We start from the raw sequence: 576,716 nt of genomic DNA, 5'->3' as shown, positions 1-576,716 counted from the left end.
CAATGTTAGAATGCCAGATTGGGGCCCATCTTCAAAAATTCACAGCCTTGGATCAGCAGTCAGTGTAGATGTTCAAGCCCTGGATTCTTGAAGGTTCACTGACTTCAGTTCCCATAACTCTGGGCTCTTATTGCTGTGTAGACACACTCTGTGAGACTTAGAACCTCCCAGAGCACCGGGGTGTGAGATGTTGATGAAACACCTAAGAACCAAAGGGTTTTGTTACGTGTCTGAACTTTGCATTTTGTTGATTTGATTTCAGTGACCGTTGCCCGGGGCAAGCCTGACCTAAGCCACATGAACTAGGACTTTGCATAATGTGGTGTCCATCACCTCTGATAAGCACCTATCACATGAGACATTTCCTCCTTATCCTAATTTGAATATCAATTTTGCAACTCTAAATACGGTGAGATATTTTAATTTAAGGTTAAATCTTAAACCATTCTTTGCAGTCATGAAGGGTCTGTACCAGTAGAAGGGTAGGGAAAGGATTGGGGAATCCCAGCCAGAGCGCTCCCTCTACCCCAGACCTAGTATATCTACAATTAGATCTTGATCCTGCGCCCACTGGTAAAACCCCTGTTGATGTCAGTGGGGTAAGACCATGCACTTTTGCAGGTCCAGCAGTTATTCTCCCGTGTGCAGTAGCAAGGGGGCTATTGCAGTCTTAGGGCTTTGTCTACTCTCTGAGAAGGTGGGTAAGGATTCACCTGGTCTGCAGTGGAACTTTGTGTTGATTCAGAGAGACAGCACCTGAGAAATTCATATGGAAGGAAAACAGAAAGAAAAATACTTTGTTAATATATAGTCTGTTACTTTGCAATTAATGATTGTGTTTAGTACTATTTTATGTGTACAGAAGAAACTTTGCATTCTGTTGTGAATTGAACTATCTATAAAAAGAAAATTGCCTCCAGTCTTTTCATGTTAGACATTTTGGAGCCAAAAAAATTTAAATAATTTGTTAAAGCTAATTTATTCTCATAAATATTTGTAGAGGGAGATGTAATCTCATTACTATCTCATATTGGAGCTGACATAGGAACAAGACATAAGACAAATTTTAGAGCCATGTATTACACTTGTCATGGATTTTGATGTTAAGCAGATTAAAAGTAGGGGTGAGCATTTATGATTTTATGGATTTTACATATTTTCTTCATGGGTTTTTCTTCCATTCCAATTCTACTTATCCATGTCATTTTTGACAAAACTAGAATGTATTATTCAACAGCAGAACTAAGATCTCTAGATTCCCTTTCCTTAATCCTTTATTCAGGGGTGTAGGGACAAGAACAGAGGAAGTGGTTCTTTAAAAATTTTACTAGAAATTAAAAACAAAAATGTGAATGCTTGGAGTAGCATGAAAGGGTGTAAACCAAGATGACACGTGTGAATTTGTCATTTTCAAGGATGTAAATCCAAACGGGGATCAGCTGGACAGAACAGACTTAAAAAGGACCTGATCGTAAGAGATGCTGATGTTCTATTGATTTAACAGAAAAAATATGCTGAAAATACATGAGGGCTAGATCTTCAAAGATGCTCAGAACCTACCACTCCAGTTAAAGGCAATGAGTTCTATAGATGCTCAATGTCTCTGAAAAAAAAAAATCAGGCCTTCATCCTTTTATTTATAACCAGTTTATAAATGAGCGCCTAAAGATAGAAAACAGTTTAAGAGCCTGACTTCAGTAGGAGCTGCTGTGTGCTCAGCACTTCTGAAAATCAGGCCACTTATTTCACTTTTATTGAAAATCAGGCCACTTTATTCACTTAATAAAGATTTCGAATCCTAAATTTGGGCACCCATTTTATAAAATTGTGACTGTAGTTTGAATAACAGATCGCAAATATTCTATCATAAGCCTGATTTAAAATGTTTATATAATGATGTAGGTATAATATTAATAGTATGTTCACTCAAGAAACATCTACAAAATAATCTTACATCAGGCAAGTGCATGAACAACATAGTATCAATGAATGTTATACAAAATACAGAATTATGAGTACAATTCCTACATTTACAATATATGCCACATATTTAAGTTTTATAAAAGGGTATCTGTTTCATAATATTTCAAACCTGTTTCTGACAGCAGACTTTCCCACAATACTGTGGGTTTTGTGTGGGACTTTGCCTGTGATGCCAAGAATATTAAGGAAGTCTGGGATGAAGTGGATATAAGTTCAAGTGAGTGTGTGGGAAGAGGTGGGGTGCTTAATTCAATATCTTCCTCCTAGTCACTTGACTGCTTTGCTTGCATCACTGTTGAATTACCTCCCTTGATTCAAGCCCAGAATGTCATTATTTGGACTGATTACACACCCTTTTTCAGATGCTGTTCTTAATCTATACAAACCCAAAGGGCAGATCCTCAGTGAGTATAACTTGTCATTGACTTCAGTGGTGCTACAATAATTTCCACTATCTGAGGATCTATCCCACCATGACTAAGTGAAATTAGGGTAATTTCCAATAGGGTACAACCAATTATCTAAAGATTGGTGCAACTTAGATTACTTTGGTGTTTATATCTATTTCCTGATTAACTTGACCCCATCATGCAACTCCTATCACCCTTTACGCCAACAATGACTTTAGCCCCATGTTGGGATTATAAACTTTTTTCTCCTTTTACAGAATGTGACACCACTTTCTTTCTGGGATTCTGTACAGTATCCTATCTGGAGGGTTTTCCTCCTGAAATCTGTGTGATTGTTAGACATCCACATATGTCTTCTCCATGGGCTTGAATCCCATGATTTCAATGGACTTCAGATCAAGCCCAGATAGAAAAAAGAGAAGAATCAAGCAGAATGAACAAGTAGAAGCACATTTTTGTCTTGTTCCCTGAAACGACTACCTGAGAACTCTCTCTATATATACCCATATATTTTGAACAAGTAGATATGAAACTCAAAAAACAGAGAAGTTTCATGGCCAGGAAAGCTTTTCAGTCTAAGAAAATTAGACAAAAACTTGGGAAAAAAGGAAAAAAATACATATGGACCAATTTTTATCCCATTGACATCAAAGGGAGTTTAGCCATAAACATGGAAGCAGGATAAGAGCCATAAAAAAATAAAACCTTTAAACTGTTAAGAATTTAAGTGTCATAAACCCCCTCAAGTTTTGCTTTCACCTTAGTGATGAATGTAAACATTAAAAAAAATCTGACCTTCAAGGCAGGCATCTGAAGTATTTCTGCAGTAGAGATAGAAGAACAAAAGAATTATCATTATGTACACATATTTCTCTACTATAGAGATTCAGTATACTTTATTGCACTGCTTTGGACACAGTTCACAATACCATACTAAAAGAGCAGGTTAAAGAGGTTATTAATTTCATTAACATAATGCCTGACATTCAAAACTCTTTTTTAATTAGTTGATAGCTTTAGACTTCTCCACTGTGAGATGGCTTCCTATAAAATTAGGAATTTCAGTTTTCAACTGTTAGCTGAAGTATTATTCAATTAAAACATAATGAAACCAAATTATCAAAATAAATTGAAATATGGCATGCATTTATGTCTGTGTCATGATCACTGGGTTGTCTGTGTAATGTACATGTGTGAGACTTTCAAACTTTCATTTTTTGTAAATCTTGTAATCAAAAATGCAGGGCCAGATTCTGAGCCCCACTACATCAGCACAAAGCAGCTAGAAATCTGGCTTATCTGATCCAGAGCCAGTACAACAGCTCTCTACTAGTTTCTGTCTCAGGTCCAAGCAAAGGGAGCATTCCCAGGGCAAGAGAGTATGAACTGCACTCCTCCTATACATAGCTGTTGTATTAGCCCTTAGTGGCCTTTGTTAACCAGGTGCTAAAATGAACAGTTTGAGGGCTGCTCTGACTTATTCTGGGAACTGGGATAGTTCTTGTCTGGCTTCAAAAATCAACCTTTGCCTGATCCTTCAATGAGCAAAGCTCAGCAGGGCCAGATAATGTCCTTGGTATCTAAATATTTACCAGCATTGACTTCTTGACACTTGTGACGGCAGCGGAGTGTGATATTTTGGGGAAATACGGCTATGGACAACTTAGAGACAAGGTGGGGGAGGTAATATCTTTTATTGTACCAAATTCTGTTTTTAGAAGACACAAGCTTTAGAAGCATTCTCAAAAGAATGACAAAATATCACTCTGGACATTTTCTTATTAGAAATTCAAATCACCTGCCTGCTGTCTAGGATTCTTTTCTGCCATAAATACTATTGTTGGTAATAATTTACATTTTAAATATGGAATACTTAGTGTCCATTTGAAATAAGCAAATAATGGCCAACAGAACAACTTGAATCCCATAGGCACTGATTTCATATGTTTTGTCTCAGAAGGTAGTATGAGGACCACATTTAGCAGATTTAAATAATTTCTTTTTCTGCTTTGTTGCACACAACCTTTTAAGGTACATGGAATACAGATATAGGTTTCTATATGAATTGCAAATGACCTTTAAAGACTTCAAGCTACTATTTATCTGTAGTACACCTACTGCAACTCTTTGCAAGATTGATTACTTTTGAGCCTGTTTCATCAACTTGAGTGGTATATTCTCTTTCAGCTGTTTGCTGTTCCTTTTAAAATAGCAAATCTACCAAACCTGTACATTTTAGAATGTTCAGATTTACTTTCAGAAAAAAAGGCAAGTTCACAAGAAATACCAAGTCTAACCTGTGATATCATTCCATATTTTGAGGTCACTCCGAAGCATCTCATGCAGAAATGAATATCCCTAAAAATATGATCAAAGATGGTGGCACCCTGCATTAAAGAAGGATGCCATATTTTAGTCTTCCCCCCCACCCCAATAATTTCATCACCGGATAGCAGTAGGCCAGAAAATGATATTACAGCAGTGTCAATCAGTGTGCATGTTCTACACTAAACTCATTAATGACTCTACTACTGTCAGAGGTGATATTTTACATCAGAGAATGACCTAAGCAACATGACTTCTGCCTTTAGCATCTATTAGGGAGAGTCTTGAATTGAAGAATATTACATCCCTTCTTCTAGACTCCCTGGAGACAAACAAATCTAAATAACTCTGTGGCAAGTTCAACTGCAAAAATAGTAAACAAATAAAACAAACCAACAAACATTGCTTGTGTAAAGTTAGGGATAAAAATGTATTTCCCCAGTTGCTCTTTGTTCTCACTTCAGTATTATAGTTGAGAATTTAAACACAAAATCCATTTTTTCAAAATTCACCAGCAATGTTTTGGGTATAAAATCTGAGTGTGCACCCAGCTGAACAGAAGCACAGGGGAGAGAGATTCTCCCCCTAGGCCAGAGAGTGTCTATGTCAAGGTTCCTTCCCCACTCTGAACTCTAGGGTACAGATGTGGGGACCTGCATGAAAGACCCCCTAAGCTTATTCTTACCAGCTTAGGTTAAAAACTTCCTCAAGGTACAAACTTTGCCTTGTCCTTGAACCCTATGCTGCCACCACCAAGCATGTTAAACAAAGAACAGGGAAAGAGCCCACTTGGAGACGTCTTCCCCCCAAAATATCCCCCCAAGCCTTACACCCCCTTTCCTGGGGAAGGCTTGATAAAAATCCTCACCAATTTGCATAGGTGAACACAGACCCAAACCCTTGAATCTTAAGAACAATGAAAAAGCAATTAGGATCTTAAAAGAAGAATTTTAATTAAAGAAAAGGTAAAAGAATCACCTCTGTAAAATCAGGATGGTAAATACCTCACAGGGTAATCAGATTCAAAACACAGAGAAGGCAAAACCTTAAGTTACAAAAAGACACAAAAACAGGAATATACATTCCATTCAACACAGCTTATTTGCCAGCCATTAAACAAAAGAAAATCTAACGCATTTCTAGCTAGATTGCTTACTAACTTTTCACAGGAGTTCTGAAGAGTATTCCTGATCTGTTCCCAGCAAAAGCATCAGACAGACAGACAGACCCTTTGTTCCCGCCCCCCTCCAGCTTTGAAAGTATCTTGTCTCCTCATTGGTCATTTTGGTCAGATGCCAGCGAGGTTATCTTAGCTTCTTAACCCTTTATAGGTGAAAGCGTTTTTCCTCTGGCCAGGAGGGATTTTATAGTTCTGTATACAGAAAGGTGGTTACCCTTCCCTTTATATTTATGACAGTCTATAGAACCAATGTGTGTGGGCTTCTTCAGTCAATTGGCTGGCATGGTCTTTAGTGTCCTTTACATGGTCTTGCAAGGAGAAGACCATAGGACCCGTGATAACTGTATTTTCTGGCCGAATCACTTTGCCAAAGAAGCTGGTAATCCTATTCATAGGTTTTGTGGACATACTTTATCTCCAGTTAGCTACTCACATAACTGGAGAGTTTCAGTACCTAACAGTAAATGTGAAAAGAAAAGATAAAAACAGCCATTCCTAGCTCAGGTTCTGGAAATCATTACATTATTACATATAGCAAGAAGCAATCCGGATCTTGGACAGCACTGAGCACAATATGGACTATAATGAGAAACTTTCAGCAGAAAGAGATCCTATGAAATAGGAAGAAGACTGAACTTCAGCATACCTTCAAACATCTAGCACTAACAACTCTTAGTCAAATTAATTTATCTTCCATCTCTCGTTGATAATTGATATGATAGACACATCATAGTTCTTCATTTTAGATCATATGAAATACAGTACATTTGTATCAAGAAGATATAAAAATAAGATGTGTGTGGTATAAAAAAGTACAACAGTTCAATAAATATCTATAATGTTTGCTAAGGATGGAAGGAGAGAAATTGAGTTAAAAATTGTGTGTGTTTGTGGTGCAATCTATGAAGACCTTTCTCCATCAATTATAGACACATCTGGGACAGGGAAAGCTGCCACTCACCCATTGTCCCCTACGAATCATCGAATTCAAGGCAGATCTTATACAATTAAAGCTATGATGAGTAACCACATTATAAAGAGGGATAATGCTTAGGTTTTCAGATCCTTTATACCATCCTACTAGCATACTGTAGTTCAACTGATCACATGAATAATTTGACTATCAAATGGTCCACTAAAACCTGCCCTTTAGTTCAGCCTTTTATGTTCCAAAAGATTAAAATTAGCACCCTTAAATCACTGCTTCCTGTTTAGTTTCTTTAACCATGGGAATGAGGAAATGCTTGTAGTCTATATTCATTATCCATTTTAGTAGGTTGTAGGAAATTACATAATTCTGTTTATAAAGGCTGAAAACCAAACTGTTATTTCTAATGTTCAGGTTCCAAAAATAGCATCTATGTATAAGGCACCATTCACAGACTGTTAATGCTAATGATTTCAGAAAATCTGATCTCCTGATGAAGTTTGAGGTTTTTATCCCCTTTTTCTTCCGATATAGAGTCAAAATCATCATCTGGTTTTCCTAAAACTGCATAGCAAAGTGTATTTAGACAAAATAAAGGAAAGATCATTTTATTACCACCACATTTTGGTTACAATTCAAAAAAGAAGGAATTGCTCATCAGTGGTTTTCTCTTCCGTTGTGGATCTTTATTTCTTTTTCTCCATCCACAGCTTTTTAAAGAAGATTTTTGTGGGGGGAGGGCAGGTGGTGGGGAGTGGCATGTGATATAAATGCTATGATTTCTGTTATAGACTTTACAGGAGGGTTGTTTTCATTTATCTTTATGTGACATTCTCCACTTTCAGCATTTTGCTCTTATCTATATTATTTAAGTCAGAATTATATGTCTGGTTTCTTTTTTGCAAAGACCTTGTTCTATTCATCAATAAAAGTCATATTGGTTTAGTTAATAAAGCCCTAAGTGGATTGTATTATGTTCAGTTTCAACTTCCATGTAAAATATACAGTACCTAACAGTACAGATTTCCATTATTCAAAAAAAAAAAAAGCACAACCCTGAAGGAAGAGCCAAATTGTTTCCTAGATTCATCAAAATTAGAGATGGGAAAGTTTGGCTAGATCATCTGGCCAATTCCTCTTCCACTGCAGGATTGTGCAGTGTATTTTCTCGTGTATTTGCTAGTATCTTGTAGAGTATAGTGCCTTACTGGACAATCCCTCAGACTCCTTACAGGGACACGTTGTGCATCCGAAAGGCTTATAGACCAGGTGGGTGGCACAGCCTCTGAGGCTGAGATTTATGGGGAAGAAAGAAATACCTTGCAGTGTGATAATCTCTCTGCAGTGTTGTCTGTCCCTTCCCTCCATTGCAGTGGTTCCTATGTTTGTGGTTTCCCATGCTACATAATCCCCTTTGTGTGAATAGCCATTCTGATAGGAAGGAAGAATGCCACAGACAATGGCTACTCCTGTTTGTCAACTGTTTAAAATGGGCCATCCTGATTATCACTACAAAAGTTTTTTTTTCTCCCGCTGATAATAGCTCACCTTAATTGATTAGTCTTGTTTCAGTTGGTATGGCAACACCCATTTTTTTCATGTTCTCTGTGTGTATATATCTTCCTACTGTATTTTCCACTGCATGCATCCGATGAAGTGGGTTTTAGCCCACGAAAGCTTATACTCAAATAAATGTGTTAGTCTCTAAGGTGCCACAAGTACTCCTCGGTTTTTTTTGCTGATACAGACTAACATGGTTACCACTCTGAAATCAGGTCCATTTGTATCTCCGCATGCTTCTTCTGGAAAAAAAAACAACTTTCCTTTCCTGCCATGGACGAAAGTGTGCTGTGCAACTGCTATTCCCCACCCCTTTCCATGCTCTATGCCCAGTTTTCACTGAGCTTTTTTCCAATCCCCTTGAATTTCTGGAGGGGAAGTGCATAAACTAGGGTTTGGTTCAATAGATGCTACAAAAGGATTGCAGTTTTTCATGCCATTTTAATATCCAGCAAAACAAGAATTTTTCAAACTATGTAATATAACCCATGTTCAAGTGATAAATTTTGTCTTGCAGGCAGAATTGCATACCGAAAGAATTAACATGAACAAACAACATGAAGTTTGAACTGTTTTAGCATGACTGGAATTGCTTTTGTAATTCATTTATCACCTCACTGGATATCGATAACTCATGGGGGAGCACAGTTGTTGAATTTCTTGAATTTTAACCTTAAAAAAAAATCTAGGGGCTAACGACGCATTGTGCATGTGACCATGACACTGTCCAGGGGCCTGACTGGAAAATACCATATTTCACATCAACCATGACTATCAGGTGTCTAACAAATATGAAGCTTCCACCAATATCCCAAGAATTTCTGGGAGGAAAAAAGAAACAGCCCACTCTCTTTATACCCGTCTCTGCTTCTGGATGATATAAGAAAGGAATTCTCCTCCCCCCGCAACCACCTTCCCATGATTGGAAGAGTCCACCACCCTCTTTCTGACTATTTTCTGGCAGCAGGGAGAGATGGGCTCCACAATTTTTCTTTCTCACCCCCATTAGCCTGATCTTTTTAAAGCCATAAGATAAGGCAGGATCTCAGCCTGAGTGTCATTGACATGTGTCAGGTAGTTGCAATTAACTCTGTCTTTACTATAATGCTAAATTAGAAGGAGGGAGGAATTCTAGCTAAATCTCACCTGGATGAGAAGTGGGTCCTGGTATAGAAAAAAGGATCCTGATTGGGAAAAGATTGAGAAGCACTGAGATAAGGGAAAGAATGAAAGTAATTGCAAAGAAGGAATTATGATACCTTTTAAAGATGTAGTTTAATGTAAGCACTTGAATTCTGTGAAGCTAACAGTGCAGCAGTTATCCTTTATAAGTGGCTAAAGGAAATCATTTAATTCTCTTTATGCTAGCCTGGCTTACCTAAGGAGAGGTTGAATTTATGCAAGACCCTTTATACAGAGTACTTTAAAAGTAAATTTTAATTGAAGTCTGATAACATTACTGATGTGAAAATAAGTCTCACCCATGTGAAATAAATCTCACTGTTTAAAACACATTAAAAACAAATTATGCCCTCAAAATAGGTAATAAGCACTCTTCTGTTTTTGAGGGCATAATTTGTTTTTAATGGTTGTTGCTGGTTTGTAACACAGCCATTTGTTGTTATATTTGTAATAACTTGTAGGCTGAAAGGGTCTCTCCAAAATGGAAAGCAGAGACAAAAAAAGGTCCAGTCTAGCTTTGATTAGAGAAAAATTTCCATTAACACTAATGGGAGTTGTATGAGCACACTGAGGGGGAGATAAGATCCTTGTAATTCCCCCCCCCTCCCCCCATCCCCAAATTAAAGACTTGTGAAGAGTGTATCAGACAGGGATATTTGAAAGGACATGAGAAATCTGTTCAAAAAAAGTTCAAATCCTACAGTGTCCAAATCCTATAAATATGAAGGAACCATATACCTTTCTGTATCTGCTCACCAAAGTAATAAAATGCTTCAATCTCTTATGACACCCTCCATCCAAGAATCTCAAAATGTGTGACAAATGGATTAAGCCTCACAAAACTCCTGTCATATAGGTATTATTGTCCTCATTTTACAGAGGAGAAAATTGCAGCACAGGAAGGTTCAGACCAGCATTTTCCAAAAAATGGCCATTAGTTTGAGGTACCTCAAGCTGGGCACCCAAAAATTGAGGCATTCAAAATTAGAGCCAATTTTGAAAATTTAGCCCTAGGCAACTTGCCCAGGAACACAAAGTAGTTGTGAATAAAGATCCATGGGAGAGCCATGAATAAATATCACTTGTTTCATAGTCTTCTGATATTACCATCCTTCCACTCCACTGAGAGAGGGTATTGATCAGACTGAACTGAACTTTCTTTAGGCACTGTATTCAGGTACCAGTGGATAATCCAGAAATGTATAACAAAATAATTTGTATCTAATATATACACTATCTTCATTTTTAACTACAGTGGATGCTTTGTATATCAGCTATATATATTTATTTTCTTTTTTTCCCCTGAGATAGAAAATTAGAAAACCAGATTACAACTAATACATTTCTAATGGATCCTCTACAATGTAGTTCATGCAGTAATTAGCAGAGTGTACTTTTACCATGGTGTTCTCTAATTTAGCTCCTCTTTAACGTCAACAATCCATATCTTTTCTATCTCTCTTCATAGGAGAATTTTTCCATACACCTAATCATTCTTGTCATCCATACCTGAACCACTTCGAATTCTGCAATATCCTTTTTTGAGTTAGGGTGTGCAGTACTGTACACAGTAGTTCAGGGGAGGGTGAACCCCTGATTGATATAATGGCATAATGGTATTTTCTGTATTATTCTCCAGCCCATTCCATATGCATTTGTTTTCTTTTTTCACTGGTGCTGCACATTGAACAGAGGTTTTCAATGACCTGACCTAACACTGATCCCTGGGTTACCTGACTAGATACCTTCTCCCAAAATCAACATGTTGCAGTTTATGATCACCCTTTGTTGACGTGCCTTCATTCAGTGTTCAGTCTGCATGTCAGTATTCCTCTCTGAGGCAATCTGAATTATTTTTGAGATTAAGATTTTATAAAGTACTTTGCTAAATTCCACTACCACTTTCTATTCTAATTTTGTAATCCTCTTTCAAAAAAAGCAATCAAGCTTGTCTGGCAAGATTTCTCTCTTATGTACCCATGCTGTTTTTGCTCAGAGTTCCACTGTACCCTGGATGTTTAGTGATTGATAGGAAAAGTGCTTTGTCTAGTGTGTTGTACTTGTAAAAGGATGTCAAGTATCAGAGGGGTAGCCGTGTTAGTCTGGATCTGTACAAGCGGCAAAGAGTCCTGTGGCACCTGATAGACTCCAATATGCTCCAATACGTCTGTTAGTCTATAAGGTGCCACAGGACTCTTTGCCGCTTTTGTAAAAGGATGAGTCCCAGAAGTTCCTGTTTCTTTTGTATGTATTTGAATAGGACTGAGATGGATCAGAGGAAAAGACAGGCTGATGCAGTATAAATCTATTCTACACAGGCTAACTTTCAGTGGGATGTAAATTGGTGAGTTCACTGGTCTAGGGTTTTGTTTCTTTTATTTTGTGTACTTCTGAAGACCCTTGGCTCCAATCCGGCAACTGATAGTATCTGGGTGCACCAATCCACCATTCCATGCACCATCAATGTCATAAGCAGAGCTTTAAAAAGAATGTGTTAGTCTCAACCTAGTCCCTGCACAGGAAAAAAATGACAGTCACCAAACCATTGGACATGACTCTCAACTTCATTTTAGCATAGGTACTGGACTACAATGGCATAACTGTTACCAATCAGTGTAGAGCTGGATTGTCCAAGCTGCACAAAGGATCTTGCCTGCATTTTGTTTGCCCATTGCTCAGGGTTAAATTCTGCCCTTGGAAGTCAATGGCAAACCTCCCATTGTCTTCAATAGTGCCAGGAGTTTACACTTAATCTCATTTTATTAAAATTACACTCACTCTAAATTAAAAGAAGAAACTTCTATACAGTGGTGTCTTACTTTAAAAATTCCTACATGCAGACAAAACCCACATTTTGTTCCCTTTGCACTTGTATCCACATCACACTTCTTCTCAGACCCTTCTTGTATCTCTTCCTCATGGCCCTGTGGAGATAATTGAAGATGAAGCAGCCAATCATCAGTTGACTGCAAAATAAATTAACTTAAAGAACAAACCATATCTGAAGCCAGTGAAGCATACTGATGCTTCAGTCTTGCCTCTGCTGTCCCACTGGCAATGCCACAGTAAACACATGCACTGAAATGAAAGACCCAGCATCCTCCTACACACTGAAGAGAGACATGACACCACTACTGCTGTTGCCATCCATAGAACATCCAGTATTATAACTATAAGCTGCCAAAATCACTGAAGGCTTTGGCAACTCAAAGCAACATTTTGCATATTTGCACTATGCACATAGCAGTGACAGCTGCTCAGACAGATTTCTGAGTCTTTTGCACCACCAGTTCCCCACATAGCTCTATCCTTGGCATTCCTTTCAAGGATAGAAAATACCAGCTGTTACTCCTGGCCACCGAGGCAGCAAACAAGATTCTTGCCCAACCCCCTCAAAATAAATAACTAACACAATCAACAAAACCTGGGCTGAGGAATGGCTTCCATTTCCAAATCAAACCAATAAAACGATATTGGCTCATTCTGTCTCTCCAGCAGAAGACTGTGAATCTTCAGTGAAAACAAAAACAAAAATAAAAAGGCTGAAAATGGTGGCATTTGGTTTTCTTGGCTTCTCAAAGTACCATTAAAAGGCAGGCTAAGAGCTTTTTTGCTGTCAGCCTATTTACTCATACAGGTTTATGGCACAATGGTACCCAGTTCCAGCAAAATAGATATAGAATGGGTGAGTCAGTCCAGCTCAGATATGAATCATCTAAAATCTTTACCCCAAATCCCAAACCAAATAGTTTCAGAGATCTGAAAAAGCTCTGTATTCTATCTTCATCTTATTTATAGGTAGAACATGCAGGCAATAGTTCCTCAACACCTTATTTTTATTTTTCATCAACCTCCATACATTCTATCTATATCTGTGCCCATTGACATATCCTTTGTGAACATTCAGTTCATTATAAAACAAACAGATCAGTGAATGTATTAGACCATCATAATAGCCAGCCATTTTGTTCATCAGCAATGATATAGTCAGTTCTATAACAGCATGGGTATATAAAAGAGAAATCTTGCCAAACTCAATTGCCTTTTGTGACAGGAGGCAAAACCTTAGATTCCTAATTCTCATTTAGAGACAGTATATATCTGAGAGAGAGAAGGAAAGGAGAACAAATTAAAATCCACAAAGCCTTTACGTCTCCTGTGATAACTACAGGTCATTGAATGATGGCTAGGGATGTGGTGAACTGTGATTACTTACTGAATAGCTTATTGCACCTATGAATTGTGCACACAGCTAGTCCACGGTAAGTCACCCTATTATTATTATTCCATCCTCTCTCCCACCCCTTCTGCCTGCTTGTTTCACACTGGTTCTGCCTTCTCTTTTCTACTGTGAGGTCTCTGGGGTGGGGCTTGTCATTTACTGCATAATTGCATAGTATCTAGCTCAGTAGGGCCCTGACTTGGCTGAGGCCTCTAGGTGTTACCACAATGTAATAATCATTAATAATCTGAGTGTTCTTTTTCCCCAATGCAATTTAGGCTTTTCTAATGCTGTCGTCTTCCATGTAAGAGTGTGTAGATCACAGTAAGATCTCTAGTGAGCAGTAGAAGAACAAATGAAAGTAACACCATTGGGATTTTATAAGCAGGTTCTGATGGATAATGGAAAGGATGGAATCAGAGAGAGCGGACCAGTTCCAAGCCTGTGGAGTCAGTGGGAATCAGTGAACCAGTCCCAGTATTGACAATTAATAGTAATTTTAAAAAATAGTTGCTGTGGGGCATAAACACCAAGGATTAACTGGTCTCCTACATATGCAACAGCTGGCAATGAGCAGGTCCTCTCTGAAAGAGTCTAAAGGCCAGTTTCTAATCTTAGATGTGCAGACATCCTGTGTCTCCAAAAAAAATCTGTTTATGGACGCAAGAAAAGTAGCAGGTTCTTTAGCTTGCAGTACTTCTGGGATTAGAAACTGGCTCTTAAACAGAGCATGTCAACAGTTTGAGTTTCACTTCAACCACTTCACACATGAATAAACAATTCTTGTCCCCTTCCTTCAGATTTTTTTTCACAGTGCTTTAGAGTTCAAATGTTAAAGCTAGCTCTTCACTCTGGACCCTTTTCAGGTTTCAATTTTAAACCATTTACTGCTCAAAAAGCCAGTGCTTGCTACATCTAAAATGTTATTTGAATTCCATATACTGCCCCATGAACAGTTTTCTTAGCAAAATATCCACCTGCTTTTCTTATGTTATTGGTGATAAAAAGGGTGGAACCCTACAATGAAACAAACACTTCTTTATTCATCAGAGATCAGCATTTATAATATGTTTCTATTCAATTCTGTCTTTTATATAAACATAGTATTGACAAATCTTGCACAATATCTATCACATTACACACTTTGACACTATAATTAAAAAAGACTGCAGAACTAAATAGTTATGGCCCATTGTTGGAGATTAAGAATGGCTTTACATCATTTTCAAGACTGATGCTGAAGGATATCAAACCATGAACTATTTGAGTTCAAGTTAATGCTGAGATAAGATGAAAGGTACTCTCATGGATCACTAACTGGTTAAAAGACAGGACACAAAGGATAGGAGTAAATGGTAACTTTTCAGAATGGAGAGAGGTAAATAGCGGGTTCCCCAATTAATCTGTATTTTGATCATTTATGAATATATTGAAAAGGAGTGATCTGGAAAAAGGAGTAAATGGTGAGGTGGAAAAATTTCTCAAGATAGTTAAGTCCAAAGCAGACCATGAAAAGTTACAAAGGGATCTTACAAAACTCAGTGATTGGACAACAAAACGGCAGATGAAATTCAATGCCGATAAATACAAAGTAATGCATATTGGGAAACGTAAACCCAATTATACACACTAAATGATGGGGTCCAAGTTAGCTATTACCACTCAAGAAAGAGATCTCGAAGCCACTGTGAACAGTCCTCTGAAACCATCTGTTCAATGTGTGACAGCAGTCAAAAAAATGAACAATGTTAGGAACCATTAGGAAAGGGATAGATAATAAGTCAGAAAATATTATAATTCCACTATGTAAATCCATGATATGCCCACACTTTGAATACTGTGTGCAGTTTTAGTCACCCCATCTAAAAAAAGAAGATATGTTAGAGGTGAAAAAAGCACAGAGAAGGACATCAAAAATGATTAAGGGTATGGAATAGCTTCCATATGAGAATAGATTAGAACGAATGGGACTATTCAGCTTGGAAAAGAGATGACCAAAGGACAATATGATAGAGATCTATAAAATCATGAATAGTGTGGATAAAGTGTTATTTAACCCTTCACATAAACACAAGACCCAGGGCTCACCCAATGAAATTAATAGACAGCAGGTTTAAAATTTTTAAAAAAGGAAGTACTTTTCACACAACACAGTCAATCTATGGAACTCATTGTCAGGGGATGTTGTGAAGGTCAAAACTGTAACTGGGTTCAAAAAATAATTTGATAAGTTCATAGGGGATAGGTCCATCAATGACTATTAGCCAAAATGGTCAGGGATGCAACCCCATGTTCTGGGTGACTACTAGATGCTGGGACTGGATGACAAAGGATGGATCATTCAATAATTGGGCTAGATGGACCATTGGTCTGACCAAGTATGGACATTCTTATATTGACCAACAGTGGCTTCAGAATTTCCAAATAAGGAAAGAGTTTTGTGGAGATGTGCGAAGAGCTTGCACCAAACCTCCAGCAACAGAACACTTGATTTAGGGAAGCTATACCTCTTCAGAAGCTGGTTGCTATTGCCCTTTGGATGCTGGAAACACCAGACTACTACAGATACATTGCAAACCTCTTTGGGGTTGGAAAGTCTACCGTTGGGGTCATGGTTGTGCACATTATTGGGGCTATTAACACATGATCTACCCACAGGAGATTCCCATAAGAAGAATTCCAGAAGTAATAACTGAATTTCAGAGGATGTAATTCCTGAACTGTGCAGGGGTCATCAGCAGCCCCATCACAAGAGGCAAGTGAGTATGTGAATCAAAAAGGTTACTATTCCACCATTCTGAAAGGCTTAGTGGACCACAGAGGCGGATTCTGAATACAAACATGGGAAACACTGGAAACATTCAGGATGCCGAGGTGATGAGATCAGGGACATATTTGAAGGGAGAAGAAGGGACTTTACAGAACAATATGTTTTTTTTCTGGGGAATACAGTATCTGTGCCAACTGTTATTTTGGGAGATCCCACATATCCGCATCTAAGTTGCCTCATGAAACTGTAACCTGACATCACTGACCCTGGAAAAAGGAAATTCAATTACAAGTTCAGTAGCTGCAGAATGATTGTGGCGTGCACGTTTGGTAGGCTGAAAGCTGATTAGTACTTTGTATTCACCCATCTAGATGCCAATGTGGCAAATGCCATTCGTATAACCTGCTGCATAGCTCATGTTTGTGAGGGTAAAGGGGAGTGCTTCGTCCTGAGCAGGCTCAAGACAAGTCTGGTTTACAAATTCTGTACATGCAGCCTGATATCATCCAAGTGAATGCTGATCCTGGTTCCCAGCAAGCAAGGAAAATTGGGGATGCCTTATATACAACATCTTGTCATAGCAGGGATCCAAAGGATGACATCTGCCTGTGCCAAGGGACGCATTCCTATCTGGTACAGCTGCTGGAAATGCATGAGGTATCATTGGTACATGCTCGTGGGACCACATAGCTTTGTGAGGGTTTTCTTCCCCTCTAGCCAAAGATCATTGGCTGTTTGCTCATGTGACATCAAAGACACATTAAAGACAATTGTGACATGGCACCTCCACTGCATAATCATCTTAGGGTTGGGTTTGTGCTGTGAAGTGTAGTGGCCAAATCATTATATAGTCATTGTGCAATGTTTTTATCTTCACTATTCACACTTGCTTATGAACCTCTCTAATTGGAGGCACTCAATCTCTCAACAACTGTATGAAGACTTGCTTGAGGGAAGGGCTATTCAGTCATTTGTGGGTTGGGTGTTTTTTTTTGACTGTTGATTGTTAGCTATGCTAACTGCACTTAGCTGCTATTATAAAGCACTAATCCTGTTGGAACTGGTTAAGTTTTCCAGGGGGAAGGAGGGACTGTTTACGTACAGGGTAGTGGCGGATGCTGTCATTGCCTCTATTGTTGTTATAATTGTGTTCGGATTTTTCTGCATGTGAATTAAACCATAAAGATGTTTGTGCTTTACTATAGTTACCCCAGGCAAAGGGGAAGAGATGCAGATTGGGATAAGAACACAGCTCTTCTGACCAATTTGAATGAATTCAAATCAGAGGGCCCAGATGCTATTCACCAGAGGGTACTGAAGGAAGCAGCTGAAGAAATCTCAGAGCCACAAATATTTACAAACACATGTATGACAGGAGAGGTCCCAGCAGACTGGCCAAGAGCTACCATAGTGCCTATCTTTAAAAGGGGGGGGGAAAGGAGGAGCCAGGGAACTATAGACCAGTCAGCCTGACTTCAATACCTGGGAAACTACTTGAGCAATGTATAAAATATTCAATTTGTGAATACGTGGAGGATGAAAGGGTAATCACTAGCAACCAGCTTGGCTATACCAAGAACAAATCGTGTCAAACCTTCAAAAATGCAGATAGATTAAACGCAATAAGATAAACAAGACGCTCTAAATGGGGGGTGGGGGGAAGGAGGAGGAGACATTTATTGCCTCATAAGGATGAAGAGGAAACCTAAGAGGAATAACAAAATGACTTATTCAGAGATATGGCAATGTATATGTAAATTAGCAGCTCTGTCTTACTTACCCAGCATTGTGTTCTATTCTGTGGAAGTGTTTTCACAATTTTTAAATTGCTTAATATTTATGTGACATTACTGGATGCTTTGGTGTTTCGTATGCTGTGCACTCTTGACCTTATTTGTGCAGTTCAGTTTCATTATTTCTCAAATATGAGTATAAGAAAACATTTTAAGACTATAAAAGGCTCAGACTAGTTTCTGAAATCATGTATCTGCTTTACAAGTATGACAACTGCAATTTAAGAGACTTCACAAGAATGCCAAATTTTATTAAATCATAATCTCAATGGATTTTAAAGAAAGGAAAGTATTTCAGTAAAAAAGAATAGCATTTCTAGAAGTTAAACAATTGGAATCTACCTCTAGAATGTTAAATAGAGCATATATTCCACATGTGAAGGACTTTGCATCACTTCTGCTTTCTCTTTGCTAAATTTATCAAACAATTTATTTGTTGTTTTCACTTTGTGTACTTCTCACATTTGGAAAAAAAAGTCATAACTTTGTTTCATCTGTCATCACCACCACTTAGATCACTAAAACACACTTTAGATTCCATGATTAATTTCTTTCAGGATATAGGAAGAAGACAGCTTGATTTTCTAAAGCTGTGGTGTTGAGTAGCAAAACCAGGCTTTGAGTGGCAATCTGAGCAGAGTCAGTACAAATGGAAAAGTCAGACAGGAATGATTTGTACAAACCTCTCTCCACAACAGGAGCCTCTGAGTACCCTTATACTGCCAATTTCTGTGATGTTCATGTCATCACGAAATGAGCAATTATATGGCCTCATTAGTTAGACTGATACGCTTGGCTGTTGCAAAGACAATAATCACCTCAGCTTCAACAAGTTCCTGAAATGTAGACATAAAAGGTTCATGTTCAGAAAGTAGGGTGAATCCAGAAACATAGGAATAGGTAACTAAAAACTGGAGCTTGCCTCAGAAAAGAAAAAAAAACACAGTAATGTTGTTACTTATAATTGTGTTAAATGACCACTGCTAGGTTCTTATGCTAATAGAAGACCAGCACATTGTAATAAACTGGGTTTCTGAGGTGTGATGAAGAATTTAGTAATGACCATCTGGCCACTTATTCATATTTCATAACAGAAAACACGTGGTTCCACATTTCAACTCACAAAACAGGAACCAAAGTCCACTAGTGTAAATGGGAGTCTTTCCATCGACGTCAATGAGTTTTGGATCCAACATTAGATATCATGATCAAAGTGAGTTCAAACTCAATTTGTTTCATGGGACATTAACATTCTGAAGTTTGTTTTCATTCTACTTCACAAATGTTTTCAATGTGAAATGGAAATTCTGAAAATGTTTTAAGTTAAAATGTATTATAGGACATATCATATCGTGGGCTACTACTGACATGAGATAAAAGTAATATTAAAATAAAATATTTCAAAATGAAATGTTCTAAAATTAAAGATTTTCCAGTTCAAAAATTCCCAAACTCCATGCAGAATATTTTATCCAAAAGAAATTTCAATAAAATGTGAGAAATTGCATTTTCATTAGAACAGCATTTTCCAACAGAAAGTTTTTGATGAAAATTTTCCAATGATTCACCTTAGATTAGATAGACAGTAATTTAAAATGCATACAGAAAAGCACCTAGCACTGTTTCTCATGTTTGTTTTTTAGTTTGCTTTAGAGAAACTGACTTCGCTAAGAACAACCAAACTAGAGCTCTGGTGGTTTAAAGAAATCTCACTTCATGAGTAATCATTTCTTTAGAAAGGATAAAAACAGTTTGTCAAATGTGGCTGTCTAGGGAAAGCTTAATTAGTCATCAGTGCATTCTCTATGACGCTCAAAACCAAAAGTAAAAAAGAAAAAACAAAATTGAAAAAATGAAAGTGGTCTTTTAACACTTAATTCAGTATTACACTTTCTTCCCTCTTTCCCCCTCCCCCAACTTTCTCCTGCTTTTTGAGTTAAGCAAGTAGTTAGCAAAGGAATTATCTATGATTTACAAATTTAGATTTCTCCTTCCTACCCCATCACAGGGCACCTCTACTGCTACTTGGAGAAGTGTACTACCTGGCCAGCGAGGCAGTTTCACAGTCACAAACACAGCTGTTTAGCTTTCACCAAGCTGTGTATTTATTTCCCTCCTACATGAAACACCAAGGGCAGACTTCCCGATAGCTCTCACTCACGTCCTAAGCTTTCTGCCAAGCATCATCTGAACCCCTCCTGAACTACCCCTTACTTCCTGTTTCCTACCTTTATGTTCTCCCCCAATTTCTTTGTTAGCCCTGTGATTGTTACTCAGGTGCTCACAATCCCCCAACGAAGTATATAATTACTCTCAGCTAGGCCTACAACTTTCCTCAGGCAACAGCCATATCAGTGATCAGGGTGCTGCCGATAGCATCCTGTCACACCCACTCATAGAGTGGGCATCAGCAGATTGTGAATTCATTTTTGTTTGGTGGAGCAGTTCCACCCAGCAGTAAATCATAGAATCATAGAATATCAGGGTTGGAAGGGACCTCAGGAGGTCATCTAGTCCAACCCCCTGCTCAAAGCAGGACCGATCCCCAATTAAATCATCCCAGCCAGGGCTTTGTCAAGCCTGACCTTAAAAAACTTCTAAGGAAGGAGATTCCACCACCTCCCTAGGTAATGCATTCCAGTGTTTCACCACCCTCCTAGTGAAAAAGTTTTTCCTAATATCCAACCTAAATCTCCCCCACTGCAACTTGAGACCATTACTCCTTGTTCTGTCATCCGCTACCACTGAGAATAGTCTAGATCCATCCTCTTTGGAACCCCCTTTCAGGTAGTTGAAAGCAGCTATCAAATCCCCCCTCATTCTTCTCTTCCACAGACTAAACAATCCCAGTTCCCTCAGCCTCTCCTCATAAGTCATGTGTTCCAGTCCCCTAATCATTTTTGTTGCCCTCCGCTGGACTCTCTCCAATTTTTCCACATCCTTAGAATCATAGAATCATAGAATCATAGAATATCAGGGTTGGAAGGGACCTCAGGAGGTCATCTAGTCCAACCCCCTGCTCAAAGCAGGACCAATCCCCAATTAAATCATCCCAGCCAAGGCTTTGTCAAGCCTGACCTTAAAAACTTCCAATGAAGGAGATTCTACCACCTCCCTAGGTCCCTTCTTGTAGTGTGGGGCCCAAAACTGGACACAGTACTCCAGATGAGGCCTCACCAATGTCGAATAGAGGGGAACGATCACGTCCCTCGATCTGCTGGCAATGCCCCTACTTATACATCCCAAAATGCCATTGGCCTTCTTGGCAACAAGGTCACACTGTTGACTCATATCCAGCTTCTCGTCCACTGTAACCCCTAGGTCCTTTTCTGCAGAACTGCTGCCGAGCCATTCGGTCCCTAGTCTGTAGCGGTGCATGGGATTCTTCCTTCCTAAGTGCAGAATTCTGCACTTGTCCTTGTTGAACCTCATCAGATTTCTTTTGGCCCAATCCTCCAATTTGTCTAGGTCCCTCTGTAACCTATCCCTACCCTCCAGCGTATCTACCACTCCTCCCAGTTTAGTGTCGTCTGCAAACTTGCTGAGGGTGCAATCCACACCATCGTCCAGATCATTTATGAAGATATTGAACAAAACCAGCCCCAGGACCGACCCTTGGGGCACTCCGCTTGATACTGGCTGCCAACTAGACATGGAGCCATTGATCACTACCCGTTGAGCCCGACAATCTAGCCAATTTTCTACCCACCTTATAGTGCATTCATCCAGCCCATACTTCTTTAACTTGCTGACAAGAATACTGTGGGAGACGGTGTCAAAAGCTTTGCTAAAGTCAAGGAACAACACATCCACTGCTTTCCCTTCATCCACAGAACCAGTTATCTCATCATAGAAGGCAATTAGATTAGTCAGGCATGACTTGCCCTTGGTGAATCCATGCTGACTGTTCCTGATCACTTTCCTCTCCTCTAAGTGCTTCAGAATTGATTCCTTGAGGACCTGCTCCATGATTTTTCCAGGGACTGAGGTGAGGCTGACTGGCCTATAGTTCCCAGGATCCTCCTTCTTCTCTTTTTTAAAGATGGGCACTACATTAGCCTTTTTCCAGTCATCCAGCCTCTGGCAGGTATTGCAGCTCCTCAGTACCACTTCCTGCTCCTCCTCTTATTAGGATTATCCAGTTAAACTACAGGTTTTTTCCCCAGGTACAGTGGGCAGAGCTAATCAGTCAGCCACCAGTCTCTGACATCAGTCAAACGGTATCCTTTACCTTCACAGGCCTTATTTCGGTTCCCTGTGTAGGTCAGAGTTCAAGCACATCTAGCAGGAATACTTGTGTGTACTGATTTCAAATTTGGTTTCTGCAAGAAAGAATACACAGGACTTTGAAATATGTTTTGCATGAATATTAGTGCCAGTAAAACCTGATTACTCCAGCCATGCTCACCACTACTTTTGTGCTTGCTTGACACAAACAATTAAACAAATTCATTTAAACATTCAAATGTATATTCCTGAAAATATTTTACATCATTCTTTTATTTCTACATAATGGAACCTTCAAATCCACCCAGGGACTAGATTATTATGAGAAGAAGAGGGAATATTTTTTTACATATTCTTATTTCTAACCATAACTGCACCTAAGTCACAATCACACAATGGACTAATGAAGGATATACACACTAGATTGTAAGTGCTTTGAGACAAGGATCATGTCTTACTAAGTGTTTGTATAGCACCCAATCCTGGCTGGGGACTTCAGGGTAATATAAAGTAAATATAAATGATAAATAATAATAAAAGAGTTCACTATGATTCATGGGGATATATTATTCATTATTTGCACACATTGGCGATCCTCTGGTTATTCAAGAAAACTTTGAAATTGCTGTAAGTTTCACAAAGTTAAGCATGATTGGTTATTCATTCTATTTGCTACTCACTATTCATTATTCTTCTGTTTAAAATATTTCAATCAGTCAATCCTGAAGCAGAAAAAAATACTCTGATTTAAGTGATCAGCTACATGCAACAGAAATAAAGACTAGTCAACTAGTGAATAGCTGAACTGATCACATTACCAACAAGATGTGGTCTGAGAATTATTAGTCCAAACTATTCTGTGAATGCATATCAATAATGAACACCTTTTAGAACATCAGGATCCACTCATGAACAGGTTACTAATTAAAAAGGGGCCACATTCCTAATAAATATTATTTATACCAAGTAGTTCACCTGTCACCAATAAATACCAGCTTTTTCTTTTAGGAGTCAAAGAAACACTACTTTGGTCTGCTGTGTATTCTACTAGACACTTCCATTTTCTGCATTGGAGTTTGAGATCTCCAGACATATGCCTGACAAAATTTATAATTTAAAAATGTCATATTGCTGCTTCAGTTTTGGACAGAAAATATACTTTTTTGGGAGGAGAAAGAAAGAAAGAAAGAAAGAAAGAAAGAAAGAAAGAAAGAAAGAAAGAAAGAAAGGCATTTCTTGCTGAGGCACCTTATAGACTAACAGACGTATTGGAGCATAAGCTTTCGTGGGTGAATACCCACTTCGTCGGATGCAACTAACTTGGTTAGTTATAGATGATCATCTAGTAAGACATTGTCCCCACAAAACTCATGTATCATATTGCACATAATCAGTGGGATTTTCAAAAGCCTTTAGGAATGGCCTATCTGTGCTCTCATTGAAGTCATTTAATAAAACTCACATTAAGCTCAGTGGGAGCAGAGTTAGGCCTATGCTTTATAAAATGCTACCTAAAGTATAGTATAATTGACTACTTACAAAATCCCCACTACTGTGTCCACGTCCTCTGGCTATGTGGACAGCTGATGGCATTACTCATTAATCAGGAATTAGTTACAAAAGAAACCTTCATAACTGTTCCCCTCTATTCCAGCCAGGACTCCAAATGTTGTCCGTAAGATTTCCTGTGTCCTGCTATCTACAGGGAGGAAGGAACAGGAAAGGGAAATGACCCCATACCATACACCTAGTAGATAAAAGCACTGATGAGAAAGTCCAGTATGTTTGTACTCAGCATTTTCTGCAGCAGATCTGCTGACTCCCATGCTTGGGAAATTCCCTGGTGTCTTTGTACCTGACAGGCTCATAACTTACCTCCATTTTTATTGTGAACTTTGATGACAAACTGCACTGTGTTTACAATCAGCAGAAGCTTGTGGGCTTGGAGGTGCTAGTTTAGCAGAGATCAGAGGGCTGGTAAAAACCTTGGTGTAGCTCCAGGGAAAAACAGAAAAGCAAATATCTGTTTGACAATGCAATAATATCAACTAAACTATGAATACCCAGGATAATGAATGATGGTGGTGCTGAAGCTTTAGCTGGAAGTTCAAGATTCTGTTGTGAAGTATACAATTTGTCCTCATAACTTGTTTATATCACCTGAAGTGCTGTCTGGTAAAACAGAATATAATAGTCTTGTACACTCATTGTATTGATATATAGCCCCTGTCTTTAAGTTACTACAGCTCCCTCTCAATGGCTGTCTAAGTTCCTTATCGTAAAGAAATCAAACAAAGTTATTTATTTAAAACAACAACAAATTCTGGTAGGAATACCTTGTGTTATATTATCATATTCTCTAGCACCTGGGGTGAGCATTCTTATTCTAAATGTTTATTCATTGGTCTATTTTAAAAAAAATGTTTTTCTTATTTATACTGTTTTTTACCAAACATAGAAGCTCTCAGAGATTTCTTTCTATTCCTCAAGGTGTCTTCTGTAATAGAAAGTACTGATTCCAACTGTTTGTAACATTTGATTAACTTAACTTTCAGAAAGAGCTTTCTAATTTCTGCAAAGAACCTATGGGGACAAATTGTAAAACCTGTGTTAGATGGAAAAAAACAACAACCCCTAAATTAATAAGTAGAGAAGATTGTAATATTTCGGGCTCATGTTCACATAATTATACAGACTGTCATAATACTTTTCACCAGATAAAAATCTTTAGTCATGACCTTTCTGTCTCACCTTTTTCACAAAGAGATTTTGACAAGCTGCAAGTAACAGCTTATGGCTACAATTTCAAGCCCAGATTCTACAAACACCTGAATACATTTGCACATTTTAGTAGTCCCATTAAATTCATTGGGTGAAATCCTGGCCCCACAGAAGTCATTGGGAATTTTGTGTTTGATTTCAATAGCACAATAGGTGTGAATATGCGTAAAGCTAAGCAGGTGCATAAATGTTTCCAGGATGGAAGCCTTGGTTTGGTCTGAGTTTGAACCAGGTCTTGTTATGCAGATGGGCCCTTACACCTGCACTGAGTCCAAATGAAGCTAAATGGATTCTATTCAGGCATAACAGGATCATTCTTCAGGTCTGGGGGACTATTGCTATAAGCATTGTTGATAAAGTCATACAATATTAATAATAGTAAATTACAAGTCAGCAAATGGTGAAAAAGAAATGGCCTATGCCAGTGGTCCCCAACCTTTCTGTGGCAATAGCATATTCCTATTCCCAGAAGACTGTGGGGGGTGCCAGACACCCCGCCGCCGAAATGCCAGCAAGAAGCAGGCAGCGGAAAGTGGGGCAACACTTCTAGGCAGCATTTCGGCATGTGCTTCTCTGGCGGCCGCTCTCGGCGGCAGCCTTTCGGTGGTGCGGTGTCCTGCGGGCACACACAACTGACCCCGCGTGCACCGCGTTGGGGACCCCTGGCCTATGCGGTTGAAAATTCCTGTGATTTCCATGTCATTTCTGCCTTCAGCTCTCACCTCTGCTTTGGTGACAAATGTTTACCTTTGCTTGCTTGGAAACCGAAGAAGAAAAAGGGACATACTGAATAAACAAAACTGATAATGTTTAAAATAAAATTTAAAACAATCTCCAGTTAGAAAGAGTGAGGGAGGGCAGCATGATGAGTCATCTGATTAGAGTCAGTGTTAAGCTTTTGGCCTTCCTCAGCTTTTGGCCTTCCTCCAACTTCTCAGAGTTGATCAAGAAGTTTGGGAGGAATGAAATGATTAGATATGACTTTATGATGTCAGGAAGGGGAGGTGATTTTCCTTGGTAATCAGGAACAAGGACACTAGTCAGCCCCAAGAGGATGCAAAAAACAGATCACCTGCCTGGAGTTCATACCAGGAACCTTGCAATGTCAGGCTTCTGATGCAGGGATGACAGCAATTGGTATTGCTTAGCTCTCACAGGAGATTTCATTGCATGCAAGGTTAGAGGCAAAAGAGATATTGGGAGAGACATATGCCCAAATATTTGTTTAAAATATAAACAACAGTGACACTGTTCACAAGAAGATTACTTATTTTTCTAGACACGGCGTGGGTGAGATGACATCTTTTATTGAGCCAACTTCTGTTGGTGACAGAGGCAAACTTTTGAGCTCTACAATCCTGAAGGAATTCTCTGTGTAGCTTGAAGGCTTGCCTCTTTCACCAATAAAAGTTATTTCAATAAAAGATATTACTTCATCCACCCTGTCCCCTAATATCTAGGAAACAACATGGCTACAACAATGCTGCCAACAACTTATTTTCTGACAAATTTCTACAGTGGGATTAATCAAGATAGCTTCCTTCTATACTAAAGTTTCAAGGCAAGAACTAAAAAGACTCAAGAAGAATCATCCACACTGACCACATTTTTTATTATTTCATATTGTTTAATTCTATTCCCCCCATCATAAGTTGGAGTGAATTTTAGTGTCCATGAAAGTGAATAGGTCATACAGCTGAATGCAGTTCAGGCAAATGAGAGGCGTGATAAATGATTTATGCCAATGAGAGTGAAACTCAGGTGAGAAAACATGCAATACCCCATCTGTTTCAGTCTGAATCCTTTCCTGAGAAGAAATGACCGGTCCAGCTGTATTGTGCCATATTGTGTTGCAGTTTTATGCGGAGTGTGGTAGACAGGTATTTTATTTAGAAACATTTAAAATTACATATGATAAGACTGTGCTTCAAAATTCTGATGGGGATTCAGATTCCCCATTATCTGGGCTTGTTCAGACCTGGGGTTCTGGTTCAGTGCATTATGGGCTACATTTCCAGAATAGCTCCCATCCAGCAGCACCCATTGTTCTCAGTGGGAAAGGTAGGGTACTGACTGAGCACTTTGGAAAACCTGGCTCTAGAGAGGTAGAGGCTTCTTTAAGTGCAAAGTGGAACAGTGATTAGTCTATATTGCATTGAGCTATGCAATGCCTGTTCACTCCTTACTTTTCGGCTACTGCTAGCCAAAAAGTATGCGTGTCACTCCATTCATTTCATACCCTGAACACGCAGAATGGCTGTATAGCAGCTGTTTTATCAATATATGGTCTTGCCCCCCATCCTCACTGCCATCTAGGAACTGACATCATTCTCACAGGAGGGAGCAGAAAGAACCCAGCTGCTCAGGGTGGCTCTTCTCCCTCCTCTGTTCTCTCCCCTGCTATGTGCTTCCCTCCTTCCCCCAAGAAACAACCAGCCTGGGAAAGGGGAGAGGGGACCCCACTGCAGTCCCATCCCAGCCTGGGAAAGAGGGGTGAAGAACCCTAGAAGCTGCTGGAGGAGCAGAGATGAGGCTGGAAGAAAATAATAGATTTAGTGTCAGAACTAATTAGATGGGGAAATGAGGGAACAGAATTGATTTGGGGGTTGGAGAGGAAAATTAAAGCAGGGCAGGGAGACAGGCTGATGAGTGGGTGATGATAGATCCCCCACTTTTGAGAGAACAGGGATTGCTCTCCTGGACCTAAGCTCCAGGCAGATTGTACTCAGCTAAGTAGAGTAATGGTGCAGAGCTCATTTACACCTGAGCAAAAGAAGAGCACAAGCCAGGCCTAAATTACCATAAGTAATTTGCAGCTGAAACATCATTGTGTTCTCAATACGAGGGTTTGCTCCTCTCAGGTCACTGAAAGATATTGAGAAGTTTTTAATAATAGCATTTGTGGGAAAGGTATCATTTCTAAAGTATACTCACTGCTAATTAATGTTTTTTATCCCTAAGCCAAATACCAAATTAGAATAGGAAAGAAATTCATTCTGAAAACTGTGAAGATAAGTTTAAATTTGCTCCTTTTAAGCACATCAGCACAATTTCTGCTTACATCTCACCTCTCAGGTGCTATATAGGTCTTATTTTATCCTCTGTAAGGTTGATGTAAGAATTGTATATTCAGCCTTAGTTTGTGATTGTCTCCGTTTTTAATATGGGACGGGGGGGTTAGTGATTCATGTCATGGTATGTCTTGTTTTGAATTAAACTTGTTTCGGCAAGAAGTGCTAATGCCATGCGTATGTGTGAGTTATCAACATATATAAACCCTCAGGATGAAACTCTCCGTAGACAGAGGGCTTACCCACTATCTGTGGTGAGACTCATAGGATAATTTAGAGGACAGCCAAGAAGCTACTAATTAAACCAGCTGAAATTTACTAAAATTCTCAATATTCCAGTCTGTATTGCTTGCTGAAAGAACTGTAACTCAATACTGGAGCTGGGTGAAATTTTTCAGACAAATAGTTTATTCATCAGAAAATGAGGTTTCCAGCAATCTGAAACTATTTGCAAATTTGACATAAATTCAGTGAATAGTTCCAGCAAAGAACAATAAGTCCCCCATAATCCTTGGCATTATGTGGGAGGGCAGTGTAAAGCTGGTCATGTCAGCACTCTGCACACTGGGGACTATCCCACTCTGAGACATTTTCCAGCAGGTGAGATAGGGCCAGATTCTGTCCCCTTTGCACTGCTGGGTTTCTATATAAACTAGCTAAGTTTATAATCCATTGGATCCTCAATACCACTCCCAGAGAGTCATCAAAGAAGGACATATTTACATGAAGGCCTGTTACATGGGCATTTTCAGAATTTGCTTATCAAGCTACATATTCATAAATGTGTCCCACATAGTCTGTATTTCCATTTAAGGTAATGATGGGTACAACTGTTCAAGGCATATTGTAATTACAGAGGTAGGGAGCAGAAGTTTCAATGAATACATGGCTGGCCCTTGATTTGTGCATTACTTGTTCCTTTTGTTAACAATAGGCAATTACTAAGTTTCCATCTTACTAATAAAGTGGTCGCTTATAACATTGCCTCCTGTTATTATGAATCCCACCCCCCAAAAAGTAAACATATCCCAAATTACCAGTTCCTTCTGGTGTACATAAATGGAGCAACTATAATGTTATAGTAAATGGACATATAGTAAATGATAGGGAACAATTATTTGGCAGCATAATTTTAACAGACACATCACTTTAAACTAAGACTTCACCATCTGTTCTGTCTTCTAATTACAAAATGCAAAAATAATGTAATTCAGAATTACACCATAAAAATAAAATATAAGAGATTTAAATCCATGTGTGTTGTTTATACAGTACAAGATTCATCTGTTATATTTATTGCTCATGTTTCAAAATCAAGGGAGAGTTGCTTTCCCTTAATATGGTACAATATTTTATGGGTACAAGAATTCACATTAAGAGGGTTCCTTTCCTATTGGATTTGCATACAGCTATGCTGGAAGTAGAAATCTCTATTTAAGTTGCGCGGGGAGGGGTGTTTCTAATGCAAAAAGCCTATCCCAGTCCCTCCAGCCCTTCTTCTTCATAAGAGCTAGAAGATAAGAGTGTGGTGAGAAACAATTTGTTGTAATTGAACATCTTCAGAAGTGTTAAAAGAGAAATGATAAGTGGAAGCTACAGTAAATCCTGACTTTGACAGCCAGAGCTTTGAGTGGGGTAGCCGTAGAGTAATTGTAATCAGAGGCATTCAGCTTGCAGAAGGCAGGGTCAGTAAGAATGCCCCCACAGATATGAAGTCAGTATGGTCAATTGTGGTAACCACCAAGGCTTTAAATAAGGACAGTATTCACTCCCCCTCAGAACCAGCCTATGTTTAATGGTGAATATCCAGGTAATAGAGAGTCCTGACCATAGCTTTACTCCAGCTATTCCCAGCAGTGCAAAAGTTCCTAATGGGTCATTACAAGTTGGTACAACTTAAAACTGTGCTTTAGATAAATTCTGTTCCTAGTGGAAGACTCAATTTGCAGCTGAAACATCATTGTGTTCTCAATACGAGGGTTTGCTCCTCTCAGGTCACTGAAAGATATTGAGAAGTTTTTAATAATAGCATTTGTGGGAAAGGTATCATTTCTAAAGTATACACTTTGGCCATAATTATCACTTAGCAAGCTATAACTTCATCAGCTCTCCTAAGACTTACATATCAGTTTGTATCTGCTGCTATCCTATATCTTTCTGTTTTCTCCTCTATTTTTTTTCTCTCTCCTTTCTACCTAATTCTATTGTTCTTACTTAAACTTCAAAAATCATTTTTAGTAACTCACCAAACATCAGTAATGATCAGAGGGTAGGCATTTCAAAGGCACTAAGCTGGCCTTCAGTGGGACTTGTGTTCGTAAGTGACATGGCTTCTTTTGAAAATCCCACCCAGAGGTAATAATATGGATACATAATCACCTTATATTTTGTGTTAATGTCAGTTATCCTTTGCTTATGTATATGACAGTCTTTATCCTGCTAGTGTGTTAGTTTGTTTGAAATTGACTTTTGTAAGTTCATGGGTACTTGATTTATTAAATTAAAACTTATTTATTTAAAAAAAGCATTACCTGTCAGCTCACATCAATTGCAGAGCTGGCATTTGCTGTATTTGCTGAAAATAAAAGGTGCATGGAACACAGGAAAGATTTGTTCATATATGCTCTTTGCCAAAGTAGCTAGTCATAAGATATATTTGTAGATATTGTGACAGGGTTGGGCCAGATGGCTATAGGAGAGTAATAGTAGGCTAAGTAGGTCCCTTTTCCCGGGTAAGGTAACAGGGAAGGTTGTTTTTTTTTTTTTGAAACAGAAAAGAATTTTATTGTGTAACACTTACAAAGAGTTACCAAAGAAAACAAAACAAACTATGCAACAAAACAACGCAAACAGAAGGTATAACACAGCAGCTTTCAGGAGGGAGAAGTGTTCAGGCTAGCCTGGGCCCAGAGTGGGGGGGCTTCTCGACACTCGTGGTCTTCCACCCTCCTGAGTTACCTGGTGGCCTAGAGCGGGGGGGCTTCCTCGACACTCGTGGTCTTCCACCCCCTCGAGTTACCTAGTGCCGCGCCCAGTGTCACCGATTATCCCTCTCCTGAGAGTGCCCGGCAAGATGGGCACGGCTGTGGGGTGGGCGGTTTGGGGGTGGGAGGGGTAGACACCCATGTATTATAGGACCCCTCCTAGATGACAGTAATGATGGTATCCACAGCGGCAACGGCTGGGGCTGGCGTCTCTCGCTCTTCCCCTCAATCAAAGGGTCAGACGGAGGGAACCGGACGGGGTCACTGAGCAGAGAACCCCGGACAGTGCCCACCGCTCCTCGAAGGCGTCAAGGGAGTCGGTGGACGCCGCCCAGAGGAACTCCGCTCGGATACGTGAATGTAAAGAGGATCGGAAAAAGGCCCTACAATCGCAGGACGCTTCATGGGCCAACCTCCCCTCTCTGGTTTTATAAATGGCTGTTTTAGCCAAGGCTAGGAGGAGGTTAACCAGGAGATCTCGCGATTTTGTGGAGCCACGGATGGGGAGTGTATAGATAAAAAGGTGAGGGGAGAAATGAAGCCAAAAGCGCAATAGAATATTTGTGAGGAGCCGGAAAAGGGGCTGCAATATGGCACACTCTAGATATACGTGCGCCAGGGTTTCCCTCACATTACAAAAAGGGCAAGTACCCGGGATGGGGGTAAACCGTGTCAGAAACATGCCCGTGCTCACAACTCCGTGAAGGAGCCGCCAACTGATGTTCCCGACGGGCCTCGGGACCAAGATGGAATACAGGCTGGCCCACCGAGGTTGCTCACCCTCCAAAGGTGGCAGGAGGTCCCGCCACTTTGTATCGGGGTGGGACACCAGGGTGTGGGCGTGAAGGGTGTGAAGCGTGAGTGTGTATAAATATTTCCGTGGTGCGATTTGAAAACTGACTGGCTGCAGTTCATGCAGCCGGCTTGCAGTGAAAGGGTGAGGGGTTTGTTGGGATCGACCAATGGAAAGGTCCGGTGGGCCTGGGGTAGAGGATGGGCGGGGTGCGCCCTCGCGCAAGGCTCGGTTGACATAAGCCCGAGCAGCGGGGGTCAAGGCGGCCTTCACCTCCTGAAGTACGCGCCGGGGGGTACGAGGGCTGGAGAGCCCCATGCGCCGAGCGAGCGTCAGGGGATCCAGCCAGTCTCTCCGGTCGTAGTCCAGGAGGTCTCCGACCCTCGTGACTTCCTCCAGGACCAACCTCTGGCGCACCGAGCGGGACTCCGCCACCTGCACACGGAGTTGGGGATTGTGTAGCAGGGGCTCCGTGAGGAGTTCTGCTCCCACGGTGGCCGCCACGGACCTGGTCATTAGAAACAGTTTCCAGGTCTGCAGGAGATCCTGATAGAAGACCGGCAGCCCGGAGAGGTCTCACGGAAAACCTCTCGGACAAAGATAAAAGAGCTGCCGGTCGTATCGGAGCCCTTGGAGGCGACCTCAGTAACCCCTAGCACCTCGGGCCGTAGGGTGGGGGAGAACAGGGTCGCCACTCCAGCTTGCCAAGTCGCGAAGTGGCTAAAGTAGACCCCGTCTCCCCACTCCAGCCGCCACCTGTCCTCAAAGGTCGGGTCCGTATGGGTCTCCTGCAGGAAAACTACAGAGTACCCCCCTTCCCGAAGGTAAGAGAGCACCTGGGACCTGCGGAGAGCCATCCTACAGCCCCTGGTGTTCAAGGTTGCAATAATAAGAGGCGTCATGCAGAGGGCCGGGGGAGTGGGGGTTTCTCATTGGCGGGGGTGTTCGTGGCCCCCGGCGGGTTGCGCAGCAACCCGTCACCCATCCCGTAGATGAGTAGATCGTTTCGGAAGCCGCGGGCCCGCTCGTAGGCCACAGCACTGCACCTTCCTTGCCCTCTGCCCTCCTTTATAAGGGCCCTTGTGGCCTGAAAAATTTGATCAAAGTCCCCCCATAGCTGAAGAGCCAGCTGTACCCTATTGTGGGCGCCACGGGTGTGTTCTAAGAACTTCCGTAGTGCATGCCGCAGCTCATGGGGGGGGGGGGGGGTTACGATTTCCGAGGTATTCCCTGGTGGGGCTCTTAATACAGCCTCGTGGTCTGTTAAGGCGGGTAGGCAAGGTGCGGACCACCGACGGGGCGTCTGACAGGCTGGGGTTATTAAATCCATTTCGTGCCTTGGGGTGGAAGGGGATGGCGGGGGAAAAATTGCAACTCCTAATGGGTCGCGACTAGAAAGTGCAAAGACTGCTCCCTGGGGGGAATCTGCAAAAGGCGGAAAAAAAACAACCCCAGGGGTGGCAAGAGCATTGCAGGAGGAGGTAAACTGGGCGGGGACAGGGGTGGGGGCAGGGGTAGAGGTAAGGCTCTGGGGTTCAGGAGGCGAGCAGCTAAAGGAAGGTGCCTCCTGAGCAGAGTCAAGGGTTAAGGGGTAAGTGAGGGAGCTCCCAGTAATGTTAGGCGCTGGCTCCGTGGTGGTCTTGACGGCCATGGCATCAGGTGGTGGACCACCTTCTGCAGGGTGCTCGCCCGGGAAGGCAATTAGGGGGAGGGAGCATGGGGAAAGTGGGGCTGGGGTGAGATTGCCCAGCTCGAGGCCAGCCGGCAGTAAATCATCCTCTCCCTGGGTGACCGGGGTCAAATCTAGGGCCTCAATCTCCGCATACACGGAGGAGAGGCCAACTCCTGCCACCCCGGGGGCTTCTCCTCTAGGACTTGCCTCAACAGTCGCCTCAGGGTTCGCGGGGGGTGCGGGTGGTATCCGGGCAGAAGGGGTGTCCTCAGGGGTCTCGGAGGGGAGGGTCTCCCGTGGAGGGGGGATTCTGCCCTCCAATGCCAGTCTGTCTTCCCCTCCCCACACCAGCGGATGGATCTCACTCGTGGTCATAGGGGAGGGCTCAATGTCGGTGCCTCCCTTCCTGGTCTTCCGGGGGGCTTCCGCGTCAGATGGATGCAGCGGAGCTCAAGCCTTCCGCTTGCCTCGCTTCCCCTGGACTAGGGTCCAGCCCTCCATAGCGTCGTCTGGGGGTTGGTTAGCAGGGGTCGTGTCGGGGGGCGGAGGCAATGGTTCAGGGGTTCGGGGGGGTAGCGGTGAGACAGCATGAGGGGCGGGGGGTTCTCCTTGGGGCGGGCCTTCTCCTGTACCCGGTAATATCTTTGCCACACCCTCCTCCATAGGCTCTGCTGAATTGGTAATAGCAAGGGTGGGACTCCCTTGCTCGCCCGGGCCTTGTAGGGAAGGAGTCTCCTGGGCCCGGACGGGAGCAGCGATGGATTGAGTAGGAGGAGGCTTGGTTTCAGGTGCTGGGCAGCCAGGGGCGTCGGCAACGACGGGGCCGATGTCCTGCCGGGTCTCGGGGGTCTCGGGTGCCCCTCCCCCCCGGGCCAAAGGGCAGTCTCTGCAGACATGCCCCGCTGAGCGGCAGAGGTAGCACCGGGCCTCTCCGGTGGAGTAAAAGACCCGATAGCGGGCTCCCTGGTAGGGGACTAGGAAGGACCCCTCGAGCGCCTCTCCGTCACGCACCCCCGCCGGCGGTAGAAGCTGCACTTGCCGGCGGAATGAAAGGACGTGACAGAGGGTGGGGTCCTTGCAGCCCAACGGGAGAGAGGTAAGTTTCCCCATGGCGGAGAGAGCGGGTAACAGGGCAGCATTGGGTAAAAAGGGAGGAACGGAGGTGAGGACGAGGCAAATGCCCAGGTCTTCTAGCGGCTCTAGGGGGACGAACACCCCCCCCCCCCCCCACCGCCAGGCTCCTCTCCACCGCCTCCTGGGCGGCAGCCTCCATAGCTAAGAAAAAAACGACCTTCCCATACATCTTGGAGGCCACCACAATAGCCGTGGGTCCTACCACCTTCGCCAACGCCTGCACGTATGTCTCCACGTGGGGCGAGGCGGGCACCAGGAGGCAACGGACACCGTGCTTCCTGGTCAAGGTGGGGAAAGGGCCCCGGCTGCTGGTGATGGTAGCGGAGGCAGTGGGTGGGCGAGATGACGAGGCGGCAGGCAGGGGGGAGCCTGCCACCGCCCGGGCATACGTCCTGGGGGCCGGGGGAGGGGCATTCGCAGAGCTGGTGGAGGGAACTGCGGGGAGGGGCGCCGCGGTCGATGACAAGACCACGGCTGTGGGGGCAGCCTCTGCCATGGAGGGCCCAGATGTTTTAGCGGGGCCCTTTCCTTTCTTCCCGCCCTGGCCTTTGAGGCCAGCTGGCGGGGGGTTCCTAGAACCTGGGGGGGCGGTGGGTGCAGCAGCGGCAGTAATCACTCCGGTGCCTCCTGCTGCCGGTGCCCCAGCGGAGGCGGTGGCAAGTATTTTGACAATCGTGGGGGGGGGGAGGTTGGGGGTTGGGCGGGGGGGTGGGGGAGAAACAGCTAATATTGTTAAAGGGGCCTCGCCCCTCTCATTCCCTGCCATTGTGAGCAGGGAGAGACGGGGAGACACCGGAAGGAGGAGGGGGGAGGGGGAAGCAAATTAACCGCTCCTCCCTGCTAGACTGCAGGCGGGGGGAGGGGGGGGAAATGCCAAATGGGTTGGACGGGGGGGGGGGGGAAGGAATCCAATAATAGGGGCAGGCTGTGAAATAAGCAGTCCGGGAGGGGCGGGGTGTAGACCCACGCACGTTTGTCCAAAGAGTCTCGTTTGGTCGGCTGTTATGTCCGGTCCGAAAGGCAAATTTCAAAGCAAACAGCTGGATCCGAAGGCAGATGGCAGGTTGCCAGCAGGGACGAATGGCGGGGGGCCATGACAGTTGTAGTAATGGTGGGGTGGGTGGGGGGGCACCGATGGATCCGTGCCACACCCCCTGTGCCACCACAAACGCAATTAAAACACAGGCAAACTCCCCCCACGAGAGTATAATTCGAAAAATTACTCAGTCTTACGGCCCCCTTCACGATGATTAGTAGCTTTCTTGAATTATTTCTCCTGTCTTCTGAAATCTTCTTCTCCGGCCGTGTTGGCTGTGTTCCAAGGCTTCCGGCATGCTGACAATGTTGTAAAGATAAGAAATAAAGTCCGAGCTGCCAGCAAAACGGCTGGGTCTGGGGGCTTCCACTCCCCCCTCCGGATAGCAAAATCGGCAATCTTCCCCCCCTCCTCCGGGGGTTTCAGCTGAAACAAATAGCTGCGCCCAAAAGCAGGCGAGGGGGGAGCGGGTGCTGGCTGCAACCTGGTAACCGATCAGCACTCAGACAACAGCAAGAAACGGCAGAAAATCGAACCAAAACAAAGAAAAAAAAAACAAAAAAGCATCTGGCCCGTTCGGGGGGGAACTATGCAAGGTCCAAAAGTAAGAAAAATCCAGGCCAGGGGGCTTTAGGAAAGAATAGAAAGCAGATAGCTAAGGAGCAAGCTAGGGACAGTCCCGTCTCCCAACAGGGAAGGTTTTTTTTTTTTTTGAAACAGAAAAAAAAATTTATTGTGCAAATTACAAGAATTACCAAAGAACCAAATCAAAGTATGCAACAAAACAACGCAAACAGAAGGTATAACACAGCAGCTTTCAGGAGGGAGAAGTGTTCAGGCTAGCCTGGGCCCAGAGCGGGGGGGCTTCCTCGACACTCGTGGTCTTCCACCCCCTCGATTTACCCAGTGCCGCGCCCGGTATCACCGATTATCCCCCCCCGAGAGTGCCCGGCAAGATGGGCACGGCTGCGGGGTGGGTGATTTGGGGGTAGGGGGGGACACCCACGTATTATAGGACCCCTCCTAGATGACAGTGACGATGGTGTCCACAGCGGCAATGGCTGGGGCTGGTGTCTCTCGCTCTTCCCCTCCGTCAAAAGGTCAGACGGAGGGAACCGGACGGGGTCACCGAGCAGAGAGCCCCGGACAGCGCCCACCGCTCTTCGAAGGTGTCAAGGGAGTCAGTGGACACCGCCCAGAGAAACTCCGCTCGGATACGTGAATGTACTGAGGATCGGAAAAAGGCCCTACAATCGCAGGACGTTTCATGGGCTAACCTCTTCTCTCTGGTTTTGTAAATGGCTGTTTTAGCCAAGGCTAGGAGGAGGTTAACCAGGAGATCCCACGATTTTGTGGGGCCACGGATGGGGAGTTTATAGATAAAGAGGTGGGGAGAAAAATGAAGCCAGAAGCGCAATAGAAGATTTGTGAGGAGCTGAAAAAGGGGCTGCAATCTGGCACACTCTAAATAGACATGCGCCAGGGTTTCCCTCACATTACAAAAAGGACAAGTATCCGGGATGGAAGTAAACCGTGTCAAAAACACGCCCGTGCTCACAGCTCCGTGAAGGAGCCGCCAACTGATGTCCCCGACGGGCCTCGGGACCAGGGTGGAGTACAGGCTGGCCCACCGAGGTTGCTCACCCTCCAAAGGTAGCAGGAGGTCCCGCCACTTTGTGTCGGGACGGGACACCAGGGTGTGGGCGTGAAGGGTGTGAAGCGTAAGTGTATACAAATATTTCCGTGATGCAAGTTGAAAACTGACCGGCTGCAGTTCATGCAGCCGGCTTGCTGTGAAAGGGTGAGGGGTTTGTCGGGATCGGCAGGGTAGGGGCCCAATGGAAAGGTCCGGTGGGCCCGGGGTAGAGGATGGGCGGGGTGCGCCCTCGCACAAGGCGCGGTTAACATAAGCCCGAGCAGCGGGGGTCAAGGCAGCCCTCACCTCCTGAAGTACGCGCCGAGGAGTACGGGGGCTGGAGAGCCCCATGCGCCGAGCGAGCGTCAGGGGATCCAGCCAGTCTCTCCGGTCGTAGTCCAGGAGGTCTCCGACCCTCGTGACTTCCGCCAGGACCAGCCTCTGGCGCACCGAGCGGGACTCCGCCACCTGCACACAGAGTTGGGGGTTGTGTAGCAGGGGCTCCGTGAGGAGATCTGCTCCCACGGTGGCCGCCACGGACCTGGTCGTGAGAAACAGTTTCCAGGTCCGGAGGAGTTCCTGGTAGAAGACCGGCAGCTCGGAGAGGTCTCGCGGAAAACCTCTCGGACAAAGATAAAAGAGCTGCCGGTTGTATCGGAGCCTGTGGAAGCGGCGCAGGAAGGCGTGCGCCAATATGCTCCACATCGAACTACCTGCACTGTAAAGGAGCCTCTGCAGGGCCTGGAGGCGGAAAACGCGGACCTGAGTGTACAGACATTTCAGGCCCTGCCCTCCTTCCTTCAGGGGTAAATGAAGAACTCCGACAGGGGCCCAGTGCATTCCCGACCAAAAGAACTCTAAAATCAATCTCCGGAGGTGGGACAGGAAACCCGGGGCCGGGGCCAGGGTGTTGAGCCGGTACCAGAGCGTGGACAGGACTAGTTGGTTAAGCACCAGTGCTCTCCCTCGGAGGGAGAGACATCGGAGTAGCCTCGTCCATTTCCGGATCCGCTCTATCACCCCGCCCTCTAAATTTTGCCAGTTCTCCGGCGGGGAAGGGTGCGTGGCGGAAAGGTAAACGCCGAGATAGAGCAGAGGACCCTCGCTCCACCGGATGGTCTGAAGCGCGGGTGGGAGGGAGCTTGCCTGCCGCCAGTCCCCTACCGCCAAGCCAGAGCTCTTGACCCAGTTGACTCGGGCGGAGGAGGCTGCCGAATAGATGGCCTGGCATGCCTCCACTCGCGCCAGGTCGCCCGGGTCCTGGACCACGAGAAGCACGTCATCGGCGTACGCCGACAGGACCAGCCGCAGCTCTGGCTCCCGCAGCACCAACCCCGTCAACCTCCTGCGGAGGAGACAGAGGAAAGGCTCGATCGCAAGAGCGTACAGCTGGCCTGAGAGGGGGCACCCCTGTCGCACTCCTCGCCCGAAGCTGACCGGTTCGGTAAGAGTCCAGTTGAGCCTAACCAAACACTCCGTGGAGGCGTACAGCACCCGGAGAAAACTCACAAACTGAGGTCCGAATCCAAACGCCCGCAGGGTGCTCAGGAGGTACCCATGATCTACTCTATCAAACGCCTTCTCCTGATCAAGAGACAGGAGGGCGAACGACAGACCGTCTCTCCGCCCGAGTTCCAAAAGGTCTCGGACTAGAAAGAGGTTGTCAAAAATGCTGCGACCCGGGACAGTATAGGTCTGGTCTGGGTGGATCACGTCCGCCATCACGGACCCTAGCCTCAGCGAAATTGCTTTCGCTACGATTTTGTAATCCGTGCTAAGGAGTGAGAGGGGACGCCAGTTTCGTAAGTCGCGGAGGTCCCCCTTCTTTGGCAGCAAGGCGAGCACCGCTCGCCTGCACGACAGAGGGAGGACCCCGCCCTGCAAAGACTCAGCCCAGACGGTGACTAGGTCTGGGCCGAGGATGTCCCAGAACGCGCGGTAAAACTCCACGGTCAGCCCGTCCATGCCCGGAGATTTATTGGTGGGCATGCGACGGAGGGCTTCCGAGAACTCGGCCAGGGTGAGAGGCAGCTCCAGCCGGTCTCGGTCGCCTACACTGACCGTGGGGAGTTCCTCCCAGAGCACCTCGCAAGCGTCAGGATCGGTCGGATCCGGGGAGAAAAGGCTTGTGTAGAAGTCGCGGGCCCTCCCACACATCTCCTCCGGATCCGTGAGGGGGGTGCCGTCTTCCGCTAGAAGGCAGGTGACGTGTTTCTTGGCCCCCCTCGTTTTCTCCAGGGCATAGAAGAAGCGGGAGCCGCGGTCCATCTCCCGAAGGAGGCGGATGCGGGACCGGACGAAGGCACCTCAGGCCCGGTAGTCCTCGAGGGCCCGAAGCTCCTCCCGCTTCTCCCGGCACGCTCCGCAGAGGGACGGATCCTTGGGGTCGGCGGCCAGGCGCCTCTCCAGCTCCAAGACCTCCCGTTCCAACTGCTCTATCGCCGCATTTCTCCGCCGGCTGGTGCCCCGAGTGTAGTCGCGGCAGAAGAGCTTGGCGCGTACCTTCCCTAAATCCCACCAGCGCCGCACCGAGGGAAAGGCACGCCACTGCTCTCGCCAGGCCAGCCAAAACTCCCGGAAGGACGTCACAAAGTTCTCGTCCTCCAACAGGCTATTATTAAAGTGCCAATAGGCCGGCCCCGGTCTCTCTGCCCGGAGGGAGACCGTTATAGTAACTAAATGATGGTCGGAAAAAGGGGCCGGCCGAATGGTGGAGGAGTGAGCCTGTGAAAGGTGGAAACGGGATAAATAAATACGGTCCAACCGAGAGTGGTGTGACCGATGGGCCTCCACCCGGACAAAAGTGAACGTGGAGGTGTCATCCGGGTGATGGTCACGCCAGACATCCACTAGGGAGTGATACTCAACTATTCCCCGGAGGATGTTCGCAGCAGTTGGGCTCGGCTCGGCCCCTGAGCGGTCCTGTTCCTCGAGGGTGGTGTTGAAGTCCCCTCCCAGGACCAGGCACTCGTGCGAATCTAGGGTGCCGAGAAAGTCGGACACCCGCTGGTAAAATTGTGGCCGCTTTGGGCTCATTTGCGGGGCATAGATATTAACAAGGTTGACCACGAGCCCCTCCATACGGACTCGAAGATGCAACAGGTGGCCCGGCACGACCTCAGTGACTCCTAGCACCTCGGGCTGTAGGGTGGGGGAGAACAGGGTCGCCACTCCAGCTTGCCAAGTCGCGAAGTGGCTAAAGTAGACCCCGTCCCCCCACTCCAGCCACCACCTGTCCTCAAAGGTCGGGTCAGTATGGGTCTCCTGCAGGAAAACTACAGAGTACCCCCCTTCCCGAAGGTAAGAGAGCACCTGGGACCTGCGGAGAGCCATCCTACAGCCCCTGGTATTCAAGGTTGCAATAATAAAGGGCATCATGCGGAGGGCTGGGGGGGTGGGGGTTTCTCAGTGGCGGGAGTGTTTGTGGCCCTCGGCGGGTTGCGCAGCAACCCGTGACCCATCTCATAGATGAGTAGATCGCTTTGGAAGCTGCGGGCCCGCTCGTAGGCCGTAGCACCGCGCCTGCCGTGCCCTTTGCTCTCCTTTATAAGGGCCCTTGTGGCCTGAAAAACTTGTTCAAAGTCCCCCCAGAGCTGAAGAGCTAGCTGTACTTTATTGCGGGCACCACGGGTGTGTTCTAAGAACTTCCGTAGTGCATGCCGCAGCTCATGGGGGGATGGGGTTACGGTTCCCGGGGTACTCCCCGGTGGGATTCTTAATACAGCCGCGAGGTCCGCTAAGGCGGGTAGGCAAGGTGCGGACCACCGACGGGGCATCTGACAGGCTGGGGTTGTTAAATCCATTTCATGCCTTGGGGTGGAAGGGGATGGCGGGGGAAAAATTGCAGCTCCTAATGGGTAGCAACTAAAAAGTGCAGAAACTGCTCCCTGGGGGGAATCTGCGACCCCAGGGGCGGCAGGAGCATTGCAGGAGGGGGTAAACTGGGTGGGGGCAGGGGAGGGGGCAGGGGCAAAGGTAAGGCTCTGAAATTCAGGAGGCAAGCAGCTAAAGGAAGGTGCCTCCTGAGCAGAAACGAGGGTTAAAGGGTAAGGGAGGGGGCTCCCAGTAATGCTAGGCATTGACTCCGTGGTGGTCTTGGCGGCCGTGGCATCAGGTGGTAGACCACCTTCTGCATGGTGCTCGCCCGGGAAGGCAAGCAGGGGGAGGGAGCCTGGGGAAAAAGGGGCTGGGGTGAAATTGCCCATCCCGAGGCCAGCTGGGAGTAGATCATCCTCTCCCTGGGTGACCGGGGTCAAATCTAGGGCCTCAATCTCCGCGTACATGGAGGAGAGGCCAACGCCTGCTACCCCGGGGGCCTCTCCTCTAGGGCCCGCTTCAGCAGTCGCCTCGGGATTCGCGGGGGGTTCGGATGGTATCCGGGCAGAAGGGGCGTCCTCAGGGGCCTCGGAGGGGAGGGTCTCCCGTGGAGGGGGGGTCCTGCCCTCCAAAGCCAGTCTGTCTTCCCCTCCCGACACCAGCGAATGGACCTCACTCGTGGTCGTAGCGGAGGGCTTGATGTCAGTGCCTCCCTTCCTGGTCTTCCGGGGGGCTTCCGCGTCGGATGGATGCAGCGGAGCTCGAGCCTTCCGCTTGCTCCGTTTCCCCTGGACTAGGTTCCAGCCCTCCATAGCGTCGTCTGGGGGCTGGTTAGCAGGGGTCGTGTCGGGGGGCGGAGGCGATGGTTCAGGGGTTCGGGGGGGTAGCGGTGAGGCAGCATGAGGAGGGGGAGGGGGTTCTCCTTGGGGTGGGCCCTCTCCTATGCCCGATAATATCTTTGTCGCACCCTCCTCCATAGGCTCTGCTGAAGTGGTAATAGCAAGGGTGGGACTCCCTTGCTCGCCTGGGCGTAGTAGGGAAGAAGTCTCCTGGGCCCGGGCGGGAGCAGCGATGGATTGAGTAGGAGGAGGGTTGGTTTCAGGTGCTGGGCAGCCAGGGGCGTCGGCAACAACGGGGCCGATATCCTGCCGGGTCTCGGGGGTCTCGGGTGCACCTCCCCTCCGGGCCAAAGGGCAGTCTCTGCGGACATGCCCGGCCGAGCGGCAGAGGTAGCACCGGGCCTCTCCGGTGGAGTAGAAGACCCGATAGCGGGCTCCCTGGTAGGGGACTAGGAAGGACCCTTCGAGAGCCTCCCCGTCACGCACCCCCGCCGGCGGTAGAAGCTGCACTTGCCGGCGGAAAGAAAGGACGTGACGGAGGGTGGGGTCCTTGCAGCCCAACGGAAGAAAGCTGATAACAGAGGTAAGTTTTCCTAGGGCGGAGAGAGCGGGTAACAGGGCAGCATTGGGTAAAAAGGGAGGAACGGAGGTGAGGACGAGGCGAACGCCCAGGTCTTCTAGCGGCTCTAGGGAGACGAACACCCCCCCCACCACCAGGCCCCTCTCCACCGCCTCTTGGGCGGCAGCCTCCGTAGCTAAGAAAAAAACGACCTTCCCATACATCTTGGAGGCCGCCACAATAGCCGTGGGTCCTACCACCTTCGCCAACGCCTGCACGTATGTCTCCACGTGGGGTGAGGTGGGCACCAGGAGGCAACGGACACCGTGCCTCCTGGTCAAGGCGGAAAAAGGGCCCCGGCTGCTGGTGATGGTAGCGGAGGCAGTGGGTGGGCGAGATGACGAGGCGGCAGGCAAGGGGGAACCTGCCACCGCCCGGGCATACGTCCTGGGGCCCGGGGGAGGGGCACTCGCAGAGCTGGTGGAGGGAACCGCCGGGAGGGGCGTCGCGGTCGATGACGAGGCTACGACTGTGGGGGCAGCCCCTGCCATGGAGGGCCCAGATGTTTTAGCGGGGCCCTTTCCTTTCGGCCCGCCCTGGTTTTTGCGGCCAGCTGGCCAGGGGGTGCTTAGAACCTGAGGGGGCAGGGGGCGTAGCAGCAGCAGTAAGCACTCCGGTACTTCCTGCTGCCGGTGCCCCAGCGGGGGCGGTGGCAAGTATTTTGACAATTGTGGGGGGGGGGGGGGAGGTTGGGGGTTGGGCGGGGGGGGGGTGGGGGAGAAACAACTAAATTTGCCAAAGGGGCCTCGCCCCTCCCATTCCCTGCCATCGTGAGCAGGGAGAGACGGGGAGACAACCGGAAGGAGAAGGGGGGGAAAAGGGGGAGGTGATTTAACCACTCCTCCCTACTAGACTACAGGCGAGGGAAAAGGGGAAAAATACCAAATGGGGTGGACAAGGAGGGGGGGGGAATTCAGTAATAGGGACAGGCTATAAAATAAGCAGTCCGGAAGGGGGGGGGGGGTATAAACCCACGCACGTTTGTCCAAAGAGTCTCGTTTGGTCAGCTGTTATGTCCGGTCCGAAAGGCAAAGTCCAAAGCAAACAGCTGGATCCGAAGGCAGATGGCAGATTGCCAGCAGGGACGAAGCAGCAGGGGCCGTGACAGTTGTAGTAGTGGTGGGGGGGGTGAGGGGGCACCGATGGATCAGGGGGCAGCTTGTTGCCACACCCCCTGTGCCACCACAAACGCGATTAAAACACAGTCAAACTCCCCCCCACGAGAGTAGAATTTGAAAAGTTAGTCAGTCGTACGGCCCCCTTCACGGTGATTGATAGCTTCGTAAATTATTTCTCCTGTCTTCTGAAATCCTTCTTCTCCGGCCATGTTGGCTGTGTTCCAAGGCTTCCGGCATGCGAAGAATGTTGTAGAGATAGTCCGAGCTGCCAGCAAAGCGGCTGGGTCTGGGGGCTTCCACTCTCCCCTCCGGATAGCAAAATCAGCAATCTTCCCCCCCTCCTCCGGGGGTCTCAGCTAAAACAAATAGCTGCGCCCGAAAGCAGGCGAGGGGGGCGAGTGGTGCCGGCTGCAAAATGGCAGCCTGTCAGCACTCAAACAAAAGCAAAAAGCGGCAGAAAATCAAACCAAAACAAAAAAAAAAACACAAAAAGCATCCGGCCCGTTCGGGGGTAAACTAAGGTAGGGTCCAAAAGTAAGAAAAATCCAGGCCAGGGGGCTTTAGGAAAGAATAGAAAGCAGATAGCTGAGGAGCGAGCTAGGAAACGGTCCCGTCCTCCAACAGGGAAGGTTCCAGAACAATCAGGAACCTTCTGGACACAATTAAGACAGGCTGATTAGAACACCTGCAGCCAATCAAGAAGCTGCTAGAATCAATTAAGGCAGGCTAATCAGGGCACCTGGGTTTTAAAAAGGAGCTCACTTCAGTTTGTGGTGTGCGTGTGAGAAGCTGGGAGCAAGAGGTACTAGGAGCTGAGAGTGAGATCATGGACTGTTGGAGGACTGAGGAGTACAAGCATTATCAGACACTAGGAGGGAGGTCCTATGATGAGGATAAAGAAGGTGTTGCGAGGAGGCCATGGGGAAGTAGCCCAGGGAGTTGTAGCTGTTGCACAGCTGTTCCAGGAGGCACTCTAGACAGCTGCATTCCACAGGGCCCTGGGCTGGAACCTGGAGTAGAGGGTGGGCCTAGGTTCCTCCCAACTCCTGGTCAGACACAGGAGGAGTTGACCTGGACTGTGGGTTCAGGAAAAAGGCCAAGCTGAGGGCTGCCGTGAAGCTCCAAGGCGAGCAAATCCGCCAATAAGCACAACACCCACCAAGGTAGAGCAGGAACTTTGTCACAATATATATTAAAATGGTTCCATAGTGCACCTTATTTTTTAGTCAGTCATTAGGTCAGGTCAGTTAGAAGTGTTGCCCTATTAAAATTAGATACTTTATGGTCAAACATTTTCAAAGTTGGGTGTCTCTACCTTTAGTCTCTTAAATCCGTATTCAGGTACCTAAATAAAAGTGGTCTGATTTTCAAAAGTGCCTAGCATCTGCGTTTCCCATTGACTTCTTTAAAAGCAAGGGATGCTGAGGCCACTTTTATTTAGATGCCTAAATATCTTTGGGTACTCAGATTTAAAATGTACAGCCTGTGTGTGGGCAGGGTGTTGTGGATTATGCTTTTCCCCCAGAGCACTGTGAATTGACCAGAGACCAGAGACTACCAGACAGTAATTGATCATTGGTATATCTTGGTATGGCAGTTCTTATGTTCCTGTTTTATTAACCTGTTGTACACATCCAGTGCTTAAACTGTGTGTGTTTGTGTTGGGGGAAAGGATTTTCAAGAGGTCACAGATGCAGAAAAAATAAAATAAAAATCAAGCTGGGTGGCTCAGGGATACACCCAAAGCACTGTTTTAGCTCCAAGATTATGACAGAACCCACACACCCACCCCTTTTTTCAGATCATTGTAAACAGTGTACACCTCCTATAGAGATGAAGGCTTCCACTATCTGCTAAAACAGGATTTTTGAAGTGATCATATAATAGAGGATTCATATACTATGTTTTTATTGCAATGTTTCAAACTATTTAGCAAGAATGAACCATTTTTATCTATCTAACCATCCTGATATTAACACCATAGCAACAGGAGACAATAGAGATTATGACTGATGATCGAGTAAGTGACTAAGACGTTGATATAACCAGAATCTCAACATTTAAAAAACAGAAATCATATAAATCAACGTACCTTCATGAGATCCAGATCAAGATTTGGATACAATTATTTCCTTTCCATAAAAATCCATTTTAACTTGAGAAGCAACTTCTGTTAATCTTTCTTGGTTAAACTCCAAGCGCACATTGTCCCTGGAAAGAACAATGGAAATTTGTCCTATGTCTGGAAAATCTATTGATCGATGCCACAAAGTTAAAACAGCAATACTTGATAATAAATGGCAAATCATTATTAGATCCTAGTGTTCATTAGAACAACATTAATCATAATGAATAATGCTTGGAATATTTTGTGCATGGATTATATTGTAGTCAAGGACATTGCTGTGGTAATGTAAGACGCCATTGCTAATACTTCTCTGTGGTAACATCCAAACAGACTATCAGAGATCCCAGTGCCTTGATGATCCCACTTCACTGTTGTCTGAAATGTGCTGTACTAAGATAAAGTAGAATCTTGGTTACCCGGTTCTTCATGGGGAACATGATACTACCTCTTCTCTAGCTGTGGAAGGCCCTCTTGCTATGGAACCAGTGTGTTTGTGCTGCACAAGGGATGGGCCAGGATTTCAGGAGCCACCACCAAGGGTGTGAAGATTCTTGGTCAGATCCTCAGCTGGTGCAAATCAGTTTAGATCCATTGCAGTCACCAGCTGAGGATCTAGCCCTTCATGGGTGAAGGAGACTAGTTATACAGAGGGTCTCTCAACATTGCTACTCAATACTGTATTTGGGACTCTCATTACCAGGATGCAGGTTTTGGCTAATGGCACTAGAGACAGACATGAATGATAAATTCTACACTGATACTGAATATCCTTTGCTATAGTTGCATCAGAAGGGTCTCAGGCTTCTGGAAAGGTCATCTTCAGATCCACCAGGCATTTAGTAATTCCAGAATTTTAGGGGTGAGGATGATTTATCAGAGTACAACTGGTCCCAGAAAAGCAAGAGAATATAGTCACTGTGCAGACACAGGCATACGGCATCATTCTCACAACGGGAGCTTCATATCCTCTGCTACTTCCTTTATTTCTAAAGAAGCACGCTACCTGGACACTTAAACATGGGCTCGTCTAGTCCACAATATGATGGAAAGATGATCAAATTCTCTCCACCTTTCCCAGGAAGAGTACCACCGTATCAAAATAGATGCAGAGGGAATGAGCTAACTGACACTTTGGCTAAGCTTGCCAGTTCAGGCAATGACCTAGATCCTCAAAGGCATTTAGGTGCCTAACTCCCATTGTTGGGAGTTGTTTGTGGTCAACTTTTCTAGGGCTTCCTCTTCTAGGAACTGTTTGCTAAGCTGCTTTGTTTCTGTTTTTTCTTTTTTCTTTTTTTTGTGGGGGGAGGTGTTGCTTTCTTTTCTCTTCTCCTTTCTTATAAAGTTGCAATTTTCTGTCATTTAAAAAGTTCAGCCCTTCACATCCTTAACTCAGATGTCTCATTCATGAGCAAAGAGGCTGAAAGAGGCAATCAGAAATGGGGCAAGGGAGAAGGAGCGTTAAAGAACATAAAGGAACACAGTGGAGATTATGTTGAAATTCAGGAGGAGAACAGAGAGGAGGAGAATGTGAGATAGAGCAGGCCATTGGAGTAAGAAAAAACAGAGAAATGCAAAGAGAAGGAAGAAAGAAAATGCAAGATACTTCCAGAGCTACAAATTATAGTAAAAGACTTGTAAGATTTTGCAGACTTCATACATTGACTGCAAATATGAAAGATGAAATAATGGGTTTCTTATATATATGAGATTTCATTGCATTCAAACATTGCAATAACAAAATTGTTGTAGGTAATAAAAAAAACGCTTCAAAAAAGCAAAAGGAACAAGCTGGGTAGAAACTATTGGTAATCCCTACAGACTTCATCCTACAACTATGTATAGTATAATATGAAAGAGGGATGCTGACATCTCTATTGAGGAGATCAAAAGAGTCATTTTTTCATAAAGGGTAGAGGAAAGATGGAAAATTTACTGCAAGTTTCTCAACTGCTGTAAGCTGATTTCAGTGAAGCTATGCCAGTGTCCACACCTAAAGACCTGAACGACCGTATCAATGGCAGCAGTCGGCACTCACTGTCTCTTAAAATTAGATAATTTATTTATGTGCCTAAATATGGATTTAGGTACCACATTTTAGGCTCCCACTTTTGAATATCTGACCTAAGTGACTTGTCCTAAGGCTACAGAAAGCCCCAGTTCTTTAATGGTCTAAGAACCTAGGTCTTTCAATACACTGACCTATACTTTAGCAACTAGATAAGCTACCTCTGACTATACAGGTTTGGGTAAACATACAGCAGCCTGTAGAGTACAGACTCTGCATTCCCAGCTAGCACATATAAACAGTGCAGAGAGTGAGGCAAAACCTGAACCCCCAAGACACATGCCCTACACAGCTCCCTCTATACACCCACGACAGTGCTCGCACATCTACACATGGCTATTTTTAAGCTAGTGTCCCACTAGTGTAGTGTAGTGTAGTGTAGTGTCCCACTGCCTTCCAGCTGCCGGCACAGACAGCAGGGAAAGTGTGTGGCAGTGGGGAAAAGTTCTGGCAGGTGGGAGGCAGCAGGGAAAGGTTCCAGCAGCTCCCTAGTGCCAGAACCTTTCCATGCTGCTAGAGCGTTTCACTGCCGTGTGTACTGTAGCTACACACCACAGTGACAAGTGTGGATGTAGCCTGGTTTTTCACTATGGCAGGTAGCTACACCTGTACTTTACACATCACAGTAAGTGTAGACACAGTATGAACTACTTTGTATTTATCTGATATAAAAAGAATAAGTACTATATAAGTGGCTTTGTTAATGTACAGGCTGGCATTCGCATAGCAAGATTTTTGATATTATTGAAGAAAGCTGTTTAATTCATTAGTATCCTTTTCTGCTTTGCGCAAAAATATATCTTGCATATTTTCATACTGATAAAAGCAATTTTATGTGATCTATTCTAACCTAAGCATTTTCACTAAAAACATCCTGGATGGAAAAAAAATGACAAGATGCATTTGGGAGTTCAGACTACTGCAGATAACCTTAAATGACACCCCCACCATTTTTGTGTATTTCTTCAGACAATTTACTTGTCAACTCAATGACAACATTAGTTACTATGTCATCCTAAGCAACATAAATGCATATATGCTGTCTTTGAGATAAGGAGCCCATTCTAACAGAAATACACTAATATAAAATTAAATGCATGTTCAGTTTAACTTTGTCTCAAGGGAGAAAATGTCAACAACCCTCTCTCTCCTCCTCTTTCCCTCTCCGCTCTTACCCCCATTTTCCAGTATTCTATTCCATTTAAGAATTTTGTTTGATGTAATAGAAAAGGTTTATTTCCTCTTTTTCTTAAATTGGCCATTCTCCTAAGGAAAAAACATATGGTAAAATGTAAAAGGCAATTTGGAGGAGGAGTGAATGAATGTTGAAAGAGACAGATAAAGTATGCCTGTTTTTTCTATTTCATTACCATTATCTTAGACTACAGTGTTAACACAGGAAAATGTACCTGCTGTTTTTTTTAAATTGATCATCATGACACTATTCTTTGTTCCCCAGACCTGAAGAAGAGGTCTGTGTAGCTCAAAAGCTTGTACCTTCTACCAACAAAAATTGGTCCAATAAAAGATATTACCACCCCTATCCTGTCTCTCTCATGTCTAGGTAGTCACACCTATGACCATGTGACCAGTCTGACTGTGAGTTTGCATCTCCAAATCTAATTTTTATACATGAAACTCAATACATTAGTCTGAGCACCTGCTCATTTGCTGACTCTTTGGGGAGACCTGTATGAAGGAGGACCTCAATGCAATGACAGAAAGAGCCATCGCTTGTACACAGTTCTGGAAAAACATCTAGTTTGTGAATAGGACATGAGAAGAAGTCAGAGGTTTCCAGCAACACAATGATAGGTGACTAAATGAACAGCAGACTCCAAGTAGCACCTCAAGGCATCCATGAATATGGAGATTACAGTACAAGAAGACAATGGAACAACATCACGCTAGGTATATATCCTTCAGAGCGATGAAAGACCAATACCACACAGATGAGTGAGAGGGTGTAAGGAACCCCATTATAATACCTATCAGGTTACCCAGACCTTGGATCCATGTGCATTTGAGGTACTTGCATACTTGGTCCCCAAAGCAGGTAGGTGGGAAGTGGACAGACGCTGGGGTAAATGGCAGAGTAATAGCTTACTTACTTACTGCCTAGAGTAGCTGAGCCAGAACATTGGCCTGGAGATAGGAATTTTCTGTTGTTCTAGGATGTTACATGCAACACTTCAGCTGAAAACTTCCACTTTCCATTGAACTCAAGGATACACCTATAGTCCTGCACCATAAGCCTTCATTTATGGGAAAGATGAAGGAAGAAAGAAAGAAAATTCAGAGTTTAAGGCCTGAAGGGGTCATTAGATCATTTACTTAAACCTGTATATCACAGTCCATAACCTTTCACCCATTCACCTGCATATTAAGCTCTGTAATTTGTCTGACTAAAGCATAATTTGTGTTTGGCTAAAGCATACCTTCCAGGAGGCTTAATGCAGTACATAATAAACCTAATTATTTACCAACAACTTTCCTGTAAGCCTTTTGTGTAGGACAGAATAGATAGTCTATACATAAGTTTCTAAAGAAAAACCATATTTGTATGAATGTGGATTTTCAGATGAGTGAGGTTTATACTCAGGAAACACTGAAAAAAGTGTAAGTTCAACAAACGGTTTGTTGCTATTCAATGTCTTTTTCTTAAGGTTTCTATAGTACAGTGGGATTTCCTAGGATAAACATGCATTGCTATTGAATAAAATAGTAAATAAGCACATAAAAATCTACAGAACCCTGCAGCAAAATAATCATTGCTAATAATAAAGATACCCTACATATCCATCTTGAAATATTCCATGTTCTTCTAATTGAATAGATTAATTTTAAATGTCAAAGCTGGGAACACCTCTCTTTCAGTTACCTCCATTTCCTACTGAACATGTGCAATCTTATTAGTCTGAGAGAAGTTTGCTAAACAGCGGAAGAAGAGGAAAGATGATCTTGTGGGTTAGGTAGTAGACTGGGACTCAGGAGAACTGGATTCAGTTTTTGACTGTGCTACAGACTTCCTCTGTGGACTTGGGCAAGTCACTTAGGGCCAGATTCACAAAGGGACTTAGATGCCTTACTGCAATTTTAGATGACTAAGTCCAGCCATTCGGGACAGACTTTCTGAGTTTCAAGTAACTTTTAAAACCTGAAAGAAAAGGAGTACTTGTGGCACCTTAGAGACTAACCAATTTATTTGAGCATAAGCTTTTATGAGCTACAGTTCACTTCATCGGATGCATACTGTGGAAAATACAGAAGATGTTCTTATACATACAAACCATGAAAAAAATCGGTGTTTACCACTACAAAAGGTTTTCTCTCCACCCAACCCACTCTCCTGCTGATAATAGCTTATCTAAAGTGATCACTCTCCTTACAATGTGTATGATAATCAAGGTGGGCCATTTCCAGCACAAATCCAGGTCCCCCCCCCCCCCCCCCCCGCTTTTTCACACACACAAACCCACTCTCCTGTTGGTAATAGCTTATCTAAAGTGATCACTCTCCTTACAATGTGTATGATAATCAAGGTGGGCCATTTCCAGCACAAATCCAGGGTTTAACAAGAACGTCTGAGGAACGGGGGGGGGGGGGGGGCGGGTAGGAAAAAACAACGGGAAATAGGTTACCTTGCATAATGACTTAGCCACTCCCAGTCTCTATTCAAGCCTAAGTTAATTGTATCCAATTTGCAAATGAATTCCAATTCAACTGTCTCTCGCTGGAGTCTGGTTTTGAAGTTGTTCTGTTGTAATATCGCAACTTTCATGTCTGTAATCGCGTGACCAGAGAGATTGAAGGGTTCTGAACCACTAACCCAGGAACCTATCCTTGCAACAAAGCCCGTTGCCAACTGTGCCCACATATCTATTCAGGGGACACCACCACAGGGCCTAATAACATCAGCCACACTATCAGAGGCTCGTTCACCTGCACATCCACCAATGTGATATATGCCATCATGTGCCAGCAATGCCCCTCTGCCATGTACATTGGTCAGACTGGACAGTCTCTACGTAAAAGAATAAATGGACACAAATCAGATGTCAAAAATTATAACATTCATAAACCAGTCGGAGAACACTTCTATCTCTCTGGTCACGCGATTACAGACATGAAAGTTGCGATATTACAAAGCTCAAATAAATTGGTTAGTCTCTAAGGTGCCACAAGTACTCCTTTTCTTTTTGCGAATATAGACTAACACAGCTGTTACTCTGAAACCTATAGTGACAAGGTGGGTAAGGTAATATATTTTATTGGACCAACTTTTGTTGGTGAAAGAGACAAGCTTTTGAGCTACACAGAGCTCTTCTTCAGGTCCAGTAAAGGTACTCAGGGCTTGTCTACACTTGAAAAGCAACAGTGGCACCACTGTAGAGCTTCAGTATAGATACTGAAAACAACAATGGAAGAACATCTCCCATTGCTGTAGGTAATCCACCTCCCAGGAGGTAGTAGCTAGGTTGATGGAAGAATTCTTCCATCAGCTAGGTTAATGAAAGAACTGTTCCATTAACCAGAGCTGTCTGCACTGGGGGTTAGGTTGGTTTAGCTACGTCGCTCAAGGGTGTGGATATTTCACATCCCTGAACAACACAGCTGGGTTGACCTAACTTTTGAGTGTAGACCAGGCCTTGGAGCGTCACAGCTAAATGCAAGATGGAACAGATTGTTTAGCATAAATAGTTAACACACATTCTAAGAGACCTTTCGAGGTGAAGTGGCACATTAAAACCTCTTCAGTCAGTTAATACTATGCAGTATCTCTGTTCCTCTTTCCAACTTTCTCAATCTACAAGGGGTACCAACTCATTCACTTATACTACAAAGTTAGGTTGACTTAAGGCAGCTTATGTCAACCTAACTAGGTAAGTGTCTACACTACAACGGTGCTCCTGCTGATGTAAGTCACCCACTACGTTGACCTAATAAATCCACTTCCGTGAGAGGTATAGTGCTTAGGTAAATGTTGTTAGGGTGACATAGTGGCCATGTAGACACTGCGTTGGTTACATCACCCATTGGCTGTCAGCTGTGATCCCCACATCCAGCTGACAGCTCAGGCTGTCAGCGCCAAGAGTGGGGAGGCCTCATCTGTGAGCCTCATGCCTGGCTGACAGCTCGGGCTGTCAGCGCCAGGGCATGTGGGGCTCCAGCTGTCAGTGTCCCACAATGCCCCACTTCAGATGATAGAAGCACTCGTATTGAAGACGCACACCACCAACAGAAGGAACGTAGTGTGGATGTGAACTACCGCTTTAATTACTGTGGTGGCTATATGTCCACTTAAGTTGACTTAATTATGTAGTGTTGATAAGCCCCCAGCTAAAATGGTGATCTTATATGCACTACTATAATTGCTGTTGGAATAACTTGTTTCATTTAATTTCTCTTTCCTGTTTGTGACTTGTCTCCCTGTGTATAGTTTTCCTCCAATGTATTAATTGTTACAAAATTCTGCAGATTAATCTGTGTGAATAACTCTGAGCCTATAGATTATTTGCAAATAAAATTTCGTTTAAAAAAATTGGAACTTGAACTGTGTTAGATAGTTCTGATTGGATACATATATCATATGGTATGTTTCTCTTCCATGATTAGAAGACTGGAACTCATGAACTGCTTTCTGGTTCTAATACTTGAATTAACAAATTCCCTTTCTGTGAATTTTCTCCAATATTCATTTTAAAATGTGCTCTTTCAATTGCCATTTCTACCAGTAAACCCATTTGCTAGAAAATTCAGAGACAGCAAACACAAAAGAGGGAGGATCAAATTTGTTTAATAATCTGAGAAAATATTCAAGGATAACTTTGTTCTAGTATTTACCCAGCTGTTGTCACTGATAATGGGGACACCATTATCCACTCTAATTTTAGATGCAATGCTTAACAGTGAAATGAAGCTAAATGCAGTCAATTTAAAGTTGTTGAATCACGTTATCACATTTATCTCCACTTCACATGTTTAACTTTCTTTAATTACAATAAGCAACCCATAAGCATGCTTTAGTCTTTTTATGATTAATGTCTTTATTAAATATGTAAATGAAAATGTAAGTCAGAACCACAGCATATAAATTACTATTTAAAAATCAGACTTCAGAAATCATGACAGATTTCAGAAATCATGTTTTATTTCCATTACCACTGTCAGCCTAGCTGAGAGTCTGAAGAGTGGAGTAGTGTTATGGTTGAGATTTGTGGTTTTCTTCTTGTTAAATGGCTACAGTGGAAAGTTTGAAATAAAAAGGATGCTGATGCTTTAGAGTTTAACTGAGGGAGAAGAAAAATAATTGGGCAAACATTCCTAAAATGGGCAATGAGACAAAGAATAATAATGCATTTCATGCTAATGTGTCACAGTTCATTTCTGTAAGACATCAAAACATTTTGTGGTGCTGCTGGTATAAAATGTATTGTAAAATATCACTTATAAGATGGCTTTTATTTTTAATTGACTATAGAGTACATTTTCAGCATAGCCATTTTTCATTTTAAAGCAACTTGCTTTTAGATGTGTGCTTAGAATGGGGCTGAATACCAATGCAATCTGCCCCTGGCAATTCACACATGTATCCTTTCTGCCAAGAGTGAAAAGCAGTAAAAGGGCCAGGTTACATCTATCTAAAGGTTCCTTTCAAAACCAATGAAAAGTTTGGCTTAACCTGCCATCAGGAACTGTATTCAAACCTTCAGGTACTAGGACCTTAAAACCGAACCCCTGGGATTCTGAATGTGTTGCTTCCCCCATTCAACATGCACACTGGAGTCTTCGGGAAACTGTAAACACATCTATTTCTTTTAGTAGAGAAAATTAAAAACATCCTATTAGATCAGGTGAATTTAAGTTACAAAACCACATGTATTTAAGGGATGACAAACTCCACCGTTTTCTTCTCCCTGTGAGCAGGATGACATTCAGTTCTGCAGGCGTAACCTTGGGTTTCAGCTGTCCAGTGGCAGAAAATCCAGAAGCAATGTTAACCTCTCCTAAGCTGGTGCCTCCACAGGCCCATAAACGGTTCTGTTAGCTGGGGAGGAAAGTGGGCAGGATAGCCAGCAGATGTGTTGATTCAAGACTTCTGAGAAGATTGCCAGTGTAACTTCTCCCATAAACGTGTCTATGCTTTTTCCATGCATGAAGTGCCTTTAGGGTTGCCAGCTTTCTAACTGAACGAAACCAAACATGTTTGCCTCACCCCTGCCCTGTCCCTTCTCTGCCTCCTACCCACTCCATCCCCCTTCCCTCTGTGGTTAGCTCTCCCCCACCCTCATTCCTTTTCACCAGGCTGGGGCAGGGGGCTGGGGTGCAGGAGGGGGTGAGTGCTCTGGCTGGGGGTGTGGGCTCTGATGTGGGGCTGGGCATGATAGGTTTGGGGTACAAGAGGGGGCTCCAAGCTGGGGCTGAGGGGTTCGGACTGTGGGACGGTGCTCAGGGCTGGGGCAGGGGATTGGAGAGCAGGAGTGGGGTGAGGGCTCTGACTGGGCTCTGAGCTCTGGGGTGAGGGCTCTGGCTGGGCTAGGAATGTGGGGTTTGGGCTGCAGGATGGGGCTCCGGCCTGGGGCCAAAGGGTTCACAGTGCAGGAGGGGGCTTAGGGATGGAGCAGGGTGTTGGGGTGTAGGAGGGGATGAGGGGTGCAGGCTCTGGAAGGGAGTTTGGGTGTGGGTTGAGGCTCAGGGCTGGAGCAGGTGGTTGGGGTTCGGGAGAAGGTGTGGGGCGCAGGATCTGGAAGTGGCCGGTAAGTCTATCTCGTAAGCGGAGGGGCCAGGGACTCTGAGCTGCCTATGCCTGCAGGCACTGCCCCTGCAGCTCCCATTGGCTACTGTTCCTGGCTAATGGGAGCTGTGGAGCCAGCACTCAGGGCAGGGGCAGTGCACAGAGCCCCTCGTGGCTGCCCCTGCGCCAAGGGGCTGAACATGCTGGCCGCTTCTGGGAGCCATGTGGAGCCAGAGCAGGCAGGGAGCCTGCCTTAGACCTGCTGCGCTGCCGACTGGACACTGGTGACCAGAGCTGCCAGGGTTCCTTTTTGACCGGGCATACCACATGAGATATAAATATTGCTGGTGGACAGAGCAGAGCATCTACAAGAGTGGATTAAGACGCTGAAATTTTTCAGTCAAATAGTAAATTCACTGCAAAATGCTGTGTTAGAGTGACCGAAGTGTTTAGTATGACCCAAACTATTTTTGTCTTGTTTTTGTTGAGGAAAAACTGGAATAAAATCAATTTCAGTTAGAAACAAAACAGATGTATTTTTTTCATTCAGTTTGGCCACCGAAACCAAAGTTCAAGTATTTGCTCAGCTCTATTCTGAAAGTGTCTTGTTTGAATTCTGCTAATATGCAGTGACCATATCTAGAATCACTGGCAATCTGCTGATATATAACAGCTGAGGATTTCTCCCATGGTTTGCAGTCTTGTGTTCAGATTGGATTCCATTCTTTTCCTGTTGCCAGATAGCTGTGTCATGATCTGACTTTTTTTGGAGGGGGGGCGGGAGTCTCTTCCCCATTTGCGGCGGACCTGTCAGTTGCAACAGTTCTTCTTACCTGTGGTCTCCACTGCAGTGATTCATGCTTTTGTCATTTCAAGGTTAGTTTATTACAAGGCACTCGGACTTGGAGTATAAAACTGTGCTTTAGCATGCTAGGAAAAGCAGCAAAGAGTTCACATGATTTCTTATAAAGAGTGAACCATTATTTAACACGTGATGTTTCAGTAGAGTAAGGATGTCTTTTGTTTACTGATTGGTGTTTTCAAGTCAGCAGAATGACATACCATTTGATTCTCTTCTTACAAATCAGGAGTAACTCATTGAAGTTAGTGAAATTACAGTGATGTAAAAGGGCTTTAAGAGAGCAGCCAGGCCTATAATCTTTATTAACAGGTCATTTAAGCAGACAATTGAAACACGCACAGTACTAATATTTTAATGGTTGCTTAGAGCACTACAGATCATATCTCTCAATGGATGAGGTGACCCATTAACGCTCAGAACATAAGTGTTCTATGCTCTTTGCTGGCTGTATGGTTCAAAGTGCTGGCTACAATCTAAAAAGACCTGAGTGGTGGGATGCAGTTACCTGAGAGACTGCTTCCATTGGATCACTGTTGATGACTCTTCTTGAGATGAAGTTCTCTGAGACTGGCACCAGATATTTCTCATGGAGGCCTCGGGAACCTGCTCCCTTAGGTGATCTGGCAGAACTAGTGCTTAGCAAACTTTAAGGTGCAAAGAAAGACGTATCCACGTAATCTTGGGGTGATTTCTATATCCTCTAATAGCAAGGAGTGATATGTTCTTGAGACTTTTTATTTAGTTAATGTTTTCTCAGTTGCTGTAAGGTGTCTAAGTGTCAAGTGTATAGCTTACTATATACATGCATGCACACACATTTTTGGGCAGTTGACTAATATATACTGGCTAGCATATAAACATATCATATTAATATGTATTATCCACACTACGATAGAGAGATATACAATCTATGCATTAAACACAAATATTGTAACCATGAAACAGTATAGCCTAAACTGGCCTATACCATTATCCTGTTCACTTTATGCTAAGTATTCATAATACCTTGCATTTACTGAAGAAAGCATTTTGCACAAGCAGCTAGAATGAATGTATCTTGATTTTGACAAATGTCCTATGTCTTAGTACAAGCTAGGGAAGTACTTTCACAGACCAGTACCTGGAATGCTAGTATCCAAAAGAAAGATAATAAAGGAACAGAATAAGAAGTTAGAGAACTGAAACAAACTGATGGGTTAGATTTAGTAACGTATAAAAAAAGGTTAAACTTGTAAAATCATGATAATAAATAATATCAGCTGAAATGTGTAACACCCCTTCTGCATTAAATGAATGTGACATGGCTTCACTGGACTGCTTTATAGTATAGAACCTTTTTTCTGTACCATATTATAAACCAGACTGACATTGGTTACTTGGTTTCTTAAGTATATTTCATAATGAACCAAACGATGGTCAAGCAATTGACTCTGCAAATTATCGGTGGGTAAGCAAAGGAAGTTTCAGCAAAAAAAGGTTAAACCACTTCTGAGAATAAGTTAAGGGAGAAATAAGTTGTCTCACCTATGTTAAAAATAATCTTTTTAAGCATTTTATTGAGACATTGTAGCTCCTCCATATTTTGGAGCACGAACTTGAAATTTGGTAGGAAGGGTTACCTTAATGTTGGGACAGCGAAGGCACACTCCTCATGAAAATCCATCCAATAGTTACAGTTTGAAAATACTCATCACAGGCTTGTTTGGCAGGTAAATTCTCTCTCTGTACTGAGCATGCTCCAGCTACTGGCTGAATGGGACTTTTTCTGAAATTGCTCCTCCCACCACCAGGCACAGCAGCTGAGAATAAGGAGACTATCTCTCCTGTGCCGTCAATGCTTACTGCTAGGAGCCAGCAGAGGAAGGAAGCTTTTTGACTGGAATATAGAAAGATAAGGAATAGATAGTGGGCAGAAACGAGATGGGGCAGGGAGCACAAGGGTAGCTGCAAAATGGAAAATGTGGGCTGGGGTGAGACAGTTTATCTTGTGCACTTAACGAGCCTGAGGGCCAGTGGAAAAATAGTATGTTGTCATGTAATTAAAGACTATCCTAATGCATACATGCAAAGGCGCCTCATTAAGGTTACACAGGCAATCTTAATTCTGGGATTGCCTAACTTTTGAGTGATTGACTTTGAAACCATAATCATGTTCTTTTAACATATTTTTTGTGTCGCGGGTCCTGCTCCTTGCCTCCCGGGGGAAGGCCGGTGGGGCCTGCTGGGCAGGGGTGCCCTCCGGTTCCAGCAGCAGGGCCCCTGCTTCTCCACACTGGGCGTGGCACTAGGTAACTCGAGGGGTGGAAGACCATGAGTGTCGAGGAAGCTCCCCCGCTCTGGGCCCAGGCTAACCTGAACACTTCTCCCTCCTGAAGGCTGCTGTGTTATACCTTGTGTTTGCTTTTGTTTTGTTGCATAGTTTTGCTTTATCCTTTTTGGTGATTCTTTGTAAGTGTTACACAAATAAAATTCTTTTCTGCTTCAAAAACAAAACAAAACATATTTTTGTATGTAATTGTTATTTGGATTGCAGAAGCACCCATGTAGGATTCATACAAGGTTCATGCGCTTGGCAACATTCAGGGCACACCCGGAGTGTTGTGCAGGAGCTGCGCGCACACAGCTCCTCTCAAGGGCATGAACCTTGGAATCTCGCCCAGATGACATGAACCGTGGGAAGCCTCCCAGGACTGGGCTCAAGGCCCGAGAGCAAGGAATGCAGTAGATAGAAATTGGTAAATAAGAATGTTAAACAAAGCCAGTGTATTCCTTTTATCTGTTGGAGAATGTAATGCGTGGGGGGAGAGAGAGAATAAAGGGGAAGGTGGAAAGCTGACAGGCAGAAGTCGGTTAGCAGACCAGCCTGTTTGCTTGCTAAAAGCTGTGTTCTGTCTTGTCATTGAACCGCCACACACCTAGAAGCCCTAGCCAGAGATCAGAGCCTATTGTACTAGGCACTGTATACACATAATAAAGATACTCTCTGCACCAAAAAACTTACACTCTAAGAATAAGACAAGAACAAGAGGTAGAAGAGCTAATACATGGAGTGAGGAGAAAGACAAAATGACAGTGAAGTGACTATGCTTAGATGACTATTATTTTCAATTGCTGAAGTTACTGGTCTTTGCTTCATAACATACTTGAAGTGTGTATTTCATTGTAACCACACATGCCATTTTATGCTTACTAGTATTATAGTATCTTTTAGCTGTGCACAGAGAAGACTACATGGGCAAAACATTGTGCAATAATATTCCTAACAGCAGGTAGGAGCCAATTAATTTTATTATATAATAAAAGTTGACCTACTAAATAAAATGTGCGGAATAATAGATGAGCTGGAGTGAAATACAAAGAAATAATTCCATCCACACTTCTGCACTGAAGTGAAATAATTTCATTGCTTCATTATTTCTTCTTTTTATGTTCTATGGGCCGGTGACTGTTTCTTAATGTTGTAAATGAGTTGGTTGCTTCTAAGTCTCTCTCCACATCCTCCAGCTGTCCCCGTGACATAAAAGGAGAAAAAAAAAAAAACTAAAGGTGATCTAAAAGCAGGGGGGAGAATAGCATTCAGGCAGAAACACAACATGAGGTTCTATTCTGAACTCAGACATTGCATCAAAAACCTACTAGAGATAGGTGTTGAATCCAGATTGTATTTAGTTGGAGATGGTCCTGCTTTGAGCAGGGGGTTGGGCTAGATGACCTCCTGAGGTCTCTTCCAACCCTAATCTTCTCTGATTTCAGGTGTGAGATTAAAAGAGGGCTGGAATTGGATTCTGACAGCAATGAGCTCTTTCAAACTCTTCATGAGATTTCATGCACCACATGAGATTGAGAGAATGGGTCCCTTCTGATTTTAAATACAGATTCTAGGTAGAGAGGGATAAATCAGATTTTAAGTTAGTTAGGAACCATTTCTTTACCAAATATCATGTGTGATTTTGGTTGGTGAGATGGGATGTACCAATCCCACAGTGAGCCTGAAGTGTTTAATGAGAGCCTGTAGCAGGCCAAGGCTGATTGCACCCACACCTGCAGCGGGTGTCAAGCCTGGAGGGTGCACCTAAAATGGCTGAATCTGGATCAGCTAGGGCCTGATCAAAAAGGAGAGTAGATGTTGGTTCTCACTCAATAACAGACACCTCATTGGCATCAGGGAACTGAGCTACATTGCTGGCAAACTGAACCTGCCTAAAGGAAGGTACATCTGCAACTGGGAGCTGAACACAGTGTCAGGAAGTGTCTGCCCAGGACTTTTCACACTGCTGGAGGGCCTGTAGAGAGCAGAAAGATTTCTTCTGGGTTCGTAACTGTCCTGTGAGGACAATGGCAAAAACTTCCCTCCAGCAGAACCGACTGCCTAGCCGAAAGTACAAAAAGCTCTGCAGTGAGCCAGTGGAAGAGGCTTTGATAGAGAGCAGAACTGATTGCTAGGAGTATGCGAAGACGCTGAGGCAAAAACACAAGACAGGTTGAGGTAGGAAGTAGTCTAGGAAATCAGCCAGGTGATTGTGTAGTCAGGCCTTGACTGCCTAATTCAGGGGTCCCTGAACCAGGACCCAGTGGAAAGGGAGAGTTTGAGTTTACCTACCAGCCCACAGAAGAAGATGGAGCAGGTTCCCACCCCATTCCCCCCAAAAGGGGTAAGGACTACTGAAACTTCACCTTGATTCAGGGGTAAGGACTAGTGAGTGTGAACTCAGACCAAAGGTCCGGTGTGAAGTTGACAAACTATTATTAGCTGGGCTTTTGGTATCCCAGAAGAGATGAGACTTTGTGATCTGGCCTGAAGGCTGAGTTGCAAGAAGCAGCAGACCACAGCAGTGCTGGAATGCCTGTCAGTAAGGAGTGCTGAAGGAGGAGAACCTGCCATGTGCTGGCTGGTGAGTTGCATGCTTACAGTTAGCACCCCCTATTAAAAACTATTGCTTCACTGTAGTACTCTTGTCTTTCAAAAGGTGCATGAAGAGGGGTTAGGACACACACGATCGCTACATGACACAAGTGTTCATTTTCATAAAGTAGTGTTTGCTTTAGCCACACACGTCAGACCAGCTCACAAGAGCTGGTCTTCTTAGCTGGAAACAAAAAAACTTAAAAAAAAAAAAGTCTCTAGTGCTTATGGTTGCAAAGAGACCTTTATAATTGTTAACCAAGTGTAGGCTGGAACAGTTATGTCTGCCTGAGATTATAGATATCTCAGAGCTATTGTTTCGGGCTGTGTGAACTGCCCCTGCTCTTTTCACTGTGGTGTTGACTCCAAAGCCTCATTGTGATGATTAAAATGTCAGTGATAACCATTTCTCTGCAAATTAAAGCACACGGGAAGGCAGAGGGAATGTAGTTAGGAGAGATTAATGAGCAGTTTGAATAGTATCCTATTTGATTGTCTTGTGGGGTCTCAGATGCAAAGAGATGGGTTGTTAGGCAGACTTTGGGAAAGTGACATTGCTTCTTTCCCCTGTTCCCTAGGCTAGTATTTTACTGTTGTAACCATCATGACTAAGTTCTGGGATATATCAGATTTTACATTGTATAGTATTTAAAATTTGGTCACAAAGGAATGTTGTGGTTAAACTTAAAATGAGTTTGGAATTTGAAGCTAGGAGGCTAAATTATATGGAAGAAATTTTATAAATTGCCATTTTAGGAGGACAGGATATATGGTGCACTTGGAGCCCTATGTTCAAACCCTGATTTGGACAGATAAATCTGTTCTCCTCCAGACATTTTTCTACATCAAAAAAACATCATACAATTTGACACAACAGTCAGTTTCTGCTCAAGAGAAACTCAGGATTAACAGACTGTTGCAGTTCAGGATTAAAGTTCATTGGCTGAGCTGTATGGGGAAACTTTCACAGAGTTTCACTACAGCAGGTCTGACTCAAGGATTTAATAGCATTGGCTTGACTTTCTCAAAGGAAAAAGTCATTTTATTTTCAAGCTTTTAAGGAGGATTGCTAACAATGGAAATGTTTAAAAACAAAAAATCCCAATACTATAAAAGCAATGCACAGTGTTTTGAACAATTAAATACACAGCATGAGGAGTCAGTTTACGTTTGCAGAGTGATGAAGTTGAATTCCAAGCATTTGTAAATAAATGCAGCCTTTTAGAAAAATCTGTGCCAAAAAAACTGGTGATCTTAGTGGTGTTACACTTCCATATGCACTAATGACTTGTCTACACTTAAAATGCTATGTGGCATAGCTGCACCACTGTAGCACTTCAGTGAAGACACTACCTATGCTGCTGGGAGGCATTATCCCGTCAACATGGGTAATACACCTCCCTGAGTGAAGAATAATTCCATCAGCTTAGCTACCGCCAATCAACCTAGCGCTGTCTACACGGGGACTTGGACCAACTTAGCAATGTTGTTCTGGAGTGTGGATTTTTCACATCCCTGAGCAATGTAGTTAAATCAACCTAATTTTCTAGTGTAGACCAGGCTTAAGGCTCAGATCCTCAAAGGCATTTAGGTGAGTAACTCCTATTGACTTCAATGGGAGTTAGACCTAGATCCTCAAAATGGTATTTAGGCAACTAAGGGCTGTAATCTCACTACTTCTTGTGAGCCATAAATTCCCAATGGCAGTGGCTTTGAGACTGTGTAGTGGCACACACTGGAAGTTAATTGGGTGGATCTGGTTCTGCTGAAGATGGAGGGTAGCCTCTCAGAGATTAATATTAGATATTTATGTTTGACCCTCTTGGGTGATGTCTCTGCATTAGATTTCAGAGTAGCAGCCATGTTAGTCTGTATTCGCAAAAAGAAAAGAAGTACTTGTGGCACCTTAGAGACTAACAAATTTATTTGAGCATAAGCTTTCGTGAGCTACAGCTCACTTCATCGGATGCATTCAGTGGAAAATACAGTGGGGAGATTTATATACACAGAGAACATGAAACAATGGGTGTTACCACACACACTGTAACGAGAGTGATCAATTAAGGTGAGCTATTACCAGCAGGAGAGCCAGGGGGAGACAGGCCAGTCCTTGCATACAGGCAGCCCCCCAACCTGAAGCACATACTCACCAGCAACCACACACCACACAACAAAAACACTAACCCAGGCACCTATCCTTGCAACAAAGCCCGTTGCCAACTGTGTCCACATATCTATTCAGGGGACACCATCATAGGGCCTAATCACATCAGCCATACTATCAGAGTCTCATTCACCTGCACATCCACCAATGTGATATATGCCATCATGTGCCAGCAATGCCCCTCTGCCATGTACATTGATCAAACTGGACAGTCTCTATGTAAAAGAATAAATGGACACAAAGCAGATGTCAAGAATTATAACATTCAAAAACCAATCCGAGAACACTTCAATCTCTCTGGTCACTCGATTACAGACCTAAAAGTGGCAATATTACAACAAAAAAAGGTCAAAAGCAGACGCCAACGAGAGACTGCTGAATTGGAATTAATTTGCAAACTGAACACCATTAACTTAGGCTTGAATAAAGACTGGGAGTGGATGGGTCATTACACAAAGTAAAACTATTTCCCCATGTTTATTTCCCCCACCCCCCACTGTTCCTCAGATGTTCTTGTCAACTGCTGGAAATGGCCCACCTTGATAATCACTACAAAAGGTTTTCTTCCCCCCTCTCCCACTCCCCCCCCCCCCCCCGGCTCTCCTGCTGGTAATAGCTCACCTTAATTGATCACTCTCGTTACAGTGTGTATGGTAACACCCATTGTTTCATGTTCTCTGTGTATATAAATCTCCCCGCTGTATTTTCTACTGAATGCATCCGATGAAGTGAGCTGTAGCTCATGAAAGCTTATGCTCAAATAAATTTGTTAGTCTCTAAGGTGCCACAAGTACTCCGTCTCTGTGTTAGTTTCTTCCGTATCTGATAACAAATTAGAGACACTACACTGACTCAAATGAGCCACTGCAATTGCACTTTGGCTAAGGATGCAAACTTTTGGTACCCCCCCAGTGGAGGTCCATGGTCTCTGTATACCATGGAGTTCTCATCTGCATGGTCTCCATGCACCCTAATGTAGAGGAAATATTGTGTGAAGGGCCCAGAGTGAGTGAGGTTGTTGGATATGTAAATACACAGACCCACTGGCTAGTCTCTATTGCAGACAGGGAGCATACCAGTGTGTAAGGGCTGTTGAAATCCAGACTCTGTGTAGTTGCCACAAAGTGGTTTGCTGCTGCACCACAGTCCAAGGAGATGAGCTGATTCCTGATTCCCAGAGAGATTTATAGTGAACAGTTACTCTGTCTGCATGTTGGGGGTAAGGATTTGAACTCTTTCCCTAATTTCCTACATGCCAGAATTTTCCATTTTAGGAGAGGAAGGGGCTTGAAAGCTGGTAAGGAAAATCTCCCTTTACAGGGATTCTTAAGTTTCTGTTGGAAGTTTTGATGAAGGACATTTTGAGCACTAATGGACAAATTTCAACTGGCCTATGATGTGTCCCCCCCCCTCAAGTTTATGTGTGAATGTATGCTCCAAAACCCTGCAGGTGCTCACCAGAATAGGAACTGCATACATAATTGCCAGCATAAATTGCCTTTTCTCTGTGTAACTACTTGAGGCTTTGAGTAAGGAGCTGCCCCAGGAACAAGTCTGGAAAGGAATTATGTTTCAGTGAGACCCCATTTGAAGCACATTTCCTAGATTCCAGGGTCAGAAGGGACAACTGTGGTCATCAAGTCTGAGCTCCTGTATAAACCTAGAACTTATACAAAATAATTCCTAAAGCATAATTTTTTAAAAAAAACTTATCATTGGTGGAGAATCCACCACAGCCATTGGTAAATTGTTCCAATGGTTAATTACTCTCACCATTAAAAATTTAGGCCTTATTTACAGTCTGCATTGATTTACCTTCATCTTACAGCCATTGGCTCATGTTACACCTTTCTCTGCTGGATTGAAGTGTTCATTATTAAATATTTGTTCCCTAGGTAGATACTTATTGACTATACTCAAGTCCATTCTTTTAACTTTTTCTCTTTGTTAGTATCAATAGACTGAGCAGTTTGAGTTCATTATTATACAGAGAGGTGTGTGTGTTTTTTTTTTTTTTCTGCATGGGTCAGTAAGCTGCATCAATCCATGGCCAGATCAAGTATACTCCCCTGCTCTACTGCTGAGTCCATAGCAGGAAAGACTCCTAGCTCTATTTATTCCCTGGCTTCTCTGGGTGGGAGTATTGCACATACTGTTCTTGCTGTCTCCCTCCTGATGCTCAACCCAAGATCTGGGTAGGTCCTCTTTCACCATGCAGAGGGATTGGGTTGGGGGCCCCTTACGTGTCCTCATCTGAGACATAATCTCGACCATTTTATATGCAAAAAAATTGGCTCTTATGCTCAAATTTTGCAGGGATCTGTATGACAGCAGCAGATGAACCTCCTGAGTTGTGGCCAGTTCAGTTCTGGTAAGTATCCAAATCTGTACATATGTATGCAAACCACTGTTTTAAAAAAATACTCTTGAAATGTTTTGAGAACAGACTTTCTCATGAGATTTCGAAGGCTTCCTAGTTGTTGATGAGTCAGAAATACTACACAAATAGAATAGCTTTATTCTTAGAAGTTGTATTTCTGGCCTCATCTAAAAGTAGGCATGCTGAAGAATGAGGACTATTGCAAAAAGTTAACTGATGTCTTGTTGTTGTTTTTAAACCTCAGACCATCACTGGTTTTTGCTTACCTCCTTTATAAAGTGCTTTGCAATCTACTGATGAAAAGTACTACGTAAGAGCTAAGTTTCATTGTTTGTGCTTCAAGCAAAGGTCTGAGGAGATTCTTACTTACTTTAATTTGTTTGTCCGTCCCTCATATTAACACCTGACTGAAAAATGGTTACAGTTACAAAACTGACCTCCTAACTTTGCACCCACATTCACCTGCACTAAAAAAACTCATAGGCTTTTAGATATCTAACTGCAGATTTGCAGGTGTGGTTAGATAGCTAAAGGTCTAAACAATATCCCAACAACTTGATTTACAATGGATTGTGGGAGTAAAATTAGAGGCTAGTTGTAAAATAATTGGTAGAATTTGATCTTTTAGGGTGCAGAATTCCACCATTGTTTAAGGCCCCAATCCAACAAAGCACTTCAAGCATGTGAATGGTCCCATTGAAGCAAATGGGACTACTTATGTGCTTAAACATGTAACCCTTCTGTCCATCAGAGTTGGCAGCAACAAGGGCCAGGTTCAGTATCTAGGGGTTCCGTTCCAATAACACAATGCAAAACCGGCTCAAACCCCCACCCAGTAACCTGGGACAAATGTATACCACCCGCCCTGGGCAACTCTAAGAGTCAATGCTTCCCCTCTCGTAAGCACAGAGTCTGAGTGTAGCAAAAGCCTTTTAATAACAGAGAGAAACAATGTGGCATTATGTTGGGGAAATACCACCAACAGGATTCATAACACAAACCATGAGCAAAAAAACCCACCCAAAGCAAATTGGGCCATGTCCTTTCCCTTTGGTTCTTGAGTCCAGCAACCCAAAAGTCGTCCAAAGTCCCAAAAGTCCAACAACCCCAAAGTGCAGCAACACAAAAGTCTCTGTCTCTGGTGAGTCCAGAGTTCAAAAGTTTATCTGCAGAGTCTTACCTCCCAGCCTGGGTGAAAATGGGGGTGTTAAGGGGCCGAATGCTGACTGCCCCACCTCTCTGTGGAGTTCTGCTGCAGACTTCACCACAAGCCGCTCCGCTCCACCAGCCTTCCCATGAGCCGCTCCAGCTGTCCCGCAAACTGCTCCACTCTGCTCTGCCAGCCGTCCCACAGGCTGCTGTGCTCCGCCAGCCACTCAGCAATATATCTTCCGCGCCCCCCCACTTAACACAATACTCAGTGATTTTAGCTCTTTAGTGATTTCAACTTGTAGTGGGGGAGCCTCAATACTGGTGCACCGTGGGCCCAAAATGAATTCAGCTCTGTAATCTGTAACCAGACTCCTAATGAAATTAAAACTAGCTCTGCTATTACACCGGGGATGGGGGGGAGAGGTGCAGTTAGCACTTGGGGCCCATACCACAAGGTACAAATGCCTGTCCCCAGCCTCTCTCAATTCACTGGGTTTTGGAACCCATGTCCGTTGTCTGGTGAGTGCTACTTAATTGATGGTGAGTCCTTCTGCCATAAAACAGTTCCACTGTCCTTGATTCACATAATCAGTGTAATAACACTTTATTCTTCCTGCTCCAATAACAGAGAAACTGGGGATCCCACAGCAGCTGAAGTGACCATTTAGGCTGCTGTGGGCTCATGCTAGGCGGGGTGGGTGTGCCTATGCAAACAAGATCAGCCCCTGAAGTTCTTTTCCACAATTTGCCACAATTTACCACCAGATGTCAGGGTAGAGCTCATCCTGACTCTGCTTACAAACATAAGGAAGTGCATTCGTGCTTTGATGGATTGGGGCTAAGTGAAAGTGCAATGAAAAGTCCCAGGGCACAGAGCCACAAAGGGATTTAGGTGTTTAAATCTCAGAGTTAGGCACCTAAATCCAAAATCTAGGTACTACTGTGATCCACAGAACCCCTGATCAGCTTCTACCCAACCCTGTAGATGCCTAAACTTGCTTGGCACCTAAATTTTAGTTGTAAGAGTCCCTAGGTGCCTAAATTTCTGCCTCTGAGCATTATCACTGATGCTTGAGGCACATGAGCACCTGTCTATCTCCTGCCTAAGCCTTAGCAGGAGCCTCACCCAAGTGGAGGAATGCCTATTTCATCTATGGGGCCTAATCTGGTAACGTGCGTTGTGCTTGTCTAACTCCATGGGACATGGCAATAAGGAGGACTCTCTTTATAATCTTTAGTCTGGTTAATAGGGCACTCACCCAGGATGGGAGGGAGTATGTGCAAATCCTGCCTCTCCTTGATAAGAAGACGGGATTTGAATAGGCCGCCCCCCCCTCAGAAGAGTGATTTTGCCATCGAGCTATGGGATATTCTGATGTAGGGAGCCTGTCTCAGTTTCTCTTGTGGAAGCTGTTCCACTTTGTATTAAATATTACTTGGACCAGAGATATGACTCTCTAGTCCAGTGGTGAGGGCACGTATCTGAGAGATGGAAGATTCCTATTCAAACCTCTTCTTATTGGGGGGAGGAAGGGAGAGTTAACTGGTGTCTCCCACATCCCTAACCACTGGGCCAAAGGTTATAGGGGAGGCCTCTCTGACTGAAGAACCTCTTGATGCCAACTGGCAGAGAGCATGGGAGTGCATAAGAGTTACAGGGATCCCATGGCTCTGATATTTACATTCTAGTTCTCCAAAAAATATCATGTAAGGTTTTTACTGAAAACCTGTGTCATGCTGATCATCATAATCTTTGTCAAATATGAGTGCCACTAATATGTAAAAAGATATGAATATGTTGGAAACTAGCTTGAACAACATTTTACAATAAAGGCAGATCACCCAGAGGTGACTATCTCAGGACAGGTTCCACGCACCAGGCAGGAGACGCTAGCTAACCACTGTGTATTCTGTGCCTTACAAAGAAAGAGTATTTGCATACTGAGTCAAATGCTAATGGGATTGTGGGGACTTCAGAGGAAGAGATAAACAGAGGAGGGTGGCAGCAGGGAGGAGAAGGAAAGTGGATTGGGATCTTCTGATTATAGGTGATGAAGAGAGGATTGGCCTAATGTATAGGGCCCTACCAAATTCACAGTCATGAAAAATCATTCCAGACTATGACATCAGGCCTTCCCTGTGAAATCTACGGGGGAGGGGCAGGGCTGGGGTGCCCCAGCCAGAGTCTTCTACCATGAACTGGGCTCCAGATGCTAGTCCCAGAAGAGCTGGGGCGGGATGAGACTTTCTCTTCCCCTGCATGACTGCTCTCGGTGGTCGTGGGGGGAGATCAAACCTACCTCCAACTACCTTCAGAGCTGGGGTCTGAAAGCAGCAGCCATGGAGCTTCCTGCAGCTCGTGGACATGAGTCTGATCTCCCCCATACTCCTGGGAGCACCCCGCCTGGGTATTCCTAGTTGCTAGTCCTGGCCAGGCTGAGGCAGGACAGGACTTCCTCTTCCCCTGAATAGCTGCTCTTGAGGGAGATCAGACCCATTTCCGGGTACCTCCCCATGCGTCATAGCTGCTTCCTCCCTGGTTGATTTGTGTGGAGTTGGCCAGAGAGAGGCACCTCATAGTAGCCTAGACTCAGGTGCCTAACTCCCGGAGAGAGGTGGGATTTAAGACACATCCTTTTTGTAAGCAACTTCCATTGACTTACTTAGGTGACTCCACACCTTGGGTGCTGACTTTTACGGATCCATTCTTAGGTGCCTATCTCTCACCATTCATTGTTTAGGGAAACTAGGCACCTAATTCAGGCTTTCTAGAGTCCAGTAACTTTTCTAGGTGCTTAAAAGGTATGTGTTGTGACGCTGAGCCTTGCAATACCTAAGTCTCTTTGTGGATCCGGACCCAGTCTACATAATGCTATTTCATAAAACAATAACATTTTCTATATGTCTGAGCTTCAGTGCAGAAAGCCGAAAGATCTGTACAGAGTAGCAGGTCAGATAAATTAATTTCCCAACAGCAAACTTCTCCCTCAGTCCAGGCCTCTTCAGCCTCATGACATTGATTTTTGTGGGTTGAAGGAGAAACAAGTTATAATGCATTCATGCTGTAAGCACAAAGCTCTGAGAAGGTGGCTGGTTGAATAAGTGTGTGATTTTGTTTTTCTCAGTCTGTGTTAATAATAGTGAAAGAAATCAAATATCCCAGTTTATGTCTTATTTACAAAAGCCAGTTCCAATCATTATTACTATGTCTATAGCAGGAATCACACCACTGTGAGGTGCTGCTCCTTCTGTTTAGTCAAGCATGGTTCAAAGAAACATCAATCCCATATGCAATCAAGACTTCCCAGGGATGAAATCTGCCTAGCAAATTAAATGATTGATAGCTCAAAGAACCTAGCAATGTTTCCACATGTTGCCAGACAGCTTCATCCAGTGGGAAAATAAATAAATAAACCTTCTTGCCTGGGTCATTAATTATATTAAATTCCCAATGCTTGTGACTGAAAAATGAATGTGATCTGAACAATCCGTTCCCAGTTCCATGTATATTAAATAAGAGAAAGAGAAAGCAATTAATATTGCTCAGTTGCAAAAATGCAAAATATGCCAGTCAATAATGATTGATCAATTTGCATAGGTACAAAATCTCCATTTACTACCTGGCCTCTAGCTTGAGAACTTCTTTCTGTTTTCCCTAAACTGGAAAGTTTCAGCAGTCAAATAGCATAAACACAACACCTGGAACTGGACAGATATTTAATCCCCACATCTCTTTAGTGGTAGTAGTATTGGCCAAATATACCATCTCCCTATAGCGCTGCTTGCAAACCAAGCTCACTCGACAAATAATGTGTCACTCAACTTGAGGACAAAATGACACAGTTCTAATACAATTAATTGTGCAAATCTTCATAATATGTTATCCTTCTCCTGTGTTGTCTGCATGCCATGATATCAGCTATGGCTGTCTCTCTCTTTTGCATGTTTAGTTAGAAATGAAATATTTAAAGTTAACAGCTATATTTAAATTGACATAATTAGCATTCAGAGTTAATACTCTATTGAGATAAATGGGGCAGTTAACATCTCTATTATTATTTCAGGCTCTCCACATAGTCAGACAGATATGAATTAATCTGTTTCTTCTTAATTCGTAATGTGAAGGTTATCTTCACAAACATGAAGGATAGAGGTATAGGTGCAAACATTGTTCCCCTTTTTAAAGATAGGTACTAAGAAAATGTAGGGAATTACAGACCAGTCAGCCTAACTTCAATACCTGGAAAGATACTGGAACAGATTATTAAACAATCTGTAATCACCTAGAAGATAATAAAGTTAAGGATTAGCCAGCATGGTTTTATCAAGAACAAAACATGCCAAACCAACCTAATTAATGTCTTTGATAGGGTTATTGGCCTAGTGGATGGGGTAAAGTAGTAGACTTGCTATATCTTGATTTTTAGTAAGGCTTTTGGTATAGTTCGCCATTTTTCTCTCATAAGCAAACTAAGGAAATGTGGTTTACATGAAATTACTGACAGGAGGGTGCACAACAGATTGAAAGATTGTACTCAAAGTGTATTTATTAATGGTTCACTGGGATGATGTAGTTAGTGGAGTCTTGTAAGGGTCAGGCCTGGGTCTGGTACTAGTCAAAATTTTCATTAATAACTTTGATAATGGAGTGGAGAGTGTGCTTATAAAATTTGCAGATAACACCAAGCTGGGAGGTGTTGCAAACACTGTAGAGGGCAGGATAAGAATTCAAAATGACTGTGACAAATTGGAGATTTGATCTGAAATCAACAAAATGAAATTCAATAAAGACAAGTGCAAAGTATGACACTTAGCAAGGAAAAAAATCAAATGCCCAACTACAAAATTGGAAATAACCGGCTAGATTCTAGTACTGAAAAGGCTCTGAGGGTTATAGTGGATCACAAATTGAATATGGGTCAACAATGTGGTGTAGTTGCAAAAAAGCCTAATATTATGGGATGTATTATCAGGAATGTCATGTATAAAACGTGGGAGATGATAATCCTGCCTTGGCACTGGTGAGCCCTCATCTATAGTACTGTGTCCAGTTCTGGGCACCACACTTTAGGAAAGGTGTGGACAAATTGGAGAAAGTCTAAAGGAGAGCAACAAAAATTATCAAAAAGGTTTAGAAAATCTGACCTATGATGTCGTCTCCCACCCCCACCCCCAGCTTTTTTTTTTTTAAGCCTTACATGTTTAATCTTGAGAAAAGAAGATTGAGGTGGGGGACCAGATACATTTTAAGGGCTATTATGAAGAGGACAATGATCAGTTGTTCTCCATATCCAGTGAAGGTACCTCAAGAAATAGCGGGCTTAATCTGCAGCAAGGTTGATTTAGGTTAGATATGAGGAAAAACTATAAGGATAATTAAGTTCTGGAATAGGCTTTTAAGGGAGGTTATGAAGTTGCCATCATTGCAGACTAGACAAATACCTGCCAGGGATGCTCTAGGTTCACTTAGTCCTACCTAAACACAGGGGGCTGGACTTGATGACTTCTTAAGATCCCTTCTACACCTACATTTCTATTATTCATCTAGTGTAAATTGGGATAGCTACAATGAGGTCAATGGCGCTATGTTGATTTGCAACAGTTTAAGAGCCAGATCATCATAGTTGTATATGGAAGCTTAGATTCTGGAGCAGCCTCCAAAAAGGGTACTGAGGCACAAGATGGCCCAATGGAACCTGGAGCTACTATTCCCCAAATATCCATTGATGTTATTTTGTCAATCCCTAGAATGACTGTCTTGTATCAGATGACTAAATAATCCTCCTAGCTTCATCTTTTGCTAGCACATAACTGACACTTTACAGATTATATCACAATAGCTGGAAGAATCATGCCACACTATGTGGAGACCAGTAAAACTGGATGAAAGTAGAGATTAATTCCCAGCTGTCCCCAGGATGAAATGTCTTGCCCCTAATTATTAAACCAGATCTTCAACTAGTGCAAATTGGTGTCGCTTTACTGAATCCGATGAAGATCTATCCCTCTTTACTGTGATACAGCTAATTTGTCTCCTTATTGGACCAAAGTGTCCTTAAAGCCAGTGTAGTCTGCTAATGGAGAGGGACGCTCAGTGGAGAGGGACATTCTGTCATAGAGCCGATATAGTCACTCATACTTCATCTCCCTCTCTGCAGTACAGGATTTGGGCCGTGACTCCAAAAAGGAGGATTGTCTGCTACTTCCCTACACCCTAAATCTTTTTCATGACTTGTGTTTCTGCTATCTCTCCCTGCATCAGCTTGAAATTTGCGAGCCCAAAATATGCCCCAAACACCCATGAGAATGGTACACTATCTACCGAGTCCTTGTATTGACTAACTACCAACATATTAGTGGTGATTTTCATCTCACATTAGCAAAAATTACATTTGCTGCTAAGAAAATCTACCTCATAACTTTCAGCAAGTAGCAACTTCCTGTCATATACAATTAGTGACTTTCTATGGCATATTAACAACTTTCTCATTCTGTGAAAATTTCATGTCACCTACTAGTTTATCAGCAAATATTGTTTCTAGGAACTTAATATTTTAGAGAGTTGTTAATAAGATGAACCTTTATGTGGTAGTGAGAATGAAATATTCTAACATTATGTACAGTCACAAATAGAAAATGAAAATCAGAGTATTAATAACCTTCAAATCATATTAGTGTTTCCAAGCTAACAGATAGGATGATAATGTGTGTGCAATAGCAAAACACTGCTGAGGAAAACTCTCATCTTTTTAGGTTATTTCTGCTTTCAATGCTGCATAAAAAGGATCCACAATTGTATTAGTGATATCTGGATTAAAGCAACATCATCTATCAATGTGCATATGTGGATACTTCCTAATATGAGATGCATAGGCTCAGATCCTCAAAGGTATTTAGGCATCTCACTCCCTATAAAATCAATGGGACTTAAGTGCCTAAATACCTTTTGGATCTTCTGGGCCATTGTCCTTTGCTTTTCTTGTGGATATATGGGAAGGACACAAATAGCGTCCTCCCCCTACTTGCACACATTATGCAAAGGCCAAAGACAAAACCAAGGGGTGCTAACTCAATCCATCAAGGGATACATCATGTCCAAAGGGGTAAGGAACATATGGGGCTATATCATGGCACAACCTCTGCACTAACTCACAGTGCAGGTCAGTCATATTTGGACCCATTCACCCACACTGTGGCCCAGTGAAGATAACGGGGCCCTATGCAGGTGTCATTGCAGGACAGACCCCTTGAGAAGTAGGCAGCGCCACCTTAAAAGATTCCCCCACCTAGAACAGTTATGTGGAGTCTCACCAACGCAGGTACCGCTAAATGGTACAGTTTAGCTCTGTGTGTGCTTCCCAAACTGCAATGCTCCAACATCATTCACAGAAGATCTAGTCCTGCAACAATATACATATTCCACACGCTGTATGGAATATGGGAGAGAATTTATGATATTGTTGATACCACTATTGAAATTGAAAGGAATCCAACCAGCTATGCCATGTAAGGTATCTGTGAAAATGTTGTTATTTGCCAATTATGATTATCTTGTTTATATGTTTGTATCACCTTTGTATTGTGAGTTATAGGTGTGTATAGCTGTATTTCCAAATTTGTGCTGTGTTTCTGGGTGACACCCCCAGACAGATTGGCATCAGCGCTGAGCCCAGGTGGTCATCATCTGTACATTGAAATGAGACTGGGCTACACTGTCTGAATCAGCAGGACTTGTAGGGGCATGCTTATGGACAGGGGACTCCAAGTTTTTTTCCATGCCTTGTAGCTTGTGTTTGGGGAAACAAGAAGTACAAACCACATGGCAAAAGGAATATAGGCAGCTGCATCATCTCCATTTGATCTTCATTCCTGCTGCCTACCTCTGGAATAACTTCTACAAACGAAGCTCTGAACAAAGGACAGAATGACCCATCCAAGCTTTGGATGTGTTCCAGAGGGACTTTCAAGCCAGAAAACTCACCAATACTGTTAAGACCCTGCTATATGGACTTAGAAATTCCTGTATGTATCTATCTGATTGCTTTACCATTTAACAACTCTCTTCTTGTTCTTTCCTTTTTGTTTATAATAAGCCTTTAGTTTTAGACACTAAAGGATTGGCTGGCAGCATGGTATTTTGAGTAAGATCCAAACTAATATTGACCTGGTAATGCGGCTGGCCCTTTTGGGTCAGAAGAACATTTTGTATAGTGAGCAGAATTTTGAAAATAACCTCTCGCTCTACTGGACCTATGTGCTGATTGGGAGCCAGAGAGCTGGAATTCAATAAAGCGGGGCAGGTGTTCTTTTTTCAGCTTCTTGATAACCAGTGTGGGGGATCAGAAGCACAGTTTGTGCCTGGTTGGTAAGTTTAACTTCAGTGTTAACCACCAGTTCTGGGAGTATCTGCTCTACTTTTTGCAGCCTGCCCTAACCTTGACGTTTTCAGTGGGGGCTGCCCCAGGCACCCTGGGTCACACATAGACTAATGGACTTTACAGCAATGACAGAGCTGGATGAATAGCTTAAAAATTATTTCATTAATATTTCTGTGAATAAAATGTGTCAAGTTTGATTCACTTTGTCATTATTTGTTTACAAATATTCCTATTGTTCGAGGGCATTCATTAAAATGTTCAAATCCTGCAAGCTTTATGAATGATAGCACAAACTATTCATCTAAAAATTTACACCAGAAGTGCAATATTTATTATTTACCATTTGTTCTTCTGTTTAAAAAGTTTCAGTCATCCCCTCCCAGAAGAGAAACAATATGTTGACTGATGTAGCTAATCACACTCTAAATGGCAAACTGCAAATTGTTGAAACATTCAATTCAAGAACCCCCCCGTAAGCTGAAAATTACTTGTTCAAGTTTGTGATGGGTTCCCCCTGGGGTACCATCTGGAACTGGGGTACCACTGAGCCCCCTGACCCACCAGCCTGGGCTCCCTTTCACACTATACTGCTGTGATGAGAGCTGCAAAGCCCTCCAGCCTGCACTTTCACCAGCAATCATACAGGTAGGGACAAACCCAGCTGCAGTTACATGCAGGCTCTCTGTCCAACCCCTGCAGAGGAAGGCTACAGCTAAGGCAACTCTCAGCTCCCCAGGCACACACCCCCTCTGGAGTATAAACCCAAAATTATACCGTCTCGTGCTGCACAGGGAATTGTACAGCATAAGCTCATAAAGTTTGCCCCCTCTTTGGAAGGAGACCAAAGCCCTGAGGTAAGTGGGGAAGTGGGATACCAGGAGGAAGCACGAGCAGGAGCGCATGAGAGGGGAGGGCTCCTGCCTCATACTGAGAAAGAGGGGCGATCAGCGAGTTATCTCAAGTGCCTACACACAAATGCACGAAGCCTGGGAAACAAGCAGGGAGAACTGGAAGTCCTGGCACAGTCAAGGAATTTTGATGTGATTGGAATAACAGAGACTTGGTGGGATAACTCACATGACTGGAGTACTGTCATGGATGGATATAAGCTGTTCCGGAAGGACAGGCAGGGCAGAAAAGGTGTGTGGGGGTGCACTGTATGTAAGAGAGCAGTATGACTGCTCAGAGCTCAAGTATGAAACTGCAGAAAAACCTAAGAGTCTCTGGATTAAGTTTAGAAGTGTGAGCAAAAAGGGTGATGTCGTGGTGGGAATCTACTATAGACCACCGGACCAGGGGGTTGAGGTGGACGAGGCTTTCTTCCAGCAACTAGCAGAAGTTACTAGATCGCACGCCCTGGTTCTCATGGAAGACTTCAAACACCCTGATATCTGCTGGGAGAGCAATACAGCAGTGCACAGACAATCCAGGAAGTTTTTGGAAAATGTAGGGGACAATTTCCTGGTGCAAGTGCTGGAGGAACTAACTAGGGGCAGAGCTCTTCTTGACCGGCTACTCACAAACAGGGAAGAATTAGTAGGGGAAGATAAAGTGGATGGGAACCTGGGAGGCAGTGACCATGAGATGGTCGAGTTCAGGATCCTGACACAAGGAAGAAAGGAAAGCAGCAGAATACAGACCCTGGACTTCAGAAAAGCAGACTTTGACTCCCTCAGGGAACTGATGGGCAGGATTCCCTGGGAGAATAACATGAGGAAGAAAGGAGTCCAGGAGAGCTGGCTGTATTTTAAAGAATCCTTATTGAGGTTACAGGGACAAACCATCCCGATGTATAGAATAAAGAATAGTAAATATGGCAGGCAACCAGCTTGGCTTAACAGTGAAATCCTTGCTGCTCTTAAATACAAAAAAGAAGCTTACAAGAAGTGGAAGATTGGACAAATGACCAGGGAGGAGTATAAAAATATTGCTCATGCATGCAGGAGTGAAATCAGGAAGGCCAAATCACACCTGGAGTTGCAGCTAGCAAGAGATGTTAAGAGTAACAAGAAGGGTTTCTTCAGGTATGTTAGCAAAAAGAAGAAAGTCAAGGAAAGTGTGGGCCCCTTACTGAATGAGGGAGGCAACCTAGTGACAGAGGATGTGGAAAAAGCTAATGTACTCAATGCCAGAATTCACTACTATCATAGATGACATCTGTCAAGGTTCCTTCCCCACTCTGAACTCTAGGGTACAGATGTGGGGACCTGCATGAAAACCTCCTAAGCTTACTTTCACCAGCTTAGGTTAAAACTTCCCCAAGGTACAAATTAATTTTATCCTTTGCCCCTGGATTTCCACTGCCACCACCAAACTTTAACTGGGTTTACTGGGAAACGTAGTTTGGACACATCTTTCCCCCAAAAATCCTCCCAACCCTTGCACCCCACTTCCTGGGGAAGGTTTGGTAAAAATCCTCACCAATTTGCATAGGTGACCACAGACCCAAACCCTTGGATCTTAGAACAATGAAAAAGCATTCAGTTTTATTACAAGAAGTCTTTTAATAGAAGTAAAGGAATCACCTCTGTAAAATCAGGATGGTAGATACCTGACAGGGTAATTAGATTCAAAACATAGAGAATCCCTCTAGGCAAAACCTTAGGTTACAAAAAAGACACACAGACAAGAATAGTCATTCTATTCAGCACAACTCTTCTCAGCCATTTAAAGAAATCATAATCTAACACATACCTAGCTAGATTACTTACTAAAAGTTCTAAGACTCCATTCCTGTTCTATCCCCGGCAAAAGCAGCATACAGACAGACACAGACCCTTTGTTTCTCTCCCTCCTCCCAGCTTTTGAAAGTATCTTGTCTCCTCATTGGTCATTTTGGTCAGGTGCCAGCGAGGTTACCTTTAGCTTCTTAACCCTTTACAGGTGAGAGGAGCTTTCCCCTGGCCAGGAGGGATTTAAAAGGGGTTTACCCTTCCCTTAATATTTATGACACACATCCTTGGTAATGCTCCATAGCCCCAAAGGCATGTTGTCCATCAGAATGATGGCATGGGTGGGCTCCAAGAGCCCAGTGCTTATTCGAGTTGTTGCCAGGAGTGTTCACTGCTATTTTTTCAGTCAGTAGTAAGACATCCCTCCTGAACCTCTTCCTATCACTCACCTCAGACCTCAATGAGCTAGGATGTCCTTTGCCACCACTCTGCTGGGAGAACAATACAGCAATGCACAGACAATCCAGGAAGTTTTTGGAGAGTGTTGGGGACAACTTCCTGGTACAAGTGCTGGAGGAACCAACTAGGAGCAGTGCTCCTCTTGACCTGCTGCTTACAAACAGGGAAGAATTGGTAGGGGAAGTAGAAGTGAGTGGCAACCTGGGCAGCAGTGACCATGAGATGGTTGAGTTCAGGATCCTGACAAAAGGAAGAAAGGAGAGTAGCAAAATACGGACCCTGGACTTCAGAAAAGCAGATTTAGACTCTCTTAGGGAACTGATGGGCAGGATTCCCTGGGAGGCTAATATGAGGGGGAAAGGAGTCCAGGAGCTGGCTGTATTTTAAAGAAACCTTATTGAGAGTGCAGGAACAAACTATTCCGATGTGCAGAAAGAATAGCAAATATGGCAGGTGACCAGCTTGGCTTAACAGTGAAATCTTCAGTGAGCTTAAACTCAAAAAGGAAGCATACAAGAAGTGGAAATTTGGACTAATGACTAGGGAGGAGTATAAAAATATTGCTAGAACATGCAGGGGTGTAATCAGGAAGGCCAAGGCACTATTGGAGTTGCAGCGAGCAAGGGATGTGAAGGGTAACAAGAAAGTTTTCTACAGGTATGTTATCAACAAGAAGAAGGTCAGGAAAAGTGTGGGATCCTTACTGAATGGGGGAGGCAACATAGTGACAGATGATATGGAAAAAACTGAAGTACTCAATGCTTTTTTTGCATCCATCTTCACAGACCAAGTCAGCTCCCAGACTGCTGCACTGGGCAACACAGCATGGGGAGGAGATGAGCAGCCCTCAGTGGTGAAAAAACAGGTTAAGGACTATTTAGAAAAGCTGGACATGCACAAGTCCATGGGTCTAGATCTAATGCATCCAAGGGTGCTGAGGGAGTTGGCTGATGTGATTACAGAGCCATTGGCCATTATCTTTGAAAATTCATGACTGTCGGGGGAGGTCCTGGACAATTGGAAAAAGGCAAATATAGTGCCCATATTTTGAAAAGGGAAGAAAGAGAACCCAGGGAACTACAGATGGGTCAGCCTCACTTCAGTCCCCAGCAAAATCATGGAGCAGGTCCTCAAGAAATCCATTTTGAAGCACTTGGAGGAAAGGAAGGTGATCAGGAACAGTCAATATGGATTCACCAAGGGTAAGTCATGCCTGACCAACCTGATTGCCTTATATGATGAGATAACTGGCTCTCTGGATATGGGAAAGCAGTGGGTTTGTTATTCCTTGACTTTAGCAAAGCTTTTGATATGGTCTCCCATATCAACTTGTCAGCAAGTTAAAGAAGTACGGATTGGATGAATGGACTATAAGGTGGACAGAAAGCTGGCTAGATTGTCAGGCTCAATGGGTAGTGATCAACAGCTTGATGTCTAGTTGGCAGCCGGTATCAAGCGGAGTGCTCCAGGGGGGCTCGTTTTGTTTAACCTCTTTATTAATGATCTGGATGGTGGGATGAATTGCACCCTCAGCAAGTTCACAGATGACACTGGGGGGAGAGGTAGACATGCTGGAGGGTAGGGATAGGGTAGGTCACCAGAGTGACCTAGACAAATTGGAGGATTGGGCTGAAAGAAATCTGGTGAGGTTCAACAAGGACAAGTGCAGAGTCTTGCACTTAGGAAGGAAGAATCCGTTGCACCGCTACACGCTGGGGACTGACTGGATAAGCAGCAGTTCTGCAGAAAAGGATTTGGGGATTACAGTGGATGAGAAGCTAGATATGAGTCAACAGTGTGCCCTTGTTGTCAACCAGGCCAATGGCATATTGGGCTGTATTAGTAGGAGCATTGCCAGCAGATCGAGGGAAGTGATTATGCCCCTCTATTTGGCACTGGTGAGGCCACATCTGGGGTATTGTGTCCAGTTTTGTTCCCCCCCCCCACTACAGAAGGGATGTGGACAAATTGGAGAGAGTCCAGCGGAGGGCAACAAAAATGATGAAGGAGTTGGGGCACATGACTTACAAGGAGACGCTGAGGGAACTGAGGTTATTTAGTCTGCAGAAGAGAAGAGTGAGGGGGGATTTGATAGCAGCCTTCAACTACCTGAAAGGGGGTTCCAGAGAGGATGGAACAAGGCTGTTCTGAGTGGTGGCAGATGCCAGAACAAGGAGCAATGGTCTCAAGTTGCAGTGGGGGAGGTCTATGTTGGATATTAGGAAACACTATTTCACTAGGAGGGTGGTGAAGCACTGGAATGGGTTACCTAGGGTTACCTGATTTCCATCCTTAGAGGTTTTACGGCCCAGCTTGACAAAGCCCTGGCTGGGATGATTTAGTTGGTGTTGGTCCTGCTTTGCGCAGGGGACTGGACTAGATGACCTCTTGAGGTCTCTTCCAACCCTAATATTCTATGATTCTACAGGTCTGTAAGTCTGGCACCTATGCTCCCCTCAGTCATTTAAACAGCTTAGGAAAGTAAGGGCATGATTTTGCCCATAGTATTTAAAAGATAACTTGACATAATTAAGAGTAAAGCTTTATTTATAGTGCAGTCCATTATGATCCATTATACTCAGCCACATACAGCAAGGAGGAATGTGATAGGATTTGCAGACTGCAATCAGCAGCCCAGCAATTTGTAATGTAGGTTCTTTGTATTGACTAATTCACAATAGCCCATTGTATTTTAACTAGTACAGTTAGTGACTCATGTTTTTAAAGGGGGCCTTGCACAGAGGGACAGTGATGGAAAAAGAGAAGATCTATAGAAAAAGTGATTTTCGTTAATTGGCTGGTAATTTTTGAGTATCCTTTGCTGTTATACCTAATTGAAAATCTTTTTGTTTGAGTAAAAGCTTTCTCCATCACAAGGATTTTTGTTTTTCTACTTTATCTTCCAGTGAAGTCACAATCAGGTATTCATGACATTGCAGTATGTTACCATGGAAATAATGTGGTACAAAGACATCATTTTGGATTTCTATAGAAGCTTTAAAAAGATAGAGAACGTTACTTTTAAACATAAGCTTGTCAGAGACTGCAGCTCTTGGACCTTGGTGCACAGGGCTCTTAGGAGTTCCAACCTGTCACCCACTCACAGTTGCCAGAGTAGAAGCTGAATGGCAAAAGAGGACGCCACTCCTGGAATCTGATTGGCAGAACTCTGGGGGTCATGATTGGTTCATAGTGTCTATATAAAGCTAGGTTTCAGAGTAGCAGCCGTGTTAGTCTGTATCCGCAAAAAGAACAGGAGTACTTGTGGCAGCTTAGAGACGAACAAATTTATTAGAGCATAAGCTTTCGTGGGCTACAGCCCACTTCATCAGATGCATAGAATGGAACATATAGTAAGAAGATATATATGCCCACGAAAGCTTGTGCTCTAATAAATTTGTTAGTCTCTAAGGTGCCACAAGTACTCCTGTTCTTTTTATATAAAGCTTGCACGGGAACAGAAAGTTGTCCATGTAACTGGGATCTCCATGCTTAGGACTGCTACTGCTATTTGCTACTGATCTCCTGAGAACTTGACCCTGACTCTCGGTTTTGCTCTCTGGCTTGCCTTGGACTCTGACCTCCTGGTATTTGACCTGGCCGGGCACCTGTTCTGACCATTAGGTCAGGCTACCCAGGCTCCAGTCATGACAAAGTTTCAATATGAATTAAGAGAAGTGAAGGACAATAATGATGAAAGCTTAAGAAAGATACATGTTTTCAGGCTACATAATATTTCATATAATATTTTGTCAAGTGTTAAAGCCCTTTGAAATCTTGCTGTTCAGGAGGTTGAGCAGCTCTGTAACTGTCACTGTTTTTTCTGGAATAATACAGTTGTAACCATGGCATATCAGATCTATCATGAGTTCCCACAGCGGAGAGAGTATTGTCTGATGCTTAAAATAATGGGGGTTGGATGTGAGGCGTTCAGGACCTAGCTCTGCTGCTTACCTGCTGTCTGACTCTTCGTTAAGTCATTTAAGAACAAATTTTCAAAAGGGGCCTCTAATTCTGGGCAAAATGGGAGTTGAATTCTTAAGTAAACTTGAGGATCTGGGGCCATGAGCCTAAAACACTCATGCATTGAACAGAATAGTGCCTGTGGAGCAACAGATTGTGACAACAAAAAGAGAAAAGTATGTGGATTAAATTGTTTTAAATTAATCACCTACCTATGTCATGTTTCTCATGATTCTCTTTATCTTTGTTCCTTAGCTAAAGTACAGACCTGAGTATAATGTTTTTGTTTTATTAACAAAAATAGAATCTACAGGCCAATAAATTGTTTTGTTTTCCATAAAGTTGGTTATAGGACAGTATAAGTTGCAAAGGTAAAAAATGAGAATTTAACGTGGAATGTTAAATCCTATCTGGTGTGTTCTATCCAAATATATCTCTGCGTAGTTCACAGATGCAATGGGTTTTGCTGCAGATTCACTAACAGCCCTAGCATTGATGCTAGTTTGTTCACAGGATATGTCTGACTGACCACGCACAAACCACAAAGCATCTGAATCATTTGGAACGATTGCACAAGAGTATGGGGAAACTTTGAGAGTTTCTTCCTTTTGCTATTTATACCAAAGAAATTTTGTGAATAAATCTCAGGAGTCAGCATGAATGTGAGGTTATTTACTTGATCTTCAAATATACACTATTTGGCAACTATTTCTTTGATTCAGAATCTCTAATAAGCATTTAATATGGAAATAATTTAAGGTAAAGTAGATATCTGTTGATTACTAACAAGATTATTAAAGATTAACTGCTGTACAAGGGAGAGATTGGGTTTAGCTTTGTAAAGTAGACTTACAAAATTGTTAATTCTCAAGAAATATGTCTTCAATAAGCAATTGGTTTTTAATTAATATACAATAATTATCTTATTGAATCTGCACTAATTGTATACTAGAGAGAGAGCATCTTTAGTTGTTACCAAAAATAATTGTTCTTTTCACAAACCTCTGATATTTTGCATTTATAAAGACATCAGGACACTCATACTAATGGATTATTTAAAACATATATAAAAATTAAACTGCAAAGCAAAACCAAAAACCTTGGTACTCTTCACTGCTTCTTTGTAATACATGAAGAATAGGTCAAAGTTGACTTTCATCCATCTACCCTCCCCACACACATTCCTTTTTGTTGCTGCAGCTGAATGAATAGGGGGATACAAAATTCTAGATTGCTTAACTCTTTAGATGGCATCCTGCCCCCTCTTTCATTTGGGGATCGTGTGAGCTCTTGTGACATCATATCTCAGGTTCACTATTAGTTTTTTGTTGTAGGTATCAGAAAGCTAAGTAGAAGAATTGAGTCTTACATTTTGCTCTGAAAGAAATGAGATCTCTGGATATTCTGCCTCTGTTGGAAGAGGCATTCCATAGTGTTGGCCTAACTGCTGACAAAGTTCTTTCTGCTTTTGCACGAGCTTCACCCTTGAGGTTGACAGTTGCATAGCTCCTGAGGAATGTAGCTGTCTATGGAGATTATCTTTGTGAAGAGAGATGCTTTCTTTTAGGTACCTTGGGCCAATTTATTAGCATGCCACTTTTAATTACAGCTCAGTGCTGAGGACTACACCTCTCTTTTAACCATACTTTTGCCCAGGTTTAGCCTCTTCTTGCACTTTTTCTGGTGCATAGTTTAAAGAGATTTTATGACTCAAGGCAACATATTTTTAAAATAACCCATGAAGATTTTCTAAGCAATCCCACCCTACCACAGCAGTACTGTAAGGTATGACCTGGCTAGTATTTATGTGCATCACAGCCCCTTTACTGGACAAAGAAAGAATCATTCAGGAGCAGGCAAGGTCCTGAACTAATGGAGATTCTCCTCTCATTCAAATGTCCAAGCAGTAGGTGTGACGAAGTGGGACTGTTCTTAATGTTTCCTCTGAATATTGTGGGGGTGCCTCAGTTTCCCCTATGCAGTTCTTTACTACCGAGGTGGTGGGATAAGGGTGTATGATCATTGCAGAGCCCTAGAGGCAGGTGTGTTCAGGGGTCTGGACACAGAGAATGGCCAACACCCTGTTTCCTGGCAACTGATGGCCTGGCCCTTCCCCCCTGCAAGGTGAGAGCTAAAGGATTGAAGACAAAGAGATCAGGTGACCTCCTGGCCTGGGAAAGGGACAAAGAGGAGGAGGGGCTGGAGAGAGTTTCAGTTTGGGTAGGCTGGGGACATGGAGTGAAGTGCAGACGTGGTTGTCTGGCTCACTGGCCCCCAAAATGGACCCGGCTGAGGGGTCCTGTTCTCTGTACCTACAAGCTCTGTTTTAGACCAGGTTCCTGTCATCTAATAAACCTCTGTTTTACTGGTTGGCTGAGAGTCATGTCTGACTGTGAAGTTGGGGTGCAGGACCCTCTGGCTTCCCCAGGATCCCGCCTGGGCGGACTCACTGTGGGAAGCACACGGAGGGGCAGAGGATGCTGAATGCTCCAAGGTCAGACCCAGCAAGGCGAAAGCTGTGTGAGCTTGCAGACAGGCTGCTCACAGAGAGGAGACTTCACCCGAGTCCTGACTTGCTTTGTAGGGAGCAGTTCCAGAGCATCACCCCGGGACTCTGTGACAGTAGGATATGATCTTTTGGAGCGGAAGGACCTGAATTTTATTCCCTTGATTACAGTGAAAAATCTATGAAACAAATCAGCAACTGTGAAGGCTTGTGTGAACACTGATTTGTTAGAATATGTATGACGCAATGGAAAATATTTCCAGGACAGTAATAGTGAGCTGGAGTTAATTCAGCATCATTGTCCTAGCAGTGTGTGTGGTGGGAGGTGGGGACAGAAGAGAGTGGTATAGGTGCATGCACATGCAGTAAATGTCTGTTGTACAACTTGTATATTTTTGCCTCAAGTCTGCAAGGCTATATACTAGAACTGTGTAGTGGGTGACTGGAGTCATTTGTACAGCTAAGTGTGCAGCAAAGAAGATTCTATTATTTAAGTGCCTAGTCAGTTTGACATGGACTACATTCAATTTAGAAAAAAATATCAAAATGTAAAGGAAGCAATATAGTAATTAAGGGAATACTGCAAATCCTGCTCCTGGCATACTAACATTTTTGGAAAAATTTAAAAGGCCTCTCCTGGCAGGTAGGGAAAACAGATTTTCAAAGGTCATTAGTAGCCTTTGATCAGCTAACAGTTTTTTCACTTTGCTCTACACAATTATATAGGTAGTATACAAGCTCTCTGAGAAGAACAGGAAAAAGGTTAAAATATTCTGCGCCCCTCTCTGGGGTTGTTGAGGTATTAAATTAAGTTTACGTGTTCACTATGAAAAATAAGATATTGTGCATAAGCACAAAGGTACATGTAAAGTGTTAACTCTACCCAGAATATCACAAAGGGATTGATCGAAAGCCTATTCAAGTCAATTGGTTACTTCCGCCACTTGTTTAGTCTGCATTAGCAAATAGGACACCAGACCTTCCCTCAGGAATATAAGGACAGAGAGGTTCTATGACAATGAATGCTTAAAATACAATAGGAAAACCTCAACGCACACTGAATGCGAAAGCAGCTATCAGTGTATTACGCAGAACATCTATATTGTCGACAAGAGCGCTTCAGCAGTCATTCTGCTCTCTCTTTTCAAAGTAGGCTACAGTAGGCATGTGGGATTTTGGCTAACTCTATGAAATTAAATAGACATTATAGATAGTGGTGCATGTTCTTAGAGCTTGCATGCATTCACCACAATTTTCCATTGACAGCAATTACAGTGAGCAGAAGGGTGCCAGTAGTCAACAGAATTTCTTTTCTTAAGTCTGCTAAGTAGGTATAAAAACTGGAATTCTTTCGTAGCTCCGATTGAATAATTTACATGACTTTCATTATTATTTGTGTTGTGGTCACTCCCTTTGTCAGGATCAGGGCCTCGTTGCACCAGGCATTGTACACACATATAACCAAAAGATGGCCTCTGCCCAGGACAGCTTAAGTTACATGATTTGTGTCAAAAAATATATGAAATTGGCTTGTTATAGCTAAAATGTCTTAGAATTTAGTATTAAAATAATCCCCTTATTTAATTAGCTTCATGTTCCATATTCATTCCTAGCAGAACTCGATTGACTTTGTTGCAAGGATGAAATTGGTCCATTAAAAGAGCAAGTCTGAGGAACTCTTAGATAAGGTCATGCAGCATTTTGTCTATACAAACAACAATTCCAAAAAGTGTGTGCTCCCCACCCCTCCCCTTTAAAGTGAATTTGGTGATCTTTATAGTTCCTGGATTCACAGTCCTGGAGTTTGAAATCCTCTCTTTATCCCCAGACAAGGTTATAGCATGGACATCAGAACCTTACTTTCTAATTGGAGAAGCATGGAGGGATTTAGGTTTCAACAGCCATTCAGTCCTTCATCTTCCTGCTGAGATTGCCATCTGACAGTTCCTTAGTGGCTTACATGGAATGAGTTGTTGGTCTCAGTTGAGATCCTAGGGTTAAACCACCAGCACAACTGACACCTTTGCTGGCAATCACTTTCTTTCTCTTCTAAACTGGGCACATTCATGTATGTGACCTAGAAGTGAAAGACAGATTCTGATTGTCTATCCCAGTCCTCTGAGCCAGCTCAAAAAAATCTGTCCAGCTATAAGAATCAGTGTGTGTGCCTCAAAAATGTACAGAAACTTCTCAAATGGAAGTGCTAAGGATGCAGATAGCAAGCTAAATTCTTATTCAAATGTATAAGAATTTGCTACAGTAAATGTTCATAATGGAAGTTGTGCACATACATTTTCACACATTTAGATGAGTGTGTCCCAATATTTGCAATTTTCACATAGGCTTTTATAGGTAAAAATAAAAGATATTACCTAGACATTTATCTATACCCTCTCAGTTCCACCTGTTACTTTCCTTATTGTGTAATATAATTCTTGGAAGTACTGCATATTGGATTTCAGGAACTGACATTACAGTGCTAATAAATTAAAATTTCTATGAAAGGAAATGCAATTGCCTATATCCTGTGGGCACTATTCCTGGAACTGAAGCTGGGTGGGAGGGGCAGAGGAGTCATCATCACTGTGGGTAAGTAGTAAGGCAAGAAAAACAATACTCACTTTATCCCTATGAATTAGCACGTACAATATCTTTTCTGTAGTATCTGCCACATCTTTGTTCTCTCTGTGCCACATTTATCAGAAAATGCACTTTTCATTCTATTCATACTAACAGAATGCTGTTTGCATTGCTATCAGGAATTCAGGCCACATAGAATTAGTCTAGCATGGGAAAGTCTGTCTGATAGAGAATTTTTCGTGGTCAATATAAGGTGTGTTATAAATTAATTTACAGTCATGTCAGGTTACAGAGGAAAAAGCAGAAAGGAATATTTCAAGCATCTTATTCTACTGGAAATCTCAGTGATTAGTAGTTGCAACAATATGTTACATTTTATTCTATTTTGGCAGTTTGAAAGAACTTCCTTACAAAATGCTTAAATGTTCTAATTACTTGCACTTATTGCCAGATTTGGATACTCTTGTTCACACTGAACAGTACATTCTCACTCCATTAGTCATCCCATTGATGGCAATGGATCCACTTGTGGGGAAAGGTCCAATTCCATGTGGGGAAGGGTATCAGAATCTAGCACAGAAAGTGCAAACCTCAAAAGCATACAGGAGCATACTCAGTGAAATCAAACAACACTATTGTAATGAGAGGTAAAGACTGTTTTTCTATCAGGATTAGGAGCTTATTATTTTGTTCTCCTCTTTTAAATGCCCGTGGACAGCAGCTTAAATTTATATATATATATTCACCAGTACTATTCCTGCATTAACATGGATACCAGCAAGCTTTCACGTGTGATCAGCAGAAGATCCTTTCAACCCCCTTATTCCTTCATCCTGATATGTGAAAGTGCCTGTCTCATGAGTCACTCACGCCTTTTGCTACATTAAAGAAAATGCTAACTGCGTGTACTCACAGGGACTAAAATTGGAGAATGCTTATGAAAATAATACACACAAAGGTATTTTTCAATGCTGCCTAGAGGGTTTGGATGCCCAGAATCCTTTAGATAGTTGTGGAAAATCCCACCTTTGGCACTTATATAGATAGCTTTTTTAAAAACTAAAATCTGAAAGTGCTACAAAAGAGGGTAAATACCCCATTTTACAGCTGGGAAAACTAGAGGCATAGCGGTTAAACTGTTATCAGAGGTTCCCACTACTACTAGGGTGTCTAGCTTAACCTGGGCACCTGAAAATCAAGGCACCCAAAATTAATGCTTATGAAAATATAGGCAAAAGCATGTTGCCTGAGGTCAGTGGCAGAGGCTAAAATAAAACCCAGGTCTCTTGATTCCCAGTCCTGTGCTCTGACCACACTGGTCAGATTTTAAAGTGGGCTCACCACTGAAACCTTCCAACTGCAGATTTTACTAAATGAAGCAGCACCAGCAGCAAAATAGCAATATTTTGCCTTCTCCATTTTGCCTTCTCCATACAGATGCCTGGTACTGAACAGAGAGACCTCCTTAAAGACAGAAGGCATCCCTACCAGCCTGAGACGTCAAACCTACAGATGAAAACGAGAAAAGGAAAAATTTACTTTTCAAGAAAAAAGTGGGGGTGCTGTCTTTATGGAGACCTGGGAGATAAATAATACAAAGGTGTGTGATGGGAAGATCCAGCTAAATGGTTCCCCACAGTCGCTACATGGCATTATGTAGCACATTAGATGGCAACTGGAAATGGAAGTATTCTCATAGGCTGCCAAGTAGCACTGAAAAGGAAAGAGTCCTTAAAAGAAGGTTCTTGCAAGTGGATCTGTGAACACAAAAATAGAAGTCCTGAATGATATGATGAGTGTGGAGTAGCGGGTGGTAGAAGCTGCCCACTTCGTACATTTAGACTGGCAAGGAATTCATACATCCATTTGATCTCTAAGAATGTCACAGTTAGAACTGGCTGAAAACTGCTGCTTATTTTTCTGTGGGAATTTTTGAAGATTTTGTATTATTTTTTCTAAATTTCCTGCAAATATTTTTAGTTTCTCGGTTTTGATTGAGGAAAAAAAAAGGGGGGGGGGAGAGAATAAAATGAAAATTTTCCACAATTTTTTCATTGTGCTTGAAAAGCCAGTTTTTGTCAAAGGCATTGATAAATTTTGATCAGTTCTAGTCACAATTTAGAAATAAGAAATGAACCTGGGGAATACAAAAAAAAAGAGCATGCTTAGAGCACAAAATAGTATGTAGCATACTTAGAGGAATCCGTGTTCTATCCAGTGACACTTCTAGTGCCATCAATAGCTGAATTATTGCTACCACCAGTTACCCATTTGTTACTCCTGATGGCATCCCCACTTGGACTAGTGTTGTATCTGCTGCAAAAGAAACAATATTTTTGTGTCACTATTTAGCAGTTAAAAATAAAATCTGAAATGTTCATAAAAATTAGACTGTGTAAGAAAATGTACCAAGAAAAGCTAATGGACAATTCTTAGATATAAATCACTAAGTAATTGTCTTAAAACTTCATAATGTCTGCCTATGCTGTCATGCTGCTCAGGCTAGTCACCAGCTGTAACCTAGGGAGTCAGGTGAGCTTGGACTTGAGAAGCTAGCCTGTGCCACTAGCTATGCAACAATATCCCACACTGCTATTTTTAGTAACTAGCTCAAGTGGAGCTAGTGAGGGTCTACGTACTGGGCTGGGAGGTGTGCTCCTAGCTGTGGTGCAGACATATAGAAAGGTGTGGAACCCTGGAGAGTTTATCTTCTCGTTTAAGAACAGGCAACAAGTGGGTGTAACAAAGGGCATTCCTGAAATCTGATCCACAAGTATGCATCCTTATGCCTACATGCAATCTCATCCAAGTCAGTGGATCCATCTGTAGGGATCTCTGGATCCAAGACTGGGGTAAAAGGAGGGAATGGAGAAGGAAAAACATAGTGATAAGGTATATCTTGATTCTGAGGAATTTCAAGGCTTATATATGAAATAAATATCAGTAATCCTCAATGACCAAATAACCCATTCCTTTGCTGCATCTGAATGAAGGCTAAGGATCCAGTCATGCATTTGGGCCAGACTGCATAGATCTCTTATCAGCATTCAGGTCCAGCTTGTCTTTAAAACCTCAGTTCTGCAAACAAAATTGCATTAGTAGACCCCTGCAACCATGCAGAGCCCCATCAACTTAGATGGTTTGCTGTGGTTTCTTTTGTGGGACTGGGGCCTAAGGAATTTAAACCAACATAGTTAACTCAAAATGCATCTATTTTTCATGTCTGTATACATTTCAGCTTTGTTTTTCCCCACAGGGCAATGTATATGTAAATTTATAGTTATGACAGTTATTTAGAACCCTGAGATTAATTTTAATGTTGCATTTTAAATAGAGATTTTGTATGTTTTAATCCCTGTTTTATAGCATTATAATTTATGATAATGGTAGAAAGAAACAGTATGTACGATAAAAGTACCAGGAATATTTTAATTACATGTCAGAAATGTACCATTCACTTTTAATCATTCAGCAATGTAAATGTTACTGAAAAATGCTTTCCACGGTAAGAAATTCCGTCAAAGAAAATCTTTTAATACAATCCTGAAAGACTGAAGGTCATTGACTGAGCAACTTTCTGAAAACACAGCGTAAGACCCTGTTTGAATTTCAGCATGTGGGTTAACTGTTTGATGCAAGGAAAATTTCAAATGAGTGCTTATCAGGAGAGGTTTACATCTGTATAAAAATTCTGAATTGGTATGAGAACTAGTCTGTTTCTTAACTCAAAGAACCTAATGGATCCTCCTGATTTTTGCAGTTTCCTGGGTCACAACAGACTTCCTATTTCAGTCATCTGAAGAATTAGTTCATCTCAAAAATGGGAGAGGCTCTTGGAGCTTGTTTTTTCTCTGTGGCTGAAAGGTAAATTATAGGAGGTGAACCAGTTGGGCACAAATTAGAGAAGTAGCTGGGATGTCTCCAGGGTTTGTTTCCCCTCTGAAGAAAGATTTCATTCATATATACTTAAAAAAAGGTTATGATGACTATGGCCAAGAGAGTTCACTTGACCTCTGCCATACACACCACGTAGTCAATCTTGAACTGTTTCAAGCTGTGCAAAAATCTGTCATCTCAGACCTGTTGGCCTCATTAGTAGTTCCTTCAAATTACATTCACTGTATGTGAACTAGATTGACTCTTGTAACAGAGTGGCCTGCCCCTTTTAGGGTGAGAGTTCTGAGGCCAGCCAGACCTGATCAATTATCAGACCCAGCTGGAAAGGGAGCAAAGAATTATAAAAGACAGCAAGTCTGTCCTGTAAGAGGAATTATAGGGGGCTGGGCTCCTGTAGTAGGAGGATTGAAAGGTCTGTCATGTCAGTACTGGGGAAAAATTTCAGAGCTGTAGTCCATGGTGAGCAGAGAAACTACTATTTGTTAGGTCTTAGCTCCTAAGCTAAGAATAAAACTGTGCTGTAAAGAATGGCAGAGAGTCCTTTCTGGGTTGTGAAAATAGGCCAGTAGGTCACATGTGATGGAGAATGCAGATAGGCAATCCTCTCTTGTACTGAGGCAGAGGCTAGCCTGAAGCCAAACCAGGTAGGTGGTGATGTTACAGTTCCATGCTAGTGCTCAGGCCTTTTGACTGCAAGGATCAGAGACTTGTGGTAGCCTGCTCTTAGATGGGCTTCATTAGACTTCCAAAGAGGCCAGCTTTGGGTTTCTGAAAGTGAAGCCAAGATCTTCCTTTTTTTTTTTTTTTTTTTTTTTTTTTGGTGCATTATCCTATGGCAAGGTTCAACTACTCTTACAACCAGAAAACTAACTTTGTAACTGGATTATCTTTACTATAATTTTGGCTACATTGCATTTTCAGATGCATGTATCTGTCCCAAAAGATAATCAAAGTATAACTTCAGAATAATTATGTACATACAATGTAATTCATGACCTGGATTCTTAAAATGACTGTATTAAACTAACAGGAATAAAGTCATGCAGCTCATCTTGAGTTATATAAAGTAGTGACAATTACAAGTATTAAAGCATAACCAAAATTTAATTGCACATTCCTCTGTATGTCAGATTTTCCTCTATTTAGCTACTGTCAACTTTCTTCTTCTTCCTCAATCAGCTGTTTGTTCCAGGTGCTTGTTGTGTATGGGGAGATTTTGGCAAACCAGTAAAGTGCCTGAAACCACTATTGCTTATTGCTAAAAGCAGCCAAATCAGCAGGCTGTAAAAGGGCCATGCAGCAGGCTTAGCTTAACCAAGGCAGGAGGAGAGGGGATTTTGGGTGCCACAGAAAGGGCAGCTTGACCCCATGTCCTTCCTGATAAGAATTGTGTTGAAGTAGCTGATACATGCATTTTAGGGGCCTCAAGGCTGCAAACTCTAGAGCGGGGGGGGGGGGGGGGGGGGGGGGGAACCACACCTGGTTAATCAATAATCAGAAGGAAATCTCTTGCTTGACCATTGAAACTGCTTGCTTAACAAGTTTTCTTTAAGAAACAGTTTCAACGGTCAAGCAAGAGGTTTTCTTCTGAAGTGACATGTCATTGTATTACTAATGTACAAATAAGGAGGAAGTTTGAGGTAGCTGGACTCTTTCTCTCCCTCTGGATTCATTTTGTGTTCCCCATGGGCTGCTGCTGGGCCACTTGAGAGCCACACTCAGCTTTGATAATTATCGAGGGTTGGGGGTGTTTTACAAACCTGTTGTGGACATGTGTAAGTGCTTGAGTCTAAGTGAAGTTTAGGTCTAAGTGAAAGCACTCTTGTGTTGTCCAGTTTGTGCCAGCTATTTATTGGTCGGACTGCTGCGTCTCCCCTGATTTATTTCCTGACACCACCTCGCGCAGAGTAAAAGTTACCCAGGGTTCTTTCAACCCAAAGCTCTTGGTAACCGTTGTAATACCTTCAGTTTGACTGTAAGTCTTTTGACCAGACACTGTCTCTGTATATGTATTTTTATATTGCCCAGCACAAAGGGGATGAAATTCTTAGTTGGGCGTTACCTTAATTATAATAAGGGAGGAAAATCAAAACTCAATTTTCATGAGCATTTCCACAAAACCGTGAAGTTCATATAGCTCTACTAAATGGAAAACACCTGACCCAGCCACCAGTGTTTAGATGTAGCAAGCATGCTATGCCAGTTACTATAACATTACATGATCTCCTTTTTTTAAAGTTGTTCTAAGATATTACCTTCCGGACATTCCCTTTCTCACATTCTGGGACAAACAGTGCAACGCCACCACTTTTTTTTTTTTTTAAGTCGGGGGAGGAGGCAGAATAGAGAAGGCACTGGACTGATACCAGGAGCCCTGGGTTCTGTTATTGCCTCTGGCCACTGACCTCCAAAAAGACCTTGGACAATCATTTCACCTCTTAATGCCTGTTTCCCCCATCTGTAAATTGGATATAATAGTACTTGCTTCCCTTGTAAAGCCCATGGAGAAAAGTATAATAAAAAATTATGATTAAAAGACTATTTTTCAGAGGCTCTCTATTAATAGAGTTGAGCACCTGTGCATATTTAACACAAATTGAATAGTTAGAGGGGTGATGACCTGAGTTTTGTGTGTAAATGCAGGGGATTGTATATGAGCCCACACACTTTAATGGAAGTTGTTTGGAATCAGAACTGCATACTTATGTAGCCACAAAACAGGCCAAATTCAGGCAGCCACTACAATATGACAAAACTATTGGTTAAGTAGATATTAGAAATTTGAGTTAAAAGTCAAAAAGACAAGTGTTTTGTCAGGACAAGCAAACAGCACTTTTATAGCAGGCCTAAATTCCCAAGTCCGATGTTAATGTTTTTCATCCCACCAAGTGGCTACGTTGTTTGGAAAGATTTCAGAGTAGCAGCCCTGTTAGTCTGTATTCACAAAAAGAAAAGGAGTACTAGTGGCACCTTAGAGACTAACCAGTTTATTTAAGCATAAGCTTTTGTGAGCTACAGCTCACCTCATCAATGAAGTGAGCTGTAGCTCACGAAAGCTTTTTTCATGTTTTGTGTGTATATAATAAGATCTTCTACACTTTCCACAGTATGCGTCCGATGAAGTGAGCTGTAGCTCACGAAAGCTTATGCTCAAATAAACTGGTTAGTCTCTAAGGTGCCACAAGTACTCCTTTTCTTTTTGCGAATACAGACTAACACGGCTGTTACTCTAAAACATGTTAAGATGCCACTAGTACTCCTATTATTTGGAAAGAAACTTTAGTAACCTACAGAATAGAATTGGTAACACTCAGGGTCATGCTAACCAAACTGTGGAGAGGGAGGGGTGGTTAAAACAGCCAAGGCAAGTTAGAATTTTGTGATATACAAACTGACCCTGAAAATAGTGAAAGAAGGGGGGGTGGGGGAAATCACTTATTTTCAGCGTGGAACTCTGCAGAATAAGAGTGGATGTGAAGGGAAAATAAAATCTAACCTTTGGGTGGACTAGAGTTCATGCCCTTGCCCTTCTCCAGGGCCTAAAAATACCCGAACTCCCATAGAAACACAGCTGGAGACTTAGAGTTCAGTCTCTAAGGATTTTCAGCAAGGATGGCACAGGATCAACTTTCCCACATTCAAGTCTCAAAAAGAATGAACTTAATTACCAACTTCATAAATCTTATAAAGCAACGATGTATTTAGAACATAACATGGTTATTTTATAATCCCCATAGATTACCTTCTGTTATATATAAATATCTAAACAGGTCAGTCCTCGCAGAAACACAGTGAGAAGGAACTCAGAGTTCCCAAAAGCTTAGATTGAGGTTGCCTGAGTCTCTGTGAGAGTCTTCAGTTGCCAAATCTATACAGTCTCCTGAGTCAAAAGCAACAGCGTCCCTCCACTTGCTTGTAGGAATCCTCGAGTGGAATCCATGCAGACTCTTCCTCTGCTGAAATCACACTGTTAGCCAGGTATCTAACTCATTAACCAACCGTTCAGTTAAGTGTATAGATTTTTTTAAAAAAATGGTTACAAGAAAAATACAAAACTGAGAATAGCAAAAGAAAAGGAGTACTTGTGGCACCTTAGAGACTAACCAATTTATTTGAGCATAAGCTTTCGTGAGCTACAGCTCACTTCATCGGTGTCCATTTTTTCATGTTCTGTGTGTATATAAATCTCCTCACTGTATTTTCCACTGAATGCATCCGATGAAGTAAACTGTAGCTCACAAAATCTTATGCTCAGATAAATTGGTTAGTCTCTAAGGTGCCACAAGTACTCCTTTTCTTTTTGCGAATACAGACTAACACGGCTGCTACTCTGAAACCAGCAAAATAAATGACACTATCACATTTAAAGAAAAGTTGGTGAATCATACTAGTTAAATTGAACTAAAACAGTTTGGGTAAAATCAAACATTCAAAGTATACAATTAAAATAAAATCTTTTCCCTCCCAGTTTTCCCTTTCTATAACTAATACTGCCAAGGCTTCCCTGTTGAAGGGTTAACAATATCCCTGTTCTGCTGTAAAATGCTTCAGAGTTAAGGAAAACAGCCTGCTTTCTGCATGCTCCTGGGCTCAACTTCTCCCAGCCCGCACAGGGCCCTTTAAAAGAAGCTTCTCTGACGGCTTGTCCACATGGAGTCTGAGTCCAGCTACAGGAAACCTACTGCACATACCCAAGATTACCACACCCAATTTCAGAAATTTCTGGATGTGCAGTGCTAATTGTGCATCTGCCTAGCAACAATGACCCAGACACAGCTTCCTCCTATCCATGGCCCTAATAGATCTCTTAAAGAGAGATCTTCCAATTAGGCACATGGATTACAAAATCATTTCTGTTCTGACTTTAAGAAAGGAACTTTATATGTGGTTAACATTTGCTAGCATACTGCTCTATCCTGCTAGATGCTGAGCACTCTGCCCTCATTCAGCAAGCTACTGAATCACCTGCTTAACTTTAAGCATGCACAAGAGCATCTAATTTAAGGTAGTGATGCCCATGAGACTATTAAGCACCTGCCTGACTCTAAGTATGTTAAGTATCTTGTTGGATTGAGGCTGCAGGGTGGAGCCCTTATGGTGCAATTGTCTGGAGTGTAGGGTTTTTTTATCTCAAGCAATAAACCAAAACAAGCTAAACAAAACCTAGCCTTAATTTTGTTGTGGTGGGGAGGTCCTACCAGTTCTACACTCTGTTCTTATGTATACATTCTCTAGAATGTAAAAGTGATGTATGTGAGTTCTATAGAATTATAATAATTATTTAAATTAGGAGACATCATTCTATTGAGTGGTTCCAGAATGTATAGAAAATTGTACTTCTGTTTTTTGCTAAATTCCATGACTCCTCCAAAAGGATATTAAGAGCTAAAATGAAACCCCAGCCTTTTCCTGTACTCTATTTTAATATGCAGAGAGACCTCAGTTTGTGGTTCAGTGGTCAAAAGGAAATATTACATAATGGAAATCAAAGCTACATAAACTACTTCTTTTAGAGGCTTTAACAACACCCCTGACATGCAAGCAACAGAAGCCAGTTGCCTGAAACTTTCCCACTATCGTTGAAACTTCATGTCGGCAGACTGCAAAGTTACATCCAGCTTCTCGTCCACTGTAACCCCTAAGTCCTTTTCTGAAGAACTGCTGCCCAGCCATTCAGTCCTGAGTCTGTAGCAGTGCATGGGATTCTTCTGTCCTAAGTGCAGGACTCTGCACTTGTCCTTGTTGAACCTCATCAGATTTCTTTTGGCCTAATCCTCTAATTTGTCTAGGGCCCTCTACCCTCCAGCATATGTACCACTCCTCCCAGTTTAGTGTCATCTGCAAACTTGCTGAGGGTGCAATCCACACCATCCTCCAGATCATTAATGAAGATATTGAACAAAACAGGCTCCAGGACCAACCCTTGGGGCACTCCGCTTGATACTGGATGCCAACTAGACATGGAGCCATTGATCACTACCTGTTGACCCCGATGATCTAGCTAGCTTTCTATCCACCGTATAGTCCATTCATCCCACCCATAATTCTTTAACTTGCTGGAAAGAATACTGTGGAAGACCGAGTCAAAAGCTTTGCTAAAGTCAAGGAATAACATGTCCACTGCTTTCCCCTCATCCACAGAACCAGTTATCTCATCATAGAAGGCAAATAGTCAGGCATAACTTGCCCTTGGTGAATCCATGCTGACTGTTCCTAATCACCTTCCTCTCCTCCAAGTGCTTCAGAATTGATTCCTTGAGGACCTGATGTGATTTTTCCAGGGACTGAGGTGAGGCCGACTGGCCTGTAGTTCCCCGGATCCTCATCCTTCCCTTTTTTAAAGATGGGCACTACATTGGCCTTTTTCCAGTTGTTCGGGACCTCCGCAATCACCATGAGTTTTCAAAGATAATGGCCAATGGCTCTGCAATCACATCCGCCAACTCCTTTAGCACTCTCGGATGCAGCGCATCCGGCCCCATGGACTAGTGCTCGTCCAGCTTTTCTAAATAGTCCCGAACCACTTCTTTCTCCACAGAGGGCTGGTCGCCTCCTCCTCATGCTGTGCTGCCCAGTGCAGTAGTCCGGGAGCTGATCTTGTTTGTGAAGACAGAGGCAAAAAAAGCATTGAGTACATTAGCTTTTTCCACATCCTCTATCACTAGGTTGCCTCCCTCATTGAGTAAGAGGCCCACGCTTTCCTTGACTTTCTTCTTGTTGCTAACATACCTGAAGAAACCCTTCTTGTTACTCTTAACATCTCTTGTTAGCTGCAACCCCAAATGTGATTTGGCCTTCCTGATTTCACTCCTGCATGCCCGAGCAATATTTTTATACTCCTCCCTGGTCATTTGTCCAATCTTCCACTTCTTGTAAGCTTCTTTTTTGTGTTTAAGACCAGCAAGGATTTCACTGTTAAGCCAAGCTGGTCACCTGCCATATTTACTATTCTTTCTACACATCAGGATAGTTTGTTCCTGCAACCTCAATAAGGATTCTTTAAAATACAGCCAGCTCTCCTGGACTCCTTTCTCCCTCATGTTATTCTCCCAGGGAATCCTGCCCATCAGTTCCCTGAGGGAGTCAAAGTCTGCCTTTCTGAAGTCCAGGGTCCGTATTCTGCTGCTCTCCTTTCTTCCTCGTGTCAGGATCCTGAACTCGACCATCTCATGGTCACTGCCTCCCAGGTTCCCATCCACTTTTGCTTCCCCTACTAATTCTTCCCTGTTTGTGAGCAGCAGGTCAAAAAGAGCTCTTCCCCTAGTTGGTTCCTCCAGCACTTGCACCAGGAAATTGTCCCCTACACTTTCCAAAAACTTCCTGGATTGTCTGTGCACCGCTGTATTGCTCTCCCAGCAGATATCAGGGTGTTTGAAGTCTTCCATGAGAACCAGGGCTTGCGATCTAGTAACTTCTGCTAGTTGCCGGAAGAAAGCCTCGTCCACCTCATCCCCCTGATCCGGTGGTCTATAGCAGACTTCCACCACGACATCACCCTTGTTGCTCACACTTCTAAACTTAATCCAGTGACTCTCAGGTTTTTCTGTGGTTTCATACCGGAGTTCTGAACAGTCATACTGCTCTCTTACATACAATGCAACTCCCCCACCTTTTCTGCCCTGCCTGTCCTTCCTGAACAGTTTATATCCATCCATGACAGTACTCCAGTCATGTGAGTTATCCCACCAAGTCTCTATTATTCCAATCACATCATAATTCCTTGACTGTGCCAGGACTTCCAGTTCTCCCTGCTTGTTTCCTAGGCTTCTTGCATTTGTGTATAGACACTTGAGATAACTCGCTGATCGTCCCTCTTTCTCAGTGTGAGGCAGGAGCCCTCCCCTCTCACACTCTCCTGCTCATGCTTCCTCCCAGTATCCCATGTCCCCACTTATCTCAGGGCTTTGGTCTCCTTCCCCTGATGAACCTAGTTTAAAGCCCTCCTCACTAGGTTAGCCAGCCTGCTTGCGAAGATGCTCTTCCCTTTCTTCGTTAGGTGGAGCCCATCTGTGCCTAGCACTCCTCCTTCTTGGAACACCATCCCATGGTCAAAGAATCAAAAACCTTCTCTCCGACACCACCTGCATAGCCATTTGTTGACTTCCATGATTCGACGGTCTCTACCCAGGCCTTTTCCTTCCACGGGGAGGATGGATGAGAACACCACTTGTGCCTCAAACTCCTTTATCCTTTTTTCCAGAGCCATGTAGTCTGCAGTGATCCACTCAAGGTCATTCTTGGCATTATCATTGGTGCCCACGTGGAGAAGCAGGAAGGGGTAGCGATCCAAGGGCTTGATGAGTCTTGGCAGTCTGTCCGTCACATCATGAATTCTAGCTCCTGGCAAGCAGCAGACTTCTTGGTTTTCCCGGTCGGGGCGGCAGATAGATGACTCACTCCCCCTGAGAAGAGAGTCCCCAACCACCACCACCCACCTCCCCCTCTTCGGAGCGGTGGTCGTGGAACCCCCATCCCTAGGACAGTGCATCTCATGCCTTCCAATCGGTGGAGTCTCCTTCTGTTCCCTTCCCTCAGATGTGTCATCTAGTCCACTCTCCGCATTACTACCTGTGGAGAGAACATGAAAATGGTTGCTTACCTGTATCTGCATTGCTGGTACATGGACTGTCCTTTTTCTGCTTCTGGAGGTCACATGCTGCCAAATTTCTTCACTGTCCTTCTGTCCTGCTGTGCAGCCTGCTCTGAATCTTCAGAATGTTGCGTCCATAGAAGCATATCCTGACGTCTGTCCAGGAAATCTTCAGTTTCTCTTATGCAACGCAGGGTCGATACTTGTTCCTCCAGACCTTGAACCTTCTCTTCCAATATGGAGACCAGCTTGCACTTTGTACAGACAAAGTCGCTTCTGGCCTGTGGAAGAAAGACCAACATGGCACATCCTGTGCAGATAACAACAGCTGAATGCTCACCATCCATCTGTTCAGCTGCAATAGTGGGCAAATAACGAAACAGGAATGCTACAATGTAAAGAAAATGCAATAGAAAATAACAAATTATGTCATCATATGCATTAATAGTGCATCTTTCTCATCTTGAATACTGGGCACTTCATCTAAGAAAAAATAGCAGAAAGAGAAGGGGTCCAAAGATGTAAAGTGGAAATCATTAGAGGCATGGTGAGTCTAAGATATGAGAGAGAGAGAATGAAAAGACATGAACTTATTTCATCTCCTCTCAGGCCAAACAAAAGGAAATGTGATAGTCATATAAAAGAATGCAGGATATGGCCATCAGTTGGGTACCCATTCTCAAAATAGAAAAACAAGCAGACATGCAATGAAATTGAAAGGTAAAACTTTTTTTTAATAGATGCGGTCTAACTAACCTGTACAACTCACTGCTGAAAAACATAACTGGAAACAAGAAGATCATAGGATTATATATCACGTGGATAATATCCACAGCTAAGATGATAAACCATCATGTAGTAATAGAACTTCTCTTAGTGCTTGCACTATGTGTGAGCCCTTAACACTGTTTGATCTCTTTATCTCAAATAATGCACCAAGATTCTGCCACACTTACTCAAGTTGAGCAGAACCTTGCTATGAGTAATCCCATTAAATTCAGTGGGACTACTCAGCGTGTAAAGGTAGTACTCAACACTAATTTGGCTCCATATTGTAATTTTTGACTATTTTTCATGTAATTATGAATAAATGTTCATTATTTCATTTCACCAACTTTATAAATGACTGAATAATATTCATGATATAAATTCCACTGTTTCTCTTGCTGCCAACTTGTCACTAATTTTTCCACTGTTTGACCAGGGGGTGTGTGTGTGTAAAAAACTGATTTTAATCTTGACATTATTAATAGCTCTGTCTGCTTTCTTCTTCTAGCTTTTAACCAAGACTTCACAAACACCAGTATGGAAGATTAAAATTAATACAAAAAAAGTCCAAATAAGTGTGAATCCTCACTGTTTACTTAAGATTTTTGCTTAAAATGACCAAGACGTTTTTCAGTGCAAAATGTTTAATTCATATGACTAATGTTGGCCAAGATTGTCTCTTGTCCTTTGTGCGCCGAATAAGGTCTTAAAAGGCACCCCTTTACTTCTGTGTGTGCAACTCACATCACCCACACTGTGAATGGTAGAGAAAGCAGATGAATGGGCAGGGAGTGACCTTGGCTCTGCTCCTACTCCCCATGCACTGTAGCTGCTCTGATGCGGAGGGGGAAGTAAGCCTCTTTCTGCCTGGAATAAGACAGTGGGGATGGGGGGGGAAACAGGATGGGAGCTGTGATTTAGTCCAGGGAAGGAATTTTGACTGCTTTTGGGCAGCAAAGTCCCGTTCCTTGCCTAAAGTTTGTGGTAAAATTGTAATCTGGTCCATAATAACTGAGTGAAACTCTTTTTTAAAAAATAAATAAATAAAATAACCATGTCTGTTAATGATAAGCCAGCTGCAATGGAACAAGGAGCCCAAGATTCCAATGTTTGTTTGAACCTCCTTAATCTGCAGGTTTGGGCTGATAGTCTCATTAGTAAAGTGGTGTAGGTGGTATTTCCTGCTTCCATTTGGGCCAAAAATGCCATAAGGACAGACTATCTTGCAGTAAGTACTTGGGCATTTTAATTGTTCCACTCTCAAACAGAGGCCAGAGAAGGGCAACAATGAAATGTACCCAAAACAGATTCATTTGAGATTTAAACTTTAGGGCAGTGGTTATTCTTTAAACACATATTTTCAATATTAAAAGATATTGCATTAAGGTGGTGATAAATCTTCAATTAAAAAAAGAGGCAAAACAGCAGAGTTCACTGTAGCAGTACAGTTTCATGTTTCCAACAGAAACTTCACAACAACTTATTCAAAAAGCCATCAGAACACAACCTGTGGGTGTCACAGCCACAGGAAAAGCCCCAAACTATTTACATAAGGACAGTCAACATCATTTGTTGGAAGGTAGTCTGAGAAGCTCCCCTGTGCTTTTTTCAGAGTAGCAGCCGTGTTAGTCTATTTTCTCAAAAAGAAAAGGAGTACTAGTGGCATCTTAGAGACTGTGATAGTGTGGCTGATGTGATTAGGCCCTATGATGGTGTCCCCTGAATAGATATGTGGACACAGTTGGCAACAGGTTTTGTTGCAAGGATAGGTTGCTGGGTTAGTGGTTCTGTTGTGTGGTGTGTGGTTGCTGGTGAGTATTAGCTTCAGGTTGGGGGGCTGTCTGTAGGCAAGGACTGGCCTGTCTCCCAAGATTTGTGAGAGTGATGGGTCATCCTTCAGGATAAGTTGTAGATCCTTGATGATGCGTTGGAGAGGTTTTAGTTGGGGGCTGAAGGTGACGGCTAGTGGCGTTCTGTTATTATCTTTGTTGGGACTGTCCTGTAGTAGGTGACTTTTGGGTACCCTTCTGGCTCTGTCAATTTGTTTCTTCACTTCAGCAGGTGGGTATTGTAGTTGTAAGAATGCTTGATAGAGATCTTGTAGGTGTTTGTCTCTGTCTGAGGGGTTGGAGCAAATGTGGTTGTACCATAGAGCTTGGCTGTAAACGATGGATCGTGTGGTGTGGTCTGGGTGAAAGCTGGAGGCATGTAGGTAGGAATAGCGGTCAGTAGGTTTATGGCATAGGGTGGTGTTTATGTGACCATCGCTTATTAGCACTGTAGTGTCCAGAAAGTGGATCTCTTGTGTGAACTGGTCAAGGCTGAGGTTGATGTTGGGATGGAAATTATTGAAATCATGGTGGAATTCCTCAAGGGCTTCTTTTCCATGGGTCCAGATGATGGTCCAATACTACAAAAAGAAGGATTCTAGGTGGACTCCTCCTGAAGGTCGAAACAACAGACTGGACTTCTACATAGAGTGCTTCTGCCGACGTGCACGGGCTGAAATTGTGGAAAAGCAGCATCACTTGCCCCATAACCTCAGCCGTGCAGAACACAATGCCATCCACAGCCTCAGAAACAACTCTGACATCATAATCAAAAAGGCTTACAAAGAAGGTGCTATTGTCATCATGAATAGGTCGGAATATGAACAAGAGGCTGCTCGGCAGCTCTCCAACACCACTTTCAACAAGCCATTATCCTCTGATCCCACTGAGGGTTACCAAAAGAAACTACAGCATTTGCTCAAGAAACTCCCTGAAAAAGCACAAGAACAAACCCGCACAGACACTCCCCTGGAACCCCAACCTGGGGCATTCTATCTGCTACCCAAGATCCATAAACCTGGAAGTCCTGGACGCCCCATCATCTCAGGCATTGGCACCCTGACAGCAGGATTGTCTGACTATGTAGACTCCCTCCTCAGGCCTTATGCTACCAGCACTCCCAGCTATCTTCGAGACACCACTGACTTCCTGAGGAAACTACAATCCATAGGTGATCTTCCTGAAAACACCATCCTGGCCACTGGAGCCCTCTACACCAACATTCCACACAAAGATGGACTACAAGCCATCAGGAACACTATCCCCGATAATGTCACGGCAAACATACAATCCATTGTCTACAGCCAAGCTCTACGATACAACCGCATTTGCTCCAATCCCTCAGACAAACACCTACAAGATCTCTATCAAGCGTTCTTACAACTATAATACCCACCTGCTGAAGTGAAGAAACAGATTGACAGAGCCAGAAGAGTACCCAGAAGTCACCTACTACAGGACAGTCCCAACAAAGATAATAAAAGAACGCCACTAGCCATCACCTTCAGCCCCCAACTAAAACCTCTCCAACGCATCATCAAGGATCTACAACCTATCCTGAAGGATGACCCATCACTCTCACAAATCTTGGGAGCCAGGCCAGTCCTTGCCTACAGACAGCCCCCCAACCTGAAGCAAATACTCACCAGCAACCACGCAACAGAACCACTAACCCAGGAACCTATCCTTGCAACAAAGCCCGTTGCCAGCTGTGCCCACATATTTATTCAGGGGACACCATCATAGGGCCTAATCATATCAGCCACACTATCAGAGGCTCATTCACCTGCACATCTACCAATGTGATATATGCCATCATGTGCCAGCAATGCCCTTCTGCCATGTACATTGGCCAAACTGGACAGTCTCTATGTAAAAAGAATAAATGGACACAAATCAGATGTCAAGAATTATAACATTCATAAACCAGTCGGAGAACACTTCAATCTCTCTGGTCAGTCGATTTCAGACCTAAAGGTCGCAATTTACAACAAAAAGACTTCAAAAACAGACTCCAACGAGAGACTGCTGAATTGGAATTAATTTGCAAACTGGATACAATTAACTTAGGCTTGAATAGAGACTGGAAGTGGATGTGTCATTACACAAAGTAAAACTATTTCCCCATGTTTATTTCCCCCACCCCCCACTGCTCCTCGGACGTTCCTGTTAACTGCTAGAAATGGCCCACCTTGATTATCACTACAAAAGGTCCCGTCCCCCCCCCGCTCTGCTGCTGGTAATAGCTAATTTTAAGTGATCACTCTCCTTACAGTGTGTATGATAACACCCATTTTTTCATGTTCTGTGTGTATATAAATCTCCTCACTGTATTTTCCACTGAATGCATCCGATGAAGTGAGCTGTAGCTCACGAAAGCTTATGCTCAAATAAATTGGTTAGTCTCTAAGGTGCCACTAATACTCCTTTTCTGTGCTTTTTGTAACCCAGGCTGCTCTGCTCAAATTTCAGAGTTCCAAAACCGAGCTCAGTGTTGTCTTTAGCAGGCTGAAAATGCAAGCTTTGCTCCATGGATCATGACATGTTTAACCTCCTGACAGGATGAAGCACTGTAAGAGGGAGCATCTTCAACAACAGGAGTTTTTAGGATTACTATTCTGAAAAGTTTGTAGATTCTGGCAAAGTTCAGCCTTATTCTTCAGTGTGGATAGAATGAATCTTAACATGCAGTGAAATGAGAGACAGAGTTTTGCAAATCAGGATCAATCGGAGCGAGCATCAGTTTACAGGCCACTCTCAGCTTGTCCCTTAAGATTTTGTCCGTGGCCATTTTCTTTGCAGTTTTCCATTGTTTATTACTTAATGGATTTTTCTCAATCTCTCTGTATATGCAGTAAAGACAGGTTGTTCCACACTTGGATTTCAGGTGCATCATTTTAAGAAGCTTTATGACTGAGCTACTAATGCAGCAAAGTACTTAAGCATGTGAGAATACCCACTGACTTCAGTGGGACTACTCAAAGCTGGGAATGTCCACAGATCTGCTCCAAGGCCCATTGAAGTATCTAGAAATAATCCCATTGACTTGAACTAGCATTGTATTTGGCCCTATATACTTGTCACATTCACATAAGATCTAGAAAAGACTAAAATAATGAGCATATAGTAGAAGTAGTATAAATCTAAACAATATTTGGACTGGTATGTTTTATAGTGTAGACAATATAACATCTATAATTACTGCAAGCATCTACTAGAGGTGTGTGAAATACCCATCACAAAATGCAAAACTAATTACTGAAGTCACAACTTTCACATTTTGTTACAAACTTTAAAACAAACAGATTCTTAAAGTGGGTTTCATTTAGGTACATTATTTTTTATCAAACAAATCTAGGCTTACTGCCAGGTAAAACTGCACCTGTTTTTGGTGAAGTCATCTTTATTCAATACCATGGAAATCTGAACTCTTCCGCCTTTCATGGTGGGGCTATTTAAATATTCTTACATGCTATAATAATCATGAAAAGTAGTAATAAAAATCTTATATTGCCCTTATTTCACAATCATTAAATAAGCTTTGTTTGCTTTTCTCTTATCGAGACTAGCAAGAGGTGAGACGATAAATGATATTTACCTTCTTTGCTTATGTCCTATCAGGGTCTTTAGTTGAGAGTTAATGGAGATCTACAGCCCCTGTGTAATTGTTCACCTTAAGCAGCCAAGAGAATTTTCATTTCCCTGAAGAAGTTCCTAAATTACATGAAAAGATTGCATATTCTTCCAATGGATTTCAAATACTAGGAATTATCTAGTTGGGATAGTACTTTTTCAGAAATTTTAAGCCTTATTAATATGTTTTTTGTAAATTATTGCCTCATTTTAGTTGTGGATTTGGCTGAGTTGAGAACTATTAGCCAATCTGTTTTACACTTTTATTTATTTCTTCTCACCTCCCCCCCGCCATCTCCCAAACAGGTGAAATTCTAAAGAAAAACAGTTTGGGGAGAAGCTGCCAAGGGTTCACAAGACTTTCCACGGTGTATCATAAGATGATAGAATTTCTCCCACTGTTTCATATGTTAGGTACCTGTAGAGGGGTGGTCACCCTGCGGGGGGTTAAAAGCAGCCCTGGAGAAGGCTACAGCAGGGAAAGGGATTAAGAACAGCTGGGGGAAGCTGAGTGAGTAGCTGACCACAGCTGTGGCCAGCTCCATCAGGGCTCAGCTGGCCCTTATAAGAGGGCTGTGGACCAGAAGCAGAGGAGTCTCACTCTAGCTCTGAAGTGGGAAGGGCTAGCTGCCTGGGGGCAAAGTATCTAGAGCAGAGAAGTGCTGGGGAAGGGCAAAGGGAGCTCCAGCCTGGTAAACCCCTAGGCTGCAGGCCTTGGTAAAGGCCCAGAAAGCTACTGGGGCAGCCTGGGAATAGCCAGAGGCAGCTGGTCCTAACCCCTTGCCAGTGATGATTGGCTATTACACTGCAGTCTGCCCCAGTAAGAGGGGTTTAGATGATGACTGGCAGAAGCCACTGAGGCAAGGTGGGTTTAGAGGTTTTAGATCACAAAATTCTGTTAGTGTACCTCTGGGTCAGGTGCATAGCTGACTGATGTCACTGGAGCTGTCCTGAATTACCCCATCTGAGAATGAGGTCATCTGTCTTTAAAAAGATTGTCTCAGCTTATGCATTCTATCTCAAATGCATACCACAGAAATTGAGACAGGGTGTTTGCAATTCACATTAATTATAGTGGGGAAGATTCCACCCCTCTCCTCCAAGCACTTGTATTAATTTCAGTGAAATAAGTGGGCCAAACATGACCCTGTCATTGTACAACACTAAACAGTCAAACATGGTTTGGAGTTTTGATTAGAAGCCTCAGCCTGTTTAAAAACATAACGGTGACTAAACTTTTTATTAAAGAAAAAAGAAACTCAGATTGTTGACGTGGGGTAGAGCTGCTACTATTAAAGTCCAATCCCATTGTCTAGTGTTTTGATCCCCCCCATCCTTCAAAGTCTCTTTAAGTACCCCCAACGCAGTTGTGTCACCCTGATTTTAAGTACAAGTCCCACACTAGTGTGACCCTGCCTGTACAGTGCGTGCTGTGCAGAGGATGCCATTTTGATCTACAAAAGTGGAGAGTGAATGAAAGCTAACTACTTGAGACTGAAGGTGCTGGTATCTGTGGTTTGGGAGAAGCAATCAGAAGAATAGCTGAGTACATCATCCCCGTTGATCGATATAGAAGGTGCCTATTATTTGTTTCTCATATTTGTAAGCAGAGGTAGCCAGAAAGTGGAAATTCCTTCCAGCAAAAACTTCTGCAGTTTTTAAAACTGTGAAATTTATTTACAAGAAGGGATTTCAAGAAAAGTTTCACTAAGAGAACTTGAAAGGGGATTTTTCAGTTTACCAGCTGCCCATCTAGAAGGTTTTGTTTCTGCCCCAAAGTGAAAATGACAAAAGTTTTTCAGGAAGGGAGCCATCACTTTCATTTTTTCTGACAAAAGCACTTTTTTTTTTTGGAGCAAAATTGATATTTTTCCAGGAAATTTCAACTTTGTTCAAAGGGCATTTTCTGATGGACAATTCACAACCCTCTCTCTTAATAACTAGATGATTCACACCTGCTCTTAGTTTTTCATTCAGCAGATGCTGAGACAGCATTACTAAGAGACCTGGCCAGAAGTTTGCTGGTGTTTGAGATGCAAACTATTATCTGAGTCTGGATTGATTAATAAGTAGATTCCATTCAACAAAATGCATTTTTAATACAGCCAAATTAGAGCTGATATTGAAGAACAAGGAATGCTGGCCTGTGTGGATCAGATACACAGCTGATTGAAGTCACGAAGGCTTTGAGGGAACTGCATTCTGGAAAGCAGTGATTTCTGAAAAGGATCATCAAGGATGGAATGGAACATGAACTCCTAATTCAATGCTGTGGCAAAAGGGGCTAATGTGATTCAGGGATATGTAAACAGAGGAATAAGTAAGAATTAGGAGGTGTTTTTATCCTTGTGTATGGCATTGGTGAGAGCAGTACCAGAATACTGCACACGGTTCTGTTGTCTACATTTTTAAAGGGTATTGAAAAAATTGAGTGTGCAGTAGAGTAACAAATGATTCAAGGTTGTTGAAAATGCCTTATGCTGAGACAAAGAGCTAAAGAGCTTAATTTGTTTAGTTTATCGTACAGCAAATTGAGAGGACTTGGTAAGTGTCTAGTGTCTAAGTATTTTCATGGGGAGAAAGTACACCAAGTACAAAAGTGGTCTCTAATCTACCAGCAAAGGCGTAACAAGAACCAGTGCCTGGAAGCTGAGGCCAAACAAATTCAAATTAGAAATTAAGTGCATTTTGAATAGTGATGGTGATCAACCATTACAACAAACTACCAAAGAAAGTTGTGGATTTTCAATCTCTTTCAAGGATGTGATAATAAAGTCAAACAAGTTTCTGGGCTCATTATAAGGGTAACTGGATCAAATGTATTGGCCTATGAAATACAGGAGGTCAGACTAGGTGATCTAATAGTCCCTTCTACCCTTAAACTGTATGAATCTATGCCTTTTAATGTGTAGATTATTGCAGTGTATGATACATAGTACTACACTCACTGTCCCATGATGCAGTTTTCTCCATCCAATCATTCTATGAGCTTCCAGTCACATTTTGTGCCACTTTTCAACAGCCCTTGTAAAATGTGTGCCTGGCATCTCTATCTGAAAGCATGGATCCTGCTCTCAAGTCTTGTGATAAATGTTATGCACACAATGCAGCTGATGCTACAGTAGTTCCTGAGCTGCGAATCTGATAATGACACTGTAGTGTCTGCCTGCTGTATGCTATGGAAAGAAACAATTCAAGATTGCTTTTGGCATTCATGGAACAGCTGCACATGGTGGACTGACAGTACTGGCCTCGGGGAAGCAAGCATTGAGTGATGGGATCACATTGTGCTGCAGGTATGGGATGACAAGCAGTGGCCTCAAAACTTTGGATGCACAAAGCCACCTTCCTTGAACTGTGTGTGGAGCTCACCCCTGCCATTCAGCACAGGGATATCAAACTGAGATCTGCCCTCACTGTGGAGAAGTGAGCGGCAATCACTGTGTGGAAGCTGGCAACTCCAGACTACTACCGATCAGTTGGAAATCAGTTTGGAGTTGGAAGTTCACCATGGAGTTTGCAGTCATGCAAGTGTGCAGGACCATTAATCACCTCCTGCTACAAAGGACTGTGACTCTGGGAAATATGTGGGAAATAATGGATGGCTTTGCAGCAATGGGATTCCCTGACTGCAGCCAGGAGATAGATGGCACACATATCCCAATTTTTGCCCCCAGACCACCTTGTGACAGCGTATGTCAACAGAAAGGGCTACTTTTCTATGGTATCACAAGCCTTGGAGGATCACTGGAGTCATTTCACTGATATTAACATGGGGTGGTCAGGGATGGTGCATGACACACACATCTTCAAGAACACTGGCCTGTATATAAAACTGCATGCAGGGACTTTCATTCCAGATCAGAAGATTCCAATGGGGAATGTGCAAATGCCCATAGTTGTTCTGGGAGACCCAACCTACCCCTTGTTCCTGTGGCTCGTGAAGCCTTACACTGGAAACCGTAACAGCAGCAGGCTCAGCAGGTGCAGAATGATGCTTCAATGTGCCTTTGGCAGATTAGAGTCACTGGAGCTGCATTTTTGGCAGGTTCGACTTCAATGAGGAAAATATTCCCATGGTCATCACAGCCTGTTCTGCTTTGCATAACATTTGTGAAACTAAGGGGGGAAAGTTTCCCTAGGGGTGGTTGGCTGGTGACTGCTTTTGACCGGTAAGGTACCAGGGCTGATAGAAGGGCTCAGCAGGGGGGCTATTTGAATCAGGGAGGCTTTTGAAGGAGCATTTTGACAAAAGACACATTACTGGGGCTCATTCTGTCGTGTTCTGAGCCAGGCATTGTTTTCTTGCACCACAGTATGACTGTTGTGATGATTGCTGTGTGTGCACGTTCACTGTATTCTGCTAATGCACTGATTGCTCCTGTGTATGAATTTCAGCAGCAACCACTGTGATTTGTAGACAAAGATTCATTTTTTTTTCTGTAAGTACATTTTCATTCATCAGCAATACAAACATTTTTATTTTCTAAAATGGACATGACAGCCAAGCACTTCTTGAAATGAGGCTCTCTCGGCTGGGTGGATGTCCAGCTGTCATTCTGAAGCATGTCCCTAAGGGTGGAGTACTGGGATGGCCTGGGAACATGTGAGGAAGGGGGTGGGGGAGTTTGGGGAGGGCATGGAAGGCAGTTCTGTAGAGGCTGCAGGGGGAGGTGAGTACGCATATGTTCTACCTGCAGCACAATCAGGGACCTCCTCGTGTCTTAGTTCCTCCCCCTGTATCATCTGCTCCTGCCCCTGTTTCCTTGCCTGGCTATTCGTTCTCAGTCTTTCTTTTATAGTCTCTCTCCATGCTCTCTGCTCACTATCGGCTGCATCAGAGGAATGCAACACCTCCCTGAATATGTCTTCCTTACTCCTCCTGCTTTGTCTCTTTATCACTCAGAGCAGCTCAGGCAGCGTGGAGGAGGAAACCCCCCAGGGCACATCTGCAGAAGCTAAAGAAACAATAAACAGAAGCACTACAGTGAGTGCACTCACAGTCTTGATTCGTACAAATTAGATGCATCACTGTCTCACTTTCCCTTGGCAGGCACACAGTGTAGGAAGAGCCCGAACCAGGGTGCGTTGGGCCTGGGGAGGAGAAGGGGGTAAGTTGGGACGAAGAGTGAGGGAGTTCACAGGGGTATCAATACAAGTGCCATGGGCCACTATTGTGAATATTGGCACCGTTTTCCACAGGTAGGGGGTGATGGAAGCTGATATCTCGCTCCTGAGGGTAACTGAGGATGCAAGGGTGCAGCTCCTGCATGTATATGGCTACAGAGTGGGTCCATATTCTGCTTATGTGTGTGCTGCTTTGGTGCCTGCAGAGGTAATTGCCGATTGGCATGGCAAAGTTTCCTACCCAGGGGAAGAAACAAGGCTGCCCTCCCAAGGAACCTTGGACAGAGGATTGCAGAGTACCTCTAGCTCCAGGAAAGTTTCCTAGAGATCTCTGTGGAGGATTCCTGGGCCATCCCTGTGTGCAGCAACAAGCTTTTCTGCAGTGCCCCCCTTAGCCTAGCTTGCATAGGGGAATGAGATACACATGCAAACAGTGCTAGTGTTCATTGTTTCTCTCTCTCTCTCTCTCCACTCCTGGGACAAAAAAAAGAGGAGAGCTCTACCTCCTGTCTCCCTGTAGTATCAAAGCACAATGAATACTTACTGGACCTCCCCTCTCCTGCATCGGGTGTGGCAGAGCTGGAGGGCTGGGACTGACCAGACTCCTCCGGAGTTAAAAAGAGGTCCTGACTCACCGTGCCTATGGATGTCCCTGTCACCTGTCCCCCATCCTTCAACTCTACTTCCTCATGCACCACTTTGTCCTTGAGGTTCACTGTGCCGGCTGCTGCCTCCACCCCCCGAAGTAGCCATGGGGGTCTTGGCAGTGGAGGTGGGGTAGCCATCGAAGAGGGCATGCAGATCCTTGTAGAAGCAGCATGACTTTGGTGATGCACCAGACCAACGATTGGCTTCCCTTACCTTCTGGTATACCTGCCTCAGCTCCTTGATCTTAGCAGAGCCCTGCTGTATGTCTCTTTTGTGCCCCTTCTCCTTCGTGCCACAAGCAATCTGCCCATAAGTATCATAGTTCCTACAGCTGGAGCAGAGTCGTGACTGTACCGCCTCCTCTTCCCACAACTCTGGTGTGCTCCAGGTGGGAGCACGTTTGCTTTGGGGAACCAGCATGGTCAGCTGGGAAGATGTGATGTGACCTCTCCAGGCCGAGCAAACAGGAAATACATTTTCAAAACATTTTTGGGCCTTTCAAGGGAGTGGGGGCACATGCCTGTGTACCTTGCTGCAGAGCAGTGGAGTTCAAACTAGTGACCAGAGTAGTCAAGATGGACATTGTGGGACCTCTCCTAGATGCATCTTAGAATGACATAAGCAATGCAGTGTGTACACTGTGTCGCTCTAACCACATTGCAAAAAGCTCTATGCCTCTCCTCCAGATGGTTTTATTATATTGGCACAGCAGGAGAGTTAAATCGGTGGGAGGAGTATTGCAGTGTGTGCATCTCTACTTTTTTGTCAATGAAGGCTGACTTTTGTTGACAAAACTGTGTAGTGTAGACATTGCCTCTGTCGTTGTTCTGTCTCAGTTTTTTTTACAGCCACACACCTGGTCACGATACCCAATAGAAACCTACATTTTAATGGTACTAGTTTCCAGGCAGACTCTAAGAGGTATTGTTTTTGATGTGGCCTCTTAGTTGTAAAACAATTGTCTTAAGTAAAGGGTTCATTGATACATCAGTTTTAATTCAGCTCATAATAAGACGTCACATAGCACAAAATTATATCAAGAGAGGGTGCTGTTACCAATGCTCTCTGAGGGGGTCCTTCACGCTTGAATTGATCTCCTTTCTTGGCCCAGTGATCTTACACTTTATAGGTTTGGTAGGACTCTTGGTTATGAAGGAAAGAAAGAGTTTCTGCAAATACCAGCTTCTATTTTTCGTGAAGGTTCTTTAAAATTCTTGGGCATCTCCCATTTTCAGTGGCATAAAGCTCTTATTTCAGCCTGACATTTGCCCAAGGTCAGTTTATCAGCAATCTCCATTGGCTCTCTATCTAGCCTTTATCATTTCTTGTAGGCATTACAGTAGAAGTGGATCTCAAGCAAGGATTTAAAAGAACACATGGTGGTGGTGGTGGTCTTTCAGAGCGGTGCAGACAGGATGTTTCATAAGATAGCATGAAGGTGCTTGTGCTTGAAGTAGAGACAAATAGGTATTTAAGGCTGGCACCTTCTGCAGCACAGTCAGTTGAATAAGTTACAAAAGCAGCTAATAGGAAAGAGTATTAGAGGTCCTTAAAGGACAGACTAAAAGCTTATATTACTCCTGCGGGAATTCTGAGCGAAAAAAAATTAAAATTCTGTTTTTTTTTTCAATATAACACAATATAATCACACCAGTTTCAATTATTTTGATTGTTTATTTCAAAATATCTGTCCGCAACTATGTCTGTAACAACAAAAAAGAGTCAGTGTTTTGTTTTGTTTTTTTGACAAATAGATCCATTATTAAGCATATTAATACAGAATGTTGAGTAATAATCCATTTAAACTCCAATACAGACCCATATTTCCTGCATCCCTTAGAAGCAGTGCAAAGGCTTGGGGAAGTCAGGGATAATAGAAGAGCTGAGGGAGAGGGAACTAATTGCTGGGAAGGAGTCCAGGAGTGAAACTGGAGAGTTGTCGATTGTGGAATAAGTATGGAACCATTGCTTTTGGGGGGCAGGAGGAATTGTTAGTGAGTAGGGGAGCCTCCCCCCGTGGAGACCCTTGCTGACCTCTAGCCTCTCCCAATCTGTCAGGCACATCTGCCTCTGTCCCCATGTGTCCCTGCCTCCCATCCCCATGTGGCTCTGTGCCGCCACTCATTCACCTCTCCTCTCCCATCCCCGGTGTCCCTGCACCCTCATCCCCTGCACCCCCTCCTCCAGTCCCTATGGGTCCCTGCACCCCCACTCAGCCACCCCCATCCCCATGTGGCTCTGCACCCCTCTGGTGTCCCTGAACCCACACTCAACCACACCTGATGTAGGAGAGGGAGCTCCAGTAAGTATTCATTGTGCTTTGATACGGAAGGGAGACATGAGGTAGAGGTCTCCTCTTTTTTTTTTTTCTTCCAGGAGTAGAGAGAGATAGAAATAACACACACTAGCACCATTTGCATGTGCTTCCCATTCCCCATATGTCCCTTCTCACCCCATGTGTTCTTGCACCTCCACTCAGCCTGATCACCACCCCATCCATCCCAGTACCCCCTCCCCATCCATCCCTGCATCCTTATTCCCCTGTCCCCATGTTCCCTGCACTCCCTAGCCTTCCATCCCCATGTGTCCCCATGCCACCCTGCTCCAGTCTACCCCCTACATTAGCCCTTCTGACCCTCCCCAGCAGCCTCATGTGCCACATTCTCTGTCCCCCGTCACATATCTGTGCCTCCTCACCTGGCCCTGCAGGCAGGGTGCTGTGAGGAATGCAGCCTCTGCAACCTCCTTATCAGATGCTGACAGCTATGGCTGGTGAATGGTGAGCTGGCTGCCTCTGTTCTGGCACCACAGAAGACCCTGGTGGGCAAAAGGCATAACTTCAAAACCTCTCTGGCAGACTGTATTTTCTGCTGACAAAAAAAATATATGTGGGACACATGAATTCTGCGAGTGCGCAGTGGTACAAGAATTCCCCCAGGAGTTGTACATGGGGGATCCAATGGAGTGATGGGGTTGGGGAAGGGCATTATGTGTTGAGAACAATGGACAAAGAAGCTGATTTTAGTAGCTATATTTTGAAAGGGCTTGAAGAACGCAATATAGATGTTAATGAGGCCATGAGCTTATAAAATTTGCAGATGACACCAAGCTGGGAGGTGTTGCAAGCAGTTTGTAGGAAAGGATTAGAATTTAAAATGACCTTGACACACTGGAGAATTTGACTGAAATCAAGCAGATGAAACTCAATAAAGACATGCAAAGCACTGCACTTAGGAAGGAAAAATCAAATGTGTAACTGCAAAATGGGGAATACTGGCCGGGTTGGGTAGTACTGCTGAAAAGGATCTTGGGGTTTATTATAGTTGATCACAAATTGAATATGAGTCAATAATGGGAAGCAGTTGCAAAAAACGTTATTATTATTATTATGGGTGTATTAATGGGAGTGTCTTATGTAAGACCGAAGGTAATTGTCCCTCTTTACTGGGCACTGGTAAGGCCTCAGCTGGAGTATTGTGCTCAGTTTTGGGCATAGCAGTATAGTTTGTCCAGTGGACAAACTGGAGCGAGTCCAGAGGAGAGCTACAAAATGATAAAAGGATTAGAAAACCTAACCTATGAGGAAAGGTTAAAAAACTGGGCATGTTTAAAAGAAACCTGATTGAGAAGAAAAGACAATTGAGATGGGGAACCTAATAACATTCTTCAAATATGTTAAGGGCTGTGGTAAAGAAAACTGTGATCAATTGTTCTCCATGCCCACTGAAGGTAGGGCAAGAAGTAATGGGCTTAATCTGCAGCAAGAGAGATTTAAGTTTGATATTAGGAAAAACTTTCGAACTATAGGAATAATTAAGTACTAGAATGAGCTTCCAAGTGAGGTTGTGGAAACCCTGTCTTTGGTGGTTTTTAAGAACAGATTAGACAAACACCTATCAGGGATACCTCCCTTGGTATCCTACTGTTAATTGAATTGTCTCTTTAGACTGACCTCCCACTTGGTAAGGCAACTCCCATCTTTTTACGTGCTGTGTATTTATACCTGCTACTGTATTTTCCACTCCATGCATCTGATGAAGTGGGTTCTAGCCCACGAAAGCTTATACCCAAATACATTTGTTAGTCTCTAAGATGCCACAAGGACTCCTCATTGTTTTTATTGATACAGACTAACACGGCTACCACTCTGAAACCTATTGGGGTGGTTTAGGTTTAGTTGGTCCTGCCTTAGTGCAGGGACTGGACTAGATGACTGCGTGAGGTCTATTCTAGCCCTACATTTCTATGATTCTGTGTCTATACCATTACCTGTGATTTATGGATCCATAATACCAAATTCACGGTGTTTTTTTTTACTACTCTCTATCTTTTTTTTTTAAATGACAGAAGTGATTAGTCCACATCACTGGCTAAGTGTTAACATTAATTTTTAAAGAGAACAATTTGGTTTTAACTAAAGAAATTTAAAAACATATTAACTCAATAAACTTTGTCTGTGGCCCTGCAAATTGAAAACTGCTTTCTAAATTTGTTTAAAATCCAGAAACCAAGCAGATCTTGCATGGGATGTGAAAATCTGTTTCTAGTAGAAATGCTGACAGACTATTAACTGTAGTGAGTCTAGTAGGCGTTGCTCTTACATAACTGATGTATAAACGCTGACTTTTCTAATGTTATCAAATTTGTTGCATTTCACATTTGCTGACATTTAAAGTATGTACATCCAACAATTGATTTCTTTTGGACTTCTTTACAATTTTAAATAAGATGAATGTAAATTGATTTTTCCTTGCTTTCCTGCAATATCAATTTATATTCAATTTATTGTGCTGAATTCTCTGAGAACAGCTACTTCATATTTACCTGTTAGAAGTATTAAAATAACAGTATATGATATTCTTAAATATATATATTTATTTTTAGAACTTCTTCTACTGTTTTCATATATGTATATGGCCAATTTTATTTTTTATTCTTTACTCTACATATGTGCTTGGTTTACAATGAAAATGCATGATGTAGGAGGAAAAAAAAACTTCACACAATGTTTGCTTGAGTGTTGACTTTTTTTCTTTTCATTTTCCTACATTAGTGTAAATATTCAAATTGTGGCATGTTGTATCTAAAATATGATCTCAATGCTCTGTGTAGTAGGAAAAATAGCAAGACAGCCATTCATTACTTGAGAGAAGTAAGGATTGTACATATGATGATTAGTTGTCTTCGTGATATTACTGAAAACAATTGGTTTTGATCTATTTTTATTACAGTCTGACCTACTAGAACAACATTAAGTGATTTTTAAAGGCCTGCACTGAGCACTTCAGAAAAACCTTACTTTTCCATGGTGATACTATAACAGAGGCCAGAGTCTATTACTGTTGCCAGCCTGTTGGCAGATGCTGGAATCCAGCAGAAGTTTCCAGTTAATTAGGGCTTGATCCTGACTTGATCCAAGTCAATGGAAAATGTCTATTGATTTTAATGGAGCAGGGTCAATCCATTACTGCTGATTCACTGGTGTAATCAAAGCTCAGCAGGGCAGGGACCATCTGGCACAATGGGGACCCCAGGCACGGCTGCAGTACAAATAGTAAGTGATGATAACATTAACAGACTCTACCTTGATTATAAAGAAGGCGGAAGTACCCTCTAGACAATAAATAAAAACATATATTTAAACTTGCTTCAGCTGCATCTATCAAAACTCTAGACACATTCCAAGCGTGTAAAGTTTTTGTTTGCCAGAATATAATTACACACATTTAAAAGTAGAGCTGAGTGGAGAACAGTAATTCAGTTTCATGCAGTGTTTCAAAATTAGATTTCATTCTGATTCAGAACAAAACCTCAGAATTCTCTACAAAATAGCTGCCTTGACAGACTGTCACATGGTGTATCCTAGCCCCATGACAGTCTGCATTGTGATTGCTGGCAGTCAGGGAGCCCAGGCTGCACTAGAGCTACAAGCATAGGCAGTGCAGAGCCAGGGCTTCCACTCTGCCTGTTCCCCAGCAACTCACCAGGCAAGCTGCCAAAGACAGGTAACCTGGGAGGAAACAAAGCAGGTTTCTGATAGAATCCTGCCTAGTTTCTAGTGAAATGTTGTCAAAAATTGACATGATCGTGGAGAACATTTCAATTTTGATGAACTGGCAAATTTGGACAAATGTTTTGTCACAATTTTTCTGATCCATTCTACTTAAGAGACATCTTAAATAATTGTGTCAGGTGAATGGAGCTGTACCATGAAAAAGGGAAATATAGTGTGCTAACAGCAGTTACATTAGAAAAAAGATAATGTTTAGATAGTAATGAAAGTCAAATGGGAAACAAATATTACTAGTAAGTGTTTTTGGTCTAATTTACTGTTTGACTATTTTATTAAATTAATTTTCACACATTCTAAAGCCAGAAGGCACCATTATGATCATCTAGTCTGATATCCTGCAAAACACGGGCCAAAAATCCTCACCAAGTAATCTCTGCATCAAGCCTATTATTTTGGTTGAGCTATAGAATACCTATATAGAAGGCCGTCAGTTCTTAATTTAAAGTGATGGAGACTCCATTCCATCCCTGGAGGAGTTGTTCTAAAGGTTAATTATCCACACTTAAAAATTTGCACTCTATTTCCCATCTGAACATGTCTAGTGACAGCTTCCAACTGTTGGTGTTATGCCTTCTCCTGCTAGACTAAAGAACCGCATTCTATCAGGTATTTTACCATTGACCTCAAGATTTCACTCTTGTGGTATATTACATAGCAGTAAACTTTTACAGGCTGAGGACCGACTGGCTAAGTAGCAGTTCTGCAGAAAAGGACCTGGGGATTACAGTGGACAAGAAGCTGGATATAAGTCAGCAGTGTGCCCTTGTTGCCAAGAAGGCTAACAACATATTGGGCTGTATTAGTAGGACCACTGTCAGCAGATCGAGGGAAGTGATTATTCCCCTCTGTTCGGCACTGGTGAGGCCACAACTGGAGTATTGTGTCCAGTTTTGGTCCCCCCACTGCAGAAAGGACGTGAACAAATTGGAGAGAGTCCAACAGAGGGCAACAAAAATGATTAGGGGTCTGGGGCACATGACTTACAAGGAGAGGCTGAGGGAACTGGGGTTATTTAGTCTGGAGAAGAGAAAAGTGAGGGGGGATTTGATAGCAGCCTTCAACTACCTGAAGCGGGGTTCCAAAGAGGATGGAACAAGGCTGTTCGCAGTGGTACCAGATGAGAGAACAAGAAGCAATGGTCTCGAGTTGTAGTAGGGGAGGTCTAGGTTGGATATTAGAAAACACTATTTCACTAGGAGGGTGGGGAAGCACTGAATGGGTTACCTAGGGAGGTGGTGGAATCTCCATCCTTGGAGGTCTTTAAGGCCCAGCTTGACAAAGCCCTGGCTGGAATGATTTAGTTGGTGTTGGTCCTGCTTTGAGCAGGGGATTGGATTAGGTGACCTTCTGAGGTCTCTTCCAACCCTAATATTCTATGATTCTAAGTCTGAGCCCTGATCCTACAACAAGTTCTAGAAGTATGTTTGTTTAACCTAAAACTTATTTATTTATTTCACTGGGAAAACTGAAACAGTTTCATTACCGGTTGATCTGAATTTATTTATTTATTTAATAATTTTATCAGTTTGGTCAGTGAATGAAAAATGTATTGTTTGAACAACTCTAATTCAGTATCTGACATGCCATGTCATGTGTACACTGCAGCTAGGAGTGAGCCTCCTGCCCCACATAGGCAGACTCCAAGTACTGTGCTTAAAAATAGTGGTGTGGGTGTTGCAACCAGGTTGGAGCTCAAACTCTGAAGCTCATCTGACTTGAGAGCCCAAGCTCCAGTCTGAGTTGCAACATCCATGTTGCTATTTTAAGATTGTCTACCTGGACTGGGAGGCTCACTCCCAGCTGCAGTGTAGACATACTCCCAGTGTCAGTCTCAGCAAAGAGATCAAACATATCAGTTATTTATGGTAGTTCTGTGATGGAGACTCCTGGATAGTTGGACAGTGATTCACTCACTTCATATACTATAAACTATTAAAGGCCAGCTATTTAGAAATAAAGTACTTTGCATCCTATTACCACTCCCCTGAGACATTCACTTCCTGAAAATATTATAACTTTTACAGCTGTAGGGAAATAACCCAAGGTCACTAAGGCAATAGGATAATCTGCCAACAGAGGTCATGGATTATGCATATATAAGGTATTACTACTGTTTTGCTTAGAAGAAATAATGAAGATTGTGTGCACATCTCTGTATTTTATTTTGGGCTGCAGTAGACAGAGGGACTAAATAAACCTAAACGGGCTTTCCAAATCCGCTATGTACTAATTTATAAAGTTATTTTTTTCACACAAACATTGCAATAGCTTTAAAAGTTCTAACTCATTTTTCAATTTGATTTTTTTAGAGTATTATGACTTCAGAAATATCATTATCCAGCCCCTCTTACGCTTTACAAATATCACCCAAAAGGAAAGCTTTTTGTTGTTGATCAGTATTTAGTTTTAACACATTGGGGAAAAGATCATTCCTAATAATGATACTTTGCATTTACATAGTGTTTTACATCTTCAAATCACTGTACAGATATTAATGAATGGGGAAACATGTTAGAAAGCATCTGATGGTGGTTATATGTATTTATTTTAAAGACAAATGCACAAACTCGATAGAGAATTTTTCAGACTGTACCGAAATAAAGTTTTTGTTATAGCATGAAAAACCATATCTACAAAGCCATCTCTTCTAATGTAAATTTATATGGCGACATTGACTTCAAAAGACTCATATATGATTTTGATCATGACAGAGAGAGTATACTTATAACATTTATGGATGATACCAATCTGGGAGGGGTTGGTAGCATTTTGGGGGACAGGATTAGAATTTAAAATGAGCTTGATAAACTGGAGAAATGGTCTGAATTCAATAAGGACAAATGTAAAGTACTACACTTAGGAAGGAATAATCAATTGCACGAATACAAAATGGAAAAGGACTTCCTAGGAAGGATTACTGCAGAAAAGGAGCTGGAGGCTATAGAGTATCACAAACTAAATATGAGTCAACAATGTAATACTGTTGCAAAAAAAGTAAACATCATTCTGGGATGTATTAGCAGGAGTGTTGTAAGCAACACATGAGAAGTAATTATTCCACTCTACTCAGCACTAATAAGGCCTCTAATGGAGTACTGTGTCCAATTCTGGGCACTACACTCGGAGAAAGATGTGGACAAATTAATGAAAGTCCAGAGGACAGCAACAAGAATGATTAATGGTCTAGAAAACATGATCTACTGGAATGACTGAAAAGAACTAGTTTATTTAATCTGGAAAAGAGAAGACTGAGGGGGGACATGACAGTCTTCCAGAACATAAAAGGTTGTTATAAAAAGGAGGGAGTTCTCTTTAAACACTGAGGATGGAACAAAGAAGTAAAGGGCTTAAATTGATTCCAGGGATATTTAGGTTAGACATTAGTAAGTTTTTCCTAATCATAAGTCCTTACAATTCAGTGGCCTCCAATAGGCTGTTCTATCTGCCAGAGATCCTCCCACAAAGACATTCCTTATGCTGACAGCTCTAATTAATGTGGATATTCCCCTACCTAGGGATTAAGCTGATTTTTTGTCCCTTTGTGCATCTCCAGCAGCAAAGAGCAGGGGCTGCTGAGGCCTAGAATCTGGACGTCCAGCCATGTCCTCAGCCTGGCATTGTTTCAGCTTATTTTAGTTCCCAGTTCAGCAGGGCACTTAAGCATGTGAGTTGTCCCATTTAAGTAAAAAAAAAATTAAACAAAAATTCTTCTTAGGAGAATTTGTGTGAATAGCTATTTGAGCTATCAAGTGCTCTGTGCTTTTTTATTATTATTTAAGGAAACCATAGCACAATATTTAAAACTATATTCAGACTTAGCCTACGTTTTAGGTCAAGTTGCTTTACCAGTTAATACATTTATTTAAAACCAAACACTTGTACAAGCTTTTCATATATCCTCTGCTGAACACACTGAGGCTTGATCCCTTTAGTGAAACTGGCAGTTCAAAGGTACACGTACCAGAAGAAAATATAAATGTGATAGTGACAGCTGTAAAAATGACTGGGTTCCTATGTTTTCTAGGAAGAAAGAGCACCAGAGAATTGACATTTGAATTTAACTTCTGTTGCTGCTAGAGGAAAATGAGTAGGTAAATACTGGGTTTGTGACAAAGGCATAAAATATGTTCTATCAATTAATACAACTACTGTATCTGGAAAGACCTTCCATTCAGGTTGTAAGTGATGGCATTAAAAGCTGACATTCATTTTTACAACCCAGTTGTTTATCAATGTGCTACAGTTTCAAAGGGTAATAAAATTATTGATTTAATTCACTAGAGTCATTTTGAAAGGAAACCTGTGATGGGGCTGATGTGAATAATAAGTCATCAACACTAAGTGCAACCAGAACCTGACTCTGAGGCAGAAACTCAAATGTGGCAGGTCCACCGTTAATGGAGAAAGAGCTCTAAAATGGGCTCAAAGTGATAGATCTCTTCCATAAACCTAATATGTAGAGATGGAAGAAAAAATGGACATTTTCACATAAGTGAGTTTTGCCACTGGCCCCTCTCATTCACAGAAACAAACATATTGAGGAAGGTTTCCCAACCACACTCTGGTAACACACAACTGAACTTTATTTCCAAGCTGGAAGGTGGTGGCGGCTGGTGCCCAAAACAAGTAGTGGGGCTGCATGGACACTGTGGCTGGAGTATCGGGAAGAGTTCTGGTGGGGGATAAAAGAAATTGGGTGGGGCACAGGAAAGGGACATTCTCTTCCCGCATCTCTTCTCTCTTTCTGAATGAATTACAGGATATTTAAAGTAAAGGGCAGGATAGGGTGATCAGATGTCCCGATTTTATAGGGACAGTCCCGATTTTGGGGGCTTTTTCTTCTATAGGTGCCTATTACCTCCCACCTTCATCACAATTTTTCACACTTGCTATCTGGTCAGCCTAGGGCAGGATGGGAGGAAACAGTAGTTATCAGGCTGTCATCCCTTCGCTGTTCTTTCTTAGTCCCAAACTTCCCCCTTCAATTCATGCGTTGACTACATGTGCCTTATACTCAAGCTTGTTGACACAGCATGTCCCCCTTCTGGCTCAGAACTAGGGCTCAAGTCAGGATGGAACACTCTAGGAGACATCATGTTGTTTTAGCACTTCTCGAAGGGCAATCTGGCACTGCTCAGGCCCTCCCCAAGGCCTCTCAGCTCCCATCAACCCAACCTACACCAGTTCAAGTTACCTCCTCCATAATATTGTTCCCCCCTGTGATGGATTAGACTAGGTCCAGAGACCTCCCGTGCTGGAGGCTTAACAACCCTGCCTCACCCCGTGCCAGAGAAGAGCAGAGAAAAAGTCCTCCAGGTGGCTTAGAGTAGTTGCAGGTGAAGCAGCCAATCAGAGGGGCTGTTGGACCAACCAATCAGGGGCAGAAGGACCATATAAAAGAAAGCAGCAGCAGCAGATCACTCAGTTGCTGTCTGGACCTGGAAGAGGGAAACCTGGGTACCTGGCTAGAAGAGCAGTAGGACCATAGACACCTCTGTGCAGGCAGGACTGAGTCCAGGGAAGTGAAAAAGGAGCTCCTGGCTGGCTGAAGGGCTGAGCAAGGACTGACCCCAGAGCCTAGCCAGACCAAGTGAGGGTACTGTGATGGGCCATGTTGGTATGCTTAGAGTTTGAGCCCAGGGAGGGTTGCCAAAAAGGATATACAAGCTGAGAGTACCATGATGGACCCCTGTTGGACTGCTACCAGAGGGCAGTGTCTCCAGGAAGGAAGCTTTGATGGAAGGTAAAGACAGTATGCCACTGGTGGACAACTTGTGGCCCATCAGGGTAATCTGCTGGTGGGCCCCCAGACAGTTTGTTTACATTTGCACGGCCGCCCATAGCTCCCAGTGGCTGCAGTTCGCCATTCCTGGCCGATGGGAGCTGCAGGAAGCGGTGGCCAGCATACAGGCCACAGGGACATGCTGGCCACCACTTCCCGCAGCTCCCATTGGCTGGGAACGGCAAACAGCAGCCGCTGGGAGCTGTGGGCGGCCGTGCAAATGTAAACAAACTGTCTGGGGGCCCACCAGCAGATTACCCTGATGGGCCGCGTGCAGCCCGCAGGTTGCCCATCACTTCTGTATACCCTGGAACAGGTTCGGTTTTCTTTGTTCTACCTGCAGATAGTGTGTGTGTCTCAGCTGGAGATCTGAGTCACTGAAGACCTGCTGAAGACACACCTGATCAGAAGGGGATGCTTTCAAGAGGTGGGTGCTGACCTATCACACCCCACAAAGAGCCTCTCTTCTACCAACAGCTCAGAACCACCCCCTCAGCTTTCAATTCATATTTGCCAGGCTCAGAATACACTCCCCTATGTGACTGTGTGTGCACACACCCCTTCCTGCCAGGTTTGGAAAACCTGAGCCCAGGCAAAGAACTCTTCCTCATGCCTGACACTGAACTTTACCAGGGTCAGAAGTGTTGCTGCCATCCATCCACCTCAGAAATCTCCTTTTCCTTGGCTCCATTTGTTACTGGACCTGAAGAAGCATTTCCTGCTTTCTCTGCGACCTGTAGCTATGTGCTTCAGTATATAGCCTTATTAATTTGATTGGTTTTATTAGGTAACAGTGACCTGGGTTAAGACTTTGGCCTCCTAAACCACTACAGCATCACAATTAGCAGCATGAGAATCACCATTAGGAATGTTTTTTGGTTTGGAGATTTTAGTAGCACATGAGGAACAATGACCACAACATACTGATGTACTTACACGTTTTCAAAGGTCCTTTTATTAACACATTCAACTAAGCAATGAAACAATCTCACAAACACTGAATAGAGATATATAGAGGGCAAAGTGTTGATTCCTGTGACTAGCATCTCTCACATCTCCTTCTAGGGGACATTAGAGTGTCAGTCATTATCTTTATCATCACCAGTGGTTGTCATCCTACTGTCTCCTGTGCATTCCCCACCAGCACACAAGTGAGGCAACACTTTTATCCTGTGTTATGGTACATATAAGGGTCATATACATGTATAAGGATTCCAGACCCTTTTTCCTTATCTATGTCAATGAGTTACCACAGCAAGCTGGTTATTACAGAATCCCCTGAAATGTTACCATCAGGCCTCTTGCAGTATTAACTGGGACATTGTTGCATATTTTCTAGTCTATTGATGCACAGTTTCCAGAACATCTGCACTTAATAATCTTACACTTTACTGGTACAGGGTTATCTTTCAGTCAACTAGTCATGCCATCCTGTTTCTGGCCTAAGGTCTTGTGTGGCTAAGCTGAATATCTCAAAGGCCTGAAGCCTGTAGGCCCTGTGTTACAACATTAATTAATACTTATATTTTACCTCTATCCTAAAGGTACTTAATGTGTGTTATTCTTAGCTACAAGGGCCAGGAGTTCCCTGAGGTAAATTTAATTATCCTTCTGCCTTTCTGCTCCTCTATTCCTGCCACACATGCAGGAATGGAGTAACTGGAAATCAGGCCCAGTGCCTACAGTGTGGCTGATAGCTATAGTATTCTTTGGTGGCAGATGGGGATAGCTTCATTAACTCCTACTGACCAGCTGCTTCTGGACAGTTGTGTACAGATGTGAACAAAATTGTTGTGAAAAGCACACACTTCTGGAACTGAAAGATGCTGTCTTCTGTTCTGCTATGATACTCTGTATAGTGCTGGGCAAAATTTTTCCTCAGAAATTTTTTTCTGCAAGAAGTGCAGATTCAGTGACCTCAAAATATTCTGTGAATTTCTGTTGAATTCACCAATTTTTTCAGTTAAAAAAAAGTCCGAATACTCTTTTGATATTTTAGAAATAAAACACCACTTTTTTCAATGTGAAATTACTTTTTGTTTCAAAATTTCATCTGTGTGTGTGGGTGTGGGTGTGTATTTCTTTCTTGGGTTTTTCAAGATTATAATCACAATCTAAATGAGATGTTTTGGAGTGGGTTGAACAAAATATTTAATTGCCAGAAAACCAGAAAAAATCCCCTATTGACCCAGCTCTAACTGTAACACTTTGCAGTCACAGAATTGAAGCGCTGCAATTTTGGAGAGTGTTTCTACAAATCTACGGGTCTGCTTGTTTCACAGATGCAGTGTATTAATGAAAGCTGTTTTGTTCCTATTTCATATAAGGAATTTCTTTACTTTCTTCAAAAAAAAGTGACAACCACAAAATGTTTGGCTTCTTTTGCAAAACATTATTGATTTGCACGCTGCAATGGGAAAAAAATTAAGCTCCTTCTGAGAGAATAATCTCCTTTGATATGTCAAACTGTTTTGACAGTAGATTGGATGGCAACCTCACTCCACTCTAACAATTAAATTTTATAAAGACTCAGTGATTAAACCTGATTCCTCATAATTTTGGTTTTACCAGACATCTCTTATTCATCCTTGGCAATGGAGCCATTGAAAGCCTACATGAATATACTTGTAAGTGTAAGAAGAACATGCTTGTAAATTTCCTTTGGGTCAAAAAGATTAATTTGTTCTATTAATTAGCATTCAGGCCACTGAGATTTAAATATAGCTTGTAGAATGCTAAGCAAAATAGGCTACTAGGATCTAATATCTACTTTGTTCTACTTGATTAAACACGAGTACCACTAGACCTTTTTGAACTATATAATATACTTTAATACACAAGTCCCAGTTTCTCCATCTTTTGCATTTACTCAGACTTTTAAACTATAGCACTTGCTAGAAAGTCTCCCATGCAGAGAGAAAGCCTGATAGAAATTATCACTGGCTTTGCTATGACGTCCAAGTTTTTACTTCATGGCTCCAATCACACATTAACTTCAGGGAGAACAGGACTCAGTCCATAATGTTATGATGTTAGCTGAAAGTAGATCGAACATATTCCACACACAAGAATTTTCTTAAAATGCAGTGAAGTTTAATATGTATCAAGAACTAAGTACAGTTCAACTCTGAAACAGGATGGCAGGTATATAAAGAGATCCTTCTTATTCAGTAAGCATGCTATTTTTAGAATCATTCTTTGCAGAGTAGAACTGTAATTTAAGGGGGCAAACCTTAAAGTTGAAAAAGAAAATAAACCTCAAACATTTGAAATCAAAGGCAAGTATAGCACAAGTCAAGTTCTAAGGAAAAAGAAACACGAACGCTAGAAGGGTTTGAAATCCCCAATTATGGGCAACTGGGTAATTAATTTGGCCAACATCACGTTTCCCCAAGAACAGCTGCAGATGCAGAGATAAACATGCTCACAGCGAACACGGAAGTTCATATAATCAGTGGCCCAGACATGAAATTTAATTGTATATGCCCGGATTTGCCAAAGAAAGTGACTACTATCATCCTCTCTTTATGGATGGAGAAATTGAGGCACAGAGAGATTAAACTTAGTAGCCCAAAGTTATACCAATGGTCATAGGCAGATCTAGTAATACCCACGTCTCCTGATGACCAATCCACTAGACCATGTTTCCCTATAAAATGCAGTTCCAATTCAGATTCCTGCCTTTCTTTTCTGTGCACGACATAATCAGCCCTCACAGAGGAAAAAATGGGGTCACAAACCACCAATTTATTCATATCCATTTAAAAGCAACTTGGAAGTCATTAAAGGCAAAATAATATTTAGCCAGGTTTATTTGTTTCATTGTTTAGAATGATAAAATACAGAAAGCAAGACCTTCCATTCATGCACAATTAAAGACACGTGAAAATTAATTGCTGCATATGCAGCCTATGGAAGGGAGAGACGGGGAGACTCACTAGGAGAGCAGGAAACCTGGGCAGCATTGTTCTTTAAATTGTCATGGTATCTCCTGGAGTCCAAAGGGGATCATGGCTGTTGCACCACCATTGGGTTAGGTCAAGTACCTACTTCTTCCAGTTCCACAGCACCAGCTATGCTGGGCAGCCTGGAGGGGGAGAAGAGAAAAAAACCTCCATTTACCTCTAGGTTTTAGCTTGGAGCTCTCCTTGTGCGCAACTGAAGTGACAGCAAGTACTGTTATTATGGCCAGCCCTTAAGTGTATGTGTGCATGTAGGTATGAGGTGCAGCAGCAAGGAGGGAGGGTATTAGAGAGATCCTCATGTAGTTATATTCTGCCCATATTCTTCCTCTCTCTCTCTCTCTCTCTCTCTCTCTCTCTCTCTCTCTCTATATATATATATACACATATATAAAGCCTTTCCCTCTATTCCTTAGCTTAGCTTCTGAAACAACAGCTAACTTTTCACCTTCAGATTCCTCATTGTCTCATTAACACATAATATATTCAATCACAGGCATTCTTTTCCTAGATATTTTTTTAAGTTGCTTGCAGCTTCTGTTTGTAAACTCAGGTAAAGCCTTTTTGTGTTAAGGTTTCCAGCTGTTCTACTGACATAGGCAAAGATTTCTGCTTACTTTTATTCACCGTACTAAATCCAACATAATCCCTTAAAGGCTCGTGAATGGATTTGTTGGGACATATGAAATATGACAGTGATGCTGCATGAGTCTCCTGGGTGATGGTCGAGTTCAGGATCCTGACGCAGGGAAGAAAGGAGAGCAACAGAATATGGACCCTGGACTTCAGAAAAGCAGATTTTGACTCCCTCAGGGAACTAATGGGCAGGGTCCCCTGGGAGAATAACATGAGGGGAAAAGGAGTCCAGGAGAGCTGGCTGTATTTTAAAGAATCCTTATTGAGGTTACAGGGACAAACCATCCCAATGTGTAGAAAGAATAGTAAATATGGCAGGCGACCAGCTTGGCTTAACAGTGAAATCCTTGCTGATCTTAAACACAAAAAGGAAGCTTACAAGAAGTGGAAGATTGGACAAATGACCAGGGAGGAGTATAAAAATATTGCTCAGGCATGCAGGAGTGAAATCAGGAAGGCCATATCACACCTGGAGTTGCAGCTAGCAAGAGATGTTACGAGTAACAAGAAGGGTTTCTGCAGGTATGTTAGCAACAAGAAGAAAGTCAAGGAAAGTGTGGGCCCCTTACTGAATGAGGAAGGCAACCTAGTGATAGAGGATGTGGAAAAAGCTAATGTACTCAATGCTTTTTTTGCCTCTGTCTTCACAAACAAGATCAGCTCCCGGACTACTGCACTGGGCAGCACAGCATGAGGAGGAGGCGACCAGCCCTCTGTGGAGAAAGAAGTGGTTCGGGACTATTTAGAAAAGCTAGACGAGCACAAGTCCATGGGGCCGGATGCGCTGCATCCAAGAGTGCTAAAGGAGTTGGCGGATGTGATTGCAGAGCCATTGGCCATTATCTTTGAAAACTCATGGCGATTGGGGAAGGTCCCGGACGACTGGAAAAAGGCTAATGTAGTGCCCATCTTTAAAAAAGGGAAGGAGGAGGATCCTGGGAACTACAGGCCAGTCAGCCTCACCTCAGTCCCTGGAAAAATCATGGAGCAGGTCCTCAAGGAATCAATTCTGAAGCACTTAGAGGAGAGGAAGGTGATCAGCAACAGTCAGCATGGATTCACCAAGGGCAAGTCATGCCTGACTAATCTAATTGCCTTCTATGACGAGATAACTGGCTCTGTGGATGAGGGGAAAGTGGTGGACGTGTTGTTCCTTGACTTTAGCAAAGCTTTTGACACTGTCTCCCACAGTATTCTTGTCTGCAAGTTAAAGAAGTATGGGCTGGATGAATGGACTATAAGGTGGATAGAAAGTTGGCTAGATTGTCGGGCTCAGGGGGTAGTGATCAATGGCTCCATGTCTAATTGGCAGCCGGTATCAAGTGGATTGCCCCAAGGGTCGGTCCTGGGGCTGGTTTTGTTCAATATCTTCCTAAATGATCTGGAGGATGGTGTGGATTGCACCCTCAGCAAGTTTGAAGATGACACTAAACTGGGAGGAGAGGTAGATATGCTGGAGGGTAGGGATAGGATACAGAGGGCCCTAGACAAATTAGAGGATTGGGCCAAAAGAAATCTGATGAGGTTCAACAAGGACAAGTGTAGAGTCCTGCACTTAGGACAGAAGAATCCCATGCACTGCTACAGACTAGGGACCGAATGGCTCAGCAGCAGTTCTGCAGAAAAGGACCTAGGGATTACAGTGGACGAGAAGCTGGATATGAGTCAGTGTGCCCTTCTTGCCAAGAAGGCCAATGGCATTTTGGGATGTATAAGTAAGGGCATTGCCAGCAGATCGAGGGATGTGATCATTCCCCTCTATTCAACATTGGTGAGGCCTCATCTGGAGTACTGTGTCCAATTTTTGGGCCCCACACTACAAGAAGGATGTGGAAAAATTGGAAAACGTCCAGCAGAGGGCAACAAAAATGATTAGGGGACTGGAACACATGACTTATGAGGAGAGGCTGAGGGAACTGGGATTGTTTAGTCTGCGGAAGAGAAGAATGAGGGGGGATTTGATAGCTGCTTTCAACTACCTGAAAGGGGGTTCCAAAGAGGTTGGATCTAGGCTGTTCTTAGTGGTAGCAGATGACAGAAAAAGAGTAATGGTCTCAAGTTGCAGTGGGGGAGGTTTAGATTGGGTATTAGGAAAAACTTTTTCACTAGGAGGGTGGTGAAACACTGGAATGCGTTACCTAGGGAGGTGGTGGAATCTCCTTCCTTAGAGGTTTTTAAGGTCAGGCTTGACAAAGCCCTGGCTGGGATGATTTAGTTGGGGATTGGTCCGGCTTTGAGCAGGGGGTTGGAACTAGATGACCTCCTGAGGTCCCTTCCAGCCCTGATATTCTATGATTCTATGACTGGAAGGACCAATCTTTATGAAGAATTGAGCTGCTGAGAATATCCTTATATGGATATGATGCCACAGAACATGTTTGTATGTATATTTAGGAGTGCTTTTGTAGTTATAAAGGTATTTCTGATATTTGTAGAGGGGAAAACTGTGTAGTCCTAGAATTTTCAGGATATGTGAGATAGTAATATTAAGGCTACAGTGGCATATATGTCGAGTGGTGTGTAAGTGGATGGGTATATGTGATATAGGAAGAAACTTACTTCATTAATCATTGTAATTTGTAAAAAAAAATCTTACATTTTTGGTTTGCTATTAATAAGGATAAGATTTGTCACTAACTTTAGTATTAGAAAATGTAGAACTCACAATGGCTAATACCTTGTCTTCCAGAAATTAAGAATAACATTTGAATGATGGCTGTGATCACTAGTAAATAATCTAGGTCTTCCATGTATTAGATCATCCCACAATTTTTTTTTAAGAAAGAAGGTATTTTGTGTTCTACAATGAGTATGAAAAAATGTATAGAAAACCATGTTGACCATATTGCTCACTTGGATTTTGAAACCTAAGAAATAAAAATGTGATGCTACATGTCATTGGAGTTAAATGTAAAACATCTTTTTGTTCTGTGTTTGTACAGCACCTAACACAATTAGGTCATGGTCCATAACTGGGGCTCTGTAGCATGGTGACTTGGCCTTTGGGATGGAGAGCCTGGGGCTAAGCCAACCTGATTACAGAATGAGCCCCACCTGAGGGGATCAGACACATTCCCCGTGAAGTGCAGAGGTGGCTGAAGAGCTAGGCTTAAGTAGCCATAAATCCCACTGGGAAAAGGGCTGGAGAGAGAGCCAGGCAGAAATGTCACAGTGGAGAAAAGCTCCAGGCAGGGAGGTCTGGGGGAGACCCTGATTAAGTAGGGAAGAGACAGATAGATGAATTTAAGGTACGATGTGGCCCAGGGAAAACTGCAGAACAGGAAAAGGATCAGTCCTAGCTATTTGGAACCCCAGAGCAGAGGGTGGGATGGGGTTCCCCTACTGGCCCCAAGGAAGAGAATGCACAAGCCCACCATAAGAGTTATCAGGGGGCTACAAGCTGAGAGGAAGACAAGCTAAGGGAGAGCCCTGGAAAGACGGGCAGGACTTTTATTTGTGTTCATAACATTTTGGGGATTTTCAGTCTAGACAATTGTGACCCCAGAAGAGGTGGATTTAAGATAACAACTCAGCTGTAGGGCTGAGTTACTGGAAGAGATACTTCCATAGGGCTAGAGCGACCATTGACAGGGAGCTCGAGAGAAGCATTTAGAGGCTCCTGGGCACTACTGTAATACAAATTAGAGTGAAAAAAGAAACCCTTAATATAGTCCTAGTTCCTTCCATTGAAAGACATGTTGGGCCAAAGCCTCGGCTGGTTCAAATAGATGTAGCTCCATTGTTGTTAATGAAACTAGTCCAAGTCACACCAGCTGAGGATCTGGCTGAATATCTCCCAGTTTTTCAAATTTCTTCTTCCCTTTACCAGTTAAAAGGTGGTTTTTATAATCAGGTGTAAAACTCACTGGTTCACATAAATCAGATAGCAATTTTGGTCTGCAGCTGACACAAGGCTTGTACTGTTTACATAGTTTACCTTAGTCATGTGTAAACAACAAAGTAACATATTTTCATCTTATAGAAGTCTTGTGAATTTTCATTACACCTATATCAGTTGTGTAGTCCACTGATCTTGTCATTGCTCAGAGGTAAAGCTAGCAGCAAACTAGAGAGAAAATTGTTTATTGATGTATTACTACAGTTGTTGCAGTGACAGCTTTAGTCATACACTTTGCTGAAAGAGTCATTAGCCAAATGGAAACTTGGGGCCAGGTAACATTTCTGATGCTCAATGAGACAGTTGAGTTATTTGAAAAACAGTACATATTTCATCACAGAAGTGTCAAAAATTTCCCAAGTTCATTTATTTTCAGTTGTGTCTTTAGAGATAGCTGCAGATGCAGCAAATAAAGAATAGTCTTTGGATTAAAATAGTACTGCCCAAGCCTTCTAGCCAGTTTACTTGGAACAATCTAGAAAGTCTGCTTTTCAATACTGAAATGGATTTTGAAACTCCATTCTTTTCTTTCACTCTTACAATACACTTACAGGCACAGTAGGAGTCAAATCCAATTCCTTGGACACCTAAATCATCCTTTCAACCTGATTATGTACACCATTACATTGATTTTACACCAGTGTAACAGAGTGGAGAATCAGACTCATCAGCTTTAAAGCTCTGGAGCCTGATCCAATTGAAGTTAATGGAAAGACTTCCATTGATTTCAGTGGGTTTTGGGTTGGGCACCTGCTGCCCAAGACACTTTAGACTGGGACCTATATTAGCAAATAATATTACCTCAGCAAAATGTTGGAGTAATATTATTGATAATTTGCTACAGATTCTAGGTTCAGCCAAACATCTTCTAAAAGTAAAATCAACAAGAAAAATAAATGGGCATTTCAACAATTTCCAAAAGACTCTCCACAATGTGTGTATCTTTTTCTTTGAAAGAGAAAAAACCTTCCCCTCTCCCTCAAAAAAGATAATTTAGGCTGCTCAAGAGTTCTTCTTATTGTTTAAATATCACTTTCTATGCCAAACCTCTCTTAACACAACCTCCTGTTTCTTGAGAAAACTCCACAGCTAACCATCACTGTTACTTATTTTAAAATGTATTTAAACTTTAAGAGTAACAGGAATCTTTATCAAAACCAATAATAAAGTAGGTGTGGCTTACAGAGACTCAGCAGAGACAGGATGACACAGCAAAAATACCACAAGCTAATTCTGTTAAAGAGATCATTAAAATAAGAATGCGGGAGGGGGGGAAGAGAGAAAACAAAGAGAAAGATAGTGATATGAAGGAAATCGAAAAGGAGAGGACGGATAAATGTTCTTTGTTATATTTGGCTTAAATATTTCATGTAGGATTCCCATTTATTGTGTCAAAAATTGTCTAGGATTCTAAAAAATCGGTGCCTAAAATTTGCTCCCTTCATCTATATTTGAGTAATTTAAAAAGTGACATGATGAAAACCATGTTGTATCTCTGTCTGAAATTAATAGGCAGTACTGTGTGCCTAGTACTACTGAAAATAAGGCCACTATTTAAGGGCCTAATTTTAGGAACTGCTTGGGATTTTTTGTTTTGTTTTTAGTCTTAAAATCAATATGGCTATTTACTACTCCAAAGATATGTCTCTTGTGGGAAGTCGTCTCTTAGAAAGCTAGTATCCTGTTAGATAGTGAAGATGATGAAATCTTTCCATTATTCATCAATACAGCCTTAGGAATCAAACTTAATTAAATTTATGATAATGAATCACTTCATACTTGTAAACACTAAATATGAGCTATTATGATCTTGAGTCATTCCAGATCCTTTGTGATGCCAAAACACAGATTAGCATAATATATTTTTAATGTTACTTTATTTATAAGGGGACTCTGCAGTGGTAGATTGACTAACCTTTTTGAGAGCCCTGTATCTGTTGGACGAAGTCAATTCTGATCTAAAACAGTGCACCTCCCATTGAACATAGTGCTATGGCTTGTTATGAACTGCGGTGTTATGACAGTGAGAGAGGGACAGCAATGGTTGGCTACGTTCCAGACCTACTGGTCAAATATTCAAATGTTCTACAAGTAGTGTGCATGGACAGAAACACACTGTACAGGCAAACTGGTGTCCATGCAAACCGGTGGGCGCAATCTAAGGGCCCAGATGAAAATTTTCCCCAATATAAGCAGGAATGTTGCAAGCTTCTCTCTCATGATAGTATACAATATTCTACTAGCATACTATATTCCTAAATTCCTCTGGGTTTCTTCTGAGTAAAGGATTCCAATTACAAAGAATTTTGAAGGATCAACGTAGTAGTTATGAATTGTTCACAACTGTACACTGGGGCTACCTTAAGACTGCCAACTTCATTTCAGTGGTGCATTAAGATAGATTTTAAAATATCAAGATTCCAGAAGTAAAAGCCAAGTGTGCTAATCCATGGTATCACATACTCTATTAATCTTCCATATTGGTGAGCTTTTTCATGCCAAAATAGTTTATTGTCCTGTTTAGAAAATTTCAGTTGCTTTAAGTCAGGCATATTTCCACAGGCTTTTCATATATTTTTCAACGAGCATCAGAATGTGATCTGTACAAAATAATATTTAATGTTTATATTAGCCCTTCTTTACCAAAATGGATTACAAAATTGAAACATCAACCGTACTATGAAGCTTAGGGTCTTATCCAGTATAAAGCAGCTGCTGATCTACAAAGGCTCATGGTCTCATGCTCACACAGGCAGCTGTCAGTTCAGGTAGCGGAATTACCACTCTGACATTGAACATATATTACTGATGATGACAACGGAATACTCAAATAGACACTACTCTTTTTTTAAAGAGTCTTCAAAGTTTCAAATACAGCTGATTATCAACTAATTTTTGTCTGAAAAATCAGGTAAATGCATGCCTTAATCCTTTGAGTTGCAGTTATAGGACTGATGCAAATACAGGTTTTGTATATGCAAATGTTGTCTGCATAATTTTACCTGCCCCTTTGAAAATATGGCTTGAAAATTATGTTCAACATTTTAGACTTGGATCCATCAACCTGGGGAAAAATATGATGATCCTCCATCAAACTGAAAAAAAAATATGATAACTGGCAGAGGGGAAAGAGGAAGAGTGGAAGACAGCATGTCACAAATACTGCTGGTTGGAATTTTTTTGACAATTTTCATAGGAAAATTGGTCAAAATTATTTGTGGGAAAAGGGTCACTTTCCATGAATCTACCAACTCACAAGTTGTTGAAAAAGTTTTGAAACTTCCAAAAAAACAAACTTTAGGCATTTTCAAAATGAAAAATTCCATCTTTCCCCTTAGAAACACCAATTTTTGTTTTTAAATTTAATCTAATTAAATGGAGGCGTGGAATAGTTTAAAAAACAGGTCAAAATCCAAGCAAAAAGTTTTGAAATTGTTGAAACAAAATATTTTGACTCAATTTTTTTGGTTTTTTTGGTTAATGAAAATTTTTGATATTTTGACTTTTCAGGACAAGAAAAAAAGTTTGAACTCCCCAAAATATTCACAGGACAGGAAAAATATTTACCTCCCAGCTCTACTCACAAACCCAACTTCCATAAGGTAACAGACTGGGATCCCAAGCCAGACCCCAATCTTTGATTCAAAAAGGCTGAATAAGGTGTAACTACTGCAGTCCAGTAGGAGAACAATAGGAAAGCACCTTATTGGGCTGCTTGAATGGTGGGCAATTCCATTGCATGACATCCTTACCATTAAGTAGCTCCATGGATCCTACCTACGCAGCAGATCCCAATCCCATCCTTTCTCACTTTTGCACCATTCACAGCAATCCTCCAGATGTTTTGATTAAGCATATAGCCACTTATACTGGTTCAAGGGTTTTATAAGAACATAAAAACGGCCATACCGGGTCAGACCAATAGTCCATCTAGCCAGTGCCCTGTCTTCCGACAGTGGCCAATGCCAGCTGCTTCAGAGGGAATGAACAGAACCAGTAATCATCAAGTGATCCATCCCCTATCGCCCATTCCCAGCTTCTCACAAACAGAGGCTAAGGACACCATCCCTGCCCATCCTGGTTAATAGTCATGGAGCTATCCTCCATGAATTTATCTAATTCTTTTTTGAACCCTGTTTTAGTCTTGGCCTTCACAACATCCTCTGGCAAAGAGTTCCACAGGTTGACTATGTGTTGTATGAAGAACTACTTCCATTTGATTGTTGTAAACCTGCTGCCTGTTAATTTCATTGAGTGACACCTAATTCTTGTGTTATGAGAAGGAGTAAATAACACTTCCTTATTTACTTTCTCCATACCAGTCATGATTTTATAGACTTCTATTGCATACCCCTTTAGTTGCTTCTTTTGTAAGCTGAAAAGTTCTAGTTTTATTAATCTCTCCTCATAGGGAATAATTTTTCTTGCCCTTTTCCAATTTCAATATATATATATATTTTAAGATGGGATGACCACATGTGCATGTAGTATTCATGATGTGGGAGTACCATGGATTTATATATAGGCAATATAATATTTTCTGTCTTATTAGTTATCCCTTTCCTAATGATTCCCAACATTCTATGAGCTTTTTTCACTGCAGCTGCACATTAAGTGGATGTTTTCAGAGAACTATCCACAGTGACTCCAAGATCTCTTTCTTGAGTGGTAACAGCTAACTTAGACCCCATCACTTTATATGAATAGTTGGGATTATGTTTCCCAATGTGCATTACTTTGCATTTATCATCACTGAATTTCATCTGCCATTTTGTTGACCAGTCACCCAGTATTGTGAGATCCCTTTGTGACTCTTCACAGTCTGCTTTGGACTTAACTATCTTAAGTAGTTTTGTATCATCTGCAAGTTTTCTACCTCACTGTTTACCCCTTTTTCCAGATAATTTATGAATATGCTGTATAGTACTGGTCCCAGGCCTATACTCTAAGAATTTAGGTGTATTCTTATTACTTAGCTAATTATAGCGGTATAAAAGAAAGAATCAAAATCACTGTCTGCTGGTGTAAGGGCCTTCTCTTACTGTGACAGTCTAAGGCCCTGTTCTTAACCTAAGGCCTTTGGCTAAGCAGCAGAAGCAGCCATAAGCTGGGAGGCGAACGGTCACATCCTCACATTCCAAACTAGTCACACTGAAAGAAGGTGCTATTGGGCTGTTAGGAATACAATCCTGTCCTGATAATGCCAATCACCTCCAGAGGAAGGGAAGAGCCTAGAAGATGTAAAAGGAAACTTAGTTTGATAGCATCCTGTCTGGCAAGAACTCACCTATCAATAGTTGGGATGTGAAATCCTCATTTCATTGTTGTTCTATCACTGTAGTCCCCATTTCCCTATTGTTTGTCTGTATAATCTCTTGTCTGGTTCTGTGATTGTCCCTGTCTGCTGTATAATTAATTTTGCTGGGTGTAAGCTAATTAAGGTGGTGGGATATAATTGGTTAAATAATCATGTTACAATATGTTAGGATTGGTTAGTTAAATTTCAGTAAAATGATTGGTTAAGGTAATAGATAAGCAAAATTCAAGTTTTACTATATAGTCTGCAGTCAATCGGGGGGGATGGGGAAATCGGAATCATGTTTTGCTAAGCGGGGAAATGGGAACACGGACACAGGTAAGGCTCTGTCGTGTCAGAGCTGGGAAGGGGGATACTAAGGAAGGAAACTGGAATCATGCTTGCTGGAAGTTCACCCCAATAAACATTGAATTGTTCGCACCTTTGGACTTTGGGTATTGTTGCTCTCTGTTCATGCAAGAAGGACCAAGGAAGTAAGCGGGTGAAGCTGGCTGGCTTCACAAGAACCAGGATCCAAACTTTTATTAAAACACCTCCACTCCACAAGCTATTCCCTCAGTAAATGGATACTGAGTTCCTCTCCCGACCCTGTTATATTGAAACAGTCTTTTATCCTTATTCATAACAGGGGGATCCCCTGTCTGTTGTAAAGTTCTTTTTTAATTCTCAGTGATTATGATTATTTGCAGTTGTCTTTGATGATTTTCAATGAGTAGTCTTGGGATGGAGAAAGGCTACGCAATTGAGCTGGCATTATATCACAGGCTAATCAGAGAGGGGCATAACTTGATGGGCCATCACTGGGACATATTATCCCCTGGAAACTAACTTTTACTCCAAGTCCGTATATATATATTTCCATTGTTCCTTAAATGTTACCTGTACATACATCTTGCAGTGACTGAGCATTGATAAGTAACACGATTTCTGTAGATACCTTATATGTTACCCCTTGTGAGGAAGCAGAGAAACTTCCAAGCAGCACAGCAGAGGTTAAACAAAACCTTTGAGTTCAGCTAGTCCCGCCCTGCTATACCTGTGGCCAGTGCCAGGCCTGGAGAGGGGCGAAAAGAAGGAAGCCTGGTTCAGTTCAGTTCTGACTGGCAAAGAGGCAGGACCTTTCTGTTTCCCTGCATGAAAGGATGGCCCAGCAGCCTGCCAGCCAGGGCAGCCACTGGGAAGCAAGGACTGGCTCCCCAGCCAGGGACAGACTGCAAACAAACACCCAGCACCATAGGTAATGGCCTGAATGAATCCCAGACACATTGTGCGGCTTGCCCTCACCAGCTTGTGGTTGCCCCATGTGAAAGGGCCTGGGACCGCAGCAAGGCACTGTCCCAGACCCAAGAGGAAACTCTAGAGGCAGAAAGCCATGAGTCAGATTGGACTGGAGGGGCCATGCCCCAAACTGAACAGACTGCTGGCAGGGACACCAATTACCCTGTTCAGGGGTTGATATACACAGGGCCCTGTACTGGTACTGGGACCTGATGGAAAGGGTGGCCCCAGGTCCCCTTACCATGCCCCTGGCATTAAAGACTGACTACTCAGCCCGAGCAGGAGACTGAGAGCCTGGTGAGCTAACCACTAGGCTGCCTGGCCACCCAAGCCCTGTCACACCCCCTTATGGATAAATACCTGGCAAGAAATGTGTTTGGTGTAGTGATTTTTTTCAGGCCTGAGATGAGAGTTGTTTGCAAAAAACAGAGTACTCTTTGCAAAGGGTCCTCTGTGTGCTACATGCATCTTATTCTGACTGCAGATGGGAGGGCATACAGGAGAGACTGTAGTAGCCCTGCACCACACAAAGATCTGCCTATCTAGGGAATACCCTCCTCTAGCTGGCTATTCTAGCCCCATGCAGGGGAAGAATATGGTCCAATATTTACAACCTTCTTTGCAATGTCAAGATTTGTTAAATTGTAAGCTCTTGGGGGCAAGGGCCATCTCTGTGTTCACACTGTGCCTAGTCTACTGCGGCCCTGCTCTATGACTACTACCAAGAATTCTTTTAACATTCCATAAAACTTTTCACTAAAATCATTTAGACTCTTAAGATGGTAATAAACTTAAATTGTCATCTGTGGAAGAATGTCCTGCTCTTTAAACACTATTTCCCTGATAAACAACAACATCATCTAGTATTGCCATTTTATCTGTAGAGTTCAAAGTGCTTTACAAGAAAGGCTATAATTATGTGAGTTCTGAATTCTAATTTTATATCTAACCAGTAAGCCATACTGTCTCCCTATGACCTAATTAATATTGGTGTTTTTCCAGAATTACAACTAATTTTTAAATAATACAAGAGGAAAATAGGTAAATTTCAGAAATATTTACTTTCTAAATTCCAGTGGAAGCTTATTTTACTTGCAAAATATGCCACCAGGTTCTGTCAAAGTATGTCCTTCCTGCTTTCAAGCAATTAAGCAGACACATCCATATGTGTTTTGTTATGCTGAAGCTAACACTAGATGAAAGCAAGTTACAATCAAATAACTTTAAATCCATTTTTTCTTTACAATTCAGAAGCTTTTAAGGATATTGATTAAGACCCCAATTATTTGGATAACATCTGAAAACTGACACAAAGTTGTGACTGAAATATAGTAAATTATTCATGGTTGAAAGCGCCGAACATTTATAAAAAAATAGTACCCTTGATACCAGTCACTCTCTCACTTAGCACAGTACCCAGGATTTGAATGCCCTTGTTAAACACTTTGACTGATTTAAAACTTGCAGGCTTGAATACTGAAAAATATCAGAATAATGGAAGTTCCCATGGCCTCAAAATCAGTGGAATAGTAAGAGTTCACAAATTCAGACAGAATATGCTTTCCTCAACAAGATGAGGAGACAAGTATATGATGGAGAAAAAAATACCTTATTACAGAAGATTCCACTTATTAGGAACTGCTCAGTCACCAGCAAAAAGTTGCTATTCTTTCTCCAGCAGTTGCTAATAAGAGGAAGGCAAGCTTGTGAGGAAGCAGCCAGGGAAGAAAGAGTTGGGTGTGACAGAATGTCCCCCTGTGTCTATACCCTACACACTATTGTAATAATCTTTGTACAAAGTATGCTTTCTGAGGTATCATTTGAAACTCCTATTTTGCTGGTCATTATTGACCTAGTAAAATATGTGTGTCAAGGTTCCTCCCCCACTCTGAACTCTCGGGTACAGATGTGGGGACCTGCATGAAAACCTCCTAAGCTTACTTTTTACCAGCTTAGGTTAAAACTTCCCCAAGGTACAAATTAATTTTATCCTTTGTCCTTGGACTATCCACTGCCACCACCAAACTCTAACTGGGTTTACTGGGAAACGTAGTTTGGACACGTTTTTCCCCCCAAAATCCTCCCAACCCTTGCACCCCACTTCCTGGGAAAGGTTTGGTAAAAATCCTCACCAATTTGCATAGGTGACCACAGACCCGAACCTTGGATCTGAGCACAATGAAAAAGCATTCAGTTTTCTTACAAGAAGACTTTTAATAGAAATAGAAGTAAGTAGAAGTAAAGGAATCACCCCTGTAAAATCAGGATGGTAGATACCTTACAGGGTAATTAGATTCAAAACATAGAGAATCCCTCTAGGCAAAAACCTTAAGTTACAAAAAAGACACAGACAAGAATGGTCATTCTATTCAGCACAATTCTTTTCTCAGACATTTAAAGAAATCATAATCTAACACATACCTAGCTAGATTACTTACTAAAAGTTCTAAGACTCCATTCCTGTTCTATCCCCGGCAAAAGCAGCATACCGACAGACACAGACCCTTTGTTTCTCTCCCTCCTCCCAGCTTTTGAAAGTATCTTGTCTCCTCATTGGTCATTTTGGTCAGGTACCAGCGAGGTTACCTTTAGCTTCTTAACCCTTTACAGGTGAGAGGATTTTTCCTCTGGCCAGGAGGGATTTTAAAGGGGTTTACCCTTCCCTTTATATTTATGAGAATGTGTGACAACATTGTATGTGACATTATACCCTGTATTATTTTATTAACACGTTTTAAACTACAGCCCTACCCAACCAGATGTTGACAAACAGGTCTGTCCTAAACAAAAGAATGTGTTTTCTTCTTAATTTGCATTTAAGCAGTAAACAGTCCTCAAGCAGAAAGAGGAAACAAAGGAAGCTCAAACTGCTGAGGAAAAAAAGTAGCAGGGAACATCCTTGCACACAGACTTTTTGTCTCCTGGTACCCAACTGGAAATGCTTTTTCAAAAAAAGGGGGACAGAAACTATATAAAAGAGGGGCAAACAACCGAGCACACACACATATGTATCCCCTGATGTCATTCTCTACACCTGAAGTAACAAAGAAAGCCTTCATAGGATTTTTGGGGAAGAGATCCTGAGCTAGAGGGGTTGGTCAGTAAGACTGCTGAAAGCATACGGTGAGACATTTTGCTTGAATCTGATTGATACGTTAGGCACCAGTAGCATTTTAACTTTGTTTTCTTGTAAAAATTTCTGACTTTTATGACTCATTACTTTTCCTCAAAATCTATCTCTTTGTAGTTAATAAACTTGTTTTATCTAATCCAGTCTGTTTAAACTGAAGTGTCTCTGAAACTCCATTTGAGGTGATAAGTTATGTGCATATTATTTCTATTAAAGGAAATAACAGACTTTTATATAAAACTTGCATTGTCAAGGAGAGGGCTGGGCAGTACAGAACATATATTTCTGGGGGGAAATCTAAGACTGGAAGTTTGTTGGAATCACTCTGCAAGTAAAAGACAAGGTGAGGCTGGCTGGCTGCAGCACACATATAGATATAGCTGGAAGTAACTTCCATGCTGGAGGCTATTTGTGAGCACTGCAGACTGGAGGCTACAGCAGCAAAGTATTGTAAAAGGCATCCCAGGTTAGAGGGCATGGGTGACACAGCTATTCATTAGTCTGGATTGTACCCTTTCCTGACATGCCTTTCCTGCCTCCAGCCTGCAAAGCTACTTATGGGGGCCGGGACTGCAGCCCAGATGCTGAGCCCCATTCCTCAGAGACTTTTAGAGTTTGGCAGCTAAATTTGCTGAGCATTCCACCTGCACTGAGCATGCTCCAGCCCAGGGATGCAGAGGCTGAGCAGGACTTTCCCTGCCATACTGCCCCTGGCTTCTGTGGTGCCAAGCACCAGAACTGAGAGCAGGGAGAATCTCTCTCCTGTGCTTTCAGTGCTCCCTGATGGAGTCCAGACAGTGTGAAGGCTGACGAATGCTGAGGGAATAAGAGCACAGCCTTGATGGGGGGAGGATTACAACAGAAGAAGTAGATTGAGCTAAAGACCCTGAAGTGGGAAGGAGACTGGGACTGGTGGTTGGCTAGTGGGGAGGACTGAGACTGGGACTGTAAGGGAGACTAGGAATAGAGGAGGGGGGAAAGCAGGCAAAGGAGGATGCAGGGGTGGCAGTGGAAAGGCTGAGATAGGCTGGGCAAAGAGACTTCTGTGGGACTCAACATGGATATAGGAGTCTGCACCAACACTTATTTTTGTAGAATTGAGGCCTTAACAAGGTGTGACCTATTTATGGAATCTGCTGCTAGGTATACAGTTATCTTGTATGATGGATGCAGAAATATTTTCTGCTTTCCTTTGCAATTACTGTAAAAGAAAGTTATTATGATGTCTATGTATATTAGTTGAGAATAGAAATAGAATTTTGAAGGGTACAATGATCATGCCTAAAGCACATCTATTAGGAACTTAATTCTTAATTTACAGGCAGCTCTCCATTAACTTAAAAGAAGTTATGTGTCATATAGTTATGTCTTGGAGGAAAAAAAGTCAGCAGAAATCCTAAAGGCAAATGATTCTGACTCAGCAAAAAAAAAAATCAACAAAAAGCAAAATTTATAGAAGTACTTTAAAGTGAATGTGATAGTTGGTAAGTGTATCAAAGAAACTGTATTTGTTAATAAGTAAAATCACTATGAATACAAAGTTCAGGTCTGATGTTCTAAACCAGATAATTAAGGTCATTCATAAGAAATGTTCGGAGTCATTCATTCCACCCAGGAATCAAAAAAGAAGAACCATCTCAGATCTGGAGGATGAGCCCAGAAAAGGGAATCATGAGATTTTTTGTCTTCAATACCTTTGATTATTTAATTAGAAAAGCCACAGAATTTCAATAATCATATACTGGCTTGTAAAAAAGTCTTTCAGTATTTGTTACTTTCCCATTCTTAGAGGGTATTTTTAAATATTGGATGCGCCTCTCACCCATCTCCCATTATGAAATTTGGCACATTTAGGCAATGCTAAACTGGAGAGTTTTTAGAGTCCTATCCAAAAATTTCAGTGAGATTGGAATGAGATTTAGTGAGGCCTGTAACAGAGTGGCTTGCCCCTCAAGGACTGGAGGCCTGGGGCCAGCTAAGCCTGATTATTGAGACACCTGGGAGAGATCAAGTAATTTCCCTCTAATGAGCTGCAGGAAGAAGAGGAAGCTCAGGAAAGTGCAGGGAGTGAGAGGCTGAGGGGAAAACACTGATACCAGAGAAAAAGGAGTACTTGTGGCACCTTAGAGACTAACCAATTTATTTGAGCATAAGCTTTCGTGAGCTACAGTCACTTCATCGGATGCATACTGTGGAAAGTACAGAAGATCTTTTTATACACACAAACCATGAAAAAATGGGTGTTTACCACTACAAAAGGTTTTCTCTCCCCCCACCCCACTCTCCTGCTGATAATAGCTTATCTGAGGTGATCACTCTCCTTTCAATGTGTATGATAATCAAGGTGGGCCATTTCCAGCACAAATCCAGGGTTTAACAAGAACATCTGGGGGTGGGGGGGTAGGAAAAAAATAAGGGGAAATAGGTTACCTTACATAATGACTGGGAGTGGCTAAGTCATTATGCAAGGTAACCTATTTCCCCTCGTTTTTTCCTACCCCCCCACCCCCCAGACGTTCTTGTTAAACCCTGGATTTGTGCTGGAAATGGCCCACCTTGATTATCATACACATTGTAAGGAGAGTGATCACTTCAGATAAGCTATTACCAGCAGAAGAGTGGGGTAGGGGAAGAGAAAACCTTTTGTAGCGGTAAAGACCCATTTTTTCATGGTTTTTGTGTATAAAAAGATCTTCTGTACTTTCTACAGTATGCATCCGATGAAGTGACTGTAGCTCACGAAAGCTTATGCTCAAATAAATTGGTTAGTCTCTAAGGTGCCACAAGTACTCCTTTTCTTTTTGCGAATACAGACTAACACGGCTGTTAGTCTGAAACCTGATACCAGAGAGCAGAAGGTTTAGAACAAATTGATAAATTAAATAGTAATATGTCACCAGGATAAAATGGCATTCACCCAAGAGTTGGAGGAACTGAGCTATGAAATTGCAGAACTACTAACTGTGGTATGTAACCTATCATTTAAATCAGCCTCCGTATCAGATGACCAGAGGGTAGCTAATGTAACACCATTTTTTTTTAAATAGCTCCAGGGGTGATCCTGGCAATTACATGCTAGTAAGCCTAACTTCAGTACCAGTCAAATTGATTGAAACTCTAGTAAATAACAGAATTATCAGAAACACAATAAGTTGGAAGAATCAGTATGGCTTTTTTAAAGGGAAATCATGCCTCAGCAATCTATTAGAATTCTTTGAGAGTGTCAACAAGCATCTGGACAAGGGTGATCCAGTAGAAATAGTGTAGTTGGAGTTTCAGAAAGCCTTTGACAAGATCCCTCACCAAAGTCTCTTATCCCATGACTGCCTAGTTTGCTTAAGAGGGAAGATCCTTTCATGGATCAGGAACTGATTAAAAGATAGGAATGGTGGGAATAAATAGTCAGTTTTCACAATGGAGAGATGTAAATTGTAGGATATCCAAAGTAACTATACTGGGACTAATACAGTTAAACATATTAATAAATGGTCTGGAAAAAGCAGTAAACCGTGAGGTGGCAAAATTTGAAAAGGATGCAAAATTACTCAAGTTAACTCCAAAGCTGACTGTGAAAAGTTATAAAGGGATCTCACAAGACTGGGTGTCATTATGGCAGATAAAATTCAATAATAAATGATAATGATAAATACATTCAGTGATAAATGCAAAGTAATGCATATTGAAGAAAACAATCCCAACTACAAAATGATAAGGTCTAAATTAGCTGTTACCACTCAAGAATGAAATGGTGGAATCATTGTGGATAGTTCTCTGAAAACATCTGTGCAGTGTGAGCAGCAGTCAAAAAAGCGAACTGAATGTTAGGAACCATTAGGAGAGCAGTAGATAATAAGACAGAAATTATCATAATGCCACTATATAAATCCATGGTTCGGTCATACCTTGAATATTGAATGCAGTTCTGGTCACCCCATCTCAAATATATATATATTAGAATTGGAAAAACTACAGAGAAGGGCAACAAATATGATTGAGGTATAGAACAGCTTACAATAGAGGAGAAACTAAAGACTGTGACTGATCAGCTTGGAAAAGAGATGACTAAGGGTGGGGTGGGGGAAATATGACAGAGTTCTATGAAATCATGAATGGTGAGGAGAAAGTGAACAGGGAAGTGTTATTTACCCCTTCATATAATAAAAGAAGCAGGGGTTACCCAATGAAATTATTAGCAGGTTTAAAACAAACATAAGGAAGTACTACTTTACACAACACACAGTCAACCTGTAGAACTGATTGGCAGGGGATGTTGTGAAGACCAAAAGTATAAGTGGGTTAAAAAAAGAACTAGCTAAGTTCATGGAAGATAGGTACGTCAATAGCTATTAGCCAAGATGGTCAGGGATGCAACTCCATGATCTGGGTGTCTCTAAACCCCTCAGTGCCAAAAGCTGGAACTGGATGACAGGGGATAAGTCATTGAATAGCCCTGTTCTGTTGATTCCCTCCAAAGCATTGGCACCAGTCACTGACAGAAGACAACATAGATGAGCCATTGATCTGACCCAGTATGACCATTTTTGTATTCTTATGGAACCTGGATAGGTTTTGGGCGTAGAAGTTTGGTGGCCTAGAAGCCAGAGCAAGAAGGCTGAACTTTAGCTTAGAAGATCTGGGAGGATGGGCTGTGAGAACAGAGCTCTGGCTATGAGAGAAAACACCAGAGCTTAGTATGGACTTCTGCATGGCAATAGACTTTATTTTGGCATCCTGAGGACTGTTAAAAACAATTTCTGTTGTTAAACTGGCTCTAGCCAGGGGTGGTGGCAACCTGGAAAAGATCCTGAAAGCTCTCGGCAGGGGTCCTAAAGAGGTTAAAAACAGAAGCAGGGTGCTGCAGAGTAACGTCTAGCCAGGAAGGAGGTGCTCAGGAGGTGGCCAACCCCATTACAAGCTCCATCAGTGTCCTTGATGCCTTGCATTTACTGGGGAATATATTCCAAAGTCACAACCAGGGAGAACATTGTGTCCATTCCTGTGAGGTACCGAGTACCTTTCGGGAGCTGCTGAGCATCCTCAATTCCCCCTGACTGTAGTATCGGACCCTTAATTTATTTTGTTTGTTTCTTATACAGGGCCTGATCCAGAGCCCATTGAGGTGAAGAGAAAGAATCACATTGACTTGACTGGGCTTTGAATCGGGACTTTCAGCCCTTTGGCTTAAGGGACTGTGATAAATGAAGGGAGGAAGGGAGGGAAGCTCCCTTTGATGGACACCCAGCCAGTCAGTTAGTTGTAAAATAATTCTTGGTCTGTTCTCTGCTTGCTTTACCTGTAAAGGATTAACAAGCCCACAGGTAAAAGAAAAGGAGTGGGCACCTGACCAAAAGAGCCAATGGGAAGGCTAGAACTTTTAAAAATGGGAAAGAAACTTTCCCTTTGTCTGTTGTCCTCTGGGCTGCAGGGACATGGAGTAGCAATGCTATAAGCAGAGATGCTGTGTAAGTTTTGAACCAGATATGAAAAATCAAGCACTAAAGAATCAGGGAATTCCAAACTTTCTGAAGTGTTTCTAGCACAAAACTAAATGGACAAGTTTCAGAGAAATTGTATTTTCTAATTCTGCTTTGGATGAAGAGTATAAATTTTCATATGTTATCACTATTAAGCTATAAAATATGGATACACCGTGTGCTGATAACGCTGTCTATTATGCTGACGTGTAAGCTTTTTATTTATTGTAAGCTTTTAGGGGAGGAGTCTTTTTTTTCCCCGTACCTATACCAAAGAGATACTGATCCATGATTAGGGCTAAAAGGTGCTATGGTAATACAGTAATAGTTAACATCACAGTATTGGAAACTGTAACTCTTGAATGATAAATGTCTCACCCTTAAATTGAACAAAATTGGATTAATATAAATTTGATCCCTGGTCCTGGTCCTGCAACAGATAGCATGTGGATAGACTGCTGCACTCAGAGGGAGCTGTATTGACTTTAGTGAGAATCAACGTGGGTAGAGCAGTACGCTCATGTGTTAAGAATTGCAGGACTGAGACTTTAATTTGTCTTAACACACGTTCATAATATCAACATGAGAATATATAAAATATGTTTCTGGGAAATTATTACACTCAGCTTTATCCCTCCTGATTAGGTTGTTTGTCTCAATTATGATTTTGGTGACAAAACAGTGATTTTAAGGGGGTTTGGGGGGGGGGGTTCCCCCATAAAAAGTTATGGGCTTTGTAATACCAAGCAGCTCACCAAAGATCAAGATGCCTCCAGGAATTTTCACAAATGTGGCTTGCTACAGAGCCAATGTAATCTGCACTTAAATCAATGAACAGGTGTAAGACATAAATGGGAGTTGGGCCAAACCCTATATGCCTAAGTGCAATGTAGTCTGGGAGAGTAGGTGAGGTGGTGGTGGGTTTTGTGTGTGTGTTTTGGTTTTTTTTTTTAAATAAAATGTTATTACAAACTTGTTGATACATTATTCTTGAAATATTGTAACCCCATAACTGATTTGCAATTTTTTTCTGTAAATGACTCTTGTGTTTGCCAGGACAAAGCTATGTCTTTCCACATTTCTGGTTTTGATCAAAAAAATAAAAAACAGCCTAACTCATAGAAAAATCGGGGCAACCATGAACATCAGTCTCCTTGCCCTATTTTCACAAATAAAATATTCTGAGGTTCAAGGGATAAAGAAAAATATTGCCTCTGGGAGAGAGAAATCCTTTGTTTCACAATTTTCAAAGTAGTATATTGATCATTATTTGTATTGTTCCTAGTGCATGAAGAGGCCAGTAGATTTGCCTAGTATTATTTTAGATTGATTCCATTCGCTTCAGAGATTTCTTAAGTAGCACAAATGCCTAGAGGACAGTAATCTCCTAAATATTAATTAGTAAATAATTTAAACTAGCTTTATTCTGGTATGTTTAGAGTACTAAAAGATTAGACTCAAGAATATCTACAGTCATGCAAAAGTTAGGATAATATTACAAGAGCTTTAAATCTTCATAGATCAGGTCATAAATGGATTTCTAGCTAGGATCAGGAAGGAATTTTCTCTTATAGTAATGGTGTTCCATTTCAGTCTGTTATCGGTGGTTTTATGAAGCCTCCTCTATTAAAGCAAAATACCACACTGAAGCGCTGATCCTGCGGTGGTCACAACTTGCTTACTTGGATGTCACTGCAAGATGTTGTCTTTCAATCCTCCATACATCAAGCACCAGGCAGACAACTGGCAGGGTTCTATTATAATTCCTATATTCTGATACAGTCAAGATTGGAAGATTCAATGTACTTGTTTTGTTTGTAAAGTATGTGTATTTTCTAACAATATTCATGAACTACCCTAAAATTTACAAGACAAACAATTTGTACAGAAAATCTGATACAAAGCCTACTGAAGTAAATGGGAAATTTTTCCATTGACTTCAATGGATGTTGGATCAAACACAATATTAAGGAAACAGCCAAGTAACCAAAAAGTTATAAATACCAGTGAAGACAAAGTGTTAAAAATTGTTTTAAATAATGTTAGTCATTATAAGAATGTAATTTAAATAAGTACGGTTGATTTAATGAAGAACATATTTGATCTTGTTGACGGGCTATTTAATGTCAGAAAATGTACAGTACAGACTATTCCTGATTATTACGTTAAATGACATGAGGCAAAATGCAGCTTTTCTGTTATTAAGCAAAGACTTTGTGAATAAAGAAATGAGAATAACAACAAGTTTTTAGTCAAAATAATAAAAGTGTCCCTTCCCCTAATTCTACATGTTTATATTAGTTGTTTGGCTTTAATTTTCTTAATGACATCAGTTCTTTTCTAGCATGAGCCTACACAGTTTTTTTTGTTTGATTGTTTTGTTTTGTTTTTTTATTACTTATATTGGAATCTTTATGTTTTTTACATAAGGTCTGATCCTATTCCTGAACAGCAAAACTTGCTTAGCTCGAATGGGAGCATAGATTGCAGTTTCCAGAATGTGCTCTAGAGACCCAATCCTAGGGCAATATATTTCTGATTAAAGATAAAGGCTTGTGTCTGGGATTTGAAAAGCCATTTAAGATCACACTGAATTATTTTTTTCCTTATATATCAGTACTTTTCTGAGAGATTTGTCTCCATTCTAGTGTTCCTCCATTAAAAATAAGAAGGATGAAACTAAATACTATTTCTTCCTTTGTCCCACAAATAGTTTACAGAACTTGTTTACAATCTGCACTAGTGTGATGCGGGAAGAATTTTTCTCAGAAATATCTGCGTTTTCAAACATTATAGCCAAAGAGGGTTAGCTAGCTCAAGGAGCGCTAATACATTTCAGAACCTCTCTCCTCAGTTATTGGTTCAAATCTGAGCCAGGGCAATACTGGCTGAAGGCCTTTATAAATGAGCTGATCTCACTTCAGTTTCTTATGGACAATTGTCCATATCCATGAAATCAATATCACAAATTGGCACCCTCTGAAATCTCTACCGAAAGTCCAAGTACAGTATTAGATATCCATGGCACCTGAACTCACTCATTAAAGTGGTCCTTCCTAAACAGGGTGGGTACTAGGGTGGTGGGATGAAGCTTGCACTGATACTGCTTTTATTGTTGCTGTCCTGTGCTTCAAAGGGCTTCAATCTCCGGTGCTATCAATTTGAACTCTAATTTATAGCACACCTATTCCTTTTGTATCAGAATGCTTCTTTGGGGATTAAATAATAAATGCTGTCATTCTTCTAACTGTGAAATAAGAAATGAAAACAATCAAAATGTAGACTACAGTGAAACTGAATAAATATATTTTATGTGCTCTGGAGTTGAATACATTGTTGAAAGGCAAAAAGTATGAATTATAACCTGAGGAACTGTACCACTGTACCGCTGCAGCTGCACTGCTGCAAGGTCTCCTGTGTAGCGGCTCTATGCTGAGGGGCGAGAGCTCTCCAACCAGCATAATTAAACCACCCCCAACGAGAGGCAGTAGCTGTCTGTGGGAGAGCGTCTCCTGCTGGTGTAGCGCTGTCCACACAGGTGCTTTGGTTGGTGAAACTTATGTTGGTCAAGGGTGTGTTTTCACACCCCTGACCGACAAAAGTTTTACCAACAAAAGTGCTAGTGTAGACGTATCCTTAATTGTCACATCAGAATGTTAAGTCTCAGATAACTGAGACCGAAGCTATGCAGTACTTTAAACATAATCACCAGCACTCTGAACTGCACATTTACTGAGAGTTCTGGAGTTCTATGTTCATAGCAGCTCAACTTTCTTACAACCTCCCTACTGATTTTTCTTCATTTGCATTGAACAGGATATGAAGTTCTAGGAGACCCCCACATGAGAATGCTCAGGGGAGGACAAGCAGCTGGATAGTGGTTCCTTCTGGACCTCGCTGAGAGGAAGCAGTGAACCCATTCAATATCTATGCTAGATCCTGTGGGCAAGTCAATATCTCAGTGGTATCAAAAGATCCAATAAAAATCAACACAGCCACTTCATCTCTGATCATCACTGGAAGGAGGTTATCACCCATAAATATCCAGGCAGTCTCTCTCCCATAGCCAGGAGTGAAACTAGACTAATAGCAATCAAGGAAATATTTGAATTCCAAGTGTAGATGGAGCAATGACAAAACCCGTCTCTAAATAACTTTCTTCAGAAAGGGAGGTTTGAGACAAAGCAATAATTGAGGTTGTTAATGTCCAAAGAGTGTTGCTGGAGCAAAGGTCTAGTCACTGCTTGCTTAAGTGACTTGCAGCTTGCCCTCTGCAAGGTTAACTCCTCATTAGTAATAAGGCCATAGTATCTCCACTGCCCTTAACCAGCTATGAATGACATGTATATATCTGACATGTGGTTGGTCATAATTTCCTAGAAAGTGTAAAACCTTATCAAGTGAAGCTGGGTGACTTTGTTCTATTTATATATGTGCACAAAAATTTCAGTGGGTGGAAAGAAAATAATATTCAGCTATAATGAAGAAAATTAGTGGCCAGTTTATTCTCTCAACTCTACAAGTACAATTCATTTTGATTTGAAGGGAGGTGCACATGCCCAGCCAGGGATGGTATTTGGCCCAAACATGGGCATTTTGTTCCAAATATAGTGTACAAAATGGTTAGTTAATTAAGTGTCATTATAATGACCTGAAGTTCAAAGACAAATTTTAAAAAAAATAATTTCTGCTAATATCGATAGAGGACCCAAAGCTCATGTGGAAAGCTGGAGCATTTTCCTCAGTTTGAAGCTTTAAGGTGGAAATTTTGAAAGCCACAAATGACTGTTTGGTGCCTAACTCCTATTAACTTTCACTTTAGATATTTATATGACGCCAGTTACCATAATATCCGAGTGCCTCATGATTTTTAATGTATTTATCCTCCCAATGCTCCTGTGAAGTAGGAAAGTACTACTATCTCCATTTTATAGATGAGGAATTGAGGCACAAAGAGGCTAATGATGGGATCCATAAGGTACTTAGATGCCTAAGCCTCAGAATAGGCACTTAAATGCTGACTTTGGTTCCACCACAATCCACATAGCTCCTGCCAAACCCTGTCTGTGCCTATGTTCCTGCATGTGGGCATGTGCACTGCTACCTCACTCTAGGCTTCCTGGCATCTGTCTCATGCCTACGCCCCAGAGCAATTTATGAACTAGAGGAAGACAGGCTTTTAGCTGCCTAAGTTGCATGCAGGCCCTGATCGGTTAGGTGTGCTCAGCAGCCACCTATGGGATTGGGTCCCATTCAAAAGTTATCTGCATGTGTGTGTATATATATACATATAGTAAGAAGATTATATCTATCTTCTATAATCTTCTTCCTATATGTTCCATTCTATGCATCCGATGAAGTGGGCTGTAGCCCACGAAAGCTTATGCTCTAATAAACTTGTTAGTCTCTAAGGAGCCACAAGTACTCCTGTTCTTTTATCCAGAGGAAGAGGTGCTCTCCTTGTGACTTCCAGTCTAGGGATTCCCTTCTCTGTCAGAGGGGGAGGAAAAGGAGTCTCCTACCTATTTTCTCCCCCTCTGCCACGGATCCAAGTTCAATTCCCTTTCTCTCCCTCCTCCCCAGCAAGTGCTATAACCACTACATTAAAGGTGGACTCCTCCTTCATCCATTGGGCATGGAGTGAGGCAAGAGCCTAACTCATTTCCCTCCAAAAGTGATTTATGCACCTAAGCTGCCTTCTGCACACAGTGGGTTCCTGTTAGTGGATTGCTTAACTGCCATACATACCTCCCTGCAGCCTGAAAGTAAGTGCCTATCTCTTAGCATGCTCCTCTCTGGTTAGTGTCTCCCATTAGTTAGCTTACATGCCTCACCTAGTGTGATGGCTTTTGTGGATCACATTCTTAGGCACCTATCTTTCCCCATTCATTGGAGAGGGAGTCAAAGTGTTTAACTTTGCTTTGTGGATCACAGTGTGTTCCTGTGTTTTTTTTTCTAGGTGCCTAAAAGTTAAATGCCATAGTGCTCTGCATTGCAACACCTAAGTCCCTTCATGGATCCCATCCTAAGGCACTTGTCTGACATCATACAGGAAGTTTGTAGCTGGAGGTCCTGGCTAATGTTCCTAACCAAAAGACCATTCTTCCTCCCTAGCAGGCATTTAACTGCCATTAATGCCTTTAAAAATCTCTTCCCTAATGCTCAATTCCAAAATCTTGCTCTATGGAAGGAGCTGTTTATAACCAAAATATAAGAAAATCCTTCCTTCCTTACTTTTTTGGTTGAAGAAGCAAAGTGCAATATATGTTAAACAATTATCACAATACTTTGCATGATTACAAATTTTCATATGAACGAGAGGCTGTGCCTTGTTTGAATGTTGTAGTCCTTATACTTTTGGGGTTTTTTTTCTTTGCAGATAGAGGTGATTGGGAGCCACTGTCACTGTGCTTTAAAGCATAGATCTGGGATTTTGGTATGGATACTTCTTTTATTGCAATTGTCTATATTTCCAATGCATTCATAAAAAAAAAATAAATGAGCTAATTCAAGTGGCTAATTTAACACCTGTAAATTCCCATGGAAGTTAATGAAGGCTCCTATGGTTCCCCTAACTTCTGAACGCATAAAGAAAATGGGGGGTGCAAGTGGGGGAAGGAAGTGAATCTGTTTCACTGGCACTATTGCAGGATTCTATTTCTGTGCACAAGGTAATGGTGGGAAGCATATCTGGCCGCCATCAATTTCTCGTCCCCCTCCCCCCACCCCAAAGTCACAAAACTAAGCAGTGCAATGCAACATAAATTACACTGTAAAGCTACACTAAGCCATGTAAAATACTCTGCTTCTCCACCACAAAATAGAAACACCCATCCCCCCATGTAGAAGCCAAGGTACACGTGTTTGAAGAGGAAAGCCACTAGCATCAGCTCTTCTATAGGAGCTGATGCATCAAGATGCTTAGAAAGCATCAATAATAAAAATTCCAGATTCCGCTACACCAACATTCCACACAAAAATGGACTACAAGCCGTCAGGAACAGTATCCCCGATAACATCATGGCAAACCTGGTGGCTGAACTTTGTGACTTTGTCCTCACCCATAACTATTTCACATTTGGGGACAATGTACACCTTCAAATCAGCGGCACTGCTATGGGTACCCGCATGGCCCCACAGTATGCCAACATTTTTATGGCTGACTTAGAACAACGCTTACTCAGCTCTCGTCCCCTAATGCCCCTACTCTACTTGCGCTACATTGATGACATCTTCATTATCTGGACCCAAGGAAAAGAAGCCCTTGAGGAATTCCACCATGATTTCAACAATTTCCATCCCAACATCAACCTCAGCCTGGACCAGTCCACACAAGAGATCCACTTCCTGGACACTACAGTGCTAATAAGCGATGATCACATAAACACCACCCTATACCGGAAACCTACTGACCGCTATTCCTACCTACATGCCTCCAGCTTTCACCCAGACCACACCACACGATCCATCGTCTACAGCCAAGCTCTACGATACAACCGCATTTGCTCCAACCCCTAAGACAGAGACAAACACCTACAAGATCTCTATCAAGCATTCTTACAACTACAATACCCACCTGCTGAAGTGAAGAAACAAATTGACAGAGCCAGAAGGGTACCCAAAAGTCACCTACTACAGGACAGTCCCAACAAAGATAATAACAGAACGCCACTAGCCGTCACCTTCAGCCCCCAACTAAAACCTCTCCAACGCATCATCAAGGATCTACAACCTATCCTGAAGGATGACCCATCACTCTCACAAATCTTGGGAGACAGGCCAGTCCTTGCCTACAGACAGCCCCCCAACCTGAAGCAAATACTAACCAGCAACCACACACCACACAACAGAACCACTAACCCAGGAACCTATCCTTGCAACAAAGCCCGTTGCCAACTGCGTCCACATATCTATTCAGGGGACACCATCATAGGGCCTAATCACATCAGCCACACTATCAGAGGCTCGTTCACCTGCACATCTACCAATGTGATATATGCCATCATGTGCCAGCAATGTCCCTCTGCCATGTACATTGGTCAAACTGGACAGTCTCTACGTAAAAGAATAAATGGACACAAATCAGATGTCAAGAATTATAACATTCATAAACCAGTCGGAGAACACTTCAATCTCTCTGGTCACTCGATTTCAGACCTAAAGGTCACAATATTAGAACAAAAAGACTTCAAAAACAGACTCCAACGAGAGACTGCTGAATTGGAATTAATTTGCAAACTGGATACAATTAACTTAGGCTTGAATAGAGACTGGGAGTGGATGTGTCATTACACAAACTAAAATTATTTCCCCATGCTTATTCCCCCCCTATCCCCCACTGCTCCTTGGACGTTCCTGTTAACTGCTGGAAATGGCCCACCTTGATTATCACTACAAAAGGTTTTCTCCCCGCCCCCCGCTCTCCTGCTGGTAATAGCTCACCTTAAGTGATCACTCTCCTTACAGTGTGTATGGTAGCACCCATTGTTTCATGTTCTCAATGTATATAAATCTCCCCACTGTATTTCCCACTGAATGCATCCGATGAAGTGAGCTGTAGCTCACTAAAGCTTATGCTCAAATAAATTGGTTAGTCTCTAAGGTGCCACTAGTACTCCTTTTCTTTTTGTGAATACAGACTAACACGGCTGCTACTCTGAAACTAGTGTACAACAGGCTTAAAAGGGCCTATGGTTTCCAGGAACATTACTTACGTAATCTCTATAGAGCTTTTTTTTTTTTTTTTTAAGAAAAAAGGAGGGGTAAAAATGCCTTTTAATGGTCTACACTGAAACAAATATATTTTAAAATCTCAAAATTTCTTGATGAAAAATGTGAATAAACATTTAATTAGGACTGGAGTAGAGTGACATTTCTACCCTTTGGTTTAAACCACAAGTGTATAGTGAACATGCAGTGCTTTATCTATTATGTACAATTATCAAAACATTCTTATCAACGTAATAGATATTTTTTACTAACTAGCTGTTTCAAGAAATCATCAACTTTATTAGGCAATGATTCAGCAAGGTACATAAGCAAGTGACTAACTTTATGCATGCAATGAATGTCCCATTGACTTTGAAGGGACAGCTCAAATGTTTGCTGAATTGGAGCTGTCATGGTTCAGGGAAACTGCACCTCTATTCCTCCTCTTTGGTCCCGCAACTGCACCCACTCTGGTTTATCATCCATCACCTCTCATCACCAAACCCTGCTGACTGTATTTTTTCCCCAGGTTGCAAAGTTCCCTGCCTACACCTAGAGTTCCTCAGCAAGCCAGACTGCCTACTCAGCCAGCGGCTTCACATTGCTTTCTCTCCAGAGGTTATGAACAGTGTATCTCTCCACAGTTATAATGCACCACACATCTAAGCAAGCACATTTATTCTTAAGGTGAAAGCATTATAGAGAAAACATAATAAAAGTACTTAAACTCATGATAATAAGATTACTAGAGATCACCCCACCTGCAGCAAGGGCTCTGCTAGGATTCAGTCCCGTCAAACCCCACCAATGGGTTTTTCTGTGGTCTTAAGATCATAATGTTTTTTGGTCAGAAGAAGCCCACCCATGAATTTGACAGGCCCTCCTTTATACAGTTTGGGCCTTTGATCTTTGGACCTGGGAACAGGTAATCAGCAGACAAAGGTCCTGTCCTCAGGTCAAAGCTTCAAAAGGCTAAGTTCTCTTATAACTGAGGGGGTACATTTGCATATACTGCCTCCTACAGATTTCCTGAGAAACCCACTTAATTTTGTTTGTCCCATAAGTTCATTCTTGTCTGGCACATCGTTTCAAATAGCTCTTTGAAGCTCATAACACTTCCCATGGTTTACGTTGGTCACATCTTCCCCTTACAAAAGTTACATAAAATTCCACAATAATACATAAACTTTTCATTTTTACTACAATGGAGACCTACTTAAAACAATAATTTTTGAAGGATATTGCAGGAAGTTGTCACATTTGTCACAGGGACAATAGTGTCCAACATGACTGATCATATAGAAATATATCTTCTCATGTGCCCAAATAACAGAGCTGACAGCTAGTTTTCTCGGAGAAGAATTCCTGCTCAAACTGTAGAATGGGTGTAAACTTCCTCCATATTGATTACTCCAGTCTAGAAGCAGAAGTGGCATCTGTTGTCCTAATACCCCTCTCTACTGGATGGAGGAAGAGAAGAGAATCTGTGTTCCAGCTGATTCTCCAGCAAATCTCTGTTTTGCCTCCAACCAGTTCTGTACTCAACCATGCAGGAAGTACTCAAAATCCTGCCTTCATTTATACATTGGAATACCACTACTAGAGGGCTCTCTTCACAAAAGGAAGAGAGAACAGGATTTGTGTCTTATTTTCTTTTGGTAAAATATAATTCCCTGACCCTGGATCATAAAAGTCAGTTGGAGATATGTCATCTTACTTTGATGGCAACAGAATCTTGAACTTAGCTGGCATTTGGCTGCACAGCACAGTTACATATTTGGCATATCCCTTCTGTTTTAGTTAACCTAGAGTCAAATGAACTAGTATTAAATGACCTTTTTGATGTACAGCATGCATCCTTTGGGTTTCGTCCTGAAACCTTTAATCATGTGAGTAGTTCTGTTGACTTAATGGGGATGCACTATTCAAAGATTACATGTTGGAGGAGCAAGCCCTTTGTCTGAACCAGTCAAAAAGGCCTCCTTACAAATAATGCCACATTAGATTTTGATGTGAATGAGCACATGACACTTCCTTATCTGAGGGCACTGAGAGTTTAAAAGACCAGCAAATTCTAGCCTGACCTGAGTGGAAGCACTGCAGGTGTTTGGAAATGTGTGTGATTCAAAATGAATTATTCAAAGTCAATAGCAAAGATAAGTTTTTCTGCAGATAAGAAAAAAATGAGAACATCTCAAACTTATCAATGGGCTCCAGGCTGCATTAATTAATTACTATTAAATGCATCCATAATCTTTTTGAGTCTTCCGCAGAGTTAACATTACCCCTTTGGTCAAAAGGATTTAGACTCCTGACTTCATTAAATTGTGTTGTTGTTTGGGCTTAATCCATCATATTAAGTGAGCAGTCTCCTTTGGATGGCTTACCTTTTGCAGATAGCCACCTTTTGACTAAATAAATGTTCTCATAAAAATGGCCCATTTTTCTGTTTGCTTATATGGCAGACATAAACCCAGCCAAGGAAAAAAAAAAACTAGAAAGTTTAACTTTCATTCAGAACAATCCAGAGGAAGCCTATGGGAAGTATATGTATGGCATGATGAAGCTAATGAAACTAAATGGTGTGAAACATATTTCTGTACTACAGATCCACAAGCAACATGTGTTTCAGTGGTTTATATAGTCCACAAGAGCATTTGAAGCTACAAGATCCAACTGAATTAAAAACAACAACAAAAGCTATTAACTAATGGACTATTAACTTACAAAAGTTTTGTGAACTATCACTGTGCCCCATCCTGTTATTTAGAGTGTGTTCTGGAAGAGCAGAGATCAGCTGAGTGGCACTGGGACTCAAAGGAGAAGAAGGGGAAAGGAAATAGCCAAATCAGAAAACAGTCAAATGGCCGTGGCTGATTTTGGGGCTGCTGGGACCAGTATAGAGGGATCAGGGTGCTTCTCTGAGGGTTTTTTCAGCATCCCTGCCTGCTTATATACCCAAGCTCCGTGCATATATACTATACATACTTTGGGTGTCCTTGTCAAGCCTAATTTTCAACCTGTCAACATAGTTTTTGAAAACAGACATCATTTTGAAGATGAAGAAATTGGTCTGCCTATGGCACAACGTGCTATTCCTTTGAACATTTCACCATGGAGAAAGGAAGTTAGCCCTTATCACTCAGTTTACCTCAACAGAGGGAAAGCAGGAGGCTGGACCAAAAGAAAGATATAAAGCCTAAAGTTTGGCTCAAACAAAAGGCTATCAGGAAATAACTATCATAGGTCTGAAAGATGATTCACAGTCAGTAACAGGACTCATCTACACTAATAAGGTGCGTGCAAAACAATAAACCTTATGTCTTTGGTGCTTTGATTGCATAACAGCAGTCAAAGTTTAACACTGTGCTCACATCTGTGATACTTCATTGCTCCTCAGCTGGAAAAATGGGTATGGTTTTACTTTTTACTTGTCTACTGTTCTCCACTTTCCCCCGAGGTAATAAGAACTGTCCAGAACTAGCCAAATTATCCACCAGAATCCATTCTGAATATTATCATGATTAATGCCTTAGAAGAACCCTACAATAGTTAACAAAAGCCTCCCTTCCCTTCCTCTTTGTAATAACAGTCAATAACTATGGACAAGTCCCAGCAACTCTTTCTCATATATAATTTCCATGATCAACACTGAAATGGTTTTAGTGCCAGCACCACTATCTATGCCAGAGCTCAGTGCAAGTATATTATTCATTCATCTTGGAAAAGGACCATAAAAATGGTAGATTAAAGAAACTCATACCCTAAGCCATTTTTCTATATAGACAATTTTTGATATAAGATATAAGAAATCTCCTTTTTAAAAAACAATGGTTTAAAGAAAAAAATGTGAAGGTTTCATACATTGCTACATAATATCTGATAATAGTTGTAACCTTGTCAGTCTAGACTTTTTGGACAATCTTTGTTCTCATATAATCAGCAGCCCTCGATGCATGAAGTGCATATTTCTTTTTTCATACATTTCTGAATTGTTGGGGGCCAAGTTCCCTACTATCTAACCATAAATACTGGAGAACCTTGGAATTCATTAACCTGGAATCTGTTAATTATATGCATATGATTCTAAATGCAAGGACCTGTCAGAGGCTTCCTCTACAAAACTGTATGACGTCTCAGATAGAACAACAGATCATGTAACTATCAGCTTCATTCATATTTCAACATGACTTTTGTGGCTTCTTGCAACATTGTATATGTAATAGCTTACAATTGATGAGTTTTCAACCTACATTCAAAAGGATGTTAAGAACATTTTGAATAACCCAGTATCCAATGATCTGAAGCTATTTCATGTCTTATTAAAGGTAGGTGGGTTTTTTGTGTGTGTGTGTGTGTGTGTGTGTGCATATATATATATATATATTCCTTTTAATTTATTAATATGCTTTGTTAGATATTTGACCTTCTTTGCACTGTGTTTGCAAATAATGTTTACCCTCCAAATACCTCCCTTATTAATTATCTATCTAAGGTACTTTTGTGGCCCCTTTTGCTGTGATTGCTGAGATCCGCACAATCTTTAATGTATTTATTCTCACAATACTCCTGTGAGGCAGAGAAGTGTTATTATTCATTACTGTTTGGGAACTGAGGCACGAGATAGTCTTAGGCTACTCTATGGGCTTCCCAGCTTGCAAAGACCTACTCATGCTAGCTCTTTTCTGAGTTAGTGTGCTAAAAATAGTAGCATGGGCAGCAGCAGTGTGGTTTAGCCACCCCCAGTACAAACCTGCCTGACCCTTGTGGGTACGTACTTGGGCTGCTCACAGATGCCAATGCTGCTTGCCTGGCTTACTGTGACTACACTATTATTTCTAGCATTCTAGCTCAGATAAGAACTAGCACAAGTATGTCTATGCAGCTGGGAATCACACATCTAGCTCATAGTATAGACATAGCTTTAGGATGAAACCCTACCCTTTTGAAGTCAATGGCAAAACTCCTATTAACTTCACTGGATTTCAGCCTATTAAATTGCCACAGATCACACAGGAAGTTTGTGATAGAGCAGGGTGTCACATCCAGGTTGTGGGCAGTCAGACCTAGTCGTCAGAGCCAGAGTCCACAGTCACAAGACAGGAGTCAGGATATCGGGAGATCAGAAGCAGGAGACAATCTGGAGATCAGAAGCTCTAGTCGGTAACCAGAGTCAGGCCAGATCAGGATAGTGGGCATCAAAGGCAGATAACAAACTGGGGTGTCATAGGCAGCTGGATTCCAGTTGTTTAGACAGCTTCCTGTTCCTTCTGCTGACTTAAGTAGGGCCAGCAGGCCAATTGGCTGCTCTGGGACTCCACCAATAGGACCTCAGGGGTGGAGCCTCAGATTGGGGCTGGGCTTCATCAGTCTTGGGTAAGCAATTGCCAGCAGACTGCCAAGTGGAGGGGTCAAAGGTTGCTCCTGTGAACCTGGGTTCAAGGCCTGTGCTCATGACGCAGGGAAATGAACCCTGATCACCCAAGTCCCAAGCTAGCAGCCTATCCACTGAACTATCCTTCCTCTGAGAATTTACAATTCTTTTCTTATGGGACACCCCCATCAGTCTATTATCCCACCACATAAATGCACTCATATTACCCTGCACCAGCCATTGTACCTTCTTGAGGCAAGACCATTTCCAGTGCTCCCCAGGGAGCAGGGGAAAGACATCTATTGCTTTGCACGTAAGGATGATACAGCATACCTACATGTGTGTGTCCAGCCGAGTTAGTTCATACTTCAGAGGATGTAAGAAGTGAGCAGTCCCTGAATCCAGGAGAGCACAAGGAGTGTGAGCATACTTTGCAGGGAGTAGAAAAGGGTAGGTGTATGTACACGTAAGGCTATTTCAGTCTATACCTGTCCCCTTCTGTGTGTGACCCTACAGGGCCAGGCACTATCCTGCTCCAGGAAGCTGTCCCAGTAAGAGAAAACTCCCACTTAAAAAGAAAATTCTTAAAATGTTTAAGAAGCAATATTTCATCAACTAAACAATTAGTTATTTATTTAAATTATTACATACATTTAGAGAGAGCCTATTCTGCTGCTGCCTGGGCATACTTTATGTGCTTATAGTCTACTCATATTGCTCAATAGAGGAGCAAATGAACCTTGCTTTTCCACGGACAGAACAGAGGAAGACTTGGCCAGGAAGCTAAGTACCCACGACTTTTCATTCTGTGGAAAGTCTGTGTGAAGAGATGCAACTTGCCTCCCTCTAAAAGCAGACAGGGTGGCAAGCTGGTTAAATACTTTAACTAACTGGCAACACCTGAATGCTTTCTGATTCAGAAACATTTTTGCTAACACATATTCCTATTGTGGTGTGGAAGTAGATAAAGGGAATTTGGATGCAGGCCTCTGAAATGAGCAGGGGTCAGGCTAACTCTAGCTTTAATAACACGAGATTTGTAGAAGTAGGGATACTGCGAAGCGAGTAGGAAAAGAACTGTGAAAGAGGCTGTTGTGACCTTGTATTAGATAAGAATAGAGTGTAGACTATAAGAGAAACTGGTGAGAAAAAATAAGATATCATGAAGAAATATGTATAAACAATATGCAGCTGTTGGTTATTATTATCTGTAATAAAGGTATAAATGCTTGCACTAATTGTTTATCTTTTGAGAGACCTGACTAGGTGGGGGAAACCCCGTGTCCTAGTGCACTCTCTCCCTCTGTGCAATTGCTTGAGATAATAAAGTGTATCTGACTTGCTGCACCCAACCTGAGAGTGAGAACTGTGTTTTTCTCTGACAATTTGGGGGCTCCCCTGGGATGGCAATGCCTGCGGAGACAAAGGCAGCTGCTGTGGACCGTTCCCCTCCGAACCCAATGGTGCCACAATAAAGGTAAGAGACCTTTTGAAATCTCTATTGGGGTATCGGAGGAAGACTGCCCATGAGGCTGTCTGTCGCTTTTGGGCTTATGCCATCCAAACTTACTGATTGTGCAGCAAGATCAGATGCAGAGCAGTACTAGGGATTTGTTTGCTGCCCCCAACAAGGTTAGTTTGAAGTGGTACTGGGGATTTAGTTTTACCACCCCAATAAGATTAATGCATAAGGCTAATGCATTAGGTTATTGCACCGGTGCTGAGGGGTTGTTACCATCTCAAAGGTTGTATTAAGTCCAGACATAAAGCATTAAGGTTATTGTACAGGAGATGCATCGTGGTGTGAAGATACAGAGGCCTTGGGGGGTGTGTGTGAGAGAGAGAGAGAGAATGAGGGCCACGAAAAGACTCCCAGAGCTCCCTACGAAGCTCATGACCGGGGATATCTCTAATGCAAGCTTGGTGGCTGCATCTTAGTGGATTGGTAAAAGATCCGACCCAAGGCGGCTGTCTCTGCATGGCATGACCGGCGAGGGGTCTGCCTCGGTCTATGGTTGTGTGATCCCATTTCTCCTCCCCATCTGAACCACTGACTAGTCTAATCACCTCACCGGAGGCAGTTAGAGTATGCAGCATCGTTTCTCTGAGACTGGCTGATGATCTTTTCTGAAGGGGTTGTAGGAAGTTTGTGGACATCCTCGATAAATATTTCCTGTGTGAGTGCCCGAGGAGTGGTATGGTAATTTTAGTTTATAGAATCATAGAATATCAGGGTTGGCAGGGACCTCAGGAGGTCATCTAGTCCAACCCCCTGCTCAAAGCAGGATGATCCCAATTAAATCATCCCAGCCAGGGCTTTGTCAAGCCTGACCTTAAAAACTTCTAAGGAAGGAGATTCCACCACCTCCCTAGGTAACGCATTCCTAATGAAAAAGTTTTTCCTAATATCCAACCTAAATCTCCCCCACTGCAACTTGAGACCATTACTCCTTGTTCTGTCATCTGCTACCACTGAGAACAGTCTAGAGCCATCCTCTTTGGAACCCCCTTTCAGGTAGTTGAAAGCAGCTATCAAATCCCCCCTCATTCTTCTCTTCCGTAGACTAAACATCCCCAGTTCCCTCAGCCTCTCTTCATAAGTCATGTGTTCCAGTCCCTAATCATTTTTGTTCCCCTCCGCTGGACTCTTTCCAATTTTTCCACATCCTTCTTGTAGTGTGGCGCCCCAAACTGGACACAGTACTCCAGATGATGCCTCACCAGTGTCGAATAGAGGGGAACGATCAGGTCCCTCGATCTGCTGGCAATGCCCCTACTTATACATCCCAAAATGCCACTGGCCTTCTTGGCAACAAGGGCACACTGTTGACTCATATCCAGCTTCTCGTCCACTGTAACCCCTAGGTCCTTTTCTGCAGAACTGCTGCCGAGCCATTCGGTCCCTAGTCTGTAGCGGTGCATTGGATTCTTCCGTCCTAAGTGCAGGACTCTACACTTGTCCTTGTTGAACTCATCAGATTTCTTTTGGCCCAATCCTCCAATTTGTCTAGGTCCCTCTGTATCCTATCCCTACCCTCCAGTGTATCTACCACTCCTCCCAGTTTAGTGTCATCTGCAAACTTGCTGAGGATGCAATCCACACCATCTTCCAGATCATTTATGAAGATATTGAACAAAACCGGCCCGAGGACCAACCCTTGCGGCACTCCACTTGATACGGGATGCCAACTAGACATGGAGCCGTTGATCACTACCCATTGAGCCCGACAATCTAGCCAATTTTCTATCCACCTTATAGTCCATTCATCCAGCCCATACTTCTTTAACTTGCTGGAAAGAATACTGTGGGAGACCGTGTCAAAAGCTTTGTTAAAGTCAAGGAACAACACGTCCACTGCTTTTCCTTCATCCACAGAACCAGTTATCTCATCATAGAAGGCAATTAGATTAGTCAGGCATGACTTGCCCTTGGTGAATCCATGCTGACTGTTCCTGATCACTTTCCTCTCCTCTAAGTGCTTCAGAACTGATTCCTTGAGGACCTGCTCCATTATTTTTCAGGGACTGAGGTGAGCCGTTGCAGCGGACAGGGCATGCCCACATGCTTAGAGAACAGTCTAAGACTGTTCCCGCACCACCAAAGGGCATACCTGCTTATTATACGTATGTGCATTATAGTTCTAGGATTTGTAAGTACTTAAAGAATTGGAATTTTTATATGCGTGATGATTTATCTAAACAATTCCCACTAGAAGGTACCTTCGATTTAAATAAAATCATACACCTCAGAGGAAGCCACAAAGAGATTCCATGAGTCTCGAGTGCAGAGTCTGAAGGATTCTCAGGCAAAATTCAAATTCAAATGCAGGATTTAAAATGAAATGTAAAGCATCCGGATGCCTCCCTACCCAAATTATTTTTTGTTAACCCCTCGGCTTCTTTATATTCCCAATTAGTTAAGGCTGAAGTCAAGGAGGGAAAGAAACAGGTTAATTTGAAAAGGCAGCTTGGGCTAGAGATAAGGAGAAAGCTGCTTTGCGTCCAAGGGCATGCCAAGCGCAAAAACCCTGCTTTCAGCCCAGCTGGCTGTGAAGAAAATATAGATAAAGGTAAAACAAAGACAAATAAGTTGCAGGACTGAGATTACATTTGTGAAGCTTGGCCACCCAGTGAGATCCAACAGTCTGCCTTTGCAACCCTGGAGCCGGTGTGGTTTGGGGACACTAAAGAGGCCACAGGCAGCCGGCCTGGACTGGAATACCTCCCAAGAGCGGAAGCAAGTTGGAAATTTTTGCAGCATATCTCTGGACAATCTATGCACAGGATAACCTCCCATCCATCTCTCTCTCTGTCTCTCCTACCCCCGAGCCTGGCCAGCCCGGGAAGCTTGTTTGTGAGTATAAAAGGGGGTCAGGGTTTGGGCATTAACGCTTTTTCTTCCTTTGAGTGATGTGGGAACATTCTCAACGCTCTCTGTTGTTGTTTATTATTTATTAATGAAGTTTAAAATTCAGTCACATGGTGTGTTCTCTTCATCTCTGCCCTAAGATCCTGTGGTCTTAGCCTGATCAACTAAGGCACAGGCAAATTGGTAATGAAAATCTGTCACAGTTTTAATGGAAAATTGAGGAGGGGGAGAACCCTGCAGAGTGCACACCATCTATCTGTTTTGCCCTTGATATTTCATGTTTGCTTTGTTTGGCACAGTTGGTATTACATGTTAAGAACTGCATGATTAAAGGTGAGCTCCACTCTCAGCCGCAGTAGGTGTGAGAACCGGAGAGGGGTTTAACATTCCTCTCTCCACCCCGGTCGGTGGTGATAGAGTGCAAGTGGGTGTAATCCTGGTTGTAGAAGTCCAGGTTGGTGGAGGGGAGGACTTGGGAAGTCTCGCTCCATGCATATAATCCTTGGTGCACATGATCTTGGCCAAATCATGCCTGGGGTACAAAGAGGAGTTGGGGAAAAAGGGAAACGGGGAGGAAAACTCCACAAGAATCCCCTCCAACAAGCCCTTCTTCAGGGCCACATTACAGCCCGTTTGTGCCTCTTGAAGAACTTAAGTGGGTTGCCCAGCCAGGAATTTCTATATTACTATTCCCACAGGCAGTATCCAGCATAGGTGCATGCCTGTGACAAGATGGGGTGTAGATGGAGCGTTCTGGACCTCAGAGCAGCCAGAAGGCAGCTGAGCGTATTTACCATTCTCAGTTGAACTACTCACCATGCAGATTATTAAACACCTACCTAAATGTTTGAAGGATTAGGGCCTTAGATAATTTTCAGATGCTTTGGAAGTTTTCATCCTTTGCACAGACTTTTGATTAAACTAAAGAACCCAGCATCTCTGGCTTTACAGGTTAAGAGCTAAAAGATAGCAGCAATAAGCTTTTTAAAACCTTTAAAGACTCTGAAATAGCTTTTTCTGGTATACACAAAAAAACAGGGTGTGTGATAGTTTATTGGCTCTTTGTTGTGATGATCTGCATTACACTCTCATGTTTTCACTCAAGAGTAAAGTAGCCATAGCAAACAAAGGCCAATTAAATCTTTATATTGTGTCACCACATACCATTATGAATTCTCCTTCCATAAACAAGAAACCTAAAGTATACATGGACCCACGCTCCAATCCACTTAAATATAAATTAAAAAAATAGAAAAAGCTGTATAACAAAATGCAATTAAAAGTAAGCCATTTTAAATAAATGCTAGGAAGATAGTTATATGCAAGCTGCTGCACTTGTAGGAGAGCAGGAAATCTCCCTGTGACTGAACAGCTGTGTGATAGCTGCTTCCCAGCTGCAGTGTTTATTTATTGTTAGTAACATCTACCCCTCCCCTAATTACTCCAAAGGTATCATTAATGTGAACAGAATCATGTCTGGAGGAGAAGAGGTACTACTAAGGGGAGCAAACAGTGGGAATCATAAAATTGTAAGTATTTTAACTGGCAATGAGGATATTTTAAGACGCCTCTACACAGCTCTAGGCAGCACTCTATGGCTTTGTGGTGGAGTTCAGAATCTGAAATTCTTACTGAGCTCAATTGGAGTGCCAGCTACTTGGGATCAGGCCACCAAATGCTGCTGCCTTAATGCTTAGCCGTAACGTTAGTCCTGATGCTCCTTATGAATGCACAACTTTCATGGCTGTGCCTCTCTGTGTGTAAACATTTTATTTACTTTTTTTATTAAAAGGTAAAAAGTAATTGAAAGTACAAGTTACTTAAGTGTTGAGAAATGGCAGAAGATACAGGAATGAAGTATACTTGATAGTAGAAGTTATGTTAACTTTTTATATATAAAATATACCTTTTACATTATCTTTGTCATTACATTTTTCCTTAAATAGTTTGGTTATTAATTGAACACAGTCATTAGATCACTTTATTTGTCTTTTAATTCTGTTGTTTTGGACAAATACATTTCTGAGATGACAGATTCATGGGGGAGGGGAAGATGGTGAGTTCCCAAAATGATGGGCAAGCGAGATAATCTTATCAGCAACAGATGCCAAATAATTTAGCATGGGGCGCCTGGAACAAAGGATGTTTAATATTCATAAGGTTATACTGTTTGGATGTCAGATTCTGAAATATGACTCCCTGTATTACTGACAGCTACTTATTGCATGTGCAAACTGGGATTTGCCATTAGAAAATACTCAGAAAATTCAGGCAACAAATAAGAATTTTGCTCTTCAGGAGGACAGATTTTTTTCACTGTTTGCATCTTGTGAAGACATTTAAACCTATGCAATCCAAAAACAGTGTGAACATAAAATATCACAAGATCAGCGAGGAAGCATTTTACATTGACTCCCTATTATCACTGCCAGCAGCTCTATCCTTTAGGGCAGAGGGACAATGGCCTGTGCTCAAATCATGAGAGAGGACTTTTACCTTTTGTTCCTTAACTACCAATCCCTGTGTGTGTTTGTTTGTTTTTCCTTCTTCATCTCATATCTGTTTCTGGCAATCACCAGTGAATGTATGTTTAAAGATTCCATTTCTGAGTAGAAAGGCAACAGACACTGAAGTGCACTCGCCGTAAACAAACAGGAAATTAAAAAAAAAATCAATATAGTCTGAAAAAACTGTGAAAATGAATTGCAAAGGGGAGGAAAAATTGCTTTGTCAGACAGCAAAAAAGAAAATGTTAGCTACCTGATAAGATAATGTATGTGTATGAAAAAGATTTCTTCAAAATATTAGTCATGGATGTCCCTGTGAAGTAATATTACTAACTGAAGTCTTTCCCCTATTTCATTTATTTAGAATGAGTTGGAGAAATGGTGCTAATTAATTATTTTCATCATAAAAATTACAGAAAAGACACACACAATAAATTACACCAAAAATGCCAGCACAAAATTCAGTGTGTCAGTGATCAATTGAAAACAATACCCAAGAGATAAATGTTCTAATCTGTGAAATTTCAGATATTGGGAATTGATGTGATTAGTGCTCTTACAATAAATGATGGGAATTGCTCTTGGGTTCCTAATACAACCATTCATGTTAAATTTGCCATAGTGGCTTATGACCCATATTTTAAAACAGCATTTTTAGAAAAGCAACCTTGAAACAAAAATATATGGAGGAGAGAGATCATTTTAAAATAATTAGCTCAACGCACAATGTTTTAAAATACATTTTCCACTGAATGCATCCGATGAAGTGAGCTATAGCTCACAAAAGCTTATGCTCAAATAAATTTGTTAGTCTCTAAGATGCCACAAGTACTCCTTTTATCTTTGTGAATACAGACTAACACGGCTGCTACTCTGAAACTTAAAATACAGGGAAATGGTGATGTCAAAAACAAACTGCCATTTGAGTAGAAACATACCTAGAGTTCAGCCAGAGTACTAACTACTTACTGTTGATTCTGATAAGCACTGAATATCTGCATTAAAGTACAATACAATTTACTGTCAGTTTATTAAAGTTGATATTGCTGGTTAGACGCATTGTTCATTTGTTTATTTTAATCTTTAAAAACACTAGCTAAATGTATACTTCTAACAAGTGATCAAAGCATTCACGTTTCAGGTTTGTAATGGATAGCTCCCCCTATCCTTTTGTTATTGTGCATCATGGCATGGCAGAATGAAATGTTTATTTTCATTTTACAACCTATACGTTCAGGATGGTTTTACAATTAGTATGATTCCTCCCACCCCTATTATGTCATGCAGTAAGATAAAAGAAAGCATAAGTCAAATGCCATATTTTCAAGTCACTTTAAAAAAGATTAGAAAATCTGGAAAGCAAGCTACATAGCTTTGTTCCAAATGAAGAGAAATAAGCAAATCAGAAGGAGACACCTAGAGCAAAAAAAGTGGGGGGGGGGGGAAGGGGTGGGCAGTCTGATGGAGATGGATTTGAGAATATTACTCCAGGCCATTAGACACTAGTTTTGCCAAAACATTGCCTCTTTACCACAGAAAGTATACCATGTTTGCATATGCAGCCCATGCTTCCTACTACAAGAACCACTATTTCACTGCAGTGGGAGAATTCTTTCATCAGAAACTCAAAAGCATTTCCCTTCCCTTACACCAGAAATCCCCATCCATGGAAGTCATGCTTCTAGGCAACATGGATTGCACGACCAGCTCAAGGCTAGCAATTATAACTGTAAAAATGCACATGCAGGTTGAATGAGCAGAGTCCAGCCATAGAGAATTGAGCAGCATCATGTACAGGACTTATAGTGCATCTCCTGATGGTTATTTGATTAATGATATTGAGGTATACAGTATTTATTACTGTGCCTCTCATAGAAAAGAATAGAAGCAGATGGTAAACCAAACCAAAATCAGAGAAACTCTAAATGAAGACTTGTAGGTTGAGGGAGTCCTCTAGTTGCCAGAAGATGGAAAGAAAGGTTCTTTTTTTAAGCCTTGGGCTGTCAAACTCCCTAGTCTGTCTAGTAGAACATGACTTTCCACAGGACTCAAAGCAGTCACTTGTCAAAGATGTGCAAGTAATTTCAGATACAAATATTTTGAAGCTGAGCTGTGGTGACTTAAGAAGAAAATTGGCTTGATTAAAAATTTCAAATGTGAATATGACAGATATGAAAATTTCTTGTAATACCTTTGGGAGCACCTACTGTAATAAGTCTGTGTATCATTGTGGGCCAGGTACTGGATGTAATTCCACAGGGAGGTGGCCACAGCTCCTCCAGGAATTAAGAACTGTGGGGGTTGATTAGGCAAATTCTCTCAGGTTGTAACAGTTCCAGAGCGAGGCTCACCTGTATTGGTTCATACTGGACTCTTCAGAGACAGACAAAGAAAGGACTTTTGGATTAATAATCTGAGTTTAAATGGACTGCTTTTTGATCCACTAAATGGACAGGACTATGCATCCAAAAGGGGTTCCAATCCTTTCTGGGAAGGATTGGAAGGACTTTGGCCTCCTGAGCCCTCACAAGATTGATGGTAAGATATCTGATAAGCTTTTAGCATGTGTACAAGACCTTTTATTGTTTTAGTGTTTTCTCTGTAATACTTGCACTTTAAGCTTAAAACGAGCTGTGTGGTAGTTATCATACTGTTCATAAACCTTTTGAGAGAAAGCAAAGCAAGGATGCTGGTCTGCTTGGCCAGTCTGATTTGCTTGGGATATCACAGTGTAGGCAGGTAACCATGCAGCCTGGAAAAGCTCCTGGTCAGGAGTGAAAGAAGTGATGGCTGAGGAGCCAGGAGCCTAGAGTAGGTGCCCTCAAGGAACCAAGGAGGGGGAATACAGGTGGTGTTGCTCTGAATTGTGGCAGTGCACACTGGATATTTTTTTAAGCTACAAAAATGGATGGTCTAAAAAACTCAGTGCTCAACGGATTAAATTTTCAAAGATTAGCACCCAACATACAGAGAAGCTGGAGTCCTGCCCCTGTTCTCCAACACTCCCGGTGTGGCCATGCCATCTTGGAGCTCTTCCTGCTACAGCGCGCCAGGCAGGAGCTCCCATTTCACAGGGCCTTTGGCTGCTTTGTTCCTCCCAGGGCTGGGGATAAAGGCGAGTGTGTTTGGGTGGGGGAGGGACATGGCCCAGATGATTGTCATGTGCCTTTGGGTTCTGCCAGAGGAACTGAAATATTATCCAATGGCTGATTGCTCCTGCAGTTTCCAGATCCCCGTGGTGTCCACCTCCTCCTCCTTCCCGACAGCCCTCTCTGGGCATGTGGGGGCTTGCAGGCTCCAGGCAGCCATGGTGCATTGCAGGACCATCAGCCTGGCTCAGGCACTGCTCCATGACTCATTTTCTCCCCTAACATGGGGCAATGCTCCATCCATTAGGGGTTTGTGAAGTGCTTCGAGATCCCCTGGCAGGAGGTACCAGAGAGGGCAGCGAGTTACTGACAGCCCGTGGCAGTACAGAGCTGCGCGAGCTCACACAAGCCCCGTTAGTTTCAGCAGCGTGGATTTCCCCTGGCCGTCACCAGGCCCGGCCATGCCCTTTCCAAGGGCAGCTCTCATGCTGTTGGCCCAGCTGCCAGGCTTCTCTTTGGTAGCTGCCATGTGCCTGGAGCATCTGAGGGTGTCTTTGGAACAAGATGGCTGCATGAGCCTCCATGGGCAAGGCAGGTTGGAGAGCCAGAGCTTGCACTGTCCCTGCCGGGGTGGGGGTATAGGATGAAGTAGAAGTAGTATGCTTCTTATAAGCATAACGGGTCAAAGGAAGAGCCACCCAAAGCACTGTGAGGTGCCACCTACCAGCAGCACCTTGTCCAAAGCATTTTCACCCCAAGCTGCACCCGGTGGCCACTGGCCAACCCAACAAGCCCGTCAAGGGGAGAGCGGCTCCCACAACAGCTCCACTGGGGGACGGGCTGCCTAGAGAAGAGCCACTGTCCCCATCAGCCAGCTGGGGCCATGGTAACACAGGAAGAGCTGAAGAGAGGAGGGACAGACGGGATACACTCTGGGGGCCCACACCCTGAGTCAGGGCTGGTTTGGGCTTCCCATGAATGATGGGATTAATTATCTGCATGATGGGATTAATTGCACCCTCAGCAAGTTCGCAGATGACACTAAACTGGTGGGAGAGGTAGATAAGCTGGAGAGTAGGGATAGGGTCAAGAGTGACCTAGACAAATTGGAGGATTGGGACAAAAGAAATCTGATGAGGTTCAACAAGGACAAGTGCAGAGTCCTGCACTTAGGAAGGAAGAATCCCATTCACTGCTACAGGCTGGGGACCGACTGGCTAAGCTGCAGTTCTGCAGAAAAGGAACCTGGGGATTACAGTGGACAAGAAGCTGGATATGAGTCAGCAGCGTGCCCTCGTTGCCAAGAAGGCCAACAGCATATTGGGCTGTATTAGTAGGAGCATTGCCAGCAGATCAAGGGAAGTGATTATTCCCCTCTAGTTGGCACTGGTGAGGCCACGACTGGAGTACTGTGTCAAGTTTTGGTCCCCCCACTATAGAAGGGATGTGGCCAAATTGGAGAGAGTCCAGCGGAAGGCAAAGAAAATGATTAGGGGGCTGGGGTGCATGACTTATGAGGAGAGGCTGAGGGAACTGGGGTTATTTAGTCTGCAGAAGAGAAGAGTGAAGGGGGATTTAATAGCAGCCTTCAATTACCTGAAGGGGGTTCCCAAGATGATGGAGCTCAGCTGTTCTCAGTGATACCAGATGACAAACAAGGAGCAATGGTCTCAAGTTGCAGTGCGGGAGGTCTAGGTTGGATATTTGGAAACACTATTTCACTAGGAGGGTGGTGAAGCACTGGAATGGGTTACCTAGGGAGGTGGTGGAATCTCCATCCTTAGAGGTCTTTAAGGCCCAGCTTGACAAAGCCCTGGCTGGGATGATTTAGTTGGTGTTGGTTCTGCTTTGAGCAGGGGGTTGAACTAGATGTCCAACTAGATGTCCTGAGGTCCCTTCCAACCCTGATATTCTATGATATGATCTTCCCAGAAGCAAAACTCACTTGGGATGGGGGAGTGGAGAGCATAGAAAGATATAGTTAGGTGCCCAGTTACTCCATATCCTATGCTTACACAAATGCAAAATCTGCCTAACTGCACCCCATATTTGCAAGAGTTTAGTCAGCTTAGAAAATCTAAAGTGAGTATAAAACAAAGATACCATGACAAAATACAGCACTTACACAGGGACACTCCTAGATATGGCCCCAACTCTACACCCACTCCTTTTGGATCAGACCCTATGACAGTAACTATTCTCCAGCACATATGTCCAAACTGAAGAAAATGCTACCCTCTTACAAGGAAGCTGCCTCCTAATACTGACAGTACTAGTGCCTGTTTCCCATGTGTAGTTTTTTAACATAGCGCTACGTTTTCTAGGATGACCTTTGTTTGACTCTCTCCTATTCAGGTTCAAGATAGTTTCTTAAATGAAGCCCTCTGGACTGGTACATTTCTTGGAGAGGAGAAAATCTGTCATTGAAGGAGTTTCACACACAGTCAAACCTCCCAAATGTGGACACAAATTTCTATGTAACGCACACACCCCCATCCCCGCCCCATTCAAATAGCATGTAAATATATACAAAGGGCAGGGAGGAAGGGTTATATGTTCTTTCTGTCGTGCTATAGAAGATACTTTAGTTACCTGGTACATAAGTAAATTGTCCACCTTGTGAATATTATTAGTTTGGGATGTGTCTGCACTTAACTACCTTTTATTCTGTGATTATTTTTTTTCCCAAAGGTATTCAAAATGGTTGTACAGACTGTTAGTCGGATAAAGTCAAGAGAGGTAGGCAAGAGAAAAGTGTTGGCTGAAACACTGGGTCAAAACCTGCAGGCCTCCTTCACGCAGGATGCTGACTGTCGTCAGGGTGAGCACTGAGGGAGTTAAATCTTCTGTGCTTGTACAGCACCTAGCACAATGGGGTCCTGGTCCATGACTGGGGCTTCTAGGAACCACAGTAATAAAAATAATAATTTGTGGTTAGTACTGCTAATAGATGCATGTGCAATTCTTAGGCAATGTTGTGCATTTTTTGTTGCTGCCGCCTCCTCCTCCCTCCCCCTTTGTTTGTCTCCTCTATTGTTTGTCTTATCTTCTAGACTGTAAATTCTTCAGGGTTGAGATTATTGTTACTTTATATCTGTACAGACTTTAGCACAGTTGGGCCTCAACCTTCTTGAGGCTTCCAGGCACAATTGTGTAAAAAATAATTCAACTTGATGCAAGCCAAAAGAAGAATCAGTGCAAACTCAGATGAGATAGCTCTCTCAGGGCACTGAGATGCTGTGCTCCTACACCCTTTGCATTGCTATTTCAACCTACCAGGGTCTATTTCACCACATGGAATGACAGGTTGCCAATTCATCAGAAGGTACAAAGGCAATACTTATGATTAGTTATGTTATCTCTTTTTCCTTTGTGAAGCAATGTTTTTAACTATCTAGAAACCTGGATGGCTTTTGCCTGCATGATCCAGGCATTACCCTTCAATAAAACTTACCAACTATTCATCTGAAATCTTGTTATGAAATATATTTCAAAATGAGTGATGTGGGGTTGAAAGTCCTCTGATTCTCGTAATATTCCCCTTATTCTGAAATCACAAAGCTAAATCTCAGTTTGCAGTTAAGTCTCTGAAACACAGATGGCAGAGCTCTATTAAATACTCTGTTGTAATTTCGTGGTTCCTCCCTTGGGTTCTGGAGTATAGCGTGAATGAGCTGTTAAAGCTAACAGTGCAATATAAGTGCAGAAAATAAGACATAAGATTTTTTAAATCATATTCTGAGTTTTCTCCCTTAGAATAAAATGTTGTACAAGACTCTTCTTACTGTTTGTTACACAGCCCCTCACAGAACATTTAGCTAAAAACGTGGAAGCTTTTTCTTATCTAGAGAATTGAAGGTTCACAGTTCAAGTGGTTAAAATATATGTACTGGTAAGATGAAAACAGCTTTAGGAGTTTTTGAAATGATAAACTCACTCAATAAGTTCACCAGCTACTTTGTGTAAGAACTTGTGTTCAGGACTTATTTTGTAGGTTTATAGTTGAATAATATTTAATAAAGGCATCACCCTAATACTGTACCCTTAAACATACAAGGTGCAGATTTCACAGATTCCAGTGGTGTTACACCAGAGATAAGCTTGGTTGCTGAGCTTTTAAGATATGGATTTTAAACTTGCCTCTCAAAAGTGGACTTTCGAAACCAATTCCTTTGCTTGGCGGGTTCACCTCCTATAGCAATTTGTATCTGTGCCAAGTCCTTTATATTTTAGACCAATGGGTTTCAAACTGTGGTCCTTGAAGTGGTTGTAGGCTTTCTGCTTTCATCTCATGGTGTTGAATGTGAAATTTTAAAAAGAGGCAGACCTGGCATCCTAGAAACTTTCAGCTGTTACATATTTTAGTATTCAAGCAGAGCCCTCTTATATTCTTCTGCCCCTTTGTGTTGCCAAGCAGGAATTGAAATGTGTTAACTAGGCTTTCTTTCTCAAGTGTTTCTTAGAGGTAAATGCAACTCTGATCAAATTTGCTGTTGCCTCCAGAATTGGAGGCCAAGAAGACTTGAATAAAAAGTAATCTAGAGAGGTTGAGTCTGCAGGCAAGGAGACAAACTTGGTAGAAATCTCTGTAAGGTCCTACATCCAGGGAGAGGAATCAAGCAAAGGTAGAAGTATAGGAGAATGTAACACATCAGCCAAACCTATGCTTTATATGGGGACAGATACAGGAGGATTTAGAATCTGGGAGCAATCTGGTTGAGGATGCACGACACAATGTAGGGGAAATTTAACAGATGACACGGGGGTTGGGACACTTGTCACTTTGTAGAGTGCAGAAGGATTTTATGATCCGATTAGGGAGTCAGGTTGTGGGGTTGGAGCTTGTAGTAGGGTTGAATACCTATTCCCTCTGTCAATAATGTGAATTTTTTTCCAGCATGTAATATTGCATACTGATTGAATCCCACTCTCACAATTCTGTAGTCAATAGACTTCCATTCAACTGAAAACAGCGTGGTCACAAACAACACTAACTGCTTTCAGCTTTGTAGGCTGCACAGAATCTGTATACAAGATGCCAGTTTGCTATCAGTGATGCAGAAATATGAGAAGGAAAAAACAAAATACTCTGTCTAATGGATCCCAATAAGTCTGAATAAATGATTGAGTATGTGCTCTACACGTGAAGCAGAAGTGGCATGTTAATGTTTAATTTAGTGTTTGCTGCATCGACAGAAGCAGAGTTCTTTAGGAGGAATCATCCACAGGTGTTGCACGTATACTAGACATACATATTTGTCCATTAGTACTTGTCCTCATAATTGATTTAGTCCTTGTGCCAGAGCCACTGTTATACTTTTCCCATAAATCTGAATTGCCTTCCCACTTACAGACACAACTAGACAGGGAATTATTTCATCTGGAATTAGACAGTTACTGCCACACTTGGGCCTGCATAGCTTTCTTCTTCTTTATGGCCTCTTATGTTCTTTCCTTTAGAGATGGAAAGACCTATTTTGTTTAATTTTAAACCCACTCAAATGTTTAGCCATAGAATGGACTTTGCAGTGTATCTGTTCCATTTAGACAGCGAAAGTTGGTTTTGGAGGAAAAAGGAAATGTGATCATAATGATATTGATAATGTCACATAAAGACCCTCCCACCTCTTCCTTGTACATTGTCAGAAAGGGGGATTCCAAATTGGGAGTGGGAGAGAAGGAGAAGCTCTATGTTTTGGCATCAACTTGCTGTGCCCCGCCCCGGCATTTATCTACCTGTCTTCTGATTGACTTGGCATTACAGGGCATTTGTTTTGAACCATAAATGTTTGGGGATGGAAAGATCTTCCATGCCTTGTGCATCCAAAACTCATGTTGATTTAACTGGAAATATTGCATGTGCAAGGAAGGTAGGACTAGGTCCTATATGGGCAGTGACAAAAGGATGATCCCCACCCCCTGAGGCAGTGTTCCAGAGGTGGAAATAGGCAGACTTTTAAAATTATTATTTATTTTTTCTTTTCTTTGTTCTAAGGCAAATATGTACTGAGTACTTTGTGAAATCAGTGCAGCAAGTTGTGAATGATATATGACATGAAAAATCCTCCAGTGCACAAAGTACATACTTATTAGAAAACATTATGAGGAAAAATTACTACCCAGCTGCAGTAGCTTCTTTTTTATAACCTTAATTATAATTGAGGTTGTAATATAATTAGCAGCTGCACACCTCAGGCTTTGAGCCACTCTGATTTCACAAGCTAAGCAGGCTTAGATCTGGCTAGTACTTGGATGGGAGACTGTGATAAAGCTAATTCCTAAAGTAAAGGAGGTTTCTAAAATAAAGCTGGTATCTGAGATCCTCTAAAGATGTCAGCACGGTGATTCACAGGTTATGTTCTTGCTTATTGAAGGAGCTCTAAAATGTAGAGGTGGGTTAGCTGGTGGTAAGTATAAGCTGTTAGTTGTGTGCTTGTGGGGCTTTCTGTGTGGGTTTTTTTTTAAATATATATATATATATATATATATATTAGTGGCACCTATACCAACATAAATTCTAGTTTAAACAAAGTCTAACTTATGTTACTCACGGATGTGAATAAGCCATCCCTTGAGCAATGTAAGTTACACCAACCTAAGCAGACAGCTCTAAGCCAGTGGGAGAGTTTCTCCTGCCAGCATAGCTACCACCACTCTTTGAGATTCAAGTAAGTAAGTTGATGGGAGTATTCACTCTTGTTAACTTATGTGAAGGTTTCTAACCAGCAGAGGAGTGAAGTTCTGGAACAGCCTTCCAAGGGGAGTAGAGGAAGCAAAAAACCTAACTTGTTTTAAAACTGAGCTTGATAAGTTTATGAAGGGGATGGTTAGATGAGGTAGCCCACTATGGCAGGAGGCCCATCCATGACTGCTAGTATCAAATATCTCCAAAGGCTGGGGATGGGATACTAGAGGGGGAGGACTCTGAGATACTACAGAGAATTCTCCCCCAGGTGGTGGGTGGGTCTTGTCCAGAGGCTCAGGATCTAACTAATCACCATATTTGGGGTCAGGAAGGAATTTCCCCCCAGGTCAGATTGATAGAGACCCTGGTTGGGGGTTGCCACACTTCAGCAGCGTGGGGCACTGGTTACTTGCTGATTTGAACTAAAGTACATGATGGATTCTCTGTAACCTGAAGTCTTTAAATCAAGATTTGAGGACTACAGTAACTCAGCCAGAGGTTACGGGTTATTACAGGAATGGGTGGGTGAGGTTTGGTGGCCGGTGATGTGCAGGAGGTCGGACTAGATGGGCATGATGATCCCATCTAACCTTAAAGTCGCTGAGTCTATGACTTGTCCAAGGTCGCACAAGTTAGTGGTAGAGCCCAGGAACAGAACCCACTATTTCCTGCCTCCCATTCCAATGCCTTCTCCATGGGACCACTCTGCTTCCTAAATTGGTTATGGTAAGAGAAAGTTGGATTTTGCTTTTAAATTAATGAGTGAGCTCTAAAGAAAGGAACTTATATCCTGCAGAACACTCTGGAGGAGAAAACACTTTGGAGAACATCTGTGTTTAAGGTAATACAGATTTACTCAAAGTCCTTTGAAGTCAAGGAAAGGCTCAAAATCCTGAGTGATTCTTAGAGTGTTCAGGTTACTGAAGACGCATTTATGTGTACTTGTTAGACTATCCAACAGAGTGACTCCTTGTAAGAAAGTTTACAAAATCCAGTATTGTTCTTTGTTTCTTAGGATCCTTTGTGGTATGTAAATATAGCTTTATTTTGCTTTATGTTTACATTGTTCTTGTTTTAGTTTGAATTGTTACTTGTAAAATAAGAGATAAGAAGCCAAGCCAGCATCAGTCCTGGGAGACACTACATTAAAAACAGAGACATGCGGAAGGCTATCAGAAAACTAAACTTTTCCCTGAAATGCTATAACAAAACTGAGAAGAGGTAGCAGCACTAATGTTAAAGGAACTCCAAAATGCACTTGTTACAGATAGAGCTAGTTCTTGCAGGACATATCTGTGAAGAGGATTGCCAAAGGAATTCCAAGTTGCTGTAGAAGTGATGTTTTGTAATTCAGGATTTTATTGTGCCCCAATGCACCCATTAACTTTAATGATGCAGAATCAGGGCCTAGTGTGTGGGTTTTGTTCCTCCGATATGGCAGTGGGAGAGAGGTCACTATGCTGCTTCCTTACCTGGGACCAAGGAACTTATCGTGGATGACCCTACCTTTCAGCAGGTCCTGAGGGCAGACTTGTGGTCTGTTCCCTAGGGGCACAAACCTTGCTTTCTGAAGTAGGGGAAACACCACCACACAAGGGTTTCTTTATCCTTAAGCCCCTCTTGTGGAAGACCCAAACTAGTCCTCGGGTAACAGTCATCCCTGTGTCATTAGTGATCCAGTACTGAATCATGAAGGCCATGAGAGAGACAACTGTTATCCTCTGTATCTTGGCCAAACTCCAGTTTGGATAACTCTGTTCCTCTTACCTCGGTTCTCCCTGCATTTTGCAAATTGATACAATATTCTATGCTGAACACAGTTCTGGAAGGTGCTGAGATGCTATGGTGGTGAGGGCACTCTAAGTACATCATTACAATAGAAGAGAATATTTTTCTTCATTTCTTGTCCTAAACTGCTGTGTAGTTTTGCTGTGCATTGCTAACCAGTTGCTGCATCCCACCAGAGAGGTGCTTGTATTTTAGTGATGGATGAAGTGATTGTTCTCTGTGTGTGTGTGTACACATATATAACGTGTTTGAAGTACTTTGGGATTCTGGGGATGAAATGCACTATCTAAATGTATGTTATTACTCTGGTGGCTTCATATTTTTTAACAAAAGAACAGGGCCTGGTCCACTTATTAATTCTCTTCTTTGACAATTTAATGGGATGAAATTATTTTTTTTTAAATCAGAAAAAAGTGTTCTGATATGGATCTCTAAGAAATGGGAAATAGTTTCTAAGGGACGCAGTTGTAAGCCCCACTGCTTACAGGCATTTAAAATTAGACAAAACACTAGAAAATAAAAGGATGGAGACTATCACGAACTGGCAGCTGATGGACTACATGACTGAAGTGGTCTTTTCCATCTCTAATTTTATGATTGTTGTCAAGCAACCCATTTTGTCATGGATTCAGACTTACATATGTATTCTTAAAATATCTTGGCATTTTTCCAAATCCAATGGTCTTCAATAATCAGTAAATAAAAATAGAATATTAATACTCAAACTAGTATTACATGAAGATACTTGTGTGGACTATAAAATTAATTGTAGGTATATAAAATCAACAGTTGTTTTAAAACATCTAAAGATCTTTCCAACCTCCCACAGAATTAATTAAATTGTGTTTATTCCACAATATGTTGATAACTAGAGAAGGAGGATGGTTCCGAAAATGGGAAAAGAGGAAGGATGGTTCAGATGATAGGGCATTTACCTAGGATTTTGGAGATCTAGCAGCTTCTGTTTCCTGGTCTGCCACAAACTTCCCCTGGGCTCTGACTTAGTCTCTCCGTGCCTCCATTCTCTATCTGTTAAAATAGGGATATACTCCCCACTATCTCACAGGGATGCTGTGAGGGTAAATGTACTAAAAATGGTGAAGCACTCAGATATCATAGTAATGGGGCCATGTAAGTAGATATTTTAAAAAAACAGACACATAGAATGTTCAGCTATTCAAGTAGTGCACATTTAAAGTGTTTTGTAAAGTGGTCTGTCCTTTGACCTCAATCAAAATCCAACACAAGTTAGTAGTTACCAAAACCAAAGTTATCTGGTAGCCTGTGTGAAATTCCCTGGCAGAAGAGGACTCTGGAGTACGCACAGTTAGTCTTCAAGCTCCCAAATACTGCTTTGGCATGGACACTGAACTTTAATAGTGCTGGATCAAATCCCCTTCTGGTTCAGATGGTCTGCCAAAGTGCGGGTGGAAACCGGTAGCCATCAGGATTGCGGTTGGCAGGGGCAGACTGGCACTGTCCATGCTGTTCTGTTGATGAACGTCATCCATTGTGAGCTCTAAATTGCCAGGAGGGCACTTCCTCTCGTTTGGCCATTGTCTCATGGACCTCGGCCACCATCACCCAATTTTATTGCAATGAAGCCTGCATTGCCACTGACTGTGACTCCTGGGGGCAGAGCCTTTCAGCCTCTGGGACCATTTCATGTGCCCTTAACTCACCTAGAGAGGAACAGAAGGAAATCAGCAAATGTGTGTTTCTCTTTGCACTTGCACAATGTGAGAGTGACCCATTAAGGGGGCGAGGGGAACAGTTCCCCCAGCACAAGGAGACAGTGGCAAGATTTTACATGGGTGAGGATTTTCATTGCAAAGTTACCAAACACCAGCTGGGGGAGGGACACCCAGGCCAGCTACAAGAAACCACCACCTCCCTCCCGTTCCATAGCGCCGTCCTCCTTCCACCGAGTCCTCCAGCCCCTGGGGCTGCGGGGCTCTTAGTGGAGGGAGGAGCAGGTGCAAGGGGTGTGTGTGTGTGTGTGTGTGTGTGTGTGTGGTCTTCTCGCTCGCTTCCAGCAGAAGGAGCCACTCCAGTGAAGGGACTAGGGGGAGGGGAGTGCTGGGGGGAGGGAGTTTAGGTGGCTCTCCGCTCCGAGGCACGCCGCCTCTGTTTGTATACAGTGCGCTCTCCAGTCGGCAGGGCTCTGCCCTGTCTCCCTTCATTGTTCCCTTCCCGGCAGAAGCCCCCGCCGCAGCAGGCGCCGGAGGAGGCGGCTGCCACCAGCCCACTGGTAGACAGGGGGGAGCGCCACACGCCCAGCCAGCTCCCGAGCGCATCGCCGGACCAGCCCCTGCTCCGCAAGCCGTGATGGACTTGCAGCGCTCAGACTGTGAGCTGCTCTGCCTTATTCCGGGATCTTATCAGTAGGGGAAGAGGCAGAACTCAGCCACCCGCCAAGAGAATTAGCCTTATTCCAAGGAACCTCCGGGAAGAGGACATCTTCTTCCTGAGTCGCCTGGTGGAAGGATCCACCCCCCTTCCTTCTTTCCAAACGAACCCCCAGTGCCTGGGCTCGTCCCTTGGGGGAGGAAAAAGGAGCACGATGAGCCGCTTGCTGGTCGCCTGGCTTTTGCTCTGTTTGAGCCCCGGGGAGCCGCAAATCACCCAAGGTGAGGAGGGGCGTGAGGGGATCTGGCCGCAGGGTCCGCCAGGGCAGTGGGCAGGGTTGGGGTGTCCGTGGGGCCGCGGGGAAGCCAAGGGATCCCAAAGTCAGAAGCGAAGTGCGCTGTGTGGAGCGAGAATTGGCGCAGGCGATCTTGGGCGGAGGGGACGTGAACTATTGGAAGCTGTGAATAATACAAAGCTGACAACGTGGATGTTTTTTAATGTGTGTCTGTGAATGTGTGTCGGATTAAGTGCCCTGGCCTCAGCATACACGTTCTGTTTAGTAACTGTGCTTAATTAGTGGGAAGGATACGGTGAGAGTTTAAATGTAATCCAGATGAGAGGTTGGGAAGACTTAATATCCAGAGAGCTGTCCACATCTTCCCCTTCTTTTTTTTTAAGGGTGTTAATTCAGTGCTGAAGATCCAGCAAAACGCTGAACAGTTTGCAAACACATTCATGGGCTTTAATACCGCTGTACTAATGAACGCCTGTGTCAGTCTCCTTTTTGGCTGGCTCTCTAACTAGGACATTCTCCATCTGAAATGTGGGAATAAAACACTCCTTAATCCGATGGGTTTTTAATTGATCCCCAGCCCTCCCGTTGTAAAAGTTGCAGGAGCTCATCTTAATGACCTAAGAATGGGAGAGGGGGATAATAAAGTAACGAGTTTTTTTAAAAAATAAAATAAAATTAAAATAAAAATGCAAAGCCTGTGAAGGCTTGGTCTGATCTTCATGGGAACGCTTCGGAGAGGAGGGATCCTGGGAAATACGAAGCGCTGCTGGTCGGTGTATTCAAGTTAGTAGCGACAGAGGAGGTTTGCTCCAGAATTTCAGGCTCTCTCTCTGGCAGATTAAAGCATCCTTTCGGTGCAGGTTTCAAACGAGAGTGTGTTTGGGGTGGGGGGGCGGTAAAAGGTGTGGAAAAAGCCTCCCACTGTGCTGGCTTTCAGATTGAAATATGCCCTATCTGGCTGCAGCCCCAAGGGAAAGTTCCCTCCGATCCGAAAAGGTGTCTGCCCCTGTACGGAGCTGGAGGGATTCGCTCAAAGCAGCTCTGTGCATGCTGAGCGGGGGCTGAGATCTGAAACTCCTAGTCACCCTCACAGCTAGGCTAGCCCACAGGATCGGGGGGGGGGGGGGGTCAGGCAATGTGCATGTGGGACTCTCAAGTGCCTTTCCCGGTATAATGTTCGCAATCGGCAGTCTCCTCTAAGGTGACGAAGGAAGCCCGCTGTATAGTTAGCTTCCCAGATGCAGAGAGGGGTTTTCCTCCTAGCGGTGATCTCCCACCCACCCCCAGTGCTGTTTTCTGCACTGATTGTCTCTGCACTTTGATTCTAAAGCAGCGAGAGAAGGAGCGAGTGGATGGCTGCGCGAACCACACGCCTGCCTGTCCCATAGGAGATGGGCAGCCCCCGTTTGGGTGGAGGCAGGAAGGGTTGGATGCAGCAACTGCAGCTGCCACCCAGCCCAGTCCCGTTGTTGGGAGCTCTGTGCTGCGGTCATTCACTCTCACTCACCTCCCCTGCCCGTGCTGCTGCGTGAATCAGAGCCTCGGCCCAGTTACACACACACGGCACCAAACTCAGCGACTGCTAGGGCTAAGGCTAGCCCAACAAAGGACAGCTGGTGATCGGGGCTGATTCTAGAATTGCTTTATAAGTCCCCACACAAACAATGATCTGGCCGCTGCCCGCTCCATAGCATCTAGCACTGTCTGTTTTTTAAGTGGAGAAACCGACAATGAAATGGTACTCCCCCGCACCTTCTTACTGTAATTTAAAGCATTCTGCGGGGGGGGTCATCATTGCAAATCGCTACCTGTGCAAGATGAGTTTCTCCTCAGATAGTCCCCAGCCTATAAACGCAAGCGCGAACTTGCTACCAGTGTCCTTGTAGCCAACCGATTTTTCTTTTCATGGGGTAAATGGCCATGTGGGAAGGGTGGATGCACTAAAAAAAGAAATGCGATTTTGTCAGACTTGTGCAGAGCAAGTATTAGCTGAGCATGTATCTTGCTAATATCTTTAACATTTAGACTTGGCCCCTGTCATTAATCATTTTTATTTTAAAATTAAACCAATATATCAGTCAAATTGAATATTTTATTAGCTCTTAAATTATTCATCGCTATGGGTTGCTCTCAAAATCCAGTAACGTTCATACAGTTGCAGCAAGCATGTGATAGCTTATGCAATCTGTCCTTGTACCTGCAATTTCTGCCTAAAGTCTTTTAAGCAAAAGGTATTATATCTGACAAAGTCTAGACATGTCTTAAATACTCTGCATTGGAATTGTACATGACTGCCTGGTACACATCTAAGCCTTTTTCTTCTAGTTACAGCAGGAGAATCTTTTTTTAAATAACTGGAGGACGAAATGAATATCATTATTTTTCTATAGAGCAACATACCTTGTAGAGATAGTTTGCCCGTTTTTACATAATTAGTTGAATTGCAATTGTTAAAGTAAAATGTTTTCCAATTATTTTAAAATGCAGTGATAAGAGCAAATTGTATTGCGTCTTCATAACATGGTAAAAGTAAATAAAATTGTTCTTAAACAGATCTACTACACGAAGTTCATTATGCTCTCTGGCATAACACTGTAATAGGCACTCTCAAAATTAAGAGGGTTGTAATAGTTACAATTACTTACAGTGCTTCTAAAAAGTTTTCAAGCAGTCCCAAACTTTTTCTATGCTTTATTAAACTTTATCTCTCTCAATAAACGTCAACTTTCATAATAAAAACTATGCAGTGGTTCCATCGCTGCAGTGGTCAGCTCTGTGTCTTTGGGTCAATACCAGTTACAGGTGGAAATTAAGTAATATGGTTAGTTAATTAGTTGTGTTGCTGGTCTACCATTACATTCTTATAGTGTGTGCATGTTAATATGCAGTTAGATTTCCTTGGAAATCATTGGTATACAAAAGCAACTTATAGTTTTTATATATGAGTGCTGAAAACTAAAGAGAGATATCAAATTGTGATTCCTTTTTGCTATTAACTCATATTGTCTTTAAAAAATGTGTGTTTATGGTAAGTTTTATATGCAGCAGGTGTATACTTAACTAGCACAGTTTAGTAAATCATTAAGATGTCCTTTATAAAGCACGATAACAATGATGGAATAGTCTGGTCATTTCAATAAAAAAACCTGATTTGTTTCCTTCCATTTTATTTTGTCCAGTCTGGCTAATTTTTTAATCTCATACATACATTGGCACAGCAATTTGATCTTCGGATACATGTTATATGCAAATATATGTAGAAACTAGGCTATAGGAGAGGAGTTGCTTCTTGTAGCATTTAGCTTTCAAGAAGATGTGGATGAATGGTTTGAAAGGGAGTTACTGGGTCTTTTGATATTTGTTTCTAAACCGCAATAAAGGGTTTACCTTTCTTGTTGTTGCTGTTCTTTGGTGAAACTTGAACACAAGAAATCTGATGTTGTGTCATTTATTGAACAGACAGCAGCTACAGTGAAGAAACGGATGATTTATGATGGAGTAAAAACATTGTCTCTTGTCCGTAGATGCAATACAGAGATATCAGTTTGGTTTGTACCATTTTTAGAAACTAATCAGAGTGAAGAGTAGTTTTATGAAATCTTGTAAGCAAACTATTTGCTATAATGGTGACTTAAATTCTGTGTCTATATTTTGAATGTCAAAGACCACAAATGAATGTAAACGATGTGAACACTTGAAATGCTCTGTTTAAGCTTACTTTTTAAATAACTTTAGAAACAGGTTGTAAGCTTTGTCATAATGATCTTTTTGTAATGATTTTGTGTCCTTTTGTGAATTGCAGTAATCTGTTGAAGAGATACATTCTAGGGAAAACAATCTTCATATGTGATGTTTTCAATGTTTCATTGTCTCTCATTGTGGTTAAACCAAGATCTATTAAAAAAATTAATACATATTTAAGCAGAATGTTGATGAATGTCAGAAGAAAACTATGAAGATTTTGTGGTACTGATCTGTGTTGAGAATGGGCTGTTAATCAGATGCACCCACACCAGTAGGTGTTAGAAGTGTCAGTGGAGAATATTTAGGCAGACAGACATAAATCACTACCCAGAAATAAATCATGTGGTCAAACAGGTAATTAGCTATCAGGACTACCTCATGGAAAGGGGTTGATTAGACACGTCTTAACTTTACACTAATATTTAACAATTACTGTAATTATGTGTTTTTTAAATCACATTTTCAAAAGGAACTTGCTCAGTAAATTCAACTCATGTGGTAGACCTTTTGTGGGGAATAGACACCGATCTGTACAATGCCCTTGCATTGAAACAGTTTCTGTTCAGAGATTATGGGAAGCCTTTACACAGAAGGCTTAGCAAACAGATGACATTGGCATTGCCAAAAAAGTCTGCAAGCTTTTTTGTCTGTCTGGGGAGCCTGAGAAGATATTTTTAAATCTCCAAGTTTCAGAGTAACAGCCGTGTTAGTCTGTATTCGCAAAAAGAAAAGGAGTACTTGTGGCACCTTACTCCTTTTCTTTTTTTAAATCTCCAAGAAACTTTTTCAAAAGATGTTGCTTTTTCTCCATTACAATGCAAAAACATAATTTACTCCAGTGCTTGGAAGCTTCTGTAAAGCCTGCTGCTACAGCTGGAATGAGCACCATGGTGCAGCAGTGCTGAGAAACATCAGAGATAAAGAGCAGAACATGATTGTTCAAATCTAACAACACTGGAAGACTGAAAACATCACAGAGACTTCTTAAGATTTTCCTGTCTTATGTCTCAGTGAACCTTTTGCATCTGTGGACAACATCATTTTCTCTACAAACAGCTGACAGTGTGACCTGGCATAGTGGTTTCTCACTGTTCTTTAACAGATTACCTTTGTATTCAAATTTGTTTCCAGTGCCTCCTGGTGTAGCCCTTAGCATATAACAGATGCAGCAGGGTGCAATAATGTAAAACTTGTCAGTTTTGGACAGTAACAAATGTCAAGCCATGCATTGTTCCAATGGGGACTACTTTTTTTTAAGAGTCCTTTTAAATAAAAATGGAATGATGTTTTATGTGAGACTGTGTAACAAAGACAATGTTTGCAGAAATGATTACTGAAGTGCCCCTTTCTGCTAGTCTTGTAGCAACTAGCACAGTTATCAGCTAGTTAAAATACATGAGAGTTTAGCGCACTCTGAAAGTTCCTTCAAAAGTAAATCTCTTGCCATTAGGGGCCAGATTCTGATAGCTCCTTATTCCAAGGTAAGGAAGGGTTACTCCACAAATGGTCTTACTGACTTCATGGGAGCACTCAGAGAATAAGGCACTAAAGCATCAGAATCTGTTCCTGAGGAATTTGTATTGAAATGATTACAATGGTGTGGAATAATTCCCTTTATAAAGATGCATGAGCTCTCTCTTACAAATTCATCGCCCAGACATTGGGTTGCTTTCTTTACCACTTCTAATTTACTTACTGTTCATGCCTCTTTGAGAACAGCAAAGTCAAACTTTTACAAGCTCAAGAGCCAAGAGTGGTGCTGAAATCTTAGAAGATAATCATAGGGCTTGATGGTGTACTGAGAGTCAGTTTTGGCGTATTTGAGGTTTGCTTGAGGCTTGGCTAGTTACAGTGTCAGACTGCACATGGAGGTTTGGGAGCATGGGATAAACATCCAAACAGTACTAATTTCTTTCAGTTTTAAAACCCCATCCAAGAACTGGGAAGAGCAGAATGTGAAGTACGAGGCTAAATTCTTTCTGTCCAAAATCATCTGAGATAATAGAGAAGACTTGAACCAGAACAGATATTAAAGAGGCTGATCCTATCATTCCTAAAGAGGCAAAGACAACGTTAAAAGCAACTGAAGTCCTTATCCCAAACTATGGGTCTTCAGTGTGTCTCTCACTCTCTCTTCCAATGAAATTTATGACGAGAAGAAGTGGAGGGAAAGGAAACATGAACTGAACTTTAAAGTGCTTTATTTCAGCCTGGGAGAGTGAAAGATGATGGGGCCGCAAACCGTTGAGTTATTATACTCTGTTATTACGTTGGTCGAGATCTTACCCTACATTAGGGATCCTTCATGCTGCTCCAGTGCTGCATAGAAGCCCTAAAGCTGGTTTGGCTAGCTGCTTGGAGTGGGAGCCTGCGTAGGGGAATCTTCAGGTGGTATACAACTGTCATAGCAGTTTCTATACCACCACTAGCATAGGGAAGTGGCCAGGAAAAGAAGTCACAGAGTCCCAATGATACCCTGATGGTAGCATGGTTCTTCAGTACTGGTAAAGCAGCAACAGAACTGGCAGTTGCAAGGCTGAGGAAATTTGAAATCCTGGCTCTTTGGGGCAGGAAATTATGTATTTGGATGCATTTGTGCTGTGCATAATCTGTGTTCTGATCAGAGGTCTGACTGGGACCTCTGAATGCTACGGTAGTATAAATAGTTAATAATCATAGTTTATATATTATTCCTTGCCTATAAAATAGTTCAGATTTAAAAAGCTGAAAAATCAGACTGACCTTCGGTGGCTATAAGCAAATTATTAGGCACAATTAGAATATGTAATTACCTCAAAGCTGATTATTATAGAATCTATTCTGAGTGGAATACCTTATCATACAAAATCCTTATGAAAATGTATTAAAGCAGCTATAACCCATATACAATGTCTGTAGGTCAGATCCTCAGTTGGTGTAATAGCAAATGGTTTTAGATCATAGGGTGCTAAACTTCATATTTCAAAACAATCCGTTATAGGAGCCAAAAACGGCATCAGAAACAACAAAACTTCAAGGCTTCTTAGGTTTTCTTGAAACTCAAAAGCTAATGAACAGTGTCCCCTTGCCCCCCCCCCCCCACTCCAAACTGCTTATTAAAATGTTTCTTCCAGGCTACGGCTTGTATGCCAAGAAACATTTAGAAGCACTTTTTTTCACACATAGGTAAAGAGTACCTCAGAATATGTGATTTTAATGGAGATGCTTGCACAGTCTTCACTATAGCATTGCTGTAATGCAGAAAGTAGGTCACAAAGTAGCTTTTAAAACTTTAAAAGCTTTCTTGCAACTTTGGCAGTACCATTTTCCTGCTTTGAATGTAGTGCTTGGCTAGCGTCAGAGACTGGCATCCGATGGAAGGTAAGAAGTAGGCATACTAAGAGTTGCCTCTCTATGTAGGACTCAGTTGTGAGTAGAACTGGTTCAGAATTTTTCAATGAAAGCTTTATTTTATTTTAAGTTGAAACAGAAACTTTCTGCAGCAAGGTTTTGGATACGAGAGTGAGGGACACTGTTGCAAACCCATCCCAGAGCAGCTGATAGCCCAGGAGTTAGGGCACTCATCTGCGATGCGGGAGTCCCATGTGGCTGCTCTGTCTGATCTGAAGCAGAGAACCCGTGTCTTGCACATCCCAGGGGAGTGCCCTAACCACCAACCTATGAAGTCAGTATTTATCTCAGTCATGCCTGTTCCACTTTGTATAAATAATTAAATATTAATTGGTCCAGAGAGAATGCAGTGGTCAGGGTACACAACTGGGATGTATGTGGCCCAGGTTCAAGTCCCTGCTCCGAATCAGGTAGAGCCTTGGTCTTCCACAACCCAGGTGAATGACCCCACCATTGGGCTATTAGCTACGTTGGGGTGGGTGTATTTCTCTATTTGTGAAAAATTCCAATAGGCCTGTGTTTTGTACTGGCACAGAACAAAAACAAATTCCAAACCCTTGAAATTTTTCACTAAAAATAATTCTTATTTTCTGAACTGTTGTAAGGCCTGATGCATGGCCATGCCAGAGAGTAAGGGTGTGGTGAGGAGCCTGCACCACTGGTATCTTTGCACTGGCTACTTGCATTGTTGGAGTCTGCAAGGGGAGGACATCCATTACCTCACTGGGCTGCCACTCCCCTTCCTGGAAAAGTGGGCTGGGCATGGATGGAATTTTGGCTCTGCCCATCCACCCCACCCCTGCAAGTGCTGGCATCAAAGCTGACACAAAGAGGGAAGAAATCTGCCATAGCTGGTGCAGAATTATTTCTGCAACAAAGCAAGGGCAAAGCAGAGACCAGATTGTGGCTTTGTTTTCTCCCCTCCTCTGTGGGTACCACATCTACAAACTGCCCGTTGGTCAGGCTGGGTTGTAAGGCTACAAAGCAGCCTCTAGTGCCCAAGTTTAAAAAAGTGATTCCCCAACTATTGCTTGTTTTGACAGAGAGCAAAATGTTCTGAAACCGCTCATCACCTTAATCTCTTGCCAGTTTCCAGCAGCAGTAAATATATTTGCCATGTTTTTGTGCCAGGAGACTGACAGAAATTGCTACAAAACTACTTTTTCTGTTGTCAAAAAGCTGCTTCAGCCCTGTATAATTAGGGAGAATTACTGTGGCAATGGGAAAATAAGTGATTTCTGCCCAGTGATTACCTCAGTCCTTACACTTCCTCCTTGGTGCAGCCACGATGGACAATATATCGGGATGACTTTGGAATATAGTTTTATAAACCAATTTTACATGTGAAAATTGAAAGTAAAAGGTGTCTTAAAACAGTTGTATTTTTCTGTCTAGCTGCTTATCATCTTTGACAGCCTCTGTCACAGTTGGATGTCATTACACACCTCCAGTCTCTTTAATTCAGGCTTTGGTTATTCTGTTATAGTTCCACAACTTGCATTACTTTATCTCTCTACTGTGTATTTTGTCTAGACCAGTGGTTCCCAAACTTGTTCCGCCGCTTGTGCATGGAAAGCCCCTGGCGGGCCAGGCCGGTTTGTTTACCTGCCGCGTCCGCAGATTCAGCCGATTGTGGCTCCCACTGGCCGCGGTTCGCTGCTCCAGGCCAATGGGAGCTGCTGGAGGCAGCGGCCAGTACGTCCCTCAGCCGGCGCCGCTTCAAGCAGCTCCCATTGGCCTGGAGCAGCGAACCGCGGCCAGTGGGAGCCGCGATTGGCCGAACCTGTGGAGGCGGCAGGTAAACAAACCGGCCTAGCCCGCCAGGGGCTTTTCCTGCACAAGCAGCGGAACAAGTTTGGGAACCACTGGTCTAGAGATATTACACTTTCCAGATATTGCCATGTGTTCTGAGGTTCTCCTCTCTTACCTTTTGCTGCTTGTTCACTTTAAGTGCTTTCTCAGCAAGGTATTATTTATGTATTAATTATTTTCACAGCAGTCATTGCTGAAATTCATTCTTTATGAAATTTACAAAATTCCTTATCTGAGGAATTGCTCAAGCGGGAATTTTCTTGGTGTAGTGAGAAGATACAGAACAAAGGGAACAATCCAATGAAGGCTGGGTTTTTTTTTTGTTTTGTTTTGTTTTTTTAGGAAAATTATGGAATAATATCCCAAAGGTGATGGAGGCCCATCATTTAGGTTATTTAAAATAAGACTGGACAAAGTACTAAAGAATATACCATAAGTAATAATCCTCCTATGGCAAGGGGAATAAGGTAGATGACCTAACTGTCCTTTTCCAACTTCACTTTCTATGATTCTTTGTAGGAGACACATTTTAGCAGTTATTCCTTTGGCTGTCTCTTTTATAGATCATGTTCTGACCCAAAAGTCATCATACAAAATGATGTACTGATTATAAGTGTTCCTTCAGGCTAAATGGGTACTCCTTTTTGGAATGCATGGAACTCATCCGATGAAGTGAACTGTAGCTCACGAAAGCCTATGCTCAAATAAATGTTAGTCTCTAAGGTGCCACAAGTACTCCTTTTCTTTTTGCGGATACAGACTAACACAGTTGCTATTCTGAAACCTGTCCTTTTTCATAATGGCTTTTCTTTTACTAGGTGTATTCTGCCCCAGCCTGTTTTAATCTCTTGACTTTCTCCATCAAGTATCTGCAACCTGAGTGTTTGCTTTAGGTGCATATATTCTTTTAAATGTTCTGTGTTCTCATTTTATTAATTTGACCCAACCCACCCCCATTCTGCTACACCTGTAAAACAAGATTTTTATTTTACTTAAATTAAATTCCATCCCAGCCTCTGGCTTTCAAGGTTCAACCTATCACAAAATCTGAGAGGAGTGTCAAAGACCAATGGAAAGGCACTGGAGGCAAAGTCCACACACTTAGGGAACTCACTGGAGGCCTGTTGTGGGATAAATCTGTTCTGTGGTAGAAGTCTGTTGGTGAGGAGCAACCTAAAGCAACCTGCTGGATAAGAAGCAGAGGTGAGAGTAAACACTGAATAAAGTGAATTCTTACACCAGCAACCAGTATCTAGTAAGAAGAATGGTGTCTAGGAAATGACCTCTTCCTTGTGAGGAGTTTGGTAGCCTCTACCAATGGAGGCAGAGATTTCAAACTCTAAAATAAAAATGCTAGTTCTCCCCTATCTTGCACTGCTGTAGTCACTTACACCTGTGTAGTGTGACTATAAAATCTGTGGCTCTGATTTGGTAGCATTTAAACCTGCTTTTGTGCACTTTCTTTGCATATGTGTAAGTGACTATGCAAGAAGAAAGGATCAGGTCCTTAGAACATTGTGTCTGTAGTTACCTAATCCCCAGTGGCTGTGCTACATTGGCCCTCCAGCCTAGCCAAGCGCTGACTGATTTTAAAGCCTGTCCAGATAGGTCACTTCAGCTCTGGACCAGATTAAGACACTTTCTCCTAATTTCTCTGAATGATTGAAATAGCTCTTGCCACACCAACCAATGAGGAACTGGAGCTCTCCTTCCAAAATCCCCTCATGTATTAACTTCAGGTTTAGCTAATTCCTAGTCAGGCATACTGATTGAAGACAACTGTTGGGTAGGCTTGATTCTAGCCGCAGTCCTGGCCTGGCTGTGGCAAAGTACCCAGGCTGTTCCCTGGTCTCTCTCGCAGCCCTCTTCTTAGGCCATGTTTGGATCTGCAGTTTCTGAAGCTCATCCACTCATACAATGCAGTCTTCTTGCAGCCCAACCCTGCAGGGTTTGTAGAATGTTTGCTAGGTCTGATGTCAACCAACTAGCTGCCTGCTTGAAAAATGAAAACAAAAATGTTTTTGGTAAGACATTTAAGAAAACTTCTACATTTCTGAGGGACATTAGAGGGGAACCCCTGCCTCTCTTCCTCCCCACCCCCATTTTTCCTCCTCCCCTTTTTCAGTTCCAAAAAAATTGTGCTTTTGGTTTTCCAACAGATAACAGTGGGGAGAGGAGATTAAAAAGTTCCTATGGAAAACTTTCTTTTGGAAAAAGTCATTTTATGTTCTTCTCCCCCCAAAACAAACACACAAAAATCCAATGGAACACTTCCAACCAGATCTGCCTGTAGCCAATTACCTGTCTCTGCTTGGGCAGGGCTGAGCTCCTGTGCTGGAGTGGCATCCCATCCTCCACTGTGAGAAGGCTAGTACCAGGAAGCTTTGGAGATGAGATTTCCTGCCACCTGTCTAATCAACTAGGGCTCTGGAGGTTGTAGAGGGTAGCTCCTCCCCTCTGCCTGCTTGGATTCAAGTGCTAGGGCTGGCCGTTCAACGCACTGCTGTGGCACATGGGGCGAGGGTTTCAGCTGCATGCTGAGGTCTATCAGTATTTTGTTATTTAAGTGGGTACACCTTCCAAAGAGAATATGTAGTTTCTCTGAAAATCTAGAAAAAATGATATATGAAGACCAAGAGATTAGTTCAATAGATATATGCCTGATGTTAAACGAACTGCTAAGGAAAATTAGATGGCTATATCTGTTATGTTAGGAATTATGATGACAGACCTCATTGTTAGTATCACAGTTACTACTGTGGAAGGGTCAACAGCTGCTCCCTGTTAGTATGAGGCATCTCCTCAAACAGCATGAAAACTCTGATAATCGTGATCTCATAATTACACTTAATCCCAAACTTAATCCATTCCAGACATCTTAGAAACAGATGATCTATTGTGAAATTTCTAGATCAGCATTTTGGAATCACTATTTCAGGTAAAATGTTGGCTAATTTAATATAATGGTCTCATCTTATGACTGTGTTCCAAACTGATGAGCTATAAATTTCTTTAAAATGCATATTGCAAATGGTCACAATGTGTTTACGGCAAAGCATATGTGTTTATCACACTTGGAATAATTTTAAAAAGCCTTGGGTGTAGAGAGACAGCACAACTTTTCTGTAAAAAAAAATTGTATTCAGAAGCAATATAATTTTGTTCTCCATTTTGCTGTTAAGAATATAGTACAGAAATTGCTGGAGGATTAGACTTATTACACCTGTTCTTTGAGGAAGAAAGAACAGACTTGCTAAAGGATTTTAAGAAACATACTGCACCAAGTTGTAATCTATTCTGTAACTGACTTTATGAAAGGTATTTTAGGTGGATTTAATGAAATACTTATGTTGGGCCCTGGTCACCCGTGATTGAATAGGGGAGTAATTGCACCTTTTACTCCCTAGTGTGGCCATGTAGGATCTAGCCAGATCTTAGTTTTGGGTGTGAGGAGGGTATTCTGCTTCCATAAACAAATGTTTAGAGGAGGAGGTAGGGAGTAAGGGAAGCCATGTCTCTACTTCTCCTGCGTGCGGTGGAGCTGGCTGAATGCATAGGGCAGAGTGGAGATCACACTGCATCTTATAAAGGGCTGACATAGGATGCATCCACTCCACCCTATACAAATGAGGTCAGGAGGAATTGCATCTTGAAGGTTGTCATAAATATAAAAGGAAGGGTAAACACCTTTAACATCCCTCCTGGCCAGAGGAAAAACCCTTTCACTTGTAAAGGGTTAAGAAGCTAGGATGACCTCACTGGCACCTGACCAAAATGACCAATGGGGAGACAAGATACTTTCAAAAGCTGGAGGGAGGGAGAAACAAAGGGTCTGTCTGTGTGATGCTTTTGCCGGGGACAGAACAGTAATGGAGTCTTAAAATTTAGTAAGTAATCTAGCTAGATATGCATTAGATTATGATTTCTTTAAATGGCTGAGAAAATAAGCTGTGCTGAATAGAATGGATATTCCTGTCTTTGTGGCTTTTTGTAACTTAAGGTTTTGCCTAGAGGGATTCTCTATGTTTTGAATCTAATTACCCTGTAAGGTATTTACCATTCCGATTTTACAGAGGTGATTCTTTTTACTGTTTCTTCTATTAAAATTATTCTTGTAAGAAACTGAATGCTTTTTTCATTGTTCTTAAGATCCAAGGGTTTGGGTCTGTGGTCACCTATGCAAATTGGTGAGGATTTTTATCAAACCTTCCCCAGGAAAGGGGGTGCAAGGTTTTGGTGAGGATTTGGGGGGTAAAGACATTTCCAAACAACACTTTCTCAAAAATAAACTGTTTGGTGGTGGCAGTGGAAGTCCAAGAGCAAAAGGTAAAATAGTTTGTACCGTGGGGAAGTTTTAACCTAAGCTGGTAAAAGTAAGCTTAGGAGGTTTTCATGCAGGTCCCCATATCTGTACCCTAGAGTTCAGAGTGGGGAAGGAACCTTGACAAAGGTGTATGTCTGGAGCATATTCCCAGTGCTGTTCTTGGGGTGATGCCCCTATGTGGTGTTCCATGCTCCTGGTAGAGCTTAAAGGCTCAATCTAGTCCTTTTATGAATAGCAGTAGAAATACAATTCTGTCTGGGGAAAAACTAAATAAATGAGCCTTTTTTCTATCCAGTATTTCACATGGATTTTGGGGTGACTATTTAATTCCCAGGGAAACTTGAAAGTACAGTGCAAGAGAGGAGATTCAGAATACAAGGATTCCATGTGACATATTAACAAAATAAATCAAGGTGACTGACATAACCAAGGACGGTTATGGAGGAAACAGCACTACTTATTTCATAATTCAGAGACCAAAAAAGCCTACACCAGCATTGCCTGAGTGGGAGGTGACTGTATTTATCATAGATATCCCTGAAATACCTGTGTGAAAATGGGGACTTCTCATTGGCCACTTAGCATTTGTAGCCCAAAGTTGCCATAGTTTCAAAGTTATAACAGGGATTTGGGAAAACATGGGGATCTTCTCATTCTTTGTTTTTCACCTTTTGTCGTTTCAGATCTATGTTGCTGCTGAGGTCCTATTTTCATTTGTTTTGTTTTCTTAGGAACTCTTTTTTCCTTGCCTTTGAAGTGCTCTCTGTACAATCCTCTATTTCAATGAATTGAAAGCTTTCAAATAGTCTTGAAAATTATTGGCATTGTATAGCCTAATGGACAAGTACTAAGATCAAAGGCAATTATAGTACAATTAGACCAGGAACTATATGTGAAACACCCTACTGTGTCAAACTTGGTGTGTAGTTTGAAGGTCTTTCACAGAGACAGTTTATAATGTATGGTAAGCCAGTGCTTATTTTTCTGTGGACCATTATTTTATCCACCTTTAATGGTTCGCTAGCTCTCGTTTGGCCCCCGTAATTTCAAGACTTCAATTCATGGAATAAAAAACACAAAATCCTAGAGTATTTTGATCAAAAGGATGGCTTGATGTCGAATGTAGGCTATTTTAAAAGTAACTCTTTTAAGTGCAATGGCTTTGTTTTATTTGTCCTGGTTTTAATAAACAAAGAGGCATTACTTTGCAAACACTGCAGAAATTATAAAAACAAAACAAAATAGAACTGTCTACAATATTGCAAAAGCAATCATTTGATGAACAAAATCATGCCTGAGCATTGCAAACTGCAACTTGTGCAAATTAGGAATGTGCAATTGCTCTTTATTCATATAATTTAGGATTTTAAGGTTGCATAGAATCATGGATTCTGGGGCACAAATGTAGGGACTGGGATAAGATGGTTCTGAAAATTTGGTTCTGAGGTTAACTTTTCAGATTTGGTCTGGGCTTTTGTCTCACAAGCCAAAACCTGGATGTATAAGATTAGGTGCCTTAGCCCTAAACCACAACAAACCATGGGGTACAAGATGGGGAGCCCTAATATATATTTGCTAAGTAAGAGACCTGGGTTTTGGAGCTGAGGGTAATCAGCTCCTGAGAAAATAAGGTAATTTTTATTTAGATGTGTACATATGGATTATAGAAAATCTTGGTTGTGATCCCCAAAAAGGCAATGGGAGCTCTGGACAATATGGCCTCTTTGGAAAATAAACAAAAAATGTGGCAAAACTATGAACTTTGCCAAAGGAAGACATTGAGAGTAAAGAGAGGATTTTTTCCCTCCTAAGTAAAACAATGCAGTAACTAACAAATGTTTTGCTATCCACCTCTCTTTTAAAGAAGAAAAAGACCCATTACAAATGTGAGAGATTAAATATTACCTGTTCCGAGCCACCATGTTGCTCTGATTAACTTTTTCATTTTGTGCATACCTTTGTTCAGATTTCACTTTGGATCATAATTAGAGCCAGATGAATACTGCAAAACTTTTGCAAGTGTATTATTTCACATTTTATAATAAATGTGAATAAACTTGATCTGGTAGCCTTTATGCTCCCCCCGCCCCTCCTTTCGAGGGTAAATTGACCCCATATGGAAGGTCAGCCCAAAGGTTCACATCCTATGTAAGCCCTGCCGTGACTACTTAAAATTGGATATATATGGCTTTGTACTGTTAGCCATCTCTGCATAAGGCTGAATTTCATTCTTTGTGAATGTTAAAGTGATGAAGCTTCACTTGCGCAAATGCTAGCAGAATGCAAATCTACAACTGCAGCCACATATCAAAAAACATTTAAGTGTTTAAGATCAGCTGCAGAGTAAATCTGCTGTTTTCCTTAGTTTCCATGTTTGCTGATTTACCTTTAATTGGTGCTTATTATGAACTGAATGGATTAAGCAGTGTAAAATAAATATGCTGAAATGTCCAGGAATTAATTGTCAGGTTTGTTTATGCAGGGTTTATTGGGCTATATAAGCTGACAGTGGCAACCCAAGAAAAAAAGATTTACTTAGTAATTAACTTCTACAGTTCTATATTTTTATATTAAATCTAGAATGAGATATTTGATGACTGTACAGCTTTCACTTTTCTGTATATTTCACTTCAGAATTTTAATAGTAGAAAACGATTTGGATTTTAATGTTCAAGACTGCTACAGAAAACTACAGTTCTTAACTATACGGGGTTAAGTCCTAAGTACTCAAGCTAGGGGTTAAAAACTAGCTGGTTTGGCACAAGAAATCTCAGATGGAAGTCTTTTGCTGAGAAGCCCCAGATCTGGGATTCAGTGATCAAGTAAAGAGTTTAATAGCTCTCCCGGTAGGAGTGTTAAGAGAGGAAATTAAAGTAAAATGAATTGATGAATCATTTGGTTGCACTCTGGGGAAAGGCCAGACATTTCCCAATAATTAATTACCTAATTTAAAACCTACCCCTTTTTTTTTTTTAAAGTAATAACTTGGATACTTCTACTGTAAAGCAACAGATCTTAAACTAATGTGAAGAGCTGTTATACTTTTCAGTAAAGGTATAGCTGGTGTAATATAATAGATGCCACCTAAAAAAATTAGTATCAAACAAATGAGCCCATAAAAATCAATGTGTACTGCATTGCTTATTAATCAATGTGTAAATAGAACTAATATGAGTATATAACATCAGGATAAAAACAATAGTAATCAAATCTATGTATCAGTTATTAAAATAAATGTGCTTGATTACTGACAACTAATCATGAGCTGTGAATCCATTTATTTCAGATGTAGTATCTTTAACTTTAAAATGAATAAATCCACACTGTATGTGCCAACCTTGCCATCTTGTTTCTGCAAGGTGCTGAACACATCTATGGCGCTGAGCACAGCTGTGCACAGCTGGGTGAAATTTTTCAGCTGAAACTTTTTTCTGTGAAAAATGCAGATTCAGTGACACCGAAACACCTAATCTGTTTTTGTTTTGAAATGTCCTTAATTTTGTTTAAAACAATTTTATTTAAAACGTTAAATGCTTAAAATCCAAACAATGTTTTATTCTGGGTCAACCAAAATGTTTTGCTTGACCCAGAATGGTTTGACTTCTTCAGAATTGTCAGCACACACACAAATCTGTTAGCCCAACTACACTACTGAGTGCCCTCACTTCCCACTTCCTTCACTGGGTATAGTTGTTCAGCAGGCTGCAGGACTGAGTCATCTTATCCTACACTACACTGGAATTTACAAATAGTGGCTCTACAGTTTCTAACTGTCCCAGTAAAACATTATCAAGATATTTAATTTTAAACTATGCTAGATATTTGTGTTTCGATTATTGCATTCTTTAATGTTGCACAGATATTCTCTTCGATTAGTTCACCTCCGAGTGAAAGCCTGCGATTAAGGATATACTTTCAGTTGCCACTTTTTAATGTCTTCATGACTAGTCCTATGAAGCAGTTTCTGTGCTGCTGATGCTTCACTGATTCTGAAATGGAAATCGTTGGAATATTGTGTACAGCATGCATACTATGTCTGGCAAAACAGCAGCTTACTTTTGGCACTCATTGATGTTATATTTGACAGCAGTAATGAAGTTATATTGTGTCTTTTTGGAGCAGCTGGTTTGATTTTCATATGAACAACTTAACTGTTAGAACTAAGCTCTCCTACAGCAGCTTTAATCCAGAGTGAAATTGTTTTGTAAATATGAAGCCTCACAAAATTTGAGATAAGCAAATAGTATTCTACTATTTTGTAGATAGGGAAACTGAGGCACCAAACAATCTGCCCCTTGCACAACGTCACACAGCAAGTCCCTGAAAGAGTTGGAGAATAGCATCTATGGGGTAATATTCCTTGTCTTCTATTCTGACAAGTATAAATACTCTTCTTAGTAGTTAGGGCCCAGAGCAGCTCCTTAACCCATTGCAGTGTGGGTTTTTTCCACCCTATCATACAGCACCAATACAAATAAAATCTAAGCAGTGGAGTACAGTTGATAATGAAATAAGGGTTAGTGCCTTATTTAAAGGGAACCATAAAACTCTTGGAGTCAAACTGTTAATGTTTCAGGGCCACAAGTAAGCAGTACTGGAATGAGGTTCTCGGGGTATCCTTTAGCAAACCCAGCAGAATGCTCACTTAACTCCTTCTGCCAAAAATGTTCTGGCAAATAGCAGACAATTTAAATTATGCTTTGATAAGAAAATTCCCATTAAATTGTTTAAAAACCTTCTTTAGCTAATGCTTCTTTTACTGACCTTAAGTGAAAAACACTTTTCCTTTCTCCCTGGGAGAGACACTTAGTAAATGATCAGTGCTGAAGATTTTGTCTAAGCTAGGTTGAGATCTGTCCATTAGAGATCAGACAAGATTTCTTGATGCAGGTGATCCAAGAACCTCTTAATGGCAACTGGCAAGGAGGTTACAGAAATATCCTGATTCTGGTATGCACATTCTGGTTCGCCACTGAATGTCATGTGAAGTCTTAAGTGAAAGCCACTGTTGTACCAGTTATTCATATCAGTGTGGTGAAATGTGTGTACAAATATTATTTAAGGAGTTATGTGTATATATATATTCTGAAATATATTCTTAAAATATGTAGGTACTGGTCACCAGCAAAGGTGAAAAACAGGGTTTCCGTCAGACAAGGATGTTTGTTCATCTGTCACGTGTAAATCAAGTTCTGCTGTGTTTACAAAGGGCTTCCTCTGAACAGTCTGATTTGAATGGAAATGAAGGATTGTGGGGACCAAAAAAAAATCTAACAGGAAGGGAAGAAAAGTAGGGGGTAGGGAACCTTATCTGGTGGGTGCACTTCAAAGGTTTTCTGGACTATATCTGGGGAACAGAGAAGTGCCATCCTGCACCTAGGAAGTAATTGGACAGCTGTGGATCTGTCCCTTGATTTACGCTAGATTGTGGAGTCTGGGTGTAAGGATAAAACAGTGCGAAGGTTCAGATTTAGATTCAATTGTGCCAGGTTCTTGTGAGCTTTCTCATGAGACTTCCACCATTTTGAACTACGTCCCAAATAGATCCTGAAAACAGACCTCTTCCAGTTTTGTAGCCAAAGTAGAACCAAGGAAGTAAGGATAGGTTTGGCGACAAGAGGATTGAATCCAAGTTTCCGTTACATTCAGGAGGTATAAATTTGAGGTTCCAGTTCATGCCTTTCTCTTAAAAGAAGGTGTAGTCAGAAAACCTTAGTTGCTCAGAAGATCAGACTGGAAACTAAACATAAGAAACAGGACAGAGGGGAAATCAACTTTTGAATACTTATCAATGGAAACAAAATGATAAGCAAAACAGAATAGCTGGAAAATCACTGCATACAGATCACATCAGTATCGTTGGCCTTCAGAAAGAAGAGCAGTGGATTACTTAATTGAACGGACTTTTGAGAAAACTGTCTACCTAAAGCAATATATCTGAATGTTTTTGATGACCTTAATATATATTGAAAGGGCATACTGAGTACCAAACTATTCCGAGTGGGGGAGGGGATCAGACTATAAATCAGGCAACAGTATTACTTGGAGACTGTCCTTCAGATTAAAAAGAGGACCTCTAAGGCAAGATGTGATGGGGCAGCAAATCTTGATCCTGCCAGACAGCAGTGTGCTAACTCAGGCCAGGTGGATATTGCACGTCTCTATCAAGAAAACTCTTCTGTTTAAAAATATGTAAATAAAACGTTGAGACATTTTGTTATTATACTTGGCAAAATTACTTATTAACATGTAAAGAAGCAGCATGTCTTCTGGGACTTTGAAGAAGTCAAGAATTCATGAACTGGGACCAAAAAAGCCCCCAAAATGGTGAGATGGAGGAGAATTTAAAATGGATTCTACCAATTTTCAGACTAAATAAAAACTCCACGTCTGCCCTTTATGGGAAGATTTTCACAACCAGGCACTAAACTTTCCAATGAGTGTTTTTAGTTTGGGGACTTATCTCCCATTTGTGCCTTTGAAAATGGTCTTTCTTTCACAGAATCATGTGATAAGGGAAGGAATAAGCAGCCACATATTTTTCTCCACTGGCCACTTTTTGTGATGTTTTATTGAAGTGTTTTATGACTGAACGGTGAGTATATTAAGGAAATGTGTTCAAATTTTTCAGACTGATTTTCAATCAAAACTATACTCGATTCTTTTATTTTAAAATAATATTAATATATACAGAAGGGTTAAGTGAGAGAGCCCTACAATCATATATACCCTTTGGCCACAAATGGAGGATGGAGTTGAGCATTTAACAGAATATATATCCAACTGTTCGCTTCTTGAAGGTTGTTGTTCGACTGCTAAATAATGTCTCTTAAGAAACTTCCACCTCTTGGTCCTATTATCATTAAAGGCAAACAATATTAAGAGAGATAAATAAATGAAATTAATAATAAAGCTTCAATATAAACTGCCATTACCAAAAAAAAAACAACCCCCCCCCCCCCGTTCTCTTCATATTGTTCTGGAAGAAAATCAATTGAAATAGTAATGAATGGTCTAGAACCGTGCAAAGACCTTGTAAGATGGACCATATGTGTTGAGTAAGAATACTCTGAGGATAGATCATTTTCAAGACGCATGAGTGCTACTTTGTACAGCAGAGCTCTCTTCCTAACTATCCAGTCCATTAAAGACAATGGGAGTCTTTCCATTCACTTTAATAGGATGTGGACTAAACTATATATCAAGTTAGAGTTAGCAGAGCTGCAACAGCTATAAGGCATTCTACAATACTTGCTAGGAACTCCCATGGACCTAGATTGCCTTCCTTTTTTGTGGGTTGCAGCTTACGATCATTCATGTGACAGCTGGTGGGAGGGACCGAGCTAATGTCTCCACTCCTCACTGTCCGCACAAGGATGCGAGGCTTAATAAACCTCCTTACTCACCACTACACATGCGCATAAGGTCAATGCATAACCTGGGCCTTAGTTACTGGCATCCATTTGATACTGGCCATTGTGCAGGGTGAACCTTGGCATAACAGATCCAGAAGGTTCTTAAGTAATGTTCCAACAGCATTAAGGGAATCTTTTCAGCAATATAAATCCATACAAAGCAGAGTCATCTGGAAGAGATCTTACATAGGCTTGAATGAAATTACTAGCCTACAGAAGAACTGGAACATTCCATCTCTTTGTAGGAGTGATGTCTGAGAATCAGAAGGAGCAGATCAAAAAGGTGGAAAAAAACTTCAGAAAGTCTTTAGCTTTAAGCTGTTTGATGTCTTTATCGTCCTGTTCTTCTGCCAGCAGCTGGTACTTTTGGATCAGCCACTTTTCTCTTTGGTTAGATGCCAAGGGCTATATTCTCAGCTGGTGTAAACAGGCTTATTGGATCTGCAATGATATAGACTAGCTGAAATTCTGGTGTTCGGACTCTTATGATAATCTAAATCCTGAACTTAAGCTTTATTGCAAAATTGTTGCTAACAAAATAATTGTGTGGGGCTTCCCTTCTTTCCTTTTGTCAGTGAGGCATATGGATTATAATGGATCACAGACCAACACCTTACTCAATTTATTATAAAATTAGTGCTGTTGACATGATTGTGTTTCACACTTCCAATATCTATTTATAGTGTATATATCTCCTTGGTTACTGAAAATCACAATCCAAGGTAGTGATGTACCACATCACAACTTGCAATCTTGAGAAAAGAAAGAGGAGATATGTTGAATAGCTATTAAAATATCAAGCAATTTTCTAATCACACTCCAGAGTGCCTTGGTGTTATGAGGTTTTGAAATCTTATTGCACCTATGCTATTTGAAATATTGAGATGTGAAGATGTTTTGCAGTATCAGTGCACCTTGGAGTGTCTCCTGGCTTGAGCAATGAAGCCTGTATTCTTTAATGCCACCTTACACATTCACTTTTTTCCATAAGTAAGTTGCACTGACATTTGCTGTAAATCAGGTCCTAGGATATACATTTATATGCCATTTTCAAAAAGATACATATTCAAGTAGCCATAAGAGGATAGTTGATTAACAATGGACATGAGCAAAATTGCAGCTTATCAGCTTTCCTAATACGTTCTTGTCTTGGAAAAACTGTTTGATGGCAAGACCCTTTTCTTGAGCTAGAACATTGTTTTTTGTTTTTCGTTTCAGATTAATTAGAAGCCTGGTTTATGTTGTCATGGAAAAACGGCATTCCTGGGTCAACATCTGAACTCATTTGTGTATGTGAGCTGACTGTAATGTAGTAAATTACTACATGATGCACCACAATAAATGGGTCGCTGCCAAAAAGAATGTAACCTGATTTGGGGCCCAATCCAGACCTTGGCATAAACCTCAGCAGACCATGTAAATTAGGATGGCCTACTATGATAGAGAGCCCAGTGTTTGAGTGGCGGGAAGGCCTTTATCACTGTAACACAGGAGTACATGGAATGTGTGCAACTCATGCAAGTGAGCTCCCTAGCACTCCCCTCGAGCAGACCTAAAAGTATCCCCTACTCTCTGATTTTTAGACTTCAATAGTTTTGAAGTTAAGAAACTAAATCAAACTGATTACAGGCTTCTATTCTACAAAAAATGTAATTTTCTGCATCCATTTTTCATTTTAAAATTAAGGTGTATATGGTGAATAAGCTTAAAAATTGCAATTAATACCATTGAATGATATAATAGTACAGCTGTTAAATGCAAATCTAACTTGACACTCTCAAATAACTGTGCACAAACAAAAATTAATATTTCTTCATAAATAGCCAAAGCTATTGCCTCTATTCCATGATATCAGATGTGTAACTTGAGTGGTTTAGTATCCCAAGCTTTATTGTACTTCAAGTAATAAAGTATTGGATTGTGATTGGTGATTTTGAACTAGTAGTATTGACCACTTGCCAAAAATACCCAAAGCTTTTATCCAGTAAGGGGGAGAAAAGTCTTCTTCCAAGATTTTGTATTAAGTTTTTAACAATAATATTCATAGATACTATTTGCAGTATTCCCCTGGCTCTGTTGTTTAGATGGGAACTAGATTTTTGGCTGTTCTTCAGAAAGGTCTTTTTCTGCCTGAGAATCTGTTTTGTTTTTTGTGTTTTTTTTTTCCCCCCTCCCCACCCCATACTTGGTAGTGATGTGGTCTTTTTAAAATGGAATGATGATGGTATGATTTTTTTCTCCAGTGAAACCACAAGAAGATTTTAAGTGCTCTGGCACTATTTCAGCTGGAGACAATTACAACCCAAAAATCTTAGGACAGCAGAATTACTGGAGTGACAGATTAGGAAGCCTGAGTCAATAGGAAAAGATAAGCTAACAAAATAGATGCTCTTTTTAAAAAAGAAAAAAAAAGTCTAATTCAGTTCAGATGCAGCTGTAATTAGTTGTTCGAAGATCCAAACTCAGTTTTTGTCTTTATTCAGAAATAGATTAGCTGTTGGTTGTATGAGCTGTTAAATTGGCAGTAAAATTAAAAGTTGATATCAAAAGCAAAAGAATTAAGCACATCTAAATGTGTATGTGAAGGATTGACCTTGATCCAACGCCTTTGTGTTACAGGGGTGCTGTATAAAAGAGAAATGTCTGCATATATGTAAATAGTTGACTAACCAGATAAAGTGCAAGAAGAGGGTGGTCAAGAATATGCAGTGTTGCTCCTGGCTTTTGTAAGAGCAATAAAACCTTTGTTGTTCATTGCAAATTGCGTCCCTTTATGCAGCTCTTCACATGAACTTTTAGCAATGGGCTCTCTCTGGTTCGGGCCCTAAATGCATAACACTCAACTGTAAGGTTAATTAAGGCTGAAATGTTTCAAATTTTAGATGGTGGCATAATCAGTGAAAATGAGTTGATTTATCTGTTCCACCTGCTATTCTTACCACCTCTACTTTCCCCATGTAGGCACCATGGTGCTACTGCAGTGAAAAGCCAAAGTTACCACAGTGTGGTGTATTGAGGACTGTGTTGGAATTGGAAGCCATCTCTTTAAGAGGGAGGGTGTTTCCTGGTCCTGTTTGTGAGCAAAGGGGCTGTGTAGCAAAACATCTGGGAGTGGAGTCATTCTGGAAAGAGCCCGCTTAAAGTAAGGTGGGGTGGGATGAATTGTGCTTCCTTGCATTAGGGAGCTGCCTGTTTTCTCTGTGTATTTTTGGTTCTTCTGTATTATCCTGATGAATTTTAAGAAATAAAGTAGTGTTACATTGTAACCTTCCAGCAAGAACATTTTTTTAAATCTAATTTCTCTGTTTATGCTGTGAATGAAACACCCAGCTGAGTGACTTTCTTGGGAAAGCAGAGGGGCCTGACAATGCAGAACCATTGACAAAGTCACCAAATGTTACTTGGTTGCTTATGTGGAGCACCTGTGCAAGGTCCTTCATACCACTTGGGCTACATGGAGTAGGTTCCGCCACATCTTTCCATGCAGCAGAGGTGTCTCCGCTTTCTCCAGAATGGAGGATGGAGTCAAATGAGGGAAAGGGCCATAAGGCCCCACAATTACATATCCATTCTCTTTCTATAAGACCCTCACAAACAGTCTTCATTAAAGGACTATGATTCCAATTCCTGTGCCCTGACCTTCATGGCCAAAGGGGGACTGCCCTGTTTTTGTTTTTATTTTTTTGTTACAGGTAAGGTAAATTTGATCCATAGTTTAATATGTAGCCTTTCACCTTTGGAAACTGGGTTCAATTTCTGATTTAGAGTAGTGTAAATGTCTTTGGTGATTTCATTCTAGATCATCTGATCTTAAAACTATCACTCAGCTTGACATGCTTAGTACCATCTGTTCAAAAGAGAGCAGTTATAGAATAGCAGATACATTGCAGGTCAAGTCTGACATATCTGGCAAAGTTCTCCATGGAAACTTGCATGTTTGCCCTGACTATACTTGACTTACACTAGTCTCAGTATTAGTCCTTCGCTTTCATGATCTCTAAAATTCACATCCCTCCCACAAATAATTATACAGTCCGAATACGATGAAAAGACAAGAGAAAAATCAGTGTTGCCAAATGGGGAAGAACAAGATTACAAAGGAAAAGTGCTATTTTCAAGCTTCAGAGTGGAATTCACAATCAAAAGATAAAACTTTTTTTGAATATATAAAAATTTACCTGATGTAAGCAAAGAAAATAGACTATACAAGTGCAAGTGACATTTTCTGCCTCTCCACTATTGGCTTGGCTTTATAATAATTATAATGGCTTTATAATAATTGTCAGAAAAATATTTGGATACTCCTATTTAGCATTCTCTGACAATTCTGCTTTGTTTGTCCGTTAACTGATCAGATGGTAAGGTGGCAGTATTGTTATGGAATCAGTCAGACCTGTAAAGATTCTGTGCTGCATAATTAGTCATTCAGAACAAGGAGAGAGAGGTACTGTTGTGGCACTGATAAAGGGAAGCAGTGAAAATAGACATGTAAGTCTTTTCTGCTGCCTTTCAGAGTGTGATAATCATTGTCAAAGGTGGCTTAAATGCTCAAGTACCCACACACAAAAAATTACAGTGGGTTAGACTGAAACTTGAACCAGCACTGGGGAGTACAAAATCCCCTCGTACCCCAGCACAGACAACTGTGCTATTCCAGAGCAGATGGTCTGCTGGGGGTGGAACTTTGCTTTTGCCCCTCCCTCCCAACTCTCCAGCCAGTGTAGCACAGACAGATGGAACAGGGTGGTGGTGTAACTCACTGCTAGTATGTGCCAGCAGTGAATTACTATCCTACGGAGCAGTGGGGAAGCAGGGTGTAAATTGTGCCTCCCAGAGCTAATCCCAGGGCTGTGCCTAAAGGCACAATCTAGCTCTGTAACTTCAGATGCTGTGCTTGCTAATTTTTGTCACTGTTCCTAATTTTTATTGTGTTCCTGTTCCCTCATCCCCTTAGTTTAAGAATGAAATGAGAAGGGTGTAACTGGAACGGAAGAAACTAGAATAGAATCCTGGATTAAAATTTTAAAGCTGTCCTTCACCAAGTGCTTAGCCATAGTGAATCAGCAGAAGGGAGGGACTGTCATAAAGAGATCACCAGGCTGTTTCAGCTGCGTAAAATCAGAGAAGCTTATCGTGTTGTTGGACAGCAAAGCAGTTTTCAGAACTCCCCATCCCATCTTGCTAGGCATTCTACACTCTATAAACTCAATCAGTGTGTAAAATATCTAAGGTAAACTGACAGTCTCATTTGATGTGAAATCATCTATTTATTTACTGCTTTGCTGTCATTGTAAAACTGGCGATTAGTCATCATTGATCCTGTTTACAGAAATCTTCACACTTAGGTAATGTTAAATCTTAATTGTGTGTACCATTTTGAATGCATGTCCATTTTTACACTGCTAGCTCCTTCCTGAAAATAAACTGACTAATAGCTGTGCTTAAATTATATATCTTTTTCTAGTGGAGAAAAGAGTTATCTCTTAGTAATTATATGACTCAGCAGTTGTTGCCCTTTCTAGTAAACTGACAGTCTTGGTCACTTAAGGGGTGAGATTCAAAGAATGAGAAGACTTCAACAGACAGTGTTTCTTATGCGGTACTCTGGTCACTCATGGGAATCTGTGAAATGAATAAAATAAACACTCTATAATTTTCAGTATATGAGCATTTGGGATTTCCATTTTATTTATTTTGTGACAGATCAGTGGATGGGTTTTAGAAGCTGAGCTGATTAGTCATGTTTGAAGTGTAAACATTATTTTGGAAAATACTAATTATTAGTATATACTTTACATAAGAATTTCATTTTTGGATAGGAAATGCATCTAATACACTAAATGCTGCCTTCGTGAGCCTCTCCGCCTGCCACTTTGCCTGCCTGTCTTCTTCCTTCCCATCTCTTTGTTCTGTGCTTTCCTCTCAAGGGCACAACTCAATGGTATCTTGTTCCTTTTGAAAGGAGAGAAAAGAAGCAGTGAGGGGATGATCCTTCCAGACTGAGGGCAGCAATGAAGTGAAGAATGAATATCATCCCACCTGGACCTTCTCTTTGAGTGTCAGTCTCCAGGTCAAGATCACAGCTTTCAGGATATATGTAGCTCCTTATATGATCCTGATCCAAAGCCTATTTAAGTCAATGAAAGATTCCTATTGACTTAAGTGGATTTTGGATCTAGCCCTACATGAGCAAGTGAAACAATCAGGCATTTCTGATTCAGCCTGATTCAGGTGTGTTCCCTTCATTTAATACTACTGGCATTAATTATGTGGCACTGCTATCTGAAGAACTTGTGGTGTTTCCTTGTTAGCAAAGTATGCAAAGTATTATTATTATTATTTATTATTTATTATAGAAGAGGGGAAACAGATACAGAGGGAGGAAGTGACTTTTCAAGGCCAAGTAGTAGATCAGTGGTACAGTCAAAAGTAGTAGAATGTAGATCTCTGATGGCCAATTCCATCCATTACCACAAGCCTACCTTTCCTTAACCTTCACCATTTCCCCTCATTCTCAATCCCAATCTCTTTCATCCTTTATCCTCTAGCATTGTCTCTCTCTATTCATCACATGGGTGTTTCTTCTCCCACTTCAGTCCCTGATTCTCTTCCATGCCAACCACTCCATTTCTTCCTTTCCCGACTATCCCCCCCCCCTCCACCCTCTATAATTGGTGCTACTGTGGATCCTGATTTTCTACCCTTAATTTGGGTAGCTCTTGGGTGTTCTTTCTCCTGTAGATGTTTGGGCTTGGGCTGGAGCCTGAACTCTGGAATCCCATGACGGGGGATGGTCCTAGAGCCTGAGCTCCAGTCTGAGCCAGAATATCTACGCTGTAGTTTTATAGCCTTGCAGCCCGAGCCCTGCAAGCCCGAGTCAGCTCAAATGGGTCTGCTGCAGGTGTGTTATCACAGCATAGACATACCCACTGTAGGTGCATGGTTGCTATCACTAAACATGGAATGCATATGTAGCCTCCTACAACTATGAACATACACTAATCTTTTCATGATTCAGGCTGTGTGTGTGTGTGTCGGGGAGTGTGTGCATGCATTCTTGACCTGAATCGGCTGGCACATAGGTCAGGTTTGGACCTGCCATTGTGTGGGGCCAGAGTATTCATGATCAGGTGCCATAAAGCTTGCATCCGGGTGCAGATTGGGTGCAGTGCTGTATTGTAACCACATGGTGTAGACTGGCAAAGGGTTGGGGTATGAATTACATTCCTCCCGTAACCCAATTGAGATCTCCTATGTTCCCCCACAATATACTGATTATTCTGGCTTTTTACAGAGAGAGTGAACTTCAGCAATGGGGAAGAAAAACTTTATGTAAAGTACTAGGAATGTATGTGACAGTTATGGATAAAAATAACAGCTTTATGGACACAAAAATTGCAGGCACTTAGTCCTTTGAATATTTATTTATTAGGGTAAATAACCAATATATTTAGCTGAATAAGTCACTGCTTTTCATGCTGCTTTACAACACTGTGAATGACATCATTAATTATTTTGCTGACAGGGTATCACAATTTATCATTCCACAAGGACCTTCAAATCTAATACAAAGTCTGTGAAAGTGACTTCTACAGCATGATTGCAATTTCTGCCGTTTATGCAATGAAGTCATACTGGAATGGATAAATGTGCTTAACTGATATGATAATGAAAGATAGCGGGGGAGGAGAGTTATGGAGAATATTCTGTCACTTGCATTAGTCATTACAGTTTCACTGCATACCTCTCAAGTCCAAAAAATGACATTTTGTAATTAAGCTAGAAGACATGGACAAGCTGTCTGTTGTCATGGATATCGGCACACCTCTGGTATATGGGGAGTACAAGGCAAAACGAAGCATCTCTGATCAGTTGAAAAAGAGCCAACATCTATAACATATGTCCATGGGAGCCCTGTGCAATTATGGCATACATCTTGAGATTTAGACAGAACATTTTAAAAAATATATATTGCCTTCCCTGTTTCAGAAAAGTTCAGTGAGGATCAAATATTTTTAATTTCACAAAAGCAAATGGTTTAAAGCAAACTCTAAAATATTCAGATTCAAAAGAGTTTTTACAATAGCATTTCTTTCTAATTTTAGGCTTCCCTTTATGTTTTACTGGAACTGTTTCTTTGCTACTGGAAGGGTGAGGACATGGGGGTGGGGAGGAGGAGGGAAAAGAGAGAGAGAGAAAAATGACATTCTTCTCCCAACTGAAAGAATGAAGAAAGAGAAGTGGAAGAAGGCAGCAGACACAACAAAAGAAATGACAATTGTTTGAAAAGACTTTAAAATTTTTTTTTTTAAAAAAAGAGGGAGCGAAAGCAGCTGTCTAATGCCCACCAACCCCTCCTCAGAGAGCCTTCATCCTCAGATGACTGCTCGGGCATTAGTAGAACTTTTGGGCTAGGTAGCATTTCATCAATAACTCTGCTGTTTCTAAATGAAAGGCTCTGCATGTTGTCTACAGCATAGCTCTCATCTCCTACTATGTCCCCTGTGTGTGCTATGTACTTATAACTTTGCCCCACTCCGTAATGTGCACCTCCTTCTCCCACTCACCTTTTCTTCTCTGTGCTGTTCCATATGCCTGGAACTGTCTCCACCAGGCAGGCTTGTGTGCCCGATCAAATGCCCCATAAAAATTCACTTTCTTTATATCATTCCACAGATCTCTTTCCATTGTGACTCTCTCTCTTTCCTCTCCTTGTAACCCTTTAATTCAGATCAGATTAAAATTTAAATTGGGGTGAGAAGCATGTATGCCAAACATAATTGTTCAGTCCTTTTGCTTGTATGTTGCATCTTTTTGTTTGTTTGTTTGTTTTTAGGCCCAATCCTGAAAATGCTTAATCATGTATCTGAAACCTTACTAATGCAAGTACTCTCATTGAAGTCAATGGGCCAACATGAATAAGAGCTTGACATGAAAAAGCATTTGTTGTATCAGGTGCTTGGATTATAAAACCTTTGGGGAATGATCCTCTTATGTGTCTAAAGTGTCATTTGCAGTGTCATTTAAATAATATCTGAATCAGGAGATGTTTTAGATTTATTTTTGTAAATTGGGAATTAAAAGCAAAAGGTGAAGTGCTACAAAAGCGACAGCTGTATCAGTTTCACGTTCCAACTCTGAAAAGTGTATATTTCTATCCATATCCGTATGACATTTCGCTATACTTCACCACTCACCATGTTGCTTTTGACGTTTTGAAAACACTTCTCTTCCCAGATCAAGAGAATTAAATGTCCCCTTTCTTATTCAGTTGTTTTAATTAAAAAGCACAATTTTAAAACTGGCACAGTTATGAGAGGCAAAGCGTTGTCAAAAGCCAGTTCTGTCTCTCTGCTGGGGAGGAGCCCTAAACTGGGAGGGTGAAGGGCCAGTCCAAGGCTACAGAACAAACTCTCACAGGAACTAACAAGCATAACAATTACCACCTTCTTCCATCCATTCAAGTGCAAGGTGCACTTCTTCAAACTGTCTTCTCTTATATAAACATATGTACATTTAAAAACAACCCCAGAATTATTTTTGAATGTTTTTCTTCATCAAAGCTGACACTTTAAACAGGATCATGCTAGTTTCAGAGAGAGAGGTTACTTAGGTTTAGGATATAATTTCTGGTGGTGGGTGGGTTGTAGGGGAGAGAGACCCAGCCTAGAATAGCCAGTTGTCTGCAGATCAGGGTACATACTTGGGATACGGGAGATCCAGTTTCATATCCTGTTCCTCCTCATTCAGACCATGGACTTTAACTTCAGTCTCGCACATCCCAGGTGAATGCCTTAACCAGGGATTTCCTTACACACAAACCCAAATTTCCCCAATCCCCTCCCCCCGCAGTGTTTCCAGTTAATTGTTGGTTGGAAATTTGAATTGAAATTGAAACATTAATACACACTTTAAAAGCATATACAGTGTATGAGAAAATACTTTGAGAAAATATAATGGGTTTGAAAAGTCTGAACGAAGACTAGCTTCCTCATACAGCTGTTGTTTATGACAATGTTGGCACATTTGTTTTGGCTATATTGGCTTACCTAATAATTTCAAATTATGATTTGTAAGCAAGGTTTGAATAAGCTCTCCCCTACAGCTAGTGATGAGCCAGGGGTGGATGGAAAGGATTCAGGACCAGACTGTGTTTACAAGAACACACCTATTCTGTCTAGGTATTCAGCAGACAGAGCTGTGCTGCCCAAGTGATCAATTTTGGCTGGTGTTGGGTTACAAATCACATTGGTATTAAATGTGGGGGTCACAAAATGTTGTTATCCTTATTGTATGAGTAAAGGGCAGCAGAACTGTACTTAGCCTGCCTGAATGAGAGGGGATCTCCTTCAGTGCGTAATTTGTGATAGGGCTTGCCAGGGCTGAGCCCTGGCACCTCTAGGCTTGGAAGTTCATAGCCCTGGCACCTCTGGGCTTGCCACATCAGTTACTTTAATAACAAACTTGCTTGATCCCCGGCACCTCTTTCATTACAAATTAAGCACTGGTCACCCTCAACTGAACTGCACTCCCTAAGCAGATTTGGATGCCATATCCTAGTGAAGAGGGAGAGAGAGAGGGTGGGGCCACAGGTGTTTTGCTTGGTGGTGTGGGCTTTAAGATTCACAAGCACTATTTTACCTGCCTCTCTCTCCTGTTTAGAGAGAGAGCTGATTAGGCTCCATAGAGAGTCTCTTGGTTTGTTAAGTGACCACTAGAGCTGAAATCACTGATAATCAGGTTTAAGTGCTTAGACCTGTGGTGGGACAGTGTTTCTGTGGAAGAGACCTCCCAGCCTGCACTAGCAGTGAGGTTCCTCCACTGAGAGCTGGAATCACTGAGAGCTGGATGGAACCTCTAGAGACTGACTTGCAGAGGTCACAGTAGCAGGTGGCAGCAAAAGGTCATGTCACAAGGCCATTGGGGATGGAGTGGTGGAGTGAACGGTGGCACGATGAACAGCAGCAGCCAGAGCATTTGTTTGTTGGACTTAGTGACTTCACTCCAGAATGCTAGATTTGTGACTGGGAGACTTTTGTATAAATATACGTTTCCTAGTAGACCAAGATTTTAAAAATGCGTTAGTTGCCAAGTTGGTTATCTAACATCATTGCTATCTCGAGAGGTCATTATCTTGCGGAGTTTCTGTACTAAACTTTTTTTATTATTATTATAATTAATTTTTATGTAAGAACATCCATATTGGATCAGACCAATGGTCCATCTAGCCAGTGTCCCGTCTTCCAACGGTGGCCAATACCAGGTGCTTCAGAGGTAATGAATAGAACAGGGAATCATTGAGTGATCCATTCCATCGTCCACTCCCAGCTTCTGGCAAATAGAGGCTAGGGACATTCAGAGCATGGTGTTGCATCCCTGCCCATCCTGGCTAATTGCCTGCATGAACTTATCTAGTTCTTTTTTTGAACCCTGTTATAATTTTGGCCTTCACAACATCCCTGGCAAAGACTGTGTGTTGTGTGAACAAATACTTCCTTTTGTTTGTTTTAAACTTGCTGCCTATTAATTTCATTGGATGACCCCTGGTTCTTGTGTTAAGTGAAGGGGTAAATAACACTTCCTTATTCATTTTCTCCACACCAGTCAAGTTTTTATAGGCCTCTATCATATCCCCTCTTAGTTGCATATGTTATCTTGATGTCTGTGGTAGGCTAATAGATGCATTCTAGAAGCTCAGGTTATAGAGGACACATCAGTTGCATCTGTGACACCTTAGAAGAGTTAAATGCTTGTAAATTGAACCCCAAACAGATGGCTCCTTGTGCATTTGATGGAGCTACAAACTTCTCTGGAATACATAGTGGAATATAAGCTTTTCTCAGAGAAAAGTGCAATCCTAATTTCTCCTGTGCACACTGCAGAGGCCATCTACTCCAGCTACCGCTAGTACGAGCTGAAGAAACTTCAAAAGACATTTAAAAGCCATCAATTGAATGGCTTCGTTATACTCTTGCTGGGGGGCAGGGGGAGGGGGAAAAAGAGTCCAAAAGCACTGAATGTCTTGGAAACAAATAGAAGATACACTGGGACTAAAGTTCAAATTAGTCCAACTTCAAAATACCTGCTGGCTTTGTCATGAGTGTTTCTTGGTTGTTGTCTTATAGTTACTGCAACTGTTATTACTGGTTTTGGAAAGTATCTACCAAGATAGGACGGGTCTAAGTAGTGAAGCTAGTGGGCTACTTTTGCTACTAAGTTCAGGGAAGACTATTGCCATTTTCTCTCTTCTAAATCTACTGTTAAAACCACTTGGGTCATTTAACAATGCTATCCAGGCATCTGCTACAACTGTAGTAGATCTTTGTCCAGCAATAGAAGCTACCCTTGGATCAATCCAGGAGATATCCATTGAAAATGTACTGGAAGAAGTGAAGACTTCAGTCCAGAAGTTGACTAATGAAGGCACTTGTATTGACTCCTTAAGTGAAGAGGTCAAGAAGTGTTTGTTAAGCCATCTGAAAAAGTACATAGACTTGATTCTTACAAATCTACAATAGTGATTTCTGGATTCTACTCAACCTGTACGTAGCTTTTATAGATGCCTGTCTTATAAAACACCTACAGTTGAGTGGAATGAGGTGCTACCAACCTATGGGTCTACTATGTGATCAGGATAGAATAGAGAATTTTGAACACCGAGTGGAATGCATATGATGAACGAATGAAGATTTAACTTCAACAATTTCTTCTTTATCATCACTAATGGTTCAACCCAATTTTTTTGCTATGTTTCCTGTGATGAAAGAAGTAGGAATTCATCTCTTGCTACTCCCAGTCACAACAGCTACAGCTGAGCATTCTTTTTCCTTATTAAATAGAATTTTGTGTTCTGAAAGAAGTCACCTTCTGGCTGATCATGAGCATATCATGAAAGACTGGAAGTAACAGACATACAAGAAGACACCAAAGAGTTGTGCAAAATTACAACATGAAACCAAGAAGGATGTAGATGTAATGCTTCATAGTAGGCTTGAGTAGCCAACTTTAATTTCTGTGAGGATTTTAAAACATGAGTTAAATCTAATGATTGTGAAAGATTTTTCAGTTTTTACTATGGTGCCATACAGCCCACCTTCTCCCTCACTGTCTCAACCTTCGTTGGCCTTTCCCCCCCATATATTTGAACCCTCCTCCCCCTCCTAATTTCAATTCCTGGGGAAAACACTGGCCTTAACCACCAAGCTATTGGCTGTTCTGGGGGTAGGGACAAAGGGTTCTTTTTATTTATTTATTTAGGCAACCCCCCACCCATAACTTTGAAAGGTCTCTGTTTCATCTCATTGTGGAATAGGATAATTTTTGAAATGTCAGAGTTTCACAGAATGTGCCAAATTCATAGTGAAGAGGCTTCAAAGCATCAATGCGACTCTCCCATCTTGTCTAAGTGGTTTCACAGTTAAAGAATTCACATGGCGAGTTAGTGTGACAGACTGGATCACAGAATTCCCCTTGGGGCTGCCAACTGATGCGCCACTATTTCTGCACCTGATTTCCCTGCCAGCTTGGGACTCCAGAATCCTGCCTGGTTGTGCCAGACATGCTTGCTGGTCACACACACATGTCCTCTGAGACCCCAAGCCTTCATTCCTCCCAGCCTGACTCACAGGAAGGCCTGCCTGCAAACAGAGCCATCCACAGTCAATTGTCCTGGTTGATGGGAGCCATCAAGATTCCAAACCACCATTAATGGCCCACACTTCGCATAATTACAATAGGCCCTCAGAGTTATATTTCATATTTCTAAAAAGAAAAAGAGTACTTGTGGCACCTTAGAGACTAACCAATTTATTTGAGCATGAGCTTTCGTGAGCTACAGCTCACTTGCATCCGATGAAGTGAGCTGTAGCTCATGAAAGCTCATGCTCAAATAAATTGGTTAGTCTCTAAGGTGCCACAAGTACTCCTTTTCTTTTTGTGAATACAGACTAACACGGCTGTTACTCTGAAACCTGTTCATATTTCTAGTTTCAGATACATGAGTGATACATTTATACAAATAGGATGACCACGCTCAATAGATTATAAGCTTTGTAATGATTCCTTACAAGAGATCTTTTGCATGAAGCATATTTTAGTTACATTATATTCATGCTCATCAGCATATTTTCATAAAATCATATAGAGTGCAACGTCACAGTCAGAATCTCCCAACGGCGTATTGAGCCTGAGAAAAACACACAAACACGTTGCATCAGGTCAAAGAAACTGCTTGCCTCCAAACAGCATCTAGCAGCATCATTGACAACCAAATTCAGAGAATGCACACTGCAAGGAACAAAAAAGGCCCTAGGATTGATTTCCATCATTCTCCTTTGCACATGGTTGTCTATACCCTTCATATTACTCCCATTATCCTAGCCTTCGCCATGTAAGTTTTCAACAAATAATGACATTGTTTCAAGCTCTTGTAGAATAGTTTGTCAAAAATGCTCCAGTCGTTTTCTTCAGTGGTACAAAATCCCCAAAATGTTCCTTTATGAGCACTTCAACATTATCTTCATCTGCAGACTTTTCCATATCCACAAAATGAATGATCATCGTCATTTGTTCAACATGACTCACATCTGGTGTACAGTCCAGTATTATTGAAAAGTATTTTGCAGAATGGGCAGCTTCTACAATTTTCTTTTTAATGGCATTTGCTAGGATTTGAAACCGTTTATTCTGCATATTTTTTCCTAAGTAATGAACCTGTGTTTCACGATCAGTTATTTTAGGTAGATGCTTCTTCATGACTGAATCAAACAAAGCTAGGTATTCAACATTTTAAAAAAAGTTTCCATTACCTGGACTGTATAATTTTTCATTTGTACCGCAGCCGCGGAATGCTAAAGTTTGCCCACCGAGAACTCTCACTAAAACAATCGCTGTAATATTTGTTGCCAATATCATTCTTTTTCCTTGATCGCACATAAATTTTCTTCATTGATAGTTTTTCCTTTTTTCAATCGTAATTCAAGTTTTCCAATTTTGAAAACATTCTAAATGTTCTGTACTACTTTCATGTGAAGAGAGAATTGAAGATATCTTTTTCCAGTCCTTCAAACTATTTTCAGTAAGTGATGTACCCAATTGCTTGATTTCTAAACAACTTGCAGCAAAAGGAAAACACAGTCCTTCGACACTGAATATTGTAACCAGTTTCGATGCATTTCTTCCCCATTAATGAGTTTCCTCTGGTAATGCTGAGCAGAGAATTTTCTTTTATTTCAATCCTTAGGGAAGGGAAATTCAAGAACTTGTTTGGGTCCATGTTCCACGAGAATTTGCCACACACTGTTATCATATTTGGGCCATGAAGCCATACTGTAACTTGTTTGTAACTGCCTCATCCTTTCTTCATTTACTTCAATTTCTGCGTGGGTCTCTAAAGATGAATAAATTTTCTCCACTTCCGTATCAGTCTGATGCTGTGAGCTGCCTTCATCTAGAAGTAAGTTTCCATCATCTTGAGTTTCCAAACTGCTTTTTTTGTGGATGTGAGCTACCCTCATCTCAAAGTAATATGCCTTCATCTTTGATATTCCAAACTGCTTCCATGCAGATGTGAGCTAACCTCCTCTCCAAGTAAAATTCCTTCATCTGGATGTTGTGAACTGCTTCCATCTTTATTTGGATTAAAGAGAAAATATTTCAGGAAGGATCCCTGCTGTTTTTCTTGGTTCTTTTCCTTCTCAGCCTCTCATTTACGATACTCAGCTCCTGAGGGTTTTCTTTTTCCTCTTTCTGCCATGGGGCATTTGAATATTGTTATGTACTGTGCTCCCGACTGCAAGCATTATAGCATTAAGGATGGCTGACCCACCACAAGGTTGGTGATTTAAACAACATTGCAGCCATCCCAACACATCTTTTCACTGCTTAAAGGTTCAATGATTAGTAACATACACTCACTTACCTATTAAAACAGTTGGTTACAGCATTTACATGGAAATAAAATGACCTTTTTCGACATTATAACCCGACACCGGTTGTTTGGAAAGTAATCCCCTTCCTCATGTTTACCTACTTGTAGTGTGACATCACTTTCGTAGTCTATTAAGCATTAACACTGCTATTTTTCTTTTATGGACCTTATTTATTACATGTGAACCAGTTATAACAAAGAAAAGTTCATAATTATACAGCCCGATAATAACGCTAAGGTTTAATAACGCTTAAAGAGACTCACATTTTGGATTTATAATGCTGAAAGACGTTATTCTTTGGCACCAAGAAACAATTTTCCACAGTATTTGCTCGATTCTTAACCATCTACCTGCGACATGTGTTAAAATGACCATTTAACATGTATCAACTTGTGATATCTCTGCTCTACTTGAATTTCCAGCTATGCGACCTTGATGTATATTCAAGTTAGGTGTCACTAGCATTGCAGCTCTTGCTGCTGGTGGCTGTGTTTCATTATGGCTGAGTTATTGCTTAGCAAAATTGCGGAGTTGGTCATCTTGACCCTACGTTGCAAATTGAAATTTTTTTGCTAAAATATTTATTTTTGCAGTAAATAAAAGATTTGACATATTAATAAATTCTCAGAAATGTAGAGAAATAAATTATAATTAATATTCCCTCCGTACGCGCACAGGAATTGAAATAATGACATCTTCATTATTTTATTTGTATTTTTTTCATTTTTCATTTTTTTTGAGTTTTTTTTATTTGATTTTTTTCCTTTAATTTGGCGCCTCATTTAACTTGGCACCCTAGGCGACTGCCTAGTTTGCCTATATGGATGGGCCGCCCCGGCTCTACAGGACTGGGATCTAAGTGAGGATGGGGTGCAGGTGGGATATGGGCATAAATGTTAGCGCCACAGAGCTTACCTGAAAAAGTTAATGTAGCCTGATGCTGTATTATATTTTTCTGTAACAAAATTGGTCAGGTGTCCCCTTCTACCCACCCACTAGATTGCTGTGAAGGGAATCCAAGCCTCTGGATGCCTGGTGGTTTGTCTCCAGAGTCTGGATGGAGTCCAGCCACTGCCCTAATCTTGGGGTCCCTAGGCACAATTTCAGTGTGCAGACCTTTGTCTACCACCCCATCCTCAGAGCAGGAACCTTCTGTCACTTAATTACACCCTTCCCCAGAATTCCACCCCAGGATGTGGCATCTGGTTTACACCTTAACTTTCTCAGGAGACACATAGTAACTGAAGCATATGATGCAGAAGCGCTTTGCATAGAACTCTTAACACATTATTGCTCCTTTACTTAATCATATAAAACATAAGATCATACAGATCATGAGAAAACAATCAACATCCTAAACACACTGCCTGTCAGTAGCTCATGCTTTCCTTGGGAGTCTCTGGGGACCATCAGGGTTCAGGAAGGCAAGCAGGCAGGGTTTCCCCGCCTCACAAGACTGCATCAGTTCCCATCAGATTGATCAGCTAAGAATGGCCAACCTCCCTCTCAAAGTAGATCAGATCCTCCCTTTTTTAACCACCTATTCTTCTGTGTCAGGTGATTCCCTTGCCAGCTTCACCAGGTGACTTTCTTGCCAAGGTGACCTGTTCCGTGACAAACCAGTTCTTCCGGCTAGGAGTTATCTTACTGTCTAGAGCAATTCTATTTCAGTTGCTAAGCATTTTAATTCAGTGATGCTCTTTTGTTATTTTTTTGCCACCAGCCTTTGGAATTTCAGCCCAACGTGGAGGTAGATGGACAGTAGAGAAGGCAAAAGGCTGGGTATTTAAAATGGAGTTTGCAGATTGGTAAAGATACATATATAGAGCCTCCAATATCAAACAGAATTAATAAGTTCCACATACAGATTCCCGCACTTGCCAGAGCTCTCCTTCTACATGAATGATATCTCTTTAAGGGAGAGTCCCTGGAGGCAACCACAGCTAAAGAAGTTGTTGGTAATATGGCATCATTGGAGCTCCACTGCCAGGGGAGTATGTTGAAAAAGGGCCAGAGTTGCAGTAGAGGCACAAACCCTGTGTCCAGCAAATTCTAATCTCCTGTAGATCCCCTGAGAACTGCAAGGGTTTTTAGAAGTCCCTGTGGTCCGTCCTATGTGGTAGTGGGAAGGATGGGGGGCAGGGGGATGTGTGGAGAAAGCAAACTTTATCCTTCCTCCTGCTTGAATGACGCAGGTGAGTGGATCCTTATGAAAATGTCCTGCCCTGCTAGTGGATGGCTCAAGGTGACTTATGTCCCTTGAAGTTGAGCTATTGTGATTTCAAGCCCTATCCTTGCCGACTTTCAGAATGTGTTGAAAGGAAAGATGTTCAGTGGTTAAGGCACTATAGCCTAAGACTTGGGAGATCCAGGTTCAGCTCCCTGTTCTGCTACATGCTTCCCGTGTGACCTTGGGCCCCTCTCTATGCTTCAGTTCCCCTCTGCAATATGGAGATCATAGTACTTTGTAGCTCCCAGGAGGTATAAATATGTTAGATTGTGAGGAGCTCAGATACTATGGTAATGGGCATCGTATAAATATGTTAGACTAAGCCTTCCCACAAGCCCCAAGTTTCTAATAATAGGTAAAGCTCCTGTAGGAATAGGAAGGAAGAATACCTGTAACAGCCAGGAGTATGAGCTTGTGCTTAACTGTTTCATTGTAAGGGTGTCCTTTCTATGTAGGATGCAGGTAGCTTTCTGCCTTTGGTTATAACTGGAATCAGATTTCAGAAATTCATGCTATAATTGAAAATTGCTTTGACTGACAGTTTTTTATGTTTTTCTTTTCTTTTTCTAAACCACTAAAGGTGATAGCAAATATGTTCATCCAATTAGCAGGATAATATTCAAGGAGTTTTTAAAACTACTTGAGATTAGGAACTTATCTTCAGGCCTTTGGAATTCACAAGTGTAATCAGTTTAATTAGTTAGATGATGCCACTTTGAAGAACTTTTGAATTCTCTAAGCATTGGGCACTTCTTGCTGCGCTATCTGCCTTAATATTCTTTCCTCGGTAAGTGTGTTCCTCTCTGAGTGCTTCACATTTTCAGTGAGCCACATAACAATCATGGTTTTATTGATTATTTTAATGATTTTTAAATAATATTTGTCTAATTCTTACTGAAAAGAGATTGGGAAATGATCAACTTTTCATTTGTTCTGTCCATGCCAGAAGGCTTTGTGTTCTTTTCTTTTCACTTTACTGTACATGCATTTTCAATTTTTATAGCCAAGCAGTGTGTTCTATAATGTCTGTGCCAATATTTCTAGCTCTCTTCCCATTCATCCACACTAACATTGTTTTTAGATATTACGTACACAAACTAGAATAAAAGAACCTTGTTAAGGTTGCAAAGTCAAGCGCTCAGTCATTAGGAAATGCCAGAATCAAAGCTGCCCATGCGACCTTAACTTGGCCCTCTTGTGTGTACGCATTATGATGGTCTTTAATTACATGATCACATTTTTCCACAGAACCCCTGCCTCCATCAGTTCTCAGGATAGATGGTGCTCACTGAATGAGCAGCTGTTCAGTATTTTGTTTTCTCCTTGATATGTAATAATTGTATGAATATTCTATGTGACAAGCCATCTTGATTATCACTACAAAAGTTTTTTTCTCCTGCTGATAATAGCTCATTTAACTAATTAGCCTCTCGCAATTTGTATGGTAACTTCCAACTTATCTGTATGTGTGTGTGTGTGTGTATATATATATATGTGTGTGTATATATATATGTATATATAATCTTACTATATGTTCCATTCTATGCATCCGATGAAGTGGGCTGTAGCCCACGAAAGCTTATGCTCTAATAAATTTGTTAGTCTCTAAGATGCCACAAGTACTCTTGTTCTTTTTGCGGATACAGACTAACACATCTGCTACTCTGAAACCAGTGAAGTGATGTGACTGTAAACTCTGGTGTTAGACTTTCCTGTATGAATTTATTGATCTAGCTCACTATGGGGCTCTTATAAAAACAAGCAGGAAGGCAACACTACGTCTTTCAGAAAAGAACATCCTGGCACATATCTGAAAGGCAATAGTTATTAGCTTTGAGAATCCTATATACCATCTCCAAGGAAGTTGCAAGTCTTGTTTTGCCAATGTGGGGAGTTAACAAATCAAAGGGCTATAGACAGTTAAAATGTGACTTGTTCTCTGAGAAAAAGTGAGGTGATCAAAAGACTATGCATGTTTTAAAAACTTGCTCCCCCAAAGCAGAGGAGGGAGAAATGTTTGGGAGTTAAGGGAAGAGATTATGCCACATGGATCTTAAAGGTCTTGGGGAGTAAGCAGGGGTCTACAGGAAGCTTAGATTTACCAGGATCTCCATGTAAAAAACGAATAGATGCCTGGTAAGCAAGACATGTTATATAATCTCTTTATTATTTTAAGACCTGTTTTCACTTAAATGCTTTGTCTAAATAAGTATTACTTTGCTTTAAGAAGGATGTTTGGTTACTGGTAACGTTGTCTTACCTCCTGGAGGGAACCAAACTGAAGGTACTGAACCTAGGTTAGGCCTGCTGAGGTAATCGTGGTTAGAACCTGGGGCTTGCATCCAAAGGCCTTGCCTGAGAGTGGGAAAATCATGTGACTCCACCCCAAGACAGGTGATGGTTCAAAGCCTGTGACCTGAGAGGGGCATGCACTGCAAGAGACTAGGAAGGATTAGAGGTGCAATTAGCCTGGTAACTAATAACAGCCCCATGCTTCATTTATTGCATACTGTTCAAACCCTGCATTGAAGGCACAACTATTAATTTCCTCATGGGGTTTCAATTGTCTTCATCACTGTAGTATCTGAGTGCTACATCAATATTAATGAATTTATTTTTGCTACAGCTCTGTGAAGTGAGAGGGTGAAATTATCCCCATTTTTACAGATGGGGAACTGAAACACCAATAAAGATCAAAAGTATCCACTGATTTTGGGTGCCCTATTTGAGTTGCGTGGGCCCTGATTTTTCAGAGTACTGAGCATTATGTAGCACTTCATACATTCAAAACACAGCTCCCATTGACATCAACTGCAGCTCTGAGTGCTCAGCACTTCTGCAAATCAGACCTCAACATCTCAAGTGGACACCCAGAAAATGAGGAACATACCATTAGTGTGTGTATCTCTCTATCTCTAACTAAAATATATAACATCTCCTTGAAAATATTATTAACAATGGAGACATAGAAAAAACGAATTTTCTATATGCAACTTGTCTTTAAAAAAATAGTTTTAATTCTTAGTATAACTGACTGACTTACCTTTATGTAATTCAAAAACTGTTTCTTTTTGCTTTTGTTTGAGGGTTTTTTTTTGAGGGGGGTTGCATTTCAAAATTCATAAACAACAATTCTCTAGTGTTACTGATATTACATTAAAACCCAAAGGCTATTAAACAAGGGTGTCCCATTTCTGTTTTATCACCATATTAATGACTTTTGTAGTCATGCATAGTTGCAAACCGTCCTACTTAAAATCTGGACATACTATTTGAGCAGTGTTCAAAGTATACATAGAATACTCTGGTAATTCTCCCTTTTCTAATTTATTCTAATGGTTTAAGTGATGTCAGTAAGCAAATGTATAGCATTTCACTGCTTTTGAATCAAGTGTTTTTGATGTGACAGTGTTGCTGCTCATCCTTCACTTTCTGTTAAGTTGTCCTGTGTCCCCATGATGCTGCTTTGTCAAGAATCCCCAATTCTGTGTAACACTTGATTGTCTGTCTGAACAATTAAGACTGTTTTATGTAGTGTCTACGAAGCTGAGACGTTGTTCTTCACTAGCATCAGGGATGATGTCGAGGTACTTCTGAGAACAGTGTTTAAATGCTGGAGCAAAGCTGTCAGAGGATCATAAATACTTTATTTTTGTGAGTCCCTTGAAGAGAGTGGCTGTTGTTGTTGTTGTTGTTGTTTTTAATGATGGAATCTAAATATCAGCGGTCAGTCTCTGACATTTTCAAGGGGAAAAAATAGAGAATATGTTGACATCTCTTTAAATACAAACAGGATAGAGAAGGGGTTTCTTAAGCTGATTCATAATGTGGAACATATATTAATAACTTGTGTTGTGGAAACCTCCCTGACCACTGGTGATTGAATAACATCTTGGAGTAACTACATCAATTGCCTACATGGAAAAATAATGTTGTCCTTTTTGGTCCAAGCAGTCAGCCAATTTTTGGGACCTCTTGTAGGTTGTTTCTATTAGGAGGAGAAATGTATGATAGTCACACATTTCTCTGGTGCAATCCTGTTTATTCACAAAGAACACACACAAAGTCCTGTTTCCACAAACAGCAGGAGGCAGTGTCCCTGATCACAATGCCAAGCCTGCTTTTACACAGAGGACTCTATCCAAAAGATGTGCTCTCTCTTGGCTTCACTACCAGTGCTTCTCTGGCTTTCTCACTGCTTTCGGCTTCTGACACACAGGCACTCCAACCAATGAATGCCCCAGCCTCTTCATTTGCAGTCAGTCACCAAGGAAACTCTTCAGCCCACATGCCTCAGCCACTGTCCATTCCTTGCATATGGCCAATGCTTTGGGTGGTGGCTTCTGTTGTTTCAGTTATCTTGCTCCACAATGTAGCTTAATTTCATCTTCCATTTAGCCAGAATGTAGTGTGACTAGACTGCCCATCTGCTTAAACGAGGCTTGTGATTGCCTGTAAATCAAGACATGCTTGCTTTTAGCTACCAACACCATCCAGCATAACAATAATATTAGGAAAGTGTGTGGATTACTTTTAGGTGAGTTAACAGCTGGAAAAAAGGAGAGCCCCTGGGGTGGAGAAGCTTATATAAAATTCTACCCTTTGAAGAAGTCTGATTTCTTATGCAGATCTGACTGTCTTGGGGCTTTAGAGGAGGATTTTAGAAATCCACATGTCTGATGAAAATGGTTCAGCTAATAATCATCTTCATTTGTACATTAGGAACTGAGCACTTATTTCTCACAACATGCTTCCATCTATCTTCCGTAAGCTATATATTCTTCCCTTCTGTTCAAAACACCGGGGGGGGGGGGGGGGACTGTGGTTTAGATTGCGGAAAATGAGCCACATTCTCCGAGTGGCTGGGAAGAATGGAAGGAGCAGGAGGTTGACCAAATGGATAGCGGGTGGGAACTTCCAACACCAAATCTGTAGGTTTCAGATTCTCTACAGAGGGGGCTTGTCTTCACTGGTTCTTGGCTTAAATTAATGGATTTAAGCCTTGATTTAAAAAAAAAAAAGTGGAGAGTGTCCACGCTAGCCTTTACAAGCATGTTAAGTGCCTGAGTTAATCGGCAAGCCATTAACTTGAAGGATGTGGTTTTTTTAAGTCCATGAAAAGGCGTCCATAGTGGCTGGTGCTTTGATAGCCTTCCAAATTTCCTCCATCATTAAAGCTGGCAGCCCAGCTCAAGTGCCATCTGCATTTGGTTGTGTGCATTAATTCACTCTTTGAAGAGGGTAAGCTGCCTAGCAGGAGTTAAAGCTGCAACATGCTTCATTAACATATGCAGCAATTACCTGCATAAATTAAAGGCAAGTTGCCAGTGTAGTGTGCTGCAGAGAACAGCTGCTCTCTAGACCCACCCTCTTCTGGGCAGCCTCATTGTACATCATCTGTATTTTAAAATGCACATTGTCATCTCTGTCTTGGTGCAAGATTACAGACCAGAAACAGTAGGTAAAATACTTTCTCTGCATTGTATGCAAGAGTCCCTCTCACCACTTCTTCCATAGGAAGAAGAGAGGGCTCTGTTTTTAGAGGCTGAATATGGATAAAGATTCCATTTATACTGAGATAGCTGCATCTTCCGATTCTAATTTCTCCCATTCAAGCAATTAGAAACTCTGAGTGCCTGAGCACAGAGAGGAGGCTAAGTGTCCCATCATTCTGAGTCACCAGCAGGTAAGTACAAGCTTACGATTTTACTCCAAAGGTGACCACAGTAAAAATGTCAAGGGGATTCGTCCAGGATGTATAGAGGGCTGGGCCCAGGAAGCTAGCACTTAGCCAAGGCAGTCACAGGGCTATAGGGGTATTCCTGGTACTTCCTGGGTAAGCAACAGCAGCCAGGATCTGATTTTATTTCCTGGTGTTTTGAGCCTTGATGACATTCAGACGGTTGGCATAGCAATTAGGCTTTCAAATATAGGGAGGAAACTGCACAGAAAAATCAGAGAGACATATCACTCCTGTATCTTTATCTATCTCATTCCTGCCAGGAGCAACAGCTTCAAAAATAAAAGGAGATGTAAAACTCCAAGCCGGTCATCCATTGAGGAGGGAACACTATCAGAATCAGAACTACAAGGAGTCTATAGATGGTGCTAAGGGTGGGTTCCTCCTCCCAGACTACTCCAAAACCATGATTGAAAGGGTTTCTGACATATTTGAGCTCCAGAAGGAACAGAAGAAGCAAAAGACTTAAAGAAATACTTCAAGAAAGAGCTGGGTAAAGATATAACTGGTGGGGGTGAGGGGGGCAGGAGGAGGAAGACTGGGAGCAGTCTGCTTAAAGGCAGGTGCCCTTTGTCAATAAAGAAGTTAATCCGATAGAAGTTGTATGAACTTCAGAAGAAGGTTGATTTTTCCATTCAGATTCCTAAGGTGGATATTGGTGTAGCCTTTCTGGCACAGGAAACAAATGTTCTTTCACAAAGGTACTTTTTTCTGAAAGATCCAATGGACAAGGGGATAGCAGGTAGTCTGGGGAGAATACTAGGAAGTTTCTCTCAGGGTTTCACAAGTGACTGGTCTCTCTTTCTACAGACTAGCTGATTTTTAAAGGTTCACTCAGGGAAGTGAAGAAAACCTACTCTGTAGTGGATCCCCTTTTCAACTTCCTTTGTTTGAGATTGCTGAGATTTTCTTTCAGGGCTCTCGATTGGCACCTGCTAGGACCAAAGCCTCATGGGTAATATGACTGTGACAGCACAAGTTTTGTTGAGTTGCCACATAAATCCCTGTTTGTCCTGCAGAAACCCACAATATGATCTTTTTGCCCCCTTTTTGTGCTCTCTGCACATGAGCATGTTAACAGATCTGTCTTTTCAAGGCTAGTCATGCAGGAGCAGGCACAGAAGAACAGGTGGCAGCAAGAGCGTGATCCTTCCAGATTGAGGACAGCGGCAAAAACACATGTGACAATTAGCCCACTCAGACATTCTCCCTGAGGTGGGGGTTTCCGTTCTCTGTCTGGACTAAAGTGAGGGGAGCTACACAGAAGTAGGAGTGTGGCCTACTGGAGGAATAAGGGACAAGGGAACCCAATATTAAAAGGGGCTACAATATTTATAGTGGCATCCTTCGATTTCACTTACTGAGCACTAGATGACAGTTCCAGTGCTCAGACATGGATCTGATAAATTGCTAGAGAAGCTGCTGCTCAGGAGAGTCGGATCAACCACTAAGGATTAGAGGTAATGGTATCCTGCACAAACTGACCACAAAGGCCCAAGCAGTTCATGAGTTCCTTGCAGAGATAAGTTCTATCAAAGTGATACCCACCCCTACAAAGATAGATCAGGATCCCAGTTAACTTCATTCATGACGAGCAAAGAAAACAAAGGTCTGGGTGTCCATGCAGGATCCTCTCTGGGACAGTTCTTGTGACAAACAGGATTCTCTACAGATAGAGAGCCCATAAAGACAATTCTTAGAATCATAGAATTGGAAGGGACCTCGCGAGGTCATCTAGTCCAGTTGCCTACACTCATGGCAGGACTAAGTATTATCATTTCTGACCGGTGTTTGTCTAACCTGCTCTTAAAAATCTCCAATGATGGAGATTCCACAATCTTCCTAGGCAATTTATTCCAGTGCTTAACCATCCTGACAGTTAAGAAGTTTTTCCTAATATCCAGCCTAAACCACCCGTGTTGCAATTTAAGCCCATTGCTTCTTGTTCTATCCTCAGAGGTTAAGAAAAACATTTTTTTCCTCCTCCTTGAAACAACCTTTTACATACTTGAAAACTGTTATCATGTCCCCTCTCAGTCTTCTCTTCTCCAGACTAAACAAACCCAGTTTTTTCAATCTTCCCTCAGAGGTCATGTTTTCTAGACCTTTAATAATTTTTGTTGCTCTTCTCTGGACTCTCTCCAATTTGTCTACATTTTTCCTGAAATGTAGCACCCAGAACTGGACACAATGCTCCAGTTGAGGCCTAATCAGCATGGAGTAGAGCCAAAGAATTACTACTTGTGTCTTAGCTCACAGTTCTGATGGCCACGAGAGAGAAATCGGACTAACAACTTTCTGGAAATGAACAGGTAATCACAACACATGGACCCTCCGCTTAACCACATGATTGCTGTAAGATGGGCTAAAATGTCACAGGATATTCAGTTAGGATCATAGGCATTTTATATGTCAGAAGATAATCTGTCAGAATACATACTAGAATTCCAAAGATTTAAAGATCCCTTAAAGAGAACAGGTAACCAACTCAAGAGTCCTCTGAGCCATAATTGGTTACCTCTCTACTTCCAATCTCTACACTGGGAATAGGAGCTTCAAAAGTGCATAGCATTGGTCTCACTCTGCTCAAAGGATGACTCCCATTCACTTTGATATGAACTGATGTAGACTAATGGAAAATCCCACCCTAAGCTTTTCTTGTTAAATGGCAATTATAGCTGCAGAGACAGGATCACTAGCTGTAACAGAACAACACTGTATCTGTCAAAGTGACAAAGTGGTACTGAGATTATCATCAGATTTTTAGTCTAAAGTGCATTCCAGTTTCTTTAGAGATCAGAAGTAAATATTGCCATCTCTTTGTCCAGGGCACTGTGAAAGGGAATTAATCCATAACACTCTGTCTGCATAAATTCTCAGAATGCCACGTAGGAGCCATGGACACCAAAAGGCATTTAAATCATCCACTGCTGGATGGATTTGCACCTAAGTACTATGGGATTAAGCTAGATAATGTTGCTGTAAAGGAAAACCAGACAAAAAGGGGTGTGTGGAGTACAACAACTAGGTAGCATCCTTTTAAATCATTTGCGAGCCCCCTAGTGGCCCTCAATATGTTCTAAATTAAGCAGTTATAAAGAGAATATCAAATTCTCCATGGACTCTGTCATGGTTCTCTGGGCACCCAGGACTGAGAGTCACCTTGTTTCCAGGAAGGGGAAATCTTTCTTGTGGTAGCTGGGTGTCAGCTCTCCGACATCACTGGCCCTTCAGCCACTCAAGTACTCTCTTCTGGGCTATGCATGTTAACAGTGGGTGCATCCCAATCCCTGAGTCCCTTTTGACTTGTTCTCTTGTAATATTGATTTCCCCCCCACCCCCGCACTGTCTGCTAACAGAAATTCCCAATCCTCTGCCCCAAAGGTGCAGTTTACCCCAGTTTTACCTTAAGCCACTGTTCCTGTAAACCACACAGCACTTGTAATAAATCAAAAAGTGGGCTTATTTAAGAAAGGAATAAAGACTTATCTAGAAGTGAGAGAAAGTGAAGGAAACAAGTGGTTACAACACAAAACAAAATGATAAAATGTCAACCTAGGTCTACACTTATCAATAGTTACCTTTCCTATATAATAAAGTAGATTTCAACACTCTCCTCCCCTCAAAGTTCAATCCATTGCAGAGCTGGCTGTTTTTACAAGAACCAGGATCCAAGTGTTCCTGAAATTCCCCCGCTCCTTAAGGGGTTCACTCAGGGCATGTTTACGCTTAGTCTGGCAGTGGCGCAGCTGCACCCGTACAGCTGCAGCGCGTGTGGTGAAGACGCTCTATGCCGACCACCCCCGCAAGCAGCAGAAACTGCGTTGGCAGGGGAAGCTCACCCTCTGACCTAGCACTGTGCGCACTAGAGCTTATGCCGACGTAACTTATGTCGTTTGGGGCAGGGGTATTCACACTCTTGAGCAACATAAGTTTTGCCAACATAAGTGGTAGTGTAGATATGGTTGCCGTGAGTGGATGCAGAGTGCCTTTCCCAACTCTGTCTTTATTCATAGCCAGGGTGGTCTCCTGCCTGATATAATGTTCCTTTTCACCTTCAAGTGGTTCTGATTAGTTGCAGTTGTCTTGATGGTTTTCCATTGACTGTTGTGCGACATGACAAGGATAGACAATAGAACCCTGCATTACCTCACTGGCTGACTAGGGAGGGCTGACAGCTCCCTCTTGCTTCAATGGGTCATTACCAAGATATATTGCCCCGGTGACTAATTTCTATTCTAATTCCATAAAGCATACTTGCAATATAATGTTATTCCTTAAATATTATACATACACCTCACAAATATTATGCATCCTAACAAGTTAAGAGCTTTCTGTAAAGATCTTACATCTTAATCTTTACCTGTAAGACATGTTTGGTGTAGTGAGTTTGCCAGACCTGAGATGAGAGTCATATACAAAGAACAGGGGACCCTTTGCCAAAGGGTCTCTGTCGCAGACTCCACGTTGTCACCTGGAAACTGATCAGTCTGAACTAGTCTGGCATTGCTCATGTGAGGTGATTGATTGTGTTTTTTGCACTTACTTTTACATTTCCTAGGGGTGTGATGAAGTGGGAATCTTCATAATGTTTTCTCTGAATACTGTGTGGGTGCCTCAGTTTCATCTATGCAGTTCTTAAGGATCTAGGTGGTGGGATAAGGGTGTGTGATTGTTGCAGAGCCCTAGAGGGCCAGTGTGGTGATGTCTACACAGAGAATAGCCAACACCCTGTCTCCTGGCAACTGATGGCCTGGGCCCCTCCCCTTCAAGGAGCCAACTGAAGGTGTTGGAGACAAAGAGATCAGGTGGCCTCCTGGCCCAGGAAAGAGACAAAGGTGAGAGGAGGGGCGGGAGAGTTTCAGTTTGGAGCTGGCTGGGGAAATGGTGGGAGGCCCAGATAGGGCTCTGGCCTCCCTGCCCCCCAGGATGGATCAGACTGAGGGGTCCTGTTCTCTGTACCTACAAGGTCTGTTTTACACCATGTTCCTGTCGTCTAATAAACCTTCTGTTTTACTGTCTGGCTGAGAGTCGCGTCTGACTGCGGAATTAGGGTACAGGACCCACTGGCTTTCCCAGGAGCCCCGCCTGTGTGGACTCGCTGTGGGAAGTGCACAGTGTAAGGAGGGGATGCTGAATGCTTTGAGGTCAGACTCAGGAAGGTCAAAGCTACGTAAGCTTCTTGCCCTGGAGACAGTCTGCTCTCAGAGAGGAGGCTCCCTCAGAGTCCTGACTGGCTTCGTATGGAGTAGTTCCAGAGAATTGCCTGGTGACTCCGTGACAGGGGGTGCCCCGGTTTATTGCCATTTCTGTGTGGTTTGTCCTAGAACTAACAATCCTTTGTGTTGTGAGATTGTCTGATTTCATTGTGGGAAACAGTCTTCAAATGTTGTCCATATTGTACTTTTTGCTTGACGCCTAGTTTATTTGTTGTACACATTACACAATGTGGTTCCAGTTCCCTGGCATCTTGGGTAGCTGTTTTCATTGCTACAGCAATTTCTAGTGCATATTTTAGGGTCAAATAAAACTCACTCAACTACAGTTTTTGGATTGCTTCATTTTGCATACCACACACTAACTGTTCCTTTTAATGCATCTCTTCAACTCTCTCCAGACTGGCAATGCTCTGTTAGTTTCCTTAATTCAGCTTTGTAGTCAGAAACTGTTTAATTTGCTTTTTGACTGTTTATAAAAGCGGAAAGGCTCTCCAGTCACCAAAGGCTGTAGGGATAGGTAGTTTTGCAGAATTTCCTCAATCTTAGTAAATGTTTTGCCTGCTGGTTTAATAGGTACTGTCGGGCATGTACAAGGGGGGGAAGCAGGCGTATGGCCCCCTCCCCAATAATCAGGGGGGCACAGAACTCTGCCAGCCCCAGGGCTGTGGTGGGGGGGAGTTGACAGCTCCTCTGGCCCCTCCAAAAGTGATCAAATTTTTATTCCTGTGCACACCTCAGGTGCTGTTAAATTACACAGGTTAAAGTTCAGTATGCCAAACCTGATCCCCAAAGTTTAAAAAGCAGGAGTCCAAAATCATTAAATCAGCCCTCAAATCATGAGACTTGTAATAGGGATTATATTGTGGTTTTTGATCTGTCTTATTTTTGAATGCCTCCTTGTGCACACCGTGTCTGGTGTGGCGGAGGGAGGGGGCGGGGAGAGGGAGAGAGTTGCTAACTATCCCAAATTTATTGAATAAATGATTTTATCGCTCAGTGGCTGCCTGATGGCGTGAGGCTTCCAGCCATTCCTCAAACCCCTAAAGTCTACTTAATTCTTTGTCTGCCCAGCCCCAATGTCAGTCTCCTCCCCCCAGCCTCACCGACTTAATTCCTATACACTACTGGGTTTCTCCCCAAAACATTGTTCAAGTTCATTCTAGTAGGCCCATACCTTCATTCATAAAAAACAGTCACAGCAAAAGATATGTGCAGCCGCAACATCTAGTGTATTTTTACCAAGTACTGTAAAACTGGATTGCTCTCATCCTAAGAAACAATTTTTGGAACATGTGTGTTCAAGATTGTGGGAGAAAGCCGAAAAGAAAAGTCAGTGAGGAGAGGGTAGTTCTGATGTCGGTGTAAATCCAGAGAAACTCCACTGCCTGCACCAAAGGAGCGGGGATTAGAATGTGGCTCAGAGTGTAGAAATTAATCCTATTTCCCTGCAAATAGATTTGGCTTTATAATTTTTTTCATCTGTTTTTACACTCTGATGACAGTTTCCCCCCTTGTATATATTGCAAGATTATCTTTCAGTGTCAAATCTACATTGTACTGAGGGAATATGGAAGCTTGAATTGATGATTTTCTTAATGCTTTAATAGCGATACTTATTAATATGCATTGTTTTGGATTAATTTGTTCTTGGGTATTCCTCTTCCTAGTGACATAATGATTGAGAGCCATGTAACTTGCCTCTGGTACTACATGAGTATTGTGAGGCTGGTGGATCATATTTTGGCAAGAAAGCAAATTAATAATTAGACATATTTCCTTTTTTACTGTGTGTCTCACAATGTTGTGCTGAAAGAGCAAAGAATAATAGCATTATTTCAAGTTTCTGGTAACTGATCAAAATATATTTTAATATAAATCATTATACGAAGAATATTCTGTATTGATGTCACTCATCCATATTGATACGCTCATCCATATTTGCAGTTATTTGTAAATCATTTATTGGTTTTATAGGTTCATAATTCTTCCAGCAAGTATTGCAAATCTCCATGCTCTGTCTGAATGCATGATTTGGGATTTGGATCTCATCCATGCTCCCTTGAATTCAGCAGTTATTACTGCAAGGCTGGAATAATTTATACTTGCATAGTAATCCAAAAAGGGATGCATTTTGTTGTGTTTTTTAGATGGTAGCTCCTGTAGATCTGTTACTAGCATACTGTGAGTCAAACCACTTCCCCTTTTAGGGGGTCTGCTGTTGAAAGGATAGAGTGATGCAGCTCTGACATTATGCAGTTTTGGGCAAGCAGCAGATGTCAAAATTTCATTAGATTTAAACTCTAAAGCGTAGAGTTCTACTTCTCCTTCTCCAAGGTACATGTGAATCTAGAGGCAGGACTGAGAATCACCTTGTCATTGCCTGCCTCCAGCATAAGGGGGTCTTGCCTGGGCTGGTTGGCTGGGTGTTAGCTCCCTGAGACAGCCAGCCTGTCAGCCACTCAACTAATCTCCTCTGGACTACACCAGCCCAGTCTTTTGCCTTGCAGGTTGACAATAGATGCTCCTGAGACCTGAGTCCCTTCAAAATGTCCCCCTGATTGCTGGATAGCCACAGAAATCCCAGATACTCTGTTCCCAAAGAAACAATGTGTCCTAGTTTACCTCTTTTACCTTAGACCCCACCTTCTGTATTATGCACAGCACTTGAGTTCAGTTATAAAACAAACAAAATATTTGAGAAAGAATACAGATTCAAATAAAAATCAGTGAGAGATGGGAACCAATGGTTACACACAAAACAAAATCACAGTATGCTTTTGAGAGACTAAACTTACACTAATAACTTCTCCTCCTGTCTAAAGAAGCTTATCTCACCCAAAGTTCTTTCCAGCATTTTCACCCAAGACTGGTTGAGATCTCTTTTTCATGAAAACAACAAGGAGTCCGGTGGCACCTTAAAGACTAACAGATTTATTTGGGCATAAGCTTTCATGGGTAAAAAAAACACTTCTTCAGAGGCATGTGCATGGCATGGACTCCTTCTTGTTTTTGTGGATACAGACTAACATGACTACCCCCTGATACTTTTTCATGAAACAAACTCACCATCCATTTACATCCTAGGTGAAGGATGTGAGGGTGTTGTTTTTGTCCCTAAAATATACCAGAACATATTTTTGATGTTCACCTCAAGATAGGGTCTCTCCTCCATCCCTGCTGTTTACCTTTTTCTGTTAGTTTCCTTCTAAAGTCCCCACCAACTCTTCATTAGCATTAGACTTAGAATGCTAATGGTGCCCATGAGAGAGAGAGAGAGAGAGAGATCAGTGACGTAATATCTTTCATTGGACCAACTTTTGTAATGATGCTCATGGTGGAGTAGACAATATTCACTTTACGTATAACCAGATAAATGCATTGACATCTCTTGCCTGGGGGAAAAAAACAACCTGATTTTCACCTTTCCCGGTGACCAATCCACAAGTTGCATATCTCCACCAGACCTGAAGAAGAGGTCTGTGCATACTGAAAACTTACCTCTTCCACCAACAGAAGTTGGACCAATGAAAAATATTACTTCACCCACTTTGTCTAGTTTAAGAATATAATTTTCGCTATATACACATAACTCCTTAAATAGTATCTGTACATACATTTCACAATTATGATGATGACCAGCGTGACACAGGCTTTCAGTAGACATGCTTCAGTGAATTATTCTGTATACATCAGACCCAGCATCCCCTGTGTCCTTTGCCAGTTGGCATTGCGGTGCTTGCATTAGAGTCACATTTTGAGACTAGTATCCCTGGCAGCATTGTTTTCATTAATTATGAGTTCAGTTTTTAAAATATAAATAAAAATTTGTTACATAGAACATACAAATAAAAATAGATTCAAGCAAAAATGATCAATATAATGAATACAGGAGGTTATCAGTTATTATTTAGTAAAGACACATAATATAAAAGAGTGGGATTATTCAGTCTAATTTTAGGATCACTTGTTTCGTGCACACAAACACAAACATTACTGTTTAGTGACTGTTCTATTTAATGATTTGTTAGCTTGAGGCTTTATTTTAAATACCCATTGAGTTAATTAGGTACTTATGTCAAGTGAAAAAGGATGAGAAAAACCTGGATCCCATTGTGCTTAAAATTTATAAAAAAGCAAAAAATCTCAACATAGACAAACCAACATGAGAGACTTGAAAGGGATGTAACCTATCCTAAAAGTATTTCAGGAGGAAAGACTGACATTAGCTAAAAAGGTACATTTCCTCAATAATTGTACATCAGCTAGCACGAGATTGTGAAACCATGTCTTAGGTAGCTGGCCAAGTGGCCGTTGGAGAGGAAAGCCTTTCCAACGGCCACTTGGTCAGCTACCTAAGACATGGTTTCACAATCTCGCAAGTAGCCTTGCTTGGCCTACTCAGGTCTGGGTTGCTAGTGGAGTGCAACCCTTACTCTCCACATATTCATTGTGCTATATAATAAATGCTCAAGGAAGTAGAGCTGCCACACTGCCTGTACATTCAAGATACAGTCTTTAGTTTCTGGTCACACGCTTCCTGCTGGGGACAAACAAAGAAGCCTGAAACAGGCAGTCACAGGCTGCAGCTACAAGGAGTAGTAGAAAGTTTTGTTACCTCATTTTAGTACATAGTTCTGTTCATAATTGTAACCCTTCTGCCAGTCAGAGTTGGCAGCAACAAGGGCCGGGTTCAGTATGTAGGGGTTCCATTCCAATAACACAATGCAAAACCGGCTCGAGCCCCCACCCAGTGACCTGGGACAAATATATACCACCCCTGCTGGGCGCCTCCAAGAGGCAATACTTCCCCTCTCTCAAGCACAGAGTCTGAGTGTAGCAAAAAGCCTTTTAATAACAGAGAGAGAAACAATGTGGCATTAGGTTGGGGAAACACCACCAACAGGATTCATAACACAACCCATGAGCAAAAAACCCACCCCAAGCAAATTGGGGTGTGTCCTCTCCCTTTTGTTCTTGAGTCCAGCAACCCAAAATCACCCAAAGTCCCAAAAGTCCAACAACCCAAAAGTCTCTGTCCCTGGTCAGGGCAGCCCCAGAGTTCAAAAGTTTATCTGCAGAGTTTTACCTCCCAACCTGGGTGGAGATGGGGCAGGGGGGGTAAGGGGCACCTCACTTGGTCCAAAGCTGATTACCCCACCTCTCCATGGGGCGCTGCTCTGCCAGTCGCCTCCATGAACTACTCCAGCCGTCCCACAAACTGCTCTGCTCCACCAGCTGCTCTGCCCTGCCAGCCGCCCCACAAACTGCTCCGCAATATATCTTCAGGCTCCCCAACTACTTAACACAACACTCAGTAATTTCAGCTCTTAGTAAGTTTAGCTCTTTTGTGATTTCAGCTTGTAGTAGGGGAGCCTCAGTGCTGGTGCACCATTAGCCCAAAGTGAATTCAGCTCAGCAGCCTGTAACTAGACTCCTAATGGAATCAAAATTAGCTCTGATATTCCACAGTGCAGAAAGGAGGAAGTGCAATTAGCATGTAAGGCCCTCACCAGGGGGCCCATACCACCAAGTATTAATACCTGTCCCTAGCCTCTCTCCATTCACTGAGTTTTGGAACCCATGACCCTTGACTAGCGAGTGCTGCTTAGTTGATGGTGAGTCCCTCCATCATAACAAAAGGCCAAGTACAGTTCCACTGTCCTTGATTCACATAATCAGGATAATAACAGTTTATTCCTGCCCCAATAACAGAGAAACTGGGGTTCCTACAGCAGCCAAAGTGACCATCTAGGCAGGGTGGGTGTGCCTATGCAAATGAGATCAGCCCCTAAAGTTCTTTTGCACAACACACTATGACTCACCACCAGATGTCAGGGTAGAGCTCATCCTGACTCTGCTTACATAATAAAGGATTTATCTTGCCAGTGATCTGCTTGCCAGTAATGATGCATGGTACCAGGAGTGGAAGGCACAGCACGCTGGAAGACCCAGTGAGAGTGGTAACACTGAAATGGCTGCAACAGAGCCTGTACTATTGCACATAACTCCCCCATCAGCCCTGACAAACAAGAAATGCTAAATGTGCCTGGAAATGGTTCAAACAGCAAGTTGAACTATGTATGAAAGCCATATGCACAAATAAACTGGAGGAGGCAAAAAAAATTGCTCTGCTCTTAACAGTAACAGAGAAAGAAGGCTTGGATGTTTACAATGCATTCTATACAGATAGTGGTGGGAAAGAGAAGGAAACTTTGCAGAAATGAAAATGTTTGAGGATCATTATGTCCTGAGGGAAAAAAAATGTTACTTATGAGAGAGATGTTCAGGATGAGAACACAAAATGAAGGTGAAATTATAGAGGAGTTTGTCAGAGACTTAAAACTAAAAAAATATTCCTGTGAATATGGAATACCAAGACTTTCTCATTAAAGACCAGATCATCCTGAGGTGTAACAATAAGAATCCATGAACTGTTACTAAGGATGATGGATCTGATATTGGAAAGAGCAATGTTTATATGCCAAGCCACAGAACAAACAGAAATGCATATAAAAAGCTTAGAGAAAGGCACAGAGCTCATGACTTTGGGTATCATAGCTAAATCTGCGTGGGAAAAGTTCACAGGAATTAAATTGGCCAGTGACAGAAACATGGAAAGCAGGGAACAATGCCAGCAATATGGTAACCAGCATGAGTATAGGCAATGCCCAACATCCATACAAATATGTAGAAACTATAATAAACCCAATCATTATGCTAAAATGTGCAGAGACAGCAGAAAAGAACATGTGTTAAGACCAGAGAGGGATTCCTTAAGTGAAGAGGAAGAGCTGTTCTTAAGCACAATAATGGAGGACGCTGAAAATTCAAAAGATTGGCTAATTAAAATGTTCTCAAATGGCACTTATATGACATTCAAGGTAGACACTGGGGCACATGTAAATGTAATCACAAACTGACAGAGATGTAAGAAGCACATACAAATAGAAGAGTCAAAAGTATCTGTGAAAGACAATAAAGGAGGAACAATTCCAGTGTTGGGAAGGGCCACTGAGGTTTAAATACAGAAGAAAAATGATAAAATAAGAATTCGCAAAGGCGAGTGAGAAGCCAGAAACTGAAGAAAAAATGGCACTTCAATTAAGAGGCATTTGCACAAGAAGTGAGTGAAATGGACCTCGAGTATAAGGTCAACAAGGTCATCAGTGAGGACTATGAAGAGTTTATCTCGCAGATAATCTCAGCAACTAAGAAGGCAAAGACATTGAAAATGCTAGGATGCAAGCAGAGGATCAGCGAGGAAACTGAACTGATGGCAAGGAGGGCACATGTGAAATTAGAAGGAAAAATGGGCGAAGAATACAGAACACTGTGCAAAGAAATTCGTGTGAAGATCAAAGAAGACTACAAAGACTTTAGAAAGAAGAAATTGAGAGAAGCAGTCAAAAGGAGTGATAGTCTGAAGAAGGTAGGACGAGATATTAGGCTGAAACAGATTATCCCAGCAGGGCTGAAAGATGAAAATGGTGAGAGGACATTGGAAAGGAGCAAGATGAATGAAATATGTACAAAATTCTACAATGACCTCTTCTCCTTGCATGTCAATATCCAGCATACACTGTTAAGGCAGCAGGTTACAGAAGACGTTCCCAATATTATGTGGGAAGAAATTTGAATATACAGTTCATAACATAAAGAGAGGGAAGAGTCTGGGAGTGGATGAAATTTGGCTGGAATATCTCAAAGCAGGGAAGATATTCTCTTCAAAGTTTTAGCGCAATGGTTCACCATCTACATCAATAGCAAGCGTGTCCCAGATACATGGAAGAAATCGAAAACAATACTATTGATAAAGAAAGGCGATCCAGAAGAACTGAGCAACTACCATCTGTTCACAGTCCTCTCACAAGTGTATAAAGTCTTCACCCGTATCATATTTGATTGGATTAAGAAGGATCTTGAAATACGTGAAAGCTGAGAACAAGCTGGTTTCCACTCAGGGTATTCGACCACTGATCACATCTACTCAGTTTGACAGCTCATCGAAAAATGCAAGGAATACCATTCTGTATTGCATTTGTTGACTACAAAAAGGCATTTGACTTGGTAGAGATTAACGCTGTTCTCAACACGCTCAATGAAATCTGAATCAACCCACAGACCACTGACCTGCTGGAAGAAATTAACAGCAATTGCTTGACAGAGAACATTATTTAATGTCCCCTGCTTTATTACTATATGTAGAGGAGTGAGACAAGGTAACACAAACTCACCAAAGCTGTTTGTTTGCAGCAGTCCTGGAAATTGAACTGGGAAGAAGGAATCAGAATTGACAGAGAACAGTTAGCCCATCTTCTCTTCACTGACGACTGTGTAATACTGGCAAAGGACACAGCAGAACTGGAGAACAAATTGCAGCAACTGCAAACACTTTCACATCATATTGTGTTGGAAGTAACTATGTCAAAGACTAAGTGGATGTGGAATGAGCATTGTGCAGAAGGAACCATCACTGTAAACGGGAAAGAAATCGAGGAGGTCAGCAAATATGTTACCTCAGTCAGCAGCTGAGCAGAGACAACTCATTCTAAGGGGAATGCAGCAGAGGAGGCGAAAGGCAGGATGGGCAAGTTTCAACAAAATAAAGACATCTCTAAAGAATGATGAATTGCCCATGAAGAAAAGGAAAGAACTGTTTTACTCCACTGTTCTGCCAGCAATGATATACAGAGCAGAAAGCTGGTCAACGATGAAAGCGGAAGAAGAAAAAAGAAAGCTGTCACCCAGGGAGCAATGGAAAGGCGAATGTGTAAGATATCATATACTGAATGAGGAAATCAGAAGGTGTACAGAGGTAACTGGTGTCGGATAGGCGATGTATGATGCAAAGCGAAGATGGGTGAGTCATTTAGTCCTCAGGCAAGACAATAGGTGCACAACCTGCATCAGTGACTGGATCCCCACAGACCACAAGCAGCCACTGGGCAGTCCGAAAACACACTGGGCCAATCCCATGACAAAACTCTTTGGCCAGAAATTGAAAGAACATGCTCGCAACAAAACGGAATGGTGAGGCATTGACTTGCATTCATGGAGGGACAGACGAAGGTGACAAAGGTGAGGTGACGCAAAGACAATCAACCAGTCTTGGGCTTACACATGCAAGATGCTTCGTCTCATTAAGGGGATGTATGCCATAGAGAGGCAAAAAGACAACACAGAATCAAGTATGAAATTATGTATTCACAGGAAATGGGAGTCTCCCAGTAACAGTTAAGATACAGTTAAGAGAAGATATAGAACCTATGGTAGAGGCTACATGAAAAGTTCCACAAGCCTTAAGAAAGGAGCTAGAAGAAGACCTGCAAAACATAAGGCATATGGTATTATTCATAAATAGAAGGGCCACGAGATTGTGTTCACTTTTAGTAATTCTAGCAAAAAAGGAGGGAGACTACAGCTGTGTGTAAACCGTAAAGAGCTGAACATAAAGAGAGAACACTTCCACTTGCCCACAAGAACTGAACTACTGTGTAAGACAACAGGAGCCAAATACTTCAGCAAATTAGATGCATCATCTGGATTTGGGGAGATCCCTTTGGACAATGGGAGCTACAAGATCTCCATTTTCAACACACTTTTTGGCAGATACTGTTTCCTAAGACTGCCTTTCAGAATATGTTTTATCTCTAGATGTATTTCACTGTACAATGAGCCAGATGTTCGAAGGTACATGAAAGTGTACATTGATGACATTTTGGGGCAGCAAACTAAGGATAGTACTGGAAATTGTGAGAGCTAATAATCTTAAACCAAATAAGGGCAAACATCAGCTTCAAACAACGGAAATATACTTAGGAGAGAGCAAGAGAGGACAAAGAGCATCTTGCCTGACGAGTCAGATTCAGGCAATATTGAACAGGCTGAGACTGGAAGATGAAAAGGAATTCAAAGACTGGTAGGCATGTTGAATTATGTCAACAAAGTCATACATAACTACACAGTTCATACCACTCCCCTACAACATCTTCCCAAGGTCACCGAATGGGCATGGATGCCAGAGCATGAAAGAGAGTTAAACGATTTAAAGCGCATTGTGAAATCAGCTCAAGAGCTGCAATTTTTTGACCCATTGAAAGAAAGCAAACTCTCCACAGATACCTTGAAAGGAGGGCTGGGAGCAGTACTACTGCAGTGTCATGGAACTGATTGGTTGCCAGTCTCATATGCATTTAGGGCAGTGGTTCACTTTAACAACCCGGGAACCCCTTTCACAAAAATATCAAATCTCGCAAACCCCCTCCTAAAAATGAATATTTCCAGCGATATTTCTCCCTTACCTGAGCATAAATGACAGAAGCAGTGATCTTGGAAATAATTTGGGGTTTTTTATGACATGCTTATTACACACTATTTATTATTACATTATTATTTATCATTACATTATTAATTTTATTACATTATGAAAAGAGCAACACTCTTCCAAGATTTCACTTCTGTAGCTCATATCAGTTTGATTAAACCTCCTACATGTTTCATCAAGGAGTACCAGACATGAAACAGCATGAAGGTATTTAAGATGCCAACTCAAATAAAAATTTCCTCCCACAGGCATTCAGGTCTTGAGCAGTCCAGGCAAACAATGCATGACTACAACAAAGCTTAAACTTGTTCTGCCAGGAAGTCATGGTCATAAGGCTCGGGCTGCCGGCCCCTGTGCCCGGGGTCCCTAGGAATGGCTCTGTCCGCCATTACAGAATTTTTTCTGAGAACCTCCTGTTTGGGAACCATTGGTTTAGGGCTATGACAAATGCAAAGATGATGTAAGCATAAATTGAAAAAGACATGTGGTTTGGTACATGGATGTATAAGATTTCATTACTTTCTCCATGGTCATAGCTTCAAAACAGAAACTGATCATAAACCACTAATTGCCATACAAACAAAGGGAACTGGAAAAGCACCACCAAGTATACATACACTACTTTTGAGAAATACAGAAATATAATGTGACCCTGGAGTTCCAACATGGACATCACTTAGTAATGGCAGACACATTCTCAAAAGCATATGCTCCATCTGTCAGTGTGATGATCTGGAACAAGCGGAAGCATACTTGTGAACATGGAAAAGTGCCACATGCTGTATCTCTAGGCATCTAGGATGAAGTGGAGACAGAAACAGCCAACGATGAAATGTTACGAGCAGTGACACGAATGATAAGTAAAGAAGGAGTAAAATCAACACTTCCCAAATGCATGTTCACTCTGTAAAAATGAGCTTTCAAGAGATCTCAGAAGTGCCCTTGAAGGGAAGACAGAGCATGGTTCCCACAGTGATAAGAAGGAACATATTAGAATAAATACATAAACTGAACCAGGCAATTAGAAAATCAAAAGGGAGAGCTAGAGAAGTAACATTCTGGCCACAGATGAATAGTGGCATTGAAGGAATGATGAGTAAGTGTGGAACATGTCATCAGTACAAAGATTCCCAACAGAAAGAACCAATGATACCAGTCAAACACTTGCAGTTCCATAGGGCAAAATTAGTTTAGGCATGTTCAACTTGGGAAGACGTGATCACCTGGTTATAATAGACTACTTTACTTTACCAATTTCCCAGAAGTCATCATATTTGTAGATATCAAAGCAGTAACAGTTGTCAGGCACGTTAAATCTGTTTTGGGCAGAAGAGCGTTTTCAATACAGCATATGGAAAGATTGCTGAAATGCCCTAAGAGACTGACCAAGACATGTTAAGATTGTGTTTAAGCACCTTAAGTTGTTGTTAAGTGTACTTTGTAATAGTTCCATTGTTCAATAAGTTAGTTCAGTCTGAAAACATTTTAAAAAGAACTACAAAAAGAAAAAAAAAGTTCTATTGAATAAGTCCTCCAGGAAGTGTAGAGGTACCAGACTTCCTGTATACTTTAGAGGCAATCTTTGTTTTTTTGTGACACACTTTCTTTTGGGGGCAGAAACAAAGAAGCCCGGAACAAGGCAGTCCCAGGCTGCAGCTACGCAGAGTAGAAGGAAGTTGTTTTTTTAACCTCATTTTATTATGAACAGGAACCATTTAAAAACCAGTCTGCTCATCAGTAAGATACTACTGGTCTGCTGCAGTAGGGCTGGGGGTGGTTGATGCCTTGGCTGGCACCCCTTCACACACCCTGACTAGAGCATCTGGCTAAGTCCAGAGGAGAAATAAATTGCACCCTTTTGGGTCTGGGTTTTAGTAACTTATTTTCCTAGCTGGAGCATGGGAAGAATTGTGACTCTAAGTCTTATTTCCTTCCAGTGGCCGTTCCTGGATTAGAGGAGTTACCCACCATTCATTGCTGCAGGATGCATTTACAGGCTTAATTTAGCCTTTAACAATACATAGTTCAGCAAACTTTATCCTTACTTTCCAAGCAATTATATAATTATATAATTATATAATTTGTTTTACTTAAAATAGTGAGAATACTCCATATAGTAGTTATTCTAAAGTCAAGGGTTTTATAAGAGGATACTAAATTGTAAGAGTAGGAAGTCTTGGTTATAGACTGTTATCAACAGACACAAAACGTCCCTTAGCTGTAATGGGAATCACATGCACATATCACTGAGAGAATCTCATTTTATCAGACTCCGTGAAACAGTGTCATGTGTATGCTGTATGATATAACTATCTGATTTTAAGGCTGGAAATTCTAATTCACAAAAATTAGAGTCCAATTATGGGTCCATTAATCCTAGTGGCATTTGTGCAAATCTGCAAAGCTCTTAGATATCTTATCAGAAATTACTGTAACACCAGAAACAGCTGATTCTGAATCCCTTTTCATTCTTTTAATACAATTAAGGGGTAGACAAATGTTCATTCAAAATAGCCTTTGAATTTTATCAGGGCATGTGGTTATTACTGTGTATTGATTGTAAGGTGATAGAAATTGTCCATAGTAAAATATTCCAAGTGTCATAATCTGCTAGAAGAAAATCTAGAACGATTTTTGTTCCAGAAAGTTGTGATATTGGTATATGGATAAGAATCTCTTACAGTACATATGAATATACACAAAATAAAACACACCATGCTGTGTCTTTGTAATGGGATAGTTATTTTGTAATTCTGATGTAATCTTGATTTAGGGACAGATTGAGGTACCTAACAATCTCAAGCATAAAACATCTTTCTTGAAAGAGAGAGAAATGACTGTCACTAACAAATTATGTGCTTTTGACATGAGAAAAAGATTTGAAAGTGGTCCTCTATGAAAAATTCTGAAGCACATGAGAAAAAGGCCTATTCAATACTGTGAATTTTGGATTATAAAATAAAAGATTTAAGTTGTTCAGCAGTAATACACTTTTGAATTTGGAAGATATAATTGATCTAAAGACTCATTTCATTGAATTTTGTTATTCTTGGTTTGTCTTTGTGTAATGCCGACAGACCTGGTTGTCAGCAGGTAGGATCAAACCTGGGGCCTCTGGAGCTTAGTGCATGAGCCTCTATCTCATGAGCTAAAAGCCAACTGGCTATTAGCTAAAGCTGTAGATCAAACTCATTAATCTCTCTAAAAGGTCTTGGTGCCACTAGATGGGGCAGAACACCACACCAAGAAGGTGTGTGGGTTACATTTGCAGTTCATTAGGTGCTTTTAATTTCAAACATTTGTCTATCTTAATTTTAGTGTAGGACAAACATATTCCAATTTAACTCAAGTTGACTGCTTCAAAGAGGTACTTTGTTTGTAATTTAGATAGTTGAGGCATGATCATTATACCAGAGAAACAAAACTCTTTCTTGAAGCCTTCAGTGATAAATTTTCACTGCAACTGGGATAACTTATTCAATGACCTGAGCAATTGGGCAAGTGTAAGAATAGAAAACTAGGGAGTGATGAAATTGGTCTTCAATGTATAGTACAAGTGTTGAGTTTGACCAAGGAGACCTGTCTAGTGCTTCTAACAAAGCGTTTATATATAAAATATAAAATCATTTGTAGCTACACAATGTCTTGGGTCCTTTATATAACACTGATTAATTCATTGCTAGATCCAAAGTGCTTAAGGATGTGAAAAGCAAAAAGGCTACATATCTCAGAGACAGATATAGATCTACTTTTCCGTGAGTGGTTGTGCTATAATAAATTAAATACCCAAGAGAAATTATCACTAACCTCAGCTGTCTCACAAAGCTAGCTTGATCCAAATGAATGAACTGTAGGAAGAGTTTTATCTAATTGTGAAATGATCAGGTTGGCTTGAGACAGCTGGTAATCCTTTTTAAGAAGTGGACTAGAGTAGGTTCATGCATACAAAGAACTCCAGTTCAGAGATTTGGGACTTTTTGACAACAAACAACCTTTCAGTTTCTCTGCTCATAGGTGATTAGAGAGCATTCTGGAATGTAAAAAATTAGCTATAACATCTGAGGTGGGGTGATCATTTTATGACCAATATGAATTCCAAGTTACGTATTCAAATCTTCAGTTGCTTAACCTTTCACAGTCTTCTCTTTTCTTGGAAATCAGAAAGCATATGTTACATGCTGAGCAATTATTGCTCAGTAGTAGTTAAATGTGAAAGTCATTGGTGTCAGAAAACATTGGTGTCCGCTTAGTTAGATTTGGGTCTCATAATAATAAGGTTTGGTGCCTCCAGGGCTTGTAGGTTTTATTGCATTATTCCCCATTCAGATCTCGTGACACGGAGGAGGAGTACCTTTTTTTTAAAGAAAATATATTTTTCCTCTAATTGTAGAGAGGAAGACAAAGCTAACCTGAAATATCAATTAAACCATAAAATGAAACATTACATGCATCTTACATGTTTGATGCTTGCCTAGCATCTGTCGGGGAATCTCATGAATAAGTTTGCTCACCTCTGGGCAAAAAAAAATGTGCAAAACATTATTGGTGTCATGACTTTGGAACAATTAGAGTCACCTGGCATAACCACCCTACATCCAAGGAAAGTTAGTTTTATTTCTCAAAAAAATGATAGATGTAGTGCATTAGAGGTATTTTCAATGTAGATATTCTTCAGGGATATTTTACTGTCATTTTGTTGTGTGTTGCTTTAGAAAAATCTCCCGTGTGGATCACAAAAGACAGAAGTCACAATCTCATCTATATGTGAGGAAAATGAAGCTACTAAGTCACTAGACAACCACCCAATTTCTTTGCAACTTTTTGTCTTCTAGGTGAAATATACAAGTGCAAAGTTGTAGAAACGCTTCAGTGAAAATTTCTTATGAATTTTTTGGCAGTTGTGGTTAAGTGATTTCCGCAACATTTTACACTTTTCTGTAACGTTTCATGAATTGCGGGCGGGGGGGGGGGTGTTTGTCATGGGTTGTTTGTTTGTTTTTCCACATTGAACAAATATCAACAAAATAAAACCAGGCAGAAAAATCTTTGAAGAGATTAATTAGAACAGTAAAAACACAAACTTTGATGTTTTGCATTTCAAATCTACCTTTGTTCAAAAACAGACTTTGCATTACTCAACATTTCACACACTTCAGGTAAAAAAAAATTCCCCTTTTGGTTTGACGATGGGTTCTGTTTGTTGGGGAAAAAATCATGTTTTTACATTCTTTTGGAAACTGGACAGATTTTGATGTTGATATGTAATGAAAAATATTGAGCAAGTGCTATGAAAACTTCACACCCATCCATATGCAGGTCGTTTGAAGAATGGTAAATGTGCTTAGTCATGTTACTTAATCATTTTTCCATTTGGTAGATTTGCTTGGGAAACAAATGTTGCAGATGCAACATTGTGTGTGCTGTGAGTGTAAGCCAGAGAATGGAGCTAAAGACCCAAATTTTGACTCAGACAGTCTATGAAATCAGGAAAGATTTAATAGTGCTCCTATGAATGATATTTAGGCTCCACCTTCTAATTTCCACAGAGAAGCAACAGAAATTGACAAACAATTACAGAATGCAAAGTCCATAGACAGTGGTGCTATATCAAGATCATGCCAACCTTCTCCTGAAACTTACATACATTTGTCTTTACTTTATTTCATTATATAACTTAGTCAACATTTAATCAACATGTAACAAGAATTCACAGCTAAGAAAACTGATGGTTTGCTATTCACAACATAGCACTAAATCAAACTTCAAAGACCCACAAAGAAATCTTTTCTCATTTAGCTAGTAACTTACATCATACATCTAAATAGGCTCCCAGAACAGCAAAAAACAATAGCAATCACCCTTTTGGCCGTGATTGAGCAAAAAAGTGGTAACAGCTAAAATTAGTGTAACAAATGAGTCAGGAAATAGAACTAGAAATTGGTGCCAATAAAGGGCATAAAGAGAAAGCAATTACAAAGTATTGGAAGAGAGATTGTTGCCTAATTGTCCATAGAGAACCTCTAGGTCTCTTTCCATACCCAAAGGAAAAACATGCATATTTAATGTAAGAAATTCATTTAATTCCCCCCCTCATTCCTTTCCTGCAATCTAAGCATTGTGGAACCATTAAATACAGATAGGTGACTGTCTGTAACACCTGAAAGCCAATAGTATCAACAAAGCCATAACCAAAGTATGCTACATTTCCAGGCATGATTCATATTTGAAGTCTGACTGCAAGTTGCCTGTCTGTACTGGGAACAAAATAAATTACTGGAGGCTGAAAAGAAAGAGACAAGACCTACAAGAACAGAGGATACAGTGTATATTTAAAAAGTGGCAAGTCACACTTATAGATGGGTAGGTCTTCTACAGCAGCCTTTTTCTTATCGATGATGATAATAAAGTCTCGTCTTTGAATTATACAGAAAATCTAGGTTACTGCATTCCAAGGAACAGCACTGGAAGTTGTAGAAGGTTGTTATTCTTTGAAGTCCCAAGGCCTCAGATACAAGATCTGTACTGCAGATCTCCAAAATTTGGACATTGTTACATATTTCAGGGAACAACAATAGTTTCCACACCCAAATTTAAAATCTATTGGTAAGTCCCTATCTTCTAATAATGGTGGATTTGTAGAATGTCCTGATTGAATACACAAGTTTGCAATATAATAAATTTCCTCTAGAAATGGACTGCGTTTTCCTATGTATTTGTGCAGCACCTCACACTGCAGGATCCTGACCTTGAATGAAGATCAGTGTAATACAAGAATTTAACAACAATAAGTGGCATTTACAGATTGCAAGGTTATGTGAATTAGAAATACCTCAGATGGCTAATGGAAAAAAGGGCTAGATTGCTCTCTGGGAAAAGTATACTATCCTATTCTAGCCCTAATTATGGGCAGGGCTGGTTGAGCCACCAAGGTCTCCGAACACCTCCCAGTATAAGATTCTGTTTTCAGTGTCATATAACTTTTACAAAACTTTTTAATTATTCAGGCTGAAATTTTCCTTTCTGGGTTTCTTCCTCAGGTTGAATTTTGTTTTGGAAAATTAAACCCCAAATGGTTCATCTGTTTTCAAGAATAAGGTTAAGGGAAAATATATTGTTTTGCATATCTTAAAAATTCTGGCAACTTTTCCCCCCCAATATCTGTATCCTATGCTTTGGAAGAGGGTCTTGAAATTTGGCAGAGGGTTGACTTTTGTGTCAGGGATGTGCCTTTTGCCATCCCCATGAAAATCTGCCCAAATTTGGCTAAGTTATAAGTCTTTGAAAAATTGCAGCTAGCTGACGCTTAGTAGAGTTTTCTCCAATTTTAGCAGTTGAATTTCCTGAAGATTTCATTCTGACTGAGCATGTTCCAGCCTCTCTCAGCTTATAGTGCTCACCAGATTGTACATGGAACTTCCCTGAACAGCTCAGGGCTAAGGGGGCTCAGAAGAACTTTCCCTATAAGTGCTGTTCCCCTTCTCTGTGCCAGGGTGGTACTGGGCATTAGAACCAAGAGCAGGGAACCTGTTTCTACTGTGATCTCAATTAGAACGGGTCAGAATTTCTCCAACAAAACTTAGTTTAATCGGAAAATGCCTAGTCACTGGACCGAAATGTTTCACCAAATCCATTGCAGACTCAATGAATGTCAGAATACAGGCAGGTTTCTGTTATAAACCTGCTGGCATTCCAGAGTCCATAGCTTCATGGCAAGGAGACATGGGGGCTCTCAGGGCTTTCAGGGTCCCTGCACTGAAACCAGGAACCTGGAAGCCCTGGGAGACCCAGATGAAGTCACAGCTCGCAGGACTTCCACTGAAGCACTGAAGCAGGGAGCCTGGGATCCCTGAGAACCCTGACTCAAGCTGGATTCCAAGCTGTGAACTCTGGAGGTCCTTGGCTATCAGGTCTGCAGCTCTGAGGCAACCCCACCATGTGGACTGCTCTGGGGTCAGGGACACCAGAATTTCCAGCTCCCGGCCAGCCAGTCCAAAACAATTTCTTTTCAGGTTTTCCATTTTGGTGAGCGAACCTGAAAAATTTCAATTTTGGTTCAACCTGAACTGATTTTGTTGTTGTTGTTGTTCAGCCTTCCCAAACTGAAAAATCACGTATTCGCTTATCTCTGCTCTCAGTGATCTCCTGAGATCCCCCTGCAGAAGAGAGAAAAGCCAGATGAGGGGAGGGAAAGGAGTAATCTGGAACAAGGCATCAAGTAGGACTGGGACTGGAAGGGATTGGAGAGAAACGGTGTCTGAGAGTTAGAGGGGGGGACAGGAACCAGTGGGGCCAGGAGAGTTGGAGCTGGTGAGGAAAATGGGGGAGGAGAAGTGTCTGGGAGCCAGTTGTCTAGGGGGGACACTTAGATCAGACAACGAGCTATGGGGAGAGGCATAGCTGGAATGGCTTGACAAGGAGCCATGAATTAGGAAAACAGAGCAAAGGGATGGAAAGACAGATGAGATGAAGAGCTGGGGGCAGGACTGGGACAAGAAAGCAAGGATGGGGAGGAGACAGGCCTGGAATGGGAACAGGGCAGAAAGGTCAAGCTTGGGGGAAATGGGCAGAAAAGTCTGTGTCCACTAGAGCACACTCCCCTCCAGAGCCTGGACTAGAACTCAGGATTCCTGAGTCTCACCATCCCTCTGCTAGAGAGTTTCAAAGTGTGTGTCTCATCCCCCTATGGTTCTAGTCTACAGAGAGGATGACAATCTACTAGTGCTATCAGTTACTCCTTTAGCTTAAGTGGGAAAGATCTGTGCAGTGGATATAAAGGTTCCAACCCTGTAGGTGACTCATATGGGAATCAATATGCCACATTGTGGAGTTGTTTTTTCAGTGTATTGGTTTTTTTGAAAAAACGACGACAAATAGGAAACTATATTTTTTACAAAAATCAAGGTTGCAAAGTCAAGAACTTGAAAGTTAGGAATGCCAGAATTAAGGTTGCCTATGATACCCACAGCCAGATTAGTGAATGTAAATCCATAACAATCAAAGGGCATAAACTGATGAAAGTTAATATTATTATAGCATGAAAAGAACTATTGTTGTTTGGCAAACTACGTTTTAGGATGGGAAAAATGTCACATCTTGCAAACAATGGGCAATGGTCTTGCCGTGTGTGTGACCAGAATGCTCTCTCTTTCAGACAAGGTTCTGAGCTTTCATTGTGGCCATGACCTAGTATTTCTACCTTTACAAATTGCTTTTATTTGCCTCATGGTGGTGAATTGTACTGAACATAGTTTTAAACTGAATGTTTGCATAATATTTCTTAAACAATATAATATACAACAATTTCTCCCGTATCTTATTTTTCCTTGTACCTACATACTCCAGATAGACCATGTAAGTCTTGTGTATGGAAAAGTACATAGTGAATGGAATTTATATAGTATACTACAGATAAATTGTATTTAGATATGATAATATAAAATATAGGACAACTACGGGTATGTCTATACTGAGATTAAAAATAAGCAGGGACAGCGAGCCTCAAAATCTAGGTCAGCTGTCTCAGGCTCACGGGACTCAGGATATGGGCATATAAAATTGCAGAGTAGATATTCAGGTCAGGGCCAGAGATCAGGCTCTGAGACCTTCCCCGCTTGTGGGATCTCATAGCCTGGGCTCCAGCCCGAGGCCAAACATCTATCCTGCAATTTTATAGCACCAGAGTTCAAGCCCCATGAGCCTGAATCAGCTGACCTGGGCCAGCCACAGCTGTTCTACTGGTTTTTATTGCTGTGTAGACATACTCATTATTTCCAGATAGGTTGGCTTAATTCTGTACTTCATCCCCTGGAATTCACTTTAGGAAGGCTGGGTGGGGGGCTGAAAAGAACATGTATTGCCCCTGCATGCTAACAGAATTTTAAAACTGTTATAATAGAAGCAATCATAGAAGTCTAAGTGCCAATCCTGAGATCAGATCCATGTAGGTAGACCTCACACCTATGCTGAACAATACTAACTTCACTGGGTGGGCACTGGAGTCAACCTGCACAGATGAATTGCAGGACTGAAGCTTATATCAATACTGGGCCATTGTGACAATGAAAACAATGTTTTCCTATATTGGAGAGGAACTATTTTTGACTGGTTAGTTTGTGAGGAGATCTGGATTTCCCCTCACCCGCTTTCCATTAGGTGCAGGACCCTTGAGGTTAGGATTTGGTAGCCTTTTTTGTCCCCTAGAGGTTAGTAGGTTTGAGACCCTTATTGTTCCTGGACACTGTTGTTGTTTATAAACATCTCTTCAGAGCAGAAGAGATGGATGTAAAAAGTTCTGGATATGGGACAGGGAGGTATTCTTTTCCTGCTCTTTTATTTTCCACCTTCCCTCTTGCTAACTGGTTGTGGTTGTACAAATGGTACTGTAAACTGGGAAGTAAATTTTACGTCTGTGTAAGGTTTATTATGGCTATGTTTGCTCTGGACATTGGCTTACCACCATTTTGGGAGAAAAAAGGGGATTTTTCCTTGCTGCAGAATGGGCAAATGGTGTGGATATTATTATGCCTTCCTTGCAGCATCTTGTAGTCTTAGCTGGGCCCATCGGTCCAACAAGTGTCATGGTTGTGTGCTTATAATATAAGGCAGACCAGCAGTCAGATGTGTTTTGTTGCTTTTGTTTCAATTTATAGATTCCTTCCCAATTATCATGGTAATAGTGCATTATACTGACCAGCATTTATTGCAGCCACAACACGGAGCTGAGAGTGAATGGGATCTCGTTATGTTGGGAATGATGGACCATGGGGATGTGTTTTAACTGCAAGCATAGGGTTTTGGAAACAAGTGCTTCCAAAATGAAGCGACTGTTGAGTTTATTTTGTTCAGGACTGACCGGGTCCCAGAGTTATAGGAATTAACTTGGGACCCATTTGGCTCTGGGACTGTTGTGGTCAGAGAGCAAAAGAAACAGGAAACTTGTCTGAGCCTTAACTTTGCAAATTTTAGCATTTATGTCCAGAAATGATAATCTTAACATTTTGTTTGTATAGGCTTTTCCTGTGGAATTTCTAGAGGGCCAAATGTGGGCCAATTACTCACATTAGTGGGCAATTACCCACTCAAATAACCCCATAAGTGTGACTGCTTGGGTGAGGACCTACACACCAATGTGAGTAAGTGGTTTACAGTCCTAGCCCATTCAGAACAGAGTTGTGGACACTGTATGGAAAACTATAGCCTAGCAGACTGGAGATTTTCTCCATACCTCAGTAATTCTTAATATTGTTTTTTCTGCCAGCCCTGTGTTACTTGGTCATTGACTTCAGTGGTTTTTTTTTTTTTTTTCAGATTTGTTGCTCTGAAGAGAGAAAGATACTGATGACATAAATTATGCTGCTTTTTACTACACACAACAGCTTCAGTAACATATTTCCAATGTACAGTTCATATGACCTGTAAATTTTGAAAATTAGAATGGTCATAATTTAATGGTTGGCTCTTTGGAAAGTAATTATTACAGAGCAGACATCCCATGAAAGAGTCTATTGAAAGCTCTTGCTATTGGCTTGTTGCCACCCTTATTCACTATGAATAGTACCTTATTGAAATCAGTGGGACTACTCATGTAGTAAGGTACTACTCAACGTGAGTAAGAATGGCAGAATTGGGCCCTCCATCAGTGTAAGTCATGTTGTTTGATCAGTCTGTGGTGTCGATGTGCAAAAGCATCTGTCATAAATAGAAAGGGAAGGGTAAACCCCTTTAAAATCCCTCCTGGCCAGAGGAAATCTCCTCTCACCTGTAAAGGGTTAAGAAGCTAAAGGTAACCTCGCTGGCACCTGACCAAAATGACCAATGAGGAGACAAGATACTTTCAAAAGCTGGGAGGAGGGAGAGAAACAAAGGGTATGTGTGTCTGTCTATATTTTGTCTTTGCCGGGGATAGACCAGGAATGAAGCCTTAGAACTTTTAGTAAGTAATCTAGCTAGGTATGTGTTAGATTATGATTTCTTTAAATGGCTGAGAAAAGAATTGTGCTGAATAGAATAACTATTTCTGTCTGTGTATCTTTTTTGTAACTTAAGGTTTTGCCTAGAGGGGTTCTCTATGTTTTGAATCTAATTACCCTGTAAGGTACCTACCATCCTGATTTTACAGGGGGGATTTCTTATTTCTAATTACTTCTATTTCTATTAAAAGTCTTCTTGTAAGAAAATTGAATGCTTTTTCATTGTTCTCAGATCCAAGGGTTTGGGTCTGTGGTCACCTATGCAAATTGGTGAGGCTTTTTATCCAACATTTCCCTGGAAAGGGGGGGGTGCAAGTGTTGGGAGGATTGTTCATTGTTTTTAAGATCCAAGGGTCTGGGTCTGTAGTCACCTAGGCAAATTGGTGAGGCTTTTTTACCAAACCTTGTCCAGGAAGTGGGGTGCAAGGTTTTGGGAAGTATTTTGGGGGGAAAGACGTGTCCAAACAGCTCTTCCCCAGTAACCAGTATTTGTTTGGTGGTGGTAGCGGCCAATCCAAGGACAAAGGGTGGAATATTTTGTACCTTGGGGAAGTTTTGACCTAAGCTGGTAAAGATAAGCTTAGGAGGTTTTTCATGCAGGTCCCCACATCTGTACCCTAGAGTTCAGAGTGGGGGAGGAACCTTGACAGCATCCCAGTTTCCTTCTTCCTAAAACAGACACTGTGGAAATTAGTGGGTAAATTTGGAAAGCCCCCTTACTATTATTTATTTTATTTTATTTTGTTTTACTTCATTTTTGCTGGTATGCAATACTTAATACCCCCCTAAGTGGAAGGGCTTTAAACATAAGCCCCCTTCTTCTTTAGTATGTGTCTTAGTAGTGAATGGGTCTCTGCAGTTGATGCTTCCATTTAGTCTAGGGTGACCAGACAGCAAGTGTGAAAAATCAGGACACGGGGTGGGGGGTAATAAGAGCCTATATAAGAAAAGTACCCAAAAATCGGGACTGTCCCTATAAAATAGGGACATCTGGTCACCCTAATTTAGTCACTTTAATTGGCCCTAGTGGAGTCTAAACATTGTACATTATTAAATGGCAAAAATCTCCATTAATCCAGTATTAAGGTTACCCGGTAAAAGCTGAGGAGTTCAACTTCAGACTTCTGAACACCAAGTCAGTGCCTTAATGGCAAGACCATCAGTCATTCTCATATCAGAGCTATATAAATATTTAGATACTAGTAGGTAGAGAATATAATTACATCTTGCAGTAATCCATTCTGGCAAACCTGTATATAAATGGTAAATCAATTATATTGTTTCAAAGTGAGGTCTTGAAATTTGAAGCAATTTATTTCAGTTACATAATGCACTAACTGGTTTCAGAGTAACAGCCATGTTGGTCTGTATTCGCAAAAAGAAAAGGAGTACTTGTGGCACCTTAGAAATGAACCAATTTATTTGAGCATAAGCTTTCGTGAGCTACAGCTCACTGCATCATAGCTGTAGCTTACGAAAGCTTATGCTCAAATAAATTGGTTAGTCTCTAAGGTGCCACAAGTACTCCTTTTCATAATGCACTAACATTACACAAGTAGTTATTCAGTTGTACAATGTAACACTATTTATACATGGTCTGGCTTTCATTTAATGAGTCCCATAGCAAGATCATCACTTCCCTCAGTGAAATCACTAGCTGTCTTTATAGTTCCATCTTCTCTTTGCTCTTGTTATAGCAGCCCCGAATGACGCAGAATATCAGTCCCTGCTTAGGGTGAGAGCCTCCCCTCAGGGCAGGAACGACAATTTAATCACACATTTAATGCAGAAAAGTTGCTTCCGAAGATATTTCCATGCTCCGTGTAGACATTTATGCTGACTCTGCATCACGATATCTTGGAACCACATTTAATAAAAGAAACAAGAGATTTTAACAAGCTGTAAAGATGTATAAACAGTTATACATCATACTTTAACTACATTATTGGTGAGATAATAACCAATTCAGGACCTCAAAACAGGTCATTATTCCCTAATGATGACTTACCCTTCCCTACACCAACAGCTGTATAATAAAAGCCTATGCTTTGGGTATGTTTTTGTTCATTCTTATTGGCCTTTTTTTTTTTTTTTTTTTTTTTTAAAGGAAATTGCAGTGAGTATGCCTACGAGTTCCCACTCTGGCCGGCAAATGTCCTAAGGAGCCGGTGGAATGGGCTAGGTAAAACGATGTACCAGTGGCAGAATGGCTCAGTCTAGATAGAGGGATCAGTGACTAACATGCAGTGGCTGGCCCTCCATGTAAAAAACCCTTCCTTTTATGGAAGCCATGAGATCCCTGTGATTACCCTCTGGCAGTTAAGACATGTGCAGGACAGGTAGCACACACACACTGTTAACAGGGAAGCAAAGTCCAGCCTATGGGTATATCTGCACTTTGAGCTGGGGGTGTAATTTCCTGCTGCCTTGAGTACAATTCCATCAGAGCCGCTATGTATGTACTCAGATGGTTAACTCCTCCTGCCGCTCACGGCCACGGATGCACTCTATTTTTAGCACACTAGCTCGATCACAGCTAAAGTGGGTTCATATCCTTGAGCTGGGAATTACACCCTCAGCTTGAATTGTAGACATTCCCAGTAACTAGATGGCTGCTGAATGGTACCTTATAATATGTGCTAACTACTTATGCTAAACTATCCGTTCGATCTTGTATTTAGTTGTGACACTCTGAGTACCTTTCCCAAACGTGAAGAAGAGCTCTGTGTAGCTTGAAAGCATATCTCTCTCAGCAACAGAAGCTGGTCCACTAATAACATCACCGACTTGTCTCTCTGATATCCTGGAACCAAGACTACTACAACACGGCATACCGAAAACCTATAAGGGACCAGTTTTTATCCTTGCATAGATTTTTTTTTCTGCAGGAAAGCATGAGAAAAGCTGTCCTAAAGTTGTAATAAAATAATCTTTTTTTCGGTGATAGAATATGGCAACCATATAAGAGGGGCAAGCCACTCACCTGTCATAAAAAAACTGGAAGTCATAACTATTGGGTTTTCTCTGGGTTTCTGTAGTTGATCAGAAGCCAAAATGACACAATATGTCTCAATGGTTTGAGAGAGTGTTCTAGTTAAGGTCTTGCTCTGTCTAGATATGGATGTATATAATGGACCTCATTCTCCTCTCGCTTACACCAAATTTACACTAGTAGAATTGCAGGTACTCTAATGGAGTTACTCCTGATTTATACTGCTGAAAGCAAGAGGAGAATTAAGCTGTGTGTGTATAAAATAGATATATTCAGATCTTGAGAAGACAATTTTTCCAGGAGCAAATTGCACCCCCCAAAAATAAGTTCCCTTTTTGCAAGCAAAATTGGCACCTGCCAAAATTTATACCTACAGTTGATTAAAGGAACAAGACCGAGGATTTAGATGACTGATTGCAGCTACAAGCTGCACACCCCAAAAGGGTGGAGTCTTCCAATAACTTCTGCCATAAAACACGTTTAATAACCTAGTTCATAGTCGTCTGTCCTTTGGAGGGGATACAGCTATCAAGGTCAACACCTGCAGCATACTTCCTTTCATTCAGCAAGCTCCCAGCTTTACATGTGGCATATTATATAGTTTTATTATTTTAATCACAAAAATTGTCTTGTGATCAAGAATGGGAAGTTTTTATCTTGATCATGAATTTCTTGTTCATAGATATTGTGTTCAAATTTTCATCCTCTTTTTGGTTAGGATTTTTACATGTTCATTAAAATGGAAATTATCAATTTCACTGGTTGAAAATTGTGTGAAACTGGTAGGCAGATTACATCAATATCATATGAACATATCTTATTGCTTGTGCTTGTTCAAAGGGTGTAGACCTACTGTTCTAAGCTGTTAATACATGGAATGAGGTCATCGTCCTTAATACCTGTGTTTTCCAGCTTATAGGCTTAGCCACCCATGATGAAATATGCCCTAGCCTGATATACAGCTATCTATGAGCATATATATTGTCCCTTAGACACCAGTATGTAACACTGAAATTAATACAACTTTTCTTTATCTTTTGTATTAGACAACTAACAAGAGTTGTCTCAGCTTGAACTATGACCAAATATAACTAAGAACAAATTCCCAGGGGTGGAATTGTACCAAAAGCTTTTTCCAGGATGCTTGCAAAATGGCAAACTGATAGCTCTGTAGTCAAATTCCACTACTCATGATGTAAAGCAATTGCACTGCATCTAATAGTCAAACCCTCAATTTTGAATACATATAATGTTTTGAAGTAACAATTAATGTTAGAAATTCTTCTAAGGTGCCAATTAAAAATTCCAGGAAAGCCCTGAAATATATGTGAAATAACACTCTGCTGCTACCCACTTGCTACCTGCCTCTCTTTTCTCTTGCCTTGACAATGAAAAGTGACAGCATCTCTTCCATTATAGCATGTTCCTATCATTGTTACTGACTTGACAGTATGCTGAATAAGATCTGTGTGCTGGATTCTTCACTTTGTGTTCCCACTTAGGGCCAGACAGCAACAGATATAAAAACTGGAAGCTATAAATAGTGTGCTTTACAGGCATTTCCCACAAAGATAACTTTGTGTACCATCTATTCTACATTTGCATATAGCATATGCTCAAACTCTGATGCAATCACTATATTCAAATGCAAAATTACAAATTCACAAGTAGTAGATCTGTAGATACTGAAACATTATGCAAATGTATGTTTGCAAAATAACATGATCAGTATAAACAGGAGGATGTTTTTTATTGGCTTATGTTCTTAAAGTCATTACTACCTTAAGTTATGCAGGGAGATTTAAATTTAGGAATAAATTCCAGGCCACTTTTCTTGGTATCAAAACAAGCATTTTCACCCCATATTCCGATCACCCAGGGAGTTTTACACAGCCATCCACACAGATGACTCTAAACAGAAGCACAAATAGTCAAACTTGGGAAAGGTGTGCAGAAGTTTGGGGGACATGAAAATTAATTTGTGGCGATCGGGGGAGGTCCTGGACTATTGGAAAAAGGCAGATATAGTGCCCATATTTAAAAAAGGGAAGAAAGAGAACCCGGGGAACTACTGACCGGTCAGCCTCACTTCAGTCCCCGGCAAAATCATGGAGCAGGTCTTCAAGGAATCCATTTTGAAGCATTTGGAGGAGAGGAAGGTGATCAGGAACAGTCAACATGGATTTACCAAGGGCAAGTCATGCCTGACCAACCTGATTGCCTTCTATGATGAGATAACTGGCTCTCTGGATATGGGGAAAGCGGCGGACGTGTTATTCCTTGACTTTAGCAAAGCTTTTGATACTGTCTCCCACAGTATTCTTGCCAGCAAGTTAAAGAAGTATGGATTGGATGAATGGACTATAAGGTGGATAGAAATCTGCCTAGATTGTCTGGCTCAACAGATAGTGATCAATGGCTCCATGTCTAGTTGGCAGCTGCTATCAAGCGGTGTGCCGCAGGGGTCGGTCCTGGGACCGGTTTTGTTCAACATCTTTATTAATGATCTGGACGATGGGATGAATTGCACCCTCAGCAAGTTCGCAGATGACACTAAGCTGGGGGAGAGGTAGATACACTGGAGGGTAGGGATAGGGTGCAGAGTGACCTAGACAATTGGAGGATTGGGCCAAAAGAAATCTGATGGGGTTCAACAAGGACAAGTCCAGAGTCCTGCACTTAGGACGGAAGAATCCCATGCACCCCTACAAGCTGGTGACCGACTGGCTAAGCAGCAGTTCTGCAGAAAAGGACCTGGGGATTACAGTGGACGGGAAGCTGGATATGAGTCAACAGTGTGCCTTGTTGGGCTATATTAGTAGGAGCATTGCCAGCAGATCGAGGGAAGTGATTATTCCCCTCTATTTGGCACTGGTGAGGCCACACCAGCATTGTGTCCAGTTTTGGTCCCCCCCCCCCCGACTACAGAAGGGATGTGGACAAATTGGAGAAAGTCCAGCGGAGGGCAACAAAAATTATTAGGGGGCTGGGGCACATGACTTATGAGGAGAGGCTGAGGGAACTGGGATTATTTAGTCTGCAGAAGAGAAAAGTGAGGGGGGATTTGATAGCAGTCTTCAGCTACCTGAAGAGGGGTTCCAAAGAGGATGGAGCTAGGCTGTTCTCAGTGGTGGCAGATGACAGAACAAGAAGCAATGGTCTCAAGTTGCAGTGGGGGAAGTTTAGGTTGGATATTAAGAAACACTATTTCACTAGGAGGCTGGTGAAGCACTGGAATGGGATTGGACTAGATGACCTCCTGAGGTCTCTTCCAACCCTAATATTCTATGATTATGTGATTCTATGACATGATAGATGGTACGTTCTGCAGAGGTATAAGAGAAAGACTGTCTTGTATTTATGGCAGTGAACTGAAATGTAGGCAATCTGGATAAGATTCATAACTCCAGTCACAGACTTCCTGTGTGATCAGTTTTTCTGTGCCTCAATTCCTTATTTGCATAACAATACTTTCTCTCATCATTTGTCTGCTTGTATTGTAATCTCTTTGGAGGCAGGCATTAGTATAATGCTTTAGTCAATGGGGACAACAATACATATAATAATAATGAATGTCACAGTGCAATACAGCCAGTTAAATCGCATGCAGCCTCTAGGTGCTGTCTTAGTACAAATAAAAACTATAATAATAAAAACCTATAATAATAGTAAGACCACACGCTCAGGATGCTAAACCCCATTCTTGCATGCCGGCATTCAGGGACTGCCAAGGGCTTGGAGTGTAAACCTAATGAGTTTTAGGGAAAGCAGGTTTGTAACAAAGCATTTGTTTCTCATAGTTTTCCTCCTGGCTGTGCATTTTCTCACTTTTGCATATACATGAAATATAACGCTAAAATGTATAGGAAAGGACAGAATTGGCTGAATCTTCCTTTCTGAATGGTGACAAGTATCAGGGGATAGCCGTGTTAGTCTGTATCCACAAAAACAACAAGGAGTCCATTGTTTTTCCTTTCTGAAGATAATCTTGATACATTTTGCCCTTTAATTTGTATGTTGTGTTCTGAAGAGCTGCACTGAATTATCTCATAGTTTTACAATGAGGAGGAGAGAGAGCAAGCAAGCAAACTGCTATCTGAATATTTAAATATGGCAGAATAGACAAATATGTAAAATGAGTCTGTATCTTTCTATTATTCACCAATTTGTTATACCAATATTATTTTCCCTGTTGTATATTTGGTTCATTTTCTATGGAAAAAAAACAACCTCCTGATTAAAACTCAATATACAATGTATCAGCGAAAGAGCAGTTTAATTTTGCCCTTGACAATTTTTGATTGATTATTTTTAAAAAAGAGAAAAAATATTGGCTGCTCTCAAGCACACACACACAAACACACACACATACACACAAAGTTAGGGCCAAAAGGTGGAATTTTCAGAAGTGCCTGACACACATAAAAGCCATTGAAATCCCCCATGAGTATCAAATTTTGGTACCTAAAGTTACCCACCTAAATCATGGGAGGGGGGGATGCTGAGCACTCCAAATGCCAATGAGAGTTTGGGGCACTCAATAGCATTTGAGGATGCTCAGTACTTTTTAAACACTTGTCCTCAAAATGCTGGCCCCTAATTCCATGTGGAGTCCCATGATGTCAATAAGGTGACTTAAATGTTTGAAGTTAAACACATGGATTAGGGCTTTGGGTTGTGTTATCGATTCAGGTTCTTGAGTGTTTGGAGCAAAACCCAACCCCTCTCTCCTCCCAAATGGCTGAATTATTTACTGTTCATGTTCAGTGTTTTGTTTTATTGGTACTTTTTACTGATTTTTTTTTCTGAAGAGTTGTGGCAGGATATCATCTTCATATGCTTATTACACAAATGGATCGACAAGAGTACTCAATAAGAATCTAGCCATGAAAACGTACTCTTAAATAATACTGTATATCTGACTTTTAAGCACACAGATGCAAAGCATTTGAGTACAAGCTGAAAATCAAGAGTGACATTTCTTAATTCCTAGTGTAACTTGTTGGTGGATTGCATTTTCCCCCATCTGTAGAAGACTGGTTTAAGACTAAGACTTGATTGTCAATCTGCATTATCTATTAGCCCTACTTCTGAACTTATTGCTTTGTGAGGTTTAAATTACATCTGATGTGTTAACCATTTCACAGGCATAAATGAGGGTATCCTATGCTGAACTGAATAGAAGTAACTGCTGGCATAAGGTGGCCTACAGAATTTTCATTACCAGTGATGATTCATGAAAAGGAAAAAGACAGCCTATCTTTAGGAACCCAGGCTGTGTTTGCAGGGCTGGCAATTAAGAAAAGGGGTAAAAAAGACCCTGCAAATTTTAATACGTAATCAGTGAGACACAATATGGAACCCCGCCCTACCATTTTCAGAGTTACTTTTCAGAGTAGAGCTACATGTAGAGCTACAGGTGTTTGTCACAGTACTACATGACATTCTGATATGTAAACTGGAGAAATGCAGGCTTGGCAGAGCTACCATTAAGTGGATACATAATTGCTTAAATAACCCCATTTAATGGAATGATGTCTGATTAGAGGGAGGTTTCAAGTGGGGTTCCCTAGGGATCTGTTCTGGGTTTGGTGGTGTTTAACATCTTTATTAATTACCTGGATGTAGGAATAGAGAGAATACTGATCAAGTTTGCAGATGATACAAAGCTAGAGGGATTGCCAACACTTTAGAGGATAGAGCTAAAATTCAGGGGGATCTTGATAAATTGGAGAACTGGGCTATAGACAACAAAATTAAATTCAACAAAGACATGTAAGTTGTTCCACTTGTGGAAGAAAAAACAAATGCACAAATATGGAATGGAGGAAAACTGGTTTGGCAGCAGCACTGCTGAGGAGGATCTGGGAGTTGTGCTGGATCACAACCTCAACAAGAGTCAGCAATGTGATGCTGTTAGAAAATAAGCAAATATGATGTTAGGTTGCATTAACAGAGGTATAGTATGCAAGTCATGTGAGTAGTACTGCTCTACTCGGCACTGGTTAGGCCTCAGCTGGAGTACTGTGTTCAGTTTAGAGAAACTGGAAAGGATCCAAAGGTGTGCTACAAAGCTGATCAAAGGGATGGAATGCAAGCCATACAAGCAAATGCTGAAGGAACGGGGTATGCTTAGTTTGGAAAAGAGGAGATTAAGGGGGGACAGAAAAGTGGTCTTCAAATACTTGAAAGGCTGCCATAAAAAAGATGGAGAAAAGTTGTTCTCTCTTGCCACAGAGTGCAGGACAAGAAGCAATGGGTTCAAACTACAGCATAGAAAATTTAGATTAAATCTCAGGAAAAACTTCCTAACTTTAAGAACAGTAGGACAATGGAACAGACTGCCTCAGGAGGTTATGGAAGCTCCTTCACTGGAGGTTTTCAAAAGGAGACTGGATAGCCATCTGTCTTGGATGGTTTAGACACAACAAATTCTGCATCTTAGCAGGGGGTTAGATCAGATGACCCTTGCGATCCCTTCTAGCCCTATGATTCTATGTTCTTAAACCTTGGTCTTATCTGACATATGTCATAATTGCAAGGATACTGCAACATAGTTTTAAAATATAGTCTACTTAGATATGGGGTCTTTGAATTTGGCTCTTCTCAATAGGCGTTAAAATAACTATAATGGATGATACTCCTGATCTTGTGTTATTACAGGGCTTGACTTGGAGATTCCACATAACAAATACAGAATAGTTCATATCATCAGCTTATGCGGAATCATTGGGAAGATGTGATTGCTGATTGTTTTTATTATTTCAAACTTGGCTGCATTATACGTCCTACCCTGAAGCAAGAATCTTCTCAGTATGTGGAAGTGTCTTGTGACTTTTTCTGAATTTTGTTGTACTGTCGAACTCAAGCTTCCAAATTCTTCACACAGATCCAGTAGTGTCTTTGATGGAGGAGACTTAAATACTGTGTGACTTTAACTTGTATGGAGATCACAGAACATCTTAATCATGTCTCAGGTTATTACATCAAACATGCACAATGGTACTCATATACTTAACCTTTTTTAGAGGTTAGACTTTTCAGATGATCAGAACATTTTTTTTTCCTGGGTGGGACCATAATGTCATAGTGGTGAGTATTGAGACTTCTAGAGCCTCTTGTGATGGTCTTAATCAAAAGACTGAAGGTCCCACATCCATTCTGGTAGAATATTTGGAAAATATTTATACAAATAATCATCCAGAATGGTGCTGAAAGTTATGTGCAATCTGGTCAGTTCAGATTGTTTGCAGCCTAAGACAGAATCAGCAGTTAGTCTCAGAGATGTTTTTCATCATATTGTGGCCAGCAAAGCAGCAATCTCAGGAGAGGGAATGTCAGACTGCTAGGACAGGTGTAGGAGAAGAATGAGGCTAGTGCCAGGCTACCTTAGTTGAGTTTCAGGAACTTTCTCTTGCCAAGACACTTGCCACTTGGATCACAGCAGAGACGACTGGGCCCACAGATAAAGCACACAGACACCAAGAAATGCAGAGGCTGGGATAGATTAAAAGAGAAGGACACAACTTTATTAACTTTTAACTCTAACCGGTGGAAGGAGGAGGTGGCAACTCCCTCCCCTACCCTCCAAAACAACCTCTCATGATGTCTGAAGTGGCTCATAACCATAAATGCCTACCTCTAGGCAGACTGTCAAAAACAGGGCACACACCTCAAACTGGTGGTGTGTTCAATAATTAGATTTTACTGACACAGTAACAAACGTGAACTATACCAGTCTTCTCATGAAGTCACAGAAAGTTCCCTTAGACTCTCCAATCTATCTTGCCACCCAGACAAACTGGACTTAGTGATAAGTGGACCACTGATCACACAATATTCAGATTGTTTCCAGTCCCAAGAGACCAGTCACTTACCCCAGATCAGTTGGTACCCTAGATCTTACACCAATGCCTGTGATCTATCCCGTAATAAAGTAAAGGTTTATTAACTAGGAAAAAAGAAATATGAGTTATTTACAGATTAAAGCAAGCAAACATATACACACAAACAAGCTATCATCAAAATTCTAAGAGTGACAGAGTTGTAGTGTCTTTCATGGTGGACCCAGGGATAACCCCTGGGAAACTCTGTTTCAGTTTAGTCTCTAGTCCTGCCAGAGTTCAAATAGCAAAGTTAGAGATAAAAAATTTTCCTGTGACTTTGTTGTATTTCCTTCATTCATCTTCCAAGTCCACAGGACAAGCTTCCTTGCAATAGCATTTCCAAGGTGCAATAGGGCCTTTGGCCAATCCCTTGAGTTGCTGTGTTCCTTGATGGCCCATCTGATTTTGATAGTCCTTCTGGATGGGCTGAGGGTGAGGGGGATGATTCCCATACCAGGATTTACAAGTTCAGACAAATATTTTCAAAGTTATAAAGCAAAACTTATATATTTTCTTATAGCATGGAATGCCATCATTAAGTGAGACTAAAAGAGTCTAAACACTAAATACATTCTTCTAAGACTAATACCAGTTTTGACCAAAACTAACATACAGGTGATCTGTTCTGGTCTCCATCTATGATTTTTTTAGTTCTTAGCTAATTCCTGCAGCCTGAGCAAGAGCTGGCATCTAGCCTGCCAGTTTCACAAAACCAAAACCAAATAGGCATCTATTTAACTCCAGTGTGCTGTTAGATAGGCTCATGCAAAATAACCAACATTCAGGCTTGGTCTAACCCAGGGCTCTCAAAGTCCAGGCCCATGGGCCATCTGCAGCCCAAGAACCTCCCCACTGCAGCCTGCGGAGGAGAGGCTCATGCAGACACCCCCCTGCAGCTCCCATTGGCTGGAGGAGAGGGACAGCGAAATCATCACTAGTCACTGGGCAGAGTCAGCCATGACGACGGCATCATTAGTTGCCAGGCAAAATCACCCATGGATGCAGCGTCACTTTTTTCCACAATGAATACAAACAAGTCAAAATACCGAACACAACTATCTGATGCACCCCTTGCTGCAATCTTGAAGATTTCAACTGCTCAGACACTGAGGCCAAACATCAACAAACTGGCAGAACTGAAGCATTGCCAGGTGTCTGGCAAACACTAAAAACTCTCTGGCAGGCAAAGAATTGTATAAAGTTGAATAACAGTTTTATTACTTCTAAGAAATTTGAAATAAAAAATACAGTATAAACGTTTTCTTTTCTGAACACCACCTTGAGTGACATTGTTGGCCCGCTGGGAGGATTTGAGGACAGGCACTGGCCCTAATGTAAATTGAGTTTGAGACCCCTGGTCTAACCCTTAGAATTCAACATATCTCTGAATCCTTGCTTCACACCCAAGGGGGAATGAGGGTATACATGAAAGATACATCAGTCTAAGAAGATTTAAGGCCTCCCCTTCTTCTCCAGACTAATATGGCCCACCAGCCATTTCCTGGGTCTTTTATTCATGTTTTTCTCTGAGAGCTGGACTCTTTGAGACTCTCACCTGCACTGGACATAGGCTATGAACTGTGATGAAATTATGTGTAAACGTGCAGGTTTTAAATCCTGTCCTCAATCCATATTCCCCTAAAAAATGGCCTCCAGAATTCTCCAGGGTAGAGTGGGAAAACAAACAAACAAAAAATACCAGACATCTTGCCAGTGTTGCCACGGGGCACAGGAAAGCGGGGCAGCTGCTGCAGGAGAATGGTGTCTGCATGCCCTGAAGGCTTCATATAGAGGAGGGATGCAGAACTAAGAGTTTCAGAGTGGTAGCTGTGTTAGTCTGTATCAGCAGAAAGAACGAGGAGTACCTGTGTCTCCTTAGAGACTAACAAATTTATATGAGCATAAGCTTTCGTGGGCTAAAGCCCATGTATCTGAGTAACTGTTTGCGTTACTCAAGCAAGTTAGCCCCATAGAGGTAAGTGAGTAGGGTCTGGGCATTTATTTGCAATCAATACATGTTGGACTAGATCCTGTAGAGAGACCCAGAACTCCATAGGTGCTGGAATTAGGGTGCTGGGGTGCTGCCCACCCTGTCTTGAAGTGGTTTCGATTATACACAGGGTTTACAGTTTGGTCCAATGGCTCTCAAAATCCTCAGTGTAAAAATTGTTCCAGCACCACTGCAGAACTCCCCTTGACATCAGTGGAACTTTAAATGAAGAGTGTGCAAGATTGAACCCTAGGTCTCTTGCTTGAATTTAGTTATTTATCATTGTTTGGGTTTTTTTTTTAAAAAGAGCTTTATTTAAATAAGCTTGTGTTGATATTTTGTCCCAGATTCACACAACTAGTAGATGAACAGTTTTTGCTTTAGAAATTTAAAGCTGTGATTTGAAACCCATGATTTTTAAATGGTCTCTCCCATTGCCCAGAAGGCAAGCTAAATATTTTATTTTTTCTCTCTTGCTTTTCTTCCACCTACATAATGTTTTTCAGTTGACATGACAATGTCTTTTATATAGGAAATACAATACATGTTGTCTTCATTTCATTATCAACAAAGGAGGCAATGAAATTTAGCTCACCAACACTTATTTATAGCTTGTTCAAAGAAGAGAGTTTAGTATGTACTGCCAGTACTGTAGTGTCTTTCTCTGATCTTCTTCTGAATACTTAAGACACTTCCTATTGTGCTGCCTTGTGGATTGCTTTTAATAATTAAGCAGTTTGGACACTGTTATTAAAAGTACACAAAAAAACAAAAGTTAATCTTCCAGCTTGCCTGGAGCTTGCCACAAAAAAATGTGAAGGAAAATATTCGTCTTGTATTGTTTTCACCTGGTTGAATCCCCCATCAGTGCAGCCTCGAAAAGAAAGAATGTTGAACTCCTACCATTGTTTTGTTTAATGTGACATTTCCTGCAACCTCATAATCTCCTGCTCCTCTGAAATTAAAGTTACCCTTTTAAATTAATCACTCCTGAATAATGTAGCAGTGAAATTCAACATATTCATTCCAATAATGGACAAGAATATTTTCCCTAGGAAAAAAATTGAGAATATTCTTAAAACAAGTAAGGGGTTAAGAAAAAGCTGCTTGCTTGCTTATTTATTTATTTATTTATTTATTTCATTTTGCTTGGACTCTCCAGATAACCGTACATGTATTTGGGGTATTTGATTAGACAGGGTTAGTGGATACCACAGTGGCAATGTATGATTTAGTAATCCAGCAATCATGACAGGTAGTGACACAGGGTTTATATGCTACCATTCTACACCCTTTAATAGTCAAGGGTTTTTAGAAATGCTTCTTCAGCTACTCTAACATGATTGTCAAATAACTATGCAAAACTACTTACCAAGAAAATAAAGTGACGGATAAATGAAAAGAGAGGGAGATCACAAAAATTTTTACTCAAAGTGGAAGACAGGATTTTATTCACTGTCAACTTAAAATAGGTTCAGACAAAAATAAATTGGGGCTGAGACACTAAGAAATAATAAATTTTATGGGAAATAAATTAAAAAGAAATTACAACATGTCTCAAATTAAACAAAAGGAGAAAATAGGGAAAATTCAAATAAATACCAACATCAGAAAATAAAACCTAAAAAGAGAGAGTTTAAAAATCCTGAGGTGTATCATCATAAACCACTTACTGAATAATAGAAAGAATTAGCCTAATTCTATCCTCAGTGACAGCAATGTGAATTGGGAATAGCTCTACTGACTTTATGGAGTGACTGTGGATTTACCCGAATGTTACTGAAGGCAGAATTTGGTACTTGAATCTGGACTGATGGCCTTGCCAATAGCTGTGACTTGGGAGATCTAGATTTAAGTTCTACCACAACCTTTTGGGCATTACGGGTCTGATCCTGCTCCATGGAAGTCAATGGGAGTTTTGCCTTTCAATTCATTTCGCAGGAGGATTAGGTCTTAAATCTGTTGGAGCTGCAAGGGTCATGCAAATAACATTTTCACCATTTAGGATGCTGTGCGTTACTCCCTATATGCATTCCTCTTTTTTGCTGATGGTAATAAACTGTAACCAGAGAATACTGTCTGTCACTTTGGTTACAGGGTTTGAGCAAAACAGCAGCTCTTCCTTGGATTTTGGGAGGAAGAGAGTCTAAAATGGAAAGACGGTGTTGGCCTCAGATGAACAAGAGGTTGACAACCCACCTTAGGCCTGGCAAGGGAAATGTGCCAGGCTAGTAAAGGGAGAGCTTGAGGCTCTCTGTGGTGACCAGCTCACTGTATCGAAACCTTAAAAATATGTGTTTCTACAGCACCTGACACAATGGCTTCCTGGTCCATGACTTATGCTCCTAGGCACTAAAATATAAATAAATAATGATGATAGCCTGTGTGTACAGGGAAAGAGGAAAAATCAAGTAATTAAAAAACCAAAAACTGTTCAGAGAAAAATAGAGATACCAAAACTTCCAGTGGTAAATGCATAAGTTCAATACATTTTTGAAAAAATAGATTATTCCCATAATGAGACTAATAAATACATAGAAAAAATAGTTGAGAAGTTCCATAATGAGCCTGTGGGTTGTTATGAATAGCTCCATTTGGGAAGAAATATATTGAATCCCTGGATCTACCTTTTATCTTCTACTTATCAGATTTTTATTTTAGTCCCTTTATTTGTCACGATACACACTACTAGCCTTTAGGGACCAAGCCAATCTATTTATCTAGGTGCAATATTCACTGGCTGGGAATAATGAGGCTTCTCTAATCACTGTTTGCACTATAACTACTGTACTCTATTCCCTCAGAACAACTTGCTGGATACCATCAGTAAACAATAACAGTCTAAAACCTGTAACTTGGGTTCAGGGTGCAGGCCAGAAACTGTCACAATTTTATCTTTAGGGAGGGAAGGAACAGATTGGGGTTGATTGCATGAATGAATTTGATAGTTGAATTGATATAAGCCTGTAGAGTTTGGATACACTAGAGGTTGGGTAAGGAACACAAATTCACATCCTGTCCAACTCAGTAATGACCAAATGTTCTCTGATGGCTGTTTTGTGGTCTAACTCTGCTTCCCAGTGGGCTGGTATCCACATCACAAAAACCAACATAAATTTTTTTGGCATTAGTTAGTAATGAAGACTTATTGGTGGTCTCAGCAGAGGCCAAGGACTGAAAGAACATTGAGAGGATTCTCTCTTCTGGTCAAATTTGAATCCCATTGGCAGGGCAATGTGGATGAGCTTGTGCAACTGCTATATAGGTTATTTATTACTGTTATTTGGTTTATGGTCATGCCTAGAGACCAAGGCTGCATTGTGCCAGCCACCATACAATCCTGTAACAGAGAAATGGTTCCTGCTCCGAAGACCACTTCTTACCATTAACTTAAGCTCATTTGTGTTACATGTCCATGCCTTAAGGACAAACTATTGATTTTATTGGCAATTAAAAATCATGGATACATTGACTGACCAGCATATCTCTCATGAAGCTGAACAATGAAAACTGCCCTTCTATTTTTATTATTTATTCTTACTACAATAGTGATGAAATGTCTCAGTTACATGGGGGTTGGGAGCATTGTGCTATACAAATGCATCTAAAGATACAGCTCTTACCTTGAAGAACTTAGTCTAATTAAAGACAGGATCAAACAACAGGAGATGAAAGCAGAGGTAGGAAATCATAGGGTAATGGTAAAAGTATTGCACAGATACATAGGCTTATCATTTTAAACATTTCCTATTAAACTACAGCCTCTGTGCTCCCTTTCAAATTTACCCTGACACTCTGTGAGAGATATTCATACGCTCACTGAAAACTATTTATTTAATCAATTTCCCTCTCCTGACTACACTATCCCCGACCTCCTCTCTGTCTAGCTTTATTAGGATTTATATATATTGCTGAGTATATATATGAACTGCCATAGTCCTCTTTTAAACGCCACTGAACAGGAACTGCATCCCAAACAGTACTTTGGGTATACCGTATACGTAACTAGCCATGTTCATGTTACCTGAAATGCAACATAGGAAGCAATTCACAGAGTAAAGCCAGGAAAAAAAATGGAGAAACATAGCAGATCAAGTGGGGAAACCATCCATTTCTTCTTCCAAGTGGGAGACCAGTTCAATTTCAGATTTACTTAAGACATGTCGGTCAGCCAATGTATCCGCAATATTTAAGTGCAGGTCAGTAACTTGTCCATAAGACAATAAGTAATCAAAGTACATTTAATTTGTCTAGACTGGGTTTTTTTTGTTTTGTTTTTTGGTTGTTTTGAGCTTCCGGATAAATTATCCTGTATTGTATTGTGTGATATAAACTTCCAACTGAAACAGACTAGATACTTTGATAATTAGCTGGATGAGCAGAAGATACATTGATATTAATTAAATTAAAATAAAGTTTGCTATTAGAACACATCATATTGAACATCTGATACTCTCAGACCACTGATTTCCAACTGATTTCTTTCTTTTCTCCTATTCCCAGTCTGTCTTGCTCTTTGTTTCCCTTTGCTTCCTTTCTCTCTCCTTATTCAGAACTTATCCCATAAAGCAATAAGATGCATATCCAGTCCAGTAAGATGGTTTCTGGTCTGACTTTATTTAAATACTAATCTAAATTATACTTTTTAATTTTTGTCTTCTTAGTTTCCACTCATTGAGCATATATTGAGTCAATTCTTTGAGCACTGACTGTATTCACACAAAGAAAAGGAGGACTTGTGGCACCTTAGAGACTAACACATTTATTTGAGCATAAGCTTTCGTGAGCTACAGCTCACTTCATCGGATGCATTCAGTTCAAAGCTTATGCTCAAATAAATTTGTTAGTCTTTAAGGTGCCACAAGTCCTCCTTTTCTTTTTGTGGATACAGACTAACACGGCTGCTACTCTGAAACCTGTATTCACACAGTTGTTTCTGTACCGTTGCTATAGTACTCAGCACTAAGAGAGTGCTGTCTACATCTTAAAAGTGGTTTACAGGTGTGAACTAACCAAACCTCATGACACCTCTGTAAAGTTAGCCAGACAGTATCTTTTTCACTATTATACAAATGGGAAAACTGAAGTGCAGGGAGATTGAGAGTTGCCAAAAGCCACTGAGTGAATCGTGGAAGAGTTGGGATTAAAATTCTAATGTTCTTAGCTCCCATGTCTGAGATCTGTCCATTAAACTCTGTTAGGTCAGCTACTTTTTATAGGGTATTTGGGGAAACAATACCTTTTATATATTTTAACAAATAGCCGTAAATGTGCAAAAGTTTGTTAGTTTAGCATTAAAAGAAAAAACAAAGTTAGACTGAAAATCGAAGAGGCATAAAGCATTCATGACCAGAGCTCTAAATGTCAATGTTATTTTCATCATCTGAGTGACCCTAACCTGGTCACTTTATCTGAGCTGACAGCTATAGAGCTATTCTTATTCCACACCTTTCACAAGAGGACACACTAAAGATTATTTTTAATGTGGATAATGAAGCTGGTTGAGAATTTTTCGACAAAACATTTTTTTCATTGGAAAATGCCAATTCATGGAAACAAACTTTTGGCAGAAACATATCTGTTTTGACAGAACTTTCTCAGGACTAGACAGAATTTTGGGGAGCAAAGAGGAACCCATCCCAGAACAGCCAATAACCTAATGGCTAGGGCATTGTGCCTGATTGGGAACAGGAGCTTGAATCTGGATCTCAGGTGAATGTGCTAAGCACCAGGCTATAGACTCAGTCTCTCTCTCAATTTCTCTTGTTGTAACTGTTCCTTCTTGTATAAATAAATATTCATTGAGCCAGAGAAAGAACATTGCATCTTCCACATCCCAGGTGAGTGCCCTAACCATTGAGTTATTGGTTATTCTGGGGTTGGTCTGTCTCTCTCGCTCATGGTTTTTTTCATGAAGAATGTCAGTGGTATAATTTTAGATGCTGATTGAAAAGAAAACGATTTTCAAAACTTCCCCCTCACCGCAAAATGGAATTCTTGTTTTTGTCAAGCCCTAATGACAAAGTTAGATAAAAATTGGGAATTAGATGAAGGGAAAGGGCGGTTCCACTGAGGTAACTGAAATATCTTGTGTAGATGATAACTGACTGTGAGCGGTGGCAGATTTTAAACAGTTGTGATGAAGGGAAATGGGTGGAGCCAATGAGGTGGCATCAAAACATCATTGCCTGCAGCAGTAACATAGAGAAGGGGAGGGGAGAGGGCACAACAGCAACTGCAGCAATTTTAATAAAACTGGAGTCTCCTATATATATAAAATGTAATGTACACACACACTTTAAAAATGTAGACTTGAATTCATTTGGGAAGTGCAGCCCTTAGAGCTCTACATATGAAATGCATCCTGACTGACTTTCTGTCAGATGGCCATATATTGACCTGTTTTGCAGTTTGGTATACCTAAAGGCATCAGGGAAAAATCCATGGCTGGCAGCGCAAAGGACAGTGAGAGTTTAAATATATTAGGAACAAAAGAAATGCTAGCAATATTATATGCCCATTACTAGATGGAAATGGTAAAATTGCTTATGAACCAGAAAAAAGCAAAAGTATTCAATCAATATTTCTGTTCTGTATTTGGAAAGAAGCAGGATGATGTAATTTTATCACATGTGGATGATGAAGTATTTTCCAATCCATTAGTAACTGATGTTAGATAACAGGGATAAACATTTTTAAATCAGCTGGTCTGGATAACTTGTACACAGGAGTCCTAAAGGAATTTGGCTGAATTTGGCTCTGGCCATATAATGTTAAATTTTAATAAAACTTGGAATACCAGGGAAATTCCAGAAGACTGGAAGAGTGCTAATTATATGACAATATTCAAAAAGAGGAAATGGGATGACCCAGGTAATTATAGGCAGATTAGCTTGATATCAATTCCGGATAAAATAGAAAAGATGATATCGAATCCAATGAACAAAGAATTAAAGGATGTAATTAAAGCCAGTCATGTTTTTATGAAAAATAGATCTTATCAAACAAACCTGATTTAATTCTTTAAAACTACAAGTTTAGTTTATAAAGGTAGCCTCATAGAAGTAGTATATTCAGGCCTGGGACCACAAAGATACTTAGGTGCCTAGCTCCCAGATTTAGGTACCTAAGCCAGGTTTTTAGATGCCAGTGTGATCCACAAAATCCCCTCTCTGCTGCCACCTAACCCTGTAGGTTTCTAAATTTATTTGGCACCTAAGTTTTTGCAGTAAAAATCCACTAGGCACCTATGTTCCTGCCTCTGCCCATGGACGCTGCTGACTCACTCTAGCTATCTGGGCATCTATCTCTTGCCTAAGCCCCAGTGTGATTCATGAAGTAGTGGAAGATAGGTGTTCCTTTGTCTAACTTGGCTGCAGGGCCCAATCTAGTAGGTATGCTCAGAGGCCACCTAACTCTACATAAAAGATCCAGGGCCCGGAGGGCGGGGGGAACCTCCTTTATAGCCTTTAGCTCAGAGGTTAAGGTACTCACCCAGGATGCTGGAGATGATTCGAGTCCCCCCTCTGCCTGCTTCAGAGAAGGCATTTGAATAAGCATCTGCCACTTCTCAGGTGGGTGCCCTAGCCACAGGACTATGTGATATTCTGATGTGGATCTCTCTCAATTTCTCCTATTAAATTTGTTCCAATTTAATTGAATATTAAATATTAATTGGGCTAGAAACAGTGAGAATCACTCTATGATCCAGTGGTTAGAGTACTCACTTGAGAGGTGGAAGATTCCTGTTCAAATCCCTTTTACTCTTTGGGGACTTGAACCAGTGGACTCCCTCAACCTGGGTGAGTACCCCAACCAGTGGGTTAAAATCTAGTCTTCCTATTCTTCTTCTTGCCCCCACTCTCTTTCAGCTGTTTTCTGTAGCACTAGGTTACCTCTTGAACATGCCTACTGGATCTGGTCCCTCAGGTGAGTTAGGTATGCCTAGCGTCTCCGCTTTGTGGATTGCAATCAGACACAGCTCCTCTATGTGATAAATGACAGGGGGAGGGACAGCTCAGTGATTTGAGCATTGGCCTGCTAAACCCAGGGTTGTGAGTTCAATCCTTAAGGGGGCCATTTAGGGATCTGGGGCAAAAATTGGGGATTGGTCCTTCTTTGAGCAGGGGGTTGGACTAGATGACCTCCTGAGGTCCCTTCCAACCCTGATAGTCTATGATTAATACAAATCAGAGTGTTTTTACCTAAAACTACTTTTTATTAGTTCTTAAACACATGCATATGCACACACGCGCGCGCACACACACACACACACTCTATAGGTTCAGAGCACGCCAAACATAGTTATCCAAAGTCTGAGGTGGTTTCAAGTCGTCACCAGCTGGGCTTCCAGGGGCCCTCCTTTTGTCCAGATGTTGGGGAGTTGAGGTGTCAGCTTTTTGCCCAAAGAAAAGTGTTTTTGGACTGCTTTGAGGCACGTACTTCTATTTAATTTTTTATAGCTAACTTTCACATCATTCATAGTAACTCTTATTGGGTCACCGATTCGTCTAGTTTTAACAAATTTCTCATTTTTTTAATTAGCAAAGCATTTTAAATATTTCTAGCTATAACAACAATAAAACTTATATGTCAGGGGCACGTAGAACCAAGGACACTATTTACTTACTTGTTTTTACGGTTTAGCTTTTTTCCCCTACTTCCATTCTAATCAGCAAAGATGCAACTGCAGCAATTTGGCCTTACCAATAAAAGCCCTAACAGTTATTCCTAGCTATGGTTCTGCTTTTAATTAATAGCTAAATATACCCAAAATAGTTGCGGTTTAGTTTGGTTAAGTTCTTGGGTTACACTGTCTCCTTGCAGCCTGGACTTAGGTGCCTATGTATGTGAGAAGAGGCAAGGCTTAGGGGACACATCCCTTGTTGGTATCTCCCATTGGCTAGTTTAGTTGGCTACCTCCCTAGCATGCTGGCTTTTGTGGATCATATTCCCCACTAATCGTATAGGGAGTCCAGACACCTAACTCAGGCTTTGTGGAGCACAGTGTTGTTCCAGTGATTTTCTAGGTGCCTGAAGTGCAATGCCTCTTTGTGGATCCAGTGCTCAGACTTTTTTAAGGTGTTTGATTTTGTACCACATGATATTCTGATTGAAAAGTTGTCACTAAACAATATAAAAAGAGCACATATTAAATGGACCTAAAAACTGGTAGCTCTCAAATAGTAGCTACAGTAGGGAATCATTATCAATTTTGAGGTGTTTCTAGTGGTGTTCCACAGGAATCATTACTAGGCCTGAAGGTGTTCAATATTTTCATCAATGATTTGGAAGTAAATATAAAATCACTGCTGATAAAATTTGCACAAGATTGGTGGACTAGGTAATAATGATGAGAAGGGGCAGTCATACAGAATAAACTGAACCCATTCAAACAAAAATCATTTTAATGTGGCCAAATGGAAATTTTTTTTCTTCTTCTTCTTCTGCAGCAATGGGGACAATTGAAGTTTTTCCACCATTTCTTTGGCTTGTAGCACTTTCATGTTCTGGGGTGCAATCTAGACCAATAAGTGTCACTGCCTGTCCTGTAACCCTGGGTCTCTTGAGTGTTCTGCTGCTGTGGCTCACAGCCTGGACACCAAAAGGCAGCAGACAAGCAGGCGGTATCCTTAGAGTCTGTGTGCTATACATCCCTGGTTCAGCTCTCTGACCCTAGCAGCCTGCCTACAATACAACAGCCCAGCTCTAGTTTCTGTCACCCAGTTAGCTTATGCAGGGCTGACCCCAAACACATTCCCAGTCCTGAATTTCCTCAAAACCATCTGTCCCGAAGTGCCCAGCCCTCTCCTGGAACACTCAGAGAAATAACAAGGTTCATTTGCTCCTTTAAAGAAATAAAAGCACAATGCAGCTTATTAACTTAACTGGGATAAATACACCTTTGCCTTCAAGCACAGCACTAAGCTGGTTTATTGTAAACATAAATAAATTAGCAAAAGGACAAAGGTTAAGTGACCAAGTAGAAGGAATAAATTTTAAAAGGGTTACAAAGAAACAAAAGTAAAAATACACTTTCTAGTGGCTAAGACTTAACAAGCTAAGGCCTTGGTTTAAGCTTGATTTATTACCAGTCTTTTTCCTTCCCAGAGATTTCAACCCCCTTGTTTGAAGGACCCATCTTTCTCAGCTTGAAAGAGCTCTGGCCCCTTGTGTCTGTCCAAGATGACTTCTTTGTTCTCCTTATATTATCTTCCCAGACTCACTGTTTTGTCCCCAGACTCAGGATAACTTCATGCTATGGACTTCCCATCCCCTCCCGCCCCGCCCCCCCAATTGATTCATATGTAAACAGATTCCCTTGGTTTTGGTCACACTTTGCTTAATTTCATTGAGACAGGTAGATAGCTGCTTTCCCTCTGGTCTGGGAGAAAACCTATTTCTCCTGTGTTTGGTCACAGATTTTAAGGCATAATAACATTAAATATCCATATATTCTCATGTAGTGTTAATACATACATTTCACAAAGATATTCACATTTCACCTGGGTATCATTAGCTTTCAGAAAAGACATCACTTGATACACTTTTATAATGTAGTAATAGTATATACAATCAATTGATTTAATTACTTACCATGTGAGGTTCTGATCTGCTCTCTTTATAGCTAAGTAGCTGTCTCCCTTATTTGTTAGGTTGATGACCTTGTTTACCTTTTATATAAACATGCTTTCATTGTCTCAGCCTGATGATCAGGCTGGTCAGCCAAGCAAATACACATTCCTTTGTCTAGGACAGATTGGGCTATGCATGGCTTGCCAAACACATTTTAAGAACATAATTCTAGCACATATTCATAACTTTTTATACACATCCTGTACTGTGAGTTAGTTTTCCAGTGATATCTTACCTGCCCTGTTGGGCATATATCATGACAACAGTGTGTTAGATGTGGTGAGTATGTCAGGCCTGTCAAGAGTTGCTGACAGAGAAAGCAAGCCACTAGTGGGACACTGTTTCATAACCAGCTTCACAGCTTCATCATCTTTAAACCTTTTTTTGTTTCATGTTGTTCTTTACTTTGTCTATCCAATGCATCCTTGGTCTTCCTCTGTTTCTAGTTCCTTGCACTGTGGTATGTATCGCCTTGTATGGTATCCTTTCTGGGTCCATTTTTGACATATGTCTAAATGATCACAATCACTATTCTTGGATTTTTTATTTTGTGCCGTAGCCATTTTTGTGTCACTTATTATTTTATTTTCTGCCATCTTGAAACTCTTAGTATTCCCCTCCTCTAGTTTATTTCTGCAGCCAATATATTTTGTTAGTCAACTTTCTTCATACTCCAACGCTCTGAGCTATACAGCAGTACTGGGATGATAGTTATCACATATATGTTGATTTTTGTTTTTATCAAAATGTCTTTAGCCTTCCAAACCTTGCAGAGCTTTTTGAATGTAGTAGCAGCTAGTATGATTCTTATTTTTTTTAAGTATCTTCAGTAATCCCATTTTTTTCATAATGGTTCTTCAAGGTACACAAAATTTTCGACTTGTCCTTTGTCTCTGACTTTATATAATTATTCATTGCTCTAGGAACAAAGAATGTAGGCCATACTTATAGAATGAGGTGTCCTGGAAAGTAATGACTGAACAGGATTTAGGGGTCAGAGTGGATAAAAAATTTAATATGAGCTCCCAGTGACATGCTATGGCAAAAAGAGTTAATAGATGTATGGGATGTAGAAACAGAGAACAACTGAATAGGAATAAAGAAGTGATTTTACCTGTGTATCCTGCAATGGTGAAACCAATAGAGGAATACTGAATCCAGTTCTGGGGTCAACATTTTTAAAAGGATATTGAAATATTAGGAGTGTGGGGGGATTGCAAAAAAGAATCACAAAAGTGATTAAAAAATGGGCAGCCCTGCACTCGGAGACATAAAGAACTCATTCTGTTTAGATGATCAAAAAGAAGATTGAGAGGTGACTTATTAATAGTGAACATGAAGAATATACCAGGTAGCAAAGGGCTGTTGAATATAGCAGATAAAAAAAATAACAAGAAACAATGACGGGAAGCAGAAGCCTGACAAATTTAAATTAGAAATTTTGAACATTGAGGGTAATTAACCACTGGAACAAACTATCAAGGGAAGTGATGAATTCACCATCTCCTGGAGTCTTCATATCACAGCTAGATGCCTTTCTTTAAGTTATGCTAAGTTTTACTAAAGTTATTGTGCCCAATACACAGTTACATGGGTGAAATTTAATGACTTGTGATATACAGATCAGACTATCTGATCAGTGGTCTTTTCTGGTCTTAAACTCTATGAACCTATGAAATATTTCTTAATCGTAAGCCAATCCTGATTTCTGTGAATCTAAACATTTGTGGGAACAAAGCTTGATTAACATGAATGTTTGTGAATATTGAATCAAAAGGAAGTACAAACATTGTCAAAGTGAATATATTTGTGAATACTGTTTAGCAGATTTTTTCCCAGCTCTAATGTAAGCATGGGGTAGAAGATTTTATTGGCAGGAATGTAACATAACTGCATTAGGGACATTGAGTAGCAAAAACCACTCCTTCAGTAATGTCTGTCAGTCAAGTTGGGGAAGCTGCATCCTTTCTTTTCTGATGAAACAGTTCCTGGACTGTATCACCTTGTTGAACAAACAAACTCCTTCATTCATTTTTTAAAAAATCATCTATTTCTGCACTTGTAAACATATACATAAATGGTCTGGAATCATTTAAAAGAGAGCTGGTTGGGAATCTTCCAGAGTTTTGTTGATAAATTCTAATTTTTTGGACCCCAAACATTTCACAGAAGTGCTTCAGATTTGACAAATTTTAAGTGTTTCCAAAACAAAAATGTCCAGAATTTCAAGTTTGGGGAAATAGTTAAAAATTTGGTTTCAAACCAAATTTTGAAATGTCAAAATTTCCCATGAACTGGAAATTCCAAATTTCAGCCAGCTCTAATTTAGAACACTTTTCTCTGTTAACCAAATTTGAACCATTTTTTCACTAAAAAGATTTAAAGTGACGGAAATATGTCATCTCTTCCTCTGTAGACCTAATTAGCATAGGCATGAACTCCTTATAACCTATGACATGGAGAAGAGTTTACTTCTTAGCTGGTTTTATTATTTCTTATTGTGTTGTCACATATGAGATATTTTGAAAAGCATCCAGTGCAGCAGGCTGAAGTACGGTGACCTACTGCTATTTCCCATTCAAATGAATAAAGTAGCTGATACTATAGAAAAAGAGGGGGGGAAAGATTAAAAGGTAGGAAAGGATTTAGCATGTTATAAATTAATATGCCAGAGGCAAGACTGTAAAGCTCTTTTCCTAACCCTGATAGGCTAGCCATACTACTGCTGCATTACATTGATAGATGTTGTCATAGTCCAAAACCCAATCTAGAGCTACCTCGTCCTTTGGGTTTGTTATTCCAGTTCTAGAGTTGTCCTTATTCCTGCTTGTGTGGGCTTTGGAAATGAGACAAATGGGTAATGAGAATGGAAAGCCTGAGACTTGAGAGCACAAGAAGTTCACTGCCATGAGTTTTCCTCTTCTCTGTCTTGCAGCTCCACAACTTGCTGTCAAAAAATAAGCATTTTTCATGATTTCTTTCCCTCGGAAGCCTAACTTTCCAACAGCTGCAACCACAATCTTCCTAGGCTCTCATGGACGAGATGATTATATACCAATGTACTCACACCCAATCTGCTGAATTGGGCCCTATTATTTACAGTATAACCTAGGTCCTCTAGTATAATCTCAATATTGCCAAACTCAGGCACTGAAAAATCATGTCAGACCCCCAAAATCATAAGATTTTTTTAAAGATAATAAAGTTTATGTTCATTTGATTAGCCTTCTGATTTCTGAGCCTTTATAGCTCACTCATTGCACATTTTATAGCTTTTCCCCACAACCATGAGGTCTAGAGACTATTTTGTTTTTATACAAAAGCTGAGATTTGTATGTAAACTCTTGATTCCATCACCTGAGGCTTTCAGAAAAAATCTGATGTCCTGATGCTGTTGATAAAATCATAAGAATTGGCAGCCTTGCTATCTATATTCTTATACGGACTCTCATCAGCTTAATATGTGAGCACATACAGATAATAGGGCCACTAAAATATATATATTTTAATCATTTGGATTCTTGTTGTTTTGTTAGCCCTCTAGCTTCACTGCTTGTGATAATCAGTCATTAGGTATAAAAGATGAAAGAGGTGGGTGAAATTTCTAGGCATCAGCAGCTTAAAGTTACCTTGTCTTTCAAATACTGCAAGATCTGTGTTAATTGTTCAGCTCTCTCTTCAGCAACTCTTTTACATTAGGAAAACAAATCAGCCATCTAGCCATTAAGTCTGGACAACTGTTTCCATGTTTGCTAAAAGAATTACAGAGCTCATTTGTTCTGGTGTTTATCAGTTTGCATGTCTACAGAGGTGCGTCTTCAACATGATTTATAGTTCTGATTCAACTGTGGATAAATAGATTTGAATGTTGACAGTTAACAAATGATTCTGTGCCTTCAGAAAACTATTAAAGTACATTGAAAACAGTAGATTTTAATCTCAAACTGCTAGTGTACTTTCACAGTCTTCTTTTGACATCTAATTGTAGCTCTATATTTCAGAAATAGGCCCAACCCTGCATATTTTAGGCAAATTTCCCATTGACTTCAATGGAATTTTTCTGAGAAATGACTGAAAGATCAGGTTCTTTGTTATATAGTGGCAATCGAAAGAACATTGTCAATAGGGGATATTTCTTCCTAACCAGCCAATTGGTACTTAGAGCACATCCTAGAGCATAAGCACTGATCGCCTTAAAAATGATTGACAGTTACATTTACTTGTGTAATTATGCTCTTGGTATTCACATAAATGTCTAATCCTTTTTGGGGTACTACTAAGCATTTTCTTCAGTAACACCTTGTGAGAATGAATTCCACTGGGCAATGAAATACACAGTTTATAAAACCATTTCCCCCCCTTTTTGAATGGCAACTGTCTGTCTTGAAAGACAATGATGTAAGTGCCAAAATGGTTCATTTACTATGTGTCATGCTGCGACATGGTGAGTGACTAAAAAATCCAATTCTCAAGTGACAATCCTTGAAACAGATATTGCAGGCATAAAGTGCAGGGCCAGAGTGCTTTCCTTTTAGCGCTCTTCCCTTTTCTCTCTTTCAACCACCTCTCTTCAGCCTTTTTGAGGCCCTGGTGCAGTGCATCCCTCCAATGTAGCCTGTTGCTAGCTGCATCTTCCCCGCTTGTGATGTCAGTGTTGAAAGTTTTCGTGTCCCTCTTATAAGCATGCTTGAATCTGAGCCTAGGTCAGCCCAGTGGGCTTGGAGCATTTGCATTTCTCTGCACAGGAGACCCTTTGGCATGTGTCCATCATCCGTCTGGTGCAGATGACCAAGACAATGGAGTGCCTTTGTTTTGAGAATAGTGATTAGATTGGTAATTTTGCTTTCTCGAATGTTTCAGTGTCAGGAATGTTATGTTTCCACTGGATATTTAGAATATGGTGAAAACTGCACTTGTGGAAGGTGTCTAGACTTCTCCGATGCCGATTGGTGGTCCAGGTCTTGTCACCAAAGAGTAGTGTTCAAAAAGCCGATCTGGGAGAGCCGTAACTTGGTACTCAATGTCAGTTTTTTGTTATCCCACATGCTGTCGGTAAGGTGTCCAACTGTTGTGACTGCCTTTCCTATGAGAGAATTAGTTTAGTCATCCAGAAATAAGTTATCCAATATAGTTGATCCTAGATAGCAGAGCTTGTGTACAACTTCTAGCTATTAAAACATCTGGTGCTTTCAATTTAACTTTGCTGCCTTTTAAATTTCATTTGGTTTCCTCCTGTTCTCATGCCATAAAAGTGTGTGTGTGTGGGTAAGAGTACCCAAAGGAAGTCTCTTATTCATCTCCTTTTATCACTTCTTTTCACCTATTTTTGGAGTCTTGAGAGTCTGGATTTTTCTTGTCACTCTTTGTGGTCTATCACCACCTAGTTATCCCCAGGAAATGGTACTCCAAGTTGCACTTCTGCCAGTAGCACTGGCTATGTTGATTCTTGCCATTATCACACAATCAGACAAAATACCTTATTTACAAAATTATCATTCTTAAATAAATAGTAAGAACATAATCTCTCCATTCCCTGATCCAGAATAGGAATGCCTGCTGACAGATCAGGTATTGTGTCTGAGGGTCCTGCTGATACAGGATAAACCATGTGGAACTCTTTCAGTAAAATTAATAAGTTCAGTCAAGTACAACCCCAGATTCATAAGTTATGGCTGTACCTGACTGATATTTTACAACTTAGTAATTATGGATTGTTTTACAAAATAATACAATACATAAGGAAAACTACTGGATGATTCTTTTTTGTTTGCACAGGGTATCCAGTATAGCTATCCTTTGTGTCACAAGATTGTTTTCATAAAGTCATGGTGAGTTTGTATTCTTGCCAGGAATTGATGGACTAACTGTTACCATCATGATGTGTTGCATTATTTATATACAGCAATTGAATTCCGTCTTTCAGGTTGTCCTTTGTTGTCAACCAAGGAACTGCACTATTCTGTAAAGGATTCTACAATGATCTGTGGGATTTTATAAAATTACAAAGGCATGTTGTATAAATGTAAAGTTTTTCAAGGTCTTGCACTGTAGATTTGTTCAGAATCGAATGTTTCCAGGGTGAAAAAAGAAGCAGGAATGATGTTCTCAACTAGAAAGCATTTCATCAAGTTAAATACAAAGTGTCAGTTTATAGCTGGCTCTTTGCAGGTGTCCCAAGGAAAGAGAAGGTGCAAGCAGACCCTTTACTGTCCCAACGCAGCTATATAAGAAACTCATGTTCTATACCTCGCTGTGTTCAGGTGCACAGGGGGTAGAGGCTGGCTAGCATAGCTGTCATGCCTCTCCCTTCCTCCTTGATGTTGGTAGAGAATCACTGGGGTGGACCACAGGACACATCTCCTTAATGGGGGCCCTTTCCTGAACGTGCTTTTCCCTGTGTTCCTAGAGGCCTCGTGTCTTATAAAGTTTTCATTATTTGAATGGTAGAGACAGTATCCCCAATTTTTTCAATTTTATCATGAGTCTTGTGATATTTGGTGTTTTTATGAAAGTCCCAATTCCTGGAGTCATATGAAGTGAGAATTTCACTTTCATTTAAAAAAAATGAAAAATTACATTTCTAGCTTTAGTTGTTGCAGAGAAAAGAATGAAAAATGTTACCCAAGTGTACCCTAAATGTTCAAAATCATAAAAGCAAATTAAAAAAACAAATATTTATTTTTAAAATAATGATATTTAAGCCAATCTCATGATTTTGGATATATGACTGATTTTTGAACACTTAGGGTTGGTGTTATTGTAGAAGTGCCCCCTTTTACCCCATTGATTCAGAGACATGCAGGGCCATAATTTTCCCCCTAGTATCAAGGCAAGTTCTCTGCAGAGATTTCTATCTTCAGCCCTCCCCTTCATGTGTGCATAATGGACATGTAGAAGAGCATAACTTTTAAAACCCGAGGGGGAAGTCTGGAAGGCCAGGCTGTGCCATTTGAGGAGTTCTGGAGCAGACAAGGATTTTAAGGAATGACAGATGAAGATACTGAGAGAGAGGAAGTGGTCCTATCATAATAATTAGTATTTGGGGAAAACCTAGGCTATTGTTTCTTTAAGGGCCTGGGACCAGGAGACTTGTAGCATACAGTGGACAAGACTGAACCTCTCCTAGCCAACCAGGAAAAGTTCTGGGGAAAAGGTCATCATATAATCTGTCTCTTCTCTTGTAATGGGGATGGCACTAACAGAAAAAGGACTGTTTGCCTGCTGACCTCTCCTAGAACTAGGGGAATGGAATGAAATGAGTTGTCCTAGCTCTTGTGTTATGAGGACTGTGCCGGAATTGTATTTTATCACTTTAAGAGTGGGTGTGGGGTTTCTGGTTCTGCTTACAGGCAAAGAAGCTCTATAGTGAAGCATCTGGAAGCTGCAGTGAGCCTGGAAATAGCAAGGTGGGGTGAGTTATGCCTTGCTGCATTAAGGATCAGGCTGTTTTCTCTCTCTCTGGTTACCTCTAAGAAATGAAGTAGTGTTACCTGTGTTGGAAGATTTAAATGTATTTGTTTTTATTCAACTTCTCTGTGTATAAACTGTGAACAGAACAACCTCCAGTGGTGGAGGGATATTGGAAGACTACACCCCATTAGACATATCTATGACAAAAGAAAATTTTGTTATGAAGGTGATGTTTTGAGTTCTGTTTGAAAACCTTTGCTGCCAGTCTGGCTGGAACCAGGTGAGGAAACTACAAAAGAGCTAGCCAAGTGAAGCTGGCTACAGGACAAATATATTTAGTATGATTACATATCTTGCTCCACTTCTTGCTCTTGGAAAGAAATGACAGAAAATTTGCAAGCAGTACTTTGCCTTCTTCAAGAAAGCTCAGTCTCAAAAAAGAAGCAAAGAGCAAGGTTGTTTAATGAACTCTGGCAATTTTGTACCTGTGTGTGTTTCTTCTTTCAAGCAACTGTTCTGCCATTAACTTTTTCTCAGATCTTTGCATGGAATCCTAAAATCTTGGTATGGTAAGTTCCTAAAGTCTTTGTGATTATGTCTGAGTTAGAACAGAATAAGAACATCCAGAGTTGACTTCTTGTGATTATTACAATACCAGCGCTATAGCATGTACATTACCTCTATTGTGGCACTTCTGTATTTAACATACATTTCACTGAAAGATGATGATTGAATCAGAATATGTCAGAGGGCATGAAGGGGTTAAAAGGCACCTGCGATCACTTCTTTGGAAATGAGCATAGCACACTTTTATTTTTAATAGGCATTTCTGGTTGCAAGTTACAACAAGCATACAAGATTAAATGTCATTTGTATTTTGTAAACAGCAAACCAATTTTTTATGCTGTGTTTATTAAAAATAATGTATTGGAAGTCATTGTGGGTGTACAAATAGATAGGCAGTGGCACATCTTCAGCTAAATGCACTGTACTAGGAGAATTTGCTTTATGATTATAGTTCTTTCTCTCTCCTCATCCTGACTGCAGAATTACATCCTAAAACTGTAGGGCTGTATTAAAGGTTATATAATATGCAAACCAGACGGTACTTATATGGTAACAAATCCCATCATCAGTTATGTCAGAACAAACTGAAAACCCATGTAAACCTTTCTTATTGAGAACAGAGCCTCTTAAATCAAAGTCTATGTATAAAAAATTAATTTCAATATTTCAACATAAATGACCTCTGAAGTGGCACATATGTAAATTGAGGCATATTGTTGATTCAAAAGTGACATTTATTTTATTCTGCACAATTTTACAGGCAGTAAGTCATATGGGGGCTAACATTTTAAGTGAGATTCACTAATTTGAGTATGCAAATTTGCATGAACTTTATTTCTAGTCTTAAGTAGAGTTATTGCTCAGGTGTGTCTGAGTTTGCTCATTTCCCTGACTACATTGTGTAGAGTGTCATGCCAAATTCCAATTTTAATCATTGCAGTTCAAAGTTGCTATAATACATTTTCCCTCTTTTGTCCTCTGCTGTTTTGTATGAGTTAGTCAGTATAGCAAGACTTTTGATGGAATTCTCTGTTTTGGTTTGTGTCATTAGTTTTTGCATTGCTGCAGCCACCCCACAGATTCTTACTAATAACTGAGACTGGGTTTATAGCCCACCACTTACAAATTTACAGCACCAATAAAACATGACAGATTTATCCAAGTTAGCCTGGTAGAGCCTAAACAAAATGTCATTAAAACAATAATGAATAACAGAACCAAAGGTACATGACTGAGTTATTTTTTCCCTGGTGAAATTACAAAGAGCCAAGTTTTATCTACAAAGATGCATTAGAACCAGACGTCTAGCAACCAGGGCCCAAAGGAGGAATGTTGGCTGATTCTCCAAAATTCTTTGTGATCTCCCAGGTAGTGCTCGTTGGCACTCCAGCTCCACTACTCTTGAAGAGTCATAGTCATGGAGTTTAAGGCCAGAAGGGACCACCAGATCTTCCGATCTGACCTCCTGCACATCATAGGCCACTAAATCCCACCAATTACCCCAGCACTGAGTCAAATAACCTAGATTAAACTAAAAAATCACAGCCCTCAGGAGAGCAAACTCTTGTGCACCACAGGCGGAAAACAGGAAGGACTTGGGTACCAATGCCCAAGGCAACTGCAATGGCAGAGAACTGATTTGGTGAGATATACCCAGATGATCCTGCAAGGAACCATTAAGAGTGTTCAGCACACTCCTCTGAGTGTACTGCCCCTGTTCCACTGGACATTTGCAGTTCACAGATTCACTGCACCCAAAGGAACAGTCCACCTAGCTTACCAGTTACTCTTTAGATCACAGCTCTGCTTAACCCACAGGGCTTAGTTATATTTATAGTGAAAACTAGCAAAAGTTTATCTGACAAAGCATAGAGATTTTAATGAAAGCAAGTAGAAGGATTGGAAACAAAATGGTTACATATAAAATAAAAACACAACACATGTTCTAGAACCTAGACTTACTTAACTAGTCACAATCATGTCTTATAGAGCAGAAGCTCAACCAAAATCCTTCCTGTGAATTACAGCTAGGCTTGGCTGTGGTCTTCCGTATATGAAACAAGTCATGCTGTCCTCTTGCCTCCTCAGTGGAAAGATGAAGGGAGGGGTAGCTCTGTCCACCAGATATATTCCAACAATCCATATTCTTTACTCATAAAGAGAATCCCCTCCTGCTGTCTTATTTCTTCCTGTAAATTTCCTCTCTAAGTTTTAACAATCTTCTGATTAGTATTTTGGCTCAGTATGCAAATAGATATATATTGTGATGCAGACAATACACAACACCCATCTAAAGAGATAAATTTCTATTACCCCCTTCCCGGAAGGAACTAGTCTGAAACAGGTCAGTGGTTTACCTACCTTAACTTCCAGGCTTTGAGAACATAATTTCATGTATAGCTATATAACTCTTTAAATATTATTTGTACATACATCTTGAAATGATTATGATAACCATACAGTAGAGACATCACATGCCATCTTTTGGATAATTATATACAGTCTGTTCATAGTGTAAGAGGTCAAGTAATGGCTAAAAATGGAAAATCTAGGCATGCGTCCTGCTCCCATTGAAGTCAATGTCAAAGCTCCCTTTGACTTAATGGAAACAGAATTTGGCCCTAAGTGCTTGTTCCCTTTAATCCCATGAAGACTTTTTGGTTTATTGGCTTGTGTTGTTAAACATTAGAACACCAGGAAATATATTACCTAAATCCAAAGGCCCCTTTTAATGTTACTGAGAACTTCCATGCTGTTTGTTCCATCAGTGTTTCTCCTCCAAATTAATTAACAGCATTGTAGGGAATTCCTTTATTCCACTGCATGGAACTAACTCCCTCAGATGCTAAGAACAAAGCAGTCTGATGCAAAGTGTGGTCAGAAGAGAAAAGCAGCGACTCTTCAGCCAGGAGACCCAGTTGAGGGTATGTCTTCACTGCAAAGTTAACTCAAGTGATCAGTATCTGGGTTAGCCTAGCCTGGACATAAATCCATACCCGAGTTACTATATCCTCACCAGTGCTGTGCCCATCCATGTGTTTCTGCCATAGGTTGTATCCATAGGGTGCCTCCTTGGGATGATGGGGGGCACCTCTCTCATTTCAGATATCCCTCCCTGTATGTAGATGTCACTGGAGCACCAGTGTGGGGTGTGGCCTTCCACCTGTAAGTCTTAGGGCAGTGGATCTCCCTTCTGGCCATAACAGCAGTCCAAAACAAAAAAGGCAACAAAATAATCCTGCAGCTCACAAAACAATCCAGGTTCACCCCACAATTCCCTGGAAGGCAAAAACTAAATAGTCTCTGTGATGGGGAGCTAGGTTCCTAATCCTCCATGTGTCCAGGGGGACCAGGTTAAGCACGCTGGGCACTAGAAAAAGACAAAATAAAGACAGTCCTTTTACCTCTTCAGAGAATCCAAGCAGTATAGGCCCTTCCTCAGCTTTCCTGGTGAGCATGCCCTAGCTCTTTGGGGCTAAGGCACTCTAGCTCCGCTTCCCTCTGAGTGCCACTGTGCACTGGGTTTAGATCCTTCCTCTTAAGGAGTCGCCCCTCTCAAGGTTTGAGAGGCCTCCCAGGTGCACCGGATTGGGGCTCATTGTGCCCAGATGAGCATTTTAACCCCTCCCTGACCAGAGTGGAAACCCATCCCACCACAGTGTCACTAGGCATATCCCATGGCTCTTTGTAATGTGATCAAATGAACCACATTACAACTCTTTCCCAGTGAATTTTGGGACAACTTGTTTGCCCTTTGGGGAATAAAGGGGGAATTGTGGGAAGGCACTGGAGGACTATTAGAACTTGCGTAGTTTACATTCTCGCTGCAAAGTGGGCAGGTTGCCAGCTCGTGGGAAAGCCTTGACCTGGTTTTAGCCTATATACCCAGATAAGCCAGCTAGCCAGGATTGAAAGCACCACTAAACTTCATGGGAGAGTTGTGTATGTGGAGTGGAGCCAGGTAAATGCAACACCCAAAAAGAGCTTGAGTTAATTCTGCAGAGATGATGTACACTCAGTGGCTTCAAAGGGAAAGTGGGAAGGGGCAGGGTCTTTTCAACCACACAATTAACTTGCACTTCTGTTGATTATTCTCAGATTTTTGTTTTCAGTGATTCAAGGTTTGTGTTGCAACTGCAAGGTAATGTCTGACAGTATCAAGACAGTTTCCTATGATATGTTTTTTTTTTTAAATGGAAACCTATTTGTCTTTATTGTTGGTAAAAGCTTCTATGTACAAAATCAAAATCTTGGGACAAATGTGAGTCTCTTTAAATAAATGTAAAATTGAGCCTATGGTAGATTTGTAGGTCTGAAGGTGTTTAGTTTTCAAGGGAATCTGGAGCCAGTATGCTGGTCTATTCTTGGTTGTCAATAATCTAACTGTACTAAAGTTATCACGTAAGGAGTTTTGGGGGGCCTGTATGAAAGACTGAGAATCTTTTTCTTTAATTCACAGGAGATGTGTGTGATTCCAACCCCTGTGAAAATGGTGGCATCTGTTTATCTGGGTTGGCTGATGACTTCTTTTCATGTGAATGTCCCAGTGGCTTCACAGACCCCAACTGTTCTAGTGTTGTGGAGGTTGGTAAGTGCAAACGTAGAAGATGGCAATAACTGTCTAAGTATTCCATTAGTCCATGATTATCCAAATAGTGGTGTGTCCTTTGCATTTTGTGTCATTGCCTTGTTCGTTATTGGTTCTTTATCCTTGTGTCTAATGTTTGTGGCATCTGAATTCATATTTTCTTTGATTGTTTCTTTGTTCCCTAATTATCTCTAAATTATATCTGAAAAGAAAAACTATGCAGCAAAGTTCAGTGTTTTATTTTATTTATTTTGTCAGTTTGCCAGAAATTTTACCTATCTTGTAAAGGTCACAGCAATCCAATTCGTTCAAATACCCTGCTGCTAATTTCAGTGATTTTATTTATTTTAATGAGGGCTGCAAAGCTCAATTGCTTGATAAGCCAATGTGGCCTGATTCTGAACTCACGCTTTTGTAAATAGGGAGTGACTACAACTGAGTAACATGGATCTAAAATCAGCATCTGAGAAAACAGAATAAGGCCTATTTTGCATCTGTTTGCATTTCACAGTAACAGACCAGTTGGTTTGGATATAATAGTTAACCATTATACAAGAACAAATTAGAAGTGTGTAGTGGTGTGACAATTTGCAACGAATGGATGCATCTGAGTGACTGAAAATACAACTGGTGGGTCTAATGAACCAGCCTTCAGTGTCTCATCGGAAGATTGTTTTGGTGAAGGGGGACTCAGGTAGATGATAGAGTTGAGTAGAGACACATAGCTACAAATTCCATTATCTCATACTGAATTGGAAAAGTTTTGAACCTGGGCTGGTGGAGATTGAGTTTATAACTTACTCTGAAACACAAATAGACAGGAACTGACGATCCTATATAATAGTCAGATGCAATCAGTTAGTTAGGGTACCTGTCTTCTGCCTTTAACAGTGATACATGACATGCAAATAGATGAATGAAGAGAATTAAAGAACAGAAAAGAAGGAATGGAACAGATATCTATGAAACAGAGAGCTCAGTACACAAATGTATGTGTAAGTGCAATCAGTGTTGGATTCGAGAGGTAGGAGATTCGAGGGAAGGATAGAAGAGGTGATTATCAGCAGCATTGATTTATAGTGGAGATGAGGATGCTCTTTTCTCCCCTCATATTAGAGGACCAGAAGTCCTGCTGCTGTTTTTTTTTAAGCTGTGACTCTATGGTGGTCCCAGTTCTCTTGATGTTTGGTCTTTCACATGGTTTGCTTTCCTACTGATGACTGATTTGTGTTTGATTATAGCGTAGCATTATGAGGGTGTTACACATCACACCTGTATCACATAACACTGTAACATGCTACATTCAAACACAGCGGCTGGGCCCGCACCTCACTGCCAGCCAAATCCCAGCCTCCTATTTCTCTTGGACCCACTCTTCATTAGTAGTGAGGACCTGCGTATGGTTCTGTGGCTTTATGTTCTGTTTGGCCCTGGGCCCCTTGGCAGACAGGACTTGGGCTGCAGATCACTGGATCTGTGTTTAAGATGCCACTTCTTGGTGGAACGTCCCAGGAAATTTCTCTGCTGCCTGGTTTGATCCTGAATGTCTTATGTATTTATTAGATATATTAGGTAACTGTTGAAGTCAGTTTAATATTATTTAGTTTCTAGTTATTCTCCAGGAGTAATGTTCTTGAGTCTTTTCATACCTCCTTTACTATATTTCCTTAACAAGCTTATGAGACTAATTATCCTACTGCTGAATATTAATGTTTTAATATCATCCAATTTTAGGGTTGTTCATCAGCCTATTGAAATTGCAGATTTTATGGCACTAAAGAAAAAACCTGTAACCTATTTTGTTCCATTTTGCTTGTTGATGCAGTGACGGTTATTACTGCCTTGAAAAGATATAGAAGTCCTCTCTCCACACAGCATCTCCTTCCAGACACTAATACTGCTGTACCCAGAGTGGGCCCCTGGCCATGCTTTCCTGTGTTATGTGCTTTCCTGTGGCTATGAAATGTCATCAGATATGATCATTGGCTGTCCCCTAGCACTTGAGTACAAGTAACAGCCTTTTTCTGGCTCGGTGCACAGGTGAACAAGTGGTAGAAAGAGGCTCCCTAAGTATTTACCTTCCCCTTTCCTCACTAGTAAATCTGTGCTGGCCTGGGCAGAATTTAGCTTTTAAGCAATAGCTTATGCAACCCTAGAATAGCCTTGGCATAGGTTTTTTGCAGTAAGTTTATGGACTTATTGTGTAAGAAATTGCGTTGTACAGAACTGGGAAGAAGCCAATTGTGAGTGAATCTGAGATGAAAGCATATTGTAATAATGTGCAGTATAACTTACAATTATTTTTTTATTGAGAACTTTAAACAATTCTATAAGGTCCACATTAGTAGGTAAAATAAAGTACAAACAAGTAAAGCATTTGGAAAGATGGAATAATCATGTTGCATATGCAGAAATAATGCTAAGTTTTTAATTTGAAATCCAGAGATAGTGATTGGTAGAAAACCCTTTTTTAATTCAAGTAGTTATAAACATTTATACACTAGCTAGACTACAATACATTAGTGCAGCTGACATTTAATACTTTTTTTGTCCTGTACAATTACACTGCATGCGTGAAGGCAGTAAGGCAAATCGTTATTTTTGTTGTTCATATGTTATAATGATGTTGGCTGAGTTGTGCTGGGATTCCCCGCTTTTCCACTCTGCTTATCCAGAACACTTTGTCCAGTTCTAGGAGAACACTTCATCCAGTTCTCTGGGATCCGAAAAAACCCTCAGACTCCAGCGAGTCACTTCAGTTATTTTATTAGGCATCTAACAGCTCTTTGTTCTCTCTAGCCAGGCCCAGACACAGGGAGTTTAGGTACAGGGTGATACCACAATTCTAATTCATGTCACACACTACACAGTTTATATACATCTTTCCTGGCTACTAACATCTATACTTCTTGTATGTAAAGACCAATTGCTTTGCAGATTGCATATGGTAAGCTTATCAGTTCAGGTTGTTTCCGCCGACTTTGTGTACTATAAACATACCCACTATAGTTAGATTCTTCGACAACATGTGATGTTTATCTCTACACCATCCCTTGTTGCCAACTTAACACTTTGAGAGTGTTGTATATGTGTTCCATTCTCAATAGTACCCATACCGTTAACATACACGAATTCTCTAGGACTCCCTGTCCATCTGGGAATAACAGTCATGATTGGAACAATCCTATTATTATTTTCATATGGTGCCCAGGACCTTCTAGTCTTGCAAATTGCAATTTTTTCTTCCCCAATATTATAAATTCCCTTTTCCAAATCCGTGTTCTGTTTAAAAATCTAAACCCTTTCCCCTGCTTTATCTCTTCTATCCCCTAAAATAAATGCTTTACAAATTTAGTTCCAAATGTGCTGCAAGTAACCATGTCTTGCTTCTTTCTTTACCTACTTTAGTAGGCTGTAAACTGACTCTCATTGACCCAACTCTGTCCTCTATTTCCCAACTCCAATAAATACACCAAGGGGCCAAGTTGATCCAGCAGAAAGTATGGGCTGTGCTACTTTGCCTTCAGGAATAGGTGGTATGTGGCCTGATCCTGTATGATGACTTTGGAGCCTATGTGATGTTTGGTCTGGTCCCCTTTGGTATCAAACCACACCTAGGTCTTCTGCACACTTTTTTGCAATGGCAAAATCTGCTTCTGCAAGTCCTATACTCAGGACTCTGACAAAACTACTGTAGCCATATGGCCTCGTACAGGGTTAATCATATTCTCCCACAGTATCATTGGTCTTTCCATTAAGCCTCATAAAGGGAAAATCCCATAGATCTTCATTCTCCAGCTCTGATGCATACTAAGCCCAATTACTACCTGTGATATTTACTCCTTTCATGAGTTCAGTTTTAATGGTTAAATTCATTCTTTTCACTTGCCCCGCTGCTTTGGAATGATAAGCAATGTGGAATTTCTGATCAATGCCTATCAGTGTGCTGGTGTCCCTAGCCTCTGTTTGCCAGAAGCTGGGCATGGGTGACAGGGGATGGATCACTTGATGATTACATGTTCTGTTCATTCCCTCTGGGGCACCTGGCATTGGCCACTGTTGGAAGATAGGATACTGGGCTAAGTGGACCTTTGGCCTGACCCAGTATGGCCATTCTTGTGTCCATACTTTAACCACTGATCCAACAAATCCTCTACCATTATCGGAATCAGTTGCCTTAGGAACCCCTCACCAACTGAACAAATTATACACCAGGTGTTTAGCTGTTGTCAATTGACTCATATTTTTTAGTTGGAAATGCCTCCACCCAATGTGAGAATGAGTCACTACAACTAGTACATATTTGTCCCCTTGGTGGGTTAGGGGTCGTTCCCCAATGTCATCTGTTTGGATCCTTTTGTTTCTAGGGTTCCCTGGGAGCCTGTTCCATGAATGCCCCTCTGCATTTTCTATTTGCTGGATCATATCTAGAACAAAGAAGATAGGAATTAAGATGCGCATTCAAATCCTATTCCTGGGCCACCATCCTGTTTTTGCCAGTGTTTTCTGGGTAGCTTCGTATTTAGGGTGACCACCCATAGTTGATCCATGTACTCATGCTAAGAAATCCTTCCTCAAATCCCTTTGTACTACCCATACTAAACCATCTTCTGACTTTACACACAAGAGTCCCTTCTTTATTACTAACTCCTGGCCATCCACCTTTATTCCCAGGCTTTGAACTTGCTTTCATAGTGGACCTAACTCTAAGGATGCTCTGCAATTGCTCTGGCTTAGTTTGTAATGATTGCTGCTGGCTCCAGGTGATAGCTGCCAGTGGAATGGCTTCTAACCAAGTTTCCAACAGACAGGGCGATCTGGTTACCACTGTGTCTTTGGCTGCTAAACCTGCTGCCTGATTTCCTTTTATGAATAGCCCTTTCTTTCTGTGTGCTCAGATTTTTACCATATCTGCTCTTTTTCAAAATGTTTAGTCATATTATCCAGCATTTGCAATGTAGCAGTGAACTTGATTTCTCCTTCATCCATAGCACAATACTTGTTCTGAGCCCACCAGGCCAGAATCAACACAGCTCCCCTGAACACCCAATCCAACTTCAAGACTATGGTAAGCTTAGAGCAGGACCCTTTTTCTTCCATCAGTACTCTAATAACAGCTGCTCGTTCTGCATACTGAGCTGGCTTATTCCCACGATTATACAGCAAAGTATTTACAATTACTTCATCTCTCAGCTTTGCTGCTATCCAGCCTCCTTTCCTTTATCCCTTTACATAATGGCTACTGCCATCAGTCTACCAAATCTCCTCCTCTCTAACCTTGTTAACATTTAGTTCTTTAAAGATTAGTTGCCAAGTGCTAGCTGAGCTAACTTCACATTCATGGGGCATTCCTTCTATGCGGATCCCTGCCACCAATTCCTTTCGTTCTTTTAGCCGTATTGCCTCGAGTGAAAATAATAATAATGATGATGATGATGATAATAATAATGTGGATTTCTCCCCATCCTCCTTCCCTTTTCTTTTTAACAAGCTCTATGCATCTCAGTTGTCATAAAAGTTTTGAGGAGAGAGAAAGTTGCGTGTTATTCTAGGACAGTGGTTCCCAACCTTTAACAGCCCGCAAACCCCTTTCACTAAATTGTGAAATCTCGTGAATCCCTCCCCCCCCCCAAAAAATGAATATTTTCAGGGATTTAAGTTTAAATTTCCTCCGCACTCCATGGGGCTCCTGCTGCTGGACCCCGTTGACCGCTCTGGTCAACTGAGCTCCACTGAGCTCGGGCTGCAGGTCCTGCTGACTGCCAGGGCTTGGGCTGCCAGCCCCAAGTGCCCAGCCCCGCTCTCCCTGGAGCTCAGCCAGCCAGCCCTGTACAGAGCGCTGGGATTCAGCGGGCTGGCTCCCCCGCCGATGGGGGCAGGGCTCGGGCTGCCAGCCCCAACTGCCCTGCCCCATTCTCCCTGGGGCTCAGGCTGTCTGCCCTGCAACCAGGTCCCACCTGCTGCCCCCGATGCCCAGGGTCCTCTCGCCACCATTAGTGAAATTTTTCTGGCAACTCCCCTGTAATGTTCTGTAAACTCCCAGGGGTTCGCAAACCCCAGTTTGGGAACCACTGCTCTAGGAATAAGTGGGGAAAAAGGAACAACACTGTAACTGAGCAGGTGAAGGTGTGACTTGGAAAAGGTGTGACTTAAATTATTCAATTTTGATTTTAGAATCTTAGATTTGATAGCTATCTGTATGGGATGAGGTGCATGCTTAGCTAACATAAGCAAAGAATAAAAGTTATAAAGTGATAGGGAGAGGGATGGTGGAAGAGCAACAGGTATATTAGAGTATAGCTGGGAACAATCTCCAAAGCCTCATTGTAATAGTCTGTAGAGCTCTTGATGAGGATATATTTACCTGTGCATCAACTCTCAACAGTGCAGAGCTAGGATCTATCTTGTTACTGAAAAATATTTTAAAATCCCCTACACCCATATTAAAGCAGTGGGAGAAGTTGTTAATGGCATGACAAAGATAATGTAAGTTTAGGGGCAGAGGGCAGAAAATCATCTGGGGTTAGGGGAGGAAGGATGGAGGTGTTGGAGTTTTTGAAATGCAATTCTGTTCTGATAAGTGATTTCATTTAAAAAAAAAAAAGAAGAAGTCAACCTGGGATTCCATGCTTACCATATTTCAGAGATTCCCATGTCAATTTAAGTCATTTCCACACACAAAAAAATCCGTATATTTTTGCCACCTGTCAGCTCTGAAAACTGAACCTAGGACCTATGAGTCAGTCTGGGTTCTTTCCTTCTCATGAATCATCAGCAAGTTAAATTAAACCCTCCGTGACACCAGTGCAATCCCATTGCCTTTGGTGGCTTTTCACATAGAATCCAGTGCTTGCTTTCATGCTCTCTTTTTCTTTAGCAGTTGCATTGATGACTGCACTCACAGGAGTAAAGAACAGTGACATAAGTCAGAAAATGTCTGTCAAAATAAAATTTTGATAAAGAAAAAATTTACATTTATTGTTCTGTTTTCTGACTAATACTATTAGAAATTTGTCAAAGAAATAAGCAGAAATGACTGAATAAACACAATAATACATTTGAAGATCCACAAGTTTTTTGTTTTTTTGTTTTTTTTACATTTTTACACATTTCAGAGCAGAAACAAATTTTAAACTGCCCCCACTACTCTATGCCATTGAGCTAATAGGGTTTCCCTTCCACAGTGGCAATAAAATCATTGAGACAAATTGTTCTGTGGGACTTCAGTGTCCACATGAAAAATTCCTTTGGGCTACCATATGATCCCATAGCCAGACATTGTGAGCATGTCTATTCTTTGAGGTGCAGATGTAATTCCCAGCTTGAGGGGATACGATCTCACTAACTCTTGTCAAGTAGCATGTTAAAAATGGAAAGTAGCCATGGAAGCATAAGCAGCAGGAAGGGCTATCTGTCACAAGTGGTTGCTTACTAGTGATATTAGGTACGTACTCAGGGCAGCTAGTCCCTCCCATCACTTGTGCTGCCATAGCTATCATTTATTTTTAGCATGCTAGCTCCATGAGGGCTAATGTGAGTGTATCTCCTTGAGCTGGGAATCACAGCCCCAGGTCAAAGTGTAGACATACCCTCTGTTAGGTCCTTCTGATGTAGCAGACCACACTGTGGTTCTTGATGTTTGAGGGGGTAGAACTGGCGGGGAAAGGGATGAGGTGTATGTTACACCTTGCATGAAAATAGTTTCAATGGAGTTTCACTGGTGTAAATTTGGGGGAACACAGTGGTGTACTGGGCCCATTATCTGGATGCAGAATCTGCCTTCGTGATAGCAGAATCAGTTCTTGAAGGGACAAGCACAGAATCTTCTCTGCTTCAGTTTCAGCTTGTGACACCTTGTTGATCTGGCCGATGTATGGGCTGTGACTTGTGAGTTAGATCCCCATCCTTCCTGGATGGTACAAAAAGATGTCATCTTTGCTCAAGAAACCATCTCTTGATGCTGACAAACCCTCCAATTATTCTCAGATCTCCAATTACCATTTTGGGGTAAAATCATTGAGAAGGTATTTGCAAAACTGCTCCAGCAGTGTGTCAACCGATGAAGATGTACGTGTCTATCCAGATTCTTTGGGATGTATCAGCTGCCTTCAATACCACTGATCATGAGGTGAATGAAGTTGCTCTTGAATGAAGTGTCTCTGTTTTTCATTGAGAGATTCCTCAACAGGGACCACTGCAAATCCCCATGGGAGGCGATCTCATGTGGAGTAGTGTCACATGATTATACTTTATCACTGTGATTCAGTGTGTGTGTGTGTGTGTGTGTGTGTGCGCCTATTAGTAGTCCTGGGGTATGTCTGTGTAGTGGTCCCTCACACTCGAGTGGTGAGGAAAGCCACTTCCCCTCACTGCTGGCAGGCCACACGTAACAGTCTTATAGGGGAAAGCTCCGGCCCCATGGGCAGGGTGAAGCACAACAGTCTTTGGTCCACAGCCTCCTGGCTGGGGCAGACAGTAATTAACAGTCTATAATTAGAATTCTAGAAGGGAACTCTGGCCATCTGGGCAGGGCTGGGCCACAAACAGTCTTTAACCCACTAGCCACCTGGCTGGGCAAATAGCCATAAATAGTCTATCGAGGAGCTCTGGCCCTCAGGCAGGGCAGGGCACCAAACAGTTTAGGATTCTGGTCTGTAGTCAGGGCAGAAAAATAAAGTTTCTAGAGGCGCAGGCCCTCAGACAGGGAAGAGCATCCAATGGTCAGGCATCCTGGTGTGCAGACTAATAAATCCACAGACTCGGTTCATAGCGAAGGAACTTGGTCAGGTTTATTGTCAACGAAGCACGGTCCTAATGCCCTGGCTCAATCGTTACAGATACACCAACACATGTATGCCAGTTGCAATGGACTAGCTTAGTTAGTGGCAAGACCTTCCACTATCCCCTAGGCTAGACAAAGATACTCCCTCTGAGATACATCTTTATACACCAATACAAACAAGTTATGTATCACCCTTGACGTATCAGGGTGCCATTCTCTGACATATTAGGGCACCACCCATTGCCTGCTACCTGTAAGTTCGATCAGAACATCTGTATTTATCATGCTGTGTTCCTGACCTTATCCTTAAGGATGGGCCAGTGTGTTCCTGTTATCTTTGAGGAATATGTTTATCTGGGTGTTCTGGTACCACCTTTCCGGAATGTGTTTGCATATATATTCTTATACCTAGCACTACTTAGGAATGTGTGTTTCTGCAATATCAGCCTTGTTCTTGCCAGATTCTGTGAGCTGGGTCTTCCTCTTGCTCACAACTTAACTTTGCTTTATACTAGCAAGTTTTGACCAAGAATTTAGCCCAGGCCTCTAATACAAGGCCTTATGTTTTAGGCCTTCTTCTTACTACACCTGGCTCTGGTGGATGGCCAAAAAACACAGGTCTCTTGACCTCGAGTGGGGAGTCTGCCATCCCAGGGTTGGGGTCTCAGGGAGTAGGGGGACCCGGGCCCACCTGACCACTGGTTCCCAGCCCAGGGCCTGAACGGTGGTGGAGTGTTCTGCCACTGGGTCAGCGGGGAATCCAGCCACAACATGCTGACTCACCCTGAGGCAGCAAAACCAGTCTGGTCCCCTGGGGCTACTTCTTACCACAGTCTGGGTGTAGGGCCCCATGGTCCAAGAATCCTGTGTCTCCTCAGGGTATGTGGCCCCTGACAGCTCAGGCAGCTCCTCAGCATCTTCGTCTGCATCCCCTGATGGCAAGGCTTCAGTCCACTGCAGGGCTGGGATGGGCTCTTGAAGAGGTGTTTGCTCCCTAGAAAAGATGTCCGCTCTCTCCTCTGGCTCAGCAGCAACCGAGCTCTGGAGCTCTCCTTTTCTACTTCCTGTCCCACCCTGGTACTTCCGGTGACGGGGGCAGGGAGTGTGACTTTTGCATGTGTAGATTTTGTGACTTTTACATGTGTAGACGTACCTGAGTTACGTTTGATCTAGCTAGCTCAAACAACATTAGCAGTGAAGCTGCAGCAGCACTGGTTATTCACTGGGACCCTGCTTATGTATTCAAGTGGCTACTGGTGCTCCCATGGCTCCACTGCTATTGGATGGAATCTGTTTAGACTTGAGTAAAGCTCTAGATGTTGTTAAAGCACTTCACAAATTGCTCCATAATTGCTCGCTTCTTAGACTCGCCAACCTGTCTATGGCATGAAGGCATCAAAACTGAATAGGTTAAATCAGGGGTGGGCAAAATGCAGCCCATGGGCCGGATGCGGCCCATCTAACATTTCTTTCTGGCTCGCCACATTCTTTGGCAGCCCCCTCACAGTCTTCAGGCTGCTAAAAGTCCCGTGGCGCAGTGGGGCGCTCAGGCAGGCTGCCTCCCTGCCGTGGCCCCACGCCATTCCCGGAAGCAGCCGGCTGCTGCTGGCATGTCTCTGTGTGCCCTGGAGGGAGAAGGGGAGGCAGCTCTGCGTGCTGCCCCCGCCCCCAGCACCGTCATCACAGCTACCATTGGCTAGAAACCGGCCAATGGGAGCTGCAGGGGCAATTCTTGCAGGCACAGGCAATGCACAGAGACCCGCTGCCCCCCAAGGGGTGCACAAAAATGTGCCACCAGCAGCCAGCCGCAGCTGCTTCCCAGAGTGGCATGGGGCCATGGCATGCAGGCAGCCTGCCTGCCTGAGCCTTGCTGTGCTGCCGGCCAGGAGCCGCCTGTGGTGAGCACCTCCCGGCCAGAGCCTACACCTTGCACCCCCTCCCACACCACAAGCCCCTGCCCCAGGTCAGAACCCACTCCTGTATCAAACCCCCTCCCAGAGCCCATACCCCTCACCCTCTCCTACACCCCAACACTCTGCACCAGCCTGGAGAGCCCCCGTGCACCAAACTCCCTCCCAGATCCCGCACCCACTCCATTAATATAACAGAAATGTGCGGCCCATGACAACTTACCAAAATTCGTGGAGTGCCATCTCTGTGAAAATTATTGCCCATCCCTGGGTTAAATGGAAATGGATATAAGCAAAAAGTCATGGTAGATGGTGCCTAGATGCAGTGGAGAAAAGCTGTAAGTGATAATTCTGTGAAGTCAATGCTCTTCAGTTTGTTTATTAGTATCCTAAGGCGGGGTTGTGCCTGTAGAGTGGCAAAATTTCCAGAGGACACCAACATCTGCAATGCTATCATTACCTTTATTGACAAAGATCATCTTCAGAAAGCATTTAATTGGTTATGTGAGTGATCTACGAAATGAGTGATGGATTATCAGGTGAGTAAATGTAAAGCAATGCCCATTAGACTGAAGATAATATTCATAAAGGAACTTATGCTTCAAATAAAGTACTGGATTGCAGCAAAAGCTTCGTCCAAAGGGGTCTTTGTAAATAAATATGACTCCAGAAATTTTAAGCAAGTAAGTAGTCCCATTGATTTGAATGGGACTGCTCACATGCTTATATTTAGGTTCATACCTACAAACCAGGTTAAAATAGAGGTCTGTATCATTGTACAAAGACATTAGGAGGCCCTAGCTGGAGTACTGCATCTAGTTTAGGGCATCTTACTTCCTTAGTTGTGTTAAGATTCTGGAGAGAGACCAGAGGAAAGCTACGTAATTAATGAAACATATTTTCTTGGCTAAGTAAGGCTGAAGAGCTATACATATTGGAGAAGAACAGGTTAGAAGGGGTCTTGTTGCATTGTACAGCTTACATGGATCATTGTATAAGGTAAAAGCAGCCATACACATAAGTATTCACGAAGATTCAAAAAAAAAACAAACCCTACTTAGGTTAAATGCCTAAGAATATTTCTTTTTTCCTCAGGAAGTTGTCAGTGTTTGACATTCTCTGCCACAATCCACCATCAAGAGAGATGCTTATCTCTGTTTTTTGTTGTTGTTTTTTTACAAATATGTCATGCGTTGGTCAAAACTGAAATCAGAGGTTGTTTTTGTTTGTTTAATATAGGTCATATCAACACTGAGACTCCTTTAAAATAATATCTATTCACTTTTAAAACTTCCCCTTAATAGAAATAATCAATTAGGATCTGATGATCAATCATTTTTCTGTGCTTGCTGAGGATGGGGTAGTAATTAGTGGACTTCATTTTTTCTTGTATTCTACTGTTTTTATTTGCTAATACAGTGCAGGTATCCCTGATGATTTTAGAAGAATTCACACGTTAATTATCCCAATAAAGCACAACATTTTAAAAAGCTGCATTAAAGACTAAGAAGGGCTATTTCTCTCTCTCTCTCATGTTCCCGTATGCTCCTGGATTTTTTATGCAATGGGATCTGACTCAACAGCTTGGAAACAACTCTCTAAAATAAAAACACCAGAAGGAAACGGATTCTTGAGCTGAAAAGGCAAATTGGTCATTAAGATAATTCTGGAATCCTGAAGGATGGAGATTAAAAGGTTTGAAAACATCTTGGACAGAAGTGATTGGTTGCAAGACCTGGTGGTGTTCATGTTAATGGAAGTTCTAAATGCAGTGCATTTACCGAGTAAAAAGAAGCAACAATAGAATTGCTAATTACTGCAACTTAATGACAGAAGGACATACACTAGCTAGGTTCCATTTTCTTCTGAAAGCTTTTTCAGAAATTTTGCAGCATGATTGCAATTTTGTATCTTTAATGATCTAATATCTACTAAAGAGTAAAATGTTACATGAAGTAAAATTTTGAGTCACCAACAAATGTACCTTTACTTTCTATTTGAATAATCTGCAGAGATAAGAGTATTAGTCTGAATTCTTGAAGTAAGAGAGGCAATACTGTGACCCCTATTCTCCCTTCCCCTTCCCCCACCTCCTCCCCAACACACACACACACACACACAGAGTAGCCTGATCAGGCCTTTGTTGTCCAGCATAAAATTCCAGAACAAAAAACAATTTTAGCTGTGCAGAATAATGTACCTGCTATCTCTTTTGTATCTTTCCAGAGTACTAACTGAAATTTTAAAACCTTGTGGGCTTTTTCAGTTTTCAAACTTGAATGTGCAGATGGATTTGTGGAAGCAAGTATTAGTTTTTATACACTGAAGAAAACTTGAGGTTCAGGGTCTCAGTTGGTGTAAACTGGCATACAGTAGCTCTATTGAAGTCAGTAGAGGTATGGTGATATACACCAACTGAGAATTTGGCCCCATTTTTCAGTAAACTAATGGACTCTGGCAACAGATTTCCATTTGACCTCAGCAGAGGAAATGACTGAACAAGCTTTTAATTTTTGAATATGTTTTGAAGTATATGTTCTTATAGAACCTCCAGTAATAATTTCTTGTTTGTTTAGAGCCACATGTAACTTTATTCATATACTGGTACCAAATAATCACAAGATATCAGTTTCCTGCCAGTCGTAAACAGATCAGGTGAGAATATGCTGTAGAGAGTAATCCTGCACTGGTGGGCGTAAGGTCTAGCTCACCTAATAAGTCTCATCCATCTCTAATTTCTGTAATTCTAAGATAATCAATCTAGTTTCTTTTGTGAAAATATCCTTGGCAGCATAATATAGCAAGGAAAGCCTTTTTATTTTTGTTTGAAACCATTTTATTTAAGATGTATTATATAGAACTATTTCACTTACTGATGCCTATAGTTTCTACTATTCTGTAACACAAAAATACTGCTTTTCTTGTTTTATATGAATGATTAATAATGATTTAAGACATGCTTAATTTGGTATCCTTGGCAATCAAAATGCATTAGGGCAGTAGATTCTGCACTAAATCATGGTGACATACATATATATTTCTAACTGATTACATAGGCTGACCACATGTTTAAGAATTGGCATTGGTCCAACAGTTAACTGGGTCACACTAACATTACCCATGGTAAACCCTGCTGAAATTAATCTTTTCCCTTTTTAAAACACATGAGCGTCGCTCTGTTAATAATCTGTGACAAATTTTCATCTGGGTTTCTATCTGGTTTACACTTCTGTTTGTGAAAACATATGTGGGGATCAATACTTTTCAGATGTACACATCTGCATGTGGACTGTAAAACAAATAGTTAATGCAAATGCACATTCGAAAGAATGGGTGCGTGCATGTAAGAGTTAGACTTCCTCAAGTGCGCACACATGATTTTTTTTTACCCGTAGTATTGACCAGTGTATGACAAATCTGTAGGCAGATCTGTGGAGGCCAGCAACTGAAACGAGGCTATATCTGTCTAATCCTTCCTTTCACGGGGGGGCCCTGTGTGTGGAGTGGGGCCATCCCCCTTTGGCCCAGATTGGTATACCCTATCATACAACTGTTGGAACTCTGCTGGATCAGGCAATTTCAATTACAGGGACTCAGTGCCCCTGGCGGGGCCGGCAACCACTCAATCTATGCTTCCCGAGCCTCCTGGCTGGGGCAAAAAACCATGGTTGGGGCTTTGACCCTCTGGGCAGGGAAAAGCCGACAAGTAGTCTACAGCCCCTGAGCAGGGCAAAGCAAACAGTCTTATGGCCCCTGAGCATCCTGGCTGGGGAAGGCAATAGCATTTGAGGGGCTCTGGCCCGCTGGGCAGGGCAGAGCAATCAATCAATCTATGGCTGTAGTCCCCAGTAACCACGTCTAATGGTGAAGGGTGGGGCAGGGGCACCTGGACCCACCTTACTCCACCAGATTCCGACCCAGGGGCCTGTGAAGTCAGGATATTCCCAGTTAAGGGTTCATGCATCAGCTTCTACTACATTCCCTGGGTCACTTCCTACTTCAAGGTTCATCTCGGGCATCTCATCAGCTGGCAGCGGTTCAGCATCCCAGTCAGTGTCCACAGTCAGCTGGTCATCCACAGCATAGTCTGGGTCCATGATTCCCACTGCTTGGAGAGTCACAGACACCTCTGCAGGAGCCTACAGGACACATCCTTACTCCTCCTCAGCCAGCCCAGACTGAGATGGGCTGCCTTCTTTTATCTGTCCATTCCACCTGGAGCATGCGCAGAAGAGGTGAAGGGGCATGGTTTCCTGGGCCCACAATGACTGGTCTGGCCCTATTGGCCCAGTGCAGGGTTGATACACCCCATCACACTACCATCATAATAAGTAAGGCCCTATAAAATAAATTAGATCATCCTTCTTTGTCCATTAAATGGCATGTAAAGAGGAGATCTGTCTTTTGTGTGTGTGTGTGTATATGTATGTATGTATATACGTATGTATGTGTGTATATATATATATATATATAAATATTTCTGGACTTTGGTTGCTGCTGGGAAGGTGGTGCTGGCAGCATGGCAAATCTGAGTTCATGTTCTCCATGTCACACAAAAAGCCCAAGATCCATGGGAATACCAGAATCCTTTCCCTGGATCTCAATCTGTGTGCACTTCCCAGGAATTTACCATAGTTGCAGCATGGTTTCTGCCTATGCCATGCTGCCATTGGCTAAGTTAGACTAGCTGGCTGCCCATATCACATCCACAGTGTAGAAAGAGTTATGGAGAGGGTAATAATTGCTGCCCTGATAGCTGCTCTAAAGTCATCTTTTCTCCTAGTGATGCCCCCAGCTTCATGGAGCATACCCTATATGGCAAATACAAAAGGGACAGAGGTGACTTCATGACTGAGTCTTGATGGAGGGAACACATCCATTTTGCTAGATGATCCACACTCACAAAACAGTATCTTTTCAAATAGTTTACAATCTAAGTCTCTAAGAAGAGAGAAAGAGGTGGCAGAATGCACGGTATTAATGAAATTATTATGATTAGGATAATAAGTGAAGGTCAGAACAGCCATCAACAACTGTCATGTGTCAAGCATGTATGGGCATCCTCACTGTATAGAAGAAGGAAGAATGAACCCCTTAAATGCATAACCATAAGTGCAGTGACATTCAATATACTCCTGGGGGAATTCTGCACCACTGCACAAGTGCAGAATTAATGTCCCCCCACAGATTTTTTTCTCCTGCAGAATAACTGATTCTGATGGGGAGGCAAAAGGAAGCTGCAATTACATCTTTCACCCACCAGGGGCTGATGTGGCACCGGAAGAGAAGGCAGCTGGCTCATGGGTCAGAGCAGCCAGCTGCATAGAGGGAGGGGACAGAGGCTGCTTTCTTCACAGTGCCCTTCCAACAGGGCAAGATGAGGAGGCATAGGATATGGGGCGGGGGAGGGACAGACAGAGGGGGACACATGGGACTGCTGGTGGGGGGGTCTTACAGACTGAGGTAGAGAAGAGAGATGCAGAATTTTGCAGAATCTTAAAATATTATGCACAGAATTTTTAATTTTAGGTGCAGATTTTCCCCAGGAGTATTCAGTAGTTCTGCAACAGTATTTGCACCCTGTGAGAACTCAAGTCATGCAAAAAGGAAAAAAAGCCTCTCTGCATACAGTATGGGGTTTTGTTGTGAATCATTTCAGTAATGTTTATAATAGTACTAAAGCTAGGTATTTCATAAATCCTTCCCAGTACAGATTTTGAAAACCATGTTGGGAGAGTTGTTAAGATTCTGTGACTCTATCAAAAGAGAAATTGGTATGAAAAGAATCTGTGTTGAAAGGCAGAATTAGGAGATGCACATAAAAGATGAACAAATGAAACGGTAGAGTGTGATGGTTTGGGGAATCTATCTATGTACAATTTATGAATTCTGATTAGAGTTCATAAAATCAATATGTAACATTAGACCTTTGTGTGTTTTGTGTGTATTTTACTGCAAGGGAATGGGTCAGCTACCTTGCAAACCTGGTCTGGAAGCACCTCCAGGACAATCAGAAGAGTAGGTTTCAGAGTAACAGCTGTGTTAGTCTGTATTCGCAAAAAGAAAAGGAGTACTTGTGGCACCTTAGAGACTAACCAATTTATTTGAGCATAAGCTTTCGTGAGCTACAGCTCACTTCATCGGATGCATACTGTGGAAAGTGTAGAAGATCTTTTTATATACACACAAAGCATGAAAAAATACCTCCCCTCACCCCACTCTCCTGCTGATAATAGCTTATCTAAAGTGATCACTCTCCTTACAATGTGTATGATAATCAAAGTGGGTCATTTCCAGCACAAATCCAGAGTTTAACAAGAACGTCTGAGGATGTGGGGGCTGGGGGGTAGGAAAAAACAGGGGGAAATAGGTTACCTTGCATAATGACTTAGCCACTCCCAGTCTCTATTCAAGCCTAAGTTAACCTATTTCCCCTTGTTTTTTCCTACCCCTTCCCCCCTCCTCAGACGTTCTTGTTAAACCCTGGATTTGTGCTGGAAATGGCCCACCTTGATTATCATGCACATTATAAGGAGAGTGATCACTTTAGATAAGCTATTACCAGCAGGAGAGTGGGGTGGGGAGAGGTATTTTTTCATGCTTTGTGTGTATAAAAAGATCTTCTACACTTTCCACAGTATGCATCCGATGAAGTGAGCTGTAGCTCACGAAAGCTTATGCTCAAATAAATTGGTTAGTCTCTAAGGTGCCACAAGTACTTCTTTTCTTTTAATCAGAAGAGCAGTTAACATTGAATGACTCGGCCATGGTAGAACAATGAATATGCTAAAGAGCTATGCTAAATTTCTCCCAAGCTTGACTGTAGGGAGGGAGGTTGTGGAAATTCCCTAGCAGAACAGGGAAGCAAAGAAAGAGGTGTTTAAAGCTGCTGTTAAAAAGGTGCGTGCTCCCTGAGTTAGGGGGGCACTGGATCTGAATAAGTAAAGGAGATCTTGCTGAAAGGGAAGGAAGAGAAGCTGAAGGCTGAGGAAGGTCTTGGGAAAGGGCTGACCAAAGCCAAGTGGGTCCTCAGCTATGTAAGGACACTGGAGGAATGGTTTTAGTAAGCAGGGCTTTGTTGATTTTATATGGATCTGTAAGTCTACATTCTTTCTCTATTAATAAAGTGTAAATGCGTGCCTGCATGTGCTTACAAAGTTACTTTGCAAATCCTCTAGGTTCCTTGATGTAACTATTATGTGTCCCCAAAGTGTTAAACTATAAAATGGAATGCCTATTAGGGTGAAGCTCTGAGAAAGAGTGTGGGTGGGGGGATGTACTGTGTGAGTGAGAATGGATACCAGACAGGGAATTTACACTCCCGGAATGAGTCTGAGAAGCCAGGGACAGTGTCTGGATGCTGCTCAGACTCAGTGGGCATAGGAGCATGCAGGATCCAGTGTTTGGATCCAAACATAGCAGCCTGGTGAGTGTTCGACACAGGGCACCTGACACAGTGTCAAGTCAAGTGTCAAGTGAAAATTAAAGTACTTTGGAAGTGTGTGGAATAGTGATGTGTGTGTGATGATTAAGGAAATAAAGATTCAAGAAGAGAACAAGTGTCCTGAGATACATAGGAAAGTGGTGAAAGTTAGCATAGCAGAATATTAACTTAGAACTGGTTTACACTTGTGATAAATGAAAGTGTGGGTGGGTGGAGGGTAGCTCCCTTTTATGGACACCCAGCCAGCCAGTTAGCTATAAAATCCCTCTTAGTAGTTGTTCTCTACTTGCTTTACCTGTAAAGGGTTAAAAAGTCTCCCCACATAGGTAAAAGGAAGGGAGTGGGCACCTGACCAAAAGAGCCTCTGTGCTAACCCCAAATGCTTTTGTTTTGCTTGTGACCTATAAGCTGGACCTCATGGTTATTCTTCATGCTTAATTCTTGAAAGTGTTTTTTTTAAATCTAGCAATAGCCTGAGTTTTCAAATGTGTTTTCTTTCTTTTTGTTTTTAATAAAATTTACCTTTTTTTAAGAACAGGATTGGATTTTGTGTCCTAAGAGGTTTGTGCACATGTTGTTTAATTAGCTGGTGGCAACAGCTGATTTCCTTTGTTTTCTTTCTCAGCTCTTTGCCAGAGGGGGGTTGAAAGGGCTTGAGGGTATCCCACAGGAAGGAATTCCCAAGTGTGCCTTCCTGGCTTCTCAAAGGGGTTTTTGCACTTGGGTGTTGGCAACATCTACCCATCTAAGGTCAGAGAAAAGCTGTAACCTTGGAAGTTTAATCCAAGCCTGGAGTGGCCAGCATTAATTTTTAGAATCCTTACGGGCCCCCACCTTCTGCACTCAGAGTGGGGAATCAGCCTTGGCAACACTTAAAACTTAGGTAGATCTAGCAGTGTTGCTCAGGGCAGTGAAAAAATTTGCGCTGTAAGCTCAGTACTCAGGTCACCCTTACCTCTGATGTAGGTGAGGTTGGGTTGACGGATGGATTCTTCCATCCACTTAACTACCGCCTCTCAGACAGATGGGTTACCTACATGGATGGGAAAATCCCTTCCATCAGTGTAGGAGCACCTACATTATAGTGGCATAGCTGCAGCACTGCAGCAGTGCCTCCCTAGTGGCTGTAGTGTAGACATACCCTTAGAAATAACAGAGAGTAAAATACAATCCACAGCCACAAATGGTGAGGAAACAGGAAAACTGCATATGTGTTCCAACCGGTTCTGATCCAAAGAGGTAATTTAAACATAAGCATTCATTAACAATGTTATTTTGTACACGACACAGCAGGTTGACCCACTGGAGGATTAGACAGTTTCCAGACACTTATGCACAAACCAAAAAGTTGTTTTCCAGCATGGAAATGCATTTATTGAGAGAGAAACTAGGGAAACCTGAGTACATGAAGTCATTACATGAGTCTGACTTATGGATCCTTTCAATGAAGATGTTTTCCTTAGTGTGACAGCTGTGCAAAGAGATTATTCATGATGGTAAACATTCATTATTTTCACAGGTTTGAAAAAATGCTTTTAGTCTCATTCTTATCTCACATTCTGTGTAAAAACAAAAAGCTGTTATCATAGGCAGATCAGCTATTCCACTGTGAAAAGCTCATGTTGTGATAATGACAGCGTGGACTAATCAGTTTCCTCCTGAAGTCAAGAGAATTGCTACTGTTAACCAAGCCCCAGTCCTGCAGTGTGGTTCATTGGCATAGATTTGTCCTACCCGGTGAAGTCATTGTGGCTCCATGCTGGCACAAGGTCAGTCTGCACACAGGTGGTAGTGACTTCAGAGCCTAAAATATGAGCATCTCTATGCATCAAACCTGTAGCTTTGTAAAGCAGAAAATTGCAACACCTAATGCATTGGAATACCCATTAAGTGAAAATCAGTCATAATTTTCTACTACTCAAATGTTTACTTTGACTACTCTTGGGGAGACAACATGCAGGAAGGCACTCACAGAAGACAGATTCATTATTTTTTTTAAATGTGCAGCTGTACTTTTCTCGAGAGGGAGCTATCTTTGATTAAATGCTGCTCGTTGCTTCTATTTCTTTTGTCTGAGACCAGTCGACATTCTTATCTGTTATCGCTCACCTTAGATACCCTAATTAGGCAACAACAACAAAAAAATGGATTCGTTTTGCAGATAGGGAAATTGCATTGGCAGTATCGTTTGATTTACACAAAAAATATGGCTATGCGGCCTATAATTTAAAAGGAGAACTCTAATGGTTTTAGAAAGAAGATGTCTAATTTCAGCTGCTGCTTTTGCTGGCATGAAGGGAGAAACATCTGCAGCAGTCATTAGCTCATTGCTGAATACATTGGCTTGGGTCAGCAGCAAGAGAGCAAGCAATGGATTAGCTCTGTCCTTACTAGCGGTGTCACTGGGATTAATTTGAGTTACATAGAAACAATTCTGCCTGACCGAAACTTCACAAACCAACTACTCAAATATACTAGTCAGAATCTGTGTTAGGCTCTTCCAAAAGATGGATGCATTCAACCTACAACCTCAGAAAGAGAAAATGGAGTCCTAAAAATGATTACCAATGAAAAATTAGATGGATTCCATTATGTTTAAACTATTACAACCAAATATATTTGATCCTAGGTTTAATCCTTGATGACCCAAGGGTCAAGGGGGGGAAAAAAGACTTTCCTCGAAATAGTAGAGGAAAAAATATTTCAGTGATGTTTAAAAGATAGAATGTTATGAATCTCGTTATTACTGTGGAAGTGCAAAGTTAGCAACATTCCTTTTTAATGCATATTTTACGTGAACACATGTTGAAGGATAACATTTGCTATTATATGGTTCCTCCTGATCCCACTGAAGCCAATGGGAGTTTGTCATGCAGTCTAATAGTACTGTGTTTGGAGCAGGATTAGTCCTTTAATTAGGAAAAGTGTTTGTTGTTAATTGTTCAAATGGCTGGTTAATCGGGGTGAAATGAAATGGCATCTTTTCCCCCTTCTAATTTAATTTTCCTCTTTTGAGCCTGATATAAGTCCCTGTCTATAACAAACAGAAGTTTCTTTGTATTGCTTATGAGCTCTGTTTGTTCAAAAAATGATCCATAGTCGCTCCACTGTTCTTCTTGACTTGGCAGCTGTAAATTGCAGGCCTGTTTCGCTGCCTGGCATTCCCCTTTCTCCTTTTGTGCAAAGTCCTTGTTCTCTTCTGTTAGGAGTGAAGTCAGTGAATGCCTTTAGTGTGTACAGGAAGACAACTAACATATTTTGGTGGTGGAGGGGCTGAGCTTGATTGATAGAGTAAGGCAATCAATGGAGCACTAAGAAAAAAAATCCATAAAGGGTTCCAGGTGATTAAAAATAAGGATTAAAGCCAAAGGCCTTCCAACACACACAAGGGGAAAGTATACTGAGAAAAGATGCGGAGTATCTTTTGGGTTAGTTTTATCTGGGTTTTTTAGTGGTAAAATTTTCTGTATAAGTTGGACTTTGGCAACCAAACTCTATCCACATTCATGCTATCATGGGGACATGTTCCATCACTGGGCAAACACAGTTCCGATAGCCACCCACTGGTCATTTTTTAAATTGCCTGAAAAATCTGGTGTAAAAAGATCCACAGAAGGAAGATTTAGCTCATTAATTTGAGCTGTCTCCCCCTGAGGATCACTTCAGGTGTGTCAGTATAAAAGAAAATTTCTTCTGTGGCCTGGCTGACCTTTCCTCACACCCAATAGACTGTTACAAAGCTAGGACTTGTGACCTTCCCCAGGCTTGTGAAGCCTCACATGGTGTTGAAGCCTGAAGGTAATCACAAAGTAATGTGTTTTGGAAAATAGGCTAGAGCTTCATTAAGCCTCTTTGTACTTTATGCTCTACATTTGTCACAGCTAAATGCTAATACATTTTACGTGATCACTTACTGCTGGTAAATCTTGACCCCAGTTACAAAGGAATTATCTGGGATTCATTAGCCCAAATTCAGATCTGATATAAGTGGTTACAGCTAGAGCTGGTCAAGAATTTTCCATCAGAAAAATCTGACAAAGTTCCCTTCGTGCAAAATAGACATTTTCCTTTGGAAAACTCTCTCCCCCTCATCCCCCCCGCCCCCCAAAGAGATATTTTTGGTGGAGAATAAATGTCTGCTCACCCGAAAAGCTCATGTTATTTGCACTTTTTGCTTGCAAGATGAAAGTGAAATTAACAAGAACATTCCCAGGCAGGCATATGGCAAGCCAAAAAAAATCCATTTTGGTTCTCCCAAAAAGGGATTCCAGAAATACTCCATTGCGGTGGGGGGGGGGAATTCATGATGATGAAGTTTTGTCCCAGTTTGGGGTGGGAAAATTTTTTGAAACAGGCAAAATATTTTGCTGGTCGAGATTTCCATTTTCTGGCCAGCTTTTAGTTCCAGTTCTCCTGATTTTAGTAGAGTTGCATCCATATTATTCCAGATCTGAATTGGCCTCTAAACTTCTAGTGGTGTTAAATGAGATCATATGAAAATTTGTTACTGAGATAAGATATAGTATAAGAAGCATGCACAGCCAGTGCAATGCAATAGAAATGTATATTTCATTGATTTGTTGCAGGTCACTGGGAGATAACAATCAATTCAGTCAATCATTTTCACATTTACAAAGTACTTTTTATACAAAGACCCTAGGGCACGACACAGAATCCATAAAAAGACACAAAAGTGAAAAAGACTAAATCAAATACTGGATGTTTCACTTTAGCCCTACCATATGACATGTAGTATGCAGAAATTTCCCTTCAGCACCCTATACATATGGGTATGTGTATCTCTTTCTGACATACATGTGCTTATGAAGTCAATGTGTCTGTGTGTATATATTTCTAAGCATGTGTAAATCAGAGATGCACTTTTGTGTGATTTGTGTATATGTCTCTCCCTCTCTCTAGACATTCACACACATATACACATGGTACAAATACTACATAAGCTAGCTGTGTAGTTCTTTTAAATACAAAATTATAACTAAAATCCACTAGTTTAAAGCATGGAATATTTATGAGATGGAAAAATCTCCCCTCCAATGAATGTTTATAATCACATTTTTTCATTTTAGTTTCTTGAATATATATCCTATTCAGTCATAAGAGTCTTAGATGTATTATGCTTTTCCTGAATACTGTATGTACATAGTAATTAACATAGATTCTTAAAATACATTGTATTTAAAATTTAATATTCTAACAAATTCCTTTATAGAAAATATTTTCTGCTCAGTTTAAGGCACAATAAAATTTCTAGTGAGAAAAACCTTTTGAAGAAACAAATTTTAAATGTATTTTGCCAAAACAGAATTGCTCTTTCTCTCCCTCCATTGAAGTCAATGGAGTTATTCCATGTTTACACTGGTAGAAATTAGATGAATAACTGTCACACGAATGTTAAAAATGTTTTATATTAAAATAAAATCTTTAAAAATAAAGTAACATTGTTTGTGTTGGGGATGCAGAGTATTTAGTTTATCTCTGAGGAGTTGACATAAAGGGTGGCAACAAGAAGGATCAGATCCTCTAAAATTAACCTTATCTTTTTTTAATTTGTGCTTGTAATGAAAGCAGGGGAGATGGCATAACAAAGTGCTCTCAGGGCACTCTGTGCTTCCTGGATTTCCGGAGGCAAAGTTCAGACATACTGCCTCCTGGATAAAATTTCCTAGGGCCTTGCAGATGGAGTCTGTGTCAACAGCAGTTTTAGCACTGATGTCACTGCAATCATGAGCAGTTGCTAAGTGTAGTTTAATATATTAGTGTTTATGTGGTAAAATATATACCATAAAATACACGTCTTCTGTAGTTTAGAGTTGATAGCAATGCTACCATCATCTGTGACTTCATCCATGGATTGAGGAAAGAGTTGGTTAAGCAAAGAAGTCAATTCTTGCTGTCAATTAGCCATTGTTCCTCCAACTGGGCAGTTTGTTTCAGAAATACCAAGTCCAAAGTGTCTCCCTATGAGTCAAATGTTAAGAGTATTCCATATAATTTGCAGTATAAATACAATTGAGAATGGTAAACAACTTGATGTCCTAAGGGCAAACTTTGTATTCCCATAAGAGCTTTTAATTACCATCTGTTGTCCATACGTGTGTTCATGTAGAATACATGGACATCCATGCATAGGAGCCAACTCCATGGGTGCTCCAGGGCTGGAGTACCCATGGGGAGAAAATGATGGGTGCTGAGCACCCACTGGCAGCCCCTGATCAACTCCTTCCCCTTCCCTCAGCGCCTTCCCCCCGCTGCAATCAGCTGTTCTGTGGTGTGCAGGAGGAGCTGGGGGGAAGGGGAGGAGTGAGTGTGGGGTGCACTCAGGGGAGGGTGGAACCAGGTGGGAAGAGGCAGGGTAGGGGTGGAGTGAGGGTGGGAAAAGGCAGGGTGGGGTTGGGGTCTTGGTGGGAAGGTGTAGAGTGGGGGGCGGATCCTGGGGCACAGCCAGGGGTTGAGCACATTAGAAAGTCAGTGTTGCAGAATGAAGACTGAGATGTATTAGTGCTTTAGATCTCATCACTCATTACTTCAAATGGGGTAATTTAAAGGAAGGCTTAGCTGTCAGTGTTTTGGTGTGGGAGGGGGAAGGCCAAAAAGAATTAAGGACCAGATTTTCAGAAGTGCTCAGCACCTAATCGTTCCTGTTGACCTCACTGGGAGCTGCTGAGGGTTGAGCCCTTTTGAAAATCTGGCCCTAAATTACTAAAATATGATATATGAAATGTGAATAAACCTGGTCTAAAAAACTAAAGACTAGTATAGTTGAGTTAGATTTCTTGAAATCCAAATACTTACATATGAAAAAAAAAAAAACCTAACACAACGTGTTTTATAATCAATAAGTCTGGCTTCTTCACAGATCAAAGTTGAGAAGCACTGGGAGTACTGAAAGTACAGCGAAAAGTACTGGAATGCTGACGGGTAGTTATGTTCAAAGTGCTCTTTAGAAAGGTTAAGTCAGAGAAGCTGATAAACTTTAGACTTCTAGTGACTTTATTCATTAAGATAATTTCCATTGGTTTTTTTATATTCACTTTATTTTCTCATGAGTAATAGTGCCCGAGACCTCAAGATTTAATAATTTTATATAATTGTGTTGACAGTATATAAATAATAAATTAGAGAGAATCTTACATTTTTTGGTAGTATTTTAGGGACCAATCTTGGTGAAATGTTTAGCAGTTCTGGGAGGTACAAGGAAGTCTCAGCTCAAGATGCATTCAGTACCTTGAAGACTCAGACTCCTAATTATGTATCATCTTCTTTTATAATCATTGAGTACGTTTTGATGTCAGCATTACTGGAAATAATTTTGTGTCTATTGCCTTCAACATTTGTAATTATGTTTCAGTACAATTATTTGATGGTATATTGATAAATTGAAATGAAACAATCAATGAAGAACTTCCTGTGACTATTAAAACTAGCACAACCTGTGGTACAAACCATATGCTAGGTTTACCATACATTTCCTTATTTTCTTACAGCCTCTTCCATCTGATGTTTTCTACTTGCTATACTGTATATGCTGCAATTCTATATTTCTGGTAGACATTTTACATCATAAACAGCAACAGATTCAGCTACATTTAGGGATCAGTCCTGAACCAACTGAAGTCAAAGGCAAAACTGTTATAGACTTCATAGGGAATAGAGCTGGGATCCTAATCAGCAAAAATAGAAGAGAGAATACTGTAAACATATAATATGATCAACTCAGTGTAGCTGTCCTTACCCTTAACCTGTGCATTTCCTGACTTTTCTATTGTTAACTGTGCAACTGTAATGTTGGACTGGAATCATAGGACTGGAAAGGACCTTGAGAGGTCTTCTAGTCCAATCCCCAACACTTAAGGCAGGACTAAGTTTTATCTAGACCAGGGGTCCCCAACGTGGTGCCCGTGGGCGCCATGGTGTCCGCCGGGGCATTTTTGTGTACCTGCAGGACACCCTGCCGCCGAAATGCCTCCGAGAAGCATTGCCGTTTCTCGACGGCATTTCGGCGGCGATGCTTCTTGCCGCTACCGCTTCTCGGTGGCGGCATTTCGGCGGCGGGGTGTCCAGCACCTGCCACAGTCTTCTGGGAATAGTAATATGCTATTCCCACAAGAAAGGTTGGGAACTACTGATCTAGACCATCCCTGACACGTGTTTGTCTAACCTGCTCTTAAAAATCTCCAATGACAGAGATTCCACAACTTCCATAGGCAATTTATTCCAGTGCTTAACCACCCTGACAATTAGGAAGTTTTTCCTGATGTCCAACCTAAACTGCCCTTGCTAAAATTTAAGCCCATTGCTTTTTGTCCTATCCTCAGAGGCTAAAGAGAACAATTTTCCTCCCTCCTTTTTGTAACAATCTTATGTACTTGAAAACTGTTATCATGTCCGCCCTCAGTCTTCTCTACTTCAGACTAAACAAACTCGTATTTTTCAATCTTCCCTCACCAATCATGTTTTCTAGATCTTTAATAATATTTGTTGCCTTTCTCTGGACTTTCTCCAATTTTGTTCACATCTTTCCTGAAATGTGGCACCCAGGACTGGACACAATAATCCAGTTGAGGCTAAATCAGCATGGAGTAAAGCAGTAGAATTACTTCCTGTGTCTTGTTCACAGCACTCCTGCTAATGCAGCCCAGAATTATGTTTGCTGCTGCTTCTTTTTTTTTCTTTTTCTTTTTTTTTTTTTTAGCTCGGGGTGGGGGCAACAGTTTAGCTTGTGATCAACTGTGACCGCCAGATCCCTTTCTGCAGTACTCCTTCCTAGGCAGTCATTTCCCATTTTGTATGTGTGCAACTCATGCAACTCTTCCTCGCAACTCTGCAAACTTTATAAGTGTACTCTCCTTGCCATTATCTAAATCATTGATGAAGATATTGAACAGAACTGGACCCAGAACTGATCCCTGTGGGACCCCACTTGATATGCCCATCCAGCTTGACTGTGAACACTGATAACTACTAATGTATTCAGCGCATGTAGTACAAGCCTATCAAGCCTAGCATGGACCTTGGGTTCATACTCTGTTAGCCCACTCTGAATACTGTGCTGATCTATGCTGCTGTCGTTTCCTGCGCTAGTTGTATTCAAACTAGTGCAGGTAGGCTTTTGCTCTGTAGGCATACTGTATTCAGCCCACAATGGGTTTTTTTTCTCACATCCCATCCAACTATAAGCAATGTTTTGCCCCAAATCAAAGGCACTAGACTCAATGAAAACAAATTGTATATCCACCGAGTCCAACTTTCAAATTACATAGTCAGCTGATTTTGTTGTCGTACTGGTGTGATTGGTGGAAATGACTTTGTATTTTCCAGCCACATACAAATGTCTGAAAGTATTTTGATCAAATTTTCCTTAAACCATACAAATAAACGAGCAAACAAAAAATCATACATGGAAAATTTCAGCCTTGAAGGTGAGAGCATCTCTGTGTGTAAATCATCATCATCATCATGTTCCCATTACGTCTTTTGTGTTTAGGGCAGCGATGAAGCTCCTCCGCTCCTGTTTGTTTTTGGCAAGTCTTTCAATGGTTCCCCAGCTGTGTCCCAGGTTATTCAGCTTGGCTTCCACAGCTCTTAGTCATGTTGTTTTTGGGCAGCCTCATTTTCGCTTGCCTTCAGGTGTACACCATTACTACTCTGGTGGTGGAATCAGTTTCCATTCGAAGCACATGACCAATCCATCTCCAATGCCTCCTAGCAATGATGGTGCTGATATCCTCTTGGCTGCACTGTGTCAATAGATCTTTGTTTGAGATTATTCTGGGCCAAAAGATATGGAGGATTTTTCTGAGGCAGGTTGTATGGAATGAAGACAGTTTGAACATGTCATACTTTCTCATTCCCCAGCATTCTGCACTATAAAGTAATGTTGAAAGTACGCAGGTCTGATAAATCTTGAGTTTGATTTTGGTGTTGTATTTTGATGATTTACAGACTGTATTTAAGCTCCTGAAGGTGGTCCTGGCTTTACTGATTTTGTTCCAGATGTCCTGGCTTGTTCCACTGTCCTGGCTAATGGTGCTGCTCACGTATCTCAATGTTTCTAAATTAGGAGACCATATTCCTCTATCCGTACTGGTGATGGGGAGGGAATATTAAAGGTCATGATAGCTGTCTTATTGCCGTTGACTTTCAGTCCAATTTGCTGGCTGAATTTGTTGAGTCAAGTTGTTTTTTTCTTGTATATGGTGTTGGATATGTGATAGGAGAACGAAATCATCTGTGAAGTCCAGGTCTTCAGCGGATGAAAAGGGTGTCCATTTAATGCCTCTTGGCATGTCTTCTGTTGTGTGCTGCATTATCCAGTCAATGGCAATGTTGAAGAAGATTGCAGGCATGACACACCCCTGACAAACTCCTGTTTTGACTTCAAAACTAAGCTCGCTGTGATGAACGCTGCATGTAAAGAAGAAATAAAAGCTTTTGATGATGTGATTGTACGGAGAGGGATTCCATATGCCCTCAGAATGCACCATAGGCTGGTCCTGTGAATGCTTTCAAAAGCATTCTCAAAGTCTATGAAGTTTATGCCATTCTAAGTATTGTTCCATTATGTTCTGTAGTGTGAAGATCTGGTCTGTGCAGCCGCACCCTTTCTGAAAACCGGCTTGCTCTTTTCTGAGAACGCTGTCAACTGCCTCTGATATACGCTGGACTATGATCTTACACAATACTTCGCTTGGCATAGATAAAAGTGTGATACCACGCCAGTTATTACAATCACTGACAATTCCTTTCTTTGGTATCTTCACTATAACCCCATTGGTCCACTCATCTGGCACTTTTCCCCTGTGATAGATTGATATAAATAGAGGGGCCAGGATAGATGCGGCTAACTCAGGATTTACCTTGAACAATTCTGCATTCAAGTTATCCTTTCCAGGAGCTTTCCCAATTTTTAAGGATTTGATGGCTTGGATGATCTCTTCCTTAGTTGAGGTGTCTGGTGATATCAAGATCTTCTTCTGCCTCCTGGATATTTGCTTCCTCTTTCGGTGGCTCCCTGTTCAATAATTCTTTGAAATGCTCTGTTCAGTGCATTTCTTGTTCTTTTTCTGTTGTTAGTAGGTGACCTTGTTTGTCCTTGATGAGAGTGTTTGTTGGTGTCTGGCGTTTACCACTGATAAGCCATGTCATTTTGTAGATGTGTATCTTTGTGTAACAATGGGGATATAATGGACTGAGTTTTGCATTGTTAACTATAACAGATGTTAGCAGGTGCCTACTTAGTTAAAAAGGGTTATAAAATATAAGTATTTAACTTAAAAGGTTCTTTATTGGTATGTTAGTGCAAGTTTTATAAAATATGAGAGGAGTGAAGACTTTGCTCTATAATTTATAGACCTGTGCTCAGGGTGATTAATATTAATTATCATTTGAAGTACATTAGGTTTTATACTTTTATATTTTGTTATTTTTTCTTGATATTTTTAATCCTTGATTGTATCTTCACACACAGGAATATGTTTATATAGTTATGTGATGTTTCAGCCATGACAGACAGCCACTAGTTTCAAAATTAGTGCTCTAAAGTCAGCCTGCTGTGATGTTGGCAGAACTTCATTGAATGGCTATGTGTACCAGATAATTATTTTAAAAACAAATCACTACAATCAGGCATATGATTTCTTCAGTAGGCACTGGGTTGACTCATTCAGTTAGCTGTATTTTGTTGTTTTTTATCTTAATTCCCAGTCAACAGGAAGGGTGAAAAAACTGATCTGTGTGATACTTCTCTCCGCCCTCCTCCCCTTCATATCGGTGTTCTTAAGTAAGAGGAAAAAATGTACGACCACACCAGCAAACACACTATGCAAGGCAACTAAACTTGATGGTCAATGGTATATTGAGTGCTGTTGGCAGATCTAGTAACATCAACATAGGCAACCTTCCTGTGTCCATTAACAACTGTAATATGCCAAAAGTCAATTATCCTATTGATTTTTATTTCAAGCAATGCCATGAACATATCTAAACAGCACTTTGAATGTTAACCTTCTTGAAAGAATTGCATTATGTTTTTCCTCATTTCCCAGCTATGATTTTAATAATTGTATGGCTGCAGTTATTCAGAACTACTTGTCAGTGTCAGTGCAATCTTAGTGCAAAAAAGAAAAGGAACTTTTCAAATTTTCTTTCATTTGAAATTGAAGTTAAATCCAGAAACTGTTGCGTACTATGGGATGTTGGTGTTGACAGTTATTAGGCTTGGTTTGATGCATTTTACAAAACTCTAAATATTTAGGCTTTTGAGTATGAAATAATACCCTGTAGATAGTTCACTGTTTTTTATTGTTATCAATTCTTCCAAATCATGCACCAGTTACCTTTTCTTACAAATATTAATAAAAAGTGTTAAAGGCAACTAGATCTAGCATTAATCCCTGATCAATGTTCCCTCTAATTTTTGACAGGCTGTGTGCGCAAAAAATTTCTTCTGTGCAAATTATTGTGTTTCTGTGCAAATTTTTGTGTGCGGGGTGTTTCGCCGTGTGCGCGGGGTTTAGGATCTGTGTGCGCACGCACACATGCACAGCTTAGAGGGAACAGTGTCCCTGATGACCCCTTTCTTGGACACAAAGCTAATGTAAGCCACTAGTGAACCTGCCCCCTCAATAGACTTCAAATTTACTACACCTCAAATCTCAGACTGGGTTTGCTTGCACTTCTGAAAACATCTACCGCTATAATGGTCGAATGCTGAGGCTTAACGCAGTATTATTGTAGTCACTCCCATGCTAACATTGCATCATTGCATTTTCATAGCAACTCTCATACCAGTAATATGATATACCCTAAACAATTCACATTATTGGACCCTCTGTTCAAATCTATTTCTTCTGTGATTGCATATTTGTTTTATTAGCATACGTTGGGGATGATAGTATTACTCACTTATGACCAAAACATGAGTGAGTTATATGAGTAATCACAAACGTGCATCAAATTTGTTCTAAGTGTATAGCAATAAAATCTTTGTGCTGCCATATGACATCATATATTTTGTTAAAGCTCCACTGTAGAAAGAAAAAAAAAATTAAAACATTTTTAAAGTTGCAGACTGGTACAGTTTTGGTGTTTACATCTCTAAATACTTCAAGATCATTATCATGCCACCACTTTATACAGACTTCTTTGACATACTGGTGGAGATATCCATGTCAGGTATCTGGCTTTTCCAAGCTACCAAATGTAGGCCCATTCCTGATCCCTCCCACCCACTCTGAAATCAGTGGGAGAACGGTTTGACTGATCATGACAAACTACTGCCAGGCATAATGAACCAGCCAATTTTGTGTGAAGTAATGTGGTTCCAGTTTATTTTTTGTTTTTCCTCCTTCCTCATCTCTGAAATAAGATAATTGGGAAATTTACTGCTAATTATCATGGGTGAGACTCATTGTATAAATAGAAAAGGAGTACTTGTGGCATCTTAGAGACTAACCAATTTATTTGAGCATAAGCTTTCATGAGCTACAGCTCACTTCATCGGATGCATAATGTGGAAAATACAGAAGATCCTTTTATACATACAAACCATGAAAAAATGGGTGTTTACCACTACAAAAGGTTTTCTCTCCCCCCACCCCACTCTCCTGCTGGTAATAGCTTTTCTAAAGTGATCACTCCCCTTACAGTGTGTATGATAATCAAGGTGGGCCATTTCCAGCACAAATCCAGGGTTTAACAAGAATGTCTGGGGGGGGGGGGGGCGGTAGGAAAAAACAAGGGGAAATAGGTTACCTTGCATAATGACTTAGCCACTCCCAGTCTCTATTCAAGCCTAAGTTAATTGTATCCAATTTGCAAATGAATTCCAATTCAACAGTCTCTCGCTGGAGTCTGGTTCTGAAGTTTTTCTGTTGTAATATCGCAACTTTAGGGTTAGGGTTAAGATCTCTATCAAGCATTCTTACAACTACAATACCCACCTGCGGAAGTAAAGAAACAGATTGATAGAGCCAGAAGAGTTCCCAGAAGTCACCTACTACAGGACAGGCCTAACAAAGAAAATAACAGAACACCACTAGCCGTCACCTTCAGCTCCCAAGTAAAACCCCTCCAACGCATTATTAAGGATCTACAACCTATCCTGAAGGATGACCCAACACTCTCACAAATCTTGGGAGACAGGCCAGTCCTTGCCTACAGATGGCCCCCCAACCTGAAGCAAATACTCACCAGCAACCACATACCACACAACAGAACCACTAACCCAGGAACCTATCCTTGCAACAAAGCCCGTTGCCAACTGTGCCCACATATCTATTCAGGGGACACCACCACAGAGCCTAATAACATCAGCCACACTATCAGAGGCTCGTTCACCTGCACTGTGATATATGCCATCATGTGCCAGCAATGCCCCTCTGCCATGTACATTGGTCAAACTGGACAGTCTCTACGTAAAAGAATAAATGGACACAAATCAGATGTCAAGAATTATAAGATTCATAAACCAGTCGGAGAACACTTCAATCTCTCTGGTCATGCGATTACAAACATAAAAGTTGCGATATTACAACAGAAAAACTTCAAAACCAGACTCCAGCGAGAGACTGTTGAATTGGAATTCATTTGCAAATTGGATACAATTAACTTAGGCTTGAATAGAGACTGGGAGTGGCTAAGTCATTATGCAAGGTAACCTATTTCCCCTTGTTTTTTCCTACTGCCCCCCCCTCCCCCGCCCCAGACGTTCTTGTTAAACCCTGGATTTGTGCTGGAAATGGCCCACCTTGATTATCATACACATTGTAAGGAGAGTGATCACTTTAGATAAGCTATTACCAGCAGGAGGGTGGGGTGGGGGGAGAGAAAACCTTTTGTAGTGGTAAACACCCATTTTTTCATGGTTTGTATGTATAAAAGCATCTTCTGTATTTTCCACATTATGCATCCGATGAAGTGAGCTGTAGCTCACGAAAGCTTATGCTCAAATAAATTTGTTAGTCTCTAAGGTGCCACAAGTACTCCTTTTCTTTTTGCAAATACAAACTAACACGGCTGTTACTCTGAAACCTGTCATTGTATAAATAGCTTTTTTTAAAAATAACTTTAGGATTGAAATTGCTGCCAATCACAGGAGTAGTGTTGTGGTGATGATATTTTTATCTATTTATCAATAATTTAATGGCAAGTGGAAGCTGATGTGTTTAAGTTGGGATGAAAAATGTATAGTGTATTCTTTTTTTAAATACTTCTTATTAAGGCAAAATTACAGTACAACATTTACATACTATATTGTACATTGCTTATTACTTATTCAGGATCAGGTTAATATTCAAAGAACCTGGCTAAAGATTCTGGCTTTCTGGCTGCGGAGCCCTCCACCTCTGAGTACACTAAAAAGAGTGACCACATTTTGAAATACCCATCCTCTTTTTGGTGCGTCTCTTACGTATGTACATGGTGTGAAAGCTTGTCCATTACAAGGACAGTCCATATTTTACTATACCACAGTTACGTAGGAGGGGAAGTCCCATATTTCCAGTCATGTACTATTCAGAGTCTTGCTGCAAACATTTTTTTTTTAAATGAAAGAGTCCAATGCCTTATTAAAAGCAGGTTGTTTTTCAGATGTGGCCTTTCAAGCTATCGGTGATAAAAGAAATCCTGTCATGGACAGCAAGATAATTTAAGCTGTGTGTCTCGTTAGATAAAGAAATCACTGTGTGCATAAGGCTGTGGAATTTCATATTGTATTTATTCATATTTAATTTTTAATACATATTTCCAGTTCAGTCATGCCCAGGATTTAGAAATACAGTAATAACAGCTAAAATTAGGTCTTTGCCTTTTTCATGAAAGCAATTCTAAATGTGCATATTTCTGCCTTGGAATATTATGGAGTGCTGTTTGGACTGCAAAGGGGAAAATGAGTTAATTGTGAGCAGTGACTTCTCTATTGGTTAATATCATGTTGGCCAAGATCTTGCCTTCTGATTATATGTAGTGAGTTCTTCTAGCTTTTCAGTAGGTTATGGTAATCATCCTTTAGAACAGACAAGTACAGTTTTAGTTATCTCTGTCACAGTTTGGGGCAACTGAACCTGTACTCCCTGTCTGTATTAAGCTTCTGACTTCCTGATATTAATGTTCCTGCTCTTCTTCTCTCTCATGCCTGCACTCCTCTCTCCCCTTGTGCTGGCGCTGTTCCTCCCGGTCCACAAACTACTGGATTTGCAGACACACTTGCCGTTTCTCCAACTCTGTTGATCTCTTTGGTTCATGCTGATGTTTCACCAGTCCTTCTGCCCTCCCTGCAACTCCTTGGTAGCTGGGGAAATTGCAACTTGTTTGCTTTTGACTGAGTGCACAAGTCATCAGCTCATTTCTGTTTCCACCACTCTTCATGTCTCTTCCTACAATGTTGCCACTGAGCTAACAGTCTATACAACCTATTCCATTTTTAAAATAAGCAATGTTTCTTTGGTACTGGGTAGAAAATTGAGAGAAAAATCATAAAATGAAAATCTGTAAATACAGTGGATTTGTCTAACCCCAAACAAAAGCACTACTAGTTAGGTTCAAAGGCTGCCTAGCAAAGTAGAGTGCATTAATGACAGTGGGTGAAATTCTGGCTCCTTTGAAGACAATGGCAAAAGTCCCCTTGATTTCAATAGAGCCAGCACTTAACTTTTCAGCAATGTGGAGTTTGTTTGTTTTTTCTCCTCTCAGAAAGCTTGTTTACAGCCTGATTTTCCATCATTAAAGTCAACGGGACCTTTGCAATTAACTTAAATGGCCATTGCATCAAGACCTGAGGCTGTCAGTAAATTCCAGCATCTTCCAGTGTGCTGTGTCTCAGCAGAGCAAAACATCTTTCCTGCTCCTCTTCTTCTTCTTCTTCTTCTTCTCTCCTATTGTCTATAAATCCTGAATTGACATGACCATCTTTTCTTTAATTTCAGTACACCTACAATAAAACAAGATTTTCTTCCTGTCATACAATTTAAGTCCAATCCTGTATATGCTTATTTGCAAAAGTAGTCATTACTCAGGTGATCATTTATTTGTATAAGGAGTTTTATAGGCATTTGTTACTGTGTTGTCTATTGGCTTCTTGTTCCCTATCCTTTTCAGTTCTTTCTGAATATTGAATTGCATTAATATACCCCCCCCCCCCCAAAGAGTTTAATCAAAGGAAAGCAGCTGGCTGGTGCCTCACACAACATTTCATTAGCCTCTATTGTTTGATTCTGATGCCCCTCGGAAAGACTACTTCACTCCAGTGCAATTAGAAATAATCCCTGTGTCCAGGATAATTGTCATATACAATAACATACAGAACACCATATTAAATTACCCAAGAGTTATACACAGTGCAATTCATATGTGATGAAAGAAGTTCCCAAAGGTGTCTGCTATAAATTTTCACTAAAAACAGGGAGTCCTTGAGTTCTATATGTTGATGTAGGCGAAGAGGGAAAAATAAATCATGCAGGAGATCAAAGTTTTCAAAAATCTTTGAAATCTCTCTCTTTTTGGCAGCCAATTGTAGTCAGGGTGTAGAAGGGAGGAAGCAAGTCACACAGTTCTCAGGCCACCTTCACTGGTGCTACCAGAGGCTTTGTGTGTTTTTTATCCTGTCCAGCCCAGCCTAGCTCTCCCAGCTAGAGAGATGTGCTTTCCAAGCAAGCTAAAGAGTGGATGTCTGTGGCAGGGAAAGTGGAAAAACTGTGTTTTTTCAGTGAAACAAAAAGACAACCTTATCTTTAAAATGCTAAGGAATACTGATCAAAAAACCCCCACAGTGCTCTAGAGCTCTCTATCCTCTTAGAGTTCCCTATGTCACCTTTATGCTGAGTCTCCATTGACTTCTTAGGATAAGAAGAGTGCGTGAGTTAATCACTTGTTGGGGTTTCCTTCCCTTTGATTAAACGCTTTTGAAGGATGTAGGGAAAACCATGTGTATGTTTATGAAATATAGATGGACTTCCCATTAACTTCAGTGGGAGCAAGTGAGGCCAAAGCAGAACATTCTTTTGAAAATCCTATTCTTTTTCTCTCTTCAGGTCAGCAAGGCAACACGTTTCTTTTAACAGTGCTGTAACTATTCCCATTAATTAATATGCTCTCAGAAATGTCTGATATCTTCCAGCCGAATAATATGAGGTTTTACCCTATAGTCTTTACACAGGAGATGTATATGGAGGATGGGGGACAGAGGGAGGGGGGATAAAGATGCAAGACTGTAAAACACACAGACATGTTAAGTTCACAGTGGATTTAGCTTGGTTTTCTAATAAATCTGAAATCTGATAATGCAGTCGATTCAGACTTTATATTTAAAAACCCACACATGTCATGCCATTGTGTTGCCAGTTTTGGATTTTAGTAGGTATATTTAAATGTAACCAAATGGCTATTAATTAGCACTGTTGGAGTTTTTTCAACTATTTATAACTTTTTTCTTTCTTTTTCTTTTTTGGGCCCAGAATCTGATGAAGAGGAGCCAACTTCAGCAGGTAAGAGAATCTTATGATTTAATCATATTAACCATTATAGAAGGTTCTAGGTTTAATTTTAACCAAGGTGCTCTCCAAAGTATGACTCCATGGTAAATGCCTTTGAATTTAGGACTAGTTGTTAATTCACTACAGCATCAATGCTTTTCCTCCTATTTGGTTCCTCCTTTTGACAGTTCTTTGGTTTATATTGGAAACGTTAGGTGTGCCTAGACTTATTTCAAAAGAACTGATTGACAAATAATTAAGATATTTGACAATATACTTGCAGAGTCTAGTTTGGAAACTCCCTGAATGTTGTTCCAGGATACAAATTTGTTGCTTACCCTTCTGACTAAGCTTAACTACCTCAAATTAATCAGGAATCCATTAATTTGAGATTTAAAAAACTTGAATACACACAAGCTTAGTAATAATTCTAGTATATATGAAGGAACATTAGTAGCATGTTCAGAAGAAACAAAGGGCCTAGGATAGCAGAAAATAAATTGTAGGGATGAATGAGAGGTAGAGAGGGAGGATGTGTACAGGGGTTAGAGCAGTAGTATAGGGCCTGATCTACATTATAGACAAAGCTACATCAGCTAGGGGTGTCAAAAAGTCACACATCCCTAACTGAAGTAGCTATGCTGGCAAAACTTTCTAGTGTAGATGTAAATATAATGACAGAAGAGTGCCTTGGTAGGCATAGCTAATGTCGTTTGGACAGATGCCAGCTATGCCAGCAGAACACCTCCTTCTCTGTGCATGTGCTATCTCTCCACTAGGGGGCTTTGTTGACATAGCTATGTGAGCCTAGGCTCTGTAAGTACAAACATGACCCAGGACTTGAGACACCTGGTCTAAGTCCCTGCTCTGCCACTGACTTCCTGTCTGACTTTGGGATAGTCACTTAGCCCCGCCGAGATTCAGTTCACCATCGTAAGATTGGGGAAATAGTGCTTCTCCCTCAAGTACCCGACCTCACAGGGGTGTTGTGAGGAAAATACATTAAAGGTTGTGAGGTGCTCAAATACTATGATACTGAGGGAAATATAAATAATTAAGAGGGGGAATAAGAGTGAGAAGGGTAAAAGGTGAGCAGAGAGGGAGAATAAGCAAGAAAGGTACTGAAAAGTGGGAAGAGGGAAAGGAGGCAGCTGAAGTTGCTTAATAAAAGGAGATACTGTCAGAGATTAAACGAACTGTGCAAGAGCAAAAGTATGAAGGATATTGGAAAGAAGAGTTTGGATAAGAGAACCTTAAATTGCTTAAACATGTTTAAAGATATTTTTAAATCATTTTTAAAAGTTCCAGCCTTCTGAGAATCCATTGTAGAAGGACCCTTCAGCATTAAAATTTTGTTTAATATATCTTAATAAGCAGCTATTACATATTTTCAAATAAAATAAATGTCAAAAGCAGACATAGCTATTAAAGTCAAAAGCTATTAAAACCATTGTTGTGCAACCCACACACCTTCTGGGTGTGCTGTTCTGTCTCATCTAGTGGCACCGAGACCACTTAGAGAGTGTTAAATGAGTGTGCTTAGAGCCTTAGCTAACAGCCGATTGGCTGTAGAGGCTCATCCAGTAAGCTCCAGAGATCCCAGGTTCCATACCGCCTGCCAATGACTGGGGTCGGTCGGCATTACAGTTCCAATTTTTGCATTAGAAATTGAAGCATTCATATTGAACCTTCTGCAACTGTCTTAGCTATGCTCCCCCCCCCCCCCACTAGTATGCTGTGAGGTTGTGGGCATAAACATACACATATCTACACAATATAGAGCTAGCTTGTGCCAGCTAGTGCACAATATAGAGCAGACACTCCCACAAGTAGTCCCATTGCAAAAATTCCTACCAGGCATATGAATTAAGAGGAAAAAAACCACAATGCTCTCAACTCACTTGCTAAGAAGACCAGATAGAGAGCATCTTGGAGTGCTGCTAGATCTGCTAAATGGGATTTCCTGGGTCTCAGAGCACCCTAAAAAATTATGTACTCGACTCCCCAGTAGCACCACAGAAGAGTATAATTTGAGAGGGTTTTTTTATTTTTGTTTTGCTCTCCACTGTAACACTGTGCCCTTCATCAGTATTTTGGAATGTTTCTTCCAAATAAAACTTGTGTTTGATAGAACTGAGCTCATAATTTGCAATGAATGGGGTGTGTGTGTGTGTGAGAGAGAGAGAGAGAGATTGAGAGAGAGAGAAATTTAGCTGCTTTTTTGCTGGTGGAATATCCCTATGCAATTCACAAGTTCCTTGAATTAATTCATTATTTGTTAATATTTTTGCAAACTTCCATGAATATATTTCACTTGATTAAATGGTCACAAATATTTGAAATGTTTCAAATTGAAACTATGTTGCTTAGTTGTGATCAAATAAGTGGCACAGTGTTTTGTGTATTCTGGGAGTGCCTAGGAATCTCAGGGCATGGGGAAATTTACCAGCATTACTTTATTGGTATAATTATATTGTTACAGTCATACTGGTATAACTCTCAACATGGACACTTACGCCGAATAACAGTGGCCTCTTTGTGGGACATAAGCTAAGCTGAAAAAAGCCACTGTTATTCCAAGTAAGTGTATCCACATGAGGTGTTACTCTGGTACAATTGTGATATAATTATACTGGTATAGTAATGCTAGTAAATTTCCCCATGTAGACAAAGCTATGGACCAGGACTCCTTGTGCTAGATGCTGCACAGACACAAAACATTATATTGTTTCTGTTCCATGGTCTGGATAAGTGCACAAATGTTTCTGGTACAATTTCTTCCAACAGGTGAATTCACAATTTGGGTTGAAATACTCTTACTGTAAACATTTGTGCCAGTAAAACTCAGCTACTCCAAGTATTCACAAAAAGTATATATACAAGGAGAACAAATCTGACCCAAACAAATGCATTTTAAAATTTGAATTAATATAATGGAAACAGTTTGCGTTTCCCACTCTGGTTGTATTGCTAGATATATCGTGTTATGCTTCAGGTCCTGATCCAGCAAAGCTCTCTCTGACTCTCTCTGACTCAGAAGGGACCTCCAGAACATCCAATCTGACCTGCTGTATATCACAGGCTACCAACACCAGCCAGCACTGTGACACTAAACCCAGCAACCAAAATTAGACCAAAGTTTAGGGTCCAGATGAGACAAAACTATTATGTGCCACAGGCAAGGGATAGGGTGATCCTGGCAAATGATCCACAGTTTATGCTACAAAGGAAGGAGGGAAAGCCACAAGGTCACATAAGGCAACACTAAACTTTAAGTCTGTGATTGGTCCCACTGACTCTGTAAGCAGGTGCTTAATTGGGGCCTTAAACAGGAAGCAGTGAATCTGTGGTCCAGAAGCTCAGTGTAAGTTGTGACAAAAAAATACTCCATCTTGTTCCTAAGGAAGCCAAAATCAAAACTCTCATAGACCTCAATGGGTGTAAGATTAGACCCAGTCTTCTAACCTTCTTTATGTAGTGCTATTATATGAAAATAAACTTAAAATTAAGAGAAAAAAGCCTCTCATATATGTGTTGCTTGTTCAAAGAAATTACTCCAGGGTTTCTCCTATTATGCACAGAATGAAAATATTCTTTATCTAAATGTTAATTTATACCCTGAAATGGACTAAACAATTTGAGATCTTTGAAAGCTTTTTAATTTATAGTTTCTGTTCATTTTGCTTTAAGATATGACCAGATGGTATTGTTCTGAAAGTAATAGATTGCAACATTCTTATGGAAGTGTTTTTAATACAATTATTTTCCCAGCTTTTATTGGCATTTAGAACTCTGTGTTCTGCATAAATCAAATAATCCTTCCCTATAATACCACTTTTGGGACTCAAAACATTTTTCTTCTTGATGAAAGATGCATGTTATATAGATTTATATTAGGGGCCTGATCCTAAGCCTACTGCAGTAAATGGGAGTCTTCCCATTGACTTCAGCAGGAATTGGATCAGATTCTCAAAGAAGGAAGCTTTCTAAAGTGAGAGAGTTAAACTTCTTTCAGGTACTGGAAGTTTCTTCTGAAGCTCAAGTGTTTTCTTTCTCTACAAAGAATGCTTGTTCTTTACATTTTTCATCTAGTTTGTGGTACTTATTTTGGAGGAGTATAATTAACATTATGATGCCAGGGGAGTAGAGTTAACATGGAAGTGATTTTGGAGGATTGTAAGGACATTTTCATAATTGCAAGGCTCGGGGGTAATCATTTATCATTCAAAATCATAAGTATCTTATGATTGTACTCTGAATACTTTTCTTCAGGTATGATGTTGGAATTTTGTAGAACAAGGACAATACCGTCAATCACAAAAGGTGAAAAGATACAGGTTAACCTAGAGGCAGATTTGAGTACGGGCTTCTTTATCGCAATACTTGTTCCCCTGGACCCAATTGTCCAGTAAGCACTGGATTAATTACATCACACTCATTTTATTTAAGTTAATATGTAAATGCCTACATCTGTTACAATGCCCCCAAAAACCTTATTAAGTAATAGAAACACCCATACTGTTAGTATGCCCACTGTTAGTATGCCCATTACTCATGTCATACAAGCATTTTTACCTTGAAAATACATTTCTTTGCAACAGTCTTTTGCCATAAATCTACCTCATCAGCAGTTCTCAGAGGAAGGTGGAAGTGGCCATGACCCAGGGCTCGCTTATGAAGTTGGGAAAGGAAGGGAGGAGGAAATAACACTTCTTTCCTCAGAAGGTATCCTTTAGATCCCCGCATTTCTTATGCAGCTGCAACCCTTATCAATGAGGAGGGAGGGGAAAGGGATAACACTTTATTTATTAAGCAAAGGAATAGTGCATGCCTGTGCCTACTCCCTGATATCATGCCAACACACTCGCGGTTTTCCATGTCTTTACTTAACCCTTACATATCCCAACACATTGCATAGTTGGGGGAAAAAAGGGCAACTGATAAATAGCAATGCTAATACAAATAGCCATCCATACTTTTCCCCAAATGATACCGTTCTTGAAGCAGTAATATTGTGTAGATCAAGGATATGTGTCTGAATCTTGTTGATATTTTATTGAACTTATGCGTATTGTCATGATTAGATATTTCTAATGCCATAGTGATGGTCATTAGTGTGACGGGTTGGACCCCCATTTTGGGTTGCCACCTGATCTACTGGGATTTCACTGAGCCTGCCTGCTCCACTAGCCTGGGCTCCCTCTCCCTGTTTTGCTGAATTAGGCTTTCTGGCCTCTGGCAGCAGGCATGCACAGGTAGGAACGCACCAGCTGTAGAATCACACAGAGTCTGCAAACAGCTCTCTATGAGAAGACTCAGCTAGGAAATTGCCGAGCACTCAAGTGCAGCATCCATCTGGAAAGTACACCCAAAATAATATGGTCTTGCACTGTAGAGAGATCTATACAACATAAGCTCATAAATTCGCCCCCTCCCTCGATGTGGAGGAAGATATGCACAACTTCTCCCCCCCCTCCCCCGCCACATTAGAAATTCCACAAACTGGGTTTAATAATAAGCAAAAACAAGTTTATTAACTATAAAAGACAGGTTTTAAGTGATTATAAGGGATAGCAAAAAGAACAAGGCAGATTACTAAGCAAATAAAACAAAACACGCATACTAAGCTTAAGATCTTAGAGACTGGTTTCAAGAAGTAATTTCTCACCCTAAATGTTGTTTTAGGCAAGTTGCAGAGTTTCTGTAGCTTAGAGTTCCAGGTATTTCTCTTTACAGAGTATACTCCTCTGTCTCAGTCTTGACACAACCCTTGCCTTTTCCACAGCTCAGTTCCTTTGTCTGTTCAGGTACTTTCAGCAGTCTTTCTTCTTGGGCAGGAAGGCAATGGAGAAGATTTTTTTCTTACTGTTTTCCTTACTCCCCAGCCTTAAATAGAATTTACATAAGGCAGGAAGCCTTTGTTTCCAGTGGAAAAGTACCAGCAATGTTCAAGATGGCACTTTTTACCAGGTGATATTATCACCTGACCTTGCAGTGTCAAAGCAACCATGAAACCAGAATTATTTGCAACGTACACAGGAAGGAACTCCCAGAAGATGGGGGAATCCACAGCTTTGAAGACTCATTGTCTTTTTCCTAATGGCCCATTGAGGCTGATGGCCTCTGGTCTGGTGGGTGTCTCTCAAATACACACAGAGTTGTAATTCGTTTCAGAGTGGTAGCTGTGTTAGTCTGTATCAGCAAAAAAAAAAAGGAGTCCTTGTGGCACCTTAGAGACTAACAAATTTATTTGGGCATAAGCTTTCATGGGCTAGAACCCACTTCATCAGAATTGTTACATAGTCAATATTCCTGACTTTAGATACAGAAATGATACATGCATACAAATTGGATAATCACATTCAGTAAATTATAACCTCTCTGATGATACCTTAGAAGACCCATTTTGCATAAAATATATCTCTTATGCCATATCCATATCATAAGCATATTTCCATAAAGATTATGGGTTGTAACATCATAATTAGGGAATTTTTCTTCCATTTGATCAGCAGGATAAAATGATAATCCTGGATTCTACATTTCATGATGGAGTTTGGCTCTCAGCATCCAAGACACACTGGCCTTTTGCATGTAAGCCCATCAGAAGTGTATAGTCACTGAATTTTACCCTGGCCAGTGGCCATTATTACAGCCTATGTGAAAGGATTAGTATCTTTATAATCCTCAAATAATAGGTGTCTTGTCTGTTCTTAAATGAGTCTATATCTAGAGAAATGACATTTCAAAATATATATGTGGCGTCATTGTTTTGGTTATGTAGGCAATGAACTAAATGGGCTCTTCTCAGCTGCGAAGGAGCTTACACTTTTCTGTAAGACACAGCTTCCAGTCTCAACATTTTTTGAAAATATCTGATTGGTTTGTAAGGATAACTTTCAAGCTAAATCCTTTTTGGTTTTGACAGCATTTTTGTGTCCTTTCTCTGTAGAAGTGCTTTAAAGTTCTGGAACAGCTTCTATTACATTCTGGGTTAGCTTGGTGCCTAGTTTTATCTCAGATATCTGTGAATCCTTTCTTTTGAACCACTTCAGTGAATTCAAACATAGTTACTGTTTTCATCTGCATTTCTGACTGCTATTTTTTTCTCCCCCAGTCATGGAAAGACAGCTAGAAAAATCTTCTCTGAGGTGCTTTCTAACAGACACCACCTCTCCTAGTGTACAGCCATGAGTGAGAGTCTCTCCTAGTGGCTTCTTTAACTTGGAGGCCTCTGCACTGTGATAATTTATATCCGAGAACAGTTTGTCTATATCAGCTGCTGCTGGATGACCTGCTTATATGAAGCTTTGTATCTCAAAATGTTCATCCTAGATTAATGTGTTTCCTCTCCTCCCCCTAAGGCTTAACATTTTATTTCCCTGAATATGGAATGGTTTCTGACAATATCAAAGTGTAATTTCTTCAAAGCAAGATGAGAGATGGCACAGATAAACATGCTTCACTTTGTTCACCTGCTTTTACTCCTTTACTTAGAATGCAGAAATAAATGCATTCCCTCTTTCTCTTCAAAATCATTACTCTGAACCAAGAACAGTCTTTGTTGTTGTTGTCAATGAACAATCTACTCTTTTTAAAAGCCGAGGATAGTAGGCAATTGGCGCTTAATGTTCATATACATGTAATATGCAAATATATGAGGCACCTCATAAGAGTGAAAGATGCTTTAAAGTTTAGACTTGATGTTGTTTTTAATGGAGTAGAGATGCAGGATAGAAAGTAATAATACCTTCCACTGGATGTAATGCATTTAATCTTCAAAATGATTCATAAACAAATATTACCTAATCCTCACAACAGCTCTGTGATGTAGGTATTTAGGTACAGATGGATACTGTGACGGGACAAGGCCAGATGGCTATAGAAAAGTAGTGGGAGATAGATATATTAGCTCCAGGCTAAACAAATCCCTGGTACCAGGCTAAGTGAAATGGAAGCTGCTCCAGGTCAATTAAGACGCCTGGGGCCAATTAAGAACTTTCCAGAAGGCAGGGAGAATGCTAGGTGATTGGGACACCTGAAGCCAATCAGGGGCTGGCTGAAACTAGTTAAAAGCCTCCCAGACAGTCAGGTGCATGTCAGGAGCTATGGAAGGAAGTTGTGCTGTTGGAGAGGCTGAGTAGTACACACCATATCAGGTACAAGGAAGGAGGCCCTGAGGTAAGGGTGAAGTGGAGCTTGAGGAAGTGAGGGCTGCTGTGGGGGAAGTAGCCCGGGCATTGTACATGTCGTGTTTCTAAAAGGTGAGCTACCACAGCTGATACTATTAGGGTCCCTGGGCTGGAGCCCGGAGTAGAGGGTGGGCCCTGGCTCCCCCCACCACCGCCACCTTTGCCCCCTGATTAATCACTGAGACTGGGAGACAACAGAGACTGTGCAAGGAAGGATAACTTCTCCTCACTTCTCTTCCTGGCTTATGATGAAAATGGCTCAGTAGACTTGACCCTTGTCTCTAGAGGAAAGAAGGGTTACGTGGAGGGTCACAGTGAGCCTCTGAGGCTAGCAAAATCCTCCAGGAAACACGGGACCCACAGAGGCAAGGACAGAGCTTTGTCACAGCATTATTTATAACTGTTAAGTGGAACCTGTTGGGAAAGCCTTCATTTTTTGATACTATTTTGTGGTATGGATTCTTTTTCCTTCCTTATTTCTAATTTTAACTTTTGTAAACTTTAACATCAGTTGACAAGAGCAAACTAAAATGTATAGAAGGTCCTTGTAGAGAAATCCAGCAAGCATGGGAAATGTCTATGGGGTCTGAAATAAGAAAGGATAACTGACCCAGCACAGAACTGAATACAGAAAAAGGAGTAAAAGGGTTAGAACAGAAAAAAAAAAAACCAACCACCCCACCCAAAAAACAGCAGATGGTTCAGAACAAAATAAAAAGGCAGTAACAGAGACAGGATTTATAGTGGGAAACAAAAAATAGCAATGGACATAGGAGAAGCTAAGGGGCTAGACCTCATACAACAGTACCTGACTTGGTGAAAAGTCACATTGCACTCTGAAAATATTTCCAGTATTCGATTCAAGGTGGCAGAATCAGCCTCAAGATAAGAAAAAAGTTTAACAGAGGATATGAAAACAAAGTTAACAGAGGCATTATTAAACCCTGCTACTTCAGAATTCACCACAGCATTGTTCTGGATGGGACTCTAGACTTCTCCCAGGTGCATCTTATTAGAATTCAACAACCAAAGTGAACAACATGTGAACAATGTGTGAACAACACGTTTCGAAGAACAACAGTTATGAGAAGGTGAGTAACCATTTTTCTTCTTCGAGTGACTGTTCACATCAATTCCAATCAGATGACTCCCAAGCTCTAATCCGGAGGTGGGGTCGGAGTTAAGGAATCGCTGACTGGAGCACCAGTCTGCCGAATGCCGCATCATCTCTGGAATACTCAGTGATAGCATAGTGAGTGGCGAACGTATACACTGATGATCCGGTTGCCGCTCTGCAGATCTCCTGAATGGTGATCTGGGCCAGGAAAGCCACTGATGAGGCTTGCGCCCTGGTGGAGTGTGCCCTAATAGCTGGGGCTGGGACCTTAGCCAGCTCGTCGCATGTGCAGATGCAGTCCATGATCCAGGAAGAAATGTGTTGGAAAGAAACTGGGAGCCCTTTCATCCAGTCTGCCATCGCAATGAACAGCTGGTTCGATTTCCTGAAAGGTTTAGTGCTCTTGATGTAGAATGATAGTGCTCGCCGGACATCCAATGAGTGAAGCTTCTGCTCCTGTGCACTGTTATGAGGCTTAGGACAGAAGACTGGTAGAAAAATGTCTTGGCTAGTATGAAATTGGGACACCACCTTGGGAAGGAAGGCTGGGTGAGGCCTGAGTTGCACCTTGTCTTTGTGGAAGACCATGTAGGGTGGGTCGGACACCCTCCTAGCCGATGTGATGGCGACCAGGAATGCCACCTTCCACGACAAATACAGAAGGGAGCAAGTCACCAATGGTTCGAAAGGGGCCCCATTAGCCTGGAGAGGACCAGATTGAGGTCCCATGCAGGCACAGGTCGTCGAGTCTGTGGATATAATCTTTCCAGGCACTTGAGGAAATGCCCTACAATGGGGTTGGCGAACATGGAATGCCCAAACTCTGCCGGGTGGAAGGCTGAACTAGCAGCAAGGTGTACCCTGAGGGATGATCCTGCTAGGCCCTGTTGTTTCAGATGCAGGAGGTAATCCAGGATGAGTGGTATAGGCGACTGGATTGGACGTGTGCAATGCTGGGCACAACGGCAAGTGAACCTCTTTCACTTAGTTAGGTAGATGGTTTTCTACTGCCGAGGAGAACCTGCCTTATCAGTTTCAAGAACAGGAGCTCCAGGGGGTTTAACTATGAAGCTTCCACGCGGTGAGATGGAGGGACTGGAGGTCTGGGTGGTGAAGGCAACCGTGGTCCTGGGTGATGAGATCTGGGTAAAGCGGTAGCAGGATTGGTGTGTCCACGGACAGCTCCAGAAGCATGGTGTACCAATGTTGGCATAGCCATGCTGGGGCCAACAGAATTATTTCTGCTTTGTCTATGTGAATCTTGAGCAGTACCTTGTGTTAGAGTGGGACCAGTGGAAAGGCATACACAAGACGGTCCCCCCAGGGTAGCATGGACGCATCCAAGATCGAGCTTGGGCTGTGTTTCTGGAAGGAACAGAACATTGGGCACTTTCTGTTGCTCTGTGTGGCAAACAGATCTACCTGGGGAACCCCACACACACCTTTGGAGGGTGCAATGTATGACATCTGGACAGATGAGCCACTCGTGTTTGCAGAATGACCTGCTGACATGATCCGCTCATTCATTCTGTATTCCCGGGAGATATGACACCTCCAGGTGAATGGAGTGGGCTATGCAAAACCCCCATAGCTGAAGGGCTTCGCAACATATGGGGGAGGAATGGGCTCTGCCCTGTTCATTGATGTAAAACATGGCAATGGTGTTGTTGGTCATTGCCACTCACTGGCCTTATAGTAGGGACAGGAAGGTCTGGCAGGCTCGTCGCGCCGCTCTGAGCTCCTTGATATTCATATGGAGTGAGAACTCGTTCTGCGACCATATGCCTTCCATTCAGAGATCTCCCAGGTGAATGCCCCAACCCACTAGGGACAGAGAGGGTTGTGGGCTGTTGAAGGGGACTTCCTTGCTCACCGACCAAGGGTTGAGCCACCATCGGAGGGACCTGAGTACTTGCTCTGGCACAGTGACCACTGAGTCCAGTCTGTCACACCCTGGGCAGTAGACCAATGTAAGCCATGCTTGTAGAGGTCTGAGCCTCAGTCTGGCATGTTGGACTACGTAAGTGAAGGCTGACAGTGATAAGTGGCCGAGGAGACTCCAGCATCCCCTTGCTGTAGTGGTCGGGTACCACCTGAGGTTTTGAATAATGTCGGTTATGGCTTGGAACTGGGTCTCTGGCAGGAACGCCCTTGCCTGTACCGAGTCCAGTCCTGCTCCAGTGAATTTTATTCTTTGGGTCAGTGATAAGGTTGACTTGTTCATGTTGAGGAGGAGTCCCAGTGTCTCAAAAGTGAATCTGACTAATTGGCCTTGAGACTCTACCTGCCTCCTTATTAACCAATCATCAAGGTAGGGATATACCTGCATCTGCCTCCTGTGGAGGAAGGCTGCTATGACTGACATACACTTGGTGAACACTCAGGGAGCCATTGATAGACCAAATGGGAGGACCGTGAACTAATAATGTTTGTGGTCGACCGCAAACCATAGGAACCGTCTGTGCGCAGGCCGAATGGCTACGTGAAAGTATGCAAGTAAAAGATAGGGGATGATCCCACACCCTAACCCAAACTACTATATACACTAATCTAAACTAACTACTAACTGAAATCTAGACTACAAAACTACAGGCTAAAGAAGAAAACTAAGGGAAGCACTTGCAAGACAAGCAAATGCAGTTCCAATAGCTGTCACAGACAGGAGGAAGGAACTAAAGGGGTGTCGGGTCTGGAGGGTTATATATTGAGCGCCATGAAGGTGCCACTCCAGGGGCTCCACAGCCGACCCGCCGGGACCTGCTAACAGAAAACTTTCTGATGATCTTGAATGCAGCGTGCACACACCTGATTGGAATCAACATGAACACTAACTCCAAGAAGAATGATTCTTACACTCTCCATTGGCCAGCATGTTCAGGTCGTGGAAACTTGGTTCCACCTACGTACAGATTCCTGCTCAGGTGCTTGTGTGTGAGTGAGGAGGGGAATAGGATCAGGTGTACATCACCCACTTACTCCTGCATACCCAAACCCAAGGTCTGGATAGGCCATTTAAGGGGATGAGTTTCCCCTTACGCACCTGTACAGATGTACAAAGGCTGAGAGATAATAGAGCCCTACTCTTGTTATATTTTTCAGGAGTAAACAATGAATACTCTTTTTCAGGAGTAAACCTCCCCCCTGGGTTATAGTTGTGTGAGAAGTATGAGAAAGTGCTTTTGCTTAAATGGAAAACAAATAAACAGATTCCTCAATTGCTCTCCTCTACAACCTGTAAACACATGCATCCTTAGCTGCCACACAGGTCCATCACAGTCTAAAAGAGAAGGGCTTCTGTGCAAGCTCTTTGTTAAGGTATCCACAGCCCTTCATTGATTCACTGAGAACTACATTCTGAGCCAAAAGTGAAAACATTTGAGACCTTATTGTGGTTAGTATTTCCATTGGAGTTAAATCATTTCTATGCCATAATGTAGTATATATTTGCCTTATTAATATTAAATGGAGTGTGGCTGTGAAATTCAATTTCACAGCCAGGGCAGCTCAGCATGTTGCATAGCATTGCCCCAGTGATCGCTTTTATTGGTTCTAAGAAGTTCAAATTATTACTGCTGTAATGTTTATCACAGAGGAATAACAAAAGAACCATGCACCTTATACTTCAGTCATGTTCTCAGCAAATCTTTCCAGAAAGCACTTGTATTCATAAAAGGTTCAAACCCCTCTCTTGCACGTTTGACTTCTCTCAGTCACCAACATAAATCCAGATGAACGTTAGGGACAAGGTTGGAGGCTAGCCGTAGTATTGCAGTGGTAGTGAGTTCTTAAGGCACAGTGATAAGAAATTTCCTGAGCCCTGGCACAGAAGACATAACAATACAGTGTAATTGGGTATCATGTCATGATCTTGTGTGTGAAAGACTTATGAAGTGCCCTCTGATTTTAATACCCTATGCAATATTCTGTTACTGTATCTGTTGCTCTCTCCAAGCAGTGTTGTGGGTTTGTGATAGCATTGCCTCGTGTCATTTGGGGGGGCAAAAGAAATTCTGTACGATATGCAAAATTATTCTGTATCTCATACATTTTGAATAGTATCTTCTAATGGATAGGATCACACTTTTCCACTCCCCCCCCACCCGTGTCTGTAATGGAACTTTACACTTTCATTCAGCTTGCCTTACACATTTGTAACAAATTTTCCTTTTTTAAAAATAGAACTGCACATTTTCTTCTTCAGTGCCTAGAGCTCTCTTCCTAATTATTTTTCCACATATTCTAAGCTGAACAGAGAAGTAAAATAAAAATACTCTATAAAGATAACATTGAACACAGCCATTCTGATGAAATAGGGGCTTGTGCAATAAAAATAAAAATGCCAGGTGGTATAGTAGATTTGCATAGTAGACTATTGCTTTTAAAGGCTTCATATCTTGCTTAGGTCAGGAGTGGAAATTAATTGGTATTTCCAGATTATTCCTTAGTGAATATTTGTCCAGATAGCACAAAAATACCTTGCAGTTCAGTGAAATTGGCCCATTTTCTTCTCGGGATTAGGATAGAAAGACTGCTGGATATTTGAATTGGGCTGCACTGCCAGTAGCTATCTGAGAGAGATTATATAACAGTACTGCTCCACACTGGGTATGGCTGCAGAGAGTGTGACCAGTTGCTCAGTTTTATAAGCATAATAGTCACTCTGAAGTTTGTATAAAAAAATTATACGTGGCTCAGGTAAGGCTGCCTGTAGTTGAGACTGCCCAGTGCTTTCCATTATAAGAAATTGTTTTCAATTGCTTATATCTTTGCTGAACTTTAACTATTAGGGCTGATATTTTTCATGCTGGGTATCTGCCTCAGGCTGAATTTTTTTTATTTTTTATTTTGGAAGTTTTAGCTGTAAAATGGTTCAGCTGGGGTTAGGGGAAAATACATTGTTTTGATCATGTTAAAATTCACACAGCCATTTCATTGAAAACCTTTGGCACCTTCATGCTTTGGAGTAGGAATTTGAAATTGGGCTGGGAGGTCACCTTATGTCACCTTTTTCTCTACCCTTGAAAAAACACTTAAATTGGGCCATGTTTATAAGCCGGGGGGCGGGGGGGGATGGAGGGGGATCTGTTTGCACATGCTCAGTAAACACTTGTTAGAGTTAGGCAGCTACCAGCTTCAAAGAGCCCATTTGCACTGTGAATGCTCCAGCTCAGGGCTTCAAGGGCTAACAGGGCTTCCCTGCCATTGGTTTCCTGGCTGTTTTGGGCCACTGTGGTGTCAAGTACCAGAACTGAGAGCAGGAAATCTGTCTTTCCTGTGCTTTCAATGCTCTCCTTGCTGGGCCCAGGCAGCATGGAGGTGGAAGCTGCTTGATTTAATACATTGAGGATAAGAACCAGACCTTGGAGTGGATAAAAGGGGTAAATTGGGATAAAGAACATGGAAATGGAAGAAGGAGACTGAGACTGGTAGCTGGCAGGGCATGGAAACTGGGCCCAGGAGCAATGGTGGGAGACTGGGTCATGGAATCAGCTGTGAGAGGGATGAGGAAAGACTGTGAGGGGGCTGGGACAGAAATCAGATGTGGACCCTGCTGAAAAGAAGAGATTGGGACTGGCTGGGGAAGGAGACCTGGACTGGAACGGGAAGCCCAAGTATTTGTGTTATGTGTCTGTACCCAAAATTAGTTGATATTTTAGGCAATTTTGGGTTTAATCTTTGTGCCTCAGATTCTCCATCTGTAAAACAGGTATAATACACCCTCATCTTACAGTGGTATTGTAAAGATTCATATGATCATATTTGTGAAACACTCGGATACAATTGTGAGGGCACCATAGAAATGCTCACAAGGAAGTTAATGATTTTGTATTCAATGCATGATTTCGATGGTGTACAGTTAGTAAGGCCTGAGGCCGCATACTGATTAGGAAGATAAAAGTCAATACTAAAGTACTACCCATTCACAGAATGAGACGGGGGTCCTGTGGGAAAAAATACTATGTAATCATCTAATTAAAGACTATGTTACAAGGTACACGCACAAGGGAACCAAATAAAGTTGCACATACAACCTTAATTCTGGCATTTCCTACCTTTGAGTATGTGACTTTGTAACCTTAAAAATGTTCATTGAACATAGTTTTCTTGAGATGTAATTTATCTAAGGGGCCAATCCTTCCATCCATTTGGATTCAGAATTGTTATTGTACTTACTGGCAGTTCTGCCTGTGAAACTGTGAGTATCACCTCCTTGCTCAGTATTCTTGTGTTATACTAGGAAGTTGGTCAGCAGTATGGTAAAACTTAGTTTCCACCAGAAGGGCACATTAATAGAGCTTACATTTTTATTGCTGAATATATATGTACGTATGTGTGTGTGTATATATATATATAAATAAAATAACATGCATTTTATACATATAATAATGCATGTGATTTTTTTAACGTCAAAAATTACACAAAAATTTCTGCATAAAATTCCTCAAAACTCTTATAGTTTAGTGTGCTTTACCTTTCACATTCTCTTACCGAATGTCCTCCCAAGAGTCTTCCTTACATATTGTTTCCCCTAGTAATTATTTTCTTAAATATAATGAGCTGAACATTCAACAGATTAAGGTCCCAGTCCTACAAACTTTCACACAGCAAATGTTCTCAAGATCAGGCCTTAAGTAATGCTGGCATGAGCCAACGTTCATGTAAAAGCCTCCCATTGACTTAAATGCTTTCAGAACCATGGGTTTTGCAACATAAAGATTTAGTCATATTGATATAGGTGTATGTTGCATTATATCAGTGATGATCCTGGCTATATTTTTAAAGGCATTGCCCCAGGCTTGCAGTGAGGCAGGGCACAACAAATGTTAAAATGGACAGATAGGTGGCAAATGGAATTAAGTGACTCTGAGGGCATGAGAAAGTGTTAAAATAGAACCAAATGGATTTTTTCCTGGTGCTTCTTGTTATAAAGCTCTGTCCCCTCTGATACTGATTTGGTGTCCGATTCCCATTCAAGTGAGTGTCTTTCTATATTATGTTCACTGTTTCCCTGCCTGCTACTAATCCTCTATCTAAAAAAGAATATTGTTAAAATGTCTGATGTCCCAAACAATCTGCTCTCTGGCTACAATCAGAAGGATTTGCCTGTCCCTGTAAGGGATTAGGTAATTGGATTGTCTGAGTAGCTGATTCTGGCTGGTATCTCAAAAGAGTTATTTCCAAAATGTAGCTGGGGGATAAAGAAAGCAGCCACATGTTCACTAAATGAGGTGATTAGGTCAGGAGTCATGAGTTCAGCGGAGGTGACCCAGTTTCTTCAAAGACATGTTTTTCTGAGGTGTTCACAAGGACTTTATGCCTAACCTGCCTTTGGGTGGGGAGAAGGCTGAGGGGAAATTTTGGGTGTGTGTTTAGAAATAATAGATTGTCAATAACATTGATGAGGATGTTCAACAAACAAAGCTCCAAGGCCAGGAATCTTTAAAATGAGCAGTAGTCTTTGACATGTAGCATTGAAGCAACACTGCAGATGAAATCCAAATTTACATTTGCTAATGTAAGAGAAATAGAAATAGTGATTTATGGATATAAGGAACCAAACACAGGCATAGACTCAATTAACTTTGTTTTGCGTCAGGGATGCACACATCTCTGCAGGTATATCCACTAATGTTCTACTTACAGTATTAAATAGCCATTATTTAATCCACGTCTACTAATTAGTCGTGCTGATCTGGTTGACCCACTCTTCCACGTGCTAATACCCTTTGTTAGAGCCTAATTGCCTGTGCCCTCTTGTGTTTTCTTTATTTTATAAAATGAATAGATTCCTACTTAAATTCTTATTTAACCTTTTGAATGTTTCTATTACTGCCATTAGAACTCATTTCATTCTCCCCTACTTCTTCCTGTCCTCTCCTCTGCAAGTTTTATTCCATTATCTACCCCTATAATATATAATCTTACCTGTGCCATCCTACCATTTAAAACTATACTTTTTTATTTATAGTTTGTGATTCTCTTTTGTACCATTGACTTCAATGGAGTCATTCCTGATTTTACAGTGGCATGAATTTAGAAGTAATAGATTATCAAGACAGAAGGGACCACTGTGATCACTTAGTCTGATCTCCTTTAAAACACAAACCAAAGGATTTCCCTGGGTTAATTTCTGTTTGAACTGGAGTATCTCTTTTAGAAAAACATACAATCTTGATTTTAAAATTGCCAGTGATGGAGAATCCACTACAGCCCCTGATAAATTATTCCAATGCTTAATTTCTTTCACTGTTGAAAATTTGCACCTTATTTCCAGTCTGAATTGGACCTAGAGCTTTTATACAAGCCACACAGATTTTCTAGACGTGGAAACTGCTAATGTAAAATGACAGTATTACCAGAGATGAACAAAATAGTCAAATTCCTAAAGTCCTTATTTATTCCTTACTTGGGCAAAACTTCCATTGGCTTCCATGAGCATTATCAGGACTTGAGAGTTTAAAGTCTGAGCTCGGGAGGATGGCAACAAACAATAGAGAGTTAAATAAAAGAACATTTTAAATGCATCACAAAAGTCCATTTAGATATTGCTGAGATAATAAAGCAAGTGGACTGTACCTTCATAAAAATTCACGTTATTTGAATATATGTTAAATATGCTGACACAGGATCTTGAATTTCATGTAGTTTTATTAAGTGACAAGCTGAAATGAAGAAATGCATAGTTCAAGAATTCAGAGATCTGACAGAATATAAATCCATATTCAGTTTGCCTACAGTAACATATTTTAACACTTAGTTGCAAAGCATAAATTAAACTCTACAGCAATGTAACAAAGTATTTGTTGTTGTTAATTCTCTCATATATCAAATCCCTTTCCATAATATTTCATCCATTTAAAACACAGACCTTCATCTCTCTGAACCTGAGATCAGTAATTATTCATTAATAAACACACACAATGTTACAGAATTACAATAGCTGAATCAAAATCCTTTCATTATTGACCTCAGGACAAGAGTTCCTCAGAGTTTTAATGGTGAATTCTGGAAGAGCAAATAGTTCTGATAATTTGCCCTGTAAGATAGCAGTGCTGTGTCACATTGCTCTGTTCTGAGATTTGAAATAGACTATTTAATAATAGTTCTATCAAGCTGGCATTTCCCTTTGCAAACTTTCTAATGAAATGAGAGGGAGGCAAAAAGTGTAATGTATTTGTCAGCTAGTCTTGTTCCTCTCTGAATTTTGGTAGCAGGGGATGAGGAGCATATAACAACCTTTGAGAACTCCTGGAAAGGGAATTTGCTGGAATTTAGTTAGCTGGGAATAGTGTTTCACAAAAATACAGATTTTAAAGGATTTATTCAGCATAGCACTAAGGGATGTGGATTTGATTTCACTATACTGGAATTTGATACTGTTACACATGACATTAACACTGGGCTTCCACATGCAGAGCCTTCTGCCAGCTTGCAGTTTCTGAAGGCAAACTCTTTCTTCTCTCACCCATTTTAACAGACTGACTGACTTCATACAATCAGTAGAAGAATGTCATTTCAGGTTCTCTTGCTGGGACCATACCCAGCTACAGATTGGATCCATTTCTGAAAAGGAATAACAGCACCCACTCAGGTCCTCTATCTCAGTGGTTTTCAAACTTTTTTTCTGGCGACCCAGTTGAAGAAAATTGTTGATGATGAGGGTTTGGGGTATGGGAGGGGCTCAGGGCTGGGGCAGAGGGTAGGGGTGCGGGGGTAAGGGCTGTGGGGTGGGGCTATAGTGAGGGATTCAGGGTGTGGGAGGGTGCTCTGGGCTGGGGTAGGGACTTGGGGTGTGGGAGGGGGTCAGGGCTCTGGGTTGGGGGTGCAGGCTCTGGGGTGGGGCTGGGGATGAGGGGTTTGGGGTGCTAGGAGTTTGGGGGGGCTCAGGGCTGGGGCAGGGGATTGGGGCACAGGGTTGGGGCATGGACTTACCTGGGGCAGCTCCTGGTCAGTGGCACAGCCATGGTGCAGAGGCAGGCTTTCTGCCTGTCCTAGCACCGCGAACTACGCTGCGCCCCAGAAGCGGCCAGCAGCAGGTCCGGCTCCTAAGTGGAGGTGTGCAAGCAGCTCCACTCAGCTCTTGCCGGCAGGCACCATCCCACCGAGCTCCCACTGGCCAGTTCCCAGCCAATGGGAGTGTGGAGCTGGTGTTCGGGGTGAGAGCAGCACCTGGAGCCCCGTGGGCCCCCCACGCCTAGGAGCCAGACCTACTGCTGGCTGCTTCCAGGATGCAGCATGGTGTTGGAACAGATAGAAACTAGCCTGCCATAGCCGGGCAGCACCGCCAAGGGGACTTTTAACAGCCCAGTCGGCGGTGCTGACCAGAGCCGCCATGACCCAGTGCCTTACATTCTGCGACGCTGTACTGGGTCATGACCCGCAGTTTGAAAACCACTGCTCTATCTTGAGTTACGTTGATGCTCATCATGTACTGACTTCACCCTCATTTTACATGGCCACCCAGAGGAATAAGGCCATCCACACTCCTTTGTGCAGGCATGCAAAACCGGTTTAGATTGTGACTCTGGACACAGAGGAGAGAGGAGGGTCTTTATGCTTGATGATCCCCATCACGAGCCAGCTTGCTGAGTACAAGGAGGGAGCATGTTGCATTGCTGCTCTCCTGCTTTTCTGCTCTGCCCCCTAGCCAGTGCAAGAGTGCTGTATGGGATGACTTATAGCTAGAGGAGTGTGTCTGTGGTGCAATGGTGCTTGAGACTCTTTAGATAGTGCCGTTTATGCACCAGCCCTTGCTCAGGGCTATGTCAAAGGCAAGCTTTAGCTTGGCAGGATTCATGTAATCTTGTTTCAGTATCAAAACACCCACCACAACTGTAGTTGCTGTAGTGTTAGTAACAATATAATGAAAGAGGCTGGCACTAAAGTATTTGTTTATCATAAAAGACTAACTCCAAGTATTTCTATAGAGAAATTATTACCATTATTCACTGAAGTAGGTCAGGGCTCTCATCCATGCCCAACTGTGTTTGAATCACATTGATCAAGAGCAATTCATTTTTTTATATATATATATAAGTGCCTGTGAGTGAGTACTGCAGGTGCAGGAGGCAGCAGAATTCAGTGATTCTGAGACATAGCTTGAAGTTGAATGCACAGAGCTGCAAACACTAAATGTGAAGTTAAATTGAGTGTCTATGGAGTATGCTGGATTGCTGAGCTGGTGTGAGGTCAAAATGGGGACAATCCTAGGGGGTGAGGAGAAGGGAAGGGGTTGATCATTTAGGTAAGAGGGAAGGAAGACATAAGGAACGGTTGTTGGGTGGAGTTAGAGGTTGAGTATGACCGGGATTTGGGGCCTTAGGGAGAAGTTTTGAGAACAGATGAAATAATGAAAAGAGAAAAGGGTGTGTGCCCTCCCTCCCGTGTCCTGAGGGAAATGACTGACTGGAGTGTAAGCTTTGTCTGTTCCTCCTGATTTTCACCGAGGACCAGCTTGTAGCCTCCTGTTTTGGACAATATTTATGTCACATTTAATAACTATCTTTCTTTCATCACATTATCCTAGTGTTCGGTCTCTGAGATTTTCTTCTGTTGTTCCTGTGCCATTAATACAGGACTAGTAATTAAGGCCTAGCTCATAGAAATATGAATAACAAGTTTAGGCCATTGCTTTGATTAATTCCCTCTTAAGTATGCAGCTGGGGAACTGACAGGATTTTAAATTATTTGCTGTTATAATTAGGGCTCACATTTAGTTTGCAGTTGTATAAATGGAACACAGAACCTTGAGCAGGATCAAAGCTCTTGCCTGTTCCTCTGATACTTCAAAGTGAGTCCACATACAATGTAAAGGGCTAGTAACAGAGTCAGTAGCAAAAGAGGTTATCATTGGTGAAAAGAAGAGAGAGATGACTCCCAAAGAAGCACCATTACTAAGATGTCCCACCTCGCTGTGAGATGCCTGGCATAGGAACTACAGCATATTTTTCTCATCATTGTACATTGCTTATTCAGGCAATATACAAATATCATTAACAATAGGAATGGTTTCTGGTAGAGGCCACCAGGCCCAAACACCTTCATATGATACTGATCATAATTAGAGGGTTTATTTTATTTATTTTTTATTCTGTGACTTGTTCTTGTCTAAATCCTGTGACAGACCAGGCAATGCACCCATTAACAATGGAAAGATCTGTGGTGATGGTAGAACTTGATGAATAAATGATGTTTTGGTTTCCTGGCAATTTTGAAAAACTGAACAAAAAATTCCATTAGACTTGAACCGAACCCAAAGATTACAAAGAAAATTCAGTGAACTGACAAAATCCATTGTGGGTTGCATGAATCAACCTGAACCAGATTTGATGAGCTGGAAATAGTAGCCTTCCTCATAATTTTTATCCCAGCAGTTAGGAAACAGAAAAAGGCAAACCCCTCATGCACAATGTGGGAGACCTGGGTTCAGTTCCCTCCTCTGCCTGATGTGGAGGAGGGATTTGAACTTGAGTCTTCTGTATTATAGCAGAGTGGCCTTGCACTGGGCTATGGGGTACTCTGGCATAGATGGCTCTCTTGATCTCTCCTTTTGAAGCTGTTCCATTGTGTATGAATAATTAAATCATCAGCGGAGTAGTGACCTGAACTTGAGTCTCTCACACCCTAAGTGAGTACCCTAACCAACAGACTAGAGCAGGGGTCGGCAACCTATGGCACGCTTATCAAACACGGCACGCGAGCCAATTTTTAATGGCACGCTGCTGTCTGCCAGACCCAGGCAGACAGCAGCGTGCCACTAAAAATCCTGCCCAGCCCATCCCACTCTTTTCCACCCTCCGCCCACCGCTCTCTCCTTGCAGGGCAGGCAAGCTTCCCCCTCCCCCCGCCTCTTCCCCCAGCATGCCGGGTTCCTGCCCCTCCTTTTCTCCCTCCCCGCGGCCGATCAGCTGACGGCCCTTGCTATAGAGGGGGAGAGGGAAAAGCGGAGCCGCAGCATGCTCTCTGCTCCGGGGACCTTGGGGAAGGGGATGGAATCAGGGCATATCCCCTCCAGACCCCTGCTGTGAGCCGCTCAGGGCAGAGGGCTGGGAGCACCCCCACGACCCCAGCCCACACCCCCAGCCCTCTGCCCTGACCCCTGCACCCCCTCACACACCCCCAGCCCCCTGCCCTGACTCCTGCACCCCCCACACATACCCAGCCCCCTGCCCTGACTCCTGCACCCTCCTCACACACCACCAGCCCCCTGCCCTGACTCCTGCAGCCTCCCCATACCCCATGCCCTGACTCTTGCACCCCCCACATCACCACTCCCACCCCTCGCACCAAATGGGAGCTGCCCAGGTAAGCGCTCCACACCCAAACCTCCTGCCCCAACCCTGAGTCCCCTCCCTCATTCTAGCTCCTGGCCAGACCCTGCACCCTAACCCCCAGCCTGCTCCTTCACCCCCAGCCCTGTCCTCAGCACACTCCCACCCTCATCTCAGTGCAGAGAGAGGAAGAGAATGGCTAGAACCAGGGAGAAGGTAGGTACCATCTCTATGTGGACAGGGCCGGGACTCCAGACCAGCAGCGGGCTGAGCGGGGCCAGCAGCCGGGATCTTGGCTGGCAGGAGCTGGCGGACGGAACCCCAGACCAACAGCGGGCTAAGCGGCAGCGGGCTGAGCCACTCAGCCCACTGCCAGTCTGGGGTCCCAGCCGCCAGCCCTGCTCAGCCCACTGCCAGTCTGGGGTTCTGGCTGCCTGCCCCTTGCCAGCTGGGGTCCTGGCCGCAGGCCCCGCTCAGCCCGCTGCCGGCCTAGGTGAACGGAACCCCAGGCCGGCAACGGGCTGAGCGGGCCGGCAGCGTAAGATCAGCATTTTAATTTAATTTTAAATGAAGCTTCTTAAACATTTTGAAAACCTTGTTTACATATGACAATAGTTTAGTTATATAATATATAGACTTATAGAGAGAGACCTTCTAAAAAACATTAAAATGTATTATTGGCTCACGAAACCTTAAATTAAAGTGAGTAAATGAAGACTCGGCACACCACTTCTAAAAGGTTGCCGACTCCTGGACTAGAGTCATTCATTCTCTCTCTCTCTCTCTCTTCCCCCCGCTCCTCCCACAATGACTACTCATTGCCATCCATATGAGAGAGACCTGTGACAGAATAGCCCAGTGGCTGGAGCATTCAGCTAGGCTGTGGGAAACCTGCATTCAATTCCCTGCTCTGCCCAACATTGAGAACTTTGGTCTCGCATATTGCAGGAGAGTGCCCTAGTGCCATCTCATAGTTAGTCAAAGGTAACAGAATCAATCTGGGGATTATTTTGGAAACTGAAATGGCTTGGGGCTGGAAAGTGAAGTTGGGCACAGTTATCACAATTGGGCAAAAAGGAGGGAGAGGGAGGATCAGTAAACAATGGTCACTAGGAAAAAATGGGGACATGAAGGAGAAAAGGGACAAGAGCAATTGAGTGGATTTTAAAGCTGAAGAAGGCATGGGAATGGGAAGAATGAAGAGGCTGAAAGTAAGAAGTGGATGCCACAGCTCAGTGCACCATATCAACCTGAGGAGTAGAAGATAGAGACCATGGATCATAGCTGTTTGGAGATGAAGCAGGGATTTCAGAGGAAGGTGGAGAAAGCCAGCTGAGAAGTGTAGGGGATATGAATAGGATTGGCAGAAATGGAGCCAAATTGGGAAAGCATGAAGGCATTGGAAACAGGGAGGGATGGAAGTGGATGGGATTTTAAGGTGGGTGCAAGTTGGGAGATACATTAGCAGGTGGAAAAGAAAATCAAGTGTGAGCTGGAAATGCGATGATATTTATGAGAGTGAGGAGCTGGGGTAGAAGTGACAGCAGTAAAATGAAATGAGGACAGAAAATAGTAGAACTTTTGAGAGCTGAGGAGCCTAATGGAGAGTAGGAAGAAAGAAGTGATGATCTGATATGAGGCATGATGGAGAAGAGCATAGGATATGTGCTAAGATGTATCCGTACATTTAGATTACATTGCATTAGATACCACTTGAAAAACTGAAAGTGAATGTCAAAATGCACACCGTGTGAAACCCCTTTACAATTTTTGGAGAATTTTTAAGCCACACTATATATGGTATCAATTATGTAATGTCTCAAAGAAGGTCATGCTTAACTGTAGATTTAATCTGTTGCATTCAATAAAGGGATGCTAAAATGAGAATCCTTATCAACTTCAGATGGTCTTCTATTAAAGGATGCTAGCCATGGCCACTAGCCTTAAATAGCATGTCATCAGCAATTGCTCTTCTAGTTTTTTAGTTAAGAAATAAAGTATTTTCCTGGGCACTTACCTACTCTTGCAGGTTGTGTGGGTTTTTGTTGTTGTTTTGTTGTTATAGCAATCCAGAGCAAAGGGAAATGTGCAGAAATGACCATAACCATTTTGTACTCCAGGCATGGAACCTTTGTGTTCGATGCATCCAGATGGAGATACCCTGATAATTTATAATCAGCATGCTTCATTTGCTGCATAAAAACATTATAAATATTTAATCACAGTGCAGTCAATTCTGGATTGGTGCCATTGCTTCATAATGCATATATGGAGTTGTCATCCAATACAGCAGCACACTCAGAAGCCAGGCTTGGCTAGTTTAAATAAAAGCTTATATTTGTATTTAATTATTGTATTTATTGTGTTGATGATTAGACAGAAGGTATAGTAACTGCTAATTCCTGTGTTTGTAATCCCTGAATATTGTTTTGTTTTTATATAGATAATTTGTATCAATTCAGTTGATATTCCTAATAAAGTTTAAATGCTGTTCCACCATCTTGATCTATTTTTTGTGTACTCCCCCACCCCTCCACACACACCCATGCAACTTACATAACTAAAATAAATATTTATGCTGACAAAATATATATTTGGATTATAACTTAACAATAAAATAGAAGCAAGAATTGCAACTTTCAAGTGGGAATAAGACATTTAATCACATGAAGTTTATAGATGTAGGGAAAGTGCTTTTTAAAATGCATATGTGATATATTTATCTTTTAGCATATGTGGTTCCTAAGTACAAATATTGAATGATCGTTACCTGTCTAAAGGCTTGGAGACTGAGTTAGTGCAAAATAAGTGAAGCTTAAAGACCCTGATTCTCATATACACTGAAACCCCTTTACACTGTAAGAACAATGTAAAGGTGTCTCAGTGTAAATGGAAATTGAACCCTAAAATATTTAGATGCTTAGGCAAACACCATGGGCCTAGCTAATTTTTAGGAAGAAATCGCCATCACTGTGTTGGAACAAAGAGGGTACTGAAAATTATTTATTCATTACTAAAAACTGTATCACATTGCCCAATTTGAGATGGACAAGTTAATTATGAAAAGGTAATTTGTCCATGGTTTGAGCTCAGACTTGCCTTTCTATCACTGTGCATCTCCTGAGGAGATAGAAGACCCTAAAACCAGACATTTGAAGGTGGGCAGCCAAGGTAGTTGGGGCCATAGTCTCAAGTAACAAATCAACATGGTGTTCTTTGGAGATGATTAGGGCAAGAGATTTTATATTAGCATAATGATAGTTTCTTCTAAATGAGGCTCTAATCTGCAAGAACTTCAGCACGCACTTAATATTCAGCATATTAGTAATCCCATTAATTTAAATGAGATTATTCACATGCTTAAAATTAAGCATGTCTATAAATGTTTCAAGGATTAAATTGAGGCTCAGCTCTCCACATTGGTTAGCTGCATAGTTCCTTCTTTTTATTTTAAGTTGAATTAACTAGCTCCCACAATCACCAGTTCCATGATCTTTTCTGTTAAGTGGCTAAAATGGTATGGGCTCAAAGCAGCACAGTTCCCATGAAGGACACACCACTGGGAGCATTCAAAGCCTTGGTATACCTGGCATGCTTCTGTGTCAGGAAAACCTTTCATGATCATAGTAAATTAATGGGCAATGTAAGAAAATTGAGTAAGATCAGAGTCCTTGAATGCTTTTGTTATATTGCTATCATTTTATGCAATAAAGCAGCTACCTGTCAGACCATGTAATGAGGTACACACAGACATTCCTGCAAGATTTGAATGCTCTCAGCTGTGTGTCTTTGTGGGAGATGTGCTGTTTTTCTATACTTTGAGTGCGTGTCTGCCAAATGACATCTATAAGTTATCATATGAAGGAGGGCTAGGAGAGCTTTTTTGAAAGGATAGGGTAGAAATATTTCTAAAAAAAAAAAATAGACTGTCTCTTCTAAATAGTGACTGTTAGTATGTATGGGTGCTAGTGTCAGTGCTTAATTGTAATAAGGAACAAAAACAACAGTTTGGAAGGTATATTAAACCTCATGCTTTCGGTTTTACGGCAATCTCTAACTATTAGAGATTAGGGTGAGAGCTACTGTGGGGGACAGATTATCCCACATCTGCCTACTATGGAGTTCTTACACCTTTCTCTCAAGAGTCTGGTGCTGGTCACTTTTGGACACAGGATACTGGACTAGATAAACCTTGAGTCCGATCCAGTCTGGCAATTCCTGTGGTCTTAATAGTGGAGCGTTGGAACCAAGACTAGAAGCAAGGATAACAGTTCTCTTCCTCCCCTGCGGATTAAAGCTGTTGGTCTCAGATACAATTGGCTACTTGTGCACATATCAATTTTAAGATTTAAGAGTTCCCTCTATGTGATTTACTTTGAAGACTTTGTATTTGGTAATGAACACAAGACAGCAACATGTGAATCATCAGGACTCTGAAAAAACTGACCTCCAACAACTTTTTCAATGGGGTGAGAGGTCACTGATGAGGAGTGAAATGTACCAGAGGAAATGAAGGATGCTGGTGGTGTTCCTGTGGAGACAAGTGGGATTAAAGGAGGGATTGGTGCTCTAAAAGAAATAGAGGGAATTTTAGTTTTTTGAAAGGAATCATAAAGAACTTTTCTCTTTTACTAGCTGATTTTTATTTTTTATTTTTTTGTATTTGCTTCAATGGCTTGTGGAGTTTTACCATATCATCAGTGTAACGATATCACTATTCCTCCTTCAGTGACATTCCTCACTGCCCGAAGAGTTCATATAATTTCTGGCCTTCATCCGTATCACCATGAGTTTCTAGTTGAATACATTCACTAATATTGTATGATTTCTGGAAGCTTGTAGAAGGGTCTGTTCTTCTAGCAGGTGTATTAGAGAGAAAACTATTACCAGGCGTGTTGTTGTTTCTTTAACAGGCCTTGTTTTCTCTGTCTGCGTTACTCTATTGGGGCCTAGATTCCTGTTTTTATATTTGTTCACCCCTCTTGCTCAGTGAAGGAAGATAGGTATTTTATTTTTGATTTCTTCCCTTTTTAGCACAGCAGAGAGCTGACACTGCACTTTTTTGAGTGTGAAAAATCAGACTTTGAGGATGATGTGACTGATGGATAACATGCTGGTTTAACTGTAGCATCTGTAAACAAATGGTGATATTTGTAAATGTATCTCATACCACATCTTTTTGTGGGATACTTGGTTTGACTCTTTGTTTACTGGTTTTGGTCAAGTACAATGTTGAAGAATTTTTTAAAGTTCTAAATGGTGTCTAGTGTGATGATTAAAGACCCCTTGACCCTAAAAGAGATCCTCCCACATTGCTGGCAGCATCTTCTGCCTAGAGAAGGGTGAGTGCTAACCTTTTTTTAAACTTTGACTGACTCACTGAAATATGTTTGTTAGTAAACATGGAGAGGCTTGTATTGTTCTTCCAGACAGCATTTGTGTATACTGGTAGTGAATAGTGAGCATCAATTTGCCCCAGACACCTTACAGAGAAAGAGAGTCCTAAAGAGCACTCACAATATTTACAGTTGTGAGATCTATAAGAGAGAGCTCCACATCCAAATTATCCTCCTTGCTTAACGGAGAGTAGAGGGTGCCGGTGTGTTGTGCCCCCTCCCCCCTGCCCCGCCCATCCATGCTTTCTAGCCCTTTAAGCAGCTACAAAATGGCTGCTGTCAGCTCTGCAGCTGTTTTCTCACTCTGTTTCCTACCTTGCCTCCTGATGTGCTGTTTGTAAACAGCTCTGCTGCTAGCCACTTTAACTCAATGGTTGCCTTTGATATACATTTTAATAATACTTCCACTTTTGCTCAGAATGAGCTCAGTTATGCCTCACATAAGACTGAGCTGGGCTGAGGACTGGGAAGAGGGTTCACTGCCTGAGCAACAATGTCTTGGAGTTTTACTTTCTTCAGTATAATCAGTGCTTCCTGGGCACTGGAAGGAGGGTGCTAGGATGCTTTGCTTCATACATGTAGCCAGCATTTCCCAGAAGCTCAGCTCTACTGGCACAATTGGAGCTGAAGTCTTGCCACTCTTCCCCATAAAATATCTAGACGCTTCCACTAACTGGTCCTTGCAGCTTCCCCCCTCCCCTCCCCACCCATGCACACGCCCTTGTGTGTCTAAGGCCTGCTGCCTAATTATGGCTGCCCCATATTTGAATATACTGGAGTGGTGGTGGTGGAATTTTCATAACCCATCTCATCACCACTCCCTGGTTTATATAGTGTTTTTCATCTTCCAGCGTGCTTTACAAAGATTGATTCAACAATCTTCTTCCCAGAAATGGCAGGCTACACAAAAGACAGAAAAGTAGGGCTGGAAATCTTGGAGGAAATAGGAAGTGCAAAGAAATTCCATTTCTTTCTTATTTCAAACATTAGTTTGCACATCCCTCATATCAAAACTAAACTTTCAGATCATTCCAAACTGATTCCTCTATTTTTAGTATTTATTATCATTGTCAAACTACGTTTTACTTGGAATGGCAGGAAATCATTTTCCCATTTCAGTGCTTTGGTATTTTAAATACAAACAACTTGTCTCATTTTTCAAATGTTCAGTCACCAGCACAAGGTTGGGTTATCCCAAGTGTATACATTTTTATGGAGATTAAATTGACTGTTCTTGTCAAAAAGGCAAAGAATTAACATGTTTCTGCCTTAAGTCCCTTTGCTATTCCATTGAGAACATGTTTTTAAATTCTGTTGTATAAAAACCTCAGATATTTCAGTCACAGCTTCTAAAAAATTCAACAGCTGCCATCTTTTAAGTTAACTTTTAGTATCTTTCTCATGCAGCATGGGATTCCAATTGAATATCAATGTTCTTAACTTTTGAAGATTAATTCCACTTATTACTGTTGGCTATTGCCAATGGAATTGTATAGAGGAAGACTCAAAAGAGCAGCAAACTGAATAGATTTATTACTTCTAGTGTGCAATTAATCTTGTTGACATTACTTTAAATGAACATGGATAAAAATGCCTGGAAAGCATACTGTTGAATTCAACTACTCATTAATATTGATCAAATGTTGTTCTCTTTGTGTTAGAAGCTCCTTAAAGATTACCTACAAAAGTATTACAGCACTATTGATGAAAAAACAAATCCCTGAAGTCCATTGTGTTTTAAAAGTAATTTTACAAGATTTAGTTCTAAAGAAGGGTGGTTACAAACTTTGTTGTGTGTATAGATGATGTAAATAACACAGAATGTCAATCAGAGTGAAAGTTGGGTTTTTCATTCCACTGATAATATAATGTCATCTGTGGGATGCATATATCTAAAGAGATGTAATCCCCTGATCCTCCAAAGAGAGGTGCACAATCAAACCCCCATGCACACGTCTTTGCAGAACTGGGGAGAAAATGAAGATGGTTTGCAAAGAATAGGACCTTGATGCAGAAAGGTACTTAAGCATGGGAGTAGTCTCACGGACTTCAGTAAGACTACTCACATGCTTGAAGTTACATGCACATTTGCTGCATCAGGGACTCAAAGAGGTAGTTCTTTAGATATACCCCAAAACCAGAGAACAGTAAAGTTAGTGCCTAATTTAATTTTAGTCATTCCTTCTTTTAGAATGTAAATCAGGCTAACTAGCATTTGTAATTCATTTCTTTTAGTAAACAAAATGTTTAACAAGTGCAAATTAGCTGATTGGTGTTCTCTGGTTTTCAGTGAGGCTCCTTTAATTAAAATGTTGGCATGGCTTTCAAATACATTTTTCTGAAGTACCAGTTTCTTTTAAAAGAAACAGAAACAAACAAAACATACTACTAGTTACTAAGGCCTTGTCTACACTGCCACTTTACTGCACTGAAACTTTGTCACTCGGGGAGTGAAAAAACACACCCCTGAGTGCTGCAAGTTTCAGCGCTGTAAATTGGCAGTGTAGACAGTGCACCAGGGCTCCCAACACTGGCAGCTACTCCCCTCATGGGGGTGTTTGTTTTTTTTACAGCGCTGGTACCACAACTACACAGCCACATTAACTTTGCTAGTAAAGACATACCCTAAGAAACAGTGTTATCACAGTTCAGGGCAACTGCATCTGTATCTCCCCTCAGTGGTCTAGCAAGAGCACCCACTCTCAGGGATCCCGCTCCCCAACCATTGCCTGCATCTCACTCCATTCTAACTGGACAAGCTGTCTAAACAGGCCAACTTGATTTCTCTTCCAAGATGGTTAACAGTAGAACACTTTGCGGGACTATTTTTTTTAATCCCATTCCGCCCCACGGTACCCACTCCCACCTGCTCCCACATTGTTTGTTCAATTTTATCCCGTTCCCACTATTATGGGAGCGAGTCCCAAGGCACTCGTGGGATCCCAGTCCTGCTGCAGAACTCTAGTTAACAGTGTGACTGCCCACAGTTGTAGGTTACCTCACAGTACTTTCTAAGCAATCCTATTTTATTCTTAAAGTAAAAAGCATTATAGAGAAAACTTTTTAAAATGACTAGAGAATCTACACGCATGCTAATAAGCTTACCAGAAATTACCCCAACCCTAATGTGGGCTCTGGGAGGAGCAGTCCATCAATACCCCACCCAAGAGGTTTCCTTGTGGTTTTGAGTTGATCATAGCTTCAGTTCAGAACAAGCACCCAGTCTTAGGGGTCCTCAATAGGCCCAGTCCATCCAAACATTCCCTAAGGACTGGGGCCCTCTGTGGACTAAGGGTCCTGTCCAGTTGCTGGAACAGGAAGAATGCCTTGAGCCTGTTTAAAACCAGATTATTTATCAAAAACTCCTTTCTTTGTCTGTTGAACAAGTATAAGCAAACCTCCTGGGGGACGTGGGTGGCTTCAAAGGGCTGATAACCAGAAGAATTACATTAGCATCCCTCTCCTCCTAGAGGAGATACATGCAATTCCAGAGTAACACATACACAATTGCAGTTTTAGTACAATGATCCTCAAAGATATTAAACCTAATGCAATAATGTTTAACTTTATTCAGTAAAGTTTATCTTAATTCCATAGGGTTTCTCCAGGGCATGGAAGGATATTGTCAGTCTGCTACATATGTAGTTAGAATAAAAATACTAGGATCCCAATCCATAACTACAAAAACAATCGGAATAGTTAGCATATTAATAATCTTTTTTTCCAAAAGAATGCTATAAGAGACTGAAACTAGTTAGAGAGACTGACACGTTATCAATATGTTTATTATGTTGCTGAATAAATGAACATTTAAGCCACTGAGGGGTAGGCCCAAGTCTCAAAATTCAGTTCTGAATCTTATATTCCTCTTCAAGTAAATGCAGGTGTGTATTCCAGCGCACTGGAGCCGGAGAACTTTGCCTAAGTCCCCGCAAGGGAGGTGCTCATGCCCTGTGGCCATAGTCCCTCCCTTGGCCATATGAGGGTGGCAGTGCCAGAACACCTTCAGGTCTTTCTCACTGCCCATGGCTAGAGTCGGAGCTTTCAGTCTCAGTTTCTGAGAATTTTTTTCTTTTGTATATACTAATTAGGTTAATGTTAGTGTTAGTGTAGTACGAGTTAGAGCAGTTGGCTGCCCTGTGTGATGCCCTCGCTAGGGTTCAAGCATTATCCATCCAGGATATCTTGTATTCCATTTGCAAATCATTCACAAAGAGGACTCAGATGGCGAAAGACTTGTGACTGAAGCAGCAGCTTCAGCACTGAGGCCCTCATGTAGTTGGCAGTCACCTTTGGATCTGGCAAGAAATGCTGCTTCAGGTAAAGCTGCTTGGGGCCCTGGCGTTTTTCCCCAAGAGGAAGAGGGCCCATAAAATAAATTGGGACCATTCCAAGACTTGGGAGGAATTCCTCCTCTATTTCTAAGAGGAGTGCTGATTAACAACGTATTCCTTCTGGTACATGGGATGAAGCAGGTCTGTCTAACCACTTCCCAGTACCATGCCGAGAGCAGCAAGAGCCCTACCATTGACTCTGGTTCCAGCCACGGGGCGTCCGTTGAGATCAGTATCAATGGCATCAGTACCAATGCTGACTGTCTCCATGCTGGCAGCATACCAAGTGGCATCAGACTGTTTTGCCTCTCAGTCAGGACTCTCCATTGGTTTGCTGGTGTTGGTACCTTCTAGCTGCATCACAGAGCTACTGAGCTCACTGGCATCATAGCTTGTACTACCCAGGCTTCAGACTTTGAAGTTGAGGCCGACACTAGGTCGAGCACCAAAGGCCCCCTCAACATTGGTGCATACGTACTTCAGCATTGTCATTCTCTTGGCTCAGACCCCTTTGTCATATTCAGTACTGTCCTGAGTCTCATCTGTCCTGGTACTGGGTGTCTCTCTCATCCCGGTACTGCCATTGCAGATCCCCCATTCCTCCTTGGCACCAATGCTGCCCCATATTGGGCTTCAGACAAGTCTGATCATTTGTTTGTCCCACTGGGGCTGGGTACCCTGTTGTTATCTGAGAACCTCTGGGACACCTCAAGATCCAGGTCAGAAATTTCCTTCCTCTCCTCATCGGATAGGCTCCAGAGATCATCCTCAGATCACCTATTGATACTGAGATCAACATCACAGCTGGGACAGGGGCTCTTGACCCGGTGCCTGCTGGCCACCAGTGACTCATCCATACACCTAGCTGCCTCTTTGGAATCTTTGTGACACTCCTCCTTCCCTGAAGTCCCACTCCTCGATCTGCTCCAAAGATCACCAGTACCGATGGGGCCCTTACTCTCAAACCATCTCAGCGGCAAGTGGCTGGTGAGTCAATTCCCTTTGGATCTCCATGGTTACTCCAACTAAATCCTGTGGTTCAAAAACAGGACCCATTGTTGGCACAGCAGACCTCCTCTCCCTCAATGTCTGAGGACTTTATGGCATAACAGGATGCCCTGAGGCATATGGCTTGTACCTTAGCTTTCCAGATAGAATTCCAATGGAAGAATATGCATAAACAGCTGGATATTCTCCAATCATCAGCTTCAGGGAAAGTAGACCTTCTGATAAATGAGGCTCTTTTGGAACCTGCAAAATCCCTTTGGTATTCTCCAGCTTCATTGTCTCCCATGGCAAAGCATTCAGAGAGGTGATACTTCATTTCTGTGCAGGGTTTTGAGGGTTTTTACTCCCAGCTGGCCCGTAACTCTCTAGCGGTAACTGCAGCAAGTGGCAGGGCATGGCAAGGAAGGTGTAAGTCTACTCCTAAGGACAAAGAATCCAAAAGGATGGATTTAATGGGGAGGAAGATTCACACCTCCTCTTTTCTGCAAATGTGCATCATGAACCAGCAGGCACTGAGCTCTAAATATGACTTTGTCAAGTGGGTGGCCATGTCTAAGTTTGTGGACAAGTTGTCAGAACCTTCCAGGGAGAGTTTATGGCATTCATTGTGGAAGGTCTTATGGTGGCCAAGGCCCTGTTGCAGTCAGCTTCGGACTTGGCAGATGCCTCAGACAAAATTATGGCATTGCTGTGACTATGAGGAGATCCACATGGCTTCAGAATTCTTTGGGAATATATATTCTGGCCATGAAGATACACCACTACAGTGCTCACAAGAAACAGCAGCAATACTGGCCACAGTGTTTTTTCAGACAGTCCTCCCTTCCTATAAAGCAGCAGGACTACTCCTGGAAGGGCCATGAATCCCAGAGGAGAAGGTCCTCTGGTTCTGGGTTTAACCAGCCAGCTCCCTGCCCAACCGCTCAGCATCCATTTTGACTTGTGTGTCTAGGACAGCGATCTAGTGGTGACCTCTCCTTCTCCATCCCTTCTGTTCAGGGACAGGCTGGCTCAATTTATGGTGTGTGGTGTGTGACCTTTCCAATGATATCTTACATGAGCCATCTTGCATAAAGTATATCTCAGTTATGTCGTACCCATATCATAAGCATATTTTCATAAAGAATATGGAGTGAAACGTCACAGGCCTGACTTTTGTTTTTGCCGGTGGGTGCTTCTCAAGAGGTGTGTGTGTTGGGGAGGGGGCAGGGAGTAAGCACTCTGCCAGTTTTGGGGGGAGTGTATTTTCAGCATATTTTATACACTTCTTTCATATTCTGGTTTACTGAATGTGTCTATCATTGGCATCTTTACTATTTTAATAATGATTAAATTATTATGAACTACATAATTACATTATCATGAATTACAGACTATTAAAATCATGCAATCACCTACAAGCTGTCTTCACTAATGTCCCAGTTTAAAGACATTATGTCTCACTGTAGCTTTCTGGATGAAACTGTCAGCAATCTTATTCATATCTAGTTCTCTGGTATTGTCTTGATGAAAGTTAAAGACAGAGCCCCCTAAAATGAAACTTATAGCTCTTTTAACTTTAAATCATTCATTTCCCAGTGTTGTTTGACAGTAAACTATGGGCAATATTACACTGCAATCTTAAGTTGACTTCAGTTAAGTCAACATCCAGCCGCCGCAGTAATTAAGTCGGTAGTGCTTGTCCACACCATACTCTTTGTGTCAGTGGAGCGCATCCTCAGTAGCAGTGCTTGCATCAATGCAGAGAGCGCTGTACTGTAGGTAGCTATCCCACACTGCAACTTTCTGCAGGGGTTTTGGGAAGGGCTTGCAATGCCTCACGGAACCAAAACGTTCTCGCAGGGATGACTTCAGTGTCCATAATGTAGTTTTCTCCCTACCTCTTCTGATTTCAACTGGAACCTATAATATTTTGTGCCTTTTTTCAAAAGACTGGCATAGCTACATGTATGCCATATCACCTGAGAAGCATGGACCCCGCTCAACTGTGTGCTGTTGTTGTGAGCATTACAAACACCACACAGCTTATCCTGCGTATTTCCAGAGCCACGAGAGGGTCTGCTGTGAAGAACACTACAATGTCCTTCAAGAAGCCCTGCTGGAAACCATAGAATGAAACAATTCCTGGTTGCTTCCAGCAGTCACTCAGCAGCTGAACATGGTGGAGTGCCATTTTTTGGTCCTGAGAAACAATTGCTGATTGGTGGAAACACATCATTATGCAGTTATGAGATGTTAATCAGTGGCTGCAGAATTTTCATATGCATAAAGGCACTTTCCAAGAACTGTGTGCAGAATCATAGAATCATAGAATCATAGAATATCAGGGTTGGAAGGGACCCCAGAAGGTCATCTAGTCCAACCCCCTGCTCAAAGCAGGACCAAGTCCCAGTTAAATCATCCCAGCCAGGGCTTTGTCAAGCCTGACCTTAAAAACCTCTAAGGAAGGAGATTCTACCACCTCCCTAGGTAACGCATTCCAGTGTTTCACCACCCTCTTAGTGAAAAAGTTTTTCCTAATATCCAATCTAAACCTCCCCCATTGCAACTTGAGACCATTACTCCTCGTTCTGTCATCTGCTACCATTGAGAACAGTCTAGAGCCATCCTCTTTGGAACCCCCTTTCAGGTAGTTGAAAGCAGCTATCAAATCCCCCCTCATTCTTCTCTTCTGCAGACTAAACAATCCCAGCTCCCTCAGCCTCTCCTCATAAGTCATGTGCTCTAGACCCCTAATCATTTTTGTTGCCCTTCGCTGGACTCTTTCCAATTTATCCACATCCTTCTTGTAGTGTGGGACCCAAAACTGGACACAGTACTCCAGATGAGGCCTCACCAGTGTCGAATAGAGGGGAACGATCACGTCCCTCGATCTGCTCGCTATGCCCCTACTTATACATCCCAAAATGCCATTGGCCTTCTTGGCAACAAGGGCACACTGCTGACTCATATCCAGCTTCTCGTCTACTGTCACCCCTAGGTCCTTTTCCGCAGAACTGCTGCCTAGCCATTCGGTCCCTAGTCTGTAGCGGTGCATTGGATTCTTCCATCCTAAGTGCAGGACCCTGCACTTATCCTTATTGAACCTCATCAGATTTCTTTTGGCCCAATCCTCCAATTTGTCTAGGTCCTTCTGTATCCTATCCCTCCCCTCCAGCGTATCTACCACTCCTCCCAGTTTAGTATCATCCGCAAATTTGCTGAGAGTGCAATCCACACCATCCTCCAGATCATTTATGAAGATATTGAACAAAACGGGCCCCAGGACCGACCCCTGGGGCACGCCACTTGACACCGGCTGCCAACTAGACATGGAGCCATTGATCACTACCCGTTGAGCCCGACAATCCCCACAGAGCTCCCCACAGCCCTGCCACTCTGCGACACTAAAATGAGACCTGGTCTGACAGTGGAGAAGCGAATGGTGATCGCTGTGCGGAAGCTGGCAATGCCAGATTGTCAGCAGTCAGTGGAGAATCAATTTGGAGTTGGTAAATTCACTGTGGGGGCTATTGTGATCTGAGTATGCAGGGCCATTAATCACTTTTTGCAAAGAAGGGTTGTGACTCTGGGCAATGTGCACAAAATACTGGATGGGGTTCCCTAACTACAGTGAGGCAATATATGGCACTCATATCCCTATCTTGGTATCCGACCACTTTGCCAAAGAGTACAAAAAAAAAAGGTTACTTTTCAATGGTGTTGCAAGCACTGGTGGATCACTGGGGCCATTTTACCGCCATCAATGTGGGATGGTGAGGGAAAGGTGCATGACACATGCATCTTTAAGAACACAGGTCTGTTCAGAAAGCTGCAAGCAGGGACTTTCTTTTTGGAATGCAAAAGAACCACTAGTGATGTTGAAATGCCAATAGCGATCCTGGAAGACCCAGACTACCCCTTATTCCGGGGGCTCATGAAGCCATATACTGGACATCTGGATAGCAGCAACTGGATCAGTTCAACAATAGGTGTAGCAAGTGCAGAATAGTGGCTGAATGAGCCGCTGGCTGTTTAAAGGGTCACTGGCGCAATTTGCTTGCTAGCTTAGACCTCAGGGAAAGCAACTGTCCCATGGTTATAGCTCCCGACTTCATAATATCTGTGAGGCAAAGGAAGAGAAGTTTCCACAGGGATGGGGCATGGAGAAGGATAGGCTGTCTGCTAATTTTGAGCAGACAGATTATTGGGCGGTTCAGTCAAGGTCTGCTGTGCCAGCTGTGTGTGCCGAGCTGGAACAGCACACAGGGAGAACACACACAAGCAGCCAAACATCTAACCACACCTGATACCAAAGCTATAAGAAGAGCTCAGCATGGAGCACTGTGCCTCAGGGAGGCTTTGAAAACCCATTTCAGTAATGAGCCACAGTAATGTGCACAGCTTCTCTGCATTGTGCCTTCCCATAGTGTGAACCTTGCTGTGGATGCTGGGTTTTTGTCTCCAGCACATCCCCTCTGTTGCCTCACTTTCCCTGTTTCTCCCCTCCACTCCACCACCTTTTAAATGAATAAAAATTAATCCATTCTCAAGACATGGACTTCTTTGACCAAACATGCTGAAACTTCATGATCACAAATAGAATTTAAGCTTGGACACACGGTGAAATAAAATTGGGAGGGGAAAAACACATTCATTTTGTCTTTAAAAGCTCAGTAGCCTTGCTTGTCACACAACATCGAATATGGAAAAGGAGTACTTGTTTTCTTTTTGCGAATACAGACTAACACAGCTGTTACTCTGAAATCAACATCGAATATGCGGCTTTTTTTCTTCGGACCCTCCCCTGGAGTTGAGTGGAAGGGATATTACATTCCCTGCCTCACCTCCTGGAATGTTTGGGAGAGGGGGAGGGGGAGGGGGAGGGGAAATACGGCAATGTTGGAATGCTGTTGTGCAGGGGCTGCAGAGGGAGTCTAGCCTCAAGGTGTTTCTCCTGAAGGTCAGCCAGATGCCTCAAAATGTCTGTTTCTCCCTTCAGAATCACCAGCATCTGCTGCCTGCCATGCTCATGCTCCTGGGCTGCTCTCCTGCTTGCCATGTCCAGTTTTTCAGAGAGAGACATCCTCCATGCTCTCTGCTCAGGGTCTGCTGTCCCAGAGGCATTCATTATCTCATTAAACATGTCATCACGTGATCTCTTTCACCTTTGTCTTATCTGGGAGAGCCTCTCTGCTGGTGTGGAGGAAGAGCTGAAGGCCGCACTTTCAGCTATAAGCCATGGAAAGCACAAAGCAACTACTGTCAGTACAGACCAGTGTCTAGTGCAGAGTTACTCTATAAAAGTCACTCCCCTTATTTCAAGGAAGTTTAAGGCAGAACATTTTCATTTACACAAGGTATGCGTTGAACTGGTTTGCTGTCCCAGCCATGGTGAATATAGCCCTGAGGCATGGGCGCCGGACCGTCAGCAGCATTGGGTGGGCAACTCACACCAGGTCCAGAGCCACCTCCCCTTTGTAACTTGGATATTGTCTGGAGATTGGGGACCAGTGTTCACCTTCCCAAACTGCAAGCCTTAGCAAAACCTGTGCTGGGGAAGGGGAGAGGGTGCTTGTGGTGGTGAGTGGGCACCACAAAATTTCCCTTCCCCACAACCAACTCCCTAGTACCACTGCTGCTAGCGGTTGCCCGAGGCTTGCAGTGACTGAGGTCAGTGCTGACCCCTGCCCCCTAAACTACAGCCATGTTTTGGAAACCGTTGAGGAAGGGAGCAAAGACACTATTGTTTGCACAGGCACTATTGTTTGTGGTCCGAGCAGTTGAAATGAAAACTACCACCATCTCTCCTAGATGACCCTAGCTGATATCACTCTCCTGAGGGTAACAGTGGTGGCAAGGGAACAGATGTTGCAAGCATCCAGGTACAGATCGGGTCCTTATGCTGCTATGCTGTATACTGCAATGATGCCAGCCAAATTAATACTGGAGTGGCACGGGAAAGTATCCTTCTGTGGTAGAAGAAATAAGGAAGCCCTCCCCAGAAACCGTCTGCAATGGATTGCAGAATACCTCCATGGAAGGTTCCTGGAGATCTCTATGGAGGAGTCCCAGGCCATCCCTATATACATAAACAGTCTTTTTTGTGGGACATCCTCTGCCTAGCTCATGCAGCCACTGGGAAGCAGATAGTCACTTGACCTCACTTTGTTAATTTTAATAAAAAAATAGGATATAAGAACATTTGACCCCAAAATACTACTTGAAATTGCATACTCATCAGAGGTTCCTTCCCTGGCACCACGCTCAGCCGCGATGCTGTTCTGCGACCAGTTGGACTGCTCTAGGGTTACAAACAGCTCCTGGCTCTCCAGGAAAATGGATCCCCCGCTTGCCTGTCTCCTATTCTCCTCCTCCTCTTCCTCATCTGAGACCTCCTCCTCAGCACTGCCTGCTCTGACCTGGAACTCCAACTCCTCAGAGGTATCCACGCTGCTCTTGGGGGTTGTGGTGGGTTTGCTGCTGTAGACTGTTCGCCTCCCTTGCCTTCTGGTATGCCTGCCTCAGTTCCTTGATTTTCACGTGCACTGCTGCGTGTCCCTGGTAGCCCTTAGAATGGAAAATATTTTCTCTTTTTACCACAAAATAAGATTTTAAGTGGCTGAATAATTACAAGGCTTATACCACTGCATTTCAAGAATGGAGATTAGCTTGTGTGTGTATGCGGAGAGGAGTTGGGAGTGGTAAAGAGTGTAAATAAAATAGTTTTGTAGTGCTCACTTGAGAATTTTTTAAGGCATATTATTGATTTTTAAACATACAGATCACTGACTACCAATTCTTTGTGATGTAAGACTGGAAACAATCTTTATCTAATGCAAAAATTTATTCTTATAGGAATTTTATTGATCAGTATAACTGAGATATTAAAACCATAGTGAATGGTAAATGCTTTCAACACAAAACAGTTAAAAAGAAAGGAATAAACAACTGACCTAGATTTAACATAGTCTAGTTATTTCAAGGCATCCACAGTCTATATAAAAATAACATTTACCGTACTTAGAAACTCTACCAAAACACCCACTGTGAATGAGAGACTGACAAACAATTAGATCTCATTTTTATGCAGAAATTTTATTTTAGCTGTCACAGCATGTGTGTAGTAGAAAGAAGTGATTTTCAGTTCTAAGAGTTAATTTCACTCTTAGAACTGATTTGAAACAGGTAAGTTAAGAAGTTGCTTACCATAGAAGGGAAAATTGGTTCAGATAATCTAATGACTGTGTATACCATCACATGTTCTCAAAGTGAAGCTCACCCAATACACGACATCCTTCATACCACTAAAGCCCCATGTAGGGGCTGTGAAGGTATACTTGAGGTGAAACTCCTTGCATACCTGATAAGCCTTGTAGGTCTAGGAATTGTATGCAAATGAGTAACTGCCATAAGAGTCACTTGCTGAATATGCATTACCTCATTAACGTAAGTGGTAAAACACCTATTGTTTTCAATGGGAGCAAGATCAGGCACCTTAATCCCATGTGCTTCTCTTCTACTAAAAAAATAATTATGTGATTAATAAAGAGTGACATGCTTCATAATTCTTTATGTTAATAAAACCTACAATGGTAAGTAATCTGAATGAAGTGAAGGATAGATTTTAGTGGGTTAGTGGAATATATAATATGGGGGGTTAAATGAAAACACTTAAATTACTACTGTATTTTTATCTTTCAGGACCTTGCCTTCCTAATCCCTGTCATAATGGTGGAACTTGTGAAATTAGTGAAGCATATCGAGGGGATACATTCATAGGATACGTCTGTAAATGTCCAAAGGGATTTAATGGAATTCACTGCCAGCACAGTAAGTTTCAATACTGTAACTTTTATTAGATTTATGGACAAGAGCCTTTAAAATCTCTTTCTATGTCTGCAGTGTTAATACTGACGCCTGTTCTCATTTCCTGGGACATCTAATTAGTAGGTCTTTATGCCATGACCAGGTTAGTGCTGTTGAATATTGAGAACACTACCAATTTAAAATTACTTTTTCTCATGATTGTTGGTGCTGAGCCATTGACAGGAAATGAAACAAAAGGTAAATTGGTTGAGCTTATACTAAAAATACAGTCCTAAAGAAAGACTAACCAAATTCTGCTCTCATTTACTGTGAGTGTAACGGAGAAAAGACGTTGGCCTGATGTCTCTAGTAGTACAGTGAAGAAAAAGGCTTTGGGTTTTGTCTGATGCTGATTAATTTGATTAATGACAGCTGAAAATATAAAGGGTAGTTAAAAGGAGATTTTTATTTTAGTTAATTTTCTAGATCTTCCTCCTCATCCCACTTTGATAAGAAACAAAGTGGAGTATTCTAAATCATGCTGTTTAATTCAGTGAAAAGATTTTCCTGCGGGTTGGATGCTTCAGATTTTAAAAAGGATGGACTTCTAAATTTGATGTTTTAAAGCCCAATATTTGGTCCACTTTCCACTTACTTACTTGGTCCACACACTTCTTACTTAAATTTCACATTACGTTATGATCATCATATTGATATTGTTTACCTTTTAAGCATGTATAATTACAGGTCTGAAGAATTGTATTGATAATCAAGTTCTACTCTACATAAATCATTAATAGTAAACCTCACACTGTAGAAAGGGATAGTTCCTAAACTGTCAGTGACATCTCTGGAGTTTATTAAAAACTATATGAAGGGAGTCCCACCCTATTACACTTAGCCAATACCCAGATTTTAGCAAAAGAACAGCTTTTACTTTAATTATGCAGCAAATGTATGCCTCAAAGGTCTCCAATTAATATGTCAGTAGTAGTTCATCAGCAAAAGGCTGATCAATAGGAGTCATGAATATTTATCATCAAAAGAGTAACTAGACCATGAACTCTGCTGTCATGTTCTCATCCAATAAATGAGACTCCATGATCTAGAACAGTAGGAAAGTTAAACAGAAGTTCAGAGCTCTTGAATGATTCATTTAACTCATTCGGCATTAGTGGAATTAGGGTTTGTGCAAGAAGAAGCTATACTCCAAATGTTGTGTTTTACTTTCTGGATTAAGTCACCATGTGGTTCTTCTGAAGATTCTATATCTTGATGCAATTGCAAGGCAATGGCTAAATAGTGAGAAGGTTAACTCTATAGGCCTGGCTTGACAGAGCTGTGTTAATGCTAGCTTGGTGGGCTCAGAACAAGTATCAGGCTACTAACAGAAGAAAGATTAAATTCAGTACCATGTGCAAATGTTGGACAATATTGTCAAATAGTTTGACAGAGTGGACATGGTTAAAATTCAGCTGCACAGGAAAAGAGGGTCCCTGGTCAAAAGTTATCAGGCAACTGACTTAGCAGCCAAGATGCACACTGCTACCATGTGGCTTTCAAAGAGGTCTTCCACAGCCAGGGCGGTCCAGTTACTGCAGCCCAGTAACTGGACCACCCTGGCTGTGGGAGACCTCTTTGAAAGCCACATGGTAGCAGTTCTCACTCGAGGCAATTGCAACAAGCTAAAGCAAGGCAGTTGCAAAGCATTCAAAAACAGGATTTGGAATTAGGACTGCTTTGGGAGCAAGTCTGCAGCCAGGAAGTGAAGGGAAAAGGTCAGGACCTAGTAATAGAGCAAGGACTCCTATGTGCAAAAACAGAAGATGGTTTGTTCTGGATTGTCCCATGGAATATGAGAAAAGATCTGCTGCTATGGGTGCATGGGTCCAGTGTGGGTGCTCGCCTCAAACAGCCAGAAGCCAAAGACAGATTGGCAAAAATGGGGTGGTGGCCCTAATGGGAAAAGGACCTGAAGGAACATTTTAATGCTTGTGTGGTTTGTGTCAGACATAATCCATCTAACAACATAGAAGAGCTTTTATGAGACAGGCATCCAGGAGTCCATGGGAATGAACTCAAATTGACTGTAGTGGGGAGTTGCTGTTAGCACCAAGGGGTAACAAATATGGGCTGGTAGTTGTGAATGCTTTTTCACATTGGGTGGAAGCTTTCACTATGAAAAATATGGCTGCCCTAACTACAGCAGAACAATTGATGTATAATCTGTTCTGCAGATGTGGAGTTCCTAACATAATTGACTCAGACAGTGGTAGTAGATTTGCAGTCTCAGTTGTTAAAGAAATGACATCCTGCTAGACACTGATCAGAAGTTTCACATTCCCTATCATCCAGTGATCATCCCTATCATCAAATCCAAATTAAGAAAAGGGGTGAATGTAACAGGTAGCAATTAAGAGCTAGGGAATACAGATCCAAGGCTTTTCCCCTTGCAAGGCCTTAATAAAAAGATGAATGAGATTGTGGAAGAATATAGTTAACCCAGTTGTAGCCCGTCTGGCTACTGTAGCCCTATCAGTGGCCTGAGTACAGAAATTGCAAAGGCAAATTTTGCAAGTGCAAAAAAATGTGATGGGAAAAATAAGGTGGAAGTACAAAAGACCAAGGCATGGTTCAATGCCAAAGAAGACCTGACTGAGCATCAAGTGGAACTGAAATCATGATTCCAAATCAGGCTCCATACCGCATTTTTCCGAAGGTGAGGGGGTACGGTCCATACTTGGAATAGGACAGACTTGGCCCCTTTGTATACTTGCGAGACCCATGAAATAAAGACAAAGCTGGGTTAATGCAAGTTAGCTCAAGGCACATTAAAATATGTAAAGAAAGAAGCAAAAAATAGTTTCTTCCCCTTTTGTTTTGTAAATTTGCATCCATGCAGTGGTGATAGTTTCCAATGTTGGGGGCATTCTTGTAGCTTAGGGTAGTATTAGACATGTACAGAATCTGCAAAGCTATTCATGTCACTCTCCCTATCCATTTAAAAGGGCAGAGATGTCAGTGTGCTGCTAAGGCAGACAATAAGTGTTCACCTGGTCTTGTGGCGAAACCCTACAGCACCATGCTTAAGGTCATAAAAGCAAAAGAAGTAATCTACCATGCTATGCATGGGTGTCGGAGGGCGTACTATCCAGAGTTTTAGAGGGAGACCCCAACTCCTGTGCCACAAAAACCCTACAACAAAACAAAACAAAAACAAAAAAAACCACTGGAAACCATACTGAGTGGCACAAGAGTTGGGGTGTCCCTATAAAATTCTGCCAGTGTTCAAAACTAAACCTCAAAATTAACTCCTTAACTAATAAATTCAACCAAGCCATGAAGAAAGGAGAGGGGATTAGTATTTTACCCCTGCAGCCAAAAGCCTTAACTATCTGCCATATGCACTCTATTACACAAACTTCAAAATAAATTAACGGTCAAGATTGTTAAACAGCACATGGATCTGGACCACACTAGTGGAAAAGGGAATTTATAATAACCGTGGATAAAATAAGCCTGGAACCTGAAAAGTGGAAAGGAGTAGGTTCTGCATGGATATTATGTAGACGGAGCACGTTGTACAGGGATTGGTGCCTACAAATTAGCAAAACCACTCCCAAAGCATGTAAGGTAATCTATAGTAATGCAACATATGTGTAAATGTATATAAAGGAGGAGGTTTTCTGTGTAACTTTGGGTCTATGATGTACCCTGAATCCACCCCCTGTGTTTGAGTCTTACTAACTCAGCATACCTTTGCTATATTCCAAATAAAGATACTTGAGTAACATAATCTGGAGTTGAACTAAATTCATAGGAAGCCAAGTAGAAAGAGGTCTTGGAGAAAATACCAACAAACTGAAATATGTACCTCAGGATTTAGTCAAATAGCACCAGCTGGACTGTGGAAAGAAACCTACTAAAAAACAATAGTGGGTGATTCTTACTTGGCTTAATACTGCATTTTAGGCTCTGACTATTTATTCAGGATTATACACTACATATTTATTGTCTAATAAAATTAGACATCAAAGTGTACTTAAGATAGCAACTCTTGTATTATATGCAGATTCTTAAATATAGAATGCAGTCATTAAGCAACAGACATGTTAATAAGTGATGTTAGCTTAAGTTGTTTTCATGGTAATTAATGGAAAATCTGTTTTATAATGTTCTGTCTACACTAATAGAACAGCTACCACTATTCTTTCACAGAACTACATTTTCCTTTGTTTCATCTTTGTTTCTTTCTAAAAGCTGCTTTAATATAAGGGAAAACAAAATCTCAATTTTGAAATGAAAAGTTGTAACATTTCATTTCAAAATGGCCATGGTGGGTGTGTGTGGGGGGATCTGTTTACCAAATTCTATCAGAATTCATGAATAGTTTTCATGCTCCAAAAAGTGCATTATTTGGTGAATTTACTGTTTGCTCGGGGAAAAAAAGATCCCTGGTCTACCTATGTATAATTGTGACATTTTACCCAGAGTACGCTCTGGACTGTTGAACAGCTGTGTCCCCTCAATTCTCCAACCTAGGGTACCTTTTACACTGCTTTGCTGTGAGAGCAACCGCTCCTGCATGTAAATTACTCTCAGCTATACTGTCTGAGTGCTATGGCCAGCCACTCGTGAATTACACTGCAGAACAACACCAGCAAATTCTCAGTCCTAGACTTTCCCCCAGAAATGTGCATCTGGTACTGTCCAGCCCTCTCCTGGACAACACAAGCTCATATAAATTCTGTCATCTTATTAATAGAAAATGATATGCACAAATCCTGTCATCTCAAATGGAATTTTCCAAACACTTCAAGCACACTGCTGTCTCTTTTAGCCAAAATCCTTTGCAGCACAAAGTTTTATGAACTTATGAAAAATTAGGACTCTAAACTGCTCCTTTCCTGTGTAGGAAGTCAATTGCAAACTCGTTACAATTCAAATTAAAAATCTGTCAAAATTGGTCCAGCATAAGAAGTTAAATTAAAATAACCCCATTCTAAGATATATAACATCTTCTAAAACTATTAAGATCTCTAAAAGATCACACACTAATTTAGTTTTATCTCAGATTTCTTTAATGTTTAATATTCTCCTGCTAAATCAATTATGCTGGATGATTGATTTTGCAATCAAGATACACTCCAGAAGCTGACATTCTGTCATTCATGTTAACCAGAATCCAATCAATATTTCTGAGACACCCTGACCTTTTGATCAGGTAAATAATTGGTATGTAAATTATAAAAGAACAGCATTAATTTTACTGATTTCATATGCCATGTTTGATTGCAGTATTACATATTAAGTGTCAACACTTGTCTCAAAAATTTCTGATACTCCACTTGGAAAACTGGGGAGGAAGATATTCTAAATAACATCATTGCCAGACAGTCAGGGATCATAACAAAAAGCAGGGATGGATTTGTATGGGAAAACCCAGATACCTCAAATCTAGTTCTAATATCTTCACTGAAGTGGCATGATAGCATGGGACCTGCTCTAGGAGTCAGGAACTATTAAATATTCCTGATGTATTAGTACATAGCAGTCTCCCTCTCTGCAACCATCACTTACATTGTATAGTGTTTTTCCACATATATGAAGGTCTAGTTTTCAAATGCTTTACTCACACTGGTGAGAAGTTAGCCACATGAAGTCAACCTGGTGAGCAACAGCAGCAAAATCAGGCTCTGAGTCAGTATTGAGTCAGGCTCTGACGCAGCATAGCTATAGTGGGAATTACACTACTTGTCATCATTCAGATGAGAACAAAGTCAATTTCTCTACTGCCTTGGGATCTTTATGGTTGAAAGTTATGTAAATATAAATACTTGCCTTTCATCAGAAGCAAGCATAATTAGAGTTTATTATACTTCACTTTTATGACTGCGAATGACAAACAAAGTTTGTCTGAATGCACCTTTTAAAACAGAGAGATAGTGTGATCTGTACTACTGAATCAACATTCAGCATAAAACTTTACATGATCAACATCATTAATTAATCATTTGTATGAGAGATAATAATACAGGGCAAATAGCAGCTGCTCTGAGAACAAATGCCTTGATATTTATTGTGGCTAATGCTTCAGCTTTGCTTTAGTTTTTGCAGTAGGAGACTGTTACCCTGTAATCATATACTGTAACACTGTCTATACCTCTTAATCTTATTCAAAAGAGAAACTGAGTTATCCAGAGGCACAGCTGTAGAAAATCCATCTATTTCACAGTTTTGGGGTCTTTCCCGGTTTTCGATTTGTTCTGAAGAATCCAAGACTTCATTTTAAAACCGTATTTTTCTCTCTTCTGCCTGGGAAGATTACCCTTCTGTATGTAAATGAACGAAGTGAATGAGATACTGCCTGCCACTAGACAGACTGAAACAAGAGACAGGCCCACACTGAAAAAGTCAAGTGAAAATTATGAATCCCCCTGAAACCTGGGGATGTTCAGATCTGGGGGTTTGGCTGGAATATGGTTTATATTCTTAGGGTCTTAAGGGGAGATACTTACAACAACACAAAAATGCCCTGCACTGCTAGAAAACCAGACTGGGTTCAAAGTCTCGGTTACCACCTCCATAGGTGCTGACTTTCTAATGTGCTGGGGAGGGTGGGGGTGCTCCCCCCGGCTCCACCCCTGGCCCTGCCCCGACCCCACCTCTTCCCCAAATCACCACCCCCACCCCACCTCTTCCTGCCCCGGTTCCTCCCCCTACCCTGCCCTGGTCTGACCTGTCCCCCGGGGCACGCCCTGCTCTTGCTGTTCCCCCATCTCCTCCCAGTGCCTCCTGCACACCATGGAACAGTTGATCCATGGTGGGTGGGAGGTGCTGGGAGGGAGGCGCTTGGAGGGAGGGGGAAGGGCTGACAAGGGGGCTGCCATTGGGTGCTAAGCACCCACCATTTTCTTTTCTGTGGGTGCTGCAGCCCTGGAGCACCCATGGAGTCGGCACCTAAGACCGCCTCAGTCCTTTTGTGACTAAGGTAGGGGGCCTTCTGGCTCCAAGAGTTCCCCAAGTCTCTTATTTTTGTCTCCCAAATAACTTTTTATGGAGTTTCCTGCTTTCCTCTTATGGAGACTGGCCAGTCTGTAGTATCTAATCCTGCCTTATTCTCTTCCTCCTTCCTGTGCACAGGTTTCCGAAAAAGTACACTACATAGTGTCTGCTCAGTGCTTAGGTATTACACTGAGCACAATAAGCAACTCTAAAATAGATAGATTAGATGGCTGAGCTGTAGTTAATACCCTGTGTTCTGGTGACCAGGAAAGCCCCATACAGCCTGTCTCATGCTCATAGGATGCTCTAATCCCGGGGGGTAAGACTGAGAACCTCTTATTCCCACTAGTGAGCAGTCAGTGGGGCTACTAATGTCAATAGCTATTTATCAAGAAAAGTAAGGAGTTCCAGAATTCTAATTTAGATTCAAGTAAAGGTGGCAAGTTTGGGTGATGTTCACTAGAGCTCAGAGGAAATCTTCCAATGCAACAGTTTCTGCTGGAAAACTCACATTGGACAAAATCAAAATGTTTCTGGATAACTTGAATTAGCTGAAATTTTGGCTTTCACCGTTTAAAGAAATATGGAAAAAATAATATGCTCAGACCACCCCTTTACACCAGTACTATATAACTGTTTAGAACAGATAAGATAAAAGGAACTGTTTTCAGCTGGTGCCTTTAAAGGAAATATCATCTGATTTTAGCTGCAAACTTTAGATTTTGGTAAAGGATTTTTAAAATACCTAATATGAATAGATATGATTTTGTAATTTTAAAAAAAATCAATGAACATATTTTAGTTTGAACATTCCCCGGCAGTGTTTATGAACCTAAGTAATAGTATTATACCGTGCAAGGGATACCGGAACAGTCCTCAGCAGGAGGCAGGGAAATCTGGTCAGACCAGCAGGGGAACAGCCACCTCCTGTGAAGGGGAGGTGAGGTGGCAGAACTCATGCCCAGATAACCTGAAGCCTAGCTTCTCCGTGAGCTTCAGGATACACATGGTAGTATGCCTTGGGGATGGGGAGGAACTTCTGCCTCCCATTGGCTAATTGGGAGAAATGAGGGTGTCTGATTGGCTCTTGCCCCCTATCGAGGCAGAAGAAAAAGAGATTCCGAAGTGAACTGAGTTCTAGGAATGGGTTGAAGAGAGACTACCCAGAGTTATCAGTTATATGATGGGAGCCCTGTACCCCACACTCAACACAATTAAGTACCTAGTGTGTGAGGGGAGTGGACAGATAATATCCCTCTGTGACCTTCTGGGGATCACCCAGACCAATAAGGACAGGCCCTCTGACAGTGGGGGGTAAACAGGACAATTGCCCAGGGGCCTTGGCGATTTAAAAGGGCCTGGGGGCCCCTGGCAGCCGCCACTGTAGCGGTGGCGGCGGCTGGGAGCCCTGGGCCCTTTTAAATTGCCCAGTTGGGCCACAGGGCTCCTAGGCGCACACAACTGCACTGGCCAATCGTGCCATGTCCCCCCAAAGCATGGGGCCCGCAATGGTCGCGCGTGCCTAGAAGTGACAGGAGGTCCCTGAAGTGACGGATTTGTCACTTCCGCCCTACCTGCACCCTTCTCCAGGGACGACCCTGGATCTGGGGCCCAGCATTGCTATTGGCGAGCCTGAATAAGGTGTTCTGTCACTGCTTGCCTTGGAACTTTGAATGCCCTAATGCTATTCTGCTGTAGCTCAGAGCTCTGACACCAGTAGTCAGCCTACACACATGAAGGTCTCACCCTGGCTTCCACCTGCGTAGTTCCTGCTTGCAGGGTGACCCCAATAGCCCTTCTGGTCCTGAGTCTCCCTAAATCCATCCCCTGAGCTCTTAACTACCAGACTCTTGGACTTTGCTCTTATGGTTCTTCACCCCCAAAGAAGTGAAGCCTGTCCTCAGTTAGCAGTCCACTTGGGACTGCCCACTCCACTCAGATTGCACAACGGACACCTGCTTGGGGTAAAAATAAACAAAATGTCTATTTAAGATAAACATCAGATTCAAAGATGAAATAGTAAGAAAAAGCAAACACATAACAAGTTACACAGAAAATAACTATAAAGATGCAACCTCAGGCTTTACGCTTCCATATTAGCTAAATTCCTTTCCCTGATATGAGCTACCTATTTTCTCTTAACAGTTTCTCAGCATGCCCTTTACCATAGAGGTGATCCAGTGATTTATGGACAGCAGCTTGCTTAGATGCTGGCCCTTCATTTCTGGAGAGCCTTCACTTCAAACCCCTTCCCTTTTAACAGCATTTGCAGTTTTCCCCCTCTCTCTCAGACTGTGGTAATTCATGGCTACACAGAGTATGGGAAACATCATCCTCCCTTACTTTTCCAAGACTGGAGTTTTCTTTTCAGTTTGAAATATCTTTCCATTAATTTTTATGACTATCAGGTTTACTTACACACATTGTATTCATAGACCAGTTGATTCAATTGCTTATTCTTTGGGTTCAGACCCCCTCTCCTCTGATTCTGGACCCTGATTGTCACACCCTCCCCATTGGTAAGTTACTAAGGCTATTGGCTACAGTAGAGAGCTTACAGCTGCACTGATGCAGCTGCGCCACCGTAACATCTCTAATGTAGCCACTCTAAGTCGACAGGAGAGAGCTCTCCTGTCAGCTTAAATACTCTATCCCCTGTAAGCGACACAGTGCGTCCACACTGGCATGACATAGTGCTGTCCACACTGGCACTTAGGTTGGTGTAACTTATGTTGCTCGGGGGTGGCTTTTTCATACCTCTGAGTGATATAAGTGATAGTGTCGACATAGCCTGAAATTGCATCCTGCTGCTTAAATCCATCCTTGTTTCTGTCCCCTTTACCTGCATGTCCTGATCAAAGAAAAGGTGCTTGTATACAGAAAGTGACACTGACTCTTAATAGTCTAGTTTCCCTGCCCAAACTGATTGCAATATAAAAGGTAAACAGCGTATATGGTGAAAAGTAAATCACATTTTTAATAAGTTCAAATTTCACATAGAGAGGGACTCTTGTTTTAAGAAAACTTATTTTGCCTTTAACCTTGTATATAAATTGAACAGGAATATTAATATCACTCCAATACACACATTGTGGAATAAAACAGTCTTAATATGAAATAATAATGTCAATGTAAAATTCAATAAAACCTCAAAACTCTTCCCCCAGGTGATTGCTTATATAACTCCTTGCTTAGATAAGGAGTGAAGAAGAGCAAATAGCACTGTCATTCATTTAGGAACTTTCAGAACTTTGCTGAATCAAAACAGTTGGTTGTAGACTTGGTTGGAAATGTTTGACATTGATGAGATGGACCTTATGAGAGCTGACTGGAAGGAAGAACATTCATTACAGTATTTTCCTAGAACAGAAGCCTTGTAGAGGGGAAAAAATGCAGTACACAAGCTCTAGTAGTCAGATCATCAGGAGTAGTTTAAGATGACTGAAAGGACATCCATCAAACTTGACAAGAGGTAACACAGCAGAAGTTGACTCCATTCATAGAATTTTTGGAAGTTGAGCCAGTAATGCCTCATGTGAAAGTTTTGAGAGACCAATGAGTGCTTCAATGGGTTATAAGCAGAAGGGACAATCCAATCATTCGGAGAAAGAAACCTCACCGTAGACAGATATTGCATAGTCTACCTCTACATGAAGATTTTTATCCTATTCCCTAATAGTTAAAGATTGGTTTAAGACCTGAAACATTAAATTATTTTGATAGCATTATAACTATTATAACACTGAATATTCTTGTTCATATAAATGCTCATTCTGTAGCAATGAGTTTCAAACTCAAATAATATGTTGTACGAAAAGGTATTTCCTTTTGAGTTTTGTACTAGCTACCTTTCAATTTCTTTGAATGTCCCATGTTCTTGTGTTATGAGACTGGAAGAAGAGAAGCATCTGAGCTACCAACTCTATAGCATTTATAATTTTGTATACTTCTATAATGTCCCTTCTTATTCATCGCCTTTGTGAGGTAAACCCAATATTTTCAGTCTCTCTTCATATGGCATTTTTTCCATGCCCCTAATCATTCTCATTGCCCTCCTCTAAGGCCCCTCCAGTTCTGCAATATCAGTTTTGTGATGTGATGACCAGTATTGCACACAATATTCCAGAGGAGGCAACACAATTGATCTATGTAATGGTTGGACAATATTTTTCCATTCCTATACCTCTTACTATCTTGTTTGCTCTTTTGGCCACAGCTGTACATTTTGTTGAGGTCTTCACTACGTTGTCTATCGTGGAGCCCAAGTCCCTTTCCTGAAGTGATATAGTTCATTTAGACCCCATTAAAGTGTATGAGTACTTCATCTTTTCCCTCTCCAATGTGCATGACTTTGCATCCATAGTGACCTCACAATAGGGCATAAGTGGGACTTAAATGGTGTATTGGCCTTGTATGCGTCCTCTACAGAGGAGTGAATTTCACCGTAGGTGCAAGCTGGCTAAACCACAGGTTGACTGAAATATTGTAACAAACCCTCTTGTTGCTATAGTGTAAGTGAAAGCACCTTTCTACAATTGGAAGAAATTATTTTCCTGCAGAACAAGATACCGTTATCATTTTAAATGATACATATGCAGATTGTTAGAATTAGCAGCAGCAGAATTAGAGAACTTTCTAATCTCTACATACAACATGAATTGTATAGAACAGATATGGAACAATGTCTCCTTCATACTTTACTTCATAATTAAATGCTAAAGAATGTCAGTCTGAGCCAAATCCTATATTGAAGTGTAATGCAAGTCTGGTTAGAAAAAGAATGTAGACTGGGCCCCTGATAACCTTGGAGAATGGACTTCAAGTGCCCATATAATAAAAAAGTGATATACTGAATAAAAAAATTGCTTCCCCTTTAAATTCTGTAACAGCTAAAATTTCATCATAACCTTAACATTTGTCTTATAAGGTAGTGTAAGTATTAAAATATAGTGCTTCTGTAATGGATCTTCTCATAAGAGGGTAGTTAGTTAGTTATTTTCCTAAATACATTATGGAAAAATACCAAGTGTGTTTCTTACCAATATTACATAGAAACATGTTTACAAAACTATCAAAATGTTAATCCCTTTCAGAATATATTCAGTATTGTGTATATTCTTTAGAAAGGAGTGGAGTCCTATCACTTTATATGAACTGCATATAGATCCTAATATTATAGCTGTTTAATAACTAACAAACATTACAAATAGAGTTTAGTAATTTGAGAGATCCTGTTTCTTTAGGATTTCAGTTTTCTAGTATTTTGATTTTGGATTTTTTTAATGTCTTGTGCTTATTCAGGATGAATTATTTTATTATATTATAACGGACACGAGGCTGCACGCCTCACTCCCGCAAATAGGGGATTGCCTGGATAAGGACTACAAAAGAGAGCCCAATTTTCTGTATTTGTTAAAGCTCCTTCTTTATTACTTAACACTGTGTTCTTATCATACAGTGTGTACTATGTACATATTTTCAGTTTTCTTCAATATTATATATTCAAACAAGCCAAAGCTATTAGCTATGGCATCAGTGTGGTTTTATTTTTTGTGGGGTTTTTTTTCTTTCAATTTCTGCTTTAAACTCTCAGTAAACACATGTTTATTTCAATTCTCCTCCAAAAAGTGGTGGTTTGTTTTGGTTCTGAAAGAGTGAAAAAGTCATTTTCTTATAGATCAATGTAGTCATTTCCTTCCCTCTCCGGGACTTTGAGAATGGAAGGAAATACTTACTGCAGAGTGCTCTATTGCTATATTTTTCACAGGAGGCTTTCTGGAAATGTACACATTGGACATTTTATTTTTGTAATGGGCTTAGCCTTCTCCATTTGAAGGCTGTCTGCTACCTGAAGGCTCCCAGTGCTTTCTCAACAATAATTTGGCATTAAGAGACTAGAAAGAAAAACAGCCTCTGAACAGAATAAAAACATGAGTTGTTTCTTAACATAGGTCTGTTAATAATGATTCTGTTACCAAGTGATTACAGGGATATTAATTCTTAGAAACGATTCAGGTTTGGCAGTGTGTCACATGATATATTCTGTATTTCCCTGGCACTGCCTCTTCCAGTTATGGGCTTGCATAGTGCTTATTACCAGGAGCAGTCCTGTTGGCTCCTGATTGTTGTAAAGTACTGGTCCACATGCCTTAATAAACTTTCTTTTCAGTGCAGCCTGAAGCATTAAGCCACATGAAAATTTGCAGTATTCCCATATTGTATTTGCATGACACAGGTTTTCACTGTTTTGTGGGATCCATAGAATCATTGAAATATAGGACTAGAAGGGACCTCAGGAGGTCCATCCCTCCCTGCTGAAGGAGGATTAAGTATACATAGACCATCCCTAACAGGTCTTTGTCTAAGCTGTTCTTAAAACCCTCCAATGACTGGGATTCCACAACCTCCCTAGGTAACCTATTCCAGTGCTTAATTTTCCTTATAGTCAGAAATGTTTTCCTAATATCTCCCTTGCATCAAACTATCCCAATTACTTTTAGTCCAACCACTGGAGGACATGGAGAATAATTGATCGCTGTCCTCTTTATAACAATCTTTTTACATATTTGAAGATAGCTATTGTATCCCTCCCTCCCCTCCTCCAGCCTTCTCTTATCTAGACTAAACATACCCAGGTCTTTCAATGTTTCCTCATAGGTCAGGTTTTCTAAACCTCTAATCATTTTTGTTACTCTCCTTTGGACTTTCTTAGGTTTGTTTACATATTTCTTTGTGTGGTGCCCAAAATTCAACATTCCAGCTATGGCCTCACCAGTGCAGAGTAGAGTGGGACAGTTACCTCCGCTGTCTTACATACAACATTTTTCATACCTTCCTGTGTATATATATAGCTAATGTGGTTAGATAGATCCATTCATAAATATACAAGTCCTCAGTCTTGAGTAAAGTGCTTCAAGGAGATGCTCTGAAAGGTTCACGCACACATGATGCAAAGAGAATGATAACTGTAACATTTATGAACATTTGTACAAAGCAAAGATCATACAGCAAAGGAAATGTGAAATGAGATAAAAAGAATATACAGAAATCATACCATTAAATCTATCTAATAAGTTAACCTTGCTCTTCAAAAGTTTGGTTGCAGAGAAAGATAAAAGAAACTTGCTTAGACACAGTTCTATACAGGGTGGGGAGAAGTAGGACCAGAAGATCTGATGCTATACATAGCCTCATCAGTTCTTCTTATGCTTTCCCCGTTCCTCTTGCCCATTCTGAGGCTGAGTTGTGGAATCATATGGCTACTTCAGTACTGGGGTGATTTGGCCTTCGTAAAGACACTCCGCAGCCTCAGAGGAAAGATTCATTCCCTGCACTCTTGAAGCTACTGTGAAGATTTGAGCACTCATTTTGCCAATTAGGCAGGGAACTGAAACCCTGAATTTGGCTCTTAGAGTAGTTCTACCCATCTAAGGTTCTTTTCTGCACTGCCCCCCCCCATCACTGTAGAACGTTAGCACCTCATTATCTTTAATGTATTTAACCTCCCAACACCCCTGTGAAGTAGGGAAGTGTTGTTATCCCCATTTATAGATGGGAAACTGAGACACAGAAAGGGTAAGTAAGTGACTTGCCCAAGGTCACACAGCAAGTCTGTGGTGGATCAAGGAACTGAATTTAGATCTCTTAGATCCTAGGCTAGTGCCCTAACCAATGGGTAATCCTGCCTCTCTAGTCATTCAATAATTTTATCAAATGGCAATGAGTGACATAGTGAGACAGTAGAAATATAGGTATTATGACAAAGTGGATGTTGTTATTTAGAAAACCCCTTTTCTTTCAAATGTTTATTGTTTGGTTTTAAGTTATTGACCCCATAATTTCTACAGCAATGGGACTAAGTGTGCATGCAGGAGAGGATATGGAATGAAACTACTATGCTTATGTTCCTGGTCGTGCAGATTTACGAGTGTGCAGTTACCTACTATGAGATGCTGATTGTTGTACTGGCAGATTGAACCCTCTTAAAATTATGTGAGTAATTTGTCTTTTAACGTTTGGAGTTTGAACAATCCCCTTTAAGCCCCCAAACAATTTAGGCAGAGATGAAGAGATGCTCTTTATGCTTGAGACCCAGAAAACAAAAAGAGGTGCAAAAAACTGAGGTGCTTTTTTTAAAACGAGATCCAAAAACCTTTTCATTATCCTGGGTCCTTTTCTGCTATGCAAGCTGATACTTACTCAAGCAAGTAATCCTACTGAGCTCAACGGGTTTGATAGCATGAATAAGTATTACTTTGTGTGAGCAAAGGATGGAAAATCAGGCCCACCATCTGTGTGTGTGTGTGATTGTAGTGTGTATGCATGCATGTGTGTGTGTAATAGATGTTAATTATTCTAATAAAAAATAAAAACAAACTTGGGTAAAATTTGAGGAAAACATAGCATTTGGATATAAAGTGCAATATGGAGAACTGAGATAATAGTCTAATGGTGTGTATCAATCTGCATTACAGATGTGATCCCTTTGTATTTGTGAACTACCTCATGGTGTTCACCATGACTCATGGTGCTATCCTGTTCAGTGCATTACATTTGCATGTCAATACCCGGAATGTTCTACTAGCTCACAATTACTCTGCAGCAGTCTCTTGTCAGAGATTTAGGAATACATTGAAATAAAATACAGACATATCTGTACTGAATTTGGGTTGTTTTTTCTGATGTGCTGGGGGGAGGAGGGGGCAGATTTATAGAATCATTTCCCCTCTTCTTGTTTTCAGTTTTTTGAGTACGGCTGATATTATTACCTTAGATTTGGCTACTTTCTGGTAATGCAGGAAAGTTGAGGCCTTGCATTCTTCCATAGCACCCAATCCTTCAAACACTCATAACTGATTTTAGCACTTACTACTGGGAGTAAACCCAATATCTACAGAAATAAAGATTTGCAGGAATAGGCCTTTAGGGCTAAATTTTGGGGCTCATTGCCTAGAAGCTCCCAGTGTGCTAAGCTCTTCTGAAAATTGGCTATTAGTAGTTAGTCCTTAATTCTTGGAAAAACTCCATTGGAGTCTAGGCGTGTTCTTGACTGGATAAGGAATGAGTAAAATTTAAGGCCTTGAGGCTATGCCCCTCTGTAAAGGATTGACAGTGAGACCCAGACATACAGGCAAGAATCTATTACACCAATGAGGATTTAAATTGCTGTTTGCCCAAAGATAATTGATAGATTTATAATCTTGTCAGATTTCAATTTATCCCTAGTACTAGTCACTAAAGCATCTGGTTCTGCAAGTATATTCTCTTTGATCCTTTCTTGTACTTAACAAAGGCGGTTTATGCATAAGAATCCTTACTCTTACGCAGTTTTTAGAGTTTAATTAAAAGCAGAATGCTCTTGTAATACAGCTAGTTTTCAGCGTTAAAGAAATTGGTCTGCTATTCTGTACAGTGAAGTTCTTCTCTGCTGTACTTTCCTTTCTCTAGCATATTTTATGTTTATAGCAAAGCTACAGAGTAATATTACTGCAGAAGCAGCACGTAAAATAGGAAGCAGAATAAGATGGAAAGAATTTTAACCCCAATTTGAAAGTCTGTTGCACCTCATTTAATTCTCACTTCACTAATCCAATAAATTTGACACCAACAAGACTGGCCTCATCCCATTTTTCAGCAAATATTTAGTAAGTGAATGATGTTCTATAATACTAGTATAATTCTTGGCCAAATGTTGGTCCAAGCTATGTCAACAGACTGGAGCCAAAGTCCTCAATTTTCCCATGGTGTGCTGGATTTTGTAGCTGTAAATGCAGAAGCCTATCCTGATGGGTCTCTCATTTGAGGCAGGTGTCAAATTGAGGTGACTCTGCCACGCCCAGCTGCCATATACATGAGATCCAGTGCGTGTGGGATGATGTCAGTGGAAGACAGGGATACTCCTATCTGACTCCTTGTTAATCATGAAGAATGAGTGGGCTGTGTGTAGCCCAAACTAACAGAACTGTTGATTAGAAAGAGAGAACTGTCATCATGCTGAAGATTTCCTAAACTAAACCTTCAGCCAAACCTGGCTCCGCGTGCAGTCCTATTTGTCACAGGGAGGCTTCTTTGGCACCTTTGTTTGAGAACCCACAGGGTAGGTCTGTCTTCCTCCCCAGCCTCCTTTTCCTGAGTTGTGTTGCTCCCTTTAAAGCTTCCTCTCCAGTTGGAGCGTGCTCTGCAGGTCTGGAGGACCAGGGCTACCTGGGCCCAGTGTGGGGTTTGTATATCCCATCACATGGTGTTGTGGCAATCATCTATAGTGCAGTACATCTGTTGGATCATATTAAAGAAGTTCTGTATTAAAATCACAAATGAGTTTGATTCCCCATAGTTTAAATTCCAGGATATTACTAATTAAGAGGTCTCTTGGTTTTTGGTACTGTTTCTCTCCCTCTATGTGTGAACCTTGCAAGCTGCTAATTGCATTAGTACCTTCTAAGACAGAGTCTGTTCTCAAAGCAATTCACACAGAGAGAGACTCAAAGCAATACTCTGTAACAACAGAAACAGCACCCAGAGACTTCCCGCCCTTTTGTTGTATTAACAATTGTGATTAAAATAGAGATAGAGGATGTATGTGGATGGATGCTTGGTGTGGATAATAACTGAATGATCAGGGAGGTGCCAGCCTAAGAATCCAGTGTCCATCAGCTGAAGAAGGCGTCAAGTGGCAATAACCAGAGGACCCCCGGAGGGCAGACTGGAATCCACCCAACAGCCTCAAGAATGGGAGAACCAAAGAACAAGATAACATCTAGCAGCACGGAGCTGTCAGGAATGTGCCATCGGCTGATTGATTCAGCAACAGCATGATGAAGCAATTCCCATAGACTGGCATAGGAAGAAATTCCTATCAAAATGGACTCTAGAAAGTGAGAACTTTGGGGTCTGATTCTGCAAACCAACTTCCAGGAGCATCAGATGAGCATCTGACAAGGCCCTGCTCCCTCCTCATGTCCAGGCCACCTGGCCAGTGGCTTGGCATGAGCAACTCTAAGGCTGGTAACTATGATAACAACCTTGCAGAACCTGTGTGTGTGTATGAATGAATGTGTGAATAAATATGAAATTGAATGGAATGTTATAGCTATAACTAACTGCTTACTATGATTCTTTCTGTATTCACAATAAATGTGGTATTTTGCCTTTTTCCCTTTAATAAGATCCTGCTGGTTTTTATTTTATTGGTATAACACATCCAGTGGTCCCATGTCATTACAAAAGTGTGACAGCTATGTAAGTCCATAGGCTACTTGAGGGGAGCTACTCAATAGGCTTGTGCCAGGGTGCTTGGTCAGTGGGGTATATTTCACTTCCCAAGCCCACCTGCGCTACTTCTACATGGAGGCCAATTCCAGGATAGAGTCCTAGACAGGAGAATTTGAATTCACCCGTCATTCTTAGTGTTTTGGATCATTACTTGTAATAGTGACTGATAAAATTTTGATGCTTTAATAACTTTTTTTCTCAGTGACAGACAAAATGATTTATCAAAATGCTTGTTATATAAATACCCAATTATTTTAGTAAGGTTCATAGGCAACTATGGGAATTGTTGCCCTGAAGGCATACTTTTACAGTGTGAAATTACATGGAAGGTAACTTAATGAAACTAAGATTTACATCCCAGTATCTATTAAAAGCAATTAAAATGAGGAAGGAAAAGAGAAAACCCTACTTTTCTCTGCATAAAACTTTTAAAGTAGCAAATCTTGTAAAACCAACAAAAAGTTCCAAGGAATGTTGTTCCAAGATCTAGTAAATGAAAAATTGCTTAACTGGGAAATTGTTAATGATACATTTAAATGGGTAAATACAAGATAAAGAAATATCTAAGTATTCCAGATTGGGTTGGAATATAGACTAGAGAGAGGGTAGCTTCTTTTCAATTTGTAATAACCCATGCCTACAGTTATTAATTAGGCGTTGTATCAGGAGCGGATTTACCATGAAACAAACCATGCAGTGGCATTGGGGCCCCAACAACAGGCGGTCCCCCAAATGCAGGACAAATCTCTTACAACCTGCCCCAAGTCCTAGCCAGCAGCACAGCAGGACTCAGGCAGGCAGGCTGCCTGCATGCTGTCGCCGGTAGCCCCATGCTGCTCCCGGAAGCGGCCAGCTGCTGATACGTCTCTATGCACCCCTGGCAGTGCAGGGGGCGGAAGGTGGCTCTGCACACTGCCCCCACCCCGGGAAGCGCATGGAGATTTGCTGCCTCCCTCCCCACAAGTGGCATGCAGAGACATGCCAGCAGCAGGGCTAAGGCATCTCCCTGCCCGCTCTGCCTCCCTCCCTCCATGCCGCTTTGCTCCTGGAAGCAGACAGTATGTCCCTGTGGACTCTGGGCGGGGGGGCTGTGTCTCTGCGCACTTCCCCCACCCGAGCGCTGACTCTGCAGCTCCCATTGGCCGGGAACTGAGGCCAATGGGAGCTGTGGGGACAGCGCCTGCGGACAGTGGCGCGTGGAGACCCCCTGCCTCCCCCACCTAGGAGCTGCTGCTAGATACCTAACTACTAGTTTGCACTTTCAAATAGAGACACTATCTATCTGATATTAAGAAGACTTGTTCAGGAGCCAATCTGGAGCTAGCTTTAAACTAGAAGTAATAATTAAACCAGTGCTTAAACTTCCTACTTTTGACCTTTCCTAACCTTTAATTGATGCATTTAAAATTGAATGAATTAGCAAGTCCCAAAGATACAGAAAGAAAAATCATTATAACCTTGCGACTTGGAACTATTTTAATAAATCACATATTTTGAGAAATGGAAATTTAAATATAAAGTGACATTTATTGTAAGTATTTTATCAACTGTCATCTTGCTTTTGATCCATGAGATTTTTGGGTCCTTTACATTTCATTCTTTCAGTAAGTAGCTCACTCTTAGGTGAACACTCTTGAATTCTATTTTCACTGAATATCTTGGGTCAAATTCTTTTCTGGCATAAATATGGTAAAGCTCAATTCACTTCAGTGGAGCTTCCCCAGTTTCTACCTGTAGAGAATTGTGTCTCTGTTCTGTACTATAGCTTACTGCTACAACCTTATATTAACAAAAATATCTTATTCTAAGTCCCATTTTCCTGATAAAGATTTTTTTTAAATCCACATTTGGCTCTTTAGACACATCAACATTCCACTGTAGATTTTTGTGTTCTGCACAGTCGACTAACAAGGCATTCTGTATGATCTTAATAATATGACACCTCATTCTTTGCTTCAGTAAATCTTTCAGTGCTTCTACATAATAAACACCATAACAGAAGAACTAGAAAACAACTTTAAAATGTCTAAGTAAATCATTTCTAAAGCCCTTAGCTATTTGATCAACAGCTCCATCTATAAAAATTGCTAAGGCTAAACTCAGACAGAAAGCCAGGTATTTCAAGATCTGTTTCTGTGTGTTATGTCAAAAATATTATATCTGTTGTAAAAGTATATGAATCCAGTGATTAGTCATCAGCACAAATTTATCACTAGATTGGAAAGAGCTGGAATAATGTTTGTCAAGGAGGGGGGGAATGTGTATTTTGTTTACTAATGTACAATATGAGGTTTTGATCTTCAGACATCTCAGTTTGAACCAAATCCTCGGATGGTGTGCAGAAGTATAGCTCCATAGAAGCCAATGTCTACACTGTTTTACACCAGCTAAGAATCTGGCCCCTTGATGTGATTTTTTTTTTTCTATAGGTGTAATTTCCTCTTTAGGGAAAATTGTTTTAATCTTGTTTCATAACAACATGGGAAGAAAGTGCATAAAAATGTGAAATTATATATTCATTTGTATTTTCTGTTATTTTAGAGGAAAACTACTTTGTGTCCCTACATTATAATAAGTATTTAAGGACAATTTAAAGGAATAATAAATCTAATAATCTCACATTATTATTGTCACAAGGTGGGGCTTCTCCCCAGCTTTCAAACACTCGCTGCCATGCCCACTCTCCTTTAACAAGGGTTATTTTTTTAACAAGCAAGTAAAGCAATAGAAAACAGTCTTAACTCACTCCTTTCTCTCAGGCTTCAGGGTCACCCCTCTGAGGAGTCTCTCGTGCTCACACTTTAGAACCCCCAAATTCCTCCTGACCAAACAAAACACTCCCCTTAGTGTTTTAACATATCACAAAGACGCCATACAGCATTTCACCAGGCCACTTAAGGTATGTCTACCCTGCAGCATGAGCCCAGGATTTGAACTCAGACTCAAACCTACCTTCCCCTTCCCGTCTACATACAAATCACATTACCCAAGGGCTTGGATCCAGGGGCCCAGGACCTCCGGGGATGGAGGGGCTGAGCCTGAGTCAAACCAGGACACTATTGCTTTGTAGTGTACACATAGCCCCACTGGATTTGTGCTCTGGGAATCTGCCAAAAGTATCCTGCTATCCCATGGGCTGACTTTCTTTTTCCTCTGGACAGTCACATTTGGTGGGCAGTCATGTTTTCCCACACTGCATCATGAATAAAGAGCTAGAGCAGCCACATTTCAGGAGGGCACTGAGAAGTTTGGGATACGGTTGGTTGCACTCAGGTCTGCATTCTGCGGTCTGGATGCTGGAGCCCTGAGTTCAGGCCTGGCTTAGAAAATTCTTAACCTAGGGTTGACTATCAGTGTAGAAATTCAAGCCAACCCAGGGTCTGCTGACTCAAGTTCCACTAACCTTCGGCTTCCACTGCAATGTGGACATACCCAGAGTGTTGTCCTACTGCCAGGAACCTTAGCACAATTGCTCATGCACAAACCTCCAGTCCCAGTTGCCTAAGGAGCAGCTGCACTGGGGAGGAGATTCTATCATGGGGAAGACAGCTTTCATTTGTGCTGGAGATTCCATCCGCACATCAGTTGTAGAAACTGTCAAGATGATGCCTTGGGTACCTTGACCCTGTCCTCTGTCAGTCTGGACCTGTTCATTATTTTGGTTAAACTGCTGTGTCTAACCCCCTGGTCCTCGACCTCCAGTGCAGGTGGTTGGCAATGTGTGCCATAATGTCCTTTTTCCAGGTTAATTACCACTACCAGTTGCCTACAACCTGGGTTCGGTCGCTGAGATCCAGACAACAAATCCAGTATTACTATAATCTATTATTGAAATGTATAGGGTTGATATTTGGAACTTCTTTCATGAATTTATGCAACACCATTTTGCTTCAGACCATTTTGACATTTGTCTAAGCAAAAAAGTTCTGTTCTTAATTTCTAAACAAGTTTTTGTTTTGAAATGTGTTAATTTATAGTAAAAAAGTTTTAAAAAGAAATAGACTGAAATAAAAATGAAACATTTCAATTGTTTCAACCTTTTTTTTTATTTTGGGTTTGTGAATTTGGACGGAGGTTGCGGGGGGGAGCTGACTTTTGTCCCAGTTCAAAATGAGAAAATGTTTCAAAGTCACAAAACTTTTCCTGGAATGGGAAAACTGTTTACTGCCCAATTTTACTAAGAATGTTGGAAACCAAAGGACTATTGCAACCTCCCTCTCAATGTTTAGCACTTTAGATGCCTGTAGTGGGTAGTGCTCATGTAGATGATTCTGAATTCACAATACTGGGGGCACACATATCCCATTAGTGTGAATATATAGGGGGTAACGTATATAGGGGGTAACGTACAGTTACTGTTTCATAGTGTGTGTGTCTTCACAAAATAAAAAGGGGAACCAGCATAAGCTATACTGCTATAAAAACTTCTATACATATAGAACTGTGTACATACTATAAGATTTTGCCTGTTAACTATATCTGTATAACTATACCAGCAAAATATTCCTAATATAGAAAAGGTCTTAAAGACTATGGAGTAGCCATGGGTTTACCTTGACCTTCAAACTTGTGTGACAATTATAAAGTGACTTGTCTTTGTTAGGATTTTACTTTGTGTTAGTTAACCTGAGTTAGGAACATACCTTTTCTCCTAGTAAAGACAAGCCAGTAACTATATATATAATGTAGGATTCTTGTTTAACAATCACAAGACACTGGATGGTTATTTTAATTGCATCTTTTTTAAGAACAATTGCTCTAAGAGTTCTAGAATTTTTTAAATTGCTCAAACATTGCTATCTCTTAATCATGGCAAGATGACAATGATTAATAGAAGATATTTCTATCTAAGAAGGAGAAAATAGACTTTAAATATTGAAATGCTTTGTATCATAATTAGCACTGCTGGCAATTTGAACAGAATCTGACCCCAATTTGTAGATATCATATTTCATTAAATAAACTATTTTTAAATGTTCACATCAAAACAATATAATGAACTGTAAATTAAATAACTTTTTTTATAATCCATGTTCTCATCTTAAGCACATTTAAGTTCATTTTCCTTTCTGTAGAAGCCTGCACTTGTCTCAGAAATGAACTAGTCTTTCTTCACGTCAGATGTAACTTTACACAGTCAATTTGTTTGGACTGAGGGGCCCATTGCCACTGGAATTGCTGAAAATATATGATAGAAGCTTATACAATATACACTAGCTGGCTCTAACTAACTGACAGATAGAATAATCAAAAGCCTCCATCTTTCCACACTAATCATAGCTAATTGCTCACTAGAGCTAGAATATGAGGATTAGTGTGAAAATGTCTGATACTTAAAATTCAAACTATTTTCTAAGTAAGCTCACAGACCACATGGAATATGTTGTACAGTCCTGCTTTTTTTCCTTCATATTTATCTATGAATGACAAACCAGAGAAATCCAAAATCTTGATTATCTTGAATCAGAAAAGCTCTTAAGAGGATAAATTACCATTTTTAATTCACCACATGAAAGAGTTTGCATTTTTTTTTCAGTTCAAGGTGACCTTGAATTTTTTCACAGAGGCATTAGCTTGTATTAAAATGATGAACAACCTGAAGAAAACATAAGAGTAATGGGTTTTGTTTAAAAAGGCAGATAAGTACCTAGTTAAATTTTATAAATACATATAAAGAATTTAATTTAGCACTGAGCAGTTTCTATTTTTTGGTCATTAGCCACTGACAGATTTTATTTCCAGGACAATGAGTTACTTCTCTCTCTTAGTAGGCTGAAATTAAGGTAATAATCTAGGGAACTTTTATTACTCCAATATTTGATCCCTTTATAGGCAGCAAATAATAAGACAAGAATGATATATAGGACCCTAGGGGTCATGTGCAACCATTAATTTCTATGTAGAACTCTGGAATTTGGCTTGTTAAAGGGACTGAGTGGCCTTCATATTGAACTGAAGACCCATTAGTATACACCTTTCCTTTAAAAGAGGAAAGATCTCCGGAGCTACAAACTTTGTGTATTTTTCTGACAGACTACAAAAGAGTCCAGGCATGGTTTGACCAACACCAAGTAGAATTAGCAATCTCCCTCACCTCCAAATTATTTTTGTGACTTAGTCCTGCCCTGAGTGCAGATGACTAGATGACCTCTCAAATTCCTTTCCAGTCCTACGATTCTATGATTTGAAACGTTAGAGCTGGAGCCAAAAGTATGTGCAAGTTAATGGCGGTAATCCTAGGGACCTGAAGAAGAGCTCTGTGTAAAAGCTTGTCTCTCTCACCAACAGAACTTGGTCCAATAAAAGATATCACAGTACCTCACTCACCTTGTCTCACTAACCATATCAGGAATAACTCATGCTCTTGATCCCTTCAGATATGTAGCTGATATGTTATCACTCTAGCTACGTGTAATTTTAAACATCTGTCAGGTTTGTCATGGATCTATATGCAGAACTCAAAACTCTAGAATGTTATATGGATTTGTGATGCTACCGAGATAAATTTTGTCTCATTAACCAGTGAAGTGCATGGAAACACTACAATGTGACATTTACAATGGGGAAAAACTGGGGATGTACCAATGCAACTGAGAGCAAAATCTGGCCCAACTGACATGTCATGCCTGTACAAATTTTATGGTGAAAGGTACTAATGCCACGTATGTTTTGAGTCACTGAAGTATAAGAACTCTGGCTGAAACTCTCACCACACCCAGACAGTCATTTAAGCAGATTATGTGTGGTAAAGCAGCGTTTGCTGGGCAATCAAACTTCTCCTGAGATTCAACTGTATTACAAAGCAGCTGCACAACAGAAGAGTTGAATGTTCAGACTCATCTTTTGATGTGATCCTAGTTGAGCGGCCTTGTCTAACAGGTTTCCCTAGTATAGCCTTCAGGTTGAAGCAGGAACATGGAACAATTTCTCTGAACTGTGAGATTGCTGTCCAGGAGAGATGAACGCCCGAGAGAACTGGTGAAAGGGCAGTGGTGTTCTAGATGAGGTTTTTTGCAAGAGGGTTGCCTGTGTGCAGTTTGGGACCATCTCTGTTCAAAGAATCAGGACTGGTGTAATTGTTAGAAATAAACAAATTATACTAAGAGAATATCTTGACTCAGTGTAACTGATTTCTGCTTCAACAGGAAACTGACCTGTATTGTTCTGAAATCTACCTACCTAACAAAAGAGGCAACAGAAGATTGCATCTGCCCAGTTTCCAAAGATGGATTCGAAAGTTCTCAGTTTATGTGCATAGCTTCAAAACATGAAATAGCCTATGTTATGAATTTTGAGTAGACAGCCACAGCCTCTGCTCAAATGCATTCATACTACCAATAGAATGTTGGAACAGTTAAACATGTGTTCAAGTAGTCAAAATGAGTGGTTTTGCCTAAAAAGTGAGAGGTTTCAGCAATGTGTATCACTTATATGCATACTTACGCTGAAAACGTGTGTAGCTGTGCTACATGTCATGAATACAATTTATTCATGGACTTACTGAAACAAACAATTCACAGGAACATACTTAGATGTATAGTCAACAGGGAGCTCTTCATCCTTTTGTGATTTGAGACATTTTTCATCTAGTTCAGCTCTAAATATGGTAAGATCCAAGACTAGGGAAATCATATGCGTCTGTGCCATTCTGGACATATGCAGAACATGAATACACTACACTCTTATTACTGTCTGTAATAAGGCTGCCTAAAAATCCTTTCTCTTTACAATTCCAGCAGCCTTATTTTCTGAACTTCTCATAGATGAAACCACATGGGTAAAAATTGAAGTTTAATATGGAAACTGGCCTTTATTGAAAGGAAGCATCTTTAAGCTTTCTGGTAAAACGGGTTTTGATTTGACCAAGTTATGACTCATTGAAAATAGCACTCTGCATATGTATAGTAGATATTGCAAGAGGTTATTTGCTAAACTAGATAAAAAGGGGTAGCTAAGGAAACAATGAATCATAGGCACAGGGGACTATTTATAGAAAAGATATCTTTAAGGCCCAAAATAAATTGGTTTATTAAGAGGTGTCACATTGTGTACTTTGTGAACTTTTTCTGGTGAACTAATGCAACCATTTTCTGCAGCTCTGCAGTTTACATTAGAACAGGGGCTCTCAACCTTTTTCTTTCTGAGGCCCCTCAAACATGCTATAAAAATTCCGCAGTCCGCCTGTGCCACAATAATTGGTTTTCGGCATATAAAAGCCAGGGCCAGAGTTAAGGGGTAGAAAGGAGGGCAATTGCTGTGGGCCCCATGTCACAGGAAGCACTGTGAAGCTAAGTTGCTCAGGCTTCTGCTTCAGTCCTAGATGGTGGGGCTCAGGGCCCCAGGCTTCGGGCCCTTGCAGTGGGATTTCAGCTTTCTGCCCTGGGCCCCAACAGGTCTAACACTGGTACTGCTTGGCGGACCCCCTGAAACCTGCTTGCGGCCTCCCCAGCAGGCCCCGAACCCCTAGTTGAGAACCACTGAGTTAGAACATGGGTTCTCAACTTGGGGGGGTCTGATCACACCCCATTTCCTAAATGCCTAGAGGGGAGAGGGAATCCTAAAACATTTTCTGTTGCAACATGGGTCACAATATAGAGAAGGTTGAGAATTACTGAGCTAGAACTTTCTTTCTGCACTCCCTGTCAAGTTCAACAAGAGTCGAAAGACACCTCTTCCCTGCTGTACCAAACTCTGGAAGCTCCCAAATAAAATTAGCTAACTACAGCCTTTTGAATTTAATAAAATTTATAAGCTACTAGATCAAGCTGTTAGTTCTTATTTACTGACTAAGTCATGCACAGAAAGAGAATTATTTAGACACTAAAACAATTAGATTGTCTATTAGAGGGGTTTTTTAATGAATTAAGATGAACTGAGAGACATTCTTAACTGGCAGCTATTGCTGAAAGAAAAGCAACAACAATTTTAAAAGTAGAATTAATCAGTTACTCTCTCAGAGCTAATTGGATTATTTATTTAGGGCACAATTTTGACATGCAGTATGTGCCCACACAGAGGAGAGGGCACAGTTACTGCTTTGCTTCCCTACATAGGCTGCCTGTTGCAGGGCAGGGTTACAGGACCAGGGGAGGAGGAGAACAATCCTCATGCAGCTGCTATTCCCCTCTATGCAGGTGGGCATGGAATGGGTGAGTAAAGAGAGAATGGATTAATCTTTCAATCTAATACTCTTTTCCAAAACAGAGGGAAAGAAATCTGCCAGGTATATGATGATGCAGATTACTTTTCCCAGAAGAAAGGGAGGAACCTCTGAGTCACTGTATCGTCCCTCATCTCCTCCTGGACCAGAACAACTATGCACTGCCCCTTTTTCAGAACTTGTGACAAAGCCACAGTGTAGCCCTTAATTCTGTTGTTGTTTAACAGGACATTTCAAGATTGTAGCATGTGTTTGTGCAACTAGGCAAATCTATATGAGCTTGATTGGATTTGATTGTTAAAATTGCTGTGCTTTGAACACATTTTGCACAATTTGCATTTTTGCTGAACATATGTTGACTGTCCAAAAATATGTTTCTGATACTAATATCAACCATATGGATCCTTAGAGAATGACTGTCTAATTTACAGTGCATGAAACAAATGCTTATTACTTCTTAAAGTGTTTTGCTAATGCTGACACTATGTATTTCCCACAGATGTAAATGAATGTGAAGCTGAACCTTGTAAAAATGGTGGCATTTGTACAGATCTTGTTGCCAACTATTCCTGTGAGTGTCCAGGTGAATTTATGGGAAGAAACTGCCAATACAGTAAGTATTGCAATTGTTTTACAGATCTAACTGTTTAAATTCTTTACTCGGTGCATTACAGAAACAACCATGTAATAGCACCCAGGATTCCACTATATCATTAATGTATGGGTAAATACAATATTAATATAAGATGGACAGGTTATGAAGTTGGCAGACCTTGGGTGCATTGTGCAGTACATGGTTTTTCAACCAACTTGAGGTGTGGACCTCTTAAATATGAACTGAAGGAGCCGCTTTTTTAAAGGGGCTTCAACTTAGTCTCCAATTTTTCAGGCACAGCAGTCAAAAGGGTCTACAGCTGTTGTCCTACAATGGGCAAAAGGGCAGGGGAATTTGAAAGAGCTGATAGACATAGCCCATAAAAGATATGTGATACTGGAGATAGTTGTTGGGTTGAAAATTCATTTGGCTATGTTTTGGGTGGATGAGATGATGCTTGCAGAGTGTGCAAACTGCTCTAGTACAGTTATTAATATTGACTCAACAGCCTTAACAGATTTAACAACTCTTGCTTCCTGTTTTCTTGGTTGCTTAACAACCCCAGACTCTCAGCTGTGAAGTGCATCCTAGTGTAGAGATTCAGAAAGTCTGAAATAGTGCCAGATGGACTACAAACCATCAGAAGATGGTCTCTAGCTATTTAGTGTTGACTGTCATGGTAGGAGAGCCTCCACAGTTGGGTCATATCCTTTTCAAAGGAAAATGATACAGCTGGCCCACTAAAAATGTGCTTCAGCATAGTTAATTCTTAGTAGCAGATAGAATACATTATTTTTTTCCAAATTCAATCTTTGATGTTGTTCCATGGAATTTGTGGAGGAAAGATTAAGGGCTGCACTATGTGTGTGAGGTAGATCATGTTAATGGAATCCCACTTCAAGCACCACTTATTAGATCAATAGGGTGGAATATTGTGATTTTCTTGTGTGAAGTGTTATATAAAAATTGTTGATAGATCATTTTACAGGGTACTTATGTAACACCAACAGACCCCGGTCGCCATCCAACCGGGGACCTCTGGAGCTTAGTGCATGAGCCTCTGTCACATGAGCTAAAAGCCAACTGCTTGTTAGCTAAGGCTGTAGAACAGACTCGTTTAACACTCTCTTGATCTCTCTAAGTGGTCTCAGTGCCACTAGATGGAACAGAACACCACACCCAGGAGGTATGTGGGTTACACTTACACTTGATAAATGGAGTAACTGGCACATTCTTTGGGAATTCATCAAGAGATCATATCTACCTTGTGGGGGGTTATCCTTCTGTGACGTTCCCCTCTGGTGTTATCTGGACCAGTGATCTGATAGGTCACTCCAATCATTGACTCTGGGAGCCAGCCTTACCCTGCTTCACTGTGAGAACCCCCGCTCCCGGGCTGTTCATGCACAGCCTCTAGCATGTAAGCTGCTCCCAGTTACGTGAGGGAGCACTTTTGGATAGCCACTGCTTGGATTGTGCAACCGAATGACACTAGCGAATATCTCCAGTCCCAAACACAACGCTAGGAACTTCCATCTTGCAGTGTCCAGTTATACCCGCTGGAGGCTGCAAGCTTATATGAGTTTGTCAATTTAACAAAGAAATTGATATGTACCAGGCTTGTTATCCCAAGGGGGTCTCTGACACACTTCAAACCAAACACACTGCTTCATGTAGAATAAACAAACAAATTTATTAACTACAGAAGATCGATTTTAAGTGATTATAAGCCAAAGCACAAGAAGTCAGGTTTGGTCAAATGAAATAAAAGCAGAACACATTCTAAGCTGATCTTAACACTTTCAGTGCCCGTACAAACTTAGATGCTTCTCACCACAGGTTGGCTGGTTGCCCTTCAGCAAGGCTCTCCCCTTTGATCAGCGCTTCAGTCGCTTGGTGCTGATGTCTGTAGTTGGAGGTGGAAGAGAGAGAGAGAGAGAGAGCATGGCAAGTGTCTCTCCCTTTTATCATGTTATTTCTTCCCTCTTGGCTTTGTCCCCCCCCCCCCTTCAGAGTCAGGTGAGCATTCTCTCATCGTAGTCCCAAACTGACCATGGGAAGTGGGGTGGCTTACTCGAGAATCCAACAGATCCTTTGTTGCTGCCTAGACAAGTGTCCTTTGTTCCTGTGAGGCTGGGCTGGGTTTGTCCCACACATGCCCTGATGAGGTGTGAACTGCCCCCTCTGCTCCTGGAGAGTTTTGCCTGGGCTTGTGTTAAGCCAGGAGGGCATATTTTCAGCCTCATAACTATGTACATTAAATTACAACCTATAACGTCACTATAACAACAATGCTCAGTGCATCACGAGCCTTCCAAAGATGCCTGACATGACAAACTTTGCACTGGATACCACACAATCATATTATAAGGATGAACATGGGGGTGCAGGGTGTTCCCCCGAAGGTAAAGAGAATCACACCTTCCTATTTCTTGCAGGATATAAGGATAAAGAACCATCACATACATATTTCAGGGATTTCAGGCCATATATGTGCAATGCCCTTTGCTGCTAAACATGGGACATCATAATTAGATAATAAAGGATGGATTTTTGAAGGGACTGTTGCTTTTTTAGAGCCATCACCTTTTATTCTACTTTGGCTCTCCTTGAGGTCCCAATATGTAGAAGTCAATGGCAAAATTCATATTAAGACCAGAAGAGCGGGACTGAAACTTAAGAGATACTCACTTGTGTTCTCTCATTGAGTGGCCCAGCTGGTTTCAATAGGTCTATTCACATAGGTAAGTGCTCAACAATGTGACTCAGGGTTCCATAGTCTGGCCCCTTGCAAGGAAATGTCTTGGGGAATTTAAAAGGATAACTTTGCTGGGTTAGGAAGAATTATTATAATGTGTATCAATTTATTGAGCACAAACTCTTCACAAGCCTGCTGAGTCACCTTGATGTAGACTTCCAAAAACACGTTCATTATGACTTAAAATGTGATTTCTAAAGAATGTGCTGGAACTGGTAGTGACAGAGATATGTAACAAAAAATTGTTATTCCCAGGATGAGAAAAATGCTTACAAACGTGTGTCTGTGTGTGTAGGTGAAAGGCTCACAGTCCTGTACTACAGGATTCTGTTCCTTATTCTCCTGAGGGAAGGGGAAGAGAAGTGCTGCCAATAATATATGTAGGAGGCAAAACCCAATGAGGAATATAAACCAAGTGTACCAAGAGAGAATGCAAAAAGAAACTGGAAAGCAATATAGTTGCTAACATCAACATTTATACTATGTATAATTTAAAAGAAAAATAAACATTGAGAATATGTTGATCATAGTACTGTCTGTAACTACCCGTAATGCTTCAGGTTACTTTATGGTAACATAAATGGATGGACAGATGGCCAAACACCTGTGCTGACTACAGATCATTGAATTATCCTTGTTTTGGGAGCTCACCACATCTTCCCTAAGCACTTAAACCCGTTTTAATAACTTTTAGCATTTGTTTGTGAGCTATAAACATAAACTAGCTTTAGTTCAGTTCATATTAAAACATGGATTCTTAGTAATGTACCAACATTATTATTGTGCACTATAGCAACTCCAAATAACGATCACTGTAGTTAAGGTTGCAAACACCCAATTCTATTATAAAGAGTTTTACTATGTTGTTATATCTAATTATGTAATTACAGGTAGTAATTACACATTCTAATTACATCATTATGCCTATTTACAGTATTTATGTAATTAAATGCTGTTACACTAATTATGAAAATGCATGATTACTGACTGAAAATTACCTCAGACAGCTCAAAGATTTTTTACCTAGATCATAGACTACCAAAAACATAGAAGACTGAGCAGAAAAAGACATATTATGTCATCCAGTCCATTTTCCTGTCAAAGTTGGGCTGTGCTCTAGGGTGCATTTTCTAGTGTTACATTTAGGTTGTCCCAGATAATGGGGCTTCTGCCATTTCCCTGGGGAGATTATTCCACAGCCTGATATAGTTTGATGCTAGGAAGTTATTCCTAAATTTTCTTTTTTCTAATTTCATTTTACCACCCTTAGTTATAGCTTCTTAAATCATTTCTTTCTGTCCTTCATGTTTACCAACTCTTGGATTTGTAGAGACTGTTATTTTATGCCCCAGTTCTGCAAACTGCTCAGTATCCATGGAGAGCCCAGTTCAAAAATCCCATGAGCTTTTCGTGGCAACTAATGTGATGGTAGTAGGAGGGGCAGGCTAGGCTGGAGTTGAGTTAGTGAGGCAATTCCTGCCCTCAGACTCTTCCTGCTGCTACTGTTGGTACGAGGGAGTAGCAGAGAACTTTTCAGGACTCGCACCCTACAGCTAAAAAGCTCTGTGGGTTGGGAAGAACAGACCATGCTTGTGCTGCTTTGGTGCAGACACCGTGGCTGATGTTGAGGAGCATTATTTGATGTGGTCTGTGCAGACTTAGTATGGAGACGGGAAAAGGGATTAGGCTAGGCTGCAGCCATACTTCTTCATGGCTCCATGGCTTCTTCATGGCTTTGCTGGACCTACTTCTTATTCAGTGTTTTGTTTTCCCCTTTAAAACACTTTATCCCTTAGTGCATCTGGATAGTTTTAAACTCATTCTGCTTTTCTGTCTTATTAGCTGCCTTTATCTTTTCCCTCCAAACTTACCTGATTTTGAAATCCAGATGGTCCTCATTTCTAGAAGGTGTTGGGGAGGAAAAAGAGCAACAGAGTAACATGGAATGGGAAGGCTCTGAAAGCCTCACAAAGATGTATGATAGCCCTTCAGTATGTTTATTCCCCGTTCCTCTCCCCCCAGGAATCCTCTGTGTGAGCCTACCTATGTGATCTCCCTGGAGTTGGGGCTCTAGATGATGTTAGGGTTGTAGTTAGAGAGCAATCACTGTCTACAGCATATTCTCTAAAGACTTCATGGGTATTCTATGGAAATCCATTCAATAGTTAATGCTGCTCAGATTATTATTAACATTATCTCTGTGCCTGAACCCCCTTCAAGAAAGGAGTTCTGTACTATTGTGTGTGGAGAACCATGCTGCCTGTGCAAATGAAAAGGCTGGGAAGTATGGAGAGAGAGCTGGCTCCACACAGATAGTCCCTAGAATTTAAAGAATTTGCCTGCAAATGCTCCATCTTCACAGGATTCAAAGGCTGAGTCCCTTTCTGTTCTATGAACTTTAAACCTCTACCATTTTGATTGCATCTTACCCACTAGATTTCTTAATTCCTCAACATTTGGTTTTCGGACATCTAGTGCCCTCACAGTGCTTCATTCTTTGAACCATTTCTTGCTTTTATGCTGCATTCTAGTAATTAATAGTCACTAGCTTCATTTAAGCTTTCCTGTTAGTCTCAAATTCTCCACAAGTAAGAAGCAGCTCCAGTTCCTTAGGTTGGAATCTCTTGCTTTCTGGATCACAAAGTTGTCTTATAGGCAATTGAGAATCTCTTTTAATTCATGTTTGGCTGTTTTTGTTACCTAACACGCATCTCTATAGCTAAAACCTCAATGAGCACTGAATTTGCAGATTTCAACACCTTGGAAGTTGGATCACACAGTTCGCCCTTTTTCTCCTTCAGTTGTGATAGGCTGCAGCAGGTGCTTATGATATTTTTTTCTTTTTCTTCTTCATTCTTTGTTCTCACCTAAAGAATTTCACCAGTGTGCTGTTACACTTACTGATTAACACTATTGCAAATCTCCCATAACCTTCAGTGGGAGAAGGATCAAGCCCCATCATTGCAAATATTTTTGACATATGCTACCACTCTTTCACTTTCTCATCTTTTTCTGTCTGTTAATAGATTACATTCATGTATATTGACATTCCATTTAGGACATCCCACCCAACTTAGCAGATCTTAACATCCATTATTTAGTGTCAGTTCTGATTTGTGTTGCTTGTTTTCCATGTTTCTTGTGTTTGTGGAGAGAGGCCCAATGTTTAAATGGGAATTTTAGTTTTGCCTTGGACTCAAAAACAAAACAAGACTTAACTCTCAGAATCTGATATTGAAACAAAGTCCTCCATCAGATGCCTCTGGGTACATTTTTACCATGCTGCTTTTGAACACTACAGAAATATCTCACTTTTGAAAATTCATTCTTCAGTACCTTGAAGTGATTAGGCAGTAAAGGATAGAATTTTACTCAGACACCTAATAGATACTCATTGTAAATTATTCAGACAGGCCCCCAGGACCTGATCGCACATTTTACACATTTAATTAGCTCTTTGCTACATGAGAGCCACTCATTTAATATGATCACTGAGGCACACCCTAACAGGGTAGTAACTTTCAAGTTGTGTCAATACTTCTATTATGAAGTAAATTCCATTTTCTAGCATCTATAACTTGGTTATCAAATTTCATTTCAGATTGAAGTTTCTCAGGAGAGGAGATTCTCTCTAGCTATATTTTCCAACCCAGCTCCTGACCTGATCCTCCATACCCATTGATCCCATGCTTTGTGGAGCCCCTTTAATTAGCTTTTACATTGTTGGCGGAAACATGTATTTGGGTAGCACTTCCCTCCCAACCTGAATTCTGGTATATCCAAGTCTGCTTACTGAAATGGAGGAACAACATGGCCCTGAATTTGCTAAGTCACTTTTCTATACCCTTACTGACATTAGACTATGCACTTTAGAATATGCACTTTAACAGCTTTGTCTAGTCAATAATGCACATTCTTTATGTCCCTGCAGAAACAAAATATAAATTGCGAGTAAAGACTTGGTTTTATATAATATAATATAATATAATATAATATAAAAGCCAGAATGTAGCTACAGGCTACACAACTTTAAGAATATAAGAATGGCAACACTGGGTCAGACCAGTGGTCCATCTAGCCCAGTATCCTGTCTTCTCACTGTGGCCTGTGCCAGATATTTCAGACAGAACGAATAGAACAGGGCAATTTCAAGTGATCCATCCCTTGTCATTGAGACCCAGCGTCTGATAGTTTGAGGTATAGGGACCACCATCACCACCTGACCATCTTGGCTAATAGCTTGTGAAACTCATTGCCATGGGATGTTGTGAAGGCCAAAAGTATAACTGGGTTCAAAAAAGAATTAGTTAAATTCATGGAGGATAGGTCCACTAATGGCTGACTGTGCATTGTGTGAAGAAGTATTTTCTTATGTTGGTTTTAAACCTGCTGCCAATTAATTTTATTGGGTGACCCGTGGTTCTTGTGTATGTGAAGGGGTAAGTAACACTTTCCTATTTTCTTTTTCCACATTGTTCATGATTTTGTAGACCCCTATCATATCCTCCCTTAGTCATATCTTTTCTAAGATGAACCATCCCAGTCTTTTAATCTCTCCTTGTATGGAAGTTATTCCATATCCTTAATAATTTTTGTTACCCTTTTCTGCACCTTTTCCAGTTTCAGTACATCTCTTTTGAGATAGAATGACCAGAACTTCACACAGTGTTCAAAGTATGGATGCACATTGATTATTACAACATCAAAAAACTAGAAAAGATGAAAAAGTACCTTCAGTGAAAGTATTAATCAATAGAAAGATAAAAGAAGAGCAACTTTACAGTTGAAATGTACTCAGCAAAACTGTCTTACTCAGAAGGAAGCTCCCTCATGTTTCAGCTATTAGACCTGTTGCTGACAGACTGCAAGACTTGGTTCAGGTCTTTTCTGTAGTAATATGCAGGTCACTTACTCAAAGAGTCTAGCCATGAAATAGGGTCCTCTGCTAACTGATTCAGTCTGCTCTAGTTTTTAACTACCAATCAGCAGACACACAAGTCAGAAATATGAGTAAGATAGTTCTAAAGCTCTGTAAAACTTTCATAAACTTCACTGAGATTTACCAAAGTTAATAAGCTTTTTGGTAAATCCAGGTTAATCCAGTATAAACTGTGCAAAATTTGGAGATTGTGTCCCAAACTATGCAAAACTCAACACCATTTTGAGATTTGCTTTGTATTTTGGAGCTTCATTTGGACTCAGAATTCAAACCAAACTGCAGAGAGTATAATGGAACAGGAAAAAAAATGGTTCACGTGCACCATCTGTGAATTGTAAATCACTGAGGGCTTGTCTCCACTTATTGGGGGATTGACGCGCAACCTAACATACGTTGACCGAAGGTATCTAAGTTGACCCAAGGTACATAGCTGGAGTTGCGTAACTTAGGTTGACTTAGCCCCGTAGTGTAAACCCTCCCTGAGCTTTTCACAGCTCCTGCCTGCAGCTCTCCAAAGATGAAGGAAATGCAAGAGCCTGCTGAGGCAAGCTTCACAACTCCTACTCACTTGACCAGAAGGAGGTTCCCACAAAGCTCCTGTTTCAAGCTTGGGGGCAGTGTTATGTAAGACACAAAGGAGGAATGAGAAATATGCTACCTGTTAATTCTACTTTAGTCTCTGGCTGAAAGTTCACATGTATAGCTATAATGTTACCAGAAAAGACAATTATTACTATTCAGTGCAGCAGCTGAGAAGTCACAAGAAACTTTTGGGAATTTCTCCACTAGCTAGTAGTTATTTGTATCTATAAGGGAAAAAAATTACATAATTTACCACAGGGTTATCTGCTCTTTGGTTATGACAGGTTAGGTACTGGAATAGCACAGTCATTGCCAATCAGATCTGAAATGTGATGGCATAGTTTTGTGGTGGCAAGCTGCCAGATAAACTGTTGTCCTGAACCTGCCAGCTGCCCTGTCTGGGTGACCCTCTGCAGCCTGGAAGATCAGTGTGTGTGGTGGTTTTAATTAAAGCAGCCACTTTCATTGAATCTCTGCTTTAAAGTTTACTGTTGTATTTTTTTTATGACAAATAGAGACCATAGTCTTTCTCTCATGCATTACATTTTAACTAAGACTCAGAATTGTACAGGCATGTTTTGACAGGAAAGTGGTATTCAAGTTTTTAAAAGACAAAGTCTGTCATAATATTTTATTATTTCATTTGCTAGAGGTGACTGATAGGATTGATCCTCAGTTCCAGTCTTTATCTATTATGGTAGACAGCTGTCAGCTTGACATATATCTATTACTGATGTTGTTTTCCGTTGCTAGTGACAAAAGTTTTAGAACCCATCTTGGCTGAGTTTTTCCCCCTGGCACATCCAACACCTTTGGTAGAGTATATTTGTACTATCACATGCAATTTTAGTAAAAATTGACTTTAAAAAAACTTTACTGTCTGAAACTGCTAGGCTGCTTAACATCCATTGAAGTAAAGCCACAGCAAATGTCAATATTTGTCTGACAGGGAAATCCTGTTATCCAAGTTTCACTTTCACATTTTTTATTGGAGTTGTGATGCTACATGGAAAATGGAAAATTTATAAAATTAATATCAATGTTACAAAATTGCAATGAATCATGCCAGACATGCCGTGTAAGGTGTCAGTGACGGTGTTATGATTTGCAAGTATGATAATCTTGTTTATATGTTTGTATCACCTTTGTATTATGAGTTATAGATATTGTGACAGGGTCGGACCAGATGGCTACAGGAGAGTAATAGAAGGCAGATATATTAGCCCCAGGTTAAGTAGGTCCCTTTTCCCTGGGTAAGGTAACAGGGAAGGTTCCAGAACAATCAGGAACCTTCTGGACACAATTAAGACAGACAGGGTGATTAAAACACCTGCTGCCAATCAAGAAGCTGCTAGAATCAATTAAGGCAGGCTAATCAGGGCACCTGGGTTTAAAAAGGAGCTCACTTCAGTTTGTGGTGCACGTGTAAGGAGCTGGGAGCAAGAGGTGCTAGGAGCTGAGAGTGAGAACGCGGACTGCTGGAGGACTGAGGTGTACAAGCATTATCAGACACCAGGAGGAAGGTCCTATGGTGAGGATAAAGAAGGTGTTGGGAGGTGGCCATGGGGAAGTAGCCCAGGGAGTTGTAGCTGTTGCACAGCTGTTCCAGGAGGCACTCTAGACAGCTGCATTCCAGAGGGCCCTGGGGTGGAACCCGGAGTAGAGGGCGGGCCCGGGTTCCCCCCCAAACCTCCCAACTCCTGGTCAGACACAGGAGGAGTTGACCTGGACTGTGGGTTCATGAAAACGGCCAAACTGAGGGCTGCCATGAAGCTCCAAGGTGAGCAAATCCGCCAATAAGCGCAAGACCCACCAAGGTAGAGGAGGAACTTTGTCACAATATATATAGTATATCTTTATTTCAAAACTTGTGCTGTGTTTCTGGGTGACACCCTGAGACAGAATGGCATCAGCACTAAGCTTGCTTGATGGTCCATCAGCTGTACAATGAACCCATTGAGAGAAGGCAGGGGCTACACCTATGAGTCAGCAAGACATGTACGGATAAAGGAAAGAAAAGCCACATGGCAAAAGTATAAAAGACAGCTGCATCTTCTCCATTCTATCTTCATTCCTGCTTCTTACTTCTGGAGTAACCTTTCTACAGACAAGCTCTGAACAAAGGACTGAATGACCCATCCAAGCTGTGGATGTGTTCCAGAGGACTTTAAAGCCAGCAAACTCACCAGTACTGCTAAGAACTTGATATATAGACTTTGAAGTCTTATGTAAGTATCCAATGACTTCACTATTTAACAACTCTCTTCTTGTTCTTTCTTTCTTTATAAGAAACCTTTAGTTTTGGATGCTAAAGGACTGGCTGGCAGTGTGGTATTTTGGGTGAGATCCAGACTGATATTGACCTGGTAATGTGGCTGGCCCTTTGTGGTTAGAACATTTTGTATACATGAGCACTGTTTTTAAGTAACTTCTCACTTTATTGAACCTATGTGCTTTTTGGGAGCCAGAGAACTGTAATACAATAAAGGGGGCTGTGTGATTTCTTTTTTCAGCTTCTTGATAATCAGTGTGGGGGATCAGGAGCACAGTTGGTAAATGGTTGGTGAGTCTAATTTCAGTGTTAGCCACCAGTCTTTGGGAGAATCTAGTCTCCTTTTTGCAGCCTGCCCTGACCTTGGCATTTTCAGTGAGGGCTACCCCAGGCACCCAAGGGACAAGAGTAATAGCACTTAAATAATAGTAAAAGCCTTTTTTAACTTCAAAATGCCTTATCTATACAGTGGTTCATAAAATGGGTATTTTTATGGTATGAAATTAAGCAAAACTTTGGTAGCAGCTGGGGTGAGATGTTTGGTTGCATGTGTTCCCTCTGTATGCCGTCCCAGCTCTGTGCATGTACCTGGCACAGCAGACCTCAAATGAACTGCCCAATGACCACAAGATCTGTTAAGGTACAAAGGCACCCAGCCAGGTTTATTGTCAACAAGGCACAGTACTAGTATCCTGCAGACTCCACTGGATCACTAATACATGTATTCCCGTAACAATGGACCAGCTCAGTGAATGGTGGGACTTTCCATTTCTCCCTAGGCTGGACAGACACACTCCCTTTGAGTTTCCATTTTATACATCAGTGCAAACAAGTTACGTACTGCCCCTCTGATGTAGTTAGTTGACATCCTCTGATGTAGCTGTTTACCACCCATCACCTTGTACCTCTCTATCCATCACACTGTCATCCTGACCTTATCATTCCTCAAACCAGGCCTTTGATACAAGGGCTTATGTTTCAGGCCCTCTTCCTACTGCAGTAGCTAATATATTGCCAACCAAGTATGGCTTGACTGAGGATCAGTTCACAGGTAAAATTTCTAATGTTATGTCTGTTAACATAAATAAGTTCTGTATTTCTGTTTTCCTAATATTTGTGTGCCCATGTTTTCTAGTTATTCTCTTTTATGTGTGCATATTTTAAAGATGCAACCTACGCACAGATGTGCTTAGTTACATCACAATGAGAGATGAGCAAATAGTGGGGCGAAAACATCTCCAAATATTTCTTTGAATTTGAAAGCAAATTTGAACACTCAGGTCTAGAATGTGTCCAAATCTTACTGTTTCTTCCTCCACAATGTTTCTAAGATCTGTCCTTTTCCATCTAGCTAACAACAAGAGGTTCTTATCAGCTCTCACATTGATTATGCAGCCTCCTTATACCTTATACCTATATACTCTTATACCTCCATGACACCCGCATCAACACCCAATCTCTCCAATCCATAAAAAATACAGCCCCTAAGAGTATCTCCTTTGATCCATCAATCTGACTGCATCACCAGCTCTAGAAGCCTTTTCTTCAGGTACAATAGTGGATGTTTTAAGTGAAATTCCATCCACTTCCATGACCATTACCAAGTTCATGTAGAAATATAATATAGAAATCCATTACAGATTAAACAACTCACAATAAATCTTTACTTTTTTTTTACCTTGAATTTTTTTGAATTTGAGTGAGAACTTAAGTCATATTCTAACTTGATTCCCCAACCATCCAAATAAGCTTGAAAACCAAATGAATTAAATCCAACTAAAATAGCACACATCACTAGAGTTATTTTCCATGTAAAAAATTCACCAAAGGATCTGAGCCAAATTCTACACTGACTAGACTCTATTGAATAATGAAGTAATAAAGAATTGTTCCTCCTACCCCCGCCCCCCCTTATTTTTCAACGTTGTCATCTTTGGAATCTGAAAAACTTTGGAGTGCTATTTTATGAAACCTATATAAATAAAAGGTGGGGGGGCGGGGAGAGGCCTGAACTATTTTAGTTACAATTTAACAAATAAGAGAAAACCTTGAGCATATTTTCATGCTAATCTATTGACACTGGAAATTGTTTCCTTCATGATAAGTGTCAGTGAAAATTGCTCTAAAATAGAATTCCATTCCTCTTCTCAGAATGCATGATATAATCCATACAAAGCCTTCTCATGTTCCACTGAAGTCAATGTCAAAACTCCCATTTACTTCATGGCAAGCAGCATGGGGCACATGTTATAAAATGTCCTTGAGAAAAGTGGATTAGTTTTAGTCAGACAGATAGAATTGTTTGAAGTTAAATATTATTTTATATTCAAAAGCAGAGCAATTATACCATTCACAATCAACAGTTACAGTTCTCAATGTCAAGCACTCATTTATTTGGATTTTGATGTAATTTTGAAGTCTTATTTTCCCTGCTGGTTATTAATGCTCAGTGAGAGGAATCATTATTCCTAGCACCGTGATGCTTAATTCTTTTTTGTGTCATTGTGTTAGTTTGCTTTGGGAGCCATTTATATGTGGTTTAGTAACATTCAGGGTCATAATTAGTGCTGTGAAACAATGAGGCCTATTGAATCAAGGTTCTTGAGGCCACAGAAATGTTTCTTTGGTATAATTATTGATGTAGCTCCCTTGTGTCTAGTGTTACTTGTGAACTTCTTAATAGGTGGACTATCAACACAGTGGGTGTAGTTACTCCTTCTGAGTCATCACAGTCTAACATGTCAAGGCCTACCTGTAAATACAGTTATTTTGGTTCATGGATTATTAACCATGAAAAACCATAACAGCTCCTCTGCCACTGTAGTTTACTTGGATGTATATTGGCTTCATACACTACAAACTATTATACATTTTTATCCTAGTCCATTAGGCATTGGTCTAAGTTAAAATAATTGCATATATTTTTTCCAGATATTAGTGGGAGTATTCTGTGAGCAGGATTTGGTCTCTGTTTTTCTGGAAAAAAAAACAACTGTAAATAGATACTAGCTGGCTTAAGTTTGGTGATGGGTTACAAAGGCATTCACTTTTAGGTCATATAATCAAGGTCTCTCAGCTATCATGTCTTTCTGATGGCTGAGTAAAATGAGTCTGTCAGTCCAAATAATAAATACCACTATTCCTGATAATCCACTAACAACAAAGGCTTATCCATGGAGATGTATGTAAAACCAGTCGGTATCTAAACTTCCAACAAAGCACTCAATAAGGAGCTCCCACACTTTAATTAAGGGAGAGCCCTTCTGAAATAAAAGCATTTTTAAAAAAAATATTTTCTTAATGTTCTGGTAACTAATTGAAGTAATATTCTTACTCATTATGTCTTGGGTATGCTTGCTTAGAGAGTCATATATGGGTTATTAACATGAAGGATCATAATTACTTCTATTGAGTCTATTAAGTTTAATTATATCAATGAACTGCACACTATTCACAGTTTGCAAGTGATACACAAAGAGGAAGAAAGGCTAAATTTCTTGAATAATTTATTCACATGATTAGTTTGGACAGTTCTAATCTGAAATAAGCTCTGGACTTCAACAATTTACAATCACTAAATTGTGTTCCTGCCATTGGATTTTATTTAATCTACTCAGATTATTTCAACATAGGTGATTGCCGTTATTCATAGATTATAAAAACAGATTATCAAGTCTGACCTGTATAACACAAGCCACAGGACTTCCCTCAATTAATTTCTGTTTGAAGTAGAGAATATTGTCACAGTTCAGAGCAACTACACCTGTATTTCCCCTTAGTGGTTCAGCAAGGCTTCAGGCTCCCTAGACATGGCCTTTCTTGGGGGGAGACCCGCATCTCACTCCTTTCTAACAGGGGTATTTCCAGACTGCACAGTGCCTTCAATATGTGATATCCTCAGCAGAGACAGGCTGCCCGCTTTCTTTCTTTTCAGAGATGATTAACTGCGTGACTGCCCACAGTTACAGCTACCACACACTTTTATGCATGGTTATTTTATTCTCAAGGTAAAAGCACTACAGAGAAAACATATTAAAACAATAAAAGAAACTACACATGTGCTAATAAGTTTACCAGAGGTCACCCAACCCTAGCATGGACTCTGGGAGGAGCAGGCCATCAATACCCCACGCAGGGGTTGTGGTTTCAAGCTCATCATAGCTTCTGCTCAGAACAAGCACCCAGTCTTATGGGGCCTCAGTAGCTCCTGTCTTTCCAAACCTTGCCTAGGATTGGGGTTCTCAGTGGACCAGCAGTCTTGGCTGTTTGCTGGATCAGGACAAAGGCCCTGAGACTGTTTAAAACCAGGCTGTTTATCCAAAAATCCTTCTTTGTTTGTCCCAGGAGCATCTAGTTTGAACTAGTATACACAGACCTCACCAGGGTGTGACTTCAAAGGGTTCTGATAAACAAAGGAATTACATTAGCATTCACACATCCTACTTCCAGAGGAGTTGCATACAATTCTATAATAACACGTACACAATTGCATTTTTAATGCAATGAACTCCAAAGGTATTAAATCTAATTCAATTAGGTTTGACTTAATTCAGTACCTTTATTTTAATTCTATAAGGTTTGTCTAGGATGTTGCAAGATATTGTCAGTCTGTCACACACGTCTTTTACAAAAACATCCAATCTTCATTTAAAAATTGCCACCACAAGCCTGGGTAAATTGTTCCGGTAGTTAATTACCCTCACTGTTAAAAATTTGCATCTTATTACCAGTCTGAATTTCTCTAGCTTCAGCTTCCAGCAACTGGATCTTGTTACACTTCTGTCTGCTAGATTAAGAGCACATTATCAAATTTTTGTTCCACATGTAGGAATTTATAGACTGTGCTCAAATCACTTTAACCTTCTCTTTCTTAAACAAAGTGAAACAGAGTGAGCTCTGAGAATCTTTCACTGTGAAACAAGTTTTCCAATCCTTTAATCATTCTGGTGATTCTTCTCTGAACCCTTTCCAGTTTATCAATATCCTTCTTAAACTGTGGACACCAAAACTGGAAATTCTATTCCGGTAGTGGAATAGTTAATAGTAATAGATAATATTATTATGCATTATTTGAATTTCCATAGCATATAGAAGCCCTGGTTGTCAGGAATCAGGCCCGGCAGCAGAGTTAGTCTCCAGGCAACCTAACAAGCACAGCTGGCTTGTAGTAGGCTGCCTGATTGGCTGTGCCACCTGATTGGCTGGAAGAATGAGCAGACCAGCACTTAAGCCGATAATGCTGGCATTAAAGTGCATCATAGATGTGAAGCCAGCCACCATAGTCACCCTGTCTGATTCCTTGCAGGACTGCTGGCAATCATGTCATTTTGGATAGCAGAAATGATATACTTAATGGAATATTACTGTTAACAACAGAGTTGACAAAGTTGAAAGTTATCATAGTAATAGCATGGATCGCAGCACAGCAGTGGTAGTGGACAAATAAGGCGGCAGACAAAGTGGCAAAAAATGCTCTTAAAAACTAGCACGTTCATGTAGAGATCCCTTCAAGTAAACTTAAGTTTAAAAATCTAATTAAAGATCGGTTGAGAGGAATGGACAGAACTATGGGAAAAAGAAACAAAGGGGAAAAGATTCCATGAAATGTGTCCGAGTCGAAAATGTTGATTTACTCCAAGCCCCTGAGAGACAAAGAATTATCTATGATGTCCAGTGCTTGGTGATGGTAGACTCAGCAATGTAGTTGTAGCTGTGTCGATCCAAAGATATTAGAGAGACAAGGTAGTGAGATAATATCTTTTATTGAACAAACTCAGCAACAGAAATTGGTCCAATTACAGATATTACCTCATCCTCCTTGTCTCAATAATAGACTTAGCAAGTGAGTCTGCTTCACCATAAACACAAGAAGAAGTTCAGAGACTACTCAAACCATTCACCCACAGCTAATACCTCCTGTGCCTGCTAGATAATATTATTCACATTAATAATTTTTTCAGGCTAAGAACATGAAAATCTGTCTGTTATTTCTAAGTAATCAACCCTTCAATCAGTGTCCTTCCAACATGGCTTACTCTTACTTTGTTTCCCCAACCACCCACGGGATATGTAAGGCAGAATTCTGTTCTATATGGGCTGGGGGGAAGTGGTTTCCGACTCCTTTTCATAGCAATCTATTGCAAAATATAAGATTTAAAATCTTTAAAACTGTATAGGAGTATTGATTTACAAGGTAAACAATTACATTGCTTTGTAAAAATCCTAAAATGGAGTTGTTTTATCTGCAATTTGAATGTCATCTATCTATCCAGCTATGGAATGTACATGGCCCCATCACCATAGTATTTGAGTGCCTCACAATCTTTAATGTATTTATCCTCCACATGTCTGTAAGGTAGGGAAGTGCTATTACCCTATTTTACAAATGGGGAATTGAGGTACAGAGAGGCTAAGTGACTGGTACAGGAACCCACAAGGGGAGAGGCAACTCTCAATCTAGTCCTGAGTGGATCTCAGGATCTGGTCCAAGAGGTAACTATAACAGGACCTCTTGGAAATAGTGACCATAATATAGTAACATTTAACATTCCTGTGGTGGGAAGAACACCTCAACAGCCCAACACTGTGGCATTTAATTTCAGAAAGGGGAACTATGCAAAAATGAGGAGGTTAGTTAAACAGAAATTAAAAGGTATAGTATCTAGAGTGAAATCCCTGCAAGCTGCATGGACACTTTTCAAAGACACCATAATAGAGGCTCAACTTAAATGTATACCCCAAATTAAAAAACACAGTAAAACTACTAAAAAAGAGCCACTGTGGCTTAACAACCATGTGAAAGAAGCAGTGAGAGATAAAAAGGCATCTTTTAAAAAGTGGAAGTCAAATCCTAGTGAGGTAAATAAAAAGGAGTATAAACACTGCCAAATTAAATGTAAAAATGTAATAAGAAAAGCCAAAAAGGAGTTTGAAGAACAGCTAGCTCAAAAGGTAATAACAAAATGTTCTTTAAGTACATCTTACAAGTACATCAGAAGCAGGAAGCCTGCTAAACAACCAGTGGGGCCCTTGGATGATAGAGATACAAAAGGGGCACTTAAAGATGATAAAGTCATCGCAGAGAAACTAAATGAATTCTTTGTTTCAGTCTTCACACCTGAGAGATTAGGTGTTAGGGAGATTCCCAAACCTGAGCCATCTTTTGTAGGTGACAAATCTGAGGAATTGTCTCAGATTGAAGTGTCACTAGAGGAGGTTTTGGAATTAATTGAGAAACTTAACAGTAACAAGTCACCGGGACCAGATGGCATTCACCCAAGAGTTCTGAAAGAACTCAAAAGTGAAATTGCAGAACTATTAACTATCGTTGTAACCTGTCCTTTAAATCAGCTTTTGTACCCAATGACTGGAAGATAGCTAATGTAACACCAATATTTAAGAAGGGCTCTAGAGGTGATCCTGGCAATTACAGACAGGTAAGTCTAACATCAGTACCGGGCAAATTAGTTGAAACAATAGTAAAGAATAAAATTGTCAGACACATAGAAGAACATAAATTGTTGCACAAAAGTCAACATCATTTCTGTAAGTACACATAGTGTACTTAGATTTCCAGAAAGCCTTTGACAAGGTCCCTCACGAAAGGCTCTTACGTAAATTAGGTTGTCATGGGATAAGAGGAAAGATCCTTTCATGGATTGAGAACTGGTTAAAAGACAGGGAACAAAGGGTAGGAATAAATGATAAATTTTCAGAATGGAGAGGGGTAACTAGTGGTGTTCCCCAAGGGTCAGTCCTAAGACCAATCCTATTCAACTTATTCATAAATGATCTGGAAAAAGGGGTAAAAAGTGAGGTGGCAAAGTTTTACCAAAGTGAGGTGGTAAAAAGTAGATGATACTAAACTGCTCAAGATAGTTAAGACCAAAGCAGACTGTGAAGAACTTCAAAAAGATCTCACAAAACTAAGTGATTGGGCAACAAAATGGCAAATGAAATTTAATGTGGATAAATGTAAAGTAATGCACATTGGAAAAAATAACCCCAACTACACATACAATATGATGGGGGCTAATTTAGCTACAACTAATCAGGAGAAAGATCTTGGAGTTATTGTGGATAGTTCTCTGAAGACAACCACACAGTGTGCAGCAGCAGTCAAAAAAGCAAACGGGATGTTAGGGATCATTAAAAAAGGGATAGAGAATAAGACGGAGAATATCTTATTGCCTTTATATAAATCCATGGTACACCCACATCTTGAATACTGCGTACAGATGTGGTCCCCTCATTTCAAGAAAGATATACTGGCATTAGAAAAGGTTCAGAAAAGGGCAACTAAAATGATTAGGGGTTTGGAATGGGTCCCCTATGATGAGAGATTAAAGAGGCTAGGACTTTTCAGCTCGGAAAAGAGGAGACTAAGGGGGGATATGATAGAGGTATATAAAATCATGAGTGGTGTGGAGAAAGTGAATAGGGAAAAGTTATTTACTTGTTCCCATAATATAAGAACTAGGGGCCACCAAATGAAATTAATGGGTAGCAGGTTTAAAACAAATAAAAGGAAGTTCTTCTTCACTCAGCGCACAGTCAACCTGTGGAACTCCTTGTCGGAGGAGGTTGTGAAGGCTGGGACTATAACAGGGTTTAAAAGAGAACTGGATACATTCATGGAGGTTAAGTCCATTAATGGCTATTAGCCAGGATGGGTAAGGAATGGTGTCCCTAGCCTCTGTTTGTCACAGAGTGGAGATGGATGGCAGGAGAGAGATCACTTGATCATTACCTGTTAGGTTCACTCCCTCTGGGGCACCTGGCATTGGCCACTGTTGGTAGACAGGATACTGGGCTGGATGGACCTATGGTCTGACCCAGTATGGCCATTCTTATGTTTTCCAAGGAAACATAGGAAGTCTCTGGTTGAGTAAGGTGTCCCAAGTCCTAGGCTAGTGCCCTAACCACTAGGTAGTTGGCAAGCAAGTTCTGAGATGTGTGTGTCAGGCTAGGTGTACAAAACAAAAATCAAGACTATCCCATTTCAGCTGATCTCCCAGACCTGTTACTACAATCCTCTTTCTCTCACTGATCTCCAGGTGGTCATTGTCAGAAATATTCTTAAAGAAGAATCCCCGGGATGGTATCTAGAATTCCCAGTTTTATCTTGGTCTCTCTTATCTCATCCTTTCAATTGTTGGATTGTGCCATCTTAAAATCTAAGTTACATCTTACAGGCCTTTGCTGCTTCTTTAGCCTTACACAGCCTCTTTACTGGGCACATTTAATCATGTTCTCTGGCTTTGCACTGAATTAGCAGTGTCTTTTAACAGTTTGAGGAAATCCGAGAAACACTCAGAACCTTAAAATCTTCGTAGACTTGAGTGCTTACAGATTACCTTTTTTTTCTGGAGTCCCTTTAGAGTTTTTATTGCTTCTTATTGAGTTTGCCTGACCTGGAGCTCAAATGTTTTATCACACCAACTGTCTACATGCTGGGTCCCCTCTACTACACATTCTGCGTCCAACCCTTCATCCATTAAAGGTAGTTGGAGTTTTGCCATTGACTTCAGTGGGAAGAGAATCAGGTTTGAAGTTTTCATTTATCTGACCAGACTAAGATGTCCTCATTTGGTTTTACATAGTCTTCAGCTATTCCTCTCAGTTGAGATTAAATTCCTTTATTAGTTACTTAGCACTCTTAAGCAAGTTTTGACACTGAATTTTATTTCACTCCCTTCTTTTCCTTTTTAATAAGGGGACAATGGTAAACTTTGTTCTCATTTTCTTACACGGGCAGTGTCTGTTCCTCCATGATTATTTACAGTCAGCCCAGATTACCACATGATTTCTCTAGACAGTGTGAGCTATAGAGACTAAACTTTTAGTTAACCCTAGAAGTGTCTTCTTCCAGGGCAGGATTATGATGCATTGGTGGGTCAGTGGCAGCGGTGAAAGTAAGTCGAGTGACTTACCGGTACGCGGGGGCCAGCTCTGGCCCCCGGAAGGGGCGGGACCTGGGGTGGAAGGGACAGGGCCGAGGGGGGTCAGAGCCAGCCCCAGCCCACCCTGTAAGGTAAGTGCACCCCACTTCTCCTTCTCTTTCTCCTTCTCCTCTCCCCCCACACCCCCGGGTAGCAGCAGCAGGCCGGGGTTCCAGGGGCTATTTAAAGGGCCTGGGGCTCCCCTGCTTCTACCACCCAGGTCCTTTAAATAGCCCCTTGAGCCCTGGAGTAGCGGCAGTGGGGCTCCGGCAGCTATTTAAAGGGCCAGGGCGGTAGAAGCAGGGGAGCCCCAGGCCCTTTAAATAGCCACCGGAGCCCCGCAGCCGCTATCCCAGAGCTCCAGCAGCGGGGCTCTGGAGGCAATTTAAAGGGCCTGGGGCTCCAGCCACTGCTGGGAGCTCCAGGTCCTTTAAATTGCCCCTTGGGGAAGCCAGGCTGCCCCAGTATGGTTCACTGAGTCTTGTCGATACGCCGTATCGGGATGTACTGGCTTACTTTCACCTTTGGTCAGTGGAGAACATTCAGATGATGCCCATCCTGTACTTGCTTCATTGATAGAAAACACCTCAGAATCCAGGTGCATCCGCCCTGTGGCAACTTTTATAAACATTAAGTCAATTAAATCAAAAGAAAACAAAAGAAAACAGTTATCTCTAGGCATCAGGAGCACTGAAAACTACTAAGAACCTCCAATTTCCATTTTTTTTTAATGCTCATACAATTTAAGAATGGCCTAAACTCACATTTACACTTTCTCCTCAGCAAAAACCTAGTAGGCCAAATAATAGCCAACACTGCATTTTATGACCGTGTTATAAACCTATGATGATAGGATTTTATAAAGGAAACATTGATAGACTTTTAGCAGTAATGGCACTATAGAGAAGCAGACCACCGCATCCAATTTCTTTGTACCTGATTAGTTCTGATAGACATTATTTACACACATGAAGAGTGTTGACCAGTACAATAATAAAATAATGTGCTGCTATTTGCGGATATGCTACATCCGCACAAAAGACATTTAATGTTGGAACATGTCAGCAAATAGGTAGTTTTTCAGATAGTAATGGAATGAATTGCTATCTTCAGTTGCATGGAGCATAGTTAATCATTTTATTTTCAAGTCAACAGCTGGAGATTTGAGGCTTGACCAACAATAATTGAAAAGTTTGCTTGTCTGAAAGTGTATGTATCCTCATTAGTTGGCACTGATGCAAATTGTTAGAGATTTTGCCTTCCACATGTAATATTTTGTGTGGACACATGAAACAAACCTAAACATATTTTCTAGTTCATTGCTAGGCAATGCAGTGGATAACAATGTATTTAACTGACAAATTAAAAATAGTAAAAAAAAGTTGATAGAATTGGAGAGTTTTCTTGATATTGTAAAGCAAATTTTGGTGGGAAAACTTTCTTTTGTTTCAGATAATCTGACCTCAAGATAGTATGGATTTACAAGCCTCAAACTTAGGGCTAGTCTACACTGGCAATGCTAAAATGCTGCCATGGAAGTGCTTTAACATGAGAGAGCTCTCCCAATGCTCTAAAAAAACCCACCTCCACGAGGGGCAGAGCTACCAGCACTGGGAGAAGAGCTACCAGCGCTGGGAGCAGAGCTACCAGCCCTGGTGCACTGTCTATACTGGTGCTTTAAAGTGCTGAAACTTGCTGTGCTGTGTTTTTTCACACACCCTGAGGGAGAAAGTTGCAGCACTGTAAATTGCCAGGGTAGACAAGCCCTTAGAGTGTATGTACACTCTTAACAGTGAGCTTGATTTCCCCCGCTTGAGTTATCCTAGCTCAAGGGAGGACAGCCATGCTGTGAAACAAAACACTCCAGCTAAGTTGACTGAGTTGATTAGCAGTAGAGAGTGATTGGATTAGCAGCTGAGGAGTTGTGCTAACTTCTGTTTATAGCCTGTAGCTGCATCCTCACTGCATTACAAGGAGTGTGGTGACACTAAAATGTATGGCTGCAGCTGCATCACTGTTGCGCATCAGTGTAGACATTACAATGACAGGAGGGGTTCCTGTAGCACTGTAGTTAATCCATTGAGAGGTGGTAGCTAGGTCTATGGACAAATTCTTCACTCAGCCTAGCACTGCCTATGCCAGGGGATAGGTCAGCATAGCTGTGTCTCTAGGGTTTGGATTTTTTCACATTCCTTTGAAATGTAGCTATGCTGATGTAAGTTCCCAGTGTAGAACAGTCCTGGCTTGAGTTTCAGCAGCACTTGAACATCATCCCATACCTTTTGAAGGGCAGCTAGTTCAGGTTTAAAGCATGACTTAGGGCATGGCTACACTTGCAGATGTAGAGCGCTGTGAGTTAAACCAGCCCTTGGAGACTGCATCAGGGAAAGCGCTGCAGTGTGTTCACACTGTCAGCTGCAACCGCACTGGTGTGGCCACATTTGCAGCACTTGCAGCGACATTGGAAGCAGTGCATTATGGGCAGGTATCCCACAGAGAACCTCTTCCCATTCTGGCGCTGTGGCTTGTGTGAAGGGGGTGGGGAGGTGCGGGGGCATTCTGGGTCCTGTCCCAAAGCCCCGTGATGCATCGGTTCGCATCCCAGCAATCCCTGTGCTTCTGTCCACATTTGGCACAATCTTTCAACGGTTTTTGTACTGCACACTCTGTCTTCCCTTTCGCTCTGCGGGAATGGATCCCAAACTGCTGAGGAATATGCTGATAGATCTCGACAGCATGTCACAAATTGCAGTTGAGTTACTCTTTAAGCTACAAACTCACAATGAGGAGTCCAAGGATGATGTCGACTCCTATAACGCATACAACACGAGATTGCTTGTGGCATTCACGGACATGCTCACCACCGTGGAACACCGCTTTGGGGCTCGGGAAACAAGCACTGAGTGGTGGGATCACATCGTCATGCAAATCTGGGATGACGAGCAGTGGCTGCAGAACTTTCGGATGAGAAAAGCCACTTTCATGGGACTGTGTGTTGAGCTCGCTCCCACCTTGCGGTGCAAGAACACAAGATTGAGAGCTGTCCTGACGGTGGAGAAGCGGGTGGCTATTGCAGTCTGGAAGCTGGCAACTCCAGACAGCTGCCGATCGGTCGCTAACCAATTTGGAGTGGGAAAGTCGACCGCTGGAATCGTGTTGATGCAAATTTGCAGGGCCATTAATCGGATCCTGCTCAGAAGAACCGTGACTCTAGGTAACATGCATGACATTGTGGCTGGCTTTGCACAAATGGGTTTCCCTAACCACCTGGGAGAGCAATACAGCGGTGCATAGACAATCCAGAAAGTTTTTAGAAAGCGTAGGGGACAATTTCCTGGTGCAAGTGCTAGAAGAGCCAACTGGGGGGGAGCTTTTCTTGACCTGCTGCTCACAAACAGGGAAGAATTAGTGGGGGAAGCAAAAGTGGACGGGAATCTGGGAGGCAGTGACCATGAGTTGGTTGAGTTCAGGATCCTGACGCAGGGAAGAAAGGTAAGCAGCAGGATACGGACCCTGGACTTCAGGAAAGCAGACTTCGACTCCCTCAGGGAGCGGATGGGTAGGATCCCCTGGGGGACTAACATGAAGGGGAAAGGAGTCCAGGAGAGCTGGCTGTATTTCAAGGAATCCCTGTTGAGGTTACAGGGACAAACCATCCCGATGAGTCAAAAGAATAGTAAATATGGCAGGCGACCAGCTTGGCTTGACGGTGAAATCCTAGCGGATCTTAAACATAAAAAAGAAGCTTACAAGAAGTGGAAGGTTGGACATATGACCAGGGAAGAGTATAAAAATATTGCTCGGGCATGTAGGAATGAAATCAGGAGGGCCAAATCGCACCTGGAGCTGCAGCTAGCAAGAGATGTCAAGAGTAACAAGAAGGGTTTCTTCAGGTATGTTGGCAACAAGAAGAAAGCCAAGGAAAGTGTGGGCCCCTTACTGAATGAGGGAGGCAACCTAGTGACAGAGGATGTGGAAAAAGCTAATGTGCTCAATGCTTTTTTTGCCTCTGTCTTCACTAACAAGGACAGCTCCCAGACTGCTGCGCTGGGCATCACAACATGGGGAGTAGATGGCCAGCCCTCTGTGGAGAAAGAGGTGGTTAGGGACTATTTAGAAAAGCTGGACGTGCACAAGTCTATGGGGCCGGACGAGTTGCATCCGAGAATGCTAAAGGAATTGGCAGATGTGATTGCAGAGCCATTGGCCATTATCTTTGAAAACTCATGGCGATCGGGGGAGGTCCCGGATGACTGGAAAAAGGCTAATGTAGTGCCAATCTTTAAAAAAGGGAAGAAGGAGGATCCTGGGAACTACAGGCCAGTCAGCCTCACCTCAGTCCCCGGAAAAATCATGGAGCAGGTCCTCAAGGAATCAATCCTGAAGCACTTACACGAGAGGAAAGTGATCAGGAACAGTCAGCATGGATTCACCAAGGGTAGGTCATGCCTGACTAATCTAATAGCCTTCTATGATGAGATTACTGATTCTGTGGATGAAGGGAAAGCAGTGGATGTATTGTTTCTTGACTTTAGCAAAGCTTTTGACACGGTCTCCCACAGTATTCTTGTCAGCAAGTTAAAGAAGTATGGGCTGGATGAATGCACTATAAGGTGGGTAGAAAGTTGGCTAGATTGTCGGGCTCAACGGGTAGTGATCAATGGCTCCATGTCTAGTTGGCAGCCGGTGTCAAGTGGAGTGCCCCAGGGGTCGGTCCTGGGGCCGGTTTTGTTTAATATCTTCATAAATGATCTGGAGGATGGTGTGGATTGCACTCTCAGCAAATTTGCGGATGATACTAAACTGGGAGGAGTGGTAGATACGCTGGAGGGCAGGGATAGGATACAGAGGGACCTAGACAAATTGGAGGATTGGGCCAAAAGAAACCTGATGCGGTTCAATAAGGATAAGTGCAGGGTCCTGCACTTAGGACGGAAGAACCCAATGCACAGCTACAGACTAGGGACCGAATGGCTAGGCAGCAGTTCTGCGGAAAAGGACCTAGGGGTTACAGTGGACGAGAAGCTGGATATGAGTCAGCAGTGTGCCCTTGTTGCCAAGAAGGCCAATGGCATTTTGGGATGTATAAGTAGGGGCATAGCGAGCAGATCGAGGGACGTGATCGTTCCCCTCTATTCGACATTGGTGAGGCCTCATCTGGAGTACTGTGTCCAGTTTTGGGCCCCACACTACAAGAAGGACGTGGATAAATTGGAGAGAGTCCAGCGAAGGGCAACAAAAATGATTAGGGGTCTGGAACACATGACTTATGAGGAGAGGCTGAGGGAACTGGGATTGTTTAGTCTGCGGAAGAGAAGAATGAGGGGGGATTTGATAGCTGCTTTCAACTACCTGAGAGGTGGTTCCAGAGAGGATGGTTCTAGACTATTCTCAGTGGTAGAAGAGGACAGGACAAGGAGTAATGGTCTCAAGTTGCAGTGGGGGAGGTTTAGGTTGGATATTAGGAAAAACTTTTTCACTAAGAGGGTGGTGAAACACTGGAATGCATTACCTAGGGAGGTGGTAGAATCTCCTTCCTTGGAAGTTTTTAAGGTCAGGCTTGACAAAGCCTTGGCTGGGATGATTTGATTGGGGATTGGTCCTGCTTTGAGCAGGGGGTTGGACTAGATGACCTCCTGAGGTCCCTTCCAACCCTGATATTCTATGATTCTATGATTCTATGAACTGTGGAGGGGCGATAGATGGGATGAATATTCCAATTCTGGCACCAGCTCACCTCGTCTCTGAGTATGTTAATCAGAGGGGTATTTCTCTATGGTCCTCCAGGCATTTGTGGATCACCGTGGGTGTTTCATTGACATTAACGCAGGCTGGTCCGGAAAGGTGCATGACACATGCATCTTTTGGAACACAGGCCTGTTCAGGAAGCTGCAAGCCGGGACTTTCTTTCCAGACCAGAAGATCACTGTAGGGGAAGTCGAAATGCCCATTGTGATCCTTGGAGATCCCGCTTACCCTTTAATGCCGTGGCTCATGAAACTCTACACAGGGATCCTTGAAAGCAGCAAGGAGAAGTTCAACAACAGGCTGCGTCGGTGCAGAATGACTGTGGAGTGTGCTTTTGACCATTTAAAGGGCCGCTGGTGCTGTCTGTATGAGAAGCTGGACCTGGCCGATGACAACATCCCCACAGTTATATCTGTGTGCTGAACACTCCATTTGTGAAGGGTGAAAGATTCACTCAGGCATGGACCTCGGAGGTTCAACACCTGGAGGCTGAATTTGAACAGCCAGAGAGCAGGGCTATTAGAGGGGCCCAGCGTGGAGCTGCAAGGATTAGGGGTGCCTTGAGAGAGCAATTTGAGGCTGAAAGCCACCACTAATGTTTGGTGCCCTGCACGGGAGTGAAGTGCAATGGTTCCAATATTAGTAGGAATCTGTGTTTGCTATGTATGATGCACTGACTTGCAGTGCCTCTTGCTTTCCTGGGCTACGGTATCTTTTACTTAATGCAATAATAAAGAATGTTTTCAAAGCCCCGCCAAAAAAATTTATTAAAAAGAACACAACTTCTTGGGAAACAAAAAGGTCATGACACATCTGTGCTGTGTGGGACAAGGGAAGGGGGTGTGGTGGGGAACAGGACAAGCACAGATTTGTGTATGTCCTGTTATCCTTCTCAGCCTTCCTGTCTGGAGTGCCATGCAATGAGTGCTGCACTTCAGGGTGGCTAAAATGCATGGTGATGGGGGTTGAGTGCAGTGGGTAAGGGTCGTAGTTTGCAGGGCGGGGTGGTGATACAACTGGTGCTGGAGGCAGCTGGTGGTGATAAGAACCCGGATGTTGGGGAAAGTGGGTTGGCGGTGACATGGGGGCACAAAGGAAAGAGTTTTGGGACAAGGGCTGCGGGGCGGGGGGGGGGGCACAGAAGTGCTCCGCCTGCATTGCTACGAGCACCTGTATCAACTCTGCTTGGCGCTCCATGATGCTTAGCAGCCACTCTGTGCTTTGGTGCTGGTGATCTGCATTCTGCTGGCGGACCCTCCTTTCACTCTCCCACCACTCCTGCACTTTTTGACTTTCATTAATGGACTGCTGCATCACTTCATGCAGCATGTCCTCTTTGCTTTTTCGAGTACGCTTCCAGATTCTTTGGGGTCTCTTGGCCATTGATAACAAGGACAGCTGGGAACTCAAGGTTGCATCTGTAAAGCCAAAATGCAACACTTAACAGAGGCAGCATTGTTCACACCAGACAGAGAAATGATTCAGCCGTACTTAAAGACAAGCACAGTGTACACAATAGCAGAAATTGCCTGTCCCAAAGCAAGCGCACATAACCAACAGGAGCCCCAAAATCGCAAGGGGGACTGATTGTTTCACGGCCGTACTGTCCTCTCGGGTTCTGTGCCTTGGGGAGATCCAACAACTTCAGGGGACCCCTATACTGAACACTGCCCCCACCTTTTCCACAGGAGTTCGTCCTGGAAGATATCTTGCTGCTGAGGGTGACCTGGGAAGCAAGGGAGAGTCTTCTACTACAATGTGGCTTCTGCCCTGGCCCATATGCAGCTTGCCTGTGTGCAGCAATCGTCCCCCTGTCCCTCACGGCACACTGGCCCGGACATGTTAGCCTTACTGGGACAAGGAGCACAGTAGCTCTGGCAAGCAACCAGCACAAGTGGATTGCCCAGCTTCTGCATGAAGACTTCTTTGAAGAGTTCACTAAGACCGATTACCGCGATGTGAGAGAGCACATCAATGCCCTATTCTGCATCTAGGCATGCATGCAGCCCTAACCCTCCTTGCCCCAACAGCCCGCACCGAACAACCTCCTTCCCAAAATAAAAGCTGCTTACCGGGTCCCTTCTCTGGTGTTTGTTCTTTCCCAAGCACCGTCCACTGCGACTGGCTACCTTCCTCCTGGCTTCAAAACAGCTCCTGGCTGCATGCATCTAGGGATGCCGGGCTGTCTCCCTCCTGTTCAGCACCCTTGCTCCCAATTTCCTCCTTCTCCTTGTTGAACTGGGCTTTGAAGTGTCCATGGTGGCCTTTGGAGTGGAGGTGGGGTTGCTCCCAAGTATTGCGTCCAGCTCTTTGTAGAAACATCAGGTCACGGGGGCAGCACCGGAGTGGCTGTTTGCTTCGTGCGCTTTGCAGTACGTGTTCCGCAGCTCCTTCACTTTAACCCTGCACTGCAGTGCGTCCCAGTCATGGCCCCTTTCCATCATGTCCCTTGATATCTGCCTGAAGGTATCAAAATTCCTATGGCTGGAGCACAGTTGGGTCTGGACAGCTTCCTCCCCCCAAACACTGGGGGGTTCAGCACCTCGCCATTGCTCCATACTGGGGATTGCCTGGTGCGTGGAGGCATGGTCACCTGGAAAGATGCACTGAAAGCACTCCACGCCTCACTGAGCAAACTGGAAGGGGATTTTCAAAATTCCCAGAGAATGTAAAGGGCAGGTCTTATGGTTGGTCACCTGAGGGCAGTAGAGTTCAAAGTGATGACCAGAGTGGCTAGAACAGGCCTTGTGGGACACTTCTGGAGGCCGATCAGAGCACATTAAAAGACCAGGGCATCCACACTGATGCCACAGAGCTCCAGCCTAGGCGCAGCAAGCATTATGCTTCTCGTGGAGGTGGATTACCAGGGGCACTCCAGCCATTGAGTCCGGGCACTCTACGTGCCTTGCCAATGTGGTCACGTCAGGAGTTAGGGCGCCCAGAGCTGCTTTATTGCTCTCTAACTCGCAAGTGTAGCCCCCTCCCCCCCACACACACACACACTTTAGAGAACACCCACAAGGCCCAGTCTCAGTCAGTGCCAAATTTCCAAATAGACACAGTAGGCATGTGCCTAGGAATGCTAGTGTTCTAGGGGCACCTAAAAGTTAAAAGTGGGTGAAAAGTTTCATTTTTTTTATGGAAAACACCAAGGTCAGCTGTAGGCAGGGAGGGCGCTGAAGATGCTGTGCCTCGGGGCGTGTAAGGTGTAAATCTGGCCTGTTTCTCTGTTTGGGACTGAGGGGACAAAAGGATAGGGGACAGTGAAAGGAGAAAGCAAGAGCTGTTTCACATATATGATCATGAATGAGGAAAACAAAGAGGATCTGAGAGGGTGCAAGACAGAAAAGTAGAGGCCAGTAAATGCATTTGATATGTATGGAAACTATGTTCATAGTAAGAGTCCTATGCTATACATAACAATATTGGAACACTGTCCCATTAATACTGCAGTGGGGCAGTTTTCTGAAAACCCCTGGCCAGAGGCCAGACATGAACCTATTAAACAAATGAGGCAGAGAGGATATGTAGCACTGCCTTTCACCAACAGCATGCCACATGTAAACATCCAATACATCTTGCTTCCAATGGTTTATGAATTATTCTCTCCCACACTCAAGAAACTTAAGTATATTTAAAGGTAGGGTCTATCTACTTTACCAGAATATAAGATTCCTGTGAAAAGTAGAAGTTTTTTTTTAAAAAAAACCTGTAAGTCTTTGTCTGGTTTTCTGCTGCTGTCTGTCCCTAAAAGCTCCCATATTCTTCCCTAAGGCAAACACCAGTGAAAAAGTCAAGGCCTCCTTCAGTTTACTAAAGATACTGGTTATCCATTCAGGGAGTGGAAGGCCATTTTATTAGGTAACACAGTCAGCTTAAATACGGAATTTTATATATCAGATACTCACAGCTAACAGTTTTTGAACAATTGGGGCTGAAACATGTTCACATTCCATGTTTGCCAGATAAATGTGAACAGCATTTGTGCAAATTGTACTTGGCCTGTGAATGCCTCCCAAACAGAGAAAGGGCTAAATCAGTGAACAGATTATTTCTAGGAATATTTCATACTGTTCTAATCCTTATTACTGGCTAAAGTTAAGTACTGTAGGCCAGATCCTCAGCTGGTGTTAATCAGTGTTGCTCCAAAGTCAGTGGAGCTATGACAGTTTTTACGAGCTGGGGATCTATATTGATTTGAGTTTGAACCATTTTCCAGCAAAACAAAATTGATCAAAGTATTTACAGTTTGCTCTTCAAATGTATCATGGACAGAACTAGAGGTCACTTGGTGTTTCCATGGAAAATTACATTTTGAGGATTGACACGTTGGCTGTTTTAACTTGAATCATATTGTTACCTCAGTATGGCAGTGGTAGTCCTTTTGTGAGCAGTTCTGTCACTGTTCTTTTACAATGATCAAAATCTAGTAAGCTGTTTTTTGAGCTGTGTAACACAATGGCAATCGATTTTATCTAGAAGTTACAGTTCACATATGCTCTGAGCAGCTATTGTTTCTTTCTCATATATTCATCTTTCTGCCTTCATCTATGTTGTTGTTCATGCCTGAAACTCCTTTTCCCCTGGTGTGCCAAATAACTTCCCTCTCTTCTTTTGAATCTCTTCTTAGAAGGTACTTCCCCCCTGAAATCTATCTGTGTTAACCCACCAATGAAAGTGGCATTACAGGGAAAAAATGGTGCTACATATTTTTTAAGTGTAAATTTTTTGCACTACATTGAGATCTGAATAAAGCACCAGATAACTCTGTTGTTTCATCTATTTTAGAATGCAGGTGCTTTAGAGCAGAGGCAGTGTCTTCCTCTGTCCTGGATAGAACTGAGAGATGTTAAACAAGATAAATGAAAACAAAGGGATAGAATGTGAGAGTGGCAATTGGATAGAAGAAAAAAAGGAAACCATGAACAAGGGTGGGATGAGAGAGAGGGAGGAAATATTTGGGTTTCTGCATAGTGCATTTGGTGGCATCTAATGCACATGGGGAAAAAAATGAGATTTTTTGTATTAATTAGATATCTGGTTTGGTTGTAATGCTTAGTTCTGTCACACTGAGGACCTGTATTTCAATACTATTCTTGTTATCAATGTGTTGAATGTGGATGGACACCTGTGCCTGAGCAGAGCCCTGTTGACTGCAGGGGGACAGTGCATTGGCCCCAGGATGTGTCAGAGCACAGGAAGTTACAGAATCAGAACCTAAACTGTGAATAGCCTAGGATATAGTAAGACACACCTTTGGAAGAAAAGATGCTGTAGAATTCACATCTTTTGTGTGCCAGCCTAGATTGCTGTTTCTGTTGTTTCTCATACTGAACAGCTACTGCCCCTCTGATTGAACTTCTCTATCCTTCTTCTTTTTCACTATTTAAAACGTGTTTTCATTTAAGAAAGAAATTATATATTTTTTAAACTCTGTTAATGAAACACAGGTTCAAACTTTAATTGTCATCGCGTCAAGAAATTGTATGTTTAGGTTCTCACAGAATCATTAACAATGCGACTTTGAGCATCTGCATTATAATAGAGCTGCATTGCTAGAGTCTTTCACTGCATAATTATGCCACTATTGGCAGTGCAATATGTTATTTAGTTTCCACATTGTTCTAGAAAAAGTGCCGAGGCTTCCACTGTAGTCTGCATTATTGTGACACTCCCCCGGGCACAATCTGGATGGTTGAACAGTTGTGTTCCGTCAATTCCCCAATTGGGGTGCCTTTTACACTGCTTCACTGTGAGAACAACCACTCCTGGTCTGTTCACACACAGCCTCTAGCATGCAAAATCACTCTCAGCTGAATTATATGAATGCTTCTAGCCAGCCACTCCTGAATTGTTTTGCAGAGTAACACCAGCAAACTCCCCATCCCAGACTTGTCCCCAGAAATGTGAGTCTTATACTGCCTAGCTCTCCTGCAAAATACAAGTTCATAGAAAGTCCGTCATTTCATTAATAGAAAATGATATGCACAAGCTCTGTTATCTCAAATGAAGTTTGCCAAACACTTCAATTCCAACACTCGCTGGTTTAGATAAAACAATGAAAAAAGTATATTAACTAAATAAAGATAGATTTTAAGTGATTACAGGTAACGATTAAGGCTACCTTTTAGAGATGGGTATTTTTAATAAAAGTCGTGGACAGGTTACGGGAAGTAAACAAAATTCATGGTCTATGACCTGTCCATGACTTGTACTATATACCCCTGACTAAATCGGGGGGGGGGGGCAGCCCGGGACTCCTGGGGATGCTGTGGGGGTGACCCAGGAACCCTACAGTTGCTGGGGGGGACGGGGAGCGGTATGCAGCCCGGGACACCTGCTGGTTCTGAAGGGGGTGGGTTGGTGGGGCTGGCAGGTTCCCTGCCTGGCTCTGCACCTCCGTGGAAGTGGCAACATCCTCCTCCCTCAGGTCCTAGGCGGCGGCATGGCCAGACAAGTCTGCTGGCTCCACAGCTCTTATTTGCCAGGAACCACAGCCAATGGGAACTGCGGGGTTGGTGCCTCCAGGCAGAGGCAGTATGCAGAGCTGCCTGGCCACACCTTCACCTAGGAGCTATGGGAGGGGGATGTCGCTGCTTCCAGGGAGCCCCCCTAGGTAAGCATCGTCCGAGCCCTCACCCCATCCTGTGCCCCAACTCCAAGTCCTGAGACCCCCACCCAAACTCCTGCTGCTGCTAGGGGAGATGGTCTCAGTGGCCCAACTCTGCCCCAGCAGTGGCCGGTGCGACTGGCCCAGGGGCTGCCAGGAATCTGTGACCTCTGTGACAAACTTGCAGCCTTAGTAATGAGGCATGTGAGTCAGAATTGGTTACAAAGAAATGAAAGGTAAAATGCAAACTGATACCTAACTTAACAAGCTAAGTGAATTCAAAACAAAAAAAGTTTCTCTTACCATATACTTAACTGTGGTCTGGTTGAAATCCTTAGGCCAGGACTACTCCCCCTAGTTCAATGAGGCTTTGTTTGTGTTTCAAACTTTGTTGGTGCCATGAGTAGAGATGAGGAAAGAGAGGTGATTTGGGGGCTCTGTTCCTAATTTTTGTATCTTTTCCTTCTCTGTGAGAATCATCTCCAGTTGGGGTTCAGGCAACAGCCAGTCTGTTTACACATCATATAAATTTCTCGCTCACATCCTTCTTCCTGCCAAAGAATGGCCGCTTAATCATGTGATAGTCCAATTAATTTTGTTGACACCTGGCTGAGGCATCAGTTTGCCCTTGTCTCTGAGGAATTGGTTTATGCCTGCTTTTCTAAACTGGGAGCATGTCTCAGCAATGTCATACAGTATAATCTTATAACTTTACATACAGTGTTGCTACATATATTTTTACCAGGACAATAATGATCAGCAAATTATAAGCATTCAAATGATACCTCACAAGGAATACTTTGTACAGAATTTATTATAGTCTTGTAAAAGTGGTGAACATAGGCATACAGTCTGTCACAAGTATCATCTGATGAATTTAGCAGTCTAAACTATTTAATATAAAGGAAGGAATTGTATTATTTTGTTTGTAATGGTAGGTGCATATACTGGCACCCATGCCTGAAAAGTGTGGTCTAAGTGTTGATGTCCAGTTCCATAACTGAAGGTACCTAGGCTAAGTGCCCAAAGTTAGGTGAAGATAGAGCCTCATGTGTATTACAATAGTATTATTGTTAAGCAGAATTTGTAATTCTGTTCCTATACTAAGACCTACAGTTGCAAATGTAGACTTTGTATTATTGTACACATTATGCAATCATTTAATGAAATATCATATTTTATGCATATGGAGAACAGTGGTTGTGGAAATATTGATTTTGAATTTCAACCCTAATATAGGTCACTGCCTCCCCCAGTTTAATCCCACATTTGTAGCATCGTGCTTGTAGCCCTGATTCTGCAGACATTTCCACAAATATGGACATGGATTCATCTACATGGAACATCTTGCGGGATCAGGGCATAAATTCTGATATCTGAGTTTCCAGTTATCAAGAAGTTATATATTTTATGGTAGAAGATGGAAACACCTTAGAAGCTTTGAAAACTGTATCTTGTGGATAGCAGAATTTAAATATTAGCCATTTGCATGCAATTCAGGTTTTCTACTGTGGTTATAGCTCATATTTAGCATTTTACATCAGCACTATATTGTAAAGTGCTTCCATTTTTTTTAGTTCTTTCCAAATAACATCTATTTTATTGCAATGCAGAATTCATATTACTGCAGCTGATAGTTTTTAAACAGTCTCAGTGAATGTGTCTTGTAACTGGCAATATTGTTGTCATTTTTCTAGAAGATATGTTTTGCTGCTCTTCTAAAAAACTAAAGTATAATACACAAAGAATGTACCTGTGCTGCAAAATGAGATTCAGCACTTGAAAAGCCCAGTGTAATCCAACTGAGTCCAGTGAAGATTCTCATTGTCAGGGTGTCTTGGAGGAATGTTAATTGTACTGATGTGATTTTCCCATTGCAGCTCTCATAAATTTGCTAAGGTAATGCAGGTGACTTTTCAGTGTAATGGTGTCTTGTCTTTCCAATTCTATCTACAAGAGGAGTTATCTGACTATATCTTTAAAGATAAATATTTTAGTGCATTAATGCAGAGTTTCATGGACACAGTGGGTACATGTGTGTATATATTTTTTCACAAGCTGGGTTTAAATTGACAGTACCTGATTAGTACTTTTAAGAAAATATTAAGGGTCATTTTCATTCTGTCCCTGTGGCTAATTCAAGGCATTGGTTCAGAACTTCAGAATTTTCAATTGGTGTGTTCCAGTGGGTGAATGCATTTTAATAAATCCAGGTCAAAGTGTATGGGAGGCCAGGTTTTTCAGTTAGCGTTCTTGGCTGTGGAACAGGCTTCCAAAGATTAGACCAAACTCAACTCTGATTAAGTTTACAACAATCTGAAAATTATTGTTAATATTTTTCTACCATAACTAGAATGATTATGATAGTTTTGGGGTATCTGAAAAATAAAAGCCTTACCCCAAGTAAAACTTAATAATGGAAGGGAGAAGTGCAGGAGTTTTTGTACCTTGGTGTGCAAATTTAATTTACCTGAGGGAGCTTTAGGGCTTGGCTACACTTGTGAGTTACAGTGCAACAAAGGAGCCCTGGGAGCACTAGCTCACTACCCGTCCAACTGGCAAGGCACATAGAGCGCTCTGACTCCGCAGCTACAGCGCTGCTGGTACTCCACCTCGGCGAGTGGAATAACGTTTGCTGCGCCCCCGCTGGAGCGCCGCAGCTCCAGTATGAATGAGGTGTTGCATTACTGCACTCTGATCAGCCTCAGGAAACATCCAGTAATTCCCTTAAGCCAAGTGGCCACTCTTCTCATTGTTTTTAACTCGCTGTAGAAATGTGGATATGCCCTTTGAAAACTCCGTTTCTGACAGCTGGCTGCTTATCTGCTCCAAGACAAAGCAAGCTGTTACTGTGGAATGCTGTGTGTGAGGGAGAGAGGCGGGGGGGAGTCTGCTGCTGTCTGAATTTGCAAGGCAGCATGCTGACATGCTTTCAGCCCCCCACAAATGCACTCTCTCCCCCTCAACACACACACAACACGCTCCCTGTCACACTCCACTCCACCCCACCCCACCCCATTTGAAAAGCTCGTTTCAGCCACTTGCATGCTGGGATTGCTATCACAATGCACTGCTCTCTGTGGCCGTTGCAAGAGCTGCTAATGTGGCCACACCAGTGCGCTTGCAGCTGTCAGTGTGGACAGATTGAAGTGCTTTCCCTACTGCTCTCTACAAAGGCTGGTTTAACTCAAAGCGCTCTAAATCTGCAAGTGTAGCCATACCCTTATTGACTGGCATTAATGAAAGCTCTAAAAGCACTGATCAGCTTTGTCCTCACTAGTTGTCAGCATATCAGAGCTGCTATTGTTCTAATGCATAGTGGGGAAAAATGACAGAGAAACTGTGGGTCAGATTTTTAAAGTTATTTTGGCTCCTAAAGGTGCAGATAGGTGCTTAAAGGAATTGTCAAAAGCACCTAGGTGCCTAAATCTCAATGGGGATAGCTGCATCTTTAGATGCCTACATACTTTTAAAAAAAGTCTGGCACTATGTGCTCTGTGTTGGTTCCATGTACAGTAGTCTTGGGTACTAAAGGAGGGCTGCGGGTGTGGGACATAACTAAAGGATCAACAAATATTCAAGTCTCTCCTACCCAGAGGGGTTCAGTTGCTGTGGAAGTTTCGGTAGCGATGAAGCAGTTTCACTAGTACACTACAGACCAAGGAAGGGCGGATTCTCTGAGTACAAACCACTACAGAACTCTCTTGCACAAAACCTGTTTTCTCTGTCTTTGCACATGAGAGAGGATTTTAGTGTTCTGTGGATTTAGAAATTCCCACATCAGCAGTCCGTCATATATTGAGTATGGATGGAAACTATAATAAACTACTGAAATGACAGGTTTCAGAGTAGCAGCCGTGTTAGTGTGTATTCGCAAAAAGAAAAGGAGAACTTGTGGCACCTTAGAGACTAACCAATTTATTTGAGCATAAGCTTTCGTGAGCTACAGCTCACTTCATCGGATGCATTCCTGTAGCTCACGAAAGCTTATGCTCAAATAAATTGGTTAGTCTCTAAGGTGCCACAAGTACTCCTTTTCTTTTTACTGAAATGATTGTTCCTAACCATCTAATCAGATCCTTTAAAATATTAGTGTTGTCTGAAGAGTGGCATCCTATATAAAACAAACTGTAGGAGTGGGGGGGAAAGGCTGCAGTCTAAATTGCACAGAGGAAAGTTTATGCATGAATCAGCATTAATTATTGCAGTATTGGAGATCATCTGTAATCCCATTGTCAGGCTTTGTGGTCAGCGTAATTACCATACTGTGCTAAGAACAGTCAGAGTAATCTCACTCCACAAAATGAGGTACTTGGAGGAAGAGAGGACTGCAAATGTCTAAAGTAATTTATTTTTTTTGCATACCTTCCATTTTAAATCTGTTTGTTTTTATTACATTTTCTGGAGATATACCAACCAAATAAATGAAAGCTATGTATTCATGCTGCATAATCAGCCATACTTCATCTTAAGTAACAAGAAATCTTATTCTCTTATTTGCAAGGGCATAGTCTACACACTTTCAAGCAACATTTAAAATATTTGGAAGTTTTACTTAACTTCTAGCTTGAAATAAATTATGGAAGTCAGCATTAAACTCACTCAAGTAAACACGTTTGTCCAGTGAACTAAGACTTACCCTTTGATCTTTTTGCTTATTACTATTATTATTCTCTCTTGAATCATTCCTAAAAAGATTTGCCCCTTCACCTACTAAGGTTATAAATCAATAGCATTTTTCTATATTAATATCCATCTGAAAATATCATAAAGCAATTTTTGGCACAAATGGGGCAGTACTTGTTTGGTTTGGTTTGGTTTAGTTGGTGGATGATAATGGAATTTACCTTTGTGGGCTGGATGATTTGGGCAGAGGCCACTTGATCCTTAAGCCCTGTATTCTAGAAGTGAAACCTGGAAAGATGGCCAATTGTTTTTCGATTCATATTGGTGATATCCTGTGCTCTTGTTGTATCTGTCTTCTTATATGCTAAAGCAACCCCTTAGTGCTTATCTTCATTCCAAACTGATGCTGGTTATTGGGAGAATTAAAAGGGTAAATTGGTTCTCAACTCTTCAGGTTTTTGAAGGTGTGTATTACATTAATTCCTACATTTTCTTGATTCCATTCATGGCCATTAGGTTTATTGGCATTCCTCTTAAATTTGTGAATTCTGTACATAGTGTTTGCGTGTGTGGGTTTATTTTTAATGAGTCTAAGAGAAGCAACAGTGGCACTTCACTCGGTGTACACCAGTTGTCTGAGAATTTTTTATTCCAGTAACAGCTCCAGATGAGAAAATCTTCCTAACCGTATTCTACATCATGAACCTGCTATGCAACTTTCACACGTTTTATTTTTTTTATCAAGCTTTACTGTCAGACTCTGATATGACAGCATTAACTCATAAAAGTGCATGCCTACTTTGACAGGGATTGACCAGCCTGAGTTGCACAGATTCACTTTAGTGAAGCAACTGCCTCCCTCTGAGGCTCCAATTTCTCATCTTGTCATGAATTCTGTTAAATTAACTTTGGATTGTAATATGGAGGTGCCAGGAGAGAGAGGGGGGGGGGGGGGGAGTACAGCTGGTATAAGCTCTGGAGAAAAAATATGTACCTCAGCTTTGTTTTAAAAAGAGAAGAATCTTCAAAAAGCTCTGGGTTTTTGGTTTTTTTCTTCTTCTTTCAGTTTTAGTACCCAACAACATGTCATTGCATCTGAGCACTAAAAAGACTCATTTAGGTCTTAATCTGCAGAAAAAGAAAAGCAATCTTTAAAATATCTAAACTGTGACTCAAATTGCAAATCCTGTGCAGCAGTTGTCCTATTACCAATACTCCCATGATGCAAAATAGTTGACATAAACTTGATGTATGGTGTGCTTCAGCTGAGACTTTTCAGAAGTAAGTTTGTTGAGAATCATTGTTTACCAGAAAGAAAAAATAAAATGTGGCTTTTGTAATTGTGCAAATGAGAATATTTTTGCAAATTTCACATTTGCACAACAAAATAAAATAAAATAAAATTTGCATACATTGAGCTAAAGCACAAGGATTTTTCACACTTAATAACATAACTCATATTTTTTGTATTTATTAGCTGTAACTCATCTAGGGAGAACTGTCAGAACAAACTGCATAATACAAACTAGAACTTTACAGCACTTGCGCAAATTAAAACAGATTGTCTTAAAACATGATTTTAAAATAATTCACAACTGAGTTTATTTTCATGACCAAGTCAACAATTTCTGAGAGAACTTTAACTATAAGGCACTTCCATGTTCTGTGAAGGCAAATATCTGATCTCAGATTCACATGGCAGATCTTGGCTAATATTCTTCTTCTCTTGTAGAAACAGAATATGGGAAAATACAGCACACAAGATGAGATCTCGATCTGAGAGTAGAATTTTGCCTTTTATAACACCGACCAAAAGTGTAATTAAACTGATTTTTGTTTCAATAATAGATAGACCAATCATTCCATTATGCGAATATAATTGAGGTGCCTCAGTAATGGGAAGCATTTATCTGTGTGATCTGTTCTTTCTTAAATGTCCTTTAAAGGTGGAATTGAAAATATCTAATGTTATTGAATATTACCTTGGATAACAATAACCGTCTAAATGTGGATCTTACAACTGCACATGCAAATCTCTCTATGATTGTTCTATATGCCTTGCTATCTTTATCTAGAAATGAATACCTAGTCTAATGTTGGCTATGTGCTTCATTTTGGTATGTTTTGGAATGCACATTGAAGTTAAAAAAAATCTCCAATGTTGTATTTTAGGATTTTTCATTTACAAACTGTGAGTTTTGGGTCTCATTCTTAGGACAGGTCTACACGAGCACTTATGTCGGCAAAACTTTTGTCACTCAAGGGTGTGAAAAAACACCCCCCTGTGTGACATAACTTTTGCCAGCATAAGTCACAAAATAAGCTCTCCTGTCAACATTGCTACTGCCGCTGGTTGAGCTGGTTTTATTATGTCAGCGGGCGAACTCTCTCCCATTGGCATAATGTGACGGCATGAGCGACTCTGCTGCTGTAAGCTTGTAAGTGTACACATGGCCTTAAACAAATTGACAAAGCACAATCTGACAAATCAAGACAAGTGCAATTACAGTAAGAAACGTACAGTGCAGTAACTATTCCCTGGATCTAGAAATTAGCTGTGGATTTTAGGATTAATCCCAAAAAAGCTAGGGAAAACATATAATTCTGATGGTATATGGTCATAGTTGATGGAGCGTAGTAAGTGCTCTGCTCAATGTTACAAGTAGGGTGGTACGATGCGGTCCACTGAGCTCAGGCTCAATGGATTTATTTTAACAAATTAGAAAGGGGTCCAAAATCCTTCTGATGAACTGGGTGTGTCAACCTTCAAGCTGGATTTTACTATGTAAAAATGGCACATCATTAACAGTTCTCCTCAGGTTCATTCTTTGTCATGTTTCAGAGTAACAGCCGTGTTAGTCTGTATTCGCAAAAAGAAAAGGAAAGGAAAGGAAATAAATTGGTTAGTCTCTAAGGTGCCACAAGTACTCCCATTCTTTGTCATGTCTGCCTTTGTCAGTGACAAAGATAAGGTTTTACTATTTTTTTTTCTCCTGTTACCACTGTAGAGCCAATACAGCTGTGGGAGAGTGAACTGAATTTCATTCTGATTCCTGCACATCCACAGAATTATTAATTAAGCTCTAATTGCAGAATCTAAATTGTTGGTGGTGGGTGACCCAGAAAAACAGAACTAGGCTTCTAGATTTCAGACTGAGTTTGGCTGGCAGTTAGAAATAACAGGTGAAATCCTGTCCTGTTGAGATCTGTGCCATTGATTTCAGTGAGGGCAGGATTTCATCCAGCATCCTTTGTGGTTGAACAGAGAGCAGGTTTTGTCATTTGGAAAACAATAAACATGGAGCCCCTCCAAGTATTTTAGAGGCCTTTTAGCCCTCACCCCAAAGTCAACACAACTACAATTTGGTTTATATTTATCTCATTTGTCAGTGATATATAATAATGCCTGAGATCATGCTGCTACTGACTACCAGTGCTGCCTCCCTGCCACAGCTTCGGGGAAAGGGAGCAAATTGCAATAGTCATTTTTTTCCCCACTGTCTATTTAAATTAAATTATTTGTAAGTTTATCACAGTGTGTAGTAAGGATTTTACAGAAATAACGCTTAGGAATTAATTCTCAGTTAATGCTTAAGGTGGAAATGCCTATATTCAGGTGTGCAAATATGGTTTGAAATGTCTCCCTTCTCCTAATCAACAGGAGGGGATGTTGATAGGACAGCAGGATATTGGAGGAGAAAGAGGAGAGGCTGCAAGAACACATGCTTGGCAGGATAAGTCTGGCCCCCTCCTACTTGAGTCCTCTGCTTTCCCATTGCCTGGGCTGATGGCACAGGGCTAAGTGGCTTTGATGCACCTCTGCCCCATCTATGTAAACTCTCCTGAGATTTTTCAAAAGCCTCTTGTCCCTGTTAGCTTGGTGCTTGCAAGAATTAGGATTCAGAGGGATGTGGAATTGACTTAGCATGTTTTGATTTGGTCAAAGATGCTTGTAAGGTGAATTTGTCAGGCAGATGTTGAGCCAACCTGAATCAACAGGAACAGGCAAAGTATGAACTGTGCAGTTGCCTGGATAATTTTGTAGGCATTTGGCTGAGTGATCACACACAGGGACACTTGCAACACAGGTCCTGAGCTTTTTAGGGTTAATGGAGTCCATCTGTCACATGGAGAGGCTGACATTTGACTCTGTGACCTTAAGGGCTGGCAGGAAATAGGTGCCAGGCAGTAGGGATAGGGGTGCAAGAAGCTAATTGCCGTAGCCCCCGTGGCTAGTGCAGATAAAGGTGAGGAGAAAAGGACCAGCTCCCAGAGGTAAATGAGACCCAAGATTTTGCTGGTGGACCTTGTGCCTGTAGGAGAAGGGGACATGTGAACTCTTTGCAGACTGTGGTCCCTCCTTGTTTACCACTATCCCATATTTTAGGGAGAGGGAGAGAGAGAATTCAGAGGTGAGCTAAGTCCCAGGGGGAGGCCAAGGAGGGTTTACCTTGAGTTATTGGTATATGGTGGGAGCCCAGTAACTCACTTTTAGACCCAGTTAAATGCCTGGTATGTGGGAGCAGGGGGTGGGTGCCTAACTCGACTTCCCAGTGATAAATTAATAAAATTGCAGCTGGTCACTTAAATCCATCCCTGTGTCTGTCGTTCACTCAACTGTATATCCTGATCAATGCCTGTAAATGTCTGCTCTCTACTGTCCCGTTTCAAATTCCCAAGGTATATATGGCCCACAAACTTGCAGATCTTTTGGAGAGCTAAGCAAATAATTTACAAACAACTCATGTAATGAATTTCCCCTTGTGAATTGTTTTGGAACAGGGGAAAAAAAATCACATTCACTTGAAATAATTCGCATTTTTTTTCCAGCAAATTATTCTCAGTCAGCAGAATATTTGTGAAGTCTGAATAGTCAATTTTTTCTCTGTGCTGGTTACTCATGTAAGTCATGTTGTTATTTTTGTTCCCTGATTGAATGACTTGCATAACCAATCATGTGCAAATGTCGTAGTACCTCATAGGTGTCTTAGGAGGATAAATCCATTAACATTCTTGAGGTGCTTAGGTACCTTGGTGATGAGCATCACAGAAAAGTTTATAATAAAATTGTAAATATTGCAACTGAATATACATCTTGTGCTGCATCAATTAGATACAAAAGGAGCTCCACTCAGGGACCTGACTTAATACAAGGTTATTTATGTAACTAACCAATGCAGTGCAAATTTCCAATTATTTATTCAATTACAATATTCACAATTCCCACTGTGTTGGCTAGAGGACTAACCATCACAGCACAAATGGCAACATGCCAATTTTACAGTAATTATACAATTTGGAATTTGTTTTTAGCAAATATTGCAGCATTCAGGCTTAGAGTACATTTTTGTGAATACTTGCATTCATAAAACTCAGACTTTCAAATGTTTGTGGAAAGCAAACAAAAAGGAGTCATGAAGTTAATCAGTTGTTGAATGTAATTAACTATTCACGGACAATTTTTTTGCACTGTTTGCTCAGTTCTAATGAAAGTACAGTGCTTCTTAGATGCTTTAGATCTCTGCTAATAACATATTTGAAACCAGTAGCACCCTGGATTAATTTAACCGCTATTCCAAGTATGTCAGTCATGAATCTGAGTAATCGATCATTTCAGTTGTATTCATTTTTCCCCTTTTTTCATTCACAGGATGCTCTGGCCCCTTGGGAATAGAAGGAGGAATTGTATCAAACCAACAAATTACTGCATCATCCACCCATCGGGCTCTTTTTGGGCTCCAGAAATGGTATCCGTACTATGCACGACTTAATAAGAAGGGTCTTGTAAATGCTTGGACTGCTGCAGAAAATGACAGATGGCCATGGATTCAGGTAACAGATGGAGTTGTGGGAGAAAAAAAAAAAATCTCCTAGACTCAATTGCCAGAGTCATTTAAGAAACTGATGAAGATAAGTAGTAAACTAATAGCAGGATTCTTGTTCACTGTCATAAATGCATCCTAGATTAAAGGTGGGTGGGAGAGGATCCTAATTTCAGCTTTTTTGTGTGTAAAATATACAAATCTTATATAAAAACACGACACACTCTAATAATCCATTGTAACTGTAAGAATCTTCTGTACATAAAAACAGATTCTTATCAAAGAGTCAGCTTTTCAGATATGCCACATCTCTGTTCATTAGTGCTATAGTAGCATTTAGCAGCAGCAGCTGTTGATGGACAGCCTTTGATACTTATAAAGTCATAAGCCCAATTCTGACATCTTTTTGCAGACAAAATTCTCATCTGCTTTACTAGGAATTTTGCCCAAGAAGGGATTTTAGGGTTGGACCCTCTATTTGTATCCTCTCTGTCTAGCAACATAACACACATGCCCACATAAAATAAGTCAGCGTGCATTATAGCAGATGCAGTGGTAACTGTTGTAGTTAAGATTGATATGTCTTCTATTTGAATCCCATTTTCAGATGTTTGTAACGTTCTCAAACATACCTTTGGGGGCTGAAATTGTCCATACTTTATCTCTGCCCAGAAAAAAAATATTTTTGGAAAGTTGCAAATGGTAATGTCCGCTCAATGGATATGGGATTTCATTACCATGCAAATTGTGTAGTTATTTACACAGGTGGATTCATGACTACACAAATGGCAAAGTAGTGGAATAATAAATCCAATGGCTATATGTTAAGGAGTAGTGTTTTAAGCTTGATATCAGATTTGTAGCTAATCTTAGCTGGTGATTTGTATAGGTTGTTTTTTTGTTTGTTTTTAATGATGTGTGTGTATTGGACTAGCATTTAGCTACTTTAACTATTTGTTACCTAATAAAGCTTGTTGCATGGCGATAGATGTTACAATCCAATCTCATATGTAACATATAACAGGGGCCACTTTCATATTAGTCTCTATATGGTCTCATGTAAGTCAAATATGTAAAATATATGCTTAATAGTATTCACATGCAAATTGCATAGTTTTTGTTCCGTGTGGGATATTTTAGTTCTCACATTGACTCCCTGTGTTATTTTTGTGGACACTTACTGACTAGTAGGTATAATATATGTTCACAAGTGTTATATGCACTTTTCCTACTTACCTAAATTTCAGGTCCAAAATCTCTTACAGGTAAAAATTTCAAAACCACCTGTTGCAGAGTAGCAGCCATGTTAGTCTGTATCCGCAAAAAGAAAAGGAGTACTTGTGGCACCTTAGAGACTAACAAATTTATTGAGAAGGAAGGGGAGAGAATAAGGGAAAGGGAATTGGGCAGAAGTATGTTCTTGGAGTCAGAACCTAGCTTAAAAGTAAAATAGGAACATGAAGTAGTAAATTGTCCTTTTAGGCTCTGCTAGCGGGAAGTCCTTTTAGGCTCTGCTAGCAGGAAGTTGTCTCCAGTAAATTATGGTGGGATTTTCTGCCTGATTCAGAGGAGGGACTTAAACTCAGGTTTCTCATTTCCTATATCAGTGCCCTAACCACTGGGCTGTTAGTTATTCTTCATGGGGCACTCTCTTTATACATTTTTTTCACAAAAAATATAGCAAGGTCTTTTGTGTGAAATTAAATTTTTGTTTTCCAGTCAGCCCTTCTAAGGACTGTAGCTTATAGGGCTAGCTTGCCTTCATTATCTTCACTGCCTTGCCTTCATTATATTCTGTTTCATTATATTCATCAGTAATGCAGGGAACCTATATCCTGTAAGGTTTCAGAGTAACAGCCGTGTTAGTCTGTATTCGCAAAAAGAAAAGGAGTACTTGTGGCACCTTAGAGACTAACCAATTTATTTGAGCATAAGCTTTCATGAGCTGCTCAAATAAATTGGTTAGTCTCTAAGGTGCCACAAGTACTCCTTTTCTTTATATCCTGTAAGACATTCATTTCAGCAGTTAGCATAAGGCTTGAGGCCTATGAACTTTGGCACAGATAAATGACCTAACGGTCTCCCGTAACTTTTGGGGAACTGAACATAGAATTTGCAAGGGGGAATTTTGACCATAATGACCTCTATTAACCACAGGAACAGGAATCAACATCCACAGATGACTAACCACGAGAGTGCCGTGACAGTGAGTTGACATATATGATAATAAGTTGAGATCTTTGATATACTAACCCATAGGAGAAGAACACACCAACATTAGTAAGGTGACATTAGTACCTTAGTACATTAGTTACATTAGTAAGGTGAGGAAATATAAATAAGAAAGAGGGGAAGAAACCCCTACTGAATATGCAGCAGACATAGTGGTGTCAGCATAACATATTATAAAAGTTGCATCCCAGCCTGTGGGTAGTAGGAGAGAGAAATGTAGCCCTTGGAAGGTGCCAGAATGATGGCCACTGTGATAAGGGGGAAGGTGATGGTGATGAGGAAGATGATGGCTAACATTTCAAATTGCTCTGCAAGGGATGGTGTGAGTATATGGAGGTTCAGATGTACTTTCTGTAGTATCGATCTACCTTACTCAGTTGGAGTGTTTGTGACTGTGTTAAATGTATTAATAAACTATTTGTAAATATAGAAGAGTTCCTACAGTGTGAGAGTTACAGCTGTGCACGTCGGGGTTCCCAACTATATAATACTTCAGATAACACTGGCCCTAATCTTGAGACAAGAACCTGACAACCCTCAAGGTGATAACTGGGAATTCTTAAGTAATCAATATAATTAATACATAACCTATAGATCAGGCTACAGGACTTACCACAGTGTTACCAGATTTTCCCATTACTTTGGGGGTATGCTCATTTATTAGGGTTACTCTTCTGGGGGAGCAGTGTTCTGTAATTCTATTAACGTACTGCTTGTGTCACTTGTGTTCTCATACAGAGCTCTACTTCTCCCTGCTGCTAGTTCCCTCCCAATGGAACTATCCTGCAGGACCTAGGTTCCCCAGGGCTGGGTTCTACCAGCCCCAGAATCACACACACACACACATTAACAGAGTGCGTCTGAGAGCATCGGATTAATCAGCACTCCCAAGCTGACGCCTTATATTTCACTGGACTCAATAGGCTGGGTCGAGTAGCATTTCCAAGCTGTCACCTTCATATGTCCCAGGCTCAGCACATTCCTGTCGCCACTTTCACGTTACAGTTGTTCTGGTAGTAACCCACTTGATAAGCAAACCCCACAGGATTTTTGGGCGCTGCAGGGACCTTTATCTTAGGTATGAGGAGCGTTGCTGCAGAGCGAATAAGGAAGCCAAACAACACCCACGGAAGGGGAGAGGGAGGAGAGAGAGAGAGAGAGAAGCAACCAGCTTAATTATGAAAGTTATTTATTACCAGGTAAAAACCATAAGGGAGCCAAACAAACAAAACAGTTATAATATTAAATCTAACTTAAATTTAATTACAAAAGTCAGGTTTGGAAAACTATAACTGATCACATGAGAGAGAGAAAGACAGAGAGAGAGAGAGATAGGTTCTCACCGCTCCATGAACCTTGAATCAATTGGGGGTCCTAGCTGGTGGTGGTAGCTGAGGGTGCAGAGTGCTGGAGACAGGCAGAGCACCCCAGTACGATCAGTCAGAAGAAGATGAAGTCACAGTAGAACTGGTGCAGATGTTGGATACAGGGTAAGGGTTTTTGTAGGGAAAGAACAATGGTTCAAGGGAGAACACTAGATTTGTTTATGGGTAAACTGATGCCTTGAGGGAGTATACCAAAGTTGTTTTGTTTAGACTAGACAATAGGAACTCATCATTCCTGCTATGGGCGGTGTTCTTTTGAGGGAACTGTGGCAAAGTACCTTGTTCTCCTCAGCAGACTCAGTCCTTTTTAGCCTTCGAGACACCGGCTTGGGCAAGGCAAATCCTTACAGGTAGCACAGGGTCCGGTTATTCCTTTCCCTGATCAGTCCCTTGTGTTAGTTTTCCTTCCCTTCTGGGGCGGTGGAGTGTAGCCTCCCTTCCTCGAAGCGTTCGGTGTCTTGTTGGCCTTAGCCTACTGGTAGCTTCCCTCCTTCTCTCACTCTCTCCTCTCCCTTCCTTCCACACGGGGGAGGGTTTAAAAAGGTCTCCACCAGTTGAAGCCAGCTGAACCTAATTAGCTCCCTAGCAACCCCTTTTCCAACTCAACCTTATTTCCCCCTGGTTATCTCCTCAGTGGACTGGGAGAGGCCTTTTAATCCCTTGGGACTAATTACTACCCCTCCCTTTTTTGTAGCTGTTTGTCCTGGGTTTACCACAGAACTCACAATGGAATTAGGCAGCTTCAGTATTTTGGATACCAATAAAGGATTTATTACTAGAATTGGTCTGATAACTACTGAGCTGGGTATGTGCAAGCATGGATTCATTAACATCTGGAGCAGAGATTCCCCCATCATGCAGTGCTTTCCTGCTTTTTTGGTCCCATAGTTCAGTGTGGTTCTTGCCTTGGAATCTCTGTTCTCCATTCTGTATGCTAATGGAGATGCCTCCCTGTCCCATCTTCGATGCAAATGAGGCTAGGGGAGTTTTCTTAATCCTGTCACCCTTGTCCAAGGGGTTTAGGTGTGTCTCCCACTGCCTTTTCATTGCTTTTTGTAAATCTTTCTTCTGATCGGCTTTGGTTCAAGCAGAGTCTGGGAGGGAGGGGGTCCTTTGTGAGTCAGACAGGTTGGATACTGCGCCCTGGTTCCCCAAGGACACAGAGTGACAGATAACACTAGGTAGTGTTATTTCTATCCTATTCAGATTCTTATACAACTTTTATCACAATGGTATTTAAGTAATGTGCCTAGCCTCTCTCACATGTGAGTCTTTCTTACTTTGTCCCTCCATCTCCCCCTTGCACTTAGAATGAACGATGGTCATGTTTGTGGTGATTCTTAGAAACTGCAGCAGTTTATCTAGAGTCTTGGAATAGATCCCATCCAACCATTCTTCCTGGGCATAAATAAGGTTCCCTGCAGTTTACTATGTGGATTTTTCAGAAAAGACATTAAAAATTTACGTTTGGTGTGAACATTGAGAGCTAGCGTTGCATTTTCTAAGACTAGAGATTTTCCATAGTTTCATTATAGCCGGAGCACTAGAGATAGCTATAGTTAAGGTTGCCTGAGCATTTCCATTATAACCTGTTTTCAGTTAGTCATAACATTTTGAAACTTTCACTTACTGAAATGAAATTTTCCAGGGCTTATCTCTGCCCAAGGGTAACTTCTGTTTTAGCACCTGAAGAAAAATTGTTGAGCTACTTTTTAGTAGGGGGAGAGTGGAAATAAAAATACATTTCCCTCCCCCCCCCCAAAAAAAAATCTTGCAATATTTTTCTGAATACCTTTAGTGCTAAAATAACTGGGGATAAAAAAAAAAATCTAAATTGGGAAGGGAAATAGTCCTTGTCAAGGAGAAATGCCTTTGAGGTTCTGCTGGAAATTGGTTTTGATTTCTCAGAGATACGAACCATTGGAAAAATCAGATTTCATGCATGCATTCTACTTTGCATTGGACCAGTTTCATTCTCTGACCAGTAAAATACTCATTAAGGGGCAGATATTCCCTGGTCCTCACATGGGTGCACAGAGCGAGGGCAGTTGGAGGGAGGAGGGATAGCTTAGTGGTTTGAGTATTAGCCTGCTAAACCCAGGGTTGTGAGTTCAATCCTTGAGGGGGCCATTTAGGGATCTGGGGCAAAAATTGGAGATTGGCCGTGCTTTCAGCCGGAGGTTGGACTGGATGACCTCTTGAGGTCCCTTCCAACCAGGATATTCTAAGGTGGGGAGCAAAGGAGAGAAGCAGCAGGAGTCTCAGACCTCACCCTTGTACAAGAGCCTGGGAGAATTTATTTAATTTTCACATTGCAATCCCTGGTCTCTCCTAGCCCTCACCAAAGGGAGGTGGTGTTCTGTATTGCCTCCACTGCAGGGTTGTGCCTAAGAACAATCTAGCCTTAACTGAGGCTAGACTACATAGGAGGCCAATCTAGCACCTCTTAGAATCTCCCTTAAAGTGAAGGCTCACAGGCAGATGTGGAGGCTACGAGAAAGTTAATATAGCCTGATACTGCATTAACTTTATTAGACCTTGTCCTAACAGATAAGAGGACCTGACCACAGAAATAAATATTAATGGAAGCTTAGGTAAAAGTGATCATGACTTGATCATATTTATAATGTGCAAGCAGAATGAAGTCCAGACCAGTAATACATGTATACTTGGTGCTTTAATTGGGCCAATTTAACAAAGCTGAAAACAATTATGAATCAGATCAACTTGGGGGAAGAATTTAATCAGAAAAATGTGAATAATAACTGGGAATAATTTAAGAACACCTTACTAGATGCCCAAAAAAACTACAATTCCACAATTGAGGGAAAAGGCTTTGCTTTAGAGAGAAAGTGAAGGTAGCTATAACAGATACTAATAAAATGTATAACAAATGGAAGAAAGGGGGATTGATAGTCATTAATATAAATCAGAAATTAGGAACTGTAGAAAACTGATGAGAATCAAAGGGACACAAGGAGAAATCTATGACCAGCAAAGTTACAGACAATAAGGAGTTTTAAAAATATATTAAAAACAAAGAATCCTAACAATGGTATTCATTCATTTGTAGATGGAAATGATAGAATTGTCAACAATAATGAAGAAAAGGCAAAAAAGTGTTCAGTAAATATTTATTCAGTATTTAGGGAAGAACTAGATGATAGTGTCTCATATTGTGATTACATTATTTCCATTGCACTAGTATCTCTGGATGATGTTAAATAGTAGCTACTCAAGGGAGACACTTCTAAACTGGAAGGGCTGGATAACTTGAATCCAAAAGTTTTAAAAGAGCTGGCTAAGGAGATTGCTGAACTGTTAATGTTAGTTTTCAATAAGTCTTGGAAGCCCTGGGAAAGTTCCAGAAGATGGAAGAAAGCTAATATTGTGCCAATTTTTAAAAAGTGTAAATGGCATGACATGGATAATTATAGGCCAGGCGGCCTGACATCAATCCCAAGCAAGATAATGGAGCAGCTGATATGGGACTTGATTAATAATGCCAATCAACCTGTGTTTATGAAAAAATAGATCCTGTCAAACTAAATTGACATGTTTTTTTGATGAGATGAAATGTTTGGTGATGAAGGTAATAATGTTGACATAATATACTTAGTTTTGTCTAAGGTATTTGACTTCATGACATTTTGATTAAAAAAACAGAATGATATAATATTAACATGGCACACATTAGATGAATTAAAAAACTAGCTAACTGATAGTTCTCACAATGCAATGGTAAGTGGGGAGGCATCATCAAGCAGGTGTGTTTTCAGTGGGGTCTTGCATGGATCAGTTGTTGGCCCTCTGCTATTTGATTAAAAAATGTTAATGACCATGAAGAAAACATAAAATCGTCACTGGTAAAGTTTGTAGATGACACAGATATTAGAGTGGTAAACAACGAAGAGGATAGGTCACTGTCTCAGAGTGATCTGGATCTGTTGGTAAACTGGACACAAGCAAACAATATGCTGTTTATATGGCTAATGTAAATGCATACATCTAGGAACAAAGAATGTAGGTCAGTTACAGAATGGGGGACCATATAGGGGAAGCAGTGACTCTGAAAAGATTTGGGGTTCATGGTGGATAATCAGCTAAACATGAGCTCGCGTTGTGGTGCTGTGGCTAAAAAAAGCTGATGCAATCCAAGGGTGCATAAGAAGAGGAATTTCAAGAAGGAGTAGAGAGGTTATTTTACCTCTATCTTTGGCACTGGTGTGACCACTGCAGGATACTGTAGCAAGTTCTGGTGCCCACAATTCAAGAAGGATGTTGATAAATCAGAGAATAGAAAATTCAGAGAATAGCCATCAGAATTATTAGAAAACAAAACCTTTTTCTTTCTGAGGTCCCCCAACATGCTATAAAAAGTCCATGGCCCACCTGTGTCACAACAACTGCTTTTCTGCATATCCAGTAGATTAAAAGCTGTATTAAATTGATAGTTATACAGTTAACAAATAAACATATATCATAAAAAAGAAAAGGATAATATAGGTACAAAAATAAAAAAAACAGAATATTCTTTTATTTTACATACTCAGGTGTAAAGCTTGTTGCAGGTGCTGACCCACAGCCTGGGTGACCCACCGAGGTGAGTGAGGGGCTGAAGCCCGAGCTCTGCTGCCTGGGGCTGAAGCCTGGTCTATTTTGGCAAACCCTCTGAACCCTGCTCACGGCTTTCCATGGAGCTGCAGACTCCTGGTTGAGAACTGCTGTCTTAGACTGATAGACTCAAAGAGCTCCATCTATTTAGGTTAACAAAGAGGAGGTTATGATTAGGGGTATGGAATGGCTTCCGTATGAGGAGAGATTTCAGCTTGGAAAAGATGACAACTGAGAGGGGATATGATAGAGGTTGAAAAAATCGTGACTCGTGTGGAAAAAGTAAATAAGGAAGTGTTATTTACTCCTTTTCATAACACAAGAACTAGGGGTCACCAAATGCAATTAATAGGCAGCAGGTTTAAAACAAACAAAAGGAAGTATTTCTTTACACAATGCACAGTCAACCTGTGGAACTCTGTGCCAGAAGGTGTTGTGAAGGCCAAGACTATAACAGGGTTTTTAAAAAAAAACAAAAAAACCTAGATAAATTCATGGAGGATAGGTCCATCAATGGCTATTAGCCAGAATAGGCAGAGATGATGTCCATAGTCTCTGTTTGCCAGAAGATGGGAATGAGCATCAGGGAATGGATCACTTGATGATTACCTGTTCTAGGGCACCTGGCATTGTCCACTGTCGGAAGACAGGATACTGGGCTAGATGGACCTTTGGTCTGACCCAGTATGGCTGTTCTTATGTTACGGGGTGACTTAATTTTACAGTCTATAAGTACCTATATGAGTAACAAATGTTTAACAATGGTTCTTCAGTTCAGCAGAGAAATGTATAACACAATCCAATGGCTGGAAGTTTAAACTAGACAAATTCAGACTGGAAATAAAATGTAAATTTTTGGCAGTGAGGTTAATTAACCATAGGCACAGTTTACCAAGACTCTAGTAATGGCAATTTTTAAATCAAGATTGGATTTTGTTCTAAAAGATCTGCTCTCGGAATTATTTTGGGATTGGTCCATGTGCTATGTTGTACAGGAGGATCACATTGGTCCCTTCTGGCCTTGGAATCTATTAACTTTCTGGCCAATTTCCTGCAGTTCTTGAGGGAAAGGGGAAATGAGGAACAATTCTTCCATCCTCAGCCCACCCCTTTTTGCCTCCCCATCTGTAAGTGCTGCCCCTGAAGAAGGTTCCCTGTGGGATCCAGGCCAGGGTGGGAGTGGTGGAACAGTGCTGTGGAATCAGCTGACCTCATCCACTCTGTGTGCAGGATGGAGAAGGTCCATGTAGAGCATCCCCTTCATGGTGTTCTGATTGATGGAATAGTTAGGCTCTCAGAATGGCAATTTTTTTTCTTCAGAAACTGAATGAATGTTTCACAGAGATTAGGTAGAATGATATGAAACAAGAAACTCATTTATAGATACATATATATGTAGAAAGCAAATTAACGTATGGTTCAATGAATCTAAACCAATAGCGTGTTTCTTTATCATAGTTTCCAATGTAAAGAAAATTCTTAGGGAAGTTGTTATATAATGGACAAAGTCCCACAAAGTATAATTATATTCAGACTGTAGCTATTTTTGCCCGTAACATCATTATCTTTTGTCATTTAATTTCTTTATTTATATGCAGCCCATCAAGTGAAAGTTTTTGAGTACTTTGCTTATAACTCACTTGTAATGAGTGCAGTTTTCCCCCTAATCTTTCAGGTGTCTGACACACATGAACTAATTAGTATGCAATTTCATTTTCCTGCATTCTCCTGATGAACTGAAAACTGAAATTGCTATTTTAAATTTATGCTCCCGGCATGTAATTAGTAATGACACTACAATGCTTGTAATTGGCTGGCAATTTAAAGGGTCAATGACCATGTTTTTGAAAGCAAATTAAAGGCAAACTCAGTCATCTCTCTCTTTTTTTTTTTTTTAAGAGTTCTGCTGACCTTTGATTTTCCCTATAGGTTTAGAATATTAATAATATAACATCCATGTTAACCAAATACTTACTGCTTCATTAGTGACACCAGACATTGTTTCTAATTAAAAGGGGAGAAACATTCACATCTTTATACTTTTATTTTAATAATTTCTGGCTAGAGATGATCAAAATTGTCACTCTGCTTATTGTAGTAATGCCAACTATTTTCTTGTAAAATCCCAGTTATAAATCAGAGCTATTTTCTTTACCATTGCTAGCCCCTTTGCTTGCTTTATGGGCTTAGGATATAAGTGTTCTCCACCTTTGTCCTCCCAAGCCCCTCCCACCCCCCTACACACACACACACACAAATCTTAATCAGCAGCCAAGCATTCTAATCTTCCTACTCTAGCCCCTTACTGCAGCCATCACAGTTTTATTTGTTCTACGTCTTATCTCCTAAAATACTGAAATGAACTTCCCTAATAGAGGAAAAAATTAAACTGAAAAAATATGAATGATGAGGGAATTATTTAAGAACACTTTACTAGATGCTCAAAAAATTACAATCCCCAAAAAAGTCAAGAAAGAAAGCTGTACTGGTTTTAAAATAATAATTTGGTTTAGAGGGAAAGTGAAGGCAGCTATTTTAAAAAAGGAAGAAAGGTGAAGCTGTAGTAAAGAATCTAAACAAGAAATTAGGAATTGCAGAAAATTGATAAGGGAAGCAACGGGACACAAGGAGATGTCTATGGCCAGCACAGTTAAGGACAGTAAATTGGAGTTTCTAAAATAGATTAGAAACAAAAATAATTCTAATAGTGGTATTGGTCCAATACTAGATAGAAATGGAAGATTTGTCAATAATAATGCAAGAGAGACAGAAATGTACAATACATATTTTTGTTCTATATTTAGGTGTGAAAAGTGATGTAGTCATATGATGGTGAAACATTTTCCATTCCAGCAGTAACTTAAGCAGATGTTAAACAGCAGCTACTAATGTTAGATATTTTTAAACCAACAGGTCCAGATAACTTGTATTAGAGAGTTTTAAAAGAGTTGGTCCAGTGAGCTTCTCGGCCACTAATATTGATTTTCAATAAGTCTTGGAACACTGGGGAAGTTCCATAAGACTAGTAGAAGACTAATGTTGTACCAATATTTTAAAAGGGTAAATGGAATGACCCAGCTACTTATATTCCTGTCAACTTGACATTGACCCTGGGCAAGATTATGGAACAGCTTATAAGGGATCTGATTAATAAAGAATTAAAGTAGGCTGTTTAATGCCAAGCAACATGGGTTTGTTGAAAATGGATCCTGTCAAACTAACTTGATTTTTTAATTTTTTTAGGTTACAAGTTTTGTTGATAATGGTGATAGTGTTGATGGAATATTCTTAGACATCTGTAAGGCATTTTAGTCAGCAAGATATTTTGATGAAAAAATTACAAAATATTAAATTAACATATTAAATGGATTCATTAAATGGCACACATTAAATGGATTCACAGCTGGCTTCTAGATCTCAAAATGTAATTGTAAATGGGGACTTACCACTGAGTGGGTATTTCTACTGAGGTCCTCAGGGATAGATTCTTGACTGCATCCATATTTTCTCACTTTTGCTCCACCCAGTGCACTCACTCTAGGCTTGCAGTTCCTTACTCTTCCTCCTGACTGAGGTTTTTCCAAGCAGTTCCCTGCTTACACGGTAATATTTTCAACAGACCAGCATCTGTGCTTTGCTTTCTCAAAGCCTATGAACAGCTATAATTGCTAGCACTTATAAGTTATCACTCACTTTTAAGCAAGCACATTTATTCTTAAGATGAAAACATCACAGAGTAAAACATATTAAAAACAGTAAAAGAACCCTCACACACACCAAGAAGCTTACCAGGGATCATCCCAACAACCAGTTCCAACAAAGACTCTGATAGGAGTCAGTCCTTCAAACCCAACCCCTGCCATGTGTGGTAACTGCAGGTAAATGTCAGTTGTTGATGGAAAGCATTGTGCATAAGTAAGTTTTGGTTATTGAATAGTGTCACTCAGGAAATATTGTCTACTCCTCCATCATTAAACCAACAGTGAAGGGGGCCCCAGAGAACTGGAAGTGGGTACATGGTTGTATGCTGGTTATTAAGGTTGAAATCCAAGATTCCCACAGCCAAATGAGGAGTGGTATGAACAAGCTGGAAAGGGTGCCTGTAACATGTTCAGCCACCATCTCATAACCAGAGTTTGCTCTACAGCTTCCTGCCTGTTTTCTCTTTCTTCCAGGTTCCTTAAACTCAACACCCTCCAAAGGAAATTAAAACATTTCTCACCTGGGGTTCACTCCTCAGATATACACTGTCCCTCTAGCAGTCCCAGATCAGTGTCTCTCTCCTCTTAGCTGGGGGGTTCCCAGCCCTCTTTCCCAGAGCTGGGGCAGAATTCAAAATATTTGCAAGAGTCAATCTTTCTCCTTGCAACTGTTGCTTCTTCAAGCCGGTTACAGATTCTCAGGCTTCTGTTTCCTGAGCATTCCCTGTTGCTGCAGCCACCTGCTGCTCTGCATAGGGAATCCACTACCACCTTTAGTAGTCAGGGTTGGCTAGCCCCAGGCCCTCCAGCCATTAAGGGGAAAGACACCCTGTCACATACCATCCTCACCCCTGAGAACCTTGCCCACCCAGGGCAAGGTCTTGCCAGGGAAATCTAAATATGTTTTCCCCCATTCAGTGACACCTTTGGCTTTGGGGTCTGGGCCTGACAGTCTCCAATTCCTCTTCCAGTTTGCTAACCATGATGAGAAAGTGATCTCTTTCTGCTAGGGTTGCCTGACGCTCATCAGTGAGCTTGTCCTTCCAGAACAGCCAGCTCTACTCTGTGCTTCTCAGCCAGAGAAAGTAGCCATCTCACATCCTTCCCTCTTAGCTCTGTGTTGCACCTCTTGGCAACTGTAAGAAGTGCTGCCATCATTGTATCATCCACCCTTACACAGCTCCCATATGTATGTCCTATTCACATACTCTGTCAGCTGCCATTTTCTGCTTCTTGACCTCTTCGACCCATGCCAGCAGGTGCCCTGCTTTACTCACAAGCAGGGTAAGCTCCTTAACTTCTTCCATTCTGTGCTTGCTTCAGTTCTTTTACTTGGAACCTAAGCCTCTCCAGATCATTGTCCCAACCCAGTTTCCTCGCCCCTGCTTTGCGTCTCTCTGTGGTTCTTGCATTTCTGCCAGCAAACTGTAGCATGCCCCAGTGCTGTAGGATACTCATTCTGCAGAGTGCTGCTTTGCCTTTTTTCTTCCCCTGGTCTCAGTATTGGGTCTGCAGCCTCTCTCACTTGACCTCTCTTACTGGGGAATTATCTTTCCTTGTTCTGCAGGGCTTTCCCCAGCAGCTTCTTCACAGTGCGGATATGCCTAATGTGCCTGCCCTTTCCACACTGAAAGCGTTTAGGTCATCTCCTTTCCCCTTGGATCCATGCTTCAGCGTTCCTCCATTTCTGAGCCACCATCCCCTGGAATCAGGTCACCACCTGGGGCATTCAAATGCCTATGTCCCGGCTTCCCACGCTGGAAAAAGGAGTGCAGTGTGTATCTCTCCTGTCGACAGCACTGAGTCTCTTGCCTCTGCTGCTGATTATGCGGCGCTGTCCACAGCACTTCCTTTGCTGATCCTGCAGAAGTTGCAAGAGGACGGCCTGCATCTGCTATTGTCACAACAGGTACTACAGTATCTCCTCCATCTTGCTATCTGCTGCTGCACCATTGTTACTTTCCTCCTTGATAGGAGGGAGATCCTGTCCACTATACCAGTGTGGCAGACAGGCTGGCTGCCACCCAACCTCCCCCTTGTGGCCGAGGGTGCCTCTGCAGTGCCCGGCCTCTAGTAGCCTCCCCTTTACAGGCCCCTGAAGCCTTCCAGAGAGTCTTTGTTGTTAGGGTTTCCACCAGTCTGGGTTTTACCTGGACAGTCCAGTTTTAGTTTCTGTGTCCAGGTTGCCAGGTGCCCAGTTTTTGACTGGGAAGTCTGGTTAAAAAAGGGACCTGGCAGTGTCCAGTCAAATGTACTGACTAAACACCAAAGCCCGGTTATCGCAGGGTGGGCAGAAGCACTGGGTCATTAATCTGCCCCAGCCCCTCCTCAGCTGGATCCTCCTCCTACCTTCAGGCAGGCTCCTTGTCAGGCTGCAGCAGCCCCCTTCCCAGCTCCATCGCACAGGGAGTCCAGCTGGGGTGGTGGGGGCAGAGGGGATGTGAAGACAATCCAGCAAGAGACTTGGGAAAGGGGGAAGAGGAACAAGCAACAGGGCCTTGAGGGGAAGAGGCAGAAAAGTCCTCAAGGTGGGAAGGGGGTCTGGTTACCAGCTGTTAGAAAGGTGGCAATCCTATTTCTTGTGCCTTACAGCATCCCTTTCTGGGGCTGGTTTAATAGTGGATACAGTCAAAGTCCTTAATCACAAAATAATCCAACATAAAGTCCAAAATCACAAGCTCTACCTGAAGTGCCAGTTCCCAGCCCTCTCTGGCTGGAGCTCAGTCCTCGCTCCTGTTCCCACGCTCTCCTTCAATTAGTCACCTGCTGCCTTTTATATAAAATCACCTGATTCCACTCAGGCTTAGCCCCAAGCTCTCCTGCTCATGGGCAAGCCACACTTTTATAGTGTCCCATCCAAATTCCTTGGCCAAAGAAACTTACAGTGGCATGGGTTATTACTCAGAAGGGAAGAGAAACGAACTGTGCAGTCAAGTATCAAATGAGGGGAAATGGCAGAGGGGAGCTGGTATTTCTAGCAGTTATGTAGGGGATTAATTTTCAGGAATGCTGGGTTCTAATGCCTGCTCTGCCACAGACTCACTGTGTGATTTTGGGCAAATCACTAAGGGCCAGATTTTTAAGAGGTATTTAAGTGCCTACTGGGATTTTCAAAAGTATCTAGGTGCCTTCAACCCATAGAAATTAGCGCACCTAGATGCTTTTGAAAATGCCACTAGGTGACTAAATGCTTTTTAAAAATCTGTTCCTTAACATCTGTTCCTTAACATCCTTAACATCTCAGTTTACCATCCTCACTTTCCAGATGGGGAATACCTACCATAACATGCTAAAGCATGTTGAGAACCTTGAGGAAAGGTTGTATCCAAATGTGAATATCACCTCAGGGCTCTGGCATGGATGTTAAGGTTGAAAAGCCATTATTTTACAAATATAATTCTTCTTGTGTTTTTGAGTTGTATGTACTATAAGTTTTAGTTGCACGGGATACTACATGCTCAGATACCATGGTGATGGGTGTGGTATAAGAACCTGAAGAGACTTTTCAGCCAGTGGATACATTGCCTGTCTTGTGAGAAGTGAATATTTTTTTACACTACCCAGGGCTGGAAAGTATTCTGCTCCCAGCACAACTGTATGTCAGCCTATATCCCAAAGGCTGCATTATACCGAGTACATTAATTTACTGCTTAGTCTAATGATCCTTTAAGTTATCCCTGATGGAAAATTACAATTTCATTTAAAATTAGATTTAAAAAGTAATCTCTTATATGTAGTTATAAAGGAGGTCTTAAAAATGTATGCTATTTTTTGATTAAACAACTAAAACAAAAAGACACTTAACATTAAGTTAGCAAGCCTTGGTATTGCCATAACACTATTCAGTCTATAATTGTTTGGCTATTTACCCTAATTACCATAATGCTAGTGAAAATTTTCTTTCTTAATAGTTTAAAAAGATATATTCTACAAGTTAACTGCAGCTGCTCTCAGTTTTAGAAAATGTGATAATAATATAAGAATGCTAGTTAAAACAATCTTCTAGTAAGAGACAAAATTCACATAAGCTAATGTGCATTTCTTAATGCATTTTAATGTATTTATAGTAAATGATTTATGAAACACTTCACAAATTTTAAATGGTAAAACTGTGTCTCTATCATGACGAAGGCCATCGGTCCGGATCAGGAGAAGTCCAAATCAAACTGACATCAAAGCTACCAGTTCAAGAGCAGGAATGATAGTGACAGCTACAGGAGATCCATGCTGTTGCTTGGACACTTCCATGAGAGTGCTGCCTGTCAGAGCCCTTAAGGAGGGACTTCCCATGGTGTGTGTCCACAGTGGGTTGTGGATTGCAAACTGGTTACAGCTGCCGTGGGGTGGCAGGTTTCAAGACCCACTGGGCCTTATCTTTACCCAGCTCCCTGTGGGGGCACCCTCCACCAGCTCAGATTTGTCTGGATGGGCCACGTGGAAAGCTGTCATGATGTCAGGGGCATGGGCTTGCTATTCTGGCTCCCAGGATCCCTCTTCTGGGCCATAACCTTCCCAGTCTAAAAGCACCAGAGAGAGCTGCAATTGATTTTTCAAGTCCAGCTTCTCATGGACCTCATACTCTTTGTGTCCTTAGGTCCACACTGTTAGGGGTGGTTGTTGAGCCCAGTGAGCGAAGGGGTTTTCAATGTAGGGTTTTTCCAAGGATACGTGAAACACTAGGTGTATTTTGAGGGATCTGGGAAACTGCAGTTTCATGGTCACTAGGTTCATTACCTGACTGATGGAATATGGCCTGCGGTATAGGTAATCTAGTTTATGACATGGCCGGTTGGTGCAGAGGTTTTGGGCTGAGACACACTATTTGCTCAATTGGTGTATGCCAGGCCTTCCTGGCGCCAGCAGTCAACGTGTAGTCTCCCTTGGCCTTGTCCACATGTGCCTTGAGTTCTTCTTGGACCTTCTGGATCTGCAACACCCAGTCAGCGACTGTGGGATTGGTGGAGTTGACAGGTACAGCCAGGTGGAAATGGCAGTGAAAGCCGTAGTTTGCACAGAATGGTCTCTGCATGGTGGAGACATGGTCAGCATTGTTGTAAGCAAACTCTGCTTGGGGTAGAAGGCTGGACCAGTTGTCCTGGTGGAAATTTGTAAAGCAGAACCAACTGGATGTTCTGGGTGTATTGCTTGAGATTCTCAGAAAAGATGAGCATATCATCTAGGTAGACTACAATGTACTGGTCTAAGATGTAATGGAAGACCTCGTTCATGAAATGCTGGAATTTGAGGCCAAAGGTATTACCAAGAACTTGTAATAGCTTTTTGAACTAGGTACAGCCATCTTCCACTCATTCCTGGCTCAGATCCAAATCAGGTTGTAGGCCCCACACTTATGAGAAGTTCTATGAATGCTTGAGCCAATTGTACACAGTCCAATATTTCCAGGATGAGTAGAAGGGGATATTGATTCCTGATGGCAACCTGACTGAGGACTCGGTAATCCAAGCGTAGACACAGGGTTCCATCTTCCTTTTAACAAACAGAACTGGGGCTCCAGTAGGAGAAGCAGATGGCCTTATGAAAACCTTGGCCAGATTCTCCTGGAGATAGCACACAGGACAAACAGCCCTGGTTCCAATATTGTGTTGATATGGACAAATGGCACCTTGCTCCCTGGTTGCAGTTCAACTGGGCATTTATAATTCTGGTGTCATAGTAGGGTGTCAGTATTCTTTTATTCAAAGACATCACCATAGTTGCTATACTTGGGGGACAGTGCTGAAATCAACTCTATTGGTGTTCACAGCTGACCCCTAGCCAAGGCCCTGAGAAGGAGTACATTTTGATTCTGGGATTAATCTGATTGTGAGCGAAGACAGACTTGCTGGCAGAACTTGGACCAGAAGCTAACCTGGTGCTCATGCCAAAGGATGTACAGTTCATGAGCCAACAGCCATGAAGTGCCAACAATTATGGGGATGTGTGGTGAGCGGATTTTCTCAAACTGAAGGACTTCCTGATGGTCCTGAATGGCATCATCTCCTGTGTCACTGGCCCTGATGACAGGAGTGAGCCATCTATAGTTTACAATAGGTCATGGACAGTGTTTGGTTGAACTGGAATACTCAGGGCTTGGGCTGTATCAGCATCTATGAAGTTGTCTGCTGCTTTGGAATCCACCAGTGCCTACTGTAGCAGAATTTGGTAAGGCTCCCCTAGAACACAAAGACAGATCTGGACTTTAAGGTTCCTCGTGAGGAACAGGGGGGTATTATTGAGGAGCTCACCTAGGCCAAACCCCTCTACAGGGCCTGGGCGTGGTTGTTTCCTGGACTGAGTCATACTAGAGCTCAGGGTGGGCAGTAGGCAAAAACATGGCCACAGTAGAAACAAAACCTGTGGTGGCAATGCTGCTGTTTTTCCTCAGGGGTCAGAGGGTGGTGGGTGCTATCCAGCTACTCAGGTTTAGCATCTGGGCTGGAGACAGGTACTAAGGAGCACTGGTCAGTTAGTAACATGGACCCCTCCTTTCCTCATCTCACTCACTGAGAGTACAGTTGATGCATATGATAAGGTCGATGAAAGCATCTAGGTTGGTCAGGGCATCACCTGAGCTATATCATCCTTAATCTCCTCCTCACATAGTACCCACCAGAACTGGTAGAACTGGGCCACTTCATTTCACTCTGTGTTGGAGACTAGTCACTGAAAGCGGGCAGTATAGAAGGAGGCTGGTCCCTGCCCCGCTAGAGTTTGCACAGAGTTGCCTCCACCAAGCAGGCATGGTGAGGATTGTCAAATATGTCAGAAAACGCCTGGAGCAAGGCATCCCAGTCAAATAGTCAGGCTCACTTGTTCCGGTATGGACAAGGCCCAGTCCATTGCATCTTCTCTCAGGAGGCTAATAATGAGTCCTACTTTTGTTTGGTCAGTGAGGTAGGACCGAAGGTGGAGCAGAAACAGCAGGCAGCATTGGTTAATAAAGCCCCTGAATTTTTGGAGGTCCCCATTAAAATGTTCTGGGAGGGGGACTGGGTTTGGACACATGATCACAGTGTGTGCCTGTAATGCAGCATTGTTATCCTGTAGCTGAGCTGCCCGTTCTCATAGCATCTGCTCATCAGTGGCATGCTGTGCCATTTGTGCCTGCAGCACCATGTTTTTATTGTGCAATTGCGTGAATTGCCTGTGCAGAGCTTGGTTCTCTGTTGCAAGCTGTGATACTTGGGCTCAGAGCATGGGGAGTTCCTCCTCAGAATGGTTAGTCTGTTCAGGCATCTCCAATATCCTCTGAGGCATGCTGGGCAGAGAGTGGGGATCCTGACATGTGTTGTCAGAACCAAACCTGAGACTGGGAGTAGTGGCGATGTTCGTAGTCAGGTTGCAGGCCAGGGCCGATACCCAGGGTCTGAATCTGAGTCAGGTTTCAAGGTCCGCATCAGGAGGTGAAGTCCAAATCAAGCTGAGGTCAAAGCCAGCAGTTAACGCGGTTGCCTGAACACTTTTTGGAACTCCCCTTGGGATTATATAGGGCAGTGAGCCAATCAGGAGCCATAAATATACTGCCTGTTAGGCCCCTTGAGGCAGGATTTCCCATGGTCTGTGTCCACTGCAGGTCAGTGGTAGTGGAGTGCAAACTGTGTACAGCTGCCCTGGATTGGCAGCATGGGTATGTTGGCCATCTGGCAGCTCTGCAGGCCTGTGTTTGAGACCAGCTAGGCCTTACAAACTTAAACATTGTAAGTGCCTTTATAGAAATCACCATGGATGTAGTAAAATGTTCTTTATACCTATATTAAAAGCTCCCCCAACTGGCTTTATCATGTAGCCTGCCAAAGCCAAGATACCATTTTATAATCTAATATGTGCAGACTTTCCAGACTAATATTCAAATATAAATCATTTATTTTATTTCCAGTAATTATTAGTGTGAGAGAATTCAGTAGGTGTTTTATTTTAAAATAAAATATTTGGTGGTATATTTGTTACGCCTCTCAGAAAGTACTTGTTTATATTACTTCTTCCTTTTATTATCATCTCACCACTTAAAAAGAAAAATATATTTTTTAAATTGATAAACTACATTCCTAGTCCATAGTCAATAGTGATCAAGGAGAGGGTTGGCAAGAAAGCCTGAGAAGTAAGGCCCTAATCCTGGAAAGGGATCTACACACACAGATTGTGGGTAAAAAAATTCAAAATGCATGTAAATGATTTAGGAGCCAAAGTCCCATTGACTTTCAATGAGCCTTAGCCTTCTAAATTCCTAAGACATTTTTGACAATGGGACTTAAGCTTCTAAGTTCCTTAGGCACTTCTGCAAATTCAACTCTGTGTCACCCGCAAAGACCTATAGGTGTCTTAGGCCCTGACCCTGCAGTGAGTTTTGCACAGCTGACCCTTGCCCATGGACAAGACTCCATTGAAGAGATTAGGCTCTAAACACTGGGAGCCCCACATATAATGGTCGTTGCAAGCAGATCTCTTTACATGATTGGGATTGTACTGTGCTACTCAAGGGAGTTAAATCCAAAGCAGACTGCAGAGAGTTACAAAGGGTTCTCACGAAACTGGGTGACTGGGCAACAAAATGGCAGATGAAATTCAATGTTGATAATTGCAAAGTAATGCACATTGGAAAACATAATCCCAACTATACATCTAAAATGATGGGGTCTAAATGAGCTGTTACCACTCAAGAAAGAGATCTTGGAGTCATTGTGGATAGTTCTCTGAAAACATCCACTCAATGTGCAGCGGCAGTCAAAAAAACCAACAGAATTTTGGGAATCGTTGGGAAAGGGATAGATAATAAGACAGAAAATATCATAATACCACTATATAAATCCATGGTATGCCCACATCTTGAATATTGTGTGTAGATCTGGTCACCCCGTCTCAAAAAAAAAATATTGGAAAAGGTACAGAAAGAGGCAACAAAAATAATTAGGGGTATGGAACATTTTCCATATGAGGAGAGAATAATAAGATGGGACTTTTCAGCTTGGAAAAGAGACAACTAAGGGGGGATATTATAGGGGTCTATAAAATCATGACTGGTGTGGAGAAAGTAAATAAGGAAGTGTTATTTACTTCTTCTCATAACACAAGAACTAGAGCTCATCAAATGAATTTAATGGGCAGCATGCTTAAAACAAACAAAAGGAAGTATTTCTGCACAGTCAACCTGTAGAACTCTTTGCCAGAGTATGTTGTGAAGGCCAAAGACTACAACAGGTTTAAAAAAAGAACTAGATAAATTCATGGAGGATAAATCCATCTATGGCTATTAGCCAGGATGGGCAGGAATGCAAAATCATCCTCTGAAATGTCCCTAGCCTCTGTTAGCCAGAAGCTGGGAATGGGCAACATGGGATGGATCATTTGTTGATTACCTGTTCTGTTCATTCCCTCTGAAGCACCTGGCATTGGCCACTGTCAGAAGACAGGACACTGGACTAGATGGACCATTGATCTGACCCAGTATGGCCTTTCTTATGCTGTGCATATTACAAATCACTGAGTAACACAAACATTACTTTAATAAATAATTTTCACCTCCCCTCCATCTCATATACCCTTGCTTTCAGATATTGTCAGAAACAAAAGCTATTGGGTAGTCCATTCCCATTTATATTAAAAGTACGAATTGTTAAACATAGTCAAAACCATAGAATCATGAAAATGTAGGGCTCGAAGGGATCTCGAAAAGTCATGAAGTCTAGCCCTCTGCACTGAGGCAGGCCTAAGTAAATGTACACCATCCCTGATAGGTCTTTGTCCAACCTGTTCTTAAAATGCTCCAGTGATGGTGACTCCACAAACTTCATTGGAAGCCTATTCCAGAGCTTAACTACCCTTATAGTTAGAAAGATTTTTCTAACATCTAATTTAAATCTACCTTGATGCAGATTAAGCCCTTAGCATATTGGAAGACTGTTAAGAAGACCCTCCTCAGTCTTCTTTTCTCAAGACTAAACATGTCCAGTTTTGTTACCTTCCCTCATAGGTCAGGTTTTCAAAACCTTTTATCATTTTTGTTGCTCTCCTTCAGACTCTCTCCAATTTGTCCATATCTTTCCTAAAGTGCAGTTCCCAGATTCCTCCAGCAAAAGCCTCACCACTACCGAGCAGAGTGGGGCAAATACCTCCCGTGTCTTACATACGACACTCCATTTAATACATCCCAAAATATTAGCATGTTTCGCACCTGCATCACATTGCTGACTCATTCAATTTGTGATCCACTATAACCCCCAGATCCTTTTCAGTAGTACTATTACTGAGCCAGTTATTATCCATTTGTAATTGTGCATTTGATTTTTCCTTCCTAAATATAGTACTTTGCATTTATCTTTACTGAATTTAATCTTGTTGATGTCAGACTAATTCTCCAATTTGTGAAGGTTGTTTTGAATTCTAATCCTGTCTTCCAAAATACTTGTAATTCCATCAATATTGGTGTCATCTGCAAATTTTAAAAGGATACTCTCCACTCCATTAGCCAAGTACTTAAAATATTGAATAGTACTAGTTCCAGAACCTGGGGTGGGCAGTGGGGATGGGGCATGAGATATACCCTCCCAGTTTGACAGTGAACCGTGATAACTTCTCTTTGAGGAAAGTCTTTCAACCAGTTGTGTGCCCACCTTATAGTAATTTCATCTAGACCACAGTTCCCTAGTTTGCTGATGAGAATGTCATGTGGGACTGTATCAAAAGTGCTACTAAAATCTACTGCTTCCCCACCACCCCATCATTTGGGCAAGTAAACCTGTCAAAGAAGGAAACTAGGTTGGTTTGGCATGATTTGTTTTTGACAAATCCATTCTGGCTATTCCTTGTAACCCTAATATCCTCTATGTGCTTACAAATTGACTGTTTAATAATTTGTTCCAATATCTTACCAGGTATTCAAACAGACTGACTGTTTTATATTTCCCTGGGTCATCTTTGCTCCCCTTTTAAAAGATACATACCTTATTTGCCCTTTTCCAGCCCTCTGGAACCTCAGCTGTCCTCTGAGTTGTCAAAGGTAATTGCGAACAGTTCCAAGATAACTTCAGCTAGTTCCTTAAGCATCCTTTGATTAATTTCATCAGGCCCTGCCAACTTGAATAGATCTAAACTTATATAAATATTCTATAACCTGTTCTTTCCCTATTTTGACTTGCAGTTCTTTCCCCTTGTTGTTAATATTAATTGTGTTGAGTGTCTGGTCACAGTTAACCTTTTTTAGTGAAGTAAAGCAGGCATTAAATACCTCAGCCACCTTGATGACATCAGGTGTTAACTCTCCTTCCCTACTAAGTGGAGGACCTACAATTTCCTTCATCTTTTTCTTGCTCCTAACATATTTCTACAATCTCTTCTTATTGCCATTTATATCTCTTGCTAGGTGTTACTCATTTTGTCCCTTAGCCTTTCTGATTTTGTCCCTACATGATATTCTTTTGTATGCCTCCTTAGCAGTTCTATCTATATTTCCACTTTTTGTAGGATTCCTTTTTGATTTTTAGGTCATTAAATAAAGAGTTCCTGATGCAGCCATATTAGCCTCTTACTAGTCTTCACATCTCTCCTTTGCATTAGGATAGTTTGCAGTTGTGTGTTTAATGTTGTCTCCTTCAGAGACTGCCAGCTCTCCTGAACTTCGTTTTCCTGTAGATTTTCTTCCCATGGAACCTTACCTATCAGTTATCCAAGTTTTAGTCAAGTCTAATTTCTTGAAATCCATTATCCTTAATCTGCTACTTTCACTTCTTCCTTTTATTAGGATCATGAAATATATCACTTCATGGTCACTTTCACCCAAATTGCTTTTCACCTTCAGATTCATTACCAATTCCTCCCTGTTGGTCAGAATATCTGTCCCCCTAGTTACTTCCTCCATTTTCTGAAAAACAAAGTTGTCCCCAATACATTTCAAGAACTTTCTGGGTATTTTGTGTTTTGGTGTATTACTTTGTATTACTTTTCTAACAGATGTTTGGGTAGCTAAAGTCCCCCATTACTACCAGGTCTCGTGTTCTCGATATTTCTGTTATTTTTTCTAGAAATCCCCCTTCCATGTCCTCTTCCTGATTTTATGATCTGTAGTGGATCCCTACGAGGATATCACCTCTATTTTTTTTTACCCCTTTTATCTATACCCAGAGACTTTCAACTCGATAATCATAAATTCTCTTATTATTACATGCATTTCTAGAATACCAATCACAGTAGTATCTGCAGTTCTAATCTGCAAACACTTACTAATATACATACATTTAAGCATGTGAGTAGTCCTAGTGACTCCATGGAATACTCATTGCTTGAGTTATGCCTAAACAGTAAGTTGTACCATACATTTCATAACATTAATGTTTTAAAAGTAAAGGAGCCCTAATCATTTGCTTTTGTTTGTTAGTTTGTTTATTTTTTCCAAGAAGGGACCAAAACATTAAATGAATTTAAAATGCAGACTTTCTAAATCCCACCACTTCCATCCCGAACTGGGGCTGGGGGAGAGGTGAAGGTCAGATGGAAAAAGTTTTCACCTTCTACATCAATCATCCAGAACTTCCATAGGTCAAGTATGCACCAGGTGATAAGTATTTGCCAATAAAATGATAAAAAACCAAAAATACATAGAGGTGTCATAGAACATTCATGCAAACATCTGGTAGGAAGAGCTCTTAAGCAAACTGCCATCTGTCAAACCATCCACTTTGTCAAAGTTCATTTCCTCACTCATGAATACTGGATTATCAGCTTCCAAAAAAACAAACAAACAAAACCCCTGCCATACTCATAGATTAAATATTTGATGTAATTTAATAGCACACGCTTTTTTGCAAGATATAAAACTTCAGTGGCCAAGTTAATCTTATCAAATTTAGCCTCACATAGAGTAGCTGTTTATTGTTTAAGAGAGCTGGCACCCCAGAGAATGCTTGACAAGCGAAGTGTTAAAAACTCTACCTGAGCTCTGCATTTGCTTTCGGCAGTCCAACAGTCAGGCATAATAAAATAGCTGGATTTCCTTGGGGAATTTGGACAAGTATAATTGGCGGCAGACATCTGATTACCAGGCAGGTGAGGAATATAAACCAGCAAAGAGGTGAGTTTGAATGCTCCCTAACTTGCTTCCCTGCTTGTCTTTTGAACTGCAGGAAGCATGAAGCATATCTTAAGCTGGTGGAAATTGTCACAGCTCCAATGATTTCACTGAAGTCAGCGGATCTTTGACAATTTCCACCAGCTGAAGATCTGCCCCTATGTCTTTATGTTTAGTCTTTAGGCACTTGCTCCTTCAACTTTTCTTTTGGTCTGGGTGAGGGAAGCTGTACATTTTCTGTTAAAACGTGGGATAAAATGTTCTTCCCCAGCAGCAGAGTGAAAAAGCCCTTTTGCTAACTCCTTTCCTGATATGACTTGCTGCTGCATTAAATGGCCTATATCACATGAATAAAACTTCTGGTTATAATTGATTCTTTTTGCACCATAGTCTGCTTATGCTGGTTCATTTAATGTTTTAAATAAAGTTGGCTTGAGATTTCAGATGCACAGAAGACAGCATGTTCAAAGTTAGGATTTGCTCAGCAAAAGAAACTTGGTTCTCTTGTGTATACTCAGTGTAATATACTCTATTATTTGTTTTAAGCCATCTTTCCCTCCATAGTGTGGTTGAGTTGTTGTAAGAGCAATCATTTTAAATGTCTTTTCTTTTGTGCATCTAAAATCTCAGCATTGACTTCGGTTTTTTACATTCAACTTTGTTAGCATTAAAATAGTTTAAGAATAGTGAAAGGTCACACACTGAATGAAATAAACAAGTGATATTTCTGTGAGTCTGTGATAAATCAGTAAGAAGATGAGGTTCCTCTCTTGAATAGTATACTGTAGTTTAGTCAAATATTTATAACATTTTGTGTCGTAAGTAATTACTTTCAAACATGGCAAAGCAAACAATGTTCATTAACAAATAAATATTTTAAAAAGATACTCTCTTTTTAAGTTAAAAAGAAATTGAACGTAACTGTACAGTTTCCTAGCACACGTGTGTTGGAGCCCAGATGTTGAAACTTGATTTGTATTTCAGTTTTCTTCTGTCATAGAAAAATATCTCTCTGCAGTGTTAGTTTTTTTAAATAATAAAAACCCCACAAAAGTAGGCAATGCCACAGAAACTTTAACCACAAGGGAATGTCACCAGTATATATGTTATTTTCATCCAACTGGGTAAAGACTATATTAGCCTCTCCACTGGTGTCTTGATTCATTCCAGGTTTATAGCTGGTTGTTCTTGTTCATGTTTATTAAACATCAACAATGTGTGCGCTGTTTTACAAGACAAAGATGAAGATTTCCCTGAGGTATGGCACAGTTTGTATTATATAACCTAGGTGCCACAGTCATAGACCAGGACCCCATTGTGCTAGGCACTGAACAAACACAGCAAAAAGACAGCCCCTGCCCCAAAGAGCTTACAATCTAAGTATAAGTGTTGGATAGAGACCGACTGAAAGGGGAGTACCAGAAAGCAAGGAGACAGTTTTGATCAGCATTATAGGCAGTGGTTTCAGCATAACAGCTGCCTAATTGCTGTCAAGTTTTTTGTAGGCATCAGAGCAAAGGAGAGTTTCAAGGAGGGATCTGAAATAAAACAATGAAATGTTTTTGCAGATGTTTATGGGTAACTCTTCCTAAGTTTGAGGGGCAGCATGGGAGAAAGTACAACGGTGTTTGCCTGAAAATGTAACAAGTGGTTGGTGGATGCTGACATCATGGGCTGATTGGAGGAGGAAGCTGACCTTTCAGTACTGAATGAGAGATGTTTCAGATGGGGGGGATAGGTTGTGAAGGCCTTTGAAGAGAGAAGTGATAATGTCAAAGTGGCAGGGTAGGAAAATGAATTTTGCAGCAGCAATCTGATTGGATATGAGTGTGGTGAGACTGCATTTGTCAAGGCCAGAGAAAAAGGTGTTCCAATAATTGTAACATGAGATGATAAGAGTTTTAGCCACATGAATGGATAGGAAAGGCCGTATCTTAGAGATGTTACAGCAAAACAATCTGCAAGGCTTATACATAGCCTGAATGTGAGGACCTAGAGAAAGTTCCAACTCAAGGATAAATCCTATATTACAGGCCTCAAGGACAGCCACAGAAAACTTAAGAGGTACTTGGAGACCCAGAAAAGAGGTTGAATTAGGGTTTTGTGTGGTCAAAGATTAGTTTAAAAAAATCTATGAACAATTGTAGTTTTTTTTCATAATAAATTGTGGTCTTTTTTGGTCATCTATGGGTGCTGGTCAATTATTTTGAAATTTCAACAGAAAATGATAAAATGCTTCAACATATTTCATGAAAATGTATTGCTGGGTTTTTTGGGGTTTTTTTTAATAGCTTTCCTTACGGTTTCATTTTTTTCCTTATAATATCTTGCTCCATTTCTCTGTTTTCTTTAATACAATCTTGGGATGGAGAAGGCATATCAATGACATAATATCTGTGAGACTTAGGAACGATCAGAGGAGCAGTAGGTGACAGCAAGGTACACTGGGATTGGTAAAACATTCCATGGATCGGAGCATTGTGGAAGACTGCAGTAGGAGAAGTAAACTAAAGATACAGTGAAGAGGGTGAGAGGAAATGCAACTTGAAAAATACTCTGGGATGTAGACTGAAGCAGAGTTTTTCAAGGTCCTAAAGAAAGAATGAGATATTTAAATCTGATATGGTTGGCTGGGAACTGCGGATAATGGGAGCTGCACAGGCGGTGCCTGCGGATGGGGCAGTGTGCAGAGACGCCTGGCCACACCTCCGCATAGGAGCTGGAGGGGGGACATGCCGCTGCTTCAAGTAGGCACCGCCTGGAGCCTGCACCCCAACCCCCTCCCATGCCCCAACCCCCTGACCCAGACTGGAGCCCCCTCCTGCACCCTGAACTCCTCATTTTTGGCCCCACACCAGAGCCCTCAGCCCCAGCCAGAGCCCTCACACCAACCCCCTGCCCCAGCCCTGATCCCCCTCCTGCCCTCTGAACCCCTTGGTCCCAGCCTAGATTACCCTTCTACACCCCAAATTCCTCATCCTCAGCCTCACCCTAGGACCCGCACCTCCAGCCGGAACCTTTGCCCTCCCTACCACATGCACCCCAACCACCTGCCCCAGCTTGGAGCCCCGTCCCACACCCTGAACTCCTCATTTCTGGCCCCACACCGGAGCCTGCACTCCCAGCCGGAGCCCTCACCCCCTCCCACACACCAACCTCCAGTTTTGTGAGCATTCATGGCCTGCCATACACTTTTCATACCAAGATGTTGCCCTTGGGTGAAAAAGTTTGCCCATCCCTGGAATAAAAGGTATTTCTGGTCTCTATCACAGAAGCAATGAATCAAGAGTTCTATGCTGTATTTGGACAGAGTTCTATGCTGTATTTGAGGTTTTACATTGTGACCCTTTATTGTTGTACAACCCTGTGAAAAGGAGAGGGCTTTTCATCCCTAGGCTATGTTGGAATTAAATGGAGTCTGTATTTTGTTTATGTGACCCTGAATGTGTAGAAACAGCCTGCCTTTTAACCTCTGGGGACTATGGATTTAACCTTTTTAACATGTGGAATTAAAAACTAATCTAAAATATTTTCTCTCATTGATTTTGTTCAGGCATTCTTTAACTGACATTTTAAATAGTCTTCACTTATTTTGTGAGGTGCTAGCATGCCAATGGTGGAGATATTTCAAAGAAAATTTACACGTTTGGAATATCTGGAAGAATTATTTTTAATAATAATAATAATAAAGTAATTAATAGGTATATATTTTAGCTAAACAGAATTGCAGTTAGTTAATAACCATCTAATCAATATTTTGCAAATGAGGTGAAATTTTATAGGACTACAGAATTCTGAACAACATGGGTCTCTTATTGAGACTGCAATCTAAATATGCCCGTAGCTGAATAATTAATGTCATCCAGTTAATGGAATTCATAACAACTACTTGGGGACTAAAATAATGTCTTCATAAGAAGAAGAAACAAACCAAGCAAGTTTTTAGTTGTCTAATTATATAAACTCTTTGAGGCATAAAGTGAAATTTCTCAACAATAAACAAATGAGGTGAGCATTTTCTGTTGTTCATAGCATATAGTATTCTGGTTTAATGCTACAAACCACAAACTTATGTTTTCCGTATCTATGATTTTTAACATGTACTTTGATCTATGCACAGAGGGTCAAATTCATGTGAGTAGTACCATTGAAGTCAATGAGAGAATTCATGGCTGTGACACAGGAAAGCACATGCTTAAATTTAAGCACATGAGTACTTCCACTGAAGTCAAGACTGCTCACATGCTTATAGTTAAGCACATGCTTTTGGGAGGTTGGATGGGGAGAAGCTAGTAGTGAGTACAGAAGGGAGCTGGGGCTGATGATGATGATTTATTTCTATTGCCACCGTGCCTAGGAGCCACAGTCATGGATCAGGACCCTTTTGTGGCAGGCACTGTACAGAGAGGCAATAGATTGTTGAAGATGCAGTAGTAGAGATGGGGAAAGGCTTTTCTGGGTCTGGGTCTAAATGAATAAGCCAAGAGGGCTTTTGCTTATATAACAAATTGAAATTAACAGAAAATATCAGTGTATTTTCCTAAATATTATGGAAAATATAGAACAATCCCTATAATAGTGTCTCCATATTTAGTTCACCTGAGTCACCCTCTTAGCATTAAAAGATTTGTTTTATATTTATTTTAATATTTCATTTACATATCACATTGGCTGTCATGTAGGAATTTGGATGTTTGCCATGCTTTCTTATATTATTTGTAGCACAATTGTGTAAAGAAAATGTTTCCTTTCCCCTACATCTTCACCCCTTTCTCTCTCTCCCACCAACCACCATTATGCATGACAATGAAAAATATCAAGAGTTTCCTATTCTCACCAGGATCTTTTTTCATTTTTAGCATTAGTCTTTGTGGATTTTCTGTCTTGATATTAATTGATCCTGAGTCAGCATTTAGGAATGCAGCACTCTCTGTAACACTGTCAATAACATCTTCCTAGTAAATCTATACGTGGTCCACTGGCAATGGTATCACATGTTGGCAATGCAAAAGGCAGTTAAAGTAGTGACTGCCATAAAGCAGCTAACAATGAATGTGATGCAGAGACTGGCTGAGCACCTGTAATTTTCCTTGACCTTAGTGTAGAGTTATGGGTGCTCAGATCTCCCAGGAGCAAGCCAAAGGCTGTGAAGTCATTGACAGAGAAGAATCATCATTCAGACTACATTTTCATTTCCACTACTAGTTTAAAAAATAACTAATGTTTCATCACAAAGTAATGACTTCTATCGTCCAGGCATATGAGTAGCGAAGTTTGCATTTTCTCTAAGTGCTTCATTGTGCTATAGCAATAGGCCTCTTATCATGTGTCTCTTTCATATATATATTGTAAACACTATAACTGTTCTCACTATGTTAAGGCCAAATTACCCTTCTGCCCTATAACATCCACAATGGCATCAACGTGATCTATGAGACTTTGATCAAAATTATCAAACTTGTGTGCCTCAACTAAAGCACAAAATGTTTGTGCCTCTGATTTTCAGAAGTGCTAACTAACCGCAGCCTCCCTTGATTCCAGTTCTGACTTCATTGGGAGCTGCAGGGACTCAGCATTTTGAAAATCAGGCCTCTCTTTGTTAGATTCCTAAACATGGGGCAGGTCCACACTACAACCTAAGTCGATATAACATACATCACTCAGGGGTGTGGAAAAGCCCCCCAAGTGATGCAAGTTTTGCGCTGTCCACACTAGTGCTATGTCAGTGGGAGACGCTCTCCCGCCAATATACCTTCCACTTCTCGCCGAAGTGGAGAAATTATGCCGATGGGAGAGTGCTCTCCTATTGGTGCAGCTGCGCCAATGTAGCGCTGTAGTGTAGACTTGCCCACAGATTCAAAGATTTTAAGGCCACAGGGGACCATTATGATCATCTTGTCTGTCCTCAACACAGGCCATTCAATTTCAGTGAATAATTTTCACATCAAGCTCTTAACTTCTGTCAAAGCCCATAACTTCTGTTTGAAGGATTTAGGAGCCTCACACTGGGTACCCAGGTTTGATAGTTGGGGCCCTAGAGCCCAATATTCTAACTGAGCAGCCCAATCTTATGCCACTGAAGTCAGTAGAAGTTTTGCATTGACTTCAGTGGGAGCAAGATTAGAGCCTAAATTGGGATACCCAGTTCTGGAAGGGGGTGGCTCAGATTGGCACTTAGGTGTCCCAGTACCTATTTTAATTGTCTAACAGCTTATTTCAGCACCCAAATGTGAGATTTAGGTGCCTACATTTGAATATGTATACTTATCAGAATGATGTATCAGCCACACAAGAAGAATGTTACCCACATTTTTTTAAAAATATTGAAAGCTACAGAAATATCATCTGCCACATTTTTGTTCCACACATGTCCTCTCCAGGGGTCAGACTGGAGGCACAGAGAAAGTGTCGGTATTCTACTCAGCTCTTTTCACGGCTTACAAAAATGATGAGCAGTGAAATAGCTGATTGTGATGACATTTAAATTGCTGCTGTTAGGCTTCAGCATTAGTCACCCTTCCATCCACATTCAAGGCTCAAGTAAATTGGCTTTGCACAGAAAGTCGAAATGAAGTTGGGGAAAAAGGAACCCTTTCCAGGGCTTAGTCAGGAATGACTGTGTAAGCCCTCAGCCTGTGAGTCATAGCACCAAGTGGACATCTCATTTACACCGGCACTTCTGGCACTGCATTAACACTGGTGCTGCTCTACCATGGTACTGACAATTGGAGTGGCAGTGTAGACAAGCCATAAGCATTTTAACCACTGTATCATTTAACTCTGATCAAGCCAGTTATAGATGCCAGATATTTAAAACACAGGCCACTGCTGGGGTACACTAATGCTCCCAGCATTGCTAGTACCAGTGGGGCAGCTCAACTGGTAGTGCAGTGGGAGACTTCAACGAAAAGGCAAGTGTGGATAAGGCTTGTGGGCCTCCTACCACACAGATGCAGTAGTGCTGAGTCCTGCTGTGCAGCCTTTCCCTCCCAGCACAGTGGGTCCATGGATGTTGTTGTGTTTGTGGCCTCCTGGGTTGGTAGAGAGGAAATGGCAGTCATTCTGTCCTTAGAGTGGTTGCTTCACTTTGCATGCTGGTATGTTTCCAGTGCCAGTTCAGAATGATGACTTCACTAGAGCTTGTGATGAAAAATGCCAATTTTTTTTCAAATGGATTTTTTTTTAAATGTATTAATTTTGACAGATATTTTTGCAGAAAAATATTTTCTAAAGAAAAAGTGTTCAGAAATTTTTGACTTGGGAAATTCTGAAATTTTTGGTTGAATTTTATTTTATTGGATATTTCCATTTTTATATCATTATTATTGTATTATTTTTGACCTTGTCAAAAAGTTTTTTATTACAATACAAACTGGATACACTTTGAACTAGCGAATAAGACGGGTCTTTCAATCTTCTTTAAATAGCAGCTTCCTTAATGATTTTAAAAATAAAATAAACTATTTCAATGATTTTATTGTGCCATATCACGTTATGTCAGTAGCAGTGCATATTACTTTATGGGAAATTAAAATGTTCGTTTGTGTTCCCATTCAGAATTAATACAAATTCTAAAATACCGAAACTCTTCCGTGAAACAGATATTCAGTTTTGACCAGCTGTAGTCTTCACAACCATCTGGGGTGGAAATTAGAGGTGGTCACAAAAAAATTCTTTGTAAAAATTTCCCCGTTTTTCATCAGAAAATGTTTGTGAACATTTTCCATCTGCCTCTACCAGAAAGTTGATTTTTATACTATATATATATAGTATAAAATATATTTTATATTTAAAGAAAAATTAAAACATCAGTCTTTGGGAAACTAATAAGGTCACCAGGGAAGGACTGCTTTGGTGAATCTCCCCATTCTGGTAATAGTCAATCCCCACTCAAACCCTGGTTTTTGCATAAGGGATAACTAAGATTAGTAGAAAATATACTCAGCACTGGAATAGATGGAGAATTAGTCATAACAACAGACTTCTATCTCACTAAGGCAGTGCACTAAAATCTGCCATAAACTATGGATTAGCAACGAGGCTTCACAAACCAGTATATTTCTGATATATCCCAAGCAACAAGACTTTGTGGGGATTTTAAATGAATTCTTCCTGTGAGTTGAGACTAGTAGTTTGGTCCAAACATAGAATCCAAAGATCCTTTGTACTGTTTACACTTTAGGATTGTTATTGCTAATTGTACAATAACAAGTGAGGGAAATATGACCAGGAATCCTGGCCAAGAGCACTACACATGTTTTCCTCCTCAAGGCAGCGAGTTTTCTCATCTTTCACCGCTTCTGAATTTAATCATGTAGACAAGGCATAGTCAAGTGAACATCTTTGATGTCAAGTTCAGGTTTTCTGCATGTTCAGTTTGCCAGTATTTGATACGGGGCTGCAGAAGCATATGAACTTTAAACTGATCCAATTAGACGTTTCTCCTGTTTGAGCTGCATGGAACAAGCCCACAGTTCACCATCTCAGAGCCTATCAGAGGTAATTTGACCAGCCAAAAGAGGCATAAACAAGATAAAAGATCATTAAAAAAACATTCCGTTATTCAGAATGTTGAGTTGTGTGTCAAAGGCGGGAGGAAAAGCTATTCAAATTTTCCTCCATTTATGTTGTACATAGAAAGATTTTTAGACACTGAATGATACTTGGAGAAAATGGATTCCATGCTCGGGATTCTGTATGAATATTGAACTCCTTACATTTTACATATCGACTGATAGTTGTAACAAATTATTTAGCAGGCTAACAAGTGTATCCCAAATCCCAGGGCCAAAACTGTAAGTCAGATTTTTAATGGTGTTCCTAGCAGCCAAATCCACCTTAAGTACTACTTTGCTGAATGAGCCAATAGCCTTTCATTTTAAAATGAACAAAGATTAGGGAATTTAAGATCTATAAAGAAATCTGTCATCTATAGATTTGTAACCTAAGAAATGAGTCATACAAGCACAACCTAAGACATGAGATACCACTGATATATGTATATGTGTGTACATGACTCTGTGTGGGGAGCACTTTCAGCTGCCACAACAGACAGGAAGATCTTGAAATGGCAAGTGAGGGCTACAAAAATAATTTATTTTCTCCACATGGAAGATAAAGATCTGTTTGTTCTCCTTTCTAGTCGTTCTCTACCTTAATGAATTACATCACTAAAGTATTAACAGAATATTGTTCTTGAGGCCCTGATCTGGAACCCAAGTATGTACGTACACACACACACACACACACACGCTTACCATGTAAACTTACTCACACTTGTGAGAGAAGTTATACACATGCCTTGCATGGAGCCTAAATTTGTTTTAAAACTTTGTCCCAGTTATATTCTCTATTGTCTGCAAAACTTTATACATATTTTCTTTCTGATGTTGCCATTTTCGGGCAAACACTCTTTTTTGAATAGAGCTCAGATTAATGAGGCTGCTTTTGTCTGACATCTTCAACATAGATACTTCGGTGTTTTACTCCCAAACGGTTTTGTTTAACCAAAATAATCAAAGATATTAGTGCACCTATGCAAAGAGCATGATTATTAATTACTGCTTTAGAATCAGTAGAAATAACAGAAAATCTGACATCTGGGATGGTTTTATACAATAGGCCCTGATCCTGCAATGTGCAGACCCATGGGGACCAGGGTGACTGTAGTAAAAGGGTCAAAGGGATGAAAAGAAATTCAAGGTTGAGTGGGATTTTCAAAAGTGTCTAGGGGAATTAAGTACCCCAGCTCCCAAGAGCCACAGCCTTGATAGAAGGAGGATTTGATACAGCATTCTAGTGGGAACTTGACTCAGACACAGTGGGCCAGATTCTCTTTGCTTTCTCCCTTACTTCACACTTACTCTACTGTGAATTGGGATTAACTTCAATGAAGACAATAAAGTTACACCAGCATGAAGCTGGTGTAAATGAATGTAGATTCAGTCCTGATGCCTCCAGGAGAGAAGACCAGACCCAAACCTGCTTCACCCTTCGACAACAGTGCCAGGTCATACCTCCTGGCCAGTGCACAGTAAGGCATGACATAGCTCTGCCCTCACCGCACTGCACCCTCCAGCTCTAGGAGCTTCTGATTGTTTATCTTGTTGTGATAAAAGGTCTTGAATTAGGTTTGTGTCCAATAAACTAAGTAGACTGCCCAAAAATTATTTTATAAGGGCTAGTTTGTTCAGCTCTTACATTGTTGCACACTTACTTACATAAGGAACCCTACTTTTTAAATAGAGGTCAAATTCACAAGGCTCCTTTGAGATCTGTGGAATCTTACTTTTGTGAGTAAGTGCTCACCAGTATGAATAAGGATTGCATGACCTAGTCATAAATGAGCTTCTCTACTAAGACTGCATTAACTAGTCACTTAGCGGTAGATTCTGATATTAGTGTTGAACAGTACCTTATTCAACAAGTCTCATCAACTGCTGTCCGGCATGAGTGAGGATGGCAGAATTTGACCCATAACTTTTGAGTAACAGAGGAATTATTTTTATATGCCATATTATTATTAGAATTGGGGCTCTTTGTTTTATATTTGGGCCAATCCTGCATCTCTACTCATGTGAATAATCCTATTGGGCTACCTAGATGAATAAAGACTATGGAACTGATCCCTTTCCCTGCTCTTTGTAATTTTTAGTGGCAAAGATCAAAATTTCCATAAAGGGTGTTCTTCCTCCAGCACCTAATCTTTAGTAGTCTGGGTTTCTTTCATCAGGGTATTACTGACTTTCTCCATCCTTGTTATGTCTAGATATATTAGTTTTTATGCTTAATTTTCTTTATGCAAATAAACTCCTGTCTTTTTTAAATGATGTGTCAGATTGTTGTTATTATCTTAATGCCTTTCATCTCCTTGTTTATTTTAACTCACAAATACCTATATAATTAAAATGTATCACGTTATTTCCTAGGTCCTTGCTTTTTCTGTATCCCTAAAGCCTAAGGTCTAACAATTAGCTTGAGTTGTTTTTCTTCGCAATTACTACAGAGAACTGAGTTTTAAAAAAGATTGTATCGCTAAAAGCGCTATTTCACATTCTATACTGGGAACTTTATTTCCTATTAAAATACACTTAGGGTACATCTTCACTACCCACCGGCTTGGCGGGTAGTGATCAATCTATCGGGGATCAATTTATCACGTCTCGTCTGGACGCGATAAATCGATCCCCGAATTGACGCCTGTACTCCACCTTGTCAGGAGGAGTAAGCGGAGTAGACAGGGGAGCCGCCACGGTCGACTCACCACCATGAGGATGGCCAGGTAACTCGAACTAAAATACTTTGACTTCAGCTACGCGAATGTAGCCAGTGTAGCCCAGGCCTTAGTAAGAAAGCTTTCACCTGCTGCTTTTAGTTATAGTTACTGCACAGTTGTAATATTTTATATTTTGCTAGGCTCTGGCTTGCAAATGTAAAGGTCATAATAGAACACAGACCCTATGGGTCAGTTTCTCTTCTGCTGTAATTCTTTTGACTTCATGGAGTTATACCTGTCAAATTTGGCCCCTGAGATTTTTATACACATGAAAGTTCTGGGAATTTCAAGGTACTTTTTTCCCCTCCTGTGGGTTTCCTCAGAAGTACTGAAGGAGCATAGAGACCTAAATCAAGCATATTCTATAGTATCCGATATCTTATTTTTAAATCTGATTGAAAAACTGCATGAAGCTCAGCAGTTTTGAAAGCCAGTGCTCAGTGGTTCAGAGCAGAAACAGAGACCCAGAAAACCAAAAAAAAAAAAAAAAAAAAAAGTTTGTTAAAACTTGGTACTAAATAAAAGGGGGCATAGCTTTTACCTAAATACATGGATATGGAGGTGGGTATATGTGTGTGGAGCACATAACACTTACTTTTTTAAAGTATCAAGGTCACAGGTCAAACATTGCTCAAATTCCATAAGTGAAAGAAAGTAACTCTATTTTAATTAGGCAAGGCAATGGTATGGCTAAAGTTTTCATGTATAGTCATTTGGCAGGAGCACCCTTTAATTTCATGTTTTTATAAAAACAAACAAAAAACCCAAACACTGCCTCCGAGAGCATTCAACTCTTCCAACTGTGTCAGGGGAGGGACCTCACAGGAGTATACTGTCAAAGGGTTAGAATCATAGAGGTAAAAGGGACCGCAAGAGTCATCTAGTCTAACCACCTGCCAAGATGCAGGATTTGCTGTGGCTAAACCATCCAAGACAGAAGCTATCCAGTCTCCTTTTGAAAACATCCAGTGAAGAAGCATCCACAATCTCCTTAGGCAGTCTGTTCCATTGTCCTATTGTTCTTACAGTTAGGAAGTTTTTCCTGATATTTAATTTAAATCTCCTATACTGTAGTTTGAACCCATTACCCCTTGTCCTGCCTTTTGTGTCAAAGAGAACAACTTTTCTCAATCTTTTTTTCTGGCAGCGTTTCAAGTATCTGAAGACTGCTATTATATCTCCCCTTAATCCCCTCTTTTCCAAACTAAACAGACCCAGTTTGTTCATCCTTTGCTCACATGGCTTGCATTCCATCTCTTTGATCATCTTTGTCACTTGCCTCTGGATCCTTTCCAGTTTCTTTATATCCTTTCTATACATTAGTGACCAAAACTGGACTCAGTACTCCATCTGAGGCCTAACCAGTATCAAGTCGAGCCATACTATCACCTCCAAGGACTTCCATGCTATAATTCTGTTACGTTTGCTTATTTTGCAACAGCATCACGTTGCTGACTCATGTTGAGGTTGTGATCCACCACGACTCCCAGATCCTTCTCAGCTGTGCTGATGCCAACCCAGTTATCCCCCATTTTGTATTTATGCAATTGGTTTTTCTTCCTTAAGTGTAGCACCTTACATTTGTCTTTGTTGAATTTTATTTTGTTTTCTATAGTCCGGCCTCTCTGAATTTTATCTTGTCTTCAAAGTGTTGGCAACCCTCCCCACAACTTTGTGTCATCTGCAAACTTGATCAGTATGCTCTCTATACTTACATCCATGTCATTAATAAAGATATTAAACATCACCGAACTCAGAACAGATTGATGCGGAACCCCACTGGAGACCTTCCTCCACTCTAACCTCTTTCCATTAATAGTTCCTCTTTGTTTGCTGTTGCAGTCATGGATGCTGTTAGTAACCATTGTTTCTCCAGAGTTAGGGAGATGGGTTGCAAAAAGCTTTATTTAGTTATATTAACATTTACAATATAAATCATTGGAGGGCAGACTTGTACAAAAAAGCCATATTAGAATTAGAAAAAAAATCAGCTGTATAAATGTGTGTGAACTGTTAGTGTAGTTGGAAGATCGTTAGCCATTTGATTAATAGTGTCAAAGAAGATATAATAGGAATTAACTTGTTTCTCTATTACCCTGAACATTAATTTATGGTGGCAGTCAATGGAGCTGGGAGGCAAGTTAGCTATAATTGTGTGTTCTTTAACTTAACTATTACTTGTCAGACTTGGGGGCGGGGGGCACTGTTTGGTTTGATTGTTTCTTGTAAATATTGCAGGGTTAAGTGACAGACTGTTTTTGTTTGTGCATGTTTAAGATTTTCCATATACAGAGTGAAAAGTCTATTAAATCACCCTTATTAGGCAACCTCTTGTAATAAGACACCATGCTAAACTATACTCCAATGTACTGAGCACAAATCCATTTTGCCTTAATTGGGAGACTCCTCTCAGTTAGTATAATTGTCAGTCCCTGGAGTGGACCACTTCAACAGATTTTGCTGTTTTATTAATTGTTTTTCCAGAAGGATGGGGGGAAAAACCTGTGAATTGCTGTACTTCAAATTTGATTGTAAATATATTGGACCTGATTCTCCTCTTACACCAGTTTTACACTGGTATGATTCCATTGACTTCAGTAGAGTTACTCCCAATTTATAACTGAATGGGTGAAGACAATCAGGCCCCCAAGCTGTAACTTTTGGGTGTCTGCTTCACCTCTCACTTATAAGAATGTAAATCAAGTATAAATCCATTGAAGGCAAGGTAATTATGCTGAGGTATGAGAAGGGAATCCCACTGACTGTATGCGTGTGTGTAATAGATATAAAATCCTTCCAGGGGAAAGTTATATAAATGTTTATCAATTAGTAAAGGGGGGAAATGAATCTTGCAGTCTCTCAAAGGAGAGAAACATTTCCATGGAAAGCCTGGAAATTCCAAGTGAGGATTGCACTGAGAGAGAAAGAGCTCATCAATGAAAAATAGCCTTTTTTTCCACCTGCAGATAACGTGGATTCAAAATTTTCCAGTTTCAGAAGTCATAAATGCATTGAATCTGTTTCATTTCTGTGGGTTTTCTTCAAAGCTGAGGAAATCTTGAGCACTTTGGTGTGAGTGCATGCAGTTATTTTGCTTTGTTATGAATTTGTTTGTGTTGTTGTAGTGCCTAGGAGCCCCAGTCATGGACCAGGACCTAATTGTGCTCGGTACTGAACAAACACAAACTGGAAAGACCATCCCTGCCTCAGAGAGCTTACAATCTAAATAGACAAGAGAGGCACAGGGAGGGAGAAGAGGTGGAACACACAAGCAGAGTGAACAATGTGATGGCAGCAAACAGCGTGTTCATGCCACAATTTTTGTTCTCTCTTTTGGCCCCTCTCTTTAGCTGGGTATACTTAGGAGGGATAAGCTAAGTGGAAAGAAAATGAAAGAAAGGGGGAACCGAGAAAAGAGAGACCGGGAGGGGAGAAGAGGGTAAAAGGGGTTGATATGAATTGATGCTGAGAGGAAGCAACTGTAAGGGAGGGGAGAGATGGAGCAAAGAGCTGATTAGCACAGAACAGAGAGAGACCAGTCAAAACTAGAGAAAGTTCTCCAGAAAGCCAACAGTCCCTGCCTTGGCTGCCTCTGTCCCTTCTGGCTGAAGACTCTGGCAGGCTTCCCTTTGCAGCTTTCTCAAAGCCACATGGTGTGGGAGAGGGGAGGGGCAAGAGCATGGGGCTCCTAGTGCCCTTATTTTGTGGGGTCTCCCATGTGCAGTTCTGAGTCTAGAGAGTATTGGGGGAAGGGATGGGACCCATTTCTCCCTTCCCACCAATGCAGTGCAGTCCTTGCTTTGGCTGCTTCTGCCGCTTTCAGCTGGCATCTATAGTCTCTAAATGTGACGCCTGCCACCCTGCACATCCAGGAGTGCAAGTGTCTTAATTTTATGTCCTGCCATTAATAGGTCTATAGACCCAGATACTACTTAGGGCCAGACTGTGGCCACATTGTTGTGAAGTGAGGGAGTGAAGAAGCTCAGCAGCAGGGACATGTTCTGGCTGTTTCACCCAATACTCCTGTGGGAGCACATACCAGAACAGTTGCTGTCCTCCCATTTCAATGGGGGTGCACTGAGACAGCCCCACTGTCTGACGGAGGTGGGGAAGGGAAGGCTCCCTTTTGAGGAAGTAAAGCCCATTACCAGATTAATGTATTGGCTACACTTCCCCAGCTGATTATTCCGCACTCTTCCCTGCCTTGCACATCCACTCTGTGACCCAGCGTGTCACAGTACGGCAGCACTTACATTTGTAAAGATACAGCTTGGTTTAAATGTCATCGCAGTCCATAATGATCTCAACAGTCTTCAGCAAGAGTAAGGTAGTTCAGTTGCTATTGCTCATCCATGAATTTTCATAATCATTGAAGTGATGACAAGGTCAACTGTTTGGTTTGTGAACATAATTGACTCCTGGTGTTCATTTTTGGATGAATGTGTGAGGCAGAGTTCAGGTTATTTGGGTAACTCTCCAAACTTCCTAATCAATTTGTTTGTGGTGATAAGGTCAACTCAGAAAAATAAATTGGGAAGGTAAAATCTTGGCCCCACTGACATCAGTGGGAGCTTGGCTATTGATTTCCGTGGGGCCAGGATTCCACTCAGAGTTCTTAGATCAATCCATTTTCAAGCAGGGAATGATCAAACCCATTAAAAAACCCTTTTTTGAAAGGTCAAAACACTGATTTTTTCTTTTAGAACACCCGTATGTTGGAAATGCCTATTCCATTTTGCATCAGACTTTCCAGAAAAATTTTACTCTGACAGAGGACCATGCAATGAAGATTCTTGTGATATTAGAGTGGGGGGTCAAAATCAGCCTTCTAATGGAATTGAAGATGAAATCTTAGCTGTGGACCCGTTGCAACACATATACAAATAATACAGTATGTAGCTTTTGGGGCAAAAGTATTGTTTTTTCACATGTGTGATCAAATGAAATGTACAGACAATCAATCAAAATGCTACAGAACGAAGCACTGGTTTCTTTTTTGTTTGTGTCAGAACAAAAATTTAGTGTCATAATAGGAACTCTGGTTACCAATGATATTGTATTGTTATTACAGATAAACCTGCAAAGGAAGATGAGACTCACTGGAGTTATAACCCAAGGTGCCAAGAGGATTGGAAGCCCAGAATATATAAAATCTTACAAAATTGCATACAGTAATGATGGGAAGTCATGGGTGACATACAAAGTAAAAGGCACCAATGAAGATATGGTAAGACTGAGTCACCTGTGTGTGAATGAAATCCCAAGGTATATCTGACTTCTGAAATCAAAAGGTATCTCCAGTAGATGAGTCTAATTGTCTAACAGAGAAAGCACTTTTATGTGTGTTGCCTTATTATTTTTTTCTGAAAAACATAGCAATACATTTCCACTTAATGTCAGCTAAGACTTTCTTACTCTTTAATTGATGGTTCTATAAACACTGTGTCCCCAGGCTAGAATAATCCTGTTTATTACACTTAACTGATTTTCATTTTAATTAGTTTACCAGTAATTACTCATGACTCTGTTTTCAATTTTGTTTTAGTACATTGGAGGATTGATTTAACCCTTGATGCCATAGAACCTGTTCATCAATGCTCATGTCTGCATTGCAAAAATGGTATCCTCCTGTAAAAAAAAAATGTTTACAATTTAGTTAGAATTTATTTTTATACAAACCAGCACAGAATGCTTTACTGTGAGAGGTAGGATAGAAGTAAGACACTTCACAGAATTGGACACAGTTTCTGTCATGTAGGCAGAGGGAATGCTGCATTGAAAAGACTGTAATGAGGTGGGGAAGCAAAGTGTAAGAATATCTAACTACAATGCAGAGAGAATAGAAAAATCCTTTAAGGGCCTGATTTGAATCCCATTGCAGTCAATGGAATCTCTCCAGCTGACTTCAGTGGAAGTTGGATCAGTTCTTAAATAAGGGAGGGAGAAGTAAGTTTGAATCAGTGTTAATAATTGCAGACTAAAATGAACAGGGACATTTTAATACACAAGTTGAAGGGAAGATGTGTTTTTAGTGTGTTAGTAGCTGGAGCATGAGAGAGAGAGAGAGGTCCCAATTCAGCAAGATTCTTAAACACATGCCTTACCTTAAGCATGAGTACTGCTTGTAGAGTAGTTCTACTAAAGTCAACAAATAGAAATACCCACATGCTTCAAGTTATGCTCAAATACCATGCTGAATCCGGCCAAATTAGGCAGCATAGATGACGGAGAAGCCTCTAAATGTGGAATATCATGACAAACAGGATGTGAAGACTAGAAAAGGAAGAGGATATATATTACAGTGACCAGATAGCAACTGTGAAAAAACTAGGTGGGGGGGCAATAGGCGCCTATATAAGAAAAAGTCCCAAAAACGGGACTGTCCCTTTAAAAATGGGACATCTGGTCACCCTAGATATATGAGTCCATGAAGATAAAGTAAGGATCCAGTTGTCATCCTTGTACTATTTGAAATGTGTGATGATTTTTGTTGTTGTTGTCACAGGTGTTCCATGGCAATGTGGACAACAACACTCCCTATGCCAATTCTTTCACGCCTCCAATAAAATCACAATACATCCGGCTATATCCTCAGGTTTGCAGAAGACACTGTACTTTGAGAATGGAACTTCTTGGCTGTGAATTATCAGGTGAGTTAGCATAAAACCTATTGTCCTGTAGCTTAGAATATTCATTCCTAGTATAATTCCATTGACATCTGTGGTGTTACAGCATGGTTGAATTTATTTCTTTATATTTAGAATAGGATGTATATTTTTGTACACACTGACATTAAATTATTTGTTACTTGAAATGGATACAGAAGGCTGAGGTATTTAATGCCTATTTTGCTTCAGTCATCACTAAAAAGATAAGTAGTGACCAAATGCTTAACAAAACTAAAAATAAACACAGGAATAGAATTCAAGTCAAGATAGGGAATGATCAGGTTAAATAAAGAATATTTAAATATGTTAGATGTATTCAAGTCAGCAGGGTGTGATGAAATTAACCCTAGGGTACTTAAGAAACTACCTGAAACAGTCTCTGAACTGTTAGCTATTATGTGTGAGAACTCCTGGAGGAAAGGTGAGATCCGAGAGGACTGGAGAAGGGCAAACATAGCAACTATGAACAAAAAAGACCCAGGGAATTATAGACCAGTCAGTCTAGCTTTGATACCTGGAATAAATTATTAAACAATCAATTTGTAAGCATGTAGAGGATAATAGGGTTATAAGGAATGGTCAACGCTGATTTGTGAAGAACAAGTAATGCCAAACCAACCTAAATTCTTCCTTTGACAGGATTACTGCCCTAGTGGATGGGGGGGAGCCATTGACAGGGAATCATGTATCTTGATTTTAGTAAGTCTTCTGACACAGTCCCACATGACAGTATCATAAGCATATTAGGGAAATGTGATATAGATGAAATGACTATAAGGCAGTTGCAAAATTGACTGAAAGGCTGTACTCACAGTGTAGCTATCAATGGTTTGCTTTCAAACTGGGGGGACATATCTAGTGGGATCCTGCAGAGGTCTGTCCTGGGTCCAGTACTATTCAACATTTTCATTAATTACTTGGATAATGGAGTAAAGAATATAGAATTGGTGGATGACACCAGGCTGGTAGGGGTTGCTAGCACTCCAGAGGACAGGATTAGATTTCAAAATGGCCTTGACAAATTGGAACTACATCAACAAAATGAAATCCAATAAAGACAAGTGCAAAGTATTATACTTGAAGAAAAAAAATCAAATACCCAACTACAAAATGGGGAATAGCTGGCTAGGTGGTAGTACTGCTGAAAAGGAATTGTGGGTTATAATAGATCACATGTGGAATTAGTCAATAATATGATGCAGTTGTGAAAAGGCTAATATCATTTTAGGGTGTATGTAAGAGTGGGAGGTAATTGTCCCACTCTACTTGGCAGTGGTGTGGCCTCAGTTGGAATATTGTGTCAAGTTCTGGGAACCACACTTTAGGAAACATGAGGATAAGTTTGAGAGAATCCAGAGGACAGCAATGAAAATGATAAAAGTTTTTAAAAACCTGATCTATGAAGAAAGGTTAAAACAACTAGACATGTTGAGCAGGGGGTTGGACTAGATGACCTCCTGAGGTCCCTTCCAACCCTGATATTCTTTGATTCTATGTTTAGTCTTGAGAAAAAAAAAGATTGAGATGGAATATGATAAGGGCTGTTGTAAAGAGGATGGTGATCAATTGTTCTCCATGTCCCCTGAAAGTAGAACAAGAAATGGTCCGCTTAATCTGAAGCAGGGAAGATTTAGGTTAACTATTAAGCAAAACTTTCTAATTATGAATAGAATAGCACTGGAACAGGTTTCCAAGCGAGGTTGTAAAATGCCCATCATTGGAGATTTTTAAGAACAGGTTAGACACGCACCTGTAAGGGATGATCTAAGTATATTTGGTCCTGCCTGTGTGCAGGGGGCTGGATTAGATGACCAGAGGTCCCTTTCAGCTCTTCATTTCTTTGATTCTATAATTATTTATTTACATTAGCACCTCGAAGTACCAATCAAAATTGTGCTAGGCACCGTACAAACACATACCAAGGGACAGTCTGTGCTCCCCACCCACAGCTTACAGCCTGATTGGACAAGCCAGACAAAGGGTAGGAGGGACAACAGATACAAAAGTCAAGTGACTTCTCCAGGGTTACATAGCAGGTCAATGGCAGAGCTGAGAACTGGACACAGGTCTCCAAGTCCTGCCTTCCTGTTCAGTGCCCTATCTACTAGACTATGCTGGACAGGCACTATATAACAAGCTCGAAATTGCAAGAGGTCAGTAAGCTGCAGCTGAAGAACTTTCAAAGCAAAATAAAATGCGTTGTGCCTGGTTGCTTTTGATGAAGTTTGATTTGATTTAGATTTGTTTTGTGGCTTTCCTACAGAAACTGTGATTGTGTCTTGGAGCAAAAGTAAATGAACTAGTGAGCCAATATAAACCCTCTCAAGGTTTGTTGTAGCAAAGGTTATAACACATAAATGTAACGCTTGACCCCCTATCCGCTCTCTAACGTGTGAATTCTTTATCTGTCAAAAGAGATCAACTTTTCACCACAGGGATTGCTACAGTAAATTCATTTTGGGATGATTTTACCTGGCTTCCTGTTTTACTGTATAAACAATAGTCATCCAGTTCCCAAATGATATATCACAACAGTCTGAGTCAAATAATTCTTGGTCCTCTAGTGACATCAAAATCAGATTCAGAAATTAAAAGTTAATGCATTAATCTCACTGTAGCCCTTTTCCAATACAGATAGATTTGAAAGTAAATAGAAAATCCTGTCTTAGGTGCTGTAGTGTATTAGATTTTTCTTTCTACGTTTTCCATTTCTGGAACCACAATTTAGAATAAGTCCTTGCCAGAATGACCAGGAATTGTTTTGCTCAAAGAACTGTGAAAGCTACTAAAGTGATTTCATTTCAGTGGTCTCATCTCAGTTTCAAGGTCACCATTCCTCAGCACTGTTGTCACAGTCTGGACTCATCAGAACAACTCCGTCTCAGTGGAAAGCCAAGTACAATTACACCTAAAGACAGACTAATGCAGTATAATTCCAGGTGGTTTATCTTAGGTTGAGATGCACTCTTAGAGGTCTGGGGGTTTCAGAACTGATTCCCCCCCTCCCCTTTTTTTTTTAAATGAAACCTTTCTAATTAAAGAAAGTGTAGCAAGATCAAAAGATGGACCTTTCGTAGGCCCCAATTCAGCAATATACTTAGGCCCGGGGCTAACTTTAAGCACAATAGTCCTATCTAAGCAGGGCTATAAGTGAATTTTATATGCCAACAAGCACTTTCTATTCCTGTGCAACCAGCCAACTATAAAATGAACATTTATTTCTTTCTCTGGCTTTTTTTTTTTTCCTGCAACTTTCTGCATTTAGAGCTAGATTCTGCCAACCTTGCTCATGTTGAGTAGTACCTTATTCACAAAGTGGTCCCATTATTATTCATGTGTCCTTCTGTAGAGTAAGGTACTGTACTACTCAATGTGAAGAAGGGAAGCAGAACCTGCCCATCACTTTTGTTTGACTGGCATTGCATTCTTGGATTTACAGATCACCTGTTTGATTTCTCAAATGATCGAAAGTGAGAATTACAGGCAACGTGTATTTTCATATAACCAAGCAGTCTGTTATTTTTCATAAGCAGAGTTTCAAAATCTTTTTTTTTTGTTCACCAATAGATATATATGGCAATCAAGACAGAACATAATCTTTGTATTAAAATAATTGTCTTGCTCTGCTCTTACCACTCCTTCACAAACTCTAATGTAAGGCAAGTCAAACATAGTAATTTGAGCACAAGCCTAGGTGATGGGAACTCTTGCATGCAAATATCTAGCTTTGGCACTGATTACTTCTGAGCTCTTGCACAGTTATATGAGGTGCTGAGTGCCTCTTGGGAGGTGCTGAGCACTGTTGAAGTCAATGGGAGTTGAGGGTACGTAGAGGACACAAGCAAACTGACAGACAAGTTGTTATGCTACAACCAAAGACCATAGAGAGCATGCCTGCACCCAAGCATGGATTATTGCAATCTTAAAGCCCTGAATTATCCTCCTAAGTGTTTATCCCACAACTCCCCACACTCTGTGGTCACTTGGCAAAGAACTGTACTCTCACCAGGCATGCACACTCGCGCTCTCTCTCTCACTCTGTCTTCTCTGCCTCTCTGTTCCATGCAGAACATAGGGCCATCACCACTGCCTTACATCTTTGTCAGTCTCCTAGTGCCATCTTGGCTTCTTGCCTTGTCACTCTGAGAGCTTTCAGTTCCAATTCTAGTGTGCATTTCTGTCTTAACCTTAGTCTGCCTCATTGCACTTTATCCCGGGGATTCCAGTCCAACACTTCCCTTGTTATGTTATTTGGGTCTTTCCTCCACGTATGTCCTAGCCATCACCATTTCTTTTCCATACTTTCCTATCCTGTCTTTATAATCATGAGTATTATAATACTCCCTCACACCATTTGTTTTAAATAAAAAGTTTTTTGTACATACAAAGTATTGAAGGAGTCTCCTTTACATGTACTTTGCGCCCTTGTTCAAAGCCCGGACATCAGAAATTACATTAGTGTGTTGGGCGGGGGGAGGGAGTTGTTTTGTTTTTTTCTGTAATTATTCAATTAAATATGTGATCTGTAATGGATGTGATTTTCTTTGATATAGCAATAATTTGTTGTCCCTATTCCTGTATGCATATAATGTTATCTCCTGGCTTAGTACCTCTGCCTCTCTTTCTGCGAGCAGTTTAAGATTTGTGGTATCCTCTTCTTCCCTCTAACTTTTGGAGGTGGAAAGAAACAGTGTAAAATTATGTAGGTGCACAAGCATGTACCAGGGTGGGTGCAAAGTAGAAAAAGTAGATGAATGCAATTGATGGTTTCATTTTCTGTGATATATTGTTTTTCAACTCTGGCCGAAACTGTTTTGACGGCCCATTTTTGTTTGTCAGGCACTTTCCCCTTCCTCTTCACACCACCCCTTCTTCAGATGAAGCACTCTTAAGGACAGCCCTAGTAATCCAGTAGTGAGACTTTGATACTGAATAATACACAAACTGCCTTTCTAAACCAATGTATGAATCTCTCTCATTTCTAACTCTGGTCAAGACCTATATATCACTCCCTCCCACTCTCACTATGCTGATGTAGCGTGGTAGTGAAAACAAGCCCTCTGACAGCGTTTTCTTGGGCAACTTGCCTGAGTCACCATCATACCACCGTGGCTACACTTCTGTTTTTTGCACACTAGCTTGAGCAGAGCCAGCGCATGTACATCCGCCCAATCTGAGAATTACATCTCCCAACTGTGGCAGCATGGCATGGGTGACAGCGCTGGGTCCTAGATGAGCTTGTACGGCATTTCCGGCAGCCCCTTCACTGCTATTGATACTCAAGCTAGCTAGATCAAAGCTAGCTCAGGTATGTCTACATATGCTGCAATCATACCTCTGATTGCAGGGTAGACAAAACCTTAGCCATTCTCCTAGCCAGCCGCATACCCTACCTTTTCCTTATTCATTTTTATCACAAGAGCCCACGCAGGCCATCTGCCTCTTCTAGGCCTCTGTTTTCTTGTTACTGTGCTGCCATCGTATGGGAGTTCTGCTGTCATGACCTCCATAGATCAGAAGACACCATTGTGTTCATCTAGTTTGACTTCCTGTCTAACACAGGCCATAGAATTTCCCCAAAGTAATTCCTAGAATATATCTTTTCAAAAAACTTGCAAGCTTGATTTAAAAATTGTCAATGGTGAAGAATCCACCACAGTTCTTAGTAAATTATACCAATGGTTAATTAGCCTCACTATCAAAACTTTTTTTTTTATTTCCAGTCAGAATCTATCTAGCTTCAACTTCCAGCCATTGGATCATGTTGTTTCATTCTCTACTAGACTGAAGAGCCCATTATTACATATTTGTTCCCTGTGTAGGTACTTTGACTCCTTCACTTCTCTCAGTTAAGCTAAATAGATGGAACTCTCTAATTCTGTCACTATAAGGCATGTTTTCTAAACCTTTAATCATTCTTCTGTCTCTTCTCTGAACCTGCTCCAATTTATCAGCATGCTTCTTCAATTGTGAACACCAGAACTGGACACAGTATTCCAGCACTGGTTGCACCAATGCCAAATATAGAGGTCAAATAACATAGAATCATAGAATCATAGAATATCAGGGTTGGAAGGGACCTCAGGAGGTCATCTAGCCCAACCCCCTGCTCAAAGCAGGACCAATCCCCAACTAAATCATCCCAGCCAGAGCTTTGTCAAGCCTGACCTTAAAAACTTCTAAGGAGGGAGATTCCACCACCTCCCTAGGTAACACATTCCAGTGTTTCACCACCCTCCTAGTGAAAAAGTTTTTTTCCTAATATCTAATATAACATCTCTACTCCTACTTGAGATTCCTCTGTTTATGCATTCCAGGATTGCTCTTTTGGCCACAACATCACATTGGGAGCTATGTTCAGCTGATCGTTCATCATGACCCCCAAATCTTTTTCATCATCACTGCCACCCAGGATAGAGTCCCCATTCTGTATTTGGTCTACATTGTTTATTCCTAGATGTATACATTTAGTCTTATTAAAGCCCTTATTGTTTGCTTGTGCCTAGTTGACCAAGTTATCCAGATTGCTCTGAATCAGTGATCTGTCCCCTTCATTATTGCCACTCCCCCAATTTGTGTCATCTACAGACTTTATCAGTAATGATTTGGTGTTTTATTTCCGGTCATTGATAAAAAAAAAAATTTAAATACCATCGGGCCAAGAACTGATCCTCATACCCTACTGGAAGCACATCCACACAGTGATGATTCCCCATTTGCAATTACATTTTGAGATCTATCTGTGAGCCAATTTTTAATCCACCTAATGTATGCCATGTTCATTCCATATTTTAACTTTTTCATCAAAATATTGTGTGGTACCAAGTCAAATGCATTAGAAAAGTCTAAGATATTACATCAACACTATTACCTTTATCAACCAAACTTGTAATATCATCACAAAAAAAAATATCAGGCTAGTTTTACAGGATCTGTTTTTCATAAATCCGTGTTGATTGGCATTAATTTCATTACCCTCTTTTAATTCTTTATTAATCAAATCCTGTGTCAATCACTCCATTATCTTGCCTGGGATCGATGTCAGGCTGCCAGGCCTATAATTACCCATGTCATCCTGTTTACCCTTTTTAAACATTGACATAATACTAGCTTTCTTCCACTCTTCTGGAATTCCTCAGTGCTCCAACATTTACTAAAATCAGCATTAACAGCCCATGATCTCCTCAGATGGCTCTTTTAAAACTTTTGGAATCTAGTTGTCTGGACCCTCTGAATTAGAAATGCCTAACTAGCTTCTGTTTAACATCCTCCAGAGATAGTGGAATGGAAAGGGTGTTGTCATCACCATATGATGAGACTATATCATGTGTTTTTCTCCCAAATACAGAACAGAAATATTCATTGAATACTTCTGCCTTTTCTGCATTATTATTGATAATTCTACCATTTCCATCCAGTAATGGACCAATACCATTGTCAGAATTTTTTGTTGTTCCTAATACATTTTAAAAAACTTCTTATTGTCCTTGACTCTGCTCCAACCTATTCTTCCTCCTAGTAGATCCAAATGCACCCTGCCTCTGCCCAGTGAATAAACCCCTCATAATTCATTGCACAGCATCATGTCTGGTTGGAATTACTTGTTAAATTTTATCTTAGAAACCTAAAAGAGGAGAGGAGAGGAAGGACCAATATCCATCAATGTCCATCCTCATCTGCAGTCACAGTAAATCACATGGGATATGGCCACCTGATTTTAGCAGACAATCCCTGCTTAATTCTCCAGAGGAAGCTACACCCCCTCCCAGCTATAATATCTATAGTCTACACCTTGCTGCTGGTATGTGTTTTTTGGCAAGATATCAAGTTATGAAAAAGTACAAATGTGATTAGTACTCAAGGAATTTTCCTTAGCACTAGTAGCATTAAGAAAGAAATATGTATTTTGTAGAATTACACTTCCTTGGTGTTAAGACACCACTACAATGAAACATGGTATAAGAGTAGAGTAGAATAAATTAAAGGAAACAATGGTTATGTGCTAGATAGGAAATCATGTATATACATGAGGCTGAGGCTAGTGAGAAGGTCTGGGGGGAAAAATCACCTTTTTTTCTTTACTCTGTAAATGTGTTAGAAAATATTTTGAGTTCTCTATCTTGTTTTCCATTCTTTCAACATGTGTTATAATAAAATGCCTTGCATTGGCAATTTTTGGTTTGATTGCAATTTCCCCCAAAGAGGTTCCGGATTAGGGCCCTTTCTGTGGGAACTGCTTTCTTTTTTTTCCCTCTGTAAGATGGTTTATGGGTCTAGGTACCTCTAAGGGCGGTTAGTCATCAACAAGAGTCTTTACCCAGTATTACTCTGCTTTCGCTGGAGTGGGTTTCAGTGGCCTGGGTTCTTAGCTACTAACTGATGGTGCCTCCACCTCATTGTTTAAGGTAGTCAGGAGCCCAGCCTTAGCTCCCTATCTGGTTTTGACTATTGCTGACCCAGTACTTCTCCCTATGCCTAGCCTGATACCTCATACATACTCTTCTGACACCTCCATAACAGATGAAGCAACCATCAAGGTACATTTTATTTACCAGGGAAATATCGAGGAAGCATATAAAGGGAAGGGGAAGATTGATCTGAAGTGAACACTCTATGACCCACAAGTAGTCAGGGTGGGTTTCCTTGATTCACGAGTTTATTCCACACTAGTGGGTGTCATAATGTGGAGGAACCCTTGTATGTTCATGAGTTGTTGCAGGCCTGGAGGTTGCGGCAAGGTGATGAGGGTGCCTATTCACCCAGTGGGTAGCCTGTTTGCTGCAGCAATAGGTGTTACAGTAAAAAAAAAAAAGTCCTAATGGTGGATCGGGCCTCCTCAGTGTTTCTAAGTGAAGTTGCTCTCTCCCAGAGTAGTTTGGCAGACCCCTTCGGGGCAAAATAGGTAACCTCCCCAGGCAGGAAGAGACAGACAGGAGATCACTCACACTCCCTCAGGCAGGTCCATCCTCCCTTCCCCCTGTTGACTTAGTCAGCCATCCATCCCTAGGGTTCACCTAATCATAAGACTCCTTTATTGGCAAGGTGAGCACACTGCACTTTTCCCCATATCTCATCTATCTGGCAACAAGCTTGGCTCCCTTTCTTATCAGACCCACTAACGCAGGTTATACCACCAAAAAAACAAACAAACAAACAAAAAAAAAACACACACCTTAAAGGTACTGTAGTGAAGTAAATAGTCTCATGGATTCCTTTTCACTTTTTCAGGTTGCTCTGAACCTCTGGGGATGAAATCAGGGCATATACAGGACTATCAGATTACTGCCTCCAGCATCTTCAGAACACTCAACATGGACATGTTCACTTGGGAACCTAGGAAAGCCCGGCTAGACAAGCAAGGCAAAGTGAATGCCTGGACTTCAGGTCATAGTGATCAGTCACAGTGGTTGCAGGTAAAGTTTCACTGTTTCACTAATGTTCTTAGTGTCTGTCTATGTTCTATATGTTTCTTGTACAGGAAAGTTTTGTTGATTTAGCATCAAATCTTGCTTTTCTCACCTGGGTATGTAGGGAACAACAGTAGTGGAATCCATCTAGATCTGCACATGGGAGATAAGGCTCCAGAGAGCCCAAACTTGGGTGCACTACTTCATTGTTGTTCAACATGTGCCAACATGCAGAAAGGCATGGTGAGGGTGGGTCTCCAAATTGAATGAACCTAATCTTCCCCTCCACCTATTTATGAGGCGCCTAGCAGCCATGAGTATTACTACAGCTGATGGACTCGAACAGCGGCTATGGAATTACTGTACTGGATGCTTGACTGCCTGTTGAGAGAGATTCTGTCCCCCAGCCCTTGCAAAACTCCCTGGGACAAAGTCCATTTACTTGAACTTTTGCATAAGGTGAGCAGCTTTGGCTCCTAGGCGTTACCTTAGTCTATTTGAAACTATTCAAAATTACCTTCCCCCAACACTTTTGAATCTAGTAAGATTGATTCAACACATGAATTCATTATGAAGCTGTTCACAAAGGTTGTTTTCGGTCTGAAAAGTGATTTACAGACGTTACTGGTAGGCTAATGGGAAAGATAGCAACAAATCACCACATGGAAGCCTATTTGACCAGTCATTGTGACATTTACTTTTTTGAACTGTTGTATGTTGCAGTGTTTTGAGACAACTGCCAGTTTGGAATGAAATTCTCAGCATGAAACCTCAATAGCACTGGAAGTGTGCTACTAACCCCCTGCAAGCTTTTCACATATAAATTATAACTTATTAGCTTTTTTACCTACAGTTGCTAAGCAATTTAGCAAAGTGATTACTATCTCCTCTCTAAGCTTATACACAGAGGGAAAAGAAGTAGTGACTGCATTGTCGATTTATCATTTGAATAATTAAAGATGTCTGGATTTGGTGAACTTTTTTAAAAACAGTCTGTCGAAATACAGTAATGTTTTAAGTCATTTTAGTGTTTTTTTCAGGAGGAAGTGGTTATTGTGTTTTGTGGTGAAAGAATGGAAAAAAGTCTCTCTCCACCAAAAAGAGAGGCAAGCCAGATCTAGGGTAATTTTGTCTCCATTGCTGATCCAAGGGAGCCAATGGCATTCAGAGTCTATAAAGAAATGCTCTGTGATGTTTTATTCTATCGAGGTTTCAGAGTAGCAGCTGTGTTAGTCTGTATTCGCAAAAAGAAAAGGAGGACTTGTGGCACCTTAGAGACTAACAAATTTATTTGAGCATAAGTTTTTGTGAGCTACAGCTCACTTCATCAGATGCTTATGGTCAAATAAATTTGTTAGTCTCTAAGGTGCCACAAGTACTCCTTTTCTTTATTTTATCGAGGGTGACAATGGATTTGTCATTGTCTACAGATGGTAAGCGAGTTAAGGAGCTACATAACAGGAAAGGACAGCATTTCTTATTTTCTAACATTTTCTGTTTTGTTTGAAATGCTTTTTCCTCTCTTTTTCTTCCCTTCCCTCAAACTAACTTGAGTATGCAAATTAATTCACGTTGCATTCATTTGATTCCTGGCAGGTTTTCCATCAGTCCAGTAAAACTTATGCCTATTTTTTTCTTGTTAAAATATGCAAGAAGTCTATAAGGCAAGTTAAATCTGGAAGGGATTCTTTTGTTTTGTTTTTAACTTTCATAATATGATTGCAGAACATTTTATGGGAGCATGACTATTTTCTTTCCTTTAACTTAATATAACATGCTATGGATGACTGGAAGTTGTTATATTTATGGTACTTTTCCTAGAAAATGCTAACTATGTTTCAGTAAAACCAGAGGCATTAAACCATTTGAGTTTTCAATGCATAGACTAGTTATTTTGTACTGTAGTCCAATGCCTCTGAATTCATATGCTTAAGTTATTGATGTGCCCAAACACTTCAAGTCTGGGGGGAGGGGTAAAGAGGTAAAGGGGTGTGTGGAGAAGGCTGGTGAAATTCAGTGACCTGTGTTACACAAAAGATCAGATTAGATTATCACAATGGTTTCTTCTGGCCTTAAAATCTATACATCTATGAATGCATCACGCACTCCCCAAGTGCCTTCAGGAGGACTTCTGTTTAAGTTAAAATCCTGAGTCTTGTGGACTCTTTCATCCCTCCTCCTGCTGTAAAGGCCACATTTTTATTCTATAGGAAAATAACCTATTTCAAAGCCATGCAAGAGCATCTGTTAATTTGCTATTCAGTAAATGTGACCATTAGCCCTGCCAACTATTCTCTACTGTCCCTCATTTCCTAGGCAAATGGAAACTCAACTTACCGGTATAGAATACCATAGTCTATGCCCCTTGATCAAGACTGAGATGAGGTAGTAGGTTTCAGAAACTTTCCACTCATGAACACTTCTCTTTAAGGGTTTTAGAGAGACAAGGTGGGTGAGGCAATATATTTTATTGGACCAGCTTCTGTTGATGAGAGAGACAAACTTTGAAGCTTACACAGAGCTCTTATTTAGGTCTCTTTAAGGGTTGTCTTTTTTGGGGAGACATCTTTTTGAAACTATGCATATAACAGTAATCTTAACAAAAACCAAGATATGTTAACTAAAAGCAAGATATATTAAAAATAGAGAAGAAATGTAATTAAAACAAAAGAAATTGTCTGCTTAATGTATCTCGATGTAGACTTCTCGTAGTCTTTTCAGCCTAGTTACAAACCTAAAAGGAAAGAGCTTATATTCCTTAAAAGCATTCCCCTCTTTCTTACTTCTCTGATTTGCCTGTCAACATTGTTTGCTGCACTAGATACCAACTCCTCTTGCTGTTTCCAGAGATGTTTCCTATCTAGTCCCTGTGACTGGGTCAGCTTGCAAGTTCAGACATATCGCCATTGATTTCGGACAGCCAACGCCACTTCCCAGTTTCTTCCAGTTACCTACATACACAATAGGGTTTTCAGTTGTTGCTTTATCTAGGGGATGAGCCATTGAGAATACAAATATTCTTAACTATGATTAATATCTGTCTTTCAAAGGCTTACTGACCAATCTCAGGGACAGCATTTCACAGACAAGTCTGCACATCTCTGCCTGTGACAGCACCTGTCATGCCTTTTCTGACCCCTTCTGGATGCACTAGTGCCTCTACGCCCCTTGCTCAAGGAAACCCACTCCAAAGAAGCTACCAACAACATTTAGTCCTCCAAGGTCTAGAAGGGCCAGGAGAAGACAATGACCAATTGGGAGTCAGCAGGCCAGTTAAGAAGGCTAGCCTGCTACTTCTCAGGGCAGAATTGGGTGAGACTGGACAGTGTCTCACAGAACCCTAGGGCCTTTCCTTCAAGCACCACAACTAAGAGGTTGTATTTGAGGTTTCGTTTCTTTATTTATAGGCCCAAACAGCCAAATTCTGAGGTGTTGTTTTTTTTTTTACAATGTTTAAAGACTGCTGCTGAATTAATAGCATAGGCTGCCCTGCTGCAAGCAAGCAGCCAAAACATGTGGACTAAGACAGGAAAAGCCTGCAGGTGCTATGGTGCATTATTACCTGCCACACTGCCCCAGCCATTTTCTGTATTGTCCTTTCAAACAGACAGATTAGCATTTTCCTCAAAATCAACCCCTACCACTTATTTTCTGGTAATATGGACTATGAATTAGGGAAGAGGTCCAGGCCCTCTTTCTCAGCAATGTATTGTTAATTGAGATTTTGTTTGAGATTGCATGTTCTTAATTCTGCTAAATCTATACATACATTTATCACTGTACTTGTAAGTATTAGAAACAACTTAATTATTATAAATAGGGCTCTACTTCCATGAAACTTTTTTCTGTGTATTTTGCCACAAGGCATGGGAAGGGTTTTCTAGCTTGATGCCCATGAATGATAAGCCTTAAACAGTTTATTCTCAGTTTTACACTGTTCCCATGGAACTCTGATGTTTTAAGAAAACCACTGTTCCCTCAAAAATAGACTGGAGCAACAAGCCAGGTCATCTTTTAATGTCTCTCATGTTGATTACATGTGAAGGAATCAACTAAGCATGATCAGAGAGAACACCAACATTGATACACAACATATTGCTGCTTGAGATTGATAAAATGGAATCACTGTAGCCAATTAGCTTTAGATGTGTATAGATTTCTGTTTCACACCTGATTGCTAATAATAATATAGTATATTTTTTAATTAGTATTTCCCCCGCCACCAAACATTTTCTCCAGTATCAGATGTTGTCTTGGAGCTTTTGTACCAATATGCTTAGATATCAGTTGGAATAACCCTTAACTTTGCTTATGCTTTTAACATAATGCAGGACCACTATTTTTACCTTCTAAGATCCTGATGGTGTGAGGCACAGATGGAGAGTCTTATTCAAAATAAGTCATCACTTTCTTTGTGTTATATTTGCAGAAAACAACATCTGCCTATGTCAAGGTTCCTTCCCCACTCTGAACTCTAGGGTACAGATGTGGGGACCTGCATGAAAACCTCCTAAGCTTACTTTTACCAGCTTAGGTTAAAACTTCCCCAAGGTACAAATTAATTTTATCCTTTGTCCTTGGAATATCCACTGCCACCAACAAACTCTAACTGGGTTTACTGGGAAACGTAGTTTGGACACATCTTTCCCCCCAAAATCCTCCCAACCCTTGCACCCCACTTCCTGGGAAAGGTTTGGTAAAAATCCTCACCAATTTGCATAGGTGACCACAGACCCAAACCCTTGGATCTGAGAACAATGAAAAAGCATTCCGTTTTCTTACAAGAAGACTTTTAATAGAAATAGAAGTAAATAGAGGTAAAGGAAACACCTCTGTAAAATCAGGATGGTAGATACCTTACCGGGTAATTAGATTCAAAACATAGAGAATCCCTCTAGGCAAAACCTTAAGTTACAAAAAAGATACACAGACAGAAATAGTCATTCTATTCAGCACAATTCTTTTCTCAGCCATTCAAAGAAATCATAATCTAACACATACCTAGCTCGATTACTTACTAAAGTTCTAAGACTCCATTCCTGGTCTATCCCCGGCAAAAGCAGCATACCGACAGACACAGACCCTCTGTTTCTCTCCCTCCTCCCAGCTTTTGAAAGTATCTTGTCTCCTCATTGGTCATTTTGGTCAGGTGCCAGCGAGGTTACCTTTAGCTTCTTAACCCTTTACAGGTGAGAGGATTTTTCCTCTGGCCAGGAGGGATTTCAAAGGGGTTTACCCTTCCCTTTATATTTATGACAGCTTACGACACTGTTTTGTGCAAACTTAGGATCTGTGTGTCTTCTTTTATATAGACTCTTTTCTGTTTAGTAAAAGATTTGCATGTTCATTTTCTAGATAATCAAACAATATATTGTTATTGATTTGTTGGAACAGACTTGTGGTCCCTAGAGTTTGTTTTATGATATGCTTTTGAGAAAAGCAGAATCCTTAAAGCTGGTATAAGTTGCATCTGATTATTCCCCTGGCATGGGGGGATCTCCAGTGGCATAAAGCCATTCATGCCACACCCTTCTATTTTTCCCTTGAAAAAAGTGAATGGACCAGGAATGGGAGGGCAGCATGACTAGAGTGCATTGAGCTCCAATGATTCACGGCTCGTGTAGTGCCCCCTAGGGTACCAACATGAATTGGAGGAGCTGATTCTGGAGTCAAAATGCCCCTGGCAGCCCTGGAAATTGCGAGAGTGCAAAACTGGTATACAATCAGCTTTCCCACCCACTTCAAGTCCTGTGTTCTAGGGTATTGCAAATTGAACATGAGCCAACAATGTGATGCAGTTGCAAAGAAGGCTAATATTCTTGGATTCTATTAACAGGAGTGTCATATGCAAGACATGGGAGGTGATTGTCCTGCTCTACTCAGCACTGGTGAGCCTCAGCTGGAGTATTGTGCCCAGTTTTGGGCACCACACTTTAAGAAATATGTGGACAAATTGGAGAGAGTCCAGAGGAGAGCAGCTAAAGTGATTAAGACTGAAAAACCCTGACTTATGAGGAAAGGTTAAAATAGGCTTCCAAGGGAGGTTGTGGAAGGATTGGAGGATTTTAAGAACAGGTTGGACAAACACCTCTCAGGGATGGTCTAGGTTTACTTGGTCCTGCCTCAGCATGGGGGACTGGACTAGATGACCTCCCAAGGTCCATTCCAATCCTACGTTTCTAAGATTCTATCACTTCAGTCTTGCCTGGGTTCACTTGAGTCAACTGCTCTTCACCCAAGAGCTGATCTCTTATAGGTATTTTGATATTTTAATAGTGATAATGCTTTCATCAGTTGAGAAGGAGATATGTAATTGAATGTTGTCAGCATACTGTTGGTGGCTAAGCCCATGGTGTCTCATTATTTCTCCTGTAATCTCATGGCAAGATCCAAATTTGAAAAATATAGAGAGATTATAGAGCTGGTTCCCCATAACCCCTAACTCCATTTGCCCTGTGCCAAGTACAGCTTATCTGTGTCCAAGGATCTGGCCCATAAGTGTGTTAGGATTTGGTCCTTAATTTCCAGAATTCAAATGTAATGCTATAAAGATTGTCATCTGCCAACCTGTGTATTAGAACTGCAGATTGTAAATAAATCATTAAATAAAAGCACCTAGCTTGTTTATGATTGTCCCATAATAGAGACTTTTTAACATGAGTCATTAAAAAAAATTACTGTGTTCTTTGGGTGATTTTTAATGGTCTCATTGTGTCAGGAAATTTTAGCTTAGGTTTTCCTCATGGACAAAGAGTCAGTATGTCATCAGAAGTTTATATACTCGTTCATAGAAAAATATTTGTGTTAGAATGAATTATTGTGTTAGGATTTACATGGGTTATCTTAATTGCTGATCTCAATTTGACAAGGAATGAAAACTAGCCTAGGTAAGAGGATGTAGGTAAATATAATAGTGGGTTGGTTTTAGTTTTTATACTAAAAATATTCTTTCTGGCATTATTTTATATTTCAAATTAAGGCCAATTGTTTAATTAAAATGGGTTCAGTGAATCAGAAGTATATTTTCTCTTTATTGACTAATTTTAAAAACTGCTGAAAGTTGGAATAAGGAAAAATGCTAGTTTAAGAGCAATTTGGGTAATTAACAGAATGAGGAAATTATATGACTTCTAGATGGCGTGGAGTACATAAACAGAGTGTTATGATAGTGTTTTTAAGATATAAAAGTATTCAGTGGAAATTGTAAGCTTAATTATAATGTATCATAAAACATATGAATCCCTCCATGCAGCTCCACTGAACGTCAGCCAGCACCACTAGAATAGGAGAGGGGAATTAAAACCCTTTAAAATCTAAGCCAACTCTTTCTCCTGTGCACCCTCACAAATGGCCTCTCTCCTGCATGCGCACTCTCTCTCTTCACCAGGTGATCTCATATCCTCTAAATATAGTGGATTTGGTTGTTTTGGAGAGGTGGGGGTAGGTGAGAAAATTGTATGATTGCTGTTTAACCTCCCAACCATTGCCTGCAGGAGTTCGTGACTATGTCTTGTAATTTGTTGTTTTTCTGCTACAGTTCTTCATATTTAGTTCACTGATGATCAAAGATGGGAAGGTAGATAATTGAGGAAGTACCTAATATAGTGGGAACAATTTAATGAACAGAGGTGATGAATGGTGGGTGGGTGAGAGACTCTTACTTTTGTATTGTCTGTGAAGAATTTAAAGTGTTGGTGTTGGAATCTGTTGATATGCTGAGGCAGGAGGCATTGATATTGTTCCTCAGAGTTTTCCATGTGGGATGGGTAGGGTTTATAAATATTGTTTCTAATGGTCTCTCTACATCTTGAATGATCTCTATGATCATTGTTCTAATGCTCTCTCTAGATCTAGAACCCAACCTGGGTTCAGTTATGGGAAGTAGTGGATGTAGCAACCTCCAGTTTAGATAGAATGGGAGAAAAGCCAACTGGACAGGGTACTTTAAAGGATTCTCTTTGTCAGTGGTTCCCAAACTTGTTCCGCCGCTTGTGCAGGGAAAGCTGCTGGTGGGCCGGGCCAGTTTGTTTACCTGCCGCATCCGCAGGTTCGGCCGATCGTGGCTCCCAGTGGCTGCAGTTCACAAAGAACCGCCGCCACTGGGAGCCGCGATCGGCCGAACCTGCAGATGTGGCAGGTAAACAAACCGGCCCGGCCCACCAGGGGCTTTCCCTGCACAAGCGGCGGAACAAGTTTGGGAACCACTGACAAAGAGAATCCTTTAAAGTACCCTGTCCAGTTGGCTTTTCTCCCATTCTATCTAAACTGGAGGTTGCTACATCCACTACTTCCCATAACTGAACCCAGGTTGGGTTCTAAATCTAGAGAGAGCATTAGAACAATGATCATAGAGATGGTTTGTACAATCAGCCTGATCTCATTGCCAGGTTGTACAGCAGTTGTTCCATCCAGTTGTTCCAAAGACCAACTAATGAGTATTTCTGGAAGGTTTTCTTAGGCCTTGTCTACACTGTGGGGGTAAGTCAACCTAATTTACGCAACTCCAGTTATGTGAATAATGTAGCTGTAGTTGACGTAGCTTAGGTTGACCTACTGTGGTGTCTACACTGCGCTGGGTCAATGGGAGACACTCTCCCATTGACTTACCTTACACTTCTCATTCCGATGGAGTACAGGAGTCGACAGGAGAGTGATCTGCGGTCACTAGACCCTCTAAATCGTCCCCTGGTGCATCGATCACCACAGCGTCAATCTCTGGTAAGTGTAGACATGCCCTTGTGTCCCTTATGTTTACTCTATCTGTCTGATCTCCGAGCAGAGGGGCTGTGAGATGATAGTAGTTTCACACTCAGAAAATAGGCAGACACAGGTGCACAGCCCCAACCGGAGCCAGAGGCACACTAGTCCACCTGGCCCTGTGCTACCAGCGTGCCCCTTCCTGTTGGGGGTGGACCCATGCTGCGCCACACAGCTCTCCTGCCAAGCACCCCCTGGAACCACTATGCCCAGAGCCCCCCTACAACCCTTCCACCACAAATGCACAGTGCTGTGCACACACACACACCCAACCCAGTGTCCCCCTGCCCACAGCCCCACCACAGCTGCCCAGCACCCCACACAGAACTTCCCACTTGCTAGTTTCCCAATACACAGAGATTTCCTCTCCCTCCCTTCCAGTGCCCTTCCCCACAGCCTCACCACCACAACTACAATATGCCCCACACAGACCCCCCACTGCCCAGTGCCCTGACACACATCTCCCTCACTGCCCAGCACCCCCCAACAGGCTCCCACTGCCTAGCACCCCAAAACACACAAACTTCCCCCACTGCCCAGTGCCCTGACACACATCTCCCTCACTGCCCAGCACCCCCCAACAGGCCCCCACTGCCTAGCACCCCAAAACACACAAACTTCCCCCACTGCCCAGCGCCCCCCACATACCTCCCAGACACTCACCATCACACCCTGCCCCCTTCCCTGGCCTCACTCACCAGCCCTGCTGGGAGGTCTCTAGCTCGTAGGGTGAGAGTGGCGAGGGGAGTATCCAGACTCTCCACGTGCTACCCCTGCCACAAGTGCGAGCTCCGTGGCTCCCATTGGCCGGGAAAAGTGCCAATGGGAGCTGCCGGAGACACGGAGCGGGGCTTGCAGGCGCCAGCAGCATGCAGAGCCTCCGCACCTTAACAGCCAGAGGGACCTGCCAGGGGGCGAGGTGGGGAGTCCCGGCGGTGCTTACCTGGGGCGGCTCCCATCCCGGGAAGCATCCAGCAGGCAGGTCCCTCTGGCTCCTAGGGTGGCAGGTCGGATCGGGGGGTGGGGACAGAGGGCTCTCTGTCCGCTCCCAGAGCCTGCAAGCCATGCCCCTGCAGCACACGGTGCTCCTGCTGGCGGGCAGATGCTGGGAGCTGCTCCAGGAAGTGGTGAGCGGCAGCGCCAAGGCTGCGGTCCAGACGGTCCCAATATCGGGACAAAGGGCATCCTGACCGATGTAAGGTTGGAACATGGGACAAGTCCCCTAAAATTGGGACTGTCCCTATAAAATCGGGAAGTCTGGTCACCCTAGGATAGACAGCTCTGAAAGAGAAGGTCCGCTTGAACAGCAGAGCAACTGTATTGATAGATATAACAGTATCTATCAGTATTGATAGATAAAAGCAGTTCCATGGCATAGTCTCGTACTGTACTTAATGAATGATGTTTCCAATTCTTTCTTTTAAAGGCTTTTGTAGAAAAATATAATGAGTTAACTTTGTTACAATGACTGCTACTTATTAAACATAACACATTCATCTTTGGTTATAAATATCTGTGAGAAGTTTCCCTAAGCAGGTGAAGCTGCCTCACTGTTAGCTTTAAAGAGTTTCAATTCCTTTACACACTTACAGTTCCTCTCTGTGTATCACTGCCTTACAGACAAAAGGAAATTGAATAATGACAAATTTCCCATTACAATAATGGTTTTTGGTTCTGATAAAAAGAAATAGGGAGCATAAGCTGAAGCTCTCCAGTTGTTCTGAAAGTGGATGTACGTAGGGTTCTGAAGTATTCATTGTTTTTGAGTATTTACTATAAAGATCTCACAATTACTTGATACCAATAACAGGACCCTCTGAAAATGGCACACAGAGTTTAATGTGAAGGCTGGTAGGTTTTTCATTTGTTTTACACTGCAAGCAATTGAATAATAGCCATATTTTCCACTGATTTTCACTAATGATTTATGGGCTAACAGAAGCATAGTTATTTCCCCTGATTTTTGTCCATTTATAATAACAAAACCATATTTTCTTTCCTTTTTTAAAAAAAGAAAAAGGCAGACTGGTCAAAATATCTTAGAAGGAGATGGAAGGTGTCATAAAAATAAAGGGAAGGGTAACCACCTTTCTGTATACAGTGCTATAAAATCCCTCTTGGCCACCTGTAAAGGGTTAAGAAGCTAAGATAACCTTGCTGGCATCTGACCAAAATGACCAATGAGGAGACAAGATACTTTCAAAGCTGAAGTCGGGGGAAACAAAGGGCCCTCTCTGTCTGTGTGATGCTTTTGCCGGGAACAGATCAGGAATGCAACCTTACTACTGTTAGTTAGTAAGTAATCTAGCTAGAAATGCATTAGATTTCCTTTTGTTTAATGGCTGGTAAAATAATCTGTGCTGGATGGAATGTATATTCCTATTTTTGTGTCTTTTTGTAACTTAAGGTTTTGGCGAGAGGGATTCTCTATGTTTTGAATCTGATTACCCTGTAAGGTATTTACCATCTGATTTTACAGAGGTGATTCTTTTACTTTTTCTTTAATTAAAATTCTTCTTTTAAGAACCTGATTGCTTTTTCATTGTTCTTAAGATCCAAGGGTTTGGGTCTGTGTTCACCTGTACAAATTGGTGAGGATTTTTATTAAGCCTTCCCCAGGAAAGGGGGTGTAGGGTTTGGGAGGATTTTGGGGGGAAAGATGTTTCCAAGTGGGCACTTTCCCTATTCTTTGTGTAACACTTTGGTGGTGGCAGCTTTTAACCTAAGCTGGTAAGAATAAGCTTAGGGGGGGTCTTTCATGCAGGTCCCCACATCTGTACCCTAGAGTTCAGAGTGGGGAAGGAACCTTGACAAGGGCTTGGGGGGATATGTTGGGGGAAGACATCTCCAAGTGGGCTCTTTCCCTGTTCTTTGTTTAACACGCTTGGTGGTGGCAGCATAGGGTTCAAGGACAAGGCATAGTTCGTACCTTGGGGAAGTTTTTAACCTAAGCTGGTAAGAATAAGCTTAGGGGGTCTTTCATGAAGGTCCCCACATCTGTACCCTAGAATTCAGAGTGGGGAAGGAACTTTGACCGAAGGGATGGGTACAAAATATGCTGCTTATTCCTTCCTACAGTAGCATTATAAAATGGTGGTTAGTTGTGTCTTAACTATTTATTATTATCATGGCAGCATCTAGAGGCTCCAATTGAGACTGGAGCCTTACTATGCTAGGCACTGTACAAATGCATAGTTCAGTATAGTTCTTGTCCCAAAATTCCTACAGTTTAAATAAGACAAAAGTTGAGAGGGGAAAGAGATGCATGGAAAGATGAATCAACTTGGCCAAGGTCAAACTTTAAGCCAGTGTCAGAACTTGGAGTTGAATTCCTGTCCTCTAGTTTAATGCCCTTGCTCTTGGATCTTGCTACTTCTCATTAGCCCCTCTAACATATTGTGACAAAGCTCTGTCCTTGCCTCCATGGGTCCTGCATTTCCTGGTGGATTTTGCTAGCCTCAGAGGCTCCTTGTGACTCTCCACGTAACCCTCTAGAGAGAAGGGTCACAGTCTACTGAGCCATTTTCATCATAAGCCAGCAAGGGAGGTGAGGAGAAGTTATCCTTCCTTGCACAGTCTCTGTTGTCTTTCAGTCTCAGTGAGTAATCAGGGGGCAAAGGTGCCGGGGGGGGGGGGGGGGGGGGAGCCCGGGCCCACCTTCTACTCTAGGCTCCAGCCCAGGGACCCTAATAGTATCAGCTATGGTAGCTGACCTTTTAGAAACATGACATGTACAATTCCCTGGGCTACTTCCCCCATAGCAGCCCTCACTTCCTCAAGCTCCACTTCACCCTTACCTCAGGACCTCCTTCCTTGTGCCTGATATGGTGTGTACTACTCAGTCTCTCCAACAGCACAACTTCCTCCCACAGCTCCTGACATGCACACCCACCTGACAGACTGGGAGGCTTTTAACTAGTTTCAGCCAGCCCCTAATTGGCTTCAGATGTCCCAATCAACCTAGCATTCTTCCTGCCTTCTGGAAAGTTCTTAATTGGCCTCAGGTGTCTTAATTGACCTGGAGCAGCTGCCATTTCACTTATCCTGGTACCAGGGATTTGTTTAGCCTGGAGCTAATATATCTGTCTCCCACTACTTTTCTATAGCCATCTGGCCTTGCCCCGTCATAATATATAATATTGTCTATATCCAGGGTGAGTTAAGCTCTTCCTCAGTGTTAGTTCATAACTGTATAAGGCAATCACTTACTTTATTTGTACCTCTGATAGATCCAATATAAAAAAGTGCAAAAGGACTGTGGAGCTACTTTTCATTGAATGAAGTTTTGTATTTATTTTGTGTTCTAATTATTGTATTCATAATACCACTGTTATTAATCTAACCAATACAATGAGGCTGTATTACAAGAATCTGGCTGATTTAACAACATTTTTGTTCAAGAATTGAGATGCTTTCTCCTAGCGGGGTTCCGGTCACTGGATTAGATAAAGTAGATACAGACAGATCCATTTCTTACTGGCAAATTGTGTATTGGGGGGGGAGGGGCTATAAAGGAGAGTACTCACTACCCATAGTTTATATTTTCTGCAAATATTCATTTTTGGCCAGCACCCCTCTTCCACCCCACCTTTTGAAGAGATCTTCCTGCACAAATGCAGGAGACATGAAGATCTGGGAATCTCTACTCTTCAGAGGTTGCTAGAACACTGGCAGATAACAGTTCCATGTGAATGTTACTATTAAATGTTGTTCTATATTTTGGATATTCTTCAGAAGAGAATCGGGCCCAAATTTCCTATCTAGAAATTATATGTATGTTTTCAAAGTTTAGGGTAGGGGAGAAGGCAAATAAAAGAGAAGGCATCTGAGGGAAGCTCTTGTGCTATATGTAGCCTCTTTTAGTGACCAGAAACAAAGATGATAATTCACACCAGTTGGAGGGGCAGATTCTGACTTGGTGTAATTGAATTCCCAAAGGCATATAGAGATATGGCACCCAATCGGAGAAGGAGCTGAGCACCCTCAACTGCCACTGAACATTCCTTAATAACTTGCAGGAATGGTCCCTTCACTATAAGACCATTCTTTCTCCCTATGAATAGCATTTACATTGCTTGATCCTCAAGTCGTAGAAGTGCTGCTTCCCCGTCAGAAAATGTGATATTGGAAAACAAAAAAAAACTTGCTAGAAAACACTCATAGATTATAAAGCAAGAAGGGACTACTGTGTTGATGTAGTCAAACCTCCTGCATAACACAGGCCATAGGACTTCCTGAATGAATTCCTGTTTGAACTAGAGAATATCTTTTAGAAAAACATTTAAATGTTGACAGTAATGGAGAATCTACCACAACGTTGGTAAGTTGTTCCAATGGTTAATCACCCCCACTGTTAAAAATCAGTGCCTTTTTTTAGCATGACACTGAATTTATTTAGCTCCAACTTCTAGCCATTGGATCTTGTGATACCTTTGTCTTCTAGATTGAGGAGCTCATTATAAAAGTTTTGTTCTCCATGTAGGTATTTATCAACTGTGATCAAGTCAATCCTTAATCCTCCTCTTTGTTAAGCTAAATAAATTGATCTGAGGTCTATCAATGTAAGGCATGTTTTCCAGTCCTTTAATCATGGCTCTTCTCTAAACCCTTTCCAATGTATCAACATTCTTCTTCAATTGTGGACACCAGAAGCAGACACAGTGTTCCAGTAACAACCACACCAATGCCACACACTAAGGTAATATAACCTCCCTACTCCTACTTGAGAGTCCCCTCTTTATAGTTCCAAAATCGCATTAGCCCTTTTGGCCACTGCTTTAGACAGGGAACTCACATTCCGCTAATTATCCACCAAGACCTCTAAGTCTATTTTTCAGTCACTGCTTCCCAGGATAGCGTTCCCCATTCTGTAAGAAAGGCCTACATTCTTTGTTCCCAGACGTAAACATTTACAGCTGGCCATATTAAAATACATATTATTTGCTTGCACCCAGCTTACCAGACTGCTTTCTTTCAGTGACCTTTCCTCTTCATTATTTACTATTCCCTCAATATTTTGTATCATCTGCAAACTTTATCAGTGATGACTTTTTGCTTTCTTCCTGGTCACTAATTGAACATTAAAGAATATAGGGCAAAGAACCAAAGAAATTATGACAGGTTTCAGAGTAACAGCCATGTTAGTCTGTATTCGCAAAAAGAAAAGGAGTACTTGTGGCACCTTAGAGACTAACCAATTTATTTGAGCATAAGCTCTCGTGAGCTCATAATTTTGCAAAGAAATTATGTGCTTGATGATGATTCGTCATTCATAATTACATTTTAGGACCTGTTAGCCAGTTTTTAATCCATTTACATGTGCCATGTTAATTTTGTATATTCTAGGTTTTTTATTCAAAATGTTATGCTGTACCAAGTCTAAGTACGTTACACGAACGCTATTACCTTTAATCAACCAAACTTCTAATCACATTTTAAATTATTTTTAATTAATATGATAGAATCTCTTTTCCATAACCTATGTTGATTGGCATTAATTATATTACCCTCCTTTAATTCTTTAGTAATCAAGTCCCTTATCAGCCATTTGCTTATTTCTCTCAGGATTGATGTCAGGCTGCCAGGCCTATTATTACCTGAGTCATCCTGTTTACTCTTTTTAAACATTGGCATAATATGAGCTTTCTTCCAGGCTTCTGGAACTTCCTCAGAATTCTAAGAGTTCTTGAAAATCAATGTTTACAATCCAGTGAGCTCCTTGGCCTGCACTTTTAAAACTTTGGATGCAAGTTAGCCATACCCACTGATTTAAAAATATCTAACTTTGGTAGATGAGAGAGAGAGAATTTTAAAAAGAAATGACACTAGATAACGAAAAATACTGCTATTAAAGTTTTTTTTCCGTTATCTTAGTCTTGTTCAAAAGCACCTGATTTTTAATGGGATTTATAATGTACAATGACAGATCAAGTTCACTTATCATTGATCCTTCAAAGACTTACCTCTGTGCTTAAGTTTACAAACTGTAAGTAGTCAATAAACATTAATACAGCTGCTCAATGTGCATAAATGTAAGCATATCTGTCAATTTTTGCTGATTGAGGCCATAATCTTCGGTCGTAGTTACCCTTTGACATCTGGACAGAGTTGATGTGGAGCCTAAATTTAGAGTGGTTTCTTTTTAAAATAATCGAAGCCTTTTCTTGGAATATATTCATTTATCAGCATTTCTTTCACTATGTGCAAATTCTTTCCTTTTTTTCTGAGTTCTTTCTTTTTAAAAAAGTCTGACACTAGGGAATATAAAAGCAATAAGTGTTTTCAAAGTTATTTCTATAAATTACAAGAAATGCCTCTCTAATTATGCCCTATATGTAACTAACCATTAATTACTTTTGTTGTTGCAGTGATCCTCTTAGAACTTGTATGTAATTAAACACTAGATATATTAGTCCTGTTTCAACAGAGCCTCTCTTTGTTGTATAATTAAACAGAAAAATATTTTACAATTATTTCTTTAAATTATTACATTTATAACTAACAAATGGAAAATACATCTGAAAAAACAAGAGTGCTGATATTTCTGATCCTCAGAAAGGAGGACACTTTTCAGACCTGCCCTTCTGGAACGTCTTATTACAGTGTAAAGGAATTTATAGCATATTTTAATATAATTTTAAACTAAGAAGTACTGAAAATATAACCTTTTTTTTTTTCCAAAGGCACTGCTGCAAATGAGCTAGAGATTCCTTTTTAGTATCTTCAAAGCAGCACTACAGAGGCTTGGTATGGTATTTACAATTAGAGGAATAAAGCCTCATCGTGTCTTCATCTGAATATTTTGTTATTGACTTTACATTGTGATGCACCAAGGCTGGCCTTAGTAATACTTTCAAGTAAATTATGCATAGGTACCATGTTATATGTAGTATAAACAGACTTTCTAGGTTCAGTCCTGCAAGATGCTGAGCCCTCCTATGTGGTGCTGTGCATTCTCAGCTGGGTTCAGTGAGTAGAGACCACTCAGCACCTTGTAGTATTGGCCCCAACTTGTTATGTGCTTGAGTGCCTTTTGAGAGGCCTTAAGCACCTTCAACTGACAAACAACACTTTTGAGGACCGGGCCCAAAGAATGAAAGCAGGACAGTATGGTGAATAGGGCTGCAAATTTTGGTTGGACAGATTCCTGGAGGTTTCATCACATGACATAATTTTTAATCAAAGATTAATCTTTAATTTCTGAAGACTCCAGGAGAATCCTGGAGAGTTGGCAGACTTAGACTGGCACAGTGGGTAAACCACACTGAAACGTTGAAATTCTACAGTCCTCCTTTCCCCATGAATTAGCAAATTAGAGATGGGCCCAAGCTCTGCATTCCAAAGGGGCTCCAGAGCAAAATGATATTAGACAATGTGACACAAAAATCCACCAGAACAGTCTTTTTTTTTTTAATTGGCACCACTTTGAGTACCTTGCTAGATCATGGCCCTGATCCACCTAATTGGGTCCAATAGTGTATTATTTATTTTATATATAGATCTGAATAAATACATATGGTGGTGGTGGTATCTGTATGCTAATTTGCATGAGCATGTGTAATGGGGTGGCACTCACCTCTCGTGAGCACCCCCTTGGCAAAGTGCATGTGCCTACACTTTCTTTCTGCCTTCCAGTGAGTCCCTCCGGCTCATCACACACAGTCTGTTTGTGAAACAACAAATAGATAACCCCCTTCTGGGATACACATCCAACAGGGACCTATCTTCAGTTGGCCTTTCTCTTCCTATAGCCCTCCCTGGGCTCAGGTCCTTAATCAGTCCAGCAGTCTTTAAAAAGATCTCAGCCCTGGTATCAAGCCGTAGTCCAGGGCTCCTTCCCTGGATGCAATATCCTTGCCCCTTCTGGACCTTTCTAGCCCCAGCTCTCCTGCTAGGCCACTAAAACAGTTCAGTTCTCTTTCTGAGGTGCATCAAAGTCCAGGCCACTTCCACAGTGGCTAATGGGGGAGACCCATGCCCTCCCTCTACTCCAGATCCCAGCCCATGGACACTATAGATAGCAGCTGTCCACCATATCCCTTTATCTAAGTTGCATCGCTGCTGAGATTCCTTGGAGCCCTTGCCCATGGCCCCAGCACATTCTTCACCCTTACCTCAGGGCCACGTTCTGAGGGAGTCCCAGCAGCCAGCCAGGAGCTCCTTTTCGCTTCCCCTGGTCTCTGTCTGCAACTGCTCTGTCTGAGGTCCTTCAGCCAGTCAGGAATACTACCTTAACTCCTCTGGCTCCAGGCAGTAACTGCACTCACTCTGGGCCTGCAGCTCTTTTTATACTAGCCTGCTGAGCCCTGATTGGCTGCATCCCACACAGACAATTGAGGAAGCTTAGAGGACCCTAGCCACTGCCCTTTTCTGGGGGGGCATCAGGGCCTAGTCCAACTCGACACAACATATGATACGTTTATCCTGTTCCTTAGATAATCATGCCTGTTTTCTGCCCACAAATCCATCTTCACTAGGAGGACCGCTTCTATCAGTGCAAACTTTGGAGTATCTTTAAAATGGCTACCTGTTTTGTTATTGATGGTGGTGGTTTTGATTTTTTAAAAACAACATTGCTTATTCTTCTCACTGCCCTCAAAATTTTACTGATCTAAATTGCATGACTGGTGATATTCAGACCAGGACCTGATTTTTGTTCTAATATTTTGTGATACATCATGGCTATGAATTTGAGATTTATTTCATTTGAGAGGAGCTGGGAAGCCTGTCTTCCCAACAGGATACAGTGATTGTTTCCAGCCCGGAAAGTTCTCAGGATATTGGACCTTAAAGTCATAGCTTTATGATTTTAGAAAAGCTATTTCAGATGGTCAGGGACATCTAAAATGTTTACATCTCTCTCCTACCAATCGCAGCTCAGTTAGCCTCATGGTACTAAGGCACCCTGGCTGTACAGGAAACATACAGAAAAAAACAAAAGGAATTAAAAACAAACAAAAAAAATCTACTCTCTAAAATAGTTCTTCCTTTGAAGTATATCGCATATATAAAACATGATGGTGTGATCGAGCATAAGGGATTTTATTGGCATTCTTTTGGAAACATCTGAGTAAAGTGGCCATTCTATATACCTGCCAAACTCATGATATACCATATGGTTTCTCTTGTCCTCTCTATTGAGATGCCTTTTTGCACTATTGATTTTTTTTTTATTTTTTAATTCCATTATCCTGTTACAACATGGCTGTTTTTTGCTCAAGCAATGGTCCTGACAGCTGCAGAGAGGTCTTGATTAAGATGTTTTTCCTGCAAAAAATAATAAATATTAACCATGGATGTTAATATTGTACTACCTGACCCTCTGAAAAATCAACTTGACAAATTGTGAAGTGGCATTCTGGAAGAAAAAAAAAAGAGTACAGATCAATAGAATCTGCATGGTATCCCATTGAGTGAAATATAACTCCAAAGCAAATTCTGTTATAAAAGTGTCTGTCTTCTGTCATAGACAGTCACTCAGGGTGGCAGAAATGGTGAATAATCGATTTACAACAGTTATGGGAGGCTTTCCAGAGTACCTGAGCCCTTCCATATTGTTCTGATTGAAACAAGTCCTGAATTCTGGAAGTTAGATTCTCTTCCTTACATTAAAAGTTATAAGCAAGTTAAACTTTAATGCAGTAGGACATAAATGGAAACATTAAAATTAATTATTCAAATTTAATCTGCTCTTCAGTTCTACAGAAAGATGTAAATTTAGTTTGAGCATTACACTTCAGCCTTTTAGGCAATGTAATCTTAAATATCAGAATAGAGACTTTATGGGGTTTTTTGTTAGGTAATATAATAATCTGTCACTTTACATAGTGTCATTGAGCAGTGGGTCCCACAGATGAAAGGGAAAAAAGCTTAATGAGACAAGCTGATGCCAACATTGTCACCCAGACATTGCTTTTAAAGCACAGATCTTTTCTCTGCACAGTACATAATGTTCATGAGCACGTGCACGGGATTAAAGTAGTTTGAGTGCAGTTCTATTATTTTGTTGTTTAATTATTTTATTACACAAAATTTAGTGTGATAATGTCCACAGAAGTCAGCAGTAGCTATTTGGTAGGATTTGTGCAGCTCTGAAATTGCCGTTAACTAACTCATTAAACTAAATAAAATGCTTTTTTACAGAACACTTAATATCCAAGATAAACAACATCTACTTGAAGGTTATTGTATTGTGGACATAAGACAAGCCCACCCAAACCAAGTTGTGTGCATTTTGATATGGGGAGTAAGGAGCTGTCTATAAGGAATTCAGAGGCTGATCCTGCAACCCTTACTCAGATGAGTAGTTTTTACTCATGCAGTCAGTCCAGTTAAATACAGGTTGCCTTTTTCATACCATACTGAAAATTATTTCCCGCCCCCGTAGCTAAAACAACAAAAGGATTTTTACTTATATATTTTTTGATTTGGGACTTACTCCTACAAGTCCCCTGCATATGGAAACCTCATAAAAATCAGTGAAAATTATTTGTGTGTAGGCTTGCAGGATCTGACAACTTCATTTTTTCATAATGGAAAAAAAACCAAAAATGTTGATTTGTCAGAATAGGGAGTGACTGGTCCCACAAGTGATTGTGTGTGCCTTTAGCAGTGAAAAAGCCCAAAGCCAGATGCATATTCATACATTAAAAAAACAAAACAAAACCCTTTCTTCTACAAACCATGCTCTGAGTGTCCCTAGCCTCTGACTGTGAGACACTGGGAATGGATGACAGGAGGTGGATCACTTGATTGCTTGTTCTGTTCATTCCCTCTGAAACACCTGGCATTGGCCACTGTTGGAAGACAGGATACTGGGCTAGATGCTGACTCAAAACTACAAAAGCAAGGGAAAAAATACATAGTCTGTTCCTCCATCTACAGGCACAAAACTTACCATTACCACAACTACTGCGTCCCCTATCCTTACCACTTCCCTTCTAGAGGTGCTAACCTTCCAGCATACACTTTACCCATGTTAAGAGCTAAGGTAATCATGAGTAAGGTTAAGATTTAATCATGGATATTTTTAGTAAGAGTCATGGACAGGTCACGGGCAATAAATAAAAATTCACAGAAGCCCATGACCTGTCTGTGACTTTTACTAAAAATAAGCAGGGGTGCTGACTGCCGGGGAGGAGACTAATAGCTCCAGCTCCTGCTGCCCATGGAAGCGGCTGACAGCTCTGGGGCCCCATTGCCCGGGGCAGCTCAGAACTCCAGGGCCCCTACTACCTGTGGTGGCTTGGAGCTCCAAGGCCCCCAGACAGCAGCTCAGAGCTCCAGAGGTGGATGACAGCTCTGGGGCCTCCACTGCCCATGGTGGATCAGAGATGTGGGGCCCCAGCAACTCCCGGCAGCTCAGAGCTCTGGAGGTGGATGACCGCTCCCGGGCCTTGGCTTGGAGCTGTGGGGCCCCAGCATCTGTGAGCTTTGACTCTGCTGCCCCAGGGTATGGGGCTCAAGCTGAAGTGGAAAATGTCACGGAGGTGTCTGAAAGTTACAGAATCCCTGACTTCCATGACCTCTGTGACAAAATCTTATCCTTAATCATGAGTCATCCCACTAAAATTGATGGGATTACATCTTTGCTTAAGTTATTCATGTACTTACTTACCTTGCTGAATTGGGGCCTCAACTTTACTCAGCACCTGTGCAGACACATGTCCACTTAGTATGGAGAAATGTGCAGAGTCCTCATGACAGTGAGTCAATGAGACCTCTGTCTGAAAAAGGCACGGCAAGGAGGCTCAGATACAATATTGGAGTTAGTCTATGCAGGGGGGCAAAGCCTATTAAAGTTGCATGCAGTGGCCACTTATAGGATTTGCGGTTACTCCTATTGCTAATCAGGAGTACAGCTTCCAAAAATTCTGACGCGACACAATGTCTCAGAGCCAGAGCTGCTCCAAACTTTGTGAACACTCGACATGTCCTTCCTGGTTTACCAGGCCAAATAGCTGTCTTCCTTTAGCTTACTTTCCCTTACTAAAGCAGGCTTAACCACAAAGGACCATTTTCATCAGCCCTATGGATGTGTCAGCTCTGCTTTTTACCTGTGCAGAAACAAACCCTGAAATTGGTTTTCCAACCTACCACACAACCTTCTCAATTTTAAAAGTCCATAGAGCATGAAGTGTGTGTGTGTGTGTGTGTGTGTGTGTGTGTGTGTGTGTGTGTGTGTGTGTGTGTGTATATTTCTTTCCTATATATAAGTAAAAACATTTAGCATCTAAATTTAGATAACGTTTGGGTTTTAATGAAATCCTGATCTTGTAGTGACTCACATTTATTTCTGATTGATTGTATTTGTTCATTTGCTTTATCAAATGCCTTTAAATACTTTATTTTTTAAGTATTTCTTTAATCATGTGATAAATTTCAATTACAAATTGTTAGATCAGTAAATCTAAATTATATTCTTATACATGTGTGAAAATATTTTTCAGCCTGGTTAAATGAATAAATGGAGAAAAACAGAAAAGTCTGCTGATAACAAGGCTGGTTCCACAAACTTAACTTGGAATTTGAACACTCTTACAATACACTAATCAAGTTCACCCAGTCGGTGCTTCAGTTTTCATGAAGAGGAACAAACCTGCCTCCACTGACTTTATATCAGTGCAGGTCGTCATTGTGTTTTTTCACTCTTAACAATTAGTTTGCTTATTCTGGCCATCATGCATATTAATTAACATGGACGAATCAGTTGCTCACTTCACTTTGGGCTTTTTTTAGCATAAACCTCAACATATCCTCAACAGTATCCACAAAGGCTTAGTGTGTAAGGCACACAGTGCATTACTGGGAGTAACTGGTGGTGGAGTGGGTGAATCTATTAATGTCTGCATGTTCTCTAGAATGGACAAGTGAGAAATTCACAAGCTGTCAGCTAAACTTAATTTTTTGTCAGCGCAATGAAGGAAGTCTTCATTCTAGTTAATATCATGGTCTGTCTTTGTGAAAAATGGATCTTGTCCCTTAATGGCTGGGGAATTAAGTTAGCAAAATTTAAATTTCCTTCCAGCAATTCAGAGTGATCCTGGCTGTTACTGATCTTCAGGCATTGTGAATATATTCCAAGAGCTGATGAGCAGTCAGCAGCAGTGATAAAGTGGTGATAGTATTTATTCCTTCTTGTTAAAATATTTGATACTTTGGATAATGCCCAGCTTCATTAGCTGGATATGGTATGTAATATTTAGTAATACATGAGAGTTTCCTTAGTCTTGTTACCAGGGTAGGAGCGATGCTAGAATTATCTACCTCTCAAAGAAACTGAAGATCCACCTGTACAGCAAACAGGAGAAGATCAAGAATGAGCTCTCAAAACTGGATACTCTCATAAAAAAACAACCTTCCACACAAACTTCCACGTGGCTGGACTTTACAAAAACGAGACAAGCCATTTATAATGCACACTTTACCTCTCTACAGAGGAAAAAGGACAGTAAACTATCTAAACTCCTACATGCCACAGGGGACTACAGCAGTGGTACCCTTAACTCACCCAACAATATTGTTAATGTATCCAACCACACACTTAGCGTGCCAGAAGAGTCTGTCCTATCTTGGGGACTTTCTTTCTGCCCCACCACCCCCATGAACATGATGCAGTTCTGCAAGCCTGTGATCTGGAAGGCTACTTTCACTGTCTCCGACTCAAGGAATATTTTCAACACACCACTGAACTGTGCACTGACCCACAGGAACCCTCCTACCAACACTATAAGAAGAAAAATTCTGCATGGACTCTTCCTGACGGTCAAAATGACAGACTGGACTTCTACATAGAGTGCTTCTGCAGATGTACACAGGCTGAAATTGTGAACAAACAGCATCACTTGCCTCATAACCTCAGCCGTACAGAACGCAACACCATCCACAGCCTCAGAAAAAACTCTGACATTATAATCAAAGGGGCTGACAAAGGAGGTGTTGTAGTCATAATGAACAGGTAGGATTATGAACAGGAGGCTGCCAGGCAACTCTCCAACACCACATTCTACAGGCCACTATCCTCAGATCCCACTGAGTGGTACCAAAAGAAACTATACCATCTGCTCAAGAAACTCCCTGATATAGCACAGGAACAAATCTACACAGACACACCCCTAGAGCCCCAACCAGGGGTATTCTATCTGCTACCCAATATCCATAAACCTAGAAATCCTGGATGCTCCATCATCTCAGGCATTGGCACTCTTACAGCAGGATTATCCTACTATTTGGACTCTCTCCTCAGACCGTACACTACCAGCACTCCTAGCTATCTTCGAGACACCACTGACTTCCTGAAGAAACTACAGTGCATTGGTGATCTTCCTGAAAATACCATCCTGGCCACCATGAATGTAGAAGCTCTTTACACCAATATTCCACATGAATATGGAGTACAAGCTGTCAGGAACAGTATCCCTGATGAGGCCACAGCACACCTGGTGGCTGAGCTTTGTGACTTTGTCCTCACCCACAACCATTTCAGATTTGGGGACAACTTATACCTTCAAATCAGCGGCACTGCTATGGGTACCCATATGACCCCACAGTATGCCAACATTTTTATGGCTGACTTAAAACAACGCTTCCTTAGCTCTTATCCCCTAGTGCCCCTCCTCTACTTGTGCTACATTGATGACATGTTCATCATATCGCCCTACGGGAAGGAAGCTCTTGAAGAATTCCACCTGGATTTCAACAATTTCCATCCCATCATCAGCCTAACCCTAAATATGCCCAATGGCCTGTGATGGGATGTTAGATGGGGTGGGATCTGAGTTACTACAGAGAATTCTTTCCTGGGTGTCTGGCTGGTGAGTCTTGCCCACATGCTCAGGGTTTAGCTGATCTCCATTTTGGGGGTCAGGAAGGAATTTTCCCCCAGGGCAGATTGGCAGAGGCCCTGGGGGTTTTTTGCCTTCCTCTACAGCGTGGGGCATGGGTCACTTGCTGGAGGATTCTCTGCATCTTGAAGTCTTTAAACCACAATTTGAGGACTTCAATAGCTCAGACATAGGTTAGGCTTTGTTACAGGAGTAGGTGGGTGAGATTCTGTGGCCTGCAGGAGGTGCAGGAGGTCAGACTAGACAATCATAATGGTCCCTTCTGACCTTAAAGTCTATGATTCTATGAACCTCAGCCTGGACCAGTCCACACAAGAGATCCACTTCCTCGGCACTACAGTGCAAACAAGTGATGGCCACATAAATACCACCCTATACCGGAAACCTACTGACCGCTATCCTTACCTATATGACTCCAGCTTCCATCCAGGACACATCACACAATTCATTTTCTACATCCAAGCCCTAAGATACAACCACATTTGCTCCAATCCCTCAGACAGAGACAAACACCTACAAGATCTTTATCAAGCATTCTTAAAACTACAATACCCACCTGGGGAAGTGCGCAAACAGATTGACAGAGCGAGATGGGTACCGAGAAGTCACTTATTACAGGACAGGCCCAACAAGGAAAATAACAGAACACCACTGGCCATCACGTACAGCTCCCAGCTAAAACCTCTCTCCAGCACATCATCAACGATCTACAACCTATCCTGGAAAATGATCCCTCACTCTCGCAGACTCTCACAGCCAGTCCTCGCTTACAGACAGCCCCCCAACCTGAAGCAAATACTCACCAGCAACTACACACTACACCACAGAAACACTAAACCAGGAACCAATCCCTGTAACAAACCCCGTCGCCTACTCTGTCCCCATATCTACTATAGCGACACCATCAGCGGACCCAACCACATGAGCACACCATCAGGGGCTCATTCACCTGCACATCTACTAATGTGATATATGCCATCATGTGATATATGCCAGCAATGCCCCTCTGCCATGTACATTGGCCAAACCAGACAATCTCTACGGAAAAGAATAAATGGACACAAATCAGACATCAGGAATGGTAACATACAAAAGCCAGTAGGAGAACACTTCAATCTCCCTGGACATTCAATAACAGATTTTAAAGTAGCCATTCTTCAACAAAAAAGCCCTTCAAAAACAGACTTCAAAGAGAAACTGCAGAGCTACAATTCATTTGCAAATTTAACACCATTAATTTGGGCTTGAATAGGGACTGGGAATGGCTGGCTCACTACAAAAGCAATTTACCCTCTCTTGGTATCGACACCTCCTCTTCATGTGTCAGTATATTTATGCCTGCATTTGTAATTTTCACTACATGCATCTGAGGAAGTGGGTTTTTTTACCCATGGAAGCTTATGCCCAAATAAATCTGTTAGTCTTTAAGGTGTCACTGGACTCCTCATTGTTTTTGTGGATACAGACTAACATGGCTATCCCTCTGATACTTAGTTTGAGCTTGTCACTTCCACTAGCTTAAATACAGAGAGACACTGGTAGTCTTTGAATATATTAGTGACAAAACAATGCAGCTGCCAAAGTGACTTTGGTGAAATTTTGTTTAAAAAACAAACCAAAAAAACCCCCTAACAGCATCACTTGCCATTGCACCTCTTGCATTCATCTCAGTTATATAGATATTTAGTATAGACACCTAATCATTGTTTGCCAAAGCATATATGAACCATAGTATTAGAATCTGTTGTGGGGTGCTAGTCATCTGTGTCTGCTTCTCCGTATGTCACTATATGTTGATGGGCCAATCCATATGCCATACCCTTAATATGCATATGCCACCCTGTCCTTGTATGTTGTTGTTTAGTCTTCTGTTTTCCCAGATGCGTAGCTGACATTTCAGTAACAATGAGAGTTCTACATGGCAGTGCTTTCTACCTGCTGCTGTAGCCATGGTTTGCACAATATTTTCACGATTCATGAAAATCACAGGTTTAAATACAGACACCTAGATCAAGGTCATTATCTTTTCTCCGTTACTGAAAGTGGGATGCAACTACTGAATTTGTATAAAGTGTATAGATCATATTAGCCTGCAAGCAACAATGAAGATGTCCATGACACTAGTCATTCACGGTAATCACTATTTATCACTGCAGCTAGCCAAACAACCTGCAAGGTGTCAATGATGTATGGCTCATTCATGTTTATGTCACAGAGCAGCCAGATGCCACTGAGTTTGTCAGCAATGCAAAACACATTGTAAATATACAAAATCAATATGCATCCAAAGCTTTCACTTCAAAAGAGAGGCAACATTATAAAACTAGTCAAATATGCATATTCACTAGTTTAATATATATAATTTACAAAAATCTGATTCACAGTCATACAAGTTAATATCACCAAATGCAGCCAGCTTTGTCATAAATGACTGCCTATTTAAAGTAGTTCACTATCTTTCCTAAACTGTCAGATTTAGTCATATATTTTTAATCTCTTTTTGGTCCTATTTGACAAGTCCGTACTGTATGCACTAGAGCAGGAGGATGTGATTACACTGAAGTTCTGAGCAAAGACTTTATGGCAGTGGGCTTTTTAGAAGTAACTTACCAACCAGGAGATTAAACCGGTTACAAAAATTGCCATTAAATAGATTCATGAGTAAACTGATGGTTTTATTCACCTCTGAAGAAAGGCTAGATCCATTTTTGACAATAAATAAATAAATAAATTTGCTTCACCATTACGCTATATACAAATATAGGGCTAAATTGTCACTTTCGAATCTTGCCTGAGTAAGGCACAGCACATAGCTGCCCTCTCCAGGAGCAAACCAGAGAGGGAATCATCACTTTCAGTGACAGTTCTCTTCCTAGCTTCCCCTTTGCTCCCGAGAGCAGTAATCTGCTACTTGCCATGCTGGGCCAGCTGTGCTGGCCAGTGCATCATGTGCCTTTATGGTGGCAGCAAGGCTCCACCCACTCCACTCCTCTCCAGTCTTGGATGGGAAGTAGGGCTACAATGGAGGTTACACTTCCCACTCCACAGAAGAGTAAGAGGAAGTCTTATTTCTCCTTGCTGCCCTGGATGGGCTCACAGGAGAAGAGACAGTTTTGGCCAGAAGTGATAAAGAGAAAATGTACATGGTTATAATGTATAGTATAACTTTTGTAGGTATGACTATTGATGAGCTAATAACCTCTTTTTAAGTCAATTCATAGAATCATAGAAGATTAGGGTTGAAAGAGACCTCAGGAGGTCATCTAGTCCAGTGGTTCTCAAAGCCGGTTCACCGCTTGTTCAGGGAAAGCCCCTGGCAGGCTGGACCTCAGAGCTCCATCCTCTGTGGAACCCCCTTCAGGTAGTTGAAGGCTGCTATCAAATCCCCCCTCACTCTTCTCTTCTGCAGACTAAATAACCCCAGGTCCCTCAGCCTCTCCGCATAAGTCATGTGTCCCAGGCCTCTGATCATTTCTGTTGGCCTCCACTCCAATTTGTCCACATCATTTCTGTAGTGGGGGCCCAAAACTGGATGCAATATTCCAGATGTGGCCTCACCAGTGCCGAATAGAGGAGAATAATCACTTCCTTCGATCTGCTGGCAATGCTCCTACTAATGCAGCCCAATATGCCTTTAGGCTTCTTTGCAACAAGGGGACAGTGCTGACTCATATCCAGCTTCTCATTCATTGTAATCCATAGGTCCTTTTCTGCAGAACTGCTGCTTAGCCAGTCTGTAGGGATTCTTCCGCCCTAAGTGCAGGACTCTGCACTTGTCCATGTTGAACCTCATCAGATTTCTTTTGGTCCAATCCTCCAATTTACCTAGGTCACTCTGAACTCTATCCCTACCCTCCAGCATATGTATGTCTCCCCCCAGTGTCATCTGTGAACTTGCTGAGGGTGCAATCCATCCCATCATCCAGATCATTAATAAAGATTTTGAACAAAACCAGCCCCAGGACCGACCCCTGGGGTACTCCACTTGATACCAGCTGCCAGCTAGACATCGAGCGTTTGAGCCTTTGAGCCCGACAATCTAGCCAAATTTCTATCCACCTTATAGTCCGTTCATCCAATCCATATTGTTTTAACTTGCTGGCAAGAATACTGTGGGAGACTGTATCAAAAGCTTTGCTAAAGTCAAGATACATCATGTCCACTGCTTTCCCCATATCCACAGAGCCAGTTATCTCATCATAGAAGGCAATCAGGTTGTGGTCAGGCATGACTTGCTCTTGGTGAATCCATGTTGACTGTTCCTGATCACCTTCCTCTCCTCCACATGCTTCAAAATGGTTTCCTTGAGGACCTGCTCCATTATTTTTCCAGGGACTGAGGTGAGGCTGACCAGTCTGTAGTTCCCCAGGTTCTTCTTCTTCCATTTTTTAAAGATGGGCACTATATTTGCCTTTTTGCAATCATCCAATTCAGATCATCATCATTATTGTTTTATTATCATGATCATTAATTTTATTTTTATAAGTATTTATAAGAAAGCCACCACCATAGTAATAAGAGGTCAAAATGCCATATGTAATTTTTCAACTAATGATTTTTCAGTTCAAGGAGAAAATTATATGAAAGCTCTTTTTTTTTAATGAAATATGAGCTAGCCAATGAGTACTAGATGGCTGAAAATAGTTGGAAGTTTAATACAAATCAGCCATTCAGAAATCAGTTGAGGATCTGACCCACTGTCCACTGAAGTTAGTACGGGTGAAATCCTGGCCCCCTGGCAAAACTTTCACTGAGTTAACGGGGGCCAGAATTTCACCCATGGAGTCTTTCCAGTGCCTCATTGAGCATTTGACCAAGCCCTAATTGCATATCTGGAAAGAGAACAAGTCTGTTCTCTAAGCTGATCACTATGCTGATATTCAGTATAGTAGAGAGAACCTGCACAATGGTTCTACAGTTATTTGATATAAAGGTACTCTAATAGATACAGGATCACTGTTTGATTAAGTCTACTTCCCCTTTCATTTAGTCTGTCTGTAGCTGCAGGGGACCATTGTCCCATGGCAATTCTTCTTTGCTGATATCTCTTGAAAAACTTTCACCTCCAAGATTCCTGTTTCAATTCCCATCCTCCTTCAGTTAAACAGAACTCCACCAGCAGGATGGTTTCAAAGCATCTTACATTATTACATTGGTGTTCTCTGACTATTTGTGAGGCTTTAGACAATATAATAAAAAACATCCTGGATTTCACATAGTGAGAAGTTATTCAAAAGAAACTGGAGATTCGACAAAAATGCTTTATCCTCACAGTACAGCCACTTTGGAACTGTTCTTCTGAAGTGCAGAGAAAATTCTGGTCCAGTCTTGCTTTTACAAAGACAAAATAGTTCTTCCCCTAAGGTTAGTGATTACTAGATTGTAACTAACCCTTACATAGGTGTACAGTGAAGTGAAAGCAAACAAGGAGCCTTTCCTGTTGCATGCTTTGAGTGAGGCTCTGTCACAATTCAGGCCGCACATTTAGGGGAATGCATGGATTGCTGCCTTCTTGTATATCCTTCTGAATGCACATCACCACAAAGCAGGAGGGGACCCTGCCATCCCCTCCATTAGCCTTCTGAGGATGCCTACAGTAGCAAGGGAGTTCTGACTTAACGATCACAGGGTCGCTTCAGGCCTTGGCATCTGTGAATCCTTTACCCCATAGAGATGTGCAGCATCAAGTGTGCAGAGGAGCTCTAAGAGGAATTTTGCTCCGCTGAGGCACAATATCTCCTGGTGCGTACTGTAGGGTGCTATGACTTGCATCACTGGAACCTTTTCCTATTAAAATCTGTATGAAGTCTCCCATTGGCTTCTCTGACAAAGGATCGGACTCATAATGCAATACTGAGACCTAAACTAAAAAAAGTATTGCCTATTCCTTGTTTTCCTGTTTATTTTCCCTTTAGAAAAGTTGTAGTTCTTATTGGTGTTCATGCAGTTAACAAAATGTATGCTATTGCACCACAGTAAGCAGAACATAAAAATCTGACAAGAGGCAGCCCTGACTTATTTCTTTTAGTTCAGTGTTTTCTTCCGAAAGTACCACAAGGTTAGTTGCATATTTCTCTAGGATCATTACACTTTGACTGCTGTAATGAAATAAGCTGAGCTTCTCTGTTACTTTCCCAGGCTGGTGTATTATACGTAAACAAAATGTGATCCGTGTAGTGAAATAAATTCCTTACCGTCCTAGTAGTAAATTTAAGATGCATAAGGTTTACATTAATTATGGGTAACAACGTGCCTGTCAACAAGTTAAATGCATTTTTCAGTGCCTGGTAAACTTTTATGAAGTGAGGGGGTGCTTACATTTTTTTTATTGGTTTTCAAAGGAGAGGCAAGGACAGGGTTATAAGGGAGGGATATTAAACTGTTATAGTGGGCAATAATATAAGAAGAAATATAAATAGCACATGTAAAATATAACTGTAACATGATACTCTGACTTTTATTCATACATGTCAAGAAAACAAGGCCGTACAACTTTAAAATCCTTAACTTTATTGATAAGCTCTTGCATAAAAAGTTTATATTCTTTAACCCCCTCTGCATGTTGAGGTATCTCAGATGCATAGTTAGAGGGACTGCAGTAAAAAATGTTTAACTTGCTACTTCAAGATGATAGATGAAGGGGCTACTTGTGGTCCTGAGGACTGTTCTTGAGGACTTGCAGGAGGGAGTGGGCTTATTTTTATTGCCATCCATACCCTCCTATAGGACAAGAATCAAGGGAGGCCAAGGCTTCCTCCTGAAGACATCAGGAAGATGGATCTGCACTGGCTATTTGTTCATGTCCAGTAAGAGTTTACAGTGTCGATTTTTAACCATAAAGCCCTGACTGGTTTAAGACCAGTCTGTCAAATGGTACTTTCTCAATGCAGTACAGCTGCAGTCACTGGGCACACACAGGATAGGACTACCTTGTTAGGAAAAAGAGGGAGCTGCTGGCAGGCGCTTTCCATGGGGGACTCTTAAATTTGGACTATTTCTCCCCTTAGTCTATAATTGCCCAACTCTGTTGATCTTCAGGGCAGTCTGCAAGGCTCAGCTATTCCCCAGGCTATTGGGGATGGAAGGGGTTGATAAATGCTAGTGTTTGTGTTTTTAATATGGCTGTATTGCTGTATGACTACAATTTATAGCAAGGATTCCTAGGTTAGGAACCTTTTTTATGTATTCTAAATTAAAACAAATATCTATTAATAGTATAGGCATTTTATTAAGTATTGTGCAAAGTTTGGGCAGCTAACAGTATGATGTAAAACACATCACTGTCTGTGGTGTTGTTGACTTTACCTTGAAAATGAACTTCCTTTAAATTATGGGTGTGACTGCTTGGTTATATCTGATCCCATACTCCCTACCATTTTATAGCTGTGCTGTTTATTTCCTCTCCCTGGGTGTCGGACTTTGTTTTTTAGTACCCAAACTCCCTTGTTTCTGTAGTTCCTATTTTAATCTCTCCGGGTCGCTTCTAGGTATGGTGGGTTTTTTGTTTGTTTGTTTTTTGTCTTTTTGTTTGTTTGCGTACATGTGCAAATTTTGTTGTGCTCAGATCTGATCACAATTGAATGTACCCTAAAGGAATACCTAATAAAAAGACATGAAGTAGCTATACAGGATGCAGAGATAGTGTTAAGGGGAAACCTTTTAGAACCAAGAACCAGCACAAAGAATGGAAACAATTTGTACATTTTTGCGTGTGTGTTGTGTGAAATCCAGGCAATAATTCCACAATTTAAGAGATGTGAAAACAATAAAGCCCAAACTTGATTCATTTTGAATAGGCTAAAAAATAAGAATACAGCACTTTGCAACTTCAAACCACTTGCATCATACAAAATTGGACTTGCCAAATTTTTACAAATTCATTGCAAAAAAAAAAAGTTCTTTTAATAAAAGTGAGCACTTTTTTTTTTTTTTACTCCTGATTCTGTGTGCAACGTCTGCTAGAAGTTTCAATAGTTCCTACATGAATCATCAGACAGCAACAGGAATGCATTGTCTTCCTCATCACCATGCCAGTTTGTTGTGTTGACATGCTGTGCTAGGTTCTGGCCAAGAAGAAAGTAGGTACAGGCTCATCTCCCACCTGCTGGCAAGAGCCAATGCCATTTTACATGATTTCAAATAAAAGCTCTTTCTAAATTGTGCCATGGTAAAGGCTCTGATTGGTTTTAGCACAATCAAAATCCAGCCAGATTTCTGCTTTAAAATAATTTTCACCATCACTTCAGTCCGGGAGGTTTCATGAACTCTACAAAGTCCCAAGAAAATAAAGGGACTGTGATTTTTGTTTGCTTTTTAAATGGCAGTTGTCCTTTTCAATTTTTTATGATTTGGACAAGCATAAAAAATGACCTATTTTTGCTTTTCTTTTTAATTAAATTGGGGAAAATGATAACAATGGGAAGAGGAAGAAAGCTTGAATAAATCCAAATGTAGTGAGTAAGACCCTGATTTTCTAAACACTTATGTACATGTTTAATTTTACACACATGAGTAGCCCCACTGAAGGCAAAGTTAAGCACACGTGGAAGTGTCTACAGGATTGAGGCTTCCTTTTGCAGACTGTATAGTGAAGACATCAAATTTGAGAAGCAAAATCAGCAAATTAAATACATTCCGAAATAAAGTGGTTGTAGGACTATTTTTGATGAGACTGGAGACGCTGAGGATTACTATATTTGCATATTTTGTTAATTCCTTCAGGAGTAGGTGAACTAGACATCTTGGCTAAATTTATGTGTAGTGGAATCAGCAAAAACAGTTCCCAGTATTTTGAAGTGGTGAAATAAATATTGTTACGCTATTATTATTAAGAGAGTCAGCACCTATTCCAGTTGAGATGTGATACTGCTGCTCCTGCCCAGCTGTCCCTTTTACTATTATCACAGTTCCCTGACATCCAGAAACACCTGGTTTCTGCATAAATGTAAGATATTTCCATCATCTTGATGGGAATAATGTTAGGGCTCTCCATACTTAGAAAATTTCTCACCATCCTAATACTGGGGGGGGGGGGAGGGGGGTTCTTCTCTCACTGACTGAATATGAGTTACTTGAGAAATTTAAAAGAGCTATGGATCAGAGGTAAGCCAGGGAGATCAAGAATAGAGCCTGGTGGTTTGGAGGTTTAAGGAAAGCCATGCCTCCATCTTCCTCTAGAATTGTTTTGTTAGTTTTTTTCTTTAAATAACAAACAGCCAGAGGATGACCCAGGAGTCAATACCCCAAGCTGTGATCATGCAAGCCATTTACTTCAGCCTATATTTGGGTTAGCCCCCACATGCTTCATAGCTCAAGGTTTTGCAAATCAAGAGTATTCATATGCCTTATTCACCTTTCTGGTGGCTTTGCAATTCATAGGTCTGAGCCTTTGAACACTTAGTATTGCATGTAGTGCTTGTCACCATGGGTAGACTCATTCAGCTTCATCCCATGGACTTCAACAGTGGTAATCACTGAATGTGATGGATTGTTCAGGCCCCTGTGTTCGTTTCATGATATTTAAAGGGATATTCTGGGAACATTCCTTAAACTTAATTGAAATACAGTGGACTAGGGGCTTGCAACATGCAGAGCAATTTGGCCCCAATCCACCAAAGCCGTAAACTCATAAGTAGTCCCATTAAAGTCAACTGGGTCACCCCCATATTAAAGTTAAGCAAATACTTTGCTGACTCAGGTTCAGCATGTTCAGAAGCTTTGAGGATCAAGATCTAGATCAATAGTTCTGTACTAGGTGTCCAAGGCCCCCTGGGGGGCCATGAAGAGGATTCAAGGGGGTCCACCAAGCAGGACTGGCATTAGACTCACTGGGGTCCAGTGCAGAAAGCCAAAGCCCCACGGCCCGGAGCCCCACCACCCAGGCCTCAAGCTGAAGCCTGACCAGCTTAATTTCGTGGGGCCCCCTGTGACATGGGGCCCAGGTGATTGCCTTGCTTGTTACCCCTTAATACCGGCCCTGGCTTTTATATGCAGAAAGATAGTTGTTATGGCGCAGTTGGGCCGTGGAGTTTTTAATCGTATATTGGGTGGGTGGGGGTTCAGAAACAAAAAGCTTGAGAACCCCTGATCAAGATGAATTGTTTGTATCTGGAAAATGAAAATAAAAATTGGTCTGCTTAAAATGACATTCGTATGCAGTGTAGTTGTAGCTGTGTCAATCCAAAGATATTAGAGAGACAAGGTGTGTGAGATGACATCTCTTATTGGACCAACTTCTGTTGATGATAGAGGCAAACTTTCAAGCCTCACAGAGCTCTTCTTCAAGTCTGGGAAAAGTACAACCAGCATCACAGCTAAATGCAAGGTGGAAAAGATTGTTTAGCCTAAGTAGCTAACACATATTCTAAGGGACCGTTCAAGGTACGGTGGACAACTAATACATCTACAGTCATAGGACAAAAAGAGGGGGTTAGTAGGTTACAGATTGTATAATAAGCAATAAATCCAGTGTCTCTGTTCAGTCCATGATTTTTAGTGTCTAGCAGAGTTATGAATTTAAGTTCTCAGGTTCGTTTTTTGAAAATGTTGTGCAGGTTTCTTTTGAACATGAAGGCTGATAGGTCAGACATAGAGTGATCACTTTTTGAAAACTGTTCGCTCATGGGTGATTTAAAAAAAAATCTTTTATTGTTTTCGTGTGTGAGTTCATTCAAGAGTGTAATGATCATCTGGTTTCACCCACGTAGTTGTTATTGGGGCATTTAGTGCACTGTATGAAGTATACCACATGTTGTGATAGGCATGTGTAGGATCCATGGATCTTGAAAGGTGAGTTGTGGAGGTGTTGATCATTGTAGCGGTGGAGAGATGTCTGCAGGTTTTGCATCTGTTGTTCTGGCAGGATCTGGTGTCCTAGTCAGTAGAGAGCTTGCTTCTGATGATGAGTTTGGAGAGGTTGGAGGGCTGTTTGAAAGCTATAAATGGGGGTTCAGGAAAGATTTCTTTCAGGCTGGGGTCCCCACTGAATATGGGTTGTAGCTGTTTGATGATACCCCATATGGGTTCCAGTGTGGTGTGGCACGTGAAGTGACAACTAGGGGTGTGCGGTCAGAGTGGGTTTTATTTCTGTACTGAGGCAGGTTCTATTGGGGTATTTGTGTGGCCTGTTCCATGATGTAAACTCAGGGGGTTTACCGTATCACTGGACAATTGCTAACATAGTTCTTATTTTTAAGAAAGGTGAAAAAACAGCGATCCGAGTAACTACAGGTCTGTTAGTTTGACATCTGTACTATGCAAGGTCTTGGAAAAAATTTTGAAGGAGAAAGTAGTTAAGGACATTGAGGTCAATGGTAATTGGGACAAAATACAACATGGCTTTACAAAAGGTAGATCGTGTCAAACCAATCTCATCTCCTTCTTTGAGAAGTTAACAGATTTTTTTAGACAAAGGGAACGCAGTAGATCTAATTTACCCCGATTTCAGTAAGGCATTTGATACGGTTCCACATGGAGAATTATTAGCTAAATTGGAAAAGATGGGGGTCAATATGAAAACTGAAATGTGGATAAGGAACTTGTTAAAGGGGAGACTACAGCAGGTCCCACTGAAAGGTGAACTGTCAGACTGGAAGGAGGTTACTAGTAGAGTTCCTCAGGGGTTGGTTTTGGGACCAATCTTATTTAATCTTTTTATTACTGACCTTGGCACAAAAAACAGGAATGTGCTAATAAAATTTGCAGATGACACAAAGCTGGGAGGTATTTGCCAATACAGAGAATGACCGGGATATCATACAGGAAGATCTGGATGACCTTGTAAACTGGAGTAATAGTAATAGGATGAAATTTAATAATGAATCTGTGATGGAGTTTAAGCCATCTGTGCAGAGGATGAAAATGTCATCAATGTATCTCAGTTAAATCATTGGTTTAGTGATGCATTGTCCAGAAATTCTTCTTCAAGGGTGGCCCATGAAGAGGTTGGCATACTGGGGAGTCATTCTAGTACCCGTGGCTGTTCCCTTGGTTTGCACAAAGTGACAACTGACAACAGTTACTATAAAGAAGTCAAAGAAGACCCACTGAAACAATTATCTTGAAACTTAAGGATATCATCAAATTTTTCCCCAAACAATTCCAAAAGAAAGTCTACAAGCTCATCCCCCACAAACCGACCCCTGCGACCTCCTACATGCTTCCCACACTATACAAATGAGGGAACCCAGACAGGTCCATCCTGTCTGGCCACAGCACAGCACTTTTACTGAAGTAATATCAGGACTCATAGAAACCATACTCAAAACACTCACCACACAAAGGATTATCTTCCTCCAGGACACAACTGACTTCTTCCACAATGTCTGCAACATTAATAACCTTACCATAGCACACCATCCTTCCCACCATGGATGTCACTTCCCTATGCACCAACATCCCTCACAATGATGGCCTCGCTACCTACCTCAAATATTTACAAGACAATGGACAGTCCTCAGCTATCCACCCTAAACACATCATTTCATCCTCACCCATAAAAATTTTATATTCAACAACAAACACTTTTTCCAAACAATCTGTAACCCACTAACCCCTTTTTTTTGTCCGATAACTGCAGAGGTGTAAACAGGCCACTCTACCTTGAATGGTTCCTCAAAATATGTGCTCACTACTTATGCTAAACAATGCATTTATCTGTAATGCTCAGGCTATATCTACATTACACAGCTTTTAGCAACATGGCTATGTTGCCACAGCCGTGCTGCTAAAAGTTGCGTAGTGTGGCCACTGTTTGTCGGCTTTCTTGCTGACAAAAAACTCCTACCGCCAATGAGCGGTGTTTGTGTTGTTGGCAGAAGAGCGCTCTTCCCGACAATGTGCTGTTCACACTGGCACTTGACTTGCGAAATCTTTTGTCTTTCGGGGGGTGGGGGGGTTAACACCTGTGAAAGACAAGTTTTGTCATTCAATTGCCAGTGTAGACATAGCCTCAGAGTACCTTTCTGAGACATGAAGAAGATCTCTGTGTGGCTTGAAAGCTTGTCTCTCTCACTGATAAAAGTTGGTCCAACAAAATATGTTACTTCATCCACCTTGTCTCTCTAATATGACATTTGGAAGACACGAAAAGGTTATGTCTATTGATAACAGCTTAAGAATTATCTTTATTTCTTAGTGTGCCAAGAACAATTTCCAAAAGATTTCCTGCAAAAATCCATCAGTCCAAAGAAACATATTTCAAGTGTTACCCCTGGAAAAATGTAAACATCCCATTGGAACGTGTGTTTATTTAAAGTAATGTTTTCTGCGCCAGAAGAAACATTTGCTACATTTCATGTGGCAGTTGATTTGGAAATTGCATTGTTTTACTGAGCAGCCCGATAAGCACATGAACCTGTTTAAGTGTCAGTGCACAAATTATTGTTGATCTAGACTGCAGGAATAGATGTACTTTTGCCCGTTATCTTATAGAAAAGAGTTAGGAATCATTGCAATTGAGAAATGTCTCCCTACAGTTAATGGGCACAATCAGGTTGTAAACTTCAAACCAACATATTTAATGTGAATCCTGGATGGGAAACAAAAAAACAACCTTCTCCCTCCCCCACCACCTTTCATTTAGCAGACTTATGCAGTGATGAGCCAAAGATCTTGCATTTCAGTATACCAGCCCTTTTAATATTTTGTTTTCTACTAGACTCTGATTTATATCAGGGCATGTTTTATTTAGGCTTTTTGCTAATATGCTACTGGTAGATGTTCAGATTTATCCTCCTGATTCATTCTTTTACAGGTTTGGGTTTTTTACCACTAGAGGATGAAAAGGATTTGTCACAACATCCTAGGCATGCTCTAAGTAGAGTGAGAAATTCTCTGATTGCAAGGCTGTAACAAAGATATGGAGGCTTGGAGAGTAAACGTGTTTTCACGTACTGGACCTGCACTCACCTGACAGAGCTAGAGCTGCAGGAGCCATTTAAAGGATTAATCTACAAGCAGCAAACTCGGGGGGCGAGGGGAAGGATGTGTTTGATTTTCAAGGAAAATGCTTTGCCCAGATCTTAAAAATGGTTTCTTAGAATTTCTTGTCTCATGATTTCACAGTCTTTTTCTTTTTTAAGGGGCAATTTTAAAAAACAGTAGATGTTAACATTTCAACTTTATTAATAATTGAGCATCTCCTTGTCCTACCAAATCTCTGGCCAAATACTGCCCTGAACTGCATGTATGTAGTTCTTATTAACTTCAGTAGGGATCACAAGCACATATCCAAAGGCAGAATTTGGCCCATAGTCTGCTTTCTTCAGAAAGTCTAAAGGATGTTACGACTTTTTGTTGGGAAGGGGCTTTGTTTAGCATTTCTTCTAAAAGAATATCCCATTGAGGGGATTATATTTTTTTTTTCTAACCATAGCTACCACTCTGTCCTTTGCTTTGCCTTGCTCAGTGCACATTGTTATTTTCAGTAATTTTTTCTGCTTTTTACCCTTATGAGTTGCAAACATTTCCTTCCAAACATTTCCTTCTCTGCAGTTTGAGGTCCCCAGGAAGTTCACATTAGGTCCACACGTGCCTTTCTAGTCATGTTTTCAAATGTGTTACTTAACATGTATTAATTAACACAATAATACATTCTAGTGTAAACATGACATAAACAGTTGTTGCTAGTTAACCCTTTGAGTTAAACACAGGTAGCAACACACATGTCAGAGACCATTTGTGTAGTATATACATTAGAATTTACAACCATGTTAGTTAACACTTGTTAATTGACACGTTACATGACTTCTCAATGTATTCTCAGATTTCTGCATTAGAGCTTTGATCTAAAGCCCACTAATAACAATGTCCATGTGCTTCAATAATCTTTAGCTTAGGCATTAAACTTAGGAATCTAAAATGGATTGCAAATGAAATGGTTTTGTTTTGTTTTAAGGGACTCTGCAGTCTATATAGTTTTGTGTTCTGCCCCCAGAGTCAATATAACTGCCACAGAGACAGTCTGGTTAAATGGCTCAGGACCTAGTTATCTCCTTGCGACATACTGCCATAGTTGAAATCAGCAGAGATGCTTAAGTTGGAACTTCCTCAGTATAAGTGAGGGGGAACTTTGGCTGGTCATTATCTGTGAAGGGGTCTTCAGTTTCAGAACTCACTCCCACCATGGTCTGCCAGAGCCCAGATCTGATAACTCTGCAGGCATGCAGCAGAACCCATCTTTTTTCCCTTTGCTCTGAGGTTGTTGAAGAAGGAATGGCCTGAGGTAGATATGTTCATGGTCAGCCTTTTAAAATTATTTTGCTACCTAAATGTATGTGATAGATTCCTAGAGCTCAAGATGGTCACCTATACTTTCATGTTAGTAATTTGAAGAAATGAATGAAAATTGGCCAGGACTGACCAGTCCTAGGCAATGACTAGTCCAGTTTCCATGAGGATCATTGGCAGCAGGTGCCAAAGTAAGATTACGCAGTTCAAAAGTAGATACTGACTCCTAACACTTGAGCCCACGAGCTGAGAGCTTCAGCTCTCTATATTATCCATTCATCCTCTGTCTCTAAGCACAGAGTGAAGGGAGACTAAGTTAGAGAAGAATAACCTGGTTGTAATGACCCTCCCCAGACTTGTACCCACCTTCCTCAGGCCCACAGCAGCATCACCTCCTTTCCTCACTCCTCCTTAATATTAGGTCTTCAGTGTTTTCAAGGGAACCGTTTTCCATCAGAAAATGCTCTTTTGTCAAAATTTAAATGTTTTGCAGAAAAATGTGAATTTAGACACATTTTTGATGGAAGAATCTCAAAACATTTCAAAATTGAAATGGAGCATTTCATTTCAATTTTCTCATTTCATTTTCTTTAGGCTTTCTGGATTAGTTTTGTTCTGATATTCTCTTTTCTTTCAAATTTTATATATTATAAAATATCTATTATATATATTATATTGTAAAATATTTCAACATTATCAGAATGAAAAGTTCCAATGAGGTCATGGCAATGTTTCTGAATTGAAATTTCCAGAATTTCTGTCCTATGAAAAATTTTACATTTTGACTTTTCATCCCAATTCAGGACTGTCACAGGGTATGCACACCTCGCTCCCTTTTGGGGTAGGTTGGGGCTGGGTGGCCTAATGGCCAGAGTCAATATGGGGTTGAGAGCTATACGCCCTAATGGCTCAAGTCAATACGTCTGCTTTTGGGTTCAAGGCAGCGCAGCCAAGTAGCCGGAGTCAATACAACTGCCCTTGGGATCAGGGCGATGTGGCCCAATGGCCAGCGTCAGTATGACTGCCCTGGAGATCAAGGTTGTGGGGCCTAATGGCTAGAGTCAGGGGCCGCCACCAAGGAGGGGTGACGGATGGATTAGGCAGACCTGAGCCCTCCCTGTCAGCGGCGAGTGTGGTCACCACCAAACCAGCAGGGATCCTACCACAACACACTGACTTTCCTTGTGTGGGCGATACCAATCACTCTACCTCCCTGGGCCACTTCCTACTGTGTTTACTGAAGCTGGGGTCTGTATGTTGTCAGGGTATCCAAACTCCTCAGTGTAGGTAGCTCCCTGGGATTCCGACTCCAGGCTGTAGGCAACCTGTCTCTGGTCAGGTCCTCGGGATCTCTGGTTCCCGCAGGCGGGTGCTGAAGTGGCTGCTGGGGTAGAACCTCCCCCAGGCATCCTCCCTCCTCAGTGGTCAGCCTAGAATGAGCTGGGCTGCTCCCTTTTATACTGAGATAGCAGTTGGAGCATGCCCAGCACAGTCTGAGGGGTGGGACTTTCACTTCCCATTGTGTGGGGTTAACACTTTCTTGCCTAGTGCAGGATATACACACCCCATCACAAGGACAAAAACACATTTCTAATTATCTGAATTTTCTGTGGACAGAAATTCTATTGTCCAGCAAGCTTTACTTAATATATATAAAAAAGTTAACCAGAATCTGCTCATAACAGCTACCTCCAGACATCTGCCCATTCCCCTGGTTTTTTTTAAATATTGACAAAAATTGCTTTACAAATTGTGCATCTTATATTCCCAGAACATATACAAACAATTTCAGACTACACCTCTTTAAACAATCACACCCTAAAATTATATTCTGGATGAATAACTAGGTAAATCTTTCTCATCCACAACTAATTTTAATTGTTAAATCATTTAGACCCTGTTCAGACCCTTTTCACTCCACTCCTTCCTCAGATGTCAAGGACAGCAGATAAACATGCAACATGCCTGGAAGGTCAACAAATTTGGATTGAGTTGAGTCCCAGAATCAATCTCCCCACAGTGAAACTGTCCTGCCAGCAGAACCACTCCCATTTCAAGCAGGTGTCTGTTTCTGCAATGGTATATTAAGTATTTGGGGATGTTCATCCTGACCAATAACAAGTGATTTTCCTATTCCCTGAAGCATGAGAATTAATAGATCTTTTAATTTTATTCAAGATAGTACGTATGGGAATACTGCTTTAGAAGCATCTAGCCACTTAGCTTAAATTGAAGGAGAAACTCATTTTCTTTTGTAAATCTGCACCTATATTTCTCTAACTAAAAGGGGCCATGACATTACTGAAGGAGATACCGTAATTGTATTGCACCAATTTGTTTCTTTAATTCTATTGATCATTAACATTTTATCATTGAAAACAAAAGCTTGTTCTGTTATTTTGGCAAGTGTATTTTGTAAGGTTTATTGTTATTTTCAAGGTTTGTTAACATGGCTTTTTCATTTTTAGTTTATGGCTACAGCAGCATAGCTGTAGTAACAGGTTATGCATGATAATCTTGGCTGACAGATGGGTGAAGTCATTCTTTAAAAGAATGGCTGAATGATGCTGTCTTGGCTACAGTTACTATGAAAAGAAGACTCCTATAGTAAGACCCCGTAAATAAGAGGAGGATCTTTCAGTCTAACCACCACTCATCTTCTAAGCAAATTTAACTGTGTTTCCAGGGAGGTTTTTGTTAGTAATTAAACAGTTCAGTAGTTATGTTAATTATCATTGAAATATCTTGTGTACAAAGTTGTCTTGAGTTTACTTGCTGATATTCAGCACAGATAGTAATAAATTTTGAAGACTTCTCTGTGTACAGCAGAAACTATTGTAGCTGTATTTAGTCAACTGAGAAAAGCAGACCAGGTAAATAATAAACTTCTTTATTGGATGAACATAACAAGCTTTTTTTCCTTTTAAAAACAAAACAAACAGCTTGTGCCTTATTCTTAAGCCCCTTGGTGATGTAAACATTTGTATTAAAACATTCATTTGTATTCCAATCAAAGGCATCACATTATCTTCCTTCTGAAGAGAGTTGTGCTATACTCTCAGCAGTTTCATTTTTCAGGGGGGATTTCTTAAACTTTCTTTTAGGTTTCAGTTCAAAGGGTTTGCACTCCTGAAATTTTGCTTTTACTTGCAAGAAGTAATGAACCCAAAACCTCAAATCAAAACTAATTTGAAACCACTTTGATTTCCACTGATTTCAGGACAAAACCAAGCACAACTGTTGGTTGTAAACCATATATCCCTCTACCTTCACTTCAGTGTGGATGGGGAAGTTACCATTATGGAACTAACAAATATATTACACCTCATAGATCACATCTCCTTTGCTGGTATTCTTTGGTTTCCCAGCCCTACGTTTGCCTCCAGGAAGTTTGCCTCCCACATTTGCACTGTTGTTTTACTAACTCTGGGGCCTGAGAGTCCAGTGCTAAATTTGTGCCAGCACTTGCCATGACTGAGCCCTGGCACCTCTAGGCTTGGCGGTTCATAGCCCCGGCATCTCTGGGCTTGCTGAACTAGTTATGAAAGTTTTTTAAAAAATTGCTTGAGCCCCAGCACCTCTTTCATTCCCAATTAAGTACTGTGATCGTCCCCAGAGTGGACTGTGATAATAGGGAATCTTTCTGTGGAAATAAGGAATCCCCATTCTGGGACTGAATCTCCAGCCCTAGAATCATAGAAATGTAGGGCTGGAAAGGACATTGAGAGGTCATATAATCCAGTCCCTTGCACCAAGGCAGGGCCAAGTCTACCTAGACCATCCCTGACAGGTGTTATCTAACCTGTTCTTAAAAACTTCCAATGCTGGAAATTCTACAACTTCCTTTGGAAGCCAATTCCAGTGCTTAACTATCCTTATGATTGGAAGGTTTTTCCTAATATCCAATTTAAATCCCCCTTGCTGCAGATTAAGCCCATTACTTCTTGTCCTACCTTCAGTGGACATCAAGAACAAGTGATCACTGTCCTCTTCATAACAGCCCTTAACTTATGCCAGCATCTGATATGCCAACAGAGCCTGTCACAATTTCCAGTGGGAACTGTAAAAATAACATAAAATGAAAATTATGTTAAACTCAGAAAGTACTAAAAAATCCCATAAACAAAGATCTCAGTGGCATGCATTAAATTCAAGCCATTTGAGTCCTAATGCAGCTGAATTGGGGACAGGCTGCCCATCTCCTTAGAAGATTTCTCTGTGAATTTTGGAACAGGTCTAGCATGCTGCTATCATCAAAATTAAAAGATGATGGAGCAAATCAGTATACCGTTTCTGAAGTGCCTGGGATAAGGGAAGCTTATCGTGCAACAAAGGCATTGAAGGGAAGTGTTAGAGCTAGTTGAAATGTTTTAAATTACTTTGGTTTTGATCTTGGTTGGTTGGTTTTGTGTGTGTGTGTGTTCTTCAGCTCCAGTTGTAGTCATCTTTGTGGGGTTTTTTGTACAGTTGTCATCTTTTTTTTGTCTTCAGCTATTGTCGTCACCAATGTTGGCTGTTTTATGTTAGTTTATTAGCTTATGTTTAGTATTTGTCATATTTGGTTGGTTTGGGAGGCAGAAGGCATTGCACTGCCCGTTTTGATGGGTCAGATTAATTATGTGATGGAATATTTTCAAAATAGGACATTTTAATTTCAGAAAATTACTGATTTTGACACAAAAATGGTTTCTCTTCTCTCTTTAATGTCAGTGGGAATTGTCTGGGCAGAATGAGATACATGACAGAAATGTGCTTCTTACAATGCAAATTTCAAGGGTTCTCTGAAAACTAAGGGCCTGAATTCAAGGCCCATTAAAGTCAATGGAAAGACTTCCTTTGACTTCAGTGGGCTCTGGATCAGGTCCCATAAGGACAGCAGAAAGTTCAATTAGGGCCAGCCAAAAACTTTACATCAAAACTGTTTTTTGATGAAAAATTGGGTTTCTGATTAATTTTTTTTTTCAAAAAGGTCTGCTATTTTGCAGAAAATTTCATTTTATTTTTGTCAAAAGAAACCAAACACTCAAGAACTGAAATATTTCAGCTGAAAACCAAAATATTTTGATTCTCATATTTCTTCTGTGGTGCCTCATGGATGTTATAGCTTGGTTTTCTCATGTTCCCATTTTCCTTTACGGGCCAGGCTCCGCAGCCAGACTGCATCTCACAGGATGCACGAAGAACAGGAATTGCCATGCTGCAACCAGCTGCTGTCAACATGAGGGAAGACTTTGGTGCATCATGGGGGAGGTGGTCCAATCATAGAACCCAGTCCATAGAGGAAAATGGGAATATGAGGCACCAAAAACGCTCCAATTTGAGGCCAGATAGTTTGGTTTTCAGCTGAAAACTTTGGTTTTTATTTATTTATTTATTTATTCTGAAAAGTGAAATTCCTGAAAAGCCCATTTTCTGACCAGCTCTGCTTGCAGCAAATTCTGACTTTTGATTTTTAGAGCTGACTGTGTGTCAGATTTCCATATCTACGCTTATGGCAAATTTGATCAGTGTTATGCCCAAGTAGTGGTCTCATGGTTTTATGACCATGTTTTTCCTTCAGGTTGTCTTATCCAATAGGAATTGTCCTTTTTTTGCAGGACCATGTAGAAAATGTCATGCTTTTCAATTATGTGAAAAGATGCCATACACTACCTTTGGGACAATAGTCATTTGGCAATAATGTGCTGATATGTGGCTGACAGTTATAATTGTTTTCATACTATCTTGGAAGTTATTCCCCTATTAGGAAAAAAAGCCATAGTAATAATTCCTTTAAATGGCATTTTCTTGCAGTTATTTCCTCTGCAATTATTTCTGCCATATTCCTGTGGTTTGGTTTGGTTTTGCTTTTTAACAGTGGCATATGCTATTAATTTTAAACTTTTTTTAAAAAGGTAGTTTTTTTAATCACACCTCAAATGTTTCCAAACGTATCATTATAATTTCTATCGCTACAAATTATTCCCCATTTCCCCTGTCAGTTTCCAGCACAGGCTATTTGTAACAACTCATCTCTAGCTGTGAGGATTCCCTACAATTCCTGAGTGCTTTTCCTTTGAATTGACTACCAGTGTGGTGTGCTGCACAGTTAGCTAATGCAAGTAGTTTTCAAATGCAGAACTTGTCTACAACGCAGCATAATGTGCTACTACGGTGAGGTCCCATAATCTCCTCAAGCACACACTATTTTAATGCCTTTTTCATTTTTAATGACTAGTGTACTATAGGCTGCTATTTCTCTCACATTCTCCACAAGAATTCTCATTGTCTGATATGACACCTACTGGTATGAACAGAACTGATCAATTATTTAAGTGTTCTAATGCAGTTCTAAAGTTTCTTCTAAATTCTGCCAGATGTCTAAATTTGTTAATCTTATGGACTATTTTATTTGCATCCATCATCATAAACACTGACCAGCTTTGAACATCCCTTACAAGTGAGAGAGACTATAGTTACTTAAAGAATTTTACTCTCCTGAGCTGCTTTAAAATGAACTTTATCTTTTTTTAAAGTAATACACAAAAATATGTCTGAACACAAATAGGACTAATCCAAGGTTAGTAGAAATGAGAACAGATTGTTAGCCAAATGGCTCTTGGCCCTTCACCTCCTGACTCCCTTTGTGACCCTTTCTTTATAAATCAGCATACCAGGCCTGAACTTGTAAAGTGATGTCCTCTCTTGAGAGGTGCTGAGTGTATTCTGAGGGGTTCTGGGAGTCGTCAGCGTCCAGTGAAGTCACTGTATCTTGCAGGATTAGTTGCACTTTGTGAACCGCTGGGATGGCATTGTTATCTGGGTACTATGGATGGGATTTACAAAAGTAAATATGGGACTTTAGAGCACAAGTCACATTGAGTTCCTGTGGGAGTTGGGTGCCTAACTCTCTTTGGTGTTTTTGAAAATCCATGCCCTTTAGTTAAAATGGATTTGAAGCATCAGTAGAGTAAGATTAGTCATAGTTTAGCACATTGTGGTATGTTAAAATTATCTTATACAGGAAAGATTCACAAGTCTTAAAATGGTTAGTGATTGTAATACATAAAAAGAGGGCTTAACTTCATTCGTCATTGAGTTACTGAGGAAAGTATATGGTATTTTAATGTTTCAGTTTTTGCCCTGACTTACACCTAAAAATTAACAATAATAAAAAAACTGCATTAGTTGAGAGTTTAGTTCAAGTGACTTATTTCTCGGTCTAAAGGCTTGTCTACATGACAAGTTAGTGCATGGCAAGCCGGGGTGAGAGTCTGCTTGCCATGCACTAACTCAGCTTGCCATGCACTAACCAGCTTGCCATGCACTAACTCACCATGTGAACACTCCTACTGCACGTTCTGGGACACCAGGGCTTGTCGTACACCAAGTCACCAAGTCCTCCATGATTCCAGAATTGTGGTCTGTAGAGTGTTTTCTGGCAGTCCACAAAAAACATTTTGGTCACATGGTACTAGTTCTTCCTGGTTTCCAGCTGCTAAGTTGCACAGAAGACAGCTAAAATACATGAAATGCTTTCCAGTGTTGCTTTTCCATTTAAGCAATTGTTGTAGTTGCCACATAGATGTCATGCAATTGCTAGCAGGAGAGGAAGTCTTCATGAATGTTCCACATGATTGTGAATGGGATGTGAAGTGATTCACAAGACCACCTCTCTAAGACCTTGTCCACACTTGCAGTGGTGTATAGGGTACATACAGCTATGTGACGAGGTGAAAAGCAGGCTGTATCCACACTCTGATGACTAACTACACATAGCAGTGAAAGGCCATGGCAGAGCTTTTCCCCGTTGCTGAACTCTTTCTTTGGCAACAGTGAAACACTCCAGCAGCAGGGAGGCAGCAGGACACCACACTGCTAAAAAGAGAGAGCTGATGTGACAGGCATGGCTTGGGCATGTAGAGAGCCATGTAGGCTATATATCCTACGGTTCTCGTGTGTCTGTACTCTACTCACCCAAGCAGTACCTCACTGTCTATACTGCTATTTATACCCCTGCTAACTGGGCATGCAGTGTCTGTACTCCACACGCCGCTGTAAGTATACAAATAATTTAAGTTGAATCTACACAAAGAAAGTTTGAGAACCACCCCTTCTCTATAACACTGCAATTTCTGAAATGTTTTACCATAATTGAAAATACCATGCGTACCATTTGCTACTGTGATTAAAAAAGAAAAAAAAGTGTGAATTGAGCTGTTTGCTCAAATAAACCAGCCATTGTATAAGTTTTAAGACAGAAACATTCAGAGCAAGCCTACATATTTATACTCATTTGTCAAGAAAGCATATACTCAGGAGAAAAGGAGGACTTGTGGCACCTTAGAGACTAACCAATTTATTTGAGCATGAGCTTTCGTGAGCTACAGCTCACTTCATCGGATGCATACTGTGGAAACTGCAGAAGACATTATATACACAGAGACCATGAAACAATACCTCCTCCCACCCCACTCTCCTGCTGGTAATAGCTTATCTAAAGTGATCATTAAGTTGGGCCATTTCCAGCACAAATCCAGGTTTTCTCACCCTCCGCCCCCCCCCCCCCCCCAACACACACAAACTCACTCTCCTGCTGGTAATAGCCCATCCAAAGTGACCACTCTCTTTACAATGTGTATGATGATCAAGGTGGGCCATTTCCAGCACAAATCCAGGTTTTCTCACCCCCCCCCACCCCCCTCCAAAAACCACACACACAAACTCACTCTCCTGCTGGTAATAGCTTATCCAAAGTAACCATTCTCCTTAACATGTGTATGAAAATCAAGGTGGGCCATTTCCAGCACAAATCCAGGTTTTCTCACCCCCCCACACACACACAAACTCACTCTCCTGCTGGCAATAGCTCATCCAAACTGACCACTCTCCTTACAATGTGTATGATAATCAAGGTGGGCCATTTCCAGCATAAATCCAAGTTTAACCAGAACGTCTCAGGAGATGATTCTTCTACAAAATATAATTTGAACATTCACATAAACCCTTCTCTTGTTGTACGGGTCATTTTTGTATATTCAATAGCTGATCCAATGAAACATCATTTTTTAAGCAGAGACAGAACAAAATAAGAGCTGTGTTTAGTGGTTCTGCCTAAGGGACTACAGATGTTAAGAAAAACATCAAAACATTATGTTAAAATAATGTTACGGGTCTATGCTTAAATTGGAAAAAAAAAACGGAAATGTAAAAAAAAGAAACATACTCTGCTTACCCTTTGCAAGAGCCTGGTATTGATTCAGAAAAGTACCTAAGCACATGCCAAAATCAGTCCATGTTCAAGAAAGCAGCTAAATACATCATTAACTTCAAGCATGTATTTAAATTCCATTCACTTCAATGGGACTTAAACACATACTTAAAGTTAAGCATATGCTTAAGTGCTTTCCAGAATCAGGGCATCAGTGAATCATTTTGCCTAATACATGTGTTAAAATATCTAATAGTAATTTAAAAAGAGAGAGAGAGAGAAAGAAAGATAGAAAAGTCCTCTTTCGAAAGTGTTAGAATTGACAAAATAGTCTGTAGAAGCTTCTTCCTCTCCAACTGCTTACAAAAGTTCTTTCTGGAGCATTACTTTTTAATCAGAAATGAGTTTTTTTCTTTATAAACTTAAATCTGTAATATTTTTGATAAAATGAATGCATACTTAGTTGACTTTATTTAATATACTTCTGAGAATTTGTTGTTACTTATGTGCAACAGCTTCTAGAAATTATATCTTTTAGCAGTGTAGTTTTTTTTCTTCAAAGTACTACAAGTAATTAGGCACTATAGAGTATTTGCTAGCCATTTCATTTTTTTAAAATAGGGACCTTTTTATATTTACGTTTGGAAAACAGCATTTATTTTAGGCATTAAAACAGAGATTCTGACACAGCTTTAGCTATTGTGTATAGCAGCGTACCTGGTGGCTGCTTTATTTTATTGGTTCCAATTTTTCACCATATCAAATGCTTGGAGTGGAGCGTGGTGGCCCCCGGGAGCCAGCTACAACTGATGCAGGGCCACCCAACCCTAGTGTAAATAAGATCAGGAAGGTTCCAGCACTAGCTTTATGTTGCTGGTAATGCTGGCATAAGGTCTCTTATTTATTGGATAATTTGAGAATTGGGCATAGCTGAGCTCAACTCTGCCATGCCCCCAGCCTGCCTCTAATAAGCCACCTGTGCTGAGGGCAGAGGAAGCAGTTAAGCCACCTTTGCCAGCTCTACACCTGTGCAGTTTCCTCCAGGACAGAAGGAATTTTCTGCTGGGAAACTTAATCCTGTGTTACAACTACTTTCTTCTTCGTAAATGGGTAATCAGTGCAAAATGGTCTAAACTGATTAGAGAATCTGGCCTTATTATACTTTGGCCCCAATCCCACAAATGCTTATACACATGATTACATGATTACTTACTCCTGAGTTCAACTGTATAAGTAGTATAAGTAAAGAGTTCTCAAACAGGGCCAATTCCACATAGCTTAAATAAGAACACTACTCAGTACTGTTTTAAATTTACACTAAGTTACTCAACTAAATAGCAATCTAGAGCATTTCATTACAAATATTCAGACTCATGTTTGTGTTAATATTTAGCTCTTTCCTCTGAATCACATTTCTGTTGTTGAATTGTCTTGTAACATCTCAGGACTAAATCCACAAAGGTACTTAGCCACTGCTCCACAAGGTGCTGCAACATGAAACCCCTCGGTGCCCTACCACCTAATAGAATCTTCAGCCCTGAGGTATGTGCCCAGGCTTCCCAGACAAGGCATGGAAAGAAAGAAGTGCTTAAGGTAGGGATTCTGAGAAGCCATTTAGCTGAGCAGGGAGCCACGTAATCTCCATAACTCCTCAGCCAGGAGTGAAATACAGAGGGAAAAGGAGGGGCTTAGGCTCCTCTTCTCAAAGGCATTTATTTCAGAGCAGCAGCCGTGTTAGTCTGTATCCGCAAAAAGAAAAGGAGTACTTGTGGCACCTTAGAGACTAACAAATGTATTTGAGCATAAGCTTTCGTGAGCTACAGCTCACTTCATCGGATGCATCAAAGGCATTTAGGCACCTGATTCCCATCAATATGGGTCTTTAGGCAAGTGACTGATGGGCCAAAGGCAGGTGCCTCCATCCACTCCAGATTCTTAGCCATGAACCCTCTCTTGTAGATCACTGCCTAAACCAGATCAGCCCGTGTCCTAGGGGATGAAACCCAGACTTTTCTCAAGAAACACTAGAGAGAAAGAGATCCACCCCATTGTAGCCAAGGCCCTCACCTTAGATACAGAAGACCTCTGTTAAAGTCCCTGTCCTGCCTGATTTGGAACAGGGTCTTGAACCTAGATCTCCCACATCCCTGGTGAGTGCCCTAACCATAAGGCTATTGGGTGTTCTGGTACACCCTCACGCATGCCGGGCAGCCAGCTCCCAAAATTCCCAAGCTGGTTGCCCAGTTCTTTTTGTGTGGGTTATGCATGCTCAGAGCATACCTACCAGCTCAGACCCCTCAGGTGAGATAGGCAGCAGAACCCCGACTTTAAGAATCCTGCTAAGGCTAGGATACTGAGCAGCTTGGATGATTTTGTGCATGCCCACCAGTGGAAACATAGGCATCTAGGAAATTTAAATGCCTATGGAGTCTGGTGCCAGCTGAGTGGTGGTTCTGAGAACATCATTGGTGACCAAATGGTGGACTTAGGCACCAAAAGAGGCTGTTAAGCCCTTAAGTATCTTTGTGGATCTAGCCCTTAGTAACTAAAACAAAGCAGGAAAAGGAGATATACAAAGAGAGCAGTTTAGCCCAGGAGTGTTCTTTGAATCACAGGATGTTAAACTGCTTTTAGATCAGCAGCTTGTAGAAGCATGCATTAAATTGTAATCCATGGTTCTTCTTGTAACCAGTTAATGATCCTATCAGTAACAGCCTAATTGCCTCTGCCAAGCTCTGAATTCTGCTGTTTTGAAGAAGGCAATGATTGTGATCCAGCTAATCACATTCAAATCTGAAAAGTACACCGCAACAGAATGTTAATTCAGCTTCTTTTTCCGGGTAATCCATTTGATAACCTGGTGTTTGCAATTGACTAACTGAATATTCATTCCACTTCCACAGAGGAAGGTATGTTTTTCATTAAATTATTTTAATTCAGATATTTTGTCGATACTCTGCGTTAAATCCTGATTCCATTCTCATACTAGTTGGTTTCAATGGAAATACTCCTGCAAAGCAAGCAGGATGTAGCCAGTTGGGGAAAAACAGCTAAAGAAACATGTGGGAGCACAGCTGTTACCTTGATGCTCTGTTAATATCAGCCTTTGTTTTTTATAATTTTGTTCTTGTTTCAGTATAATTATTCAACACAATGTAATAAAAAAATGTGTACTTAGCACCATGAAAGTGTGCTAGAAAAAAATGACAGAATATACGCCAAAGTATCCCTGAGCTTTCCACATCATTTTTCAGAACAACATTACAAGGCTATTGGATATGTTCTGTAAGCATAAAAAAATTGTTACTGGGACATTTTTATTAACTCTGGATCTGTGTAATAATAAAGGTTGATTATGATTTTACCTTTTAAATCCTTTGAATTTTAATGAGATTTTTTTCCTGCTCTGAATTTCAGTGAGAAGTACTCTGAATATGATGGCCACATAAAATATTTATGAAATCCATCTAGATTATCTTTAAGGTTATAAAACAAACAAACAACACCTGGTTTTTAAGAAGTTTTTTTTTTATACACTAACAAAACAGACATTAATTTTCAATGTAAGAAACATTCCTTTCAAGACTACTTTAAGAGACCATTAAAGTCAAGATATTAAAAAAATTATGCCTAAAAGCAAAGCTCCTAAAACCTTAGTTCAGTGATACTCAGACTTTGGTAGTTCAGGAGCCAAATAAATGATCAGCATTACCCAAAAGAGTCACAGTAGTGTGAATTCATTGTTTCATTTACTATAGTACAATATATTCATATTCAAACAGTATGACAGGGGAAATATTTGGATAGATCAGATAATTCTCACAGCAAAATGACTGATCAAATATTCTATTTGGTTAATAATTAAATCACATAGTGTTTTAATAAAATATGCTGCAAAGAACTGCAGGAGGCATGTTAAAGAGCCAGTCATGGTTTGTGAGCCTCAGTCTGAGTATCACTGGCTTAGTTAAAAGTGCAGAGCAACCAGCAGCTGCCACTGAAGTTAACAGGAGTTGCCTGGCGCTCAGCCCTTTTGAAAATCAGGCCACTTATTTAGGCTCCGAACTAAAGTATTAAGAGCTTAATTTTAGTTACAGTTTACTCTAAGTCCCCTTTATACTGCTCTTCCCTCTGTTTTTGAAAAACTTGACCTAAGATTGCAAAGTTAGAATTAAAGTTCTGCAACTTTAGGGCACAATCCTACAAACACTAAGCTGGTGAGATTTTTTTTACTCATGCAAGTACACCTATTGACTACCACCCATGCTAAAGAACAGTATAGTTCTGCCACTTCACTAAAACCCATCTCTGGACCTAGCAGACCTTGCAAAATACTGACTGGAGTCAAATCTGCTATTTTTAGCAAGAAAATCAAGAAACTGGCAAAGAACGGTCTTCAGGCACACCAATCTACTGCCCACTTCCTTGATCTGTATCAGTCAATGTTCAGGCATAGTCATGGAAGAAGGACAGCACTGATAAATATCTCCTTCCTGTACACAGATGGGGGAATATGTCTATGCTCATCCTCCTGGGTCTGTCTAGAGCATTAGTTACTGCTCATCATAGTGTGTTTCTGTCACTCACCTCAGAGATGTAACAAGGTTTGACAGGACAGGTCTGAAATGGGTCCAATCATTCCTTTCCAAATCCTCACAGAGAGGAATCATGGGGAGCTGTTCCTTTACCTCTGGCCACTCAATTTTGAAAGTCCATAAGGCTCAGTCCTCCTCTCCATCCTTTCTAACATCCACACAAAGTCTCTGAGGGGAAGTGAGACATCATGGTCTGACATGCAAGCGATATGCAGCAAGTCCTCAGTTCTACATACACTTTGCTTCCAATAGAAATAGCACCATTTTCCCAGCTATCCATCTGCCTGGCCAGGATAAACAACTAGATGACAGAAAGCTGGCTGACCCTGAACCTGGACAAGATGAAGGTGCTTTTGGTGGGAAGATGAAAAATCTCTGAAGATCTAACAAACTGTTAATTCACCTCCCAGTCAAAGTTCTGCCCTCCAGTTGTCTAATCAGACCAAAGTGTACATGCCTTTCTGGACTCCAGATACCGATGTCTGGAAAAATTATTACTTCAGTCTATGACTAGACAAAAGACTGTTCCCATTCATGTCCTACATGGAACTGCTCACATGATCCAAGCCTTCATGATCTCATGGGTAGACTACTGCAACTCACTCTGAGTCTTTTCATGACTTCAATGGACTTTCAGATGCAGTGTTGTTGTTGTAGCCCGGTTAATCCCATGATATTAGAGAGACAAGGTGGGTGAGGTAATATCTTTTATCTGAACAGTTTCTGTTGGTGAGAGAGGCAAGCTTTCAAGTTCACACAGAGCTCTTCTTTAGGTCTGAAAAGCTAAACACACGGTGAAACAGATTAAAATGTCTTACCTACTTGTGCTAAACAATCTGTTTTACCTTGTATTTAGCTTCCGAGACCTGAAGAAGAGCTCTGTGTGAGCTTGAAAGCTTGCCTCTCTCACCAACAGAAACTGGGCTGATAAAAGATAATACTTCACCCACCTTGTCTCTTCAATGAACTTTGAAATATACTCTAGCTCTAACTCAAACATTTTAAAAGTTCTGATTAGTCCGAAATGTACCAGCTCCTCAGTAATATTGGCCACTGAAAATACATAACCCGGCTCACTACACTGGCTCCTCACAGAATACTAAGTCAGATTCAAGGCCTTGGCATTAATTTTCAAGATCCTCTGTGGAACTGACCCAAGATATGTCAAAAAATCACCACTCTCTTCACAACAATATTCCTCAGGAACTATGAAGCTGTCAACCTCAGGAGAAGACTAGGCTTTCATGGCAAAAGGGCCAAGACTTTGGAACTCATTACCAGTACCAGAGGACATCTGAATGGTCACGTATCTTCCTGCCTTCAGAACACAGAGTCAAATTAACTTCTTGAACTATGACTGCATCTTAAAATAGAGAAGGAGAAAAAAGATGTGAAGGCATGAAGAGGGGGAGAGAGAAGAGGAGGAGTGGAGCACAGGGGGAGAGAGGATATATATCTATAAATAAATATTTATAATAATAATAATAAAGTACTGCCTTTACTGTTTTAGGGGAAGTGGGAGAGAAAACTGGACCTTTGGCCTATTGTGATCTGGTTGTCATCAGATGGGGACATCTGTTTATAGTTATGTAGAATGAAGATAAATTGAACTATTACAACCATGTTAATTATCTAGCATAGAGAAAGAATCAGATATTACAGCATGCTACATATGTGCATTGAAGCTTATATAGAAATAATGTAGGATATTACTATATGATTGCAAGCCTCTTATCCAAATTCCTTATCCCAAATTCCTTATCTGCCTTGCAACTCTATGCTATGCTGCTGTGGCTCACAATCTAGACCAACAGCCAGCATACAAGCAAGATCTCACCCTGGCTTCCACACGCCAGTTATTCTTTGCAATGGGACCTCAACTACCATTCCAGCCACAAGTTCTTTTCAAAAACATTTTTCTGCCATGTTCAGCACCTCTCACTGTAACTGCTCAAGTTCACTGCACCTTTAAAGAGACAGTGCACATCACCTGTTCGTTTAACTGGTGTTAACACACCCTCCACTTCAATACACATCACTTAATTGATTTATTAAAACTAGCACACAGATTTATGTGATACCCAAGTAAAAGGGACAGGAATAGAAAAGGTCACAAACAAACAAACAAAAGTAAAACTCTGCTTCTAAGACTAAAGTCCAATTTAACAAACTAGAGTCTTCTGTTCAAAGTAGTTTTCTCATAGGCTTTTTATTGTCTTAGGTCACACCTTGCTTAATTTACATTGGAAACACAATCAAGCCTGTGGAACCATGTTGTAGAACCAGCTGGGCTTAGGCACTGTCCAGGAGTGCAGAACAATTTGTAGAGTGGGGATGCTGAGAACCATTGAACTAACCTGTAAACACAATATATTATGAAAACCACTTGAAGCCAGGGAGTGCAGCAACACCCCCAGCACCTGTAGTTTCAGCACCCATAGCAATGTATGCCAAACACAACTGAGGAACATAGTTCCAGTGCATCTGTGTAGTTTTTTTCCATGTTAACCATACTTACATCACACAAGAATATTAATAATCAATGAGTTACTTTTCCAAGACGCCTTTTAAATAAATCTCATGACAGCAATATGTAGGGTGCACAGAGCTGGTTAGGCCAGCTGAGACTCACTGCTATGTACCAGAGAGCCCCTTGCCCTCTGGTATTGGGGTGTCACAGACATCCAATTTGCAGGAGACTATTTGTAAGAAAAAATGCATTTGCTATTTAAAAAGTATGAGGATAAATATGGAAATGATTTAACCTGGAGCAAAAACTAAAATTCATGGGGGTAAATATATTTTGGGCAATAGATGCAGTTAAAGTGCCAAAACAATTTTAGAAATCCCCAGGCCTTCAGCTGGTGCAAATAAATGTAGCTTCACTGAAGTCAATGGAACCAGACCAAATTATACCAGCTGATGATCTAGCCCCTAGTTTGAGAGCTGAGGGTGGAGTGGGGGAAGAACTAAAATTAAAGTTCCACACAAGAGGAACCCATAAGCAGCTATAGGAAATAAAGAATGTAGAGTGCATTTATACACTCACACGCATCACAAAACAAATAACATGCCCAAACAGCACATGTCATGTAACCATCCATGATTGTGTGGAAATCCTAACTTTGAGGTTTTAGAAGCATATGAATACTGAAAATCAGGACTCGAGAAATAATGTACTAGTAATGCTAAAAATCTCTTTATCAGGAATGGAAGCCCTATCCAAGATGTATGATTCTTGTAAAGCCAATCTAATATGTATATTCCAGATCTTGGAAAATACTGGTCTAAGTAGGCAATTGTAAGTTAGAAGACGTTTTGGAAATCCGCTTAAACAATTGTTGAGTTGGTTTCTCTACAAAACTCAGGGCTTTCCTGAATTAGTTTGTGCTCTTGGGCATCATAGCTGATATGACATGATCAAGAATGTATCTTTATGTTTTTGTGTGACACAAAGTCAGTTGCTGAATTTAAAATATTACAACTATGTCTGACTGTCTTATTTATTTGTTTGTTTATAGATTGACCTCCTTGTTCCTACAAAAGTGACTGGCATAATTACTCAAGGAGCTAAAGATTTTGGTCATGTACAGTTTGTGGGCTCTTATAAACTTGCTTATAGTAATGATGGGGAGCACTGGTCCATCTACCAGGATGAAAAACAAAAAAAGGATAAGGTAAGATAATGAGGCAATTGATATTTGGATTGCATTTACAGAAAGTAGTAACCTCAGTGCTGGTAGCCTCCAGGTTAATATGTACTGTCTGTTTTATGTGGATCTATATGCCTAGAGTTCCACAGTTAAAAGTCAAGGTGAATAGAAAGGAATCATATACCACAATGACATTCACTGATACTATAATATCGTACATATCAATGCAATGTGCCAGATCCAAAGCTATTAGATGTGGGACATAAAACTTTACGGTTCTCCATTTATTGAAATTATTTCTCCTTTGAACTCTGCAGTAGAACACATATAAAAAGTAGCTTGTTTGTGTTTTTGAGAACAGCAACCCTGCTAAGATTTTGATAAGCGTATGATAAAATGTGCTAGCTATTTTGAAAAAATAAATACTTTTTTTTTAGTGTGCCTTTGTACCTAATGGTTCTGGGTTGATTTTTCTGGTAATTAATCATTCTAGGATATCAGATACCCACCCATATGCATTAATATTGCATCAGCGGTCTTAATATGCTTTAAAATAAATTAATTCCAGAACTCTTCCTTTTGCAAATGTTAATGGCAGATGTTAGAGAAAGGCGTGTTTTAAGATGTTGAGTGCCATGTAATTTTATATCAACATAATCTAGAGAAAAAAGAATTGACAGGTCAAATTTTAATAATTGTTTTTCTCCATACTACTCCAGGGATATGATCCCCACTATATTAGTCCCGTGAGGTGATCCCTTCCTTAGGGGTCAACACTATCAAAGACAAGGAAGATACTCATAAGTCACTCACATTCCTATTTTCTATGCAAGTCTGAGCTTTCAAAATAGTGTGCTTAAAAATTCTTAAAGAGAGTCTTAAACTCAAGTGGTCATCAAAAAAATCATTGTGTGTCTTCTTAATGATCCTTGAAGAGATAATTGTTGTCTTTGTGAGTTTGGTAAGAAAGTTACCTAAGCAATGCAGATAACTAATTAATTCCCCAATCAATATAAATAGTTGATGCTCAAATAGCGTCTTATATTAGTAACCAGTTTTAGCAAGGTCACTTGATTCTATATTGGTACATAAAACATATTACTACTCACACAGTAATGGTATTGTAAATTATTATTTTAGATGATTGCATTTAGATGCAAAACATTTGCCAAAGAACATCACAAAAGAAGTTTTTCCATCTTAAGCATTTAGTGAACAAATAAACAGGTTTTCACCTTTAAATTGAAACATAAGGTTAGAAGTAATCAAAAAATTTCACCACTATACACATTTTCCTTAAAGTTAAACAAATGAAGACTTTAGACTTTATAAAAGAAATCAGTGTCACAAAGCATATTTCCAGAAATCTTTGTGAGTGGGAAACAGGAGGGAGGGGAGGGGAGAGGAGAGAAGGAAGGGGTAACCAAAGACTCCTGAGTCAGCATTTATTGCCTTGAAAAACCAGGTACCACACATCATTTTGCTTTCACATTGTAGAAAATAATATATTCACATCCCTTAACAAGGTGGTGGTAACCTACTTTTTGAGAAGACATTCCTATGGTAGTTTGCCTTTTAACCAAACTGTTCCCCAGATTACAATCTAGATTCATAGATTCTATCCATCATACTGCAGGAACCACTGTGGTCATCCTCTCTGTCCTCCTGTACAACATAAGCCGTAGAATGTCCCAAAAATAATTGCTGGAGCATATCTTCTAGAAAAAAAATCTGATCTTGCTTTAAAAATTGTTAGTAATGGAGAATCCACCATGATCCTTGGTAAATTGTTTAAATAGTTAATTACCCTCGTTGTCAAAATTTTAACACTTATTTCCAGCCTGAATTTGTCTAGCTTCAACTTCCAGCCATTGGATGGTGTTATACCTTTCTTTGCTAGATTGAAGAGCCCATTCTCTTTAATTTTATAACATTCTAGTTTTTTAATCAGAATGTTGTGCAGTCAAACGCCTTTCAGAAGTCTAAGTAAATTACATCAACATTATTGTGTTTATTAACCAAACTTGTATTGTCATCAAAAAAACATATCAGGATAGTCTGACAGAATCTATTTTCCATAAATCCAGGCTTATTTGCACATATTACATTATTTTGTCTGGGACTGATGTCAGCCTGACGGACAAGCCTATGATTACCTGGGTGATTCCATTTAGCCTTTTTAAAAACTGGCACAACATTAGCTTTCTTCCAGTCTTGTGGATCTTTCCTAGTGCTCCAAGACTCATTAAAATTCAACATTAATTGTCCAGCGAGTGCCTCAGCCTGCTCCTTTAAAACTCTTGGATTCAAGTTCACTGGACTTGCTGTTTAAAAATGTGTAACTTTAGAAACTTCAGTTTAACATCCTACAGTAGATTCACCCACAATTCTCAGTTAAAAATCTTACCACATAGTCTATGCATGGGACAAATAGCAGTAACTAATATTTAGATATATCTTTTTAACATAATATAAAATTCAAACTATATAGAATATTAAAGCAAAATAGACATTATAAAGCTGCATTTGTGAGTCTGTGGAATTGGACCTAGAAATGATATGTACAGATTTATGGCCAAGGAAGAGGCATTCTCCTTGATGCTTTTTGTGCCTATCATTTATTCGGAGAAAACAGATTTCCTAGGATTTTTTTCAGTTAGTTCAAACTTTTAATTTAATAAAGTAAGCAACCATAAATATAAGCATGTATGCTTTTGTTTTCCAAGGATTGTACATATAAAAATAATTATAAATATGTTCTAAAATTCAGTAAAGGCAAAGACAGGTTTGGAATAATCAAAATGATATGTTGTTATAATTACCATAATTACCATTTTTGCATCAATTTGGAAGTCTGTTCCCCCACAGGTGTTCAAAAGTAGGTTTAGAGATTGATTTATACATACATATTTAATTTCTCTTTTTTTTTATTTTGAATGTTGTTCAGTGTACATTGACTTGACCCTGGAGGCTGCAAACAGCTGAATTAATAGCATGGTCAAATTTTTATTATGGAGTTGTTTACAGAACATACACCGCTTACGGGAATAATTTTTTAAAAATGCAGACAAATGGAAATTATTTATCAAAACATTCTCCTGGGTTATGGATAATTGGAACATAGTTACACTAATGGCCATTTATAGCATATATTTAGGTTCCAAATGGTTAGCAAAATGTCTTATTCTAGCAGTTAAAGTAACTGTTGCCTCAAGGTTTGAATGTTTTCAACAATTGTTGTGTTTCTTTTCAGGGTATTAAATGTTTCCACTTGTATTTATTATTCTTGGAACTTTTTTTTTAATAAAAGGAACCATAAGCGTACCTCACACATATCAATTGTATTTTCAGTTTTTGCATTTTATAAAAGAGCTTATGATACAAAATATGGTATATCCATATGGACAGTTTTGCTAACATGGAATTAGTGGTAGCTTGCCTCTTGGGTAGACCCACTGATTTCAATTAATTGAAAGGTTCTATTCACTCAGCATGAGTAGGGTATCATAATCTGACCCATATTGTTCTAAGTCGCTCTCTCTCTCTCTTTCTCTCTCTCAAATATAATTTGACAGCACTGAGAACAAGATGGCAGATCTCAGTGGTTTTATCCTGTAGTGACTTTCTTTTGCAATAAATTCCAAGGCTCCAGATAATAAAAGCAAAATCTGCCATTGTAGCAATAAAATTGAAAAAGTACTGACAGCTGTGATTATGGATATAATTGGTTGTCAGGTAAAAATAGGAAACAATAATTTCACCTTTCCTGGATGTACCATAAATGTATCCAAAATATCTGACCGTTACCAACATTAGTACTTCATACTCATATTAGTTTATAACCTTTGCATTAAAAAAAGGAAATGTCTTCCAGAGACCAAACGACTAATAGCAAAGTACTACATTCATTACAGTGAAAAAGAGAACATACATTTAAGCTTACCCTAACTTTGCTCCTTGGTGTAGTAGCACAGAAAGAGACACCATCAAAAAATACTGAGCAGCGCTCGGCGGGCGGGGAGGAGGGGGGAGAGAACAAAAGAGAAAGAGTTTGGAACAAAAACAGAATCCTCCTGAGATTGGGACCAGCCTTTGCAGAAGAACCAATTTTGAGGATGTTCACAGAATTTGGCCCAAAATGTATAAATATTTTCAAGGATGCTTTACTGCACTAAGCAAAACTTACTGATGTTTCCCTTTTTTCTACCATGGCCTGATAGCTTTATGATAGTCTTGATGTGAACTTATCCTGAGTGGAATAAGATTGCCATATTCTTTGAGAGTCCCCATAGATTTTTGCTTCCCATTACTGGTGATTTGTAACCTCCTGCTATCATTTTTCAGATGCTCAGTTATCTAACTTTTATTTACTATTTCAGGCAATCTACACAGTTCTAATGTCTTCCCCTGCCAACTGGCTTTCCAATGGTCCAATGTCTTAGGAAGAAAAACTAATGCCAAAAAATGGAGGAAAAGGGAACACAGTCTCCAAGGGAGACCTACTCTTGAGCCCCAAACAAAATTTGACACTTTATATGATGAATAAATTATAGATCTAAAACCCGTTAAAATATATATACATTCAATGTATATGTAAAGTGCTGATCATCTCCTTTCACATTCAGCCACTTGCAGGATCCGTCTTTAAATTGCCATCGGATCTCATTGCAAATTACACTGATTCCTATTGGTGTTCACTTCTGACTCTTCATGGATCAAGGTGGTTTTTTACAAGGAAAAACATCAACTTTTCATATTTACAAATGCACTATCTGCAGAATATATCTTCAGTAAATCTATAATAAATAAATTAGATGTTTCAAAGAGAAGGAAATGTGGGTTTTTTAGCTTTAGTTTTCAGTAAAGCACACTTTTAAATGGAAAACTTGTGAAAGCAAGAATAGTAACTCCTGCTGCTTCTGTCTGGCTTCTGCCATTTTAACTGCCAGTCATCTCTGTTTAAACCTACACTGAGCTCATCTAGAACTGCAAACTAAAGGGTACTGGAAAAAATGCATATTTAAAAATATGCCTTTCTTAATCATTGTAAGTAGTTAGAATGAAACCTCTGGAATATATTAATGTTTTCCCTGCAATCAGGAATTACTGAAGCTTAAGCAACCTATGTGTGTGAAGAAAGTGTATTTTAGATTAATGACTGGAGTAAAATAGTTATCTTGTTTTTCTCAGCTAGAGGTCAGTAGCTTACTATATGTCTTATGGCAAGGCCACTTATACCAAGCATGAGCAGATTAATTTTTTTTTAAAATCACATTTTGAATGTGATTTTTAAATTACCTTCCGTGCTGTAGATAACCTAGACGCAACTGTAATGTCAAATGGAGGTCTAAAGATTGCATTTTTCTTGATAATATGTAAAGGGCCACACTTTTAAAGGAGCCTCAGTTCAGCTTTGAAATTTACACCCAGAATTTGGCACTGTCAATCCTGATCAGAAATTGCAGGAACAATTAATTACAGACAGAGATTATAATATTTAAATGTAGGCCCAATTTGTGGGCAAATCAAGTAGTTAGCAATATAAATGGTATAATTTACACTTCTAGTCAATCTCCTTATCAACTGATTGCAGAGACTAATTGCAAGTGTGAAATGAGATGATATTATATTTTTTTTAAAACTGGCCCATTTTCTGTAATAATTTTGCTTAATTTTCTTTCGTCAAATGTATAATTATTTTAATACTCATATTGATAGATTTATCACATTCTCTTTTTGCATAAAATACAGATTATGGACACATTTTAACAATATTTTACACATTTTCAAATTCAGTACTTGATTTGCTTATGTATAGTATAATAGTTAATACCAAAGCTGTGAGAATACTGGAGAACTTTTCAGGCACTCTGGTTTTCGTTTTTCAAAATTCTCCCGGTTTAAAAGTCCAATGCATTGTTGATTAGCGACAACAGCAAATGTAAAGCAAAGTTTTTAAAAAAACATTTATTTTCATTTGGCATGTGGTATGGAAAGGGGTATCATATGTTATTAAGCACCAGGTAGTTTTATCCCCAAAATTACTAAAAATATTTAGTCTAGAGAAACAAGAAACGGTATCCTGCTCTAATTATGCTTCTTATTGACAATTCAGGGATGCAGCTCCCACTGTTGTAACTTAAGATATTAACAGTTTCTCCCATTAATCACTAAATGCTCAGATCACATATTCATGGAGAGGTGATGGGGGCTAAACATTGATAATCATAGAAATGGTTATATTTAATTTATTTAAGATTCTTATTATTTGCTAATTGGCTTGTTTTAAGGCAACTTCTTCACTGACTACTTTTTCCAATTAACTGATTTAAAACACTTTCTTTGGTTCCCTAGGATTTAGTTAAGATTGTTTATTTGATAAATTGTTTTACGTTATCAATGATAACCTAGCAGAATCCACCTGTAAACAAAATTATTTTGCACACCCATGAACAGTTTCTATTTTCCTATGAGACATCAAGTCTGGGCTCATAATAATTTGGGGAAATAAGACATTGGTCACAATTTACCAAGAGAAAAGGGCCCTGTCATTTTAGTCACAGGGGTTTTTGCATACCTTCAATTAAGACTGCAATTAAAACCAAGCATAATAATCACAATTATTAACCATGGCTATTTTATTATTAAAGAAAGAAAAATACAGCATTAAACAAAACAACACAAATGACTAACTGGTTACTTCTGACAGTGTCTTTCGTGTGCTTCTTTGTGGAGAGCTTTCAACAAAGATTATACTTTTGAGAATTAACCCAGCCTTTGTTGGGGCACTTTTGTCACGGTAAGCCGAGACCAAGGTCTTATTTCCTAAAATTATTATGGGTCCAAATTCTATATCAATTTCACTACTCCAATAAAGTCATTCCAAGAGTTTTCAAACCTAATCCCTTGGTAGTGCTTTTGGCTACTTCCATCTTACTATGATGAAGTCTTGGTTGTCATCTGGGCTGGAAGGTTGCCTTTTATTGTTGCTGCTGTGTGTCTGTTCTCTTCTTCGTCTTCTTAGCTGTCTGTGGAAGCTTGTTTGTAGAGATGCACAGGATGAGTTGAGGAGTGCTTGAACAGGGTAGCAGAGAGTGGGAGTGATGGGTGCTCACTTGAGAATTTTATACTCTTCTGCTTCCTATTTTCATAAAATTTCAGTCTTGTTTAGATTCATAGTTGATTGCTGTAATCATTTCACTGGCTCCATGCCTTCATGGGTTGTTTCTGATGATACCTTCAGGTCCTGAATATTCAGTATACTTCATGAATGTGCCACGCACTTCTAATTGCCTTTGTTCTCTTGTGGCTAGAAAGCCTCAGATAATCTTTAAAGTTATCGTTTTAAAAATTGTTTTTATTCAATCCATTTTCTGAAATATTTCTTCAGTTTTATTAGGGTTTAACAGGAAATGAAATTCCACTTTTAAAAATTCCAAATACTCTTGCTCTTTATATAAAAGTTTTTAGTTAAATAGTCTTTTAAAATTAAATAATTAGCTTAAATAGTTATTAAAGAAGTTGATGATACTTCATAATTTTTGGAAAGTGATGTTTTTGTCTTCCTCAGTTGCGTAAGGGGGTTGCTTATGTATTTATTAATTAATTCCCCATTCAGTTTGTGTCCATCACTGACAATCTTATTGTGCCACCGAAGCTTTTGGCATCCATGTGGTTGCCGGACGTGTAGTGGCATTCCTTGTAGTGGCTTCAGAATTTGTAGGTCTTCCATTCTGATTTGTCCATACCAAGAAAACCGTTGAAACTGAACCAGTGCTGGATTCAACTTTAAATATCCTCATTTCCGATCTTGTTCTGCCACTTGATATGAAGCACCTGATGAAGATGATGAGAATCAGAATCATCAATCCAGTGTTCTTTAGCCTTCCTCAGCATCACTTCAGTACAATAGAGTTCATATAAGCATAGTTCTCTAGATCTGCAGTTTCATAGCAAGTTTTATTTCACAGTGCCCTGTCAGAGGCCACTGAAGGATCTGAAACCATGGCAGCAGCAGGTGCTACACAAGTGTCCACAGCTTTCAGGCGTCCTCCATTACTATCTGTGATGCTTCCCAAATATTTGACAGTTGCCACCTGCTCAGTGTCCTGTGCAGACAGGTTAACACTGAGCTCGTTGTAATCTGGAGCTGGAGGCTGCTTCATGGTAATGGCCAAAGAGCTTCTTGCCTGACCAGACTGGCCATCAGCTTCAGCGATTCACCAAACAGCTAGCAATGTCATCAGTGTATTTGAGATCTTGAAGTAGAATGGTATTCAGGTCAAGACCACAGGCAGCTGCTCCTCAACTTGTCCATCAATCAATCAGTGCAACATTGAACAATGATGGTAACAGAAGACAGCCTTGTCAAACTCCTGTGGAGATAGGAAACCACACCATGTATCTGCCATTGACTCAAACACAGCTCTCTGTTCCATTATAGAGCTCTTCTATCAATTATGCTATGAACCTAGGGATTCTGATCCCACGAACTTGCTCAATGCATTAAATCGAAGGCCACGAGGAAGTCTATGAAGCGTTGCACGTGCTTTCTGCAGTCAGTTGCCTGTCTCAGTGCAGCAGTACTGAGCAGTCCTCTAGTCAGCGGTAGAACAACCAGCTCTAAAGCTGCACTGAGTATACTGACCTTTGCCTCTAAGTGCATCACTGATTCAAGATATTAACACTGAAGTGAAGACTTTCTCTGTGACCAGCAACACAGTAATACCTCAATAGTTGCTATATTCAGCCTTATCACCCTTTTTGAACAGAGGCAGAATATCCTCCTCCTTCCAGTCACTGGGGATTATAGTAGTGCTCCAGATGGCCCTGAAAGAGCCTATGCAGCCATGGTTCAACAATACTCTTGTCTGCCTTCAGCAACTCATGGGTAATGTTACAAACCCCTGGTGCCTACCTAGACTTCAGCTAATGGACTGCAATCCAGATCTCTTCGTTGAAGGAAGGTGGCACTACCACACTTTCTGCCACTCTTCAAATGGAAGAGGGACTGCAGACAACGAACAATTGAAATGATCTTCCTATCAATGTAACTGATCCTCCAGACTCTGGCTGATGCTACCCATCCGGATTCTTTACTGGAGAAGCTGGTGCCACCTTCCCCTGTAAACACTGTGGGGTGCCAACGATGGACTATAAATAGAGGCAGCACCAAAATTTTCTTTTTAGCTAAATTTAATCCAAGCAAGGATGCATTTCCAATAGAGGGTCCATATCAGATATTTTGCTTAGCACGGGAATATTGCAATAGGCAATATATTAACAGCAACCTTCTTTTGGGGACTGATTGTCAATTTTTAGTCTCTCTTCTTTTCCCAGCATCATAAATATAATGGTGCCTAGAATTTTTTAAAAAAATCTTGATTTTTATGACCAAGCCACCACTTTATTCTAATTTAGATTTATACCTGACATGTAATCCAGAAAGGTCTTCTGTGGGGAGTTAGAATTCATGCACACCTGTTTTTTCTGTACATTCACTGACACTCAACCACAAACATTCCCTCCCTCTGCAACTGCCTATTCAAAGGTTGCCTGAGGCTGATGTGCCCCATAAAACAGATACTAGCTCAGAGCTTGAGAATAAAGCATAAACTATTCACAATACATTATTTAGATATAATTCAATTTTTTTCCAGTTTATTTTGTATCTAGACATTTCTTCTAAATTATTAAGTTTTGTCATAAGGTTTAGCTTTTAAAAATATGAGTCATCTTACATTTTCAGTATTTAGATTTGTTGTTTGTGCCATAACAACATTGTTAACTCTATTGAAAATTTCAGTAACTGCTGAAAGCAAGGCAACTTAATTGTATACCCCAGTTATAGATAAAGGACACATTTTACGGTAAAACAACAACAACATCATTTTATTCAAGCAGAGCATCCCATGCTATATTTTCCAGGTTTTTAGTCTCATTTGAGTAGACTCCAATTATAAAATAAATTGTCATACTGGACCTTTTTTGAACAATTTTAATAGCTGCTGAGTCCTGTTTTTCAGCTCTGAAGGGCCAGGATACACAGGAGCCAGACACACATTCAGTATACTCGCACATACTCTCTCACATAATTGCATGTGTCCTTGTTAGGGCAGCTATCTTTCATGTTGTCATATTGTATGCCACTGCCAGATACGTTACATTTCACAAAGGCCAAGTTCTGCTACTGTTACTCACACTAAATAATGCTTTAATACATAAGGAGCCACACTGATCTCACTTGGACTACTTGCGGAGTAAACTACTCTTCAGCATGAGTAAGAGTGGTAGAATCTGGATAAAAGAACATGAAAAGTTATTAAATTAAGAAGTTTTAAAAAGTTCACCCACCCATAACAATTAAAGCACTGTATTACAAATTATTTTGTTGAAGTTTTTCTCATGTGGCTGACAGAAAATTTTGAGAGGTAATCAAACGTTGTGGAAGCCAGAACACAATTTGTCTTTCCTTCTTTTTCCCCAATAGAGGGCACAGGTCCTACGTCCACTGAAGTCAATAGAAGACTCCTTTTGACTTCAGTGGTCTTTGGCTCACACACAGAGAATGATGTGAAAACAGTGGGAATGTGTCGAGGATGTGTGTAGGATGTTGTTCTGGTTGAAAATTTAAGTTTTTGAATATGTCAAACAGTGGTGCCATAATGGTCAATAGTCATTTGAAACAAACATTGACCAAAATTCTCAAGTTTGGTTGCCAAGAACATAAATCCATAACTGTGCATCTAAATATGATTTTCAGAAGAACTGTACACCCACAACTGCCAAAGAAGTCAGGAGGAGCTGTGGGTACTTGGCATTTCTGTAAATGAGGCCACTTTTTTTTTTTTAGGTGCATAAAAATGGATTTCGTGGTCCAGCGTTCCACACCCAATTTTGAATACTTGGCCTTTGGATCACAAAGGTTGTTGAAGATAACCAAAAGCCATACTTTTGACTGTTAAAGTAGAGTCTTTGGGGATATTTGATAACTTAGATGTAAATTTCTTATTCCATCTATATCAGGGATCGACAACGTTTGGCACGTGGCCCACCAGGGTAAGCCCCCTGGTGGACCAGGCTGGTTTGTTTACCTGCCGTGTCTGCAGGTTCGGCCAATCGGAGCCCCCACTGGCTGCGGTTGGCTGCTCTAGGCCAATGGGGGCTGCGGGAAGCGGCGGCCACACATCCCTCGGCCTGCACCACCTCTCGCTCACAAAAGCTTTATGCTCAAATAAATTTGTTAGACTGAATGCATCCGATGAAGTGAGCTATAGCTCACGAAAGCTTATGCTCAAATAAATTTGTTAGTCTCTAAGATCCCTGATCTATATTCTCAAGGTTTTGTGTTTCGTATTAGTTTAGTTAGGTTGAGGTATAATTTTCCCACAATACATTTTCTATGAGATTATGGCAGCGCTAATGGAACAGCAAAGTAAATTTGCTGTGGGATCATTACCTTTTATGATGGCTTCATCCATAGTTGCTGCCAAAACCTCAGTCATTTAAAGACAAAAATCTTTCCCTAAAGGTATTTGCCTTGGTCCATCTCAACAAATTAATTGCTTGTCAATGGAACTTGAATGAAGATGATCTAAGATGAATTCCAGATTTGCCACACTTTAATGTGAACTAGCAAATCAAAAAATAGCCTTGGAGATGGCTTCTGTATAAGCTGCAAAATGTTCTGTGCTCCAGACTTGAACATATTATTTTTGCTCCAAGTACAAGCAAACATGCCAATGAACTAGAAAAAGAACTTCCCAAACTCTTATTTCCCTATTGTTGGTAATTACACTGCTCTCATCTAATTAAGAATTAGATGTCTTTTTGTTTTAATCTAATGCATCTTTCTTTTACCCCAATTTTGCATGGAGATCTGCATGGGTGGACCTACACACCAGCACAGACCCCTTTGTTTTCAGTGGGCTCCTCATTGGTGCAGGATTCTGCAGGTACAAAGGCCCTTTCAGGATCAGACCTATAGTTCATTTTACCTTGTGATCTACATCTTCCATGGTAAAAAAACTAATTTTTTCATCAGCTCTGTGGTGTGAAATTTTTGCAGTGTTTTTTATACTTGATAACCATCAGCGCTGGGTAAAATATCTTGAAATTTCAACCAATATTTTGCAGAAAACTTTTTTAAAATTGCAAGAAAATATTATTTTTCATCTGTCTTCTATCATTGTTAGCTTATTTAATTCTTCAGTAGGGAGCAAAACTATAGGAGTAATGCTAGTACCATTGTTAGCTATCGCTTGAAAGTTTTGAGGCCTTTTTTGCCACAGTGCAACATTTGTTCATCAAGCTTGCCTTATACCATGTTACAATGTCATGAAAGAAACTTAAAGTCAGAAGCAATCTTGTTATCCCAACTCTCTAGCTGATTTATCTAATCAATACTGCATTCAGTCTATGAATGGTTTCCTATGATAAATATATTTTTCATAGCCCTTAGTGTTGTTTTCTCCGTAGTCTATCTCTCTAGTCTAATGTAATCTATTTTAACTACACATGCACTTGTAATGTGCCTATCTCTATAGTAACTAGGTTCCACTTTATAAGGCAAATTTATCTTCCATGAAGAGGATGGAAGGGAAGTTTACCATTCAAGTTTATCATTTATCATATCAAGTTTATCTGTTTGCCAGAAGCTGGGAATGGGCGACAGGGGATGGATCACTTGATGATTACTTGTTCTGTTCATTCTCTCTGGGGCACCTGGCCTTGGGCACTGTCAGGAGACAGGGTACTGGGCTAGATGAACCTTTGGTTTGACCCACTATGGCCATTCTTAGGTATTCAAGGTGCCAGATTGATAGAACTTCAAAAAGATGTTTTATGTTCAAGGGATATATACAGCATGGAAAGCAGTGTAGATTTTCTTATGCTATTTTGTAAATATTTTGCATGAACAGACCACGTTTAGGGCTGAGAGGGTAGTTTAGTCCCCCAGGCATTCAGTCTTTGGCATCTCTGTTAAAACTTCTTGTGCATACTACCGCGGTAAGTTAACTTAAGTTACACTACTCCAGTTACGTGAATAACGTAACTGGAATCGATGTGGTTTAGGTCAACTTAGGTGTCTACACTGCACTGTGTCAATGGGAAATGCTCTCCCATTGACTTTCATTACTCTTCTCAGAGCGGTGGAGTACCAGAATTGACCAGAAAGCGCTCTACTGTCGATTTAGGGGGTCTTCACTAGACATACTAAATCAACACATGCTGCATCCATTGCAGCAAAGCCGATCTACCGGTAAGTGTAGACATGGCCTGAGTGCAAGTTGTCGTAGGAGTACCTGTCCAGTAGGAATAGAACTAAAACCACTATTTCATTTTTTATAGGACACTGAAAAGCCAATAGATAATTGCTTTTCAACCTTTTGCCCGGTGTTCAGGTGAACACAAAAAGAGAATTTGTCAAAGTTTGAAGGGAATGAAGAACTTCAAAATATGCTGAAAATTTCCTCTCAAAATATCTTTCTCATCTTGCCAACAAAAAAACCAATCTTTAAAATGAACTTGTGGCTATTGTGACTTAAGGAAAAATACTACAGCGCTTTAACACAAACTAGAGACAATATATTGATTTATATATTGGTTTACCCTAGCTCAAAACAAAACAAAACAGAAACCCATCATATGTGAGCTGCACAGTATTCAGACTTTTTGACTCAGTCATAGCTTTTTTCACTAACCAATACCATTTTTTTCATTTCCGGACCGTTCTTTGACAGTAGAAGTTGAGATTTTGATCAAGAGTGAATTAACAGCAAAATCGGTTGTATGTCCAAGATGTACTCACTAGTGATGAAATAAAATATCAACCCCTCTTCAGTAATGTCCTACTGTGTGAAACAATATGATTTAGCAAATTTTTATCTCAACATCCAATGTATGCCAAAAATGCTAAGTCAAAAAGGTATTTAATTTTAAAATGTTAGTAATTTTGATACAATTTTAGAGCAAGGCTGCAGATATTGGTTGTGCAGCAGATTACCCCATGGGTAAGATCAATCAACTGCTGCAGACCAAAGCCATCTGTAACAGGGAGGTCTGGGATGACTGAAGTTAATATCAAGACTCCCATTGATTTCAGTGGCTCCATGATTTCACCCATGGAGTGGACTGAAATATTTGCTTGATGTTTCAGTCTTATTTTTGCAGTTTAATATTAGGTGGATGAGAAAAAGGGCTGGGGGGAATTCAGGATGGGATTTTCAAAAGAGCCTAGGTGAATTCAGAGCTCAAGTACTATGTTGAGTCAATGGGACTTGTGTTCCTAAATCACTAAGGCACTTTTAAAAATCCCACCCTCCATGGCTAGCATTTAGCATTTGAAACCTAATATAAAGAGAAAAACCGCAATATAAAAAGAAAAAATGTGTGAAATATTTTAAACGTAATAGGAATTTTGTTATTAAATGTAATGGGAGCAGGATCAAGTTCTGTCAGAGTATCCTTGTATTTGAAAAGAATGATTAACGTGCACCTATCTTGAATTCAAGTTGAAACTTTTTATGATTACTAATAACTAATGATTAATGAGATGACTAGGCTAACCAGAGGGATGGATAATCCAACAGTGAGGATGCTAACCTCGTACTTCGTAAAGCCAGGTTCAATTCTCGGCACTGCCACAGACTCTTGTGTGACCTTAGGGCCATCGTTTAAAGGTATTTAAGTACCTAAACATACAGGTGGGAATTTAGTAGGATTTTCAGAAGTGCCCAGCACCTAACTCCTATTGATTTCAATGGGAGTAGGTACCTAGGTGCTTCTGAAAATCCTACTAAATGCCCACCTGTATCTTTAGGTGCCTAAATACCTTTAAAATCTAGCCCTTAGTCCAGAGGTGGGCAAACTGGCCCGCGGGACCATCCTGCTTGGCCCTTGAGCTCCCGGTCTGGGAGGCTAGCCCCCCGACCCTCCCCCGCAGCCTCAGCTCGCCACCCTCCCCCGCAGCCTCAGCTCGCCATGTTGCCAGCGCTCTGGGCAGTGGGCTGCAAACTCCTGCTGGGCATCACGGCTGCAAGAGCCGACAGGTGTAGTGTATCCCAGTAGGAATGTGCTACTCACAGAGCATCAGGACTGGCAAACGTAAGTAGTACATCGAAAGCAGTCCATTCCAACAGGGAGCAATTTAATACACTACACCTGCCCTCCATACAGTTTCGGAACCCTGATGTGGCCCTCAGGCCAAAAGGTTTGCCCACCCCTGCCTTAGTCTCTATCTGCTGTTTCCCATCTGTGAAATGGGGAGGATAGTACTTCCCTACCTTACAGAGGTGTTGTGAGGATAAATATATTATAGATTGTGAAACCCTCAGATATTATGGTAGAGGTGACCATGTAAGTACCGTGAATAGAAATAAATATAACAATGGCTCATCCTGTAGATGGCTAAAGGTCAAATTTATCCCTGGAGTTAGTTAGCTCATTTCTCACTGACTTAACTGGTAGTTTCACCTTCTTACTTCATTTGTGAATTTGGGGTAAACTTTCACCCTGCAATATTACTAAATTTTAATCCCTATTATCAAATTTCTCCTCTATACCTTGACTCAGTCCCCTCAGAAAGAACCAAGAGGCTCTTGACTCAAAAGGCCAAGTGACAAGACCTTAATCACTTCAGATATAGTTAAATTCTCCCATCAAAGCACTTTAAACCTGCCTCTCACAGTCCTCCTCCTGTTACTCAGCCCCATGCTTGGTCCACCTTCTGCCTCTTCCCCTTGCCTTTGCCCTCCTTGCCTCTCCTACTTCTATGTCTATGTCTCTGTATTCCTTCAGCCTCTGGACATGTTTTCTTATAAGTTTCCTGCTCTTTACAGAACATAGTGTTACAGTAAAGGGTGCCACAGAGCACATGTGCAGGATTGGAACATGTTAGCAGGAACACATACAGTGTGAACTTTAAGTTGGAATTGGGTTTGGTTTGTCTTCTGATTTTTAAGCTCTTGCGTTTGGCAATGCTGGCATTTGCCCATTGGGCTGTACTACATCAGATTGCTGCATCACTTCTTGGGGTCCAGCGCCAGCTAGCCAGAGGTTCTGAAACTGTGGTTGATGAAATACTAGTGGCCCATGGAACACTTATAGTGGTCCACAAAGAGTTGGTTGGTCACATGATGCTGGTTCTCTACCTTATGTCCAACTGCGAAATCACATTCAAAGATGCTAGAAATACATTGCTTTCTTAATATTAATTTTTCATGTAGGCAATTGTAGTGCTGTAGTGGCCAGAGGGACGTTATGAATAGGAAGAGAGACAGTCCAGCAATTGCAAGTAGGAGGCAGAAAGTCCACACTATGGAAAATGTTTGTGAACTCTTGCTCTAAGCAAAGCTAATGCAGTCATGCAACACTCCCCAATTTGCAAATTGACAATTATTTCAGCATGACATGTTTTCTGTTTCTGGTATCTGCGATAATTATAAAAAGCACTTTCCTGACCCTCAGAGGAGAGAGTAAACTTACTAAAATACTGTTATATTAATTAATACTGTTCTATCAACTAATTAATTCATTAAACTGTATTATTTATGCAATTATTGACCCGGTTCTTTTTGGAGACCTTTTTAAGCCTTGCAAGGAGTAGCTCCTAGCTGAGAAAAAAGACCCTGCTGCAGTATTGGGAAATTGTCCTTTCATCAACTCTTTTTCTTCCATGAGCTAGTATTCACCAAGGGCAACACAGGCAAAAATAATCATTTTTATTTCTTGCGTTCTAGGTTTTTCAGGGAAATTTTGACAATGACACACACAGAAAGAATGTCATTGACCCACCAATCTATGCACGGCACATAAGGATCCTTCCTTGGTCATGGTATGGCAGGATCACTTTACGGTCAGAGCTGTTGGGCTGCACAGAAGAGGACTGAAGAGCATCTCTGTCTGACAACACAATTCTCTATATTCCTAAAAGTATCTCTGTAGAAGAAACTGCAAAACCTGTAGGAAGTTGAATGGGTTTTTCATGAAAAAGTGCTCACTTTTTGGTAGGCCGCTAACTGTCTTTTGTAAGGAGGTCTAAGCCTGCCCTTTAAAGGATCCAACCTGATTCTGCCCTTTAAATCTGTTACAGTATTGTCCCGCTGGCTGTGCAATTACCTTTCTCGTTTTCTTCTGAGTTGTTCACACTAGTTGAAGTGTGTTAGGGAAAGAACAGCAGCATCCTTTTTACAAGGAAGGAGAAACGGCATGAAAAAGATCATTTGCAGCTTTAGAAACACTGGGCTGACACATAGTTTGCAAATCGCACTGTCATCTTACTTGCAAAAAGAGATACTGCAGCTTTTAGCAATAAGTTTTCTCTGGGATGACTGCATTATATTGTTTCCCTTGTGCCTATCAAACATTGTCAGTATTTATGACACACATTTGGGAAGATACTCTGTGGTATATGGTACTTGTGATGTTGCAAACTACCTTTCATTACTTTTATTTAAACTACAGAGTCCATGCAACTGCATTTTGTTTCCATTCAGTTTACTTTATGTTATGCATGCTGTGGACATAGTGGCTGTCTTTTTTACATTAATCTCATTGCTAGCTAGCATTGTTTTCTTAAAAGAACTGACCCGTTTGTATGTGGAACAAAATCTACTATCAGTATATTACGGAGTTAATGACTTTGTTAAAGCAAAGTTTAGGAATTCAGTTTGCAATTTGATTTTTCAAGAAGGCTGAGATTAGACACTGTGGACCAAATTCAAGGCCCAAGTACTTTTAGCATGGACACAGGTGCACATTTATGCTGCAAAAACAGCATTAATAGGTGCCCATATTCTGACTTGCTCAGGGGTGGGCATGCAATCTCCACAGAGCTGCCCAGGAGATTACTTATCCCAGAAGCCTCCTTAGTCTTAGTGACGGAGGGTGCATGTGGGATCAGGGAGTAGATGCCCACTTTTCCTAGCCCCAGCACTGCCCTGGTATGCTCCCTCTGTGGTGCTGGCCAGGAAGTTCCTGCAGAATGTGAACTCAACAGTGTCAGAGGAGCATGTCAATGTTGGGCTCTTCAGATCCCCTCCTGACTATAGCATGTCAGTGAGCAATGTGAGGCCTGAATTTGTCCCTGTTTGTTCACTGTATGTCATTGTTGGCCCTTTTTGATCAAGTGCTATTCGAAGTTCAGGGCCCTGGCCCCTGGGGATGTTCCAGTTGGGAGTAAAAATTTATGTAGACATATTTTCTTTGACACAATCTTTCTTATTTAGAAGGAATGTACAAGATCCTGCTTCTCCGAAGCCAGGAGGAATCAGAAACAATAGAATAGTTTCTTAGCTTACAACTCCAAGCCTCTTTAGCCAACACCACACCCACAAAACTCTCTCTCTCTCTTGCTTTTTTCCAGGGTCATACACTTTGTTCACAGGCTGCTGCTTGGCATTCTTCCATTTTGCCTCTGTCTCTGTTCTCTGTGCTCCCTTCCCTCACGCACACAGGCACTTCACCCAAACCAATACTCACATAGCCCTTTTATCTTGGTGAGGTGGAGGGATTGATTAATTTATCCTTACAGGTTATGCTAATTGAAGGGTGTATTCACACCCATCCACCTCGCTGGGCTTTTTTAACTAAGCCCATATCAAGATTTCATCCATCTGATTACATTATTCACAGAATTACTTCCTTTTCTAGTCCCTCCGAAAATGTTACATTGTTTTAACAACATCCTGTTCAGATAAGACCCAATTCTAAAGTATGGTCTGCAGGTGCATAAGAACAAAAGCTGCTGAACGGCTGCATGTCTGATGCATGGAGGAACAAACTCAGCCTATAGAGGGGAATGCTGTAAGTGGGGCATGTCAGGAATATAGTCCACAGATAGCACATGACCCCAGAGCACTGTAAGAGGGGAGCGGCAGGCCACACCCACTATTCCCCCTCCTATTGTGTAGTAGCTGGATGCAGCCCAACTGCACATGTTCTCAGTGATGTGCGGGGTAGTGTCCATTATGTTAGTTCTCTGTGAAAGTTTCACATGAGCACATCCCTCTTTGAAGTGTGTGAGGCAATGTATGGGTAGAGCATAAAACTGGGAATCAAGAGACCTCTGTTCAAATGCCAGCTCTGTTGCTTATTCATGCAGCCTTGGGCAAGTCACTTTACTTCTGCCTCAGTTTCCCTAACAGTAAAAGGAGATGATGATACTCACCTTTGTGAAGCACTGAGTTCTTCAGATTAAAGATACATGCAAAGTAGTATTATGTTATTATTTTACTCTCAAATTCTTGGGGTGGGGAGGTGGTTTAATTATCTAAACTAACATTGTTTAGAACATTGGATAGCTGATTATTTTCACTACTTTAATTTCATAACATGCTGATATAGATATGTAGTCCTGCATGTTTTAAACAAATAATGCTGAAATTCTGTTTGTCACCATTACATTTTATTGAAGCTATAACATCAATGAGATATGAACCTGGGCCTGCTTCCCAGATATACAAGTAATTGTCCCATAATCCGCAAAGGGGGACATTTTACTTCAAAAGCAAAACAGTTTGAATTTCACAACCTGCATATAATCTCTCCTTCGCCACAAAGAGAAAAGTTCACTTTGAAAGACCTTAAAACTTTGTGGGGAATTTTTGAAACAAAAATGTGTTACTGATTTGTGGAGGTTTGCTTGACAGCACGTCTCCAATTACTTGAATTTTTAAAAACAAATAAAAATTACTTAACCCTTATGCTGTATTTATACAAGTATTTATTTTGTAAGGCTTAGACATGGATTTTCAAAGATTTTAATTGAGTCCTCTAAAGGTAAAAGAAAGTATGTGTAAGAAATGTTGAGGTCCTGTGCAACACTGCTAAGTTTTTGTTATTTTTTTTTTTAATTTGTGCTGCATAACAAAAGCCACTAGACTGTTACCGTCTCGTCTGTACCTGTGTTAGCAGCATTCCTTAATGATGTATATATGGAATGGTCTTCAATTGTAGTGAACAATTTTAAAGAGAAAGTCAATCATAATGGCATTTTGAAAGAGCAAAAACTGTTGGAAAATGGGGGACTGGTATATAGTTAAATTACATACTGCCCATGTTTTGCACTTTAGGGGTCTTCACAAAAGAGTTGTTGGGTGGTAATGTTTGAATTTTTTCTGGCCTGATAGCTAAAGGGGGTCTCAATTTAGCCTCCTACTTTGTGAGCACTAATTTATACCTGCATTTAATTGTAGGTATAAATAATAGCATATAGACTTCTATCTGACTTTGCCCACTAAATGAGAGGCCGTTTCTGAAAGTTAGTTCTCTAAGTCAGCAATTTGTTTTAGTGTTGTTTTTTAATTTAGTTGCCATGTTCATAAGTTATTTATATATGTTTACTAGTACTTTACATTTTTAAGTTTGGATTTGAACTTATCTATCTTGGCTCAGTGATTAATTATGTTTCAATTTCAAAAAAAGAAAAGGAGTACTTGTGGCACCTTAGAGACTAACAAATTTATTTGAGCATAAACCTTCGTGAGCTACACCCGATGAAGTGAGCTGCAGCTCACGAAAGCTTATGCTCTAATAAATTTGTTAGTCTCTAAGGTGCCACAAGTCCTCCTTTTCTTTTTGCGAATACAGACTAACACGGCTGCTACTCTGAAACGTTTCAATTTCACTAGCACATAAAAAAACAATATTATGTTACAGAATTTAGACTTTTATCTTATTACATAATATTTCAGAGTTGATTTTTTCCATCTGTTTGTTTTTGTCAGCCTTCCTCAATTCATTCTTCAGAGCCTGAAGAGAAAGTTCAATACATTGTGATAGTGCTCTGTGATGATTTATTAATGAATCATATATGATGCATTTACCTTTTCAAATGCTGTATTGGGGATTTATCTAGTGACATTGTTTGATTTTTAGTTCCCGGAAAACTTTCTTTAAACTGCATTGTACAACCATCGAGCCAAATTTTACTCCAAGTGATAGCTGTATAAAACTGAAATAACTTCATTGACTCGTATGAAGTTACTTCAGATTTAACATAGCAACTGAGAGCCAGGTTTGGCCCATCATTTAAGAATTTTTTCTTTTAACTTTTTTTTCACCCCTTTATCTGCATAAAATTAATTGACACTAAGGAACATATTCTACCCTGATTCTACCATTTGCCCCTCTTAAAAGCAATGGGAATTCCATACACACAAGGAGCAGAGAATATGTCTTTCTAAGAAAGGTTGGAAAAACATTCTGAAACAATCCTTAATTTTTATATAAATTGTAACAATGACACAGAACTGGAGTGCAATTGTTCTCTTAATTAAATTTCACCCTGAAGCAGTTAAATATTTGTAGGCTGGCTTCACCTTTCTATAGCTCTATGATGTGCTATATAGCCTGAGAAATAAAACAAGGCACAAAGCTTAGTTTGATCTATGTTCTATTAAGGGCTTATCACGTCAACTGATTCTGATTTTTAGGTTGACTTTCTCTTTCGGAATGACTGCATACAAATTAGTGTGAGTTTTGAAGACTAGGGATACTAATGAGTGTATCTTTGCTATACAACAAATATGAAATATAATATTCAGTGCTGGCTTCTGATGTGTCAGTAAGTACAGAAGTAACTCAGACACAATGACCTTTGCAACCTTTGAAGCTGTGTAACATTCAAATGTTTTTGTATATACTTTAATCATGTAGGATGATGTAAAACCAGTATGACCTTGTCTAGTCTTCAAACTTAACAATAAAACTTTTGAAAAATGAGTACATTTTGGAAGCGTTTATAATGAAATACCTTGAAGAAGACCCAAGTTTTCTCAGTCTGAATGACAGTGAATGCAGAATACAGATATGATATGGTATTGTGTTGAATTTGGTCTTTGGCTCTTTGTGGCAGGTAAGTTTGTTTTTGGTGCAACCAACTATTGTCTAAAAATACTTTACTATTTTACATAAAAAATGCAAAGGTGCAAGGGAGACTAAAAATTGCATATCTTACTGCGGTTTGGATGGGCATCCGAAATGTACAGGCACCATCTAGTGTCCTATAAATCAAATTTTAATAGATATGTGTCAATCACTCCCCCTCACTTTCCCATCCATGCGTTAGTGAAATGGTAAGAAGATAAAGATACTGACAAGAGTGTTCAGTCAAAACTCAAATATAATCTGAATGGAAATGTTTCTAGTGTTCAAAAAAGTTTAGTGGACCATATCATTTATGCTTCTGCCTGAGAATGGGAGTAGAAATGCCAAAATACTTTGAGAAAAGCTGTTCTCTACTAATTTTGTACATTTAAAAGATTCAGCTGAAGTATCAAATTCAGGTGTGTTTATTCTAGCTGAAGTGAACCTTCAAACTTTGGCCATTTACCCACCTCTATCTACAGACATATACTTCTGTACAAATGTGCTTTGTTTTAATGTATTGCAGTGGATGAAGAGGAGATTTCTGTGGAAGGAAATACAAGCCATAATATGCTACATACGGAGAACAATTATGTTACCTCTGTTGCAAACTTACAGTCGGAACACTAATAGCATAATAATCTTTCAGTAGAAAGGTCTTCCACCATATTGGTGTTGTGATGGCTTACCGGCAATATATCACTATCAATATTCAAAAATGAGCAAGAAAGTAGGTGCATACAGGAAAGAATATATAATGTAATACTTACCATATTAAATCTATTTGGCTTTTAATTATAAACTACATCTTTTCAGGAATGTGAAACATAAACTTTATGTCATAATGACAGGTTTCAGAGTAGCAGCCGTGTTAGTCTGTGTCCATAAATAGAAAAGGAGGACTTGTGGCACCTTAGAGACTAACAAATTTATTAGAGCATAAGCTTTCGTGAGCTACAGCTCACTTCATCAGACGCATACAGTGGAAAATATAGTGGGGAGATTTTATATACACAGAGAACATGAAACAATCGGTGTTACCATACAGACTGTAAAAAGAAAAGGAGTACTTGTGGCACCTTAGAGACTAACCAATTTATTTGAGTATAAGCTTTCATCAATTGCATCCGATGAAGAGCTCACTTCATCAGATGCAATTGTTGAAAGCTTATGCTCAGATAAATTGGTTAGTCTCTAAGGTGCCACAAATCCTCCTTTTCTTTTTGTGAATACAGACTAACACGGCTGCTACTCTGAAACCATACAAACTGTAACAAGAGTGATCAGGAAAGGTGAGCTATTACCAGCAGGAGAGCAGGGGGAAGAGTGAGGGGGGATCTTTTGTAGTGATAATCAAGGTGGGCCATTTCCAGCAGTTTACAAGGACGCATTCACTCCTAGTCTTTATTCAAGCCTAAGTTAATTGTATCCAGTTTGCAAATTAATTCCAATTCAGCAGTCTCTCATTGGAGTCTGTTTTTGAAGTTTTTTTGTTGAAGAATTGCCACTTTTAGGTCTGTAATCGAGTGACCAGAGAGATTGAAGTGTTCTCCGACTGGTTTTTGAATGTTATAATTCTTGACGTCTGATTTGTGTCCATTTATTCTTTTACGTAGAGACTGTCCAGTTTGACCAATGTACATGGCAGAGGGGCATTGCTGGCACATGATGGCATATATCACTTAGGCTTGAATAAAGACTGGGAGTGGATGTGTCATTACACAAAGTAAAACTATTTCTCCTTGTTTATTTCCCCTCCTACAGTCCTTGTAAACTGCTGCAAATGGCCCACCTTGATTATCACTACAAAAGGTCCCCCCCCTCGCCCCCCCACCCCACCCCCTGCTCTCCTGCTGGTAATAGCTCACCTTTCCTGATCACTCTTGTAACAGTCAGTATGGTAACACTCATTGTTTCATGTTCTCTGTGTATATAAAATCTCCCCACTATATTTTCCACTGAATGCATCTGATGAAGTGAGCTGTAGCTCAGGAAAGCTTATGCTCTAATAAATTTGTTAGTCTCTAAGGTGCCACAAGTACTCCTTTTCTTTTTATGTCATAAAGCATGCTCCTTCAGAACTGAGAAGTGGAAGACTTTTTGTACCTCCTCATGGGGTGTTAAATGAAGGTAATGACAGAAAATAATGCATAATCCTTTTTAGAAAAATAATGCTTTTCCACTGTCCATCCTGGTATACATGTGGCTAATACACCTGAGAGATTAACATGAAAGTCAGCATACTATTTCATTATGAAAAATGTAGCCTTCAGTACCTATGTTGGTAAAGACAAAAATATGTATTTGAATCTTTATATAAAAACAACAGGCATGTACTTTGATCAGATAAGTCTCATAATATCTGGGGTATGGGGAAAACATAAATGGGATAGTGATAGCAGGACTTCGCTCAACCCACTTCCACCTCTTTTTTACAAAGGTTTTTGTTTCGAAATACACTTTACAGTGCAGGAAACGGTGATGAAGTGATACTGTCAAGTCAGTAATATAAAGCGAGAGAGACGTACATGTTATCATTTTTATACATTTTCTTTGTATATCTTTACACCCAAATTATTCTTTGATCTATACCAGGACCAGCAGTTGGTGGCGAGTTAGAGAAATGCTTGAGTAAAACCATTATTTCAAATGCAAGAATGTGGAAATATTCTTTGGACTCATAAGTTAACTTTGTAAGACTGTACATGAGCAGAACACAATTTATCACATATATATTAATAGGCTTTAGAAACATCCTCTCAGTATAAATTAGAGGCAAGACTAACCCAATATAATAGCATAACCAAGAGAACTGCCCTAGTGCGGTCTGTTCATCATGTTAATACTCCTGACGCTGTCTCCTTTGCTGCCCTAACAGCTGATACATCATGGTTATCTGAGGTTTTGCATCAGGCAATAGGTCAGTGAACAGGTTTCTCATCTTCACTTGACTAGATAAAGAAAATCAGCCTTCAAAAGATGGTATAAAAGGTCACTAAACATTTCCATCAGACTGGAAAATCAAAAGCAGAATAAAAGGAACATCCTGAACTGTATTAAGATTCTGGGTCACTGCAAGAGGTCATTCTAGAAACTGTGGTATGGAATGGTATTTTCTATTGTCTTGATCACAATAAATGCATTTAAGCACATAAACTGTCAGACGTAAAATACATGAGCTTAATATTGAAGGAGAGCAGGGGGTGGGGATGGGAAGGGATGTTGTTCAAAGATGCTAAAACAGTGAAACAGTTCAACCTTATGAAAAAATATTAAACAGTGCTGCTTGACTTGTGTGGTGTATACTGTAAATGTCAGCCACACAAAGTAGACCTTCTCTGGGGGTTAATTTCTCTCTCTCTCTCTCTCTCATACACACACACACACATACACACACATTTACTTTGAATCTTCTTTGCTTACTTGTTTCCATTACATGGGTCCATCCTATTTTTCCTTTGAAGTACATTCCCTTTTGCCTTTTTCAACTTGCAAAACTAGTGTTATGTGACCCTTATGTTATGTGACCCACATTCATTGACAAGTATCAGGTTACAACTTGATTAGAAGAGGCCTTTGACACATTACCTTGGACAAAGCTATTAAAACCTGTTATTGGTGTTGAATAGGGCCATATATATGCATGTTCTGTAGACTTATACTGTTCAGTTTTCATGAATGGGAAAAGCAAACAGGAAGCATATGGGGCTGTTTCCTTCAACTCCTTTCCCTTCCCTTTTCTTTCCATTTAGCTTATCCACTCCTAAGTAAACCCACCCTAAAAATGCAGGGAGAAATATGTGAAATTATAGCTAGGGCTCATTAGTGCTGCGTATTATTAAGGTACGGCCACAAGTCCCATTATAAAACCCAGTTGCTTCACTGTCTGAGCTGAAATTTTACATGGCAGATATCTGCCTCAGGCTGAATTTTTGTTTATTTTCGGTGTGGAAATGGTTCAGCTATTTCCTAGACCAAAGCTGGAAAAAAGTATATTGTTTGCTTGTTTGCTCATGCTAAAAAAGTTCTGGTGACATTTTCTTTGCCCAATGCTGTATCAGAGACTTGAAATTTGGCAGGCGGGTGGCCTTTTTGTCAGGAATGTGCCTTTTGTCATGCCTGTGAAAATCCACCTACATTTGGCTAAGCTATAAGCCTTTAAATCTCACTTCATACATGCTCAATAAAGTCTTCAATTTTAGTAGCTGAAATCTTCAGATTCCATTCTTACTGAGCATGCAGAAATCCCTCTCCCCTCCTAGTGCTGACTTGATTCTGTATGCACCATCTCCACAGAGTGACTGAGCATTCTCCATCTCCTCACAGCTCCTTCATGTGACCAGACTGCATATATGCTAGAGGAAGCAATTAAGCATGCTCCCTCTAGTGCAACACTTAAGGAGGCTCAGAAGTACTTTCCCTGTAATTGCTGCTCCAGGCCATGGTGGGCCGCACACTGGAAATGAGAGCAGGGAGAATGTCTCTAATGTGCTTTCAATGCCACCCACTGCTGCCATTCAAATGCAGAGAAGACAAAAACTGGAATGGAAGGAGGAAAAGGAATAGACTGAGACAAGGAGTCTAGTGATTCTCAGACTGGAAAGGGGGTGGGGGTGAAGAAGACTGGGACTGGAAGCTGGTGAGAGAAATAGGAGGTTTCTCAGATCAGATGAGGAATTGGGGACAAAGACTGGGAATGGTTGGACAAGGAGAATGGAACTAGGAACCAGTGCTAAGGGGAACAGGAGATGTTTTTGTGTGGGTTATAGGCCTCAGCACATTCACAAAG

General features: G+C 41.2%; 1 protein-coding gene across 1 annotated transcript; it reads left to right on the top strand.

Moving 5' to 3' along the window:
* The first annotated feature begins 182,429 nt into the window (after positions 1-182,429).
* EDIL3 (EGF like repeats and discoidin domains 3) lies at positions 182,430-571,783 on the top strand. Its single transcript, XM_027827522.3, has 11 exons — positions 182,430-183,219; positions 291,269-291,397; positions 328,004-328,033; positions 369,023-369,151; positions 397,063-397,176; positions 440,285-440,466; positions 481,792-481,947; positions 483,226-483,370; positions 492,617-492,801; positions 549,929-550,084; positions 566,800-571,783. The coding sequence occupies exons 1-11, from the start codon at positions 183,153-183,155 to the stop codon at positions 566,947-566,949; spliced, it is 1,443 nt and encodes a 480-aa protein (XP_027683323.1). The 5' UTR covers positions 182,430-183,152; the 3' UTR covers positions 566,950-571,783.
* The last annotated feature ends 4,933 nt before the right edge of the window (positions 571,784-576,716 follow it).

Source organism: Chelonia mydas, chromosome 5, assembly GCF_015237465.2.
Source record: "Chelonia mydas isolate rCheMyd1 chromosome 5, rCheMyd1.pri.v2, whole genome shotgun sequence".
In the NCBI taxonomy this organism is placed as follows: domain Eukaryota; kingdom Metazoa; phylum Chordata; order Testudines; family Cheloniidae; genus Chelonia; species Chelonia mydas.
The sequence above is the reverse complement of the archived record's forward strand: the minus strand, read 5'-3'. Positions and strand labels throughout refer to the sequence as shown.

Coding starts and splice junctions, on each gene's coding strand:
- EDIL3 (XM_027827522.3), top strand. CDS start 183,153: ATGAGCCGCTTGCTGGTCGCCTGGCTTTTGCTCTGTTTGAGCCCCGGG. Junction 483,371..492,616: donor TCTTGGCTGTGAATTATCAG/GTGAGTTAGCAT, acceptor TCACTTTTTCAG/GTTGCTCTGAACCTCTGGGG. Junction 492,802..549,928: donor ATCAGTCACAGTGGTTGCAG/GTAAAGTTTCAC, acceptor GTTTGTTTATAG/ATTGACCTCCTTGTTCCTAC.